The sequence below is a fragment of the Saimiri boliviensis genome, chromosome 2 (genome assembly GCF_048565385.1).
Source record: "Saimiri boliviensis isolate mSaiBol1 chromosome 2, mSaiBol1.pri, whole genome shotgun sequence".
NCBI lineage: Eukaryota > Metazoa > Chordata > Mammalia > Primates > Cebidae > Saimiri > Saimiri boliviensis.
In genome coordinates, this window is record NC_133450.1 from 217,504,626 (window position 1) to 218,081,341 (window position 576,716).

A 576,716-nucleotide genomic window follows, 5' to 3' on the forward strand; every position below is an offset into this window, starting at 1 on the left:
TGCTCCAGGGACTTTGAGGACTGACCCCCAGGAGCTGGGCCTGCCAGCTCCAGGCCCCAGTGACAGATACTGTCACACCCAGCACCCAGCGCAGCCTGAGTGGGGCACAGCCAGCTGGGCATTGCCTCAGGATGAGAAAATGGAAGGAAGTAAGGCCTAGTCAAGGGCAGGACCCAGAGAGAGGGCCAAGGGCACTGGTCTTCCAGGAAAACAGTCTGGTTACCAGGATTCAGCTCATCACCTTGCAGCTGGCTGGCCTGAAATCACAGTTTGCTTGAGCACACTGGGGTCATTTGGCTCCTTTTTCACTCCCAATGCCACCCTGCCCCGTTACCCGGGGATTTCATGTCTCCTCAGGGCACCCTGCTAAAGACTTCACATTTGGGCTTACAAAGGAGAAAATGTTTACCTCCACTTTACAGATAAGGTGAAGGTGAGGTTCAGAGAGGTGAAGTGACCTCTCTGAGGACACACAGCTCACCAGACAAGCCTGCCTTTCCCAGGCCTGAGTTCCTACCCACTCTGATAGCAGTCTTCATTCCAAGTATCCCTTTAAAGTGGACTTGGGTGACCCACATTTAAATTTAGCAGTAAGGTTTGGTTGGAAAGCATAGAGATTACATAAAGAGAGGTAATCTCTGCACATGAGGTTCTGAGTTTTATGGTAGAGACTTTTTTTTTTTTTTTTTTTGAGACGGAGTTTCGCTCTTGTTACCCAGGCTGGAGTGCAATGGCGCGATCACGGCTCACCGCAACCTCCGCCTCCTGGGGTCAGGCAATTCTCCTGCCTCAGCCTCCTGAGTAGCTGGGATTACAGGCACGTGCCACCATGCCCAGCTAATTTTTTGCACTTTTAGTAGAGACGGGGTTTCACCATGTTGACCAGGATGGTCTCGATCTCTCGACCTCGTGATCCACCCGCCTCGGCCTCCCAAAGTGCTGGGATTACAGGCTTGAGCCACCGCGCCCGGCGGTAGAGACTTTTTTAAAGGAGGTTGTAGACTTCATCTGCTAAAAATATTTATGTAAAAACTTGGAAGCTTGTGGAGGCAGGAAATGGTAATTACCACAAAGCAATTGGTTGCACAAACGCCTGCCGATCCCCAAGCTATGTGGGGAGCGCAGGCCCTGCCCCAGGGTGGCCCTTGGGGAGCTCCCCACCTCCTCAGGGGTCCTGGCCAAAGCCACTTCCTTGGACTCAGCCCGAGCTCTGAGCCGGTCGGGAAGCTGGCTGGCTTCCCAGCTGCGGTTTTTGCCCTGATGTGCTGAGAGCCATCCCACGGTCTGAGTTCTGGCCTTGGCTGGCTCCTTGCCTCCTGGAAGAAGGCTAGGGAAGAAACTGGGGGCTGGAGACATCAGGTTCCAGGTTCGAATCCCAACTCTACCTCCTAGAGATCCACCAGACTTGAGTGGAGGCTGTGGAGCCAGGCCCGGGGTTAGAACCTGGACTCAACCACTTTCCAGCTCTGTGGCCTTGGGCAAAGCTGCCCTGTGAGCTTTAGTTTCCTAACCTCTCAGGTAGGCATTAAAATGGTCTTGCCCTCACAGGCACGCAGGGAGCATTCAATGACCCACTTGGTTAATGTGCTTACAGGCAGAGTATGGTGGCTCATGCCTGTAATCCCAGCATTTTGGGAGGCTGAGGTGGGCAGATCACTTGAGGTCAGGAGTCTGGCCAACATGGTGAAACCCTGTCTCTACTAAAATATAAAAATTAGCCAGGTGTGGTGGTGGGCGCCTGTAACCCCAGCTACTCGGGAGGCTGAGGCAGGAGAATTGCTTGAACCGGGGAGGCGGAGGTTGCAGTAAACTGAGATATCGCCACTGCACTCCAGCCTGGATGACAGAGCAAAACTCTGTCTCAAAAAAAAAAAAAAAAAAAAAAAAAAAAAGGCCAGGTGTGGTGGCTCACATGTGTAATCCCAGCACTTTGGGAGGCTGAGGTGGGCAGATCATTTGAGATCAGGAGTTCGAGACCAGCCTGACCAACATGGTGAAACCCCGTCTCTACTAAAAGACAAAAATTAGCTGGACATGGTGGCAGGTGACTGTAACCCCAGCTACTCGGGAGGCTGAGGTAGGAGAATTGCTTGAACCCAGGAAGCAGAGGTTGCAGTGAGGTGAGATCATGCCACTGCATTCGAGCCTGGGCAACAGAGCAAGACTCCCTCTTAAAAAAATAAATAAATAAAAATAAATAAAGTGCTTTTAGCAGTCTGACGTAGACTAAGTGCCCAGTAAGTGTGGGGTGTTACTGCCACAGGTCTTTAAGCAAGGCCCCATCCCCCCTTGAGCCTCAGTTTCTCCATCTGTAGAATGGGAACGACACAGGACCCTACCTCAGAGCCCTGAGGATGTGAGATGGTGCATGGAAGGTACTTTGCACAGCGCCTGGCAGTTAGTGGATGGTTCACAAGTTACTAACAATTATTTTTACATCCTAAAGCCCTTCTGAGAGGCTCACACTCTGTGGGGGAAAAACAGCCTGAGAAGGTTAAAATATTAAATTGGCCAGGCACAGTGGCTAGTGCCTGTAATCCTAGCACTTTTGGAGGCCAAGGTGGAAGGCTGGCTTGAGCTCAGAAGTTCAAACCAGCCTGGGCAATGTGGTGAGACCCTGTCTCTACAAAAAATTTAAAAAATTACCCAGGCATGGTGATGTGCATCTGTGGTCCCAGCTACCCGGGAGGCTGAGGCTAGAGAATTGCTTGAGTCCGAGAGGTTGAGGCTGCAGTGAGCCATGATTGCGCCATGGACTCCAGCCTAGGCAACAGAGTGAGATGGTCTCAAAAACAAACAAAAGCCAGTTTCTTTTTTCTTTTTTTTTTTTTGAGACGGAGTTTCACTCTTGTTACCCAGGCTGGAGTGCAATGGCGCGATCTCGGCTCACCGCAACCTCCGCCTCCTGGGTTCAAGCGATTCTCCTGCCTCAGCCTCCCTAGTAGCTGAGACTACAGGCGTGCACCACCATGCCCAGCTAATTTTTGTATTTTTAGTAGAGACGGGGTTTCACCATGTTGACCAGGATGGTCTCGATCTCTTGACCTCGTGATCCACCCGCCTCGGCCTCCCAAGGTGCTGGGATTACAGACGTGAGCCACCGCGCCCGGCCTTCAAAAGCCAGTTTCTAAATGGAGGAGGACCAGTAGCTTTGAGGTGCTGTGAGAGCCTTTGTAAGTGGCATTGGATGGGCATGGTGACAGGGAACCAGGTAGGGGCTAGAAAGCAGCTTGTTCTGCTGCAGAGGCTGGAATCCAGCAGCAGGGAGTCATAGGAGAGGACACAGCTGGGAACGTGTCACTTGCGGGGCTGGGGCGCTGGGTTGGGACGGGGCAGACTGCTGAGGCTGAGGGTGGGGCAGGGTGTGACAGCCTGGAATCTGAGCTGGGTGGGACAGGGGCAGGGTTCCAATTCAGCCATGAGCTCAGGCCAGTCCCTGCCCCTCTGGGCCACACTCTCATCTGTCAAATGGGGCCAATGACACATCCGATGACTCAGAGAACACTGCGCTAATGAGGCTGTCAAGAGCCTCCAGAGGTCCAGCCAGGTGTAGGGGAGAAGCTGCTGCTGGACCCACCTGACTGCATCTGAGACAGAACCCCAGGCAGTGCCAGAGGGTGGGGGACCACCTGAGCCTGGCATTTATGGGATCTTGGCTCCCTCTGATGCAGAGCAGACCCGAGCGGGTTCTCTGGGGTCCTAAGCATGTTTCCCAGCCTAGGGATGGGCATGGCCCTGGTGCCAGTGACAGTGCAGAGGGGACCCCTGTAAGTGAGGCTGCCCTCCCAGGCCGCTTGTATATGCCACCCCAGTGTCCTGCTGACCACTCGCTGAGACACATCACAGACCCTCCTGTGTCGGAATCATCCCACATTCCTCACCAGGCCCTATCCAGACTCCAGATCTGCCAGTACAGGGAGTTTTCCCAGTGGCCTGGCTCCCCTCCAGCCACAGGAGCCTGCTGGGGGCTGACACACAGCCTGACATTGACCTCTGGGGAATTAGTTCTAGACTTTTATTAATAGCAACAATATTTTGCATATACTGTGTGCCAGGCACGGAACTACACTCTACTCACACCAAAAATGCACCAGGACCCTGTGAACTGGGGTCCGTGATCCCACTCCTAGGAGAAGAGACACCCAGCTCCCCACCCAGCCTCACACAATGGGAATCCAGCTTGGGCAGCCCAGCACCAGAGGCCCCTTTCTCAGGGACTGCACTGCCTTTGATTTTGTGGAAAGAGCACTGGTTTGAGAGTCTGTAGCCCTGGGCTCTGCCTCCTTGGGGTGACCTTGGACTGCCTTCCGACAGTGGAGATGAACCCTGCTCTGCCTCCCCTGGGTCCTAGATAGGGAATACAACTCAGCCTGGCATTTATGGGCATCTCAGCTCCATATATATATATATGGAGAGAAGGAGAGACAGAGAGAGAGAGAGAGAGAGAGAGAGAGAGAGAGAGAGAGACCTATTTTTAAGGACATGGCTCATGTGATTATGGGTGCTGACAAGTCCAAAATGTATAGGGTGAGCCAGCAGTTTGGAAACTCAGGCAGGATTTGATGTTGCAGTTTTGAGGCAGAATGTCTTCCCTGGAAAACATGGTTTTGCTCTTAAAGCCTTCAAATTATTGGATGAGGTCTGCCCACCCACACAGCAAGGTTAATCTTTTTTTGTTTTTGTTTTTGTTTTGTTTTGAGATAGAGTCTCACTCTGTCACTCAGGCCAGAGTGAAATGGAGTGATCTCGGCTCACTGCAACCTGCACCTCCTGGGTTCAAGTGATTCTCGTGCCTCAGCCTCCCAAGTAGCTGGGATTACAGGCATGCATCCCGATACCCTGCTAATTTTTTGTATTTTTAATAAAGACTGGTTCTTGCCATGTTGCCTAGACTGGTCTCAAACTCCTGAGCTCAGGTGATCCTCCTGTCTCGGCCTCCCAAAATGCTAGAATTACAGGTGTCAGCCTTTTTTTTTTTTTTTTTTTTTTGAGATGGAGTTTCACTCTTGTTACCCAGGCTGGAGTACAATGGCACGATCTCTGTTAGCCACAACCTCCGTCTCCTGGGCTGAGGCAATTCTCCTGCCTCAGCCTCCTGAGTAGCTGGGATTACAGGCACGCGCCACCATGCCCAGCTAATTTTTGGTATTTTTAGTAGAGACGGGGTTTCACTATGTTGACCAGGATGGTCTCGATCTCTTGACCTCGTGATCTACCCGCCTCGGCCTCCCAAAGTGCTGGGATTACAGGCTTGAGCCACTGCGCCTGGCAACAGTTTTAAAGTTATATGCATCTGATAAAGTAAGTTTAAAATATATTAATACTGGAATAAATACAGGGAGAAACAAACCTCACAATCACGAAGAGATTGTAACGTTTTCCTTAGTAATTGATAGAAAAGGCAGGGGGAAAAAATCAGTGAGAATCTAGAAGATTAAACAAAATTTAAAAACTGGGCCAGGCACAGTGGCTCGTGCCTATAATCCCAGCACTTTCAAAGGCCAAGGCAAGAGGATTGCCTGAGGTCCACAGTTCAAGACCAGCCCGATCAACATGGAGAAACCCCATCTCTACTAAAAATGCTGGGCGTGGTGGCACATGCCTATAGCTACACAGAGGCTGAGACAAGGGAATCGCTTGAACCTGGGAGGCAGAGGTTGCAGTGAGCCAAGTCCTCACCATTGCACTCCAGCCTGGGTAACAAGAGCAAAACTTCATCTCAAAAAACAAACAAACAAACAAACAGATTTGGGTCGGAGGAGGTGGCTCACACCCACGAGAGGCTGAGGCGGGTGGATCACTTGAGGTCAGGAGTTTCAGACCAGCCTGGCCAACATGGTGAAACCCCATCTTTAACAAAAATACAAAAAATTAGCCAGGTGTGGTGGTGGGCACCTGTAATCTCAGCTACTTGGGAGACTGAGACAGGAGATTCACTTGAACCTGGGAGGTGGAGGTTGCAGTGAGCCAAGATCATGCCACTGCACTCCAGCTTGGGCAACAGAGCGAGGCTCTGTCTCAAAAAAATCAGAAACAAAAAAAGAAACAGATCTGGCCAGGCACAGTGGCTTACACTTGTAATCCCAGCACTACTCAGGAAGACCAAGGCAGGTAGATCACTTGAGCCCAGGATCCTGTTCAAGACCAGCCTGGGCAACATGGCAAAACCCCATTCCTACAAAAAAAAAAAATAAATAAATAAATAAACCAAAAAATTAACCAGGCATGGTAATGCGTGCCTGTGGTCCCAGCTACTCAGGAGGCTGAGGTGGGAGGATCACTTGAACTCAGGAGGTGAAGGCTGCAGTGAGCTATGATCGTGCCACCACACTCCAGCCTGGGAGACAGAGCAAGACCCTGCGTCCCACATCTGCAGAAGACATAACCTTTGCAAGGACAATGCAATGTTTATGAAGAGTGACCACATCCTGAGTGATAAAGCAATAGACTGAAATCACTTTTTTTTTTTTTTTTTTTTTTGTAGACACAGCCTCGATCTTTCCCAGGCTAGAGTGCAGTGATGTAATTATTGTTCACTATAACCTCAAACTCCTGGGTTCAAGCAATCCTCCCACCTCAGCCTGCTGAGTATCTGGGACTTTAGGCACATACCAGCATGCCCTGCTAAATATATGTATATTCAATCTCCGCCTCCTGGCTTCAAGAAATTCTCCTGCCTCAGCCTCCCCAAAACTGGGATTACAGGTACCTGCCACCTTGCCTGGCTAATTTTTGTATTTTTAGTAGAGACAGGGTTTCACCATGTTGGCCAGGCTGGTCTTAAACTCCTGACCTCAAGTGATCCACCCACCTCAGCCTCCCAAAGTGCTGGGATTACAGGCTTTATGCCTGGCCTCCGCTAAATATTTATCTTTTATTTTTTGTAGAGATTCGTACTTGCTATGTTGCCCAGGCTGGTCTTGAACTCCTGGCTTCTAAGCGATCCTCCCACCTTGGCCTCCTAGAGTGCTGGGATTCCCAGCATGAGCCACTGTGCCCACCTGAAGTGGGGATTTGAACCCAGGTCTGGATGGGTGTTAAGCCTTGCAGAGTGGGCAATGCAGACTTGCATGGAAAGGCATGGCTGCCGGCAGTGGAAGGCTGAGACTTCGGCTTGAACTTCGGGAAAGGAGTGTGAGAGGACGTGACCCAATGTGCCTCCTACCTCTCCTGGTCAGGAAGCGGGAGACAATGCCCTAGACAGGCTGAGGAGGGCGTCCTACACACCCCTACCCCCAGACGCAGGGGCCCCGGGCTGGCAGGAGTCCATTATCATGAAATCTCAGGGGTGGGGGCAGCTGGGCAAACATCAGTCCCCTGGCCTGACACAAAATAGCCATTGAAACATTTCAGGGCCTGGGGGAGGGGTGGGGCCACTGAGACAAGCCTCTGAGTGGAGGCGGCAGGCTGCTGCAAGGCATGCCAGCTGCCAACCCTTCAACTTTGTGATAAGGAAGCTGAGGCCCAGACAAGCCGATATATTAACCTGGGCTTACACAGCCAGTCAGATCACATCGTTCTGGCCCACGGGGTCGGGGTCTGGGGGTGCCCAGTGGAGGCTGGTGCCAAGTTCCAGGTGTGAGCCCAGGAACCCACAAGTGGCCTGTACTTAGCCCCAGCTCCAGGTGGCTCAGAGCAGCCCTAGCCAGCCCAGAGAGGGCCAACAAGAAGCTCAAGGTCACACAGCAAGCAGAAGCTGCTGGTATCTCCCTGCCCAGCCAGGACAGCTCCCACTTTCTGGCCTGAGCTCTGTTTCCCACGTTACCCCCACTCTCCCAAGCCCCATCCGCCAGCTGTCTCCTTGGAGGGTGGTGGGAAGCCGGTCAGATTTCCACAGGGTACATGGGTGCCAGGTGTGACCGGGACAGCTGGGAGGACAGGTGGGCAGAGGGGGCTGCTGGCGGCATGAGGCCCCAGCCAGGGATCAGACCCCGGAGCAGCTGCTCCACACCTGCTCCGGGCTGCCTGAGGGGGGTCAGGTCCCCACGGGGGAGCAGACTCTGGGTCCGTATCCTGGTTGTGCTACTCAACTGGCCGGTGACACTCGTTTTGAGTCTCTTCCTCTCCTGGGCGCTCGAGTTCCCCAGCTGGTGGCGCTGTGACAGTCAGGTTATTATTATGATTATCATTTTTGAGACAGAGTTTCGCTTGTCACCCAGGCGGGAGTGCAGCGGCACGATCTCAGCTCACCGAAACCTCCACCTCCCAGGTTCAAGTGATTCTCCTGCCTCAGTCTCCCACGTAGCTGGGATTACAGGCATGTGTCACTATACCTGGCTAATTTTTTGTATTTTTAGTAGAGACAGGGTTTCTGCATGTTGGTCAGGCTGGTCTCATACTTCTGACCTCAAGTGATCCACCTGCCTCAGCCTCCCAAAGTGCTGGGATTACAGGCGTGATCCACCGCGCCGGCCTATTATTATTATTACCTTCTGGTGGGCTGGGAAGAAACAGGCCAGAGAACCTGAGCAGAGGTGGCTGACCCCTGAAGTTCCCCTGTCCCTAAAGCTCCACTGGGCCATCTCTGCTGCTGAAGGCCGCTGTGGTTCCCCACAGCTCCCCTAATGCTTGTGACAGCGCAGTCCGGAACTCTTGTGAGATGGGAGTCGTTCTGGCTGGAGCAGTGTCTGAGGCCCAGAATTCCAGCCCTGTCTCCTCTCTCCCCACATTTCACACACACACCCCTCCCTGCACCAGGTAGCTCTGAGGCTCCTCTTGGCACCCTCGGGGTTCCATAACACCTAATTTGAAAACCATGGCCTGGAATGGCATCTAAGCCCCTTAGCCAGGCATTCCGGGCCTCCGTTCCTACGCCTCCGCACAGCCTCTGATTCTTGTTTCCCACAGGTGTCCCCCAGGCAAGCCAGTGCCCACCACACCTGATTCCTGGCTGCTTCAGAAACAGGCTCTTCAGCTTTACCCTGGGGCCTTTATAGATGCCGTTTCTGCCTCAGAATCCTCTTTTCTGCTTTGCACCTGGCAAATATTTGCTTAACTCCAGAGGCCTGGAAGCCCATTGCCTCCTCCCAGAAGACTTCCCTGATTGCGGGAAGAGAGCCCATTCCTCCTCCCTGAGCGCTCAGGCCCTGCAGAGGTCACGATCCGGTAAGGACAGGAGGCAGGGAAGGGGGAGGGATGTAGATGGAAGGCAATGGGTGGAGGACAGAAGCCGGCGCAGGATGGGGAGGGGGTAAGGAGGTCTTGGGGTCTGGCAGGACCCCGTCTGCCCCTCCTTCACCCCTCACACCTATACCAGAGTCTCTCTCCTCTCCTCTATCCCGTCCTAGGGCTAAGCCCATCTTCTCCAGGCGTCCGGGGGCAGAGGAATTCCAGGAGCCCCATTTCAGGGCTCCAGGTGAGCCACCAGCCCGGAAGAGCAGGGGACGAGGGAGACATGAGCCACCACCCACCCCAGGTTTCACATCTCAAGGCTCTGCTCCCACCCCTTCAGGGTGGGGTCGGGTCCCCCTAGCGCCCCGGGAGGCAGGCGTAGGCCACCAGGAGGCAGGCCTTCTGCTACCGTCACAGACACCACAGGCCTGGCAACCACCCAGGACGGGTAGCCACTTTCTGAGAACCAGCTATATTCAAGGCTCCAGGCCAAGCACTCAATGTTTTGGCCTCATCTAACTGGGGAACACCTCCCTTCTCAGAGACCAAGCACCACCATTTCCACTTCACAGAGAAAAAAATGGGGTTCAGTGGAGAAGCTATTAGAAGGACACTCACCCCCCACACTCTGCACAGTCTCCTTTAAAGGAGCAAATTGGAGGAAGAAGACAGGGAGCAGACACATGCACCTTTCGTGTTTTATTCTTATTGATTACCAGTTTCTTTTGTTTCTTATCCTTCCTATGATGCTGAGTGTCCTTTGTTATTTATATTTATTTACTTATTGAGATGGAGTCTCACTCTGTCACCCAGGCTGGAGTGCAGTGGCGCAATCTCGGCTCACTGCAACCTCCACCTCCGGGTTCAAGTGATTCTCCTGCCTCAGCCTCCCGAGTAGCTGGGACTACAGGTGCGGGCCACCACACCCAGCTAATTTTTGTATTTTTAGTAGAGATGGGGTTTCACCATGTTGGCCAAGCTGACCTCAGGTGATCCAGCTGCCTCGGCCTCCCAAAGTGCTGGGATGACAGGTGTGAGTCACCGCACGCGGCCGGGAACCCAAGGGTGAGTTTTCTGTTTTTGTTTTGTTGTTTATTTGCTTCTTTGCAGCCACATAACTTGTCTTGCTACACCTGCACGGATCAGTCACTGAATTCAACTGCCCCCGGGAAGAGGTAAATTTGAGCGCAGCAGTTCCTGTTAGTTTAGGGCAATACCTGAGAAAGGCCTGGGCTGTGAACCATCTGCAGAAACACTTCTGGTTGCCAGAGAATGAAGGTCTTAATCCTTAAAGGGGCCATGTAGCCCCACAGCAGTCACTGCACCCCCCATCCCCTGTATCACTTCAGTCCTTCATTTCACATCATCAATATGCTCCATTTGGAATTAGCTCTTCCAGGATGGTGGTTAGTGATTTTTTCTTTCTTTTTTTTTTTTAGCTGGGGTCTCACTCTGTCGCCCAGGCTGGAGTGCAGTGGTGCGATCTCGGCTCACTGCAACGTCCGCCTCCTGGGTTCAAGTGATTCTCCTGCCTCAGCCTTCCGAGTAGCTGGGACACCACCATGCCCAGCTAATTTTTGTATCTTTAGTAGAGACGGTTTCAGCATGTTGGCCAGGATGGTCTCGATCTCTTGACCTCATGATCCACCCTCCTCGGCCTCCCAAAGGGCTGGGATTACAGGTGTGAGCCACCACGCCTAGCTGGTTGGTCATTTTTCATGCACCTTAGCGGCATGCTGTATTTTGTGTCAGGTTCCTTGTCTATGTCCTCCGGTTGCTCTTTGGATGACAGCGTATACATCAGTTGAATCAGGATCTAGAAGTCCTGCGTTTCAGATGCAGCTTCCACACTGATCAAATGGCTCCGTGATCCTCATTTCGTCACCGAAATGAGCTCCACATGGCTGGAGAGGCCTCTCAATCATGGCGGAGGGAGAAAGACATGTTTCACATGGCGGCAGACTAGAGAAGAGAAAGAGATGGTTATTTGACACATAATAGTTGTTCGTATTTATGAAATATATGTGATATTTTGAGACATATATACAATGAGTAAGGATCAGATCAGGGTAATTAGGAAATCCATCACCTGAAACATTGATCAGTTATTTGTGTTGGGAACGTGCCAAATCTTCTCTTCTAGCTATCTTGTAATATACAATCACTTGTTAACTAGAGTTGCCTTTGGCTAGGTGTTGTGGCTCATGCCTGTAATCTCAGCAATTTGGGAGGCTGAGATGGGAGGATTGCTTGAGCCAAAGAGTTTGAGACCAGCTTTGGCAACATCGTGAGATGCCTGCTCTACAACTTTAAGTTCTACAGCTCTGCAGCTAACTTTTTTTTTTTTTTTTTTTTTTGAGACAGAGTCTCAAAGTCACTCAGGTTGGAGGGCAGTGGCACAATCTCGGCTCACTGCAACCTCCGCCTCCTAGGTTCAAGTGATTCTCCTGCTTCAGCCTCTTGAGTAGCTGGGACTACAGGTGGATGCCACTTCACCTGGCTTTTTTTTTTTTTTTTTTTTTTTTGCATTTTTTAGTAGAAATGTTTACATTTTTAATAGAAATGGAGTTTTGTCATGTTGGCCAGGCTGGTCTTGAACTCCTGACCTCAAGTGATCTGCCCCCCTCAGCCTCCCAAAGTGCTGGGATTACAGGTGTGAGCCACTGCCTCTGGCCAGGGAGTCTTTCTTGATACTTTTGGGGCTATAGTAAAAAATGGTAGACTAATGAGATGATAATGCTTTCATGACAACCCAGCTAACCATGCACCAGGTGCAGTTCCAAGCACTTTACATTTATTAATCCTCAAAGCCAAACTCATGCGGCAGGTACTAATTATCATCTCATTTTAGAGATGAGGAAGGGGAGGCGTGGAACATTAGGTAACCGGGCCGAGATCACAGGTGGTAGGTGATGGAGCTAATCAGGGTGCAGCTGCCTGGCTCCCGAGCCCACACAGGTGACAGCTGGTTTTCAACTGACCCAGCGCGCTCCCCAATTGATTCACAGACCAGGGTGGAGGTGGGGGAAGAATCCCAGATCGTATTTGGACAGCTCTCCCCTCGCCAAGGAGTAGGTACCTGACCCCAGCCAGGTCAGTCACAAGCTCTCTGAGGGTCCTGGTGCACTGGGCTTCTCCCAGGATGGGTGAGTAACTCAGCTTCCTCTCCTTCCCTGGCTTCACAGTGTTGCTGTCCTTCCCATCTGCAATCCCCCAGCCTCTTAGTTGCTTTTGGCCATCTATGGTTTCTGTTGCTTGCAACCAGAGAGCCCTGCTTGAGGCAGAATGTACATTACCTTCCGCCCGACCCAGATCCCTCCTAAGGGACTGTGCCCTCCCCCACCTCCTGACTCTGATAGAGGCAAAAAAGAGAATCACCAGAGGTCTCTAATGAGAGACCACAGGGTTCTGTGTTTTGTTTGTTTTCAAGACAGAATTTCACTCTCATTGTCCAGTCTGGAGTGCAATGGCGCCGTTTCAGCTCACTGCAACCTCCTCCTCCCAGGTTCAAGCAATTCTCCTGCCTCAGCCTCCCAAGTAGCTGGGACTACAGGCGCCCTCTACCACGCCTGGCTAATTTTTGTATTTTTAGTAGAGACAGGGTTTCGAACTCCTGACCTCAGGTGATCCACCTACCTCAGCCTCCTAAAGTGCTGGGATTACAATTGTGAGCTACTGCGCTGGGCCATAGCTCCATTCTTACCCCTGTCACGTTGATCATCATTTCCCCAATTTGGACTAGAACACAGGCCTGCTTACATAATTCGCAGCTGCCACAGCGGCAGAATTAATGCTTTGTGCAAGAGAAACGGGACTTTTAAAATGCTTTCAAGACTAGACGGCTGGATGGGAGCCAAGAAGATGACCTTTAACCAGCATAATGTAAGGTCTTGCGTGTGTTTCCGAAGAACCCATTGTGTGAGTACCAGACAGGGAAGGGAGAGTTGGCCTGACCGCAGTTCGTGAGAAAAAGCTCTTCGGCATTTGCAGTGAGTAACACAGCTCTTGGAAACACAAGTGCCTCTAGTAATATAGACTGTATTACTAGAGATGGAGTGTCTAGAAACCTGGAGCAGTTAGTGCCTTTCAGCTTGGTGGTTGTCAGTCCAAATGGTGAGCATGCTTCTAGTTCTGGTCCCCATGCTTTTTTTTTTTTTTTTTTTTTTTTTTTGAGATGGAGTTTCGCTCTTGTTACCCAGGCTGGAGTGCAATGGCGCAATCTCGGCTCACCGCAACCTCCGCCTCCTGGGTTCAGGCAATTCTCCTGCCTCAGCCTCCTGAGTAGCTGGGATTACAGGCACGCACCACCATGCCCGGCTAATTTTTTTGTATTTTTAGTAGAGACGGGGTTTCACCATGTTGACCGGGATGGTCTCGATCTCTTGACTTCGTGATCCACCCGCCTCGGCCTCCCAAAGTGCTGGGATTACAGGCTTGAGCCACCGAGCCCGGCTTTTTTTTTGTTTTGTTTTTAAGACGGAGTCTGGCTCTGTCACCCAGGCTGGAGTGCAGTGGCGTGATCTCAGCTGACTGCAGGCTCCGCCTCTCAGGTTCATGCAATTCTCCTGTCTCAGCCTCCTGAGTAGCTGGGACTATAGGCGCGCACCACCATGCCCCGCTAATTTTTTGTATTTTTAGTAGAAATGGGGTTTCACCATGTTGACCAGGCTGGTCTCAAACTCTTGACTTCAGTTGATCCACCTGCCTTGGCCTCCCAAAGTGCTGGGATTACAGGTGTGAGCCATTGTGCCCAGCTGGTCCCCATACTTTAAGAGGGGCCTGGAGGGCAGGCCGGGCGCAGTGGCTCACGCCTCTAATCCCAGCACTTTGGGAAGTCAAGGCAGGTGGATCACCTAAAGTCAAGAGTTTGAGACCAGCCTGGTCAACAAGGTGAAACCCCTGTCTCTACTCAAAATACAAAAATTAGCTGGGAATGGTGGCAGGTGTCTCTAATCCCAGCTACTTGGGAGGCTGAGGCAGAAGAATTGCTTGCACCTGGGAGGCGGAGGTTGCAGTGGGCTGAGATCACACCACTGCACTCCAGCCCAAGCGACAGAGCGAGACACCATCTCAAAAACAAATAAAAAATAAACCTAGAGGACAGGAAGGGCAGCTCAGGTGCTGGAACTGGGAGCTGGAAGCTTGAAGAAAGCAGGTAATTAGGGTCTCCGGCGCGCTCTCCTCTCTACTTTCTCTCTTGCCACAAAACAACATTCTCTGCTTCTTGGGGCAGTGGTCAGTAAATGCAGGCCAGCCCTGGCATTACAGAAACCCCTGCTTGCATCCGCAGTGGCTCCCCACTAAACTGTTCAGGACTGGGGGTAGAGGATAAGAGATAGGGCAGGGCAAGGAAGCCAGGAAGAGTGAGAGGCAGGCAGGGGCCAGATAGGTGGGGCCGATTCTTCAAGAACAAAAACCAGCAGACACCTGCGACCCCAGCTTAGAGCTGGAATGTCGCTCCTCAAGGGTCCAAGTGTCCTGCCTTTTCTAGTCCCTTCCTCCCTCACCCAAGAGTTGACTGCTCTGGAGATTTGAGAGTTTTGCTTGCTTTTCTTATCCAAAGAAATAGAAGGTTCTTTTTTGCCTGCCTCGATTGTTGTTGATTTTTTTTTTTTTCTGAATAGATGTTTGTGAGGTTTTTTGTTTTTGTTTTTAGTAGAGATGGGGTTTCGCCATGTTGCCCAGGCTGAGGCTGGTCTTGAACTCCTGGCCTCAAATGATCTGCCTGCCCCGGTCTCCCAAAGTGCTGGGATTACTGGCATGAAGTACCATACCTGGCTCTGTGAGGTGTTTTTTGTTTGTTTGTTTTTCTAGAAAAAGTCTGCAGGGCGCGGTGGCTCAAGCCTGTAATCCCAGCACTTTGGGAGGCCGAGGTGGGTGGATCACGAGGTCGAGAGATCGAGCCCATCCCGGTCAACATGGTGAAACCCCGTCTCTACTAAAAATACAAAAAATTAGCTGGGCATGGTGGCTCGTGCCTGTAATCCCAGCTACTCAGGAGGCTGAGACAGGAGAATTGCCTGAACCCAGGAGGTGGAGGTTGCAGTGAGCCGAGATTGCGCCATTGCACTCCAGCCTGGGTAACAAGAGCGAAACTCCGTCTCAAAAAGAAAAGAAAAAAAAAAAGTCTTGTTCTGTGGCCCAGGCTGGAGTGCAAAGGTGTAGTCTTAGCTTACTGCAACCTCTGCCTCCCAGGTTCAAGCAATTCTCCTGCCTCAGCCTCCCAAGTAGCTGGGATTACAGGCACCTGGCACCACACCTGGATAATTTTTAGTATTTTTTTTTTTTTTGTAGATGGAGTTTTGCTCTTGTTACCCAGGCTGGAGTGCAATGGCGCGATCTCGGCTCACCGCAACCTCCGCCTCCTGGGTTCAGGCAATTCTCCTGCCTCAGCCTCCTGAGTAGCTGGGATTACAGGCACGAGCCACCATGCCCAGCTAATTTTTTGTATTTTTAGTAGAGACGGGGTTTCACCATGTTGACCGGGATGGTCTTGATCTCTCGACCTCGTGATCCACCCGCCTCGGCCTCCCAAAGTGCTGGGATTACAGGCTTGAGCCACCGCGCCCGGCCTAATTTTTAGTATTTTTAGTAGAGTCAGGGTTTCACTATGTTGGCCAGGCTGGTCTCAAACTCCTGACCTTGTGATCCACCTGCCTTGGCCTCCCAAAGTGTTGGCATTACAGGCGTGAGCCACGGCGCCCGGCCCTGTGGGGTGTTTTCATGTTGACATTCATGGCTGAGGAGAGGCCAGGCTGGTCCAGGACCTCCAGCCCCCTTCAGGGAATGGAGGGACAGTGAGGAAAGCCAGCGAGGCATCCATCCTGGACATCTTGGTAGAGCCCACTCCCTGGACAGCCTGGGCAGAAAGAGGAGAAGGCGGTAGGCTCTCCGAGGAGCAAGAAGAGACGGGCAGTGGTGGAAAATTGGCAGAAACTTCTCTACCGCCTCATCCACAGGGAGGATGCTGGGCACCCTGGAATTCACGGCAGGTGGTTCCACCTACAGACGCCTGAGCCACGCCCACGGGTTTCAACCCCAGCTCCGCCCCTCCCCTCCAGGCAAGCAGTCACCTGGCCTGGTGGACAAGGTCTACCCTGAGGTTTCTGGGAGTGAAGGGCTGGGCTGGGGAAGGTGGTTCTGGTCCCTCTGGATAGAGCAGGAGCAACCAGGTGTCTGGACAATGTGCCCAGGGCCGGGGCATGTGTTGGGGGTGCCTGAGCCGGAAAGCCGGAGGGCCAGGGGACAGCAGCTCTGGGAGCCGTGTCTGGAGCCATGTCTGGGTGTGGGCAGACAGGCTGGTAGGCCCGTCTCAGAAGAGTTCCACAGTGACCTGGGCCCTCTGGGATCTGGGATGGAGTGGGACTGCCTCAAAGCTGTCATTGTCACCCCTTTGCCCGCCTGACTATCTGGGGCTTAAAATAGTGCAGGAGCACAGCGGATCTCCTGAGAAGTTTCTGGCAAAGAGGCTTGGGGGGAGTGGTGTGAGTCACAGCTGGGAACCCTTGAGTTTGAAGCTCCCAGAGCCCAGCTGCTCCACCCCTGCCCCCAGGGAGCCTGGAATCCACGGGCGGGGCAGGTGGGGGTGTCCTCTTTCCCTCCCTGTCTTGCTGTGGGATCGGGGAGACTGCCCTAGCTATCCCACAGAGGCACTAGCTAAGTGGCTGGGCCAAGTTCTGCCCCTTTGGGACCTCAGTTTCCCAGACGTACCAGGAGTTGCGGACCTGGACATCTGCTGAGAGGCCCCTGGAGTTCATGGCAGGTGGTCCCACTACAGACCCCCCGAGTCAGCCATGGGTTGAAATCCCAGTTCCTCTCCTACTGGGTGTCTCTGGGCGAGTCCTCCCAGCTCTCCGGGTGAATTTCCTCACCTGTAAAATTCACAATGAAACCAAGTCCCGCTCGTTCCAAGCTTAAGATGAGCTATCCGGTAAGGATCCTGGCAGCTCCTGGGCACCCCCCATGGCCTCTACCCCATCCTCAGACGGCACATTTTGTGGTGCTGGGAATGTTAACAGTGACATGACCCCACATTTAATGCCATGTGCTTCACACAGGCTACCTCTGGCTCCCACGCTCTGGAGAACAGAGCTGGCTACTGTCCCCAACGCTCTCCTGGGACAAATTACAGTGTATTTAGCCTGAGTACTGGCCACTCCTGGACGGGAAGGGGTCTTAGTTCTGGAGCGGACCCTCTTCTTGGGCATCTGCCACGTGCCAGGCTCAATGCTTGGCTCGTCCCTGGAGTCCTGTGGGGCAGGGCTGATGACCCTGGTTGTGCAGATGGGGAGACAGGCTCGTTGCCCCCCTGTCTCTAAGGGGTGCAGGGACCCTTGGCAGTTGGCAGGCCCGGGGCCGGGCTCTGGGCTGCGCGGTTTGCGTGGCTGGCGCGCCCTCTAGCGGCCGCCCTGCGCGCTGCGCGGGGACTGGTGCAGGAAGTCCCTTCTCCCAGCCGGCCGCGGTCCCGCCTGCTGCGGCTCCACCTCCGCCAAGCTGCGAGCGGTCTGGCCCTGCCAGTCAGTCCTCACGGCTTCGCAGGGACGGCGCTGCACGCCCCGCCCCGATTACCATGGAGACCGCTTGTACACAGTTTCCCCTTTCTTCCGCCTGGTTCTGGGGTCCTGCGGCCGCCTAGGCGGGAGCCCGCCGGGGTGGGGCGGGGCCGGGCACCCATGAACAGCGGGGTCCCGGCCACCCTGGCCGTGCGGAGAGTGAAATTCTTTGGCCGGCACGGTGGGGAGGTGAGGCCCAGCGGGCGCTGCCCAGGCTCCTGGCTTTGGGTGCAGAGTGGTTCCTGGTTCTGTGTCGTGGGGGGTTCCAGAATGTTCTCTGGGCACTAGCTCAGGACATTGAGTCGAGTGGACTTTGATAACCTAAGAAGGCTCAGAGTAGGCCCTCGGCCTCCGTGCTGGGCCCCAGCTCCAAAGCAGCTTTAGGTTCTAAGCTCTGCCCCTAGAAAGGCTCTGGGCTTTGGGATCTGCCTGGAGATGGGGCTCAGGGCTCCCTGTTGACTCTGGAGTTTTCTGTGGCTCTGGCTCTAAAGTGAACTCAGGACTTAGAGTAGATTCTGGACTCTCAGTTGTCAGCTGCAACTCTGGAATTGGCTCTTGGCTCTCGGGTTCCAGGCTCTGGTTCCAAAGAAGGCTCCTGCCTCCAACTGCAGCTCAGGTTCTACGGGCTCCAGAGAGGGCCCAGAGGGGCCTGGGTTCTGGGCTCTGGTGGTGGAGTGAGGCTTGAAGTCAAGCTGCAATCCTGGGCTCTGGGGGCAGTGTTTAGGGGTCTGGGATGAGCCGACAGGGGTTTCTTCCTCAGAATGGGGCTGCTTTTGTGCTGTTTCCAGGTCAACTCCTCTACCTTCTCCCCCGATGGCCAGATGCTGCTCACAGCCTCAGAGGATGGCTGCGTGTATGGTTGGGAGACCCGGAGTGGGCAGCTGCTGTGGAGGCTGGGTGGCCACACAGGTGGGGCTCCCAAGCCTGGCTGGGAAGACCGAGGCACAAGGGTCTGGCATTCTGCAGAGTTGACCGCAGTGACCACTGATGAGCTGGGCACGGGTGCAAGGCAGGGCTGGGTAGGGCGGGACACGGGACGTGATACCTGGGCTCTGGGGCTCAGACTCTAACAGGCCTTGACCCAGATCCTTCTTTAAAAAACAAAACTGTGATGTAACATACTGTGGTATCCTTGTGCGTGTGTGTGACAGTCTTGCTCTGTTGCCCAGGCTGGAGTGCAGTGGCGCAATCTCTGCTCACTGTAACCTCCTCCTCCCGGGTTCCAATGATTCTCCTGTCTCTCAGCCTCCCAAGTAGTTGGGACTACAGGTGCACACCACCACATCCAGCATTTTTTTTTTTTTTGAGTTGGAGTCTGGCTCTTGTTGCCCAGGCTGGAGTGCAATGGTGTGATCTCAGCTGCAACCTCTGCCTCCTGGGTTCAAGCAATTCTCCTGCCTCAGCCTCCAGAGCAGCTGGGATTACAGGCATGAGCCACTATGCCCAGCTAATTTTGTATTTTTAGTAGAGATGGGTTTTTGCCATGTTGGTCAGGCGGGATCTGCCCGCCTTCGCCTCCCAAAGTGCTGAGATTACAGGCATGAGCCACCATGCCCCGCCCTTACTACTGTTTTGACTGTGATCTTGGTTAAGCCCTGTCACCTCCCTGAGCCATTTCCACTGGCATGATGCAAGCAAAGTCCCTAGCACCCAGTGAGGACCCAGTAGACCTAACTATTATAATTATTATTCAGGAGACAGAGAAAAAAAAATCAGGCAATTACAGTCTGGTGAATGCTGCAGAGAGGGAAAATTGGACTGGGAACTCAGACAAGGCAATGAACCTAGGCAGGGGTTGTTAGGGCAAGTTTCTGGGAGGTACCTACGTTTGACTTGGGTACTGATGATTTTTCAGATGAGCACGTTGAGGTTGGGTGTTCCAAGGTTGACAGCCCAGCCAAGGCATGGAAATCCAGGCATTTCTGGGAGGCTGGAGTTTGGGTGAGGGGAGGCTAGTGACGAGGCTGGAGAAATTAGCAAGGATTGGACTGAGTGGGCAGGAGTGGCGGGCAGTGCCCTGTCCCGTGTTCACCTGCCCAGGCCCTGTGAAGTTCTGCCGCTTCTCCCCCAATGGCCACCTCTTCGCCAGCGCCTCCTGTGACCACACTGTCCGTCTGTGGGATGTGGCAAGAGCCGAATGTCTGCAGGTCCTGAAGGGTGAGTGGGCTGGGAGCCAAGCAGCCGGGCCCGCGTTCCCTTTCAGACGGTGCTGTCTGTCCTGTGTCATGTCACCTTTCCTCCTTCCCCGACCCCGGGCTGGTGCCTACAGGTCACCAACGGAGCGTGGAGACGGTCAGCTTTAGCCCTGACTCGAAGCAGCTGGCATCAGGTGGCTGGGACAAGCGGGTGATGATCTGGGAAGTGCAGGTAAGTAGAGGGCTGGGGCCCCACCAGCCTGGGATCCCAGGACCAGTTCCAGAGAGGATGTCACCAGTCTTGTCCTCCCAGCTCAAACCCTCCACTGGTTCCCCATGCCACAGCAGGCAACCAAGTCTCTCCCCCAGGCGCCTCTCCAGGCCTGCCTGCACACAGCAGCCCTCGCACCTCAGGCTTTTTGCACGAGGTCCCCGTTGCCTGGACTCGTGTCAAGGCCCAGGTAGCCGCTGCCTCCGCTGCCTCCTGAAGCTCAGGGCTGTCTCTAGTCTGGCCAGGTGCTGCGCCTCTTAGTCGGGCACCGTGATTCCGTGCAGAGCAGTGACTTCTCACCCACGGTGAACTGCCTGGTGAGCCTCCCCTCTACCCTGGGCCCCACCACGGTGGCCCCATACCCACTTGGACCTGAGCGGTGGGGGGGGGATGGACTCCAGGTCCCGCCTAGATGCAGAGTGGGTTGGAGGCGCTGGCTGGGCCAGACTGACAGGAGCTGCCTGCAGGCCACTGGGTCCTGGGACTCCACCATACGCATCTGGGACCTGCGGGCAGGGACCCCAGCAGTCTCCCATCAGGCGCTAGAGGGACACAGTGGCAACATCAGCTGCCTGTGCTACTCAGCTTCTGGCCTCTTGGTAAGTGGGGTGTCCCGGGTTCCAGGCTGGTCCCTTGCTGGCAGCCAGGCCCTTAAGAAGGGCCCCAGGCCACTTACGGGCCCAGTGAGCTCACAGGCCCCCAACCCTGGGGATCAGAGCTATCTGCTCTCCAGGCCTCTGGCTCCTGGGACAAGACCATCCACATCTGGAAGCCCATGACCAGCAGCCTGCTTGTCCAGCTGAAGGGCCACGTCACCTGGGTGAAGAGTGTCGCCTTCTCTCCGGACGAGCTGAGGCTGGTCAGCGCCGGATACTCCCGCATGGTAACCACCCCTGGCCTGTCCGGATCCCACCCCCTCATCCTACCCGCGAGGAGCCCTCAGCACTGACTCCAGAAATGTCCACATCCCCACTTTCCCTAGCTAGGAGGAGGCAAAGGCAGGTCCCAGGTGCCAGCCTCTCCACCTAATAGCACCAAGGTCGGGCTGGCCCACTGGTAGCTGCATTGACATTTCTATGACCCAAATGGCATCAGGCAAAAGGGAACTCCCGCAATGAAATGACAAAGGCAGGCCGCAAACAAAACCTACACCAAGAGGTGGCTCACACCTGTAATCCCAGCACTTTGGGAGGTGGTGGTGGGTAGATCAAGCAAAGCCCCTATCGAAAAAATTTTGTCTGGGACTTTCCCAGAGATGGTTTCAGATGCCACACTGGCCTGCTGAGGCTTCCTCCCGCCCTCCTTTAACAGGTCAAAGTCTGGGACTGCAACACAGGCAAGTGCCTTGAGACCCTGAAGGTAAGGTGTGGGGCAGCGGATTGAGGGAGCAGGGACAGATTTTTCCCGAGGCAGGACATGCCCTGAGCCCCACCCTCTACTCTTGGCAGGGAGTCCTGGATGTGGCCCACACCTGTGCCTTCACCCCAGATGGGAAAATCTTGGTGTCTGGAGCTGCCGATCAGACTAGACGTCAAGCATCCCATACAACCACATCACCTAGGGCCCCCCAAACCTAACACCACCTCGGATGGCGCTGACCACTTCCTGCAGCAGCACACAGGCATGTTGCTTCTCACCACAGGCCCACAGTGACTGTGCCGGCATCCCAACAGATCCCCATGGCCAGGGGTATCCTGTTCCCCACCCACCACCAAGAGCGACCAACAGCTGTAGGATGCTGGTTGGAACCCATCAGACACCTGGTACCCAGAACCAGACCCGCCTCCACCCCCAACCCCATCAGTGGAAGTGCCAGGAAACAAAGCAGTCTCAAGCTAGCTGTGCTTTATTGACAGCGCACCACTCAGGCCTTGACCGCGTACTTCCGCAGCGGGTACAGCCGCTCCTTCCGCTGCTGCTTCTTGGTCTTTAGGTTCTCTTCGTGCTTGTTGAGCCGGCGGCGCATGGCACGCGTCTTCTTCGGCCGCAGATCCAGGGGTTTGTATTTCTTGCCCTGGAGACAGAAGGCAGGGTGAATCTGAGGACCCAGGGTGAGGAGCTACTGCAGCAGCTAAGGGGGCTTGGAAGGGCAGAACCAGGGTTCTGACGCTGAGGAAATGCCAAGGGAGACAGGAGGGCCATCCAGAGCCACTCGGGAGGAGGCTGCCTGCCCCCATGGGACTGCCAGCAGGCCACACATATCACTAGCTCAGTACCCAAAATCCAAGGCTAGTGGGAACATCCTCATTTCATGAAAGCCTGCTGACCTACTGGGCTGAGTGCCCAAGTCTTGGCAAAGCTGTGGAAGAGTAGAGACTTGCACCTCAGTCAGATGACTCCCAACTCAGTGTTCTCACTGCCTGATTCCCAGTCACAAGGACAAAGTCACATGACAACCCAGTAACAGATGCGTAGCACCCACCAAGCCCCACGGGTGGTCACTGCTACCTCGGCTCTGGTTAGCAAGACTGTGCCGGGGGCTGAGGCTGTGCTCTGTCCATTTGTCTGCGGGGCCTGCCAGGTGCTGCCTGTGAAGGCCCAGCCTCAGAGGCCTGGCTGCCCAAGGCCACTCACCACGAGGGGCAAAGCCCTGCCCCCTTCATGCTTTGGGGCCACTGCCCACAGCTGTCAGTGCCATCATCTGTCTTTCCATCTCTGGCTTCCACTCCCGCTCCACTTGCTCTCCATCGGGGGCTTCTAGACCACAGTGGCTCCCACTGGCATCTCCTGTGAGTTCTGTAAAGGTCCCCTGGGCCCCCTTTAGGACTGGGCCCTCTCCTGAGAGCTGACTTAGCAAAGAATCTGACCCAGTCCCTGCGCAGGGGGCCCAGCCCAGTGGGATAACAAATGGCCCATGCTGCAGATGAGAGATGAAGGAAGGAGGCTCTTAAAGATGGGCAAGGGCCGGGCGCGGTGGCTCAAGCCTGTAATCCCAGCACTTTGGGAGGCCGAGGCAGGTGGATCACGAGGTCGAGAGATCGAGACCATCCTGGTCAACATGGTGAAACTCCGTCTCTACTAAAAATACAAAAAATTAGCTGGGCATGGTGGCACGTGCCTGTAATCCCAGCTACTCAGGAGGCTGAGGCAGGAGAATTGCCTGAACCCAGGAGGCGGAGGTTGCGGTGAGCCGAGATCGCGCCATTGCACTCCAGCCTGGGTAACAAGAGCGAAACTCCGTCTCAAAAAAAAAAAAAAAAAAAAAAAAAAAGATGGGCAATACCCTCAAAGGCAAGAACCGTGGGTGCCAGGGTAAAGGGTATGTGAGGCATCCCTGCCCTGAGCTGGGATTCTGAGGTCAGAGGGCCCAGGCCCCTGCAGGCGGGCAGACAACTGCAAAAAAAATCCCTGGATGATGAGGGCCAGCCCTGGAGGGTACTTGGAGGCAGGAAGGTCTTTTTTAATATAATTAATTAATTTTTTGAGATGGAGTTTCACTCTTGTTACCCAGGCTGGAGTGCAATGGCGCAATCTTGGCTTACCGAAACCTCCCCCTCCTGGGTTCAAGCAATTCTCATGCCTCAGCCTCTGGAGTAGCTGGGACTACAGGTGTGTACCACTATGCCCGGCTAATTTTTGTATTTTTAGTAGAGACGGGGCATCACCATGCTGACCAGGATGGTCTCAATCTCTTGACCTCGTGATTCACCCGCCTCGGCCTCCCAAAGTGCTGGGATTATAGGCATAAGCTACCACGCCCGGCCACAGGAAGGTCTTTGTCCCTCCACATCCCTCATTCCTGCTGGCACTGGCTGGGCATTCGTCCTTTTCACATTCGCTAAGCCCCTAGAGCTCTGCTGTCCAACCAAGCAGCCACTAGACACACGTAACTGTCACATTAAAGATTTACTTTCGCCACACACATGCCAGTGTCTCCTGAACAGCAAACACAGCTACACTATGGCCCCCCCCCCCTTTTTTTTAGACGGAGTTTCCCTCTTGTTACCCAGGCTGGAGTGCAATGGCGCGATCTCGGCTCACCACAACCTCTGCCTCCTGGGCTCAGACAATTCTCCTGCCTCAGCCTCCTGAGTAGCTGGGATTACAGGCACGTGCCACCACGCCCAGCTAATTTTTTGTATTTTTAGTAGAGACGGGGTTTCACCATGTCGACCAGGATGGTCTCGATCTCTCGACCTTGTGATCCACCCACCTCGGCCTCCCAAAGTGCTGGGATTACAAGCTTGAGCCACCGCGCCCGGCCCCTTTTCATTTTTTTGAGATGAGGCCTCACTATGTTGCCCAGGCTGCACTTTAACTCCTCCTGCCTCGGCCTCCCAGTGCTGGGGTTACAGGCCTGCGGCACTGCATCAGCTATGGCTGCTTTTCCATGTGTCAGACCAAGTTATTCAAACACTAATTTGGGTAGTGATGCAGAACCATTTTGCAGATGAAATTAAAGGCCCTAATCAGCTAACTTTAAGGGAGATTATCCTGGGCAATCTGAGAGGCCTGATCCAATCAGCCAAAAGCCTTAAAAGCAGGGCTGAGGCCGGGCGCGGTGGCTCAAGCCTGTAATCCCAGCACTCTGGGAGGCCGAGGCGGGTGGATCACGAGGTCGAGAGTTCGAGACCATCCTGGTCGACATGGTGAAACCCCGTCTCTACTAAAAATACAAAAAATCAGCTGGGCATGGTGGCGTGTGCCTGTAATCCCAGCTACTCAGGAGGCTGAGGCAGGAGAATTGCCTGAACCCAGGAGGCGGAGGTTGCGGTGAGCCGAGATCGCGCCATTGCACTCCAGCCTGGGTAACAAGAGCAAAACTCTGTCTCAAAAAAAAAAAAAAAAAAAAAAAGCAGGGCTGAGGCTCCCTCCAAGTCCCCCCTGGGAAGCGCAGCTTCAACCTGGGCCCTGAGTTCAGCCAGCCCCCACAATCACCTAAACCAGTTCTTTAGAATACACTGGATATGTGCGTACACACTATCTCCCACTAGTTTAATTTCACTGCTTGAACCCTAATAAGGCAAATGTTAAGGACAAGACCAAATAAAGCTTATCAAAATTTGAGATTAAGGGGGCAGGGGCTAGACACCTGTGCACACATCTCAGGAACACTCAAGCCAGCCCTCCGCAAGGCAGTTTGGAACCGGGGCTCACCATGCCACTGACTGTGGGTGTCTAAGCCCCAGGGCCCTCATCTGAAAAATGAGCACGGCAGGTGCCTGGCAGGGACTGACACCCAGTGCTAGTAAGAGGCAGTGAAAACCTTCAACAGCCAGTGCCATCACTCCCAAGCCGCTCAACTGGGAAAGCTGGATTCAAAACCCCAGCCTCCAGTCAAGACACCCTAAGCCCAACGAATTCTTGACATCTGCAGCCCAAGGAAGCGCGGTCTGCAGAACTATGCGCCAGTGCAAGACGCTGGTCAAAGGGTGAACCCAAGGGGGTAGGGGAGGGATAGTGGGGGGTGGAAAGGTTGGGGAGACATTGGGAGAAATGCCTGATGTAGGTGAAGGGGGGATGGAGGCAGCAAACCACCATGGCATGTGTGTACCTATACAACAATCCTACGAGATCTGCACATGTACCCCAGAACTTAAAGTGCAATTAAAAAAAAAAAAGATGAACCCAGCAACAAACTGGGAAGTCCAACCACTCTCCACCCCAGGCACCAAGGAAAACCTCTTTACCATGCCCCGTGGCCAGGGACAGCTAACACTTGGCTTCCTGCAGCCAACCCTCCCTATGCCCCGGCAGACTCACCTTGTAGAATTTCCTGAGGTTTTCTTTCTGAGTCTGATTAATAACTGTGAGAACACGGGCAATAGATTTGCGGACGACTCGGCTACAAAACAGAGAGGTCAGTGAGGATGGGGAAGACGCACAGCACTTCCCAAGGCTCAGGATCCACACACACAGGGCAGGGACAGCTAGAGCCGACCCTATCAGCCTATCCATATTCACTCAGGAGGAAGGCATTCTGGAAGTGAGGTCTGAGGAGGGAAAGAGGGACGTGGGATGGGCACTCCAGGAATGCGGACAGGGAATCCAGCACTGTTGAGCTGTGAAGTGTCGGTTGAGACAGCGGAGAAGGCTTTATGAGGAAGTAAGTGCAGGCTCGAGAAATGGGGCAGATCAGGGAAAGACCTTCATTCCCAGAACACGGATTTATCCCGAGGGCTATGAAGACCCAACCAGTGCCAATCTCAGTGAGCTGATGGGAGGGAATCATGTCACAAACCAGGCAATCAGGCCAGCTTAAAGAATCGCAGGAAAAATTAGACCTTTGCAAAGTAGAATCAGTACAAGCTAGGAGACTGAAGCAAGCAACAGGCTGGGGAGAATCTGTAGTCAGGTCGGGATGAGGGCGGATGGCTGGTCAACATGGCTCCTGAGGATTCAGTGTGCAACTCTGCTCATTCAATCCTCTCACCTTGCCCCGCTAAGGTTGGGGGAAAGGAGGACAGCTGCCTTTTTTTGGAGACAGGATCTCATCTCTGTCAACCAGGCTGAAGAGCAGTGGCCCCATTATAGCCTCAAACTCTGGGCTCAAGTGATCCTCCTGCCTCAGCCACCACGGTAGCTGGGACTACAGGCCTGCACCGCACCCAGCTAATTATTTTGATGAAGTGGACTTTGGACGGGTTGATGAACCCCAAACCCATGTTCCTTTCAAAAGCCTCCTGGACTCTCAGTCATGTAAAACAACTGACACTGCCACTCACGGGTGCAAGCCACCCACCTACCAAGAGGGAAAAGGTGAATTAAAAAGTCAAGTGTAGTGGGAGGCGGAAGGAAAGGGTCCAGGTAGGCTTTGAAGGCAGCATTAAGATGGGTCTCCGAGAATGCACTCCAGGCACAAAGACCGCAAGGTCAGGGCGGGTAAGGGGCTACACACAGCGGGTCTCCCATGCTCCCCGGGATTCGCTGAGTGGGCACCTAAGCGGCCACCTCCTTGAGCCAACTTTGAAATCCTCCGATGATCCCGAGGCACACGTGCTCCCCACCCGCGAGGCCTGTGATCCGGCTCTCACTTACATCTTAGAGAGCTTGGAGGCCGCGCCGCCCGTCACTTTGGCGACTCGCAGCTGGGACAGCTCCACCTTCAGGTCGTCCAGCTGTTTCAGCAGCTCCTCCTTCTTCTTCCCGCGAAGGTCTCGAGCCTTTATCTTGGCCTGCGCGCAAGAGGACGTGGGGTTCACCCAGGCCGCGGGGCCATGTCCCCTCCACCTGTGCTGTGGCCAGCCCCAGAAGGCGTGCGACTCGCCCTCGACCACATGTGCGCTGGAGCCCCGGCCAGGGCTCAGGGCCGTTTCCCCCACCGGCCGTGCCTCGGGCAGAGTAACCGAGGACCCGGCCGCGCGCCTTTTCGGACGCCAAGCCTAGCAGAGAAGGGAAGAGGCGAACTGTGGCGACGCGAGACCATTCAGCAAGGCGCTCTACAAGCCCAGCTGGCAGACGGAAACCGGGGGCTCGGCCCGCACCACCTACTCCAACCCCCGCGCCTCACAGCACTCGGATGGCGCCCGATTCTGCCGCTCTCACCATCGCTGCACAGGCCGCCGCTACCGCCGCCGCCGCCGCCGCCGGTCGCTCCGAAAGAAAGAGGAAGTAGGCGGGGCTGACCTCGGCAACTACTGCCGGGTGGCGGCGGGCGCGGCCAATAGCGCCGCAGCGGGGGAGCCCCGTCTCCGCCCCGTCTCCCCCGCCTCGAAGGAGTGTCGTGGTACCGCCCGCCCGCCCGGGAGAAGCTGGAGCTCGCCCCTTGGTGCCTGCCTCTTTCACTGCACCCCCGGTAGCGGGGTCGGCGTCAGCTCTAGACGCGCAGTTGGGGAAACCGAGATACAACGTTGCCGGTAGCTTACCAGAGATGGCACACGGAGAACTCGAATTCGTCCATTCAGTCATTCGTTCATTCACTAGGGAAAACTTGCAGATCTCCCAATCCGGGCAGCTCTGAGCTAGGCGCCGGTAGTCTGGGGGTGCTGAGGGGAGGAGGGGATCAGGGTTTTCAAAGATGATGAACCGCGGCCCATGCCATGGAGGAATTTAAAGTGCGAGGTGGGCGGGAGGGTCGGGCTCAGGCAGTTATAATCCAACTCCATAAAGGTTCTGGAGGTTCTGGGGAGGCAGCAGGTGGCGGTGCAAAGAGCATTTACAGTCTTTTTTTTTTTTTTTTTTTGAGACAGAGTCTTGCTCTGTTGCCCAGGCTGCCAGCCAGGCTCGAGTCAGTGTCGCGATCTTGGCTCACTGCAACCTCTGCCTTCCGGGTTCAAGCGATTCTCCTGTCCTGGCCTCCCGAGTAGCTGAGTAGCTGGGATTACAAGCATGCACCACCACGCCTGGCTAGTTTTTTGCATTTTTAGTAGAAACGGGGTTTTGCCATGTTGCCCAGGCTGATCTTAAACTCCTGAGCTCAGGCGATCCGCCCACCTTGGCCTCCCAAAGTGCTGAGATTACAGGTGAGAGCCACCCCGCCCTGCCCCCAGCCTTTCTTTTAAAACAGGGTCTCACTCTGTCACCCTGGCTGGAGGACGTGATCTCCACTCACCGAAACATCCGCCTCCTGGGTTCAAGCAGTCCTCCCACCTCAGCCTCCTGAGTAGCTGAAATTACAGGCACATGCCACCAGGCCTGGCTAATTTGTGTATTTTTTGTAAAGATGTTGCCCAGGCTGGTCCTCTGGGTTCAAGCGATCTGCCTGCCCTGACTTGGCCTCCAAGAGTGCCTGGGATTACAGGCATGAGCCACCTCACCTGGCCATACAGCCTTTTTTATTTCTTGAAACTCTGGCTGTCGCCCAGGTTGGAGTGCAGTGGTACGATCTGGGCTAACTGCAACTTCCGCCTCCCCAGTTCAAGAGATTCTCCTGCCTGAGCCTCCTGAGTAGCTGGAGCTACAGGCGCCTGCCACTTCACCCGCCTGAATTTTTGTATTTTTAGTAGAGATGAGGTTTCACCATGTTAGCCACGCTGGTCTTGAACTCCTGACCTCAAGTGATCTGCCCGTCGCAGCCTCCCAAAGTGCTGGGATTACAGGTGTGCATGGCTTAGTTTTACGTTAAAGTCTCATGGTGCAGGGTGGCTTTGCTCTTATATTTTCCAAATGCTTATACTCGAGTTAAGGACTCTGCACATCTTTTTCGAACCTGAAGTCATTTGTGATTCTTTCTCTCACACATCACATATAGTCAACCAGCAAAGCCGGTGTACTCTAACTTCAAAATTTACCCAACTCGAGGTCAGGTGTGGTGGTTCACACCTGTAATCCTACCACTTTGGGAGGCCAAGGAGGGTGGATCATCTGAGGTCCGGAGTTCGAGACCAGCCTGGCCAACATGGCAAAACCTTGTCTCTACTAAAAATACAAAAAATAAAAATAAAAATAAAAAGTAGCTGGGCATGGTGGCATATGCCTGTAATCACAGCTACTCGGGAGGCTAAGCAGGAGAATCGCTTGAATCCTTGGGGCAGAGGTTGCAGTGCGCCAACACTGTGCCACTTCACTCCAGCCTGGGAGAAAGAGCAGAACTCCATCTCAAACCAAAATTTACCCAACTTGTTCCCACCATCCTCATTGGCCCCCCAACACCTGGCTTGGGCTACCACTGTCCATCCCCAGGACGGCTGGTGTCACCATCTAAATCACCTCTCTACTTTGGTTCTTGATCCTAGATGTGTTCTCAATACAGCTGCTTAGAAGACCCTTTTCAAACAATTCACATATCTGGTTATATCACTGCTCTGCTCAGAATTTCCGGAGCTGTGCCATTTGAATTAATACTGATTACAGGAGGAGACTTCTTCAGCACCAGTTTCCCACTATCAGAGTCTGTATCCTTACCACCCAAGATTAGGTCGCATCATAGTCTGGCAATATTTTTTTGATCTGTAGACACAGTTCAATGAAAAGTATTCAAAGCAGTAAAAATAAATCACATTCCAACTACTGACTTTTATTATAAAGAGTACTATTAGATAAAAATAGTTTTCCTACTATCATATAAAAAGACCTATTTTACCCTAAGGCTAAGATCAATTAACGGAACCCCTGGGGTAACAACCCAGGTACCAAATCTCGCACCTCAGAGTCATCCCTGACTTCCTTAACCCCCTTCCCCCAACTCAGAGTCTGAGAATTTGTAGTATATCAAGCTATCTCTCTCCAGCCAAGCTTCTCCTGCCAGGACGAAGGAGGTGGCCACAGGGCCATCTCCTCCTAGCCGCCCCCAACTGCCTGGCCAAGGTGACTGCTACACACATGGGGTGGCAAAAACGTCTTCAGCGTCTTGTCAGTCCCCTGGACACACTAAACGTCTTTATTAGTTTATTTTTGAGACGGAGTTTTGCTCTTGTCGCCCAGGCTGGAGTGCAAAAGCGCGATCTCGGCTTACTGCAACCTCCGCCTCCCGGGTTCAAGCGATTCTCCTGCCTCCGACTCCCGAGTAGCTGGGATTACAGGCATGTGCTACCACGCCCGACTAATTTTTTTATTTTTAGTAGAAGTGGGGTTTCTCCACGTTAGTCAGGCTGGTCTCGAATTCCCGACCTCAGGTGATCCACCCGCCTCGTCCTCCCAAAGTGTTGGGATTACAAGCGTGAGCTACCGCGCCCGGCCCTAAACGTCTTTAAAGTCTCCCACTCCTTTAATAGGGTCACTTCTGTGTACAGGCGGCCTCCTCGGGCTAAGCGTGGTGGCGTTCAAGGCTCCGAGACACAGACCCCTCCCGGTCACTCCCCGGGCCCAGGAACTCCTACTCATCCCTCAGACATCAGCTCGAAGGTTTCTTCTCCAAGAAGTTTGTCCAGGACTCGAGAAGTAGAGCCGCGAGCCTTCTCCCAGGAGCCCGGCGTTCCCCCATTGGGGCAGGGAATCAGCCCAGCAGCCAGCGCCGGGCCTTGTTGAGGCAGGGGCTCCTCGGAGGCGCGGGAAACCCGGAGAACGGGCGCAGTTACGGCGCACACGATGCGGGGCCTGCAAAGACACCGGGCGCCTGCTCCCCAGCGGGAAAACTGAGGCAAGGCAGAAGGCGCACTGCGGTTGGGGCGGCCGCGGAGACAGTCGCCGGGCTCCGCCCCGCCCCCGACAGCGCTTCCGGATCCGGCGTGGGCCGGAAGTGGGCGGGCGGCGGCGGCTGCGCGCGGAGGCGGTGGAGGAGGTGCTGGAGGAGCCGGGCGGCCACTTCCCGCCCCCGAGCCGGAGCCGGCGCGAGCGGAGCGGAGCCGAGATCGGGCCGCGAGGGGAGCCGGCTGAGCGGGCGCCGAGCTCCCGCCATGGCCCGGAACACGCTGTCCTCGCGCTTCCGCCGGGTGGACATCGACGAATTTGACGAGAACAAATTTGTGGACGAGCAGGAGGAGGCGGCGGCGGCGGCGGCAGAGCCAGGCCCGGACCCGAGCGAGGTGGACGGGCTTCTTCGGCAATATCCTTCCCTGGCGCGGCGGCCGGGCCTGCCCGCGGCCTTTCTCCCTGCCCACCTTCCTGATCCCTCTCGGGCCCTTCCGGACGGGCCTCCCCTATCCCCTACCCCCGGTCCCCTCAGGTCAGCCTCCTCGTCCCTGCCAACCCGGCTCCCCTAGGCCGTGCTTCCCCGAGTCCGGTCTCCCTGGGTCCCTCATCCCCGGCCCTGGCGCCTTCCTCGGCAGCGCAGCCCCGCAGGTCCCTGGACCCGGTGGACGGGCTCCCTCGCTGCCCCGCGCCCTCTTTCCCGCTTGCCTCCTCTTCCCCTCCTGCTGTCCCTTCCTGGGAGCCCCAGCACTCCGTCCCTCCCTTGCAGGAAATCGGGCCTGTGGCGGGGCTGGGTCCGCAGCAGGGCGGAGGTGAGCCGCATCTGAGTAACCGAGTGGTCAGGGAGGCTGGGGCGCGGTCCTCCGGGGCTTTCCGTGACGGGATTGCCGCACGGCCTGAAGATAGGTGGGTGGACGGCGGTGGGGAAGACGACCCGGGAGGAAGTGGAGGCGGCCGCCGTAGCTCAGCCCTGGGGTCTGAGGTTGTGCCTCTCTTCCCCCAAGTCAGTCTGACCCTCCCTCTTAATGCTGAGAAAGAGGGACCCTGTGGTTCCTCTGGACACCTTGGTGGTCTCGGCCACGCTCAACAAGTGAGTCTTAGCTCCCCTCGGTACCCTTCTGGTGCAGGAAGCAGTAGAAAAAACTAGTAGTTCAGAGCTAAGAAAACCAGACACCTTAAAGTGAAGTGTGAGAGTGGAGCCCCACGCCTGGAAATGACTGTTATTGTGGCCACAGAAAACAGCATTTAGAAAAGATTAAAAATAGAGGTGATTGTCACAGCCTTGCTTGGTCCCTTAGCCGCATGAGCGCAGGAAACTGACTTATTCTCACCGGAAGGATTTTGCTTTATTCAAACGCTGTTCCAGGAAGCGTGTCCCCTCCCCCTGCACTGGCCGGGGCAGGGTTGGAGGCCCCTGCTGTACATAAATCAGGTTCTCGGTGTTGAGCCAGTTGACTCAGCTTGGAAATTGGGGCCTGCTGCTTTGGGGGAGCCCAGCAGTGTTCCTCAGTGTGCCTTTAAAACGAAAACCTTCAGACTTGGTTTGAACCGGAATGTGTTTTCAGAAGTGGAGATTCCAGCTTGTAATTCCTGCCTCATCAGGATCTTCCAGTCTATCCTACTTATAAAATGGGGTCAAGGGAAGGGTCCGTGGAAGGGAAGGTTGGTTGTAGTCTGGTGCAGGTCCTGGTTCATGGACAGTCAGTGCTTCAAGGGCTCCAAGGTCAGGCCTTTGGCCCAGGACCCTGACTGAACAGATGAGGAGACCACGCCTGTCAGCTGCGGCTTTGCTCTGGGTGCAGAGGCTTGTTGAAGGTCGTGTCTTGGAACTCCCCTGCCTGGTGACAGGTTCCTTGAGGCTGCGTAGAGGCCTGGGCGCGGCACATCCCGAGATGGTCGTTTCTCCATTCATAGCAGCCTCAGAAACCTTGTTACCAAGGAGAGTGTTCCACTTGGGGCTGAGGAAAGGGAGGTTAGCTGATGAAGAGAACTGAAACCCTGGCAAATACGGGGCCCAGGTAGGGAGGAGAATGGAACTCATATTTGAGTCTCTATCATGTGCCAAGGATTGGGCTTACATTAGACCACTGAATTTAAAGTAGGAACTTCTGAATGTTTGAGGACAGGGGAGCAGAGAGACGGGTGGGTGGATTGGGGTGGGAAAGGGCAGAGAAGGGCCCTGTCCTGGGGCTGTAAAAGGAAGTGTGCGTGGCAGGAGACCACGAAGATGGAGTAGAAGGAACCCTGCTATGCATGGGCACACACCGCGCACTATCATGCTCTGGCTGTGTGACCTCGGATAGGTCACATGCCCTCTCACAACTCAGCATCCTCCTCTGTTATGTGGCAGACAGCCATGCTGGCTTCCTAGGTTCCGTAGGAGCCTCGTGGGCTAACATCAGCATCACTGGGCACACAGCAAGTGTCCCAGACATGCTCAGGTCTGCAGATAGAGTGGCGGCACGGGACTGTGGGAAGAGCTTGGGTGTGAGGGCCATGTAAATAGCTTAGTTTTGTGACCTTGGGCAGGCAGTTTCCGTTTTCTGAGCCTCAGTTCCATTGCCTTTAAAACGAGGTAACGATTATTGTCACAGGGGGTTTTGGAATGAGATGGCTTGTGAAAGCACCTGGCACAGGATCCGAGACATTGTGGCGATTTAAAAGTATTCGTTCCTCTCCTTCTCAGTGAAGCCGCTTCTGGACGTCTGGATCAGGGATCTGTCTAGAGCAGTGGTTTTGAGCGATTTTGTACCCTTCGCCTCCACCCCCAGGAAATTGGAGACATTTTGATGGTTTCAGCTTGGGGTTGCCACTGGAATCCAGTAGGCAGAGGCCTACGACACACAGCAAAGATCCCGCATCAGAGAATCCTGAGTCCACAGTGCCAGTTGTGCTGTGATTGAGGAAGATCTAGAGGAGACCAAGGGCTGGGCAGGGTTCTGCCAGCACCACAGCCTGTTCTCTGAAAGGGCCTAAAGCCAGCCAAGTATGAGCACTGGCCTCAGGAATGATAGGTGATTTCAGGGAGGCCCTCCCTGCACCCCAGATCTCCCAGCTGCTGAAGGTCCTCACCCATCAATGGGCCGAGTGATTGCTGGACACACGGTGCTGAGCGTTAATTCCACAGCAGGGGCTTTCTGCCCCCGTGGACTAGTTTTATCCCTGCCCTTCCCCATCCATCATCGGAATGATTTTCTTTGTCTGTTGTGCCAGGTTTACATGAAGAGCAAGTGAGCCTATGTTTCCTGTTCAGCCTCTGGGATCCTGCTTCTTGCTTTAGGGACACCACATTAGAAAAGAGTTGCAAGGTGGAGGTTATCTGTGGCTGATAGCAGACTGGCCTTGTTTGGATGGGGAAAAGGAACTCCAAAGCTGAAAGACAGAGGGGCTGGGCTGCCTCTCCAGTGTGGAAGGTGGATCAGAGCCAAGCAGGGAGCTGGGGAACCAGGGCTGGGAGTGGCTTGCCTGGTGGCGCCGACCCAGCTCACTCAAGATGGAGCTCACACTGGGGAAGCCAGGAGATTCAGCTCTGCTCCGAAGGCCCTTCCTGTCTGCACGTGGGTATCACTGCATGAAGAGGAGTAGAGACCCGATTGGGCAGAAGCCATTCCTTGTTCTATTTTTGAAGCTTTTTGGCTGAAGCCAGTGTTTCACATGAGGAAAGTTGGCTGATGTAATTTAGTTTAAAATAGGTGTCACCTTTGGGGACCTAACCCAGATTGTAATTTTCTTTTGCATGCTGGGTATTCAGAACTCAGCAAAGAATATATTGTCAGGACTGCAGCTGAGGTCGTGGGGAGGGGTGGAGATTGGCTCATTGTTGGCAGAAGCTTCTTTTAGATGATAAACTCTTTCCTGGAAACAGTTGGGACCTCACTGATATCGATGGCTCTTAGAAGTTTTAGTACATCTTAATTTCCTTTATAGTTTAATTGATAAAGAGCATTGATGAAAAGTTAGGAAGTCTCCTTTTCCCTTTTTTAGAATGGGAACAATCCCCGGTTCACATGTACTGTTTCTGTGAGGATCCAGGCAGGTGCAAGTGAGCACACAATGGTTTTACAGCAAGCTCCCCTTCCAGGGCAGTTGCTTTGAGGGGGAAGGTAGAGGGAGGAAGAAGGAGGGTTTGCACGGTTGGCAGAGGTGCCCTGCACCCTCTGCGGGCTGTAAACACCTGCCCTCCTGGAAGCCGTGGAAGGTGGGTGGTATGGATGAGATCCTGTCTGACTCTGTTCCCTGAGCTGTTTCTGAAGTGAGCTTGTTAATGAGAGTGTGGATGTGCTTGAGCCTAGCCATCCTTAACTGGTGGCGATCACAGGGGACATGCTTCGGGCATTCCACGCAGCCTTGCGGAACTCTCCTGTCAACACCAAGAATCAAGCTGTGAAGGTAAAGGGGTGGCATGCGGCTCTGCTGGGTGCTGTTGGGACCAGAGCTGTGGGTGTCTGCCCAGTGTGAGCTCCTGGGGGCTCTGGCCGGCATCTGTTTCATTCGCACCAGGGGAGTGAGTTGGCACTGGGCAGTGCCTCCACGGAAGCCTCCTGGCACTCCCTAGATGGCGAGGCTCCTCCAACATCAAAGCTGTCAGTGTTTATAAGAGAAACTCCCCACAGAAGCCTTCACTCCCGCTCAGGGCCTCGTAGGCTGAGAAGTCAGCCTGGCCCCGGCTGATGCAGAACACTGATGACTTCTGTAGCCTGTGGTGCCTGTGCTCTTACACGCTGTTGAATAGGCTTCACCCAAGGATTTTAAGTACCTGTATGATTTCCTACCTTCTAAAAACTTCCCACCTTCTAAATTGTGCTTCTGCATCACGAAGGCTAAAATTTGGTTCAGGGAAAGGGTCTCCCTGCAGCTGGGATTCTGGCAGCTGTGACAGCATCTTGATGTCACCCATGGCTGCACCTGCAGAGTTCCGGGGACTGGCCCCACCCTTCCTGGGTGTGAACATGAGGGACGCTGCAGCCAAGTCAGCCTGGTTTTACTTTTATTTTTTAATAGATCTTCACCATTGTGGAGTATAATAAGGCCTTATTGGTGTCATCTAAAACAGTGATAGGCTGGGTGCCGTGGCTAATGCCTGTAATCCCAGCACTTTGGGAGGTGGGAGGATCGCCTGAGCTCGGGAGTTTGAGACCAGCCTGGGCAACATAGTGAGACCTTGTCTGTACTAAAAATTTAAAAAAAAAAAAAAAGATGTTGTGGCGTGTGCCTGTAGCCATAACTGAGGTGGGAGGATGGCTTGAGCCTGGAACAGGCTGCAGTGAGCCAAGATTGCACCACTGCACTCCAGCCTAGGCAGCAGAGCGAGACCCTGCCCCTCCCTCCCTCTCTCCGTCTCTCCCTCTCTTTCTCCCTCTTTTTTCTTTTCTCTCTCACACAATAATTGTCCTAGTAAACAACTTATTCCCCCCAAAGTACGTAGAATAACTTGTTGGCATAAACAAAGGATACTTTGAAATTTAAATCCACAGAAGACCTTCTAGCCTGCTTATTTTAACCATCCTGGACTATTTCGAAACTGGGTAGTGTTTCTGGTGATCAGTGTCCTTGCTTTGGTGTGGGGCACAGCAGTGCCAGCACAGCTCTGGGTCTTACTTGCTCTTTTTCGTCTGCAGGAAAGAGCCCAGGGTGTGGTGCTCAAAGTGCTCACAAACTTCAAGAGCAGCGAGATTGAGCAGGCTGTGCAGTCACTGGACAGAAACGGCATTGACTTGTTAATGAAGTACATTTATAAAGGCTTTGAGAAGCCCACAGAAAATAGCAGCGCAGTGCTGCTCCAGTGGCATGAAAAGGTACGTGAATGCTGCCACACGCCAGGTGAGCCACCGGGCTTGCCCCGGGCTTCAATCAGCAGGCCAGATTTTCCAGAATAAACGTCGGATGGTCTGATAGGCATGTGGGGTCAGAGGGTGAGCCCTAACCTGGGACATCTGGTCACTTCCCTCTCTCAAGGAAGCTCCTGGTAGGGACCTGCTGTCTCTGGTCATTGCAGTTACTTTTTTCCTTTTTAGCTGCTGATTATGCCAGGTGAGACAGGGTGCTTTTGGTAGAGGACATGGGGGCAGATAGCCTGGCATGGTATGGTGGCTGGGGAGTCTAGGTAGGAAGGGGGCTTGCTGGTTGGTTGGGGCTTCATGATATTTGCAGTGGTGGAGGCAATCGTCGGGAGTTCTTAAGGGTCCTCTGGACAGCTCTAAGGGCTTCCTGCCCTGGCCTCAGTCTTACCAGGCCAGAGCACACAGTGGGCAGAAACCTCAACCTCACTTAATATGGCCTTCGTCCAGGTGAAGCAGAAAGAGCTGTCTGCCTTTCTCGTGGGTCCATGTGAGAGCAAGGCCTTTGGCAAGTCTGTGTCCTGCCTGTACCATTGCAGCTGCCTCCCACACCCTCCCCAGCACACCCCTAGTGCCACAGTAAGCACGCCCACCATTAAAGCAGACCAGGCAGTTACTAACACACCAGCCTTCCTGAGAGGCTCAGTGCTGAGTGGGAAGATAGGGGTTTTACTGCGGGCCATTCCTTAAGGTGGTGTGGGTGCTGGGTTGTGGCTGTGGCCTTAGGTCTGCCAGTGGGTGTGCTGTGCCTTCTTGGCCTCCCCTCTCCTGGGTGAGAAGGAAGTGAACAAGTCCCCTGTCTGATGGGGAGGCCAGGACCTTTCGTCCCTTTAAGGCAGCTTGGTGCCTGCCAGCCACCTTAACAGGCGGCACTCAGTGAGCTTGTGTGCATCTGTAATGTCAGCTCTTGGGGAGGCTGACACAGGAGGATCGCTGGAGCCCAGGAGTTGGGGACCAGCCCAGGCAATGTAGTGAGACTCCATCTCTACAAAAAATATTAAATTAGGCCAGGCACAGTGGCTTATGCCTGTAATCCCAGCACTTTGGAAGGCAGAGGCAGGTGGATGACCTGAGGTCAAGGAGTTCAAGACCAGCCTGGCCAATATGGTGAAACGCTGTCTTAACTAAAAATACGAAAATTAGCTGGGCATGGTGGTGGGCTCCTGTAATCCCAGCTACTTGGGAGGCTGAGGCAGGATAATTGCTTGAACTGGAGAGATGAAGGTTGCAGTGAACCGAGATGGTGCCATTGCACTCCAGCCTGGGTGACAAGTGAAACTGTCTCAAAAATAATAAAATACATTAGCAGGGCACGGTGCTGCACACCTGTGGTCCCAGCTACTCAGGAGGATGCTTGCGCTCAGGAGGTCAAGCCTGTGCAATGAGCTGCGATCTGGGCAGCAGAGCGAGACCCTGTCTCAAAAGGGAAACTCGAGGGGTTCTGCATTGTGTGCTTGGTGACAGTGTTCTCAAGCCAGTTCTCCCCGAGAGCTGGTAGCTCTCAGGAGCTGTGGCTCCAGCACAGGGAAGATTCCCTAGAATGTGCTGTGTCTCAGGAATCCTGGTTCAAGGGTCTGTCAGGATTTAGGTCAGAGGATGCCCCGCCTCCCCAGCAAGCCAGGCTCCCCTTTGGCCAGCCAGGTCTCATCTGATACATGTTCTTTTCCTGCCCCCACAGGCCTTAGCAGTAGGAGGACTAGGCTCCATTATAAGAGTTCTTACAGCAAGAAAGACTGTTTAAAAAATTAAAAGACTCACGTTACCTTGAGAAGAATTCTGGATGCCCAGGCTGGTGAAGAAGGGATTGACAATGGACCATGTTCCTAGGAACTCCCAACTAAACTATTTCAGGACATGTATCTGCTGAAATGTATTTTATTTTCAAGGTGGAGGGGAAGATCGTCTGTTTCCTAAATCCTGTGCAGGATCTGAGTCTATGCCTTTGTCTCCGAGTACTGCAGAACTGACATTTTGTCTATGAGTGGTGGCTGGCATTGGTCAGGCACACCTGTGTGCACTGGGGGAGGGATGGTTTGGGCAGGTGCAGATCCAAGGGCTGTGGTAAATGGGAGAGCTCGTGTTTTTGAAGTGGGAAAAACCAAGAGTTTGTACAGACATCCTGTCTTCCAGAGGAGGACGCTCTTGGGCTCATTGTAAAGTGCCTGCTGCATCAATAAAGCTCTTGGCTTATTAGTATATACATTGCGGTGTGTTTTCATGTATGCAAACAAATGGTAATGACAGGGAGGGTAATGAATGAGAGTTCAGTTGTTCCAGAAACTTGATGTGGGAGGAGTAGACCTGTGTCCGTTGAGCCGCACGCCCCTGAGAGCGAGTATGGCAATCCACAGGCCCTCCGCCATAGCAGGACGCCAGCCCTGGCCTCGGAGCTGCCAGCTGCGGCGGCGAGGTGTTTGCTGAGTAACTATTTATTGTTTCTTACTCCTTTGATTTGTATGTAATTTTGGAGCTTATTTAATTTAATAAAAAGTGCCAAACATTTAATGATTGCTCTAGGCTTTAAAAGTCTTCGGTTTGTGGGACTGTACTTGGAATCGTTTGAGGGCGGGCCTCAGATGTGCCTGGTCACGTCTCCTGATGCTGGGTGGGCTGTGCCGCAGAACTCTTACTGCCGCATGGACACGTTTTCTTTAAACAACTAAACGTCAGAAATGGAGAGCAATCAGCCAGTAGGTAGATAGAAAGCATACTTTTGTTCGCAATCACCACTAACAGAGCCTCTCTGAAGGACAAAAATGTGTTTCTCTCCTTTTTAGCACATGCAACTGCAGCTTGCATTCTGTTAAAGGTCAGGGCCCCATTCACACTCCTGAGGCTCCTCTGGGTCATACAGCCTTTGGATATAGACTTTGACCAAAGTGGCACATCCTGCCCTCCTCAGCCCCTCTGCAGAATCACTGCAATTTGTAGGGAGTAGGACGAGGATGTTGGCTTCATTAAATCACCTATATTTATTCACCCAAATCCAGTCTGGGGAGGTTCTTTCTGAAAGGCAAACATTCTCTAGCCCTTGAAGTTGGCCTTGTAGTGTTAAATATGAGACACAAAATACCACATTTAACGAGTCAAAGAAATACCAAATTACAGCAAGTAAAATCCATCGTAGTTGCATCTGGATTGAAGAGCTTTAATCAAAAAGTGTATTGCACCACAGATGAATTTTCTACAGCAGTTTTCAAGAATACAATTCCTATTTACAACATTGAAGGAGAGCTCAAGATCCAACGCTCATATAAAGGGCTATGTATCCCATCTATCACAGAACGTTTTATACAGGTCAAAGTGCATTAGATCACTTAGCGTATTTACTCCACTCTTCCTCTTAAAGCTGAAGGAAATTCAACATGCAGGAGGAAAGCCTACTCAGTGAATCCTCCCTACAGTGAGTACAGACAGGAACAGGCCCCACAGCTACACCTAAAACTGCCAAGGAGTGGGGCCTGGGATGTGTAGGGGCGTTAAAGGGCCGGAGAAGCCACGGAGGCAGCGGACGGCTTCCGTGGAAGTGTAGCTGCCTTTGGCAGGCTGTGAGCTACCCAGTCTTGGAGATTATTTCCTGAAACGGTTGAAAAAGGAAATCCTACTCTGAACAAAAGTTACCTCTTACCCATCAAAATTGCAGAACAGAAGAGATTCTGTTTTGTGTTCCCACCAGGTAAATGGAAATCCGCATTCTAAACAAGGGACAACTGTGTCTGCAAGGAGAAGCCAGATGAGGCAGGCAGTCACTGGAGAAGGGGGCCTTTGGTGGGCAGAGCCTGAGCTGGGACTAAGGAGATGCTGCCCTGGCTTGGTTCTTCATGGAAATTTCATTAGGTTAACGTTGCAGATTTGTGTTTTTCTGTAATATACATTTTACATAACTATTTTGGCCCTAAGAATGAATGAGAAATACAACTTTCCATTATACGTTGTATATACCTATTTTGGCCCTAAGAATGAATGAGAAATACAACTTTCCATCACTGGAGCGGGGATAATAAATTTAGGAGCTCCCGTTATTAATTCAGTTTATTTAGCCAGTGTAACTTTCATGAAACAATAAATGGTTTCCTTTTAAGAGTCAATATTGTGGCTTTTCCAGAACCAATATGTTCCCTTTCCTCAGTAAGGAGGAATCCATAAAACAAGTTTTTCTTGGTTACTACCAGAGTCATGTGCATGCTACAAGTGCTGCAGCCAGCTGGGGGCTGTCTGGGTGCCAGACATGGGTGTAGTGCCATTTTAAATATTTTGGGTGGGATGAGGGAGAAAGAGTGGCTCCACATGCAAGGCAGACTGCCCCAATGTCTCGACCAAGGCTAGGGCACAGCTGCTGCTTCACTGGATACGGCAGAGCACGTCTTCAGTGAAAGATGGGTCATCTGCATTGCCCAGCGGCAGCACAGCGCAGAATCAAGACAAAGCACATGAGACCCCCTGGTGCTTCAGAGGGAGCGGCGCCAGAGTGCAAGTGAGATGACAAAGGAACGGGAATCCTAGTTTTAGGAAGAATTTCCTCTGGACGCTCTGATTTTAAGAACATCAGTTAAATGGATTTTATAATACAGAAGACATGTTTATAATAATGAAGAACTTTAGCTATAAAAAATAGTTTAAAATGGTTTACCAGCAACCTATCCAAAACAAGTACATTCATTAAAAAGGCAATTGAGTGTATTTGGTACTATACTTAGGGTCTTTTCATGTATTTGCTAGTTTTCTTAAAGTGGAGATACCGTCAAAAAGGTGCATATCCCCCATTCATCCACACCGGCCCTTAAAGATGGGTCCTCTAAAGTTACAGGTGGTTTGAGAGACAAGGTGAAAGAATGTGTTCTTGAGAGGAAGGGATAAAAAGTTTCTAACTCATCTGAATTTTTAAAGACCACTCACGGAGTTGGCTGTTACTGGAGAAGCAGGTGGGTCTGGCCTGCCAGGCAGCATCTCAAAGGGCCGTCTCTACCTCCCGCATTGCTACATGACGACTCAGGTGTGCCTGCCAGATGCTGATGGCTTCAGCTGTAAGTGCTAACGTGAAGTTAGAGGATTCAGGTGCAGACGGGGTGCTGGCTGGAGCTGGGATATTAGCAGCACTGTGGAAATCTGGGTAGTGCCAGAACCCTCCTGTTTGGTGACCAGAATGACAGGATCAGCTACCCCCTGAGGTTCATGTCAGCCTGCAGGGAAGTGGGCCTTAGTCTTGTAAACAATGTTTAGACGCTTGTACAAAATACTGCAGTTACAGTGATTAAAAACCCACCCAGACTGGTGTGTCAGTGTTCTTTTCATAGAAAAAGTGTCAACTCCCGGAGCTCCATCCTTGGGTAGTCCCTCCTAGGACCATGGTATCCGAGGATTTGAGATAGATGGCCGGATGCTGCCCTTGGGAGCTGGTTTGGACCCAAACCATGACATCTGCATTTGAACAGAAAAGGCTTCTGAGATGCAAATCTGGACTTGGTGCCAGGGAAACTGAAGAACCCCTCCCCTCCCCTGAGCCTGTTACTCCTGCCCCCCCAGGCATCCTGCCTCTGGCTTGGAGCAGAGCAAGAAGATGGTGTCAGTAACCAGCCGGCAGGCCCATGCTCAGTACGGGAGGGAAATGAGAGGAAAACACTGAGTTGACAGGGCAAAGTAGTGGAATTGTAGGTAATTTTTCCTTTAGCGCATTTATGCAGACACTTTTGGAATTTTTTTGAGTGCTCAGCAAGACCTGGAGCTCTCGATAAAGTGCTATCAATGAAAATGCTTTGAAAAATATGTGGCCTGTTGGTCAAGTACGGCACAAACATTTGGGCACAAAGGGTGTCATCACTAAAAAGTGCCTGGATCAAGTTCATCCAAAAGCAGCCAAGCTGACCATGCAGCTGTGCTCGTTACCTACATTTGGGGGTAGGGCTAAGGGGGTCTTCAGCTGTTACTGCTGGGATGACTGACAATATATTTTGGAAGCTGGAACAGTAGACCAGAGAATCCTACCTTATATTCCAGGGTTTCTTTGAGCATGTTCTCTTCCTCTTGGGAAAAGTTCAGCAACACTGACACAGCTTTTATGAGATGAAAAGCCTGAAACAGTAAGTTTTGCTGCCATAGGCCTTGCTGGAGGTGGGGGTGGGGTGGGGGTGGGGGGGCTAAATGGCAGCACTTCCTGCTTTCTTTGGTTAGCAGGACCAGGTGGTGGTAATGTTCTGGCACTCTGAGGTTTGGCAGCAGTGATAGGTTCTTCCTCTCCCTGCATCCTCGGGCCTAGCAGGCTTAAGGGAACTTCCCCAGCAGCTACGCCCACTCTTTGGCGGGACCCAGGAGCAATGGACAGATTCCGTTCCGGGCCTCTGGCCTCGGCACCCAGGCCAGGATTTAGAAGTGGAGCCTGCATCTCCCACCAGGAGCCGACTCCTGCACGGCCTCTCCCGCCCGCTGCTCACTCTGCAGGCCAACGCCAGTGGGAGAAATGACTGAGCGCCCACGTGGAGTCAAGTCAGGATGTATGAGGGAATGGGGGAAATGGGCTGCCGAATAGACTGTAGGGTGAGGCCTCAATACCCAAAAGAAACCTGGAAAGCCCTTTACCTCAGATTCTCGACAGGACATGAATTTTAAAACCACATGCTTAAGGTACTCAAAGTTGATCTCGCGGGCATCCGTCAGGTCAGCGTTATTCGTGACAGAAGGTGCCATGTTTGCCATCTCAGGTCCAGGTTTCTCCCGGACTTCAAAGAGCTCATTATCGGGTCTGATTTTCTGAAAAACCAATGAGAAGATGCTAGACTGAACCCTCTGAGGCAGGTGGAAAAATCCCACAGGAGATTGACCTTGTCTGGGCTATGATCACCATCACAGGGCAAAAAGGGCCATCATTTGAGGAATTCAAGACATTCCCTTATCCATGGCAAGAACGCATGTACGTACACACACACACACACACACACACACACACTGGCAGGCCGTCCCACCAGCTAACATTGGACTGCCCAGCGACGCCTTGCAATCAATCAATCAGTTGGGTGGAGAAAGCATCGGCAGGCATCGAGGGACCCCTGGCTGGGCACAAGCAGCAGCGGGAGGAGGCTGGGAAGCAGGGCCAGCTCCCGTGCAGGCACTCACCAGCTCCTTCTGTAGAGTCTTCCGGAGCTCCAGCATCCGCTGCTGCATCTGCTTTATGGTCTGCGACAAGCCCCACCCCACAGAAAGCCAATCATTAGATGCATGTTTCACCAAAGGAAACAGACCCAAACATCCAGCAGGATCCCCTGTACACCTGTGAGGAGCCTCTGCCCTAATAAGTCCTCCTGAGGATGATCAGCTGTTGCACACAGGTGCGTATGACTGTGGGCTGTCATCCCTCCTGGGCCACTTCGTTCACACACTTGAGTCTCCAGGTCCCACGGGGGCCACCGAGTGGCCACAGAGCCTCTGTGCGGACATGAGTACCCCACTGCTGGCTACCCCTTCCCAGGGGCTTGGTCCTCCACACACAGTCCCTGGGAAGGGGTGGCCAGCACTGGGGTACTCATGTCTGCAAAGAGGGACTGTGGCCAGGACTGTGGCCAGAACAGGAAATGGCTCTGACTATAGATTTTGCCCTCCGAATTCAATTTTCTTTTCTTTCTTTCTTTCTTTTTTTTTTTTTGAGACAGAGTCTCTCTCTGTCATCCAGGATGGAGTGCAGTGGCACGATCTCGGCCCACTGCAACCTCTATCTCCCAGGTTCAAGCGATTCTCCTGCCTCAGCCTCCTGTGTAGCTGGGATTACAGGTATGTACCACCAAGCCTGGCTGATTTTTGTGTTTTTAGTAGAGACAGGGTTTCACCATGTTGGCCAGGCTGGTCTCAAATTCCTGCCCTTGTGATCTACCCACGTCGGCCTCCCAGAGTGCTGGGATTACAGGTGTGAGCCACTGAGCCGGGCCCAGAATTCGATTTTTATGCTGTGAACCCCAAGTAGGATACTTAGGCGAGGACTTACAATTCTCATCACCACTGCTCTCCTGAAATACATTAATAATCTGCAATGCTTATTTTGAATAGCCTAAATAGATCATAGTTTTTCTGCACAATTCATTTTTAGATAAATAATACAGAAAATAATTTATTTTCTTTTTTTTTTTTTTTGAGACAGAATCTTGCTCTTGCCCAGGCTGGAGTACAGTGATACAATCTTGGCTCACTGTAACCTCCACCTCCCAGGTTAAAGTGATTCTCCTGCCTCAGCCTCCCGAGTAGCTGAGATTACAGGCGTGTACCACCATGCCTGGCTAATTTTTTGTATTTTTAGTAGAGAGGGGGTTTCACCATGTTGGCAGGCTGGTCTCAAACTCCTGACCTCAGTGATCTACCTGCTTCAGCCTCCCACGGTGCTGGGATTACAGGTGTGAGCCACTTTTTTTTTTCTTTTTTTTTGAGACAGAGTCTCGCTCTGTAGAGACGGGGTTTCACCTTGTTGGTCAGGCTGGTCTTGAACTCTTGACCTCAGGTGATCCACCTGCCTCAGCCTCCCAAATTGCTGAGATTATAGGCGTGAGCCACCGTGCCTGGCCCTTTTTTCCCCCCCTTTAAGAGACAGCATCTCACTATGTTGCCCAGGCTGGATTCAATCTTTGAACTCCTGGGCTCAAGCAATTCTCCCACTGCAACCTCCCAAGGAGCTTGGACTACAGCTGTGCACCACCACACCTGGCTAATTCTTTTATATTTAATTAGCATTATGAGCCTTACATTTAATTTATTGCACATTCCATACATTCCATTATTCACTAGACATGCTATTTTCCCAACTAAAAACTTTATAATATAGGGAAAAAACTTTTTTTGAGATGGAGTCTCACTTCGTAGCCCAGGCTGGAGTGCAGTGGTACAATCTCAGCTCTCTGCAACCTCTGCCTCCCAGGTTCAAGTGATTCTCGTTCCTCAGCCTCCTGAGTAGCTGGGATTACAGGTGTGTGCCACCACACCCAGCTAACGTTTGGCATTTTTTTAGTAGAGATGGGATTTTACCATGTTGGCCAGGCTGGTCTAGAACTCCTGTCCTTAGGTGATCCACCCACCTTGGCCTCCCAAAGTGGTGAGATTATAGGCGTGAGCCACTGCGACTGGTTTTAAATAAAAATGTATTCAAAGTCTCACAATGGTAATATATCAAAATGCATTCTTCCATGTACCTCCAGTCCGTATCACCATTCTTGTGCTGCATGGCTGGAATTGTAAATACATTTTTCACGTATCAGAGTCATCACTGCCTCCTCCAGCTTTCCTAATTGTAACATCTAATGTGACAGGAACTCCCAGGGATGCCCCTGTCTATCTGTGTGGCTTCCACTTTAAAACAAAGTGGAATAAGATTTGTTTCCCCAAGCAAGGAATCCCCACTGTTGCTCTTAGGGATGAAATGACTGACTCAGAGGAGCACCAAAGTGCTCTAACTTCTCTCCTGTGAGGCATTTTAAGTGACCTCCCACACACCCAATGTTGTGAAATGGCACCTTGTGGCTTCAATTTCTATTCTCTTGACTGACCATGAGGCTGGACACTGCCCCAAAAGTACATTTGCTACTTTATGTTATTGGCTTCCTGGTTTTTTTTTTTTTCATTCAGTAATTCATCTAATAATTAGTGAGTCTCTACACTGTTCTAGGCGCTGGAAAACAGCAATAAAAAAAGACAAAAGTTCACACTCAGGAGGGAAAAGATTAATAAACAGGCCGGGTGCAGTGGCTCATGCCTGTAATCCCAGCACTTTGGGAGCCAAGGTGGGCAGATCATGAGGTCGGGAGTTTGAGACCAGCCTGGCTAACATGGCAAAACCCCGTCTTTACTACAAATACAAAAAAATTAGCCGGGTGTGGTGGCGGACACCCGTAATCCCAGCTACTTGGGATTGCACTCTAATCTGGGCAACAGAGCAGGACTCCATCTCAAAAAATAAATAAATAAACAAATCAAATCTGCAGTGTATCAGAGGGTACTAAGAGGCACAGAGAAAAGGCAGCACAGTGAGGGGTGGGGTGCTGGTGGTAAGGCTGGTCAGGGTGGCATAAAGGAAGTGAGGGGAACCAGGGGAAGGCACTTTCAGATGGAAGGCTCAGCAAGTGCCACAGCCCTGAGCTGGGCGGATGCTTGATGGGAGGCGAGGACCCTGGGGCTGAGGGGAATGGTGAGGACAGGAGGGCTCAGCTGGCAGGGGTGATCAGGGCCATACCACACAGGGCTCGGCAGGGCTCTGCAAGGACTCTGGCTTTCATCAAGAGATACAGAAGTCATGAGAAGTCTAAGACAGGAGTGACAGGGAAACCAGCTGGAAGTCTGATACATCTTCCAGAGAAGAGACAATGGTAACCTGAAGCAGGTGGCAGCAATGTGAAGTGGTGGATTCTGGGAAATGTGTGAAGGGGGTGCTGAAGGAACCTGCTAATGGCCTGGATACCAGCAGAGAAAGAACCAAGGTAGAGAGGACAACTCCAAGGCTTTTGCCACCTCTTGAGATGGGAAAGGTGGCCGTGGCAGCCAGGGAGCGCAGTGAAGCCTAAGTGTGTTTTCGGATGTTTTGAGTTGCAGACACCTTAGAGCTCACATGGAGACGGGTTCATGAGGCTATCGTCCAAGGAGCCGTCCGGGCTGGAGGCAGGCACGGGGAAGCTAGCTGCACAGAACACAGGTGAGATGGCAGAGTAGGGCAAGCAGTGCAGAGAAGAGGCACAAGGGCTGCCCTTGCACATGGTGGGTAGCAGTGGGAGGGAGACTAGCCTGTCAGAGGTGGCGGAGGAGGAGGAGGCCATGAATGGGAGCTTCAGGAGGAGGAAGAGACACCTGTCCAAAGCTGCAGACAGGCCAAGCAGAGGGAAAATTAGGAACTGCCTCCTGGATTTAGCAATGAGGATGTCACTGATGAACTTGACAAGAGGGTTTTTCTGTGGAGTGGTGGGGGAAAAGCTGAGAGAGGTGAGGAGTCGGAATGGAGATGGCAGATGTGAAACTTTCAACAAGTCAGATCGGGAGGAGAGCAGAGCCACAGTGGCAGGGCAAAGGGGTGTGAGCCGAGGACTTTCATCAGGCGCCTGTACAATGGCGCACTTCTCAGTGGATGGGACGACTCCAGGAAAAAATGATGATGACCTAGGCAAGAAACAGGAAGTGACTGGCATAGCACATGGGGAGGTGAGGGAACGGAATATGAGGAGAGGCTGTGGCGTGTCCCTTCTCAGAGAAGCAGGAGGTGGGAGTGCCAGGGCAGGCGAGGCAGGGTTGAGGTGAAGAGAGGAGAGAAGGTAGACATGAAACTGGGGTGAGGGGCAGAAGGGTGTGAAGGCCCCTGGGATGAGGCGGGGTGGTGGGGAACACTGGCCTGCCTGAAGGACCATGGTCCTGAGCTTCAAGGGGGCCTGAGTGCCCAGGTGTTGCCACTCTCTAGCGAGGTCTGGCTCTGTGGCTGCAGGGAAGAGTTGGGTTTAGCCCGAGTTTAACCAGAGCTTGGCTAGGACAGTCTGAGGAAAGGGAGAGAGGCCAGAGGACCGCAGGTGTCGGGAAGGCAGTGGTCCCATGACAGATACGGTGTCAAAGCTGAGCAAAGAGGCAGGAAGGCAGCACGGCTGGTAAGCCCAGAGGCTCAAGGGAGGGAGGTCCTAGGGGCACATGGGAAATTCACAAACAGGCAAAGTGAAACTGTGGGGTTGAGCAATGTGAGCTAAGGTGGTGACACTAGGGAAAAAAGCAAGGCAGTCATTGCCAGAAGGGCTGGGATTGAAGTGACTGACAGGGTTGTGAGGGGCCCAGGGGGCTGGGTTTCTGGGATGCTGGCAATGTCCTGATTTGCATAACCACCTGGGGTGGTTACATGGGTTTGCTTTCTGTTAATTCATTTAGGCCCACATTTGTTTTGTATACTTTTCTATGTGTATTTCACAGGAAAAGATTAAATGAAAGAGAGAGAGGAAAGAGAGATAATAAACACTTTTCCCCTTTGTAAAAGGAGAAACACACACACACACACACACACACACACACACACACACACACACACACATTTAGGGGCAGAATTTCAGGCCATATGAAGCTTCACAGGACACTTGAAGAACCAGGATTAAAGGAGAGCCTGAATTTATAGGTGGGAAGGCTGGAGGGTGAGGGGTGGGGACCATGACATTTATTAAGCCTCTACCAAATACCAGAAAGTTTATACAGTTTACAGGACAGTTAGCAAATACCCTCATTTTATACCCCCCTCTTCCCACCCAAACAAACCCTTAAAGGCAGATATCAGTGCTGTCCTGCCACAGATGTAGAAAGAAAGTACAGAGGAAAGGGGACTGTCACTATGGCCTGGCTGGGACAGCAGAGCTGGCAGGGAACACACAGGCTTGCAGCTGCCCAAGCCAGACACTCGGCCAGTTCTGCAGGGGGTGGGGAGAAGAGGACAGTGCATGACGGATGGAAGGGCAGGGGTTCATGGCTCTCAGGAGGTTCAGGGGGCACCACAAAACCCTCCGAGGATGGCCTGGGTCATTTTAGGCATGAGGGCAGGGACCTGGTGGAGACAGAAACAGACGTGCAAAGGGCATCCTCACCTTATTTTTCTCCAGAAGTTGCTGCTCCAAGTCCTGCTTTTCCTTCTGTAGCTGCGCAAGATCCATGGCCCCAACCTCACCATTTGGTGTTCTTCCTGCAGCAGGAAGCTGGAACACAGTGTCCTGCATGGCCCTCGAGGTGACCTACAAGGTAGTGGCAGCCAGTTGAGAGCCAGGACAGGTAAGGTCAAGCTGAGCCACAGGTGTACAGGGAAGGGGAGCCAGACTATCCCTCAGGTGTGGCCTGGTGTGCTCCAATAGGCAACTGGCCACGAAGCAAATTCCTGGAGAAGATCCAATGCCCAGTGCCCACAACTATCACACAACTAGTCTTTGCTGGGATGAAGGGGCTTGCTCTCCACCTGCCTACTGACAAGGGGGCCATCTGTGATGGCCTCTTCAGGCCCCACAGCCTCCTAGCCATATGAGTGCCTCCCTCAAAGAAAGGCCCCTACATGCAGGACAGCGTCCTGTCCACCGTGTCTCCCACTGCTGCCTCCTCAGGGGACGCTCTCAGCACCTGCCCTGCATCTGCTGTGGCACCCATGCAGGTGCAGCTGGCACTTACCTGCGGCTCGCTGACTGAGAGCACTTCTGCCGGCAATGGGCCCGGCAGCCTCCGCAGGTCCTCTGGCTCCGTGGTGGCTGCAGCCTCCTCCGCCCTCAGGGTCCTCAGAGCCTCCAGCTCGGCCTGCAGCTGGTGCATCTGCAGCAGGGCAGAGTTGTGACCTAGGTCGGAGAGGAGGTGGGGGGCGCATGTGAGCCCAGTGACTCCATGCTGCTTGGTGGCAAGGTCCTCACGGGGCAGGATGCCCGGCCTGAAAAGGAGAATAGGCTCGGCCAGGGACAGACTCCTCACCTCGTTCCAGCTGCAGAATCTCCTGCTCTTTCTGGAGAAGTGCTTCCGTTTTTTCCTTCAGATTCTGTTCCTTCTCCTCCAGTATGGCTGTCAGGTTAGCTGCCTTGGAGACAAAAATCAACGAGAGAAGGTTGCCAGCAGTGACCCTATCTCCTCACAGACAGAAATCTCTGCTTTCCTGCTATTCGGGCTCCACCATGAATCCCTCCCTGAAGTCCACAACCCAGAGCAAACCCGCAGCTAAGCTCTGTTCCTATGTATGTGCACAAATCCATTCTCCCTGGCAGGGGCCCTGCACAGGGATAGTCACCTCCCACTGCCCCCCTAGCCAACAGTGGATCAACCAGAGACATGGCCGTTCTGCCCAGCCCAACAAACTGGCATAACTTCCGCTTCCTCAGCACCTGCAGCATGCCCAGCACTAGGCCACATCAGATGTATGTTACCTCATTATATGATAGTTTCCCAGAGGTGTAAGCAGAAGGACTAGAATCCTCATCAGAGGAGGCTCAGCTTTGTTGAGGACCTACCAAAGGCCTCGAGCCACTTAACTGGAAGCTCTGGGGTCAGACTCAAAGTCTACCTTCAAGGGGGGCTTTCCCATACTTCCTGCAAAAACTCAACCCAACCTATGTAGCCTCTGGGGCAGGTGGGTAGTGATGGGCCACCTCACAGAATTAGAGCCCAGCAGATCACTGGGCATGGACCAATTTCCAGTTAACGTTTCTAACTAAAAACTCACCATGAAACATCGAAAAGGGCATCCTACGGGGTGAGGGTTTCTTTTTTTTTGAGACGGAGTTTCGCTCTTGTTACCCAGGCTGGAGTGCAATGGCACGATCTCAGCTCACCGCAACCTCCACCTCCTGGGTTCAGGCAACTCTCCTGCCTCAGCCTCCTGAGTAGCTGGGATTACAGGCACGTGCCACCATGCCCAGCTACTTTTTTGTATTTTTAGTAGAGACGGGGTTTCACCATGTTGACCAGGATGGTCTCGATCTCTTGACCTCGTGATCCACCCGCCTCAGCCTCCCAAAGTGCTGGGATTACAGGCTTGAGCCACCGCGCCCGGTAAGGGTTTCTTTATAACATTTGTCTTGCAGCTTCCAAGAGAGCACAGGGGCCCACGTGGCTGACTGCTTTCCCTGAGCCCTGTGTCTACAACCGCTACCCTGGAGAGACAGGGCCTCTCCGACAGTCCCACAGCAGGACGGGGCCTGCTGCTTGTGGGACGGCAGGGGGACATCCTCCTCAGCATTAAACAGGGCGCACCTGCTGTTGGAGCTCTTCCCTTTGCTTCCGCACCTCCTCCAGGGCTTGAGCCATCGCCACACTCACAATTTCTCTTTGGCTCCATTCTTCCTACAATGCAGAAAACCGCTGAGCCCCAAAACTTAGTTCACTGTTTTTTAGCTGTACACCATGCAAGAAGCCCAGCAGACAGGGCACAGCATTGCAGAGCCAGACCAACGTTCTTCCCACTTCCCCAGGCTCCCAGCTTGGCCGCTCCCTGCCATGCCTTCAGTGTCCCTTTCAGAGCTGTCCTGACAGGCAGGCAACCCACCGACTTCTCTGGAAATGGAAGACCACTGAGCATCAACTGTCCCACAAGCACCCCTGCCAGGACCCACACCGAGGCTAGGGGCCCATCCTTGAAGAGCTGGTCTAAGGCCATTAGCCAAGAACAAGAAGTCAGACTCACAGGCCACATGAGTAGAGTAGGGGACTGGAACAATTGGTTACGGAAAGAATAAGCAGCAACGACTGGGCACAGTGGCTCCCACCAATAGTCCCAGCACTTCAGGAGACTCAGGTGGGAGGATCGCTTGAACCCAGGAGTTTGAGACCATCCTGGGCAACAAAGTGAGGACCTGTCTCTATAAATAATAAGAAAAATTGGTCGAGCCTGGTGGCACATGCCTGTAGTCCAGCTACTCAGGAAACTGAGGTGACAGGATTGCTTGATTCCGGGAGGTCAAGGCTGCAGGAAAATGGATTCCTTCAAACGTCAGCTAGTGAGGGGCTAGGCTGGCAGACAGAACTGAGTCTGTGTGGCCCCAAAGCCTGTGCTAGTGCCTCAGAGCCACATAAGATCCAGCACTGTGGGAGGCAGGCTTGACAGTGCCTGTTCAGGTTCACTGTGGCACAAAGCAGGGCCTGCAGCTCGCAGGAACCCCAGGCCACCCATGCACGGCTGCCTCTGCCCCTGAGAATGCTTCTCCAGGATAGGCTTAGGAACGGCTGCTGTGAAGAACATGGATAAAAACAATTCTAAATATATGTCCACCTAATAGCAGCACATCAAAATACATGAAACAAAGACAAATAGAACTAAAGGAAGAGAGACAAATCCACCATCCTAGTGCAAGACTGACCACACCCTTCTCAGTAACTGAAGGAACAGGTAGACTGTTAAAGTAAACTAAATATGGCCTTGATCCATCTCACCTAGAGTTTAGCAATTTTATTTACCTTCAAATTAACCACCTCAGGCATCAGCAGTCCTTGCTATTATGAGAGGGTCCCATTCATTTTCTTTTTCCCTCTCCCTCTTTCTTTCTCTCTCTCTTTCTTTTTGAGACAGTTTCACTTTTGTTGCCCAGGCTGGAGTGCAACGGCGCGATCTTGGCTCAATGTAACCTCTGACTCCTGATTTCAAGTCATTTGCCTGCCTCAGCCTCTGAACTAGCTGGGATTACAGGCATGTGCCACTATGCCTGGCTAATTTTTATGTTTTTAGTAGAGACAGGGTTTCACCATGTTGGTGAGGCAGGTCCCGAACTCCTGACCTCAGGTGGTTCACCTGCCTTGGCCTCCCAAAGTGCTGGGATTACAGAGGTGAGTCACTGCGCCTGGCCCATTTTCTTTTTTTTCCCCTAGAAGGAGTCTCGCTCGGTCACCCAGACTGAAGTGCAGTGGCGTGATCTTGGCTCACTGCAACCTCCACCTCCCAGGTTCAAGCACTTCTCCTCCCTCAGCCTCCCCAGTAGCTGGGATTACAGGTGTCTGCCATTACACTCAGCTAATTTTTTGTATTTTTAGTAGAGATTGGGTTTTACCATATTGGCCAGGATGGTCTCAAACTCCTTGACCTTCTGATCCACCCACTTTGGCCTCCCAAAGTGCTGGGATTACAGGCATGAGCCATTGCGTCTGGCTCCCATTTTATTTTCTATTTCGTTAATTTGTATGCTTATATTTATAATTTCTTCCTTGAGTTTGATATGTGCGTTTTTCTGACTTTTTGAGGTGCATACGTGGCTGAATTTTCAGGCTTTCTTCTTAAGAGATGCCACTGAGGCTGAAATTTCCTTCTATGCACTGCTTTAGTAATACTCAACCAATTCTGATCAATAGTACTTATGAAATCATTTATTTCAAAATATATATATGTTTTTTGAGACAGAGTTTTTCTCTTGTCACCCAGGTTGGAGTGCCACAGCACAATCTTGGCTCACTGCAACCTCTGGCTGTCGGATTTAAGCAATTCTCCTGCCTCAGCCTCCCAAATAGCTGGGATTACACTTGCCTGCCACCATACCTAGCTAATTTTATATTTTTGGTAGAGATGGGTTTCACTATGTTGGCCAGGCTGGTCTCGAACTCCTGACCTCAGGTGATCTACCTGCCTCAGCCTCCCAAAGTGCTGAGATTACAGGGGTGAGCCACCATGCCCAGCATTATTTCAAAATATTTTATTTTAATTAATTTATTTATTTTTGGAGACGGAGTCTCACTCTGACACCAGGCTGGAGTGCAGTGACACAATCTCAGCTCACTGCAACCTCCACCTTCAGGCTCAAGTGATTCTTTGCTTCAGCCTCCCAAGCAGCTGGGACTACAAGCACACACCACCACGTCCAGCTAATCAAAAAAATTTTTTTAGTAGAGACGGGGTTTCACCATGTTGCTCAGGATGGTCTTGGATCTCTTGACCTCGTGATCCGCCCACCTCAGCCTCCCAAAGTGCTGGGATTACAGGCGTGAGCCACCACACCCGGCCTTATTTTATTTTTGAGACAGAGTTTTGCTCTTGTTGCCCAGGCTGGAGTGCAATGGCATGATATCAGCTCACCCGGGATCAAGTGACTCTCCTGCCTCAGCCTCCCGAGTAGCTGGGATTATAGGCATGCACCACCATGCCCAGCTAATTTTGTGTTTTTAGTAGAGATGGGGTTTCTCCACGTTGGTCAGGCTGGTTTCAAACTCCTGACCTCAAGTAATCCACCCGTCTCGGCCTCCACCGTGCTGGGATTACAGGTGTAAGCCATCTCGCCCAGCCTATTTAAAAATATTTTGCCGGGCGTGGTGGCTCAAGCCTGTAATCCCAGCACTTTGGGAGGCCAAGGTGGGTGGATCACGAGGTCGAGAGATCGAAACCATCCTGGTCAACGTGGTGAAACCCCGTCTCTACTAAACATACAAAAAATTAGCTGGGCATGGTGGCGCGTGCCTGTAGTCCCAGCTACTCAGGAGGCTGAGGCAGGAGAATTGCTTGAACCCAGGAGGCGGAGGTTGCGGTGAGCCGAGATCGCGCCATTGCACTCCAGCCTGGGTAACAAGAGCGAAACTCCGTCTCAAAAAAAAAAAAAAAAAAAAAAAATTTTAAAATTTCCATTGTGATTTTTAAATTTGACCTATTGGTTATTTGAAATTGTATTTCTTAATTGTAAACATATAGGAGTTTTCTATGTTTTTACATAGAAATTTTTATGTTTTTCGAGATGGCTTCTTGCTCTGTCACCCAGGATGGAGTCCAATGCTGTGAGGATAGCTCACTGCAGCCTTGACCTTCTGGGCTCAGGAGATCCTCCTGCCTCAGTCTCCTGAGTAGCTGGGACTACAGGTGTACGCCTTGATGAACTGTGATGAAACCATCACCGTAATAAAAATAGTAAAAATACCAATCCCCTAGAAAGCTTCCTCATGTCCTTTTGTAATTTATTGTACTAATTTCAGTTATTCTATTTTTCAGGTCTAAAATTCTATTTAATTCCTTTTTTAAAACTGCTAACTTTTATTGTAACTATAATGAAATAAAACTATTTCACATCTTGCTGAAATTTTTAATTTTTTTTTTTTTTTTTGAGACGGAGTTTCGCTCTTGTTACCCAGGCTGGAGTGCAATGGTGCAATCTCGGCTCACCGCAACCTCCACCTCCTGGGTTCAGGCAATTCTCCTGCCTCAGCCTCCTGAGTAGCTGGGATTACAGGCACGTGCCACCATGCCCAGCTAACTTTTTGTATTTTTAGTAGAGACGGGGTTTCACCATGTTGACCAGGATGGTCTTGATCTCTTGACCTTGTGATCCACCCGCCTTGGCCTCCCAAAGTGCTGGGATTACAGGCTTGAGCCACCGTGCCTGGCCTAATTTTGTCTTTTATCTCCTTAAACATAGCAAGCATATGATACCTGAGCTCGTGTGTTTCTTTTGTTCGTGTTGTTTTGTATTTTTGTTTACCTATCTTTGATTTTGTTTGCTTTTACTAGTCACCCTAGAGCACTAATAACCTGGGATCACTTTAATCCAAAATTAGCTAATGGGCTTTTTCTGGGCCACCCTGCCCTTCAGTTAGTGCAATCAAAGCTGGGGGCAGGGTGTGGATGGGGTGCTGGTTACTTCCTGGTCAACCTTACTTCTAGCGTGCAGTCCTGTGTTGTGCCTAACCAAAGCTTTCAGGATCTCCCAGGCTAGATCCAAGGTTTAATTAAAACTAAGTCCAATTTTTATTCCCCTAACTCTGAGAAACAATGAAAAATTTAGATAAACTTCCAGCCTCTTCACGATCAGCAGATATGACCAGGGCAAAAGCTGCTTTGTATGCTGAACTTCCATCCCTGAGCAGGGTAGGCCATTTACCTCACTGTCTCGTAGGCTCCTCCAAGCAGATGTTCTCTCATTTTGGCTAGTTTTTCTGGCAATCCTCAGCAGGTGAGCTGGTCTGAATTACCCAGTCTGCCTTTACTGCAAGTGGAAGCATCTCTCCAGTCTCATCTTAACCTGCTCTTGTCAACCATGTCCCCCCACGACCCTACAGTGACGATTCTTCCCAGCGCTGCTGACAAACTCAGTCTTGCCAAATAGAATGGTCAGCTCTTTGTCTTCTTTCTTGACCAGCTGGTAGCATATGACAGAGTTCACTCTCAGTCCTCCTTGTAACCCTTTCTGCCCTGAACTTCTAGAGCCCCCCATGCTCCTGCTTTTACCGCTCCTACCTGTGGCTCCTTTGGCATCTTCTCTGTTGGCCCCTCCTCTGAGCCTCTGCCTGCTGGTGTGGCCCTTGCCTTCGCTTTTGACCCTCTTCTCTATCTGCACTCACTGATAGGCATTTGGCTGTAATTGTGCCTATGAGCTATGCTGATTGATAGTTTCCTAATTTAAAGGTTGGTTGTTGTTGTTTTGTTTTGTTTTGTTTAAGATAGGTTTTTACTCTATCATCCAGGCTGGAGTGCAGTGGTGTGATCCTGGCTCACTGCAACCTCCGCCTCCTGGGCTCCCAAGCAGCTGGGATATAGGCACACAAGTTTCCTAATTTATAGATCTACTCAGAATCTGCTTTGATTTCCAGACTTGTAGCCTACAGACTACCAGATATGCCTGATGGGTGGGCCTCCAAAGCTCAACATGTCCAAAATGGAATCCACTCTTGACATACTTCCCTGGACCCCCGTCTCAGTGAATGGTACATACCCTATTCATTCAGTTACCCCAGTGGTTCTCTGCCAGTAGTGCTTCTGCCCCCGCGAGACATTTGGCAATGTCTGGAGACACTGTGGTTGTCCTAAGTGGGGCTGCTACTGACATCTAGTGGGTGGATGCTCCTAAGCAGCCTACCATGAACATTTGCAGCAAATACAACAGAGAACCTCCACAACAGAGGACCATCTACAACATAGAACCTCCACAACACAGAACCTCCACAACAGAGAACCATCCCCAACACAGAATCATCCACAACACAGAACCATCCCCAACACAGAACCATCCCCAACACAGAACCATCCCCAACACAGAACCATCCACAACACAGAACCATCCCCAACACAGAACCATCCCCAACACAGAACCATCCCCAACACAGAACCATCCACAACACAGAACCATCCGCAACACAGAACCATCCCCAACACAGAACCATCCACAACACAGAACCATCCCCAACACAGAACCATCCCCAACACAGAACCATCCCCAACACAGAACCATCCACAACACAGAACCATCCCCAACACAGAACCATCCCCAACACAGAACCATCCACAACACAGAACCATCCACAACACAGAACCATCCCCAACACAGAACCATCCACAACACAGAACCATCCCCAACACAGAACCATCCACAACACAGAACCATCCACAACACAGAACCATCCACAACAGAGAACCATCCCCAACACAGAACCATCCACAACACAGAACCATCCCCAACACAGAACCATCCACAACACAGAACCATCCACAACACAGAACCATCCACAACAGAGAACCATCCCCAACACAGAACCATCCCCAACAGAGAACCATCCACAACAGAGAACCATCCCCAACACAGAACCATCCACAACAGAGAACCATCCCCAACACAGAACCATCCACAACACAGAACCATCCACAACAGAGAACCATCCCCAACAGAGAACCATCCACAACAGAGAACCATCCCCAACACAGAACCATCCCCAACAGAGAACCATCCCCAACACAGAACCATCCCCAACACAGAACCATCCCCAACACAGAACCATCCCCAACACAGAACCATCCACAACACAGAACCATCCACAACAGAGAACCATCCCCAACACAGAACCATCCACAACAGAGAACCATCCCCAACACAGAACCATCCCCAACACAGAACCATCCCCAACACAGAACCTCCACAATAGAGAACCATCCCGAACACAGAACCATCCCCAACACAGAACCATCCACAACAGAGAACCATCCACAACACAGAATCTCCACAACACAGAACCATCCACAACAGAGAACCATCCACAACACAAACCATCCACAACACAGAACCTCCACAACAGAGAACCATCCCCAACACAGAACCATGCACAACACAGAACCATCGACAACACAGAACCATCCACAACACAGAACCTCCACAACACAGAACCATCCACAACAGAGAACCATCCCGAACACAGAACCATCCCCAACACAGAACCATCCACAACAGAGAACCATCCCCAACACAGAACCTCCACAACACAGAACCATCCACAACAGAGAGCCATCCGGCCTCAAATGTCAATAGCACTGAGGTGGAGAAACTCTTGAGTTATACAAATCAAACCTAGATGTCATCTACAATTCCTTTTTTTTCTCTCATTCCTAAGTTCTAAAAGCTCTAACTCAAGTAGGGCATGGTGGTTCACGCCTGTAATCCCAGCACTTTGGGAGGTTGAGGCAGGTGGATCACTTGAGGTCAGGAGTTTGAGACCAGCCTGGCCAATATGGTAAAATCCTGTCTCTACCAAAAATACAAAAATTAGCCAGGCAAGGTGGCACATGCCTATAGTCCCGGCTACTCGGGAGGTGAGGCAGGAGAATTGCTTGAACCCAGGAGGTCGAGGTTACAGTGAGCTGAGATCACTCCACTGCACTCCAGCTTGGCTGACAAAGCAAGACTCTGTCTCAAAAACAAAAAACAGACAAAAAAACTCCATCTCTAAAATAAATCCTGATCTGAATTCTTCTTCCCAAGTCCACCACTAACGTGCTAGTCACTCCTGGCTTAGATTCCTAAAACGTCTCCTAAACAGTCTTCCTGCTTCTGCTCATGCCTCCCTTACTAAACATTCTTCACAGGCAGCCAGAGAAATCCTTTCTTTTTATTGATTTATTATATTTTTCTTTTTTTAAAGACGGGTTTCACCACGTTGGTCAGGCTGGTCTTGAACTCCCGACCTCAGGTGATCTGCCCGACTTGGCCTCCAAAGTGCTTGGATTACAGTCATGGGCCACCACACCCAGCTGAGAAATCCTTTTAAAAGAAAACTTCTCATGTCACTTATCTGCTTAAGACCTGCCATGGCTGCCTAGGAGTGGTGGCTCACCCCTGTAATCCTAGCACTTTGGGAGGGCAAGGGAAGTGGATCTCTTGAGCCCAGGCGTTCAAAACCAGCCTGGTTAACATAGCAAGACCCTGTCTCTACAAAAGAAAAATTAATAAATTAGTAGGGTGTGGTGGTGCACACCTGTAGACCCAGCTATTCAGGAGGCTGAGGTAGGAGGGACTGCTTGAGCCTGAGAGGTTGAGGCTGCAGACAGCTGTGATCACACCACTGCATTCCAGCCTGGGCAACAGAGCAAGACCTTGTCTCAAAAAAACAAACCAAAAAAAGACCTGCCAGGGCTGGCTTCTCGTGATTCTTTCAAATGCCTATGTCCCTCCTCACCACCAGCCACGCTCTCCTCCTGATACTAGCTGTAGCCACACTGGCCTCTGTGCTATTTTTTGAAGAGACCAGACTTTTTCTTGCCTCAGAGCCTTTATATTTGCTATTTCTTCTGTCTGGAATATTCCTCCTCAAATATCCACATTGCGGGCCCTTCTGCCAGCATCAAAGCCTTCCCTAACTCCACATAGAAAAGAGCCCTCTCTTTGTTTCTGAGCCAATGTAGAAATTAAAAAAAAAAAAGAAAAGAGCCCTCTCCTCCCACACCTCCCAAGGGCTGTCCTTGTCCTGCTCTGTTTTCTTTTCTTTCTTTCGTTTTTTTTTTTCTTTTCTTTTTTTTTGAGACAAAGTGTTGCTCTGTCACCAGGCTGTAGTACAGTGGCACAATGTCAGCTCTCTGCAGCCTCCGCCTCCCGCGTTCAAGCAATTCTCCTGCCTTAGCCTCCCAGGTAGCTAGGATTACAGGAATGCATCACCGCACCCAGCTAACTGCTGTATTTTTAGTAGAGACCGGCTTTTACCATGTTGGCTAGGCTGGTCTCGAACTCCTGACCTCAGGTGATCCACCCACCTTGGCCTCTCAAAGTACTAGGATTACAGGTGTGGGCCACCGCACCTGGCTCATTGCTATTTAATACATCCCAGCACCTACAATGATGCCTGGCACTTACAGATACTTAAATGTTTGTTGAAGGAATGCATAAGAAAAATCTGACTCCAAAGTCTATGTTTCTCACAATGCAATGCTATTGCATTAGTATCTGCATCAGTCATCAGATCTGATTACTGGACGCTTACTAGGTGCAGGCATTCAGCTATGGATGCTCTCAGAGATTGCTGCCAAAGGATCCATAAAATCTTCAAGTCATGACCAAGCCGGGCAAGTACTACAATGTCCCAGGATCCAAGGTGCTTTGAAAGGGGCCGGGGGAGTCTGGGGGCATATAAGTAATTGACAGAATCTTTCCTCCTCTTTATCCAGTTATGGTTTTTTTTTTTTTTTTTTTTTTTGAGACGGAGTTTCGCTCTTGTTACCCAGGCTGGAGTGCAATGGCGCGATCTCGGCTCACCGCAACCTCCGCCTCCTGGGTTCAGGCAATTCTCCTGTCTCAGCTTCCTGAGTAGCTGGGATTACAGGCACGCGCCACCATGCCCAGCTAATTTTTTGTATTTTTAGTAGAGACGGGGTTTCACCATGTTGACCAGGTTGGTCTCGATCTCTCGACCTTGTGATCCACCCGCCTCGGCCTCCCAAAGTGCTGGGATTACAGGCTTGAGCCACCGCGCCCGGCATCCAGTTATGTTTATGGAATAAAACAGGCATCATCTGATTAAAGCTCCAAATTTGCAGAAGAGAAAGTATAACAATCTAGCAGATTGTTTCTTCATTTCTGTACATGGATCCTGACATAAATAAACAAAACAAAGGTCCTTATCATCATTTTTTTTTTTTTTTTTTGAGATGGAGTCTTACACTGTCGTCCAGACTGGAGTACAATGATGCAATCTCGGCTCACTGCAACTTCCAACTCCTGGGTTCACATGATTCTCCTGCCTCAGCCTCCTGAGTAGCTGGGCTTATAGGCACACACCACCACACCCGGCTAATTTTTCGTATTTTTATTATTATTTTTTCTTTTTGTTTTTTGTTTTGTTTGTTTGTTTCTTGTTTTTTGTATTTTTTGTATTTTTAATAGAGATGGGGTTTCACTATGTTGGCCAGAATGGTCTCGAACTCCTAACCTCGTGACCCACCTGCCACGGCCTCCCAAAGTGCTGGAATTACAGGTGTAAGCCACCGTGCCTTTTATCATCTTTTAAAGTCTTGCTTAACGGTCTCCCTGGCAGTATCAGCCAGAGCAGTGTTTTGATAGCATGACTTTCAAGCAGCTGTTGATGCCAGAGGAAGGGATGGCCTTTGTGTCAGGTGGAAAGGATCCACTGGTCGACCTCCTAGGTGGTAGGGTGAAGTCAGACTAGCACCACCTCTAACCAGCTATGCAACTTGTACAAATGGTTTACCCTTGGAACCTCAATAACATTGACTGCCAAATAAGCATAATTCTTCTTACCATCCTGGATCCCTGAAAGAACTTAATGAAGCAGCAATTTCTGGCAGATGCCTAACAGAACTATTGAACATATGCTAATTCTACTCCTCCCATACTGTAAGTATGAGAAGTGGGGCACTGTGAATACACATGTAAAAATTTGAACACTTTTGTGAAACACTGATTCAGTTAGATAAATACCTTTAGCTTCTTTAGTTCAAACTGGTGATGTTGTAAAGAACGTTCACATTCATTCTTGCTTTCTTTAAGGGCTGCATTTTCTTGCTCCAGTTGTCTCTGCCAATTTAGAAGAACATATATAAAAAGAAAAGCCTTCACTACCATATTTCCCTGGGGCATAGGGAGCATGGACCAGGAAGAAGAAGGTATAGAGAGGAACAACATACATTTTAAAATCTAATAGGAAGAAGGAGAGGGGACTGGTCAGAAAGCAGGAAGTCCCTGTGGGGCCAAAGGAAAAAGAAAACTGTTTTGAGTTTTGTAAAAAGCAGTAAAAATCTAGTCTCATGAGCAGGTTGTCTCTGGAAAGATAAGAACTGCTCTCAGTGCAGTGGCTCACGCCTGTAATCCCAGCACTTTGGGAGGCTGAGGTGGCAGATCCCTTGAGCCTAGGCATTTGAGACCAGCCTGGGCAACATAGTGAGACCTTGTCTTTCCAAAAAAAAAAAATTAGTGGGCTGTGGTGGTGCACGCCTGTACTCCCAGCTACTCTGGAGGCTGAGGAAGGAGGATTACTTGAGTCTGAGAGGTTGGAGTTGCAGTCAGCTGTGATCATGCCACTGTACTCCAGCCTAGGTGACAGAACGGGACACTGTCTCAAAGCAAAAAAAAAAAAAAGCACTGCCCTCTAAAGTGGTTCCCTCATGCAGAGAGAGTGCTGTGCTGTTGAGCACGCTGACTTTGCTGTGCGGGACCCTGGTGCTCCTGGGCCCACCCTCTCTCAGCTCTTCACTCACCATCCCTTGCTCTGCGGTGGTCTGGTCAGCTGCCCGTGCTCTCTCCAGGGCCACAATCTGGGCTTCTAGGGCCTGGGTGCGCTCTGCGAACTGCTGCTCCAGAGCAAGGGCCTGCTGCTGCACATGGCTGCTCTCCTGGCTAGCAGCAGCCTGTGGGGAGACCAGAGGACGGTCAGTCATGGTAACACTGGTTTCCAGTGGGGGACCTCAGTCTGGACCTTGGTGAAAAGATGGGTATCCAACAGAAACAACTCTCTCCTGACCCCCTCCTCCCTAGTGTTGCTGAACTCCCTGCTGCAGGCTCTGCTTGTTGCTCCTGGACCCTGGCCTGTTGCAGGAGATGAAGTCTTGATGTCTTCACTCCATCCTCAAGTTGTGTGGGGACAGCTCTGGGCACCAGCCAGCCCTTAGACACAGGCCTCCTTCACACTATTCGGTGTTGCCTGGGTGGCTACGGCTTTCCCTGGGGAGGCAGTATAATACAGTAATGAAGAACAGGGCTTTGACATAAGAAACATGTGGGTTTTGCCATCTACTGGCTGCAAGCCTGTGGGCTACTGAGCCAATCCTTCTAAGCTGGCCTCGTCTACAGGATGAGGATGACGGTGCATACTTTTCAGGTCTCCTGCAAGCACTAAACGAAAGCACGTGCACAGCACTGAGCCCAGTGCCTGGGACATGGCGAATATGAAATACACACTGACTGGTTTGATTCCCCCACCTTCCAACTCCACACCAAGCCCTGGCCATCCTCTCCCCAGAGTCTGGGCTTGTTCTCCCTGCCCCTGATTGCAAGTTGAAGTTTGACTTCTAGTGGAACTGTCACCTCTGACAACCCCAGGACCAGGCTGGACCTGAAGGTGGGATGTCAGGTGGAAAGGAGCAGCTGGTCTACCACCCAGGTTAACTCAGGCCCACCAATAGGTCCTGACTCCCTCCACCCCCTGCTGCCGGCCTGTTCACATGCAACACATGAACTATATCTATGGGCAGGCCCAGGTATCCTTGCCGAAGTTGAGAAGGAGTTTGGGGCATCTGCAAAGGCCTGGAGAGAGAGCATTAAGGGCCTGGAATACAGCAGCTCCAATAACCACTTACGAGTTCCTGTATCTGAGCTTCCTGGGCAGCCACAACGCCCCTGCTCTGCTGGAGCTGCTCCTCAGAGGCCTGCAAGGTCCGCTCCAGTTCTCTCACCTGAGAGGGAAGCAGAAGCATTCTTTCTGTTCACAAGAAGCTGAATAGTGGTAACAAATGGCTTTAAAATGCAAAGCAATTTAAATAATAAAACAGGTACATTATATAAAAATGTAACCTGAGAAACAAGATACCCCATAAGTCTACCATTATAAAACACTAGCATTCTAATGTATTTTCCTTTTTTTTTTTGAGACGGAGTTTTGCTCTTGTTACCCAGGCTGGAGTGCAATGGCGCAATCTCGGCTCACCGCAACCTCCGCCTCCTGGGTTCAGGCAATTCTCCTGCCTCAGCCTCCTGAGTAGCTCGGATTACAGGCATGTGCCACCATGCCCAGCTAATTTTTTGTATTTTTAGTAGAGACGGGGTTTCACCATGTTGACCAGGATGGTCTCAATCTCATGACCTCGTGATCTACCCACCTCGGCCTCCCAAAGTGCTGGGATTATAGGCTTGAGCCACTGCGCCCGGCCAACTTTATATAGTTTTAATAAGACAATGTAAAGCTTTATCTTTTCCCCACTCTTAAACATCCTTCTGTCTCCAGGTAATCTCTGGACTCAGATCATTATGTCCTTAATAGTATTTTGTAATTTACTGACCCATATGCCTACTGTGCTGGCTACTTAGGCTGTTTTCCATCTAAAATAATGCAGCAATTAACATCACAAGTATTTTTTTACATGGTTTGAATGACTTCCTTAGGACCGCGTCCCTCAAGTGGGATTACTGCTCACAATACAAATTCAGGACTTACTCATTATACGAATACTAAACAAGGCTGACTCCATACCACGAACTACACCAGGGCACAATGCCAGTGCAGTGAGTGGGACAGATGCAGACTTGCCCTGAGGGACTCACTCTCTACTACTGAGTTGCACTTGGCTCTCCAAGTTGACATTTTTGCCAGATTCGAGCTGTATCTGTGAATTTCTCTTATAAAGCCTTCTTATTGCTGAATAAGGTCTGGCCTTGGGGAGTTCTATTATCAAACATAAGCACAAGGAAGGCTGCATGCAGGTCGGTGAAGGAGAGGCAGACACACAAGGAGATAATTTTTTTTTTTTTTTTTTTTTTGAGACGGAGTTTCGCTCTTGTTACCCAGGCTGGAGTGCAATGGCGCGATCTCGGCTCACCGCAACCTCCGCCTCCTGGGTTCAGGCAATTCTCCTGCCTCAGCCTCCTGAGTAGCTGGAATTACAGGCACGTGCCACCATGCCCAGCTAATTTTTTGTATTTTTAGTAGAGACGGGGTTTCACCATGTTGACCAGGATGGTCTCGATCTCTTGACCTCGTGATCCACCCGCCTCGGCCTCCCAAAGTGCTGGGATTACAGGCTTGAGCCACTGCGCCCGGCCGAAGGAGAGAATGTTTTTAAGTCCCAGGCTCCTCACATACATTCACATGTTAGATTTAACTGAAATGATCCCATGACAAAGGGGCTACTAGTCCACAGGGAAGAACAGGGTCGTTACCAGCTCATGAATGCAAATTTTATTGGTGGTAGTCCTAAGAGCAAGACATAGTTTTATACTCCTAAGATCAGAAAATATCTGAGTCTTAATTTAGAAGCCAAGCTCAAGGCAGATTCAGATCCTCAAGAGATTAAACAAGAAGTTACCATATGAGCCTGCAATTTTATTTTATTCCTAGGTATATACTTAAGAGAAATGAAAACATTAAGTCCACACAAAAACCTTGTACAGGAATTTCATGGTAGCATTATTCACAACAGCCAAAAGACAGAAACAACTCAAATGTCCATCAAAAGCTGGGTGTGGGCTGAGTGCAGTGGCTCATGCCTGTAAACCTAGCACTCTGGAGGGCCAAGACAGGCAGATCACTTGAGGCCAGGAGTTCAAGATCAGCTGGGCCAACATGACAAAACCCTGCCTCTACTAAAAATACAAGGCATGGTGGTGCACATGTGTAGTCCCAGCTACTCGGGAGGGTTAAGTACAAAAATTGCTTGAACCTGCGGGGTGGGGGCTGCAGTGAGCCAAGATGGTACCACTGCACTCCAGCCTGGGTGATAGAGCGAGACTCTGTCTCAAAAAAAAAGAAAAGAAAGCTATGCCTTGCCTCCCTAAGTGCTGGGCTTACAGGAGTGGTAGCTCATGTCTGCAAGCCCAGCACTTAGAGAAACAAATGCATAGCTTGAGCCCAAGAATTGAAGACCTCAACATAGGGAGACCCAGTTCTCTACAAAAAGGGGGAAAAAAGACCAAATAATAATTTAAAAAAAGACAAGTGGAACCCAAATGTCCATCAATGAATGAATGGAGAAACAAAATGTGGTCTATACATATAATGGAATATTATTCAGCCTTAAAAAGGAATAAAATTCTGGCACATGCTTCAACATAGACGAACAGTGAAGACATTACACTAAGTCAAATAAGCCAGACATAAAAGGACAAACATTGGCGCGGTGGCTCACGCCTGTAATCCCAGCACTTTGGGAGGCCAAGGCAGGTGGATCACGAGGTCAAGAGATTGAGACCATCCTGGTCAACATAGTGAAACCCCATCTCTACTAAAAATACAAAAAATTAGCTGGGCATGGTGGCGTGTGCCTGTAATCCCAGCTACCCGGGAGGCTGAGGCAGGAGAATTGCCTGAACCCAGGAGGCGGAGGTTGCGGTGAGCCGAGATCGCGCCATTGCACTCCAGCCTGGGTAACAAGAGCGAAACTCCGTCTCCAAAAAAAAAAAAAAAAAAAAGGACAAACATTGTATGATTCCACTGATATGAGGTATCTAGAGTATTCAAACTCAAAGAGACAGAAAATAGAGTGGTGGTTCCCAGACTAGGGGTAGGAGGAACTGGGGAGTTACTGTTTAGTAAGTTTTTGTTTGGGAAGATGAAAAAGTTTTGGAGATGGATAGTGCTGATATTTGTACAACAATGTACACTGAATTGATCATAAAGGATATTCAGAAATAAAACTGAAATTACAGTAAAACAAAACAGTCTTTTTAGAAAAATATAGTTTAAAATGTATTTATCAGGAAATAAGAAAGATTTAAAAAATGAAATAAACATTCAATTCAAGAAATTTAAAAAACTGGCTGGCATGATGGCTCACACCTGTAATCCTAGCACTTTGGGAGGCTGAGGTGGGCAGATCACTTGAGGTCAGGAGTCTGAGAGCAGCCTGGTCAACAGGGTGAAACCCTGTCTCTACTAAAAATGCAATAGAATGAGCCGGGCGTGATGGGGCACACCTGTAATCCCAGCTCTTTGGGAGGCTGAGGCAGGAGAATCGCTTGAGCCCAGGAGGCCGAGGTTATAGTAAGCTGAGATTGGGACACTTCACTCCAGATTGGGCATCAGAGCAAGACTCTGTTCCCCCTCCACCCAAAATAAAGAAACTACAAAAATAATGGAGCGGCTAGGTGCAGTGGCTGACGCCTATAATCCCAACACTCTGGGAAGCCAGGCAGGTGAACCATGAAGTGAGGAGTTCAAGACCAGCCTGGTCAATATGGTGAAACCCCATCTCTACTTAAAAAAAAAAAAAAAAAATTATCCAGACATGCTGGCACGTGTCTGTAGTCCCAGCTCCTCAGGAGGCTGAGGCAGGAGAATCGCCTGAACCCAGGTTGCAGAGGTTGCAAAAAAAAAAAAAAAAAATTATCCACACATGCTGGCGTGTGTCTGTAGTCCCAGCTCCTCAGGAGACTGAGGCAGGAGAATCGCTTGAACCCAGGATGCAGAGGTTGCAATGAGCAGAGATTACGCCACTGCACTCCAGTCTGGGTGACAGAGTGAGACTGTCTCAAAGACAAAAAAAAAAAAAAAAAAAAAAAAAAAAAAAAAAAAAAAAAAGAAGAAGCAAACCTAAAGAAATAGGAAGAAAAATAATAATAAAAGATAGAAATTTAAAAAGAGAATAAAAATTTGAAAAGATGAAACCAAAGGCAGTTCTTTAAAACGATTAATAAAATAGTTCAGGTGTTGCCAAACTTTTTATGTAAAAAGCCAGTAAATACCATGGTTTTTTTCACTTGGCCATGGTAGCAAGAAAACAGTTATAAACAATATGTAAATGAGTAGGCATGTCTTCCAGCAACATTTAGTCCAAGGATTGGTTTCCACCATCCTGAAACAGCTCTGGCAAGACTGATCAGAAAAAAAGAATATGCAAATTAACAAAATACAGAAAAAGGGAACACAACAGAGATTAAAAAAGAAAACACTATTATATGTATATAGGCAAATATATTATTCTATGATAATACATCTTAAGAGTATTACATGATAATAAATTGGAAAATCAAGATGAAATGGTTAAGTCTAGAAAAAAGAAAAGATGTCAAATTGGTGCAAAAAGAAAAAGGTGGGCCGGGCGCGGTGGCTCAAGCCTGTAATCCCAGCACTTTGGGAGGCCGAGGTGGGTGGATCACGAGGTCGAGAGATCGAGACCAACCTGGTCAACATGGTGAAACCCCGTCTCTACTAAAAATACAAAAAATCAGCTGGGCATGGTGGCGCATGCCTGTAATCCCAGCTACTCAGGAGGCTGAGGCAGGAGAATTGCCTGAACCCAGGAGGCGGAGGTTGCGGTGAGCCGAGATCGCGCCATTGCACTCCAGCCTGGGTAACAAGAGCGAAACTCCATCTCAAAAAAAAAAAAAAAGAAAAAGGTTAGTCTAATAAGCAATGAAGATTGAAATTATAATCACAGTTGTCCCTCCCTTCAAAAACCCAGGTCCAAATGGTTTTATAGGTAAATGCTGCCAAGTTTATATATGTATTAATTTTAAATAAATTATATCTTAATATAAATTGTTTCAGAAAATACAAAAGCTACCCAGCTGTTTTAATAAGGCTGGTGTAGCATGATTCTACAACCGGATAATTTCAAGCCCCTTCAATTTTAAATATAGATGCAAAAACTCTAAATAAAATATTAGCTAACCAAATTCAAACATTTATTACAAAAATAATACATCAAGAGGTAGTTATCCCAGGAATGCAATGCAACAATGGTTCAACATCAGAAAATATATTAATGTAATTCACACTAATAGATGAATGGAAAAATAATTTATGTGTATGTATTTCTGAAACAAGGTCTCACTCTGTTGCCCAGGCTTGAGTACAGTGGCATGATCATGGCTCACCACAGCCTTGACTGCCTAGACTTAAGTGATCCTTCCACTTCCTCCTCCTTTGTAGTTGGGACCATAGGTACATGCCACCACGCCCAGTTAATTTTTCTATTTTTTTCTAGAGACAGGGTCTTATTGTATTGCCCAGACTGGTATGGAATGCCTGAGCTCAAGCAATCATCCCACCTTGACGTCCCAAAGTGCTGGAATTACAGATGTGAGCCACCATGCCTGGCCATGATTTTTTTCAATTAGTGCAAGTAGAGCACATGACAGACTTCTAAAATTTTCTGATTAAAAAACAAAACAAAACAAAACAAAAGAAAAAAGGCCAGGTGCAGTGGCTCACGCCTGTAATCCCAGCACTGTGAGAGGCCAAGGCAGGCAGATCATCTGAGGTCAGGAGTTCAAGACCAGCCTGGCCAACGTGTGGAAACCCCGTCTCTAGTAAAAGTACAATTAGCCAAACGTGGTGGCGTGCACCTGTAGTCCTAACTACTCGGGAGGCTGAGGCAGGAAAATCGCTTGAACCCGGGAGGCAAAGTTTGCAGTGAGCTAAGATCATGTCACTCCACTCCAGCCTGGGTGACAGAGTAAGACTCCATCTCAAAAAAGAAAAACAAAAGCAGTCTGAGTGTGGTGGCTCAAGACTATAATTCCAGCACTTTGGAAGGCCAAGATGGGCAGATATCTTGAGCTCAAGAGTTCAAGACTAGCCTGGGTAACATGGCCAAACCCCATCTCTACAAAAAAATACAAAAATTAACCAGGCATGGTGGCACATGCCTGTATTTCCAGCTACTTGGGAGGCTGAGGTGGGAGAATTGCTTGAGCACAGGAGGTCAAGGCTACAGTGAGCCTTGATAGTACCACTGCACTCTGGCCTGGGTGACAGAGTAAGACCCTATTAAAAAAAAAAAAAACACCAAAACCAAAACCAAACCAAAACAAAAAACAGTAAAGATTAAATGCTACAAACCTCTAAGATAATGAGGTGGGTGGGAAAATATATATTAAATAAATGGCACCGTGGCTCAAACCTCTAATCCCAGTACTTTGGACTGCTGAGGTGGGTGGATCACTTGAGGTCAGGAGTTCAAGACCCACCTGGCCAACATAGTAAAACTCCGTCTCTACTAAAAACTTAAAAATTAGGCAGGTGTGGAGGCAGGCACCTGTTAACCCACCTACTTCAGAGGGTGAGGTGGGAGAATCGCTTGAACTTGGGAGGCGGAGGTTGCAGTGAGCCAAGATCATGCCACTACACTCCAGCCTGGATGACAGAGTAACACTCTGTCTCAGATAAATACATACATACATACATACATATATACATACCAAAATCCTGCAAATTTTATACCAAGTAACAAAACTTCAGGCACATTTCCTTTAAGACTGGGAACAAAACAAAGATTCCCACTACACTATTATTGCTTCACTTAGTCTGGAGGCCCTTCAATGTTAAATGAACAGAAAATGGAGTAAGAGGTGGGAAAATTACAAGAAATAAGATAAGCTGGGCACGGTGGCTCAAGCCTGTAATCCCAGCACTTTGGGAGGCCGAGGCGGGTGGATCACGAGGTCAAGAGATCAAGACCATCCTGGTCAACATGGTGAAACCTTGTCTCTACTAAAAAAATACAAAAAATTAGCTGGGCATGGTGGCACGTGCCTGTAATCCCAGCTACTCAGGAGGCTGAGGCAGGAGAATTGCCTGAACCCAGGAGGCAGAGGTTGCGGTGAGCCGAGATTGCACCATTGCACTCCAGCCTGGGTAACAAAAGCGAAACTCCGTCTCAAAAAAAAAAAAAAAAAAAAAGAAATAAGATAATGTTGTCATTTTTCACGGACAATATGATTATCTACCTAGGGGAAAAAAAAATCATACAATAGTAGAGTAAAAAGTTCAGCAGGGGTGTGATATCCAAGATCAATTTAAAAAAGGGGGAGCATTTCTCTAGAATAACCAGAAATAAAAAATTTAAAATAGGATTAAAAATAAGAGTAGGGCATGGTGACTCACACCTGTAATCTGAGCACTTTGGGAGGCTGAGATGAGCAGATCATCTGAGGTCAGGAGTTTGAGACCAGCGTGGCCAACGTGGTGAAACCCCGTGTCTACTAAAATACAAAAATTAGCTGGGCGTGGTGGCATGTGCCTGTAATTCCAGCTACTCAGGAGGCTGAGACAGGAGAATTGCTTGAACCTGGGAGGCGGAGGTTGCAGTGAGCCAAGATTGGACCACCGCATTTCAGCCTGGGGGATAGAGGGAGACTATGTCTCCAAAAAATAAAAATTAAAATAAATAAGGGACAGGTGTGGTAACTCATACCTGTAATCCTAACACTTTGGGAGGCTGAGGCAGGTGGATCACCTGAGGTCAGGAGTTCCAGACTAGCCTCACAAACATGGTGAAATCCCATCTCTACTAAATATATAAAAATTAGCTGAGTGTGGTGGCATACGCCTGTAATCCCAGCTACTTGGGAGGCTGAGGCAGGAGAATCACAGGAACCCAGGAGGCAGAGGCTGTAATGAGCTGAGACAGAGCCACTGCACTCCAACCTGGGCAACAGAGCAGGAGTCCCTCTCAAAAAAAAAAAAAAAAAAAAAGATTAAAAATAAGATACCCCTTGCCATGTATGTACCTATGCAACAACCCTGCAAGATATGCACATGTACCCCAGAACCTAAAGTACAATTAAGAAAAAAAAAAAGATACCATCACAGTATCAACACAAACTCTAAAGTTTCTAGGAATTAACAACTTAGCCAAGAAAATAAGACATCTGTTGAGAAAAATGTAAAATTTTAATAAAACACACAGAAAATAATCTGAATATTTACATTCTTAGAAGGAATGATTAATATAATTAATTTTATAAAACGGACAATTCTTCCCAATTAGCCTGTACATTTAATGCAATCCCAATAAAAATTCAAGTTGAATTTTTTTAGAAACTCAAAAACTTAAAAACTTTAAAGGCCCACAAGTAGTTAAGGTCAATCTTCAAAAAAAAGAATTTTAGTATGGAAGCAGGTTGGTGTAAAAAGCAAAACAAAACAAAAAAATAAAATAAAGGAAAATAAATAAAGAGAATTTGTCTTATTGACAGTTGAGATATACTACAATAATAAAAACATTGTAGTATTTACACAAGAGCAGACAATCAGACCAATGGATAGAGAATGCAGAGAGAAACCCATGTGCAGAAGGAAACAATATGTGATAAAGTTAGCAAGAAAAATCAATTCAGAAAGGACAGATTGTTTAGTAAATGATTTTGAGAAATATGAGAATTTCTGCATATTTAGATCCCTAACTAAGACCATACAGAAAGATAGTTTTTACATGAATTAGAGATCTATTATGTGAAGGATAAAATTATAAACTTAATAGGCAAAAAACAGTAGATCTCTGTGACTTAGGAGCAGGAACAGATTTCTTAAATGGCACTTCAAACTCCACAGGAAAAAAGTGATGAATCTGATTACATCAAACTTACAAATTTCTATTCAACAAAGGATACACGGACAGTTAACAGACTGATTCAGGATTAAAACTGACAAAGCATTAGGAACAAGAATATACAATGAAATCTTACAAACCAAATAAGAAAGTACTGAAACCCCCAAAGAAAACAAGGAAAGGATATGAATTGGGCAATTCCACAAGGAGACCCCAAAGAATTAACAGGCACATGAAGATAAGGCCAAACTCGTTAATAACCATACCAATGCAAATTAAAGTAATGAAATACCACTCCACACTCACTAAACTGTCAAAAATTTTAAAGGCTTGGAAGTGTCAATGCTGGAAAAGAGAGGCATATACAGGAACCCTCATGCCTGCTGGAGAAGGAGAGCCAGATGCAGGCTTGCTGGAACAATCTTGTTCTATAATACTTAGTCGCTTTAGGTTTTATGCATGATCTGAGGTGGCAGGAAGAAGGAAGCAATCTGGAAGTCTACCATGTAGACAACTACAAGCAAAGAAGTGGGTACAGAGTTGAGGCAGCTGAAAGTAACAGATGAGACACATCCATAGCTGTATCATTTACAAAAATTAAAAGCACATGCACACAAAACAGTGCTACATATTTTAAGGTAACCCAACAATAAATGCATCTATATGACCATGCTGGAATGGTTTCCTATGAGAGGGAGGCCAACAAGAATAAAAGGTTAGAAATAAACATAGAACTCAATCATGGCAATGTGTCAAGAATGAAGAAAATGACTAACTCATCCCTGTATAGGTAAGATCCGAAAATAATCCCTTCTAATGAAAAAACTCTGACCAAGAAGATTCTCAGTCACACCATGTTGCCATTCAGCCAGGTTTCTGCCCAAATGTAAGAAATACCAGGAGTAAGATCAGTACCCGAGTTTCCAGGGCATTAATGGCCTTGGCCTGGCTGTTTCTGGCTGCCAAGAGCTGTTGTCTGGTATCCTCCAAATTCTGCTCAGCAAGTGTTTTCTGCAAGTTGAAAGAAGAGTAAATGAAGACTGTCATTCCTGAAATGAATAAATATTTACAGATTATCTACAACATACTATGATTTGTGCTAGGCACAAGAGACACTAATACATTTTTAAAAAAACAGCTAATGGAGATAAAATTCATATGTCATAAAGTACACACAGATAAATTTTAAAGAGTCTTTTGACTCTGAAGCTGGAACAAAGTACTAATAAAAAAATTACATAATAGATCACAGTTTAAGTGTCCACAAAGAGGAAGCACAGGGTAGGAGATACCCTCTGCCATGAGGCAGGTGGGTGGCTTCCAAACTCAAAAGGTGGCTAGGGCTGGGGAAGCCTCACAGGCACGGGGATGACCAACGGCGATGTGAACAACCTGCTACGTTGAGGGAACTACAACTCTTCAGAAGCTAAAATGATGATGGGTTTAGGTCAACAAACAAGAATAGAAAGACAGGCAAAAGGGCCAGATCATGAGAGTCTTTTGAAAGCTGCAAAAATGAGTTAGAACCTGATTCTATAGAAGTTCTAGCCCAGGTGCGGTGGCTCACACCTGTAATCCCAGCACTTTGGGAGGCCAAGGCAGGCAGATTACTTGAGGTCAGGAGTTTGAGACCACCCTGGCTAACATGGTGAAACCTCGTCTCTACTAAATATACAAAAAAAATTAGATTACAGGTACCTACCACCAAGTCTGGTCATGGTAATCTCAGCTACTCAGGGGGCTGAGGCAGAAGAATTGCTTGAACCCAGGAAGCAGAGGTTGCAGTGAGCCGAGATCGTACCACTGCACTCTAGCCTGGGTATCAGAGTGAGACTCTGTTTTTAAAAACAAAGAAAAAATGTAGAAGTTCTAAACCCTGGCATTAGACTTAGCTGAGACAGTTGTTACTGAGATATTTGCTAATCTCAGCTAGTTGTATAGATTTGAGGTCTTACTCCAAGCCTAAGGAAATCAGAATTTCTGAGGGTAGGGCCAGAGATACATACTTTATTTGTTTATTTATTATTTTTGAGACAGAATTTCACTCTTGTTGCCCAGGCTGGAATACAGTGGTCAAGAATGCAATCTCGGCTCAGTGCAAGCTCTGCCTCCTGGGTTCAAGCAATTCTCCTGCCTCAGCCTCCTGAGTAGCTGGAATTACTGCACCTGCCACCATGCCCAGCTAATTTTTGTATTTTTAATAGAGGCAGGGTTTTGCCATGTTGGCCAGGCTGGTCTCGATTTCCCGACCTCAAGTGATCTGCCCGCCTCAGCCTCCCAAAGTGCTGGGATTACAGGCATGAGCCACCACAACTGGCCTAGAGGTATATACTTTAAACAAACTTCCCAAGTAATTTCTATGAACATTAAATTTTTTTTTTTTTTTTTTTTTGAGACGGAGTTTCGCTCTTGTTACCCAGGCTGGAGTGCAATGGCGCGATCTCGGCTCACTGCAACCTCCGCCTCCTGGGCTCAGGCAATTCTCCTGCCTCAGCCTCCTGAGTAGCTGGGATTACAGGCACGCGCCACCATGCCCAGCTAATTTTTTGTATTTTTAGTAGAGACAGGGTTTCACCATGTTGACCAGGATGGTCTCGATCTCTCGACCTTGTGATCCACCCGCCTCGGCCTCCCAAAGTGCTGGGATTACAGGCTTGAGCCACCGCGCCCGGCCTGAACATTAAATTTTATAGTAATGGTGATGGCACAGTAAGAATTATGATCATGTTAATAGCTGACATATACTGAGACCCTACTATGTTCCAGTCATCATTCTAAGCACTTCGCATATGGTAACTTATTTAACCCTAACAATAATTCTGAGTTTAGTATTATAATAAAACCAATTTTACTGGGGCAGGGGTTCCTAACCCTCGGGCCACAGACAGGTACAGGTCTGTGGCCTGTTAGGAACCAGGCCGCAGAGCAGGAGGTGAGCGGTGAATAAGCATTACCGCCTGACTCCACCTGTCAGATCAGAGGTAGCGTTAGATTTTCATAGAAGCGTGAACCCTATTGTGCACTGCACGTGACGGAACCAGGTTGTGTGCTCCTTATGAGAATCTAAGGATGATGATGATCAGAGGAGGAACAGTTTCATTCTGAAACCACCTCCTCACCCGCCCCCACCCAACCCCATCTGTGGTAAAATTGTCTTCCACGAAACTGGTCCCTGGTGCCAAAAGGGTTGGGGACTACTGCTCTAAGTCACAGCTAGTAAGTAGAAGAGGCAAAATACAAGCATTTGCAGTCTGATTCTAGAAATCAATTTACTCCCTAGAACCCACATTACACTTACTGTAATCCATTGAAAGGAACTGTAGAAGATGTTTAAGACGGGGATACGGTCAGCAATGCTGATTAGGAGGATCAGTTTGGCAGTGAGTATGGAAGACTGTGTCAGAAGGTGAAGGAAGAGAGACTGATGCTGGGTAGGCCAGTCTGGAGACTTCTAACATAGACTAGGCTAGATTTGCTGGAAACCCTGAAGTCCAACCAGTGGCAGTGGAGATGGAGATATTTAGTTGAAACTGACTGAAGACAGAGAGGGAGGGTCTAATCTAGGAGGAGCCCTGGGGCCTTGGCTGTCACCTTTGTCACAGCGTGGCCAATCACTGGAACAGAAAGAGAAGGAAGAGCAGAATGTGTGCAGACAATTAGCTCTGCCTGATGAGAAAGTTGACTTGCGCCACTGGGCAAAAGGCCAGTCTGCACAACAGCTTCCCTCGAGAAGGAGAGAATTCTGCCCGAGGTAATTCTTGCTCATACCAAGAAGCAGATGTAGCTATTTTCCTTGGCCAGTGCAGAGTACAAAATGGTGGGAAGAGGGCAGTGCAGAAAGACATGGCAGCCCAAGTGATGGAAATCACTAGGTGTGGTGTACTGGTGATGAGATGCTATCTGCTTGTATGTATCTCTGAATACAGCTCTCTCTTTCCCTGAGAAAAGCATGCCATCCACAGGGGACATGAGGCTGTTTCTGATGTAAGCAGGACAAGCCAAAGTTGAAGACAGTTCTCTTGTTACCATGCTGTTTGCTGGCCCTACAGCTCTGAAACTCTAGGATTTATGAAATCACCAGAATCAACCCTGCCTTTCCAACAGCAGCCAGAACAAAGAGAACAGAAGTTACCTCTTTCAGGAGTTCTTGAATGTGCTCTTCTCCTGATAAGTTCTGTTCTAGTCTTTTCTCCAAGGATGCAACCTTCTCTTGCAAATGTGTAATAATGTCTTCTTTCTCTTGAGTTTCAGCAGTGACCTGCAGGTGAAAGAAAGCAGAGATCACTTTATACTATAAGCCCTCTCTTCCTTCTTTCCTGCTTTCTCTTGGGCCATCACATTTTCCTGCAATTCTGTCCTCAACCGTATCCTAGAAAAACATGCAGATAAGGGATCTTTCTTGAAAATGGGACACAGAAAATCCAAGATTAGAACCTAGCAAAACTCAGGCATCTAGCTCAGACCTAGTGCAGCAAGAAGCAAACACTCTTCCCAATTTAAACAACTCACAGTCTGGAACAAAGGCATTACCTACCTGGTAGAGGCAGAAGAACGAATGAAGCTCCTAGCCTGCCCTGCACTGACCTATGGAACAGTGCTCCTGAAAGTTGAGGGGCTGGATAAAGCAGTAACAGTGCTGATGCAGCTGCTTTAAGGCTGAAGAGAGAACTTCTGAAATAATGAGATTCACCTGGCTCATAGCACAGGTACCACAGCAGAGCTGATGTACCTCTGACACCTTGGCCCCAGACCAAGAGCTCCCCATTTTATTTCAGTCTATCTCTTTCACAATGATGGTAGTGGGAGTAGTGGCAGGTTGGGACTAACTTGGTTCCTTTTACTACTAATAATCTTCAACTGCTGCTTGTATTAGTCATTCTCACATTGCTATAAAGAATACTTGAGACTGGATAATTTATAAAGGAAAGAGGTTTATTGACTCAGTTCCACATGGCTGGGAGGCAACAGGAAACTTACAAGCATGGCAGAAGGAGAAGGGGAAGCAAGGCACTTCTTACACAGCGGCAAGACAGAGTGAGTGACGGGGGAAGTGCCATATGTAAAACCGTCAGCTCTCATGAGAACTCACTCACTATCACGAGAACAGCAAGGGAGAAATCTGCCTCTGTGATCTGATCACTCCCACCAGGTCCCTCCCTTGAATGTGAGGATTACAATTTGAGATGAGATTTGGGTGGGGACAGAGAGCTTAACCAAATCACTGCTCAATGTCAAAGCAGAGGATCCAGGAAGCTCTGAATATACGAGTTCTTACATCCCTATTGAGGATGCCCATTCTTCCCCAGAAAAGGTTGTATGACAACAAAATCTTATTGTGAAGACTTGTTACCTCTTCACATATACTCTGCCACCTCAAATTCCCTCATCTTACACTTCTGTTTCTTCATCTCAAGCCATAAACTTTCATGTTCAGTTGTAACTTGGCCAATCTCTCCTCAGAATAAGATGCAGCAATCAGGGAGTAGGGTTTGGGGAAGAAGCATCTGCCATTCTGAATTCTCACAGGTAGACAACAGAGATAGAGGAGGGGAAGTCTGAAGACTAGATTCCCCACAATTCCATAAACTTTTATCAAGCCTCAACTCTATCTGCTGTTTTCTGAGGATACAATCAGACATAATTCCAGCATGGAGGCTGGTGGTGGAGACAGACACAACTAATTACAAAACAATACAACTGTGCTTCAACAGAGGGACACACAAGGTGCTATGAGATATCAGAGGCAGGAGGGATTAACTGGGAGAATCAGATCAGGCCTCGTGAATGTGTAAGTCCAGCTGAAAGGGGGTGGAAGAGGAACAAGAATTCTGCATAAAGGGCAGCACATGAAAAGAGGTAACAGACAAGTCCTGCAAGGATAGAGGCTGGGTAAGGAGGAAAGAACGGCTGAACACAACTCCCAGGTCTGTGGCTCAGCCACCTGGGCAAATGGTAACTACGAAAGGCAGATAACACAGAAGAGAGAGTGAGTTTATAGGAAAACAAAACAAAACAGGTTTGGTCATGTTGATCCATCTTTATGGGTTCCTTATTAATAATGTTAATAATAGCAATAGTAATAACTGTAATAGCATGGTATAGCAAGAGCAGCAGCAGCAGCAACCTTGTAAAAGAATAACTGTTGATGTACGAGTTGGAGAACTAATACTACCTGATTTCAAGATTTACTCTAAAGTGACAATGATCAAAGCGGTGTGGTAACAGCATAAGGACAGACATAGGGAACGGTGCAGGCACTTCCTATTATGTCCAGTCCTTACAAACACTCTTTATCACATCCATTTACAAGGAAACTGAAGTTTAGGGACTAGCCCAAAGGCACATAGCTATTAGCAACAGATTAAGGATTTAAATCCAGGTCTTTTGGATTCAAAGCCCGCAGTTTTTCTTTTACACATCAATCTGAATTCAAGAGGTATACATGGCCCTTTCCAGTTAAAACAAAAACACCACATCTTACACAGGTCACTGTGATAGGCAAAGTTAGGGACGGAAAAAGAATCAGTGGCCAAGTTCCGTTTATGCCTCTTGTGCAATGTATCGATATGCAACCTCCATCTGCAGGCTGGCTGATTTACTTCAGGCCCTCTATACCTCATGTGGACTATTGGAACAGCTACCAAGCAACATTCCCTGACACCAAACCTGCTCCTTTCCTAATAACCACCCTTTTCACCTACTCCCTACCAAGTCTGGGCCTCACAGTTACAGTCCCAGAATCTGAACTGTGTCAATTCTGGGTGTGTGGTCACTTGATTCAGACAGACAGGAGTCTGAATCCTGCCTGTCATTTACTCCAGCTGTATGGTCTTAACAAATCATTTAGCCTTAGATCTCAGATGCTCATTACTATCGTCTGTAAAACAGGAAAACAATGTCTAATCAAAGAGTAGTTGTGAGGACTTGATGAGTCCCTATCTGTAAGGCACTTGAAAACTGAGCTCAGGGTAAATGCTCAGCTATTCTTGTTAAATATTTAGTAATGATTACTTATGGAATTTCATGCTCACTATATAGTCTATACAGCTGGCCCCTGCATACCTTCCCAGCCTCATCTATCAGTGTTTCCACTTCCTCTCTAAGCTCTAGCCACTTAGCTATCCTTTCAGTTCTCCCAATATGCCTTTTTTCCTTCATTATAAATGTTAATTATTGCGCTGAGACTGGTGGCTTATGCCTGTAATCCCAGCACTGTGAAAGGCCGAGGCAGGCGGCTTGTTTAAAGCCAGGAGGATCAAAACCAGCTCAGGTTAACAGAGGAAGAGCCTCTCTCTACAAAAGTAAAAAAATTAAAAGAAAATTGAAAAAAATTGAAAAAAAAAAAAAAAAAAAAAAAAAAAAAGAACAGCCAAGTGTGGTGGCTTACACCTGTAATCCCAGCATTTTGGGAGGCTGAGGCGGGCAGATCACTAGAGGTCAGCAGTTTGAGACCAGCCTGACCAACATGGAGAAACCCCGCCTCTACTAAAAATCAAAATTAGCTGGGCATGGTGACACATGCCTGTAATCCCAGCTACTCGGGAGGCTGAGGCAGGAGAATCACTTGATCTTAGGAGGCGGAGGTTATGGTGAGCCAAGATAGTGACACTGGACTCAGCCTGGGTAACAAAAGTGAAACTCTATATTTAAAAAAAAACAAAAAGGGCCTGGCGTGGTGGCTCATGCCTGTAATCCATGCACTTTAGCAGTCTGTGTTGGGTAGATCACAGATCAGCCTGACCAATATGGTGAAACCCCATCTCTACTAAAAATTAAAAAAAATTGGCCGGGCATGGTGGTTTACCTGAGGTCAGGAGTTCAAGACCAGCCTGGCCATCATGGTGAAACCCCATCTTAAAAGAAAAATTTTAAAAATTATGGAGGCATGGTGGTACAAGCCTACAGTCCCAGCTACTCAGGAGGCTGAGAAGACAATCGCTTGAACTAGGGAAGCGGAGGTTGTGGTGAGCCGAGATCATGCCACTGCATTCCAGACTAGGCAACAAGAACGAAACTCTGTCTCAAAAACAACAAAAAAAGGGCTGGGCATGGTGGCTCACACATGTAATCCCAGCACTTTGGGAGGCCAATGTGGGCTGATCATGAGGTTAGGAGTTCAAGACCAGCTTGACCAATATGGTGAAACCCTGTCTCTACTAAAAACACAAAAATTAGCTGGGCATGGTGGCACACGCCTGTAGTCCCAGCTACTTGGGAGGCTGAGGCAGGAGAATCGCTTCAACCTGGGAGGTGGAGGTTGCAGTGAACCGAGATCGTACCACTGCACTCCAGCCTGGGTGACAGAGCGAGACTGTCTCAAAACAAACAAACAACAACAACAAAAAACTTATTTAAGAAAAAAAAAAAGCAAGGTGAATTCCATGAAAATATTATGTTAAGTACAATACAGGTTAGGAAGAACATAAATTGGGAAGTGGAAAGATAATGGCTACAGTTGAGGAACTACTATCTAGCAGAGTAAAAAAATGTGTAATTGTGAATACTGTGGGTTAAATAAAAACAAAGTGAAAAGAATTAAAGTCAAATTTTGTTCCCAAACTGACACACATCTGGTAAGAATAAACTAGAAAAAAATAGAAAATGCATAAATACTACTAGGATTGAAGACAGGCCAGAAACTAAAAAAAAAAGAATATGAGAAATATAATGCCAAAACATTAAATTTATAGCAAATGAACAATTATGTAGAAAAATATAAACTAACAAAACTTAGGAAGAAATACATAAATTTAGAATTACCATCAAAGAAATCTATTTGATAATTAAAAATCTTCACACAGTCAGGCACAGTGGCTCATGCCTGTAATCCCAGCACTGAGGCAGGAGAATCGCTAGTGCCCTGGAATTCAAGACCAGCCTGGGCAACATAACAAGACCTTGTCTCTTAAAAAAATTTTTTTTTTAATTAGCTAGTTGTGGTGGTATGAGCCTATAGTCCCAGATATGTGGAAGGCTGAGGTGGGAGGATCGCATAAGCCCAGGAATTTGAGGCTGCAGTGAGCCATGATTGCACCACTGCACTCCAGCCTGGGTGACAGAGTGAGACTCTGTCTTAAAAAAAAAAAAAAAAATTAAATTTTTGATATGTCCTTACTATATTACTATATAATTGAGAAAAAATAAATTATAGCTCCAGGTATCATATGAATGTTTTTCAGGAACACAACGTTGAGCATAAAAAGCAAGTTTAGAAAAACACCTATAGAGGCAGGAAGCCGGAGTCCGGGGGTCATATACTACAAATTTAGTGACTTCATGCAGAAGTTGGTGGGAACATGGGCTTTGGAGGCCTACAGCCCACAGGGATTAAAGCCTGTGGTTCCCACAGAAGCACCTCCTATCATATTTGCCACACCAACTAAACTGACCTCCGATTCCACAGTGTATGATTATGCTGGAGAAAACAGAGTTCCAGAGCTGCAGAAGTTTTTCCAGAAAGTTGATGGTGTGCCCATCTACCTGAAACAAGGCCTGCCTGACCAAATGCTTTACTGGACCACCATGGCGCTGACTGTGGGAGGGACCATCTACTGCCTGATCGCCCTCTACATGGCTGCACAGCCCAAAAAATGAGTTAGGCTGCAGAGGATGGGTTTGTTTTTTTGGTATAAACCCTTTGAATTTCCTTTTTGATTGGTAACTTTTTTTTTTTTTTAACTTGGATGGCTTAACATTTTTAAAAATGCAAGAAAAATAGGAAGATACGAAGACGATATTTTGGTTTGTTTATGGAATGCATATGGCTTGTCAGAGCTCACTCCACAGTTAAAGCCATTGTTTAAAGAAACGGTGCTGTGCTCTGTGTTTGTGCTCCCGATTTCCCTGGAGGTTCTGGATGAAAGTTGCACACAGACTTATTAATGTCAGTCTGTGCCTCAGGGACTTGAGGTTGCGTTTTTTTTGAGCATGGGGTACAGAAGCCTTTCTGGATTTGGATGTGGGTGTGGAAAAAATACAGAAGCCAAGGCCATATGCATAAAATGAGGGGTTCGAGTTAGTAGTCACCTCAGGGATTTTTTCCATTTTGCAGGAAGATGTTAAAAGATGCCTCTGTTCATTGGGCAGTTCATTTCAAAGCGTTATTTGCCTCATCTATCTTCAGTGAAATCTTATGTGTAACTGTGTGTATTTATTCCACCATGGGAACAGAGAACACCTGCTTAGTGTTGCACTTTAGACTGGTGTCTGTTTTATTAATGCAGCTTTGACGAAAATTCTCCTTTATCTTTTAAAAATGTTATAGCTTTAAATTATGACTTATTTTAGGCCGGGCGCGGTGGCTCAAGCTTGTAATCCCAGCACTTTGGGAGGCCGAGGCGGGTGGATCACGAGGTCGAGAGATCGAGACCATCCTGGTCAACATGGTGAAACCCCGTCTCTACTAAAAATGCAAAAAATTAGCTGGGCATGGTGGCGTGTGCCTGTAATCCCAGCTACTCAGGAGGCTGAGGCAGGAGAATTGCCTGAACCCAGGAGGCGGAGGAGGTTGCGGTGAGCCGAGATCGTGCCATTGCACTCCAGCCTGGGTAACAAGAGCGAAACTCCATCTCAAAAAAAAAAAAAAAAAAAAAAAAAAAAAAAAAAAAAATTATGACTTATTTTGACTGTGGAATAAATACATGAATAAAAAAAAGAAAAATATCTACAGAATGACTTCATTTACATAACATTAACAAGCATGGGAAACTAAAGAAGATACTGTTTAGGGATAAAACTGGCAAAATTATAAAGCAAAGCAGACAATGCAGCATCTCTGGATAGTACTTACTTCCAAAGGAAAAAGGAATGGGATGGAATAGTGAAGGGCACAAAGGAAACCTCAAAGATAAACACATTGTTCTTTTTCTTAAACTGAGGGATGGCCCAGAGGGCTCATTGCCTTGTTATACTTTCTATCATACTTATATTTTATAAATATTATTTTATATTTACTCAATAAAGACAAGTAAAAAACAAATTCCAAATTCACAATGTTCATGCAATACCATCTCTTCTTTTGCTCAAGCCAGAAGCCCATAAATCACTCCTAATAACACAGACTTTTCTCTTGCTCTCCATCAATATCTATTACATTAGTAAGTCTGTCAATCTCTTCAATATTTCTTTTTTTTTTTTTTTTTTTGAGACGGAGTTTCGCTCTTGTTACCCAGGCTGGAGTGCAATGGCGCGATCTCGGCTCACCGCAACCTCTGCCTCCTGGGTTCAGGCAATTCTCCTGCCTCAGCCTCCTGAGTAGCTGGGATTACAGGCACGCGCCACCATGCCCAGCTAATTTTTTTGTATTTTTAGTAGAGACGGGGTTTCACCATGTTGACCAGGATGGTCTCGATCTCTAGACCTCGTGATCCACCCGCCTCGGCCTCCCAAAGTGCTGGGATTACAGGCTTGAGCCACCGCGCTCAGCCTCTTCAATATTTCTTAAACTTTTCTACTCACTATTATGTTCACCACCACTCTTGTCAAAGCCTCCATCATCTTATGGTTGAACAATTGCAAAAGCTTCCTAAGTGGAAGACCCTCTCAGTCTCCTAATCGTCAGAGTAATCTGTTATTCTCCCTTATTCTGTATGTCACTGGCTTTCTTCTAGTTCCTTGAATGTGCTAATTCTTTTATTTGCCTCAGAGTTTTTGTTCATGTTGTTCCCTGCTTGAAATCTCTCCCATCATCCCTTTCTCTTCAGCCTGAGCACTGCATCAAGTGTTACTTCCTTAAGTGTTCTACGACTCCAAGACTGGATCTGATTTGATATTTTTTAATAGGATCCCACAACATCTTACAGTTTTCTTTCAGAACATTCATCACACTTAGTAATTATATATGTCGTTACTGATTAACGTCTGAGTTCTCCTCTAGACTGTAAGTACCACAAAGGCAAGAACAGTATCCACTTTGCTCACCATAATATTTCAAACACCCATCACAGAGGTCAGCACATAGTAAGGCTCAACTAGCATTTTCAGAACAAATGAAGAAACTTACTGTGACAACAGTCTGGACTTCCCTGAGCCCCATTTTTCCAATTATAAAAACAACAGATGATTCTAATTGACATCAAAGGGTCCCTTGAATACCAAGGTTGTGGCCAGGCATGGTGGCTCATGCCTGTAATCCCAGCACTTTGGGGGGCGAGGCAGGCAGATCACTTGAGGCCAGGAGTTCAAGATCAGCCTGGCCAACATGGTGAAATCCTGTCTCTTGCCAGGCAAAAAGTTAGCCAGGCATGGTGACATGTGCCTGTAGTCCCTGCTACTCAGGAGGCTGAGGGAGGACTTCTTGAGCCCAGGAGATGGATATTGCAGTGAGCCAAGATCGCACCACTGCACTCCAGCCTGGGTGACAAAGTGAGACCCTGCAAAAAAAAAAAAGAAGACAAAAACCAAAGTTGTGTGTCTATTGTCCCCCTTCTTCCTTGACCCCAAATGTACTCTCTAACCTTCTGCCTTCTCTGCCTCCTGCTGTCCTCCTGATCCTTGACATTCCAATTCCTCCAGGAAGATTTCCTTAACTCCTGGGCTCAAATGTACTTCCCCTATGGCATATCTTTTTTATCTGAACATTCTAGGGCAAGGTGTGGTGGCTCACCCCTGTAATCCCAGCACTTTGGGAAGCTGAGGTGGGTGAATTGCTTGAGCCCAGGAGTTTCGGACCAGCCTGGGCAATATAGTGAAACCATATCTCTACAAATTTAAAAAAAAAAAAAAAAAAAAGGCTGTTGTAGTGGTATGTGTCTGTGGTCCCAGCTACTTGGGAGGCTCAGGTGGAAGGATTGCTTCAGCCTGGGAGATCAAGGCTTCAGTGAGCCATTCATGCCACTGCACTTCAGCCTGGGTGAAAGAGCAAGACCATGTCTCAAAAAAAAAAAAAAAAAAAAGAAAGAAAAATCTAGTTCATTTACTTGAGACCTCTTGTTTAAGCATTTTTCTTGTGATTACAGTAGGTTTGAGTTCTACAATTAAACTCAAATCATATATATATATGTATATTTAGCTTCTGAAGGAAAACAATGTCCATGTGGAGATTTTATGTTTGTTGAGGGCAGAGAGCTTGCATCACAGTCATTTATTCATGTAAGATATATTTACTGGGGGCTCCTTATTGTGAGGTAGCACAGTGCAGTAGAAAAAGCATGAGTTTTGGAGTAAGACTTGGATTAGAATCCAACTCTGTCACTTATTGTATAACTGTGAACAAGGTCAATAACCTCTTAGTCCACTTACGTATCTGTAAGTATGATAATACTTAGCTAGGAGGAGTATATAAACCTCTATTGACAAAATCTTTCTGTACTGTAATTATGCTATAAGGCCCTGTCTCATTTAAAATCAGTGTTTCTCAAAAGATGAGGGTAGGGTGGATGGCTGAAGGATGCTATTGGCATTCAGAACCCAGAGGCCAGGAATGCTAAACGTCCTGCAATGCAATGGACAATCATACAAGTTGTTCTGTTCAAAATGCCAATAAGAAATATGTCTTTATTTTTATTTATTTATTTGAAATAGAGTCTCTCTCTGTCGCCCAGGCAGGCTGCAGCACAGTGGCACAGTATTGACTCACTGCAACCACCACCTCCCAGGTTTAAGTGAGTCTCCTGCTTCAGCCTCCCAAGTAGCTGGAATTATAGGCACATGCCACCACACCCAGCTAATTTTTGTATTTTTAGTAGAAATGGGGTTTTATCATGTTGGCCAGGCTAGTCTCGAACTCCTGACCTCAGGTGATCTGCCCACCTCAGCTTCCCAAAGTGCTGGGATTATAGGCGTGAGCCACCGCATCCGGCCTTATTTTCATTTTTAGAGACAGTCTTGCTCTGTTGCCTTGGCTGGAGTGCTGTGATATGGTCATAGCCCACTGCAGCTTTGAATTCCTGGGCCTAAGTGATCCTCCCACCTCAGCCTCCCAAACTACAGGTGCATATCACCATGCCTGGCTAATTTTTGGTTTTTTTTTGGTAGAGATAGGGTCAAACTCTGGCACCCAGGCTGGTCTCAAACTCCTGGCCTCACATGATCCTCCTGCCTTGGCCTACCAAAGTGCTGGACTACAGGCTTGAGTCACTGTGCTGGGCCTCAGAAAAACCACTTTATATTCAATAATATTACTGTTCATCTTTATATTCTCAGAGTTTAGCATAGCCCTAGTATAGGAAGGAAATAAATGTACATCAATGAAATGAAAAAACAAATTGTAATGATATCATTTGATTATGTGCCATAGAACAAACTGCATTAGAGCCAAGTATGTCAAAGGTATAACCCTGGTCATGTCAGCCACTATTTTTTTTTTTTTTTTTTTTTTTGAGGCAGAGTCTTGCTCTGCTGCCCAGGCTGGAGTGCAGAAGGTCCATTACATGCTTAAAGACAGATTTGAGTGGACCAAATGATGTACTTTAAGAATTCCTGACAGGAAAATACTGACTATTTCTGTAAAGCAATCCTTATTCAGCTGTATGGTCATTTCCATCTGAGTGTAGCCTGGCTAGAACAGGAAATGGAGCAATGTGCACTGCATGAGAAACCTATGTTCAGTAGCCACTCTCAGGCAGAAATTTCTGAAAGAATTAGTTTTTTATGTATCCTAGAAATCCAGGTCTTTGGCCGGGTGCAGTGGCTCATGCCTGTAATCCCAGTACTTTGGGAGGCTGAAGTGGGCAGATTACCTGAGGTCGGGAGTTCGAGACCAGCCTGACCAACATGGAGAAACCCCGTTTCTACTAAAAATACAAAATATGTCAGGCCTGATGGTGCATGTCCGTAATCCTAGCTACTCAGTAGGCTGAAGCAGGAGAATTGCATGAACCCAGGAGGGAGAGGTTGTGCTGAGACAAGATCGTACCATTGGACTCTAGCTTGGGCAACAAGAGCAAAAAACTCCATCTCAAAAAAAAAAAAAAAAAACTAGGTCTTCTCCTCATATTCTACTTACCTTCTGCAAATCAGTGGAAAGCTGCCGAATGAGTGCTTGAAGCTCTAGTTCCTTTTGTTCCAGGGCTGTGATCTTACTTTCTGCACCTGTTTTTGAAGCTATCACATGATCTCTTCATCAAAAGAAAGCAGACAATGAACAAATTTGGATATTTCATCTAATACAGTCTTCTGCAGGAAAAATACAAATGGTTCCTTCTATGTTAGGCCTACAAGCATTATTAGCCACATGAAGGTTTTCAATGGAAAAAGCCTCGGCTCTCTCTGAAGCAGGATCCCAAAGAGAAAAAAATCCACTCTAGTTTAAGAAAGAAATCCTGCCGGGCGCAGTGGCTCAAGCCTGTAATCCCAGCACTTTGGGAGGCCAAGGTGGGTGGATCATGAGATCAAGAGATCGAGACCATCCTGGTCAACATGGTGAAACCCCATCTCTACTAAATATACAAAAAAATTAGCTGGGCATGGTGGCATGTGCCTGTAATCCCAGCTACTCAGGAGGCTGAGGCAGGAGAATTGCCTGAACCCAGGAGGCGGAAGTTGCAGTGAGCTGAGATTGCGCCATTGCACTCCAGCCTGGGTAACAAGAGCGAAACTCCATCTCAAAAAAAAAAAAAAGAAAAAGAAATTCTGACCTGCCTTTGCTTAGTCTATAATACCTTACAAACTAAAACCACATTGAATTGCTCAGCAGGGCTGGAACTGTCTTGAGCTTCAGCAGCTGAAGGGTAAAGTGGGTTGGAGGTAGGGTGGGGCCTGAGTCCTAAGCAGGTAAGGATGTGTCCAGAAGCCTTTGCCAGCACTGGAATCAGAAAGTGGTGTAATGAACAATGGGTAAAGGTGGGCAGGCTATAGCCAGAACTACACTAACACCTCTTCCCAAGGGCCCCACAGACCAAGCAAGAACCTCTGGTCTTCCAGCGTTGAGTAGTGTCTCTGCAATTCTTCTAGCTTCTGGCTTAAGTCTGATGACATCTGATTGGAGTTCATCAACTCCTCCTGGGTACGACTAAGTTCTTTGGTTCGTGCCTCCAACTCTTGCTCCATTTTCCCTAGACTTTCTTCTTTTTTTAAAAGCTGACACAAAAACACAAAGTTTCACTGGGCTATGCTAAGAAAAATACACTTAAGACCAAGTGTGGTGACTTGTGCCTGTAATCCCAGCACTTTGGGAGGCCGAGGCACATAGATCACTTGAGATCAGGATTTCAAGACCAGCCTGGCTAACATCAAAAAACCCTGTCTCTACTAAAAACACAAAAATTAGCCAGGCATGGTGGCGGGCGCCTGTAATCCCAGCTACTTGGGAGGCTGTGGTAGGAGAATTGCTTGAACCTGGGAGGTAGAGGTTGCAGAGAGCCAAGATTGTGCCACTGCACTCCAGCCTGGGTGAAAGAGCCAGACTCCATCTCAAGAAAAAAAAAAAAAAAACACCCAAGAACAAATCTGGGCTGGGTAGAGTGGCCCATGCCTGTAATCCCACCATTTTGGGAGGCTGAGGCAGGTATATCATTTGAGCCCAGGAGTTCGAGACCAGCCTGGGTAACATGGCGAAACATAATCTCTACAAAAAATACAAAAATTAGCCAGGCATGGTACTGTGCCTGTAATCCCAGCAACTCAGGAGGCATAGGTCGAAGAATCCCTTGAGCCCAGGAGGTCAAGGCTGCAGTGAGCCATGATCATGCCACTTTGCTCCAGCCTGGGCAACACAGCGAGACCTTATCTCAAAAAAAAAAAAAAAAGAAAGAAAGAAAAGAAAAGAAAAGAAAGAAAAGAAAAAAAATCTAAACTCCTCAGGCATGGTGGCACACGTCTGTAGTACATGCTTACAGTTCCAGTTACTCAGGCTAAAGTGGGAGGAGAGCTTGAGCCTATGAGTTTGAGGCTACAACGTGCTATGATGACAGCTGAGTAGCATTCTACTCCAGCCTGGGCAACACTGTGAGATTCCATCTATTAAAAAAAAAAATGTGGACCAATAGCCAAACTTTTATAACATTTTTATGGGCTTATAAGAGGATTTATATGCCCAGTTGTTTAAAAAAACAAACAAACAAACAAAAACAAAAACAGAAAAAGAACATTTCAAACACAACTTTTCCATTTTAATAAATTTAAAAACATACAAATATGATTAATGTCAAATATTATTGGTGTATGTTTATCAGCAATTAGAGAGTGATAACTGGTAAAAATCAGAGTGTATAATCATCTATTCAGTATTTAGCTACTGAAACAAAAATGCCTACCATGTGCTTTACTTTACTTAGTTCCTGCTGCTGGAACCCCTCTAATTCATCCATTTCATCTCTTCTTTGGAAAAGATTCATACTCTGGTTCTTCACTTCCTGTAACTGGGCTGTCAGAATACCTTTCTCCTGTTTGAAAGAAGAAGACATCAACTCAGGCAACTAAAGCATTAGTAATCTGTATTATAAAAGTGAAAATCTTTTTTTTTTTTTCTTTATCTTTAGAGACAGAGTCTTACTAGTTACCTGGGCTGGCCTCGAACTCCTGGGCTCAAGTGATCCTCCTGCCTTGGCCTCCCAAAGAGCTAAGATTACAGACATGAGCCACTACACCCAGTCTGAAAGTGGAATTCTTTTTTTATTACTGAGACGGAGTCTCGTTCTGTCACCAGGCACCAGGCTGAAGTGCAGTGGCACAATTTTGGCTCACTGAAACCTCTGTCTCTTGAGTTCAAGCAATTCTCCCGCCTCAGTCTCTTGAGTAGCTGGGACTACAGGTTTGCACCACCATGTCCAGCTAATTTTTGTATTTTTAGTAGAGACAGGGTTTCATCATGTTGGCCAGGATGGTCTCAATTTCTTGACCTTGTGATCCACCCGCCTGGGCCTCCCAAAGTGCTGGAATTACAGGCATGAGTCACCACGCCTGGCCAAAAGTGGAATTCTTTTTTTTTGAGTGGAGTTTCACTCTTGTTACCCAGGCTGGAGTGCAATGGCGCGATCTCGGCTCACCGCAACCTCTGCCTCCCGGGTTCAGGCAATTCTCCTGCCTTAGCCTCCCGTGTAGCTGGGACTACAGGCACGTGCCACCATGCCCAGCTAATTTTTTGTATTTTTAGTAGAGACGGAGTTTCACCATGTTGACCAGGATGGTCTCGATCTCTTGACTTCGTGATCCACCCGCCCCGATCTCCCAAAGTGCTGGGATTACAGGTGTGAGCCACCGTGCCCGGCCCAAAAGTGGAATTCTTTTTTTCTTTTTTTTTGAGACAGAGTGTCGCTCTTGTTACCCAGGCTGGAGTGCAATGGCGCGATCTCGGCTCACCGCAACCTCCGCCTCCTGGGTTCAAGCAATTCTCCTGCCTCAGCCTCCTGAGTAGCTGGGATTACAGGCACACGCCACCATGCCCAGCTAATTTTTTGTATTTTTAGTAGAGACGGGGTTTCACCACGTTGACCAGGATGGTCTCAATCTCTCGACCTCGTGATCCACCCGCCTCGGCCTCCCAAAGTGCTGGGATTACAGGCTTGAGCCACCGCGCCCGGCCAAAAGCAGAATTCTTAATAGGGAAAATCTTTAGGAAATCTCATGCCAATGGACAATAATGCATTGATAACAGGACACCTTACAGAAACATGGCATTATTTACAAATTCTTTAATTAAATTAATCCTTTAACTAGAAAATTTATTTATTTAAAAATAAATGTCTTTTAAATAATGGTGAAAAAAGAGAATAAGAGCAATCATTATGTAGAACTTTTTTTTTTTTTTTGATAGAGACAGGATCTTGCCCTCTTATCCAGGCAGGTCTTGAAGGCTCAGCCTCTCAAAGTACTGATAGATGTAAACCACTGTGTATGGCCTATGTAGAACTTTAAAGTTCTTACATCTGTTTAGCAAGTCCAGATATATTTTACGGGTCTATTCTTTTTTTGTTGTTGTTTTTTGACAGAGTCTCACTCTGTTACCCAGGTTGGACTGCAGTAGTGTGATCTCAGCTCACTGCAGCCTTCGTCTACCCGGTTGAAGTGATTCTCATATCTCAGCCTCCCGAGTAGCTGAAATTAGAGGCATGCACCACCATGCCTGGCTAATTTTTCTACTTTTTTTTTTTTGAGGCGGAGTTTCGCTCTTGTTACCCAGCTGGAGTGTAATGGTGCGATCTCGGCTCACCGCAACCTCCGCCTCCTGGGTTCGGGTAATTCTCCTGTCTCAGCCTCCTGAGTAGCTGGGATTACAGGCACATACCACCATGCCCAGCTAATTTTTTGTATTTTTAGTAGAAACGGGGTTTCACCATGTTGACCAGGATGGTCTCGATCTCTTGACCTCGTGATCCACCCGCCTCGGCCTCCCAAAGTGCTGGGATCACAGGCTTGAGCCACCGCGCCCAGCAATTTTTCTACTTTTAGTAGAGACAAGGTTTCGCCATGTTGGCCAGGCTGGTCTCAAACTCCTGACTTCAGGTGATCTGCCTGCCTTAGCCTCCCAAAATTCTGGAATTACAGGAGTGAGCCACTGTGCCTGGACTTATTTTACATGTCTATTCTTAGTGATACACTGAACTAGCTGAAAAATATGACTAATGAGTAAGATTAAATGCCTGAAAAAAACTAAATGCACACAGATTAAATGTAGAACTTATTTCAGTTAATGAGTAAAAAAAAAAAAAAAAAAATTAGACATGACTGGTATCGGCGGGTTACAGTTTATTAAATGATCATTTCTAGAAATGGACTCTTGCCTCTAATCCCAGCAGTTTGAGAGGTCGAGGTGGGCCTATCAGTTGAACCTAGGAGTTGGAAACCAACTCCAGCTCTATAAAAAAGTACAAAAAAAATTAGTGGGGCATGGGGGCATGTGCTTGTAATCCAGTTACTTGGGAGGCTGAGGTGGGAGAATTGCCTAAGCCTGAGAAGTCAAGGCTACAGTGAGCTGTGACTGTGCCCACTACACTGCACTCCAGCCTGGGCATCACAGTGAGATCCTATCTCAAAAAAAAAAATGACTTTTTTTTTTTTTGGAGACGGAGTTTCACTCTTGTTACCCAGGCTGGAGTGCAATGGCACGATCTTGGCTGACCGCAACCTCCGCCTCCTGGGTTCAAGCAATTCTCCTGCCTCAGCCTCCTGAGTAGCTGGGATTACAGGCACACGCCACCATGCCCAGCTAATTTTTTGTATTTTTAGTAGAGACGAGGTTTCACCATGTTGACCAGGATGGTCTCAATCTCTTGACCTCGTGATCCACCAGCCTCGGCTTCCCAAAGTGCTGGGATTACAGGCTTGAGCCACCGCACCCGGCCCAAAAAATGACTTTCTTAAGGACTAATCCTGCTTTGCAGTTTCTAAGTCTTGACTGAAAAACAATAACAAAAAGCAAAAAACACGTTTTTGTTTTTTTTTTAGATGGAGTTTTGCTCTTGTTGCCCAGGCTGGAGTGCAATGGTGCTCACTGCAACCTCCGCCTCCCAGGTTCAAGTGATTCTCCTGCCTCAGTTTCCTGAGTAGCTGGGATTACAGGCACGCACCACCATGCCCGGCTAATTTTGTATTTTTAGTAGAGACGGAGTTTCTCCATGTTTGTCAGGCCGGTCTCGAACTCCTGACCTCAGGTGATCCGCCTACCTCAGCCTCCCAAAGTGCTAGGATTACAGGTGTGAACCACTGCACCCGGCCAAAACAAATCTTTAACAATTAAAGTGGTTTCAAAGACCTATATAGATGTCTCATTACTATTTCCTACTTTAGAAAATTTCCCCAACCTCTCCTTAAAAAATAAAAACAAAATGAAGAGAAAATTGCCTTTGTAAACCTTGTGAACCTAAGTAGGTTTTTCAGTTGGTTCAGTCCAATTTGGATATTCTTTACCAAATTTTTTAAAAATAAAAAAACAGGGCCGGGTGTGGTGGCTCACGCCTGTAATCCCAGCACTTTGGGAGGCTGAGGCAGGTGGATCACGAGGTCAAGAGATCGAGACCATCCTGGTCAACATGGTGAAACCCTGTCTCTACTAAAAATAAAGAAAATTAGCTGGGCATGGTGGCACGCGCCTGTAATCCCAGCTACTCGGGAGTCTGAGGCAGGAGAATTGCCTGAACCCAGGAGGCGGAGGTTGCGGTGAGCCGAGATCGTGCCATTGCACTCCAGCCTGGGTTACAAGAGCGAAACTCCGTCTCAAAAGAAAAACAAAAAAACAGTTCAATGAGAATTTCAATTGCCATAATCTTACGAGTTTATTTTATGGTAAGAAAATCTTAACCTAACCCATACCTCTATATTTAAGAAGACTGTCATTAATAGCATATGTTTGAGGATTTTTTTCTTTTTCCCAAGCACAGGTTTCCTTGGGACTTTTCTATAATTCTTTCCTTACATAAAAATGTTGCCAGGCACAATGGCTCACATCTATAATCCCAGGACTTTGGGAGGCCAGGCAGGAGGATCACTATAGTCTAGGCGTTCAAGACCAGCCTGGGAAACACAGTGAGATTTCATCTCTACTAAACGTTTTGAAACAATTAGCAGGGCATTGTGGCTCATGTCTGTAGTCCCGGCTACTGAGGAAGCTGAGGTGGGAAAATCATTTGAGCACCCAGAAGGTTGCACTGAGCTGTGACTGTGATGCTTCCAGCATGGGCAACAGAACTAGACCTTGTCTCAAAAAAAAAAAAAAAAAAAAAAAAAAAAAAAAAAAAATTAATGTATTCCCTAGCTTGATAATCAGATTTCTATAGAACAGAAATTAAATAGTTAACTTGGTGTTATATAGAAAAGATAGTAGACTCTATTGATTATTTTAAAACTAAAATGTTTTTCCAATTATAGACTTGAAATTTCACCTTCTTGTTCATATCTGGGAGCCAGGAATATATTACTTAAGGTACCTGCACAGTGTTGTGTTATGCAAGCAATGGTACTAGAATAATCAATTTTCCTCATCTATATCTAGTCAGGAGGTTCTCATATATGTACAGTGCTGAGCCTTGAGAATTGTCTTCCTTCCCCGCTGCTTCATCTTGAAGTGTTCCTAATATTACCACAGTGTCAATCAGAACCACAGCAGGAAAGAAAAGGCCAAGTCAAATCAGGCATTTTGAAGATGGTTTAATAAAGAGACTTATCAAAGCTGTGGGATGGGTAAGATACCCCAAAAGATAATGTGTTACTAACAGTTGGGCATAAAGAGGCAAAAAGAAGCAGAGGTTACAGGAAACCCAGAGAGAGAAAAACAAAGAAGGAAAACCAAAGGTCCAACTGAAGCTGTGACTTTTGGCCATGGAATGCAACTAAACTGAAGAGACCCCACATGGAGAAAGGTGGGGGAAGAAACATCCTGACCACACCTTCTTCCACACATGGTTCTTTAAGGGTTCCCCACTGGCTGAACCCAAACAGATGCCAGAGGACATTTTGAGGCCTACTGATACAGTCTCTATCAGCAGTCTGGTATAGAGAGAAAGGGAAGAGAGGGGGTGTGCAGAGTGTATCAGGAGGGGCAAACAAAAGACATCCTGCACATTCACCAAAAAAGGGGAGGATCTGAACTTTTCAAGTCAGTACCTAATGGTAAATTGTCCTGGTTCCAAGAGGTCGTAGAGTGATCAGTATGTTGGCTATTGAATAAAATGTTTTCCAAACCCTGGAGACAAGACCAACGAAAATGAGACAAAAATAAAGATGAACTAACCTTTTCAAGCCGATCCATCTTTTCTGACCATTCCTAAAACAAAACAATAAAAAGGTATGGTTTCCAGGGAAGAGTATCTGTAATATCAGGATGTTCAGAAAACAAAACAACCCAACTCTCCCCAGAAAGCAACTAACCAAACAAAACAAAAAAAGCCAATTAAAAAAAATCCGTAAACTTGGCTTAATATTAAGAAAGGCAAGAGTCATAAAAGGAGAAGAAACTGAACTTTACATAAGATTCTAGAATATAATGAATTCATGAATATAAACCTGCATATTTTTACTAAGCAGGGCACCCAAGCAAAGCCATATCTGCCGTTTTTATGCAGCTTTTCAGCTTGTTCCTTGGAGTGTTGCCATGAGTACTATTATTCTTAGGAGTGGGTAGCTGGGACCAGCTGAGTTAAGTAATTCTGCAAATGACGTTTAGAAATTAATTCCTGAAATTGGGGGAGTAAGGGAAATCTTTTGCCATCCCTGATAATTATATTCCTTTTCATTTTAATTTTACCATTTGATTTTGATTTTATATAACATGCTTTATGCCATCTGTATAAGTCAAAAGAAAAGGAATTATGCCCCCTATTCACAAACCATAAAATAGTGGGGGGGGAAAAACCCATTTGCACAAAAGGCAATATCCTGATTGCCTATAATCAGAATCTATCCATTTTAGATTATTTCTTCATTTATATACATTCATACCATAGTTATCCACTAAATATTGGTAAATGGTATTTTTTTTCTGGCTACTAAATGTCCCAGATGATGAACAGACACTTTAAAACCAACCAACCAACCCACTCACCCACCCTCTCCAGATGAAAAAAATTATACAATTTCTTAAGTGAAACATAATAAACTGTCTTAATACATCAAAATTATCATTACAATATATTGTTGCTTATCTTAAATTTAAATGCCGTCGATTATTCTGAACAAAATACATTTAATAATTACTGTAATAACCAGTAACAGAATTATTTTTCTTCCTTGTGGTTATTCATTCAGCAACTTCCAGTGGATGGATCTGTTGAGATTATAGGAATTCCCCTCTGTCCAGCAGGTTTGGATTGAAGAAACGTGAGAACAGAGGTTGGAAGAACTCTGTATACTATGGATTATGACTGGATCAATAACATCTTCTCCAGGATAAAAGGCAAATGTTTGGGGGTTAGACTTTCAGAGAGGTTTACAGAGGGCAGAGACCTTTTCTCTTATTTTGGGGCCTGCTATCAGATTACAGATACACTATTTCCATTCTCAATTTTATGAAACTACACAGATGCAAGGAATGATACTCTCACATTCTGGACACATTTCATGATTAAAACTGTAAAGTTTTTCACTTTACAAGAAGAGGCCAAAGAAAACCTTAAAGAACTTGGAACATTCCTCTTCTCCTAGGCTGTAAATATTTTCCATAGGTTATGTCATGATTTTTGAAATCATGTCACTAAATGAAATCTTTCCACCAGTTTTGGGCAGTGCCACATATAAAATACCTGGTCCTTTCTGGCTAATGCCAAAGCCAGTCCTTCTGCCATTTTGGCTCTGTTGGCTTGGAATGTCTCATTCTGCTCTTGAAATTTCCGCATGGAAGCTGTTAACAAAGAGGCTCTATTTGAGATATGGAAATACTTCAGAAACAGCATGACAAATAGCCCATGTGATTACTCTACAACTGTCACCTAATGAAAAAGGCCAAAGTGACATAAGTGGATTATGATACTTGGAAAAGCTCGATCTACCTCAACTTTCCAGAAGAATCTTTTGGCCTTAGTAACAGACCACAGTTTTTATTTGTTTCCTTATTGTTTTTTGTTTGTTTGTTTGTTTGTTTTTGAGGCGGAGTTTCGCTCTTGTTACCCAGGCTGGAGTGCAATGGCGCGATCTCGGCTCACCGCAACCTCCGCCTCCTGGGTTCAGGCAATTCTCCTGCCTCAGCCTCCTGAGTAGCTGGGATTACAGGCACGCGCCACCATGCCCAGCTAATTTTTTGTATTTTTAGTAGAGACGGGTTTCACCATGTTGACCAGGATGGTCTCGATTTCTTGACCTCGTGATCCACCCGCCTCGGCCTCCCAAAGTGCTGGGATTACAGGCTTGAGCCACCGCACCCGGCTTTTTTTGTTTTTTATAATAGACAAGTATATATATTTAGAAAGATGCCAAAAAGTAACTCTTTAAATGGTACAATGATAGAATACTGAGTTAGGTAGGTTGCCAGAAAATATTAAAGCTCATGCTAAGTGATGGCTACTACCACTTTATCAGAATTAAAAACAAAAACAAAAATCAAAACAAAGCAAAACAAACAAAAAACCTTTCTTTTACTTTATTTTCCTTAACAGTTTTTTAGTACATATCAACAACAAAAAATAACTTTCTACTTCTATTAACATCTTTTTTGGGTGGTACCCAAAGAACACATGGTTTATGGTAGACTAAACAAAATGTATGCTTTATTGCTGAGGGAGTGATGACAGGGATTTCTCCCAGTTACTCAACACAGCAGTAATGAAGCTATGGCAAGAACCGATTTCCTAATCCAGACCTAAGGGATAGGTAATAGATTTCATTAAAATCTGAGGGTAGCCTAACTAAAGGGGCTGAACTGGATAGAGACAAGCTGATACACATAACGACCTGCTCCTAAGAATCACACCCATAAGGAAACATAAATACAAGTTGTATACTTATAAATATCAGACAAATGTTCTATCAACCTGATTAAAAGGTATACTAGTTATAAAATAAAGATCTGTGCTCTCATGAAAGACAAACTTAACCGTACACTATTGTTTCATTTCAAAAAACTAAACCCTGAAAATATTGAAAAAAGCAGGAAAAAAATACGTACAATCCTGGTGTTTTTCTAATGCAATTTCAAGCTTCTCTTTTATCTTCTGCAAGTTTCGGACCTGTTCAGCATAGCCTTGGGTGAGGAGGGTGACGCACATACCAGAAATGGACAAACATCAGGAAAGGAAGTTAATTAAACAAAAAAATGAGTGGAAATGATGATGATTTTCTTAACCTGAAAACCATTCCTGATAAGGAAAGCTAGGCAGACAGCCTCCCATTAACAATGAACAACACAGGCAAACAAGTATAGTACAAACTATCCATGGTGTATAAATGGTGAGTACAAAAAGGCAGGTTTGTTTAGCCTTGATAGAGAACAAGAATAAGGCTTAGCCTGTTGATCAGAAACGTCCTGCTATGAAATACACAGATTTATCTCTTAATTTCAAATCTCAGTTTTCACTTCCTCTTCCAGCCTCAGCAGTAGGACAGACCAAAGTGAACTCACTAAACAGCTGCTTGTAGTCCACACAACTCAGGAACAGTAGTCAGGGCTATAACAAACACCTTAGGTGCAGCATTGTCTTTACAGTGATAGCACTTAATTTTCTTTCTTTCTTTTTTTTTTTTTTTTGAGACGGAGTTTCACTCTTGTTACCCAGGCTGAAGTGCAATGGCACAAACTCGGCTCACCACAACCTCCGCCTCCTGGGTTCAGGCAATTCTCCTGCCTCAGCCTCCTGAGTAGCTGGGATTACAGACACGCGCCACCATGCCCAGCTAATGTTTTGTATTTTTAGTAGAGACAGGGTTTCACCATGTTGACCAGGATGGTCTCGATCTCTTGACCTTGTGATCCACCTGCCTCGGCCTCCCAAAGTGCTGGGATTACAGGCTTGAGCCACCGCGCCCGGCAGCACTTAATTTTCTAAAAAAAAAAAAAAAGTGAGCTCCCTTTCTACGCAGGAACTGGGTTACCTATGCCATATTAAATGTAAAGGCCATAATTAATTATCTAGGTGGCCAAACAAAATTGTTACAGTTTAGAAAAAACATAGACAGTAGCTCAAATCCCAACTCTGTCAGTCCTTAGCTAGGGACCTTAAGAAAATTATTGATCCTGTAGTATTAGTTTCTTCATATATTAAATGATGATATTAATTGTACCTACCACAAAAGATGCATTAGATAATAAAACATTTTACATCCCTTAAGTGCTTCGCACACAGTGCTCTATGAAATGTAACTGTTATTGTTGCTATTGTGACTGCTATTATTATTATTACTCATACTAATACTGTAGGACAATACACAGGACATAGTGGGCCCAATAAATGTCAGCTCTCTTCCTTGACCCTTCTCTAACATAAGTCAAGCCCAACTATTCTTGCTAGCTTATGGGGAAGGCACATACATTATTTTATAACTCTCTCTCTAACATTAAACAAATGTAAGATTGCTTTACCTCTGTTACTAATATTATTTATGAGTAGGAGTAGCAAGATTGCAACAATTAAATTTAAAGCAGATGTAATTAAGACTCTAGTATCAAACAAATCTGGGTTTGGATCCCAGCTCTACCATTTACTACTTGTGAGGCCTTAACCTTGCTAAGCCTAATAAGGCTCTAGTGAGGACAAAATAATTAACTGGTAGTTGTGAGCTATGCTATGAACCTTTGATAGCTACACAAATATAAATACTTCACATACAACTTGGTGAATCTGAGTCTGACAGCTATACAAATATAAATATTTCACATACTACAGGTACTTGGTGAATTTGGGTCTGCTGTTTTACCCCAATAAAATGGGAATTAAAAGGCCAACGGACAAAAAGAGACACAGAAGCCATGAACCACTTTACAGGATGAAGCTTTCCAAATGTATCCACTGGCAGAAACCAAAATAATAACTCACAATCCTATCACGAACATGCCCTCCTCAGGCAAAGGATATAATGGGAGCTGTGTAAATTGTAAACTGCACACAAAAGACAAAATGAGAGTTACACCTTCTATACAGGTGCTGAAGTCAGAAAATACCATTGAAAAGTGGTCCGAAGACCTACAACAACACTTACACAGGTGATGTGAGCTGCAGCAAGTGGCACCACAGCACCAATCTCTCTCCAGTGCTGATGAATCCAATATCTGTTAGACATTCCCTTTAAATACTAACCCTACCCCTTACCACCTGAAAGCAGGCTATGCTAAGGGTAGAAGATGGGCAAATCTATTGTACATATACTATTAGTATCTTTTATTTCCATGGCTAGAAACCTCAGGAGCAGAAAAATATTTTTTTAATAAACTTTCAAATTCAGTTTTGAATTTGCGTTATTTGATACACTAAAAAAAAGAAGAGGGTATATTTGCTCCTTCCTAAGAAGATCAAAATGGTATGTGAAAATAACTACAAAGTTATCCTATATGACTATTTCATAGGAAGAGAGTCAAGCAAGGCAAATTTCCTGTTGTTTGCTTTTTATGAGCTCTTAGACATACCAGAAAGTCTGGCCTCTAACCTCCGTATCTGTTCATTCCTTCTCAAAAGTTGGGATGAAAGATCTTCTCTGGAGCTGCTTCCATCAGAAGCCTGTTGAGGTAGACACAAGGAAGGTTATATTCATATACATGTGAGATCAAGTACTGAGCCAGAAAGTGACAAGTCTTATTTTAGATTTGGTTACACTTTAATTAACTGTCATCACTGAAAAGCTTCTTAATGTAACAGGGCCTAGTTTCTCTACCTGGAAAGTGGAAGCAACACTATCTTTTCCTTATAATGTGAAGGAGAGAGGAGATGTTTAACAGATGAACTGCATGTGCACATATGCTACTGAAATAAATATTTATATTACATAAACACTAAAATTATAAAATGTATTTAATTGGCCGGGCGCAGTGGCTCAAGCCTGTAATCCCAGCACTTTGGGAGGCCGAGGCGGGTGGATCACGAGGTCGAGAGATCGAGACCATCCTGGTCAACGTGGTGAAACCCCGTCTCTACTAAAAATACAAAAAACTAGCTGGGCGTGGTGGCGCGTGCCTGTAATCCCAGCTACTTAGGAGGCTGAGGCAGGAGAATTGCCTGAGCCCAGGAGGCGGAGGTTGCGGTGAGCCGAGATCACGCCATTGCACTCCAGCCTGGGTAACAAGAGCGAAACTCCGTCTCAAAAAAAAAAAATAAAATAAAATAAAATATATTTAATTACAAAAAATTGTATTTATTATATATAAATTATATTATAAATTACATATATCAATTATATAATTTATATTACAAGTACATAATACAAAAAAACATATCTGCAATGATTAAAAAATCACTTTATCTTTCCAAAAGTAAAGTCCTGGGATAAAGTAGGGAGGGTTCTTTTAACTAGGGATAAAACGCTGGTCTATGACTATGACTCTGACTCTTTCACTGATATCAATAAAGTTTCAGTATCTTCATCTATAAAACAAAGGGATAGGCCAGGCATGGTGGCTCACGCCTGTAATCCAAGCACTTTGGAGGCCAAGGCAGGCAGATCACCTGAGGTCAGGAGTTCAAGACCAACCTGACCAACATGGTGAAACCCCATCTTAAAAAAAATTAAAAAAGGGGTTATTAATCTAAAACTCTAACTTGCATCATAGACTTTAGAAGACAATATGCATTCAACAAACCAATACAGTAATAGAGCATACGTTTCCCTGAACAAACCAGATTATTTTAAAATAAATGAATATTACTATTACTATGGGCATTGCTTGCTATTGCTAATAATTCAAGTTTTTAAAATCTCTTTTACTTTTCATATAAAATTTCTCAAAATATAGAAAAAGAGAGAGATTGGTCTAATGAACGTTCTCCATTGACTCTCACAATTGCTGATGCTTTCCCTTATTTGCTTATCAATTTTTATTTTTCCAAAGTAATTTATTTATTTATTTATTTATTTTGAGACGGAGTTTCGCTCTTGTTACCCAGGCTGGAGTGCAATGGCGCGGTCTCGGCTCACCGCAACCTCCGCCTCCTGGGTTCAGGCAATTCTCCTGCCTCAGCCTCCTGAGTAGCTGGGATTACAGGCATGTGCCACCATGCCCAGCTCATTTTTTGGATTTTTAGTAGAAACGCGGTTTCACCATGTTGACCAGGATGGTCTTGATCTCTTGACCTCGTGATCCACCCGCCTCGGTCTCCCAAAGTGCTGGGATTACAGGCTTGAGCCACTGCGCCCGGCCTGAGCTGCTATAATTAAATATCATAAAGTGGGCGACTTATAAACAACAGAAATGTATTTCTTACAGCTCTGAAGTCTAGGAAGTCCAAAATCAAGGTGCCAGCAGATTTGGTGTCCAGTGAGGACCCACTTTCTGGTTCATACATGACACCTTCTAGCTGTGCCCTCACGTGGTAGAAAGGACAAGGCAGCTTTCTGGGCCTCTTTTGTAACAGCACTAATCCCACTCATGAGGATTCCTCCCTCATCGGCTAATCATTCTGAGAAGCTTCACCTCCTCATATCATCACTCTGGTGATTAGTTTTCGATATATGAACTTTCGGGGACACAAACATTCAGACCACTGCACTAGAAGCATAAGAAACTGTTATGAAGGCCGGGCACAGTGGCTCATGCTTGTAATCCAGCACCGTGGGAGGCACTGGCAGGCAGATCACAAGGTCAGGAGTTCAAGACCAGCCTGGCCAACACAGTGAAACCCCGACTCTACTAAAGATACAAATATTAGCTGGGTGTGGTGGCAAGCATTTGTAATCCCAGCTACTTGGGAGGCTGAGACAGGAGAATCACTTGAACCTGGGAGGCAGAGGTTGCAGTGAGCTGAGATCGCGCCACTGCACTCCAACCTGGGCGACAGAGCAAAACTCCGTCTCAAAAAAAAACAAAGCTGTTATGATTATTACTGTTAGTGAGACATCCTATGTCTCAGTACTGTGCTAAGCACTAGGAATAGTGGTGAAACAAAGAGCTGCTATCCAAAATAGCAGCAGCAGCAGAAGCTAATTATGAAATGCTTACAGCCAGACACCATGCTAAGTGCTTTACATCCTACGCAGAAGAACTGACATTACAGGCCTCAGACTGTTATCCTCAGAAAGGACTGCTTTTTTTGAATTCATTTTTTATTGAGACGGAGTCTAGCTCTGCCACCCATGCTGGAGTGCAGTGGCACAATCTTGGCTCACTGCAACCTCCGCCTTCCGGGTTCAAGTGATTCTCTTCCCTCAGCCTCCTGAGCAGTTGGGATTACAGGCGTATGCCACCATGCCCCGCTAATTTTTGTATTTTCTTTTAGTAGAGACAGGGTTTCACCATGTTGGCCAGGCTGGTCTCAAACTCCTGATCTTGTGATCTGCCCGCCTTGGCCTCCCATAAGTGCTAGTATTACAGGTGTGAGCCACCGCGCCTGGCCCAGAGTCTGGAATCTTGATACATAGTAGGCAGGGGGTGTTCACATGACCAGCCCCCAATAAAAACCCTGGGCACTGAGTCTCTAATGAGCTTCCCTGGTAGACATTTTACATGTGTTGTGACAACTCAGTGCTGGGAGAATGAAGCACATTCTATGTAACTCCACCAGGAGAAGAATTTTGGAAGCTTGTACCTGTTTTCTCCAAGCTTTGCCCCACACACCTTATCCCTTTGTGGATTCTGTTTTAGATCCTTTCACTGTAATAAATGGTAGCAGTGAGTAATACTATATGCTGAGTCTTGTGAGTCCTCCTAGTGAATAATCAAATATGGGGATGATCTTAGAGATCCCTGACACACATACTTTAATAAAGATAAACACAGTTCCTAACCCCATTTTACAGATGTGGAAAATGAGGCAAGGAAAAATGAAGTAATTTGCCCAAAGTCACATAATAATAATAGAGCAGATCTGACTCTACAACCTGACCTGAGTTCCTAAGGGCTACACTTTATTTATTGCCTTTCATGAAATTCCCAGTTCAGTGGAAGAGACAAACAAGCAATTCATCAATAATAATGCAATAAAGCAGCTGCTATTACAGAGGTCAGCAGAAGACAAGGCACCAAACAGCCAGGAGGGGTAAAGGGTAGAAAGCTGCCAGAGGAGAAGGTCAGGTCAAGGGAGTTTCCTGGAAGTAACATGTGAGCTGAGTCTTAAAAGACTTAACAGATGCACAACAGTTTGTCAGAGGAATTTAGGAGTGAAAGGGGGAGACGAGACATTCTAGAGAGAGGAAATAGCATGTGGAAAAACTGTAGGCATGAAAGAATGTGGTCCATTCTAGAAAGTGCAATAAATTCAAGCTGGCTGTAGTACAGGGTGAAGGAAAGTACAGTGAGATAATGCCGGCTAAGGAAGCTGCATGACAGTTTACTATTACACTATAATAATGGGTTTGTACTTCATCCTGAAAATGATGGGGAAGCCAATGAGTTTTAAGTACTGGAGAGACATTAACAGATCTGCTTTTAGAAAGATCACTTTGGGCTGTGCACAGTGGCTAGCACCTGTAGTCCCAGCACTTTAGGAGGCCAAGGTGGGTGGATCGTTTGAACCCAGGAGTTTGAGACCAGCCTGGGCAACATGGCAAAACCCTGTCTCTACAAAAAATTAACTGGGTAGAGTGGTGCGTGCCTATAGTCCCAAGTACTCAAGAGACTGAAATGGGAGAACTGCTTGAGCCCAGGAGGTTGAGGCTGCAGTGGGCTGTGATCGTGCTGTACTTCAGCCTGGGTGACAATGAGACCCTGTCTTAAAAAAAAAAAGTCACTTTGGGGACAGGGAACCCAGATAGGCAACTAAGTTTGTCTCAGAAAGAAAAGCAATCTGAAATCAAATGATAGTATAGGTTGAGCATCCCAAACAGCTTCGGATCAGAAGTGTTTTGGAGTTTGGATTTTTTCAGATTTTGGAATGTCTGCATATACATAATGTAATATTTTGGGGATGCGACCCAACTGTAAACACAAAATTATGTTTCATATACATTTTATACATATAGCCTAAATATAATTTGATACAATATTTTAAATAATACACATTAAAGTTAAGTATTTATGTGTAGAATTTTCCACTTGTGGCAATGTTGGCGCTCCAAAAGCTTCAGATTTCGGAGCATTTCAGATTTCAAATTTTCAGATTAGGAATGCTTAACCTGTGCTGGTAAACGTACTACTAGAAGATGGAGTAGAGAGGCACGTTTGAAAGACATTTAAGAAATGGAAGCCATAATGCATGCTGACTGACTGGACACCAAGAAGTAAAAGGAGGGAAGAGTCTAAAATACCTCCAACGTTTCTGGCTGGTGACTTGGGAAGATGAAGGTACACATTTGGAGATAGAATCAATTTTGATCATTTAGAATTTGAGATGCCATAGAGGAGACATCTGCTTGGATATATGCAGTTGGACATAAGGGTCTAGAGATAGGAACTGAGGATCAGGTTGTATTAAGTTCAAATGCATTTCTTGAGAAGCCCCCAAACAAAGTACTTCCTGAATCCAGGTCAATCTCTGTATCCAGAATACATTACTAAATAAACGGGTTGATTTAGCATGTCAGCATGAAGGCAATGCAGGTCCATCTGCCAAAGAACCCTGCCTTAAAACTACATCCTACAGCCCAATGCTCAAATGTGTGCTTACATTTCCTCTGAAATATAGGAACCAATGATAATGTAGATTTGGTAATCTTATTGCTCCATCCCAATAACCTAATAGTTTGTGCCATGTAATCTGACCTGGGATCAAGGCAGTATTAAGAAAGGAGGAGGAAGATTGACCTGACTATGGAAACAACTCAAATGTCTATCACCAGGAGAAGACAGAGATAAATTGTGGCCTTCTCAAATGCTGGGATCCTTTTTTTTAATCTTTAGAGACTTTAGGGTCTTGCTCTGTTGCCTAGGCTGGAGTACAGTGGCACAATCATAGCTCACTACAATCTGAAACTCCTAGGCTCAAGCTATCCTCTTGCCTCTGCCCCCCATGAAGCTAGGACTACAGGCATAGCACCACCAACCTGGCTAATTTAAAAAGAAACTTTTGTAGAGATGAGGTTTTGCTATGTTGCCCAGGCTGGTCTTAAACTTTTAGCCTTAAGCAATCTTTCTGCCTTAGCCTCCCAAAGCACTGGGATTATAGGCATGAGCTTCTGTACCTAGCCTGGAATCTTAGCACTAAAAATAAATGAACCACAGTTTCATGTAACATGGATGCATTTTATAGGCATGCTGAATTAAATTTTAAAAAAGGAAATCCAAGAAATCTACAGTGTGCAACTTTTATAACTTCAAAAACAAGCAGTATTAAATAATAAATCGTTTATGAATACATACATATCTGGTAGGATTTTTTTTTTTTTTTTTTTTTTTGAAACGGAGTTTCTCTCTTGTTACCCAGGCTGGAGTGCAATGGCGCGACCTCAGCTCACCACAACCTCCACCTCCTGGGTTCAGGTGATTCTCCTGCCTCAGCCTCCTAAGTAGCTGGGATTACAGGCACGCGCCACCATGCCCAGCTAATGTTTTGTATTTTTAGTAGAGATGGGGTTTCACCATGTTGACCAGGATGGTCTTGATCTCTTGACCTCGTGATCCACCCGCCTCGGCCTCCCAAAGTGCTGGGATTACAGGCTTGAGCCACTGCGCCCGGCACTCTGGTAGGATATTTTAAAAAGCAAGTGAATGAAAAACACAAAATTTCGGACAGTGGCTATGCTATCCTAAATTGGGTAGAGGGAATTGGAAGAAGCATATAAATGGCTTAACAGTATTGATAATGTTCTATTTCTTCAGATGAATGATAGATTTACTTTATGCTTTATACTTTACATATATATTATATACATTCTTTTATATATATTAAGCATTATAAATGAGTTTTTGGGGGTTTTGTTTTTCTGAGCTGGAGTTTCGCTCTTGCTGTGTAGCCTGGAATGCAATGGCACAATCTCTGCTCACTGCAACTTCCACCTCCTGGATTCAAGCAATTCTCCTGTCTCAGCCTCCCATGTAGCTGGGATTACAGGCATGCACCACCAAGCCCAGCCAATTTTGTATTTTTGGTAGAGTTTCTCCAGGTTGGTCAGGGTTTCTCCAGGTTGGTCAGGCAGGTCTTGAATTCCTGACCTCAGGTGATCTGCTTGCCTCGGCCTCCCAAAGTGCTGGGATTACAGACGTGAGCCACAGCACCAGCCTATAAATGAGTTTCATAGGTTCATTTGGTGGCTCACGCCTGTAATCCAATCACTTTGAGAGGTGGAGGCAGGTAGTTCACGAGGTACAGGAGTTCAAGACCAGCCTGGCCAACATAGTGAAACCCCATCTCTACTAAAAATACAAAAAAGTTAGCCCTGTGTGGTGGCGGGCATAGTCTCAGCTACTTGGGAGGCTAAGGTAGGAGAACTGCTTGAACCTGGGCAGCGGAGGCTGCAGTGAGCCAAGATTGCACCACTGCACTCCAGCCTGGGTGACAGAGTGCGACTCCATCTCAAGAAAAAAAGAAATTCACCTAACTTAAAAGGATCCTGTTGTATGCCAAAGACACACCTTATTTTTTAAGCATGACATTTCCTTAATATAGCAACATCTTCATGTTTTGAAATCTTACCAGTCATAAACATATTTTACTAATAAGAAACATATTATAGGCCGGGTATGGTGGCTCACATCTGTAATCCCAGCACTTTAGGAGGCCAATGTGGGCAGACTGCCCGAGCTCAAGAGTTCAAGACTACCCTGGCAACATGGTGAAACCCTGTCTCTACTAAAATACAAAAAAATTAGCCAGGCATGGTGGCACAAGCCTGTAGTCCCAGCTACTTGGGAGGCTGAGGCATGAGAATCACTTGAGCCCTGGAGGGAAGAGGTTGCAGTGAGCTGAGATTACGCCACTGCACTCCAGCTTTGGCTTCAGAGTAAAACTCCACCTCAAAAAAAAAAAAAAAAGAAAAGAAAAAGAAACATACTGTAATTTTTGGCATTACTGGTGCCATCTTTCCATCAACCTTCCCAATACAACAATGCACTCTGACAAACCACATAACACAACTCAGAGACCTTGTTAAGCCGTAATGACTTACTTGTTAAATAAGTATGTATGTGTGCAAAGACAACAGGCCCAGACATTTTAATGTTAAATAAGTATATATGTCTGCAAAGAAAGCCGGCCCAGAAATAAAATGCAAAAGAAGATGCACAAGGTATATAGATGGAAAAACAGTACAAGAGGACACTGGAGAGAATATGGAGAGGAACTCACAGAAAAATAAAGAAAAAAAAATAGAGTACCTAACATTTACAAACCAAACATTAACAAAAAGCTACCTCAGAGTAAGAAGAATCAGATGTGCAAGCTCTTATACAGCTATAAACCATGAAAGTATGAAATAATCATGCAATTTAAAATATTTATTGGAAGAATTCCCTGCAAAAGTATCTTTTATTTATTTATTTATTTATTTATATTTATTTTGAGACAGTCTCTCACTCTGCCACCAGGCTGGAGTGCAGTGGCACAATCTTGGCTCACTGCAACCTCTGCCTCCTGGGTTCAAGTGATTCTCTTGCCTCAGCCTCCCGAGTAGCTGGAACTACAGGTGTGCACCACCACGCCCAGCTAATTTTTGTATTTTTAGTAGAGACAGGTTTCATCATGTTGGCCAGGATGGTCTCGACCTCCTGACCTGGTGATCCGCCCGCCTTAGCTTCCCAAAGTGCTGGGATTATAGGTGTGAGCCACCACATCTGGCCATCTTTATTTCTTAAGTAAAGATACTTACAAAGTCATCTCCTGAGTCAGCTCCCATTGAGGCAACTGATTCCTTGCTCACAGACCGTGGGATCCTAGTAGCACCTCCTGGCCTCTGAGCAACAGCAGTCTCTTCTGCAATTTTCTTCTTCAGTTTTGCAAACATGTTTGCTGTGTGGTTATCCCGCACAGATAAAGAGCTCTAGGTAGTCCCGGTGTCTGTGATCAGGATTCAGACACAAGAGCCTACAAAGTTTCAGACATCCAAGCTAGCTGCATTCCCACTCAAATATGGGCCAAGGGCTTATGGCAACACAGGAACTATAAATCAAATGAAAGAGACAGTTCAAAGTTAAACACTGGAAAGACTTCACATCTGAGTTATGTTACGCTTTAGATTTCAAAATTAAGTTTCATAACTTACATGTATTTGTATAAACACAATTACCAAACATTTAAAAAGCACTCAGGTACTTCATATGCATATACAGATGAAGAAATTCAGTCTCAAGGAGATGAAGTAATCTGCCAAAGATTGTGTGGCTAAGTGGCAGGGCTGGTATTTGAACAGAGGACTCTGATTCACAAATCTCTACCAATTATTTTTTTAATTATACCATATTGGCTATGACATATGACATATTTGGTAAAATTTCTCAGAGCAGACATCAACATCACATATTCATGACTTAATGATTTCAAATCCTTCCTCCAATAAGCTTAACTACAGTTCAGTGTTCTTTTAAGTTGAAGACAAAACATATGTAATTTAATTCATATGTAATTTAACATTCAATACGTAATTCAATATGTAAAAGGTCTAATATTCTACTGTTTCAGGATGGTTTGCAGTCAACTGTCCAACAGAAAAAGCTGGTAACAGAAAAAAGAAGACAAGCTAGACAAGCATATGGTATAAGGTATCTGATATCCTTAAACACTTTCTGGAGATAATGTGTGGTTTTCAATTTGATAAAATTGCCTCCAATCACAGTTTCTTTTCTTCAGAATGTTTGACAGGATATTCAAAGTAAGATTCAAAAATCTTTTCCTCCCAATGTTGTATAAAACACTAATATTCTGGTTCAAACCTTAATTTGCCATGTTTTGCGGAGGATACCTAAGCTCTGCTCTGAGATACACAAATGGCATCTTACCACTTGAGATCATCCATTAAGTCTGTACAATTCTTCAGAAACTTTACTTTCAATGTCTGTAAACCACTTACTCACCTGACTTATCTACTAGATTTAAAACAGCTTGGAAGTCAAAGCATTCTGTCCTGCATGAAGACAAAGATAAAAAGCATTGGATATTTCAAGTGTATGGCCGAAATGTTAGGTGGGGATGAAGGGAAGAAGTGAAGGAAGAGGAGGGATGGAAAAAGGATTAAAGGGAGTAAGAAAACCTGTCACTATCACAACTCTCAATGGGTTACCCTCCCTAACCCTGATATCCTACGAATTTGTTATTTATCTAAGAGCTTCACTTACAAGCGCATAGAACAGAATTAATCACAGCAGTGGGTGGCTAAATTCACTTCTCTCTAGGAGCCCTGAGCAAAACAATTTGAATGAGGTTAAGTTTTCCTTGGGCCAGTATTTATTTCTCGGTTGATTCCTACACTTACACAGTTTATCTGGCCAGACCCTGGGCTGTCTGGTCACGGATGTGCACTGAGAAAAGGCAAGGCAAAGTTGGGTAAACACAGATGCCTAACGCCCAGGGAGGCAGGCAGGTGCTTCCAAGGCAGTTCGGATCTCAGTCCCTCAGGCTCCCTCCAGCCCCGCCCGTGCTTGGACTGTCAAAGAAAGGAAGGATCCAATATCTCTCCCATTTGACAGCAGGGAAACTGAGCCCCAAGGAGGAGAAGCGACTTGTCCAAGGTCGCGCAGGGAGGAATCCCGGAACCCTAGGCTCCAGACTCCCAGGCCGGGGCAGCCCGCCTCCGCCCCCACTCTCACCCTTTCAGCACCCCGGTGCCGCCCCCTCTCCTTGGGGCTTGGGCAACCCCGACCGGGCCGCTGTGAGGACAGACCGAGGCCACCGGGAGAATGAGGGGGGGGGCCTGTTCGCATTCCCGGAGTCCCGGCCCGCGCACCTGCCGCTCTGTGGGCAGCCGGCAAAGCCCCGCCTCCGGGGCCCCTCACGAGCCCCGGCCCGCGTCACCAGCCCCCACCGCCCGGCCGGCGAGTTGAGCAGTGACCCGGAACCGCACGTCTCCCAGCGCGCCGGAAATGACTGCACGCAGGGTTGGTTCGACGGGCGCATGCGCCCGGGAGAGGCCTCGGTGGCTACAGTTCCAGTCTCTGGGCGGCGGTTGGGCCGGAACGGATGGAGGGCGCGGATACCCAGCCGGACGCTCCCTCAGCCCGGTTCGCCACGTCAGCAAGCGGCCAGTGCCGCAGACGATGACTGGGTCTCCTAGGCCTCTCTTGGTCTTTTTCTTTTTTAACCGAGGCGTGTGAGGAGCGAGGTTAAGTGGGAGGGGTTTCATGTTAAAAGGTAAAAGAACCCAGTCCTTGCCGCAGGCCCGGCCGTGCTGTGCTGGCTACAAACCCGGCCCGGTCCCGCCGCACCCTAGGCAGCCAGCCGCCTTGCCACTGTGTCACCTGGGAAGTCTGCGTTTCCATCTTCACTCAGAAGCCGGTAGCTCCAGAAACAAGTTCTGGCACCTTAGACCTTGGGACCAGTTTTTACACTTTGGCACCTGTCGTCTACTGTAGATGATGCGTTTTATGTCGCATCCCAGTACATAACGTCCAACAGAACCACTTTCTTATTCTGTAATGCACTTAACGCTGGTGGCAGCTCACTGTATTAGATTAGCTTCACCATCCGCTGCTGGGCCGTCTCCTTTCTCCTTATAGGTTCAAAGCATCAAAAGTGCCCGGCGCGCGCCCCCGTGGTCCTAGCTACTTGGAAGATCGAGGTGAGAGGATGTCTTGAGCCCAGGGGTTCGAGACCAGCCTGGGTACCGTGGCGAGACTCCGTCTCTTTAAATAAATAGCAATCATGCACGCAGTAGGAAAAGAAAAAATACAGAAGAGGAAAAACTGCCATGTTCTAAGTCCAGGCGGGGGTGCGGTGGCTCGCGCCTGTAAGTAATCCCAGCACTTTGGGAGGCCGAGGCGGGTGAATCACCCGAGGTCAGTTCAGACCAGCCTTACCAACATGGTGAAACCCCGTCTCTACTAAAAATACAAAATTAGCCAGACGTGGTGGCGCATGCCTGTAATCCTAGCTACTTGGGAGTCTGAGGTAGGAGAGAATCGCTTGAACCCGGGAGGTGGACGTTGCAGTGAGTCAAGATCACGCCATTGCACTCCAGCGTGGGCAACAAGAGCGAAACTCTGTCTCAAAAAGTCACAGTCATATCAGTAGCCTAAGTCAGGTCCCTGAACTCAATGCCACCGCACCCATGCCACCTAAGGAACTCTGGTTCCATCCCCAGACTCAACACCAGCCCAAGAGTAAGTAGATTCCACTCAGTTCTTCAACAGCCCCTACCTTCGCTTGTTCCCGTTCTGACCAGGAGCAGGGCAAGGAAAAACCAAAACCAGGATTCAGACATTTACAAACTAACAAGCATCCAATCTACAACCCCAAGATAGTTCAAAGCCTCTGAGATAACTGAATGAAGCAAACCCTAAACTGTCAATACCAAAAAAAGTACCCAAAACCTTAAGCAAATAATGTTTATTTTTATATTGATGATACACTTAATATATATGTGGATTCAAGATACAAAATTCATGTACAAGAGTTCACACCTGATGAATGTAGTCACATTCCTAGAGAACATTTATCAGTCAAATAATCTCTAATCTCGTTACTCAATAAACATCAAAACAGCGTTTCAGTTTTCATCCTCTAGCATTAATGTGCCCTCAAGGTGGTAGGCACTGAGTAACAGGAGAAAACATTGGAAATCCTACGGAATCAGCTCTGCAGAATCACAGTGTTTACTCTGAAATTCATTTAGTGAAGTAGTGAAAGGCTATCTTTTATGACAAATCACATACAAGAGTCAAAAGTGATGAACTCAAGAAAATAAAATATTTCAAGAACTTCTCAATTTCTAAAATCTATGGAGTATTAACCATAACAGACAAAGAAGAAAAAGGCTGCTGGAAAGGAACAAAAAACATCCTGTTTTTGTATGGCTTAAGCAATTTAGAACACAACTGACAAGACTTTTACAATACCACAAATGTTCAAGTCAAATGATAGTAACAATATAATTTTTCCCCTTAGTCATTGGTAGTAAATAGCCCCTTCAAAATTTATCCTACTGTTAACACATATAAAAACTAATGAATCCAAACAGTTTTGCTAACAGGGCTGAGTTGATGGATTTTTTCCTAAAGTATTAACTCACAATATCCAAATATTAATACAAATAAACAACAAGATTGTTTCAAAGATTACAGTGATTTGTGAATAGCTAAATAGGCAACCAAATAGCTTCATTATTTGCACAACAGATTAGCAGCACTTGGATAAGAATTGTTACATGAAAAATATTGTGCTTCAGTCTCTTGAGGAGAGCTAATAAATATAACTCTATAATCCCTATAGTGTTACAACTCTATAACATTTCAGTTACAGACAAGCACAATTTTTTTAAAAGAGTATTTCACACCACTAGAAATTCGAGTAATTATATCCTCCAAATGTAATTACTGCTATGATTTAAACAAGTGCATTTCTGCCTAATAATCATAATGTAGACAATAAATTCACTATTATTTTCAAGGGAAAAAGATCAAACATAACTTATTTTAACTCCTATTTGATTATCTTAACCTTTAGTGATTATCTGAATTTAAAAAAGGGAAATTCAACCTTACAATGGAAACTGCTCAGAAAAAGTAAAGTGGCCTGAAATTACAATAATCCTTAGCACAAAGTAAAAAGTTATTTAAAACTGCTTCATCTGATTCAATGATTAATGAAACCACTATTTATACTGGTGCTACACAATGAAGATAACCTATGTGGATAAATTTTTCACTTGTAAACTCTACTATAAAAATGTTAGGACTTTGTATCTGCCTTTCCTATTGTCTAAGACATTTCTATCTCAGCTGGAAGAATCCTCCAAAATAAAGGTTTCTCTGATTGTTGAACAGCAAGGTTTATTAAAAACAAGCAAAAAAAAAACAGTTGGAGAACTAGCCATACGATCTATGTTGCAAAAGGAATGCACTGTACTGAACCATTAGAAGGTCTTTTTAATGATATAATAAACAAGAGTTTAAAAAAGAACATCTTCAGGAAACTAATAAAAGTTATTTTTTCTTTCTTTTTTTTTTTTTTGAGACAGTCTCACTCTGTCACCCAGGCTGGAATGCAATGGCACAATCTTGGCTCACTGCAACCTATGTCTTAAGGGTTCAAGTGATTCTCCTTCCTCAGCCTCCCAAATAGCTGGGATTACATGTGCCCGCCACCATGCCTGGCTGATTTTTTTTTTGTATTTTAGTAGAGACGGGGTTTTACCATGTTGCCCAGGTTGGTTTCGAACTCCTGAGTAATAAAAATTTTTATTGTGCTAAAACACTTTAAGCAAATTTTTTCTGCAGATTTTTAATATACCAGAATACATACTTTTAATTTAGGGGAAAAGTAATTAATAGCATGCAAAGAAGGGTGGGAACAATATTTTTAAAAATACAGTGTTTATCCCTCTATGGTTTGGAAGTATTTACTCTTGGAATTATCATATATGATCATTTCAAATTATGCTTACTCATACTGATTTCATGTTTGAGAAAATTTATGGGTCAAATTGTAATGTTTACAAATCTCAATTTTCAGTCATGGTGAAGCAGACATTTACAACAGCTTCAAAAGAGAAAATAAGTGATATAACAAACATTTAAGTATCATTTACTGCAAACCTTTAAGAAGGCTGGCCACAATTCCCTATTTCATTCTGAAAGTGATATACCTCAGCCTATTAGCTTTCATTCCATAAGCCTGTGAGAAAAGTGTAAAACCTGAAATTACCTATGTCTTAATAAACAATATTACACCTAAAAAGATGATTGTCTTAGTAGATAGACTGGAACTGTGCACCAAAATAGGAAATTGATTCCCAATTTACAGTCTGTTCTATGACAAAATTTAGGCTGGAATAAGTGAGTTTGTAGTTTTAATATAATGTACTTAAAACTATTAAAAAAAAAACAACTCTGAGTCTACCATCCAAGTATGTTTAAAAAATCACACTGCTTAGAGTAGTCTGGTAACTATTTTAAAAATAATTTTTTTAGGCCAGGCATAGTGGCTCACACCTGTAATCCCAGCACTCTGGGAAGCCGAGGCAGGTGGATGACTTGACATCAGGAGTTCGAAACCAGCCTGACCAACTTGGTGAAACCCCATCTCTACTAAAAATACAAAATTAGCTGGTCATGGTGGCAAATGCCTATAATCCCAGCTACTTGGGAGGCTGAGGCAGGAGAATCTCTTGAACCCAGGAGGTGGAGGTTGCAGTAAGCTGAGTTTGCACCATTGCACTCCAGCCTGGGCAACAAGAGCAAAGCTCCGTCTCAAAAAAATAAAAATATAAATAATTTTTAAAACTACAAAATAAATTAACAAAAATGTTTTAAAATGAAGAATGGTGCCTCCATAGGTGATTAAATAATGATGTTATGTAAAATTGGAATTATCCTCAAAAGTCAGTATTACACTAAACTAACAAGTGAAAAATACCAATTTTAGTTTAAAAAACATTTCATATTTTCATAATTCCAAAGGAAATATTTCTATGGCACCAACAAATTAATTATACTTAATACAGTTATTGTTACCCAATTAAAGGCATATCCCCCTACATCATCCTGACACCCTTCACATCAATAGGTGATTGATTCCATTCACACTTCAATTATTTTTCCTTAACCACAAGGCATGCTTAGGTCTTTTTGTTCAAAACTCAATGAAGCTGGAACACAGTGTAATACTGGGTTTGAGATTCTAGTTTGAGGAAAATGAATCACTTTTTTTTTTTTTTTTTTTTTTTTTGAGACGGAGTTTCGCTCTTGTTACCCAGGCTGGAGTGCAATGGCGCGATCTCGGCTCACCGCAACCTCCGCCTCCTGGGTTCAGGCAATTCTCCTACCTCAGCCTCCTGAGTAGCTGGGATTACAGGCACGCGCCACCATGCCCAGCTAATTTTTTTGTATTTTTAGTAGAGACGGGGTTTCACCATGTTGACCGGGATGGTCTCCATCTCTTGACCTCGTGATCCACCCGCCTCGGCCTCCCAAAGTGCTGGGATTACAAGCTTGAGCCACCGCGCCCGGCCGAATCACTTTTTTTTAAGTGGTCCCATTATCCAGGAACGACTGAGAGGTACAGCACAAATAGGTATAAAGTATCAATGTATAAGAGTGCAGGAGACTCGGGGAAAGGGCTGGGTTTTCTAAGCAAGTGTTACCTTATTCAATCACAAAGTGACTGGCTTTACAATGGTCAGGGCCAGAGGTTACATTCACAATGTCAGTCTTTTCTACTTTTGATTATTACTACTGTCCTCAATATCCACAAGGAGCCTGAGTCCGTTGCATGAATTTTAAATGGTATAATATCTATAATATCTGCTCTACTACTTTCCAGTGCAAAACAATGATTTGGTTATTCACACAACAGAGTACCAGATCCTATGGATGTTTTTACTGATTTTTCAGAAATAAATTACCAAATTTTAATAATTATTCAAGAAAAATGCTATTATAATTATTTCTAAATTTAATACTGTAATTGAAAAGTGTTATGAATAGTTGGCTGTTTTATAAAATACAATTAATCAGCAAATGTAACATTTTTGGGGTGGTAAAACTGACTCCTGAGATAATTTCTCTTAAGATAATTTAATATTGGATCAGATAGATTTAATCTTCCAAAGAATATTGGTATAAAAAATTGCTTTGCAGTTACATTTTATCATGCAAAAATAACCTCTACTTAATTTCTGCAGGGAATATATTTAAGTGTATATTAAACTTCTCCTACACTCTTTCATGCAGATAAATATGTCAACTGAAGACAGGTGTAACCAAACATTGATACTTGGCAACATTCTATAGGTTCACAAATTGGCACTGCACACATTTACTATACTCTTATCCTCCCCAACCTTATCATCCTTGGGAGAGGTTTGAAGGCCCAGATTTTTATAGCACACCATGCATCTAATATTAAAAACTCTGCTTCATGTGTGAATATATCATCAACTTGCAGAACACAAGTGGTCTCATAGAGACACAGCAATACAACGGGAGGCATTTTATTCACTGGAAGCATTTTCTCAGATGAGCCTACTCACCTTTGATATGCAAGTTCAATAAGAAAAAATCTGTAGCCGGAAATGCCAAGACAGGACTAAATTAATCATAGCTGCTGCAAATATACAAATTAACAACCTCCTGTTCCTCGTTAAATCCTATCCTACTTAGGTTAGGCCGTCCCTTAGCTAATGCCCCCTTTTCTGCCTCACAGAGACACATATAAAACGAGGCACACCAATGAAAAAAAATTGTTGCAAAATCAAAATTCAGTATGAGGCATAAAAATGAAAACTGGGAATATATTTCCTCTATTTAATGGACATTTTCCTATTTTTAAATGTGATCAAAGCAGTTTTTTTTCCCACAGCCTCTTGATTAAGTCCCAATGTAAATAATTTACTACTGAGTAATAATACTCAAATGTGGATCAAGAAAATAAAGGACTAATACAGCTTAAGAATCTGCTGGTGTCTCAGTTTCACATACTTAGGTTTTTCAGGTTTATATCACTAATTTATCATCAGCTTAAATAAAAATCTGCAAGTGATTTTAAAGCTAAGAATATCCAGCTTTCTGTTTCAATTCCAAATTAGCTCATTTTATCCAAACACAAGCCCCTCAAAATAGAGGCTCATGAATGAGATACAGCCACAACCTAATTACAGCAGCATGAACAATGCCACTAGGATGTCCTCACAGAACTTAAATAAATTCAGCCCACAATGGGTATGGGTACATAATATACACATACTGTATCACTGCATATCAATATATTTACAAATATGTACACATATATACAAAAAGTATACAGATTGCATGTAGCATCACAAAAATATACATATGCCATTACAAACAAAATAAGACTTTCAAATAAATAAGGTCAACAAAAAAGCCCTCAAGCTAAATACCTTCTATGCTTTCCAAACACACACAGGAACATATACACTCAAAATATCACCAGAAGACTCATAGCATTCAGATTCATATCAAATCTTATACTCACTCAGGGTGGGGAGGTGGTTTTGAATCAATGACAATGGCCAAGTTAGCAGACCTTGGTGCCTGACTATATTTCCAGTCCAGAATGTTCTCCGTATATCAGGCTGATTACAAGTCTCCATAAATAACTAAGATTTTTCAACTGGGTCCAAACTGCTTTTCAGAGACAGAAAGTTACTAAATCACACGTCAGAGATTAAACTTGGAGGAGAGTGCTAAAGAAAGCTCCGTAATATCTAATACATAAATGTAATTTGTCGCTTTTCCCATTATCCTGACTAAATTCAGTACAATTACCACCTAATCTGTTTCAGGGAATTCTATTGCACAAAGGAAATAAAGGGCAGTAGCCAGAAGTTGGAGGGAAGGGAACTAACCGAATCCTGTATCAGCAAAACTCCAGCCACAAGTGGATTGCACTTTGCTTCTGAAATCCTTAAACACTTCAATTTGGTAAAAATAAAGAGGGAACAATAAATTCTGTGCTTTGAGAGGTTTGAGAGCACCACTTTCTAGGAGACACACACATGCATACGAAGAATACATCTTGTTTAGAATAAAAGATAAAATGTCAGACTCACAGATTTTTATAATTAATAAAAATGTGATGCTGTCTTGTGCCAAAATACAAATCTCCAATTATTCTTTTTTGTTCATTATAGAAAGTAGTCTGAGCTACTGAAAAGACTGGGCTGAGATGAAGAGATCTGAGTTTTAGTTCTAGTTCCGTTACTATGAATAGCTTTTTGGGTCTCTGTTCTCTTCTGTAAAACAGAGAAGATAGTTGCTTTACTGACTTCAGAAATATAAAGAAAGAGAAAATTCCATTGTGCTTCATTTTGTTTTGTATATAACTGACGTCTTATAGTCTTAGGCTTTCTATGTTTTTTACAGTGAGACTTAATAGAGATGAGAGATTGTATCAGAATCTCCAGGGAGAATTTGTGCAATTTGAAAACAAAGTGTTTTTTCCCTTTGCTTTGCTCTGTTCCTAGTTCCAATATTTAAATTTTTATGAATTCTAATATAGGGCTTAAATTTTTTGCATTTATAAAGGGCAGGTGGTATGCTTTTTTTTGTTTTGTTTTGTTTTTTTGAGACCAAGTCTCACTCTGTTGCCCAGGCTGGGGTGCAGTGGTGTGATCTCAGCTCACTGCAACCTCTGCCTCCCAGGTTCAAGCAATTCTTCTGCTTCAGCCTCCTGAAGACTGGGACTACAGGTGCATGCCACCACACCTGGCTAATTTTTGTATTTCTAGTACAGACAGAGTTTCACCATATTGGCCAGGCTGGTCTCGAATTCCTGACCTCATGATCCGCCAGCCTTGGCCTTCCAAAGTGCTGGGATTATAGGCATGAGCCACTGTGCCCAGCCTGTATGCATTTTTAAAAAAATGAAATTCTTTGCCAGTATTAGCTCAAGCCCATTGGGCAATTTTCCTTTAACATAATTCTTCTTCCTTGATTAAAGTAATACCTTAAAATACAGAAGCTGGGTGAGGTACAAGGAGGGTTTTTAAAGGTGTAGGTTTAGGCCAGGTGCGGTGGCTCATGCCTGTAATCCCAGCACTTTGGGAGGCTAAGGCAGGTGGATCACCTGAGGTCAGGAGTTTGAGACCAACCTGACCAACATAGTGAGATCCCCATCTCTACCAAAAATACAAAATTAGCCGGGCTTAGTGGTGCATGCCTGTAATCCCAGATACTGGGGAGGCTGAGGCAGGAGAAGCACGGAAACCAGGAGGCAGAGGTCACAGTGAGCCGAGATCCCGCCACCGCACTCCAGCCTGAGTAACAAGAGCGAAACTCCATCTCAAAAAACAAACAAAAAAACCCAAAACCCTGTATGTTTAACACTTTCATGATAAAAAGTAAAGAAAGAAGGCCAGGCACAGTGGCTCATGCCTGTAATCCCAGCACTTTGGGAGGCTGAGACGGGTGGATCACCTGAGGTCAGGAGTTCAAGACCAGCCTGACCAACATGGAGAAATCCCATCTCTACTAAAAATACAAAATTAGCCAGGCGTGGTAGTACATGCCTGTAATCCTAGCTACTCAGGAGCCTGAGGTAGGAAAATTGCTTGAACTCTGGAGGTGGAGGTTGCAGTGAGCTGAGATCACACCATTGCACTCTAGCCTGGGCAGCGATAGCAAAACTCTGTCTCAAAAAAACAAAACAAAACAAAAGTAAAGACAGAAAAGACAAATAAGGTATCCATGCAAATGTGACCCTCCTAATGAAGCCTGTCCTGATCATCACTCTGTTTTTTTTCTTTTCTTTTTTTCCAGAGACGACGTCTTGCTTTGTCACCCAGGGGGGAGTGCAGTGTCACTATCACAGCTCATGGCAGCCTCAAACTCCTGGGCTTAAGTGATCCTCCCACCTCAGCCTGCCAGGTTATGGGACAAATAGGGGTACGCCACCATGCCCTGCTTGATCACTCTTTTAAACATTGTTCTTCTCTTAAGAAAACAAACAAAAGATTTATCTTACCATAATCTACACTTTTCCATCTTACTTAACATTTTCTAACATAAATTACTTTTGTTTATTGCCTTACTCTTCTTACTGGAATGTAAGCTTCATGAACACAAGGATTTTTAAGTCTATTTTGTTTGCTTCCCCAATGCCCAGAAGAAAATCTGAAGTATAATGGTTTAATATGCATTGTTTTTTTAAGGCATCAATTAAACAATAACATTTTCCAGCAGTTTTTCTCTCCTTGAAGATTCAAGATCACTTCAGTCCACTTTAGATTTTTAACCACCAGTAAGGAATTACACTCTTAGCTTGAGGGGCAAGATGATAAGGGTCAATGTTGTGAATTTTAAGACCCTTATTTTTAGACAAACATGTTTCTAATCATAAAAGCTCTAATTTCTTTAGGAGAGTTTCCCTCTGCACTAGTTTCTAAAACAGTTAAGTGGGACCCAGATCTTCTTGAACAAAATCTAGGTAAATATGACCTACAAAAGAAACTGTGTACACTACAAACAGGGTAAATAGTTCTTCTGGTGGTTGGAGTAGGGAAATCAATACTTTTGGAAACAAGAGTCCAAATTATGGAATCATAGAGTTGGAAAAGACCTGGGCCAACCTCTTCATTTTACAGATGAGAGTGCTAACAAGCAGAGACATGAAGACACTTGTCAAAGGGCGTAACACTAGTTACCAGAAAAGCCAGGACTAGAACTCAGGTCTCCTAGTTCTCAGACCAGTGTTCTTTATGCTTAACAGGGGAGGATAAAGCTCAGAACAGTAAACACTATTTTAAACATTAGGGACAGGAAACCCTGTGTTGGTAGGAACATAACTGGCATAGGACTTAAGGGGAATTGAAACAAGAGGTCAGAAAATGGAAGACAGTCTATTGCTGTAGTTCAATGAACACTGTTACTAAAGGAAAGCTATGAAGTTAAGACACTCAAGAAAAGGGAAAGCAGTCTTTACTTGAAAATGAAAACAACCCACTAGCAAAGGAATCTCTTTCCAGGGTAACTTTTCTCAAGCTTTCTGAAATACTGTTTGAAAGAACAAACAAAAATATTTTTAAAAAGTCGCCGGGCGCGGTGGCTCAAGCCTGTAATCCCAGCACTTTGGGAGGCCGAGGCGGGTGGATCACGAGGTCGAGAGATCGAGACCATCCTGGTCAACATGGTGAAACCCCGTCTCTACTAAAAATACAAAAAAATTAGCTGGGCATGGTGGCACGTGCCTGTAATCCCCGCTACTCAGGAGGCTGAGGCAGGAGAATTGCGTGAACCCGGGAGGCGGAGGTTGCGGTGAGCGGAGATCGCGCCATTGCACTCCAGCCTGGGTAACAAGAGCGAAACTCCGTCTCAAAAAAAAAAAAAAAAAAAAGTAAATAGGCCAGGTATAGTGGCTCACACCTGTAATCCTAGCACTTTGGGAGGTTGAGACAGGAGGATCACTTGAGCCCAGAAGTTTGAGACTGGCCTGCTCAACAAAGTGACACCACATCTCTACAAAAAGTTAAAAACTAAAGAAAATTAGCCAGGCACGGTGATGCATGACTGTAGTCCCAGCTACTGGGAGGAGGAGGTGGGAGGATTGCCTGAGTTCAGGAGTTTAAGGCTGCAGTAAGCCATAATCATACCACTGCACCCCAGCCGGGGCAACAGATCAAGACCCTATCTCTTAAAAAAAAAGTAAACAAAATACCCACCAAGTCCCCAAACCCCAAAACAGTAACTTTGGACTTCAGATTTAAAACATCAGCAAATCAGAGCAGGAATGGGAATAACTTAGACCTAAATTAGTCTCTATGCCAGAAATGAAAACCAAGTTAAAAATAATGGCCGGGCATGGTGGTTCATGCCTGTAATCCCAGCACTTTGGGAGGCCAAGGCAGGCAGATCACGAGGTCAGGAGTTTGAGACCAGCCTGACCAACATGGTGAAACCCCATCTCTACTAAAAATACAAAAATTAGCCAGGCGTGGTGGCGGGTGCCTGTAAACCAAACTACTAGGGAGGCTGAGGCAGAATTGCTTGAACCCAGGAGACAGAGGTTGCAGTGAGCCAAGATCGTGCCACTGCACTCCAGCCTGGGCAACAAGAACGAGACTCCGTCTCAAAACAAGCAAAAATTACAGTACAAAATTTACCTAGGATCATGAGAAAGATACCAAAAGCAATCACCTCACTTCCCCTGGGACTGCCAGATGTGATCCTGTACAGAAAATTAGGTATAATGCCTTTCATTCACAGATTTCTGAAATTGAATGCTGGGTAATCAAAAAGGAGGAGGGGATATCCTAGCTAGTGACTGTGAAATTATAAAGGGAATGACAGGGAAGGAAAACACAAAAAAGAAAAATTCTTATAATATACACTGAGTCTTATTTAAGATAATAAAAATTTTGTGCATTAATATAAATACTAAATACAGGGAATGTTAATAAATCTTATTTCCAAATTGTCAATACAAAATCAACTTACATTTTAGGTTTCATAACACCCGTTAATCCTTGCCAAAATTCAAAACATCTCTGACTTTGAAGTCTCATAAATTTGAACAAGGCAAAAAATTAAAACTTTATACTCTATGCCACAGATATCAATCCAGTCTTTAAATGTGATCTCATAAACCAAGAGTTTAAATAGAATTCCTATTGGAGACATTGCATTATGAAACCAATGACATGTTTTTTTGGCTGAAATATTTCAAAGTTGTTTCCTTTTTCATTTCCAGCATTCAAAGACTACAAAGAAAACAAAATATGCAAGTAAATTTCCTAACACAATACTCATACATTCCAAGTAATATTTACCATCTCAAGTCCTCAATTAAGATCTAGCTTTCAAATGCAAATCAATCCAATTTCTGAAATTATGACAGTATTGAAAGAAATTAAATGATTTTAAAAAAGCTGGCTTGATCATGTTTCAAAGAATGAAACATTATTCTACCAGCTAAGTTGGAAAGAGAAAAAATATATGATGGAGGGACTCTGTTCTTGATTTTCAGTAGTCCATCATGGCTAGCTTCATTATTATCAACCATTACATATTTTCAAATCCAGACATTTAACTTATCCAAGTATTAGAGTTGGATTTACCTCATTATACAAAAATAAATGGTTTACTCTTCTCAGGGTGAGAATAGTGACTATTTGAGTGTAGGATTAGATGTTGGAGGTAAATATCCATCCCTCAAAATCAAAAAATAAAAATTCCAAGACTGAGATTTTAAAAGACCTGAAAGGTTGCATTTTAAAACAGTTACGCTAAAAGTGTGAATGTTTTTTTCCTTAGTTTTTTTTTAAAATGGTGGCCCTAAATTAAAAAATAAAAAGTAAGTAACACCGCTATGTGTCTGTTATCACATTAGAAAACTGCACCATTTAAAATTTGTGGAAAATGAAAACTTGTTTTGACAAGAGGGTTTTTGTTTTAATAGTCATCAATGGTATTCTCAAAGAACACGTTTCGAACATCCAGAATGGATGCTAATTCCAAAATGTGCTTCTGGAGATGAGGATTCTCCACTGTTTCATCCCTTGGCAGTTGTGGATATGATTCTGGATAATTTCGTGTTTCCTGGTAGGCAAAGAAGAGAAAAGTCAAGTTTTGTAGTCCAATGAAAGAAAATTATACACATTGATACAGTGTCAAGGAGCAATATAATATGTATTTTCTCTTTTATATTGGAATTCTTTTTTTTTTTTTTTTTTTTTTGAGACGGAGTTTCACTCTTGTTACCCAGGCTGGAGTGCAATGGCGCGATCTCGGCTCACCGCAACCTCCACCTCCTGGGTTCAGGCAATTCTCCTGCCTCAGCCTCCTGAGTAGCTGGGATTACAGGCACGTGCCACCATGCCCAGCTAATTTTTTGTATTTTTAGTAGAGACGGGGTTTCACCGTGTTGACCAGGATGGTCTCGATCTCTTGACCTTGTGATCCACCCGCCTCGGCCTCCCAAAGTGCTGGGATTACAGGCGTGAGCCACCGCGCCCGGCGTTTTTTTTTTTTTTTTTATATTGGAATTCTTAACATATTTGTTGAATATTGAATTGCTGATATTTAACCATTTTGACTTCTAAAAATGACAGTTTCATATGGTTCAATGTAATACATTCACTTAATGAGTTATTCACAAATGTTTACTGAGGTCTGTTGTTGCTAGGCACCATGATCTGTATCATGTGGAAACCATATAATTCATGCTATTGGGGGGGGGGGGGAAATCCTAACACATACCGAATTTCAACAAGTATCTGTTAAACAAATATAAAGATATTGCTTTGGAAATTAAAATGAGGCTGAGGTGGCTGGCCATGGTGGCTCACGTCTGTAATCCCAGCACTTTGGGAGGCAGAGGCAGAAGGGTTGCTTGAATTTAGGAGTTTGAGACCAGCCTGGGTAACACAGTGGACTCCCATCTCTATAAAAAAGTAAAAAATAAGCCGGGTGCGGTGGCTCAAGCCTGTAATCCCAGCACTTTGGGAGGCTGAGGCGGGTGGATCACGAGGTCAAGAGATCGAGACCATCCTGGTCAACATGGTGAAACCCCGTCTCTACTAAAAATACAAAAAATTAGCTGGGCATTGTGGCGCATGCCTGTAATCCCAGCTACTCAGGAGGCTGAGGCAGGAGAATTGCCTGAACCCAGGAGGCAGAGGTTGCAGTGAGCCGAGATCATGCCATTGCACTCCAGCCTGGGTAACAAGAGCGAAACTCCGTCTCAAAAAAAAAAAAAAAAAAGTAAAAAATAAAAAAATAAGCTGGATGTAGCGGCACCATGCCTGTGTTCCTAGCTACTTGGGAGACTAAAGCAGGGGGACTGCTCGAGCCCAGGAGGTCAGGGCTGCAGTAAGCTGTGATCATGTCACTATACTCTAGCCTGTACCACACAGTGAGACCCTATCTTAAAAAAAGAAATAAGAGGGAAAAGACATGAGAAGCACTGACAAGGTCAAATTAATGGGCCTTGGCAATTAATTATAGGATAGGGAGGTATCAAAAAGATAAGATTATCTTTTCAGGATAATCTAAGATTCCAGGAATGCATGATGACTTGAGAGAAGACTGGGGAGCTTCTGAAAGAAAAGCCGAGGTAAAGGATGAGCTAATTTGGGGACAGTATAAGGCTTCAGGTTTTAGGTATACTTTATTTGAGGCAATATGATAATACCGACAGAACTGCCCCTCAACCAGGATTTGCAAATTCAGGGCAGTATCTCAGAAGACAAGTTTGAGTGTATGTAAATACTGATAGAATCTTCATGGAGATAAAAATTGAAGCTATGAAAATGAATCAGATTTCTAAGAATATTAGCAAAGACAGTGAAAAGAGTTAAGGAGGGATAAAAAGGTGGAGAAAAATCAGAAGAAAAAAGCAAGCATGGGAGGCTGAGGCAGGAGAATTACTTGAATCCTGGAGATGGAGGTAACAGTGAGCTGAGATCGCGCCACTGCACTCCAGCCTGGGCGACAGAGTGAGACTGTCTCCAAAAATTAAAAAGCAAACAGAAAAAATAATAAAAGAAAAAAAATTGACATGGAAAAGTTTGACATGGAAACAAAAGAAGACAATTTCAAGAATTGGGTAATTCTCATTTAGAAATGCTTTTTTTCTTTTTTTTTTTTTTAAGACAGAGTCTCACTCTGTCGCCCAGGCTGGACTGCAATAGCATGATTTTGGCTTACTGTAGCCTCCACCTCCCAGGTTCAAGCAGTTCTCCTGCCTTGGCCTCCTGAGGAGCTGGGATTACAGGCACCTGCCACCATGCCAGCTAATTTTTTGTATTTTTAGAAGAGACGGGGTTTTGCCATGTTGGTCAGGCTGGTCTTGAGGTCCTCACCTCAGGTGATCCGCCCACCTTGGCCTCCCAAAGTGCTGGGATTACAGGCGTAAACTACCAGGCCCCACCTAGAAATTATTCTTCATTTGGTCAGTTCTATAAACTATAATCCTGCCATACATTTAAAATTTCCTAAAGAAGTTGCTTCTTTTCTATATATCTCATGCAACAGTCCATACATGTGAACATTAACTTCTCTCTCTCTGCCTATAGGACTCACTTATCTCACATTACAAAAATAAAAATTTTTTGAGACAGAATCTCACTGTGTTGCCCAGGCTGGAGTGCACTGGCATGATCACAACTCAGTGCAGCCTCAACCTCCTGGGTTCAAGTGATCCTCCCATCTCAGGCTCCCAAGTAGCTGGCACTACAGGTATGCATAACCATGCCCAGCTAAATGTTGTATTTTTTGTAGAAATAGGGTATTGCCATGTTGGCCATACTGATCTTAAACTCCTAAGCTCAACCAATCTACTCGCATCAGCCTCCCAAATCACTGGGATTGTAGGCACGAGCCACTGTACCCAGCCATGATTAGAGGTTTAAATACTACTGTTTCAGAAGTTGAAAGAGCAGACAGGAAATCAACAAGAATGCAGAAGATATAGAGAACACGCTTCAAATTAGTTTAATATCAAATTGAACAAACTGACATTTTTATATAATTCCATCTAGTAATACCAGAATACACTGAATTCTTTTCAAGTGCAGATAAAACCACTGCCAAGATAATTCATATTCTGGGTCAAAAAAAATCTGAATAAATTTTAAAACTGAAATTATACAGTTAAAGCAATGCTTAAAATGTAAGTACTTCTATGCTCAGTTGTTACACAATCCTCCCATTGAAACATCATAGCAATCTCATGAGGTAGCTTTTGTTATCATTTTACAGATAAGTAAACTAAGGCTAGGAGAGGTGAGATCACTTTTCAATGTCACACAGCTAGTGAGAGGCAGACTGTATTTCTCTGTGACAGTTTTATTAATATACAACTAACATACCATACAATTCACCCATTTAATGTGTACAATTCAGTGGCATTTATTATATCCAGAAAGTTGTTTAACTATCACCACAACCAATTTTAGAGCACTTCACCCCCAAAAGAAGCCCTTCATTCTCTAGCAGATCCCTCCCCCATTTGCCCCAGTCCCCTCCCTCAGGCCTGGATAACCCCTCAACTGCTTCTGGTATCTACAAATTTGCTTATTCTGGACATTCCGCATAAATAAGCTATATACTATGTGGTCAAAAATAAAAGGTGGCTGGTGCAGTGGCTCACATCTGTAATCCCAGCACACTGGGAGGCCGAGGCAGAAGGATCACCTGAGGTCAGGAATTTAAAACCAGCCTGGCCAACATGGTGAAACCCTATCTCTACTAAAAATACGAAAATATTAGCCAGGCATGGTGGTGTACACCTGTAGTCCCAGCTACTCAGGAGGCTGAGGCAGGAGAATCACTTGAGTCCAAGAGCCAGAAGTTGCCATGAGCCAAAACTGCGCCAATGCACTCCAGCCTAGGCAAGAGAGTGAAACTCAGTCTCAATAAATAAATAAATAAATAAACAAACAAACATAAATGTATTAGAAGAGAAGAAAGGTTTGAGATCCAAGCTTAAAACACTAGAATTAATACAAATTAAAGTAAAAAGGAAATAATAATAAAGTATGAATGGAAATAAATGAAATAAAAGAGAAACAGCTACTCAGAAGATGGAGACGGGACATCTTTTGAGCTCAGGATTTCCAGGCCAGCCTGGACAACAGAGCAAGACCCTAGCTCAAAAATTTAAAATAAATAAGGCCGGGTGCAGTAGCCTGATTTATTTTTTAGTCTCTACTGAAAAATATAAAAATTAGCTGAGTGTGGTGGCACGTGTCTGTAATCTCAGCTACTCAGGAGGCTGAGGCAGGAGAATCGCTTGAACCCAAGAGGCAGAGGTTGCAGTGAGCTGAGACTGCGCCACTGGACTCCAGTCTGGGCGACAGAGCGAGACTCTGGTGATCATTAAAAAATCAGGAAACAACAGATGCTAAAGAGAGTATGGAGAAATAGGAACACTTTAAACTGTTGGTGGGAATATAAATTAGTTCAACCACTGTAGAAGACGGTTTGCAATTCCTCAAGGATCTAGAAATAGAAATACCATTTGATCCAGCAATCCCATTATTGAGTATATACCCAAAGGATTATAAATCATGCTATTATAGACACATGCACACGTATGTTTATTGCGGCACTGTTCACAATAGCAAAGACTTGGAACCAACCCAAATGCCCATCAATGAGAGACTGGATAAAGAAAATGTGGCACATATACACCATGGAATACTATACAGCCATAAAAAAGGTTGAGTTAATATTCTTTGCAGGGAAACAGATAAAGCTGGAAACCATCATTCTCAGCAAACTGACACAAGAACAGAAAACCAAACACTGCATGTTCTTATTCATAAGTAGGTGTTGAACAGTGAGAACACATGGACACAGGAAGGGGAACATCACATATTCAGAAAGCTGAAATTGGACCCCTTCCTTACACCTTATACAAAAAATAACTCCAGATGGATTAAATATTTAAACATAAGACCTAACACCATAAAAACCCTAGGAGAAAACCTAAGCAATACCATTCAGGACATAGGCATGGGCAAGGACTTCATGACTAAAACACCAAAAGCCATGGCAACAAAAGTCAAAATAGACATATGTATATAGAAAATCTTAAGGAACATATAAGAAAGCTAAAAGAACTAACAAGTACATTTAGCAAGACTGGAAAGATACAAGGTCAACTGTATTTACTTATTTTTTTTGAGATAGGGTCTCTCATTCTTTCACCCAGGTTGGAGAGCAATGGCACGATCATAGCTCACTGTAGCCTTGACCTCCCGGGCTCAAGTGATCCTATTATCTCAGCGTCCCAGGTGGCTGGGGCTCTGGGGACATGCCACCATACCCAGCTAATTTTTTGTACTTTTTGTAGACACGGGGTTTCACCATGTTGCCTGGCTGGTCTTGAACTCCTGGACTCAAGTGATCTGCCTGCCTCAGCTTCCAAAAATGCCCAGCCAAATAACTCAATTTTTAAAGCATAACAAAACATAAAATACTTCGGAATAAGTTATAAGACACATGCAAGACCTGTATGATAAAAACTACAAAATCCTGATGAAAGAAACTAAGTATTTAAGTAAATGAGGATATATACCATAATTATTGACTAAAAGATTCTATATTATTGGCCGGGCGTGGTGGCTCACGCCTATAATCCCAGCACTTTGGGAGGCCGAGGCAGGTGGATCATGAGGTCAAGAGATCGAGACCATCCTGGTCAACAAGGTGAAACCCCGTCTCTACTAAAAATACAAAAATTAGCTGGGCATGGTGGCACGTGCCTGTAATCCCAGCTACTCAGGAGGCTGAGGCAGGAGAATTGCTTGAACCCAGGAGGCGGAGGTTGCGGTGAGCCGAGATTGCGCCATTGCACTCCAGCCTGGGTAACAAAAGCGAAACTTCGTCTCGGGAAAAAAAAAAAAAGATTCTATATTATTAAAATAGTAATTCCCCACAGGTGAATTATACATAGATTTTTAATATAATTCCACGCAAAATGTGACAAGGATGTTAAAATTCATACAGAAGTACAAAGGAATTAAAACAACCAAAATACTTAAAATCTTTCGGGGAAGAGGACTCTCCCTATCAGATTTTAAGACTTTTTTTTGAGACAGAGTCTCGTTCCATTGCCCAGGCTGGGCAAACTGGGCTCACTGCAACCTCAGCCTCCTGGTTTCCAGTGATTCTCCTACTTCAGCCTCCTGAGTAGCTGGGAGTACAGGTGTACGCCATCACGCCTGGCTAATTTTTTTTTTTTTTTAATTTTTAGTAGAGACAGAGTTTTACCATGTTGGTCACGCTGGTCTTGAACCCCTGATCTCATGAACCATCTGCCTTGGCCTCCCAGTGGTGGGATTGCAAGCATGAGCCACTGCGCCTGGCCAGATTTTAAGACTTTTTTAAAGCTACAATAGTAAAGGCAGTAGTGTATTTGAAACAATTTCTGTAAATCAATGGAAGAGAATTTAGAGTTCAGAAATATCCTTATACATATATGCTTAATTGATTTTCAACAAAGTTACCAGAGTAACTCAATGGGAAAAGAAAAATATTTTCAACATATGGTACTAGAACAACTGTATATCCATATTAAAAAACTTTATCTCACACTGTAAACAAAAATTAACTCAAAATAAACCACAGACCTACATGTAAAAGCTAAAACTATAGGCTGGGCAAGGTGGCTCACACCTGTAATCCCATCACTTTGGGAGGCCAAGGCAGGTGGATCACAAGGTCAGGAGTTCAAGACCAGCCTGACCAACATGGTAAAACCCTATCTCTACTAAAAAAAAAAAAAAAAAAAAAAAAAATATATATATATATTAGCTGGGCATTAACCAGGCATGGTGACATGTGCCTGTAATCCCAGCTACTTGGGAGGCTGAGGCAAGAGAATTGCTTGAACCCAGGAGGTGGAGGTTGCAGTGAGCTGAGATTGTGCCACTACACTCCAGTCTGGGCAATAGAGCAAGACTCGGTCTCAAAAAAAAAAAAAAAAAAGCGAAAACTATAAAACTCCTAGAATAAAAAATGGAAACATGGGAGAAGGCTGGGTGCAGTGGCTCATGCCTGTAATCCCAGCACTTTGTGAGGCCAAGGCGGAGGGATCACTTGAGGTCAGGAATTCGAAATCAGCCTGTCCAACATGGTGAAAACCCATCTCTACTGAAAATACCAAAAAAATTAGCTGGGTGTGGTGGCAGGTGCCTATAATTCCAGCTACTCAGGAGGCTAAGGAAGGAGAATTGCTTGAATCTGGGAGGTAGAGGTTGCAATGAGCTGAGATCATGCCACTGAACTCCAGCCTGGGTGACAGAGACTGTGTTTCGAAAACAAAGAAACAAACAAACAACCTTTGTAAATTTAGGTAAAGATTTCTGGGAAAATACACAAAAACACAAACAAGAGAAGAAAAAATTTATTAAATTTTTCATTGTAGCTTCAATTTGCATTCAACTAAACCTAATTTGATGCAATTTTATGTTTTTAAATTTTGATGAAATTTAAAATGTAAATACCTCTACATATCCATCAGAATGGTCAAATTTAAAAGTCTGACGACAATGTTGGTAAGAATGAAAAGCAACTTTCAAAAGCTACTGATGAAAATGTAACTATGGTGCAATCACTTTGAGAAAAGGTCTAGCAATTTTTTTTTTTTCTTTTTCTCTTTTTTTTTTTTTTTTTTTGGAGGCAAAGTCTCGCACTGACGCCCAGGCTGTAATGCAGTGGAGTGATCTCAGTTCACTGCAACCTCTTCCGCCTCAGTTAAAGCAATTCTCCTGCCTCAGCCTCCCAAGTAGCTGGGACTACAGGGGTGAGCCACCACACCCAGCTAATTTTTTTGTATTTTTAATAGGGATGTGGTTTTACCATATTGGCCAGGACGGTCTCGATCTCCTGACGTTGTGATCCGCCTGCCTCGGCCTTGCAAAGTGCTGGGATTACAGGCATAAGCCACCACACCCAGCCGCAATTTCTTATAAAACTAAACACATAACCATACTATGACCAAAAAAATTCTAAAGAAATGTCTGTGCAAAGACTTGTACAAGCCTTTTTACTTATAATAAAAAGCAGTTTTATTTCTATTAGTCAACTATTTTATTTATTTATTTATTTATTTATTTATTTGAGATAGGGACTCCCTGTTGCCCAGGCTGGAATGCAATGCATGATCATAAGTCACTGTAACATCGAACTCCTGGGCTCAAGTGATCCTCCAGCCTTGGCCTCTTAAGTGTTCAGATTACAAGCATGAGCCACATGCCCTGGCCTGTAATACCCAACATTGTAAAACTGCAGGAGGAGAATGCCTAAACTGGTATATTCAGACAATGGAATACTACTCAGTAACAAAAAGAAATGATCTACTGATACCTGGAACAACAGGGATGAATCTCAAGAACAATGCATGTGCTTAGTCACAGAAGGTTTACACAAGAGTCCATACTGTGTGATTCAAGTTCATGAACATTTGCAGGTAATCTTGACGAAAACAATCAAGAGTGACAGCTTCTGGGGTAATGGGTAGAGGACTGACTAAAAAGTGGTACAAAAGAAACACTCTGGAATGATGCTATCTTGTATGAATTCAAAACGGTTTAGATTACACAGGTATGTTTATTTCCTCAAAACTCACTTAACGGTATACTCTAATTTTGTGCATTTCACTGTATATAAACTTTACATAAGAAAGAATTAGCACTTTGGGAGGCCGAGGCGGGTGGATCACGAGGTTGAGAGATCGAGACCATCCTGGTCAACAAGGTGAAACCCCGTCTCTACTAAAAATACAAAAAATTAGCTGGGCATGGTGGTGTGTGCCTGTAATCCCAGCTACTCAGGAGGCTGAGGCAGGAGAATTGCTTGAACCCAGGAGGTGGAGGTTGTGGTGAGCCGAGATCGCGCCATTGCACTCCAGCCTGGGTAACAAGAGCGAAACTCCGTTTCCAAAAAAAAAAAGAAAGAAAGAATTAGTAGGCAAGGTGTGGTGGCTCATGCCTGTAATCCCAGCACTTTGGGAGGCTGAGGCAGGCAGATCACAAGGTCAGGAGTTCAAGACCAGCCTGGCCAACATGGTGAAAACCCATCTCTACTAAAATATATAAAAACAAAAACAAAAAATAGCTGGGCACAGTGGCGCATGCCTTTAATCCCAGCTACTCTGGAGGCTGAGGCAGGAGAACTGCTTGAACCAGGGCCCGAGAGGTGGAGGCTGCAGTGAGCTGAGATCAAACCACTGCACTCCAGACTGGGCTACAGCACGTGACTCTGTCTCAAAGAAAGAAAAGAAAGGAAAGAAAGGAAAGAAAGGAAAGAAAGGAAAGAAAGGAAGAAAGGAAGAAAGGAAGAAAGAAAGAAAGAAAGAAAGAAAGAAAGAAAGAAAGAAAGAAAGAAAGAATTAGTAGGTGGGGTACAGTGGTTCATGCCTGTTACCCCACTTTGGGAGGCCAACATAGAAGAATTCCTTGAGGCCAGAAGTTTGAGTCCACCCTGGGCAAAGAAGCAAAACCCATCTCTACAAAAAAAATTTAAAAATTAGCCAGGTGTGGTAGTGCACAGCTATGGTCCCAGCTACTCAGGGGGCTAGAAGCCGGAGGATAGCTTGAGCTCAGGAGACTGAGGCTGCAGTGAGCTACAACTGCATCACTGTACTTCAACCTGCATGACAGAGACCCTGTCTCAAACTAAAAAGAAATCATTAGTAGTTGGGCACAGTGGCAATGCGCCTATAGTTCCAGCAATGTGGGATGCTGAGGTGAGAGGACAGCTTGAATCCAGAAGTGCCCATAGGAAGATCTATCTCATTAAAAAAAAAAAAGTAAACATTATATATATATATATATATATATATATATATATATATATATGCATGATATGCATGATAAAGTGTTTGTGGGTGACATCCACAATTTACTTCAAAATGCATTAAAAAATAAGACGGGGCTGGGTGCGGTGGTTCATGCCTGTAATCCCAACACTTTGGGAGGCCGAGGTGGGTCGATCACCTGAGGTCAGGAGTTTGAAGGGTCAGGAGTTTGAAAGCAGCCTGGCCAATATGGTGAAACCTTGTCTCTACTAAAAATACAAAAATTAGCTGGGTATGGTGGCGCGTGCCTGTAGTCCCAGCTACTCAGGAGGCTGAGGAAGGAGAATCCCTTGAACCAGGGAGTGGAGGTTGCAGTGAGCTGAGATGGCGCCACTGCACTCCAGCCTAGGTGACAGAGCAAGACTCTGTCTTAAACAAACAAACAAAAAATGAAAAAGAAAATCATAAGGAAGAGAAATTATATTTACTATTCATTAAATGGAAGTGGATTATCACAAAGGTCTTCATCCTCATTGCCTTCACATTGAGTAGGCTGTGGAGGAGGAGGAGGAGGGGTTGGTCCTGCTGTCTCAGGCGTGGCAGAGAGGAGAGGTGGCAGAGGTGGAAAGGGAGGCAGCAGAGACAGGCAACTGGGTGTAATTTTATGCAAATACATCATAATTTGTGTCTGACATTTTTGCTTTTTCATTTCTCTAAAATGTTTCTATATGGCACCAATCCTTCCACTACTTACTTTCATATCAGTGCTCATTATCATAGAAGCATCCATGTCATAGAAGTCAAAAGTCCAATCCTGAATAATCTAAGCCCTTCTGCTGGATTGTCTAATGTCTATTTGTTTTCTTCTACTGCTTTTTCTATGTCTTCTTCCTGGCACTGGTTCAGAAACATTCATATCCACCCCAAGTCATCTTCTGTTAATTCTTCTGGTGTGGTGTCTACTAGCTCTTGAACTTCTCCAAGATCTGTATCTTGAAACCCTTTCTTCACATCGACAATCTCTTTCATGATTTCCTTGACTGTCACAAATCCTGTGAAGTCATGCACAACATCTGGACACAGTTTTCTCCAGCAGGAATGTATTGTTTCAGGCTTGACGGCTTTCAAGGCTTTTTCTATAATAACGATGGCATGTCCAATGGTGGAATCCTTTCAAGCTTTCATGATTTCTCTCCATTGGGGGTTCTCTTCCACAGTTTTGGTAACACTTTCCATAGAGTACTCTGTGTAACGAACCATAAATGTCTTTATGACTCCCTGATCTAGAGGCTGACGTTGTGTTTGGGGCCACTTCGACACCTTCAGTATTGAATTAATGGGGTTCTGGATAGCCAGAGACATTGTCAAAAATGAAAACAACTTTAAAAGGTAGTCCCTTACTGGCAAGGTACTTCCTGATTTCAGGGACACAGCATCAACAAAACCAATCTGCAAAACTTCCTGTTGTCCAGACCTTTTTTTTTTTTTTTTTTTTGAGACAGAGTTTCACTCTGTTGCCAGGCCAGAGTGCAGTAGTACAATCTTGGCTCACTGCAACCTCCGCTTCCTGGGTTCAAGTAATTCTCCTGCCTCAGCCTCCCAAGTAGCTGGGACCACAGGTGCATGCCACCACGCCCAGCTAATTTTTGTATTTTTAGTAGAGACAGGATTTCACCATGTTGGCCAGGATGATCTCATCTCTTGACCTCATGATCTGTCCACCTTGGCCTCCCAAAGTGCTGGAATTAGAGGCTTGAGCCACCGCGCTCGACCATGTTGAGACCTTCTTGTTGTACTGGCAGCTGGTGTTTATCTTTTCTCTCAAGGTGCATTAGCAGCTTTATACATAAGGACTGTCTTGATCATAAACCCAAGTGCATCTGCACAAAATAACAGAGTTGTCCATCCCTTCCTGCTTTACATCCTGGTGTTCACTTCTCTGCCTTACTAATAAACCTCCTTTGTGGCAGTTTTTTCCAGAAAAGGGTACTATCTTCTGCACTAAAACCTATTCAGACAGGTATCCTTTCTCTTCAGTGGCACCTGGGAACATCTGCTGCCTCTTGGTTGGCAGAAGCTGCTTCTCATGTTACCTTAACATTTTTAAAGCCAAAGCGCTTCCGAAAATTATCAAACCACTTTTTGCCAGAATTTAATTCTCCAGCTTTGGATCCTTCACTTTCCTTTTGCTTCAAGTTATTATATAATGAGTTAGCTTTTTCTCAAATCATAATATATATCTTTTTTTTTTTTTTTTTTAAGATGGAGTCTTGCTCTGTCACCCAGACTGGAGTGCAGTGGCATGGTCTCAGCTCACTGCAACCTCCACCTCCTGAGTTCAAGAATTTCTCCTGTCTTAGCCTTCCAAGTATCTGGGACTACAAAGGCACACCACCACGCCCAACTATTTTTTGTAATTTTAGTAGAGACAAGGTTTCACCATATTGGTCAGGCTGGTCTTGAACTCCTGTCATCTCAGGTGACCTCAGGTGGTCCACCCACCTAAGCCTCCTGAAGTGCTGGGATTACAGGCATGACTCACCACGCCCGGCCTATAAGTACATCTTACAGTGCTGCACCCACAAAAACGCTACATTTTTATTATGAGATAAAAAGGTATTTCACAAAAAGTGCAAGGTTTTCATGCCTGCTGGGATGGTTTCACAAATTTCCGTTTCTCTTTTTTTACAATATTCCTTACTGGATGAATTTATCTTGAAATGGCAGGCAACCACAATGGCAAACTTTGATCTATGGTACATATCCAGCAATTCAACTTTTTCCAGTAATGTCATGACTTTTCTTTGCTTCTTGGGAGCACTTGATGCATCACTTCATACGGGTCTCATGGTATTATGCAGTATTTATAGTACTGCACTAAACACAATTAAAAATATGCAAGAACCGTGAGAGATCGCTTTTTATTGCAATACACAATTTACTCGAGAGACAAACTGCTCATGGAGATGATATGCATTTTAAGCAGTACTTGCAACACTTGAGCTCACTGCCAGAGCAACAGGATGTGGCTACAAAATTATTACAGTAGTACATTAGGCACTACAGTGATTTTATGTAGCTATGATTTAATATTGCATCATTACTTTTGTTTACATTTCTCTGGACTGTGAATGGTACCATATATGGTCTGTAAGTGTGTACATAAATTATAATCATTAATAATAGATTTGTATATATTTTATAGTAGTAAATAATAAAATAGATTACTGTCTCCATATATTTTATGTATTCATGACATACCTTTTTCTTAATTTTTTGAAATTTCCTTTTTTGGTAATATTTTGTTTATTTTCTCATGCACTGGCCTACTGCACTTAAACATTTCCATCAGACTCAAAAAATAATTTTACTTCAGAAGAAAGAAAATATTTTACTTATTTAGCTTTTGTTTATATATACTGTTTTATTATTAAGACGTGTGTGTGTGTTTTGGTTTGGTTTTTTTTTTTTGAGACAGACTCTTGCTCTGTTACCAGGTGCCAGGCTGGAATGCAGTGGCACAATCTCGGCTCACTGCAACCTCCACCTCCTTGGTTCAAGCAATTCTCCTGCCTCAGTCTCCCAAGTAGCTGGGACTACAGGCGTGAGCCACCATGCCCAGTTAATTTTTGTATTTTTTAGTAGAGATGGGGTTTTGCCATTCCGGCCAGGATGGTTTCGATCTCTTGACCTCATGATCCACTCGCCTCAGCCTCCCAACATGCTGGGATTACAGGCGTGAGCCACTGCACCCAGCCTTTTTTTTGGGTGTTTTTTTAAGAGCTAGGAACTTGCTATGTTTTCCAGCTGATCTCCAATTCCTGGCTTCAAGCAATCCTCTTGTCTCAGCCTCCTGAGTAGCTAGGACTGTAGATATATGCCACTGCTCCCAGCTTGAGTTTTTTTTTTTTTTTTAAACTATAATGGAATGTTTTCATTCACCCATTGGAAAAGCCTTTGCTACAAATTAATACAAGCTTGTCACTAATATTATTTTCTTTCTTTAAGTAAGAAAATAATATCACATGAGCATAACTTTGTATGAGTTTTCATGTCCTGGAGACTTGTTGCTTCATATAAAAAGTGTAGGTCAGTAAAAATTAAAATGCAGTAATACGGCCGGGCGCGGTGGCTCAAGCCTGTAATCCCAGCACTTTGGGAGGCCGAGGCAGGTGGATCACGAGGTCAAGAGATCGAGACCATCCTGGTCAACATGGTGAAACCCCCGTCTCTACTAAAAATACAAAAAATTAGCTGGGCATGGTGGTGCATGCCTGTAATCGCAGCTACTCAGGAGGCTGAGGCAGGAGAATTGCCTGAACCCAGGAGGCGGAGGTTGCGGTGAGCCGAGATCGCGCCATTGCACTCCAGCCTGGGTAACAAGAGCGAAACTCCGTCTCAAAAAAAAAAAATGCAGTAATATGGTATAATGGGCTTAACCCAATAAGGGTACAATAAAGGATGACTATTATTTTTACATGAATTCAACTGAAATCCGGATAGGGCAACACCAATAACAATGTTTCCCATGTAGCTTTAACACTGTTCTTTGTCATCCCCTCATCTACCCAGTGAGAATTAAAGGTAGCCTGTTAGGCTGCTTGACAGGACCACTGAATGCTATGAATCAACCATACTCTATCCTCTCAATTAACAGATGGGAAAGCGGAGGTCCAGGGAGTTTGGAAAACTTGTCCACAAAGGGACAACTACTTTGTGGCTGAACTATGTCTAGGACCAGGGCTCTTTTTATCAACATGAGCATGAGCATCTCTTTATAAGTGACTTCACATTTACAAAGTACCTCCTCGGCTCCATGATTTTATTATGCTACAGCACTCAGCTCACGAAAACGGCTTTTTTTCCTCCTTTCTTGTCTTTGGGAGATTTTTTGCATTCTTGTAGCAGCTGATTCCGTACTAACTCTTAAATTGAAAAAATATGTATACACACATGCGCGCGCACACACACAAGTGAATATGTGGAAGAAACAGCAATAGGTCTCCCTGGACGACCCAGTGCAAGCCACACCCTGGCAGTCACAAAGCACAAATAAGAAATGGTCTTCCCATGTGAGTTGCTTTCAACACTTCAATACTAAAGAGCTCAGAAGTGCTTACACTTTGAAGCCCAGAAACATTTGTAGGCTCCCCTTCAAGGTGTCTCATTTTGAGACAGAACAGTGAGTAGGTTGACCAGCTGCTCTTCATGTACTTCTTTTTTTTTTTTTTTTTTTGAGACTGAGTTTCGCCCTTTTTACCCAGGCTGGAGTGCAATGGCGCGATCTCGGCTCACCGCAACCTCCGCCTCCTGGGCTCAGGCAATTCTCCTGCCTCAGCCTCCTGAGTAGCTGGGATTACAGGCACGTGCCACCATGCCCAGCTAATTTTTTGCACTTTTAGTAGAGACGGGGTTTCATCATGTTGACCAGGATGGTCTCGATCTCTCGACCTCGTGATCCACCCGCCTCGGCCTCCCAAAGTGCTGGGATTACAGGCTTGAGCCACCGCGCCCGGCTCATGTACTTCTTGTAGTAAATCCGTCAAAGGATGAAGAGTGAAAACAATTCATTTCTCCTGGAATTTTTCCTTCTTATCATTTTGCTTTGTTAAAGGTTGTTATATTTAGGTATAGGCATAAGACATTATAAAATATAAGTGATATCATGTGAGGGAGGAAATCAGTGAATCCCAAAAAATCTTCCATAGAAATTAAAAATCAGAACCTGGGGGCAAGGTAGGAGGCAACACACTCTTTCCACAGAGCTGTTACACATAGCCCAACTGTCCTCAAAAGCAGGCATGAAAAACAAAACAAAACAAAAAAACACACAAAAAAAACAGACCTCAGCTGCATAATGAAGCTGGGGTCTTTGTCTGACAGCTTTTAATGTCCTTAAAACTGGGCTGGGCAACATGAGTCTTTCCTGGAATAGGCCAAGGAAGACAAGTCCAGTTTGATTTTTAAGGCTTTAGTGAGCTATGCAGCCAGCAGCTCATGGAGGGACATGCCATCACCATCGTGGGAGTACACCCAGTTTTTCCCAGTCCAGTCATAGCACTTGGGTCCACTGGATGGAGAAGATAACCAGATTTGCTTGTTTGGGGTCTGCTTATTGATCACGTAGGTTCCTAGAGCTCTAATCAGTTTGGCAGTTACGATGCCACTCCCAAAGAAAACATCATAGTCCTTAAAAAACAAGTATGGCTTGTCCGCAAGGTCTTCAGAAAACTCTACTAAGGAGTCTAGCATTTCCTCTGCTAGTCTTTCATGGGTGGTCTCATCTAGAGAGCCTGAGTGGCCCAAAGTTCCCGATTTTCTCAAATTCCTCAAATAGACACTCTGCTTTTGACATTCCAAATCTGGTTGAGGCCATGGAGGTTCAAACTGGTGAGGCGGGGTGCACAGGCCACGGCGATTCTGGTGCACAGGCTCTGGTGGCCACAGAGTGGGGCCAACTCTGCTGGCCGTGGGGCCCGGGTGAGCAATGTTTTCAACATTTCTAGGCTATGTAGTTCATTTGTTTTTCAAATTATTGCAAATCTCTAAAATGTTTCCAATATATTTATTTTTTAAAAATTGTGTCTAAGTGGACCTGCCCAGTTGGCCCATGCAATGGCACAATCAGAGCTCACTGCCGTCTCAAACTCCTGGGCTCAAGCAATTCTTCCACCTTAGCCTCCTGAAGGGAGACTACAGGCACATACCACTACACCTGGCTAATTTTTAAAATTTCTTTATAGAAACGAGTTCTCACTATGTTACCCACGGTGGTCTCAAATTCCTAGACTGAAGTGACCTTCCTGTCTTGGCTTCCCAAAGTGCTGAGATTACAGGTGTGAGCCACTGCTCCTGGTCCATTGCATAGTTCTTTTACATTTTAAAATTATCACAATAAAATGGAAAAAAAAAACTTTAAAATCAAAAGCTGTAAAATATTTTTTAAATGTTCAGTCATATTTGAAGAAAATGTTGCTTACAGAAGTGAAAAATATAATGGCTAAAATATTTAAAACCTCAAAGAAGTATTGTATAGGTACATGCATACACAAAAAAGCAACAGCTAGCAAAATGGATTATCAAGTCAAGCAAAAGACTTGAACACATTCTTTACAAAGAAAAAAACAGAAGAACACATGTGAGAAGTTGCTCAACCTCAACAGTAATCCTGGAAATAAAAACTAAAACTACAATGACCTACCACTTTACACTCACCAGAGTCACAAAAACTATAAAGTATGACTGCAAAGTGTGTTGGAAAGGAGGGATTACAGAAATAGCAACACTTACATCCTGCTAGGATGAATATATACTGATTCACCGCTTTGGAAAACAGTCTGGCATTATCTAGTAAAGTTAAATATGCTTATATCCTCTGATCTTGCCATTCTATTATTAGGAATATTATTCAGAGGAAATCTTACATATGTGTACCAGGAAACTTATACAAGAATTTCACAGTAGTATCATTTTTTTTTTTTTTTTTTTTTTTGAGTCAGGGTATTGCTCTTGTTGCCCAGGCTGGAATGCAATGCCACGATCTCGGCTTACCTCAACCTGTGCCTCCCAGGTTCAAGCAATTCTCCTGCCTCAGCCTCCCAAGTAGCTGGGACTACAGGCATGTGCCACCATGCCCAGCTAATTTTGTATTTTTAGTAGAGACAGGGTTTCACCATGTTGGTCAGGCTGGTCTCGAACTCCCAACCTCAGGTGATCTGTCCACTTTGGCCTGTCAAAGTGCTGGCATTACAGGCATAAGCCACCCTGCCTGGCCCCATTTCTTTTTTTCTGAGACTGAGTCTTACTCTGTCGTCCAGGCTGGAGTGCAGTGGCACAATCTCAGCTAACTGCAACCCCTGCCTCCTGGGCTCAAGCAATTCTCCTGCCTCAGCCTCCTGAGTAGCTGGGATTATAGGTGCGTGCCACCACTCCTGGTTAATTTTTGTATTTTTATTAGAGACCAGATTTCATCATGTTGGCCAGGCTGGTCTTGAACTCCTGTCCTTGTGATCTGCCTGCCTCAGCCTCGCAAAGTGCTGGGATTACAGGCATGAGCCACCACACCTGGCCAGCATCATTTATATAATAATAAAACCTTGGAAACAACCCAAATGTCCATTATCAGCATAATGAAGAAGTAATTTGCAATATATACTCAAATAATACTTAGTGTTGTATGGTCAAACAAAATGAATGAATGAAAGTTATAGACATCAACATGGCTCCATCTAAAAATAAACCAATCAATCAATCAATAAATAAAATTCAGTAAATGAGTTTCATTTGAGAGGAAGATAGGATCAGGGAGGTATCGAAAATGTTCTACTTTTTTTTTTTTTTTTTTTTTTTTTTGAGATGGAATTTTGCTCTGGTCACTCAGGCTGGAGTGCAATGGTGTGATCTTGGCTCACTCAACCTCTGCCTCCTGGGTTCAAACAATCCTCCTGCCTCAGCCTCTGGAATAGCTGGGATTACAGGCACATGCCACCATACTTGGCTGATTTTTTTATTTTTAGTATAGAAGGGGTTTTAGTATGTTGGGCAGGCTGGTCTTGAACTCATGACCTCAAGCCATCCACCAGCCTTGGCCTCCCAAAGTGCTGGGATTACAGGCAGAAGCCACCACACCCGGTCAGAAAAAGTTCTACTTTTAAACAAAGGATAGGTACTCAGATGTGGCTTAATATGGTCAATGGTTATACTTTACATCTTCATTTGTGAATACGTTTTTTTTTTTACTTAACAGACCAGTGTGACAGTACATTTGTAAATATTATTTTGAATTTATCCAAACCTTATTTTATACAGGCAAAATATAATACATGGTTCTTAATACTTAAAATGATAAAATTCATCTTTAATAATGTTCTTTGCCTACCCGAAAAATTTTATGCATCCTCATGGTGGCTGAACAAAAGATAAATCTTGTGAGGAGCAAGCGAAGAAATTCATCTCCAAAAAACTGGAGAAATGCCTGATCTGCAAAGAGGAGAAAAGTGACAGTAAAAAGATGCTTAAATGGAAATTACGTTTCAAAGAGTAAGGAAACTTCAGGAAAGCCTTCTCAACTTTCCTGCCTGGGACACATACCTTTAAAAATTCAAACAATTTAAAATAAGTAACCATTTTAAGCCATGATAGTACATTCTGTTAAGTGTGCAGTTAGATTAAAGGGTACCTATTGAACGTGAATGGGTCAGTAGCTGGGCAATATCACGGTTGATTTTTCGAAGATATTCTTGACACTTTTCCCATAGCCCTCTGCGCATGCTTGACAATCCAGAGACAAATAGGAAGGCCATTAGAGGATTGTTCAAAAAGAGAGTGAAGAGGCTACCTCGCTGAGATTGATCTGTAATAACAAACATGTTATTATATATATAGACAGTAGTTTTGCAAAAGATAAGAGATACACATGAGGAACATTCTAATATATTGATAATATATAAAATTAAAGCTATATCACTAAATCATAATTCAACAAAGCAGATTCTTCATGAAACTACAAAAACACACCGTTGGTATGTTGCTTTCTGCTGAACAAAATTAAGGAAGAGCCTAGCAAACTTAAGAGAAATGGAAAATGAACATATTTCTTACCATTTTCTACCCTCAATTAACAAATTTCATCCAAGTATGGCAAGTGTTGGATCATGGGTATCTGTGACAGAATTCTCTGATGAGCGCTAGAAATGCCAGTCTTTTTGATTCTCCTCTGAGTTGCCCTCTGTGAGTTGCTCTTTCCCTTCCTGTTCCTTAAATATGAGTAGTTTCTTTCTTTGGTCCCATACACTACTGACTGCTCTTATTCCCATGATTTTAGTTAACATTTATTTCCAATTCTCTATCAGCCTAAATTGAATTCCTTAGGTCTAGCACTGCTCTGTCCTGCAATAGATGCTGATCATTCAAAATCTGACTAGATAGGTAAAATACACACTGGATTTCAAAGCCTTAATACAAAATATCGCTGTTAACAGTAATTTCACTTGTTTCTTTTTACTGTTTTTGACATAGGTATTAGAAAATTTACTCACACTCCATTTCTTAGGTGACTCACACTCTAGTTATGTACTGCTGCTCTAGGCTACTATAATCAACCTGACTCTCAAAGGCACCTCAAACTCAACATGTCAACAACTCAAAGCAAATTCTTCCCCTTTTGTTCTCTACAAATATGTTTCTCATCAAGTATTATCATTTCTACCAGCATCTCAGCCAGAAACCTGGAAGTCTATTCCTGCCTTCCCTCCCGACACCTAGTCCATCACAAAGTCCTATTGGTTCCATGGGCTCCGTATCTTTTGCAGCCGGCTACATAGTCACTGTGCTACATCCAGCCATCTCCCTATTTTCATCCATGCCCCTCCCCAGTTTATTCTCTAACAGGTTAACTGAATGCTCTTTCATGCTACTCATCTGTTGAGTACCCTTTATCCAAAATGCTTGGGGCCAGAAATGTTTTGGATTTTGGATTTTTTGGGATTTTGAAATATTTGCATATACATAATGAGATATCCTGGGGACAGATCCCAAGTCTAAACACGAAGTTTATCTATGTTTCATAGGTACCTTATATACATAACCTAAAGGTAATTTTATATAATATTTTAAATAATTTTGTACATGAAACAAACCTTGTGCTAAGTACTGATATGTGGAATTTTTCACTTTCAGTGTCATGCTGCTACTCAAACTTCTGAATTTTGGAGCATTTCAGATTTTACGGTTAAGGATACTCAACCTGTATCCCATCGTCTTCCACTTAAATCACTTAACAAATCTTAAAAGTTCTTTCATAATTCAATCACACAATCTCAAACTCTACCCTTTAGCTAGGAGGAATGAGTTTAATTTCTCTATATGCTCAGCCAGGCACAGTCGCTCATACCTATAATCCCAGCATGTTGGGAGGCCAAGGTGAGCAGATCACTTGATGTCAGGTGTTCGAGGCCAGCCTGGCCAACATGGCGAAACCCTGTTTCTACTGAAAATACAAAATTAGGCCAGGTGCGGTGGCTCACATCTGTATTCCCAGCACTTTGGAAGGTCAAGGCAGGCAGATTACAAAGTCAGGAGTTCGAGACTAACCTAGCCAACATAGTGAAACCCCATATCCACTAAAAATACAAAAAAATTAGCCAGGCATGGTGGCATGCACCTGTAATCCCAGCTACTTGGGAGGTTGAGGCAGGAGAATCACCTGAACCTGAGAGGTGGAGGTTGCAGTAAGCCAAGATCGTGCCACTGCTCTCCAGACTGGGAGACAGAGCAAGACTTCATCTCAAAAAATAAAAAAATAAAATAAATTTCTCTACATGCTCCCTAAGCTGTCTTATTTCATGGCCACAGCACATGCTAGAACACTCTTGCTCGGTCATTTCTCAACCCTATCTAGGTCTCCATGTTCTTAATGTCCACGTTAGACATCATCTCATCCCCTTCCCTCGTCCTCAGTGTGTTGCTAGTCAGGAGTTCTTCATTCGTTTGCATGCATCCTCCTGTGAATAACTTTATATAACTGCCCAGCAGGTTGTCTCTACCTGCCACTAGACATTTGGCTCTGTGAAGAACATAACTGTGATTATCAGGTCACAGTGCTATCTCTAGTGCTAGCATAATACCTGATAATAAAAGTTGAATAGCACTTTGTGAGGCCAAGGCAGACAGATCTCTAGAGCCCAGGAGTTTGACAACAGCCTAGGCAACATGGTAAGACCTGGTCCCTACAAAAAAATACAAAAATTAGCTGGGTGTGGTGGTGTGTACCTTTAGTCCCAGCTACTTGGGAGGCTGAGGTAGGAGGATCACCTGAGTCCAGGAGGTAGAGCACTGCACTCCAGCCTGAGCGACAGAATGAGACCCCATCTCAAACAAACAAACAAAAAAAAGTTGAATAAATAAAGTAACTCTTGGCTAATGAGAGAACTACAGGCTTTAGATCTCAAAGTGCTTACAGATCAGCTAGTTTTGCACCTACATTGAGCGCCCACCCCTTTTGCAGAGGTGAGTAGCAATAATGCCTATGGATAAATCCAAAATATTTCTCACAAAAGAATTCTGAATCTGCTTTTGTAATTAACAATAATTTAAGGTGTTAGAGGTCTAAGCTTTATAGCACAAAGATAGGAGATTGGGTCAAAATGTGTTAAGGACATGTATTACAACTAAGCATTAATAATGAGAGCACAGACTGAGTAGTTACTACATACCCAGCATTATTCTATAAGGTAGATACTATTATTATTTCCATTTGATAGATTATTCAGGCAAAGAATGGCTGAATAACTTCCCAAGGTCACAAGGCAAATAAGTGGCTGACTCAGGATTCAAATTCAGTCAGTTTACCTCCAAAGTCTGTGTTTTTCTCTTCTATAAACTGAAGTCCTTCAGACCAAATAGTCTTAATATTAACCCATTTGACCATGCAAATTTAAATAAAACTACATAATGATAAGACAGATTGGTAGCAAAAATTACTGCTGAGTAACTGAAAGGGATCACATTCCTCCAGAAATGATAAGAAACAGGAGAACAAAATCTTCAAAGCAGGAGAATTTTACCGTTGTTTGAAGGTAAGTTCTATCCCTTAGTAATTTTACTTCTGGATACATGAAGTTAATATTTCTACATGTTTTCCCTGTTAAACAGCAAAACTTACCTTAAAACAACGGTGAAAGCCTCCAGCTTCTCTCAGGCATTCAAATGCTGACCATCACTTCCTGTGTCAAACTATGTCAGCAGACAGGACTTCTGGCTGGGAAGTAGCAGTAAAATGCCATCTCCCACAGAGAGACATCAGCACTATTCACAGTTAGGGAGATAGTGAAACAGTGACAAGTACTGCTAAAACAGTGTTAAGGTTGTTTAGTATTTTACCTATTAAATGACTGGGAGTTAGAATTAGATTTTATGTGTCACCAATTAAAGACAAATCATTAAGGACAAAAAGTCTTGATTCTCAGCCACTGAAGAAATGGCCAAAACACTAACCTGTCTCTCTGGCAGACTTAGAAGAGGTTCTTTTATTTTAAAATTAAGACAAGGTAAAAATGCGAATAAAAGAAACACTTTAAGTTGTGCCAGTTAGGTTATCCTAACTCTGAGGCATAGACTGAGAAGTTTCCTAGACCAGCAATCTTATAGTCTTAAAAGATGCCTTGGATCTTTTAAAAGATGCCTGCAAAGATATAGGAAAACCATGCTATATGGATATGATCAGCAAATCAAAACAAACACCTGTAAAACAAACTTTAAGATTTACAAATCATGAGTTCCCCGTCGGCAAGGAACAAAACTACTTCTTTCTCAGGGATGAATTATCTCAAGGCCTAATGATAGCACATTAAGGGACCTCGGTTGTTGGCAAGGCTTCTGGGTATATTTCAGAGCAACACCTGCCATATTAAAGAACATAAATCCACATGTGATCATTATGGGAGGAAAAAACAAGATCAGTATTATTCATAATGCACACAGTGTTTATTTGCAAACTATGACTGTAACAGGCAATGAGGGTACATACCTTGTAAAGCTTTTGGATATGCTGTAGGAGAAAGCAAGCAGACTAGTGGCTGTCCAAACAAATTTGTGAAATTCTGTAATATATAAGAATTTAAAACTTGCATTAAAGATTTGACCAAAGATAATTACTTAGTAATTTTCCAAGGCGTATCTTTAGTATATAAATTGGGCCCTCAAACTCATAGACAGATGCAGAAACATCAGCAACAGCTAAAGAGACTGCCATTCATACATAATTACCACACATCGTAGGCTTTCTTAAAGGCTCTCAATTGAAATGGTTAAAGAGTAAACTATTGATTTTTTAAACACAATGCATATACATGGTTGTAGTTTAGCAAGAAGAAATCATCTGGGTGTATACCAAGAGGCCACTCCATCAAGCAACATACACTGGTATATATAAGGGTGAACGTTCCAAGATCCAAGATCTGGCTTTCAGCTTCAAAACCTGATTCCTGAAGCCATCTCTTATTGTGGATCATAGTAACTGCTCTCATGGAATGGCGTAAAAGACCAGAATGTCAATGCGTGATTTACAGTAACAAATAAGCTGACACTCAAACTAAAGTACTCGTTGCATAATTAATCATATCATTTTTCTGAGGGTATATGTACAAGGGAAGTAAAATCATAAGCTCTGTGGTAAAGCAACAAGAAAAATAAAATTCCGCCAGGCGCAGTGGCTCACGCCTGTAATTTCAGCACTTTGGGACACCAAGACAGGCAGATCACGAGGTCAAGAGATTGAAAACATCCTGGCCAACATTGCAAAACCCTGTCTCTACTAAAAATACAAAAATTAGCTGGGCGTGGTGTTGTGTGCTTGTAATCCCAGCTACTCGGGAGGCTGAGGCAGAATAATTGCTGGAACCTGGGAGGCGGAGGTTGCAGTGAGCCAAGATCATGCCACTGTATCCTAGCCTGGGCAACAGAGCAAGACGATGTCTTTTTTTTTTTTTTTTTTTTTTTTGAGACGGAGCTTCACTCTTGTTACCCAGGCTGGAGCACAATGGCACAATCTCGGCTCACCGCAACCTCCGCCTCCTGGGTTCAGGCAATTCTCCTGCCTCGGCCTCCTGAGTAGCTGGGATTACAGGCACACGCCACCATGCCCAGCTAATTTTTTGTATTTTTAGTAGAGACGGGGTTTCACCATGTTGACCAGGATGGTCTTGATCTCTTGACCTCGTGATCTACCCGCCTCGGCCTCCCAAAGTGCTGGGATTACAGGCTTGAGCCACCGCGCCCGGCCAAGACTACGTCTTTAAAAAAAAAAATGACTTTTTGTTTTGGTTTGAATATCCATTTACAATTTTTTTCTAAAAGGATAAGAAACAGGTAACAATGATTACCTATAGGAAGAGATAGGAACTTAGTGCATTGGGACTAGGTGGGAGAAAGAGATTTCACAATATGCCTTCTTGAAATTTTTGATTCTGTGACTTTATGAATGTAATACCAGTACTAAAAGTATTAAGCACATAATTAAGATAAATTAGAAATATCTTATAATCCAAACAAAGGGAGAGATAACTGAATGATTCTTTTGATAAGGAAGATTGAGGCATTTTCTGCCATGCCAATTTTCATCTTGGATAGTGCTAAAATGGACACTGCTGTTATTTATTTCTCAAAGTCTCCATTATCTTTGTACTCCTTGCTAACCAACTTCTCTCCTTACTTTTTTTTTTTTTTTAAATAATACTCTGTAGGAAGAGTTGGCATAGCAAGCCAGATTGCCATCCTTTAAAAGTTCTGCTTATTGGTTGGTCCTTGGCTGACTTCTGGGAACTTAGTTTTTGTGAGAGTTCCTACCATTAGCAGAACTGATGAAGAGTGGCTCACTCTGCCTAGACTGTGCAAACAAGATGGTTTATACTCGACACCTGCTTTCCTTCTGAGAGTCTAGCATTTTGGTAAGAGCCAGGCCCACAAGATCGGTTCCCAATAAAAACCTTGGTTACTAAGTTCCTAATGAGCTCCCCCAGTAGATAATATTTAATCTGTGTTGTCACAACTCGTTGGTTGGGTAATTAAGTGTATCCTGTGTGACTCCGCTGGAAGAGGGCCCCTGGAAGTTTGCACCTGGTTTTCTCCAAACTCACCCCACATATTGTTTCCTTTTGTTGATTTTGCTCTGTATCCTTTTACTATACTAAATCTTAGCAGTGAGTATGACTATATACTGAGTCCTGTGAATCTTCCTAGGAAATCACTCAACGTGGGGATTACCTTGGAAATCTGTGACACAAATACATGAATATATTCTATCAAATTAAAATTAAATTCTATCAGATTAAATTTTAGGCCTGAGAAATAGTTTCTTTAAGGTGCTTTATATGCCTCTGTTCTGATCCATTCAGTAAGTAATTTTACAGTTTAACTCCCATAGGATAATCTTATTATCTTTATTTGCAAGTTTTTGCAGAAATCTCATAACTGCTCACAGATGAAGTATACAATTCAAAGCTAATAAGTTTAAGAAAAATTATAGCAAATATATACACATGGAACATATACTGAATAAATTTTAACTAGCTATAGCTCATATATAAGGTTGCTATTGAATTTTCTATGTTTGTCCTATATCTAACCAATTTGATACATTTATATTCGTATTAGTAGCTTTTCTGTAATTCCTCTTGACTTTTTTTTAGACAGAGTCTTGCACTGTTGCCTGGGCTGGAGTGCAATGGTGCGATCTCGGCTCACCATAACTTCTGCCTCCAGGGATCACACAATTCTCTTGCCTCAGCCTCCCAAGAAGCTGGGATTACAGGTGCACACCATAAAATCATACCCTCTGCAACTAACGATTTTCATCTCATTCTGTCCAATATGTACTGTTTTGTGTGCTCTTTTACTAATCCAAACCACTTTTGTTATTGTTTTATTTTGGGAATGTTATGAATTTCTAGTTGGGACAAAAGCAATATTGTATTACAATGATAATAACAGGCACTCTCTTTTTCTTATTTTAATTGAACATACTTTTTAGTGTTTCTCTAAGTACGTAGTTGGCTATTTAATACAGAAGCTCTTCATCATAAGTTCAGGTGCTTTAGTTAAGAATAGGCAATGAGTTTTACTAGGTTTTACTAAATGACTATTAAGATAAGCATGTGATTGCCTTATTCATTCTATTGACATAGTTTATGGTATTAATTTTTTTTTTTTTTTTTTGAGTCAGGGTCTTGCTCTGTCACCCAGGCAGGAGTACAGTGGTGTGATCATAGATCACTGTAGTCTTTATCTGAACTCAAGCAATCCTCCTGCCCCAACCTCCTAAGGAGCTAGGACTGCACAGGTGTGGCACCACACTCAGCTAGTTTTTTAATTTATAGATAGGGTCTTGCTATATTGCTCAAGCTGGTCTTGAACTCTTGGCCTCTAGCAATCCTCCTGCCTTATGCTCCCAAAGTGCTGGGATTATAGACACAAGGCACTGCACCTGGCCTGATTTTCATATATCTAACCTTCATGCATGATTGAGATAAACTCTTTTGATAGATTCTTCTATTAATAAGCCTATTTGCTTGTATTTTATTTAAATTCTTCTACTCTATATTGATCAACCAATTTGGGATAAAGTTTTCTTTACTGTGTACTAATTTTGTCTGGAAACAGTATCATTATCATAATAATTCATATCATTTACTGAGTGCTATTTTCCAGAAACTATGCTAGGTTTTATAGATCCTAATCTACAATCACAACACTCCTGTAAGATCAGTATTCACAATTTATTTTCTAGAGAAGGAAAAAGCAGCTCAGAAAAGATCAAAGACATGATCAAGGCCATACAAGTATTCTGTGGCCTAACTGCTACAGAATTAATTGGATAGTTCTGATCTTTTTCATTGCCCTAAATTGTATATCTGACTCTAAAAGTTTCCAAGTGCAGTGGTTCATGCCTGTAATCACAGCATTCTGGGAGGCCGAGATGGGTGGAATGAGATGGGTGGAGGTCAGGAGTTCGAGACCAGCCTGGCCAACATGGCAAAACCCCATCTCTACTAAAAATACAAAATAAATAAATAAATAAATTAGCTGGGCATGGTGGCAGGCGACTGTAATCCCAGCTACTTGGGAGGCCAAGGCAGGAGACGTCACTTGAACCTGGGAGGCAGAGGTTGCAGTGAGCTGAGATTGTATCACTACATTCCAGCCTGGGCAACAGAGCGAGACTCTGTCTTCAAAAATAAATAAATAAATAAATAAATAAATAAATAAATAATTTTGATAACTTTGCTCTATTTCTATCCAGTGAAGGGGCTTTTCAGATTTCTTTCATATAGCTATTCAATCTTTTGCCCAGTAAATTATCGCTTTAACTGAGGTTTAAAATGTATTCACTAGCTGGGCACAGTGGCTCACAATCCCAGCACTTTGGAAGACCAAGGTGGGAGAATAGCTTATAGCAAGGAGCTCAAAACCAGCCTGGACAACATAGCAAGACTCTATCTCTAAACAAAATGTAAAAATTAGCCAGGTGTGGTGGCACGTTTCTTTAGTCCTAGTACTCAGGAGGCTGAGGCAAGAGGCTCTCTTGAGCCCAGGAGTTTGAGGCTGCAGTGAGCTATGATTATACCACTGCATCCATGCACATTCACTTAAAACAGTATATAATGTTCTTTTTAAAGATGTCTTCTTCTCTTTTTCAACAAATACTCATAGACCTAAGGACTAGACACTGCTACGGGTGCTAGAGATAAAACAGTAAATAAATCAGGGCTGGGCGCAGTGGCTCACGCCTATAATCCCAGCACTTTGGGAGGCCAAGATGGGTGGATCACGAGGTCAAGAGATCGAGACCATCCTGGTCAACATGGTGAAACCCCGTCTCTACTAAAAATACCAAAATTAGCTGGGCATGGTGGCGTGTGCCTGTAATCCCAGCTACTCGGGAGGCTGAGGCAGGAGAATTGCTTGAACCTAGGAGACGGAGGTTGCGGTGAGCCAAGACCACGCCGTTGCATTCCAGCCTGGGTAACAAGAGCGAAACTCCATCTCAAAACAAACAAACAAACAAACAAAATCAGAAAAAACACTATCTTCTGGAGCTGACATTTATTTTATTTTATTTTATTTTATTTTCATTTTTATTTTGTGAGATGATGTCTTGCTCTGTCGCCCAGGCTGGAGTGCAGTGGCAATCTCAGCTCACTGCAACCTCCACCTCCTGGGTTCAAGCAACTCTCTCTGTCTCAGCCTCCTGACTAGCTGGGATTACAGGTGTGCGCCACCACAACTGGATAATTTCTTTATTTTTAATAGAGGTGGGATTTCACTATGTTAGCCAGGCTGGTCTCAAACTCCTAACCTCAGACGATCCACCCTCCTCAGCCTCCCAAAGTGCCAGGATTATAAACGTGAGCCACTGTGCCCGGCCTGGAACTTAACGTTGGATGTTGGATGGAGAAATGGTAGGCTGTGACTCATAGTAAACTAACCAACTAAATAAATAAGTTATATAATATCAAAGAAGGTGACAAGTGCTACATATGGGAGTACAGCATATAGTTAATAGCACAAGTTTACAGTGCACTGTGTTTATATTTCAACACGGCCACCCACTATCTGTGTGATCTTGGGCAAATTACTTAACCTTTATCTGTCCCTTTGTTTTCTTATCAGTAAAATGGGAACAATAAAAGCAATACACTGTGTTATGCAGGTAGTAAATGTATACATACAAAATGCTGAGAACAGTGCATTGCATATCACTAACAGTCATTATAGAAAAATTAACTGTTATGATTATTAAGATAAATAAAGTAAGAAAGGTAGATAAGGAGTACTAGGGAGGCATATAATTTTAAGTAGGACAATTAGGGAAGACCTTATAAAAGGCTTTATTTGCTCAAACACCTAAAGAACCATGTAGGTATCTTTGGAAGAGGATTCAAAGCAGAGGGAACAGAACACTGACGCCCCTAAAGATCTAGGGCAGATGACTGGCTGGTATGTTTCAGGAACAATAAGGGGGTCAGTGTGGCTGAAGAGACCTGAGCAATCAGGGGCCCAGGAAGAGAGAAGATCAGAGATGTTTTTGGAAGACTGGGGAGGGAGGGCTATGTGTGAACAGAAAAAATGAAGCCTTTCCTCTGAGTGAGATGACAGGCCACTGGTGATTTTGAGTAGAAAGGAGGCATATCTGTCTTACAGGCACATGTATAGGAGAGCAAGGAAGGAGGAAGACTAGCCAGAAGGCTATTGTAGGCCTGGCGCAGTGGCTCACGCCTGTAATCCCAGCACTTTGGGAGGCTGAGGCGGGTGGACCACGAGGTCAAGAGATCAAGACTATCCTGGCCAACATACTGAAACCCTGTCTCTACTAAAATACAAAAAAAAAAAAAAAAAATTAGCTGAGTGTGGTGGCTTGAGCCTGTAGTCCCAGTTACTGGGGAAGTTGAGGCAGGAGAATGCTTGAACCCAGGAAGCAGAGGTTGCAGTGTGGCAAGATCATGCCACTGCACTCCAGCCTGGTGCCTGACAACAGAGCAAGGCTCTGTCTCCATTTAAAAAAAAAAAAAAAAAAAAAAAAAAAAGCTACTGCAATAATTCAAGTGAATGATGATGGTGGTATGAACCAGGATGAGGCAGAAGAGGTAATGGGATCTTGGATATATATATTAGTTAGAGCCAACGGGATTTCCTGAAATGAATGAATGAATGTTGGATGTGAGGGGAGGCGGAATCAAGTATGAAACTAAGGATTCTGGCTGGGGCAACTACAATAGTATAGCAGTCATGAACTAAAAAGGGGAAACCTGTATGTGGAAGAGCCTGGGAATTCTGTCTTGGCCATGTTCAGTTTGCAAACTCTACCAACTAAATTACCAACTAAAGATGTGGAGTAGGTAGAAAATATTTGAGTTCAGTTTGAGAGAGAGGTCTGGCCTGGAAGCTGTCAACACAGAAATAGCAAAGCCATAAAATCAGCTAAGAACATCAAGAAGTCAGTTGTAGGTAGAAAAGAACAAGGACTGGACCCAAGGGCACTTCACTGATAAGAGGGCAGAGAGACACGGAAAACCCTGTAGAGGGCACTGAGAAGATACGCAGATTCCAGAACTCTTATCCTGAATCAGTGCAGCAATTTGAATTTGGGTTTTGAAGATCTCATCTGGAAAAGGGGACAAATGTCACAGCTCAGCATCTGTCCAAGATGGGAATCTAATAGATCTAAAACTTGTCCCACATTAAACTGAAATCCTAAGGGCTATACCCTTTAAATTGGAATCCTAAAAGGCTATACCCTTTAACCTGGAATCCTAAAGTATTATACTCTCAGTATAAGGATTAACCAAAACCAAACTTGACACCTCCTCCATGATCACTCCACATGGGACTGCAAAAAAAAAATTTTCCTTGATGCTGAGCAGAAAACAAAAGAAAAAAACTAAGTTCCTGAGGACTATCAGTCTAAGTCAGCCCTCCTATATATCTGCAGCCCAAATTTCTATTATCTAGGTGATTTCAAACTGGTAGTGCCTCCGGGTGTCTGGCATGAGCAAACGCAGACGCTCTCTGCTTAAAGACAACCTCATCTTAGGGCTATATGAACTTCATACAAGTAATTTTAAGGATAATGAGAAGAAACATAGTAAAAAATAATCAAGCATACAGGGGCACAAAACAGCAAAGGGTGTCTCAAACAGCCAAATCAGATTTCATATAAAAATCCGATTTCATGTATGATTACAGAAAATATCACATAGATAACAAATAATAACTATGTTTATTAAGTTTGAAGAAATAAAAAATAAGCTTGAAAATAAGAAATTAGAAAAAGGGCAATGGAGTGGCTGGGTAGGGTGGCTCACGCCTGTAATCCCAGCACTTCAGGAGGCCGAGATGGACAGATTACAAGGTCAGGAGATCAGGTCCTGGCTAACATGGTGAAACCCTGTCTCTACTAAAAATACAAAAAATTAGCCAGGTGTGGTGTCACACCTGTAGTCCCACCTACTCAGGAGGCTGAGGCAGGAGAACTGCTTAAACCTAGGAGGCGGAGGTTGCAGTGAGCTGAGAAAGTGCCACTGCACTCCAGCCTGGGGGACAGAGCGAGACTCTGTCTCAAAAAAAGGTGGGGCGGGCAATAGAATATTTTAAAAAGAATGACACAGAATTTCCAGATGTGAAAAATACCAGGCTGGGCTCAGTGGCTCACGACTATAATTCCAGCACTTTGGGAGGCCTAGGTGGGCAGATAACAAGGTCAGGAGTTCAAGACCAGCCTGGCCAAGATGGTAAAACCCTGTCTCTACTAAAAATACAAAAATTAGCCAGGCCTGGGATCCTATAATCCCCGCTACTTCGGAGGCTGAGGCAGAGAATTGCTTGAATCCGGGAGGCAGAGGTTGCAGTGAGCTGAGATTGCGTCACTGTACTCCAACCTGGGCAACAGAGCAAGACTCCGTTCCAAAAAAGAAAGAAAGAAAGAAAAATAACATAAACAACAAAAAACTCAATAGATGGGTTTTACAGCAAGTTACACACAGCTGAAAAGAGAATTTTTGAACTAAGAGCTGATCAGAAGAAACTATACAAGTCTCAACCAAAGAAACAAAATGATGGAAAATACAGACAGAAGAGAGGTTAAGAAATGTGGATGATATGGTGTGAATGTCTAACATTTAATATTTAATCGGAGCTCCAGAAGGTAAGGACAGAGAAGCTTAAATACTATCAATATGTGAAGAGAAAATGAGAATTTCCCAGCAGTAACAAAAATCTCCAATCTATTACCTCAAGAAGTCCATAGCAATTACATTCACTTTTAATGGGATCCAAAAAAAAAAAAACAAAAGAGGAAAATAAGTCCAACAAATTCCAATAGATTAACCCAAACTCAGACATAACTGCAGTACACCCAAAACAAAGAGAAGGTCTTTCAAAATCACAAGAGAGAAATGGAATGAGAGTGAGGCTGGCTGGCAGAAGAGCTCTTACATAACTGAATGCTGTTGTGAATGCCTTAACAGACTGATTGCTGTGGACATCAGTCAAATACTTTAGGATGAGGCTGTCTGGATAAATACGCCTATTTTGACAAATGTGTAAGTCATTTTCATGGATCCATCTAGCGCTGTCACAGATACTTAAAATGCTCAAAAGAATTTTCTTTTTCCAGGGGAAGAAGAAAAAAAAGTATTGCCCAAAATGACTGAGGACTTTTTTTTTTTTTTTTTTTTTTACTTCTACTAAATACTACCTTACCACACATAAGGCCAATCAACTTGCTTAGTTTACCCCTACTGGCAATCTAAGAGCCAAAATATAGGCCATACTTGTTACACAAATCTTAGTATTTCAATCACTCTATTCCTCTAACATGAGGCTCAGAGAAGCCTGAAAAGCTAACTACACTTTTCTGGCTTGGGAAAGAGCATGGGCATTGGAAAGAGAAAGACTGGTGCTGGAAATTTTGGACAAGATCCTCAACTTCATAGGCAAAGTTTCCTTAAATATAAAATAAGGACAATAGAGCCCTCATTTCATCATTTAACATGCACTGATTTAAGACTGTTTTGGCCAGGTGTGGTGGCTCATGCCTGTAATCCCAGCACTTTGGGAGGCCGAAGCAGGCGGATCACCTGAGGTCAGGAGTTTGAGACCAGCCTGACCAACATGGTGAAACCCCATCTTTACTAAAAATACAAAAATTAGCCAGGCATGGTGGTAGGCACCTGTAATTCCAGCTATCAGGAGGCTGAGCCAGGAGAATCACTTGAACCCAGGAGGTGGAGGTTGCAGTGAGCTGAGATCGTGCCATTGCACTCCAGCCTGGGCGACAGAAGGAGACTCCATCTCAAAACAAAACAAAACAAATACAAAAATTAGCTGGGCTTGGTGGCACACTCCTGTAGTCCCAGCTACTTGGGAGGCTTAGGCAGGCTGATAATCTGAGGTCTGGAGTTGGAGACCAGCCTGGCCAATGTGGTGAAACCCCATCTCTACTAAAAATACAAAAATTAGTGCTTGAGAATCACTTGAACCCGGGACGCAGAGGTTGCAGTGAGCCGAGTTTATGCCTCTGCACTCCAGCCTAGGTAACAGAGTGAGACTCCATTGCAAAAAAAAAGACTCTTTTAAGTGTGAGGCACTGGTACATAAAGACACATGTATCTATAAACACACAAACATATACACACACACATGCGCACATATACACACACACTTCAGGAAAAACAGGGCATCGTGCTGGTCACTAGACCTTCTATATTCCAGGCGGAACAGTTACATCTTCTCTCGTAAATGTGACCAGGCCATGAAGAAAGATCTAAAGATACTGACATTAGAGGTTACCCAACTATAAGGTCCAGCTCAGTTGGAATCAGCCCCACCTAGCTCTTCAGAGCTTCTATCAGTTTGCTAGGCTCCACTCTTAAATATGAGCAAACAAGTGAGGATTATGACACTTTAAAGTCTCTAAGGAGAAAGACACAGGCAAAAACAAACAGAAACAAATGAACAAAGAGAAAAAAGATACCAGGCAGGGAGAAATTTTAAATGATCACTGATATTCTCAAAGGAAAGAGAGGTATTTCAACCATGATTTTAAAAAAAGATAATTATATATGTATATGTATATGTATGGGTTACATAAACATACATGCATCTATTTCTATATATATGAAAGGATAATACAGAGAACAAGTGAAAAATCTCAATAAAATGTTTAGAAAATAAAGATGTGGGCCGGGCATGGTGGCTCACGCCTGTAATCCCAACACTTTGGGAGGCTGAGGAGGGCAGATCACGAGGTCAGGAGATTGAGACCATCCTGGCCAACATGGTGAAACCCAACTAAAAATACAAAATAATTAGCTGGGCATGGTGGCGCACGCCTGTAGTCCCAGTTACTCAGGAGGCTGAGGCAGAAGAATTGCTTGAATCCAGGAGGTGGAGACTGTAATGAGCTGAGATCGCACCACCGCACTACAGCCTGGGCAACAGTGCGAGAAGAAAGAAAGGAAGGAAGGAAGGAAAGAAAGAAAGGAAAGAAAGAGAGAGAGAGAGAAAGAAAAGAAAGAAAGAAAGAAAGAAAGAAAGAAAGAAAGAGAAAGAGAGAGAGACAGAGAAAGAGAGAGAGAGAGAAAGAAAGAGAAAGAAAGAAAGAAAGAAAGAAAATAAAGATGTGAGAATTTCCTAAAGAAAAAAGTTTATTAAAGACCAAAGGACAGACAATAATAAATAAGACAACTTGGCTGGGCACAGTGGCTCACACATATAATCCCAGCACTTTGGGAGGCCGAGGCAGCGAGGTCAGGAGATCAAGACCATCCCAGCCAACATGGTGAAATCCCGTCTCTACTAAAAATACAAAAATTAACTGGGGTATGATGGTGCGTGCCTGTAATCCCAGCTACTTGGTAGACTGAGGCAGAAGAATCACTGAATCAGGGAGTCGGAGGTTGCAGTGATTGAGATCACATCACTGCACACCAGCCTGGCGACAGCAAAACTCTGTCTCAAAAAACAAACAAACTAAAAAAACTTGCAAAGTGGTAGCTGAAGACTTTACAATGCTTAATTTCACCTAATTAATTAATTTATTAGAGATACACTCTTGCTCTCTCACTCAGGCTGAAGTGCAGTGGCACAATCACAGCTCACTACATCCTTAAACTCATGGGCTTAAGAGATCCTCCTACCTCAGCTTCCTGAAGTAACTGGGACTACAGGTTCATAAAAACAAGCCTGGCTAATTTAAAAAAATTTTTTTTGAGATAGGATCTTGCTCTGTCACCCAGGCTGGAGTGCAGTGGCGTGATCTCAGCTCACTGCAACCTAACCTCCAGCCTCCCAGGTTCAAGCGATTCTCCTGCCTTAGCCTCCCCAGTAGCTAGTATTACAGGCGCTTCCCACTACACCGGGCTAATTTTTGTATTTTTAGTAGAGACGGGATTTAACCATGTTAGTCTCAAACTCCTGACCTCAGGTCATCTGCCTACCTCAGCCTCCCAAAGTGCTGGGATTATAAGCGGGAGCCACCAAGTCTGGCAGATTTTTAAATTTTTTTTTAATAGATTTGGGATCCAGCTATCTTGCCCAACTTTGTCTCAAATTGCTGGCTCAAGTGATCCTCTTGCCTCAGCCTCCCAAAGTGCTGGGATTACAGGGGTAAGCCACCATGACCAAACTACAAATGCTTTTGTGGGAAAAGTAAATATGAAACACCTTCGTATGCTACCAAAAAGAACTACATGCTTGAATTAAATGTAGTAAGTAATATTAATTTCTAAAAAGATTAAAATTGGTCTGTCCCATGGTCTGATTTGCCTACTGCCTGTGGAGTTCAATTTTCATTTCTGTTTTTGTTTTGTTTTGTTTTAAACAGAATCTCACTCTGCCACCTGAGCTGGAGTACAATGGCCTGATCTTGGCTCACTGAAACCTCCAACTCCCAGGTTCAAGCGATTCTCCTACCTCAGCTTTCCAAGTAGCTGGGACTACCACCTTGCCCAGCTAATTTTTAAATTTCCAGTAGAGATGGATTTTGCCATGTTGGCCAGGCTGGTTTTGAACTCCTGACCCCAAATATCTGCCCACCTTAGCCTCCCAAAGTGCTGCGATTAAAGGTGTGAGCCTCTGCACACCCGGCCTCCCTTTTCATTTCTGAAGATTGGTATGTTCGGAACAATTTCTTTCTTTAGAGGAGTGAAAGTGCATGTGCCATCAAAAGCAAACAACAACAAAAAATCACTTGCTTTTATTCCACAGCTGTCCCGTGCATCACAATATTAAAATCTAAAATTAAGCCATGATGTAATAATTGACCAAATACATTTCCAATTATACACAATGGTGTCTTTAAAAACCGGCGTCTGTGGCCAGGCGCCATGGCTCACGCCTGTAATCTCAATACTTTGGGAGGCCGAGGCAGGGGGATCACAAAGTCAATAAATCAAGACCATCTTGGCCAACATGGTGAAACCCCGTCTCTACTAAAAATACAAAAAAATTAGCTGGGCGTGGTGGCACATGCCTGTAATCCCAGCTACTCACGAGGCTGAGGAGAAAGAATCACTTGAACCTGAGAGGCAAGGGTTGCGATGAGCCAACATTGTGCCATTGCACTCCAGCCTAGACAAGAGCAAAACTCCATCTCAAAATAAGTAAATAAATAAAAATCAGCATCCAATATTCATCCTAAATCTAAATAGTGCTCTGCAGGTGCATACAACAAACAGTACTCCTGAGAAGTGGTATCCAATAATGCCCAATTAAATTGGGAGAAATTAATGGATTGCTAAACTACTCTCAATGATGCTAGATCATGTTAAACAATACACTGGACCTGGTGCATCAATACATTCTGCCATATCACCGAACTGCTACAACAGATTCATTTTCATTAACAAAGAGAGAGTACTTCTTTTGAATTCTCTGAAGACACAAAACGCCTGGACCCTTCTGGTTTTATAAGTTTAATTGGGAGAGCCAATAAACCGTTTTGTTCAGCAGCCTCCCACATTCTTCCATTTCCCACCAAAAAAAAAAAAAAATCACATATACAACTTAAGAAAGTAAACTGATAACTTTCCTAAAAATCAAAAGTTGTAAAATACTAAACTTTGACAAAGTAAATAGGAGGAAACATGCTGAAAAATGTAGGGTGCATTGGAAACTCTTGGAATAAAGAGTTTAAGTAAAACTAAACATGAAAACTAAATGGAAAACTTGGCTACCAGACATTTTCATTGGTTTCCTGATAGAAACCTACCAATGTTTACTTCTCCAACTGACTGCAATATGAACACCCACAACAGATGCAGTTTAAGTGGCAGATCTATGCACCCAGAATATTTTTGAATATATTTTTCACTAACAAAACATTTTGATCAGATATAAAGGACCCTAAAGACTGTGTTTTCATTTTCCTGTAAATTACTATAGTTTGAATTATAATATCCAACTTAAAAGTGTTTCACCACTGGCATTCTTTATGGAACCACTGAAAATCATCACTTCAATAGCAAAATATAAAATGAAGGATATTCAAGTTAGATCCCTGTCACTTATTTCTGCATTCAGGGCCATCTTTTTTTTGTGATCATCACAAATTTTCAAAAAATTGAGTGCATGTAAAACAATATGTTAATATTCAAAGACTGTAAGTATGGGGTAGAGGTTTCACTTAAACTACAGCAGCTCAGCGTGACAAGGGGAAACGTTTGAACACTAGAAAATAAAATTCACCCTTATCCCTCTCCCTCTATAAAAGAAAATTATTCTGGGTTATATAACAAAAATAAACCTTCCACCAGAGATCTTGGAAATCTTGATTTTTTTTTTTCCTGCAGGAGGATTTATTATTTTCCACTGAGTGTCCATTCATGCGTTTTCTTCTTGTTTCTATTCATAGCACCCGATCCTGACTAGCATGCACAACCTCAAAAGAAAAGAAACACTAAATACAAACTGTGTAAAATTAAATAAAATAAAGCAAAATAAAAAGGCACACATTAAGAGTGGGTACCCTTGGGTTGGTGCCACAATGTCTAACTGTGTAATAGTTCTGATGGAACTTACCTTGTATGCAACACTATTAGATGAATCCACAATGATGAACAGGGGCTTCCTGGTGAAAGGATAGAGATCTCCGGGATGAAGGCTGGGAAAACAGCAACAATGAAGAAATGTTAAACTGTGTCAGCCACCTCTCAGAAATCTTATTCTTCAGTTTGGTCTGCTCATATCTCCTTTGCATGATAGCACTGAGAGAAAAACAAAGACTAGTTACGCAAAGGAAAAAAAAGTCTGTATTTACTGGGATAGCAAAAATAGCTTGATTTGAAAAAAAAAAGTTCAGAGACAATTGTTACTCAAGAATATCTAAGCTAAAGAGAAGCCTATGTATTTAAAGATGACTAAACACACAGCATGAAAACCTCGGAAGTTGGCACACAGGTACCTGTTTCATATTTAAAAGCTCTTTGTAAGAACATCTGGAAACAAGATGGAATACAAAACCAGATTTGTATTTCAATGAGTCTTCAACATCTCTATTTTAAAGATTTTTAATATTTCAAGATACATCTTAATATCGCAGGTAGTAAGTATGAAAACATTTTTGTTTTGGTTTTGTTTTGTTTGAGATGGAGTCTTGCTCTGTCACCAGGCTGGAGTGTGGCGGCATGATCTTGGCTCACTGCAACCTCCACCTCCTGAGTTCAAGCAATTCCCCTGCCTCAGCCTCCCAAGCAGCTGAGATTATAGGTGCACACCACCACACCTAGCAAATTTTTTGTATTTTAGTAGAGACAGGGTTTCCCCATGTTGGCCAGGATGGTCTTGATCTCCTGACCTTATGATTCACCCACCTCGGTCTCCCAAAGTGCTTGGATTACAGGCATGAGCCACCACGTCCAGCTGAAAACCTTTTTACTATCACTATTTTTTTTTTTTTTAACGACACCATCTTGCTTTGTGGCCCAGGCTAGAGTGGAGTGGCATGGTACAATCTCAGCTCGATGCAACCTCCATGTACCAGGCTCACATGATCCTCCCACCTCAGCCTCCTGAATAGTTGGGACTGCAGGTGTGTAGCAACACACTTGGCTAATTTTTCTATTTTTAGTAGAGATAGAGTTGTTCCATGTTGCCCAGGTTGGTCTCAAACTCCTGGGCTCAAGCAATCTGCCCACCTCAGCTTCCCAAAGTGCTAAGATTAAGAGCATGAGTCACTATGCCTGGCTACCTTTTACTACACTTTATGTTTCCTCTGAACATCTGCATCAAGGGCTTGTTAAAACATGGAGTTTAACCGGCCCACAGAGGAGTTACTGAACCCAAAGGCTGAAGTCCAGTAACATCCATGTGAGAGCCACCGTGTAAGGTCAGAATTTTGGTGTGCATGCCCTCTTTCCGATGGTTAAGTACACGACACCTGCATGTAGATAGATGCTAATGTAAATGTAAATATATAAATGTTTCAATGAGCTATATTAAACTTCATTATATTTCAAAAAGTTTTTCTTTTATTAATAAAAATTGTATATATTCAAGGTGTACAACATAACTTGTTAACGTATACATTGCGTTGTGATTGCCATGATCAAGTCTATCAACACCTCCATTCCCACACAGTTACCCTTTGTGTGTGTAAGCAGGGGTGGCGGTAGGCATAGAGGACACGTAAGCTTTACTCTTTTAGAAAATTTCAAGTAAACTACAATTTTTGTTGCTGCTGTTTTTTGAGATGAGGTCTCACTCTGTCACCAAGGCTGGAGTGCAGTGGCAGGATCATAGCTCACTGAAGCCCCAATCTCCCAGGCTCAAGTGATACTCCTGTCTCAGTCTCCTGAGTAGCTGGGATCATGGGCATGCACTACCATGCCTGGCTCATTTTGTTAATTAGTAGACACAAGATCCTGTTATGTTGTCAAGGCTGGTCATGAACTCCAGCAATCTTCCCATCTCAGCTTCCCAAAGGGCTGGGATTATGAACATGAGCCACCACACTCGTTCCAACAATACTGTATGTATGTATGTATGCATGTATGTATGTGAGATGGAGTCTTACTCTGTCTCCCAGACTGGAGTGCAGTGGCACAATCTCAGCTCACTGCAACCTCCACCTCCCCGGTTCAAGCAATTCTCCTGCCTCAGCCTCCCAAGTAGCTGGGATTACAGGCATGTGCCACCACGCCTGGACAAATTTTTGCATTTTTAATAGAGACAGGATTTCACCATGTTGCCAGGTTGGTCTCAAGCTCCAGACCTCAGGTGATTCACCCATCTTGGCCTCCCAAAGTGCTGGGATTACAGGCGTGAGCCACCTCGCCCAGCCAATATAGTATTTTTAATTATTATCACCATGCCGTACTTTAAATGTTATTTATCTTACAACTGAGAGGTTGCACCCTTTAACCAATATCTCCCTATTTTCCCCAATCCTTAGCTCCTCATAACTACAACTGCACTCTGCTTCTGAATGCAACTTTTTTAGATTCCACATGTAAATGATCATGCAGTATAGGTTCGGCATTCCTAATCTGAAAATTCGAAACTTAAAATGCTCCAAAATCCAAAAAGGTTTTGAGAGCCAACATGATGCCACACGTAGAAAATTCCAAACCTGACTTCACATGATAGATCATAGTCATACAGGTACACAACAAATAGTTTATTCGGGATGTCAAAGGGAAAAATAAAATTACTTTTAGGCAATGTGTATGAGGTGTACATGAGACATAAATAAATTTTATGAGTCCCATCCCCAAGGTATCTTACTATCTACATGTAAATACTCCAAAACATGGAAAAATCCAAACCCGAAACATTTCTGGTCCCACACATTTCAGATAAGGGACATTCAATCTGTATTAGAAATGAATTTTTAGACCAGTCCAGTTTTCTTTATAACCAGATTGCTCTCAGCTAGAGAAATTCTGAAGTCAATAGTGGCCCAAGCAATGAAGTTCTTAGGTTTAAAAAAAGAACGAACTCTGGGCATACTAGCTCATGCCTGTAATTCCAACACTTTGGGAGGCCGAGGCAGGCATATCACTTGAGGTCAGAAGTTCGAGACTAGCCTGGAACAACATGGTGAAACTCTGTCTCTACTAAAAATACAGAAATTAGTTGGGCATGGTGGTGCATGGCTGTAATCTCAGCTACTTGGAAGGCTGAGGCAGGAGAATCACTTGAACCTGGAAGGCAGAGGTTGCAGTGTGCCGAGATCATGCCATTGCACTCCAGCCTGAGCAGCAGAGTGAAACTCTGTCTCAAAAAAAAAAAAAAAAAAAAAAGAAAGAAGGAAAGAAATAAAGAAAGAGAGAAAGAGAAAGAAAGGAAGGAAGGAAGGAAGGAAAGAACGAATGAACGAACTTTCATAGATGAAACTCTATTTTTGTATTTTTTGCATTTTTTCAAAAAAATTTTTGTAGACATGGAATCTCACTGTACTACCCAGGCTGGTCTCAAACTCCTGGGTTCAAGTGATCCTCCTACCTCAGCCTCCTAAAACGCTGGGATCACAGGTGTGAGTCACTGCTCCTGGCCTGAAGGTCTATTTGAAATCACGTAATAATATTCATTTGTGCTATATTAAACAAACAAACAAAAAACCCTGTATTAAGAAATTACAGGCGCAGTGGCTCTTGCCTGTGATCCTAGCACTTTTGGAGGCCGAGGCAGGTGGTTCACCTGAGGTCAGGAGTCCGAGACCAGACTGGCCAACATGGCGAAACCCCGTCTCTATGAAAAATATAAAACTTAGCTGGGTGTGGTGGTGGCCACCTATAATCCCAGCTACTTCGGAGGCTGAGGCAGGAGAATCACTTCAACCTCAGAGATGGAGCTTGTAGTAAGCCAAGATCATGCCACTGCACTCCAGCCTGGGTGACAGAGCAAGACTCCACCTTTAAAAAAATATTTCAATACTAGAGGCTGGAAAGGACAGAGGAAGGGAGGGATAGGGAAGAGATTTGTTAAAGAATACAACATTATAGCTAGATTCTAGTGTTCTATACCACTGTAGGATGACTATAGTTAATAATATGTTATATAGTTTTTATTTTCTCTTCTTTTTTTTTTTTTTTTTTTTGACACGGAGTCTCACTCTGTCACCCAAGCCAGAGCACAATCTCGGCTTACTACGATCTCGACCTGATGAGTTCAAGTGATTCTTCCATCTCAGCCTCCTGAGAAGCTAGGACCACAGGTGTGAGCCACCATGCCTGGCTAATTCTGTATTTTTAGTAGAGACAGGGTTTCATGTTGGCCAGGCTGGTCTCCAACTCCTGATCTCAAATGATCCACCCATCTCGGCCTCCCAAAGTGTTGAGATTACAGGCACTGAGTCACCAGTACCAGCCTATATTATATAGTTTTAAATAGCTAGAAGAAAGACATTAAATGTTCCCAAGGCAAAGAATGGATGTTTGAGATAATGAATAGGCTAATTACTCAGAACTGATTACTATAAATTATAAGTATAGAAACATCATTATGTACCCCATGAACATGTACAATGATTATATTTCAATTTAAAAAAAAATTTTTTTTTTTTGAGATGGAGTTTTGCTCTTGTTGTCCAGGCTGGAGCGCAGGTGCAATCTCAGCTCACCAAAAACTCCGCCTCCTGGGTTCAAGCAATTATCCTACCTCAGCCTCCCGAATAGCTGGGCTTACAGCCATGAGCCACCACACCTGGATAATTTTTTGTATTTTTAGTAGAGACAGGGTTTCTCCATGTTCGTCAGGCTGATCTCAAAGTCTGACTTCAGGTGATCTGCCCACCTTGGCTTCCCAAAGTGCTGGGATTACAGGCATGAGCCACCATGTTTGTCCCCAAAAAATAACATTAAAAAAATATTTGGGCCGAATACAGTGGCTCATACCTGTAATCCTAGTACTTTGGATGCTAAGGTGGGAGGATCAATTAAGGCTAGGAAATCAAGACTAATCTGAGTGACAGAGCAAGACTCTCTCTCTAAAGAAAAAAAAATTTTTTTTTTTTTTTTTTTTTTTTTTTGAGACGGAGTTTCGCTCTTGTTGCCCAGGCTGGAGTGCAATGGCAGCGATCTCGGCTCACCGCAACCTCCGCCTCCTGGGTTCAGGCAATTCTCCTGCCTCAGCCTCCTGTGTAGCTGGGATTACAGGCACGCACCACCATGCCCAGCTACTTTTTTGTATTTTTAGTAGAGACGGAGTTTCACCGTGTTGACCAGGATGGTCTCGATCTCTTGACCTCGTGATCCACCCGCCTCGGCCTCCCAAAGTGCTGGGATTACAGGCTTGAGCCACCGCACCCGGCCAAGAAAAAAAAAAAAAATTTTTTTAAAGTTCATATTGATGTCACATGTATCACGTCCTGACATATTTATTTATGTATATATTTACTGTCTCCAACTAGAATGCCATTTTGTTCACTGACATATCCCTTGTGACTAAATAGTGTGTCATATAATACTCAATAAAATATTTGTCCAATGAATATCAACCAAAAATTCTAATTTCCTAGGATAGACAGAGCCTGAATTATTGCTGGAATTCAAATAAGTGTTTCCAGTCTGTCCCTAAATCTTAGTCTAAGGGAATCATTCTAGTACTGAAAAAAACTCCCCATTTTACTTAATGTGTTTTCTATATATAGACAGAGGTATAATTTTTAGAATAAGAGGAGACACCAGAATACATACCAGTGCATTTCCTTGTGGGACTGATTTCGTTTGTGGATGGCATCTCCATTAATAATATCCCGGTTACTATTAGTAAGTACACCTCCAAAATCATAAGGACCTATAAAAACAAAGGGAAGAATCCTAGACTTCAGTTGAAGACTAACACTGACCTGACGTTCAAATACGAAAGTACTGTGTGAATCCCTTATTGATACAAGGGAAGAGAATTAAACAACATTTAAATTATTTTAAAATTTAACATTTTAATTTAATGGAATATTTAAATTACTTCAATATGTTGTCAGTTTCAACATTTTAAAAAATCATTAATTATTCAGCAGTTCTTCAAAGAGAACATATTGAGAAACAAAACAAGAATCTATCGAATCATTTTTCTAAGTAATAAAAGAAATGGAGATCCGGGATGTTCAAAATGACCTTTATATTTCAAGCACACTTATAATCTCAGCTTTAACAATATTATTTTAAAAGGAATTTGGTCAGACTTGGTTGTTCATGGCTGTAATCCCAGCACTTTGGGAGGTTGAGGCAGGAGGATTACATGAGGCCAGGAGTTCCAGACCAGCCTGGGCAATATAGTGAGACCACGTCTCTACAAAAACATTTTTAAAATTAGCCAAGTTGCCGGGCGCGGTGGCTCAAGCCTGTAATCCCAGCACTTTGGGAGGCTGAGGCAGGTGGATCACGAGGTCAAGAGATCGAGACCATCCTGGTCAACACAGTGAAACCCCGTCTCTACTAAAAATACAAAACAAAAATTAGCTGGGCATGGTGGCACATGCCTGTAATCCCAGCTACTCAGGAGGCTGAGGCAGGAGAATTGCCTGAACCCAGGAGGCGGAGGTTGCGGTGAGCCGAGATCGCGCCATTGCACTCCAGCCTGGGTAACAAGAGCGAAACTCTGTCTCAAAAAAAAAAAAAATTAGCCAAGCATGGTGGCAGGTGCCTATATTCTCAGCTACTCAGGAGGCTGAGGTGGGAGGATCACTTTAACCAGGGAGTTTGAGGCTGCAGTGAGCTATGATCATACCACTCCACTCCAGCCTGAATGACAGAGTGAGACTCCGTCTCAGAAAAAAAAGAAGTTGCAGAATAAAGTAATTTTTTTTTAAGAATGAAATCTTAATCTCCTAATTTTTTTTTTTTTTTTTAAAGATGGAGTTTCCCCATGATGGCCAGGCTGGTCTTGAACTGCTGATCTCAGGTGATCCACCCACCTCAGCCTCCCAAAGTGCTAGGATTACAGGCGTGAGCCACTGCGCCTGGCATAAACATAATTTTAAATGAGCCACTAACTGTAAAATTTAGGAAAACATTTGAATAGAATTTGAAAATTGTCATTCACAAAAATTTCACTTTTAAGAATGTATTGCCAGATTTCAGCATGCAAAAACTCCATTATTATCACTATCATACGAAGTACTTTAGTTCTGGTTCTGAAGTTAGCCTTTTCCCACTAAATTTGTATGAATTAGCTAAACTCTTGTCTAACTGAAATAGCAACTGTGAGATGTTCAGATAATCTCTCTCAAAGGACCATTCAGTTATTACCTATCATACTTTGAAAAAAGTTAAAAAGTCATTATGTTAAGCAGAGACCTAGAAAACTTGATTTAACAGTATATTAGACATAAAGACAAATGTAAATAAAAGTATTAACTTTATTATTACAAAACTAAAGTAGTTTAAGATTTTACATTACTTTTAATGTTGTATTATATTTCATTTCTTAAAAAAATTCACTGCAATGAAAAGACTAAAGAGATTTGTTTTGTTTTCATTTTAACATTTTAAGAGAATCTATAGGTCATGCAAGGAAGATGGCAAGGACATGCATTTATAAAGGAATGCAAATTTCAACAAACAAATGAAGAGGAAAATGTTAAGAATGTTAAGAATTTTTTTTTTTTTTTTTTTTTTTTTGGTCCAGACAAAGATTTAAACATCTTATTTACATCCAAGTTACTTATCTATTCTGACCAATTTCTGGACTCATATGTTCTGGACAGTTTTTTAAGTTTTTATTCTGAAACAGCATCCCGATATTCTACAGATTAAATCCATAAAACAAAATAAAGGACAGAAAACAAAATCATGACAAGGGCTTGAACTTTCACAGTTACAAAAATACACTGATTTCTACAAAGACTTTCAGCCATCATGTAGCCATTGACCGGATTCCCCAGTGCACTGAAAGCTCAGAAAAATTCAAAGATGTTAAATAGATAATTAGGCTTGGTTATTCCATCATCCTTTTCAACTTCAAAACATCAAACTCCTTATGTATCTCTAAATGTATTTACATATTATGCTTTTGATAAATTTGATAGTGAAGCATGCATTTAATATATAAATTCTCTGATGATTTATGGGCTTTGACAAACAACATTTCAGAAAGTATGACAGACTCGGGTATCTACAAAATTGCCAATCAACAAGACCAGGTTTTAAATTTGGAAGTCTGTCTAGAAAGCTTGAGATGATCTGTGGGCTATGGGCCACCGTCTTGTAGAAAATAAAGAGAATTCAAGCCCTGCTCACAACAGGGAGCATTCCTTTATTGTACCTTCACTATCAGAACGACCTGTGGGGAAAACGCCAGTGGCCGACAGGTAAATCAGAAGCACACTATTGGCAGGCAGCTCCTGAAATTAAAGAAAATCACATACACAAAACAACAAACAGGGATAAACAACATGGTTTTATTTAAAGTTCATGACATTTTTAAGTTGTGGGATAAATTAGAAAACACTGCTGCCTTTTCCAAGGGAAGAGACACTCTTCTTGGTTCAGACTTTAAAACTATATACACAGCAGAGATTCATTATTAATCTATAACTATCATCAAAAGTTGTGAAGACATTCTCCGCTTCAAAAACCCCATCATTTAGAGAATATTCTCCGAAAAGTTGAATGGAGAAGTAAAGATCCTGACTATATGGCTAAAAGACAAAGTCCCTTCTATGGCTTTCTCTATATAGACTTTGGGTAGAATTTTTCTACTTCTCATACTTTTAAATAAAACATGGTTTCATTTAAAGTTCATAACATTTTAAAGTTGTAGAATAAATAAAAATGCACGAATGTCTTTTCCAAGAGAAGAAACGCTCTTCTTGGTTCTGACTTTAAAACTATATACACAGCAGAGATTCATTATTAATCTATAACTATCATCAAAAGTTGTAAAAGCATTCCCTGCTTCAAAAACCCCATCATTTAGAGAATATTCTCCTCTGAAAAGCTGAATGGAGAAGTAAAGATCCTGACTATATGGCTAAAAGACAAAGTCCCTTCTGTGGCTTTCTCTACATAGACTTTGGGAAGAATTCTATTTCTCATAGTTCTGTCAGATGATCTAAATATTTCAAGAGCTCCTTGAGTATTAAAGAGGCCTAGGCACTCTGCTTTCATTTTCCAGTTCTGCATTGTTATACCTGAAATCATTAAGTAATAAAAAACTGGAGGAAGGAAAACCACTATTCCCATTAATTAATGATGGGAACAATCACAACATCACAATAAATTTTCATTCCAAAAACAGCTATTTCACAGCTTACCAGGAGTAAAAAAAAAAGAAATGAAACAAAACAAAAATAGCTATTATCAGGATCGTTATTCTAAAGGCAATTTTTAATTTTTATATTTTATTTAAACTCTTAAACATTTTTTTAAAAGAGTGACTCTTAGATTCTACTTAGGGCACACTTTCACCTTATAGTAAAAAGTACCGGATCACACATACCTTAAAAGATGCTGCTAAGAAGGTATAGAGTTGGCTGAAGGTTGGTTTGTAGAGCAGATACTTGTGGGGGTTTTCTCGTCTAGTAGGCTTGTCAGCTGATTCCTATATTTACAAACAGAAAACATTATACATATATGCTGCATTTGACTAATGAATTATCAATGCCCTTATCAAGTATCAAGTAAGTCTTATTTTGACTCAGTCTTACTGTGATTATGCTTATCTATTTCTCCAAGTCTCATCAAAAGAATTATTTATTAAAGTTTGTAGTATTTATTGAATAATCAGCTGCATTCTGTGAGGAGAGAAGCAGCCAGAGGGTCACCAAACTTGCAAACGTAAAAAAGAAAATTACCTGCATTCCTGGTTTATTCATCTGGGAAGCTAAATTCATTGGCTCCCTTTCCAGAGCTTGTAACATACGGAACATATCAACAGTTAGTTCACTGAACTTAACCTGCAAAAAAAAAAAACCACAACCTAGCCTTAATGCAACACATAGATTTTGAAATCTTTTATCACATTACTAGTTTTGACTTTCACAAGTACTTCAGGGCTTTGGGTACCTTTTTCTCTAATATTTCATTATGAAAATTTTCAAGTGATGGAAAGATTAGAAGAATTCTATAGGGATAGCCACATGTTCATTATCTAGATCCTATAATAAGCATTTTTTATATTTGCTTTATCACATACCTCTCCAGCCATATACATGTCTACTGATCAATAAACTTTCTCAGGTTTTCTTTTTCAGTAGTTGTGAAAGCACAGTGGGGCTGAGCATGGTGGCTCACGCCTATAATCCCAGCACTTTGGGAAGCCAAGACAGGTGGATCACCTGAGGTCTCGAGACCAGCCTGGCCAACATGGTAAAACCCATCTCTACTAAAAATACAAAAATTAGCCGGGCCTAGTGGCAGAGCCTGTAATCCCAGCTAAGCAGGAGGCTAAGGCAGGATAATCGCTTAAACCTGGGAGGCAGAGGTTGCAGTAAACTGACATCACATCATTGCACTCCAGCCTGGATGACAGAGCGAGACTCCATCTCAAAAAATACAGAGGCACAGACAGTATATTAGGTTCTACAAACATGCTAACTTCCACAGACTGGTGGATGAATTTACGCATGTAGGTAGTATGCTATGTGAGGGGCAAGTTTTTCACTAATACCACAAGGATCTCCAGGCCAAATTCTTTTTTTTTTTTTTTTTTTCCTTTTGAGACAGAGTCTTACTCTGCTGCCCAGGCTGCAGTGCAGTAGTGTAATCTCGGCTCACTGCAACATTTGCCTCTTGTGTTCAAGCAATCCTCCTGCCTCAGCCTCTAGAGTAGCTGGGATCACAGGTGTGTGCCGCCACGCCTGGCTAATTTTTGTATTTTTAGTAGAGACAGGGTTTTGCCATGTTAGCCAGGCCGGTGTCAAACTCCTGACCTCAAGTCATCCACCCGCCTCAGCCTCCCAAAGTGCTGGGATTATAGGTGTAAGCCACCATGCCCGGCCTTCCAGCCCAAATTCTTCATAGAAGTTTGATAGTAATCCTTGCTACAAGAAGGGAAAAAGAGCTAACTTTTGGCAAATTAGCTATGCTGAAATACAACTGTGATCCATATTTTACAGTAATTTCTTCTGTATATTTTGGCCCTACACAATATTTAAGTCTGTATCTTTTTCCAATTTTAATAATACTTATATAGAGCTTCAGGAACGCAGATGATGAAACAGATGAGACTTTTTGAAAGTACATATTTCTATCATTTAGTTAAGATGAGAATAAGTTTATGAAGATTACTAACTATACTTTCAAACATTTAACTCATTTAATGTGTGTGTGTGTGTGTGTGTGTGTGTGTGTGTCCACTGGCTCCATAATCACCATCACCTCTTTAATTGAAGATATTATCATTGCTCACTTAGATTACTAAAACAATTTCCTAACTGATCTGCCTCTCCCATTCTGGCTCCAATCTGTTTTCCTAACTATAACCAAAATGATCACTCCAAAATTCTGGCCTCAGCATGTTCCTCCCCTTGCATCAAAACTTTTGCTGGTTGTCCAATACACATAGGATACAGACAAATTACTTGGCATTCAGTATCAAGCCCTGTTAATACAGCCCTACCTATCTCTCATCTACTTGTAGTTTCCTTTGTTCTCTGGGTTGCAGCCAGTTTAGCCTTCTATTAATGTCTCATACTCACCATGCGCCCCCTCGGATTCCAGGCCTTGCCATGTGCTTTTCCTGATGCCTGGTATACTCTGCTTTTTACATGGTTAACTTCTACTACCCTTAGTTCTTAGCTCAAACAGTTGTTCTCAGAAAAACTTTCAACAACTCCCCAAACTAGGTCAAATCCCTTGCTCGTAGACAGTTGAACCATATACTTCTTTTGCCACATCTGTTGATGTGGCTCCTTGATATTTATCAAAGCGATTACTTGATTAATGTTGTCTTCACAACTAGATTCTAAGCTTCTTTAGGGAAGCTTGTTGTTTGGGTTTCTTATTTTTTATATTTTTAGTTCTAATCATCCCTAGTGCCCTGTATATAACTGGCACTCAATGAATACTAGCTGCATGAATGAATAACTCTTCTGCTGAACTTTATCTCTCATTACAAGTCATTAATAGATTAGCATCACAAGACTACACTTCAGGGATCACCTCTATAGCTCATTACTAAATTAGCATGATGAAATTCACACTTTCATATAAGGAATCAAAAAGCCATCTCTGTAACAAAAAGTTAAAATATAGCTTCTGTTTCCAGTGATATAAAAGTATCCATCAACACTACCCAGTGAAATGCAGAGATAAGCCTGTAAGAGAGTAAGAGGTTTCACAAGAGGTGAAGATTAAAGAAGGGGAAGAGGTTTAAGGAGATAAGTGGGCACTAATGCCTTGCTTTCCTATAGTAAGGGTAGCATGGGGTTCTGGGCTAAGAACTGGTTGGCTGGTTGGAAGACTAGCCCTCCCACACATATACCCATGCCCAAATAAAACTGGAAGCACAAAAAGATACAGCCTCAGAGGAGTACACTAGAAACAAATCTGCTCCACAGACATAAACATGAAAGAACTCTACCTTAGCCTTTTTTTTTCTGAGAAAAGATAAAGAAATGTCTCCCCCAAGAATTCATGGCCATATGCTGATTCTCATGTGGTTGAGAACCTGAATTAACATTATTTGCATGGCTCAAAAATCTATAAGGTTTTTCACATAAACAGAACAAAAACTGATAGTGCCCCCAAGTTTTGCAGGGGAAAAAGCAAGGCAGATCCTCATTGGAAGAAGGCATCCTCAATTCAGGTCTTATAGAATTCTAGCTGATAGAATTACAACAAAGAAAACTCACAACCCAAAATCATAAAACACATGAAGAAAATAGGCACCTCTGATGCAGTTAACAGAAACAATAAGAAACTCAAACAGGATGATACAAACATCATATATAACATGCAAAAGCCTAGGTGTGGCAGGTCACGCCTGTAATTTCAGAACTTTGGAAGGCCAAGGTAAGAGGATCATTCAAGGCCAGAAGCTCGAGATCAGCCTGGCAACATAGTGAGAGTTAGGGATATGCAATATACTGTTGGTAAGGGTCTAAAAAAGGATTCACAAAAAATTTAAAAACACTTTCAACCGAAATAAAATATAAAATATTATAGAAGGAACAGGATTAAAAAATACAAAATATCAAAATCTGTAGAATGAAATTCAAGTAATGCTTAAAGAGAATTTTACAGTGTTGGATTTTTATTTTATTTATTTTATTATTTAGAGATAGAGTCTTGTTCTGTTGCCCAGGCTGGAGTGCAGTGGTGCGATCTCAGCTCACTGCAACCTCTGCCTCCTGGGTTCAAGCAATTCTCCTGCCTCTGCCTCCCAAGTAGGTAGGATTACAGGTGCATGCCATCATACTCGGCTATTTTTTGTATTTTTAGGAGAGACAATTTTGCCACGTTGGCCACGCTGGTCTAGAACTCCTGACCCTCAGGCAATCTGCCCTGCTCAGCCTCCCAAAATGCTGGGATTACAGCCGTGAGACACCATGCCAAGCCCAGGGATTTGTATATTAGATTAGAAGAGGAAGAAGTTCTAAAGTCAGTTATTTGGCTGGGTGCAGTGACTCACACCTATAATCCCAACACTCTAGGAGGTCGGGGGGCAGGGGAATCGGGGTCAGGAGTTCAAGACCAGGCTGGCCAACATTGGCAAAACCCTGTTTCTACTAAAAATACAAAAATTAGCTGAGTGTGGTAGCACATGCCTGTAATCCCAGTTACTTGGGAGGTTGAGGCAGGAGAATCACTTGAACCTGGGAGGCAGAAGTTGCAGTGGGCTGAGATCATGCCACTGTACTCCAGCCTGAGGGACAAAGTGAGACTCTGCCTCAAAAATAAAAACAGTCAGTTATCTAAGCAAATTCAAATTAGGAAGAAGGAAACAAAAACAAGTACGAATCAACAAAAGAGAAAAAATTAGAAAACAAAATCAATTTTTCATTTACTACAATGTATCGAGGCTTATTACAATGCCATAATAATGAAGTCAGAAGTATCAGCATAATAGACATACAGACCAAAGGAACAGAGTCAGACTCAAATATATTTGAACACCAGATTTATGATAAAAGTGACACTACACTGTGGTAGGAAAAAATGGTCTTTTTAGTAAATGGTTCTAGGTCTACTGGAAATCCAGAAAGAAAATTTGACCCATACTTCACACTAAAATAAATCCCAAAGAGATCATAGATCTAAATATGAAAGGTAAAGTAAGCAACAACTTCTCAAAATAGGGCACAAAAAAGCTCTTAGAAGAAAGGAAAAGAATTATAAATAGGATACATTAAAATTAAGGACTTCTGTTCACTGGAATCCCAGTACCTGGAACAGGATCTGGCATAGAGTAGGCACTAATATTTTAACAGATGTTTGGGAAAAAAGGAGAGAAAGAGAGAGGAGATGTCAGAAAAGAGTAAAAGGCAAGACAAGAGTAGGGAAAGATAGTTCAGTACGTAAATCTGACAAAGGACTTTCACGTAGAGTATATTAGAAACTCTTACAGATCAATAAAAAAATACTGGAACTGCTTAGTCATGGAGTGTGCATATATTTAGCTGTACTAGATAATGTCTGCCATTTTTCTAAAGTTAATCTATCAGTTTACATTTCTACAAAGTATGAAATATTCAGTTCTTGTACTACTTGCCAGGATATGCTATTATCAGTTTCTTGGTCTCTTTTGTTTTTAGTCAACTGGGTTAGTGATATCTCATTTGCTTTTAATTTATATTTTTCTGATTAGAAAAATTTTCTTTGAATTAAAAAAAAAAGTGAGAAAAATACCAAGCCTTCAGATAATATAACTATACAAAACATAAATATGTTTCAAAATTTTTCCATTTAGTATACTCATACACTAGTTTTTAAAATTGTAATGTAGACATTTGCAAAATAATGGTCATAAAAGCCAAAAATGGAGAAATACCAGAAAAATGTAACAATAACAAAAATGATTGACAGATGCTAGGATAGGATCCAAAATTAAACTTGTTAAAAAACATATAGAAAAATGTATTTACTGGTGACTTTTTCAACATCCCATAATTTTCAGTAAATTTCATTTCCAGTGTGTTAAATCGCAACATCATGGGGCTATTCTGCCATTCAAAAACATTTGAAATTTACTTTTAACAAATTTACACAAAAACAACCTGCGGCTGGGTGCAGTGGCTCACATTTGTAATCCCAACACTTTGAGAAGCTGAGACAGGAGGATCACTTGAGGTCAGAAGTTCAAGACCAACCTGGCCAATATGATGATACCCTGTCTGTACTAAAAATACAAAAATTAGCCAGATGTGGTGGTATGTGCCTGTAATCCCAGCTACTCGGGAGGCTGAGGTAGGAGAATTGCTTGAACCTGGGAGACAAAGGTTGCAGTGAGCCAAGACTGTGCCACTGTACTCCAACCTGGGTAACAGAGCAAGACTCTGTCTCAAAAAATCAAACAAACAAACAAAAAACACCAACTCCTCCTCATATCTTTTTGCTTGATTGGAAAGTAATATATAGACATTTGGAAACTTTTTTTTTTTTTTTTTTAAGTTTTCTTGGAGACAGAGTCTCATTCTGTTGCCCAGGCTGAAGTACAGTGGTATGATCTTGGCTCACTGCAACCTCCGCCTCCCAGGTTCAAGCGATTCTCCTGCCTCAGCTGCCCCAGTAGCTGGGATTACAGGTACCTGACATCATGCCCGGCTAATTTTTTGTGTGTTTTTGTAGAGACAGGGTTTCACCATGTTGGCCAGAATGGTCTTGAACTCCTGACCTCAGGTGATCTGCCCGCCTTGGCCTCCCAAAGCGCTGGGATTAAAGACATGAGCCACGGCGCCTGGCCAGAAATTTTTGAAACTTTAGAGTGTCGTAAAAAATAAAATAAAAATCACCTATAATTTGGCTACTCAGAGATAAAACTTACATATTTGTAAAATTTCTTCCTAGTCTTTATCCTATGTGTATACACATAGACATTTTAACATATATGAAATAATTCTGCTTACATGGCTCCATGGCAAGTTTATTTTCATTTATTGTATCAGGAGTATCTTCCTAGGTTATTAAAAATTCTTTCTATTTAAATATCTGTAATATATTCCAGATATGCACAGAGCATGATTTAATCAGCCATTTCCTCACACGTAGATGTTAGGATATTTATAAGAAAACAATTCTGTGATCATCAATTTTTTTCACAGTGAATTTTAAGCATATTCCCTTCACAATTCTTTACCTGATTATTACAATTACCAATAATGAGTGCATCAGCCAGAGATAATTGTCCCACAATCATGCCCTGTTCCAGCAATGGGGCTCCTGTTTCAGCAAGGCGATTTGATGTGATAACAATGGTATTATCATCATTTAATACCATTACAGGGTCCGCCTAAAGAAAAAAGCAATAAGAAGTTAACAGATGGCTAAGACTATCAATATAATAAGTTATTCCTTCTTCTTGACATATAGACACAACGAAAACATAAACTACATGGTCATTTATTTATCTATAATTATGATTTTTCTTTCTTTTTTTTGAGATGAGTTTCATTCTTGTTGCCCAGGCTGGAATCCAGTGGATCGATCTCGGCTCAACCTACGCCTCCCAGGTTCAAGCGATTCTCCTGCCTCAGCCTCCCAAGTAGCTGGGATTACAGGCACCATCACACCCAGCTAATTTTTTTGTATTTTCAGTTGAGACGGGGTTTCACCATATCGGCCAGACTTGTCTCAAACTCCTGACCTCAGGTGATCCACCCACCTGGGCCTCCCAAAGTGCTGGGATTACAGGGATGAGCCACCATACTTGGCCAATAATTATGATTTTTCTTACTAAAACTGACCTCAATGAAAGCTGCTACTTCTTGAAGCACCAAGTTCCATTCCACTTGATCTTCAGTATTAAATCGGTGAGTATAATCTTCAATTTCATCTGACAATTCCTGATTTAAAAAATATCACAAAAAAGGTTATTAAAAAACCCATAAAAATACACAGCCATATAGAACCATTCTGCTGATAAAACTAACATACTTACAAAATTTGATTATCAATACATAGTCCTGATTATAACCAAAAACAAAGATGAAAACTACATAAATTTTCTTCAAAAGTCACAAACTTCAGAATAATACCCACCAAATGAAGTCTTCACAGAGATCTATTTCCTCTCAGTACTACATCAGCAATACATTAATTAATGAAAAATCAGAAAAGACAAATTCAAAACTTTAGCATTAAAAAAAAAAAAATGAGGCTGGATGCAGTGTCTCACACCCATAATCCCAGCCTTTTGGGTAGTAGACATGGGAGGATCATTTGAGGCCAGGATTTCTAGGCCAGTCTAGGCAACGTAGTGAGACCCTATCACTACAGAAAATTATATATTTCTAGGCCGGGCGTGGTGGCTCACGCCTGTAATCCCAGCACTTTGGGAGGCCAAGGCAGGTGGATCACGAGGTCAAGAGATCGAGACCATCCTGGTCAACATGGTGAAACCCTGTCTCTACTGAAAACACACAAAAAAAATTAGCTGGGCATGGTGGCACGTGCCTGTAATCCCAGCTACTCAGGAGGCTGAGGCAGGAGAATTGCCTGAACTCAGGAGGCAGAGGTTGCGGTGAGCCGAGATTGTGCCATTGCACTCCAGCCAGGGTAACAAGAGCGAAATTCCATCTCAAAAAAAAAAAAAAAAAAAAAAATTATATATTTCTAAAAATACTTCCTGGCTCTATTTGGATTTATATTATACAGTTTTTTTGGAAATATTTTTAATGGCAACTGAGTATAAAGGAAAGTAGAAAAGGAGTACGGAGAGCTACTTCTGGTGGCCTTGTCAAAACTGGCATGTTGAGCTGGGTATGGTGGCTCATGTCTATAATCCCAGCACTTCGGGAGGCCAAGGCTGGTAGATTGCTTGAACTCGTGAGTACAAGACCAACCTGGGCAACAAGGTGAAACCCTGTCTCTACAAGAACACAAAAATTAGCTAGGAGTAGTGGCTTAAGCCTATGATCCCAGCTACTCAGGAAGCTAAGGTAAGAGGATGGCTTGAGCCCAGGAGGCAGAGGTTGCAGTGAGACAAGATTGTGCCACTGCACTCCAGCCTGGGTGACAGAGTAAGACCTTGTCTCAAAACAAACAAACAGCTTTTCGTTAGTCCTTCTTCCCAACATGGAGCAGGCGATTAACATCACAGAACTGAATCTGCCACATCTAGAAATGCTCAAGAACCAGCTGGACCAGGAAGTGGAGTTCCTGTCCACATCCACTACCCAGCCCAAAGTGGTACAGACCAAGTATGTGGAAGCCAAGGACTGTCTGAACGTGCTGAACAAGAGCAACAAGTGGAAAGAATTACTCATCCCACTGATGAGCTTCATATATGTCCCTGGGAAGCTACATGACGTGGAACACGTGCTCAGTGATGTGGGAACTCAGTACTATGTAGAGAAGACAGCTGAGGATGCCAAGGACTTCTTCAAGAGGAAGACAGGTGTTCTAACTAAGCAGATGGAGAAAATCCAACCAGCTCTCCAGGAGAAGCACGCCATGAAACAGGCTGTCATGGAAATGATGAGCCAGAATATTCAGCAACTCACAGCCCTGGGGACAGCTCAGGCTACTGCTAAGGCCTGAGACTTTTCGCAGAAATGGGGCAGAGGGACACACTTTGGGCATGGCTTCCTAGTGCTGGAAAGGGAACAGTCTTATGTTAATGCCAATAAATATGCCAGCTGGGCAAAACAAACAAACCCCAAAAAACCAATTGGTATGTTGTACTTGAAACAAAATTAAGTATGCCATTAAACCTATTGAGTACAGAGTGCAACCATAATTTAATATGCAATGGTTACAGGTATCCTGTGATCTGAAGACAGTTAACTCTTAATCACCTGCGTTAATGAAGGAGAGACTTGATACAGAAGCTTTAAAGTGGGGGGAAAACTAAAATCATTCCCAGTACCTTTGTAAAGTGTTATGTGCTTTTCCTTGACATAATATTTCAATTATTTTCTCTTAAACTAAGTATTTTTGTTTGTTTGCATTCCAGCTGTCCACTGATGAGCTTTGATGTAAAACACGTAGAAAGGACAAAAGCAAGGAATCAAGATAATTATCTCAGATTAGTGTATTTGTAATATGAAAAGAGTTGGAAAATTTTTTATCATTATCCTTGTCATAAGTTGGTACACTTTAAATGTTGTAATTATTTTGATATATCAAAATTATTTTAACCTAAAATCTAGTTTTAAAAAATAAGACTATCCATATACAATTAGAGATTAGAATTTTAACTATTTTAAAGTGCATTTACCTTTACCAGATCCTTTACAACATCCATTTTGTTGAGAAGAAGACAAACTACTATAAATCTTGCATAATATCGTAACTTCTTAACTACCAATTCAGGTCTATGGAAGATAAATGAAAAATTACTCATTAGATTAAAGAAAAGAATGCTTTTTGATTTTCCCAATTTTTTTTATGGCTTTTAAAACCTTTTCCATCCTTTTTTGCACAAATATAAACATTTCCACGCATAGCCATATAAACTTTTTGAACATATTTCTTACTAAGTTGTTTACTAATATATTCATTCATTCAACAAATATTTATTGAGAACTTATGTGCATCAGGTACTATGGTAAGCGCTAAAAGTACAATTGTAAAAAAACTAGATATTCCCTTCTTCACAGATCTTACAGACAGAAAAGTATTTAAAATATACAGGAGAGAGATAAATGCTTAAAACACAATGGAATAACATAATGATAGAAGAAATAAAGAATGCTATTTGAACCCACAGGTCTAGATCTTGAGTGAGAAAAGGTTTCCTAGAGAAAATAACAAATGTTTAAGAATACAAGGACCAGGTGAGGCGGCTCATGCCTGTAATCCCAACACTTTGGGAGGTCGAGGTGGGCAATCACAAGGTCAGGAGTTCAAGATCAGCCTAGCCAACATGGCAAAACCCTGTATATACTAAAAATAGAAAAATTAGCCAGGCATGCTGGCTGACGCCTGTGATCCCAGCTACTCGGGAGGCTGAGGCAGGAGAATCTGTTGAACCCGGGAGGCGGAGGTTGCAGTGAACCAAGATCAGACCACTGCACTACAGCCTGGGCTCCAGAAAGAGACTCCGTTTCAAAGAAAAAAAAAAAAAGAGAATATAAGAAAGAGTGGAAGACTACAGGCAGGAAAACATGAGGTGAGAGGCATTCCAAGAAGAACATTCATTTCTTAAAATCTTACTTTTCTGTTATTAATATAATCAAGCCAACTTTTTCATGTTTACTGTTTGTGTGTTGTATCTTTTTTCATCCTTCTTTCAATTATCTATGTCTTTTTATTTAAATTCACATCTTTTGTGGGCAGTATATACTTGGGTCCTGTTTTTCTGTCCACTTTGAATATCTCTGTGCCTTTTACTTGATATGTTTAGACCAATTATATTTAATGTCATTATTGCTTTGGCTAGATTTATATCTACCACCTCACTGCTCCTATTTGCTCCTTCTTTTGCTGTGTTGCTGTTTTGCTTTCTTTTTGGTTAATCAAGTATTTTCTAGTTTCTGTTTTCTATCACCTATTGGCTTCTTAGTTATACTACTTCTTTGTTACTGTTCTTTAAGTGGTTGCTAGGAGTAACAATAGGCATCCTTTAACTTATTAAGTGCCCCTTACAATGTATTTTATCTGTTCACACATAACACTTTATACTTACCAATTATCAATTCAAACCTGATTTCTCCTCCTGCTTTCCATATCCTACATCACAAATACAATAGCTTCACAACAGTATATTTTTTGTATATGTTCAATATTTTCCATAATAAAAGTTATTAAAAATTATTTTGATCCGTGAGTTAATTAGAAATGTGTCTACTGATTGACCAACTTAAGAGTCTTGCTATGTTGCCCAGGCTGGACTTGAACTCCTGGATTCAAGCAATCCTCTTAACTCACTGACCAACTTATTGATTTTTTTGTTTAAGTGATAGAGTCTTGCTATGTTACCCAGGCTGGACTTGAACTCCTGGGTTCAAGCAATCTTATGGCCTCAGCCTTGTGAGTAGATGGGCTGCACATGCAGCTACTGATTTTTTTAAATTATGTGTTATTTTTGTTTTTAATGAAATCGTACCATGGTTAGACATCATATACTTTATTGAACCTTGTATTAAACTTGTGTTGTGGCAAGTATCAGTTAATTTCACAAATTTTCATATATTGAAAATAACATATATTCTGTTATTGTTGTACACAATTTTAGGCACACGGGAAAAACTGTTACTCAAATCTTGTAATTTCTTGTCTTCTTGATATATAAATTACTAAATATCATATATCAAAAATTCCAATGTACATTCGATCACTTATTAATTTCTCCACTTTAAAAAATCATTTTGCTTTATTATAATGCTATGTTATTAGGTATACCTAAGTTTATGATTTTTATATTTTCCTGAATTGTTCCTTTTATTATTACAGAGTAAACCTCTATCCTCAATAATACTTTCTACCTTAAATACACACAGTATACATATTTCTTCCCCTTAGTAGCTGTCTCATTTATCTTTCTCTGTCCACCTTACATCTTTGAAGGATTTTTTTTTTTTTAAAGAGACTGAGTCTTGCCCTATTTCCCAGGCTGAAGTACAGTGGCATCATCATAAATCACTGCAGCCTCAAACTCCTGGGCTCAAGCAATCCTCTTACCTCAGCCTCAATTACTAGGATGGCAGGAGTGTGCCACCACACCTGGCTAATTTTTTTATTTTCATTTTTTGTAGAAACCACGTCTTGCTATGTTTCCCAGACTGGTCTCAAACTCCTAGTCTCAAGCGATCCTCCCATCTTAAGACACTCAAAGTGTTGGGATAACAGGTGTGAGCCACCACTCTTGGCCTTAAAGAGTCTCTTGAAAACAGTGTATTATGCCAGGCACAGTGGCTCATGCCTAATCCCAGCACTTTGGGAGGCCAAGGTGGGCAGACCATCTGAAGTCAGGAGTTCTAGACCAGCCTGACCAACATGAGAGGCCCTGTCTCTACTAAAAATACAAATAATTAGCCGGGCATGGTGGCACATGCCTGTAATCAGCTACTCAGGAGGCTGAGGCAGGAGAATGGCTTGAACCCAGGAGGCAGAGGTTGTGGTGAGCCGAAATTGCGCCACTGTACTCCAGCCTGGGCAACAAGAGTGAAACTGTCTCAAAAAAAAAAAAAAAAAAAGTGTATTATTGGGTTTTTCTAAGAGGCATACTGATAATCTCTGTCTTTTTTTTTTTTTTTTTTTTTTTTTTTGAGACGGAGTTTCGCTCTTGTTACCCAGGCTGGAGTGCAATGGCACGATCTCGGCTCACCGCAACCTCCGCCTCCTGGGTTCAAGCAATTCTCCTGCCTCAGCCTCCTGAGTAGCTGGGATTACAGGCACGTGCCACCATGCACAGCTAATTTTTTTGTATCTTTAGTAGAGACGGGGTTTCACCATGTTGACCAGGATGGTCTCGATCTCTTGACCTCGTGATCCACCCGCCTCAGCCTCCCAAAGTGCTGGGATTACAGGCTTGAGCCACCGCGCCCGGCTAATCTCTGTCTTTTAACTGGGAAGTTCAGATTACTTTTACTTACTATGACTTGGATATGTTTCTATATTATTATTTTGTGCTACTTAACACTATTTGGAGTTTATTTTCCTTTCCTGCCTTTCATAAGTAATGATCATAACTTTGTTACTCACTTTCCCCCTCCACCTCTTCTGAAGTTTTCTTTCCTGCCTTTCAAAGTAATGATCATAACTTTGTTACTCACTTTCCCCCTCCACCTCTTCTGAAGTTACACATTCTTCTTACAGTTTTCTTAAAATATTAATAAGTAAACTTTACTTACTGTATGTTTCTTCTGAACAATAAATGGATCTTATTAGATTGGTTTAATTCTTTATCCCCTTTCTTCTTTCATATTATTGCTATACAGATTTGGCTCCATTTTATTTTAATAATGTCAATCAGCCATTGTTAAGATGATAACTGTCCCATCAAGTTCATGTTTTAGGATACAAGAGGATAATTTTTTCTTATCAGTCCTTCTTATATATCATACCTTCCCCTTGTAGTTTCAATTTTCTTCTTCTTTGCTCTTTTATGTCACCCCAACCAATTGCCCCCAATCCAAGGTCACCGCAGCAATGGGAAAATGAATTAGGAACTTCTTACTTTCTTAACAACTAAGTTTTCCATTTAAAAGATGATTGTCTTATTTTATCCAGCATTTCTACATATTTAGTATTTTAGGTCATCTAGCCTAACACATGTTGAAAGCGGAATTCAAAACAAAAAAAATTAGTAGAAGAATGATGTCAATTCAAATCTGAAATATGAATGACTTAATTCTGTTACTTTTTTGATTAAGAATAGGTTTTATGAATCTATATTGTGGATTATACAATCAGCAAACTTTCTGTAAAGGGCCAGATGGTAAATATTTTAAGCATTGCAGGCCACATTTGGTGCCTGTAGCATTCATCTTTTCCCTTTTTACAACCCTTTGAAAATGTAAAAAAAAAAAAAAAATTCTAAACTGTCACACAGTATAAAAACAGGCCAAAGGCCCAATTTGGCATGCAAGCAGGCCATAGTTAGCTGATCCTTATATTCAATAAGCATACAGAAGTGGGTGGGTGCTTTCTATTTCAGAAGCCACTGTGATGAACTGCAGCAAAGCACAGATGAATGCGTCAGTGCTGCCCACTCATACACGAGAGGCCACCTCAATCAAGCCCGATAAACTGAACCACAACCCACAGCCCACCAACTGACTCCATACCAAGCTGCAGAAAAAAAAGTGTGACCCTCACTGGAAGGGTCCACATCAAGCCCTCTTTATCATCAGCACCATTACAAAGTGCTAAAGCCTTCAATTTACATTCATATTTCCCACTGAAAAAAATACTGTCACCACTTACGTTGACATCAACATAAACGGAGTTTATTTTCCTTTCCTGCCTTCCATTGTAATGATCATAATTTTATTACTCAGTTTCCCCCTCTACCTCTTCTGAAGTTACACATTCTCCTTATACTCTTTAAAATTATTTTTCTAAAAATAATAACAAGCAGACGACGTATTCTATGTTTCTTTTGAACAATAAATGACATGTTGACATGTCAACAACATCAACGTAAGTGGTGACAGAATTGTTTTTTCCAATACAAATGTAAAATTGAACTTTTTATTAAGTTTTTTTAAGCTCTTAACAAACTTCTAAACTCCAGAATTCCTTGTCCAACCTGCTAGGCTCGCTACTTTAAGATACAGACTCTTTAACTACACATTTGCTGAAGAAACTCTGTTCTTCAAGGTGGCTAACTGTAACATCTCCCCACAGCCTCCTGGGTATTGAGAATCTTCACCTTCTCCATATACAACCAGTTCAGCTTTGGCCATCTGCAAAAGAATTGAGGTGTGCAGCTCCTAGGAGGAGTGGCTGTATGGCAATATCTCCTCTCCTAAGTAGGATGGGCCCATGGAATGAAATGTTCTGAGAGTGGTCTATGCTTAGTGACAGACACTAACCTTGAGATTGCTGGAACAAACTACTTATTCCTTCTGGTCTCGACATAATCCTTAGCTGCCGAGACAGTGCAGAGAGAACTTGTTCCTTTTGAGGAGTGAAGACTTTTGCCTTTTAAATGAACTGTGAAATTGTGGAATACTTCCTTACTTGGTTTTCTCTCCTGGCTGTTGATTTTAGCAGCTGTTGCTGATTGCAATCTTGACTGGCACTCTTACCCTGTGTGAACTAAGAAACAACCTACCCACTGAACAAAGCCCCTCCTAAGCACATACAGCAAGGTCAAGGTTTTGTATCCCGGAATTGTCCTTTAATTCTAACATCCTGATTCCAAATAATGCTACTTCTAAATAATATGCCCTGCTCTAGGAGACTGCACAGGAAAACGATTCGAATTTGATGTTTGTTATTAAGGCATACATTTATGGCAATACATCAAACCGTTGGGTGGCAAGATTAAAGACAATTTCCCTTTGTCAAATTAGAAAATGGAGAAAAGTAAATTATACAAGGTGTTTTGCTATTGCTTAAAATAGTTCTCGGTTTATATGTATTCTTAATGCTGATAAAATGTTACATAGCTCTTTTGCATTTTTTTTTTTTTTTTTGAGACGGAGTTTCGCTCTTGTTACCCAGGCTGGAGTGCAATGGCGCAATCTTGGCTCACCGCAACCTCCGCCTCCTGGGTTCAGGCAATTCTCCTGCCTCAGCCTCCTGAGTAGCTGGGATTACAGGCATGTGCCACCATGCCCAGCTCATTTTTTTTTGTATTTTTACTAGAGACGGGGTTTCACCATGTTGACCAGGATGGTCTCGATCTCTTGACCTCGTGATCCACCCGCCTCGGCCTCTCAAAGTGCTGGGATTACAGGCTTGAGCCACCGCACCCGGCCTTGCATTTTTTAAGATATAATTTATCTCGCCAAGAATGAAGACAAATAGTATAGCATGAATTTCTTTTTCTTTTTTTTTTTTTTTTTTTTTACTTAGGGTTGGAGGAAATATATCTGTAGTGAAACTATGTGAAGCAAACTACAGAACAACCTAAGGGAAAAGTAACTGATGGAACTTCTGATGTAAGGGGATGAAAGAAAGATATGGCAAATGTACACTCCATCATCAACACCCCTACATATGCCATGCAAACGCCCCTAGACAAGTCTGACCAAGACATGCAAGGGAATTCAGGAGATTTACAAGAGTGGGGCTTTCCCCAAAATGTCACTGTTTAGCTGGAAAGCTTACAACAGTCAACCACAAAGTGTTCTCGAGAAAAACGTGTCAAAACTGTTTTCTTCCATTGCTAAGAGAATATAATCTTTTCACTATATAAAAACTGTGAGTTCTGTTGCTGGGAGTAGAGAGACTATTCAGACCTTCTGTGCCTGAACTTTCTCACCCAACAAATCCCAGAATGCTAGCAAGAAAGATTCTCCAGCAGACCTCTTATTTCTTCACAATTCCATACTCATCTGGAACTAATAAAATCACAATCCAGGCCAGGTGCGGTGGCTAATGCCTATAACCCAGCACTTTGGGAGGCTGAGGTGGGTGGATCACCTGAGGTCAAGAGCTGGAGATCAGCCCGGCCAACACGGTGAAACCGCATCTCTACTAAAAAATAAAAAAAACCTTAGGTAGGTATGGTGGCACACACCTGTAATCCCAGCTACTTGGGATGCTAAGACAGAAGAATTGCTTGAACCCAGGAGGCAGAAGTTGCAGTGAGCCGAGATTGCACCACTGCACTCCAGCCTGGGCAACAGAGCGACACTTTGTCTCCAAAAGAAAAAGAAAAAAGAAAAGAAAATTCAAATTGCATCAGCAGGCTATTCCCTGATCCTACGTGACAGCTGTCACCAGACTTATGAAGAGATATGAATTAAGATTACACAGGCTAAACAATAAATGTTAGTAACTAAGCTTCGCTTTGGAGTCATTTCTTTTCTATTAAATCTATCTGAAGCCAATCTCCTGTAAAACAATAACCCAACTCTCCTTAGGCATTATGACGTTTGTTACAACATCTTTGATATTTATCGCATAGGTAGTATACACTTCTCTATGCTTTCGAAGGGCTACTACACAGCAGGCACTCCATAAAGCCTGGTAAGTGATTACAAGTTATAAACAAATGTATGCTTTTCTGCACAATTTCCATGCAGAGTAATTAAAGTTCTATCCTCACCTTTCTAAAAGTGTAGCAGATACATACCTGTCCTCTTTATTGACTTGAGAATAATATGATCTCTGTCTGATTGCAGAATAGAAGGAAAAAGCCTCATTCAGATAGCTGGTTTCTGATGTGCGTAAGCTATGAGAAAAAAAATATTTTTAAATACGACAGTGTCAGAGACTCTTCACCATGATACATACTTCTTCTATACTACTGTATTCCTCTGTGTCTGGGGGCAGGTGGAAATGACTGTCCTAAATTTGAATCAGCAAGGCAATCATCATATCACCCTAAAATGTATAAAAAAAAAAATAATGAAAAATTTTGAAAAATGTCCTCCCTGAAGGCAAGCATTTTTTGATGCCAACCCATATTATACATTATCCTCATTCTTTGAAGGGACTCTCCAAACAGCATTCCATCAGTGAAATCCTTCTCTCCCAGGACCAGGCCAATTCACTTCCTCAAATCCATACAGTCCTTTGGCCCATTTCTTTATTTTTCATTTTTTTTTTCTCACAGAACTGAGGAATGCACTAATCCATATTCATCTTCAGGGGATGTTAATAAATTATGTTTTACAAGAGACTTTTTAAGAAAATATTTCTACCCAAGAAAACATTTCTACTTTTACAAGGGACTTTTTAAGAAAATATTCTACCCAAGAAAGTAATTTTAATGGTGGGAATTTGGGATGTTATGTCAAAATACAGGAAATGGAAGAAGTTTTATTGTTTTTTTTTCTTTTCTTTTCTTTTTTAATTTTTTATTTTTTGAGACAGAGTTTCACTCTTGTTACCCAGGCTGGAATGTCAATGGCATGATCTTGGCTCCCTGTAACCTCTGCCTCCCAGGTTCAAGCAATTCTCTGGCCTCAGCCTCCCAAGTAGCTGGGATTATAGGCACCCGCCACCACACCCAGCTAATTTTTTGTATTTTTAGTAGAGAAGGGGTTTCACCATGTTGCCCAGGTTTGTCTCAAACTCCTAATCTCAGATGATTCACCTGCCTCAGCCTCCCAAAGTGCTAGGATTACAGATGTGAGCCACCATGCCTGGTTGTTTTATTGCCTTTTAGATTAAAAATTGTCCAAGCCTTTTTCATTGTATACCTGCTATCACCTCAGGTTAATGAGTTTTAGATTCCTAAAAGGACCTCTCTTGCTTTCTGAGCTCAGGGGTAGGACTATGCAGATGTTATTGCTCTAAGGATATAATAAAAATACCTTTATTTATCTCATGTGACCTTTCAAACATATCCTGAAAGTATAAGTTTTTTAAAGTTTCCTTCTGAAAATTATTCATTCATACATACAAATTATAATATATGGTTTTTTTTTTTTGAGACAGAGTTTCGCTCTTGTTACCCAGGCTGGAGTGCAATGGCGTGATCTCGGCTCACTGCAACCTCCGTCTCCTGGGTTCAGGCAATTCTCCTGCCTCAGCCTCCTGAATAGCTGGGACTACAGGCATGCGCCACCATGCCCAGCTAATTTTTGTATTTTTAGTAGAGACGGGGTTTCACCATGTTGACCAGAATGGTCTCGATCTCTTGACCTCGTGATCCACCCACCTCGGCCTCCCAAAGTGCTGGGATTACAGGCGTGAGCTACCGCACCCAGCCCACAAATTATTATATAATGCTGCACAGTATTAAGACAAGTGAAGCTGTAAGAACAATAAATCCTTTAGTATTAATCATTTATCTAAGACCAAGATCAAATTTTTAAGTTATAAATGAGTCTGACCAAATGAAGTGTTTGGAAGGCATGCCTTTAAAACAAAGAGTACTTTAATTATGGAAGGTTATTGCACGACATTGTCTTGATCAATCTGGTCCAAACTACTAGGGTTTCATTTATAACTCACCATTTTCACACCCAGCAATGAATATACTATATATATTTCTGTATGCTGTGTTTTAATCAGACAACACTTTATTCTTTCCATGTGTAATTTACTTACTAATAATGGTAGTATAGCTGCCCAATCTTGGAAGCAATTTCTCCTATCTGCCAGCGCTTCAAGCCATACCGGTTATCCAAGACTTGTCTAGTTTATATAGGATACAAGAAAATAGAAATAAGGGTCTGTACATTCCAAAAATAATCAAATCTGTAAATTCAATAGGATAAAATAAGATTCAATTCAGCAAAGCTAATACATTTTTCATGAGATTTCAATGTAGTCATTCCATTAAATTCAAAAAGCATTTATTAAATGTCTATTTATAAGTTGAAATATAAAAAGAAACTACTTTGGCCAGTAAACAACATGTATTTTAGAATGAAATAATAAATCATCCTTCCTACACTCTAGATCATCTGAACCATTCCACATATAATATTGTTTTTAAAAAATCAAACAAGAACATTATTTTTTTTTGAGATGGAGTCTGGCTCTGTTGCCCAGGCAGGAGTGCAGTGGCATGATCTTGGCTCCCTGCAACCTCCACCTAGTGGTTCCAGCGATTTTCCTGCCTCAGCCTCCCAAGTAGCTGGGAGTATATGTGTGCACCACTATGCCCGACTAATTTTTGTATTTTTAGTAGGGATGGGGTTTGGTCATGTTAACCAGGGTGGGCTTGAACTCCTGACCTCAAGTGATCCACCCATCTCAGTCTCCTAAAGTGCTGGGATTACAATTGCGAGTCATGTACCCAGGCTTATTTTATTATTATTTTTTTATCTTTATTTATTTATTTTTTTTGAGACAGAGTCTCTCTCTGTTGCCCAGACTGGAGTGCAGTGGTGCAATCTCAGCTCACCGCACTGGCTAATTTTTTTGTATTTTGTAGAGATAAGATTCACCATGCTGCCAGGTTGGTCTCAAACTCCTGAGCTCAAGCAATCCCCCCATCTTGGCCTACCAAAGTAATGGGATTACAGGCATAAGCCACCATGCCTGGTCATACATTTTAAAATCTTAAATAATTAGGAAAGAAAGAAATTTGTTTTCATTTGGGTTATGAAGATGAAATATGTAATTTTAAAAGCACCAAGATTTATCTTTGCTTTGTTGGTGAAAAAAAAGAAAAAGCACCAAGATAAAAAGCACTGAAGTACTAAAGATAAGAACTGTGACTAGGGCTGGGCGCGGTGGCTCAAGCCTGTAATCCCAGCACTTTGGGAGTCCGAGGCGGGTGGATCACGAGGTCAAGAGATCGAGACCATCCTGGTTAACATGGTGAAACCCCAGCTCTACTAGAACTACAAAAAAATTAGCTGGGCATGGTGGCGTGTGCCTGTAATCCCAGCTACTCAGGAGGCTGAGGCAGGAGAACTGCCTGAACCCAGGAGGCGGAGGTTGCAGGGAGCCAAGATCGCGCCATTGCACGCCAGCCTGGGTAACGAGCGAAACTCTATCTCAAAAAGCAAAAACAAAAACAAAAACTGTGACTAGTAAAAAACAGGCCTTCACTCTTCTTTACTATAAAATTCATTTACCGATGCTGCTGCTGGAACTTCCAGAGTTTCGTGTAAACATCAAAAGTTCTTCCAAAATAGGACTGCCACTGCTTCTGTCCATATTGTGGCAAATCTCTGTAATAATAAATGAGTATGTATTAATTTTAAACTTCTTATGCTATTTGAAAATTAAGTCTTGTGATGGTACAACCCAGATAGATGTAAAATGCTTGCATTCAGGCTTTCTTTTAAAACCAAAGTTACACCGTGGAGCAGAAATAATTCTACAACTAGGGTCCAGGACATGTTCTTTTCCTGTTCTCCTCCCTACTTTTGACAGGCTGTTCTTAGTGTTCTTTGCAGATGCCTCCCCCATGAGGTTTCTAGCACTCTCTTCCCTCACCCTGGGTGATCTTATTCACACTCACTTATATACTGACAACTTTCAAATGTTTACCTTCAGCTAGGAACTTAGCTAAATGTTTGAAGAACACTGCTTTAGAAAATACACCTAGAAATGGATATGCGGATGGTATTACTGTTCTACACTATTCTATCCCCTCCCTATAAGGGAACTATATATCCGTCTTTGAACCTGGTGACTTACAGTACAATCTTTGAGAGACAAATACTCCCTACCATACAAACACTGGGCCTGGCCATATTAACTTACTTTGGCCAATGAAATATAATTGTTAAGTTTCTTATATCATATCTTAGGAGAAGATTAAGAGCACTGTGTGGTTCAGCATTTTCAGTTTTCCTTCTGACCTAAGACAAAGATAGCGCTGTTCTTCAGCCTGGAACACTGAGTAAGGCACATTTAACAGAGCTGCAAAACCTAGACAACTTGTAGCTAACATGGGAGCTAGAAATAAATCTCTACTGTAGGAAGGCACTATAATTTGAGGGTTGCTACAGCAGCCTTACTTAGGAAAAGCTAGTCCAGAAATTGGTAACAGGAGTCCATTATTGCCATAACAAACATGGAACATAGGTGACACTTGCAATTGCGACTGAGTAGCAAGTCTGGAAACAACGATCTATATAATGCAGTCCTAACACTGTATTTGCCTGAGAAAACCTAGAAAGGAGATAATATGATTAATCAACTGGTTGATTTACACAAAGAGGTTGGGAAACACTATGCCGCTAGCCCTGGATGCTATTAGCTACACTTAAAATACTACAAGAAAAAGATGAACTCAGAAAAGAATTAATTGCATTAAACGAATGCAAGTGGAGTTGAAAAGAAAGAAAATTCACAAATTCAAGAACTTATAAGATTGAAAGATACAATTACTAATATTTAACTGTAAAAGATATAATTGAGAAATGCTATCCATAACAGCCTCATCTTCCAGGGCAAAACTTCTTTTTATTTTTTTCGAGACGGAGTCTCACTCTGTCACCAGGCTGGAGTACAGTGGCGTGACCTTGGCTTACTTCAACCTCTGCCTCCGGTTTCAAGTGATTCTCCAACCTCAGCCTCCCGAGTAGCTGGGATTACAGGCATGCACCACCACACCCAGCTAATTTTTGTATTTGTAGTAGAGACAGCGTTTCACCATGTTGGCCAGGATGGTCTCAATCTCCTGACCTCGTGGTCTATCCACCTCAGCCTCCCAAAGTGCTGGGATTACAGGTTTAAGCCACCACATCTGGCCTCCAGGGCAAAACTACTTTATTAAAGTCTGTGAATAGATGAAGAGTACCTTTTTTCAGTGGGACAAAATAAATTCAGGAAAGGAATTTAAGAATCTGGCTGTCTTGTAGAAACCTAATAAACTCAAGTTATCTCTAATAAAGTCCAGAAGATAGACATGTCTCAAAGAATTAGGGGTATGGCTATTGGTACATAGAGCTAACTTGAATCAAATTATTATTATTTTTTAATTGCATTTTAGGTTTTGGGGTACATGTGAAGAACATGCAAGATTGTTGCATAGGTACACACATGGCAGTGTGATTTGCTGTCTTCCTCCCCATCACCTATATCTGGCATTTCGCCCCATGCTATCTCTCCCCAACGCCCCACCCCCCTCAAATTATAGAGTCAACTACATTTCACAAGATTTGTTCTATCGAAGTTACCATTTTAAAAAAATAAAAGAGGCCGGGCGTGGTGGCTCACACCTGTAATCCCAGCACTTTGGGAGGCCGAGGCAGGTGGATCACAAGGTCAAGAGATGGAGACCATCCTGGTCAACATGGTGAAACCCCGTCTCTACTAAAAATACAAAAAATTAGCTGGGCATGGTGGCGCGTGCCTGTAATCCCAGCTACTCAGGAGGCTGAGGCAGGAGAATTGCCTGAATCCAGGAGGCAGAGGTTGCAGTGAGCTGAGATTGTGCCATTGCACTCCAGCCTGGGTAACAAGAGCAAAACTCCATCTCAAAAAAAAAATAAAAATAAAAATAAAGGAGCAATAAATTCACAGACTATAGTGTGGTTAATTTCTTATCCTGGTTTATGACTTGCCATCTCATTTTTCTTCATTGTGTTTTTATTATGAGTAGTTTTCAAATGTATGGATCTTTATTTGTATGGTTAGTGCTTTTTCTGTATTCTTAAAGAAACTCACCACAAAATAGTATTACCTTTTGCAAGATTTAAAGTTTTGATCTTCAAATTTAACTCTTTAATGTACCCAAATTGAGTTTTGTCTGAACGATTTTTAAAAAATATATATCCTTTTTGATGATAGAACTGGAATGTCATAACTTTTCCGCTAAGCTCATTTTTCAGCTCTTTGCTCCATAATAAGGCTTTTCCGTTTTCTCATTAACATTCTGTTAATTATGATAGCCTTAATAAGTCTAGCGTATTTCCTCTTTATCGGGAGTGCCTTGGCTATTCTTGTTTCCTGTACTTACATATGAATATAAATTTTAAACTCAGCTGCAAACTTAAACACACATAAACACACACACACACACACACACACACACACACACACACACACACACACCCCTTAATGGGTTCTAGTGGTAACCGAATAAACCTAGAAATCAATTTGGAAAATTTGTATTTTTTCTAATTTTGTCAATAGCATTTCTTTCCCAAACACTGTCATTAAACACATTTATAACTTTTTCCATAAAAGTCTTATATTTCTTGGTTCATATTACCGTAAGGTCTCATATTTTCCTTATTTTTGTGAAAGATATCTCTACTTTTTAAGTTCTATCTTTTATTTTATTTATTTATTTTTTGAGGCAGAAGCTCATTCTGTCACCCAGGCTGGAGTGCAGTGGTGCGGTCTTGGCTCACTGAAACCTCTGCCTCCTGAGTTCAAGCGACTCTCCCACATCAGCCTTCTAAGTAGCTGGGATTACAGGTGCCTGCCACCACATCTGGCTAATTTTTGTATTTTTAGTAGAGATGGGGTTTCACTATGTTGGTCAGGCTGGTCTCAAACTCCTGACCTCATGATCTGCCCACCTCGGCCTCCCAAAGTGCTGAGATTACAAGCGTGAGCCACTGCTCCCGGCCTTATTTTTTTTATGACAGAAAATGTCAAACATATACAAAAGTAGAGCAAACAGTACAATGACACCTAGGTACTACCAGCAGATTTTAAGATTATCAATTGCCAAGTAAAATACACGTTTTTGTTTCTGGGCCCCCTACTCCTTTCCATAAGTTTATCTGTCTATCTTTGTGCTAATTCCACTCTGTCTAAATCACACTGCTATAACCACCACAAGCACTATTCTCAATTAAGAAAAGAAGTACAGGCTGTATTTATATTGTTCCCTATAACTAAAATGTCTACAAAAATATTTAAAACAGAGAAAACACTCAAATGTTTAGTAGGAAAATGAAACATGTTTTAAACATAAATTTCCTTACTTAAGCTTAACTTTCCTCAATTATACAAGGAAATCTATTATTTAGTTCACATAACTAAATAAGCTGAATGTTCTTGGTAAACTACACAACCTTATAGAAATTTGAGGTGAGGCAAGCCACAGTGGCTCACGTCTGTAATCCCAGCACTTTGGGAGGCTGAGGTGGGCAGATCACCTGAGGACAGGAGTTCAAGACCAGTCTAACAAACATGGTGAGACCCCACCTCTATAAAAATACAAAAATTAGCCAGGCATGGTGGTGCACGCTTGTAGTCTTGGGGGTTGAGGTAGGATGACTGCTTCAGCCAAAGAAGTCAAGGCTGCAATGAGTCATCATTGTACCACTGCACTCCAGCTTGGGCAACAAAGGGAGTATCTGTCTTAAAAATAAATAAATAAAATAAAATGAATAACGGGAAAACCGAGATTAGTGGTAATGTAAATTCAGAGGGTATGGTGGGGACTAGACAGTATATGTGAATTATCTGAAACAGGCCTGGCATATAGTAAGCACTCATAAATGTTAGTTGCTATTATTATTCTTATGAGGGCTACTATTTCTATGCAGCCGGGAAAAGAGTAGCTTTTAGGTAAATGAAATCTTCATTTATTATGGCAGGATATCAAAGGAGAATGTATAAATTGATAAACCAAGAAAGAGTGATAAAAATATATTAGCTTGAGAAATGGACGTAAACACCAGGAAAACTAAAATTAGAAATAGTCAAAAGTGATTGCAGGCCAAGCATGGTGACTCACACCTGTAATCCCAGAACTTCGGGAGGCCAAGGCGGGCAGATTACAAGGTCAGGAGATTAAAAACAACCTGGCAAACATGGTGAAATCCCATCTCTACTAAAAATACAAAAATTAGCTAGGTGTGGTGGCACATGCCTGTAATTCAAACTACTCGGGAGGCTGAGAAAGGAGAATCACTTGAACCAGGAAGTCAGAGGTTGCAGTGAGCCAAGATAGCGCCACTCAACTCCAGCCTGATGACAGAGCAAGACTCCATCTCCATGAAAAATGAGAACCCTCAGTGAGAGGGATGTTTTAGAGAATACTACTTCATAGTGTAAGCCATTTTATATTATTTCACCTTGTAAAACCCATGTTTTTTAAATTACGAGGTCATAGTTTCATTTATTTTTTGAATTGGTAATTGATACACATAGTATAAAATTGAAAGAACACAAAAGTAAGTCTTCTCTACTTCTATTCCAAGGGACCTAGACCTTCATTCTGACAAAGTCCTCATTTATCTACTTATAAGCATATGATTGTGCATGTATACACATGGATATGTTACTTTTAAAAGGAAGTTTTAAATAAATACATTAAGAAAAAAGTAGCTGGGCATGATGGCGCATGCCTGTTATCTCAACAGTTTGGGAAGCTAAGATGGGAGGATCACTTGAACCCGGAAGTTCAAGGCCAGCCTGGGCAACATGGAGAGACCTTGTCTCTTGAAAACATTTTTTTAAAAATTAGCCAGGCATGCTGTGCACATTAGCTTACACCTGTAACCCCAGCACTTTGGGAGGCTGAGGCGGGCAGATCACCTGAAGCCAGGAGTTTGAGATCAGCCTGGCCAACATGGGGAAACTCCATTTCTAATAAAAAATGTAAAAAATTAGCTGGGTGTGGTGGAAGGCTCCTGTAATCCCAGCTATTCGGGAGACTGAGGCAGGAGAATTGCTTGAACCTGGGAGGTGGAGGTTGCACTGAGCCAGGATCACGCTACTGCACTCCAGCCTGGGCAACAGAGTGAAAATCCATCTCAGATTTAAAAAAAAAAAAAAAAGAATTTCTTGTGCCCATTTTTGGGGCTATCAAAATAAGAAATAACAGGTCAGTGCAGTGGCTGATGCCTGTAATCCCAGCACTTTGAGAGGCCAAGGAGGGCAATCACTTGAGTCTAGGAGTCCAAGACCGCCTAGGCAACATGGCAAAACCCTGTCTCTACAAAAAATACACAAATTAGCCAGGCATGAGTGGCACAGGTCTGTAGTGCTAACTACTCGGGGGGCTGAGGTGGGAGGATCAACTGAGCCTAGGAGGTCAAGGCTGCAGTGAACCATGATTGTGCCACTGCAGTCCAACAAGACCCTACCTCAAAAAAGGTTTCAAAATGAAACTGTTTGCTTTAAAAGTATCACTGAGAAAGCCACAAAACAAGGCCTATCATTGTGGCTAAGTCAAACTGCTATGTTTTATTAAAATGTTTTTCTTGAGATAAACTCAGTACAGTGCACATTGGTAGTTCACCAAGCCTGTAATATTATGACATCTAATTTATGATTTCCTTTTTAGCTGCTATTTCTTGGCCAGCAGCTGTGTGTCTCCAAATAATTTTTCCCCAAAACCAGCATGTTTTCTGAGTATGTCCTCTTGATCTGCTTACCTAGATGTTTTCCAAATGCTATGTTTTTTTTATTTCATCTTTACTTTTCCTATTTCAACTTTCTGATTTCTCCAACAAAAAGATTGGTAATTCTTCACCTGTATCATCTTCATTCTCTTGACTTCATATTTATCATTTTTCTCAGGATACTGACAGATCATCTCCAGTTCTTCCTGAACATCAGTAACTCAATGTTTTGAGGTATTAACAGTATCAGTCTCCATTCCCATCACCCCATCTTGTCTAAGTAGTATCAGCTCCGTTTTCTTTGATGTGAATTTCAATCCTGATACTGCATTTTTGCTTTCCTGCACGTCTTCCTTGCTTTATTTATCCATAGCCTGTTCGCTCCTTATAGTTTTATGTTCTTTCACAGAAGCCATGATCTGTGGCATTTTACTGCAGAAGACAATATTCTGAAAGTTTCTTCTACTTTCTGCTATAGATAATTTTCTGAGCCTTGAGAAAACGTTTTCATTCCCTTGTAAGTGTGTGTGCATGTGTGTGTATGAAGGAGTAAGGACAGTGTTATTTTTGTTTCTTGAAGAAGCCCACTTGAGGATTTGACTCAACCTTTCTACAACAAGGTATAATCTACCCATGCTCTGTGCCTGTTAACTCCTCTTCCTGGAGTATGTCTCTTGGGGAAGGGAGAGGATAAATCAAATCTCTTAGATCTACACATGGACTGAAGCTCCTAGCACAATTAGTTGACCAGGTTTATATCTAGCGTCTGTTGAGCTGGATAAGGGTGGGACCTTCACATATCCTGCAATTTGGTTCTGACATTCTGAAACAATGGATATATAAAAACCTACTAAGCACCAGAAAATTCTTCATGTCTGTCATAATGAATTTTATTTATTTATTTTTTTTGAGACAGAGTCTTGCTCTGTCACAGGCTGGAATGCAGTGGTGCAATCTCAGCTCACTGCAACCTCTATCTCCCAGGTTGAAGCGATTCTCCTGCCTCAGTCTCCCTAGTAGCTGGGTCTACAAGCGTGTGCCACCATGCCCAGCTAATTTTTGTATTTTTCATAAAGACAGGACTTCACTATGTTGGCCAGGATGGTCTCGATCTCTTGACCTCATGATCAGCCTGCCTTGGCCTCCCAAAGTGCTGGGATTACAGATGTGAGCCACCACACCTGGCCAACTGTTCTTTACTCATGGGTTTCATAGCTCTTAGTACATGGACTGACATATTTTGACAGTCAGTATACGTATTGTGACAGTGAAAAATATTTCTTCCCCCCCCCCTTACATTCTCCTTACTTTTTATAAATAGCAATCTGGGTATCTCACTAAGCAGTAAAAATGCAGAAGGGCAGGTGCTGATTTTACCACTGGAGACTTTATCAATTAACTTTTACTGCATAACAGGCCACTTCAAAATTCAGAGCTTAAAACAAAACCCATTTATTAGCTAATCATTTTGTGAGTAGGCAATTAGAGCTGAGTTTAGCTGGACAGTTCTATCGGTCTCAGTCAGATCTCACTCATGCAACTCAGACAGCTAATGTTCTATGGCCTCTCTCATATGTCCAGGACTAGCTTGGGTTTGTTTACATGGGGGTTGGTTATAAGTTTATAAGAGTAGCAGGAGATGACAAGCTCTAATGTGAATTTTTCTTTTCTTTCTTTTTTAAAATTTTTCTTAGCAATTAATTCATGAGTTTTTCTTTTCAAGTATTTGGAACATGTTTGCTACTGTCTCTCTGGCCAAAGCAAATCTATTAGCCCAGCCCAGGGGCAGTGTGGGAAGGAACTAGTAACAAGCATGGATACAGGGAAGGGAATCGTTTTACAATCTATCATGGAGATCTTTTGTTTCTTTCCTTTTTAATTATGAAAATAATACAAGTCTCTTAGAAAACAAAAATACTGTATATAAAGAAAAGTAAACGAAAATGCTCTCTTGCTTCTCCTTTCAACTTTAGTCCCCACAAACAACCACCAAAAAGAATGATTTTGGCAGGGTGCTGTGGCTCACACCTATAATCCCAGCACTTTTGGAGGCTGAGGTGGAAGGATCACTTGAGTCCAGAAGTTCAAGACCAGCCTGGGCAACACAGGGGAGCCCGTCTCTGTAAAAAAAATACAGTAAATCCCCAACCACCACCCCCCACCCATACACACACCAATAAATTAGCTAAGTGTGGTGGCAGGCACCTGTATTCTCAGCTACTTGGGTGGCTGAGGTGGGAGGATCGCTTGAGCCCTGGAAGCTGAGGCTGCAGTGAGCCATAATCACACCACTGCACTCCAGACTGGGTGAATAAGAGTGAGACTTTGTCTCAAGAAACGAACAAAAAAGAATGATTTATTTCTCTGTTCACATTTAAGTATATATATGACTTTTTCCATTATATTACACCAAAGGGATCAAACTATACATAATATCCTGCAACATGTCTTTTCAATTTAAGAACACATCATATTTATTTAATATACAGAGAACTGTATCAATATTTACTGTGTACAAAGTAGTATATAATGAACCAACTTATTTAACTACTACCTTCCTGATGAACACTTATATTCTTTTTAGTTTTTCTCTGTATTATTATTATTATTATTATTATTATTATTATTATTGAGACAGAGTCTTGCTCTGTAGCCCAGGCTGGAGTGCAGTGGCACATTGCAACCTCTGCCTCCTGGGTTTGAGCAATTCTCCTGCCTCAGTAGTAGCTGAGAGTAGTAGCTACTCTCCCTCCTGAGTAGCTGGGATTACAGATGCGTACCACCATGTCCAGCTGATTTTTTTTTTTTTTTTTGTATTTTTAATAGAGATGGGGTTTCACCACATTGACCAGGCTGGTCTCGAACTACTGACCTCAAGTGATCCGCCCATCTTAGCCTCTCAAAGTGCTAGGATTACAGGCATGAGCCACTGTGCCTGGCCTCCCTTATTTAAAAAAAAAATGCTGTAGTAAATATCTTCATACTAATAAATTTGAATCGCTACATAATATGAATGAAAGGTAAATTGTAGGTGGAAGTGAGGGGTGAAAAAAGACCTGCATTTTTGAGCCAGATGTTAAGATAACAAATAAGAAAGCAAAAGGTTTCCCTACCCAAAATTTTCAGGCACAATAGTAAAAATTAGCAAGTTTAAAACTGCATATTAAAAATCCATTTCCATTTTCCTTAATTCATTTCAGATTACAGAAATAGGTTAACCATAGATATTAGATTCCCACATTTATTACAAGTTTTCATCTCTCTTTTTTTTTTTTGAGATGGAGTTTCAGTCTTGTTGCCCAGGATGTAGGGAATGCAATGGTGCCTCAGCTCACTGCAACCTCTGCCTCCCGGGTTCAAGCAATCCTCCTGCCTCAGCTTCCTGAGGAGCTGGGATTACAGGTGTGCGACACCACAACCAGCTAATTTTTGTATTTTCAGTAGAGATGGGGTTTCTCCATGTTGGTCAGGCTGGTCTTGAACTCCTGAACTCAGGTGATCAGCCCACCTCGGCCTCCCAAAGTGCTGGGATTACAGGTGTGAGCCACCTTGCCCAGTAGTTTTGAGAAGTTACATTAGGAAGACCTAATCAGATATTTTTAAATGTAAGTTGCTGCTAGAAACTAAATTTAAGACTCTTATGAAGCAGCTGGTGTTATGAAGAAAGTATTTTTATGTACAAGCATTTGTCGTCAACATCAACTTTGTGACAACTGACAATTATTGTGTTTCATTAAGGATACTATCTAAAGTCTTAGGCAATTTTTCAAGTAAGCATTTGCCTGCAAGTTTCTTTGAGTTTCCAAAACTGACAAAATTAATACATCTCAGTAATACATCTTGTTAAGGGAGAAAACAGTGTTTTATTGCAGGTGTCAAGTAGAAAGGGTTGTAAAGGAAGGGGTCTTTGTATGCAGGCCAAAAATACACAAAAAGTGATCTAAAATGCTATACTAGGGTTACTAAAAGTAAGTTGTAATATATAAATATTTTCCGATTTACAGCTATGAACAATGTTGGCTAACTTCTATACTATTTTCCTCAAAAAAGTTTAAAACATCTACTATTCCAGTCTAAATAAGTTATAAAGACACCAGTTTCTTTTTCAAAATAGTGTTTAAATTTTTTAAAAATTTCCCATAGGAAAACTCCTATGATTATCCTTTTTCTTTTTTTAGAGACGGGGTTTCACCATGTTGGGCAGGATGGTCTAGATCTCCTGACCTCATGATCTGCCCTCCTCAGCCACCCAAAGTGCTGGGATTACACGAGTGAGCCACCGCGCCCAGCCTATGATCATCCTTTCTCTAAAGAGAAATGTCGTAGAAGTTAACATACAAACCACTATAATATGATCAGCATCTAAAATTAACTAAGGTACTCTATAAAGAGTTTCAAAAAAAAACTCTATACTACTCAGAGCTTGACTCTGATTTTAAACTTTGAATATATCATTTGGTCATTATTACTGTCAGCAAAGATGGGAAATTAATGGTCCATAGAATTAAATTAAATTAAATGGGGCTCTGTGAATTACCCCATAATTTAAATGACCTTATATTTCACATTTTGCAAAGGCACCTATGTTATAAATTGGCTAATCATATTATTTTCTCCAAGATTTTAGAGGAAAGTAAAAGTATGATACTGATCTTTCTTTTTTTTAAATCCTCAGTTCTATCAATAGAACTCAGGAGACTACGGTAGGAAGAAATGCAGTGCAAATAATTAAACCTGATCAACAGGGATGTTTCAAAGGTAATGCTGAAATCTCAAAATCAGGAAATCTCTGTAAATTTTCTCTAAATCTCCCATCTTTACTAACCTAAATTAGCTAAGATCATTGATCCCTATGTATACCTACAATCCAAGTCCAAGGGCACCTTAATGGTGTGCCTTTTTTTTTTTTATTTATTTATTTATTTATTTATTTTTTCAATGCTCCTTTTATCAGTCCTCTCTATGGCATTACACTGGCCACCATTTTCTCACCATCTTATAACTCTTTTTCCTGTCCTTACAATCTCTTCTATTAACTTCTCTTTCCTTAGTCCAGTCCCTAAACGCTTGGCTTCCCCAGGGTACGTGTGTATATATATACACATACGTACATACACAAAAATAAACATACATACTGAAAGTTATTTAGGAATCATGGCCAGTAAGCTGTAGAGCTATGATTCAAATTCAAACCTTCTACCTCTTAATCCAATGCTCTCTCTTTTCTACCGTATGGAACCACCACCTAGATTTTGTACACAAAGTTCTTAGTTCTTTTCCGGGAGCACATTCTGCTCACTGGCTTTTTTTTTTTTTCCCCTTGGTCTTTTGAGACAGAGTCTCACTTCACCCAGGCTAGAGTATAGTGGCATGATCTTGGCTCACTGCAACCTCCGCCTCCCAGGTTCAAGCGATTCTCATGCCTCGGCTTCCCAAGTAGCTGGGATTACAGGCATGTGCCACCCCACACCTAGCAAACTGTTTTGTATTTTCAGTAGAGATGAGGTTTCGCCATGTTGGATAGGCTGGTCTCAAACTCCTGATGTCAAGTGATCCATCTGCTTTGGCTTCCCAAAGTGCTGGGATTACAGGTGTGAGCCACCATGCCGATTCCACTCCCTGGCTCTTAGGATGCTGCAGACCTCCAACAAAGCTGTGGTCAAAGGCAAAGGAATAAGCCAACTTCTCTGAAATTAGGTTTTCAGTCAAAGAACACACTGCCCCACTCGCACATTCTTGTTTAAACAGAGAGGACTGTATTACAGGGACATCTTTGTTCCAATCCATGTTTCTGTGTTCATGTGTATATGGGACCAAACTGCATTTGAGACTTGCAAAGCCCAATTGAGCATGTCCTCATTTAGCACCAGTATTGCTTTATCCCTTCGTAGACCCAGGGTTTTTGGGGGGGCTTTTTTGTTTTTAAAGACAGGGTCTTTCTCTATTCCCCCAGGCTGGTGTGCAATGACATGATCATAGCTCACTGCTGCCTCAAACTCCTGGGCTCAGGCAATTCTCCTGCCTCAGCCTCCTGAGTAGCTGGGACTACAGGTGCCTACCACCACACTCAACTAATACTTTAATTTTGAGACAGAGTCTCCCTCTGTTGTCCAGGCTGGAGTAAAGTAGTGTGATTTCCACTCATTGCAACCTCTCCCTCCCAGGTTCAAATGATTCTTACGCCTCAATCTCTCAAGTAGCTGGGATTATGATGGCAGTGGCAGCCCATCGGAGCAGATGCTACAGGGATGCCAACTGCAGTGGGGGAGTTGTGGCCAGGGCTGCATGCTCCGCAAAATGGATGGAGGCCAGGAACAGGTGGGAACCAGGCCACCTACTGAGTTGGAGGGGCAGAAACCCAGTACTCCTTGGCACAACTGCACCCACCCAGCTGCAGCTTTGGACCCAGGCTTCCCTGTGTTCTCAGGGTCTAAAGAGGCTCCCTGCACCCACAGGCTTGAAGTGGGGCAGGCATTTCCAGGCACCGGCATTATGCAAGGCTACAGCTGGATTACATGTACCGCCTTGGCCTCCCTAAGTGCTAGAATTACAGGTGTGACTCACTGTGTCTGGCCTGCCTCTATTCATAAAGTCAAACATTCATCTGTGTTTGGAATCCTTACTCCTAAATTAAGGAAAAACTTCTCGGAAGTAGCACTTTTCAAATTATAATCTATCACGTTAACATAGGCTATTACTTTATCTGGCAAAGCTTTGTTTTTCTCATCTGTAGAACCAAGATAATAGACACTAATGACACTGTTTTGAGGATTTAATGAATTCTTCGGGGTTCTTAACATATCTTTTTAATTGTCTCTCTATACTCCTGAAGGATCCTAAAAATTAACCACTATTGAGGTGGTTAAAAGGGAACACTTTCACACTAAACTAGTACAACCACTATGAAAAACAGTGTGGAGATTCCTAAAATAACTAAAAAAAGAACTACCATTTGATCCAGCAATCCCTCTGGGTAGATATCCAGAGGAAAAGAAGTCATTATACAAAAAGAATAACTTGCACACACGGTTGTAACAGCACAATTTGCAACTACAAAAATATGGAACCAACCCAAATGCCCATCAATCAACAAGCAAAGAAATTGTTTTATATATATATATATATATATATATATGATGGACTACTACTCAGCCATAAAAAGGAATGAAATAATGGCATCTGCAGCAACCTGGATGGAATCAGAGACCATCATTCTAAGTTAAGTAATTCGGGAATGGAAAACCAAACATCATATGTTCTCAGTCATGTGTGGAAGCTAAGTTATTTTATTGTTTAATATTTTAGTATAGCATTTAAATAGCTAATTTTCTAGATTCTGGGGAAACGGTGACAGCATAGTACTGAATCTATTCAGATAACTTCCCAAAACAGAACAAACAGATAATAATGCAAAAACCCACTGATAACATTTTCAATAAAACCAAGGGTTCTGGGCTGAATTGTTATCCCCAAAACTTGTATGTTGAAGCTGTAACTCCCGGTTTCTCAGAATTTCACTGTATCTGGAGATAGGGTTTTTTAAAAAGTGATTAAATTTTTTAAAAGCCTTTAGGAAAGGTTTTAATACAATATAAGTTGTGTTCTTAAAATAAGACATTAGCACATACAAAGAAATGCCAGGGCACAAATGCATGTAAAGATGACCATGTGAGGGCACAGGAAGAAGGCAGCCATCTGCAACCCAAGGAGAGAGGGCTCAGAAGAAACTGAACCTGCTAACACCTTGATCTTGGACTTCCAGCCTCCCAAACTGTGAGAAAATGCATTTCTGTTGTTTAAGCTACTCAATCTATCGCATCTTGTTATGGCAGCCATAGCAAACTAATACAGTAATATGGTAACCATCAAACCCCAAAATACAGGTGGTTGAAGAAAAATTACCAACAGCCAAAAGACCTGCATGCTACTAGCATCTACGTTGGAGGAGACAAAGGAAGCAAAACTGGGATATCTGATAGATCAGTGAAGAAGACAAGCCCAAAACAGCCAATGTACAGTCACTAGAAAGCACAGTGGGCCATTATGAGAACAGAAACTACAGCTGGGAGGAATTCTGCCTGAGCAAATAGCCACACATGGCTACCGAGCGCTTCAGTGTAGTTAATCTTAACTGAAATGTACATAAGCGTAAAAATACTCACTGTGTTTCAAAGACTTTATATAAAAAACAATGTAAAATATCTCATCACTAATTTTTCTGTATTGATTTATGACTAAGTAGAATATTTTTGATTTATTGATCAAATATTAAAATTAATTTCACTTATTTCTTTTTAGTTTTTAATGTGGCTAGAAAATTTAAAATAACATTTTTGGCTTATATTACATTTCTGTTAGTCAATGATTTTCTTTTTATTTATTTATTTATTTATTTTTGAGACAGAATTTTGCTCTTGTTGCCCAGACTGGAGTGCAATGGTGCAATCTGAGCTCACCACCACCTCTGCCACCCAGGTTCAAGCGATTCTCCTGCCTCAGCCTCCCAAGTAGCTGAGATTACAGGTGTGTGCCATGACACTCAACTAATTCTGTATTTTTAATAGAGACGGGGTTTCACCCTGTTGGTCAGGCTAATCTTGAACTCCTAACCTCAAGCGATCCACCCGCCTCAGCCTCCCAAAGTGCTGAGATTACAGGCATGAGCCACCACGCCCGGCCTAGTCAATGATTTTTGAGAGCATGCAATCAAGATACCTACTGCACTCTGGTGGCAGTCTACCTCAAATGCAAGTCCAATTCTTTTTGTGGTAAACCATATAAAACAACAGCTTATACTACAAACTTGTACAGTTTAGGGTATAATCTCTAAAATAACATAGTTATTTATTTCAATAACAATAACCTTAGCATTACCAGTTTGCAGAACTAGCCTCTAAGAGAATATTAATCTTCTGAAGAAGGAGAAGAGGGAAGAAAGAAGAAAAGGGCAGACGAGGGGAAGAAGTAGTCAATGGAACAAACTTAATTTCTGTTATCCTCTCCTCTTTAAGAAGAAGGGTATCCTAAAAACAGGCTTCTAAAGGAAGCTCTGAAGAAATTTCTTTCTTAATTTGAATCCTGGGAGCATACTTATTCATTTATTTATTTATTTATTTATTTATTTGCTTTACTTTTTTAAGGTGGAGTTTTGCTCTTGTTGCCCAGGCTGGAGTGCAATGGAGCAATCTTGGCTCACTGAAACCTCCGCCTCCTGGGTTCAAGTGATTCTCCTGCCTCCACCTCCCAAGTAGCTAGAATTACAGGCATCTGCCACCACGCCCAGCTATTTTGTATTTTTAGTAGAAACGGGGCTTCTCCATGTTGGTCAGGCTGGTCTTGAACACCTAACCTTAAGTGATCCACCCACCTCGGCTTCCCTGTGCTGAGATTACAGATGTGAGCCACTGTGTCTGGCTGGGAGCATATTTAATAAAAATAATTTGTAACTATTTTCATGTAAGACTTTTATACTTCACGTTAGTGCACCTCCCAATTAAAAAGATATGTTGCACATCCACTCACACTGTATGTACTATTATAATTACTATAATATGTAATATTATATATACTATTTGTGGCTTCTTTGGCTTTGTATATTTGCTCCTCTGGAGTCAAATAATTAGTGACTTAAAGAGCTCTGCTTTTGCAAAACACTGCAAGTTAGGGATATCACTGATAGACACAGCTGTGTTTCTCAAATACGTGTCTCGAGATGCTGCCTTATATAATCCCACTAAGTATTCCATTCTGCTTCGATAGTCTTAGTCACCATGGCAACCAGAACCCTGTAAGCACTTGGGCTTTTGATCATTTTCTGACAGTATTCAAAGCTTTTTCTAACATTATTCTCACTTCATTACTATTGTAACTACATGCAAGAGCCATTATATGTGAAACATCATTCATTTCATCCAATTCTTAATTTTTGGATTATGTTTTCTTACACAGTGAGCGGAAAGAAGAGATAAACTATTATGCACATATTATAAGAAAGTATTTTCAGTAAAGAAAAATATTCCATTAAGATACTCACAGCTGGGAAAACAAAAGGCTCTGACAACTTAGATGAACAGCTTAATATAATGTGGGAAGACACACCCCCAAAAGTAAAAAGAGAATTAATTATATCCCAAATGAGACATTAAACAAAAAATCTGAAACCTTTCATGCACTGACATACACTTTTTCACTCTGCTCATAAAGAGTTAAAAAGTTCAAGTAACAGGGAATACAGGGGGGAAGGTTTCTGAGGTGCTATATGTTCTATTTCTTCATCTGAATACAAGTCACATAGATGTGTTGTTCAGTTTCTTAAAAATATACTTACAGCATGTACACTTTTCTGCAAGTCTATTATATTTCAGTTGTAAGTTTAATACACAGTTCATGAATTGAAGAAAGAAAGCAAAAAGAAAAGCATGTTAGAAAATGTGGAAAAGGAGAAAAAAAGAAAAAAGACAAGCACTAACAGTGAAGGGAATGCCAGATGGAAAGAGCTTAATGTTAAAAATGGACACTATTTCAGCTGGATCCCACTTCATTCCATTTCCCCAAACTCCAAAGCTCATCCAGATTACTACCAATACATTTCTTGTTCTCTATAAGAACTATGGACCTACTGAGACCAACTCAAATAAGGGGGTGAAGGTGGGTGCAGGGGGATGGCAACCAAAAAAACTTCATAATTATTCTAAAATAAATCTTGTCCCTTTCTAAAGAAATGCTCATAAAGCAATATCAATGCTTGAAAGAAAAGAGGTGTTTGACTGACATAACTCAAAATCTTCTTTGGACAGGAAATAGAGAGTAGTGTAGACAAGAATGCCAACCACACCTCTACTCTAACCCACTACCACAGGGAACTTTAAGGAAGGCCTACATAACTGATAAAGAAAGCCCTTTCGATGGCTGATCACTAGCAGCTCGGGATTGTAGCTCCCACTGAAAGCGCAAAGAATGAGAGGACGCCACACCTTCACATGAATTCTTGTTGCTCGCGCACCAGGAGATTCCCAGCGGAGGAGCCCCACGGGTTGCCAGCGCGACTCTTGTGACCGGCGAGGCGGTTTTGCCGGCGCCTTGGAGCTACGGTTCTTGGTGCAGAGTCGGAAAGGCACCATTAATCTTAACGCCGCTGATTTGGTCGGTGCAGTGGGTTGCTCAGATTTCGGCGCTGAGAATCAGTAAGTTGGACGTCCACTCAGAAACCTAATTACAAAGACGGTGAATTCAAAGACCACAGATGGATAAATTTATAACGAAGGGAGGAAAACGGCCAAAAAAGGCTGAGAATGCCCAAGATCAGAACGCCTCTCCCTCAGCGGGGGATCACAGTTCCTCATCAGCAACGGAACAAGGCTTGATGGAGAACGAGTGTGTTCCAATTACAGAAGCAGGCTTCAAAATGTGGATAATGAGAAACTTCTGTGAATTAAAAGAACTTGTTTTAACCCAATCTAAAGCAACTAAGAACTTTGAAAAAAGATTTGACGAAATGTTAACAAGAATACACAATTTAGAGAGGAATATAAGTGAATTGATGGAGCTGAAAAACACAATAGAAGAACTTCGTGAAGTATGCACAAGTTTTAACAGCCGAATTGATCAAGCAGAAGAAAGGATATCAGAGGTCGAAGACCAACTCAATGAAATAAAACAAGAAGACAAGATTAGAGAAAAAAGGATACAAAGGAACGAGCAAAGTCTCCAAGAAATATGGGACTATGTGAAAAGACCTAATCTACGCTTGATAGGTGTACCTGAATGTGACGAAGAGAGTGAATCCAAGCTGGAAAATACGCTTCAGGACATTATTCAGGAAAATTTTCCCAGCCTAGTAAGGCAGGATAATATTCAACTCCAGGTAATACAGAGAACACCACAGAGATATTCCTCAAGAAGAGCAACTCCAAGGCACATAATCGTCAGATTCACCAGGGTTGAAATGAAGGAGAAAATACTAAGGGCAGCCAGAGAGAAAGGTCAGGTTACCCACAAAGGGAAGCCTATCAGACTGACAGCAGATCTCTCAGCAGAAACCCTACAAGCCAGAAGAGAGTGGGGGCCAATATTCAACATCCTTAAAGAAAAGAACTTTCAACCCAGAATTTCACATCCAGCCAAACTAAGCTTCACATGTGAAGGAAAAATAAAGTTTTTTGTGAATAAGCAAGCACTCAGAGATTTCACCACCACCAGGCCTGCTTTACAAGAGCTTCTGAAAGAACCACTACACATATGAAAGGAACAAACAGTATCAGCCTTTCTAAAAAAATTATCAAAAAGAGCATCAATATAATGAAGAATTTACATCAACTAATGGACAAAATAGCCAGCTAATGGCAGTATTAAACTCACATATATTATTATTAATTCTAAATTTAAATTGACTAAATCCCCCAATCCAAAGACAGGCAATTTGAATAAAAAACTAAAACCCATCAGTATGCTGCATCCAGATCCATCTCACATTCGAGGATACACAAAGACTCCAAACAAGGGATGGAGAAAGATTTACCAACCAAACAGAGAGCTAAAATAAATAAATAAAAAGCAGAAGTTACAATTAAGCAACAAAGATCAAAAGAAGCAAAGAAGGACATTATATAATGATAAAAGGATCAATGCAACAACAAGAAGAGCTAAAGATCCTAAATACATACGCACCCAATACAGGAATACGCAGACATACAAGACTTATAAAGAGACTTAGACTCCCACATAATAATAGTGGGAGACTTCAACATTAATATTAGACAGATCAATGAGACAGAAAATTAACAACGATATTCAGGACTTGAACTCAGATCTGGAACAAGTAAATGTAATTAACATTTATAGAACTCTGCACTTTAAATATACAAAATATACACTCTTATCAGTACCACATCATATCAACTTAGAAGTTTAAAAGAAATTTTGGTTGGCTCCTTGTTTGCTATTCTCTTCCCTCATTTTCTTTCATGTCTCCATTATTAAGGACAATTATAGGCATACCCATATTTGGACTGCATTCTAGCCCGGGCAATAAAGCAATACCCCCATCCTCTCTCCTTCTTCCTCTTTCTCTTTCTTCCTCTTCTTTATTCTTTTTAAAAAAAAAAAAAAAAAAAAAAAAAAAGAAAGCCCTTTCTAATCAAGTTCTAATACTGAACAAAGAACACTTTTTTCTTTTTTCTTTTTTTTTTTTATTCTTTTAAGACAGACTCTTGCTCAGTCACCCAGGCTGGAGTGTAGTGATGTAACCTCGGCTCACTGCAACCTCTGTCCCGCAGATCCAAGCAATTCTTCTGCCTCAGCCTTCTGAGTAGCTGGGACTACAGGCGCATGCCACCACATCTGGCTAATTTTTGTATTTTTAGTAGAGATGGGGTTTCACCATATTGGCCAGGCTGGTCTCGAACTTCTGACCTTGTGATCTGACCACCTTGGCCTTCCAAAGTACTGGGATTACAGGTGTGAGCCACCATGCCTGACCTTTCTCTTTTCTTTTAAAAAAGAAACAGGGTCTCACTACATTGCCCAGGCTGGAGTGCAGTGGCATGAACATAGCTCACTACAGCTTTAAATTCCTGTGCTCAAGTGATCCTCCCACCTCAGCCTCCCAAGTTGCTGGGACTAAAGACACACTACCATACCTAGCTAATTTTTAATTTTTGGTAGATGGGCTCTTGCTGTGTTGCCAGGCTGTTCTTTAGCTCTTGGCTTTGAGTGATCCTCCTGCCTTGGCCTCCCAAAGTGCTGGGATTACAGGTATCAGGCACTGCTCCTGGAGACACTTTCATTTATATAAACAAAAAAAGAAAACAATATGGCTGCTGTGTTGGACAGCCATTAGGCACATCTCTCTCAAACAAAAATCCAAAAGCATTCAGAGAAGATATATACTTTACTCACCATAAACCTATTTTTGTATAAATAATTATGGCTTATTCATTATTTATTTTTATTTTATTTTTTATTTTGAAAGAAAGTCTTGCTCTGTCACCCAAGCTAGAGTGCAGTGGCATGATCTCAACTAACTGAAACCTCTGCCTCTTGGGTTCAAGCGATTCTCCTGTCTCAGCCTCCCGAGTGGCTGAGATTACAGGTGTGCACCACCACATCTGGCTAATTTTTGTATTTTCAGTAGAGACAGGATTTTACCATGTTGGCCAGGCTGGTCTCAAACTCCTGACCTCAGGTGATCCATCCACCTTTGCCTCCCAAAGTGCTGGGATTACAGCGTGAGCCACTGCGCCCAGACAATTACGGCTTATTTAACTTGAAGAGGGTCATTCAATAAAACACTGAAAATATACCCCTGTTATATTTGCTTATCCACTCGTCCAGGTGACAGATCAAAATTTATCATTATTAGTATTGCCAAATTTTAAAACAGCACATTAGAAAGATACTACTCCACACCTGGGATATAAGATTTATATTTCAAAATAGCTCAAAGAGTAGATTTAAAAGGTTCCCAACACAAAGAAATGATAAATGTTTGAAGTGATGGATATCCCAAATCCATGATGTGATCATTACAATGGTATGTATGTATCAAAATATTACATGTACCCCATATATATGTAAAATTATTATGTATCAATGGTTAAAAAGAAAAAATGCAAAATATGCAATAATCAAAATAATTGGAAATCTTTCTCTGGTTTAAAAATAACATAAAACTAGGCCGGGCGCGGTGGCTCAAGCCTGTAATCCCAGCACTTTGGGAGGCCGAGGCGGGTGGATCACAAGGTCAAGAGATCGAGACCATCCTGGTCAACATGGTGAAACCCCGTCTCTACTAAAAATACAAAAAATTAGCTGGGCATGGTGGCAGGTGCCTGTAATCCCAGCTACTCGGGAGGCTGAGGCAGGAGAATTGCCTGAACCCAGGAGGCGGAGGTTGCGGTGAGCCGAGATCGCGCCATTGCACTCCAGCCTGGGTAACAAGAGCGAAACTCCGTCTCAAAACAAACAAACAAACAAAAAAAAACCATAAAACTAACATCCCATTCCATACACAAATACTAACTCAACATGGGCTGGGCATAGTGGCTCACGCCTGCAATCCCAGCACTTTGGGAGGCCGAGGCAGGTGGATCACTTGGGGTTACAAGTTCAAGACCAGCTTGGCCAACCTGGCAAAATCCCATTTCTACTAAAAAGAACATAAAAATTAGCCAGGTGTGCTGGCACATGCCTATAATCCCAACTACTAAGAAGGCTAAGGCAGGAAAATTGCTTGAACCTGGGAAGCAGAGACTGCAGTGAGCTGCGATTGTCCACTGCACTCCAGCCTGGGTCACAGAGCAAGAATCTATCTCAAAAAATTAAAAAACAAAATAACTCAAAATGGATCACAGACCTAAATGTAGGAGCTAAAATTATAAAACTCGTAGAAGAAAACACAAGTGTAAATTTTCGTGACCTTAGGTTAGGCAATGATTTCTTAGATACAACACCAAAAGTGCAAGCAATGAAAGAGAAGGATGACAAGTTTAACTTTATTAAAATTAAAAACATTTGTGCTTCAAAAGTCATACATCTTATAAGGGATAAGGGACTTGTATTGAAAATATATAAACAATTGTAACTTAATTTTTTTTTTGAGACAGAGTCTTGCTCTATCAACCAGACTGGAGTGCAGCAGCACCATCTTGGCTTACTGCAACCTCTGCCTCCCAGGTTCAAGCAATTCCCTGCCTCAGCCTCTGGAGTAGCTGGCATTACAGGCGCCTGCCACCATGCCTGGCTAATTTTTTTTTTTTTTAGTAGAGAAAGGGTTTTACCATGTTGGCCAGGCTGGTTTCAAACTCCTGACCTCGTGATCTGCACAACTCAGAAGTGCTGGGATTACAGGTGTGAGCCACTGCACCCAGCCAATAACTTAATAATTTTTTAAATAGCCCAATTTTTTAACTGGTCAAAGAATTGGAACAGACATTTTCCCAAAGAAGAAACAAAAATGGCTAATAAGCACATAAAAAGATGCCCAACATTAGGAAAATTCAAATCAAAACCACCACAAAGAGATACCATTTTACATGCACTAGGATGTCTATAATCAAAAAGACAGAAAACAGTAAGTGTTGGTGAGGATGAGGACAAACTGGAACACAATACTGGTGATGAAGTCACTCTGGAAAACAGTCTGGCAGGTCCTTAAAAGGTTAAACACAGAATTACCACACGAACCAGGAATTCTGCTCCTTGGTATATGCCAAAATAACTGTAATCCCAGCACTTAGGGAGGCCGGGGCGGGTGGATTACCTGAGGCTAGGAGTTCGAGACCAGCCTGGCCAACACAGTGAAACCCATCTCTACTAAAAAGACAAAAATTAGTTGGGTATGGTAGCACACACCTGTAATGCCAGTTACTCGAGAGGCTGAGGCAGGAGAATCGCTTGAACCCAGGAAGCAGAGGTTGCAGTGAGCCGAAATTGTATGATTGATTGCACTGCAGCCTGGGTGACAAGAGCTAAACTCTGTCTCAAAAAAAAGGAAAAAGGAAAAAAAAAAAAGAAAACCTATGCTCACACAAAAACTTGTACACAAATGTGCATAGCACTGTTATTCTTGAGAGCCAAAAAATTCAAATGTCTACCAACTGATGACTGGACAAATTGTAATAAATTCTTACAATGGAATATTACTCAGTAATAAAAGTAGTAACATATGCTACAACACAGATGAACCTCAAAAACATGCTAACGAAAGAAGTCCATGATGGAAGATCACATACTGTATGATTTCACTTATTTCATAAAATACCCAAAATAGGTAAATCCATAGAGACAAAAAGTAGATTAGTGGTTGTCAAGGGTCAGGGTTTGGAAGAATGTAGAATCACTGCTAAGAGGAACCTGATTTTTTGGGGGAATGATTAAAAAGATCCAAAATTAAATCGTAGTAATAGTTGCACAACTCTGCAAACATACTAAACTTTTCAATTGTAAGCTTTGAATGGGCAAATTTTATTGTATGCAAATATAGCTCAATAAAACTGTCTCAAAAAGAAGAAGGGGTCCAAGCTATTATTAACTATGTCAGTATTTTAAGTTTGAGAGCCGATGTGGCAGAAGATACACAAGGGATTTACATGCAAGCTTTAAATGCCTTCCTACTCTTTAAATCTATAATCCCTTTAATATTTTATTTTTATTTTTTGGGAAAGGGTCTTGCTCAGTCACCCAGGCTGGAGTGCAGTGGTGTGATCCCAGCTCACTGAAGCCTCAACCTCCTGGGCTCAAGCAATCCTCTTGCCTCAGTCTTAGCTGTGACTTTAGGCACTCACCAGCACATCCAGCTAATTTTTTCATGTTTTTGTAGAGGTTTCACCATGTTGCCCAGGCTGATCTCGAACTCCTGGGCTCAAGTGAACCTCCCACCTCAGCCTCCCAAAGTGCTGGTATTACGGGCATGAGCCACCACGCCTGATCTCTTTTAACTTTTTATTTACTTAATTTCAATAGGCACACAGATATGTGGGAAATAGGCTCACTGGATGTGCTGAAGCTGAGGCTAGCTGTGAGCAGAAGGTTGCCTTGGGTTTTGTTTTTTTTGTAATTTCCTCATAGAGTAACTGAGGGCAGAGACTGTTAGTTTTATCTCTGAATTTTCATATCCAACACAGAATGTGGTACATACTGGGTGCCAATTAAACGCTGAAGAAAAAAAATATACCTGGAAGGCAAGGAAAAAAAAGTCTAACTATATAAATTTAAGAGGTTTAAAATAATCTGTTACAGGAAAACAAAAGACTTAAACACCAGGCACAATGAAAACTTCTGAATTAAAACAGTGAAAGAAAATATTCTTTAAAAAGGCAAAATTAAATTAGCTGGGCATGGTGGCACGTGCCTGTAATCCCAGCTACTCAGGAGGCTGAGGCAGGAGAATTGCCTGAGCCCAGGAGGCGGAGGTTGCGGTGAGCCGAGATCGCGCCATTACACTCCAGCCTGGGTAATAAGGGCGAAACTCCGTCTCAAAAAAAAAACAAAAACAAAAACAAAAAGGCAAAATTAATTTATAAAGCCAAAGAAAAACATGATCTCAAACACCTCCTCTGCAGCACAAAAGAGGAAGCAGCAGAGGGCAGGAGTTAAGAACACTGTCTTTGGAATCCTCCATTTAACAAATATTTACGAAGTATTTACAATGTGCAAGACATGGGCTTAAATACTAGAGAAACAGTGACAAACAGGGCCCTGCTCTTAGGGACATTTCATTTTCATGAAGGAGAGACATAATAAACAAATAAATAATTTTAAGAAGTGGTAAGTGTCATGAAGCAAATCAAATGAATATAGAAAAAAAAGAATGATTAAAAGGGCAGCTTTAGACAGAATGGTATTTGAAAAATTCACATAGAAGTTTTTTAAAAATATAAATTAGCTGGTTTAAAAATAAACCCTGCCAGTGTATTTCCAAACCTGGGGATGCATAATACAATTATAAGGTGTAAGATAAAAAGGTTGCTTTTTTTTTTTTTTTTTTTTTTTTAGAGATGGGATCTCGCTATGTTGCCCAGGCTGGAGTTCAGTGGCTATTCACAGGCGCAATCCCACTACGGATCAGCACAGGAGTTTTGACCTGCTCCATTTCCGATCTGAACCGGTTCACCCCTCCTTAGGCAACCTGGTGGTCCCCCGCTCCTAGGAGGTCACCATATTGATGCTGAACTTACTGCGGACACCTCATCGGCATAGCACACTACAGCCCAGAACTCCTGGGCTCAAGCAATCCTCCCAACTTAGCCTCCCGAGTAGCTGGGACTACAGGCACGTGCCACCGCACCTGGTGGGGTTGCATTTTATTCATAAATAAACCATAAATTAAAATAACTCTTATCTTTACAATCACTCCTTCCTATATCAATTTTCAAAAATAAAACCTGTTTATCCCCAGTATTTTACCTATTGTATTAATTTGCTTCTAACTGGAACTAAGCTAATGAAGCTTTAGGTGTGAAGTCAGTGATCCTAAGACTCTCAAGAACTGAAATATAGGCTAAATCATAAATAGTATGGTTTAGAACACCCCATCATTACTTTTCCTACTCCCTGCCCCGCCACCACCCCGATGTGGTAGACAATGGCAACCATCATCACTTTAGGCACAGACATTTCATCCCAGAAAACTGGAAGCTCCACATCCAATCACATATGCATTTCTAGGCTCCTCAGACCTCAACACTCTAATGCGCAAAACCAAATGAAAATCAGATCTGGTATGAGTAACGCATACGAAACATCTCACAAAACAGTTCTTTTTAACTTGACTACAACAGTGTAAGTTATCCTTGTTTCCGGTTTTTTTAATCTAAGAATTTTTTAAAATGATGTCAAAGAAAAAAATCAAGATCACTCTAACACAGAAATTTATATGACATTCTACCCATAATTTTCAGACACTGACCACACATCAGCCAAGAAAAAAAAAAAATGCAGAACTAAAGAAAAGTTCAAAACACCAAGAGTCCACTAACCTTAACCCATTGAACAGCTGCTTAGATTTATCCAGAAGGTAACAAAAATCTGTAACTGTTTTCCTTTCACCCTGTGGGATATCATCTTCAGCACCTCCAGAGGACATGATTTCTTTAAGAGCAAATTCAGTCCTGTAAGAAAACATATGTTAATTCATCCAGAAGGTAAAAATAAAAATAGAAAAAAACCTTAGTTATACCATCTGATAGTATTTTTTATCCAAGACAGATACAGAATTCTTCTGATTACAATCAAATCATAAAAATAATTGAAGTGTAAGATGCTGTAAGAAAATAGATCATCTCCTATCGTTGGTATGGATAAAAATAGAAACCACATTGGAAAGCAATTTTTTAACATCCTTTCATCTAATAAATACTATTTGAATGCCTGTTATGTTCTAGGCATTCCTCTACATGGTTAACAATCTAAATATATTGATTCATGTATTTGTCCATTTGATCCATTCTATAAATCCATTCTGGAAAATGATCCCACAAATGGAAAATACCTTATCCATATATTTATTTCAGTACCATAACATTTAAAAATTGAAAACAACCTGAAGGCCCCAAAGATGAAAACAGGAATACTGACCACTGCACTCTACCCAATCATTAACTTACAACTCTGTTTAAGAACGTGAGGCAGTGGTATGAGTACATTTCAGTATAAAAGGGATATAAAATCACTCACTCATACACACACACGCACACACACACACACACACAGAGGTATATTAAAACTATATTCAATTCAAACTATCTCCATTTGTAATCAACTTCATAAACCTGCCACGTAAAAAAAACAAAACAAAACAGTAAGTTGTGAGGCAGTACGTACAATACAAACCTAAACTAAATTTTTAAAACTAATTTGTGTTTACATACAGACAAAAATCTCTGGAACAACACAGGAAAGTTTGGTACTGGTATAGAGCGTAAAAATAGGCAGATAAAATATAATCACTGAAATAATGTGATACGATTGGTGAAATAATAAACTTTAATAGATGGACTGAAGAACAGAAAGGACACAGCTGAACAAATTAACAATCTGAAATATCAGATTTGGGGTACTCTGCCAAAAGACAGCAGAAAGAGATAAAATACATAAAAGAAAAAGCAAGAGATAAAATAGAGAAATGAGGAAAGTCAATTACCACACAGTAGCTCACACAGGAGGGGAGACAAACACAAATGGGGGTGAAAAAACATTTGCAGAAATAATGACTAAATTTCCCAGAATTAGAGAAAATACAACACCTAAAACAGAAAGGACTTAAAGAACGTCAAAATAATTCCACAGCTAGAACCACTAAAGTAAAGCATAGAAAAAGTTATCTTCCATTCCTGAAAAACTCACTCTTATAGCCACAAGTCGGGTATCCACATCATAGAGTATCTGCATGGGTGTCGGAATATAAGCTATGTGAGGAGGCCATTTGCAGGCAGAGCCAGCTTGCACAGAACGTTGAAGGCCAAGTGTGGTGAGGAGGGCACCCATGAGGACAGAGGACTGGCAGGGAAAGTAGGAGCCTGAGCACAATGATGGCACCTCCATGTAGACGGGTTCAAAGCAGCAATGGGAGATTTGCTATATGTAGAGGATGGATCAAATAAGATCTATTAAGGGCCAGGTGCAGTGGCTCATGCTTATAAACCCAGCACTTTGGGAGGCAGAAGCAGAAGGATCACATGAGGCTGGGGGTTCAAGACCTGCCTGGGCAACACAGTGGGAGCCTGTCTCCACAAAAAAATTAAAAATTAGCCAGATGTAGCTGGGCATGGTGGCCCATGCCTGTAAGCTCAGGTCTTTGGGAGGCCGAGGCTGGTGGATGGCCTGAGGTCAGGAGTTCGAGACCAGCCTGATCAGCAAAGAGAAACCCCATCTCTAATAAAAATACAAAATTAGCTAGGCATGGTGGTGCAGCATGCCTGTAGTCCTGGCTACTCAGGAGGCTGAGGCAGGAGAATACCTTGAACCTGGGAGGCAGAGGTTGTGGTGAGCCGAGATCACGCCACTGCACTCCAGTCTGGGCAACAAGAGCCAAACTCGGTCTCAAAAAAAAAAAAAAAATTAGCCAGATGTGCTGGTGGGTGCCCATAGATCCAGCTACTCAGGAGGCTTAAGTAGGAGGATTGTCTGAGGCCAGGAGTTCAAGGATGCAGTAAGCTATGATCACTCCACTGCACTGAGTGGCACAGAGCGAGATCTCATCTCTTTAATAAAAGGAAAAAAAAATTTTTTTAAGATCTATTAAAGATCTATTAAAGACAATGGGACCCAGAGTTGGGAGATGCAAATATGGAAACGGAAAAAGTCAGAATGAACTCCGTGGATTGAAACTGGGCCAGGCACGGTGGCTCATGCCTGTATTCCCAGCACTCTGGGAGGCTGAGATGGGCACATCACTTGAGGTTAGGAGTTTGAGACCAGCCTGGCCAACATGGTGAAACCCCATCTCTACTAAAAATACAAAAAATTAGCTGGGCTCGGTAGTGGGCACCTGTAATCCCAGCTACTTGGGAGGCTGAGATAGGAGAATCACTTGAACCCAGGAGACAGAGGTAGCAGTGAGCCGAGATCATGCCACTATACTCCAGCCTGGGTGACAGAGAGAGACTCCATCCCAAAAAAAGAGAAACTGAAAATATCAGTGAACTAATGGATTTCAAAAGACATGGACATACATGCATGGTGTGTGTGTATACGTAAGCACACACAGATGCATACTCCCCCTAGATCTGTAATTCTATCTACTGGAGGGGGCTTAGAGCAGTGACCATCTTCCCTCCCCAGTGATATGAACGTTTCTAGCACGTAGCTCTTGGCCTCTAATACCATTCTCCAATAAAAGAACCAGACCTCTTTGGAGAATTGTAATTGGCTAATTATAAGATGAATCTAGAGGCCGGGCGCAGTGGCTCAAGCCTGTAATCCCAGCACTTTGGGAGGCCGAGGCGGGTGGATCACAAGGTCAAGAGATCGAGACCATCCTGGTCAACATGGTGAAACCCCGTCTCTACTAAAATTACAAAAAAATTAGCTGGGCGTGGTGGTGCATGCCTGTAATCCCAGCTACTCAGGAGGCTGAGGCAGGAGAATTGCCTGAACCCAGGAGGCGGAGGTTGCGGTGAGCCGAGATCGTGCCACTGCACTCCAGCCTGGGCAACAAGAGCGAAACTCCGTCTCAAAAAAAAAAAAAAAAAAAAAAAAAAGATGAATCTAGAATATCTAGTTCCAGAAAGCAAGAAAGTGCTAAAGGGATGCTAAAGACATATCAAAAGGACATAGGATCAAGGTTGAAGGAGATCCCACTGGCCAAATGGGGCGTAATTTCAGCGTTAATACCAATTAATGATAGCAATGGATTATAACCTATTGAACAAAATAAGAAATCATGAATGTGTGTGCATATATATATATATATATATGAATAAATGGAAAGTGTGGTAGTAAATGAGATAGTTTCAGAATATTTCCCCCATAAACTACACATTACTTCCAAGGGAAAAAATAACTTCACAGCAGTAAAACCTGGCAGACACTGCCTTGATCAAATGATCAAAGTGATCATTAGTAATCAGACAAATCAAAGTCCTATGCAATGAGAAGTGATGTTCCTGTCAAAATCTGTGGCCTGAGACTCACCATGAGGAAATAGACAAAACCGAGTTGGGAGACATTCTACAAAATAACCAACTTGTAATCTTCAAAAATGTCAAGGACTTTCCTTCAAAGAAAAGGGAAAGCTAAGGTATAATGTCTGATTCCCTACTGGATCCTTCTGCTTTAAAGGATGTTACTGGGACAACTGGTAAAGCCTGAATGGGGTCTAAGGACTAGACAGGAGTAAACTTTCAATGTTGATAAGAAAAATGTTCAACCACCAATAATAAATTGGTGAGCAACAAAATGCAAACATGGCAAAACACAGTAACAAAACACAAACCTAATGCAGCAAAATGAGCACATTAAAATTATACTAATTATAGCAGTTGAACAGGCACTGAAACCAGCACAGTTGCTGGAGGCAGTGTAAATTAGTTTAAACCCATGAGTTTACCTGAATGTATGAGGGTACACTAAATGGTCACTCAATTAGATCCATCAAATACACTTCTGAAAATTTATCCTGAAGTTAGCTGTCATTACTGGTAAATTACTCGTAATGCAAGAACTGGTGAAGAATCACTAGCATCTGACATTTTTCAAAATCTCTTTCCAGTCTCACCTTCCACTAGCACACACATACCTATTCTCTGACCACAAAGAAATACTTGAAAGCCTCTGAACAAATCCTACTCTTATACAACATCATGATTCATATGCTATTCCCCTAGCCTATTTTGTTCACCTACCAAATTTATATTCATAGTTGAAGACATCATTCGAATGACAATTTTTCAGCAAAACTTTCCTTGAAAATCTAAATCTCTCCCTGGCATCTACTTGTGACCAACTCAATAGGGGCTTCTTTAGTTACTTAACAAAAAGTTAAACAAATGCAACAATTATTTGTTTTTTGAAAAGTTTATCTCATTTGTTTTTTGAAAAGTTTATCTCACCATCTAGACACACATTGTCCAAAAGTGTAGTCATTAGCCATTTGTCATTATTTAGCACTTGAAACATGGCTACTCTGAATTGAGATGTGCTGTAAATGTGAGGTACGGGTGTAAAATATGCCAGGTTTAGAAGGCTTAGCAAGAAAAAAAAAAAAAAAAAAAAAAAAAAAAGTCATGCCAGATAGTGAAAGAAAACTGATAAACAAAGTAAAGACAGCATTAATATGTAACCCTAGCAACAGCATTGTTTGTTGAAATACTTCTCAGTAGACATCTTGAGAGTGCCATATTTCTTCAAAGTAGTTTCAACTGTCTTGCAAACAGCCAGGTATTCTGAATATATAACCAAAAAGATCATCATATATTTTTAAATCTTTCAGTATGCTAGTGATATGGTTTGGCCCACCCTAATCTCAACTAGAATTGTATCTCCCAGAATTCTCACATGTTGTGCGAGGGACCCAGGGGGTGGTAATTGAATCACGGGGCCATCTTTCCCATGCTATTCTCGTGATAGTAAATAAGTCTCTGACGGTTTTATCAGAGGTTTCCACTTTTGCCTCCTCCTCATGTTCTCTTACCACTGCCATGTAAGAAGTGCCTTTCGTCTCCTGTCATGATTCTGAGGCCTCCCCAGGCATGTGGAACTGTAAGTCCAATTAAACCTCTTTTTCTTCCCAGTCTCAGGTGTGTCTTTATGAGTAGTATAAAATGGACTAATATAGCTAGGTTGCAAAAGACAAATAGTTTGTGTATCATGACTTTCTCAGTGTCCCTATTCAAGTATTTTATAAATACACCATCCTTCCTTGTGGTTGCTACTTACCACATTCTACTCTAATATTACAGAAACCTGTGTCTGATGTCATACCAGATTATAAAGTTCTTAAGGGCTAAACCCATGTTACATTTATTCTTGCTCTTCAACTGAACCTCCAATAGAACTTCAAATACCTCAAGTACTTATTTCAGTCTTATGAATTAAAATGGATTATGGTAATAAGTTTTGGACAAAGTGATATAAAACCTAAACTTTAAAAATATTGTTCAAGGCTGGGCCTGGTGGCTCAAGCCTGTAATCCCAGAACTTTGGGAGGCTGAGGAGGGCAGATTGCTTGAGTCTAGAAGCTAGAGATCAGGCTGGGCGACATGGTAAAACCCTGACTCTACGAAAACAAAAATATAAAAACTAGCCAGGCATGGTGGCACACACCTGTGGTCCCAGCTACTCAGGAGGCTGAAGTGGAAGGACTGCTTGAGTACAGAGGTTTGAGGTAGCAGTGAGCTATAACAGTGCCACTGCATACAACTGAGGGCAACAGAGCAAGACCCAGCCCAAAAGTAAAAGAAAAGAGGTCTGGGTGGGGTGGTCCACCAGGGAGGCCGAGGTGGGCAGAACAACTGAGGTCGGGAGTTTGAGACCAGCCTGAACAACATGGCAAAACCCCATCTCTACTAAAAATAATTTGTCATGAGTGGTGGCACATCCCTGTAATCCCATCTACATGGCAGGCTGAGGCAGGAGAATAACTTGAATCCAGGAGACAGAGGTTACAGTGAGCCGAGTTCATGCCACTGCACTCTAGCCTGGGTAACTGAGTGGAACTCCATTTCAAAAAAAAAAAAAATTCTCATGTTTGGAAATTAAGAAATATCCATGTAAATAATTCACGAGTCAAAAAAATCACAATGAAAATTAGAAAATATTCTTAACTGATTCATAATAAATATTAAAGCTTATGAATACAGATAATTTTATGCTTAGAAATGGCTGGCCTTTAACATATATATTAGAAAGAGGTAAGGAAAAATACAACCAATAAGAGCAGCCAATTAAACCCAAAGAAAATAAAGGGAAAGAAATAGAAACAGATGAAATTAACTAAACAAAAAACACAACACAGTCAAAAAAATAAAGTTGCTTCTTTAAAAAGACTAATAAAACCCTGGCAAGAATGACATGAGTGGGGCTCTTCCCTTTTGCGGCCATCAACTAAGCGGGAGCTGCCAAAATGAAGTTCAGTCCCTTTGTGACTTCCGACCGAAGCAAGAATCGCAAAAGGCATTTCAATGCACCTTCCCACATTCGCAGGAAGATTGTGTCCTCCCCTCTTTCCAAAGAGCTGAGACAGAAGTACAACGTGCGATCCATGCCCATCCAAAAGGATGACGAAGTTCAGGTTGTATGAGGACACTATAAAGGTCAGCAGATAGGCAAAGTAGTCCAGGTTTACAGGAAGAAATATGTAATCTACAGTGAACGGCTGCAGCGGGAAAAGGCTAATGGCACACTGTCCATGTAGGCATTCACCCCAGCAAGGTGCTTATCACTAGGCTAAAACTGGACAAAGACCACAAAAAGATCCTTGAACGGAAAGCCAAATCTCACCAAGAGGAAAGGAAAAGCGCAAATACAAGGAAGAAACAATTGAAAAGATGCAGGAATAAAGTAATCTTGTATACAAGCTTTCATTAAAACTTGAAACGAGGAAAAAAAAAAAAAAGAATGACATGAGGGGGAAAAAGAGAGAATAACTAATATCAAAAATGAAAAAATGGAGTATCACTGCAGAAAACAGAATGTGAAAGGAATATTATAAATAACTTAATGCCATCATCATGAACATTTAAGTAAAACAGACAAACATTGAAAAAAACACTTTTTGCTAAACCCGATACAGAAAGAAATTTTGAAGAGTTCTAGATCTACTGAAAAATTGACAGCCTCATTGAAAGCCTACCCACAATGAAATCTCCAAACCCAGGTGGTTTCATTAGCAAATTTATAAAAAAAAAATCTAAAGAAGATAAAAAAAAAAAAAAAAAAAGGCAATCTTACACAAACTCTTACAGAATACAGATGAAGGAACATTCCTCAACTCATTTTATGAGGCCAACATAATTTTTATATCAAACCCTAACAGAGGTTATTATAAGAAAGAAAAATTACAGGCCATTCTCACTAATCAGTACTGATGCAAATATACTAAGCCAAATGTTAGCAAGCCCAATTCAGCAATATAAAAAAAGGACATGACAAAATTGGACTTATTTTAGAAATGTAAAGTTGGTTTGATATTTGAAAATCAATAACTGCAATTTACCACACAAGTAGAATGAAGGACAAAAATCATACTACAATTGCTCAACAGATGCACAGCTCACATTTGGTAAAATTTAACATTGGCTCACAATTAAGAAAAAAAACCCAACTCAGCAAACTAGAAACAGAAAGGGAGCTTCATTAATTTCATAAAGGATATGTATTTTAAAACTATAGCAAAAATCATACTTTTCAGTGAAATGTTGGTATCTTTCCCCTTGAGACTGTGAATGTCTGCTATCACCAGAACCTCTGATACTGTATTGAATAAAGAACAAAAGAAAACAAAAAAGATATAAGCTGTTATTATTTGTACATAACATGAACATTTCCATAGAAATTTCAAAAGAATCTACATGTATAATTATCAGAACTAACCAGTGAGTTTAGCAAAATTTCTGGATAAAAGGTCGACACATATAAAGGTTAAGTATACTTCTATATTCCCAAGAACAAAGAAAAAAGTTTTAAATAAATTTAGTGTAGCCTAAGTGTACAGTGATTATAAAATCTACAGAAGTGTATGTTTATGTCCTAGGCCTTCACATTCACTCACCACTTGCTCACTGACTTACCGAGAGCAACTTTCAGTCCCGCAGGTTCCATTCATGGTAAGTGCCCTAATAGGTATATCATTTTTATCTTTTTTTTGTTTTCTAAGTTGCAGCTGTGCTTGGAATCATTTTTTTAATCTCTTCTATTGTTATTTTTACTGTACCATTTCTATGTTTAGATATGTTTGGATATACAAGCACTTAACATTGTATAATTGCTAACAGCATTCAGTATAGTACCATGCTGTACAGGCTTGCAGCCCAGGAGAAACAGGCTATATCGTGAAGGTTAGGTATGTAGGAAGGCTATACCATCTAGTCTGTGTAAGTACACTCTATGATGTTTGCACAGCAAAATTGCCTCATGACACATTTCTCAGAACGTACCTCCGTTAAGCAACACGACTGTATATATAAATGATGTGGAGAAAAGATAGATATGGAAATCTATAAACAAAGCCAATTCAACAGACACTTGCAAGAAGCACATGGGTAAACATATCACAAGAACAGAGGTAGAGACAACGGAAAAAGAACATATATTGCTATGGGTTGAATTGCGTTCCCGCAAAAGATACGAAGTCCTAACATCTGGTACCTATGAACAGGACCTTATTTGGAAAGAGGGGTTTTGCAGATGCAATTAAGGCCTAAATTAAGATGAGGTCATGCTGGAGTAGAGTGAGCCCTGAATACAATGTGACTTTTGTCCTTAAAGAGCAGAGGAGACAGGCTGGGTGTGGTGGCTCATGCCTGTAATCCCAGTACTTTGGGAGGCAGAGGTAGGCCAATCACCTGAGGTCGGGAGTTCAAGACCAACCTGACCAACATGAAGAAACCCCGTCTCTACTAAAAATACAAAATAAGCCAGGCGTGTTGGTGGGCGCCTGTTAATTCCAGCTACTCAGGAGGCTGAGGCAGGAGGATCACTTTAACCTGGGAGACGGAGGTTATGGAGAGCCTAGGTCATGCCATTGCACTCCAGCCTGGGCAACAAGAGCCAAAAGTCTCAAAAAAAAAAAAAAAAGAGTAGAGGAGACACAGACACAGACATACATGGAAGGGAGAGTGCCATGTGAAGACAGACAAGAGGGAAGGCAGCCACATGAATATGGAAGCAGAGATCAAAATCACACAGCTGCAAGCCAAGGAATGCCGAGGATTGCTGGCAACCATCAGAAGCCAAGAGAGGCCTGGAACAGATTCCCCTTCTGAGTCGCTAAGAAGGAACCAATTCTGCAACCACTTAATTTTGGACTCTGGCCTCCTGAACGATGAAAGCATATATTTCTTTTGTTTTAAGCCACCCAGCTTGTCATTTCTCATTTTGGCCTTAATTTGCATTTCTCTGACAACTAATGAAGTTCAAACCCTTTCATTTGTTACAGCAGGCCTAGGAAACTAATACATAGATACATAATACATCGATAGAGTCCTTACACAGATTACAAAATGGGCAAACAAGAAAAAAAAAAGCAGTGACAACTGCTCAAAGATATGTCTTGCTGAGTAAAGAAAATTTGGCAAATTACTGACCTGCCTTGTTGACAATTTCTTTTTACAGAAAGTTTGTGACAAAGCAACAAGAAAAACTGCCTCTCTGGATTGAATTCTGAGTAAGCGGTTGGTAATATGAAAGTTTGAAAGAAATTTTGAGAGAAAATAATGTTAAGTCTGCATTTCATTATACCAGAATACATAGAATCATAACTGCAGTGGAAAGGGCCCCGGACTAGAGCAAAAGCCCAAGTATTCCTGTTGTTAAAACTTACTAGTTATATGATTTTAACCAAAAATACCTTTATTTAACACTTTGACTGCAAGTTTTAATCCAGCAAAAAAAATTTACAAGCCAGGCATGGTGGCTCACAACTGTAATCCCAACAGTTTGGGAGGCCAAGGCAGGAAGATTGCTTGAGGCCAGATGTTCAAGACCAATCTGGGCAACAAAACAAAATCCCATGTCAGTAAAAATTTAAAAATTAGCCAGGCATCATGACATGCACCTGTAGTCCCAGCTACTCAGAAAGCTGAGGCAGAAGAATCCCTTGAGCCCAGGAATTTGAGGTTACAGTGAGCTGACTGTGTCATCACACTCCAAATTGAGTGAGAGTAAGACCGTGTCTGGAAAGAAAAAAAAAAGCCTGGACACGGTAGCTTATGCCTCTAATCCTAGCACTTTGGGAGTCCAAGGCATATAGATTGCTTGAAGTCGGGGCCAGGTGCAGTGGCTCACACCTGTAATCCCAGCACTTTGGGAGGCTGAGGTGGGACTATCATCTGAGGTTGGAGGTTCGACAGCCTGACCAACCTGGAGAAATCCCGTCTCTACTAAAAATATAAAATTAGCTGGGTGTGGTGATGCATGCCTGTAATTCCAGCTACTCGAGAGGCTGAGGCAGGAGAATCACTAGAACCCAGGAAGCAGAGTTTTTGGTGAGCCGAGATGGTGACACTGTACTCCAGCCTGGGCAAGAGCCAAACTCTGCCTCAAAAAAAAAAAGATTGCTTGAAGCCAGGATTTCGAGACCAGCCTGAATAATATGGCAAAACCCCATCTCTATTATTTTTTAAGTTTTTTAATTAAAAGGTTGAAAATAAAAGAAATTTACATATGGCTTGCTTACCTCAGACACCTGTTGTGAAGATAAAAATAAGATTTCATCTGTGAAGGTTGAAAATACTACATAATATAAAATACCACCATCAATATTGTTCTGTAGTTAGTGATACTTCAAAAACATAAGGAACAACCCTATGATCAGACTGAAAAGGGAAACAAGCAGAGAAAAGAAAGGAAGTACATAGGAAAGAAAATAAAAATATAACAAAAAGTTTGTCCAGGTGCTGTTGACTCAAGCCTATAATCCCAGCACTTTGGGAGGCTGAGGCGGTTACAAAACTTGAGGTCAGGAGTTCAAGGCCAGTCTGGTCAACATGGTGAAATCTCATCTCTACTAAAAATACAAAAAATAATCCACACATGGTGGCACATACCTGTAATCTCAGCTACAGAGGAGGCTAAGGCAGGAGAATCACTTGAACCCAGGAAGTGGAGGTTGCAGTGAGCCAAGATTGACACTGCATTCCAGCCTAGGCAACAGAGCAAGACTCCGTCTCAGAAAAAATAAAATAAAATGACAAAAAATTTATTCTGACAAAGAAAGGAGAGCATTTAAGAAGATCACATGCTAAGAAAGGGATCATTTTGTTTTGCGCTCAGAATTTTAAAAAACATATAAATAGATGGAATGGCTGTATACTTAAGCATGAGCATAAAATACTATCACATGTTGTCTCAGCTGTAAAATGGAATATTAATAGTATCTACTGTTTAGGGTTGCTGGACAATAAAATGAGCTAATAGATATGAAACTGTGCTATAAATTATACTATACCATGAAAGTGTTAGTTGCAAAATTGTTACAAATGCACTCCAAAACAGCATAAATTGAAAAATATCAAGTACAAAAAGTGTTGAATATGTGTGTATATGTGAGGGGTGATGATGATGGTTTTGCCATATTCAGTATAAACAGAATAGCTACTACTTGGTACAGATGGCATTCCTATAATGGGAACAAATGACAGAGCTCTAAAAGCTGGTCCTTATCACAGTGTGAAGCATCATCATGTATCAAGGACAGCATAAAATTATCATGAATTATACACAAATTATTTTCTAAAACCTATATGTGTGTGCGTGTGTGTGTGTGTGTATTTTGTTGTTGTTGTTGTTGTTGTTGTTGTTGTTGTTGAGACCACCTCACTCTGTTGCCCAGGCTGGAGTGCGGTGGTGCGATCTCAGCTCAATATAACCTCTACCTCCCGGATTCTCCTGCCTCAGCCTCCTGAGTAGCTGGGATTAGAGATGCGTGCCACCATGCCCGGCTAATTTTTGTATTTTTAGTAGAGACAGGGTTTCACCATGTTGGTCAGGCTGGTCTCAAACTCCTGACCTCGTGATCCACCCACCTCAGCCTCCCAAAGTGCTGGGATTACAGGCATGAGCCACTGTACCTGGCCATGTATATATATATATTTAGACACAGTCTTGCTCTGTTGCCCAGGCTTGAGTGCAAGGGCACAATCTCAACTCACAGCAACCTCCACCTCCCAGATTCAAGCAATTCTCCTGCCTCAGCCTCCTGAGAAGCTTCTTGGATTACAGGCGCCGCCACCAAGCCCAAGTAATTTTTATATTTTTAGTAGAGTCAGGGTTTCATCATGTTGGCCAGGCTGGTCTAGAACTCCTAACCTCAAGTCATCTGCTTGCCTAGGCCTCCTGAAGTGCTCGGATTACAGGCATGAGCCACAACACCCATCCAAAACAATCTTTTTATCTTATTCCAACATGTTATTGAAGTTAATTATAAGGCCAGGCATGGTGGCTCCTGCCTGTAATCTCACACCTGTAATCCCAAGGTATGAGGCCAATAGTTTAAGACCTTCCTTGGTAATATCTGGTATGGTTTGGCTGTGTCCCCACCCAAATTGCATCTAGAATTATAGCTCCCATAATTCCCATGTGTTGTGGGAGGGACTCGGTGGGAGATAAATGAATTATGGGGGTGGTTTCCCCATACTGTTCTCATGGTAGTGAACAAGTCTCACAAAAAAAATCTGATGGTTTTATAAGGGGAAACCCCTTTCGCTTGGTTCTCGTTTTCTCTCTTGTCTGCCACCATGTAAGACGTGCCTTTTACCTTTCATCATGATTTCGAGGCCTCCTAGCTACACGGAAGTGTGAGTCCATTAAACCTCTTTTCCTTTATATCACCCAGTCTTGGGTATGTCTTATTAGCAGCATGAAAACAGACTAATATACTATCACAAGACTCTATCTCTATAAAAAAAATTGTTTTTAATTAGCCAGGCATGGTGTTGTGTGTCTATAGTCCTAGCTATTAGGATGGCTGAGGTGGAAGCATCGCTTAAGCTCGAGTTCTAGGCTGCAAGGAACTTAACTATACCACTGCACTACAGCCTGGGTGACAGAATGAGATTTTAACTCAAAGAAAAAAAGTTACATGCCATAATAATAATGAGAAGAGAAATGCATAGGTATCAAACTTCTTATTGATCAATGTATTAAGAAACTGAATAATACCATGAGGGCAGAGAGTTTAAGAAAAGGAAGCGAAAGGAATTTCAGCATGGAGCAACAGTGATGAACACCCAGAAAGCTATTTGTAAAATATTGTCCACGAGACTATAAAGACATATTTTGCCTATCAAATGTAGAAAAAGAGATGTGTTAGGCCAGGCACGGTGGCTCAAGCCTGTAATCCCAGCACTTTGGGAGGCCGAGGCGGGTGGATCACGAGGTCAAAAGATCGAGACCATCCTGGTCAACATGGTGAAAGCCTGTCTCTACTAAAAATACAAAAAACTAGCTGGGCATGGTGGCACGTGCCTGTAATCCCAGCTACTCAGGAGCAGGAGACTGAGGCAGGAGAATTGCCTGAACCCAGGAGGTGGAGGTTGCGGTGAGCCGAGATCGCGCCATTGCACTCCAGCCTGGGTAACAAGAGCGAAACTCCGTCTCAGAAAAAAAAAAAAAAAGAGAGATGTGCTTATCTAACACACACAACTATGCAAATCCCAGTACTAACTCAATTGAGACACAGCACAACCTAGCAGGAAGCACTACAGTGAATGGGGAAAAAAGCAGGAATAAGAGAGAACACACAATTGGTTAATACACAGGGCAAAAGGAGTGCTGGTTAATCAGAGTAAATGCAGGCGCCACTTGCTGTATTCTTCATTTTCTCTAGTGCACACTGGTATGACTAGTCCACGCTTACTGAGGAAACTGAGTTCTGATTAGCATGAGGTGTTCAGGGTAAAAGAACGAATTACTTTCACTGCTTAAGGCATACAGATCCTCATGCATTTCTTTCAATGCCAGTGCCAGAAGGGAAAACTAAAAAGGGCAAGAGAAAGGGGATAGCAGAGATTCTTACTACTGAGAAAAGATATAGTTACATTAAAAATTTCTTCTCTTATCTAAGTAACCATATAAGAATTACATTATTCCAGGCTGGGAGTGGTGGCTCACACCTGTAATCCCAGCTCTTTGGGAGGCTGAGGCGTGCAGATCATGAGGTCAAGAGATCAAGACCAGCCTGGCCAACATGATGAGCCCCCCATATCTATTAAACATACAAAAAAATTAGCTGGGCATGGTGGTGTGCACCTGTACTCCCAGCTGCTTGGGAGGCTGAGGCAGGAGAATGGCTTGAACCTAGGAAGCAAAGGTTGCAGTGAGCCGAGATCGCGCCACTGCACTCCAGCCTGGCAACAGAGCAAGACTCCATCTCCAAAAAAAGAATTCTACAATTCCAATGTACAAAAATAACAATGAAGCAAACAGTGTTTAATAACTGAGAGTATAAATGAAGAAATACAATTTTAAAATTGAAATATGCAGAAAATAGCTTTTAAAAATTTATTCTTATGACTTTTTTTCACTTTTTTATTGTGGTAAAATATACATATTTACCATCTTAACCATTTCTAAGTGTACAGTGCAGTGGTATTAAATGCATCCATAGTGTTGTGCAGCCATCATCATCACCACTATCCATCTCCATTTTCATCCTGTAAAACTGCAATTCTATACCTATTCCATAATAACTCCTCCATCTTCCCTGCTTCCTATCCCCTGGCAGCCACAACTCTACTTTCTGTCTCTACAGGTTTGACTACTCTAAGTATATCATATAAGTGGAATCACATAGTATTTGTCTTTTTGTGACTAGCTTATTTCTCTTAGCATTATTTCCTCATGATCCATCCATATAACTGGTAAAATATATCAGTATTTCCTTTCTAAGGTTGAATAATGCTCTTGTTTTTATATGCCATATTTTGCTTCTCCATTCATCCACTAATGGACACACGGGTTGCTTCCATGTTTTAACTACTGTGAATAATGCTGTTATGAACATGGGTATATAAATATCTCACCAAGAACCTGCTCTCAGTTCTTTTGGGTATAAACCTAGAAGGAGAATTGCTGGATGATATGAGGGTTCTATTTTTAATTTTTTGAGGAACTGTCATATTGTTTTCCACAGTGGCTGTATCATTTGATAGTCCCACCAACAATGCACAAGAGCTCCAACGTCTCCATGTTTGTCAACACTTGGTATTTTCTATTTACTGCTATTATTCCTTCTTGATAGCAGCCATCTGAATGAGTGTGAGCTGGCATCTCACTGTAGTTTTGATTTGCATTTCTCTAATGACAAGTGATACTGAGCATCTTTTCACCTGCTTCTCGGCCATCTGTATATCTTCTTTGGAGCAATGTCTATCCTATGACTGTTTATGCAGCAAAAAGACACTTATACAAAGGCACTTTTAAAATAAATGTAAAGACAAGAAAAAAACAACAACAAAAATAAAAAATGAAGATTACAGGATTTAATTACTCTGCAAGGTTGTTTTTCCCCCTGTATGGTTAGTCAAATACCCTTACATTTCACAGATTGTAAGCTTCCATTCTTCCAATTGCTTTCAATTTTCTTAAGCACTCTCGTTCTCTCTTTTTTTTCTTTTTTTAGACAGAGTCTCACTCTGTCACCCAGGTTGGACTGCAATAGCACAATCTTGGCTCACTACAACCTCCACCTCCCAGGTTCAAGCAATCCTCCTGCCTCACTCAGCCTCCTGAGTAGCTGGGATTACAGATGTGCGCCATCATGCTCAGCTAATTTTTCTATTTTTAGTAGAGACAGGCTTTTGCCATGTTGCCCAGGCTGGTCTCAAACTCCTGACCTCAAGTAATCTGCCCACCTCAGCCTCCCAAAGTGTTAGGATTACAAGCACGAGCCAATGTGCCTGGTGGCCTCATTCTCCCTTATTTTTGGGATAGTTATTACTTCTCTCAGTGACAAAGAACAGACAGAATGTCCTAAGGATTCCCAGGCTTGCAGTTATTCTGGTTCCCAAATCCAAACTTTTAATTTAAACATAAACCCAGTAAAATCTAAACTCTTATATTATTAAGATGAAAAACTGGCCAGGCACAATGGCTCATGCCTGTAATCCCAACATTTTCGTAGGCCAAGGCGGGCAGATCACCTGAAGTCAGGAGTTCCAGACCAGCCTGACCAACATGGTGAAACCCCATCTCTACTGAAAATACAAAATTAGCCAGGCATGGTGGTGCATGCGTCTAATCCCAGCTACTCAGGAGGCTGAGGCAGGAGAATCACTTGAACCCAGGAGGTAGAGGTTGCAGGATCACGCCACTGTACTCCAGTCTGGGCAACAAGACCAAAATTCCATCTCAAAAAAAGTAAGAGATTAAAAACTGAGGTCCAGTTAGTTGGTTATCTAAAAACATTACATACAAATAAGATATATGAAATGACTATTTATGAAGCTAATGGGACAGGAAACACAAAAATACACAAAATGAAAGAAAGCATCCAAAATATGAATCTGGAGACGGATGTAAGGAAGTATGACTCAAAGCCGCCTACTCCTAATAATTCATTCAAACTGTCTCCAGTAAAGAACTCACAGAGGCGGAAAATACAATGTAGTTTCATTTGAATAACCATTTATTTATTTGTGACACAAAAACTCAAGAGGGAACAAGATATGTAGGCAACAGCCTCAGTCACCAACCAACAAGTCATTACTTCCATAATTCTATTCAGTTTGTAAAGTGCAGCCACACAGTTCATTCTTTTTTTTTTTTTTTTGAGACAGCTTCTCACTCACTCTGTGGCCTAGGTTGGAGTGCAGCAGTGTGATCTCTCGACTCACTGCAACCTCTGTTCCCAGGTTCCAGCAATTCTCCTGCCTCAGCCTCAAGAGTACCTGGGATTACAGGTGTGTGCCACCACTCCCAGCTATTTATTTTTTTTGAGATGGAGTTTTGCTCTTGTTGCCCAAGCTGGAGTGCAATGGCACCATCTAAGCTCACTGCAATCTCTGCCTCCCGGGTTCAAGTGATTCTCCTGCCTCAGCCTTCTAAGTAGCTGGGATTACAGGCATGTGCCATCACACTCAGCTAATTTTGTACTGTTAGTAGAGACAGGGTCTCACCATGTTGACCAGTCCGGTCTTGAACTCCTGACCTCAAGTTTTCCAACTGCCTAGGCCTCCCAAAGTGCCGGGATTATAGGTGTGAGCCACTGTGCCTGGCCTTGTTGTATTTTTAGTAGAGATGAGGTTTCACCACATTGGCCAGGCTGGTTGTGAACTCCTGACCTCAAGCAATCTACCCTCATCAGCCTCCCAAAGTGCTGGGATTACAGGTGTGAGCCACCACACCAGGGCAACAGATGTTTCATTGTTGATCATACACAAGGATGAGAGCACCAGTGGCCAACAGTATGTGTATGTAGTATAAATACAAACAACATGAAAATCATTAGGGGATACTCAAGACCAACATCTCAGCATACTCTGACAGAGGCTGTTAGTCATCAAATGTTGGGTTACACTTAATCTGAACTAAGCAGAACAACAACAAAAATAACCCACCGAACTATACTTACGGGCCATGCGCACTGGCTCATACCTATAATCCCAGTACTTTGGGAGGCCAAGGCAGGCGGATCACTTGAGGTCAGGAGTTCTAGACCAGCTTGGCCAACATAGTGAAACCCCAGCTCTACTAAAAATACAAAAATTAGCCTGGCGTGGTGGCACACACCTGTAATCCCAGCTACTTGGGAGGCTGAGGCAGGAGAATTGCTTGAACCCAGGAGGCGGAGGTTGTGAGCCAAGATTGCATATATATATATATATATATATATATATATATATATATATATGGTCACATGATCTATACCATGACAATTTGCTTTCCTATATTTCATATTTTGTCTAGAATAAATTGGATGCATCATAGGTAAGAAAAGAATAAACATTTCCTCAAAAGAGAAAGAAAAGTTACTGTTTCTTTAGGCAGTAACTGATTGGTTATATTTGTTTTTCCTTATAATACTCTATTGTATGGATATGCAACATTTTGTTTCTCCTTTCATCAACTGATAAACAGTCAGACTTTGACTTTTTGGCTACTATGAATAATACTACTATAAATATTTGCCTACAAGTTTTTATATAGACATGTTTTCATTTCTTCTGGGTATATACCCGGTAGAAGAATTACTGGGTCATCTGACAACTCCATGTTAACCTTGTAAGGAGCTACCAGACTACTTTTGAAAGTGAATATACCATTTCACACATGCAGCAATGTATGAAGTATTGTATTTCTCCACACCTCAGTAACACTTGTTATCTTTCTAGAGAGATTTGTATTTCCCTGACGGCTTTTCATTGTGTTTATTGGAGCTTTGTATATTTCCTTTGAAGAAACATCTACTCAGATAGTTGGCCTTTATTTATTTATGAGATGGTATCTTGCTTGGTCACCCAGGATGGAGTCCAGTGGTGCAATCTTGCTCACTACAACCTTTGTCTCCCGAGTTCAAGCTATTCTCATGTCTTTGCCTCCCAAGTAGCTAGGACAATAGGCACCTGCCACCATGCCCAGTTAATTTTTGTATTTTCAGTAGAGACAGTGTTTCACCATGTTGGCCAGGCTGGACTTGAACTCCTGACCTCAAGTGATACACCCACCTCCGCCTCCCAAAGTGATGGGATTAAAGACCTAAGCCACCATGCCCAGCCTTTGGCCTATTTTTTAAATGGGTTGTCTTTTTATTATTTCATTTTAACAGTTTATTACACATTCTAGATAAAAGCACCTTGCCAGATAAATGATTTGAAAATATATTACTCCTTTTTGGGAGCTGTCTTCACTTTTTTGTATTACTTATATTTCTATTTTTCTTTTCTCATAGTTAACTTTTATTTTTGTCAAAATAATATATAAACAATAAAAAAGTCAACATTAGGCCAGGCACAGTGGCTCCACACCTGTAATCCTAGCACTTTGAAAGGCCAAGGGGGGGTGGATCACCTAAGGTCAAGAGTTCGAGACCAGCCTGGCCAATATGGTAAAATCCCATCTCTACTAAATATACAAAAAATTGCCAAGCATGGTGGCTCATGCCTGCAATCCCAGCACTTTGGGAGACTGAGGCAGGTGGATCAACTGAGGTCAGGAGTTCGAGACCAGCCTGGCCAACATGGTGAAACCCTTCCTCTACTAAAAATACAAAAATTAGCCAGGCATGGTGGCAGGTGCCTGTAATCCCAGATACTCAGGAGACTGAGGCAGGAGAATCGCTTGAAGCTGGGAGGCAGAGGTTGCAGTAAGCCGAGATCATGCCACTGCATGCCAGCCTGGGCAACAGAGCAAGACTCCATCTCAAAAACAAACAAACAATATATATATATATATATATATATATATATATATATATATACACATACATACATATATACATGCACACATGCACACAAAAATTAAAAGAGCATGGTGGCACATGCCTGTAATCCCAGCTACTCGGGAGGCTGAAGCAGGAGAATCACTTGAACCCGGGAGACGGAGGTTGCAGTGAGCCAAGATGGTGCCACTGCACTCCAGCTTGGGCGACAAGAATGAAACTTCACCTCAAAAAAAAAGTGAGCATTAACCAAAAACACTTAAAGTAGTCTGCTGGTTCACCCTTTTCCCATCAACCCTATATTGCCAGCGTCAACAGCTTCCCACTCTTAGGCTGGCCACAGTGACTCACACTTACAATCCCAGGGCTTTGAGAGACCAAGCAGGAGAGTCACTTCAGTCTGGAAGTTTGAGACCAGCCTGGGAAACACAGTGAGACTCCGTCTCTATAAAAAATCTAAAAATTAGGTGAGTGTGGTGGTGCACACCTGTAGTCCCAACTACTTGGGAATCTGAGGCAAGAGGATTGCTTGAGCCCAGGAGTTCAAGTGAGTCATAACTGCACCACTGTACTCCAGCCTGGGAGACAGAGCAAGACTCTGTCTCTAAAATGTAAGAAAAGCCAAAAATAAAAAAACTTTCAATGCTTCTGTTTTATCTGGTAGTTTCCCCTATTCTTGGGTTAAATCAATCATTAATGTTTAAATTGTGAGCCTTTTTATTGCTTCATTATATGGCACATAATAGAATATTAAAAGGGAGAGAAAATCAGCATATAATTGAGAAGGCTCTTCAGATATTTACAACTTGGAAGCTGGTGGTACTTCTTTTAAATCTTGTTCCTCATTTCTTAGTAAAGAATTTTTCACACTTACTAGTTAAATACTATACTGTTTAAACAAATTTCGTAGAGAAAGCATCTTCATATAAAAATGTCTAGGTTTTTTAACCTACCTTAGTTAATTACTCATTAGTTCAAGTAAGTGACACTACTATCCTGTTGACACAATGACAATTATAGAAATTACAAGATGGTGCTTAAAAAAATCCATTAGCATCCAAATCCATATGCACTGGCAAACATGTTGGTGACTTTTAAAAAAAAATTGGTTTTCGCCAGGCGCGGTGGCTCAAGCCTGTAATCCCAGCACTTTGGGAGGCCGAGGCGGGTGGATCACAAGGTCAAGAGATCGAGACCATCCTGGTCAACATGGTGAAACCCCGTCTCTACTAAAGGTGCAAAAAATTAGCTGGACATGGTGGCGCGTGCCTGTAATCCCAGCTACTTAGGAGGCTGAGGCAGGAGAATTGCCTGAACCCAGGAGGCGGAGGTTGCGGTGAGCCGAGATCGCGCCATTGCACTCCAGCCTGGGTAACAAGAGCGAAACTCTGTCTCAAAAAAAAAAAAAAAAAAAAAAAAATTGGTTTTCATGGAACATAAGAAGGATTTAAGAAATAAAGACAATTACTGACCCTCAGTTTCCATTCAACATCTGATTACAAAAGCAGGAATTAGATCCCAAGGTCTGTGAAGGTAATATGTGTATAACACTTGACAAAGCACATGAATTACTCCTTGAATTACAGCGATGAACAAGATGCCATGTGAATTCTAAAAGGTACGTTGATTGTCTACATACTACCAAAAACAGCTTAAAATCTGGGATTGCTTATCTAGAAGAAAATTATTTAAAAAAAAAAAAAAAAAAAAAAAAGATATCACCCCTCAGTTCCTTGGATCCTTAGTCACCTGCAGCTGGAAAGAGAAAGAAAACCGCAGGGGGCAGGATGCAGGAGAAATCAAGCTCCCACGCGCCAGAAACTATGCCAGGCATTTTATATACTTACCATCTGCACACTCCTATAAGGCAGGCACTGTCACCAGAATTTAGAGATGAATAAACAGGCTTAGATATTTCTCCAGAGTTACGCAGTTGGGAAAAAAAAAAAAACCCAAAGCCTTGCTTTTCTTCTCAAAGGACCCTCACAGTAAGCATCCTTAAATAAAAACACAAAGATTGTGAAATAGAGTTGTCTGATCCTAAGTTAACCCAGTATTTCAAATCCCATAGATCCTACCTCTCCTTTTCCCTAAAGCATAAGTAGAAGTATTCTCAGGTTTTTCCCCACCCAGTTATTGAAAATCACTCTTTGAAAAAAATATGGCCAGGCACCGTGGCTCACACCTATAAACCCAGCACTTTGGGAGGCCGAAGAAGGCAGATCATGAGGTCAGATGGAGACCATCCTCGCCAACATGGTGAAACCCTATCTCTAATAAAAATATAAAAATTAGCCAGGACTGGTGGGTGGTGGTGCATGCCTATAGTCCCAGCTGCTCAGGAGGCTGAGGCAGGAGAATCGCTTGAACCTGGGAGGTGGAGGTTGCAGTGAGCCGAGATCGCACCACTGCACTGGGCAACACCAAGTGAGACTCTATCTCAAAAAAAAAAATTATGAGACCCAAAAGTAAAACTAAAACAATTTTTAGAAATTCATTTTGGTTATCAGATCTACCTCTCAAGGAATGACTTGAATTACTAGATATTTTACTTTGGGCATGTTATTTAACTCTTCTCAGCTTTGGAATTTCTTCAACTCCAAAACAGAGATTTTATTAGTTATCCCTCATGAAGTTATTATAAAGATTCTGCTAGACAATATTTATAACATTATGCCAAAGAAAGTGCCCATAAACAGTCAACAAAAGGTAGTAAATATTTATTTATTTACTTATTTACTTTTAAGACGGAGTTTCGCTCATCGCCCAGACTGCAGTATAGAGGTGTGATCTCAGCTCACTGCAACCTCTGCCTCCCGGTTTCAAGTAATTCTCCTGTCTCAGCCTCCTAAGTAGCTGGGATTACAGGTGCCCACCACCATGTCCAGCTAATTTTCTGTATTTTTAGTAGAGACAAGGTTTTGTCATGTTGGCCAGGCTGGTCTCAAACTTCCGACCTCAGGTGATCTGCCTGCATCAGCCTCCCAAAGTGCCGGGATTACAGGCCACCAAGCCCAGCCAGCAGTAAATATTAAAGCCGATAATTTATACCATCAATCACAATCCACAATGATATGGTTTGGCTGTGTCCCCACCCAAATCTCATCTTGAATTTCTATGTGCTGTGAGAGGGACCCAGTGGGAGGTCACTGAATCATGGGGTAAGTCTTTCCCATGATGTTCTCCTGACAGTGAATAAGTCTCATGCGATCTGATGGTTTTAAACGAGGAGTTCCTCTGCATAAGTCCTCTCTTTGCCTGCTGCCATCCATGTAAGACATGACTTACTCCTCCTTGCCTTTCACCATGATTGTGAGGCCTCCCCAGCCATGTGGAACTATAAGTCCAATTAAACCTCTTTCTTTTGTAAATTGCCAACTCTCAGATATGTCTTTGTGAGCAGCATGAAAATGGACTAATCCAGTAAATGGATACCAGTAAAGTGGGGCTTGCTGAAAAGACACCTAAAAATGTGGAAGCGACTTTGGAACTGGATAAAAGGCAGAGGCTGGAAAAGTTTGGAGGGCTCAGAAGAAGATAGGAAAATGTAGGAAAGTTTGGAACTCCGTAGAGACTTCTTGAACGGCTTTGCCCAAAATGCTGACAGCAATATGGACAATAAAATCCAGGCTGAGGTGTCTCAGATGACGATAAGGAACTTGTTCAGAACTGGAGCAAAAGTGATTCTTGTTACTATGTTTTAGCAAACAGACTGGTGGCATTTTGCCCCTGCCCTAGGGATTTGTGGAACTTTGAACTTGGGAGGTGATTTAGAGTATCCGGTGGAAGAAATTTCTAAGCAGCAAAGCATTCAAGAGGTGACTTAGGTGCTATTAAAGGCACTCAGTTGTGTTTTTTTGTTTGTTTTTTGTAGATGGAGTCTCACTCTGTCACCCAAGCTGGAGTGCAATGGCACGATCTTGGCTCACTGCAACCTCCACCTCCCGAGTTCAAGCAATTCTCCTGCCTCAGCCTCCTGAGTAGCTAGGACCATAGGCGCATGCCAACACACCCAGCTAATTTTTTGTATTTTTTAGTAGAGATGGCGTTTCATCATGTTGCCCAGGCTGATCTCTAACTCCTGAGCTCAGGCAATCTGCCTGCCTCAGCCCCAAAGTGCTAGAATTACAGGCATGAGCCACTCAGTTTTATAAGGGAAAGAGAGCATAAAAGTTCGAAAAATTGGTGCCTGACAACATGACAGAAAGGAAAAACCCATTTTCTGAGGGGAAACTCAAGCTAGCAGCAGAAATTTCCTAAAAGAGAAGCACAAACTTCATCCCAAGACAGTGAAAATAATGTCTCCAGGGCATGTCAGAGATCTTCATGTCAGCCCCTCCCATCACAGGCCTGGAGGTCTAGGAGAATATGGTTCCATGGGCTGGGCCCAAGGTCCCCTTGCTGTGTACGGCCTAGAGACTTGGTGCCCTGCATCCCAGCCACTCCAGCCATTAAAAAAGCCAAGGTAGAGCTCAGGCTGTTGCTTCAGAGGGTGCAAGCCTCCAAGCCTTGGCAGCTTCCACGTGTTGTTAAACCTGCAGGTACACAGAAGTCAAGAACTAAAGTTTGGGAACCTCTGTCTAGATTTTAGAAGATGAATAGAAACGCCTGGATGCCCAGACAGAAATCTGCTGCAGGGGCAGGGCCCTCATGAGAACCTTTGCTAAGGCAGTTTGGAAAAGAAACGTCAGGTTGAAGCCACCGCACAGCATCCCTACTGGAGCACCACCTAGTGGAGCTGTGAGAAGAGGGCTACCATCTTTCAGAACCCAGAATGGTAGATGCACTGACAGCTTGCACCATGCAGCTGGAAACGCTGTAGACAATGCCACCCCATGAAAGCAGACAGGAGGGAGGCTGTACACTGCAAAGCCACAAGGGTGGAGCTGCCCAAGACCATGGGAACCTACCTCTTGCATCAGTGAGACATGTGAGTCATGGAGTCAAAGGAGTTCATTTTGGAGCTTTAAGATTTGATTGACCCATTGGATTTCGGACTTGCATGGGGCCTGCAGCCCCTTTGTTTTGGCCAATTTCTGCCATTTGGAATGGCTGTTTTTATCCAATGCCTGTACCCCCACTGTATCTAGGAAGTCACTAACTTACTTTTGATTTTACAGGCTCATAGGCAGAAGGGACTTGCCTTGTCCCAAATGAAACTTTGGACTTTTGAGTTAATGCTGAAATGAGTTAAGACTTTGTAGGACTGTTGGAAAGGACTCTTTTTTCAATGTGATGACATGACATTTGGGAGGGGCCAGGGGCAGAATGATAAGGTTTGGCTGTGTCCCCACCCAAATCTCATCTTGAATTTCCCTGTGTTGTGGGAGGGTCCAGGTGGGAGTTAACTGAATCATGGGGGCAAGTCTTTCCCATGCTGTTCTCACGATAGGGAATAAGTCTCATGAGATCCAATGATTTTTTTTTTTTTTTTCGAGATGGAGTTTCACTCTTGCTACCCAGGCTGTAGTGCAATGGCGCGATCTCGGCTCACCACAACCTCTGCCTCCCGGGTTCAGGCAATTCTCCTGCCTCAACCTCCTGAGTAGCTGGGATTACAGGCACACGCCACCATGCCCAGCTAATGTTTTGTATTTTCAGTAGAGACGGGGTTTCACCATGTTGACCAGGATGGTATCGATCTCTTGACCTTGTGATCCACCTGCCTCGGCCTCCCAAAGTGCTGGGATTACAGGCTCGAGCCACCGCGCCCGGCCAAGATCCAATGATTTTAAAAAGAGGAGTTCCCCTGCACAGGCTGTCTCTGCCTGCTGCCATCTGCGTAATACGTGACTTGCAGGCTGGGTGTGGTGGCTTATGCCTGTAATCCCAGCACTTCAGGAGGCTGAGGCGGGCAGATCACCTGAGGTCAGGACTTCATGACCAGCATGATCAACATGGTGAAACACCATCTCTACTAAAATTACAAAAATTAGCAGGGCGTGGTGGCGCACACCTGTAATCCCACCTTCTCGGGAAGTTGAGGCAAGAGAATTGCTTGAACCCACAAGGCAGAGGTTGCAGTGAGCTGACATCACACCACTGCACTCCAGCCTGCATGACAAAGTGAAACTCCATCTCAAAAAAAAAAAAAAAAACACAGATGAGACTTGCTCCTCCTTGCCTTATGCCATGGTTTTGAGGGTTCCTCAGCCACATGGAACTGTTAGGTCCAATTAAACCTCTTCCTTTTGTAAATTGCCAAGTCTTGGGTAGTCTTCATCAGCAGCGTGAAAACAAAGCAATCACACCGTTAGTTCAATCATTCAACAAATGTTGAGAGCCTTCTATGTGCCAGGTGTTTTCCCAGGTGCTGGAACATGGCAGTAAAAAAATCAGTAAAAAAAAAAAAAACAAACCCACTTTCACAGAGTGTACTTTCTAGTGGAGAGGCAAAAATAAAATGAGGATAAATATAATATTTCAAGTGGCAAGAAGTATTATGAAAAAAATACAGCAAGAAGGGAAAATGACGGAGGGTAATACTTTAGCTTGAGTAGGCGAGGTGATGCTTGCAGAGTTCCACTGAAGTGGAGACCTGGATGAAGTGAAGGCTGAGAGAGCCAGGTTCCAGGCAGAGGAACAAGTACAAAGATGCTGAGGCAGGTATGTACTTAGTGTACAGAGTAACAAGAAGGTCTGTCTATAAATACAACAGTAAAAAAAAATTTTTTAACCCAGCCCTTCATAAATTAGTTAATACAAACAGGACTCTTAGTTGCTGCTTTTTAAGCACTACATAAAAGAGGCCAAGCAGAGACAAGAATCCAGATGCCCATGCTCCAAGCCCATCATCCTGGTTGGGGCCAAAGCTGCTTCCTCTGACTGACTATGGAGAGGAAGCACTTCGGTCCCCTTTGAGGGACTGCCTTTTTCTAATCTGGACAAAGGTACCATATAGGCCACCTGAAACTCCTTAAGCATTTCCCTTTCCTTAGAATTAATTGTGTCTACGACCATCAAAGCAGTGCTAATAGGCCTGTCAACTGAGAAATGAAAACAGACTCATCATTTTAGATGCTATAAGACTTTTTTTTTTTTTTTTGAGACAGAGTCTTGCTCTGTCACCAGGTGCCTGGCTGGAGTGCAGTGACACGATCTTGGCTCACTGCAAACTCCGCCTCCCTCCGGATTCAAGCAATTCTCCTGCCTCAGCCTCCCAAGTAGCTGGGACTACAGGCGCACACCACCACGCCCAACTAATTTTTGTATTTTTAGTAGAGACGGGGTTTCACCATGTTGGCCAGGATGGTTTCAATCTCTTGACCTCATGATCTGCCCACCTTGGCCTCCCAAAGTGCTGGGATTACAGGCGTGAACCACCGCGCCAGGCCTATAATGACATTTATTTTATTTATTTATTTGTTTATTCATTTATTTATTTTCATAAAGATGGGGTTTCACCATGTTGGTCAGGCTGGTCTTGAACTCCCAACCTCAGGTGATTCATCTGCCTTGCCCTCCAAAGCGCTTGGATTATAGGCATGAGCCACCAGGCCCAGCCAATGACATTTATTAAAAGGGGATTGTAACATGAGATAACTACAACTTTAATTGTTCTTTATATTGATATTTTTTAATTTTTTTAAATCTAATAAGCTAAATAAGGCTATGTAATATACATACACTGGATCTGAATTCTGAAGACCCAAGTCCAGGCCCCAATTATACCATTTTCCCCAGAGTCATGTAGCTTACAGTTTTATCAAACTTCAGTTTCTTCATTTGTGCTGAGGATAATGAGCACTAACTACCCTATCTTACTAGACTACTGTGATAAATCCTTTTGAAAAGTAACCATTTTTTATTACTAACAATTAAAAAGGCAAATGTAATTATATTGTAATAAAAGTAGATTGTGTTTTTATTAAGAAAAAATATCTTGGGAACATCAATAGACTTTAAATGGTTTTTAGAAATTAATTAACAGACAGGTGCAGTGGCTCATGCCTGTAATCCCAGCACTTTGGGAGGCTAAGGTGGATGGATCACCTGAAGTCAGGAGATTCAAGACCAGCCTGGCCAACATGGTGAAACCCTGTCTCTACTAAAAATACAAAAGGCGCCTACAGTCCCAACTATTCAGGAACCTGAGGCAGAAGAATCACTTGAACCCAGGAAGTGAAGGCTCCAATGAGCTGAAATCGTACCACTGCACTCCAGCTGTGGGCGACATAGCGAGATTCTGTCTCAAAAATGAAAAAAATCAAATAACTGTATCAGGATTCCATATTGAAAAAATATTGGCTGGGGCCGGGCGTGGTGGCTTACACCTATAATCCCAGCACTTTCGGAGGCTGAGGCAGGTGGATAACGAGGTCAAGAGATCGAGACCATCCTGGCCAACATGATGAAATCCTGTCTCTACTTAAAAAAAAAATTAGCTGGGTATGGTGGCGTGCACTTGAGAGGCTGAGGCAGGAGAATCACTTGAACCCGGGAGGTGGAGGTTGCAGTGAGCCAAGATTACGCCACTGCACTCCAGCCTGGCGACAGGAGCAAGACTCTATCTCAAAAAAAAAAAAAAAAGAAAGAAAGAAAAGAAAAGAAAAAATATTGGCTGGGTGCAGTGGTTCAAGTCTGTAATCCCAATACTGTGGAAAGTCAAAGCAGGAGGATCAGTTAAGCCCAAGAGTCCCCATTAAAAACTTAGCCAGGTGTTGTGATGTACACCTGTAGTCTCAGTTACTCAGAAGGCTGAGGTAGGAGGATCACTTACGCTCAGAAGGTTGAGAATGCAGTGAGCCATGATTGCACCTGGGCAACAAAGCAAGACCCTGTCTCAAAATGTATATAATTTTTTGCTGCTGAGAAAAAGTTCCATCTGAGCCATCTAGAGGTTTAAAATGTGCGATAATGATAATGATGATACCATAAAACCAAGCACGACTGCTAACTGAGGATTCCTCCCGAGAGGACAAAGTGTCAAGCTACACATCCTCTTCTCCTGGAGGTTCATCAAGTCTTATTCTTCCGTCAAGCTTCTACCCTTAGCAAACATAAAACCTGTGTTTAGACAAGAAGACAGTGATTTTTTAGCCAATTTAGAAGTTATTAAACTGACTTAGTGTCACCATCTCCATCAAACTTTTCTGGATTACTCCTGTCAGAAACAATTTGTTTTTTTCTGACTCTTAAAATACTTTATTCATAAAGCTTAGTTGCCTTATATCATAGTTACTGGTGTACACTCATCATCCATTTCCTAAATTGTAAGCTACTTGAAAGCAGTAGCTGTGTGAAATAACCTCTTCCTTAAAGCACCTTATGTAAGTGCCTTGAACACTGTTTCCAGGCAGCTCCAAAATATGAACTAATCAAAGGCAGTGAAACAGTTTGTGTGTGCCTGCTCTATGGCCAGCACTGTTCTAGGTGCTGGAGAGGGAACTTCAGAAACCACAGGTGGTCATAGGTAAGGGAAGGTGACCGTGGCAGGGATTTGAGACTCCAAAAGCTGGGAAACCTCACCACTGGAAGGTCTCAGAGGGAATACTGAATAGCTGGCATTACAAAGATGAAAAAAGGTCACCATTCAATCTTCTGAGAAAGAAGGTTGTAATTGGATTGGTCTAGTGGTACATGTGGAACCTATAACAATTTTGTGGAAACAAAGGAAACCCTTCAAATTCCAAAGCCTTAGCCAGACTGCTGATCTGATAATATACAGATTAATTATCCGGAGATTTCTTATAGATCAAAATGTAGTCTACAAAGGCAGATATATTTGGGATCAGCATAGGGGCAACAGTGGAGTGGGTAAGAGCACCAGTGCCTAACAGCCTGCACCCAATCCTGGTGCTGCCCACTTATTATTCAAATACAGCTGCATGATTTTAGCCAAGTTATTTGACCTCTTTGTGCTTCAACTTCCCCATATGTAAAATAGGTAGAATAATAGAATCTGCTTCCTAGGGTTATCATGAAGATTAAGTGAGAATGTATGTCAAGTGTTTAGAAGCGAGTCTGGCATACATTAAACGTTATGTAAGTAAGATTGCCATTTAATTTACCACCTAGACTGGGACAATTTTTTGAATGAAAAGAATTGAGACACTATTAGTTGTGTAAAAACTAGACTGTGTCAGGCAAACTGGGACATATGGTTACCCTATAAATAAGTTTAAGAAGAAACAAAGGAATGTAACCAGAGAAAGCAGCATTCTCTGCTTCACCTCCTTATATGGAGGCCACCCATACATGCAGGTACCAAGTGTTAACATCTGACTTATCTCCTCTGCAATAGACATGTTATAGCTAAATAAGCACACTTAGTTGTTTTTTTCTTTTTCTGTAAATAACACATGCCAGTAACATTGATTGACATATCAATCAATATTGGCATGATGACGCCCTTAAGATTAGTAGCAGTCATCCAACAAATACTGAGGACATGCTACTGGTATCAGGCAGAAAGCTGGTAAGACTTGGTCCTTGCCTTCAAGAAGCTCACCACTACTTAAGTAAATGATTCCTGCAGGTACTGTTCCTTTAAATAGTCCCCAGAGGCCACTGCTATAGCAAATACACCAAAGCCTGAAGATACCTCAGAAAACAATGAAAAAGATGAGAAAGGTGATTTGCAAAACAGACACAGTAGAAAAGAGAAAGTATTGCATTACTTTACATGGCACTTCCAAATAAATAAGGACATAATAGAAAAAGAATTAGAAAAAAGTACTAGTTGCAGATAGCTTTTGTTTGGCCTATGTAGCATCAATTTCCATTGCTTTGTAAAATTAGCACTCTTTCATTATGTGAAATCTCATTAAAAACAAAAAATGTTTGGATAAAAACAAAGAGAGGAGAGATAACGAATCAGGGAAACTGGTAATTCTGTGTGTAATAATGGCTCAAAAAAAAAAAAGAGCCCTCATGTTTTAAATATACATACTGAAATATTTACAGATGAAATGATGTGATACCTATAATTTGCTTCAAAAACATAGGGTTAGGTGAGTGTGGATATACTCAAATACATCAAATTTATAGATATAATATACATAAAGTATATAATTGGCCATCAATTCATGATTGTTAAAATGAGGTGATCAGAACATAGGGATTATTCTATTCTATTTAATTTTCTGTAAATTTAATTTTTTTTCATTTAAAAAGTTTTTGTTGGTACATCAACAGAATGGTCTCAATTTTTTTTATTTTATTTTATTTTTTTAGACAAAACCTCACTGTCACCCAGGCTGGAGTGCAGTAACACAATCACAGCTCATGGCAGCCTCAAACTCCTGGGCTCAAGCAATCCTTCCACCCCACCACCCCATGTAGCTGGAACTACAGATGCACACCACTATGCTGATAGGATTTGGATTTGTACCACCACCCAAATCTCATGTCAAATTATAATCTCCAGTGTTGGAGGAGGGGCCTGATAGGAGGTGACATTTCCCCCTTGCTGTTCTCCTAATAGTAAGTTCTCAAAAGATTTGGTTGTTTACAAGTGTGTAGCACCTCCTTGCTGTGCTCGCTTCCTCATTCTCCAGGCAGGTAAGACATTTCTGCTTCCCCTCTGCCTGCCTCCATGATGGTTAGTTTCCTGAAGCCTACGCAGTCATGATTCCTGTACGGGCTATAGCATGTGAGTCAATTTAACCTCTTTGCTTTATAAATTACCCAGTCTCAGGTAGTTCTTTATAGCAATGTGAAAACAGACTAATGCACAAACCCACCTAATATATTAATTTTTTGTAGAGATGGGGTTTCACTATTTTGGCCACACTCGTCTTGAACTGCTGGGCTCAAGCAATCCTCATGCCTTGGCCTCCCAAAGTTCTGGGATTATAGGCATGAACCACAATGCCTGGCTGTATTATTTTTAATTTTAAAAATAAAGTGCTTTTGAAAATTTCCTAACATAGAGACATAGAGTTTCTTTTTTTTTTTTGAGATGGAGTTTCGCTGTTGTTACCCAGACTAGAGTGCAATGGCATGATCTCGGCTCACTGCAACCTCCGCCTCCTGGGTTCAAGCAATTCTCCTGCCTCAACCTCCCAAGTAGCTGGGACTACAGGCGTGTGTCACCATGCCCAGGTAATTTTTGTAGTTTTAGTAGAGATGGGGTTTCACCTTGTTGACCGGGATGGTCTCGATCTCTTGACCTCGTGACCCACCCACCTCGGCCTCCCAAAGTGCTGGGATTATAGGCGTGAGCCACCGAACATAGAGTTTCTTAACCTTCTCACTCCTGCCATTTTGGGCCAAGTAAGTCTTTGTTGTGGGAGTTGTCTGGTAGGTACACTGTAGAGTGTTTATCGGCATCCCTGGCCTCTACCCACTAGATGCCAGTAGCACCACCCCCCAACTTGTGACAGCTAAAAATGTCTCCAGATATCACCAAATGTGTCCTGGTAGGCAGATCACCCCCAGCTAAGAAGCCCAGTGCTGACATACCATATATCCTAGCCAAAGCAGTCCCAATCCTGCAAAACAGAAACTCCTCAATTCTTAACTGTATTCTACATATCTAATAATAAGTTTCAACATTGCATCTTTTCTCTTATTCTTAATTCAGTCACCAATAATCTACTTGCAGTTCAAACTACCTCAAGTAGATAAACCAATTGTGCTGTGGCAAATTTAATAATTCAATAAAAATTATACTGCTTCTGAGACTTCTCTTCATCTATTTCCAAAGCTGAAACTAAAAACCTTAAGCTATTTATAGTACTATAACCTTCAAGAATATGACCAAAAAAAAAAAAAAAGGCAGAAAAAGGTTATACAATTCAATCTTCTTAAAATATACTACTTAACCTTTGGTCAAATTAAATGGCTCCAAAACATGCCCCAAAGTAGAATAACTCATACAAACATGAAAGTGCAAAGGATAACATTATTATCTAGTTTCTTATTACTCAAAATGAGATCTATAGGCCAGCAGTATCAGCATCACCACAGAGCTTAACAGAAAGTCAGAATCCTAGGCCCCATTTCAGACCTACAAAATCAGAATTCGCATTTCAACAAGCTTTCCAGATGGTTTGTATGCACATTAAGTTTGAAGCAGTGATCTAGCTTCAAATTTTTGTTTGTTTTTTTTGGTTTGGGGTGTGTGTGTGTGTGTGTGTGTTGGGGGAGGGGTTGTTTGTTTTAAGAGAAAGACAGGGTCTCACTCTGTCACCCAGAGTGCAGTGGCACAATCACAGCTCACTGTAACCTTGAACTCCTGGGCTCAAGTGATCTTCCCATATCAGTCTCTGAGTAGCTGGCCTTCACTATTTTAGGAAGATAAAAAAATTTGTTTTCTTTCTCATTATTTTTAAATTAATGGATAAACATTTGGCCTATTTCTAATAACAGATATGTAAATATAATAAGGAACTAATGAGTGCTGGAAAATACAGTTGAGGTGAAACCTAGATCACGTATTCTCAATTACCCACACCTAGAAAAAAAGGTTAGCCTAGACAGCAAGCATGTAATGCCCTAGAAGACATAAACTATTTGTGTGTGTCTAGGCTTGAACTCAATTCTGAAATGACTACAACAACCCCCTTCGGTATATGAGTATACGTACTAGGAGTAGGAGTATTTTCTTAATTAAGAAATGATGAATACTACAGGATTTTATAAAATAACTGCTAGATAAGTTACTCTGCCTTGTGCAAGACAGGAGTGCACAAAAGACCTCTAAAAAGGTCTAGATTTCAAGAAGAAAGAGGCAGATAAGTAGAAGAGGAAGGAGAGGAAAAAGAGAGAAGATGTAGAGAGAGGAGGAGGAGGAGGAAAGAGTAAGGAATGATGGAGTGATGAGGAAGAGGAAGGAGGAGGAAGAGGAAGGGGGAGAAATGGGTGGAGGAAGGAAAAGAAATTGTTCCCTAAACAAGAATTTTAACAGTCTAATGGGCTAGTTCATGAATCTATCCACTTCTTTTCAACTCCAGTCATCATCCTAGTCCAAGTCATTATCATCTATTTTGGAGCCTCATACCTTATTCTCCCCACTTCTACTCTTACCCTCCTACACTCCATTCTTGACATAGTAGCAACCTCCTGTACTCAAGAGATCTTCCCACCTCAGCCTCCCAAAGAGCTGGGATTACAGGGGTATGCCGCCATGCCTGGCCTCAGAGTAATCTTTTTAGAGGTCTTTGATATGGAGCCAGTGGATTAAATACAAAAGGATAGGTTCAGAAATCACTCCAACAGACGCAATACCAGGGTTCAAAAATGGTCGCAAGGGCATCCGGAACCAGACTTCCCCAGGGGCGTGACTTCAGCCATGATTACACATCTTTGGATTCCCTTGGTTTCTGCCTATTTTCTGAGCCAGATTCTCCAGTCTTTCCATCCATGCTGTGAAGTACTTGACAACCTTCAAATAAATTCATTTTCTGCTTAAGTTGGCTAGAATTAAGGTTTGTAATTTTCAACCAAGAACCTTTCCTGGAACAATGCCATTTCTTTCTTTGTTTTTTTAATGACCTGTCACTCACTAAGTTCAGCCTTCCAAAATGGGTATAATTAAAAAGCTAAAATTCTAAATACCATTCACATCACCAACCTCCTAAAAATAGCTTTCAAAGTGAACACTTACTTTTTATTTATCACTCAATTAAATCCAACCTTCTACCTACTCCATGCCTGCACCTGGGCTGCTAAACAAGGCTGAAGAAATACACATAATCATGCTGACTGATCTCACTTTTAATGCATGACCACAGAATGGGCATTTCCACCACATTCCCTAGTCCACTCACTCTTCACTTTCCAGAGCTCACAAAGCTCACACTTTCTCTTCTCTCCTCAAATATCCAACATCTCAACCTCCATCCCCACTCTTCAGCTGATGGCAATTGTTCTATATTTCACTAAAAAACAGAGGCTTGACTGGCGTGGTGGCTTATGCCTGTAATCCCAGCACTTTGGGAAGCTGAGGCAGGTGGATCACTTGAGGTCAGGTGTTCAAGACTGCCTGGCCAACATGGTGAAACACTGTCTCTACTAAAAAAATAACAAAAAGTAATAATAATAATTAGCCAGGCATGGTGCCAGTAACTCAGAAGGGTGAGGCAGGAGAATGGCTTGAATCCAGGAAGCAGAGGCTGCAGTGAGCTGAGATAGCACCACTGCACTCCAGCCTGGGCAACAGAGCAAGGCTCTATCTCAAAAACAAAAACAAACAAACAAAAACAGCAGAGGCAATAGTAAAGATCCTCCATACATGCCCCCCAACAGTGTACTATCTACTTGCAACTGTAGCCATATATATAATTCTGTCTTCCTTTCTATTATCTTGATTAAACTTTGTTACTAAGGCCAAGCCCTTCGTTCATGCATTAACCTTCACATCTCTAACTGTTATTCAAGGACATCAGCCCATTAACTGTTCTCTTCCTGCAGCATCCCCAGTGGGCCCCTCTGTGCTAGATAACTATCATCAACATTCAAACAGGGTGCATTAGTTTCCAACTTAAAACTCTTTCCAGCTCCCAGCTCTCATGCCCCTCTAGCCTTCATGCTGTTTCTCTACTTTCCTTCACAGCATAACTCTTTAGAAGACTTGTCTATAGAGCTGTGCTGTTTTTGTCTCCCATTCATTCCCCATTCTCTCTAGAACACACACCAATTCACTTTGTTCCCAATCATTCCACTGAATCACTGCTTGTCACTACTAATGAGTTCCATACAGGTAAATCCAAAGGGTCATTATCAGTCTTCATCCTACTTTACTTATCAACAGCACTAGACACTGTTGATCATTTTCCTCTTCTTGAAACATTCCCATTTGCCTTCTAAAACATCATTTCTGGCCAGGTGTGGTGGCTCACACCTGTAATCCCAACACTTTGGGAGGCCAAGGCAGGCATATCACTTGGAGTCAGGGGTTTGAGACCAGCCTGGCTAACGTGGTGAAACACCATCTGTACTAAAAATAAAAAAATTAGCTGGGTGTGGTGGCGCATGCCTGTAATCCCAGCTATTCAGGAGGCTGAGGTAGGAGAATCACTTGAACCCAGGAGGTGGAGGTTGCAGTGAGACAAGAATGTGCAACTGCACTGCAGCCTGGGCAACAGAGCAAAACTCTGTCTCAAAAAAATAAATATATCACTTCCTCCTCTTACTTCACTGGCTGCTCCTTCTCAAAGTCTTCACTGATGTTTTACCTCATGATCCGATGTGGAAATGTTGGAGTGCTCCTAAGCTCAGATCCCGGAGATGTTCTCTTCTCTACTCATTCCATAGGTGACAGTGCATTTTCATGGCTTTACACACCAATCGTACACTGACAACACCTACATTTTTTAATCTGCACACTGGATCTCTCCCCTGAATTCCAGTCTCCATTTTCTAACTTTCTGTCATTTCTATCTGAATGTCTAATTGGTACTCCAAACTTAGCAGATCCAAAACTTAATTGCAACTATTCACCCCAAAAACCTACTCTATTTACAGTCAACTCCATTCTTCCAGTTGCTCAGGTACAGTTCATTCCAAACATAGCAGACAAGGTGATCTTTTAAAATATGTCAAATTCTATCACTTAGCTCAGAATCTTCACGTGATTACCCATCTCATTCTGAGAAGGTCCCCAAGTCTTTACAATGGTTTACTAGGTCTCATACGATCTGATCACCACTATTGTATCCAAGACTTTATCTCCTACTATTCTTCATTCTACTATTTCCATTCTACTATTTCCATTCATTCTAGCCATACTGGTCTCCTTGTTGTTTCATGTACACACCAACACTCTACATATTCCTGCCACAGGGCTGTCTTGGTATTTGCAGTAATCTCAGCTTGAACCGCTTCTCCTAAAATATCTGCATAGCTAATTCCATTATTTAACTCAAATCAGCTTATTGGAGAAGTTGTCCCTGACCACCCCCATATAAAACAGCAACACTCTTTCTTATATTTATTTATTTTTGAGACAGAATCTCATTCTGTCACCCAGGCTGACATGAGTGGCTCCAACAGGGCTCACTGCAGCATCGACCTCCTGGGCTCAAGCAATCCTTCCGTCTCAGCTCCCCAAGTAGCTAGGACTACAGGAACATGTCACCACGCCCAGTTAATTTTTGTGTTTTATACAGAGATGAGATCTTGCCATGTTGCCCAGGCTGGTCTCGAACTTCTGAGGTCAACTGATCCGGCTGTCTCAGCCTCCCAAAGTGCTAAGATTACAGGTGTAAGCTGCCATGCCCAGTCAAAATTTATGTATTATCTATCTCCAAATACAATACAAACCTCATGGTGGCAGGGATATTTCCCTGTCTCCAGTGTCTAGAATAAAGCCCAGTACTAATAGTTACACAAGAAAACTGTTGATAAAGGAATGAAAGAAACTTTAGCTTTTTTTTTTTTTTTTTGAGGCAGAGTTTTGCTCTTATTGCCCAGGCTGGAGTGCAATGTCACCATCTCAGCTCACTGCAACCTCCGCCTCCTGGGTTCAACAATTCTCCTACCTCAGCCTCCCAAGTAGCTGGAATTACAGGTATGTACCACTATGCCCAGCTAATTTTGTAATTTTAGTAGAGATAGGGTTTCTCCATGTTGGTCAGGTTGGTCTTGAACTCCCAACCTCAGGTGATCTGCCCACCTTGGCCTCCCAAAGTTCTGGTATTACAGGTGTGAGACACCATGCCCAGCCAACTTTAGTTTTTTAAATTATAAAATGGATACATAAAATGTATTAATTACTTCCACACACACACAAGTTGTGACGGACATACATATGTGTCAACCAGCTCTCCCCTCAAGAAAGAACTTGTTGGGAGAGCTGTCAGCCCCTGCAGGGATCACCTCTGCAGAGCTGCCTTGCCCAAGGTCATGTGCTTCCCAAGGCAGCCCTCATCCAGTAACCAACAAAGACAAAGGTATAAATGGTCCAGCCATTTTCGCTCAAGGCAGGGCAATTCTACAAGTCCACATTAGCTCCAGAGCTCCCTGTGGAGTCAGCATCTGTTGTTCAGACTGTACGACAGCTCAATTTCTCCTTGCCAGATCTTGCTTCTTCCCTTCCACTGGAGTTTAACAGAAGGGCCCTCCTTAACATTCTGCACATTAAATTGTGTCTCAAATTCTGCTTTCTGGAGTCCCTAACCAGTGATACAGTTAAAACGAAAAATACATGCTTATTAAAACTAAAAAACAAAGCATATCCCTATAAAATAGAAAATGAACATCCCTATAATAGGCAGTCCTACAATATGTGTTCTCTCCTTCTACGGAAATGGTTACATAACAACACTGTTTCCTATTTTTAACTGGGCATATAAGGCCAACCATAATAAACACTAGTCTTCCTTGCATCCAGGTGTGGTCATGGAACTAAATGATGGCCAATGGGATTTGAGATGAAGTGATGTAACTTTGAGAACTTGTCCTTAGAGAAATTAACGTGCTCTCTTCCTCCTGACTCTTCCTCTTTTTTCTAATGGGAATATGGACATAATATTGAGCATCTTGGACCACATGGATGTGGGCAATAACCTAGTGATGACAGAGCAACAAGATCCTGGAAAAACAAAACAAAAGAAAAGAACAGAAGGAGCCTGGATCTCTGTGGAGCCACCATACAAGCCTAGGAGGCTTAAACTGAGAAAGAATTAAGCCCCAATCTCTTTAAAATCTCTATAACTTGGGTGAGGGCTACAACTGCTGTCAGTACTCTGCCCACATTTCCTCCCAACCCTGTGCTCTCACAACATGATGAAACCCTGTCTCTACTAAAAAAATAAAAATAAAAAAAATACAAAAATTAGCCGGGCTTGGTGGCATGTGCCTGTAGTCCCAGCTACTCAGGAGGCTGAGGTGGAAGAATCGCTTGAACCCGGGAGGCGGAGGCTGCAGTGAGCCGAGAGTGCGCCACTCCATTCCAGCCTGGCGACACAGCAAGACTCCATCTCAAAAAAAAAACCAAAAAACAAAAAACAAAAATTAGCAGGGCATGGTGGTGCACGCCTGTAATCTCAGTTACTTGGGAGGCTAAGGCAGGAGAATCACTTGAATTCAGGAGGCAGAAGCAGCTCCGAGCCAAGATCATGCCACTTCATTCCAACCTGACAGACAGGGCAAGACTCCATCTCGGAAAACAAAATAATAACTTGGGAAAAAAAGTGAATAAATTAAATCATTCTTTCTTCTAGTTCTTTGAACATCCCAGAGTTTAAAGGTCTAAAATAGATATACACACAGATATATGTCATCTTCAACATATTAATAGTTTAAATATTTTATGGGCAAATGAAGTTTATTTCATATACCAGGATGGTCTTTCTTACAGTTTTAAAAAGGCAGGAAGAAGAGAAAGAAGTAGAAACACTTCCCTAACTCCCATTATGAGTCTGGTGTTTCCAAAGAATATCCTTTTGTTATTGGCAAAATACTGGCTGGGCGTGAGAGCTCGTGCCTGTAATCCCAGCACTTTGGGAGGCCAAGGCAAGTGGATCACCTGAGGTCAGGAGTTCGAGACAAGCCTGACCAACATGGCAAAACCTTGTCTCTACTAAAAATATATAAATTAGCTGGGCATAGTGGTGGGTGCCTATAAACCCAACTACTCAGGAGGCTGAGGCAGGAGAATCACTTGAACCTAGGAGGTAGAGGTAGAAGTGAGACAAGGTCGTACCATTGTACTCCAGCCTGGGCAACAAAGTCAGACTTGTCTCAAAAAAAAATTCTGGATATTTCAGAAGGATATGTTGCTTGAAATATACATTCCAAGAAAGAAGAGATTATAGGTATTTCATGATCCTCCAATAATTAAAATAATAGCAATAGAAATTTCAATATTTCAACATCAACATTTTTTAAGAATGTATATATATTCTTATATATATACATTCTTACATATATAAGAATATTTATAAGAGTATGAATATTCTAAGAATTTTTTTTTAAATGAAGTTTCACTCTTGTTGCCCAGGCTGGAGTGCAATGACGCGATCTCTGCTCACTGCAACCTGTCTTAACAGACCCTGTCTCACTCTCTTGCCCAGGCTATAGTACAGTGGCACAATCACAGCTCACTGCAACCTCAACCTCTTGGGTTCAAAAGATCCTCCCACCTTAGTCTCCTCAGTAGCTGGGACTACCAATGCATACCACAACACCTGGATAACCTTTTTTATTTTTTGTAGTGACAAGGTCTTGCTATGTTGTGCAGGCCAGTCTCAAACTCCTGGTCTCAAGCAATCCTCCTGCCTCAGCTTCCCAAAATGCTGGGATTACAGGCGTAAGCCACCATGCCCAGCACATATTTAGAATATAACTGAAAATATAACAACATTATCTCTTATTGAATGGTAAATCTGGATTACAATTGTAAAAGAGACTTAATAAAGCAGTGTAACCTTTATTTTCTACAAAATGACTATACTGGTGCATAAAATGAAACAGAAGCCTTGAAAAAACAAACTCTCATGAGTAACAAGATTGTTTCAATCTTATTTGGAACTGTTCAATGTTATATGTCAAACATTTTGGCAGGCCAATAACTGTAACATTATAATTTAAGAATACTAAGAAGAGGCATGGCTGTAAGACACAGTCACATTGTTGGTAAATCAAGAAACAAAGGGCGTCAGATGTGTGAGAGAACTTCTGTGGTGGTGTTTTTCCTATTTGTGAACTGCAAAGGGAAGTCTCCAATTTAGTTATCAAACTTTCAGTCTGTCTGAGGTAATAGCTACCATGCCAAAAGCAATTATCCATGCTAGTACTGGAGATGTTTTGTTAGTGTTTTAGCAGAAGTCAGATAATTCCTGGGTTTGTCTGTATGTGCCCTTATCCCTTAATCAACAAGAACATCTACAACATCAAAATTCTCCCTCCTGTTTCCAGGTCTTCTCAACTGGCAGAATCACAGATTAAAAAAAAAAAAAGAATTAGACAAATGTGTCCAAAATTGTCTTTACTGCAAATGTTTTGAGACAAACTTTAAAAACAGATTTACTTGTAAGGGATTTTGCTGAGATGCAGAGAAGCGCTTTTGTTGAGATGTAGAGAAGCAGCGCTTCCTTGAAGTTTATTTCTGATACTGTTAGCTACATTCTTGGCATCCTTTAGGAATTTTAAGAATACATATTCATATCCAGGAAAAAATAGAGAAAATGTATATGCAGATATTTCCCCAAATTAAACTAAGCATGATGTAATTCCTATAGAATTTTGTTATGAAAGAAATCACTTTTTATCTTTTTTTTTTTTTTTTTTTTTTTTGAGACAGTATCTCACTCTGTTGCCCAGGCTGGAACGCAGTGGTACGATCTCGGTTCACTGCAACCTTTGCCTCCAGCCAGGTTCAAGTGATTCTTGTGACCCAGCCTTCCCAGTAGCTGAGATTACGGGTGTGCACTACCATGCCTGGCTAAGTTTTTTGTATTTTTAATAGAGATGGGGTTTTGCCATGTTGGCCAGGCTGGTTTCGACCTCCTGGCCTCATGTGATGCACCAGCCTCGGTATCCCGAAGTGCTAGGATTACAGGCAACAACCATTGCACCCGGCCCAATTTTCATCCTTCAAAGAAAAACAAATATACACCTTATGTTTAGGCAAAATGTAGGAATTATCACTGGTACTTTGGCTTAGGCTCTGGCTGGCCTTGAACATTCCAGACTTTTAGAATGAATAATGAATATGGGGGAATCATGTGTATGTCAGTAACAGGTGTTAAATTCTATTGTCTCTATGAATTTGATTACTCTAAGTACCTTGTATAAGTGGAATCATATTTGTCATTTTGTGTCTGGCTTATTTCATTTAGCACAGTGTCTTCAATATTCATTCATGTTGTAGCATGTGTCAGAATTTCATTCCTTTTTACGGCTACATAATATCCCATTGTATGGATATATCACATTTTGTGTATCTGTTCATCTATATCAATGAACATCTGGGTTGTCTGTACCTTTTGGTATTGTGAATGCTGCTGCTATGAACCTTGGTGTACCAATCTGTTCAACTACCTGCTTTCAATATATTTGGGCATATGCCCAGAAGTTGAGTGGCTGGATCATAAAAAAATTCCATATTTAATTTTTTAAAGGAATTGCTATGCTTTAATGTAAGATTTTAAAGCACAAATATCAGCGTATTCTACAAATTCATAAGTAGCCCGTCTCTTGTGGTGACTGTTCACATTTAGCTTAGAATTGCAACCTGCAGCCGGGCGCGGTGGCTCAAGCCTGTAATCCCAGCACTTTGGGAGGCCGAGGCGGGTGGATCACGAGGTCGAGAGATCGAGACCATCCTGGTCAACGTGGTGAAACCCCGTCTCTATTAAAAATACAAAAAATTAGCTGGGCATGGTAGCGCGTGCCTGTAATCCCAGCTACTCAGGAGGCTGAGGCAGAAGAATTGCTTGAACCCAGGAGGCGGAGGTTGCGGTGAGCCGAGATCGCGCCATTGCACTCCAGCCTGGGTAACAAGAGCGACACTCTGTCTCAAAAAAAAAAAAAAAGAATTGCAACCTGCAACATATATGTCAGAAGTGGCCCAGGTTTTCACATTTAGAAGGGAAAAAAAAAGTAGTAATAAGAGCTATCACTTATTGACTGTTTATTATGCCCCAGATTCTGAGCTCAGAGCTTTTCAGATTCTTGCATTGAATCCTCAAGACAAACCTACTTGGTCCTACTAGCTCCATTTTAGAGATGAGTAAGTAGGTCAGATAAGTTAATGACATGCCTAAGATCACAAAGCAGAAAAGTGCCAGCACCAGGACTCAATTTCAGTCCTAAGTCAGGGTCTTTGCTTAATCACTATTCATTCTTTCAACAATCATTCATTAAAGGCCTATTATATGTCAGACAATATTCAAATTAAAGATGACACAGTGTGAGCAAAACACACCAAAAAAATATTCTTGGACTAATATAACTTACCTCTAGTTGGGGGAGACAGTACAAATTATATAAATTACATAGTATATTAGATGGTGACACGTGCTCTGGAGAAAAAGCAAGCAGACAAAGGAGACAAACAGCTGCGACTGGAAACAGGCTGATCACTACAGACCTCATTAAGATGACATCTGAGCAAAAAAACTTGAAAGAGGTGAAAGAATAAACCATGAGGGAAATCTGGTAGGAAATTATTCTAGGCAGAGAAAAGAGCAAGCGCACAGGCCCCAACTTAGCCTGCCTGATGTGTCTGAGCTACAGTAAAACGTTGAACTAAAAACTGTCACTAAGCTGGGCACAGTGGTGCACGCCTACAGTCCCAACTACTCAGGAGGCTAAAGAGTGGGGACTGCTTGAGTCCAGGAGTTTGAATCCAGCCAGGGCGACACAGTGAGACACCGTCTCTTAACAAAAGCAACAAACCCAACTGAGACTGAAGCAGAACCAGCCTTAGATTGATGAGGAGGGGATGAGGTCAGAGAGATAATGAAAAACCAGTTCACACACAGCCATGTAGGCCACCAAAGGGCCTTCAGCTTGTATGCTGAGGGAAACGAGGAGCCACTGGAGCGTTTTGAGCAAGGAGTGATATGATTTGATTGACATTTTAAAAGGATCACACTGGCTACTGTATTGGGAGACAAGAATGGAGGCAGGGAAGCCAGTTATAAGACTGCTCTAACAACTCAAGCCACAGCTTAAATCAGTGGAGAGAGTGGTAAATCATTAAATGCTGAATACTTCCTAGAGATAGAGCGGAGATTTAACTGGTGGACTAGATACAGAGGATAAAACAAGCTGAAGAATGACTCCAAGGTCTTTGGTCTGAGCAACTGGAAGGATGGAATAGCCACTGACTAAGAAGAGACTGCAGGTACCATAGGTCTGAGGGTCTACTGGGAGCTCCACTTTGGGCGTGTTAGGGTTAAGAAGCTATTGGACATCTGAGCAAAAATGCAGAACAGACAGCTGGAATTTTGAGTCTAGAGTTCAGGGGAATGGTGCAGGCTGGAGTCAATTTCATACCACAAAATGTGCCAGAAACTGTATCAGACACTAGAAATACAGGGATGAATACATAGTACTGATCAGCCAAGAGACTAAAGTATATCCTTTCCCTCTAAATATATTTTTCAGTGTGTTTGTTAACAGTTGCTATGAAAGAGCAGGGAAAATGTCAGTCAGCTAAACAGTTTAGATTTTCTTTTAAGGATTTTTCAGACTTTAAAAAACTAACATATACTGTGATTCCCACAAGGGGATAGATACATCAAGCTGTTACGTGAACTTCTTCGCTTTTGTTGAAGTGCATGTTGCAGGCACATACTGGTCTAGGCAAGGTTCTCAACTCCAACACTGTGGACACCTGAGAGCTTGATGTGGGCGCAATCCTGTGCACTGCGGGATGTTTTGCAGCATTCCTGGCCTCCACACACTAGATACCAGTAACACACCTCACATCGGTGACTAAAATAACTGTCTCCAAACATTACTAAATGTCCCCTGAGGGACAAAATCACCCCTAGTTGAGAACCATTGGTCTAATGTCATAATAATATATGCTACCATAGGAAAATGATGATATTCCTTTTTCCTAAGTCTGCTTTTATTTATTTAGCAGTAGAAAAGGATCTATTCATCTATCCTAATTATCCCAATAATGAGTTCATTACCATTTCCCTACTTAAACAGATAAGAGGCCATTCGACATAAATTTCCTCATTTTCCCCTCCAGCCTCAATCTAACTTACCCTCCCTCATTCCTCCTCTTTCATAAAGAACAGCTGCTCCTCCAGCCACCACTTGTGCACTGGATTCCAGTCCCACTTGCCTCCAACCACAACGTGACCATCAGCTACTCCCCGATCAGTAAGTTTCACTTCTCCCTCAGCCTTCGAACATGCCAATTTCTTCTCTTACCAAAATGAAACAAACAAATCTAAACACTGGTTGTTGTTGTTTTTTTTTTCTGAGACAGAGTCTCGCTCTGTCACCCAGACTGGAGTGCAATGGTGCGATCTTGGCTCACTGCAACCTCTGCCTCCCAGGCTCAAGCGATTCTCCTGCCTCAGCCTCCCTAGTAGCTGGAATCACAGGTGTGTGCCGCTACGCCCGGCTAATCTTTATATTTTTAGTAGAGATGGGGTTTCCCCATGTTGTCCTGACCTCAGGTGATCCACCCGCCTCAGACTCCCAAAGTGCTGGGATTACAGGCATAAGGCACCAGGCCCGGCCCTAACCAAACACTTTCTTCTGTCCCTTAAGTCATCTCTCTCTCCTTCTCTATACAACTAAATTTTCATGAGGTTCCATCTTACGCACCTGCCCTCTACTTTTCCTCACTGCACGCTTCCTTCTCTGCCTAATCAAGTCTAGGTCGGTCTACAGCCATTTTTCTACTCTCTCAAAGACGAGGACCTCTTATTTGCGCCATTCAATGGTTTCCTCAGAGGCTTTCCCTGCCTGATTATCACCTAATGCTAAAAAAAAAAAATTTATTTATGTATTTTTTTTTTTTGAGACAGAGTCTGGCTCTGCACTAGGCACCAGGCTAGAGTGCAGTGGTGTGATCTTGGCTCACTGCAACCTCCACCTCCCAGGTTCAAGCAATTCTCCTACCTCACCCTCCCAAGTAGCTGAGACTACAGGTGCTCACCACCATGCCCAGCTAATTTTTGTATTTTAGTAGAGACAGGGTTTCACCATGTTGGCCAGGATGGTCTTGATCTCTTGACCTTGTGATCCGCCCGCCTCGGCCTCCCAAAGTGCTGGGATTACAGGCGTGAGCCACCGCGCCTGGCCGAAAATATTTTTAAATGAACTTCCGAATAAACTTTTTGACCTAGTAAGCAATGTCTCTCTTGAATCTCATGACATCATTATCCTGGTTCTCCTTTCACCTCATTGATGGCTTTTTCGCAGTCTGTTTTCCTGTTTCTTCTGCATCCTTTAACACAGGTAGTCCTTTGGGGATGATTTTCAGTCCTCTTCTAAATGACTTCCAGGACTCCAAATACTCCCAGGAATTCCCTATTTAACTCTGACCTCATATTATATCCTGAGCTCTAAATTAAGATTTTTAACAGCAAGATGGCAGATTTTTAATAAAAAGAACCAGAAGTAATATTAACATCAACAATAATAACCACTTCTAGAAATGTCTTTTACATCCCAAGCACCGAAAAAAGTACTTTATAAATATTCACTCATTTAATTTGCTCCTCAACAAGCAGTCCTTACTATTCCAACTACATTAATGAAGTTACAATCTCAGAGAAGTTAAACAACTTTCTTACACAGCTAGTAAACTGTAAATCTGGGACCGGAAAAAGAGTTTACTTCAAAGCCAATTTCTTAAGTGATACTGTTTCACCTTATCTTTGTGATTTCTCCTCAAAATTCAATTTTCTTAGGTCTTTCAGAGTTTCACAAACTTATGGGATAATTTAAGGTTAACATTCAAACTATACACTCTTGGCCTCTGTATTAAAAGTGAAACATTATTTTTCTAAGAATCTTGGGGCTAAAAGGAAGTTAGTGTTATATAATTCATCTCTCAGCCTGTAGGCAGAAGTGTATCTAACCCATTCCAGACAGATGGGTATCTTCTATTTTTAATGACATCTAGGAAAGGAAACTGTCGCCTACTAAATTTAGACTATGAGCCAAAGGAAAGAAGCATATCTAATTTTATGCTCCATATAGCCAGGCCTTCACATATAGTTGGTAATATGCATCCTAACAGGATTATTACAAGTAGAAATGAACATTTAAACACTAAAAAAACAAAGGCAATCACCAGAAAGTGATTCAACTGGACTCTTCAAGTTGACAGAACAGAATCATTCCAGTTCAAACTACAATGGAGCTGACATCGTAACAATTCTTCCTATTATATTAAAACCCATCTGGCAGAAGTGGGAAAATGACAGAGGAGTGTCCAGTAAGATGCAAACATGTTTCATGGAGGTACCTAGTTTTCAAAAGTTAATTTGAAATCTTAATGGAGAAGAGTCATGAATGCATCTAAGTCATGGACACTGTGAAGTTTGTAGTTACATCTTTGCCATTACTTATTCTTAACTCTAGACTTTAAATCTAAATACTTCGCAATCTCCCTAAAATATTTCAATCTAATTCTGTGTTTCGAATTCTGTGTTTCAGATCATCTTTCCTGGCTCTCAAGACATTAAGGAAAAAACAAACAAAACTAATATTGCACAAATGATGCAAAATGAAGAGATTTCTGACAATGTGTTTTACTTTTCTTTTTTTTTTTAAAGATGGGGTTTCTCCATGATGGCCAGGCTAGTCTTGAACTCCTGACCTCAGGTGATCCACCCACCTCTGCCTCCCAAAGTGCTAGGATTACAGGCGTGAGCCAGTGCACCCGGCTGTATTTTACTTTAAAAAAAAAAAAAAAAAAAGGACTAGTGCAGTGGCTCACACCTGGAATCCTAAGGCTTCGGGAGGCCAAGGTGGGCAGCCTCTGGAAGCCTTGGGATTCCAGGTGCGTGGATCACTTCAGCCCAGGAGTTCAACACCAACTGAACAACACTGTGAAACCCAATCTCTACTAAAAATACAAAAATTAGCTAGACATGGTGGTGTGCACCTGTGGTCCCAGCTACTGGGGAGGCTGACACAGGAGGATTGCTTGAATCTGGGAGGTTGAAGCTGCAGTAAAATGTAATCATGCCACTGCATTCTAGCCTAGGTGACAGAACAAGACCCTGTCTCAAAAAAAAGAAAGAAAAGGAAAGAAGAAAAACTCTTTGCACTGTTACAACAGAAAGCTAAAATCACTTTAAGCTATTTTTCTTGAAGAAGCCACTGGATAGAGTTGACACAAACATTTATTTAATTGGCTCCAAGTAAAATAACTTCCCAAATTAACAACTTGAGAATGCATCTTTGCAAAGTTAAGAGGGCTTTAGCATTACTTCAAATGACATGAACTCCTGGATCAAATCATATAAAACTATGTTGATCACTTTCACTAGTGATTAAAGGAAACTGAAAAGTGCATAATTATGTAAGTACACCTTCTGACCTCCACTATCACACTAAATATGGTACGGACTAGCAATAAGTGCAAACTGACAAATGTGGGGACATATTTGTATAAAACTACACTGGTAATGTGTTGGTACAATTTCAAAAACTTGGGTTTGCTCAACCATTTTTAAAAAGAACTATTCACCAAAAATAGCAAATATCTACAGTAAGACAAAATATTGACCTCACCTAATCAGGCAAAACCATGAAATACTTTTTTTTAGAAGTAAATCATGTTTTTCCCAAAAGAGAGAATCTATTTCTAAGCATAATAATGAGGTAGGATATTTGTGACCAAAATAGTTCTTTCCCCAATCATTATTTAGTGAATGACTTGACAATGAATTTGTATTAAAGGGACAAAATTTTATTTTGCCACATTCTAATCTTATAATCATTGTTTTAAACTACCTAAGTGAAAAACTCTTATAAGCACTATATATATTTCAAACCAATAACCATCTTCAAACTTAAGTCAAAAAGTTAAGGCCAGGCATGGTGGTTCACACCTGTAATTCCAGCACTTTAGGAGGCTGAGGCGGGTGGGATCATCTGAGCTCGGGAGTTCAAGACCAGCCTGGGCAACATGGCAAAACCTCATCTCTACAAAAACACAAAAAATTAGCCAGACGTGCTGGCAGGTGCCTGTGGTCCCAGCTACTCGGGAGGCTGAGGTGGGAGAATAGCTTGAGACCAGAAGGCAGTAGCTGCAGTGAGCCAAGATTGTGCCACTGCTCTCCAACCTGGGTGAGTGAGACCCCGTGGCAAAAAAAGAAAAAAAGAAAGAAAGAAAAAAAAAGATGGACTCTCCCTCAAAAATCTAGCAGAGGCTGGGTGTGGTGGCTCACACCTGTAATCCCAGCACTTTGGGAGGCCAAGGCAGGCAGATCACTTGAGGTCAGGAGTTCAAGACCAGTGTGGCCAACATGGTGAAACCATGCCTCTACTAAAAATACAAAATTAGCCAGGCATGGCGGTAAGCATCTGCAATCCCAACTGTTCAGGAAGCTGAGGCAAGAGAATTGCTTAAACCTGTGAGGTAGAGGCTGCAGTGAGCCGAGATCACACCATTGCCCTTCAGCCTGAGTGACAGAGTAAGATCCTGTTTCAAAAAAAAAAATAATTGGTGTCAACACTGTTTTGTTTCCTGAATAGTAACAGTCTTCAAAGGGGCTTGTCAGTTTTTCACTTTTGCTGACAGCCAACTGATCCATCAACTTTCATAAATCATCTGGTGATAAAAAAATTAAAAACAAAAAACAAAAAAAAACAAAAAACAAAGCCAGCCGGGCGCAGTGGCTCACGCCTGTAATCACAGCACTTTGGGAGGCCGAGGTGGGTAGATCACCTGAGGTCAGGAGTTCAAGACCAGCCTGGCCATCATGGTGAAACCCCATCTTTATTTTTAAAATAAATAAATAATAAAAATTTAAAAACGACAACAACAAAACAAAGCCACTATATACCTCTAAAAATTCAACTCCAGCCTGGGCAACATAGTGAGCCCCCATCTTTACAAAAAACTTAAGAATTAGCTGGGCATGGCGACATGTCCCTGTAGTCCCAGCTACTCAGGAGACTAAGCCAGGAAGATTGCTACCACTGCATTCCAGCCTGGGTGACAGAGTGAGACAATGTCTCTAAAATAAATAAATAAAAATTCAAATAACTCACTACTACAACAGTAAATAAGGAAATTTTCTATTTCTCCAAGAGCTAAGTCTGCTCCTATTCCCTTCATGATACTGGGAAAACTATTTGTATTTTTATATTACCTATCACTTCTTGGCCTTTTGGCTAAGATCAAGTGTAATATTTGTTCTTATCAGTTTACTGTTAGATGTCTCATTTCCCTTCCCCACAAAATAAAGAAATCTGAATGTTCTTTAAAGTTCTTCAGGTTCAAAATCTCTGTAATTCTGTACAATGTATCTGAATGTGTATAGCAGAAACAGGCAATGTATTTTAAGAATAAAGAGAACCACAGATAAATACTTTGGCACAATTGCTTATACATATTTTCTACATTTCCACTTTTGGCATAGAGAAGGAAATTCCTTACATTACTATATTTTATCTCCAAGAACCTAAAGCCTCTCTCCTTATAAGTTTCCAAATCTTAATCTCCGAGGGTAAACACTTTTTAAGACAAAGATATAGTTAAGTCAATATTTAGCCAATATGATCTTACAAAGTTTCTTAAATTTCGGACTAAATACCTTAAACAGTTTAAATTTGTAAGTGTAAATAATTCTGATTGTCTTCAAATAAAAGCAAGATAAAAAACTCAAGCATTGGAAGATTCATTTCCAATGCCCTAGTCATCTAGTAAAATATTTTAGCATCATAAGCTTTATTTCCCATCTGACATCCTCAGGGATCTAGTTTGACAGCTCCTCTGTACAATTTCTACTGTAAGACTTCTCTGGCCTCTCTTGGCACATGTAACCTGCTGCTAGGTAATATTTTATTTGGCAACAAATTATATACTTTATAGAAAGAGACCTTCAACTGAACCCTCACCACTCAAACCCACGTTCTTCCCAAACATGGGAATCTTAAACTAAATCTTGTATAACAACATGGACACATTTTATTGCATTGAAATGTTAAATATTCATTAAATTCTCCCTGCTAAAATGATTCAAGTTACAATCTCTCTTAAAGTAAAATCAAAGTAGTTTTGCTAAATCATATGCTGAATTTGTGTTATTTTTCTTTTCCTTTTTTTTTTTTTTTTTTTTTCTTGAGACAGGGTCTTACTGTTTTGCCCAGGCTGGAGTGCAGAGGTACAATCATCCCTTACTGCAGCCTTGACCTCCTAAAGTGCTGGGATTACAGGTGTAAGCTACTATGCCTGGCCTTGAGTTATTTTTCTTTCTTTCAATTGCCCTTGAATTATAAGCAAATACATATTCTACTAGGTTTCAGGAAATAAAAACAAAATTAACTGTAATTGAGAAAAATAAGTACAACATAAATGGAACTCCCAAAGTTTAAGAATCAGAGCCAGGCAAGATAGCTCATGCTTATAATCCTAGCTATTCAGGAGGCTGAAGTGGGAAGATAACTTGAAGCCAGGAATTCAAGGGGAGCCTGGGCAACATAGTAAGACTCTGTCTCTAAGAAAAATTTAAATATCAGCTAGGTGTGGTGGCATGTGCCTGCAGTCCTAGCTACTCAGGAATCTGAGGCAGGAGGAAGGTCTGAGATGGGGAGTGAGCCTGGCTGCAGTGAGTTATGACTGTGCCACTGCACTCCAGCCTCAGCAACAGAGCAAGATCCCATCTCTAAAAATAAATTTTAAAATGAGTAAATAATTTAAAGAACTATACTTTCAATTCACTATTCCCACCTTTTTATTTAATACATACCCTAACATATTTTTCCCTCATTAATAACTTATTACTACAGAAGTAAAATGTATGCTATTGACTGACAAAGCCCAAATGAACTATTGAAGCAACTACTTAAATCAAGGTACTTATTTATTTATTTTGAGGCAGAGTCTCACTCTGTCACCCAGGCTAGCGTGCAGTTGTGTGATGTTGGCTTACTGCAACCTCCACCTCCCGGGTTCAAACAATTCTTGTGCCTCAGGCTCCCGAGTAGCTGGGATTATAGGCGCACACCACCACGCCCAGCTAATTTTTGTATTTTTAGTAGAGGTGGGGTTTTGCCAAGATGGCCTGGCTAGTCTCAAACTCCTGACCTCAAGTGATCCACCCATCTCGGCATCCCAAAGTGCTGGGTTACAGACATGAGCCACCATGCCTGGCTCCAAGCATGCTTTAATTTAATTCAAATATCTATAGCCCTTAAGACTCAAATGACAGAAAGTTTTAGTAAGGCCGGGCGCAGTGGCTCACGCCTGTAATCCCAGCACTTTGGAAGGCTGAGGCGGGTGGATCACGAGGTCAAGAGACCAAGAACATCCTGGTCAACATGGTGAAACCTCGTCTCTAATAAAAATACAAAAAATTAGCTGGGCATGGTGGCACGTGCCTGTAATCCAAGCTACTCAGGAGGCTGAGGCAGGAGAATTGCCTGAACCCAGGAGGCGGAGGTTGCAGTGAGCAGAGATCGCGCCATTGCACTCCAGCCTGGGTAACAAGAGCGAAACTCCGTTTCAAAAAACAAACAAACAAACAAACAAAAAATGTTTTAGTAAACATAGAATCTGCCCACTAATTGATATTCTAGTAGAGAAGATGAAAAAGTTTACAAATTTAAACGTACATATTATATTGATATGACATCATTTGAAAAAGCTAAAGATTGGAAAGTTTACTCATATTATAAGATGTATGATCTTGAACAGATCATTTGTCTTCCTTTTTTTTTTTTTTTTTTTTCTTTTGAGACGGAGTTTCGCTCTTGTTACCCAGGCTGGAGTGCAATGGCGCGATCTCGGCTCACCGCAGCCTCCACCTCCTGGGTTCAGGCAATTCTCCTGCCTCAGCCTCCTGAGTAGCTGGAATTACAGGCACGCACCACCATGCCCAGCTAATTTTTTGTATTTTTAGTAGAGACGGGGTTTCACCATGTTGACCACGTTGGTCTCGATCTCTTGACCTCGTGATCCACCCGCCTCGGCCTCCCAAAGTGCTGGGATTACAGGCTTGAGCCACCGCGCCCGGCCTCATTTGTCTTCCTAGAAAAACACAGCTGACCAAAACTGAAACAAGTGCAAATGGAAAACCTAAACAGTCCTATATCTGTTAAAGAAGTAGATCTGTAATTAAACAGCAGTTCAAATAAAATCATCATAGTGAGACTATGTCTCTAAAACAAAATTTTAAAAATTAGCTGGGGGTGGTGGCACACACTTATAGTCCCAGCTATTCAAGAGGCTGAGGTGGGAGAATCACTTGAGGCCAGGAGTTCAAGAGCAGTCTGGGTGACTGATATGGTTTGCATCTGCGTCCCTGGCCAAATCACATGACGAATGGTGATCTCCATTGTTGGAGGTGGGGTCTGGTGGGAGGTGATTGGATCATAGGGGCGGTATCTCATGATTTAACTTGGCGATAGTAAGTTCTCATGAGATCTGGTTGCCTCCCCACTCTCTTGCTCCTGCTCCAGCCATTAAGACCTGCCTGCTTCTCCTTCACCTTCCACCATGATTGTAAGTTTCCTGAGGCCTCCACAGAAGCAGAAGCTGTTGTACTTGTTCTGCCTGCAGAACCATGAGCCAATTAAAACTCTTTTCTTTATAAATTTACCCAGTCTCAGGTATTTCTTTTTTTTTTTTTAATTCAGGTATTTCTTCACAATCGTATGAGAATGGACTAATACAGTCCTGCTCCTGCCATGTAAGAGGCCTGCTCCCACTTTGCCCTCCACCATGAGTAAAAGCTCCCTGAGGCCTCCCCAGAAGTAGATGTTGCCATGCTTCCTGAACAGCCTGTGGAACTGTGAGCCAAGTAAACCTTTTCTCTTTAAAAAAACATCAATATTATGCAAACTTTTCTAGAGAAAATGAGGGAACATTTCCCAACCCACTTTATACTCTTGGATAACCATTTATAAGGAAAATCTTGATGTCGAAACCTGAAGAAAGGCAGTATTATATACAAAATAGAGATGTAAAAATCCTAAAACACATATGAGTAAATTGAATTTGGCAATATATTAAAAAAGGATCGTAACTAAGTTGGGTTTATTACAGAAATTTAAGGTTGGTCTAACATCCAAAAAAAAAAATCAATCAAACTAATTCAACACATTAGGAGGAAAAAAGAGAAAGAAAAAAAATCATATGATCGTCTCAATAGATACAGAAAAATCATTTGGTAAAATTAAACATCCATTCAACATTTTTTAAAAAAGACTTAAAAGACTTCTTTTTTTTTTTTTTTTTTTTTAATAAAGACAGGTTTTCACCATGTTTGTTAGGCTGCTCTTGAACTCCCAACCTCAGGTGATCCGCTTGCCTCAGCCTTCCAGAGTGCTGGGATTATAGGCGTGAGACACCACGCCCGGCCACTAAAAAGACTTCTACTTCTACCTAAGGTATAGTAATGGGGACTAGATTTACCCTCCTATTTGGAAAAGAAAAGAAAAAAGGGAAGAAAGCAGATGAAATATAGTAAATCAAGTTTGTCCAACCCATGGCTCATGAGCCACATGCAACTCAGGACAGCTTTAAATATGGCCCAACACAAATTCATAAACTTTCTTAAAACATTATAAGATCGGGGCCGGGCGCGGTGGCTCACGCCTATAATCCCAGCACTCTGGGAGGCAGAGGCGGGTGGATCACGAGGTCAAGAGATCAAGACCATCTTGGTCGGCAAGGTGAAACCCCGCCTCTACTAAAAATACAAAAATTAGCCGGGCATGAGTGGTGCACGCCTGTAGTCCCAGCTACTCGGGAGGCTGAGGCAGGAGAATTGCTTGAACCCAGGAGGCGGAGGTTGCGGTGAGCCGAGATTGTGCCATTGCACTCCAGCGTGGGTAACAACAGCAAAACACCGTCTCAAAAAAAAAAAAAAAAAAAAAAAAATTATAAGATCTTTTTTGTGATTTTTTTTTTTTTTTTTTTAGCTCATCAGCTATCATTAGTGTTAGTGTATTTTATATGTGGCCCAAGACAACTGTTCTTCCAGTGTAGCCCAGGGAAGCCAAAAGACTGGACATTCCTGGACTAAATAGTAGTTTTTCAAGACATTGGACAATAGGCAACAAGGACAGTGATCTCTGAGGACAAAAGAGAGGAGGCCCTGCAACTACCCTAGCTGACTGCCTTGAGAGCATTTCTAGGATGTAGCACAGGGAAGGGGAACTCAGGCAGAAGCCCTGAGTTGAAAAGATGGAGCTGAGTGTCTAGAGAGACTAAGGCATCTACAGTGCACAGGACAGAATGCTGTAGAGGAGAAAGCTTCACAGAGAGAAAATACTAGAGATCTGGGGAGCGTTTCTCTCAAGTATTCTGTCAAGTATTAATCAGCCCATGTGTAGAAGAAAACTATCCAAGACAGAGGAAAGAACCATCTGAGAGGATTAGAGGGAACAGTCCCTGGAACTCACACACAGGCAGTAACAGTGACTGTTCCCACCAACCAGACTTGAAAAACCTTATAATTCCCTGGTATGGTATTCAGAAGGGTCATGTCACCATAGTAGAGTTATATGCCCTAGGGATGACAGCCCTAAACGGTGCTCTGATCCACCTAACAAAGCTTAAAAGTATGACCATAAAGAACAGAAATATTTCCAAATAATTTAATTGCATACCAATAAAAGTCTCAAGAAATTTATTAAAAAGAAAAAAAAACTCAAGTATCTTTACAATGTCTACCATCTACTCAAAGATAACTAAACATGGAAAGAAGCAATAAAATATGAGAAAAATCAACCAATCAAAACCAACCCAGAACAGAACTGACATTAAAATAGTGATTATAACTATAGGGGTGAGGAAACTATTCTTCTAACAGGCCAGATAATAATTTTTTTTTTTTTTTTTTGAGACAGAGTTTCGCTCTTGTTACCCAGGCTGGAGTGCAATGGCGCAATCTCGGCTCACCGCAACCTCCGCCTCCTGGGTTCAGGCAATTCTCCTGTCTCAGCCTCCTGAGTAGCTGGGATTACAGGCACGCTCCACCATGCCCAGCTAATTTTTTGTATTTTTTTTTTTTTTTTTTTTTTTTTTGAGACGGAGTTTCGCTCTTGTTACCCAGGCTGGAGTGCAATGGCGCGATCTCGGCTCACCGCAACCTCCGCCTCCTGGGCTCAGGCAATTCTCCTGCCTCAGCCTCCTAAGTAGCTGGGATTACAGGCATGCACCACCACGCCCAGCTAGTTTTTTTTTTTTGTATTTTTAGTAGAGACAGGGTTTCACCATGTTGACCAGGATGGTCTCGATCTTTCGACCTCGTGATCCACCCGCCTCGGCCTCCCAAAGTGCTGGGATTACAGGCTTGAGCCACCGCGCCCGGCTGATAATAAATATTTTAAGTGCTGTGAGCCATACAGTCTCTGTAATACCTATGAAACACTGCTGATGGGAAAAAGTCTTAGGCTTTACACATGACAAACAGGATACATAAATAACCGATAAACATATACAATGATGTCTGGCGTCACCAATCATCACAGGAATGCAAATCAAAACCACAATGTGCACCAGTAGCAACAAACACACCTAACACCCACTTCTTGGCTTATAATGCTATTCTCCAATAAAAGGAATCAGGGATCCTTGGAGAAATATCTGATTCTATGACTGACAAAATACACAAGATGAACCTGGGGCATCCTATAGAGCCAGAAAGGGAAGGAAATGCTTAAAAAATAAAATAGCCTGCGCCGCCCGCGCCGCCCGCTCCACCTCGCTTCTCCTCTCCCGGCCGAGGCCCGGGGGTCAGAGCGAGAAGCGGGGACCATGTTCCGACGCAAGCTGACGGCTCTGGACTACCACAACCCCTCTGGCTTCAACTGCAAAGATGAAACAGAATTTAGAAACTTCATTGTTTGGCTTGAAGACCAGAAAATCAGACACTACAAGATTGAAGACAGAGGTAATTTAAGAAACATCCACAGCAGTGATTGGCCCAAGTTCTTTGAAAAGTATCTCAGAGATGTTAACTGTCCTTTCAAGATTCAAGAGCGACAAGAAGCCATTGACTGGCTTCTTGGTTTAGCTGTCAGACTTGAATACGGAGATAATGCTGAAAAATACAAGGACTTAGTACCTGATAATGCAAAAACTGCTGACAATGCAACTAAAAATGCAGAACCATTGATCAATTTGGATGTAAATAATCCTGATTTTAAGGCTGGTGTGATGGCTTTGGCTAACCTGCTTCAGATTCAACGTCATGATGATTACCTGGTAATGCTTAAGGCAATTCGAATTTTGGTTCAGGAGCGCCTGACACAGGATGCAGTTGCTAAGGCAAATCAAACAAAAGAGGGCTTGCCTGTTGCTTTAGACAAACATATTCTTGGTTTTGACACGGGGGATGCAGTTCTTAATGAAGCTGCTCAAATTCTGCGATTGCTGCATATAGAAGAGCTCAGAGAGCTACAGACAAAAATCAATGAAGCCATAGTAGCTGTTCAGGCAATTATTGCTGATCCAAAGACAGACCACAGACTGGGAAAAGTTGGAAGATGAACACTTCAGGACTTCTGCTTCTCACCTACTTCGTACAGTTGGGAACCATGTACACTTCTGGCATGTCTGGAAATCAAAACGTCACATTCTCGGGGGAGGAAGCCCAGAAAATTGGGTATGTTCTAGAGATTTACCACCATTGCTTTTTTCTTTAATAAAGTTGAGGAAAGTAGAAAAATAAAAAATAAAAAATAAAAAAAAATAAAATAAAATAAAATAAAACAAACCCGTAATGATAGTGGTATATACGTCAAAGGGACTTATCAGCCAACTGAAAGAGCTCCCAACGACCAACGCTGGAACAATTTGAGCAACAAAATAAAGTAGTACTAGATTATAACCCAAAGTATGAAACAAACATCCATGAGTCCAATTATACAAATATATGATTGAATATACAGATAAATCTTAAATGAAGAAAAACTTAATTTATGTAGGTATTTTATCTTCAAGGAAGTGGAACACAAGCTTCACTCTTCAAGTGTCGACTGTGCAGTGACTTCCTTCCAAACAGTAAAGTATGAAAAGGGTGAATAAAGTAGGAACTTAACAATGAAGAAATGTGACTAACCCTATCTTAGCCAGGTAATCAAGTTTACTGTCAACAGAAATAAGTCATGCAGAACCTAAAAATCCAATCTAATCATGAGAAAAATACCATACAAATCCCAGTTGAGAGACATTCTACAAAGTATTTGACCAATGCCCCTCAAAATTTTTCCCCCTCAAAATTTTCAAAGTCATCAAATATAAGAGAAGTCTGAGAAACTGTAACTGGCAAGAGGATCCCGAGGAAATGCGATGACTAACTGTAATGTGGTATCCTGGGTGCAACAGAAAAAGGATATGAAGTAAAGACTAGATAAAGTAGAAAAAAGTACGAATTTTAGTTAAAAATGTTGAAAGTAAAGTAATATGTATAATCATAATGTATAATATATATAATCATATCACCTCGTGTTATATGATCATTATAAAAGAAGTCGAAAATCCAGAAAGTATAAATTTGTTTAAGTTATCGAAAATTTCACTCTCTGGAGGTAACCATGATTAATATGCTAAGGCAATGGTTCCCAAACTGTGTGCTCAGGTGCCTTGGGGTACCACAGCAAATTCACAAGGATGCTGCAAAATACTTTAAATTTTCAAGGGAAATACAGTGACATCTGTCGGATACTATGCAAACTACAAGTTCTAGGTAGTTCAACTTTAACATAAGGTCACTCAACATTCCTTTCAATAGTGTCCTATCTTTGTGAAGCTGATTTTCAGTAGTTGCTGGCATAAAAAAACAAATGCTATGTAAAAATCCCCTGGTACACGGAATGAGTTGATGGTGTACAATGATTCTAAGGTTTGAGAAGTTGTACAATACCTAACATACACTCCACTAGTAATTACAGTTACTGAAGAATAAAATAAATTTTCCTTAAAAACAAAACATATTATACGCCTACTATAATAGCTAAATATTTAAAATACCAAGGGCTGGCAAGGAAGGAAACTGCAATTCTCACTGAAGTAGGTGACGGGGGTGTAAACTGGTACAACCATTTAAGAAAACAACTGTCCGCCGGGCGCGGTGGCTCAAGCCTGTAATCCCAGCACTTTGGGAGGCCGAGGCGGGTGGATCACGAGGTCGAGAGATCGAGACCATCCTGGTCAACATGGTGAAACCCCGTCTCTACTAAAAATACAAAAAGAAAACTAGCTGGGCATGGTGGCACATGCCTGTAATCCCAGCTACTTAGGAGGCTGAGGCAGGAGAATTGCCTGAGCCCAGGAGGCGGAGGTTACAGTGAGCCGAGATCGCGCCATTGCACTCCAGCCTGGGTAACAAGAGCGAAACTCCATCTCAAAAAAAAAAGAAAACAACTGTCCATATTTAGTTGACAAATGCCCATTTTATATGACTCAGAATTTCTTTAGATATATAACCTGAAGGATGTTCTTGCTTTTTTTCCCCAGAGACAGGGTCTTGCTCTGTTGCCCAGGCTGTAACACAATGGCATGATCACAGCTCAAAGCAGCCTTGAACTCCTTGGTTCAAACAGTCCTCTCACCTTGCCTCCTAAGTAGCTGGTACTACAGGTATGTGTCACCACACCCAGCTTTTTTTTTTTTTTGAGACGGAGTCTTGCTCTGTTGCCCAGGCTGGAGTGCAGTGGTGCGATCTCGGCTCACTGCAACCTCAACCTCTCAGGTTCAAGAGATTCTCCTGCCTGAGTCCCCCAAGTAGCTGGGATTACAGGCATGCGCCACCACACCCAGCTAATTTTTGTATGTTTAGTAGCGATGGGGTTTCGCCATGTTGGCCAGGCTGGTCTTGAACTCCTAATCTCAGGTGATCCACCCACCTCAGCATCCCAAAGTGCTGGGATTATAGGCCTGAGCTTCTGTGCCCAGCCTAAAGAAACTCTTGAAGCACATGTACACCAGAATATACTTTTTAAATGTTTGTAGTTACATTGTTTGTAATTTAGAAACAAACAACTGCCCACAGATAAAATAGTGACATACGGATGTAACTGAACACCATGTAACAGTGTAAATAAATGGATTATATCAATATGCATCAGTACAAATGAATCTCAAACTCCTAATGTTGAATGAATAAAGCAAACTGAATACATACAGTGTGATTTCATGTATATAAAATTTAACAAATCTAAAACTAAAAAATCGATTTACAGTTATAGTCACATCTAGTCATTTAAATACTATATTTAATTATATTCATGTTGTAAAATCCTGAAAAAATGCAAATGAATAAAAATAATTCATTCTTCCAATACTGGAGGGAAGGAGGCAAATGCCACAGAAAAGAGGAATGTGAGGAACTTTCAAAGAATTGATACCATACTATTTTTTTAAGCTCGCCAGTGGGAACAAAGACATTTACTTGTAATTCTTCTTTTTTTTTGAGATGGCGTTTCCCTCTTGTTGCCCAGGCTGGAGTGCAATGGCACTATCTCGACTCACTACAACCTCGACCTCACGGGTTCAAGCAATTCTCCTGCCTCAGCCTCCTGAGTAACCGGGATTACAAGCATGCACTACCATGCCTGGCTAATTTTGTATTTTTTCAGTAGAGATGGGGTTTCACCATGTTGGTCAGGCTGGTATCAAGCTCTTGAGCTCAGGTAATCTGCCTGCCTCAGCCTCCCAAAGTGCTGGGATTACAGGTGTGAGCCACCACGCCCAACCTGTAATTCTTCTTTAAAGTATACATATGTTGGCTGAGCGCAGTCTGGCCAACATGGTAAAATCCCATCTCTACTGAAAAAAAAAAAAATTAGCCAGGCGTGATGGCACATGCCTGCAATCCCAGCTACTAAGGAGACTGAGGCAGAAGAATCGCTTGAACTGAGGAGGCAGAGGTTGCAGTGAGCCAAGACCGTGCCAGCGCACTGCAGCCTGGGTGACAGTGAGACTTTGTCTCAAAAAAATAATTCAAAAAAATAATAATAGGCCGGGTGCGGTGGCTCAAGCCTGTAATCCCAGCACTTTGGGACGCTGAGGCGGGTGGATCACGAGGTCAAGAGATCGAGACCATCCTGGTCAACCCCGTTTCTACTAAAAATCCAAAAAATGAGCTGGGCATGGTGGCACATGCCTGTAATCCCAGCAACTCAGGAGGCTGAGGCAGGAGAATTGCCTGAACCCAGGAGGCGGAGGTTGCGGTAAGCCGAGATCGCACCATTGCACTCCAGCCTAGGTAACAAGAGCGAAACTCTGCCTCAAAAAAAAATAAAAATAAAAAAATAATAATAATAAAGTATACATATGTTATATATGCCTTTTGTATATGTATATATATTACAATAAACTTTTTTTTTCTTTTGAGATGGAGTCTCGCCTCGCACTATCGCCCAGGCTGTAGTGCAGTGGCGCAATCTTACCTCACTGCAATCTCTGCCTCCTGGGTTCAAGCAATTCTCCTGCCTCAGCCTCCCAAATAGCTGGGACTATAGGCATGCAACACCATGCCCAGCTAATTTTTTTGTATTTTTAGTAGAGACAGGGTTTCACCATCTTGGCCAGGATGGTCTTGATCCATCTGACTTAGCTTCCCAAAGTGCTGGGATTACAGGCATGAGTGACCGAGCCTGGCCTAGAATTAACTTTTTCCTTTTTTTTTTAAGATAGAGTCTTGCTTTGTTGCCAAGGCTGGAGTGCAATGGCACAATCTCAGCTCACTGCAACCTCCACCTCTCAGGTTCAAGAGATCCTCCTGCCTCAGTCTCATGAGTAGCCAGGATTACAGGCATGCACCACCACATATGGCTAATTTTTGTATTTTTAGTAGAGATGGGGTTTTGCCATGTTGGTCAGGCTGGTCTCAAACTCCTGACCTCAGGTGATCCGTCCGCCTTGGCCTCCCAAAGTGCTGGGATTACAGGCGTGAGCCACTGCACCTGGCCTAGAATTAACTTTAAAATACTAAAAGTATTATTTGTTCAACAAATTCTTTGTTGAACACCTACTAAGTTCCACATATTTTCTGTTCTTTATCAAAAAAAAACCTGTCCCCACACAGCTTATATTTTAGCAGAGGGAAAATGACACAAAGCAAAATCCAGAATGATTAAACATGGGGAAAATAATATATACACACACTTTTATTTATTTAAAAAAATAAGAAGTAGAGGCCGAGTGCAGTGGCTCATGCCTGTAATCCCAGCGCTTTGGGAGGCCAAGGCAGGTGGATCACCAGGTCAGAAGATCAAGACCATCTTGGCCAACATGGTGAAATCCCCTCTCTACTAAAAATACAAAAAAAAAAAAAAAAAAAAAAAAAAGTAGCCAGGCATGGTGGTGTACACCTGTAGTCCCAGCTACTTGGGAGGCTGAGGCAGGAGAATCACTTGAACCTGGGCGGTGGAGGATGCAGTGAGCCAACATCGCACCACTGCACTCCAGCTTAGTGACAAAGCAAGACTTCATCTCAGAAAGAAGTAGAACAGAGAAAGGGATACCAGGAGTACAGAACATACTGTAATATGAAATAGTCACTGTATTTTAAAACATTTAAAATTTTTATTACAAGTAAAATTTTATTACAAATAAAAACTCTAGATTTTTACCAGTTTATAAGAACTAGGGAAAAAATCAAAGAGACAAAAACCTCCAATAATGTATTCAGAGAGAACCATTTTCTGCTTTCAGTAACTTTAAGAGTGTCAGGCCAGGCGCGGTGGCTCACACCTGCAATCCCAGCACTTTGGGAGACTAAGGCAAGTGGATTACCTGAGGTCAAGAGATTGAGACCATGCTGGCCAACATGGTAAAATCCCATCTCTACTAAAAATACAAAAATTAGCTGGGCGTGGTGGCTCATGCCTGTAGTCCTAGCTACTCAGGAGGCTAAGGCAGCAGAACTGTTTGAACCCAGGAGTTGAAGGTTGCGGTGAGCTGAGATGTACCACTGCATTCTAGCCTGGCTACAGAGTGAGATTCCATCTCAAAAAAAAAAAAAAAAAAAAAAAGAATGTCAAGCAGACTCTCCATCAAAAGCCCTCAGAAGGTTAAAAAAAAAAAAAAAAAGTACCTGACCTATTAGATGCTTTAAAAATATCTGTTGAACAAATCACTGTTTTCTCTTGAAAATCTGTCCTAATTATCCCATTATCTCAGCTAGCATTTTCCATAAAATAAAAATTTTAAAAATAATTTATGCAAAATAAAGAATGTCTGACCAGGCATGGTGGCTCACACCTGTAATCCCAGCACTTTGGGAAGCTGTGGCAGGTGGATCACCTGAGGTCAGGAGTTTGAGACCAGCCTGGCCAACATAGCAAAACCCCATCTCTACTATAAATACAAAAATTAGCTGGGCATGGTGGCACTGCCTGTAATCCCAGCTACTCAGGAGGCTGAGGCAGGAGAATTGCTTGAACCCGGGAAGCAGAGGTTGCAGTGAGCCGAGATCACGCCACTGCATTCTAGCCTAGGCAACAGAGCAATACTCTGTCTCAACAAAAAAAATTTTTTTAATTAAAAATTAAAAAGGCGGCTGGGCACAGTGGCTCACACCTATAATCCCAGCACTTTGGGAGGCCGAGGTAGGTGGATCATGAAGTCAGGACATCGACATCATCCTGGCCATGGTGAAACCCCATCTCTATTAAAATGCAAAAAATTAGCCAGGTGTGGTGGTGCACAACTGTAGTCCCAAGCTTAGGAGGCTAAGACAGGGGAATCACTTGAATTCAGGAGACAGAGATTGCAGTGAGCTGAGATCATGCCACTGCACTCCAGCCTGGTGACAGAACAAGTCTCCGTCTCCAAAAAAAAAAAAAAAAAAGGCTGGGTACAGTGGCTCACACCTCTAATCCCAGCACTTTGGGAGGCCAAGGTGGGAGGATTACAAGGTCAGGGGTTTGACACCAGCCTGACCAACATGAAAAAACCTTGTCTCTACTAAAAACACAAAATTAGCTGGGCCTGGTGGTGCGTGGCTGTAATCCCAGCTATTCAAGAGGCTGAAGTAGGAGAATCACTTAAACCCCGGAGGCGGAGGTTGCGGTAAGCCAAGATCACACCATTGCACTCCAGCCTGGGCAACAAGAGCAAAACTCTATCACCAAAATAAAAAAAAAAAAAAAGAAAAGAAAAGAAAGAATGTCTGAACTCTCATTTACCCTTTCACTTATCATATTTATTCTTTACCTGGTGTCAATTTTCAAACACAACAATGTATCTGACATGCTGCAAAGGATAAAGGAATCTGAAAAATGAGTGAATAAAGAAAAATCTGAGGCTTGCAGGAATTCTATGCTGATTCCATCAAAGAATACATTCCTACACACCTGAAGAGGTTTTTTCACTCAGCAACACTTCAATAACTACTTATCCATCATTTCCTCTGAAGTATGTGGCTTGTCTATTATCCAATAAAATAATATCGCTTACATTTCAGCCTCTAATTCTTATATGTAAGAGACATGCAATAGCATGAACTGCCTAGAAACAAAATTATTTTCATTCTTACCAGTCTTTATATTCTTTTGTACTGAAAAGTAAAAATGTACCTAGGTTACCCAAAACAACTCCTTTTACCCAATTACCTGAATCATTATAGAGGAATGCCTGATAAAATTACACTATCTCAGTTTTAGAAACCTGAGGAACTTTGGCCAGTGTGGTGTCTCATGCCTGTAATCCTAGGACTCTGGCCGAAGTGGGTGAATCACCTGAGTTCAGGTATTTGAGACCAGCCTAGCCAACATGGTGAAATCCCGCCACTGCTAAAAATACAGAAATTAGTTGGGCATGATAGTGCACACCTATAGTCCCAGCTATTCGGGCAGCTGAAACAGAAGAATCACTTGAGCCCGGGAGATGAAGGCTGCAGTGAGCTGAGATCACACCACTGCACTCCAGCCTGGGTGACAGATCAAGACTCCATCTCAAAAAAAGGGGAAAAAAAAAAGCAGCAGCAGCAGCTTGAGGAACTTTGAAGCATTTGAAACCAGAAGACCTCCTTATCATGGGCTTTCATTTCTTTTATGAGACTTTAATAAACCCTCACAGGAAATTATCTCTACCAAGCTTTGTTTTTCTTAATAATGTCAATGTCACTAGTCAGTCACAGCAAAAATCACCATGGAACATGAAAACCTGTATAATAGACCTGCACATTCTGCACATGTGTTCCATTTTACAGAGCAAAACAAAATGGTGTTTTGTCTTGAGTGTGCCATTTCCTAGCTGTGTTACTTTCGGTAAATCACTTTAGTTTCCTAAGTCTCAGTTTGTCTTTCTAAATGTGAATAATTCCCCCCGTCTTCTAGTGAGGTAATAAATATAAACCTTATCTGCTAATAAGCACTAGCACTCTGGGAAAAAAGTTATCCTCTCTTGGGGCCCTCTTTTCATTTTGTTTAGCAGGTAGTGCCTGCTACCGGTAATCAACTAAATACTAAACAATTAAAAATTGATTTAAAAAACATATAGTGAACTTAACACTTAAAATCTATAGAGTATATGTAAAATATTAATCAATAGATTTAAAGGGCTTGTTAAAAAATAAACATAGTGGAGCCAAGCACAGTGGCTCACATCTGTAATTCCAACACTTTGGGAGGCCAACACAGGAGGATTATTTGAGGCCAAGAGTTTGAGACCAGCCTTAGAAACATAGCAAGTCCCCAATTCTAAAAAAATTAAAATATTAGCCAGGCATGGTCATGCACCTGTAGTTCCAGCTACTTGGAAGGCAGAGAGAAGAGATCTCTTGACCCCAAGAGTTCAGGAATATAGTAAGCTATGATCCTGCCACTGCATTCCAGCCTGGGAGACAGAGAGCCAGTCTTGAAAAATAAATAAATAAATAATAAAACAATAAATAAAACATAGTGACAACAGGTAATATACTTGAAATGACATTGCCTAATGTTTTTTTAATTTTACTTTCAGTAGTGGAACACATGTGCAGAATGTGCAGGTCTGTTATACAGGTTTACATGTTCCATGGTGATCTGCTACACCTATCAACCTGTCACCTAGGTTTTAAGCCCCATATGCATTAGTTATTTGTGTCCTAATGCTCTCCCTCCCCTCGCCACCCCCTACCCCAAATGGCCTCATGAGTGTTGCTCCTTCCTGTGTCCATGTGTTCTCATTGTTCAGCTCCCATTTATGAATGAGAACATGTGGTGTTTGGTTTTCTGTTCCTGTGTTAGTTTGCTAAGGATGATGGCTTGCTTCCAGCTTCATCCATGTCCCTGCAAAGGATGTATTCTCATTCCTTTTTATGAATGCATAGTATTCCATGGTGTATATGTACCACATTTTCTTTATCCAGTCTATCAATTATGGGCATTTAGGTTGGTTCCATGTCTTTGCTATTGTATCACTGCCTAATCTATCAGTATCACTTACTATCAAGAAGTCCAGGCTGGGCATGGTGGCACCCACCTGTAATCCCAGACTTTGAAAGGCCAAGGCAGGAGAATTGCATTAAGCCCACAAATTAAAGACTAGCCTGGGCAACATGACAACATCAAGACCTCATCTCTATTGGGGGGAAAAAAAGCGGTAATAATGAATAGCCAATATTTTGTGGCAGTATCATTGAAGTCTCAAAGCAAACCTATGAAGTAGATACCATTTTACAGATAAAGAAATTGATTTATAGCCAGGTAAGGTGGATCATGCCTATAATCCCAGCACTTTGGGAGGCCAAGGCAGGTGGATCACCTGAGGTCAAGGGTTCAAAACCATCCTGGTCAACATGGTGAAACCCTGTCTCTTCTAAAAGAGAAGAGTAACTGGGATTATAGGGATACACCTATAATCACAAGTAACTGGGATTATAGGTGTATTCCTATAATCCCAGTTACTTGTGAGGCTGAAGCAGGAGAATCACTTGCATCTGGGAGGCAGAGGCTGCAGTGAGCCGAAATTGCACCACTGTACTCTAGCCTGGGCAACAAGAGTGAAATTCCATCTCAAAAAAAAAAAAAAAAGAAAGTGATTTACAAAGAGGTTGCTGCCTCCCATGGACACACATGTGGTCTGAATCACCCAAAGTCACTGCTTATTAAAATGCACACAACCTTCTAAACTAGAAGTACATGAGAATGGAGTTATCTAGGCAGAAATATTATTGTCCAGTATTTGATTTCTTGTTTTGTAATGCTCTTTAGTAAAAAAAATAAAATAAATAAATATGTAAAATGAAAGTGAGATAACAATCTATAAAGGAAGAGAACCTATAATCCATTTTTCTTCTCTTATAAAACTAACAGGGCTCCTAAAGGTAAAAACATATCTTTTTCTTACAGTTGAAGCAGTTCAACATATGTATGATCTCTACTCTGGCAAAAATGGAATACCAATCCAGTTATCCACTTTTATATAACTTAGTGACTTAAAACAATCTTTCATTGTGCTCATGAATCTGCAATTTGAGTAGAGTTTGTTAAGAACAACTCATCTCTGCTCTACATATAAACGCTACGTGAGCACCCATTAGGGCACTGTGACGGGGATCTGAAGGATTAGGATCTCCTTTTAGGACAGCTCACTCACATGGCTAGGAAGCTGATCCTGGATGTCAGCCGGGAGCTCAGCTAGGGCTGAGAGTCAGGAGCTTCAGTTCCCCTCTTACACAGGCCACTCCTAGTTGCGTGGGCTCCTCACATAGTAACTAGTTCCAAAAGTGATTCTCAAGAGAGAAAGTTAGAAGCGCGTGGCATTTTTACAAACTAGCCCTAAACGTGACATGTTGTTCGAACCATGCTCTACTGGTAGAGGCATTTACAAAAGACGGCTCTGGTTAAGAGACTGAGACATAGACCTCATCACTAGATGGCAGGACTGTGAAGATGACGTTGTAGGTAGAACACGTGAAATGAAAGACATTATTGTAGACATATTTGGGATAAACAATCTGTCATACCAATAAAATGGTTGTATGTCAAAATATACCTAAGTTGACTTTCTGTTAATAGTGTTTATTGGTTTTCATTAAGTAGAGTTTTCCTGTAAAAAGCAAGGAATAAAGAGATTAAAGACAATAGCCTGGAGTTTCTCCTCCCCTGTGAAGAAATGAATTCAGTGGCCTACAAATAATTATCTTGAGTCAAACTATAAAAAAAAATAGGAGGAGCCGGGCGCAGTGGCTCAAGCCTGTAATCCCAGCACTTTGGGAGGCTGAGGCGGGTGGATCACGAGGTCAAGAGATCGAGACCATCCTGGTCAACACGGTGAAACCCCGTCTCTACTAAAAATACAAAAAATTAGCTGGGCATGGTGGCACGTGCCTGTAATCCCAGCTACTCAGGAGGCTGAGGCAGGAGAATTGCCTGAACCCAGGAGGCGGAGGTTGCAGTGAGCCGAGATCGTGCCATTGCACTCCAGCCTGGGTAACAAGAGCGAAACTCTGTCTCAAAAAAAAAAAAAAAAAAAAAATAAGAGGAACAGTTGAGCGCAGTGGCTCATGCTTGTAATCCCAACACTTTGGGAGGCCAAAGCTGGTGAATCACCTGAGGTCAGGAGGTCAAGACCAGCCAGGCCAACATGGAGAAACCCCACCTCTATTAAAAATACAAAAATTAGCCAGACCTGGTGGCAGGCACCTATAATCCCAGCTACTTGGGAGGCTGAGGCAGAAGAATCACTTGAACCCAGGAGGCAGGAGTTGCAGTAAACTGAGATTGTGCCACTGCACTCCAGCCTGGACAACAGAGTGAGACTCTGTCTCAAATAAATAAATAAATAAATAAAAATAAAAAATTAGCCCAGCATGGTGGCATACGCCTGTAGTTCCAGCTACTCAGGAGGCTAAGGCCGGAGGATTGCTTGAACCAGGAGGTGGAGGCTACAGTGAGCCAAGATCATGCTACTGCACTCCAGCCTGGGTGACAGAGTGAGACTTCATCTCAAAAAAAAAAAAGAAAAAGAAAAATAGGAGAAAGGACACTTAGGCACTTCCCAGAAAAAAAGTGATAAAATAATAAAAACTGAGTAATCCACCACTAAAAATTAAACACAGAGTTGGAAAAAACTCTGGACATCACTTAGTCTACTGCCATTATTCTAGCAACTACTAGAAAACTGAGCTTTTTCATTTACATTTCAATGAAGAATAAGAAATTCTCATTTTGAATAAAATTTTATATTGTGCAAATTTTTATTCATTAATTTCATTCTCTGTTGTTAATAGCAGTAAAAATCCTTAAAAGTGAAAGAGTGTCAAATACTTTCAGAGTTAACAAGGTAAAGAAAAAGCTAAGGTACCTGCATCCTGTTTCAATAGAGGGTTTTGGATGGAGAGAACAATAGATGACATGCAAGATTCCGGAAAAAAGATGAATCAAACCTCTGAGGCATGTAGGAATTTAAAAAAAAAAAAAAAAAAAAAAAAAAGATAAAGAAAAGGAATGAATAGAAACCTGCCAAAGCTCTGGGGGTGTCACCAGCATACTGTACTACGTTCTCTTTGAACACATCCTTATGCAAAAACTCCAACCTTAAGCCAAAGTCCTTTTCCACTTTGGAAATGGATAGAACTGGCTCCAGAGATTTTTTTTGAGCCGGAGTCTCACTCTGTTGCCAGGCTGGAGTGGAGTGGCACATAAGCATAAGAACCTCTTTTCAAGAATAAAAATCCAAACAGGATAATGGTGGCTCACGCCTGTAATCCCAACATTTGAGAGACCAAGGCAGGTAGATCACTTGAGGTCAGGAGTTTGAGACCAACCTGGCCACCATGGTGAAACCCCATCTCTACTAAAAGAATACAAAAATTAGCCGGGTGTGGTGGCACACCCCTGTAGTCCTAGCCACTTGGGAGGCTGAGGCATGAGAATTGCTCGAACCTAGGAGGCAGAGGTTGCAGTGAGCCAAGATCATGCCACCGCACTCCAGCCTGGGTAACAGAGCAAGACTCAGTCTCAAAAAAAAAAAACAGAAAAAATCCTATAAACATCCATACGACAATTGTTGTGATTTTATCATCTGGTTATTGAGAAAAATCAATGACAGAAGCATCACAAATTCACTAACACCTCTATTAAATGTTATTTGTATTTTGTCACAAGGCCATTTATATACAATAGTATGTATATGAGGTGTGCAATTGGGATACAATTCTTAGGAAACACTAAATACATGTAGGTCACTGGTAAATATGTGGGTGAACTACATTTGAAAAGAAATAAATGAGAAATGTTTAAGGACTTCATTTTCAGGAATGTGATTACACTAAAATTTCTCCTACTGTGCTTTCCAGTTAGACTGAGTAATCTCTCAACACAGATTCTATAATTATCTTGTAGATTATTTAAAACATTTTCCTCTTCTTTTTAACTTATATCTTAATGATTCAAAACTGGTTGTGCACTGTGCAGTGGCTCACACCTATAATCCCAGCACTTTGGGAGGCCAAGGCAGGTGGATTGCTTGAGCCCAGGAGTTCGAGACCAGCCTGGGCAACATGGTGAAACCCCGTCTCTACTAAAAATACAAAAAAGTATCTGGGCATGGTGGTACATGCCTGTGGTCCTGGATACTTGGGAGGCTAGGGTAGGAGGATCACTCCATCCCAGTAAGTCAAGGCTCCAGTGAGCCAAGATGGCACCACTGCACTGCAGCATGGACTACTGGAGTGAGACCCTGTCTCAAAAATAAATAAATAAATAAAAATTTTAAAACCGGTTTTGAACTCAAGAGGCAGAGGTTGCAGTGAGCCAAGATCGCGCCCCACTACACTCCTGGGCAACAGAGTGAGACTCTGTTTCAAAAAAGAAAAGAAAGGAAAAGCTTATGTCAACAATTCTAAATCTCAAATCTTTCTTTATGGCAATTCTCTGAAAATCTATACATGATAACTCCATAGTTTGGAAATTATCACAAAAGTTTAAAGGTCCTGACTGCCACTTTGCAGGATTTTAGGAAACCACATGTGAGCACCTTCAACATGCACTCCTCATTCAGAGAAGAATTTCCAGGACACTGTCAAACAGGCACACAAGCCTTCCAGGCCAAAAGAATATATGGAGAGAGAACTTCGGAGAAAAAAACACAACTGCAAAACAAGAATACAAACAGTGGTGCCTAGCCTCAGAGTAAAATGTTTCCAAAACAGCTGCCAAGTTTATAAAAACCTAAGCACCTCTCCTTTTGCTTGGTTTGTCATAAAGATAGCCATTTCATGACAGATTGCATCAATGAAGAGAACCAAGCCAGTAATGCAGAAGTTCTCAGAGGATTAAGAGCACTCTGGAAAATCTGAGATGAGACCAAAGTGAGGCAATAAAAGACTAGGTTTATACATTAGTCAGGGCTCCAAAAAAACAAAATCAACAGGAGAGAGACAGAGAGGTAGAGGTAGAGAAGTAGAGAGGTAGAGAGGGAGGGAGAAAAGTGAGAGAGGCCGGGCGCAGTGGCTAACACCTATAATCCCAGCACTTTGGGAGGCCGAGATGGGTGGATCACAAGGTCAAGAGATCGAGACCATCTGGTCAACATGGTGAAATCCCATCTCTACTAAAAATACAAAAGTTAGCTGGGCACAGTGGCGCATGCCTGTAGTCCCAGCTACTCAGGAGGCTGAGGCAGGAGAATTGCTTGAACCCAGGAGGCGGAAGTTGTGGTGAGCCAAGATTGCGCCATTGCACTCCAGCCTGGGTAACAAGAGCGAAACTCTATCTCAAAAAAAAAAAAAAAAAAAGAGAGAAAAAGAAAAAAGAGAGAGAGAGAGAAGTACATATATTTTAAAAGCTATTTATTATAAGGAATTGGCTCATGCAATTACGGAGGCTGTAAAGTCCCAAGAGTGGCAGTCAGCAAGCTGGAGACCCAGGAGAGCCTAAGGTCTAGTTCAGTGCAAGTCTGAAGGCCTGAGAACCAAGGGAATCAATGGTGCAAGTTCCTGTATAAGAGCTGGTAGGCTCAAGAGCCAAAGTTTTGGTTCAAGTCCAAAGTCAGTAAAACATTGATGTCCCAGCTCAAGGAGACAAGCAGGAGAAGCTCCCTCTTGCTCAGTCTTTTTGTTCAGGTCTTCAAAATATAAAGCTCACCTACATTCAGAAGGGTAATCTGTTTTAGTCAGTCAATCACTTCAAATATGAATTTCATCCAGAAACCTCCTCACAGACACACCTAAAGTAATGTTTGACCAAATGTCTGGGTACCAAGTGGCCCACAAGTTGACACGTAAAATGAACCATCATAACTGACTTGGCTCTCTTTTGCCCTCTCTTCTTAGACAGCCACAAAGGGGTTGACAAGAGAACAATCAGAAGAAAACTGACTCTTCGCTGGACAACTACCTTACAGCTCTTCCCTTAACAACACAAACATGAGCAGAGGACGACCTCCCAATCTGTGGGGCAAGAGACAAGGGACAGCAATGACACTGAAATGAAGATTAAATGGTTGGAGACTCAGCTATCAGGACAGGCACACGTCACTGCCTAAGAGTGACTGGGCCAGGCATGGGGGCACACACCAGTAATCTGAGCACTTTGGGAGGCTGAGGTGGGCCTCACCTGAGGTCAGGATTTCCAGACCAGCCTGGTCAACCTGATGAAACCCCATCTCTATAAAATAATACAAAAATTATCCAGGCATGGTGATACACACCTGTAGTCCCAGATACTCAGGAGGCTGAGGCAGGAGAATCACTTAAATCCGGAGGTAGAGGTTGCAGTGAGCCAAGATCACACCACTGTACTTCAGCCTGGGAGATAGAGTAAAACTCCGTCTCAAAAAATAAAATAAAAAATGAAAAATAAAACTAAACTGCCCTTTAATGCCTTTAATCAAAAGACAGCTGCTTCTTAAGGCCAAGGTGGGAGAATCACCTGAGGTCAGGAGTTCAAGACCAGCCTGGCCAACATGACAAAACCCCATCTCTACTAAAAATACAAAACAATTAGCCAGGTGTGGTGGTAGGCACCTGTAATCTGAGCTACTCAGGAGGTTGAGGCAGGAGAATCACTTGAACCCGGGAGGCGGAGGTTGCAGTGAGCTGGAGGTTGCAGTGAGCCAAGATCATGCCACTGCATTCTAGCCTGGGCAACAGAGTAAGACTCTGTCTCAAAAAAAAAAAAAAAAAAAAAGATAGCTGCTTCCAAAACACATACACATATTCTCACTCTCATGCATGTGCATGCACACACATACACACACAAACACACTCTTATTCTCTCTCTCTCTCTCTCTCTCACACACACACACATACACACACACACACACACTCGCGCGTTCTCTCTCTCTCTGTCCATTGGAAACCTATAGAGAGTAAGAGAAATCTTAGCTGGACATCGAGCCTCTTAGGTACAATGAAGCCAGGGCTGGAAGTAAAGAGACTCTCCAAGGAAAATCACAGATTCACCTAACTCAGCCCTTGTGAAGCCAGGACAATGAGTCAAGCTGTTGGCTTGGATTATAGTCATCCTCAAGGCTCAACTAGAGTAGGAGGATCCCTGTCCAAGCTCACTCTTCTGAGCCACTCATGTGGCTGCCAGCAGCCCTCAGAAGACCTACATCCAAGCTTGCTGTTGTGGTTGCTGGCAGGCCTCACTTCCTTACCACATGGCCCTCCCTGTAGGCTGCCTGGGTGTCTGTCTTCACAACATGGCAACTGCCTTCCCTCTGTGCAGGGCTGCCTCATACCATGGAGCCAGCCGCCCTCTCAGAGTGAGGTGTGTGTGTGTGTGTGTGTGTGTGTGTGTGTGTGTGTGTCTATGAGAGAGAGAGAGAGACAGAGAGAGAGAGAACACATGCAAAGCAGAAGCCAGTCTTTTTAAAACCCAATCTGGGAAGTGACATCTCATCACTTCTCCTGTGTTCTATTCACTGGAAGTACATCACTAAGTCCAGCCCACGCTCAAGGGTAGAGAATTCAGCTCCATCTTTTAAAGAAAGGAGAATCAAATCATTTGTGGATAGACCATTTAGTCCCACTACAGGGACTAGAATTACTGATGAAAACATAAGTAGCCAGATAAGTTATTAAGATATCAATGGATGTTTTATTATCATGGTACTTCCCAATCCCCAAGATGATAGTCCTATTTGTTGCTTTGCCTCAAGTGAGGTTTATGTGTGTTTTCTGAAAATACGAACTCCTTAAGGACATTATGCTAAGGGAAGGGTGGAACAATGAGTGTCTTTGGTGGGGGTTGGGAATTAGGTTAGAAACAAGAAGAAAAATGGGAGCAATTTATCTGAGAAGGGAAGGACTTCCTTCAGGACCCACAAAAAGAGGGAAGCTGCAACCCCACTTCCTAGCAGTGCCCAAATCCTAATGAGAAATAAGCATGTGTTGTACCAAGAAAAGCTGAAGCCTGGACATCAAAATCTTCAGGCTTCCAGGCCTCATATCCTCTCAGACAACGTGCTCGGTCACGTCCAGGACACCTCAAAACCCTTCTCCTGGTTCCTCAAAAGCCTATCAGAGTCTCACACGAACTTCCCAGAAGCTTCCAGGGCAGATTTTTTTTTTTTTTAATAAGATGGCTTCTTATTGCATTGCCCAGGCTAGTCTGGAACTCCTGAACTCAAACCATCCTCCCACCTCAGGCTCCCAAAGTGTTGAGGTTATAGGCTTGAGCCACCACACCTAGTCCCCAGGACAGAATTTCATTTCATTTAAAGGAATTAAAATACTTTTTGCTTACCTAATTTCCAGAAGTAAGATCCATACCTGCTACAGTCAATTAACGTACTAACCTATAGATATATTTTGCAAATAAGTAATCTTGGTGGTTTCAAAGAAAGTTCCAAACAAGCGGCTCCATTAAAGACTTTTCCAGCTGAAAGAGGTGGCTCATGCCTGTAATCCCAGCACTTTGGGAGGCTGAGGGGGGTGGATCACCTGAGATCAGGAGTCGAAGACCAGCCTGGACAACATGGCACAACCCTGTCTCTATTAAAAATACAAAAACTGGCCAGACGTAGTGGTGCACTCCTGTAATCTAGCTACTAGGGAGGCTGAGACAGGATAATCGCTTGAACCCAGGAGGTGGAGGTCTCCAGTGGGCTGAGATCATGTCACTGCACTCTGGCCTGGCCAACAGAGTGAGACTCCATCTCAAAAAAAAAAAGTTTCTAGGCCAGGTGCAGTGGCTCACATCTGTAATTCCAGAACTTTGGAAGCCTGGGGCAGGAGGATTGCTTGAGGCCAGAAATTTGTGACAAGCCTGGGTAACAAAGTGAGACCCCCATCTCTAAAAACAATTTTTAAAAATAAAACACCTGCCAGAGACAGTGGCACGTGGTACCAGCTACTTAGGAGGTTGAGGTGGGAAGATTGCTTGAGCCCAGGCATTCAAGGTGTTGTGAGCTATGATTGTGGCACTGCCCTCCAGCCTGGGCAACAGAGCAATACCCCATATCTAAAATATACACAAGGAATTTGGCTGGGCACCATGGCTCACACTTGTAATCCCAGGACTTTGGGAGGCTAAGGCGGGTGGATCACCTTAGATCAGGGGTTTGAGACCAGCCTGGCCAACATGGTAAACCTCATCTCTACTAAAAATAAAAAAATTTGCCAGGCATGGGGCAAGTGCCTATAATCCCAGCTACTCAGGAGGCTGAGACAGGAGAATCGCTTGAACCCAGGAGGCAGAGACTGCAGTGAGCCGAGATTGCACCACTGCACTCCAGCCTGGGAGAGAGAGCTAGACTCTGTTTCCAAAAAAATAAAAATTAAATTCAAAAAAATAAAATATACATGTATAATTTATACACATAAATTTTGGGAAATTTGTGATCATCCTGGGTCTATTTTCTCCAGGCATAGAATATTAAACAATTATAAATCCATGTCTATCCAACTGAGTTCTCATCTTTCTCCAGGAATTTCCTGGCCTTATGGTAAAGCCATTCATTTAGGTTAGGGATCTGCAATTTCTATAAAAGAAAAAATTCGGCCAGGCACAGTGGCTTATGCCTATAACAGGGGAGGCCGAGGCAGGTGGATCATGAGGTCAGGAGTTCTAGACCAGTCTGGCCAACGTAGTGAAATCCTGTCTCTACTAAAAATAAAAAAAAATAAAAATAAAAATTAGCCAGGTGTGGTGGTGTACACATGTAATCCCAGCTATTAGGGAGGCTGAGGCAGGAGAATCTGGTAAACCCGGGAGGCAGAGGTTGCAGTGAGCCAAAATCACACCACACTTCAGCCCAGGTGACAGTGCGAGTCTCTGTCTCAAAAAAAAAAAAAGAAAGAAAGAAAGAAAGAAAAGAAAAGAAAAAATTCATTTCTATCACCTGGTCACTTCATCTCTCAATAGACCCAGCCATAATTATAAGTTACCTTTATTTCAAGATATCATTTTAAAAAATATAACTCCCAGCTGTGTGCTACTCAAGTTTTATCAAAAACCTGAAGAGGTTTTTATGAAATACCCAAAGAGAATAAGATAAATTACATTTATGGAGAATTATTTAAGAAAACAGTATATAACCTATTCTTCTAGATCTGCTGCTTTCAAAACTACATCTAGGTTATATGATAATCTCTTTCAAACAAATCCTACACAACAAATCAAGTTATAAACCAGATAGAAGCAGAGTGATGTTAGAAACATTTCTTTCTCAGCTTAATGGACTTCTCAAAAAAAAAAGGAAGAAGGAAGAGGAAGGGAGGAAGAAGGAAGAAGGAAGGAAGGAGAAAAAGGAGGAGAAGAAGGAGAAGGAGGAGAAAAAGAAAGAAGACAGAAGAAGAACTTCAAGAAGAAATGGCCAATTCCAGGACTGAGCAGAAAACATAAAGCCAGGTCTGGAATATCTTACTGAACCAAGAAGCAAGGAAGCTATCACAGTCTACTGGAGTCTGTCAAAAAGACTCAGAAGCCAATTTAAGCTGGTCAAAGCTAGGTCAATATGAACAATAACAAGATAAATAATTATAGTGGAACCTCAGTGAATATGTTTAAATCCATGAGTTAATAGCATTTTCATAGACCAAACAGAAACAAAGAAACAAAAAAGCTAGTCACAGGCCAGAGTGGCTCACACCTATAATCCCAGCACTTTGGGAGGCTGAGGCGGGTGGATCACGAGGTCAGAGTTCAAGACCAGCCTGGCCAAGATGGTGAAACCCCATCTCTACTAAAAATACAAAAAAAATTAGCCAGGTATGGTGGCAGGCGCCTGTAATTCCAGCTAAGGGCTGAGGCAGGAGAATCGTTTGAACCCAGGCAGCAGAGGTTGCAGTGAGCTGAGATCACACCACTGCATTCCAGCCTGGGAAACAGAGCAGGACTCCGTCTCAAAGGAGAAAAAATCCAGTCCCCTTTGGAGCATGCTAGAAGAACTCACTCATTCTGAAAACTGGTGAAGGAGGAGAAAAAAACAAGCATTTGTCTGCTTTTCCTTTTACAAACTGTACCAAATAGTCGATGAAGGGAAGGAGAACAGATCAGCTGCCAGGAGGCTGGGGTGCAGAGAGAATATTATGACTGCAACAGGACTACACAGTGAGTTTTTTTGAGGAAATAGAAATGTCGAAACTCTCACTGTTCTAAAGCTGTAACACTGTTACAGCAGTGGTTATGTGAATCTACAGACGTGTTCAATTTCATGGAACTGTAGCCACAAACATCAATTTCACTGTGTGTTTATTTACTTATTTGTTTGAGAGTGAGCCTTGCTCTGTTGCCCAGGTTGAAGTACAGTGATGAGAGCTTTGCTCACTGCAACCTCCACTTCCCGAGTTCCAACGATTCCCTTCCTTCAGCCTCCCAAATAGGCGGAATTACAGGCAAGCACCACCACTCCTGGCTAATTTCTGTATTTTTAGTAGAGATGGGGTTTTACCATGTTAGCCAGGTGGGCCTCAAACTTCCAGCCTCAAGTGATCAATTTGCCTCAGCCTCTCAAAGTGCTGGGATTGCAGGCATGAGTCACCACACCCAGAATCACTGTGTACTCATTTTAAAAATAAAATTCAGGCCGGGCGCAGTGACTCACACCTGTAATCCCAGCACTTTGGGAGGCTGAGGCAGGTGGATCACCTGAGGTCAGGAGTTCAAGATCAGCCTGGCCAACATGACAAAACCCCATCTCTACTAAAAATACAAAAATTTGCTGAGCGTGGTGGTACATGCCTCTAATCCCAGATACTCCAGAGGCCGAGGTAGGAGAATTGCTTGAACCAGGAGGCGGAGGTTGCAGTGAACGGAGATCATGTCATTGCACTCCAGCCTGGGAAACAAGAGCAAAACTCCATCTCTAAATAAATAAATAAAGAGAGAAGTTTCAAAAAAATGTTTAAGTTAGTAAGGGAAACATCACTTTCTGGAAGTATTCCAGCTAATAATGAAGAAGCAATGAGCCACACACAGTGGCACTCATGCCTGTAATCCTAGCACTTTGAGAGGCTGAGCCTGGCAAATGGTTGAGGTCAGGAGTTCGAGACCAGCCTGGTTAACATGGTGAAACCCCATCTCTACTAAAAATACAAAGCCAGGAGTGGTGGTGCACGCCTGTAATCCCAATTACTCAGTTGGCTGAGGCAGGAGAACCACTTGAACCATGGAGGTGGAAGCTGCAGTGAGCCGAGTTCATACCACTGCACACTAGCCTGGGCAACAGAGCAAGGCTCTGTTTCAAACAAACAAATTAATTAATTAATTAATTAAATACCCTGTAGCTGGGATTACAGGTGCTTGCCACCACACCTGGCTAATTTTTGTATTTTTAGTAGAAACAGGGTTTTGCCATGCTGGCCAGGTTGGTCTTGAACTCCTGACTTCAGGTGATCTGCCCACCTCAGGCTCCCAAAGTGCTGAAATTACAGGTGTGAGCCACTGTGCCTGGCTGAAGCATTCTTTTTTCTTTTCTTTTCTTTTTTTTTCTGAGACAGACCCTTGCTCTGTCGCCAGGCGCCAGGCTGGGGTGCAGTGGCATGATCTCGGCTCACTGCAACCTCCGCCTCCCAGGTTCAAGCAATTCTCCTGCCTCAGCCTCCTGAGTAGCTGGGACTACAGGCACGCACCACCACAACCAGCTAATTTTTGTATTTTTTTTTTTAGTAGAGAAGGGCTTTCACCATGTTGACCAGGATGGTCTCGATCTCTTGACCTCGTAATCCAACTGCCTCAGCCTCCCAAAGTGCCGGGATTACAGGCGCGAGCCACCATGCCTGGCCTGAAGCATTCTTAAAACAAAAAAACAAATCAACTCTTTCAATTTACAAGACAAACGGAGTAGAGAAATATGCTAAATAATACCATGGGATCATAAAGTCAGCAAAATTCGGACTGTGGAAAAACTGTTCAGTGGTTGCCAATTGGTCAGGGGAGACAGAAGAAAATTTTAGGGAGTGGAGGAACTGTTCTATATCGTATCACTCAAAATTCAAAAAAAAAAATCAGACTGGAAAACTGTTGTTGTTTTTTTTTATTTTTGAGACGGAGTCTCACTGTGTCGCCAGGCTGGAGTGCAATAGCCCGATCTCAACTCACTACAACCTCCGCCTCCCAAGTTAGATCGATTCACCTGCCTCAGCCTCCCAAGTAGCTAGGACTAGGGGCAGGCACCACCAAGCCCAGCTAATTTTCTTTTTTTCTCTTTTTTTTTTTTTTTTTGAGACGGAGTTTCACTCTTGTTACCCAGGCTGGAGTGCAATGGCGCAATCTCGGCTCACCGCAACCTCCGTCTCCTGGGTTCAGGCAATTCTCCTGCCTCAGCCTCCTGAATAGCTGGGATTATAGGCACGCGCCACCATGCCCAGCTGATTTTTTTGTATTTTAGTAGAGATGGGGTTTCACCATGTTGACCAGGATGGTCTCGATCTATTGACCTTGTGATCCACCCGCCTCGGCCTCCCAAAGTGCTGGAATTACAGGCTTGAGCCACCGTGCCCGGTCTTTTTTTTTTTTTTTTTTTTTTATGTAGAAACAAGGTTTCACCATGTTTGCCAGGATGGTCTTGATCTCCTGACCTCATGATCTGCCCACCTCGGCCTCCCAAAGTGCTGGGATTACAGGTGTGAGCCATTACACCCAGCCAAGACTGCAAAACTCTTAATAATGAACATGCTTTCTTCAAAAAACAAATAGCACAGGAAAAATAAAAAGGAGTGGAAAAACTATAGATTAAGAGATTTAAGAGCTACTCAACTAATTACAAGTTATGAACGTTATCTGGATCCTGGTTTGAAAAGATTATTTTTTTTTTTTTTTAGGGAGGTCTCACTATATTGCGCATGAGCATTAACCCACTCCTGGGCTCAAGTGATCCTCCTAACTCAGCCTCCCAAGTACCTGGGACTATAGGTGCAAGCCACCACATCTAATTAACAAACACTTTTTAAAAAAAATTATTAGCGCTGGATGCAGTGGCTCACGCCTGTAATCCCAGCACATTGGGAGGTCAAGACAGGAGGATCACCTGAGGTTGGGAGGTCAAGACCAGCCTGACCAACATGGTAAAAGCCCATCCCTACTAAAAACACAAAAATTAGCCGGGCATGGTGGCATGTGCCTGTAATCCCAGCTACTCGGGAGGCTGAGGCAGGAGAATCACTTGAGCCAGGGAGGTAGAGGTTGTAGTAGGCTGAGATCGTGCCATTGCACTCCAGTCTAGGCAACAAGAGCGAGACTCCGTGTCAAAAAAACATATTTATATTATCCAATTGTGGAAATCTAAACACTGATATTAAGGGAATATTGATTTTTAAATTTTTTTCTTGAGGAGGGAGACAGAATCTTGCTCTGTCAGCCTGGCTGGAGTGCAATGGTACTATGATAGCTTACTGCAGCCTCAAACTCCTTGGCTCAAGCAATCCTCCCGACTCAGCCTCTTGAGTAGGCGAGACTACAGGCACACACCACCACACACAGCTAATTTTTTTAATTTTTAATAGAGATGAGGTCTGGCTATGTTGCCCAGGGTGGTTTAGAACTTCTGGTTCAAGTGATTCTCCCACCTTGACTTCCCAAAGTATTGGCATTACAGTGTGAACCCCCACACCCAGGCAGGAATACAGTTAATTTTCAAGTTACTGTTAGTGGTAGTAGGCTTATATATTCTAAAAGAAGGTTTATCTTTCAACAATACATACTGAAATAGTTACAGATGAATAATAAGATATATGGAACATGTTTTAGGTGAAGTTGGGGGTATAAAGATAAACATGATTGAGTTGAAAGTTGTTAAAACTGGTGATTAACAATTCAGGCTAAGGCCAGGCACGGTGGCTCAAGCCTGTAATCCCAACACTTTGGGAGACCGAGGCAGGTGGATCACAAGGTCAAGAGATCAAAACCATCCTGGTCAACATGGTGAAACCCCGTCTCTACTAAAAATACAAAAAAGTAGCTGGGCATGGTGGCACGTGCCTGTAATCCCAGCTACTCAGGAGGCTGAGGCAGGAGAATTGCCTGAACCCAGGAGGCAGAGGTTGTGGTGAGCCAAGATCACACCATTGCACTCAGCCTGGGTAACAAGAGCGAAACTCCGTCTCAAAAAAAAAAAAAAAAAAAAAAACAATTCAGGCTGACTGTAGTATTCTAAGCTGGTTTGTATTTGAAATTTTCCAAATTAAAAATAAACATACCACCTGGGCATGGTGGCTCATGCTTGTAATCCCAGCATTTTGGGAGGCTGAGGTGGGCAGACCATGAGGTCAGGAGTTCAAGACCAGCCTGGCTAACATGGTTAAACCCCATCTCTACAAAAATACACACAAAAAAATTAGCCGGGCATGATGCCGGGCACCTGTAATCCCAGCCACTCAGGAGGCTGAGGTGGGAGAATCACTTGAACCGGGGAAGCAGAGGTTGCAGTGAGCCGAGATCATACCATTGCACTTCAGCCTGGGCGACAGAGCAAGACTATCTCAAAAAAATAAAAATACACATACGTACATGAAACATAGGAGTAGAGCCTGAGGCTAGGCTTGTTAACCTCCCTCTGGCAACTCCTGATACTCCACCCTCCAGGAAGCCCTTGAATGAGTCCCTAGGGACCTGTGAGCTCTTTTTGAACGCCCTTGAAAATCACTGCTTGACTCTTCCAGGATTTATTCTTTTTTTTTTTTTTTTTTTTGGAGACGGAGTTTCGCTCTTGTTACCCAGGCTGGAGTGCAATGGCGCGATCTCGGCTCACCGCAACCTCCGCCTCCTGAGTTCAAGCAATTCTCCTGCCTCAGCCTCCTGAGTAGCTGGGATTACAGGCATGTGCCACCATGCCCAGCTAATTTTTTGTATTTTTAGTAGAGACGGGGTTTCACCATGTTGACCAGGATGGTCTCGATCTCTCGACCTCGTGATCCACCCGCCTCGGCCTCCCAAAGTGCTGGGATTACAGGCTTGAGCCACCGCGCCCGGCCCAGGATTTATTCTTGAAGAAAATATTACCATGAAAACACTGAATACATTGACCATGCTATCTTGGCCCTGCAGAGTCTGCTTTCACAGAACCAAAGTTTGGCATTATGCCCTAGGTTTTCACTGACACATGCTACAAGAAATGGCTTTACCAAAACCACTGCATTTGCTGTAGGGATGTTGCTGAGGGAAACCTGCCACGAGCTCTTAAGTCCTGTGTTTCAGTGTAGATTAGAAAAATGTTCCAGTTTTCCATGAAACTACCTTTGGAACCTGTTTCTCAGCAAAGAGTACAGAGATCTAAACTCCTAGAGATAAACACTACCTGTCTGACTGCTACCTGCAGAAATACCCTGCAGTGGACAGGTAACACTGCAGAGAAAGAGATAACACCCAAATAACAGAAAGTATTTTGGTCTACTTGTACACCGTGTTACTGTAACATTCTATTTCTTTGCATTTCACTCAACATGCTCTCCCTAGGTTATTTATTCGTTTTCTTTTCTTCTCTTCTTTTGAGACAAAAGTCTTGCTCTGTTGCCCAGGCTGGGGTGCAATGGCATGATCTCAGCTCACTGCAACCTCTGCCTCCTGAGTTCAAGCGATTCTCCTGCCTCACCCTTCTGGGTAGCTGTGATTACAGGTGCACATTACCACACCACATGGCTAATTTTTAGTAGAGACAGGGTTTCATCATGATAGCCAGGATGGGTCTTCTTAAACTCCTGACCTTGAGATCTGCCCACCTTGGCCTCCCAAAGTGCTGGGATTATAGGCTTGAGCCACCACACCCAGCCATTCCATTCATTTTCATAACTTGAAGCACCAAGTGTTTGCTGAGTGCTTTAAAATCTACACCTGAATCCCTAATCTTGCTTCTCCGCAAAATACCCATATTTTTAACTGCCTGGTTAGAGACAGTTCATTGAAGCACCTTATGCTCCCTATAGACAAAAGAAACTTATGCTCTTACCCTTCCAAATTTGCTCTTGCTTCTTGTCTGCTGTCTCAATTAAAAGCATTCCAATCCAACCTATTATTCAAGCTACAAGCATCTCAAAATACTGCGGAGAAAATTAAAAGGCAAGCCATATATGGGAGAAAATACCTGCAAAACAGACCTAACAAAGAATTTGTAGCCGGGCAAGATGGCTCAAGCCTGTAATCCCAGCACTTTGGGAGGCCGAGGTGGGTGGATCACTTGAGGTTAGCAGTTAGGCAACATGGTGAAACCCCAGTTCTACTAAAAATACAAAAATTCACCAGGCGTGGTGGCAGGCACCTGTAATCCCAGGTACTCCAGAGGCTGAGGCAGAAGAATCACTTGAACCTGGGAGGTGGAGGTTGTAGAGAGACAAGATCGCGCCACTGCACTCCAGCCTAGGTGATAGGGCAAGACTTCGACTCGAAAAAAAATTAAAAAAAAGAATTTGTTTTTTTAAATTTTGTCTTTAGAATACATAAAGAACTCTTATAAAACTATGTAAGAAGACAAACAACTGACAAAAAGTGAGCAAAAGATTTGGACTTGGACACTTCACTAAGTTATATGAACGGCAAATTAGCACATAAAAAGATACTCAACATCATTAGCCATCAGGGAAAGGCAAATGAAAACCACAATGACACGTACCACTATATACCCACAGAATAGCAAACTATGGTGGTGGTTTCAAGGGTACACATGTATTTCAAAACTTATCAAAGTGTACACTTCAAATATGTACAGCTCATTGTATGCCAATGTATACCTCTACAGACCTGTTTAAAAAAAAAGAGTGACAAGACCGAGTATTGGTGAGGACATTTAGAAGAGCTAGGATTCAAACTCGAATCCAGGATTTCTCAGCCTCAGCATGAATGACATTTTGAGCTGGGGGCCTCTTAGGTTAGGATGCTGTCCCATGCATCTTAGGATGTCCAGCAGCATGCCTGGCCTATACCCACTAGGTGCTCCAAGTTGTAACAACACAAAATGTCTCCAGACATTGTCAAATGTCCCCTAGGAGGCAAAATCCCCTTTAGTTGAGAACCACCCCTTAGTCTGACACCACAGCCCATGCTCTTAAAAACACCTTTCTTTCCACTCCTGACACTGTCTTGGTTCAGGTCCTGAATTTAGCTTACCTTAGACCTCATTACTAGTCAGTCTACATCTAGACTGTCATCTCTGTCATTTCAATTGCCACACTACCACCAAATTAACCTTCTAAACCTTTTGGGCTTAGATAAATGACTGCAGAAACTGCCCTCATGCCGGGCGCGGTGGCTCAAGCCTGTAATCCCAGCACTTTGGGAGGCCGAGGCGGGTGGATCACGAGGTCGAGAGATCGAGACCATCCTGGTCAACAAGGTGAAACCCCGTCTCTACTAAAAATACAAAAAATTAGCTGGGCATGGTGGTGTGTGCCTGTAATCCCAGCTACTCAGGAGGCTGAGACAGGAGAATTGCTTGAACCCAGGAGGCGGAGGTTGCGGTGAGCCGAGATCGCGCCATTGCACTCCAGCCTGGGTAACAAGAGCGAAACTCCGTCTCCAAAAAAAAAAAGAAAAAAGAAACTGCCCTCACTACTGGTATGCAGAATTTCTATAAACCCTTTGTATATACTGTGTAAACCTTTGTATATACATAGAAAGTCATTACGCGAACTCATATTTAGTGTCTGTCTTCCCATTAATACATGAGATTTTCCCCAGCAAGGGCCATCTCACTTATATCTATATTCCTAGAACCCAGAACCAGAAAGCATTCAGATGTTTCTTAAACAAATTACATACACCAACAAAATGCCCAAATCCCTTTGCTTTAAACACATAACAAAAAAACAAAACAAAAAAAAAACGAGCCCCCAAAACATACAGTAAAGCTTTTATCAATGTGAATCCTATCCAAACAAATGGGTCTTATTCCTAATAGGACCAGAAAGGATTCCCTAACTCAAAACCCAAACATTATTAGCACACATATTGGATTCTTCAGAATTTTCCAAAAGCACATAGAGACCAAGTTTTCTAATCTTAAAACTTCTTTCAATCCAGTCCAGTTTATCAGGGACATTAAATAGTATCACATTATTCTGGACCACCAACCTATCCCATACTAACTCCTCTTGCCACCAATTCATCTACTGGTTCACTAGTTTTACTGAGCTCCCTCTCATTACTAAGGGTACAAAGATGAACTATGATAAGGAAATAAGTTTTATTGAGGGAGAAAAAGACACAAAGTAATAATACTGCATGAGGTTCTTATCTCCAACAGTCTTCGTTTTTCTTCAACTGTCATACAGTCTGGTCTGCACTAGAAACGCTCTCAAAAGATAACTCAGCCACTAACATCTATCAAAAAGAATTATTTAACATCAATATCCTAAAATAAAAATCATAATTTTAGGCCAGGCATGGTGGCTCATGCTTATAATCCCAGCACTTTGGGAAGCCAAGGCAGGCAGAGAAGCCAGGAGTTTGAGACCAGCCTAGCCACCTTGGGGAAACTCTGTCTCTACAAAAAATTAGTTGGGCACAGTAGTGTGTGCCTATAATCCCAGCTATTCAGGAGGCTGAGGCACAAGAATCACTCGAACCCAGGAGGCAAAGGTTGCAGTGAGCCGAGATAGCACCATTGCACTCCAGTCTGGGCAACAGGGTGAGACTCCATCTCAAAAATAAATAAAAATTTTAAAAAATTGTAATTCTGGGCCAGGCGTGGTGGCTCACACCTGTAATCCCAGCACTTTGGGAGGCTGAGGTGGGCAGATCAAGAGAGGTAGGGAGTTCAAGACCAGCCTGACCAACATGGAGAAACCCCATCTCTACTAAAAATACAAAATGAGCTGGGTATGGTGGTGCATGTCTATAATCCCAGCTACTCGGGAGGCTGAGGCAGGAGAATTGCTTGAACCCAGGAGGCAGAGGTTGTGACAAGCCGAGATTGCACCATTGCACTCCAGCCTGGGCAACAAGCAAAACTCGGCCTCAAAAAAAATCATAATTCTGTCAATTGTTTTCTAAAATGTACTACATATGTAATACAATTGTCAACAACTCTACATAGCAGACCCCTTAATCAATTACTGAAAGCTACATGCAACAATTATTTTACCTTTTTTTTTTTTGAGACAGAGTTTCGCTCTTGTTACCCAAGCTGGAGTGCAATGACGCGATCCCGGCTCACCGCAACCTCCGCCACCTGGGTTCAGGCAATTCTCCTGCCTCAGCCTCCTGAGTAGCTGGGATTACAGGCACACGCCACCATGCCCAGCTAATTTTCTGTATTTTTAGTAGAGACGGGGTTTCACCACGTTGACCAGGATGATCTCGATCTCCTGACCTCGTGATCCACCCTTCTGGGCCTCCCAAAGTGCTGGGATTACGGGCGTGAGCCACCGCACCCGGCCTATTTTACCTTTTATTTTTGAACAAGGTCTCACTCTGTTGCCCAGGCTGGAGTGCACTGGCACGATCACAGCTCACTGCAGCCTCCACCTCCTAGACTCAGGTGATCCTCCCATCTCAGCCTCTCAAGTAGCTAGGACTACAGGTGTGTACCACTATACCTAACTAATTTTTATATTTTTTGTAGAGATAAGGTTTCACCATGTTGCCCAGGCTGGTCTCAAACTCTTGGGCTCAAGCAATTCATCTGCCTCAGTTAATTTATCCTGAAGTGTTTAATAGGAAGTAATATCATTTGATGTTCAGAATTTCTATGGCCACAGTATAAAACTGATACTGCCGGGCGCGGTGGCTCAAGCCTGTAATCCCAGCACTTTGGGAGGCCGAGGCGGGTGGATCACGAGGTCGAGAGATCAAGACCATCCTGGTCAACATGGTGAAACCCCGTCTCTACTAAAAATACAAAAAACTGGGCATGGTGGCGCGTGCCTTAATCCCAGCTACTTAGGAGGCTGAGGCAGGAGAATTGCCTGAGCCCAGGAGGCGGAGGTTGCAGTGAGCCGAGATCGCGCCATTGCACTCCAGCCTGGGTAACAAGAGTGAAACTCCGTCTCAAAAAAAAAAAAAAAAAAAACTGATACTATCTTTTTTTTTTTTTTTCAGATGGAGTCTTGCTCTGTTGCCCAGGCTGGAATGCAATGGCACAATCTCGGCTCACTGCAACCTCTGCCTCCCAGGTTGAAGCGATTCTCCTGCCCCAGCCTCCAGAGTAGCTGGGATATAGGTGCCTGCAAACACACCCAGGTAACTTTCGTACTTTTAGTAGAGCCGGGGTTTCACTATGTTGGCCAGGCCAATCTCCAACTCCTGACCTCATGATCTGCCAGCCTCAGCCTCCCAAAGTGCTGGGATTACAGGTGTGAGCCACCATGCCCAGCCACTAATACCTATTTTTTAAAATATCTGGCTAGAACCATTACATCCTTATTCTATAATTCATCTTTGGGGTCTTAACTGTACATTTTGTTTTCTAGTTTTAGAGCAATCCCAGCACTGTTTTCTGAGGAAAATCCTGGTCCTACCCATAGGACCTTTAAATATGTATGCTGGTTTTCCATTCGGGTCAAAATCCTGACTTGATCAGGATCTGACCTAAATCAGACATGCAGAATATGTGGCCTCATGATTCTGAACTGAGCAAATAAACTCATTGCAACCTGATGCTTACTCATATTCATGGAGAACTGCTTAAGGACTCAATAAACTATTCTCTACATGCCAGATGCTATTCTATCTGCTGGGAATAAACAGTGAACAAAATACGCATAGTCCCACAGTATAAGCATCATTCTTTACCTCTAAATCAAGCCAAACCATCAGAGAGCCATATACCAAAACCACATTGCTTTGACTTTGTCAAGACTGTTCACTGGCAATACTCAACTTGGATTGAGAAATATAAGAAGCAATCTGTATTTATTTATTTGAGACAAAATTTCGCTCTGTTGCCCAGTGCAGTGGCACAATCTCGGCTTACTGCAACCTCCAGCTCCCGGGTTCAAGCGATTCTCCAGCCTCAGTCCCCCAATTAGCTGGGATTACAAGCATGTGCCACCATGCCTGGCTAATTTTTGTATTTTTAGTAGAGATGAGGTTTTGTTATGTTAGCCAGGCTGGTCTCAAACTTCTGACCTCAGGTGATCCATCTGCCTCGGACTCCCAAATTGCTGGGATTACAGACATGAGCCACTGTGCCTAGACAAGAAGCAATCTTTGAAAACTCACAACACATGTTTGATTTGAGAGACACCATGAATCTGAAAATTGAATTTTATTTTCTTCTTCACTTTACTCTTGAAAACTTAAGAGCCAGACACCAAAGCAACCATTAGCAATAAGGCAGGACTTTCTGGTCTATGCACTAATTTTGCCACTGGCTTTATTCTGCTTCTTTCATTTCTTCTTGGCCTTTATTTTTAATCCATTCATTTTGAAAAGACGTGGGAAATAAAAGATATTTGATGTGTGCTTTTTAACCTAAAATGTATTGTGTACTTTTTATTGCCAGGCACTATTCTAGGCACTTTACAACTTTAAGGAGGTCACACTATTATTTTTATTTTATTTTTTTGAGATGGAGTTTTGTTCGTTGCCCAGGCTGGAGTGCAATGGCATGATCTCAGCTCACCGCAACCTCCACCTCCTGGGTTCAAGCAATTCTCTTGCCTCAGCCTCCCGAGTAGCTGGGATTATAGGCATGCACCACTACACCTGGCTAATTTTGTATTTTTAGTAGAGACAGGGTTTCTCCATGTTGGTCAGCCTGGTCTCAAACTCCCTACTTCAGGTGATCCACCCACCTAGGCCTCCCAAAGTGCTGAAATAATAGGCATGAGCCACCACATCCAGCCGAACTATTATTTCTACTATACAGATGAGGAAACTGTGGCAGAGACAGGTTTACTAACTTGCACATGATCTTACAAACTACATTTGACAGAGCTGAATTCAAATTCTGGCCACTTATTTTCATATAAGTGTACGTACAGGCCACCATGGGACCCAATAATGTGGCGCAGAGGGAGGGTGGAGGGAAGCCCTCACTGAGCACTCTTAAAGGAGGGGGCTTGTCAAGGAGCAAGGAGAAAATATTCCAGAGAGGAAAGGAAATCACATACAAAAACCTAGAGCAGGCCAGATACAATGGCTCACGCCTGTAATCCCAACACTTTGGGAGGCTAAAGCAGATGGACTGCTTGAGCCCAAGAGTTCAAGACCAGCCTGGCCAACATGGTAAAACCCCACCTCTACAAAAAATACAACAATTAGCTGGGCATAGTGATGCACGTCTGTAGTTCCAGCTACTTGTGAGGCTGAAGTGGGAAAATCACCTGAGCCTGAGAAGTCAAGGCTGCAGGGAGCTATGATCACATCACTGTACTCCAGCCTGGACTGGAGTGAAACCGTGTCTCAAAAAAAAAAAAAAAAAATCCAAAAACAAAAACAAAAGCCAAACAAAGATGGAACATAAGTTCTGGGAATGGCAAATGGAGCACAGAGTTACATTAGCAATTACTTCATCTTAAAGCTTCACCAGAAAGTTAAATCATTTGGGCCGGGCGCGGTGGCTCAAGCCTGTAATCCCAGCACTTTGGGAGGCCGAGGCGGGTGGATCACAAGGTCGAGAGATCGAGACCATCATGGTCAACATGGTGAAACCCCGTCTCTGGCCGGGCGCGGTGGCTCAAGCCTGTAATCCCAGCACTTGGGAAGGCCGAGGCGGGTGAATCACGAGGTCGAAAGATCGAGACCATCCTGGTCAACATGGTGAAACCCCGTCTCTACTTAAAAATACAAAAAATTAGCTGGGCATGGTGACGCGTGCCTGTAATCCCAGCTACTCAGGAGGCTGAGGCAGGAGAATTGCCTGAACCCAGGAGGCGGAGGTTGCGGTGAGCCGAGATCGCGCCATTGCACTCCAGCCTGGGTAACAAGAGTGAAAATTCCGTCTCAAAAAAAGAAAGAAAGAAAGAAAGAAAGTTAAATCATTTAAAAGTAGACATTTAATAGTTCCATCATTGAAAATTTATATGGCCAAAGTATTCACCGTGGCTGGGAAAGTATAAAGGAGTAAAATAAAGGCAACCTTTTTATATGATTAGGCTAAAAGTCTGAATGATGTTGAATAAGTAATAAGGAACCACAGAAGTATCCTAAACAAGAGAATTACAAGATCAACTTGTACAATACAGGGAGGGAATTACAGATTAAACTCAGGAGGCTACTGAAGAGCCTGGCAGTGAGGTAATGAGAGTTAGTGCTATCCAAAAGAAATACAATGCAAAGAAATACAATGCAAGTTAAATGTATATAACTTTTGATCTTCTAGTAGCCACATTAGAAAAAGTAAAAAGAAAGGCTGGGTACGGTGTCTCACGCCCATAATCCTACCACTTCGGGAGGCCAAAGGTGGCACATCACTTGAGCATAGGGGATTGAGACCAGCCTAAGCAACACAGTGAGACGTTGTCTCTTACAAAAAATAAAAAAATTAGCCTGACATGGTGGTGCACATCTGTAGGCCCAGATACTTGGGAGGCTGAAGTAGAAGGATTGCTTCAGCCAGCCAGGACAAGGCTGCAGTAAGCTGTGATTGCACCACTGCATTCCAGCCTGGACAACAGAGTCAGGCCTTGTCTCAGAAGAAAAAATAAACAGTGTAAAGAAATAAGTGAAGGCCAGGTCCGGTGGCTCACACCTGTAATCCCAGCACTTTGGGAGACCTAGCAGGCAGATCACTTGAAGCCAGGAGTTTGAGACCAGCCTGGCCAACATGATGAAACCCCGTCTCTACTAAAAACACAAAAATTAGCCAGGCATGGTAGCTGGCACCTATAATCCCAGCTACTTGGGAGGCTGAGACAAGAGAATTGCTTGAACCCAGGAGCCAGAGATTGCAGTGAGTCGAGATCATGCCACTCCACTCCAGCCTGGGCAACAAAGTAAGACTTTGTCTCAAAAAGAAAAGAAATAAATGAAAATAATTTTAATAATAATTTTATTTACCGCCAGGTTATGGCTGCTCACACCTGTAATTCTAGCACTTTGTGAGGCCAAGGTGACAGGCTCGTTTGAGCCCAGGAGTTTGAGACCAGCCTGGGCAACATGGCCAAACCCTGACTCTACAAAACAAAAAAAGAGCTGGGTGAAGTGTCAGGCGCCGGTAGTCAGAGGCTGAGTTGGCTGGGTGGCTTGAGCCCAGAAGGTGGAGGTTACAGTATGCTGAGGTGGCACCACTGCACTCCAGCCCGGGTGATAGAGCCAGACCCTGCCTCAAAAAAAAAAAAAAAAGAAAAAAATATTATTTAATCCAATATACCTGGGCCGGGCACGGTGGCTCAAGCCTGTAACCCCAGCACTTTGGGAGGCCGAGGCGGGTGGATCACAAGATCGAGAGATCAAGACTATCCTGGTCAACATGGTGAAACCCCGTCTCTACTAAAGATACAAAAAATTAGCTGGGCATGGTGGCACGTGCCTGTAATCCCAGCTACTCAGGAGGCTGAGGCAGGAGAATTGCTTGAACCCAGGAGGCGGAGGTTGCGGTGAGCCGAGATCGCGCCATTGCACTCCAGCCTGGGTAACAAGAGCGAAACTCTGTCTCAAAAAAAAAAAAAAAAAAAAAAAAAAAATCCAATATACCTAAAATATTATTTCACTGTCATCAATTTTATTCAATTTTTGTACTAACTTGAAATCTAGCGTGTATTTTATACTTATTTCAGACACCAAATTCTCATTGGAAACTTATATTTAGATTTCATAAAATGACAGATGAAAAAAACAGATTCACATACCCAAGTTGTTCAAAACATACTTGAACATTTTCCAATAGGTGATCAAGTAGCAGTTTGTCAAGTTAATTTAACTATAATTAAATAAAATTTAAAATGTAGCTCCTCAGTCATGCTAGATGCATTCTGAGTGCTCAACCTGCATATGGCTACTGGATTGGACAGTACAGGCCTAAAATGTGACAAAGGAACTCTGCTGGCACTTCCACCAACAGCACTTCGTATCTATTTCCTGTTGAGGTTTTCTGTGTATAAACATCAATAACTTGCCAGATATTAACTATGAAAGTAGTCCTACTGTCACAGAACTACAGTAGCTTACATTCTCTAGGCCAATGCCAACATCTGTGAAAAAGGAATCATCTAATGACTACACAGAATCGCTATGTAGTACCTCTCACAAGGAATGCAGTTAAAAATGTATGTGTGATAAATAAATATTCTTCTTCATTACTCAAAAGACTAATTCACTTGTTTGTGGACTACTTAAACTCTTTGTTTCTATTTTTCTAAGGTTCGACCATTTGAGTTAACTATACACTGTGTCCAACGAAAAAAGATAAAGCAGTAAGAAAACCTAGGTTCAACTGTCTATCAGCAGCATTATGGTAAAACAGTTAAGAGCTTAAGCTCTGCAGTCAGACTGTCTGGATTCAAACCTTGATTCTATCTTTTACTAGATGCATTATTTTGGGTAAATATTTGGCCTCTCTGTGCCACAGTTCCCTCTTCTGTAAAACAGTGATGACACTACATATTCTCTCAGGGTGCTTTGAGGATTACAGGAGAAAATACACACAGCATTTGCACACAGTACTTGACACATAGTAGATGCTCAATAAAATTAGTTTATTTTATTTTTGAGGCAGGGTCTTGGTGTGTTGCCCACAGTGGAGTGTAGTGGCATGATCACCGCTCACTATATCACTGCAGCCTTGACTTCCTGGGCTCAAGCGATCTTCCCATCTCAGCCTCCTGAGAAGCTGACTACAGGTCCACAACACCTGCTCAGCTAGTTGGTTTTGGGTTTTTTTTACATAATTTTTTGTTTTTGTGGGTACATAGTAGGTATATACATTTATGGGACTGGCTAGTTTTTAAATTTTTTGTAGAAACAGGGCCTTGCTCTGTTGTCCAGACTGGTCTTGAACTCTCAGGCTCAAATGATCCTCCTGCCTCAGCTTCCCAAAGTGCTGAGATTGAAGGCTGAGCTACCCCAGCCAGTGTTAGCTTTTTAAACAGAGATGCTGGAGAAACTGAAATTATGGGTAAGGTTAAAAAATTAAAAAAAAAAAAAAAAAAACACAAAAAAAACTACAAAGGTCCTGCTGAGGTCCTTACACAACATTATGAAGTAAAAAAGTAGGATTTCTCAGTTATCCATGTCTCCCACATTATCTTAGATACAAAAAAAAAAAAAAATCAACAGTAGAGGAGGTAATTTGAAGTCCTCAAAAGAAAAATCATGCATGTGGTTATAGTCATTTAAGAAGGGGATGAATAAGAAACTTCATCTACTGACAGGGTACAAGTATGCAGTACGGCACAGGTGCAGCCAAGCAAAAAGAAAAACGTAAGACAAAATAGGAAAGCACTGCCTTACCTGCTTCTCCGTTTTCGAGGCGGTTTCTCCACTGTGCCAGTCAGTCTACAGACCAAACAAATGAGACAGTAACTAAAAGTAACATACAAGAAAACATCTCCCGGCGCTACCATGCCAGTCAAGAACTACATGGACCACCCTCTAGGACCACAGGCTCGCCAAGCCCAGAACTGACCTTACAAATGCCTTATGCCCTGTTTCCCCTATTTACCAAGACCAAGCACTCCTGGGACTCACCGTTCCCCCAATTCCCCCTGAGCCCAAACCCTCTTGGTCCCTCACCCCATCCTCAGCCCCGCTATTCGTCACAGCCGAGCTCCCCAAAATCACCCACCTCCACCTACTCATTGTCTGCCTCGTCACCCCCGCAAGCCCCCCCCAGCCTCCCCTTTCCAGTGACCACCCGCTCCCGATTGTGCACGGCCCCTCCGCGCCCCGCCTCTCCGGGCCCGGCGACCCCCGCATTCCGTGGCCCCTCCGGGGGCACACGCGCCTTGCCCCTCCCAGCCCAGCGTCCCCAGCCTCACCCCTCGGCGCCCCTTCCCTCACACGCCCCTCTCACCTGGCCTCGAAGATGCAATCGCGCCCAGCCCGCGCTGCCGCCTCCAGGCGCCCCCCGGGTCCCCCCAGTCTGCACCCCCCGCCCCTCCGGTCTCTGCGCCCCGAATGCTCCGCGGCCCCGAGCCGCTGCCCCTGGGCCCGCTCCCTGGCCCCCGCCCCATCCCCAACCCCGGCCTCCACCCAGCCCCCGCCCCACCTGGGGGCCAGGCGACTCCGCGGCTGCTGGGGCTGCCGGGCTCCTCTGACCATCCGGCTCCTGCTCCGCCGCGGGAGCTGCTCCGGCGGCCGCAGGGCTCGCTCGGGAAGCTGAGGCGGCGGAGGCTGGAGTAGGCGGAGAGGCGGGAGGAGGGCCTCGCGCCTCTGCAAGGCTTGCCGCGGGACCCGCCTCCTCCGCGCCTCTCCTTGACTCCTATTGGCTAGAGCCGTAATGTGGACGGAAACCTGGTAGTTGATTGGACTCTCGGGCCGTCACATCCCGCGCTGCCCACCCAGAGGTTTGGTTGAGACTGCAGGTGGCGGCGGAGGTGCCTTAGAGATTGCTAGCAGGGCCGGAGGAGACCGGGGCGCCACCATCCGCCGGAAAGTAGGAACTGCACCCCCGGCGCCAGACACCTGCCCCAGGTTCTCCTGGCTGTAAGTCCTGCATCCCACACACCTGCTGGCGCCCCCATACCTCTGCACCGCTCCAGGACCGAAAGCAAGCCTGAAATATCCCAGTTTCCTCTAGCAAGTGCGACAGTGAGGCAACTCTCACAAACGTGCTTCCTTTAAGCCACCTCGAATGCGATCCCTGTCCCTACATCTTGCTGAAATTGTCTCACAGCTCACAGCTACTCCTCAAATAGGATCCAGCAAGAAACTGTAAGAATCCACAAAATAATGCATGGTTTGGCTGCTCAATCCTCTGCAGAAAAGATCACTAGCTTGAGTGCAGGCTTTTAAGAAAGAGATTTTTTTTTAATTACAATGAAAGAAAAATCAACACTGCAAACAGAACCGATGCCATACTAAAAGCAACGTGTTCCATTTTGAAAGGCCTGAACAAATTTGATCCCTGAGTGTGAGCTAGCCATCCTGATTCTATGACCAGTACAAATTCTACACCAATTAATCAATTTTAAAATAAGTTTTACTCTATTTTTGACAGACAAGCATGCAAAACTCCCTGTCATAAGCATAATTGGCCTTCGTCTTCTGCTTTAACAAAGCCATCCTTGAAAATAAGACTCAGCTCATTAACATATTATAAAATTCTTGAAGGTGGGAAGGCCTCTCTAAATCTCTACTCCCGTGTGCATTTGTTTGGTAAATTCTTAGCATCTGTTCAGAGTTGGGAGGAGGCATAAAACTTTCTGTTAAGCCACTTCCATTTTATTAGAACATCTTTTATGCCTCAATAATATGACAGCCTCGAGTAGTACATGTCAACATTGGTTTGGGGAGAATCTCTCATCGATTTCCATAAATGGCAAAAATTAGACTCGTTTTTCACAAAACCAAATGTATTTAGTGTAAAGATCTGTCTTTCCTTTGGAGATGGTCCTTCCTACATTTTTAAGGGTAAAATGACTTTCCATTTGTGAAGTAATACTGATGGTAAATTGTAGTGGGATTTGAAAAATTGCTTTGACAAGGAAAAAATTGTCAAATCTGTTGGTCCCCCAAATTAGTATTGTATGTAATCCTAAAGTCACAGAACCACAAATCACCTCAATCTCAACCAAGTTTCCACCCCTATTATCAAGCCAGAGAGAGGAAAGAACTCCAGAATAATTTGTGTCAGATGCAGGGGGATCATAAACTCACTAGGGAAGTAATCTTGAAATACATTTATTACATTCCTTATTAAAAATCCAGGCCAGGCCGGGCGCGGTGGCTCAAGCCTGTAATCCCAGCACTTTGGGAGGCCAAGGCGGGTGGATCACGAGGTCGAAAGATCGAGACCATCCTGGTCAACATGGTGAAACCCCGTCTCTACTAAAAATACAAAAAAACTAGCTGGGCGTGGTGGTGCATGCCTGTAATCCCAGCTACTTAGGAGGCTGAGGCAGGAGAATTGCCTGAGCCCAGGAGGCGGAGGTTGCGGTGAGCCGAGATCGCGCCATTGCACTCCAGCCTGGGTAACAAGAGCGAAACTCCGTTTCAAAAAAAAAGAAAAAAAAAGAAAAAAAATCCAGGCCGGACATGGTGGCTCACGCCTGTAAACCCAGCACTTTGGGAGGTCAAGGTGGAAGGATCACTTGAGGTAGGGAGTTTGAGACCAGCCTGACCAACATAGAGAAACCCCATCTCTACTAAGAATACAAAACTAGCTGAGCATCATGGCACATTCTCGTAATCCCAGCTACTAGGGAGGCTGAGGCGGAGGTTGCAATGAGCCAAGATTGCACCATTGCACTCCTGCCTGAGCAACAAGAGCAAAACTCCGTTTAAAAAAAAAAAAAATGCACTTCTTGCTTTTTAGCGTAATTGACCAATCCTCACTGCTATGTGGCAGATACTGTCAATAGAACAGAAGCTATTCATTTCTTATGCTTTCCCAAAAAGTATTGAGTCTTCACATTGCATCCAAATGATCTCTGCTTTTTACTCTGTAAGACATACAAATCCTATCATTCCAGTCCACATTTCACACTTCCTCTTTTATCTTCCCCAATTACTCAATCCTACATCAAACATTTCCTTCTCCAAATTTATTGTACGTAAAAAATCTACACTATGTTAACCATTAGACATTGCCTTGGGTTATTCTTCCCAACTACAATGAATCTGAACAAATGGTGTATGCGTATGAGCCCTTAAAAAAAGGCAGCTTTGGGCCAGATACTGGGTGCTTTGTGTGTGCTATTTTTGATACTGAGATTAACCTTGTCTGATAGTCTCTTATTTTAGACACAGAAATTTAAGATTCAGAAAATTCAGTTTATTCAGGGTCACACAGCTACAATAACCAATACTGCTTAAAATAGAGGGCTAAAGATACACTCTGATGTGCCCTCCAGGGATTCAAGTTCCAGCTTTCCTGTGCAACCTTAGACAAGTCACCTATCCTTTCTAAGCCTATTTCCTCATCTGGGGGAAAAAAGAAGAAAAATAGGTTCTACGGAAAGATGAACAAAATTTGTTTTTAAAGTTTGGGCTGGGCACAATGGCTTATGCTTGTAATCTCAGTGCTTTAAGAGACCGAGATGGGAGATTTCTTCAGCCCAGGGCTTCAAGACTAGTCTGGGCAACATAGGAAGACCCCATCTCTACTAAGAAAAAATAAAAGCTGGCCGGGCGCGGTGGCTCAAGCCTGTAATCCCAGCACTTTGGGAGGCCGAGGCGGGTGGATCACGAGGTCGAGAGATCGAGACCATCCTGGTCAACATGGTGAAACCCCGTCTCTACTAAAGGTGCAAAAAATTAGCTGGGCATGGTGGCGTGTGCCTGTAATCCCAGCTACTTAGGAGGCTGAGGCAGGAGAATTGCCTGAGCCCAGGAGGCGGAGGTTGCGGTGAGCCGAGATCGCGCCATTGCACTCCAGCCTGGGTAACAAGAGCGAAACTCCCTCTCAAAAAAAAAAAAAAAAAAGAAAAGAAGGCCGGGCGCGGTGGCTCAGGCCTGTAATCCCAGCACTTTGGGAGGCCGAGGCGGGTGGATCACGAGGTCGAAAGATCGAGACCATCCTGGTCAACATGGTGAAACCCCGTCTCTACTAAAAATACAATAAAACTAGCTGGGCATGGTGGCGCGTGCCTGTAATCCCAGCTACTCAGGAGGCTGAGGCAGGAGAATTGCCTGAACCCAGGAGGCGGAGGTTGCGGTGAGCCGAGATCGTGCCATTGCACTCCAGCCTGGGTAACAAGGGCGAAACTCCGTCTCAAAAAAAAAAAAAAAAAAAAAAAAGAAAAGAAAAAAGAAAAGCTAAAAATAATAAAGGTAATATAGTCATAGGCTCATAGCAAGGGCATCACAAAATAGAGAATGCAACAATTTAGCTACATATGCTGAATACAGGTTAGCTGCTATTACTGCATGGCAGAGCTGGATTTTCACCTAGATCTGATCCCAAAGCCTGTACTATTCCATAATGCCTCCATGAGGACTTTTTTTTTTTTTTGAGACGGAGTCTCTGTCACCAGGCTGGAGTACAGTGGCTCGATCTTGGCTCACTGCAACCTCCACCTCCCAGGTTCAAGTGATTCTCCTGCCTCAGCCTCCTGAGTAGCTGGAACTACAGGCACATGCCACCACAGCCAGCTAAATTTTGTATTTCTAGTAGAGATGGGGTTTCACCACGTTGGCCAGGAGACAGTCTTGATCTTTTGACCTTGTGATCTGCTGCCTTGGCCTCCCAGTGTTGGGATTACAGGTGTGAGCCACTGTGCCCGGCCCATGCAGTCTTTTATAACCCCCCATTTAAATACAAAAGCAAAGTGCTGCTGAGCATAGTGGGTGCCTAGGGATTGAGTGGAGTATGCTTATATAGTAAGTATTTTTGTTGACAACACAAAAGAAATCTATAAATGTCATACATTTTTGAATTAAGAAAACATTTGAATGATCTGAGCCAGCATAAGCCTACTCTCATGAGGGTAAGAAAGGCACAAATTCACCAATAGATTGACAGGGAAATAGAAAACTAACAGGAGGGGAATGCAGAACCAACCTTCCCCAAGCATCTAGTGTGTCTGGCATCATGCTAGGGGACTTTCCAAATGTTTCTTTTTGGTGGTTTACTACTGCCTATTTCATCAGCATTACTGCACACTGTAAATACACATTTGAAAGAGTTGTGATGATCTCATGAAGCATAGTTCTGGGCACTGGATCAAGGTTGTAACAGTAAACATTGCCTTTAAAGAATTGGAACAGTGGGGCCGGGCGCGGTGGCTCAAGCCTGTAATCCCAGCACTTTGGGAGGCCGAGGTGGGTGGATCACGAGGTCAAGAGATCGAGACCATCCTGGTCAACATGGTGAAACCCCGTCTCTACTAAAAACACAAAAAATTAGCTGAGCATGGTGGTGCACACCTGTAATCCCAGCTACTCAGGAGGCTGAGGAAGGAGACTTGCCTGAACCCAGGAGGCAGAGGTTGCAGTGAGCGGAGATCGCGCCATTGCACTCCAGCCTAGGTAACAAGAGCGAAACTCCGTCTCAAAAAAAAAGAATTGGAACACTTAGCAGAGTCAAAGTTTCACTGTTGTTTACCAGTCAAGCAACCACATGGAGGAATAAGCATTTTTTAATTTCTTATATAAAATGCTAACTTCTCATCAGGACATACTACAGACTATGCATTAAATTTTTTGAGAAACCTCCTAGAATCTTTTTATTAATTTACACTGAGGGAATAGAGCACCTTTCATCCAAAGAACTGAAGGTGCTTTACAAACGTTAGCATTTAAAAAACAATTACATTTAAAAAATCTGTATTCTTGCTGTTAAATCTCTTCGACTCCAGATACAGAATTTCCTGGAAGCTGATAGAAACCGATTCTATTTCTGACAATGAAAGAGGCTCAGAAAGAGTCCTGATTTGCTTTCACAATACAGGCATTTTCCAAAACCTGGTGCTGGGCTTACAAAGCAAACACACACAAATCTTAATGCAATGAACAATATTTCAAACCGTATTTCCAAAGCAAAACCTAGGGCTTAAGACGTCAAAATCTTCCAACAGTTCTAGACATCCAGACAGAACAGGAGCTGATGCAGGTTGCACATGAGATATACTGCTGATCCGGGCATTTTGGGATCACACCCAAATGAACATAAAGTAGTGAAACTTTCTGGGGTAACACATTAACTTATAAAAAACTGGCCAAAAGCATATCGGCCATATGAGGAAAGGGAGTAAATGGCAATTCAAAGTAGACAGTTCTCACTAGAGCCTAGGGCACTTTATTAGAAACCAAGTATATCATAGGCAAATAAAAATAGTTCTTACCCCCACTGATACAACATAAGGGATTTTACATTCAGCCTAGATACGGGGAGTAACAAATCCTCCTGCCCATAAATCTATGACTTGCAAGTATCTTCCACCACATGATTACTCTATATAGTACATAGCCCTTATTTATTAGAGGCATCCAAAATATTCCTTGCAGGCTCACAAAGTCCAATACATTTGCCCTCTCTTCCCTTTACAAGTCTAATAGTAAAAACTATTTTTTCCATGCAAAAAGCCATTATTCAGTTGAAGAGAAATCAGGCAAAACAGAGATGGCAGTTAAGGAACGGAGAGAATATTATTGGCACGTGCCCAACTAGTGACAAACAAATGCAGTACACAAGGACTTAAAAATAAAAGTCACATTACAGGGATAACAAAAACTACATCAATCCAAGCTAAGGAGTGTCCAACAGGAAGGGAGGGCTGGGAGTTACCAGTCCTATTGGTACAATTTAACTGGAAAGCAAGCACTTAAATACAATTTATGGTAACAGTAAAAAAAAATACTGCAGAGAGCTGTTCAAAGACTGCACCAAGTTGTCTGCATCATTAATTTCCAGTGTTTCACAATTAGTAAAATACATAGCTACATATCCCTGTAAGATAAAAATACCTTTCCACCTGAATTACACCGGGGTCAGGGCGGTAACACGAAGCTACTGACCCAACATTAGTTCAAGTGTGTGCAGTAAGTCTTAGCCACCTCTTTCATATATCTACATAATTAAAAACTATGTAAGGAGCTTGGTGGTTTGAAGGGAAAAAATAAAATCAAAACATTTTGTGCTCATTTAATAAAAGAAAACCCTGATGAAAAATTATATGCCAAGAAGCTTAGACTAAAAAGATTTTTATTGCATTTTTAGGTAACCTGGAAGTTCTTATCCTGAAGGGGAACAGTTGGTTTTCAAAACTACCTGAACAGATGCTAAAGTGCTTTATTAATTGGCTGGCTTCACGAGTATTTCCTGGAATGACAAAAATTAATTATAGTAAAGGGATACCAACTATTTCACAAAATGGTACATTCCAACATCATTTATGACTACAGTCATAAGAGATACTGGAATATTTGTCCTTATTAAGTGGACAGTTGCATATTAAGAACTGATCATCACAACCCTTTGGATATTCAAATTACTTTCACAAAGCTGAAATATGGTATCACAGACCTTTACAAAAAAGGACAACTTGTTTCTTTTTCCACACTTTAAATAAACTGCTTCAGATTACAGTTCACAAATACAAGAGTCCTGACTTTTCAACCTTTCCAGTTGCAGTTAAAAAAATCACTTTCTAAAAGTTAAGGTCAAGTGTTACATTACAGCAAGAGAATTATTCCTATTGAAAAGTACATAGATTTTACTTAATGATACTCATGATAGATTGTAAACTGGATTGATCACATTCTACTCAACTGGTATCAAATTAACACATCAGCATTACAAGTATTAAATGTTTTTCTATTACTATAGAGGATATAAACCAAAACATTAATATGGCAGTTATGTTCTTTAGGCACAGTTTAGTGATTTTTTTTTAAATAAAAACTATTGAATTTCAATTGAAGTTTTAAACTCAACAACCAAAGGGTCAAAAACTCTGATTAGGAAAAAAGAAATAACTTTACACTAACAATGTAAGCTGTTTAAAATTTCTAACACTTAACCTATCTGAGTTTTATTTAAGATTATTTTATTAAAAAATACAAGGAATCTGAAAAAAGATCAATACAATTATCTTAATGTACAAAGTCATAAGCTGTAGCAGTTTTTAACTAAAATTTAAAAACACAACAAGGAGGGCAGCCCTTTAGACCAATTTATTTTATATCCATTTAAAATATCATCCAACAAAGGACAATGAAGTTTACATCTGGGACAGGTATACATAACTTGAGGCATCTGGAGTCCATCGTGCCCACTGAATAACAACTTTGCTGCTGAAATTTCTTAAAATTTACCAAACTAAAACAAAAGGCTGAATGATACAAAAGGAGGAGTATTTAGGTATAATCTGTCAATTGGCTTTTTAAAAAAGGAAACACATCCTGTTTCCCAGATCAGTAAATAAGCAAGAGCTACATGCAGCACTGTGAGTATTAAGACATTTCTCAAGTCTTTTCAAATGAGTCCAGGGTGGGGATGGGATGGGGGAAAATTGATAGAAAAACTTTGCTATAGACACCACAACAAACAATAAATTTAGATAATTTAAAAAAAAAAAAGGCAAGAGGCAGCATTTCAGCAGCAAAGTGCTCAATAAAAAGTATATTGTAGAGGGTAATACAAGAAAATTGGGGTAAGAATAGGGCAGAAAAATGGGTCAGCAGGATGGGCGAAGGCCTCAAAGGAAATACGGCGTTGTCGTTCTGGGAGGAATAACACGTTCTGAATCTGGAACTGCCCGGAATAACTTTGGTTCTCTTGTATTTACATCTTTGAAGACCATGATCGAAGCAATATTTCCACAACGATAGCAGTAATTAGGAGCAGACCAGACTGTCACCAGCTTCTCATCAAACATAAATTTATAGCCTTCGTGCACTAGTTGATGTGCTCTGCAGATGAGTTTTAAGTTGTTGATATGAACAAACTGCAATTTAGAAAGGCACTGTAAGTATTTAGCACTTAAAAAACAATCAGCCTACATACATAGGAAAATAATCATTTAAATAAAGTACCAAATCCTATTACTACTAAAGGTACCATGATTATAGAACCCACTCTATAATTATCCCCAATAATTTAATAAGTTTAGGTAAACAGAGCAATTTTGGCTTGAGTCAATTGCACGGTTACTGTGTAACTCGTTAGAAATAACTGGTTAGAAATTTCTCAAAGAGAAAGCATTCAATAAGTACTATAAAACAAAATTCTGTGTTTTCTGATTTAATAAAGATATTGCTAAATATCATTTACTGAAAGTTTAGTATATGCAGATATTGCCATAATTCTCAAAGAGATTATTCTTTCGCAACTTAAGGAAACAAAAGCTCAGGCTAGATAAATAACTTATCTAAATTAAGACACACTGGTGGGATTAGAACCCAGTTTTCTGACTTCATTATGAGACTGCAGCGCTTCCCAATATAAGGTCATGTGTGTTTGTGTGTGTGTGTGTAACTGAAAATAGTTGAAGTTCAAAGTATTGCCTATCTTGAAGATGGCGGAGTAGCAGTGCACATCAGTTAGTATCGAGTCTCTGGGCTGACTTCGGGTGCAGTCTCTGCAGCAGCTGTCATCGCTTAGCGAAGAGTGCTTAGGGTAGTTGGCCAGGACGCCGAATATAAAAAATCTTCAGCGGCAGCTCCCACCAGGAACTTACCTCAGAAAATTGCTGACCACCTGGGCCTTGAGTTAGGCAAGGTAGTGACTAATAAATTCAGCAACCAGGAGACTTGTGTGGAAGCTGGCGAAAGTGTACCTGGAGAGGATGTCTACATCACTCAGAATGGTTGTGGCAAAATCAATGACAATTTAATGGAGCCTTTGATCATGATCAATGCCTGCAAGATTGCTTCAGCCAGCCAGGTTACTGCAGTCATCCCATGCTTCCCTTATGCCCAGAAGGATAAGAGAGATAAGAGTTGGGTGCCAATCTCAGCCAAGCTTGTTGCAAATTTGCTATCCGTAGCAGGAGCAGATCATATTATCACCATGGACCTACATGCTTCTCAAATTCAGGGCTTTTTTGATATCCCAGTGGACAATTTGTATGCAGAGCCAGGTATCCTGAAGTGGACAAGAGAATATCTCTGAGTGAAAGAATTGCACTATTGTCTCATCTGGTGCTGGTGGAGCTAAGAGAGTGACCTCCATTGCAGACAGCCTGAATGTGGGCTTTGCCTTGATTCACAAAGGCCAATAAAGTGGACCGCATGGTGCTGGTGGGAGATGTGGAGGATTAGGTGGCCACCCTTGTGGATGACATGGCTGACACTTATGGCACAATCTGCCATGCAGCTGACAAACTTCTCTCAGCTGGAGCCACCAGCGTTTATGCTATCTTGACTCATGGAATCTTCTCTGGTCCGGCTATTTCTCGCATCAACAACGCATGCTTTAAAGCAGTAGTAGTCACCAATACCATACCCCAGGAGGACAAGGTGAAGCACTGCTCCAAAAACACAGCTGATTGACATCTCTATGATCCTTGCAGAAGCCATCAAGAAAACTTGCAATGAAGAATCCGTTTCTTACCTATTCATTCATGTCCATTTATAACAGAGTAACTTCTGAGGCTTTTTAAGAATAAAATCCACCCCACCCCTTGTTTTCCCCTGGCACTGGATGACAAATACAGCAGAAGACCCAGCTTGCTCCAGTGTAGCTTTCTACATCCCATAGCAGGTATGAATAAGCTTATCCAGAATGGGAAAAGACAGATTGTGATTAACTGCTGGAACTTCCTACCTGCATTGTCTCATCCTGGCTTCCTTCATGATTTTGTGAGCCTTGCAGCTTTAACTACAGCTCAGCTGTTGCAAGATTTCAGACTTTTGAGGATGTTCTGTGGGTGTGTTTGACTGTGACTGGAGAAGCTCAGACCACTTTGCACGTGAATGCTTCACGGTTTTCTTTATCAGGAACAAGCAGCAACAAAGCCAACCCATATGTGACCAGGTCTCCCCAAGCTAAATTACAGCAAAAGGCCTGGACAACTCCAAACCTAGTCCCAGTGGCTGAGCACTCTGTAAGGCAGGAGCAGGCAGCTTGGCTTGAGCAGCCATGGGATAGGGGGTGAGTGAGGCGGGAGGTAGCGCAGTGCAGCAAATGTTTCTTGGGAGGAAGAAGCCTGATCCATCATCAGCTTGACTATGTGGCTTGGATTCTCTTTTGTACCTATTACTTTCAATTTGGCTTTACCTTTATCCCTCTTGATCCTTTCCTGGCCAAATATCCTCTTGGGCCTAAATGAACACTGTACCACAGTCTTCCGGAAAGCAAATGTGCTTCCTGATATGCAATTGCCAACATTCATATTAGATGATTTGCTGTAGCTTGATCTTCCTTAGCCTACTGCCACTGCAGCAGTAGGTTTTAGGTAATATGGTAGTACCTTTTGATCAATTTAAGTATTTAATTTTCATCTTCCTTCTTTGGATCTATTTGGCCTTTCAAATGAACTAAAATTTCCGTTGAAAAAAGACTGATGTAGGCCAGGCGCGGTGGCTCAAGCCTGTAATCCCAGCACTTTGGGAGGCCGAGGCGGGTGGATCACGAGGTCAAGAGATCGAGACCATCCTGGTCAACATGGTGAAACCCCGTCTCTACTAAAAATACAAAAAAAAAAAAAAAAAAAATAGCTGGGCATGGTGGCACATGCCTGTAATCCCAGCTACTCAGGAGGCTGAGGCAAGAGAATTGCCTGAACCCAGGAGGCGGAGGTTGTGGTGAGCCAAGATCGCGCCATTGCACTCCAGCCTGGGTAACAAGAGCAAAACTCCGTCTCAAAAAAAAAAAAAAAAAGACTGATGTAGGCCAGGCGCGGTGGCTCACGCCTGTAATCCCAACACTTTGGAAGACCAAGGCAGGCGGATAACCTGAAGTCAGGAGTTCAAGACCAGCCTGGCCAACAGAGTGAAACCCTATCTCTACTAAAAATACAAATCTTAGCTGGGCATGGTGGTGCATGCCTGGGGTCCCAGCTACTTGGGAGGCTGAGGCAGGAGAACTGCTTGAACCTGGGAGGCAGAGGTTTCAGTGAGCCAAGATCACACCATTGCACTCCAGCCTGGGTGACAGAGCAAGACTCCATCTCAAAAATAGAAAAGGAACATTTATTTTATACATTATTACCAAGTGAATGATGGAGTAGGTGTTTTCCCTGTGTGATCTTATTTAACCATTAAAGACAGACATACATTAATACTTAAACTAGAAATTTAATATCCATAGCCACCATATTTTGAGTAAAGCAGACTACAAGTTTGTTATCTAGGGCCACCATAGTTCTCTATGCATCCCATTAGCAATCCACAAATTACTTTTCCAAAAATGTTGGCTTTACCTCATTTGTGACCTTTGCTCCAAAAAGCCAACCCGCTCCTCGGGGACTGATAGCCCAAGTATCCACATCTTCAGGATCTGACCAAACCAGATCACAAAATGCTCCTTTATGAGGAATTTCCTGATTCCGTTCGATGGTTCGAATTTGATCCAGTGTTTTGATATCAGGAGATAAACCACCATGGACACACAAAATCTGCTCATCTATTAACTAGCAAAAAAGGATAACAAAGAGTTGAACATATAACCTAAGGCATATCTAAATGCGTCGATGAATACTAAAGATATCAATATAACTGAGATGATAACTAGATAAAAATATGCACTGTGTTATTGGCAGGAACATACATGAGGCTTTAAAAGTAAAAACTTACAGCTGCTACAGTGAGCATGTCGAAAACTTTGGTACAGTATCTCCAGGCATTAGCGTTTCCATATTTGGTTTGGCACTCATCTGTGAAAGAAACAGAAGAGTTTTAATTAATGAATCTGCCAATAAAAATAAACAGTATACCCAATACTACAGCAGCCTTCAGTACAACAGAAATTCAGCTTAAACTAGGATAGCAAGTTATGACACACATTTAGTCCTGGCAGGACCTCCACATAGAGCCGAAAGAACACTAATGACTAACTATATATAGTTATATGTCCCTTAACCATGGGGGTACATTGTGAAAAACGCATTGTTAGGTGACTGCATCGCCGTGTGAACATGTCCTTACATAAACCTAGATGGCTAGCCTACTACACACCTAGGAAATATCACATAGCCTATTGCTCCTACGCTACAAACTTGTGCAGCATATAACAATACTAAATAACACAAGGAAACAGTAACATATTAAGTATTTGTGCAATAGGAATTTTTTTTTTTTTTTTTTTTTTTTTTGAGACAGAGTTTCGCTCGTTACCCAGGCTGGAGTGCAACGGCGCAATCTCGGCTCACTGCAACCTCCGCCTCCTGGGTTCAAGCAATTCTCCTGCCTCAGCCTCCTGAGTAGCTGGGATTACAGGCATGCGCCACCATGCCCAGCTATTTTTAATTTTTTTTCTTGGATTTTTAGTAGAGACGGGGTTTCACCATGTTGACCAGGATGGTCTCGATCTCTTGACCTCGTGATCCACCAGCCTCGACCTCCCAAAGTGCTGGGATTACAGGCTTGAGCCACCGTGGCTGGCCTGTGCAATAGGAATTTTTCAGCTCTGTTATATCTTATAGGACCACTGACGTATGTGCAGCCCATCATCAACTGAAATGTCATTATGTGGCACATGACTGTATTTCCTAAGGTGGTAGTACTGCTCTTCATTCCTGGAATGGACTAAGACGCAGCTGAAATTATTAACCAAAATGCTATAATCAGAAGAGCTAAATACTAATTTCACACAACCTGAAGCAAATGTTTTGACAGTTATGTTAGTATTAGGAAATTCTGGTAAACAAATAAATTTATTAAAGGAGACTATTCTAGCAGGATGATCAAATCAAATGAATTAGAAGACTCTTAGTTATAGGAGCATGAGCAATTTCTAACTCAACCTTCCCAGGGGTAAGTTGTCTCTTCTGAGATTTTCTGCAAATTGTGCAACTAAACACTTGAGCTTCAGTGATCATAACTAAGGACAGATTGCCAATCAGGCTCTTACAAATTCTCAGTTAAACATCCTTCTGCTGCCTACATAGTTTTGTTTTTGTGTTTGAGACAAGGTCTCACTCTGTCACCCAAGTTGGAATACAGTAGCGCAATCAGCAGTGGTGTGATCACAGCTCACTGCAACCTCAACCACCTGGGCTCAAGCGATTCTACCACTTCAGCTTTCTGAACAGCTAGAACTACAAGCATGTGCCACCACATCTGGATAATTTTATTCCCGGTAGAGATAGGAGTCTCCTAAGTTGTCCAGGCTAGTCTTGAACTCCTGAGCTCAAGCGATCCTCCCACCTCAGCCTCCCAAAGTGCTGAGATTACAGATGTGAGCCACTGTATGCTAATTGTCTACATAGTTAATAGGATACACACTTCTGTTAACACCATGGAAGCTCTGCACTTTGGCTTTTTCCATAATTTTAGGAAAAAACAAAAACCAAAAAACTGACATACTACTATTGCCTTTAAACACAGATGAAAATGCTATTGGAAAGAAGTCTGCAGGTTATGGCCAATCTTCAAGATTTTCTCGATTATATCTCTATGTGAAGCAAGATTCTTATGTGAACTTGCCATAGGAGAGCCCTAACAATGAGCTCAGGTTGCAGGCAGGGATCTTGAACTTGGTTCAATAGTAACTGCCCAGTATGTGTTTATCAGTGTGAACTGAAGGCCCACTGTAAAGTCATATAGAGATATTTTATTCCTCAAAATCAATATAAGTCCTATGATAACTAAAATTATCTTCTTCCTGAGGAGCTGTGAAGTTTCATTTTATTAAACAAAACCATAAAAACTCACTACATGAACAGAACTTTGGGAAAAAGAAAGTTCAATACTAGATTTTGTGTTGTTGTCATTTTCCTCAGTGAAGGCACCTTGATTAAAACGTCCTCCTAAGCCGGGCGCGGTGGCTCAAGCCTGTAATCCCAGCACTTTGGGAGGCCGAGGCGGGTGGATCACGAGGTCGAGAGATCGAGACCATCCTGGTCAACATAGTGAAACCCCGTCTCTACTAAAAATACAAAAAACTAGCTGGGCGTGGTGGCGCGTGCCTGTAATCCCAGCTACTTAGGAGGCTGAGGCAGGAGAATTGCCTGAGCCCAGGAGGCGGAGGTTGCGGTGAGCCGAGATCGCGCCACTGCACTCCAGCCTGGGTAACAAGAGTGAAACTCCGTCTCAAAAAAAAAAAAAAAAAAAACGTCCTCCTTCCTCTCCCCATTTTTTCTCCTTTTGCCCTCCATTGACAAATGCTGGATGAATTCTGGGGTACAATTATATATATATAAAGTCATATATAAAAACATGTCATATATTAGTCATATATAACAATATGTATTTTATACATTATACATTATACATGTAGCATTAGTTATATGTATATGTGTGTGTGTTTAACATTAATTTTAGCATTGTTTTCACTGAGCTAACATCATAGTATGTCACCCAACATATTATTTTGCAAAATAATCCAAAAGTTTTATTTCAAATGGTGTTCATTTTGTGAATGAAAATAAAAAGGAGACAATTATCTAACTTTACAATTATTAAGTTATATAAAAACAGTAAAATATCAAAATTTATTTAATTGATAATGGCAGACAAACTGAAGAGTAGAGAGTTCAGCCTATCTTGTTTTGTTGTGTTGTGTTGTGTTTTGAGACGAAGTCTCACTCTGTAACCCAGGCTAGAGTGCAATAGCATGATCTCGGCAAACTGCAACCTCCACCTTCAGGTTCAAGCGATTCTCCTGCCTCAGCCTCCCAAGTAGCTGGGACTATAGGCAAGCGCTACCATGCCCAGCTAATTTCTGCATTTTTAGTAGAGACAGGGTTTTACCATGTTGGCCAGGATGGTCTCCATCTCCTGCCATCGTGATCCGCCTGCCTCAGCCTCCCAAAGTGCTAGGATTACAGGGGTGAGCCACTGAGCCCAGCCCAGCCTATCTTTATGACAGAAGATAATTCAAATTATAAAATTTAAAACTAAAGGGTTCTGAAATTAATGTTTCCAAATCTCTCAATATCTGCCTGAATTGTGCTCAAGGAAAATCCAAATTCATAATCTTAACAGTTATACTTCCTTCAAGGGGCTTCCTAATAAGCTCTCTCTTTTTAACTTTCAACCAAATAAAAGTTTTAGACAAGCAGTTATTTTGCTTTTTATGACTAAGTTCTGCTTCTGATACCCGAGGTCCTAGCATTCTCTGGAGTGAGCACACAGAGATATATGTAAAAGGATGCATAACAGCAGCTTAAAAACAACTCTAATGTCCCATGACAGAGGACAAACTGATACATCAATTATGGTACATCCATATGGTATATGATGCAGCCATAAAAATAACATTAATGAGGTGAAAAAAATCAGGTATGACCCCCCTTTTAGTGTGTGTTTGTATATATATAAACACAAATACATACACACACAAAAAAAATAGAAGAGAATGGACTCTCAAATTTGTGCAGAACATTCACCTTCAGCAGATTCTAGATTCCCACTCCAAAATATTTCAATTAGTAAATCTTTGGTTAGGCCCAGCAATCTACTTTTTTTTTTTGAGACAGAGTCTCGCTCTGTCACCAGGCTAGAGTTTGGCGGAACGATCCCAGCTCACTGCAATTTCTATCTCCTGGTTCAAGTGATTCTCCTGCTTCAGCCTCCCGAGCAGCTGGGATTACAGGCACGCACCACCACACCCAGCTAATTTTTGTATTTTTAGAAAAGATGGGGTTTCACCACGTTGGCCAGGATGGTCTCAATCTCCTGGTCTGATGATCCACCTGCCTCGGCCTCCCAAAGTGCTGGGATTACAGGTGTGGGCCACCACGCCCAGCCCACAATCTACATTTTTAATGAGAATCCAGGTGATTACAACAAGGTAAACTAAGTACTATACTTTGAGGCACAGATCTAGAAAGACGCACAACAAAAAGTTAACAGTGGTCTTCTCTCCAGCATAAGATTTTCAATTAGTTGGGAGGAGCAGAGGAGTAAAGGAGTGAGGACATATGGAAAATAATACACAAAAAGCGTGTATGACGTGTAGCTTTGTTTTCCAAAGAGGAAAGTAAGATAATATTCAGAATCAGAAAAATAGAAGGTCTTACCATAAAATCCATACACCTGTGTTATCTGTCTACTCTCATGATTTCCTCGCAAAAGTGTAATACGATCAGGCCATTTAGCCTTTAATGCAAGAAGGTAAGTGAAGGTCTCCAAACTATAGTAACCTCTGTCTACAAAATCACCCTGTAAAGTAAAAGTTTACAGTTACAAACAATATAAGAGCCACAATATTCTTTTCCAATTATATCAAATTGCACAAATTCATAGACTGAGCCCAGAATAACTACAATAGTTACATACTGAATCATTTGAAAATCTGGTTTTAACAAAAAATTTAAATAGAAGTAAACAAACTATTTCTACCAAATGTTCATAGAAAGAAGATTTTTTATTCTGGGAAAACCTACAATAATCTGCCGTGCCATTCTCTCAAGAATGTTACCTGATAAAAACACCGTTTTTTTCAATCCTCTATTACCTTGCATTTGTTGATCTGGTCATCTGTGAACCAGCATTTTTAAAGTAATTAAATTTTTTTAAATTCAATCTTTTTTTTTTCTTAAGAGACCGGGTCTCACTATGTGCCCAGGTTGGTCTAGAACTCCTGAACTTAAACAATCCTCCCACCTCAGCCTCCCAAGTAGCTGGGACTACAAGTGTGCACCATTGTGTCCAGCTAAAATCATTTTCTATTTTAAGGATCATTTTAACTGTATCAGAAGAGCTACCTACTTGAAGAAAAAAAAAATTGGGGGCCGGGTGTAGTGGCTCATGCCTGTAATCCAAGCACTTTGGAGGCCAAGGCGGGTGGATCACCTGAGGCCAGGAGTTCAAGACCAGCCTGACCAACATGGTGAAACCCCATCAATATTTAAAAAAAAAAAAAGTTTAAAAAAAAAATTTTTGTTTTGTAAAAGCAAATACCATAATTATGATAGCGTTCTAGGTTCACTTTTGCATTTAACAACCATATATGATAATATATTATTTACACTTCCCATTAATGTCTGACTTGGGCCAATATTACACTAATAAGAAAACACCTGGGCCGGGCGCGGTGGCTCAAGCCTGTAATCCCAGCACTTTGGGAGGCCGAGGCAGGTGGATCACAAGGTCGAGAGATCGAGACCATCCTGGTCAACATGGTGAAACCCCGTCTCTACTAAAAATACAAAAAATTAGCTGGGCATGGTGGTGTGTGCCTGTAATCCCAGCTACTCAGGAGGCTGCGGCAGGAGAATTGCTTGAACCCAGGAGGCGGAGGTTGTGGTGAGCCGAGATTGCGCCATTGCACTCCAGCCTGGGTAACAAGAGCGTAACTCCGTCTCAAAAAAAAAAAAAAAAAAAAAAAAAAACACCTGAAAGAATAGGAAAGTGGCTGGGCGCAGTGGCTCATGCCTGTAATCCCACCATTTTGGGAGGCCAAGGCAGGCAGATCATGAGGTCAAGAGATCAAGAGCATCTTGGCCAACATGGTAAAACCCTATCTCAAATAAAATACAAAAATTAGCTGGGTGGAGTGGTATCAGCTACTTGGGAGGCTGAGGCAGGAGAATCATTTGAACCTGTGAGGCAGAGGTTGCAGTGAGCTGAGATGCTGCCACTGCACTCCAGCCTGGCAACAGAGCAAGACTCTGTCTCAAAAAAAAAAAAGGAAAGTGACACAGAAACTTTCAGAAGGAAAGATAATGAGAGAAAGATCCAGAAAAAGTTCAACAGTAACATTACATTGCAAAAGAAAAGCAAACAAATACATTAATAGCAAATGTGTATGTGTGTATATTTATCCATCGATAGATTAGTAAGAGATAAAAATGAATGCCAGGATGGTCTCGATCTCTTGACCTCGTGATCCACCCGCCTCGGCCTCCCAAAGCGCTGGGATTACAGGCTTGAGCCACCGCGCCCGGGAAAAAGTTTCAATAAGTAACACTCAATTGAAGATTTATGCCTTAAACCAGGGGTTCTGAGTTATTTTTATGCCCAACCATTACTGACAGCTACAACCCAACTCTATCTGCAGTGGCTTACTAAAGCAATATTAGAGGACACAGTTAAATGTGGGAAAGTATACAATCACCTTGATAAGGTTTGGCTGTGTCCCCACCCAAATCTCATCTTGAATTCCCACACGTTTTGGGAGGGACTCAGTGGGAAGTAACTGAATCATGGGGGAAGTCTTTCCTGTGCTATTCTCCTAATAGTAAGTCTCACAAGATCTGATGGCCTCAAAAACAGGAGTTTCCCTGCAGTCTCTCTCTCTCTGCTTGCCACCATCCATGTAAGATGTGACTTGCTCCTCCTTGATTTATGCATGATTGTGAGGCCTCTCCAGCCATGTGAAAATTTAAGTCCATTAAACCCCTTTCTTTCATAAACCACCCAGTCTCTAGTATGTCTTTATCAGCAGCATGAAAACAGACTAAACACACCTTTTCATATACTGAAATAGCGACTGTCATATGGTATAAATTATTATGCAATTTACATTTCATAAGTCAGATCCTTTCCATTTAAAACAAGCACTTAAAAAAAAGAAAAAGCACTTGATATTACTGTTGTTTACATACCATAAATATGTAGTTTGTGTCAGGAACCTGACCTCCAGTTCTGAATAGTTCACAAAGGTCATAAAACTATAAAAGAAATGCAATATACGCTGATTACAAATTCCTGTTAAGGAGCAAAATAACAAAACTGAGAGTGAAATGTGTAAAGAAGCAGTTAATTAAAAGAACTCCAAATATTTACATTTTTAAGAAATAAAGTGTAAGCCAAACTGCCAAGTACACAGTCCTCAGGCCTAAAAAAAAAAAGCACTAAATAAAGCTCACAGTTACCATAAAGTCTCTTCATAGGCTTCCCTTTCTCATTTTTTCTTTCTTTTTTTTTTGAGATGGAGGTTCGCTCTTCTTACCCAGGCTGTAGCACAATGGCGCAATCTCGGCTCACCACAACCTCCACCTCCTGAGTTCAGGCAATTCTCCTGCCTCAGCCTCCTGAGTAGCTGGGATTACAGGCACACACCACCATACCCAGCTAATTTTTTTTTTTTTTTTTTGTATTTTTAGTAGAGACGGGGTTTCACCATGTTGACCAGGATGGTCTTGATCTCTTGACCTCATGATCCACCCGCCTCAGCCTCCCAAAGTGCTGGGATTACAGGAGTGAGCCATCACGCCTGACCTCATTTTCTCTCATATATCTTGCCATCTATCTCTTGAGAATTCTGACATCCTTTACTAGTTGTCTAATTTCTCAATAAGCTAATCTAACAGCCCACCCAAATTCTGTATTTTAATGAGACAAAAGATAAGGAAACCAGTGGATACCTCTTTTTCTTCAAAAATGAACTTACATAACACTTCACAGTGTCATACAGAGATCTTCCCACATTCTGCAGTTAGAGTTGCATACTCTCAGGCTCCACAGCCATGAAGTGTCTTCTCAACAATCGGTCTTTTTTTTTTAATTATATATTTAATCATATTCTGGGTTTTTTGTTTTGTTTTGTTGTTGTTGTTTAAGACAGGGTCTGGCTCTGTCACCCAGGTTGGAGTACAGTGGTGCAGTCATAACTCACTACAGTCTCAAATTCCTGTGTTCAAGCAATCCTCCTACCTTGGCCTCCTCAGTAGCTAGGACCACAGTTACACACCACCATGCCCAGCAAATTTTTATAGAGACAGGGTCTCACTATTTTGCCCAGGCTGGTCTCAAACTACTGGCTTGTCTCAAACTACTGGCTTCAGGCAATCCTCCCATCTCAGTCTCCCAAAGTGCTGGGATTACAAGTGTGTCAGCCATGACACCCAGTCATATTTCATATTTCTATTTGACTGAAATGCCATTAAATGGCAAATTGTGCATTTGGCAAATTTCAGTCAACTAGATTATCCTAGTCCTAATTTCCAAAGAAAGCATTACAGTTTTTCTGAGGGAAAAAAAATGATTTTGAATTAAGAGAATTGGCTACAATACATTGGACCAAGGCCGGGCGCGGTGGCTCAAGCCTGTAATCCCAGCACTTTGGGAGGCTGAGGCAGGTGGATCACGAGGTCAAGAGATCGAGACCATCCTGGTCAACATGGTGAAACCCCGTCTCTACTAAAAATACAAAAAATTAGCTGGGCATGGTGGCACGTGCCTGTAATCCCAGCTACTCAGGAGGCTGAGGCAGGAGAATTGCTTGAACCCAGGAGGCGGAGGTTGTGGTGAGCCGAGATCGCGCCATTGCACTCCAGCCTGGGTAACAAGAGTGAAACTCTGTCTCAAAAAAAAAAAAAAAAAAAAATACCTTGGACCAACTACAACTAACAACTTCTAACACATTCATCTTTTACACTTGAAACAAAATTATCCTTTAAACTTCGAACACTTAAATAATATAGGAATATTAGTCAAAGTAAAGAAAACTGAAAGTTAAATGTTAACTACCAAAAGAAAGAAAGTAACATTTATGGAACATTATGGAACATTTATAACAATGTTCCATATGTCTAAAAAGTCAGACAATTAAAAATAAAAAATTTTAGGAAGTTTAATATAAAATGTATCTATCTTTTTAAAAGTAACTAACAGGCCAGGCTGCTCACGCCTATAATCCCAGTACTTTGGGAGGCCGAGGTGAGTGGATCATTTGAGGTCAGGCGTTCAAGAACAGCTTAGTGAAAATGGTGAAACCCCATCTCTACTAAAAATACAAAAATTACCTGGGCATAGTGACCTGCACCTGTAGTCCCAGCCACTTGGGAGGCTGAGGCACAAGAACTGCCTGAGCCTGGGAGGCAGAGGTTGCAGTGAGCCAAGATTGTACCACAGCACTTCAGCCTGGGTAACACAGGGAGACCCCATCTCAAAAATATATATATAAATTAAAATTAACTAACAAATAAATGAAAAAAACAGTTTGATTTCAGTTGAGCAGTATATCATTACTTGTTCAAAGTATTTGCCGCCCTTTTCTATTATGCGGGGTCCCTCTCTCAAATGAGTATACTTCCCACTCCACAGAGGTATATATGGGTTTTGTGTAACTTTTATCATCTATATGTAAATAGTATGAGCAGTAGGAAAAAAAAAACACATATGTATACCTTTCCATAATATGTAGTTATAACCTTCTTAGAAAGTAATCTCTTAACACATTTCAAACTTAGTAAAATGTTTATAAACTCTGGCCTAGTCCACTTCTGTGACCGTATCCTAAAGGGAAAACAAAAATCAAATGCTATATAAACATTAAAAAAATGTGTTAGCCGGGCGCTGTGGCTCACGCCTGTAATCCCAGCTCTTAGAGAGGCAGAGGCAGGAAGATAGCTTGAGCCCAGGAGTTCGAGACCTGCCTGGGAAATATAGTGAGACCCCCCTACTCCACGAAAAGGAAAAAAAAAAGAGCAAAAAAAAAAAAAAGAATGTGTTAAGGCCAGGTGTGGTGGCTCTCGCCTGTAATCCTAGCACTTTGGGAGGCTGAGACAGGTGGATCACTTGAGATCAGGAGTTCGAAACCAGCCTGGCCAACATAGTGAAACCTCGTCTCTACTAAAAATATAAAAAATCAGTCGGACTTGGTGGCAGGCACCTATAATCCCAGCTACTCCAGAGGCTGAGACAAGAGAATTGCTTGAACCCAGGAGGCAGAGGTTGCAATAAGCCAAGATTATACCACTGCACTCCAGCCTGGGCAAGAGTAAGACTCCATCCATCCATCTATCCATCCATCCATCAGTCAGTCAATGTTATGGGCAGGGCACAGTGGCTCATGCTTGTAATCCCAGCATTTTGAGAGGCTGAGGCAGGTGAATCACCTGAAGTCAGGAGGTTGAGACCAGCCAGGTCCAACATGGCAAAACCCCATTTCTAGTAAAAATACAAAAATTAGCCGGGCATGGTGGTAGGCACCTGTAATCAATCTCTGCTACTCTGGAGGCTGAGGCAAGAGAATCACTTGAACCTGGGAGGCAGAGGTTGCAGTGAGCCAAGAATGTACCACTACACTCCAGCTTGGATCACAAAGCAAGACTCCATCTCAAAATAAATAAATAAATAAATAAACAAACAAACAAATAAATAAATAAATGTGAGCCAGGCCCAGTGGCTCACACCTACAATCCCAGCACTTTCAGAGGCCAAGGTAGGTGGATCACCTAAGGTCAGAAGTTCAAGACCAGCCTGGCCAACGTGGTGAAACCCCGTCTCTACTAAAAATATAAAAATCAGCCAGGCACGGTGGCAGATGCCTTGTAGTCCCAGCTACTCAGGAGGCTAAGGCAGGAGAGTCACTTGAACCTGGCAGGTGGAAGTTGCAGTGAGCTAGGATGGTGTCCTTGCACTCCGGCCTGAGTGACAGAGCAACACTCTGTCTCCAAAAAAAAAAAAAAAAAAGGAAGAAAGAAAAAAAGAGTGTTATAACAACATCTAAAATATCAAAAGAAACAGCCTTCATGACTAACATAAATGAATATCTTTTTTTGTTTGTTTGTGACATGGAGTCTCACTCTGTCACCCAGGCTGGAGTAAGTCTCGGGATCTCAGCTTACTGCAACCTCTGCCTCCCAGCTTCAAGCAATTCTCTTGTCTCAGCCTCCCAAGGGGCTGGGATTACAGGCCCGTGCCACCACACCCAGCTAATTTTTGTATTTTTAGTAGAGATGGGGTTTCATCATGGTGGTCAGGGTGATCTCGAACTCCTGACCTCGTGATCCGCCCACCTCAGCCTCCCAAAGTGCTAGGATTACAGGTGTGAGCCACAGTGCCCAGTCTAGTGAATATCATAAAATGTAGCAACTCAAGGACCTTACGAGGCCATGAATAATAATGATGATGAAAACCATGTAGCAAAATGCAAAAATCCTTAGGAAAAAGAATGGAACACAAAACTTTATATATAACATAACTATACAATTCTATTATGTAAAAAATTGAGTATGTATATACACAAAGTCAGGAAGTGAACATTAAAAAGTTAAGTCAGGCCAGGCGCGGTGGCTCAAGCCTGTAATCCCAGCACTTTGGGAGGCCGAGGTGGGTGGATCACGAGGTCAAGACATCGAGACCATCCTGGTCAACATGGTGAAACCCGGTCTCTACTAAAAATACAAAAAAATTAGCTGGGCATGGTGGCGCATGCCTGTAATCCCAGCTACTCAGGAGGCTGAGGCAGGAGAATTGCCTGAACCCAGGAGGCAGAGGTTGCGGTGAGCCGAGATCACGCCATTGCTGGGTAACAAGAGCGAAACTCTGTCTCAAAAAAAAAAAAAAAAAAAGTTTTATAAGTCAATTGTTTTATAAAAATATGGTAGAAGGCTGGGCACGATGGTTCATGCCTGTAATCCCAGCACTTTGAGAGGCCAAGGCAGGCGGATCACTTGAGGTCAGGAGTTTGAGACTAGCCTGACCAACATAGAGAAACCCCGTCTCTACTAAAAATACAAAAAATTTAGCCAGTGTAAAGGCGCATGCCTGTAATCCCAGCTACTCAGGAGACTGAGGCAGGAGAATTGCTTGAACCTGGGAGGTGGAGGTGGAGGTGAGCCGAGATCGTACCATTGCACTCCAGCCTGGGCAATAAGAGTGAAACTCTGTCTAAAAAAAAATATATGGTAGAAGAGTGAGTATCCTTAAACTTTTCTATTGACGTTTACAGATAACTGTTCTTAAACAAAAGCTTTTAAAGTTTCTATTTACCAAACATGTAGGTAGATGATTAGTCTACATCAGTGACTCATAGGTACCAATTCTGTAATAGAAATTTTTTCCAAAATTCATTAATATGTTAATAATAAACATTTCCTCAGAACTTGGGCAATCATTTTTTCTTTTTTTTTTTTTTTTTTGAGACGGAGCTTCGCTCTTGTTACCCAGGCTGGAGTGCAATGGCGCGATCTCGGCTCACCGCAACCTCCGCCTCCTGGGTTCAGGCAATTCTCCTGCCTCAGCCTCCTGAGTAGCTGGGATTACAGGCACGTGCCACCATGCCCAGCTAATTTTTTGTATTTTTAGTAGAGACGGGGTTTCACCGTGTTGACCAGGATGGTCTCGATCTCTTGACCTCGTGATCCACCCGCCTCAGCCTCCCAAAGTGCTGGGATTACAGGCTTGAGCCACCATGCCTGGCCATTTTTTCTTTTTTTTGAGATGGAGTTTCACTGTTGTCACCCAGGCTGGAGTGCAATGGCATGATCTTGGCTCACTGCTCTTTGCTCACTGCACCTCCGCCTCCCAGGTACAAGCAATTTTCCTGCTTCCAGCCTCCAGAGTAGCCAGAATGATAGGCACCTGCCACCACACCCCAGCTAATTATTGCATTTTTAGTATAAATGGGGTTTCACCATGTTGGCCAGGCAGGTCTCGAACTCCTGACCTCAGGTGACCCACCTGCCTTGGTCTCTCAAAGCGCTGGGATTACAGGTGTTAGTTACCGCACCAGGCCCTATTTTCATCCTTTATTACTAGACACCTACCTCATCATCAAATAATATCTTATCATCTACTCTGTTTCTCTTTCTCTTTCTTTTTTTTACTTCCTGTTGATTTGTATCACTCTTTTTTTTTTTTTTTGAGACAGAGTCTCACTCCATCACCAGGCGCCAGGCTGGAGTGCAGTGGCACAACCTCGGCTCACTGCAACCTCCACCTACCAGGTTCCAGCAACTCTCCTGCCTCAGCCTTCCGAGTAGCTGGGACTACAGGGCGCGTGCCACCATGTCCAGCTAATTTTTTTGTATTTTTAGTACAGAAGGGGTTTCACCATGTTGGCCAGGATGGTCTCGATCTCCTCACCTAGTGATCCACCTGCCTCGGCCTCCCAAAGTGCTGGGATTACAGGCGTGAGCCACCTGCCTGGCCCCCGTATCTCTCTCTTTTTTTTTTTTTTTTTTTTTTTTGAGATGGAGTCTTGCTCTGTCACCCTGGCTGGAGTCCAGGGGTTCAATCTCAGCTCACTGCTGCCTCCAGCTCCAGGGTTCAAGCAACCCTCCTACCTCAGTCTCCCACGTAGCTTGGACTGAAGGCACACACCACCACAACTGGCTAATTTTTCTATGTTTTGTAGAGAAAGGGTTTCACAATGTTGGCCAGACTGGTCTCAAACTCCTGACCTCACGTGATCTGCCCACCTTGGCCTCTCAAAGTGCTGGGATTACAGGTGTCATCCACTTCACCCAGCTACTCCATATGTTTTTTATGTTTCAGACACTCTGCTCTCATTTTAAACCAAAAACAACTCAGAGAAGTAGATTTTTTTTTAATTATTATTTTTGAGATGGAGTCTCACTATATCGCTCAGGCTGGTCTCAATCTTTGGGATCAAGCGATCCTCCCACCTTGGCCACCTGAGTATAAAATGAGCAGTGGCACAGGTATGTACCACTTTACCCAGCCTGGGAAATAGATTTTTTTCTCTTTTCTTTTTTTGAAACAGAGTCTCACTCTGTCACCCAGGCTGGAGCGCAGTGGCACGATCTTGGCTCACTGCAACCTCCGCCTCCCAGGTTCAAGCAATTCCCCTGCCTCGGCCTCCCAAGTAGCTGGGACTACAGGAACATGCCACCATGACCAGGTAATTTTTTGTATTTTAGTAGAAACAGGGTTTCACCATGTTGGCCAGGATGGTCTCAATCTCTTAACCTCAAGATCTGCCCGCCTCAGCCTCCCAAAATGCTGAGATTACAGTCAGGAGCCACTGCACCCAGCTGGGAAGTGGATTTTTTTCTATTAGAGGCAAGGAAACGTACAGTCTGCCCAGCAGTCATTTGTGATCTTAAAAACCACAAGTCCCCAAAATCTTTTATGTAAGTTTTACAAATCAGTATTTACCATATTAGAGATTAAAACTCAGACGTTTGGCCGGGCGCAGTGGCTCAAGCCTGTAATCCCAGCACTTTGGGAGGCCGAGGCGGGTGGATCACGAGGTCGAGAGATCGAGACCATCCTGGTCAACATGGTGAAACCCCGTCTCTACTAAAAATACAAAAAATTAGCTGGGCATGGTGGCACGTGCCTGTAATCCCAGCTACTCAGGAGGCTGAGGCAGGAGAATTGCCTGAACCCAGGAGGCGGAGGTTGCGGTGAGCCGAGATCGCGCCATTGCACTCCAGCCTGGGTAACAAGAGCGAAACTCCGTCTCAAAAAAAAAAAAAAAAAAAAAAAACTCAGAAGTTTTAAATATTTAAATTAATTTTTAAAAATTAACATAGGGTAGACATGGTGGCTCACACCTTTACTCCCAGCACTTTGGGAGGCTGAGGCAGGCAGATCACCTGAGGTCAAGGGTTCAAAACCAGCCTGACCAACATGGTGAAACCTCGTCTCTACTAAAAATACAAAAATTAGCCCAGCATGGTGGCAGGCACCTGTAATCCCAGCTACTTGGGATGCTGAGACAGAAGAATTACTTGAACCCAGGAGACACAGGTTGCAGTGAGCTGCGATCATACCATTGCACTCCAGCCTAGGTGACAAGAGTGAAAATCCATCTCAAAAAAAAAAAAAAAAAAAATCAGTAACATACCCATGAAAAAGTATCACAAACATATTTTAATAAAAAATTAACTTTTCCAAAATAAATAAAATAATTGTTTAGTGAGAAGAGAATTCACATTGCTTTACATTTTCACAAATCTCTTTAACGTCTGGCTAAATAAAACATGGCTAGTCTCATAACTTGCCTCTGCATTCACTCTGTTGGGATACACTGAGTAAAGTAGATGAAGAAAATCCAGCTTCACACAGGCAGTTACAAAAGGAAGGAGTATTTTAATAACCTTTTCAGATAACTGTATCCATTTTCTTTTAATACTGTACCAAAATTTGACAAGTGGCAGTTTATGAAACTTAAAAGTTAATTGCAGTATAAATCTGAAACCATAACAGTGATCTTTTTCTTTTTTTGTTTTTTGAGACAGGGTCTCTCTTGTTGCCCAGACTGGAGTGCAATGGCACAATCTCAGCTCAGTGCAACCTCAAACTGCCAGTTTCAAGCAATTCTCACGCCTCAGGCACCTGAGTAGCTGAGATTACAGGCACACACCTCCACCCCTGGCTAATTTTTGTATTTTTAGTACAGATAGAGTTTTGCCATGTTGCTTGGGCTGGCCTCAAACTCCCAGACGCAAGTGATCTGCCTGCCACAGCCTCTCGAAGGGCTGGGATTACAGGTGTGAGTCACCGCACTTGGCCCATAATAGTGATCTTTCATACTCTGTTATATTTGTTATCTTACACTTTAAGTGGATGGTAAATGAGTAATTTGAACAATGAAAATGACATGGCATTATATATCATAAAAAATATATATCTGTTAGTATCACTGCTCATTTCATCTCAGAAAAGTCTTTTAACTATTAGAAACTGTTAGCCTCAAGGTGGTGGACTCAGATTTTCCAAAATTCCAAGTTTTCATTAGTAAATTCAAATTTTGTCATGAGCAACAAACACCGCCAATTGTTGTCCTTGAAGTGACTGGCTCACTTCCTTCACTTTTGCAAATATAGTTGCCAAATACCCAAGGTCTAAATAATCACAGTTTGTCAGTCATTCTCAAGTTAAAATAGTGTTCCATATAAAAAGCAGTTATTTTAATTTATGACTCAAAGAATTTCACAAGTACTTTTTTTTCTTTTTTGAGACACCCAGTCTGGAGTGTAATGGCACAATCTCAGCTCACTGCAACCTCCACTTCCTGGGTTCAAGTAATTCTCCCTGCCTCAGCCTCCTGAGCAGCTGGGATTACAGGTGCCCGCCACCATACCTGGCTAATTTTTGTATTTTTTAGTAAGGATGGGGTTTCATCATGTTGAGCAGGCTGGTCTTGAACTTCCAACCTCAGGTGATCTGCCCGCCTTGGCCTTCCAAAGTGCTGGGATTACAGGTGTGAGCCACTGCACTCAGGCCACAAGTACTTTTCCTTGAGTAAACCATCTTTCTTCGGCATGCAGCAGATATGCTTTATGCATACTTCCCATTTCATCACACAGACTTTTTTTTCTTTTTAGATGGGGTCTCACTCTGTTGCCCAGGCTGGTGTGCAGTGGCATGATTAATAGCTCACTGCAGTCTCAAACTCCTGGGCTCAAGGAATGCTACCACCTTAGCCTCTTGAGTGGCTAGAATGTACACACTCACATCACCAAACCTGGCTAATTTTTTTTTTTTTTTAAGAGATGAGGGCCAGGCATGGTGGCTCACACCTGTAATCCCAGAACTTTGGGAGGTTGAGGCAGGTGGATCACCTGAGGTCAGGAGTTTGAGGCCACCCTGGCCACCCTGGTGAAATCCCATCTCTACTAAAAATATAAAATTTAGCCAGGTGTGGTGGTACATGCCTGTAGTCCCACCTACTCAGGAGGCTGAGGCACAAGACCCACTTGAATTCAGGAGGCAGAGGCTACCGTGAGGTGAGATGACACCATTGCACTCTAGCCTGGGTGACAGAGTGAGACCCTGTCTCAAACAAAAAAATTTTTTTTATTAGAGATGGGGGTCACAGGTCAGGTGTGGTGGCTCACACCTGTAATCCCAGCACTTTGGGAGGCCGAGGCAGGTGAATTATCTGAGGTCAGGAGTTGAGATGGGGGGAGGTCTCACCTGGTTGCCCAGGCTGGTCTTGAACCCATGGCCTCAAGTAATCCTTCCACATCAGCCTCCCAAAGTTCTGGGATTACAGGCATGAGCCACCATGCCCAGCCAACTTTTCAAATAATGTATATTCTCAAGGATTGAAGAGTTAAGTTTCACTGGCATTTTATTTTACTGTGCGTGCATGTTGGTGAATAATTCAATAATAATCAGCATATTCTAGTGTCATTCCTTTGAATCTTGCTAAGGCACTAGCAGTTTTACCCTCCATTGCTTCTGTACCACATTAGAAAACCCAAGGGTCCATAGGCCATACTTAACGAATTCGTGAGCTAGCTGAAATGGCTTCTTAAATAGCTAATATACAGCCAAGCCAGGGTTTAAACCAAGTTGTATCTGACACTGAAATCTGTAACTGCTGACTAGATTACACAGCTCAGAACCCAATCCTGCAATTCTAGAACAGGCCCCAGAGGAAGATAAGTCCCAAAGGATACATTTTACATTTTATTTAATCAGCCAATAGATGTTTAGAGGCTCAAATCCCATGTTCCTGATTAGCAATTGTTTTTAAGGAACATATACAAAAGAAACAATTGTTCACAGTTTGGTGGTGGCCTTAAAATAACATGTGCAACAGAAACCCAAATGAGTTTCAAATCTCAGGTCTGCCCTGTAGTGGCTGTGTTTGAGTTTGGGCTATTTCTTCAATCTTTCAGTCTCAGTAATTTTAACAGATCAAAGATGACATAATGGGGCCTCTATCTAGGAGCTGATGATATGCAGGTGTTAGGGTTTTTTTTCAAATAATTTCAACCATCCAGAAAACACCTTGGAAAAAACAAAAGAAAATCACCCTGTTAAGTAAGTAGCCAAAATAGGACTTTATTCATGGAGCAGCCCCTAACCAGAGCCAATTTACACACATTTCTGCTCATTTACACAGTCATATTTAAGGCAGGGAAGCTGCATAGTTGACAGTAGGTCCTGTTGGCATTCATAAAGACTACATTGTTTGCAATGTATTATTAAGTCTTATAGCCCCAACTACATTGTATGCATACATCAGTCTGTTCAGCTTTCATTTCCCTGTGAAAAAAATTCTACAAATATATATTAGGCTAAACACTGACAACAGAATCTAAATATGAGGTATGCCTTTCCTGTTACTGCTCTGAAATTCTTACACACACCTAGCAGATGAAAACGGCACTAAATCTTTTCTAGCTCATTTGTCAGTGATTTGCTGTGACATCATGGACCAACAATTTTATTCTTCTGAACCTTTGTTATTCTCATTTCCACTAAAGAAATGATAAATTTACAACAATATGCAACATGAGTAGAACAATGAACTCAAAGCGCCAAAACATCGCCTGTTAATCATAGTTCTTATGAACAGTATATGTTTCTATTTTATATCTTCCACCAACCCACAACCCCACCATTCCACAGAAAAATAATGCTGCATTATACACTGAACAAATGTAATATCAACAAACTCCATAACTAATTTGACCACTGCTTTTATTCACCAAAACAGTAAGCCAGGAATCATCAGTGCCACAGAGACTGAGGCAACCAACCAGTTGTGTTTATTGTTGCTGTCGTTTTAATTTTGAAGCACAAGTAGAAACACACATGGATCACAGGCAGTACAAAACTTAAAAATCTGCTCACGAAATTTTACCTGTCCATGTATATCTCCACACACTGTTACTGGTGTTGATACTGGCTGAACATTTGACTCTTCTAAGAGGAGGTCACAAACATAGTCACAAAGTCGCTGTAAAGAGAGAAAATAAAAGGCAAACATTTACTAAACATTAAAAACTAAAGATAAAATACCAAAATAAGACAAATACAAGGTCTAATACTTAGAAAGGCCAAGTACACTTTTTGATAGGAAAGGAAAGTACCCTGCAATAATTCGGGGGCTAGATTTCTGCCAGCTGTCACACAGAGTTCATAATGCAATGTAAACTATCTACAGAGACACTAGGTTTTTTTTTTGTTTTTTTTTTTTTTTTTGAGACAGAGTTTCGCTCTTGTTACCCAGGCTGGAGTGCAACGACGCGATCTTGGCTCACCGCAACCTCCGCCTCCTGGGTTCAGGCAATTCTCCTGCCTCAGCCTCCTGAGTAGCTGGGATTACAGGCATGTGCCACCATGCCCAGCTAATTTTTTGTATTTTCAGTAGAGACGGGGTTTCACCACGTTGACCGGGATGGTCTCGATCTCTTGACCTCGTGATCCACTCGCCTCGACCTCCCAAAGTGCTGGGATTACAGGCTTGAGCCACCACGCCCGGCCGACACTAGGTTTTAAGAGACAGACAGCTTTACAGGAACTGTAAAATGATGCTTTTCAAAAAAAGGAAGAAAGAAATATAAGAAGAAATAGTTTTACGGCGGGGCACAGTGGCTCACGCCTGTAATCCCAGCACTTTGGGAGGCCAAGGCGGGTGGATCACGAGGTCAGGAGATCGAGACCATCCCGGTCAACATGGTGAAACCCCATCTCTACTGAAAATACAAAATATTAGCTGGGCATGGTGGCACGTGCCTGTAATCCCAGCTACTCAGGAGGCTGAGGCAGGAGAATTGCCTGAACCCAGGAGGCAGAGGTTGTGGTGAGCTGAGATCGCGCCGTTGCATTCCAGCCTGGGTAACAAGAGTGAAACTCCGTCTCAAAAAAAAAAAAAAAAGAAATAGTTTTAACGGTAAAAGGCTTTTTTGTTTTGAGATGGAGTTTCGCTCTTCTTACCCAGGCTAGAGTGCAATGGCACAATCTCGGCTCACCGCAGCCTCTGCCTCCTGGGTTCAGGCAATTCTCCTGCCTCAGCCTCCTGAGTAGCTGGGATTACAGGCATGTGCCACCATGCCCAGCTAATTTCTTATATTTTTAGTAGAGACGGGGTTTCACCATGTTGACCGGGTTGGTCTCGATCTCTTGACCTCGTGATCCACCCGCCTCGGCCTCCCAAAGTGCTGGGATTACAGGCTTGAGCCACCGCACCCAGCCTGGCTTTTTTTTTTTTTTTTTAAACAATCTTGCTCTGTAGCTCAGGCTGAAGTACAGTGGGCATGATCTAGGATCACTGCAACCTTCACCTCCTCGGTTCAAGCAATTCTCCTGTCTCAGCCTCCCAAATAGCTGAGATTACAGGTGTGTGCCACCACACCTGGCTAATTTTGTTATTTTTAGTAGAGACGAGTTTTCACTATGTTGGCCAGGGTGATATCGAACTCCTGACCTCAGGTGACCCACCCACCTCGGCCTCCCAAAGTGCTAGGATCACAGATGTGAGCCACCATGCCTGGCCAGTAAAAGGTTTTTATCTGGTAATTTTTAAAGTAAATTGCAAATCACACACTTAACATTTGACCCAGCAATTGTATTCTTGGCAATAAAAACATGTCCAAAATCTGCATATAAATATTCATAACAGCGTAATTCATAATAGTCCCAAACTAGAAACAAATCAGATGTCCTTCAATGAGTGAATGGTTAAACAAATTTTGGTACATCCACACCATGTACTACTACTCAGCAATAAACAGAAAAGAATACCGCCACACAATTACCTGGATTTACCAGGTTGTTGAGTGAAAAAACAAAAAACAAACAAAAAACTATCCTAAAAGGTTATATACTCTATAATTCCATTTACATAACATTCTTTTATTCCTTTTTATGTTGTTGGGTTGTTTTTTTTTTGAGTCGGAGTCTCACTCTGTTGACCAGGCTGGAGTACAGTGGCGCCATCGCAGCTCACTGCAACCTCCACTTCCCAGGTTCAAGCAATTCTCCTGCCTCTGCTTCCCAAGTAGCTGGGATTACAGGTGCATGCCACCATGCCCAGCTAATTTTTGTATTTTTTAAAATTGAGACAGGGTTTCACCAGGCTGGTTGTGAACTCCTGACCTCAGGTGATCCGCCCCCCTCAGACTCCCAAAGCGCTGAGTCCATTTTTTTTTTTTTTTTTTTTTTGAGACAGATTCTTGCTCTGTTGTCCAGGCTGGACTTCAGTGACGCAATCTCAGTTTACTGCAAACTCTGCCTCCCAGTTCAAGTGAGTCTTGTGCCTCAGCCCTTCCAAGTACCTGGGATTACCGGCACATTCCATCACACCCAGCTGATTTTTTTATTCTTAGTAAAAATGAGGTTTCAGCATGTTGGCCAGGCTGGTCTCGAATTCCTGACCTCAGGTGATCCCCCTGCCTCGGCCTCCTGAAATGCTGGGATCACAGGCGTGAGCTTTCATGCCCAGTCTCATTTATATGACATTCTTGAAATGAGAAAATTATAGAAATGAAGAACAGATTAGTTGTTGCCAGGGGTCCAGGAGTTAGGAGATGCAGGAAGGAAGTGGGTATGGCTATAAAAGGATAACATGAAGAATCTGTGTGGTGATTAAACTGTTCTGTATCTTGACTGTAGTGTTGGATAAATAAGCTCTTACCAATAAAACTGCAATGAACTGAATACACACACACATAAAACTGAAGAAATCTGAACATCGTGAAGTGATGATCTTGGATTGTTTCCAAATAAAAAGGTTAGCTATAATTAACTATAAAATCCAAATCTAAAACTGAGGAGCCAGCTGAGCACAGTGGCCCTTGCCTGTAATCCCGGCACTTTGGGAGGCCAAAGCAGGAGGATCACTTGGGGTCAGGAGTTTGAGACCAGCCTGGCCAACATGGTAAATCCCCATCTCTACTAAAAATACAAAAATCAGCCAGGCATGGTGACACATGCCTATAATCCCAGCTACTTGGGAGGCTGAGACAGGATAATCAGATAATTGCTTGAACCCAGGAGGTAGCAGCTGCTGTAAGTCAACACTGCACCATTGCACACCAGCCATTCTTTTTTTTTTTTTTTTTTTTTGAATCTCACTCTGTTACCAGGCTGGAGTGCAGTGGCACAATCTCAGCTCACTGCAATCTCCACCTCCTGGGTTCAAGCCAACATGGTGAAACCACATCTCTACTAAAAATACAAAACTTAGATAGGTGTGGTGGCGCAGCCTGTAGTCCCAGCTACTCGGTAGGCTGAGGCAGACCAATCACTTGAACGCAGGAGGCGAAGGTGGCAGTGAGCCAAGATCGTGCCACTGCACTCCAGCCTGGTGACAGAGTAAGACTCCGTCTCAAAAAAAAAAACAAAGAAAAAGATACTGGTGAGTGGAACAATGTTTCTGAATTTTGAGACTTAAACTTTACACTTAAAGATGTTCTCGGCCCGGTGCGGTGGCTCAAGCTTGTAATCCCAGCACTTTGGGAGGCCGAGGCGGGTGGATCACGAGGTCAAAAGATCGAGACCAAAAAAAAATAAAAATAAAATAAAAAATAAAAAATAAAAAATAAAAAAAAAAAAAGGCCGGGCACGGTGGCTCAAGCCTGTAATCCCAGCACTTTGGGAGGCCGAGGCGGGTGGATCACGGTCAAGAGATCGAGACCATCCTGGTCAACATGGTGAAACCCCGTCTCTACTAAAAATACAAAAAATTAGCTGGGCATGGTGGCACGTGCCTGTAATCCCAGCTACTCAGGAGGCTGAGGCAGAAGAATTGCCTGAACCCAGGAGGCGGAGGTTGCGGTGAGCCGAGATCGCGCCATTGCACTCCAGACTGGGTAACAAGAGCGAAACTCCGTCTCAAAAAAAAAGATGTTCTCTAAGGTTCTTTCAGAATTACAAAATTCTGGTTTGTATTAGCAATCACCTATGCCAAATTTCTTGGTTGACTCAGATAATAAGACTGAGATGCTACTTAATCTTAGCAACAGATCTAGAATACAAGTTTCCTACCACTTTTCCACTATGCTATCTTGAATATTTAGTTGTTCAATGCAACATTTACAGAGTGCCTAGTATGTTATGACGTATTGTTCTAGATACAAAGTAAATAGTAATGACCAAAACAGACTAAACACTCTGCTCTTGAGGGGCTTACATTCTAATAGAATGAGACAGACAATAAATAAGTAAAATATATAATAGTAATTTGTTAGATAGTGATATCAAGGAGGTACAGAGAAAGCAGACACATTAGAAGAGGGATGCAGTGCTGGTGTGGGGAGTAGGTGCTGTTATTTTAAATAGGGAGAGTATGGAAGCCTTACTGATAAAGTGAATTTTGAGCAAAAATCAGAAAGAGGCAAGGCTATAAGGACACAGTATTGCAGGCAGAGAAATAAACATCAAAAGCCCTGATGTGAAGCATGCTTGCTAAGAAACATCATCAGGCCGGGCGCAGCGGCTCAAGCCTGTAATCCCAGCACTTTGGGAGGCCGAGATGGGTGGATCACGAGGTCAAGAGATCGAGACCATTCCGGTCAACATGGTGAAACCCCGTCTCTACTAAAAATACAAAAAATTAGGTGGGCATGGTGGCGCATGCCTATAATCCCAGCTACTCAGGAGGCTGAGGCAGGAGAATTGCCTGAACCCAGGAGGCGGAGGTTGCGGTGAGCCGAGATCGCGCCATTGCACTCCAGCCTGGGTAACAAGAGTGAAACTCCGTCTCAAAAAAAAAAAAAAAAAAGTAACATCATCAAGGCGGGTGTGTTTAGAGTAAACTAAATGATAAGAAAAACAGGAGAGCGTCACAGAATTATTTCGGTCGCTGGTGGTGAAAGTAAGGACCTGGGCTTCTACTGAGTTTAACGGGAAGCCATTACAAGTTCTTGAGCAGAAGACTGACATGATCCTAAGTCAGCTATGTTGAAAACAAACTGGCCAGGCACAGTGGCTCACGCCTGTAATCTTAGCACTTTGGGAGGCCGAGGTGGGCAGAGCACTTGAGCTTAGGAGTTCAAGGCCTGCCTGGGCAACATGGCAAAATCCATCTCTACAAAAATACAAAAACTAGCTAGGCGTGGTGGCATACGCCTGTAGTACCACACACTTGGAAGGCTGAGGTGCGAGGATCCCTTAAGACCGGGAGGTCAAGGCTGCAGTGAGCTTGTGCCACTGCACTCCAGCCTGGGTCACACAGTGAGACCCTTTCTCAAAAAACAAGAAAAAGGAAACTGGATTGATGGTGGTGGAGGGGAGGCTGGGCTGGGGTTGGAATGGGGACAAAGGAGTAAGTAGCAAGATCAGTTAAGTGTCTTCTATAATAACCTAGGTAAAAGTTAACTGGCTTGGACAGGGTAGTAAAAGTAGAAAATATGGAAAATAGATTCCAGATGTTATCTGAATGTAGCATCTGCTAGATTTATGACCAACTGGATACAGGGTGTTAAGAGAAAGTAAAGAATCAAAGATGACTTGGGAGTTTCTGGCTTAAACAATTAGAAGTCTGGAAATAATCTTTACTGAGATAGTTACAAGTTCAGGGAAAGTAGATTTTTTATTGTATTTTTTTACCCCTGGAAATAGACTTTATTTTTTAGAGCAGTGTTAGCTTCACAACAAAATTATGCATAAAGTACAGAGTTCTCTTGCTGGGCACAGTGGCTCATGCCTGTAATTCCAGCACTTAGGGAGGCAGAGGCAGGAGGATTGCTTGAACCCAAGGAGTTTAAGACCTGCTTGGGCAATAAAGAGGGACCTCATTCTCCATAAAGAGGAAAAAAAAAAAAAAAGAAAAATGTACAGACTTCCCATTTACCCCTACCCCTCCTCCTAAACAGCCTCCCCTCATCAACATTTCACACAGTGATAAATGTTACAAATGATGAGCATACCCTGACATCATTATCATCCAAAGGCCACAGTTTGTTTACGTTAGGGTCATTCCTATTGTATATTCTATGAGTTTTGAAAATTGTATAATGACATGTACCTACCATTATAGTATCATACAGAATAGTTTGACCTATTCAAACTCACCTCCCTCCAACCTCTGAAAACCAGTGATCTTTTCACTGTCTCTATAGTTTTGCCTTTCCCAAAATGTCATATAGTTGGAATCATATGTATATAGCCTTTTCCGGTTGTCTTCTTTCATTTAGTAATATGCATTTAAGGTTCTTCCATGTCTTTTTATGGCTTGATAGCTCATTTCTTCTCAGCACTGCATAATATTTCATTGTCTGGGTGTATTATAGTTTGTTCATCCACCTAGTGAAGAACATCTTGGTTCCTTCTAAGTTTTGGCAATTATGAATAAAGTGGCTATAAAAATCTATGTATAAGTTTTTGTATGGATTTAAGTTTACAACTCATTTGGGTAAATATCAAGAAGCAGGACTGCTGAATTATATGGTAACAGTATATTTAGTTTTGTAAGAAACTGCCAAACTGTCTTCCAAAGTGGCTGTACCATTTTGCATTCCGACCAGCAATGAATGAGAATTCTTGTTGCTCCACATCTTCATCAGCATTGGTACTGTCAGTGGGATTTTGGCTATTCTAATAGGTATACAGTGGTATTTCATGGTTGTTTCACTTTACATTTCTCCCATGACAGAGGAGGTAGAGCATCTTTTCATATGCTTATTTATCATTACTATATCTTCTTTGATGAGGTGTCTTTTGTCCATTCTTTTGGCATATATATATTTATTAAATCTTACTAATTTTTTTTTTTTTTGAGACACAGTCTCGTTCTGTCACCCAGGCTAAAGTGCAGTGGCACAATCTCAGCTCACTGCAACCTCTACCTCCCATGTTCCAGCAATTCTCCTGCCTCAGTATCCCGAGTAGCTAGGATTACAGGCATTCATCACCACGACTGTCTAATTTTTCTATTTTTAGTAGAAATGAAGTATCACCATATCAGCCAGGCTAATCTCGAACTCCTGACCTTGTGGTCCACCCGCCTTGGCCTCCCAAAGTGCTGGGATTACAGGCGTGAGCCACCATGCCCGACCAATCTTACTAACACTCTTTAAGACACAAACTAGGTGAGTAGACTACAGTGAAGAAATCTTACTTTAGAAAGCTAAGAAACCACTATGATACTTTCAGGAATTATCTTCAGGTTTCTTTTTTTTGAGACGGAGTTTCGCTCGTTACCCAGGCTGGAGTGCAATGGCGCTATCTCGGCTCACTGCAACCTCTGCCTCCCAGGTTCAAGCAATTATCCTGCCTCAGCCACCCAAGTAGCTGGGACTACAGGAGTGTGCCACCATGCCCAGCTAATTTTTGTATTTTTAGTAGAGATGGGGTTTCACCTTGTTGACCAGGATGGTCTCACCTTGTTGACCAGGATGGTCTCGATCTCTTGCCTTGTGATCCACCCGCCGCAGCCTCCCAAAGTGCTGGGATTATAGGCCTGAGCCACCGCGCCCGGCCATGCAGATTTCTTATCTTGATTCTGGGACTCCAGGTAATATTCAGCTCGTACAGCTACCACAAAGGCAGCAAATCCCCATTTGAATCTTTGTAATAATACATTGACAAAGAAAACATTCTTTGCAAAGCAACCCACGCATCTCCAAGCTTCATTGAGGACCCGTGGATCCCTTAGCCTTTCTGCAGCCAGCTTCTTCTGGACAGTTTGTAATGGTATCCCTTCTGTCTTCCATTGCTTATAATCTGGAAATTCCATTTTACTATGTTCATGTTCACGTCCATGCAAGATTATGAGAACTGAGGAAAACACATTGTGATGTGCCTTCCACTTTCACACCTAGGTGATAAGAATGTAATTGAGCACAATCATTCTAAAATACTGGCATGATCTGACAGCAATTTCCTTTTGTCCATTTTTTTTGTTTGTTTTTCTGTTTTTTGTTTTTGTTTTTTTTTTTTGAGACGGAGTTTTAGCTCTTGCTACCCAGGCTGGAATGCAATGGTGCGATCTCGGCTCACCACAACCTCCGCCTCCTGGGTTCAAGCAATTCTCCTGCCTCAGCCTCCTGAGTAGCTGGGACTACAGGCACGCGCCACCATGCCCAGCTAATTTTTTGTATTTTTAGTAGAGACGGGGTTTCACCATGTTGACCAGGATGGTCTCGATCTCTTGATCTCGTGATCCACCCGCCTCGGCCGCCCAAAATGCTGGGATTACAGGCTTGAGCCACCGCGCCCGGCCTCCTTTTGTCCATTTTTTAATTGGACTGTTCATCTTCTTACTGAGTTTTAAGAGTTCTCTGTAGGCTGGGCGCGGTGGCTCACGCCTGTAATCCCAACACTTTGGGAGGACGAGGCAGGCGGATCATCTGAGGTCGGGAGTTTGAGACCAGACTGACCCACATAGAAAAACCCCAACTCTACTAAAAATACAAAATTAGCTGTGCATGGTGGTGCATGCCTGTAACCCCAGCTACTTGGGAAGGTGAGACAGGAAAATTGCTTGAACCCAGAAGGCAGAGGTTGCGGTGAGCCAAGATTGCACCATTGCACTCCAGCCTGGGCAACAAGAGCGAAACTCCATCTCTTTTTTTTTTCTTTTTTTTTTTTTTTGGAGACAGAGTTTCACTGGAGTTTCACTCTTGTTACCCAGGCTGGAGTGCAATGGCACGATCTCGGCTCACTGCAACCTCCGCCTCCTGGGTTCAGGCAATTCTCCTGCCTCAGCCTCCTGAGTAGCTGGGATTACAGGCACGTGCCACCATGCCCGGCTAATTTTTTTTTGTATTTTCAGTAGAGACGGGGTTTCACCATGATGACCAGGATGGTCTCGATCTCTTGACCTTGTGATCCACCCACCTCGGCCTCCCAAAGTGCTGGGATTACAGGCGTGAGCCACCGCACCCGGCCCTGTGAAACTCCATCTCAAAAAAAAAAAAAAAAAAAAAAAAAATCTGTATATTTTGGATAACAATACTTTATCAGATATGTCTATTGCAAATATTTTCTCCCAGTACATGGATCATCTTTTCATTCTCTTGACAGGGTCTTTCACAAAGCAAAAGTTTTTAATTTTAATGAAATCTGGCTTATCAACTATTTCTTTGAAGAGCAGATGATTTTGATTTGTTTAGGTTTGGTTTGGAGGGTGGGGGACCACAAATATAATTTTTTAATTAGTTAATTAATTTATTTATTTATTTATTTATTTTTGAGACAGAGTTTTTCGCTCATTACCCAGGCTGGAGTGCAATGGCGTGATCTCGGCTCACCGCAACCTGGGTTCAGGCAATTCTCCTGTCTCAGCCTCCTGAGTAGCTGGGATTACAAGCACGCGCCACCATGCCCAGCTAATTTTTTGTATTTTTAGTAGAGACGGGGTTTCACCATGTTGATCAGGATGATCTCGATCTCTTGACCTTGTGATCCACCTACCTTGGCCTCCCAAAGTGCTGGGATTACAGGCGTGTAGAGCCACCGTGCCCGGCAATTAATGTATTTATTTAACGAAGTTTCATTCTTATTGTCTAGTGCAATGGCATGATCTTGGCTCACTGCAACCTCTGCCTCCCAGGTTCAAGAGATTCTCCTGCCTCAGCCTCCTGAGTAGCTGGGAGTACAGGCATCCACCACCACTTTCAGCTAATTTTTGTATTTTTAGTGGAGACAGGGTTTCACCACATTGGCCAGGCTGGTCGCAAACTCCTGAACTCAGGTAATCTACCCACCTTGGCCTCCTAAAGTGCTGGGATTACAGGCGTGAGTCACCATGCCTGGCCAAAGCGCTGCTATTTTTAGGTTATCCAAAAGCAATTAATACTTCAAAATTTTTTTTCTAATAGTATATAATTTTAAAATTAAAACAATATAATGATGCTTTTAAATACCTATCATAGGGCCTTACCTTCTCTCAATTAATATCTGCAATATTTTTTCATGTAACCTCATCAAACGTTCTCAAAGAATTCCACTACCATTAAGGTTCTTGTAGAAGTGCTTTCCTATAATCTGTGCAGGAGTGGGAAGCATTTTCTGTTTTGTTTCCAAGTCAGTTCCCTATAAGGCCTTCATGTTGTCAGTCACTAGGCCCATCTACGCTCCTCCCTTTCAGATTTCACATCTTTTAAGAAAAGGCCTGGCTGAGTGTGATGGCTCACACCAGTAATTCCAACACTTTGGGAGGCAGGCAGATTGCTTGAGTCCAGGAATTTGAGACCAGCCTGAGCAACATAGTGAAACCTCATCTCTACAAAAAAAAATTAAAAATTAGCAACCAGGCGCGGTGGCTCATGCCTGTAATCACAGCACTTTGGGAGGACGAGGTGGGTGGATCTCCTGAGGTAAGGAGTTGGAGACCCACCTGACCAACACAAAGAAACCCCATCTCAGCCGGGCACGGTGACTCAAGCCTGTAATCCCAGCACTTTGGGAGGCCAAGGTGGGTGGATCACAAGGTCAAGAGATCGAGACCATCCTGGTCAACATGGTGAAACACTGTCTCTATTAAAAATACAAAAAATTAGCTGGGCATGGTGGCACGTGCCTGTAATCCCAGCTACTCAGGAGGCTGAGGCAGGAGAATTGCCTGAACCCAGGAGGCGGAGTTTGTGGTGAGCCGAGATTGCGCCATTGCACTCCAGCCTGGGTAATAAGAGCGAAACTCCATCTCAAAAGAAAAAAAAAAAAAAGAAACCCCATCTCTACTAAAAATACAAAAATTGGGCAGGTGTGGTAGTGCATGCCTGTAATCCCAGCTACTCAGGAGGCTGAGGCAGGAGAATCGCTTGAACCTGAGAGGCAGAGGTTGTGGTGAGCCAAGATTGTGCCAGTTCATTCCAGCCTGGGCAAAAAGAGCAAGACTCCATCTTAAAAAAAAATTAGCTGGCCGGGCACGGTGGCTCAAGCCTGTAATCCCAGCACTTTGGGAGGCCGAGGCGGGTGGATCACGAGGTCGAGAGATAGAGACCATCCTGGTCAACATGGTGAAACCCCGTCTCTACTAAAAAAATACAAAAAATTAGCCGGGCATGGTGGCGCATGCCTGTAATCCCAGCTACTCAGGAGGCTGAGGCAGGAGAATTGCCTGAACCCAGGAGGCGGAGGTTGCGGTGAGCCGAGATCGCGCCAGTGCACTCCAGCCTGGGTAACAAGAGCAAAACTCCGTCTCAAAAAAAAAAAAAAAAATTAGCTGAGCACAGTGGTATGTACTCATAGACCCAGCTACTCAAGAGACTGAGGTGGGAGGATTGCCTGAGTCTAGGAGGTTGAAGCTACAGTGAGCTGTGATCACCCTGGGCGACAGAGAGCACACTCTATCTCAAAAAAAAAAGCTCATCAGGTGATCTCTTTTTTTTTTTTTGAGACAGGGTCTCACTGTTGCCCAGGCTGGAGTGCAGTGGCCCAATCATAGCTCACTGCAGCCTGGATCTCCTGGGGTCAAGTGATCTTCTGGCCTCAGCCACCCAAGTAGCTAGGACTACTGGTATGTACCATCACATCCAGCTATTTTTTTTTTTTTTTTTTTAGAAATGGGGTCTTGCTATGTTGCCCAGGCTGGTCTCAAACTCCTGGCCTCAAGTGATCCTCCCACCTTGGACTTCCAAAGCACTGGGATTAGGTCCAAGCCACTGCATCCAGCCAGAAGCTCATCTTTCATTCTTTCCATTACACACCTATTGGAGAGAAAAGTTCTCTATTTCCTACAATATTGACCTCTCAGCTTGCCCACCATTAGGAAATTGTTTGCTACCTGTAAACTTGGGGGCTTCACTAGGTAAACCCCTATAAAGATCAATTATTAAAATATTATGCAAACCATAAAGACTGTAAACTCCACCCTGAATTAAGCCAGACTATCCTCTAGAGAGCCTGTACTCACCCTACATTATACTGCCCTCCTTTTTCAATCGCTTTTTCCCAAATTACACTTTATGTCATGCCATCAATCTGTAGTGAGAGACATTATAGGAAACCATCCTCTACAGAGCTTGTCACTGTGCAGCCTGCAAATAAGGTATATAGCATACCATGATTAAACAATAGGCTTCAAGGAGGATCCAGGGGAGGAACGTTTTTCTCTGCTCCCTCTATCAGGAATAGATTTGATTTCCCTGAGAAACTTGTTTGTTTTTGTCATCTCAGACTCTGAGTATGTTCAGATGATCAGCTTCTGTCTTTCCATAGGCTGTTAGAATGCTTAGGGCCTAATTTCTAAGAAGTAACCTGGTCATCACAGTTTTTATTTTACATACTATTCTTTCTTACTTTTACTGCTGGCTCCATTTTGGTTTCCTATCTTTATCTTCTGTCTCCTTTTTCTTATTTGACTGTAATTTATCTTGCTATACCAAATGCATCTTTGTAAATCATGCTATATCCCTTTTGGAACAAAGTGAATTATTTAACATTTTGAAACTAATCACAGCTGGGCATAGTGGTTCATGCCTGTAATCCCAGCACTTTGGGAGGCAGAGGCGGATGGATCACGAGGTCAAGAGATCAAGACCATCCTGGCCAACATGGGGAAACCCCATCTCTACTAAACATACAAAAATTAGCTGAGAGCAGTGGCATGTGCCTGTAGTCACAGCTACTCGGGAGGCTGAGGCAGGAGAACTGCTTGAACCCAGGACACAGAGGTTGCAGTGAACCGATACAGCACCATTGCACTCCAGCCTGGGTGACAAACTAAGACTCTGTCTCGGAAAAAAAAAAAAAAAGAAACGAAACTAATCACAAAACAGATTCCTGAGGGGACTCCATGGTTCCCATATTTCAATATGCCAGAATTTTCACTGACATGCGACTGGTTCTCCTAGCTCCTAAGGCCTCCTAAACTTCAAGTCATCCCTGGTTGCTACCCCATACGCTATGTGCTAGCCTGAAAGTAACAGTGGACTATAAACTGAAGAACATCACTGTGAAACTCTGTCAATCTCAAAGGCTGAGTGTCTGGAGAACACATGCAAGCTACCTAGCAGCAACCTTCAACCAGGGCCCAGGCACGCTAACTAGAGTAAATTACAGCTGCTTCCTGTGACTGCCTGCCATGTCTGCTGATCCCAACTGAGAATTTAGAGAGCTATGTCTCTAAGCCAAAACTATTGCCTCTCATCTGTAGTTTGGCAGTAGCTTACCAACTGCTATCACACACACACAAAAATAAGAAGTCTATGAAACCTTGCTATAAACCCTATGTGAGTCAACCAATTACACACATACTGGCCTCAAAGAGCCCAGCCTTGGTCAGGCACAGCAGCTCATGCCTGTAATCCCAACACTTTGGGAGGCCAAGGCGGGTGAATCACGAGGTCAAGAGATGGAGACCATCGTGGCCAACATGGTGAAACCTCGTCTCTATGAAAAATACAAAAATTAGCCGGGCGCGGTGGCTCAAGCCTGTAATCCCAGCACTTTGGGAGGCCGAGGCGGGTGGATCACGAGGTCGAGAGATCGAGACCATCCTGGTCAACATGGTGAAACCCCGTCTCTACTAAAAGTGCAAAAAATTAGCTGGGCATGGTGGCACGTGCCTGTAATCCCAGCTACTCAAAAGGCTGAGGCAGGAGAACTGCCTGAACCCAGGAGGCGGAGGTTGCGGTGAGCCGAGATCGCGCCATTGCACTCCAGCCTGGGTAACAAGGGCGAAACTCCGTCCCCAAAAAAAAAAAAAAAAAAAAAATACAAAAATTAGCCGGCCGGGCGCGGTGGCTCAAGCCTGTAATCCCAGCACTTTGGGAGGCCGAGGCGGGTGGATCACGAGGTCAAGAGATCGAGACCATCCTGGTCAACATGGTGAAACCCCGTCTCTACTAAAAATACTAAAAAAATTAGCTGGGCATGGTGGCGTGTGCCTGTAATCCCAGCTACTCAGGAGGCTGAGGCAGGAGAATTGCCTGAACCCAGGAGGCGGAGGTTGCGGTGAGCCGAGATCGCGCCATTGCACTCCAGCCTGGGCAACAAGAGCGAAACTCCGTCTCAAAAAAAAAAAAAAAAAAATTAGCCAGGCATGGTAGTGCATGCCTGTAATCCCAGCTACTTGGGAGGCTGAGGCAGGAGAATCGCATGAACCTGGGAGGCGAAGGTTGCACTGAGCCGAGATCACACCATTGCACTCCAGCCTGGGCAACAAGAGCAAGACTGTATCTCTAAATAAATAAATAAATAACTGACAGCCAGGTGTGGTGTCTCACAGCCCGTTATGGTGTCTCACACCTGTAATATAAGCATTTTGGGAGGCCAAGTCAGGAAGATGGCTGGAGGCCCAGAGCTCAAGACTAGCTTGGGCAACATAGCAAAACCTCATCTCAACTAGCTAACTCAATAAATATCTAGCTAACATTATATTTCACATAGCCTTTACATAAAGTCTGTACTATCATACAGATCACTGGGAATAAGTTAGGAATTCGGAATGACAATAATATTCACACCCTTACAATCCAGAAGGTAGTATCTGTATCCTCAGGCTAGATCAGAGTTTCTCAACCATGGCACTAACTACTGAATCTTCATTGTAGGGCACTGTTTGCTGTCTTGTGGATGTTCAGCAACATTTCTGACATCTACACCTAATAGATACCCAATAGCAACTTCCTAGCCCTCCCTTGCCCCAGCTGTAATAACCAAAAATGTCTCTAGACACCGCCAAAAATCCCTTGGGGGGCAAAATTGTCCCCAGTTGAGAACAACTGGTCTACTAGATCTTTCTCCTGACTTTAATATTATGAGATCAGTGTTTAGAGAACCTTTGGCAATCAAGTAGTTGTTATTTAAGTGACCTAAGTATCCAAGAGTATTTTGGACACCTCTATTTAAATATCTTAGCTTGAAAGCATCTCAAACTTAACCTGGCCCAAACCAAACTTCCTTCATTCCTTAATCTAGTTACGGTACTAAGTAATCCGAGCCAGAAACTAAGAAATTATTCTAAACTCGTAGGCCGGGCGTGGTGGCTCAAGCCTGTAATCCCAGCACTTTGGGAGGCCGAGGTGGGTGGATCACGAGGTCGAGAGATCGAGACCATCCTGGTCAACAAGGTGAAACCCCGTCTCTACTAAAAATACAAAAAATTAGCTGGGCATGGTGGTGCATGCCTGTAATCCCAGCTGCTCAGGAGGCTGAGGCAGGAGAATTGCCTGAACCCAGGAGGCGGAGGTTGCGGTGAGCCGAGATCGCGCCATTGCACTCCAGCCTGGGTAACAAGAGTGAAACTCCGTCTCAAAAAAAAAAAAAAAAAAAAAAAAGAAAGAAATTATTCTAAACTCTCTTCCTCATAACCTAGACCTAATCTGTCAACAGGTGCCGCTATATACTTTCCTCGTTTCCTTCCAACACAACAATCACTTATTATTGCCTCATCTCAGACTCATATCACCTGGCCTACTGCTTCTTTAAGATTTTTGGCCCATTTCAATCCATGGTCCCCAGTGCTGCCAGAAAAACATTTCAAAAGCCTACCGTCATTGTCCTTCTTAAAAATTCCTCAAGAGTATTCCTCCGTCTATAGCAATGTTCCCCAAACACCAACTACCATTTTCATGATTTTGCCATACTCCTACCATATACAACAGTGTATCCCTGTAATTCTTTGAATCTACTTTTATTTTTAGTTAGCTACATTTTAACAGTATCACAAATCAAAGTATAATTTTTTCTCTAAAATATAAAAACATTTCAAAGTGTTCATGTACCACCTAAAAGATAATCATCTAAGTTTAACAGCCTCTTATATGATTTGGCATCTTTCTTTCCAATACCACCTCCAGCCACACTAAACCACTTCAAGTTCCCCGAACCAGCCACATTCTTGCTGATTACCCTATACTATTGCACATGGTATTTATTCTGCTTGCATGTTCTTTCCTTCTCATTTTCAGGAGGCTGAACTCTGCTCAGCCTAATTGCTCCTTTATGAAACCATCTCTGGCTCCAAAGTTACCTACTGCTTCTTCTATGTTTGCCAACACCCTGGGCAGCCTCTATTACTGTCTTTGTTTACCTCTTTATCTCCCTTACTACAGGTATTGATCGACTTACCACCTATGCAACTTACGACCATTCGACTTTACGACCACAATCACTAGCCACGACTGCTCTGTGTCTGGCAGTGCAAACGTTGCCCAGCTGGGTATACGACAGTGCGGACCAGCATCCGGCAGCACTACCATCTCCGCGTGTACCACTGCAACTGTACATATAGCCTACCCAACTTACGACCAAATCGTGTTACTACCGTGTCCCGACCGTGGTCGTACGTCGAGCACTAGCTGGTATATTGAAAGCCCCTCAAAGACTAAGTATCTGATTCTACCCCTGGCACCAACAGGGAACAGTACTTAACACAAGGAATCATTTAAAGAAATATTTGCTGGCTGGGCACAGTGGCTCACACCTGTAATCTCAGCATTTTCAGAAGCCGAGGCACAAGAATTACTTGAAGCATTTGGGATCAGCCTAGACAGCATAGCAAGATGCTATCCCTTAAAATTTCTTTTTTTTAATTAGCTGAGCTTCACTATTGCACAACTGTACTTCCAGCTACTTTGGAGGCTGAGGCAGAAGGATCAATTGAGCCTAGGAGTTTGAGGTTGCAGTGTGCTATGATTGTACCACTGCACTCCAGCCTGGGCAACAGACTGAGATCTTATCTCAAAAAAAAAAAAAGAAGAAGAAGAAGAGAAGAAACAAGTATAAACAAGTATTTGTCGTAAAACACTATATAGTTTGATTATCTTTTACTGATTATCACATACAGGTATTCATCGACTTACAACCTATGCAACTTACGACCATTCGACTTTACGACCACAATCGCTAGCCACGACTGCTCCGCGTCTGGCAGCACAAACGTTGCCCAGCTGGGCGTACGACAGTGCGGACCAGCATCCGGCAGCACTACCACATCCGCGTGCACCATTTCAACTGTTATCCCAGACTCGGTAAAGCAATTTGTGTTTTGTGTCTTGGATATTTTTCATCAAACCCCTCCCAAGATGTCTACCAAGAGGAAATTGTCTTTGTCTACGCCTCAGCCTGCCAAGAAGGAAAGAAAGGCCATCGATCTCCACACGAAAATGAAGGTAATTAAGCAGTACGAAGGAGGAAAGATAGTGAATGTGATCGCACGTGATACAAAGTTATCACACTCGACTGTGTCGACGATTTTGAAAGATAAAGAATTCATGAAGCTGTGAATGGTTCTGTACCCATGCGATCAACAGTTGTAACAACGCAACGAAGCGGGCCCATCCATGAAATGGAGAAATTGCTGCCTCAGATGACGACATCAACGATCCGCAGCCAAGCACCAGTGGCTAATAATGAATGTTTCGTACATGTTTATATATTTTGGTATGTTTTGCAATTGGGAAAATGTTTCCTATGGTATTTTTTACACCTGTATTTTGTATTTTTGTACGCACCTGTATTTTGTAATTTTGTATGTTTTGCAAATATTAAACCAGTTGTACTGGTAATGCAGTGTTTTACTTAAACCTGACGAATGTAAAAATAAGAAACAAAATGGTGTAATGCAGTGTTTTACTTAAACCTGACGAATGTAAAAATAAGAAACAAAATGGTGTAGAGATGATACAAATGGCATAAAATGAACAAAGAAAATTATCATATAACAATAATGAAAGAAAATTATGATAAAATATGACTTAAAGATTTTTATAGCATCATTTCACAGTACTGTACTGTACATATGGCGTACTCAACTTAACGACCAAATCGTGTTACGACCGGTCTGTTGGAACCAATCGTGATCGTAAGTCGAGCACTAGCTGTACAAGGCAGTGTTCTAAAATTGTAGAAAATACAAACAAGGAATGGCCAAGCACAGAGGCTCACCCCTATAATCCCAGCACTTTGGGAGGCCAAGGTGAGTGGATCTCTTGAGGCCAGAAGCTCGAGATGAGTCTGGCCAATATGGTGAAACCCCATCTCCACCAAATATATATAATATATATATGTTATATATATGTATACACACACACACACACACACACACACACACACACACACATTAGTGAGGCGTGGTGGTGTGCACCTGTAATCCCAGCTACTTGGGAGGCTGACGCGGGAGAATAGCTTGAACCTAGGGCAGGGTACAGGTTGCAGCAAGCTGAGATCACACCACCGCACTCCAGCCTGGACAGAGGCTCCATCTCAAAAACAAAAACAAACAAACAAAAACAAGGAATGAATCTGGCCTTCAAAAAGCTTCCAGTTTAATAATGGAGATAGACATATTTGCTATCATAAAAGACAGAACACTCCAAGTGATAAAATGGGGAAATAAAAGGCTACGGAGCAAAGCAATGTCAGTGTAGGAAGAGAAGTACAGGAATTTTATATACTTATTTTTTGAGATGAGGTTTCACAATGTTGGCCAGGCTAGTCTTGAACTCCTGACCTTAGGTGATCCGCCCGCCTCCGCCTCTGCCTCCCAAAGAGCTGGGATTACAGGCATGAGCCACCACGCCCGGCCTAGAACTGGAATTTTAAAACAGCAAATAAACTCAGATATGTATTCTGTTGAGGCACTATGGCAAAAATCATTTGAACCCCACCAAGTCCTGGCCCTGATATCTGTTCTGCCTATCACAAAGACTGTGTAAATGACAGAATGAACATGAAGGGGCTCTCAAAACTGTAAGTGGCTATGTAAATTCTAATCATTGTTAATAAATTCTGACTGTGGAACCTAGGAGCCGTGCATAGAGGAAGTGGCACCTGAGCTAGAGCTCAAAAGGGAGGTAATAGAGGGCATACCAGGTGTTCTATAAAAGAAGCTTAAATGATAGTTGTAAATGTGAACCCTGAAGCCAGACACCGTAGGTCTGAATCCCACCACGCTTCACTTACTTACTAGCTGTATGACTATGGAAAGTTACTAAATCTGTGTCAACTTCAGTTACCCATCTAAAAAATGGGGCAAATACTAGTACTCAATTCACGGTGTCAAGAGTATTAAATGATTTAGTATTTGTACTATATAAATTTTTCTTTTTTTTTTTTTGAGACAGAATCTCGCTCTGCCACCCAGGTTGTAGAGCAGTGGCACGATCTCAGCTCACTGCAACCTCCGCCACCCAGGGTTCAAGCGATTCTCCTGCCTCAGCCTCCAGAGTAGCTCAGATTACAGGCATGCACCCGGCTAATTTTTATATTTTTAGTAGAAATGGGGTTTTGCCATGTTGGCCAGGCTGGTCTCAAACTCCTGACCTCAGGTGATCCACCTGCCTGGCCTCCCAAAGTGCTGGGATTATAGGCGTCAGCCACCGTGCCTAGCCTGTTTTTATATTTTTTTTTAAATGTGAGCCAGTCACGGTACCTTACATCTGTAATCCCAGCACTTTGGGAGGACTAGGTGGTAGGACTACTTCAGGCTAGGAGTTAGAGACCAGCCTGGGTAACAAAGCAAGACTCCATCTCTACAAAAAAAAATGTAAAAAATTAGCCAAGTATGGTGGTACATGCCTAAAGTCCTAGCTACTCAGGGGGATGAGGCAGGAGGATCACCTGGGCCCAAGAGTTTGAGGCTGCAGTGAGCCATGTCTGCACTAGTGGACTCCATCCTGGGGCCACTAGAAAATTTGAAGCTTACATTTCTGAGCATGATATTTCTACTGGAGAACATTGTTATAACACTATTTTCTTTTTTTTTTTTTTCTTTGAGACAGAGTTTCACTCTTGTTACCCAGGCTGGAGTGCAATGGCGCGATCTCGGCTCACCGCTATCTCCGCCTCCTGGGTTCAGGCAATTCTCCTGCCTCAGCCTCCTGAGTAGCTGGGATTACAGGCACGCGCCACCATGCCCAGCTAAATTTTTTGTATTTTTAGTAGAGACGGGGTTTCACCATATTGATCAGGATGGTCTCGATCTCTTGACCTCGTGATCCACCCGCCTCAGCCTCCCAAAGTGCTGGGATTACAGGCTTGAGCCACCGCGCCCGGCCATAACACTATTTTCATAAGACAAAGGAGAATATAATTCTGTGGCCAAAAAGACAAATGAAATGTGGCCATGAGGACAGACAAGATGTAATAAAGGGTCTTACAAAGATAGAAAACACTCTTCTGCCGGGCGCGGTGGCTCAAGCCTGTAATCCCAGCACTTTGGGAGGCTGAGGCGGGTGGATCGCGAGGTCGAGAGATCGAGACCATCCTGGTCAACATGGTGAAACCCCGTCTCTACTAAAGATACAAAAAATTAGCTGGGCATGGTGGTACGTGCCTGTAATCCCAGCTACTCAGGAGGCTGAGGCAGGAGAATTGCCTGAGCCCAGGAGGCGGAGGTTGCGGTGAGCCGAGATCGCGCCATTGCACTCCAGCCTGGGTAACAAGAGCGAAACTCCGTCTCAAAAAAAAAAAAAAAAAAAAAAAGAAAACACTCTTCTAACCTCATACAAAGCCATGGTGTGTTCCTAACTGTTGTACTGTGTTCAGCTGTCCTCAGTGTACCTAAAGAAAAATTCAATGCAAAACCACCAAACAACTCGGCCAAGCATGGTAGCTCACGCCTGTAATCCCAGCACCTTGGGAGGCTGAGGCAAGCGGATCATTTGAGGTCAGGAGTTTGAGACCAGCCTAGCCAACATAGTAAAATTCCATCTATACTAAAAATACAAAAATTAGCCAGATGTGGTAGCAGGCACCTGTAATCCCAGCTACTTAAGAGGCTGAGGCAGGAGAATCACCTGAACCTGGGAGGCGGAGATTGTAGGGAGCCAAGATGGCGCTCCAGCCTGGGCAATAGGGTGAGACTCAGTCTCAAAAAAAAAAGCCTCAGGTAAACATGTCACCCTTAAGAACTGTACAAGAGATTAAACAATCTCCAAGTTACAGAACCCCTGCTCCCCAAAAATATTAATACTTAAGTGTAGGTATTCAGCAAACCTGCCTTATCATTCATTCTTCCTCTTGGCCAGGTATGGAATCTGTACCTTGTATTAATGTCTCTGAAATCTTTCTTGTGGATAAAATCACATAAGCTCTTTATAAGAAAGGTTATACTGTGGTCCATTCACTTTCACATATGCCATTCTTATTCCTTCAAAACAGTTATGTATGCCAGGCACAGTGGTTCACACCTGCAATCTCAGCACTTTGGGAGGCTGAGAATCACCGAGTTCAAGCCCAGCCTGGCAAACATGGTAAAATCTCGTCTCTACTAAAAATACAAAAATTAGTGGAGATGGTGGCAGGTGCTTGTAATCCCTGCTACTCAGGATGCTGAGGTAGGAGAATCGCTTGAATCCGGGAGGAGGAGGTTGCAATGAGCTGAGAACATGCACCTGCGCTCCAGCCTGGGCAACAGAGCAAGACTCCATCTCAAAAACACAAACAAACAGAGTTATGTAAATTTGATCCAGTAGTGATGTGACCATTTCCAAAGTAGCAAAACAAAAATTGTGACTAGTTCTAGAACATCCTATGCATTCATTATTTGATCTAGTATCTCCATCTTCTAATCAATTTAAAACACAGGTAAATTTCTGTCTTTTTTTTTTTTTTTTTTTTTTTTTTTTTTTTGAGGCGGAGTTTCACTCTTGTTACCCAGGCTGGAGTGCAATGGCGCGATCTCGGCTCACCGCAACCTCCGCCTCCTGGGTTCAGGCAATTCTCCTGCCTCAGCCTCCTGAGTGGCTGGGATTACAGGCACACGCCACCATGCCCAGCTAATTTTTTGTATCTTTGGTAGAGACGGGGTTTCACCATGTTGACCAGGATGGTCTCGATCTCTCGACCTCGTGATCCACCCGCCTCAGCCTCCCAAAGTGCTGGGATTACAGGCTTGAGCCACCGCGCCCGGCTAATTTCTGTCTTATTTTCTTTTTTTTTGAGACGGAGTTTCGCTCCTGTTACCCAGGCTGGAGTGCAATGGCGCGATCTCGGCTCACCGCAATCTCCGCCTCCTGGGTTCAGGCAATTCTCCTGGCTCAGCCTCCTGTGTAGCTGGGATTACAGGCACGTACCACCATGCCCAGCTAATTTTTTGTATTTTTAGTAGAGACGGGGTTTCACCATGTTGACCAGGATGGTCTCGATCTCTTGACCTTGTGATCCACCCGCCTCGGCCTCCCAAAGTGCTGGGATTACAGGCTTGAGCCACCGCGCCCAGCCATTTCTGTCTTATTTTCTACCAGAACAAATCTTTTCCAACATGTTCATCAAGTGGCCTCAATGATTTCTTTTCTTCTTAATAAAATCTTTTTTTTTTTTGCCTTTATAGCCTCAGAAAAAATTTTCCTGGCGTATTTCTTGGCCTGCCTAATTTTAGGTTGTGCTTCATGCCAAGAAACAGAAACAAAATTAAATTTCTTTAAATACACCAGAGATGAGCAACATAAGCAAATTAATCTGATAAAAACATTTCCAAGACAGAAGAAAAGTCTCTACTTATAAAGAAAAATTCAGAATTATTTTTTGTCTTGATTGCCCAAAATATACTTTTTTAAGTTTATGAAGAATAGATACAGACTGGGTACAGTGGCTCATGCCTGTTGTCTCAGCATTTTGGGAAGTGAGGTGGGAGGTTCACTTGAGCCCAGGAGTTCAAGACTCTCCTGGGTAACATAGCAAGACGCTGTCTCTACCAAAAAAAAAATAAATAAAAATTAGCTGGGCATGGTGGCACGTGTCTGTGGTCCCAGCTACTGAGGAAGCTAAGGTGGGAGGATTGCCTCAGCCCAGGAGGTCAAGGCTGCAGTGAGCCATGATTGTGCCACCACACTACAGCATGGATGACAGTGAGACCCTGTCTCCCAAAAAATAAAAACAAAAAATAAAATTTTTTAAGAAAAAAAGAAAAACAAATACAAGCAAAGTATAATGCAGTTGTGTTCAATAGGAAATAAAATGGTCTAAAAACTGTATTTCGTTAAGGTAAGAAGGAAATCTAATGTTTATCAAAGTAAGAGGTCCAAAGAAGTCCAACAGATTCTTTTTTTTTTTTTTTTTTCTGACATGAAGTCTCCCTCTGTCACACAGGCTGGAGCGCAGTGGCTTGATCTTGGGTCACCACAACTTACGCCTCCCCGGTTCAAGCGATTCTCCTGCCTCACCCTCCCAAGTAGCTGGGATTACAAGCACCCTCCACCACCCACAGCTTGTTTTTGTATTTTTAGTACAGACTGGGTTTCAATTCACTATGTTGACCAGACTGGTCTCAAGCTCCTGACCTCAAGTGATCACCTGCCTCAGCCACCCAAAGTGCCTAGATAAACGGCATGAGATATTGCACCTGGCCAGATTATCTTTCAAATGATTTCAGTGCCCAATTTCTTTCTTTCTTTCTTTTTTTTTTTTTTTTGAGACCGAGTCTCACTCTGTCACGCAGGCTAGAGTATAGTGGTGTAATCTCTGCTCACTGCAAACCTCCACCTCCTGAGTTCAAGAAATTCACCCTGCCTCAGCCTCCAACGTAGCTGGGATTACAGGCACCCACCACCATGCCCAGATAATTTTTGCTTTTTTTAGTAGAGATGGGGTTTCCCATGTCGGTCAGGTTGGTTTCGAACTCCTGACCTCAAATAATCCACCCACCTTGGCCTCCCAAAGTTCTGGATTATGCCATGCCTGAGACACGTTTTCATAAAAATAAAAAAATAAAAATAAATTAAAAAAACATTTTATGGGCCGGGCGCGGTGGCTCAAGCCTGTAATCCCAGCACTTTGGGAGGCCGAGGCGGGTGGATCACGAGGTCAAGAGATCGAGACCATCCTGGTCAACATGGTGAAACCCCGTCTCTACTAAAAAATACAAAAAATTAGCTGGGCATGGTGGCATGTGCCTGTAATCCCAGCTACTCAGGAGGCTGAGGCAGGAGAATTGGCTGAACCCAGGAGGCAGAGGTTGCGGTGAGCCGAGATCGCGCCATTGCACTCCAGCCTGGGTAACAAGAGCAAAACTCCATCTCAAAAAAAACAAAAACAAAAACAAAAACATTTTATTTATCATAAACACAAAGTTTTAAAAAGCTTTATACAAGATAAATAAAAAGAAAAAATTCCACAACAATTCATTGACATGCAATAGTCAACCTCCCCTACAGGATTAATAATGCTACTAAGAGGTCTGTTTAGTTTTCCATGAATTGGATCCCAAAGCTAGTAATATTCTTATTCCAAAAAAAAAAAAAAAGAAAGAAAGAAAGAAACACACATAGCAGAAAGAAGCCACAAAACAAATGTCTGAAGGACTGATGAGTATGTATGCTACATTGCTACCAAAGAAGGCTCTATCCGTATTTTAAATTATCCTATTAAAAACAGGAGAATGAGCCGGGCGCGGTGGCTCAAGCCTGTAATCCCAGCACTTTGGGAGGCTGAGGCGGGTGGATCACGAGGTCGAGAGATCGAGACCATCCTGGTCAACATGGTGAAACCCCGTCTCTACTAAAAGTGCAAAAAATTAGCTGGGCATGGTGGCACGTGCCTGTAATCCCAGCTACTCAGGAGGCTGAGGCAGGAGAATTGCCTGAACCCAGGAGGCGGAGGTTGTGGTGAGCCAAGATCGCGTCATTGCACTCCAGCCTGGGTAACAGGAGCGAAACTCCATCTCAAAAAAAAAAAAAAAAAAAAAAAAAACAGGAGAATGAGGCCGGGCCCAGTGGCTCACGCCTGTAATCCCAGCACTTTGGGAGGCCGAGACGGGTGGATCACGAGGTCAAGAGATCGAGACCATCCTGGTCAACATGCTGAAACCCTGTCTCTACTAAAAATACAAAAAATTAGCTGGGCATGGTGGCGCGTGCCTGTAATCCCAGCTACTCAGGAGGCTGAGGCAGGAGAATTGCCTGAACCCAGGAGGCGGAGGTTGCGGTGAGCCGAGATCACACCATTGCACTCCAGCCTGGGTAACAAGAGCAAAACTCCGTCTCAAAAAAAACAAAAACAAAAACAGGAGAATGCACAAGAATGACTCCCCTATAATATGCCTCATAAAATTAACATATAAGTACAATTCAGTTACATTCACAACAGCATGTGTAGTCTCAAACATTATGCATACTTGTTGACTGATGTTAAGTATCAACTTCCTATACCAAAGAAAAAACAAACAAAACAAAACCCAGAGTAATATATTTCTTTTTTTTTTTTTTTTTAGACGGAGTTTCACTCTTGTTACCCAGGCTGGAGTGCAATGGCGTGATCTCGGCTCACCGCAACCTCCGCCTCCTGGGTTCAGGCAATTCTCCTGCCTCAGCCTCCTGAGTAGCTGCGATTACAGGCATGCGCCACCATGCCCAGCTAATTTTTTTGTATTTTTAGTAGAGACGGGGTTTCACCATGTTGACCAGGATGGTCTCGATCTCTTGACCTCGTGATCCACCCGCCTCGGCCTCCCAAAGTGCTGGGACTACAGGTTTGAGCCACCGCGCCCAGCCTCACAGTAATACATTTCTTGAAGAATACACTGAGTAAGATAAATAACTAGAACGAGCTGATAAGCACTGCTAGAAACCTAAGCACTGGTTTCAGCAAATGCATAAACACTTTTCAAAAAAGCAGCGTACCTAGGATGGGTGCGGGGCTCACGTCTGTAATCCCAGCACTTTGGGAAGTCGAGGTGGGCGGACCAATTGAGCTCAGGAGTTCGAGACCAGCCTGGCCAACATGGCGAAAACCCGTCTCTACTAAAAATACAAAACAGCTGGGTGTCATGGCACGCGCCTGTAATTTCACCTACTCGGGAGGCTGAGGCAGGTGAATCACTCGAGCCCAGAAGGCAGAGGTGCAGTGAGCCAAGATCGCGCCACTGCGCTCCAGCGTGGATGACAGAGTGAGGCTGTTTCAATAAAAAATAATAATAATGGCCGGGTGCGGTGGCTCACATCTGCAATTCCGGCACTTTGGGAGGCCGAGGCCGGCAGATCACGAGGTCAGGAGTTCAAGACCAGCCTGGGCAACACGGTGAAACCCCACCTCTGCTAAAACAAAAATTAGCCAGCCGTGGCGGCATGTGCCTGTAATCCCAGCTGCTCAGGAGGCTGAGGCAGGAGAATCGCTTGAACCCGAGAGGCGGAGGCTACAGTGAGCTGAGATCACGCCACTGCACTTCAGCCTGGGCGGCAGAGACTCCGTCTCAAAGAAAAATAAAATAAATGAATAATAGTAAATTGAAAAGAAAAACAGTATATCAAACGCATTCTTTTACCCATACATACATTTACTTGGACTCAAGAGCAACAAGGAACTCATCTTTAAAAAACCGAGAAAACGAAATCTTGAGTTAAGAAGGGATTAAGGGGAAAGTATTTGTATTTATTAAGAACAAACTACTTTCTCCACTTCAGTAAGCTCAACAAAATACTCAGAAACGGGTTCACCTCTGAATTAGCAAAAGAAAACCCACGGTCCTAAAAGGCAATTTGGAGGAGTTGGAGGAGTTAGCAGAGAAGGGAGACGACCTGACATTCGCTCTCGTCAGTAGCAAACCACTCGGACCCACCGCCTTCTCCTTCCTCAGAGACCTAAACAAACACACTGGGGCCGCGTTGCAAGAGCCGGTGGCATCTCCTGTCAGACGCCGGCCACTCTGCGCTCCTGTCACCTCCAGCGGGGACGATCCCATCCGGAGGGCACTGCCGCCGGGGCTCGGCAGCGACTGCCGGAGATCCCGGGATGGGGTGGAAAGCTGAGTCTTGTAAGCAAAGCTGTTGCAGCTACGGGTCCCGGGGCAGCCCGAAGGCCAAAAGGGGCGACCCTGGGGTAGAGGCCGCGAAATCCCTTGGGATACCCACTGAGGCAACTGGGACAGCATTTGGGGGACTTGGTTCCCCCAACCCTTGGCGTCACGCCGGGTCGGACAGGGTCGCATGGCATCGGGGCGGGCCCTCCACCGCGGAGAGACGGGACACGGGATACCCGGCGGGGGTCCCAGGGAGAGAGGAAGGGCGGGCCGGCGGGCGCCCCACAGCCGGAAGGGGCGAGCCTGTAAGCAGCGCTCTGGCCCCGGCAGGGCTCACCTTCAGGTCGTTCTCTGGCAGGTACTTGCACAGCCGCGCTATCTCCACATACTTGTCCAGGTCTAGCGGCGCCATTTTAGGAATAACAAACCGCGGCGACAGCGGCGGGGGCGGCGGCGGCGGCGGCAGCGGCAGCGGCGGAGGCCGAAGCCGGAACTCTCCCTACGTCACGTCCGGACCGTGAGTGGCGTCTGCGCAGCGCCGTTAAAGCACGACCCGCTTCTCCCCGCTACCTCGGTACGCCCGGCGCCCCTTCTGGCTGAACCCCGGCTGCAGGCCCCGAGAGGCCCCGCTCGGTCCAGCCCGCGAAACCTGATGGGGCCCGTAGTCGTCTGCCGCGGGGGGTCCTGGGATTTGTAGTTTTCAGTTATGGACATACACCCCCCCTTTCTTTTCCTCCCATTCAGTTCCTCCAGACTTTGACCTCCCGGCAGCGGGCAAGGCTTTTCCGAGGCAAAACAGCGGAGTAGGTGGTCCTAGCCATTCACTGGTTTCTCCTTCCAACCCTTTTAAGCACTCTCTCACTTTCACTTAACAACTGGGTAAGCCTGGCTGTAGTAACCTGTTTGCACCTTTCCAAGTCCCTGTGAAAACCTCGCTTAAGCCTGTGGCAGAGATGTCACGCTCCAGCCTGAAAGGAAGGGAAAGAAATATTAAAGCATTTCTTTCCTTTTTTTTTTTTTTTTTTTTTTTGAGACGGAGTTTCGCTCTTGTTACCCAGGCTGGAGTGCAATGGCGCGATCTCGGCTCACCGCAACCTCCGCCTCCTGGGTTCAGGCAATTCTCCTGCCTCAGCCTCCTGAGTAGCTGGAATTACAGGCACGCGCCACCATGCCCAGCTAATTTTTTGTATTTTTAGTAGAGACGGGGTTTCACCATGTTGACCAGGATGGTCTCGATCTTTTGACCTCGTGATCCACCCGCCTCCCAAAGTGCTGGGATTACACGCTTGAGCCACGGCGCCCGGCCTAAAGCATTTCTTATGCTAAATGCGATACAAATTCTATTTTTCCGTTTAATCTTCTTAACGATTGATAGGAAAGTGAGACTTGGAGGCTTCAGGTAGTTTACCCCAAATCTCACAGAGAACAAAATGGTGGGGCCAAGTTTGGAAAATGGCTTAAGCTTAAGCATACTTCCAGTGAGAATCTCACGAAGGCAGGGAGTTTTCTGCTGTAACTCCAGCACCGAGAACAGTACCGCATACCTTCAGTAGTTTATTCAACCGCTCTTTATTGAGCAACAAAGATGTACCAGGTACAGCTGCAGGCGCTTGGAATACTTAGTGAACAAAATAGACAAAGATCTCTATCCTATCTGTAGCGACAAAAACTACCAAAATTAGCCGGGGGCGGTAGTGCGTGCTTGTGGTCCCAACTACTCTGGAGGCTGAGGCAGAAGAATCGCTGGAGCCCAGGAAGTAGAGGTTGCAGTGAGCTGAGATCGTGTCACTGCACTCCAGCTTGGGGGACAGAGCGAGATCCTCAAAAATAAATAAAATTAAATTAGTAAAAGGAAGCTGCTGTATAGGACTGGGGTGGGGTGCAATAGCTGTAGCTAAGAAATCAGTTAGGAGACTGTTATGTAATCCAATAGTAGCAGGTGCTCAATACATATTTGTTGCTCAAGTGACCCCGGAATGAATACGCTCACTCTCTACAGTGTATTTTGTGGACGTTTGGCTAACCCTTAATGACATATCTGGGTAAACTTCTTTGTATTATTATTCTAACTCTTCTGAAAGTATGAAATTGTTTCAAAGTAGAATTAATTTTTAAAAGTTTGTTTCAGAATGAATGATGCCCACAAGCATTCATTTCTTCATTTGTTTAACAAATAGTTATATAGTGCCTATTGGTTGGCTGCAGTGGCTCACACCTGTAATCTCAGCACTCTGGGAGACCAAGACAGGCAGACCTCCTGAGGTCAGGAGTTCAAGGCCAGCCTGGCCAACGTGGCAAAACTCCATCTCTACTAAAAATACAAAATACTCAGCCTTCTCTTCCTGGTTCTTCCCAGAGTTGGAAAAAGCTGGGTTGAGAGGGTGAAAAAAAAATAAAAATAATCAAAATTTAAAAATACAAAATACTTGTACAGGTGTGGTGGCTCACACCTGTAATCAAAGCACTTTGGGAAGCCAAGGCAGGCATATCACCTGATGTCGGGAGTTTGAGACCAGCCTGACCACCATGGAGAAACACTTTCTCTACTACAAGTACAAAAAATTCGCCAGGCGTGGTGGCCTGCACATGTAATCCCAGCTACTCGGGAGGCTGAGGCAGGAGAATCACTTGAACCCAGGAAGCAGAGGTTGCAGTGAGCCAAGATCGTGCCGTTGCACTCCAGCCTGGACAACAAGAGTGAAACTCTGCCTCAAAAAAAGAAAACTACGGGCCGGGCACGGTGGCTCATGCCTGTAATCCCAGCACTTTGGGAGGCCAAGGCGGGTGGATCACGAGGTCAAGAGATCGAGACCATCCTGGTCAACACGGTGAAACCCCATCTCTACTAAAAATACAAAAAATTAGCTGAGCATGGTGGCGCATGCCTGTAATCCCAGCTACTCAGGAGACTGAGGCAGGAGAATTGCCTGAACCCAGGAGGCGGAGGTTGCAGTGAGCCGAGATCGTGCCATCGAACTCCAGCCTGGGTAACAAGAGGGAAACTCCATCTTAAAAAAAAAAAAAAAGAAAAGAAAAATACTCTGAGGCTGAGGCAGGAGAATCGCTTGCGGCAGAGGTTGCAGTGAGCTGATATGGTGCCACTGCACTCCAGCCTGTGCTACAGAGTGAGACTCCATCTCAAAGAATGGAAAAAAAAAAGGTTACATAGTGCCTATGATGTGAATAAGACAAATATGATCCTTGCCCTAATTAGGTTTACAATCTGCTGGGAAGAGACAAACAATATTTATTTACATTTATTGGTTTATTGTTAATATAAATGATATTACGAAGGATACAAATGAAGAGATGCATAGGGTAAGGTAATTAAAATTTTTGTTGTTGTTGTTGAGGCTGGTGCAGTGGCTCAAACCTGTAATCCCACCAGTGAGGCCAAGGGAGGCAGATCGCTTGAGGCCAGGAATTCAAGACCAGCCTGGCCAACATGGTAAAACCTGATCTCTACTAAAAATACAAAAATTAGCTGAGCACGGTGGCGCATGCCTGTAATCCCAGCTATTCCAGAGGCTGAGATAGGAGAATCGCTTGAACCCAGGAGGTGGAGGTTGCCATGAGCCGAGATTGCGCCACTGCACTCCAGCCTGGCAAAAAAGCAAGACTCCATCTCAAAAAATAAAGAAAAGAAACTAATGTTTATTTCCCATTAACCTTTTTTCCATGTGCTTAAGAGCCCGTGCAAGAACAGTTTAAGACCATTCAGTGGTTGCTCCTACCCATTCAGTTTAAGACCATTTAGTGGTTGCTCCTACCCATTCAGTGGCCTGAGCAGTGGGAGCTGCAGACCAGCCTTCCGTGGCAGGCTGAGCGCGTCAGTCTTCAGTAGGAAACTGCTGAACAGGCGCAGAGGGCACCTGCATGCCTTCAGACCAGTCTGCAACCTCAGGCTGACTGGCAGTGAACTCAGGAGCTGGAGCAGTCCATTCGCCCTGAAATTCCTCCTTGGTCACAGCCTTTTCAGCAGCCTGCTCTTCTTTTTCAGTCTCTTCAGGATCTCTGTTGAAGTAGAGATCAGTCATGACCTCCCATCGGTGTTCATGGGAAATGGTGCCACGCATGCACAGAACTTCCCAAGCCAGCATCCACCACATCAAACCTACTGAGTGAGTGAACTTGTTGCATGGGATGGCAATGTCCACATAGCCCAGAGGAGAATCTGTGTTACACAGAGCAATGGTAGGTAGGGTAACATAAGATGCCTCCATGAGAGGCTGGTGATCAGCCCTAGGGTCAGTAACCACAAGAAGCCATGGCTCCTGGGAGGCTGCCTGGATCTGGTTAGTGAAGCTTCCGGGAGTGAAGCGGCCAGCAATTGGAGTAGCTCCAGTGGTAGCCACAAACTTCAGCACCACCCTCTGGCCAGTATTCCTGGAGAATATAATAACACTGACATCAGCAGAATTTTCAATGGCAACAATGACACAAGCTGCCAGCAGAAGCTTCTCCCAGGTCCTCTTTGGATTTATGATGTAGATGCCATCACTTTTCCTTTTATAGATGTACTGTTCCATCTGGAAATCAAAATGGGTGCCACCTAGTTGGGTTCCTGCTGCAAGGAACTTAAGGACATCCTCCTTCATTTGCAGGACATCAAGGGCTCCAGACATTGTGAAAGTTTCCCTTTAAATTGTGATGGGGGCTGGGCATGGTGGCTCACACCTGTAATCCCAGCACTTTGGGAAGCCGAGGCGAGTGGATCACCTGAGGTCAGGAGTATGCAACCAGCCTAACTAACATGATGAAACCCCATCTCTTCTAAACACACACACACACACACACAAAGTAGTCAGGCAGGGTGGTGCATACCTGTAATCCGAGCTACCTGGGAGGCTGAGACAGGAGAATCACTTGAACTCAGGGTAGGTTGCAGTGAGCTGAGATCACGCCATTCCCCTCCAGCCTGGGCAACAAGAGCAAAACTGTGTTAAAAAAAAAAAAAAAAGAGCCGGGCGCGGTGGCTCAAGCCTGTAATCCCAGCACTTTGGGAGGCCGAGGCGGGCGGATCACGAGGTCAAGAGATCGAGACCATCCTGGTCAACATGGTGAAACCCCGTCTCTACTAAAAATCCAAAAAAATTAGCTGGGCATGGTGGCACGTGCCTGTAATCGCAGCTACTCAGGAGGCTGAGGCAGGAGAATTGAACCCAGGAGGTGGAGGTTGTGGTGAGCCGAGATCGCGCCATTGCACTCCAGCCTGGGTAACAAGAGCGAAACTCTGTCTCAAAAAAAAAAAAAAAAAAAAAAACTTAGGACAGAGATCCAGAACAACCCTTCTGTAGGTAGTGCAGAAAACTGTTTGGCTGTTTTTCATTATAGTCCTCTTTGGATAGCTGGCAATTCACTTTTTGTTTTTTTTGGAGACAGGATCTCCATCTGTTGCCCAGGCTGGAGTACAGTGGCATGATCTCAGCTTACTGCACTCTCTGCCTTCTGGGCTCAAGCAATCCTCCTGCCTCAGCCTTCCAAGTAGCTGGTAGTATTACAGGTGTGCACCTCCACATCTGGATAATTTTTGTATTTTTTTTTTTTTTTTTTTTGAGACGGAGTTTCGCTCTTGTTACCCAGGCTGGAGTGCAATGGCACGATCTCGGCTCACCGCAACCTCCGCCTCCTGGGTTCAAGCAATTCTCCTGCCTCAGCCTCCTGAGTAGCTGGGATTACAGGCAAGCGCCACCATGCCCAGCTACTTTTTTGTGTTTTTAGTAGAGACGGGGTTTCACCATGTTGACCAGGATGGTCTTGATCTCTCGACCTCGTGATCCACCCGCCTCGGCCTCCCAAAGTGCTGGGATTACAGGCTTGAGCCACCGCACCCGGCCAATTTTTGTATTTTTAGTAGTGACAGGGTTTTACCATTTTGGCCAGGCTGGTCTCAAACTCCTGACATCAGGTGATTGGCCCCACCTTGGCCTCCCAAAGTGTTGGGATTACAGGAGTGAGCCACTGTGCCCAGCCACAATTCACTTTTTTTTTTTTTTTTTCTGAGACAGAGTTTCCCTCTTGTTACCCAGGCTGGAGCGCAATGGCGCGATCTCGGCTCACCGCAACCTCCGCCTCCTGGGTTCAGGCAATTCTCCTGCCTCAGCGTCCTGAGTAGCTGGGATTACAGGCACACGCCACCATGCCCAGCTAATTTTTTTAATTTTTTTTTTTTTTTTTTTTTTTTGAGACGGAGTTTCGCTCTTGTTACCCAGGCTGGAGTGCAATGGCGCGATCTTGGCTCACCGCAACCTCCGCCTCCTGGATTCAGGCAATTCTCCTGCCTCAGCCTCCTGAGTAGCTGGGATTACAGGCACACGCCACCATGCCCAGCTAATTTTTTGTATTTTTAGTAGAGACGGGGTTTCACCATGTTGACTGGGATGGTCTTGATCTCTCGACCTCGTGATCCACCCGCCTCGGCCTCCCAAAGTGCTGAGATTACAGGCTTGAGCCACCGCGCCCGGCCGATTTTTTTAATTTTTTAGTAGAGACGGGGTTTCACCAAGTTGACCAGGATGGTCTCGATCTCTTGACCTCGTGATCCACCCGCCTCGGCCTCCCAAAGTGCTGGGATTACAGGCTTGAGCCACTGCGCCCGGCACAATTCACTTTTAATCTCTGAACCTTAGTAATTGGCAATAAATCCTATTCAACATACCTTCTCAGAAGTGGGAAGGAAGAAAAATAGGGAGATGGATGTGCATGTTCTTGATCAACTGTAAAGTGCTTAACAGGAAGATCTCACCGGCATTCATCACTTCTGTTGCTGATGCATCAGTGAAGAGGTCAGTGGTGTGCTATTCCAGTGAAAATAGGTTGACAGTCCTCACATTACCACACTATCTGACATTAGGAAGCTCCCTCCTGCAGACCCACCTCATTGAGTGAACATCATTCTTCACAACCACAGCAGAGAGAAAGAAGAAAGCATGCATTGGAATGCTGGGCAAGCTTTTAGGAGAGGTGTTAGACACTTCCAGTGGTTTGGTATGGAGACAGTGTAATAGAGTTTGATGACTGGGATGCATTCTTAGTCTTCCTTGCAAGAAATGAGAGATTTGGATTCATGGTTCTGCCATTTGTGTGAGATAGTTATTTTAAATTCTCTAAGCCTCGATTTCCATTTTAAAAAATAGATCTCAGGCCGGGCGCGGTGGCTCAAGCCTGTAATCCCAGCACTTTGGGAGGCCGAGGTGGGTGGATCACAAGGTCAAGAGATCGAGACCATCCCGGTCAATATGGTGAAACCCCGTCTCTACTAAAAATACAAAAAATTAGCTGGGCATGGTGGCGCGTGCCTGTAATCCCAGCTACTCAGGAGGCTGAGGCAGGAGAATTGCCTGAACCCAGGAGGCGGAGGTTGCGGCGAGCCGAGATTGCGCCATTGCGCTCCAGCCTGGGTAACAAGAGCGAAACTCTGTCTAAAAAAAAAAAAAAAAATAGATCTCATGCCAGGCACAGTGGGTTACAGCTGTAATCCGAGCACTTTTGGAGGCAGAGGTGGGTGGATCACTTGAGATTCGGAGTTCAAGACCAGCCTGGCCAACATGGTGAAATCCTGTCTCTACCAAAGATACAAAAATTAGCTGGGCATGGTGGCATGCACCTGTAGTCCCAGCTACTTGGGAGGCTGAGGCCGGAGAATTACTTGAATGTGGGAGGTGGAGGTTGCAGTGACCCAAGATCATGACACTGCACCCAGCCTGGGTGATAGAGGAAGACTCCATCTCAAAATAAATAAATAAAATCAAAAATAGAAAATAGAAAAAAAAAATTATAGACAATGGTGAAAAAAAAAAAAAAAAGAAAACAGATCTCAGGCATTTCGCATTCTCAAATGTGGTTTCTAGTCTAAAAACATAGGTTCTTCAGCCATGGTGGCTCACACCTGTAATCCCAGCACTTTGCAAAGCCGATGCAGGCGGATCACCTGAGGCTAGGAGTTTGAGACCAGCCTGGCCAACATGGTGAAATGCCGTCTCTACTAAAAGTACAAAAATTAGCCATACGTGGTGGTCATGCCTGTAATCCCAGCTATTTGGAAGGCTGAGGCAGGAGAATTGCTTCAACCCAGGAGGCAGAGTTTGCAGTGAACTGAGATGGCACCACTGCACTTCAGCCTGTGTGACAGAGCAAGACTCCATCTATAAATAAATAATAAATAAATGCACAGGTCCCGCAATGAAAACTGGTTGCGATTTTACCTACAAACCTCTTCCAATTTTTCTTGTTGATGTGCCACTCCAACATGGCACCTTGAAACAGAGCTAGACAGAAAACACCGGGGACATCAGAGCATTCTGCAGCTATGAGCAGAAATGTACATGGAGATGCACATGGACATATGGCGGAGCCAACCTGGTTTTGTTTTTCTTTCCTGAAAGAGAGCAGAATGACTGAATATCCCTAAACTTCTCTTTGGCAGACAGTCAATGGGGATTTTTCCAATAATGTGGAAACTCACAAAGACTCCATATGTTTGAAATAAGACATTTGAGCACTGAGGAGAGCTGCAGACCTTAAATTCCATTTGTTGTCAATAAATTTTGGTTATGGTTTCAAGTAGCTAAAAGATTATTTTCACCGACTTGGCTTTTCACCTGTATTAGCATATCCTATCCTCTCAACAGCTCTGTCTGCGCAGTAGGTATTACTATCCTCATTCTGTAGATGAGGAACTAGGGTTCAGAGTGGGTAACTTGCCAACTGTCAGAGTTAGATGGTTAGTATTGGACTCTGGATTTTTTATTTTTGAGACGGTTCTTGCTGTGTTCCCCAGGCTGGAGTGCAGTGGCACGATCTTGGCTCACTGCAACCTCCACCTCCCAGATTCAAGTTAATTCTCCTGCCTCAGCCTCCCAAGTAGCTGGGATTACAGGTGCACACCACCATGTCCAGCTAATTTTTGTTTTAGTAGAGACAGGTTTTCCCTTTTTTTTTTTTTTTTGAGACAGAATCTCGCTCTGTTACCAGGTACCAGGCTGGAGTGCAGTGGCGATCTCGGTTCACTGCAACCTCCGCCTCCCGGGTTCAAGGACTACAGGTGCACGTCACCACGCCCAGCTAATTTTTTTTGTATTTTTAGTAGAGATGGGATTTCACTATGTTGGCCAGGATGGTCTTGATCTCTTGACCTCGTGATCCACCCGCCTTGGCCTCCCAAAGTGCTCAATTACAGACTTGAGCCACTGTGCCCGGCGGGAGACAGGTTTTCACTATGTTGTCCAGGCTGGTCTCAAACTCCTGACCTCAAGTGATCCACCTGCCTCAGCCTCCTAAAGTGCTGGTATTACAGGCATGAGCCACCGCACCTGGCGTGCAGCCTGCATTTTTAACCCAAGTTTGTTTGACCTCTTCCACTAAGCTACCATAGCTCTATACTCCAGGAGCTCCTGTTTCTAATTAGAGACTGGAGTTCTTTGAAACATAGACATAAGAGAGCCACCTCTCCATTTTCAGGAAAGACACAGAGAACCTATGGTTATGAACTAAATCAAAGATAATGTAGATGAATACGTCTAGAGACACAGTTCATTTATAGTCAGGAATAGCTTTACCCTTGACAGAGAACTCTGTGCCAGCTGCTGGGTGCTAGGCACTTTTATTATCTCGTGTATTCCCCACAACAACTATGATAGAAATCTTTGCGAGTCTGCTCTGTCACCCAGGCTGGAGTGCAGTGGCGCGACCTTGGCTCACTGCAACCTTCATTCCCGGGTTCAGGTGATTCTCCTGCCTCAGCCTCCCAAGTCGCTGGGATTATAGGCACCTGCCATAATTACAAATGGCAATTATGGAATGAATCAGCTGTTTAAACCACCAAATCTTGAGCAGGCCTGAAGACTGCGCAAGCAGATTGCAGGCTGAGCTCTCTCCCCTTCTGAAACCGTTAACAATCGTTGTAACTGAAAGCGTTAACTGTTATACCCCCGCCCCCTCCAGTGTTAACTGTTATACCTCCGCCCACTCCTCCCCTTCAGATGGCGTTTTGCTCTTAATGCTCTTATGAGCGAAAAGTGGCGGATTTCGGCTGACAGCAACCTCCACCCGCCAGAGTTCAAGCGATTCTACTGCTTCAGCCTCCGGAATAGCTGAGATTACAGGCACCCGCCATCAGGCCCAGCTCCTTTTTGTATTTTTAGTAGAGACGGGTTTCACCATGTTAGCAGGCTGGTCTCGAACTCCTGACCCCAGGCAATGCACCCGCCTTGGCCTCCCAAAGTGCTAGGATTACAGGCGTCAGCCACCATCCCCGGCCTACTTTTTTTTTTTTTTTTTTTTTTTGAGACGGAGTTTTTGCGCTGTTGCCCAGGCTGGAGTGTGGTGGCGCCCGGCCCGGTTAGTCCCTTATAGAGTAGATCAGCTACGGCAGGAATTTCGGTTCCCCAAACGGACGCCCGAACCAGGCATTGCACAAGTCGTTTCCAAGCAGCCCCGGCTTATTTATCCCGTCGGGGAGGGAGGGATCCAGGGAAGGCCCAGCCCGCGTGATTCCCGAGAAATGCACAGCCTGGCGGACACTCCGGGTCTTGTCGGGGGACCCTCCACCGCCAGCCTAGGAAGGCAGCACCAGGCCCTGGGGCGGAGCAGAGAGGGGGAGCGGTTGGCCCGCACGCTCTTCCGGGTCCTGGGAGTGGGGAGCCCGGACCTAAGCCCCGCCCCTCCGGGGCGGAGTCACGGCTCGCAACTGGCCTAAGTCGCCGCAGGTAATGCGGTCCGGGGCTGGCACGTGGGGGTCGGGGGTCCCCGGATCCAGGGTCTATCACAATCTCGGGCAGGGGTTCCGAATCCTCTAGAGGAGTAGGCCCAAGCCGGGTGGAAAGAATTAGGAAGGGCCTTCTCTGGCTCCGTCCCATCCACTTTGACCGAAAGAAAACCAGCCTGTTCTCTCCCGACCCCGTGTCCTATCCCCTAGAACTGCCACGTGGGGATGAGATTTGGGGGGCGGGTAGCGGCAGCGGCTGCGGGAGGTCCCGCCCGCATGAAGCCAACCTCACTGACCTCTGGATTTTGGGGACAGCGGTCAGTGGCCTAGGCCGCAGGTGGGATTTATCCATTCATCTCTCGATCTATTTTCTTTCTTCATTCACTCGTCACTCTCCGACTTCTACTCTATGCCAGGTCCATTGGTAGGTTCTCAGGATGAATCTGACAGGCCCAGCTCCCTAGGAACTTAGTCTAGAATCTAGTCTAGGGGCATTAAATAGTTAAACGCATTCCAAGTGATTCCTGCAGTGGCGGTGGCTTAATACCTTGAGAGCCCAGTGGGTGGGAGAAGGAAGTAACTTGGAAGAGGGTGGAAGAGAAAAGTGAAAAATCAGTTAAGGTTTCACTAAGGAAGGGACTTTTGAACTGGGCTTTCAAGGTTGACTACGAGTTTGCAAATTTCCCAGAAGGGAAGCGACACTCCAGATAGGGGAAGCAGCACAGACAGCAAGATTATGAAAAGGCCTGACATATTACACGAACAGCAAAAAGCCCAACAATGCAAGAGATTGTGGAGGTGAGTTCCCAGAAAAAAAGGTTGACACCATAAGGCTTTACTTTCTATGCTATGCTGAGGCCAAGATTTATCCTTAGAGTTCAGTATTTCTGTCTCTTTATTATTTATTTATTTATTATTTATTTTATTTTATTTTTTTGAGACAGTCTTGCTCTGTCGCTCAGGATGGAGTGCAGTGGCACAGTCACGGCTCACTGCAACCTCTCTCTCCCGGGTTCAAGCAATTCTGCCTCAGCCTCCCAAGTAGCTGGGATTACAGGCATATGCCACCACACCCAGCTAACTGGTACTTTTAGTAGGGATGGGGTTTCGCCATGTTGCCCAGGCTGGTCTCAAACTCCTGATCTCAGGTGATCCACCCACCTTGGCCTCCCAAACTTCTGGGATTACAGGCGCGAGCTACTGCGCCTGGACTTTTTTTTTTTTTTTTTTTTTTTTTTTTTTTTTTGAGACTAGTCTTGCTCTGTTGCTCAGGCTGGAGTTCGGTGGCAAGATCTCACTTCACTGCAGTCTCCGCCTCCCAGTTGAAGCGATTCTCCTGCCTTAGCCTCCTGAGTAGCTGGAATTACAGGTGCACAGCACCACGGTGGGCTAATTTTTGTGGGTTTTTTTTTTTTTTTGCGACGGAGTTTTGCTCTTGTTACCCAGGCTGGAGTGCAATGTCGCGATCTCGGCTCACCGCAATCTCCGCCTCCTGGGTTCAGGCAATTCTCCTGCCTCAGCCCCCTGAGTAGCTGGGATTACAGGCATGCGCCACCATGCCCAGCTAATTTTTTTTTTTTTTTTTTTTTGAGACGGAGTTTCGCTCTTGTTACCCAGGCTGGAGTGCAATGGCGCGATCTCGGCTCACCACAACCTCCACTTCCTGGATTCAAGCAATTCTCCTGCCTCAGCCTCCTGAGTAGCTGGGATTACAGGCACGTGCCACCATGCCCAGCTCAATTTTTTGTATCTTTAGTAGAAACGGGGTTTCACCATGTTGACCAGGATGGTCTCGATCTCTTGACCTCGTGATCCACCCGCCTCAGCCTCCCAAAGTGCTGGGATTACAGGCTTGAGACACCGCACCCGGCTAATGTTTTGTATTTTTAGTAGAGACGGGGTTTCACCATGTTGACCAGGATGGTCTCGATCTCTTGACCTCGTGATCCACCCGCTTCGGCCTCCCAAAGTGCTGGGATTACAGGCCTGAGCCTCGGCGCCTGGCCTAATTTTTGTATTTTTAGCAGAGGTGGGGTTTCACCATGTTGGTCAGGCTTGTCTCAAACTCCTGATCTCAGCTGATCCACCCGCCTCAGCCTCCCAAAGTGTTGGGATTGCAGGTGTGAGCCACTGTGCCTGGCCCCATTTCTATTTTTTTTTTTTTTTTTTTTTGAGATGGAGTTTCACTCTTGTTACCCAGGCTGGAGTGCAATGGCACGATCTCGGCTCACCGCAACCTCCGCCTCCTGGGTTCAAGCAATTCTCCTGCCTCAGCCTCCTGAGTAGCTGGGATTACAGGCACGCACCACCATGCCCAGCTAATTTTTTTGTATTTTTAGTAGAGACGGGGTTTCACCATGTTGACCAGGATGGTCTCGATCTCTTGACCTCGTGATCCACCCGCCTCGGCCTCCCAAAGTGCTGGGATTACAGGCTTGAGCCACCGCGCCCGGCCCCCATTTCTATTTTTAATTAAAAATAAATAAATAGGCTGGGACTGGTGGCTTGCACCTGTAATCCTAGCACTTTAGGAGGCTGAGGCAGGAGAATCTCTTGAACCTAGGAGGCAAAGACTACAGTGGTCCGAGATCATACTAGTACACTCCAGCCTGGGCGAGAGAGTAAGACTTCATCTCAGAAAAAATAAAATAAAAAATAAAGCCGGGCACAGTGGCTCATGCTTGTAATCCCAGCACTTTGAGAGGCTAAGGCAGGCAGATCACCTGAGGTCAGGAGTTCGAGATGACTGGCCTTACTAACATGGCGAAACCCCATCCCTACTAAAAATACAAAAAATAAGGCTGAGTGCAATGGCTTATGCCTGTAATCCCAGAACTTTGAGAGGCCCAGGCAGGCAGATCATGAAGTCAAGAGATCGAGACCATCCTGGCCAACATGGTGAAACCCCATCTCTACTAAAATCACAAAAATCAGCTGAGCGTGATGGTATGTGCCTGTAGTCTCAGCTACTTGGGAGGCTGAGGCAGGAGAATCACGTGAACCCAGGAGGTGGAGGTTGCAGTGAGCTGAGATTGCGCAACTGCACTGCAGCCTGGAGACAGAGCAAGATTCTGTCTCAAAAAAAAAAAAAAAAAAAAAAAAAATTAGCCAGGCATGGCAGCACATGCCTGTAATCCCAGCTACTCAGGAGGCTGAGGCAGGAGAATTGCTTGAACCCGGGAGGTGGAGGTTGCAGTAAGCTGAGATCATCCTATTGCACTCCAGCCTGGGCAGCAAGAGTGAAACTCCAACTCAAGTGAAACTCTGACTCAAATAAATACATACATACATAATAAATAAAAATGAAAGGTTGGTGGTGCTTATTTAAATTAATCAGGCCCTAGAAATTAGTACATTTAGTAGGAAAGGTTTCAAAGAGGAGGTTGAACTGATTTGTCCTGTGTTTTAGGAAGAAGATAACCATAAATGTCTAACAAGTACCTTTCTTTCTTATGCATAGGACACCATGAAGCAGCTGCCAATCTTGGAACCTGGAGACAAGCCCAGGAAAGCATCATGGTCTGTAAGGAAGGATCCAAACACAGAAAAGCATGAGTTTTTGTTTCATTTATGAGTAGTTTACTAACATATTTGATCATCAACAAAAAAGGGTAGAGATGAAACTGTCTGCAGTTTCTGGTAATTAGACTCCAACTGTCTGAGAAGGTCTTCAGAGGAAAGATAGGGGGGCAGTAATTATCACAGAGCAGATGTTGATTTTATTAAAATCCATTTACGAGAAAGAGTAAGGCACTGACCATCTGGCAGCCTCTGTGTCTTCCCCTGAGCTCTGACTCATTTTTAAGATTTTTAGGAAATTAGATTTGGATTAAACTGGCTTCGCTGTTTCTTGGCCATTTTGTTCAGCCAACCTTTTTTCAATGACCAACATTGGCCTGATGGGGGCAGCTGCTGTGTGGCTGCTAGAGGTAAAATTGTAATAGTCTCTGTGTACTGAGGACTACAGACTAAGCAGGTGATGGTGATGAAATGTGATCTGTTCCAAGGCTGGGTCCACAGAAGGCTGTAGAGAGGTTTCAGTTTTTCAACTGGACCTTGAAGGAGAGACTCCAATCTGGCTTCCCTGCATCTGTCTTGCTCTGTACCCAGAATACAGCCAATCATGACATTTCCTAGTTTAAAATCCTTTTGTGCCTCCCTATTGGTGTTGGGATAAAAATCAGACTCCTGAGCTGGGTGCAGTGGCTCATGCCTGTAATTCCAGCACTTTGGAAGGTCGAGGTGGGTGGATCTCCTGAGGTCAGGAGTTTGAAACCAGCCTGACCAATATGGTGAAACCCTATCTCTACTTAAAATACAAAAATTGGCCGGGCGCAGTGGCTCACTCCTGTAATCCCAGCACTTTGGAAGGCCGAGGCAGGTGGATCACGAGGTCAAGCGATCGAGACCATCCAGGTCAACATGGTGAAACCCTGTCTCTACTAAAAATACAAAAAAATTAGCTGGGCATGGTGGTGCGTGCCTGTAATCCCAGCTACTCAGGAGGCTGAGGCAGGAGAATTGCCTGAGCCCAGGAGGCGGAGGTTGCGGTGAGCCGAGATCGTGCCATTGCACTCCAGCCTGAGTAACGAGCGAAACTCCATCTCAAAAACAACAACAACAACAACAACAACAACAAAAATTAGCCGGTGTGGTGGCTTGCAACTGTAGTTCCAGTTATTAGGGAGGCTGAGACAGGAGAATTGCTTGAACCCGGGAGGCAGATTTTGCAGTGAGCCGAGATCATGCCTCTGCACTCCAGCATGAGTGACAGACAAGAATCCGTCTCAAAAAAAATCAGACTTCTGTCCAGGCGCAATGGCTCATGCCTATAATCCTAGCACTTTGGGAGGCTGAAGTTGGCAGATCACTTGAGGCCAGGGATTTGAGACTAGCCTGGTCAACATGGCGAAACCCCGTCTCTACCAAAAATACAAAAATTAGTGGGGTGTTGTAGTGCATGCCTCTAATCCTAGCCACTCGGGAGGCTGAGGCAGGAGAATCGCTTGAACCTGGGAGGCAGAGGTTGCAGTGAGCCAAGATGGCGCCACTGTACTCCAGCCTGGGCAACAGAGGTTAGAAGCACCATTGAGACTCCATCCTAAAAACAAAATTTAAAAAATCAAACTTCTTAAACTGGCCCAGTGTTTGCTGCTCAATGTTTCTGCTTGTATTTCCAACCTCAGCTCCCGTGACTTGTTCCTTTGTTACCTTTCCCTTCTTTACTGTGCCCTGCTGTTCTACCCAGGAGCTGCACATGCTGGTCTCTGCCTGGACTTCTTTCCCTCCACCTTTGTCCCTCTCTTTGCCCAGGTTATTTTTTTTTTCATAGAGACGGGGTTTCACCATGTTGACCAGGACGGTCTCAATCTCTTGACCTGGTGATCCACCCACCCGCCTTGGCCTCCCAAAGTGCTGGGATTATAGGCGTGAGCCACCGCGCCCAGCCTGCCCAGCTTATTTTGTTTTATTTTTGAGACAATATCTTCCTCTGTGGCTAGCCAGCCAGGCTGGAATGCAGTCGTACAATCACAGCTCATTATAGCCTGGACCTCCTGGGCTCAAGTAACCCTCCCCATCAGTCTCCCAAGTAACTGGGACTATGAGTGTGTTCTACCATGCCCAGCTAATTTTTTTTTTGTTTTTTGAGAGACAGGATCTCACCCATCCTGGCTAACATGATGAAACCCCATCTCTACTAAAAATATAAAAAATTAGCTGGGCATCGTAGCATACACCTGTAGTCCCAGCTACCCAGGAGGCTGAGGCAGGAGAATTGTGTGAACCCAAGAAGGGGAGGTTACACTGAGCCGATATTGCACCACTGCACTCCAGCCTGGGCAGAATGAGAATCTGTCTAAAAAAAAAGAGAGAGACAGGGTCTTGCCATGTTGCCCAGGCTGGTCTCAAACTCCTGGGCTTAAGCAATCCTCCTACTTCAGCCTCCCAAAGTGCTGGGATTACAGGTGTGAGCCACCATGCCTGGCCTGCCCAGCTAACTTCTACTCATACTTCAGATCTCTATCCAAATGATGCTTCTTCAGGAAGCCTCCTCTGATCACCCCATCTCCCTGGCTCCTTACAGGGTAAGCCCCTCCTAAGACATGCATGTCCTCATGCTATATATTCTGTACTCCTTTCTACCACAATTGAAGTGAAACAGATAGTCGTGAAATTGTTTAACTATCTCAAACAATAGGGCTATCAAGGCAAGGACTTTTTTTGTCATATCCACCATCTCTGGGTGGCTGTGTGCTTTTGGGTAAGTTACTTAACCTTTCTTTTTCTTTTTCTTTTTTTTTGAGTTTCGCTCTTGTTACCCAGGCTGGAGTGCAATGGCGCGATCTCGGCTCACCGCAACCTCCGCCTCCTGGGTTCAGGCAATTCTCCTGCCTCAGCCTCTTGAGTAGCTGGGATTACAGGCACGCGCCACCATGCCCAGCTAATGTTACTTAACCTTTCTACGCCTCAGTTCCTCAGTTGTAATACTCAGATGATGATAACAGCTGTTATCCTCAAAGGGTTTTTTGTCTGTTTGTTTGTTTGTTTGTTTGTTTGTTTGTTGAGATGGAGACTCATTCTGTTTCCAGGCTACAGTGCGGTGGTGTGATCTTGGCTCACATCCTCTGCCTGCCTGGTTCAAGCAATTCTCCTGATTCAGCCTCCAGAGTAGCTGGGACTAAAGGCCCAGGTAAGTTTTGTATTTTAGTAGAGATGGGGCTTCAGTTGAGTATGGTGGCTCACACCTGTAATCCCAGTACTTTGGGAGGCCGAGGCAGGTGGATCACTTGAGGTCAGGAGTTTGAAACCAGCCCATCCAACATGGCGAAACCCCGTCTTTTTTTTTTTTTTTTTTTTAAAAAAAAAAAAAAGAGAGAGAGAGACGGGCTTTCACCATGTTGGCCAGGATGGTCTCAATCTTTTGACCTCATGATCTGCCCACCTCAGCCTCCCAAAGTGCTGGGATTACAGGCATGAGCCACTGTGCCCAGCCTTCAAAGGGGATTTGTGTAGATTAAGTGACATCAGAATAGAGATCTGAATGGGAAACAGATTTGGCAACCACTGATGAATAAGTAGATGAGTGGTGGCCGGGTGTGGTGGCTCACACCTGTAATCCAAGCACTTTGGAGGCCAAAATGGGTGGATCACCTGAGGTCAGGAGTTCAAGACCAGCCTGACCAACATGGTAAAACCCTGTCTTTATTTTTTTAAAAAAGAAAAAAATTAAAAAAAAAAAAAGAGTAAGTAGATGAGTGGTAATTGAAGTTATCACTACAGACAACATTAATTAGGTAAGCAAATGTAAACTGAGGAAAAGAGAATCCCAAGGATGACTGAGCATCAGGAGGTGGCTGGCAGGAAAGGAGTTGGAGAAGGATGCAGAAAGGAGATCCAGAAAGGTGAGGGCAGAACCAGAGGGAGGGATGTGAGAAAGACAGGCTGGGAGAAAGGCACAAGAAGGAGGGAGAGGCCAGGAGTCCCAAACTCCTAAGAGGTCAAATAAGACAGGGCCTGAAAAATTTTATTTTCCAACAGAATTTTATTTTCCAACAATGAAACTTGAAGTCAGCATCCAGAATCACTGTGGAGAGTGGAATGGGCTGGGCACGGTGGGCACATCCCTGTAATCTTAGCACTTTGGGAGACTAGGGCAGAAGGATTACTTGAGGCCAGGCGTACAGGACCAACCTGGCCAACATAGCAAGACCCCCATCTCTACTTGGAAAAAGAGAGAGAGACTCTGGCTGGGTGCAGTGGCTCACGCCTGCAATCCCAGCACTTTGGGAGGCTGAAGCAGTTGGATCACGAGGTCAAGAGATCAAGACCATCCTGGCCAACATGGTAAAACCCCATCTGTACTAAAAATACAGAATTAGCTGGGTGTGGTGGTGCACACCTGTGGTCCCAGCTACTCGGGTGGCTGAGGCAGGAGAATCGCTTGAACCCAGAAAGTGGAGGTTGTTTTGAACCAAGATTGCACTGCACTCAGCCTGGGCAACTGAGCGAGTAGCTTTGGCTTCCATCAGATTGAGTTTTGTGAGTAATCTGGAAAAGCTCTTAAATCAGTAAATTCTGGAGAACTTTTTGATGGGGAGGAATCATTGGCTAGTGGCAAGAACCCTGAGGCTGTTGGTTCCCATGTGGTGGCACATAAAGCTCCAGTCACCATTTATTGAGTCCTTCCCTGCCCTGTTATGACTTCTTGTCTTCACAATTATCTTTTGCATTAAGAACTATTGCTATCCTCATTTCACAAATGAGTAAACTAAAGTTCAGAAAGGTTAAATGATTTCCCAAAGGTCACACATCTAGGAAGTACCTGAGCTGGAATTCAAACCAGATCTGTCTGAATTCACACACCGTGTTCACAGCCACCATTCTGTGCCAAGACACATCACTGAGCATTTCTGGAGGTCAGTTTCGCTGTCTACCAAATGGGGACAAATAAGCTCAGTGCATCCCTACCAGATCACTGTGAGATGAAGACAGTGACAACATTGAAAAGCCAAAGACTGTGTGCAAAGGGGAGGTACTATTATTTATTTTATTTTTTTTATGAGACAATCTCACTCTGTCGCCAGGCTGGAGTGCAGTGCTGTGATCTTGGCTCACTGCAACCTCCACCTCCCAGGTGCAAGCAATTCTCCTGCCTCAGCCTCTTGAGTAGTTGGGACTACAGGCACACACTACCATGCCCAGCTAATTTTTGTGTTTTTAGTAGAGACGGGTTTCACCATGTTGGCCAGGATGGTCTCGATCTCTTTGCCTCATGATCTGCCCACCTCAGCCTCCCAAAGTACTGGAATTATAGGTGTGAGCCACCACGCCCATCTCGGGAGGTACTGTTATTAATCAGAGAAGCACTGTTTTGGTGGGTACAGTTTAAAGTGTCTGCATAAGACCCTTCATTCGCTGAATATTTCATGAGTAATGGAAAGAATGCACTACTGCATTTATTCTCTGCTCAGGCCTCCTGAATACATCCTCCCTTTGGCAGGTACACCTTGACTCTCCCTGGAGACAGCCCCTGTGCTCGAGTTGGCCACAGCTGTTCATATTTACCCCCAGTTGGTAATGCCAAGAGAGGGAAGGTCTTCATTGTTGGGGGAGCAAATCCAAACAGAAGCTTTTCAGATGTGCACGCCATGGATCTCGGTAAGACCAGCAACTGCGGAGCACATGACCTGTTGCCAGAGAGCAGGGCCGTGTGCTGCCAGCTATGAGCAAAACATTGTAAGAATACCAGCAGGGTTTTCCTATAAGAAAAAAATGGCTGGGCATGGTGGCTCACGCCTGTAATCCCTGCACTTTGGGAGGCCGAGGCAGGTGGATCACCTGAGATCAAGAGTTTGAGACTAGCCTGGACAACATGGTGAAAACTCATGTCTACTAAAAATGCAAAAAAAGAGCCAGGTATGGTGGTTGGCACCTGTAATTTCAGCTACTGGGGAGGCTGAGGCAGGAGAATCGCTTGAACCCCGGGGGCAGAGGATGCAGTGAGCCAAGATCGTGCCACTGCACTCCAGCCTGGGCAACAGGAGCAAAATTCAATCTAATGTTTCTCAGCAGTCCCCTGGCATGCATTCATCTGACCAATACCTTTAGGAGGAAAGAACCCTCATGGAGCCCTGGTTGTCCAACCATTTATTCATCAAATATTTCTGTAGGATACATCAATGACTACCACTACTCATTCTGTATACATATCTCATAAATCACCAAGCACTAGATATCTCTTATCTTTATCCATATCTGTCTATTTCCACTACTGCTATTGTAGTCCAAGCCACTGTTTTCTCTCAACTAGACTTACAATAGCCTCCTCATCGGTCTCCCTGCTTCCAAGTTTACCTACTTATACAGTGCATTTATTATTTTTTTTTTTGAGACAGAGTCTCGCTCTGTCACCCAGGCTGGAGTGCAGTGGCATGATCTTGGCTCACTGCAACCTCTGCTTTCCAGATCTAGCGATTCTCCTGCCTCAGTCTCCCAAGTAGCCAGGACTACAAGCGTGTGCCACCATGCCCTGCTGAATTTTTTTTGTATTTTTAGTAGCGACAGGGTTTCACCATATTGGCCAGGCTGGTCTTAAACTTCTGACCTCATGATCTGCCCAGCTTGGCCTCCCTAAGTGCTGGGATTACAGGCATGAGTCACTGCACCCAGCCTATACTGTGCATGTTCTGTGTCTAGCCAGAGAATATCATCTAAAATACAAATCTGCCCATGTCACTCCCTACTTCAGGCCTTTCTTGACTTCATTTTTTTTTTTTTTTTTTTTTGAGACTGAGTCTCGCTGTGTCACCCACGCTGGAGTACAGTGGTGCGATCTCAGTTCACCACAACCTCTGCCTCCCAGGTTCAAGTGATTCTCCTGCCTCAGCCTCCCAAGTAGCTGGGATTACAGGCGTACGCCACCATGCCCAGCTAATTTTTGTATTTTTAGTAGAGATGGGGTTTAATCACGTTGGCCAGGCTGATCTCAAACTTCTGGCTTCAAGTGATTCGCCCACCTTGGCCTCCCGAAGTACTGAGACACAGGCGTGAGCCACTGCACCTGGCCCAAACCTCATTTCTTGGCTCTCCCCAACCCACATTTGCTGCACTGGATACGCCTCAGTTCTTGAACACAGCTTGAGCCCTCTGGCCTCCATGCCTTTGCACATACAGTTTCCTCTGCTTGGAGGGTTTTTCCCTTTCCTTATCATCTGGCTAGTCTTTATCTTTCAGATTTCAGATTAAATGTCACTTTTTTTTTTTTTTTGAGACGGAGTTTCGCTCTTGTTACCCAGGCTGGAGTGCAATGGCGCGATCTCGGCTCACCACAACCTCCGCCTCCTGGGTTCAGGCAATTCTCCTGCCTCAGCCTCCTGAGTAGCTGGGAATACAGGCATGTGCCACCATGCCCAGCTAATGTTTTGTATTTTTAGTAGAGGCGGGGTTTCACCGTGTTGACCAGGATGGTCTCGATCGCTTGACCTCGTGATCCACCCACCTCAGCCTCCCAAAGTGCTGGGATTACAGGCTTGAGCCACCGCGCCCGGCCTAAATGTCACTTCTGCCAGGAGCCTTTCCCATTACCTCTGGGCTCGTTCAGGCACTACATGACTCTGTATATTTATAGTCTCATGTGCTTGTCCATCCTGTCTGCCTTCACAGCCCTGCCACGTGTGATTGTTTCTTGTCTGTCTGCCCCACAAAAACATAAGCTCCTTAGAAACAGGTGGTGGGGCGTGGTGGCTCAGGCCTGTAATCCCAGCACTTTGGGAGGCTGAGGTGGGTGGATCACCTGAGGTCGGGAGTTGGAGACCAGCCTGACCAACATAACCCCATCTCTACTAAAAATACAAAGTTAGGCCAGGTGCTGTGGCTCACGCCTGTAATCCCAACTCTTAGGGAGGCAGAGGCGGGAGGATAGCTTGAGCCCAGGAGTTCAAGACCTGCCTGGGCAATATAGTGAGACCTCGTTCTTTAAAAAAAAAAAAAAAAATACAAAATTAGCCAGGATGGTGGCATATGTCTGTAATCCCAGCTGCTCAGGAGGCTGAGGCAGGAGAATCGCTTGAACCTGGGAGGCGGAGGTTGTGGTGAGCAGAGATCACACCATTGCACTCCATCTTGGCAAACAAGAGTGAAACTCCGTCTCAAAAAAAAAAACAAACAAAAAAAAACAGGTAGCATATTTTGCTCATCATTGTATCCCCGGCCACTACCACAGGGCTTAGTACAGAGTGGTTGCTCTATAAGTATTTAAAGTAATGAATGAATGAACCCACTAATAAGAAACAATTATTAGCCAGGCCTGGTGGCTCACACCTGCAATCCCAGCACTTTGGGAGGCCAAGGCAGGTGGATCATGAGGTCAGGAGATCAAGACCATCCTTGCCAATATGGTGAAACCCCCATCTCTACTAAAAATACGAAAAAAGTTAGCCGGGCGTGGTGGGGCATGCCTGTAGTCCCAGCTACTAGGGAGGCTGAGAAAGGAGAATTGCTTGATCCTAGGAGGCGCCACTGCACTCCAGTCTGGTGACAGCAAGACTCCATCTCAAAAAAAAAGGAGAAACGATTATTCTCTGCTATGCACAAGGGCAGAAGTTGAACACTGGTAGCCCACATACATATTTTGTTAGGTCCATGTAACATTTCCATATTGTTTTAATCTTAAGTTGTTGTTGTTGTTGTTGTTTTTGAAACAGAGGATCAAACTTTCACCCAGGCTGGAGTACAGTGGCACGATCTTGGCTTACTGCAACCTCTGCCTCCCAGGTTAAAGTGATTCTCCTGCCTCAGACTCCCAAATAGCTGGGACTATAGGTACATACCACCATGCTCGGATAATTCTTATATTTTTAGTAAAGATGGGTTTTCACCATGTTGGCCAGGCTGGTCTTAAATTCCTGACCTCAAGTGATCCACCCGCCTCAGCCTCCCAAAGTGCTGGGATTACATGCATGAGCCACCATGCCCAGCCTAAGCTTAAATTGTTTACCAACCAAATACGCAGAAGTCTACATATAACAATTTAAATGGTCTGGCTTCTCTTGTTAATTTTGGAAAATCTAATATCAGTAGGCATGCATGTCTATATGGCAACGATTATTTGGAACTGACCTGCCACCTATCAAGAGAGTGCTTATTCTTTAGTTTGCCACAGTTTGTGTTACTCCTGTCTAGGCATTTGAATTTCTATACCCTGCACTAAAAAAATGGAAGATAGACTGAACAAGATGTAATCCCAGTACCTTGGGAGTCTGAGGCAGGTAGATCACTTGAGTTCAGGAGTTCGAGGCCAGCCTGCCCAACATGGTGAAACCCCCATCTCTACTAAAAATACAAAAATTAGCTGGGCCTGGTAGCACACAACTGTAATCTCAGCTCTTTGGGAGGCTGAGGCAGGAGAATCACTTTAACCGGAGGTTGCAGGGAGCCAAGATGGCACCACTGCACTCCAGCCTGGGCAACTCCATCTCAAAAAAAGAAAAAAAAATCAAAGGTAAATTAAATCACTTTCAGCCCTCAATTACATGAAATTGTTCACTTACATCTTTATTGCAACCTATTAATAGCTTTGTGACCCTAGCTACACCATCTTAACCATCTGGACCTCAGTGTCCTATAAAGTAGGCGTAATAATTTGTTTCAGATCTGACAAGATAATGCCTACGAATGTCCTATGTCATTGGTTAACCAACTAAAATAAATACTAATAATGAAGGTTGAGTATATTCTGTGAACTAGTTTTAGCCAGCCATCATTTATTTGCAAGTAATAGAATTCCACTTAAACCAGAGGCAAAAGGAGGTATTTATTCAGATACAGATGTTTTTCAAATAATTCAAGGACAGGAAGTACAGCTCAGGATCATGAGAAAGTGGAAGCATTTGATCTGATTGGCCCATTCTGGTTTCAGTGGCTACCTTCAACCCAATCAGCTAAAGCTACAAAGTCAAAGTGTAGTACATACATGTGACCTAGGATTTATCCTTGTGGTTGAGAAAGTGGGGACAGTTTCCATAGAACAAGGTCTATGGACTAGGTAGAGAGTCCCCTAAGTATCTACGATAGAACTTTCTGGAGGTTGACAACATGCCCTTTAAGCAATTCAGTGGTTTTCATTTATGCTTATGGCCCTCTTCTCATGACCCTCCCCAAGTGTGCCAACCAATGTGATCATTGACAGCCCCAATCTAGGATCTGGGTGAAATGTTTTCCAGGAAAACACCAGTGGGACTTAGTTACCTGCAAGGGCCTCTTGCCCCGGTATGAACATGCTAGCTTCATTCCCTCCTGCACACCTGACAGTATCTGGGTATTTGGAGGTGCCAACCAATCAGGAAATCGAAATTGTCTACAAGTCCTGAATCCTGGTAAGTAGCCAAAAGTTATTTTATTTACATAAATACAAATAAACATTCATGCATATGTATATAAATCCAATTATAATTCCAGTACATTTGAATTATACTGATTACCATTTAACTTTGCTGACATTATAGAAAATAGGAATTTTAACTTGTAGTATAATCTGAAAACAACAGAATAAAATAATTTTTTGGTAACACAATTTTCAACTTGTTAAATGTCAAAGCTGGCAGGGACTTCAGAGAACAGCTATGCCAAGCAGGCAACTCAGGTTTATCAAGGGAAAGTGACTTTCATAAAGTCACAAGTGGCTGGGCGTGGTGGCTGATACCTGTAATCCCAGCATTTTGGGAGGCTGAGGCAGTGGGATCACTTGAGATCAGGAGTTCCAGATCTGCCTGGCCAATATGGTGAAACTCCACCGCTACTAAAAATACAAAAATTAGCTGGGTGTGGTGGCGGGTGCCTGTAATCCCAGCTACTCGGTAGGCTGAGGCAGGTGAATCACTTGAACCCAGGGGGCGGAGGTTGCAGTGAGCCAAGATCATGCCGCTGCACTCCAGCCTGGGTGACAAAGTGAGACTTAAAAAAAAAAGAAAAGGCCGGGCGCGGTGGCTCAAGCCTGTAATCCCAGCACTTTGGGAGGCCAAGGCAGGTGGATCACGAGGTCAAGAGATCAAGACCGTCCTGGTCAACATGGTGAAACCCCGTCTCTACTAAAAATACAAAAAATTAGCTGGGCATGGTGGTGCGTGCCTGTAATCCCAGCTACTCAGGAGGCTGAGGCAGGAGAATTGCCTGAACCCAGGGGGCGGAAGTTGCGGTGAGCCGAGGTCGCGCCATTGCACTCCAGCCTGGGTAACAAGAGTGAAACTCCATCTAAAAAAAATAAAGAAAAGAAAAGAAAGTCAGTCACAGGGGAGTCAGTGACTGAGCCAAGCTTAGAACCCAAGTCACCTAAATCAGTGGTTCTCCAATAAGGGCGATTGTGCCCCCTGGGGGACGTCCCATTTGGCCATATCTGGAAACATTTTGGGTGATCACAGCTGGGGGTAGTGTAGGCTACTGGCTTCTGGGAGTAGAGGCCAGATGTGCTGTATATCTATCCTGTCGTGCCCAGGACAGCCACTACAGGAAAGAACTACCTGGTCTAAAATGTCAGTAGTACCAAAGTTAAGAAACACTGACCTGGATCCTCCTAGTATGTTTCTTTGAGCCAAAAGTACAAAGTTCCTAACTTGTCTCACTGGCAAGATTTTTGTTTGTTAGTTTTCTTTGTTTTTGTTTTTCAAATCTTCATGTTTCCATCACTGGCAGTTTTATCATAGAGGAAGCAGTTTAGGAACATCACTACAGAGAAGAGGTTGCTAAACTGCCAGTGGGAGGTGGACTTGTCTTTTTGCCTTTTGTTTGTTTGTTTCTGTTTTTCTCTTTACAAATATCATTTATGTTCATTGTAAAATGAAAAGCACAAGTGAGTGGACAAAAGTCATCCACAGTCCTATTACATTAAGGCTATTGACAACTTTCTGTCTTCTTCCTTTCTGTCTTTTCTCTGTTTTTACAAGCCTAAAATCATAATATATTTACACATTAGTAACACTTTTTCCTTTTAAGTTCATAATCCCAGCAGAAATAGTGTTTTGGGGGGCTTTAGCAAAAATAATTAATTTGTTATTAATAACAATGCTTTGTTAATATCGTATCATTTGTTTTGTTTTGTTTTGTTTTGTTGTGGTTAACTTTTTTTTTTTTTTTTTTGAGGCAGGATCTCAGTCTGTTGCCCAGGCTGGAATGCGGTGGTGCCATCACAGCTCACTGCAGCCTCGACCACCCAGGCTCAGGTGATCCTCCTACCTCAGTCTCCCAAGAGCTGGGACTACAGGCGGTTGCCACCATGCCTAGCTAATTTCTTTCTTTCTTTCTTTTTTTTTTTGTAGAGACAGGGTTTTCCCATGTTGCCCAAGCTGATCTCAAACTCCTAGGCTCAAGCAATTTGCCCCCCTTGGCTTCCCAAAGTTTTGAGATGACAGACATGAGTTACTGCGCCTGGCTAACATTCTTTTTAATGGCCATATAATACTCGATTAAATATAATACTCCATAATACCATAATTCCTCCATTTATGAACATTTAGTTCTTTTCAGGTTTTTACCACTATAATTAACAAAGCAGTGAACATCTTCATTCAGAAATGATTGGCTGTATTTCTTTTTTTTTTTTTTTTTTTTTGAGACGGAGTTTCACTCTTGTTACCCAGGCTGGAGTGCAATGGCACGATCTAGGCTCACCACAACCTCCGCCTCCTGGGTTCAAGCAATTCGCCTGCCTCAGCCTCCTGAGTAGCTGGGATTACAGGCACACACCACCATGCCCAGCTAATTTTTTGTATTTTTAGTAGAGACGGGGTTTCACCATGTTGACCAGGATGGTCTCGATCTCGTGATCCACCCGCCTCGGCCTCCCAAAGTGCTGGGATTACAGGCTTGAGCCACCGCGCCCGGCCGATTGGCTGTATTTCAAATTATTTTCTTAGGGTTCCTGCCAAGAAATAAAAAGACTAGGTAAAATACTGTGAACCTTTTCAAGGTTTTGATACATACTACCAAATTGCTCTTCAGAAAGATTTTTCCAGTTTATTCTCTCTCCACCTGTGTTTAACAGTGCTCCTCTCACTGGAGCACTGAATTTATCAGTTTTAAATATTACTAATTTGATAGGCAAAAAAACTTGTACATAGTTATTTAAATATGCACTTTGGGCCAGCCTGGTGGCTCACACCTGTAATCGCAGCACTTTGGGAGGCTGAGACGGGTGGATCACCGGAGGTTGGGAGTTTGAGAGCAGCCTGGGCAACATGGTGAAACTCTGTCACTACTAAAAATACAAAAATTAGCCAGGCATGGTGGCACATGTCTGCAGTCCCAGCTACTGGGGAGGGCAAGGCAGGAAGATCGCTTCAACCCAGGAGGCAGAGGTTGCAGTGAGCTGAGATCGTACCACAGCCTGAGCAACCGGTGAGATTCCCTCTCAAAAAAAGTATTTTTTGATCTGTACATTTTTCATGTCAGCCAACTCCGGCTCAGTTCCCTCTATCAACAATATATTTGGGGTATTGCCCACCAAATACATTTGTTGAGTATTGCCCAATAAAAAATTAAAAATAATAAAAAGAAACCATATATTTGTACAATAGTTGGTCAGAGTTTAGGAGCTAGGACCAAGTTTTCTTATGTGTCAAGTAGTTAAATTCCTTCAGCACATTTAGACAGTATGTTACTTTTTTTTTTTTTTTTTTTTGAGATGTTGGAGTTTTGCTCTTGTTGCCCAGGCTGGAGTGCAATGGCACCGTCTTGGCTCACCGTAACCTCCACCTTCTGGGTTCAAGGGATTCTCTTGCCTTAGCCTCCCGAATAGCTGGGATTACAGGCATGTGCCACCACACCCAGTTTATTTTGTATTTTTAGCAGAGATGGGGTTTCTCCATGTTTGTCAAGCTGGTCAACTCCCATCCTCTGGTGATTCACCCGCCTCGGACTCCCAAAGTGCTGGGATTATAGGCATGAGCCACATTCCCCAGCTTCTTTTAATTTGATTTATTTGTTTGGGTATTTATTTCCTGTCTTCCCTTCTCCTCCCTCCCCTCCCTCTATGGAACATAAGTGCTTTGAAAGGAAGGGTTTGTTTATTGTTGAATACTCAGGGTACAGAACACTGTCAGAAATAGACACTTGGCAGACGGTTTGGCTAATTGTGAAGCCAATTTGCTTGAAGAGTAGAAGTATAATATGATGGTTAAGGGCACGGATGAGGGTGTGTGCTTTGCTATGCACTAACCATGACTTTGGGCAAGTGATTTAACCTCTCTCTGCCTCTGTTTTCTGTCACATTGGATAATAGTTTCTACCTTGTTAATTTGTAAAGGATTTAAATTAACTCAGTATCTGGCACATAATTCATGCTCAATCACTGTTGTGGTGGTTGATGTAGTTAAGGTTTGGCAAAGGGAAATCAATTCTGGAACCCTGGCCTTTTGATTTTCAACAACGATATCCATTGAAATGAAATACAGTGAGAATTTGGAAAGCTTCTGTCAAAGAGGGTGATTTTCTTTCTTTCTTTTTCTTTCTCTCTTTCTCTCTCCTCTCTCTCTCTCTCTCTCTCTTTCTTTCAGACAGAGTCTCTCTCTATTGCCCAGGCTGGAGTGCAGTGGCTCAATCTCAGCTCACTGCAACTTCCGCCTCCCAGGTTCAAGTGATTCTCCATCCTCAGCCTCCGGAGTAGCTGGGATTATAGGCGTGTGCCGCCATGCCCAGTTGATTTTTGTATTAAAGAGGGTGATTTTCTATCATATCCTTTTTCTCTCCTAGAAAATATAATTTGACATCATGCCAAAGAAATACAAAATACATACTTAGTTGCACTTGTTACCAAAGCAAGTCCCTCAAATGTTCAGGACTCCTTTGTGATTCTTTGTGCTGGTGTTTGACTTGGCAACAACACAGCCCCATAGTCTTCTGGCCCTGGAGGTCACATGTATGCCTTTCTAGCTCTGTCTAAGATCTAAAAGGTCTCAAGGTCTGTAGCTATAGAGACAGTTACATTTTGCTTTGGATATAGGCTGAGACTTACGCAGTCTCCAGGTCCACATTTGAGTCCCACACATGTTACAGATGCTTCCTGTGGCATTTTATATACTGGATGCAGATCTTTTACAAAAGACAGAATTTCTTGGTGTGTTATGGTAGAGCAAATAAGGAACTCTGATACAACTGTGTTTAAACTTCTGCTCTGCTACTCACACATGCTATAACCTGCAAGAAAGGATTTAAATGGGCTGGGCGCGGTGGCTCAAGCCTGTAATCCCAGCACTTTGGGAGGCCAAGGTGGGTGGATCACGAGGTCGAGAGATCGAGACCAACCTGGTCAACATGGTGAAACCCCGTCTCTACTAAAAATACAAAAAATTAGCTGGGCATGGTGGCACGTGCCTGTAATCCCAGCTACTTAGGAGGCTGAGGCAGGAGAATTGCTTGAACCCAGGAGGCGGAGGTTGTGGTGAGCCGAGATCGCGCCATTGCACTCCAGCCTGGGTAACAAGAGCGAAACTCCCTCTCATAAAAAAAAAAAAAAAAAAAAAAAAGGATTTAAATGTATGGAGCTTCAGTCCTCATCTGAAAGTAGATACCCAGGCTTGAGAAAAGACACCAGGGATGGTGGTGCCCAGGGCAATGGTGCTGTCCATTGAGGGTCCTCAATCAATGCACCTGCTTCTATAAAAATCCAGACTTTGTTCTTAAAAGAAATAAGCTTCTATGCATCTATCTAGGTGGGGAAATTTTATTCCAAGTCAGTGGAGTGGAAATTACATAGATCTTGGTGTTACTGAAGCAGTTTAAATTCCAACTCAGCCATTTCTTAGGCATGTCACTTTCTCTCTCTCTCTCTCTCTCTCTCTCTCTCTCTCTCTCTCTCTTTTTCTCTCTCTCTCTGCCCCTCTCCCTCTCTCTCTCTCTCTTTTGTCTTACTCTGTCATCCAGGCTGGAGTTGCAGTGGTGTGGTCATGGCTCACTGCAGCCTCAACCGCTGCAGGCTCAGGTGATCCTCCCACCTCAGCCTCTCAGGTAGCTGATAATTTAGGCATGTAATGCCATGCCTGGCTAATTTTTTTGTAGAGACAGGGTTTTTCCATGTTTCCCAGGCTGGTCTCAAACTCCTAGGCTCAAGCAGTCCACTCACTCCAGCCTCCAAAAGTGTTGGAATTATTGGCATGAGCCACCAAGCCTGGCTGGCTATGTCTCTTTAAAAAAGTGACTTAGCCGGGCGCGGTGGCTCAAGCCTGTAATCCCAGCACTTTGGGAGGCCGAAGCGGGTGGATCACAAGGTCAAGAGATCGAGACCATCTTGGTCAACATGGTGAAACCCCATCCCTACTAAAAATACAAAAAAAGAAAAAAAAATAGCTGGGCATGGTGGTGCGTGCCTGTAATCCCAGCTACTCAGGAGGCTGAGGCAGGAGAATTGCCTGAACCCAGGAGGCGGAGGTTGCGGTGAGCCGAGATCGCGCCATTGCACTCCAGCCTGGGTAACAAGAGCGAAACTCCGTCTCAAAAAAAAATAAATAAATAAAATAAAATAAAATAAAAAAGTGGCTTAATCCATCTCTGCTTCAGTTCTCTTATCTGTACAATGGGGAAAATAATATTTATTTAGCATTTATTGTTTATGAGGGACTATTATTACTGCTACTGAAATGTAATAGTATTGTCTACTTTTTTTTCATTTCTTTCTTTTTTGAGATATGTTCTTACTCTTTTACCCAGGTTAGAGTGCAATGGCACAATCGTAGCTCATTGCAGCCTCAAACTCTGGTACTCGAGCAGTCCTCCAGCCTAGGAGTACAGGCCTTACAGCCACTGTGCTCAGCCTAATTTTTAAAATGTATTTTATTATTATTTTGAGATGGAGTCTCTCTCTGTTGCTCAGACTGGAGTGCAGTAGTGTGATCTCAGCTCACTGCAACCTCCATCTTCCAGGTTCAAGTGATTCTCCTGCCTCAGCCTTCCAGGTAGCTGGGATTACAGACATGCACCACCACGCCCAGCTAATTATTGTATTTTTAGTAGAGATGGGGTTTCACCATGTTGGCCAAGATGGTCTCCATCTCTTGACCTCGTGGTCTGTCTGGCTTGGCCTCTCGAAGTGCTGGGATTACAAGCATGAACCACTATGCCTGGCCTAATTTTTTATATTTTTAGTAGAGATGGGGTTTCACCCCATGTTGGCCAGGCTGTTCTCAAACTCCTGACCTCAAGTGATCCGCCCACCTTGGCCTCCCAAAGTGCTGGGATTATAGGCATGAGCCACTACACCTAGCCTGACCTCATTCTTATGGCTCATACTTACAGCTTTTAGAGCTTGGGGATTTTAGACTGTCTTGGCAAATCCTAAGTATCATCTTTATTCTTCCTTGATGTTTGTGAGTATGAGATCTGGAAACTGACTCTGCTCAGCCCCAGAGTCAAGGTCAGAAGCCCCTCAGCCTGGGTGTTTAGGTACCTGCATTCTCTCTGGCCCAGAAACCAGGACATGGACCATGCCAGAAGTGACCAGCCCCCCACCGTCCCCAAGAACATTCCACACATCATCAGCAGCCATTGGAAACCAGCTGTATGTCTTTGGGGGCGGAGAGAGAGGTGCCCAGCCTGCGCAGGACGTGAAGCTGCATGTGTTTGACGCAAGTATGGACTGGTGGGCACCTCGGGACTGCCACTTACTGGTCAGGGCCATCCCAGCCTGCAAATTACCTAATGTAGAAAGCATAGGTTAGAAAAGGAAAGGCTGGCTGAGTGTCTCACTTCTACACTTCTTTGTTTTCTCTCTTAGCTGATATATTTTCCCACAGCAAAATCGGCATTTAAAAAAGTATAATGAGGCCTGGTGTGGTGGCTCACACCTGTAATCCCAGCACTTTGGGAGGCTGAGGCAGGTCAATCACTTGAGGTTAGGAGTTCGAGAACAGCCTGGCCAACATACTTTGTCTCTACTAAAACTACAAAAATTAGCCGGGAATGGTGGCACATGCCTGTAATCTTAGTTGCTCAGGAGGCTGAGGCAGGAGAATTGCTTAAACCTGGGAAGACAAGGTTTCAGTGAGCTCAGATCGGGCCACTGCACTCAGCCTGGGTGACAGAGTGAGACTCCCTCTCAATAAATTAAATAATTAATTAATTTTTTAAAAAGATAGGCCACGCCTATAATTCCAGCACTTTGGGAGGCCAAGGTGGGTGGATCACCTGAGGTCAGGAGTTCAAAACCAGACTGGCCAAAATGGCGAAACCACGTCTCTACCAAAAATACAAAAATTGGGCGGGTGCGGTGGTGGGTGCCTGTTATCCCAGCTACTCGGGAGGTTGAAGCAGGAGAATCGCTTGAACCCGGGAGGCAGAGGTTGCAGTGAACCGGATGGCACCATTGCACTCCAGCCTGGGCAACAGAGCAAGACTCTGTCTCAAAAATCAATCAATAAATAAAACAAAAAGGTATAATGATCAAATTAAAAAGTTTAAACCTTACAGTTTATAAAGTAAAAAAGTAAAAGAATGAACAAGAAAGATAAAAAACAAACAAAACTAAAAGATTCCCCTTTAGCCATTCTTTTCCATGCTTTAGATGCATGCTATCATGCCAGGCTGATTTTTTTTTTTTTTTTTCCAGACAGAGTCTCACTCTGTTGCCAAGGCTAGAGAGTGCAGTGTCATGATCTTGGCTCAGTGCAAGCTCCACCTCCCAGGTTCAAGTGATTCTCCTGCCTCAGCCTCCCAAGTAGCTGGAGTTACTATGCCACCATGCCCAGCTAATTTTTCTCTGTGTATTTTTAGTAGAGATGGAGTTTTGCCATGTTGGCCAGGCTGGTCTTGAACTCCTGACCTCAGTTAATCCACTTGCCTCTGCCTCCCAAAGTGCTGGGATTGCAAGTGTGAGCCACCACACCCAGACTATAGGATGTAAAAGGAAGGATGCCTGGATTGGGTTGGGGAGTTGGAGTAAATGACCCCAAGGTTGTTTCCTGCATGGGACATCTCTACTTGCTGGGAGGTGATACAGAGTCTATTTCTTGTGTTCTTGTTTAATAACTTTGCCTTTTGATGTTATTGAACATACTTTTCTAGGCACTCTGACCTGGTCACAGCCAGAGACACTTGGAAATCCTCCATCCCCCCGGCATGGTCATGTGATGGTGGCAGCAGGGACAAAGCTCTTTATCCATGGAGGCTTGGCAGGGGACAAATTCTATGATGATCTCCACTGCATTGATATAAGTAAGCAGGGCATGGGGGCTTGTCTTTTTAAATTGTTATTTTAATTTTTTTTAGACAGGATCTCTCTCTGTCACTCAGGCTGGAGTGCAGTGGCATGATCTCAGTAGCCTCGGCCTCCTGGGCTCAAGTGATCCTCCTACCTCATCCTCTCCCGTAGCTGGAGCTACAGGTTCATGCCACCATGATCGGCTAATAGAAAATTTTATTTTGGTAGAGATGAGGTCTCGCCATGTTGCCCAGGCTGGTCTCAAACTTCTGTGCTCAAGTGATTTTTAAAAATGTACTTCGAAATAATATAGCCTTGCTTGGTCAGGCACAGTGGCTCATGCCTGCACTTTGGGAGGCCAAGGCAGGTAGATCACCTGAGGTCAGGAGTTTGAGACCAGCCTGGCCAACATGGTAAAAACCCATGTCTACTAAAAATAAAAAAATTAGCCTGGTATCATAGCACAGGCACCTGTAATCCGAGCTACTCGGGCGCCTGAGGCAGGAGACTTACTTGAATCCAGGAGGTGGAGGTTGTGGTGAGCCAAGACCATGCCACTGCACTCCAGACTCCATCTCAAAAAAAAAAAAAAAACAAAAAAAACAACTGGGCATGGTGCCTCACACCTGTAATCCCAGAACTTCGGGAGGCCGAGGTAGGCAGATCATCTGAGGTCAGGAGTTTGAGACCAGCCTGCCCAACATGGTGAGATCCCATCTCTACTAAAAATATAAAAATTAGCCAGGCTTGGTGGGTACCTGTAGTCCTAGCTACTTGGGAGGCTGAGGCAGGAGAATCACTTGAACCCTGGAGGCAGAGGTTGCTATGAGTCGAGATCACACTCCTGCACTCCACTCCATCCTGGGGCGACAGAGTGAGACTCTGTCTCAAAAAAAAAAAAAAAAAAAAAAAAAAGCAAGAAAAGAAAAGAAAAAGAAAATATAGCCTTGTTCTTATAGGTAAGTAACTTGACCAGCTGGCAGAATCTTCATCAGATTCTGTCACCTCTGGACAGAATATTAATAATAAAAAACTATGGCCGGGCGCGGTGGCTCAAGCCTGTAATCCCAGCACTTTGGGAGGCCGAGGTGGGTGGATCACGAGGTCAAGAGATCGAGACCATCCTGGTCAACACGGTGAAACCCCGTCTCTACTAAAAATCCAAAAAAATTAGCTGGGCATGGTGGTGCATGCCTGTAATCCCAGCTACTCAGGAGGCTGAGGCAGGAGAATTGCCTGAACCCAGGAGGCGGAGGTTGTGGTGAGCCGAGATCGCGCCATTACACTCCAGCCTGGGTAACGAGAGTGAAACTCTGTCTCAAAAAATAATAATAATAATAATTATAATTATAATTATAAACCGTAGCACTAATCTCCTGAGTGCTTATTATGGACCCAGCCATTTACTGTCTCGCATCCTTCCAACAGCACTGTCCTTTCATTACAACCCACTATGCTTTGTGTTGGCCTATTGGATTTCTTTCACCTGTTAGCCATTAACCCATGAAGGGCCTGGATAACGTGGAGGTAAATGACCAGAATTTCATGCTTGTCATGCTAAATGGTTGAAAACAGTGGGAAGAGAAAGGTTAAAGAGAACACGAGAAATATCTTTAAGTATCTGAAGGGCTGTTACACCATGGAGACCCTAGACTCATTCTGGGCCATTTTGTCAAGCTGTGAGGTCCATTATGGCAGGGAACTTGTCTCTTTTTTTTTCTCCAGTACATTTCTAGCATTTAGCACAGTGTCTGGCAGATAGTGGGTGACAAGTACTTTTTTTTGAGATGGTGTCTCACTTGGTCGCCCAGGCTGGAATGCAGTGATGTGATCTTAGCTCACAGCAACCTCTTCCTCTCAGGTCAAGTGATTCTTCTGCCTCAGCCTCCTGAGTAGCTGGGACAACAGACATGTGCCACCATGCCCAGATAATTTTTATGTTTTCTGTAGAGACAGGATTTTACCATGTTGCCCAGGCTGGTCTCCCAACTCCTGGACTCAAGGGATCTGCCCACTTTGGCCTCCCAAAGTGCTGGGATTCCAGGCATGAGCCACCGTGCTCGGCCCGTATCTATTATTGAGTGGATGGATGAATGAACAAACATGTTTTGCATTGCTCCAGACTACAAGAACTGGAACAATGGGAAGAAGGGAACACGGGAAGTCCTGTGTAAGTGTATCTCGCTACCTTGCCAAGCTCCATGACATCTTAGGCCAGGGGACACTGGTTTTGTGATTCCTGCATTGGCTAGAATTTTGGCCATACCCCTTGATTCTCCCTTCCTACCCTGAGATGCAGGGCCTGTGCCTTGCATTGACAGATGGAAACTGGAAACTGTCTACACAAAACCATTCCTTGTAGGCAGTCAGATGGGGTTTTCATGCTTTTTTTTTTTTTGAAGCGGAGTTTCACTCTTGTTACCCAGGCTGGAGTGCAATGGCACAATCTCGGCTCACCGCAACCTCCACCTCCTGGATTCAGGCAATTCTCCTGCCTCAGCCTCCTGAGTAGCTGGGATTACAGACACGCACCGCCATGCCCAGCTAATTTTTTGTATTTTTGGTAGAGACGGGGTTTCACCATGTTGACCAGGATGGTCTCAATCTCTCGACCTTGTGATCCACCCGCCTCGGCCTCCCAAAGTGCTGGGATTACAGGCTTGAGCCACCGCGCCCGGCCTCATGCTTATTTTTATTTTATTTATGTATGTATTTATTTTATTTTTAAAAGATGGGGTTTCACCATGATGGCCAGGCTGGTCATGAACTCCTGACCGCAGGTGATCCACCCACCTCGACCTCCCAATGTGCTAGGATTACAGGTGTGAGCCACCGCACCCCGCCTTCATGCTTTTTTTTTTTTTTTTTTGAGATGGAGTTTCGCTCTTGTTACCCAGGCTGGAGTGCGATGGCACGATCTCGGCTCACCACAGCCTCCACCTCCTGGGTTCAGGTAATTCTCCTGCCTCAGCCTCCTGAGTAGCTGGGATTACAGGCACGTGCCACCGTGCCCAGCTAATTTTTTGTATTTTTAGTAGAGACGGGGTTTCACCGTGTTGACCAGGATGGTCTCGATCTCTTGACCTGGTGATCCACCCGCCTCAGCCTCCCAAAGTGCTGGGATTACAGGCTTGAGCCACCACGCCCGGCTTCATGCTTATTTTTAAAAAGAAAGTCTTTTTCTGTTGTTAGGAACTACTTGTTGACTATTATTCCTGCCTATGCAAGTAGTTCCCTAAATGTAAAATCCAGTGATAGCTTGCCTTGTTTAAATGCTTGTTTGGGCTGGGTGCAGTGGCTCATGCCTGTAAGCCTCTGTTCCCCGCCCCGAAAAAATTCAGCTGGGCACGGTGGCTCATGCCTGTAATCCCAGCACTTTGGGAGGCCGAGGCGGGTGGATCACCTGAGGTCAGGAGTTCAGCCTGGCCAACGTGGGGAAACCCCGTCTCTATTAAAAATACAAAAATTAGCCGGGCGTGGTGGCACACACCTGTAATCCAAGCTACTTGGGAAGCTGAGGCAGGAGAATCACTTGAATCCTGGAGGTGGAGGTTGCAGTGAACAGAGATCTCATCACTGCACTGCAGCCTGGGTAACAAAGTGAGACTCTTATCTCAAAAGAAAAAAACTGCTTGTTTGAAAAGATGGAAGTTTTCCTACAAAAATAGGTTGGAAGGAGGTTCTGAGGCAGCACGTGACAGTGTAGAAAATACAGGCTTTGGAGCCGGACCTGAGTGCAGCCTAGCTCTACCAATTACAAACAAATTCTTGTTTGCTCATTTGTAAGAAGCAAGGGGATAGGCAGAAGTAATAGCAATTTTGTAGGGCTCTTATGAGAATTAAGCGAGCAAAATTTGTTTAGCCTGCACTCACAAAACATACACACATACACACACACAGCGAGAGAGACGGGGAGAGGAGCGAGAGAGAGAGCGAGAGAGAGAAACTGACCTAATTCGAGGCATTCGAGTGAATGGTTGAAGGTGACTGTTATTATAAAGATTGTATCCAGAGAAGATTAGCATGGCCCCTGCGCAAGGATGACACGCAAATTCGTGAAGCGTTCCATTTTTTTTTTTTTTGGAAGAATAAAAATTGTCTTTCTCTTAAAAAAAAAAAAAAAAAAAAAAAAAAAAAAAAGATTGTATCACATTTCTGTGTGATCCAAAGACCGCCTACATCAGAATCGCCTGGGATTCTGGGAATCACTGAGCTCCTCCCTCCCTTCCTCCCTGGACTACCCAATCATGATGTCAGAATTCCCCAAATAATTCTTACGTGCACTAAATCTCTCAGTGCTCTTGGTAAATGACTTTCAGTGACTGGTTTGCAAACTGCAGTCGATAGGTAAGTTTGAAAGCACATCTTAGCCCATGTTGTGCCAAAGCCCTTTCTTTTTCTTGGCAGGTGACATGAAATGGCAGAAGCTAAGTCCCACTGGGGCTGCTCCAGCAGGCTGTGCTGCCCACTCAGCTGTGGCTGTGGGAAAACACTTGTACATCTTTGGTGGAATGACTCCTGCAGGAGCACTGGACACAATGTACCAGTATCACACAGGTGAGCAGGTGTCCCTGGGGATCTTTAAACAAACCTAAACATCCTTTGAAAAGTGATGCAGTGCTTTGGTTTTCCAATTTGGTTCCTCTGTGTCTAAACCCAAAAAATGAAAACTCTTGTCGGGATGAGGTCATTAAAGCAGCAATGCTGCCATGAGGTTTTTTTCCTTTTATTTTCTGTTAGGGCTCAGCTGATACAGTAAATCACTGAGCATTAGGCCGGGCACAGTGGCTCATGTCTGTAATACTAGCACTTTGGGAGGCCGAGGTGGGTGGATCATGAGATCAGGAGTTCAAGACCAGCCTGGCCAATATGGTGAAACCCCATCTCTACCAAAAAAAAAAAAAAAAAAAAAAATACAAAACTAGCTGAGCATGGTGGCGCATGCCTGTAATCCAGCTACTTGGGAGGCTGAGGCAGGAGAATCACTTGAACCCGGGAGGCGGAGGTGGCGGTGAGCCGAGACTCCAGCCTGGGCAACAAGAGCGAAACTTCTCTCAAAAAAAAAAAAAAAAAAAAATAGAAAAAAAAATCACTGAGCATTTCTGGAAATTTCTTTTTTTTTGAGACGGAGTTTCACTCTCGTTACCCAGGCTGGAGTGCAATGGCGCGATCTCGGCTCACCGGCTCACCGCAACCTCCGCCTCCTGGGTTCAGGCAATTCTCCTGCCTCAGCCTCCTGAGTAGCTCGGATTACAGGCACGTGCCACCATGCCCAGCTACTTTTTTGTATTTTTAGTAGAGACGGGGTTTCACCATGTTGACCAGGATGGTCTTGATCTCTTGACCTTGTGATCCACCCGCCTCGGCCTCCCAAAGTGCTGGGATTACAGGCTTGAGCCACTGCGCCCGGCTTTTTTTTTTTTTTTTTTTTTGAGACGGAGTTTCACTCTTGTTACCCAGGCTGGAGTGCAATGGCGCGATCTCGGCTCACCGCAACCTCCGCCTCCTGGGTTCAAGCAATTCTCCTGCCTCAGCCTCCCTAGTAGCTGGGACTACAGGCGTGCGCCACCATGCCCAGCTAATTTTTGTGTTTTCGTGTTTTTGTTGTTGTTGTTGTTGGTGGTTTTTTTTTTGAGATGGAGTTTTGCTCTTGTTACCCAGGCTGGAGTGCAATGGCGCGATCTCGGCTCACCGCAACCTCCACCTCCTCGGTTCAGGCAATTCTCCTGCCTCAGCCTCCTGAGTAGCTGGGATTATAGGCACGCGCCACCATGCCCAGCTAATGTTTTGTATTTTTAGTAGAGACGGGGTTTCACCATGTTGACCAGGATGGTCTCGATCTCTTGACCTCGTGATCCAACCACCTCAGCCTCCCAAAGTGCTGGGATTACAGGCTTGAGCCACCGCGCCCGGCTAATTTTTGTATTTTTTTAGTAGAGATGGGGTTTCACCATGTTGACCAGGATGGTCTCGATCTCTTGACCTCGTGATCCACCCGCCTCGGCCTCCCAAAGTGCTGGGATTATAGGCTTGAGCCACCGCGCCCGGCCTTCTGGAAATTTTTTTCTTTTTTTTGAGACGGAGTTACGCTCTTGTTACCCAGGCTGGAGTGCAATGGCGCGATCTTGGCTCACTGCAACCTCCGCCTCCTGGGTTCAGGCAATTCTCCTGCCTCAGCCTCCTGAGTAGCTCGGATTACAGGCAAGCGCCACCATGCCCAGCTACTTTTTTGTGTTTTTAGTAGAGACGGGGTTTCACCATGTTGACCAGGATGGTCTCGATCTCTCGACCTCGTGATCCACCCGCCTCGGCCTCCCAAAGTGCTGGGATTACAGGCTTGAGCCACCGCGCCCGGCCAAAATTTCTTTACTTTTAAAATTGTATTCAGATTTTGGCTTTCACTATCTGGAAATTTCTTAACACGAAGCCTTTTCCCTCCTCAACATAGAAAAGCAGCATTGGACCTTGCTTAAGTTTGATACTTTTCTACCCCCTGGACGATTGGACCACTCCATGTGTATCATTCCATGGCCAGTGACATGTGCGTCTGAAAAAGAAGATTCCAGTTCTCTCAGTCTGAACCATGAAGCTGAGAAAGGGGATTCAGCTGACACAGTAATGACCCACAGTGCTGACTCACATGAGGAAAGCCAGGCTGATACACTGCTCTGTTTTGTGTTTGGTGGGATGAATACAGAAGGGGAAATCTATGATGATTGTGTTGTGACTGCGATTGACTAATAAAACCCACGTTATTACCTATCAGTTACTTTCAGAATACTTACGTAAAACCTTAGCTGTTTCATGTCTCCAAAATATCTTCTGCACTATATGTTTTTCTCCTACTTTGGTAGGTGAAGAAATTAATACAAATAATTCATGTGCACTACACCTTGCTATATTGCCTCTCAGAGCTCTTGGGAATGACTTTCAGTGACTGGTTTGCAAATTGCAGTAGTTAAGTTTTGCTCAATGCAAAAACCTCCACTATATTAATATAAGAGTCTTTACCAGCAATACAAACCTGGGAGGTGGGATTAGTGTACTGAATGCTAATCACAAGAAGGTTGCAGTAGGGTTGCAATAGGTTGCAGAAAGTTAAACAAAAGTTGCAGAATTGGCTGGGCATGGTGGCTCACACCTGTAATCCCAGCACTTTAGGAGGCTGGGATCATGAGGTCAGGAGATTGAGACCATCCTGGATAACCCAGTGAAACCTGTCTCTACTAAAAATACAAAAAGTTAGCCAGGCATGGTGGCACACACCTGTAGTCCCAACTACTCAGGAGGATGAGGCAGGAGAGTTGCTTGAACCTGGGAGGTGGAGGTTGCAGTGAGCCAAGATTGCACCATTGCGCTGCTGGGATTACAGGTGTGAGCCACCAGACCTGGCCACAATGCTGGATTTCATGTTAGCACCAGCCTGCCCTTTACTGATCATACTATTTACCTGGACCATCCTTTTCTTCAAGAAGGCAATCTAAGTAATCCTAAACCAGTTTTGATACAAACCACTGCCTTTAATCCACCCATAGTGAGGGGATTTAGTGTAGTTTCAGTGTTACACTAAATCCCCAGATTCCAACCCAGTACCACTAATGAGAAATTTCAGGCATGGAGATTCTGACACAGCTAGGGTTCACAATATACTTTTACATCCTAAAGTTACAAATTAAATCCGAGTATGTAAAGTTAATACCAGTGGCTTGGCACAGTGGCTCACGCCTGTAATACCAGCACTTTGGGAGGCCAAGGAGGGCAGATCACGAAATCAGATCAAGACCATCCTGGACAACATTGTGAAACCCTGTCTCTACTAAAATACAAAAAATTAGCCAGGCATAGTGGCAGGCACCTGTAGTCCCACCTACTCAGGAGGCTGAGGCAGGGGAATCACTTGAACCCGGGAGGTGGAGGTTGCAGTGAGCCAAGATCATGTCATTGCACTCCAACCTGGTGTCAAAGCAAGACTCCGTCTCAAAAAAAAAAAAAAAGTTAATACCAGTGCTCACTCACCACCTGTCAATTCTCAGAGAATCCAAGCAGCTATGAAGCATAATTTAAAAACACCAGAACGGCCGGGCGCGGTGGCTCAAGCCTGTAATCCCAACACTTTGGGAGGCCGAGGCGGGTGGATCACAAGGTCGAGAGATCGAGACCAACCTGGTCAACATGGTGAAACCCCGTCTCTACTAAAAATATAAAAAATTAGCTGGGCATGGTGGCGCGTGCCTATAATCCCAGCTACTCAGGAGGCTGAGGCAGGAGAATTGCCTGAACCCAGGAGGCGGAGGTTGCGGTGAGCCGAGATCGCGCCATTGCACTCCAGCCTGGGTAACAAGAGCGAAACTCTGTCTAAAAAAAATAAAAAATAAAAAATAAAAACACCAGAACGGCAGTTCTAGATAAGATAAAGGGAAATAGGAAACCAAGTATGTTCAAGAAAACCCAAGTCTTGGGCACTGAAATGCCCCTCACCTAGGTAGAGGTATGGATTAACTTCTGTCCCCTTAGATAAAGGCAAAAGCTGAGCATGGTGGTGATTAACTGGGAGACTGAGATGGAAGGATCACTTGAGCCCAGGAGGTGGGGGGGAAAAAGCAAATTCCCCAGAAGCATTAAATAGAAGTGTTTCCGTATCCCAACATACCAAACACTCCCTCCCCTCACCCCACACACAAGAATCTGGGCTTATAGTTCCTAAATAATTGATCTACTTAGAAGCTTTTCACAAACATTAGACCAGCGTAAATAACAAACATTTATTGGTGTCACTTAACGGTAGAAAAAACTTCCTACACCAGATGAACATGACCCAATTGTTAAATAGAACATTTTGAAGGTGAACACACACCCTAACCCAGGTTTTTTTACCCACTTTTTAAGATGGCCAATTCTTTCCCCCCCGACCCAGACACGTGAGCAACTGCTAATGAAAAGCAGTAAACAGCCACTTGGGCTATAGCATTTTCAACTCCACTCTGAGGTGAAGATTCCAATTACATTCGAGACTTAAGTTCTCTCAATGTTTTCCTAGCGAAAGTTCCTGAGTCCAGTATTTACAATATTACAGCACTAGCAGATCAGTGTCTACAACTCATCCTTTTCTGCTGTATACTCTTCACCGGTTGGTGGAGGGCCTGCACTGCCATAGAGTTTGCTGATAATTGGCTGAACAATTTCTTCCAGTTCTTTCTTCTTAGCTTTGAAGTCTTCAATGTCAGCATCTTGGTGGCTTTCCAGCCATTCGATCTTTTCTTCTACAGCTTTTTCCATGGTCTCCTTATCTTCAGAGGAAAGTTTACCTCCCAGCTTTTCTTTATCTCCAATCTGATTCTTTAGAGAATAGGCATAACTTTCCAACTCATTTCGAGTATCGATGCGCTCCTTGAGCTTTTTATCTTCTTCAGCAAACTTCTCAGCATCATTAACCATCCTTTCGATTTCTTCAGGTGTCAGGCGATTCTGGTCATTGGTAATTGTGATCTTATTTTTGTTCCCTGTACCCTTGTCTTCAGCTGTCACTCGAAGAATACCATTCACATCTATCTCAAAGGTGACTTCAATCTGTGGGACCCCACGAGGAGCAGGAGGAATTCCAGTCAGATCAAATGTACCCAGCAGATGATTGTCTTTTGTCAGGGGTCTTTCACCTAGAAGTTACATATAGAAAAACTTGTTAGTTGTTACTGACAAGCATTAGCACATCTAGATCCCCACATTTCAGTCTGAAACGTAAAGTGAAAAGCCAAAAGTTACACTTTTGGTTTGAAAACAATTTCATATTGGTCTACAAGGAGCAGCAACAGATACTAACAATGAGTTAGGTTACTACCTACTAACTCAACTGAATTTTATCTATTTCAAAGTGCTGTAAACTTCTTTTTCTTGTACTCTAGGAGCAGCTCTGAAGTTGTTATTAATAAGAATGCTAAATACTGGCCGGGCACAGTGGCTCACACCTGTAATAAACCCAGCACTTTGGAAGGCTGAGGTGGGTGGGTCACCTGAGGTCAGGAATTCAAGACCAGCCTGGCCAACATGGCAAAATCCCACCTCTATTAAAAATACAAAAATTAGTGGTGGTGGGCACCTGTAATCCCAGTGACTTGGCCCAGGGGTTGGGGGGTGCTGAGGCAGGGGAACTACTTGGGAGGTGGAGATCACGCTACTGCACCCCAGCCTGGGTGACAGAGGAAGATTCCATCTCAAAAAAAAAAAAGAGCCAGGCGCGGTGGCTCAAGCCTGTAATCCCAGCACTTTGGGAGGCCGAGGCGGGTGGATCACAAGGTCGAGAGATCAAGACCAACCTGGTCAACATGGTGAAACCCTGTCTCTACTAAAAATACAAAAAATTAGCTGGGCATGGTGGCGTGTGCCTATAATCCCAGCTACTCAGGAGGCTGAGGCAGGAGAATTGCCTGAACCCAGGAGGCGGAGGTTGCGGTGAGCCAAGATCGCGCCATTGCACTCCAGCCTGGGTAACAAGAGTGAAACTCCTTCTCAAAAAAAAAAAAAAAAGATAAATATCTAGATATAAAACAACATTATTCAAATTAAGACCCCCATCTGAAAACAGCAGTTACTTAGGTTGCTAGCCACTTCAATAAAACATACTAAGTCATGTTCTTTCAAAATATGCCACAATAGGCCAGGCACGGTGGCTCACACCTGTAATGACACCACTTTGGGAAGCCAAGGCAGGTGGATCACGAGGTCAGGAGTTCAAGACCAAACTGGTCAACATGTCGAAACCCCGTCTCTACTAAAAAATAAAAAAATAAAAAAATTAGCTGGGCATGGTGGCTTGTGCCTGTAATCCCAGCTACTTGGGAAGCTGAGGTAGAATTGGGAAGCTGAGGCAGGAGAATCCTTTGAAACTGGGAGGTGGAGGTTGCAGCGAGCCAAAATCACACTGTTGCACTCAAGCCTGGGCTATAGAGCAAGATTCCATCTCAAAATATATATAAATAAGGCCGGGCGCGGTGGCTCAAGCCTGTAATCCCAGCACTTTGGGAGGCCGAGGCAGGTGGATCACAAGGTCGAGAGATCGAGACCATCCTGGTCAACAAGGTGAAACCCCGTCTCTACTAAAAATACAAAAAGTTAGCTGGGCATGGTGGTGCGTGCCTGTAATCCCAGCTACTTAGGAGGCTGAGGCAGGAGAATTGCCTGAGCCCAGGAGGCGGAGGTTGCGGTGAGCCGAGATCACGCCATTGCACTCCAGCCTGGGTAACGAGAGCGAAACTCCGTCTCAAAAAAAAAAAAAAAAAAAATATATATATATATATATATATATAAATAAATAAATAAGGAAGCCATGATAGACTGGGCATGGTGGCTCATGCCTGTAATCCCAGCACTTTGGGAGGCTGAGGCAGGCATTTCACCTGAGGTCAGGAGTTTGAGACCAGCCTGACCAACACAGTGAAACCCTATCTCTGTTAAAAATACAGAAATTAGGCCGGGCACGGTGGCTCAAGCTTGTAATCCCAACACTTTGGGAGGCCAAGGCGGGTGGATCACGAGGTCAAGAGATCGAGACCATCCTGGTCAACATGGTGAAACCCCGTCTCTACTAAAAGTGCAAAAAATTAGCTGGGCATGGTGGCACGTGCCTGTAATCCCAGCTACTCAGGAGGCTGAGGCAGGAGAATTGCCTGAACCCAGGAGGCGGAGGTTGTGGTGAGCTGAGATCGCACCATTGCACTCCAGCCTGGGTAACGAGCGAAACTCCGTCTCAAAAAAAAAAAAAAAGAAAAAAAAGAAAATACAGAAATTAGCCGGGCATGGTGGCACACGCATGTAATCCCAGCTACTCCGGAGGATGAGGCAGGAGAATCGCTTAAACCTGGGAGGCGGAGGTTGCAGTGAGCTAAGACTGCGCCATTGCACTCCAGCATGGGCAACAGCATGACTCTGTCTCAAAAAAGAAGAAAAAAGCCATGATATGAGTAAATTTAAGTAATTACCTTCATAGACCTTGATTGTAACAGTTGGTTGATTATCAGAAGCTGTAGAAAAGATCTGAGACTTCTTGGTGGGCACCACTGTGTTCCTTGGAATCAGTTTGGTCATGACACCTCCCACAGTTTCAATACCAAGTGTAAGCGGACATACATCAAGCAGTACCAGGTCACCTGTAAGAATAAATTATTTACTTCTAATTCAAGTTCTCCCCATGAGCTATATAAAGTTTGTCTCTCTGTCTTACCATTTGGTTAGGTTCTAACACACACATTTTAAAGGCAGCGAATTAAACAGTTGCTAATGATCTTGAGAGTGCCTCAGTCTTGTCTTCACTATACCCTTTACTAGCTGTGTGACCCTGTTGCTCATATTCTGGTATTTTCTAAAGCAATGGCTAACTAATCTTCGATCAGCTACTGAAATACCATGAAAGATGTTGCAATGATGACCTACCTGTATCTTGATCACCAGAGAGCACACCAGCCTGGACAGCAGCGCCATATGCTACAGCCTCATCTGGGTTTATGCCACGGGATGGTTCCTTGCCATTGAAGAACTCTTTAACCAGTTGCTGAATCTTTGGAATTCGAGTAGAGCCACCAACAAGAACAATTTCATCAATATCAGACTTTTTCAAATCAGAATCTTCCAACACTTTCTGGACAGGCTTCATAGTAGACCGGAACAGATCCTAGGGGAAAAAAAAAAAAGACACAATTTTTGTGATGTCTGTTACCTAAGTATCCAGATGCAATGTCCTAAATTCAAAGCCTAACAAGATCTCATGAGCAAAGCAGAAAACAAGGAACATACCATGTTTAGCTCTTCAAATTTGGCCCGAGTCAGGGTCTCGGAAAAGTCTTCTCCTTCGTAGAAGGACTCAATTTCAATTCTTGCTTGATGTTGAGAAGACAGGGCCCGTTTGGCCTTTTCTACCTCACGCCGGAGTTTCTGCACGGCTCTGTTGTCTTTCCTGACGTCTTTGCCAGTCTTCTTTTTGTACAGCTTGATGAAGTGTTCCATGACACGCTGGTCAAAGTCTTCTCCACCCAGATGAGTATCTCCATTAGTGGCCACAACTTCGAAGACGCCATTGTCAATGGTGAGAAGAGACACATCGAAGGTTCCACCACCCAGGTCAAACACCAGGATGTTCTTCTCCCCCTCCCTCTTATCCAGGCCATAAGCAATAGCAGCTGCCGTACTATTAGGAGAATGAAAAAGGGAAAAGTTTTGTCAGTAGTTCACATTTCTACTACTTGGAAAATATGCCGTATCCCTGAATTTCATACTTACGGCTCATTGATGATCCTCATAACATTTAGCCCAGCAATAGTTCCAGCATCTTTGGTTGCTTGGCGTTGGGCATCATTGAAATAGGCTGGTACGGTAACAACTGCATGGGTAACCTAAAAGGATAAAAGATAATTAAGTGTATTGTCACACAGTTTAACCCTTATTTAAATTATAGTCTGGCCAAGTGCAGTGGCTTGTGCCTATAATCCCAGCATCTTGGGAGGCTGAGGCAGAAGGATCACCTGAGGTCAGGATTTCAAGACCAGCCTGGGCAACATGGTAAAACCCTATCTCTTCTGAAAATACCAAAACATTTAAAAAATTAGCCAGTAGCCGAGCGCAGTGGCTCATGCCTGTAATCCCAGCACTTTGGGAGGCCAAGGTGGGTGGATCACAAGGTCAAGAGATTGAGACCATCCTGGTCAACATGGTGAAACCCCGTCTCTACTAAAAATACAAAAAATTAGCTGGGCATGGTGGCTCACACCTGTATTCCCAGCTACTCAGGAGGCTGAGGCAGGAGAATTGACTGAACCCAGGAGTCGGAGATTGCTGTGAGCCGAGACCACACCATTGCACTCCAGCCTGGGTAACAAGAGCAAAACTCTGCCTCAAAAAAAAAAAAAAAAAAAATTAGCCAGTAGTGGTGTGTGCCTATAATCCCAGTTATTTGGGAGGCTGAAGCAGGAGAACTGCTTGAACCCGGGAGGCAGAGGTTGCAGTGAGCTGAAATCATGCCACTGCAGTTCAGCCTGGGCAACAGAGCAAGACTCTGTCTCAAAAAAAAAAAATCACTTTAGTTTTTACATCAAACCATCACCTTATCACTTTAGTTTTTAAACCAGTTTATTGATGAGTTTGTAACATATAAAATTTTATGCCTCTGGAATTGTAAGCATTAAATTTTACATGAAAGGTCTATTATTTTGTTTGGCCTATAGTAAAGCACTCAATACATAATTAAAGCTGACAAACATGAATACCATTCAGATTAAAATTTCTGAAACCATGAAGGCCAACCAAGAATACTGATGGGCAAAAAATACTTAACATTGTTCTAGAAATATTTACCTTCTTTCCCAAATAAGCCTCAGCAGTTTCTTTCATTTTAGTGAGAACCATGGCAGAAATTTCTTCTGGAGCAAATGTCTTTGTTTGCCCACCTCCAATATCGACTTGAATGTATGGTTTAGTTTTCTTTTCAACCACCTATTTTAAAGAAGTATTATTTTCAAATACAGATGCAATGACATCTCAAAGAAGACCCACTACCCTCCCCACAATTTGGTTTATTTATTTTGGTCCCTTGGGTCTGCAAACTGACTAGATATACTTCAGGGAGTATAAATGTCTTACAAAGTTCAGTTTTCATCAGTCTTTTATTCCTAAACTATTGTGGACACAGTATGATAGCAAGTATACTATTAAGCTTATTAAAGTTATTACATACATCATGTCTATATCTTTCCACTGTTGCCTCAACACTTCTCCACAGACTTATAATTCTAAATACTCCCACCACCCACCCGTCCTCTAACCGGATGAGAAAAACCGGGTCAAACCTTGAACGGCAAGAATTTGATGTCCTGTTGCACAGACGGGTCGTTCCACATGCGGCCGATGAGCCGCTTGGCGTCAAAGACCGTGTTCTCGGGGTTGGAGGTGAGCTGGTTCTTGGCGGCATCGCCGATCAGACGTTCCCCTTCAGGAGTGAAGGCCACATAGGACGGCGTGATGCGGTTGCCCTGATCGTTAGCGATGATCTCCACGCGGCCGTTCTTGAACACGCCGACGCTGGCAAAAAACCCGACAGAAGGACATCAGCACGGCACTTCTGATACCAGGCCAGGCGGCCACGCCCCGTCCCCCGCATCCGAAAACCCCACTTACCAGGAGTAGGTGGTCCCGAGGTCGATGCCTACCACCGTGCCCACGTCCTCCTTCTTGTCCTCCTCCTCGGCCCGCGCCGCGCCGAGCAGCAGCAGCATCGTGGCCACCAGGAAGAGCTTCATCTTGCCAGCCAGTCGGGCAGCAGCAGGCAGGGCGTCGCAGGCAGTTCAGCCACAGGCCGCAGCACAGGAGCGCAGCGCGGTTACCGACCTGCAGGCGGCAGGGTCCCGGGGTCACAAGGCTCCACGACCCAAGAGAAGGGCAGGTCTGAAAACGCAGGCCGCGGCGCTTACCTCTCACACTCGCAAAACACCCCAATCAACCTGTCAGTCTGTGCTGTCTTGGCCGGCGTCGACCGTGCCGTCGCCTGCCCGGCTTATATACCCTCCCTCCAGCCCCGTCGTGGAGGCCGCTGATTGGTGAAGACACTGCTCGGTGGAGGCCGTTGATTGGCCCAGGCCACCAAGCTGGCTGCCGCCGATTCGAAGCGGCCTCCTCCGCAACAAACGTCACTGCTCCGCCCCCCCTCGCGGATTCATTGGCTGTTAGTCGTTTCCAACGTAAACCAATGGTAGATAACATCCGCCCGTCCGCCAGTTCCATTGGTTCAGCAGCTGTCTATCCCTCCTGCGACTTCTCACCCCGAGGCATTTCCGCTGTTAATCGCCCGGGTCCCGCCTCACGCTGGGCCCTAGAGGGTTCCGAGCAGATCCAGCACCACACATCCCCCAGGGCTGTGAGACCTGAATCTTTTTCTTCTCTACTGCTTGTTCTCCCCTCCTCCATTCCTCATCCCGAAGCGGGAAGCTGCTTTCTCTTCCCAGCTTCCATCCAGTCTCTGAGGAGACCTGTCGCAGCTTAGATGCTGGGATCGCCTCCGAACACATTTATTTGCCCTTCACGGCCACTACTCTTAGGGTATGCGAGTCTCACGGCCGTTTGTTGCTCACAGGTCGAGCTGGTCTGGACTCTGTTCGGCCACGAATCACGGCTCCTCCCTGCCAGTTATGTCCCCTCTGCACCCCAGCCTAGCCATTTTACCAGGCCTCTCCACATGGCCCTGCCCCACGGTAAGTCACAGGACAAGCCCAGCCAAAGGAATTCCCTCCAGCTCTGAGTCCCTCCTTAGTGTGGCAACGCTGTCCTAAAGAGTTTGCCAGTGCCAGCACTCCCACCCTGGATGGCTAATTTTTCTAGCTTGCCACCCTTTACTTTCCCCTCCGCTGTCCATCGTTTCCCTCTGGGGCTCAGGTTTTCATTTACAAGGCTTTCCTCATCCTTTATTGTTGATAGTTTTCTACCTTCATTCCAGGAAAAGGTCTGAGGTGCACACAGACAACACATTTGATAGGCGAAAGTCGTCTTGTTAATGCCTTACTCTTGTGTAACATCTTGCTGCAAAAAATGCTAGAGACCACTATTTGCTGAAAGCCTACGGTGGACGAAGCATTCTTCAGTGCGCTTTCATGTGTCATTCAGTCTTGACAGTTCAGTACTTGGTAGGCACTTCCCATTTTCCAGATGAGGACATTGAGACTGAAAAAGATGCAGTAAGTAAACAAGTCACCGGGCCGGGCTTGGTGGCGCACGCCTGTAATCCCAGAACTTTAGGAGAATGAGGCGGGTAGATCACGAGATCAATAAATCGAGACCAACCTGGCCAACATGGTGACACCCCGTTTCTACTAAATATACAAAAGTTAGCTGGGCGTGGTAGCACGCGCGTGTAATCCCAGCCACTCGGGAGGCTGAGGCAGGAGAATTGCTTGAACCCGATTGGTGGAGGTTGCTGTGAGCCGAGATTGCACCACTGCACTTCGGCCTGGAGACAGAGCGAGACTCTGTCTCAAAAAAAAAAAAAAAAAAAAAAAAAAGTGCCTGTAATCCCAGCACTTTGGGAGACTGAGGCGGGTGGATCATGAGGTCAAGAGATCGAGACCATCCTGGTCAACATGGTGAAACCCCGTCTCTACTAAAAAAAAATACAAGACCGGGCGCGGTGGCTCACGCCTGTAATCCCAGCACTTAGGGAGGCGGAGGCGGGTGGATCACGAGGCCAAGAGATCGAGACCATCCTGGTCAACATGGTGAAACCCCACCTCTACTAAAAACACAAAAAATTAGCTGGGCATGGTGGTGCGTGCCTGTAATCCCAGCTACTCAGGAGGCTGAGGCAAGAGAATTGCCTGAACCCAGGAGGCGGAGGTTGCGGTGAGCCGAGATTGCGCCATTGCACTCCAGCCTGGGTAACAAGAGCGAAACTCTGTCTCCAAAAAAAAAAATACAAAAAATTAGCTGGGCATGGTGGCGTGTGCCTGTAATCCCAGCTACTCAGGAGGCTGAGGCAGGAGAATTGCCTGAACCCGGGAGGCGGAGGTTGCGGTGAGCCAAGATTGCGCCATTGCACTCCAGCCTGGGTAACAAGAGGGAAATTCCGTCTCAAAAAAAAAAAAAAAAAAGTAACAGCTGGTGAGTGAGTTTGGATTAATAACCAGGTGGACTTCACTCTATTACCAATACTTTTTTTTTTTTTTCCAAGACAGTATGGCTCTGTTGCCCCCGAGGCTAGAGTGCAGTGATGCGATCTCAGCTCACTGCAACCTCCGCCTTAGGTTCAGGAGATTCTCTTGCCTCAGCCTCCTGAGTATCTAGGATTACAGGTGCGTGCCACAACGCCCGGCTAATTTTTGTATTTTTAGTGGAGATGGGGTTTCACCATATTAACCAGGCCGGTTTCAAACTCCCAACCTCAAGTGATCTCTCCCCCTTGACTTCCCAAAGTCCTGTGTGGGATTCCAGGAGTGAACTGCGCCTGGCCTCTTGAAAAAATTTTTTTTTCCATTAGTTTGACAAATGTTTTTGGAGGACCTACTATGGAAAGGGCAAAGCTCTGATATTAAATATTTGAGATTCATGGGTATATTGTGTCCAGATACCACTAAAACATCCTGAACACACTTTACTAAGATGTTGAGCCTATGAGTCAGTACTCAATAATTTTCTTCTTCCTTAGTGCTCCTTGAAGGTTAGACTGGTGACTCAGAGTTGACTCCATTCTTACTACAGAGGTTGCATCATGCATCTCTTTTAATAGGACTTGTAATCCTGCGGCAACATTGACCCTTCTTTGGGTTGCATCAGTCCAGCATTAAGATAGAAATCATCATTTGAGGCCGGGCGCGGTGGCTCAAACCTGTAATCCCAGCACTTTGGGAGGCCGAGGCGGGTGGATCACGAGGTCAAGAGATCGAGACCATCCCGGTCAACATGGTGAAACCCCGTTTCTACTGAAAATCCAAAAATTGAGCTGGGCATGGTGGCACATGCCTGTAATCCCAGCTACTCAGGAGGCTGAGGCAGGAGAATTGCCTGAACCCAGGAGGCGGAGGTTGCGGTGAGCCGAGATCGAGCCATTGCACTTCAGCCTGGGTAACAAGAGCGAAACTCCACCTCAAAAAAAAAAAAAAAAAAGAGAAAAAAAAGAAATCATCATTTGACCATATTACACCTTCTTTCATTTCAAGCAAACTTTTTTATATCACGGATCATTTCCATTAAAAAAAAAAAAAAGCTCAATTTCAGCCTCATCATTAATGGTAACCTAATGTAACTCTCCTTTTTGCAAGATTTAGAAGAGTGATACATGGCTAACTTTCAAAAGGAATTGAGTATATTGTGGTTTTATCTTTTTAAAACCAAGCATTTTACATATATTTTCTAGTATATTCCAAAGCACATTCACTCAGATACATGGCTTTCAAAAGGAATTGAGTATATTGTGGTTTTGTCTTTTTAAAACCAAGCATTTTACGTATATTTTCTAGTATATTCCAAAGCACAGTCACTTATGAATAGGAAAGTGCATGGTCAAAACTAGCTTGCTGAACATTAAATGCCAAAAAAAATAGTATCCATGTCAAGTTATCAATAATTAACTGTTAGACACTGTGTTAAAGACTTACATGCATTATCTCTTTTAATCTTTATGAAAGCATTTTTTTCTTACCCCTATTTTAGAGTGAAGGAATCTGAAGTCCCAGGAGGCAAAGAAACTTGCCCAGGAGATTGCACAGCCAGTTTGAGCCTTGGCAGTTTGATTTTTTTTTTTTTTTCTTTTTTGAGATGGAGTTTCACTCTTGTTGCCCAGGCTGGAATGCAATGGTGCAATCTTGGCTCACCATAACCTCTTACTCCCGGGTTCAAGTGATTCTCTTATCTCAGCCTCCTGAGTAGCTGGGATTACAGGCATGTGCTACCACGCCTGGCTAATTTTTTGTATTTTCAGTAGAGACAGCATTTCTCCATGTTGGTCAGGCTGGTCTCAAACTCCCAACCTCAAGTGATTTGTGTGCCTCAGCCTCCCAAAGTGCTGGGATTACAAACATGAGCCACTATGCCTGGCCAGCAGTTTGATTTTTAACTTCTATAGGTTGTCATCTTGAGCTTCAGATTTATAAGACTTAAGGTTAGGCATGGTGGCTCAGCACTTAATCTGATATATAAAATGCTACTTTTAGGGCCGGGTACAGTGGCTCATGCTTGTAATCCCAGCACTTTGGGAGGCTGAGGCAGGTGGACACCTGAGGTTGGGAGTTCGAGACCAGCTGACCAACATGGAGAAACCCCATTTCTACTAAAAATACAAAAACATTAGCTGGGCATGGTGGCATGTGCCTGTAATCCCAGTTTCTAGGGAGGCTGAAGCAGGAGAATTGCTTGACCTTGGGAGGCAGAGGTTGCAGTGAGCTGAGATCATGCCACTGCACTCCAGGGTGACAGAGCAAGACTCCATCTCAGGAAATAAAGGAAAAAGAAAAAAAAAGGAAAAGAAAAAGAAAACATCTATGTGACCAATAGAGGAATAATTAGATGTACCATTTATTTTTTATTTTTTGAGAGGTGTTTTCCTCTGTTGCCCAGGCTGGAGTGCAGTGGCACAATCATAGCTCATTGCAGCTTCAAACTCATGGACTCAAATGGTCCTCCCACCTTAGTCTTCTGAGTATCTGAAACTACAGGCATGCACCACAACAATGGCTAATTTTTTTTTTTTTTTAAAGATGAGGTTTCACCATGATGGCCAGGCTGGTTTTGAACTCCTGACCTCAGGTAATCCACTCACCTCGGCCTCCCAAAGTGCTAGGATTACAGGCATGAGCCACCACACCCGGCAACAATGGCTAATTTTTAAATATTTTCACAGAAGGAGGCAATCTCTCTGTTTTGCCCAGGCTGATCTCAAATACCTGGCCTCAAGCTTCCCCCACCTCACCCTCCCAAAGTGGTAGGACTATAGGCATGAGCTGCTGCCCTTGGCATTACTTGAAGGACTTCTAAAATTTCTTCTCATGTTATATTTCTATGATTAGTAATGGCATTACCACTGTTCTACAACCTTCACACTACTTTCAAATGTAGTATCTCATTTGATCTTTGAAGCAGTCCAGTAAGACAGGCAGGACAGAAATTCCTGACATAGATTAAGAATCTGAGGCTCTGAGAAGTTGGTTTATTCAAAGTTACTTGCCTTATCATCAAGTTGAATGTTTCCTCTAACAAACCATATGGAAAATTCTCAATTACCAGAATCTAAATATTAATATTAAACTTGTAAATTACATAGGTCTTTTCATTTTTCTTCTTACTATATACCTTTCATTTATTATTAGCCTCTTTCACAAAGGAAGATTTAAGAGCTAAATGATATCCAGTCCTAATAAGTCCTACCTCTGCTTAATTAGCTTTCTAAGATCAAGTGGGAAATGGAAAGCAATTTTTTTTTTAGACAAAATTTCACTCTCATTGCCCAGGCTGGAGTGCAATGGTATCATCTCGGCTCACTGCAACCTCCACCTCCTGGGTTCAACTGATTCTCCTGCCTCAGCCTCCTGAGTAGCTGGGATTACAGGCATGTGCCACCATGCCTAGCTAATTTTGTGGGGTTTTTTGTTTGTTTGTTTGTTTGAGACAGAGTGTCCTCTTGTTACCCAGGCTGGAGTGCAATGGCACAATCTCGGCTCACTACAACCTCTGCCTCCTGGGTTCAAGCAATTCTCCTGCCTCAGCCTCCCAAGTAGCTGGGACTACAGGCGTGCACCACCATGCCCAGCTAATTTTTGTATTTTTAGTAGAGACAGGATTTCATCATGTTGACCAGGATGGTCGCAATCTCTTGACCTCGTGAGCCACCTGCCTCGGACTCCAAAAGCACTGTGATTATAGGCGTGAGCCACCATGCCCAGTCCTAATTTTGTATTTTTAGTAGACAGGATTTCTCCATGTTGGCCAGGCTGGTCTCAAACTCCTGACTTCAGGTGATCCGCCTGCCTTGGCCTACCAAACTAATGGGATTACAGACATGAGCCACAGTGCCCAGCCTGGAGAGCAATTTTCTAACCCATAGGAGCACAAGTGAAGAGGGCTGGTTTAAAAAAAAATTTTCCTGGATAAAAATTTGTATTTGCCTATCACCCATTATCAAAATATTTACAGCATATGTAACTGGAGCTGGCTTCCTGTAATTCCCATACTTTGGAAGGCTGAAGTGGGAGGACTGCTTGATACCAGGAGTTTGAGACCAACCTGGTCAATGTAGCAAGACCATATATCTATGAAAACTATAAAAGTAAACTTTAAGGCCAGGCATGGTGGCTCAAGCCTATAATCCCAGCACTTTGGGAGGCCAAGGTGGGTGGATCACAAGGTCAAGAGATCGAGACCATCCTGGTCAACATGGTGAAACTCCGTCTCTACTGAAAATAAAAAACATTAGCTGGGCAATGTGGCACGTGCCTGTAATCCCAGCTACTCAGGAGGTTGAGGCAGGAGAATTGCCTGAACCCAGGAGGCGGAGGTTGCGGTGAGCTGAGAATGTGCCATTGCACTCCAGCCTGGGTAATATGAGTGAAACTCCATCACCAAAAAAAAAAAAAAAAAAAAGTAAACTTTAAAAAACAAAATATGTGACTACTTATATCCTAAAACAAAAATGTAAGTTGTTTTTTTTTTTTTCTTTTTAGACAGTCTCACCCTATTGCCCAGGCTTGAATGCAGTGGTGCAATCTGGGCTCACTGCAACCCCTGCTTCCTGAGACCAGCCTAGCCAATATGGTGAAATCCCATCTCTACTAAAAATACAATACAATACAAATTAGCCAGCGTGGTGGCACACACCTGTAGTCCCAGTTACTCAGGAGGCTGAGACAGAAGAATCACTTGAACCTGGGAGGCAGAAGTTGCAGTGAGCCAAGATCACACCACTGCACTCCAGCCTGGGTGACAGAGAGAGACTTGGTCTGAAAAAATAAACAAACAAGCCGGGCATGGTGGCTCATACCTGTAATTCCAGCACTTTGGGAGTCCGAGGCGGGTGGATCACGAGGGCAAGAGATCAAGACCATCCTGGTCAACATGGTGAAACCCCGTCTCTACTAAAAATACAAAAAAAAAAATTAGCTGGGTATGGTGGTGCATGCCTGTAATCCCAGCTGCTCAGGAGGCTGAGGCAGGAGAATTGCTTGAGCCCAGGAGGTGGAGGTTGTGGTGAACTGAGATCGGGTCATTGCACTCCAGCCTGGGTAACAAGAGTGAAACTCCGTCTCAAAAATAAATAAATAAATAAATAAAAATGAAAATAAATAAATAAATAAACAAAAGACACCCAGAAACAAGTGAAAGAGAGAGGAAGAATTGGGGCCGGGAAAGGGAAGGGGTAAGCCAGAGTAAGAGCTTTCTGACGGCCTCCCAGTCTACAATTTATTTTTATTATAAGCTTTACAAAGTCATGAATTTCCATCTGATTCATTTCTGTATTTCAGCATTTTTTAAAAATTTGCGGCCAGGTGTGGTGGCTCACGCCTGTAATCCAAGCACTTTGAAGGCCAAGGCGGGTGGATCACCTGAGGTTGGGAGTTCAAGACCAGCCTAACCAACATGGTGAAACCCTGTCTTTAAAAAAATAAATAAATAAAATAAATAAAAAGAAGAAAATATTTGCATGAGTTTTGTTATCAGAAATTTTAAAATGTCCATTTTGAAGTAAAAAATTAGGATGCATCAGTATGGCCAGGTGCAGTGGCTCATGCCTGTAATCCCAGCACTTTGGGAGGCCGAGGTTGGCAGATCACTTGAGGTCAGGAGTTCAGTATCAGCCTTTTCTTTCTTTTTTTTTTTTTTTTTTGAGATGGAGTTTCGCTCTTGTTACCCAGGCTAGAGTGCAATGGCGCTATCTCGGCTCACCGCAACCTCTGCCTCCTGGGTTCAGGCAATTCTCCTGTCTCAGCCTCCTGAGTAGCTGGGATTACAGGCACGCACCACCATGCCCAGCTAACTTTTTGTATTTTTAGTAGAGACGGGGTTTCACCTTGTTGACCAGGGTGGTCTCGATCTCTTGACCTCGTGATTCACCCGCCTCGGCCTCCCAAAGTGCTGGGATTACAGGCTTGAGCCACCGCGCCCGGCCAATACCAGCCTTTTCAATAGCAGTTCAATACCAGTTCAATATGGCAAAATCCTGTCTCTACTAAAACTACAAAAATTGGCTAGGCATGGTCGCACATGCCTGTAATCCCAGCTACTCAGGGGGCTGAGGCATGACAATCACTTGAACCTGGGTGGCAGAGGTTACAGTGAGACAAGGTCACATCACTGTACTCCAGCTTGGGCAACAGAGTGAGTCTCTGTCAAAAAAAAAAAAAAAAAAAAAAAAAGCAGCAGCAGCACCTGTCGAAGTGGCTCACTCCTGTAATCCCAACACTTTGGGAGGCTGAGGTGGGCGGATCACAAGGTCAGGAGTTCAAGAGCAGCCTGACCAACATGGTGAAACCCCATCTCTACTACAAATACAAAAATTAGCTGGGCATGGTGGCACAAGCCTGTAATCCCAACTACTCGAGAGGCTGAGGCAGGAGAATCGCTTGAACCCAGGAAGTGGAGGTTGCAGTGAGCCAAGATTGTGCCAGTGCACTCTAGCCTGGGCAACAGAACAAGACTCCATCTCAAAACAAAAACAAACAAAACCACATACACACACACACACACACACACACACACACACACGAAAAAGAAGGATACATTAATCTGTCGGTATGATAAAATATTATTCAGCAACCATTAAAGTGGCTGATTTTTGGATGGGAGGAGAGGGAGGAAAAAATTGCTTATTTTTATGCTTTTTTTTTTTTTTTTTTTGAGACGGAGTTTCACTCTTGTTACCCAGGCTGGAGTGCACTGGCGCGATCTCGGCTCACCGAACCTCCGCCTCCCGGTTTCAGGTAATTCTCCTGCCTCAACCTCCTGAGTAGCTGGGATTACAGGCACGCGCCACCATGCCCAGCTGATTTTTTTTTTTTTTTTTGTATTTTTAGTAGAGACGGGATTTCACCATGTTGACCAGGATGGTCTCGATCTTTTGACCTCATGATCCACCCGCCTCAGCCTCCCAAAGTGCTGGGATTACTTGAGTTTGCATGAGTTTTGTTATCAGAAATTTAGAGCCACCATGCCCGGCTATTTTTATGCTTTTTAAAAAATAAATCATGTCCACTCCCACTGCTTCACTCCACCCTCTGACCTCCTCCACCCTCTACCCCATCCCATGAAAAAACTGTCTTCAACAAAACCAGTGCCTGGTGCCAAAAAGATTGGGGACCACTGAAATACATAAAATCATGTCAGGCCAGGTGTGGTGGCTCATGGCTGTAATCCCAGCACTTTGGGAGGCTGAGACAGGCAGATCACCTGAGGTTGGGAGTTCAAGACCAGCCCGACCAACACTGAGAAACCCCGTCTCTACTAAAAATACAAAATTAGCTGGGTGTGGTGGCACATGCCTGTAATCCCAGCTACTTGGGAGGCTGAGGCAGGAAAATTGCATAAACCCAGGAGCTGGAGGCTTTGGTGAGCTAAGATTGTGCCATTGCACTCCAGCCTGGGCAACAAGAGCAAAAGTCTGTCTCAAAAAAAAAAAAAAAAAGTTAGCTGGACGTGGTGATGTGTGCCTGTAATCCCAGCTACTCGGGAAGTTTAGGCATGAGAATCTCTTGAATCAGGGAGATTATGACACTGCACCCCAGCCTGGGCGATGGAGCAAGACTCTGTTTCAAGAAAAAAACAAACAGGCCGGGCGCGGTGGCTCAAGCCTGTAATCCCAGCACTTTGGGAGGCTGAGGCGGGTGGATCACGAGGTCAAGAGATCGAGACCATCCTGGTCAACATGGTGAAACCTCGTCTCTACCAAAAACACAAAAAGTTAGCTGGGCATGGTGGCACGTGTCTGTAATCCCAGGTACTCAGGAGGCTGAGGCAGGAGAATTGCCTGAACCCAGGAGGCGGAGGTTGCGGTGAGCCCAGATCGCGCCATTGCACTCCAGCCTGGGTAACAAGAGCAAAAAACTCCGTCTCAAAAAAAAAAAAAAAAGAAAAAGAAAAAAACAAACAAACAAGTGAGCCCAGCGCAGCAGTGCAAGCTGGTGGGCCCAGCTACTCAGGAAGCTGAGGCAGGAGGATCCCTTGAGCCCTCATGATGACACCTGTGAATAGTTCCTGCCTTCTAGCCTGGGCAACATAGCAACACCTATTTCTAAAACAAAAAAAATTTTAAACAAATTATTACATTCTAGGCAGTATGCCCAGTGGTGAATAAGATGAGGTCTCTGCTCTCAGGGATTGTGTATTGGCTTAGAGTAAATTTTCACCTTTTTTTTTTTTTTTTTTTGAGATGGAGTTTTGCTTTTGTCACCCAGGCTGGAGTGCAATGGCACAATCTCGGCTCACCGCAACCTCCACCTCCTGGGTTCAAGCAATCCTCCTGCCTCAGCCTCCCGAGTAGCTGAGACTACAGGCATGTGCCACCATGCCCAGCTAATTTTTGTATTTTTAGTAGAGATGGGGTTTCACCATGTTGAAACCACCAGGATGGTCTCAATCTCTTGACCTCGTGATCCACCCGCCTCGGCCTCCCAAAGTGCTGGGATTATAGGCGTGAGCCAGTGCGCCCAGCCTAATTTTCACCTTGAGTTAACATGTGTGATTCAATATTACCTATAACTAATGATGAAGTTTTGGGGCCTTTGAGAGACCTGGGGATAAAGTGGGTTTTTTTGTTTTTTTTTTTTTTTGCCCAGAAATACTTTCCAGAGGCCCCTCAAATCAACTGGCCATAGCATCTGCTTTCTTGGCTTACTTCTAAGACTGGCTGTGCACACATAGAAGGAAAAAGAACATTAAAAAAAAAAATCTGAGGCGGGTGCAGTGGCTCACGCCTGTAATCCTAGCACTTTGGGAGGTACTAGGGGTCCGTAGTTCAAAACCACCTTGACCAACATGGAGAAACTGCATTTCTACTAAAAATACAAAATAAGCCGGGCATGGTGGCATATGCCTATAATTAATCCCAGTTGCTTGGGAGGCTGAGGCAGGAGAATCACTTAGAATTCGGGAGGCAGAGGTAGCAGTGAGCTGAGATAGCGCCACTATACTCCAGCCTGGGTGACAGAGTGAAACTCTTGGGTCAAAAAAAATAATTCTGAGTTCGTCACTGTTCTGTGATTCTGAGCAGAGTAGTTTAATAGAGACTATGGAGTTGGGAGTCTGAAGAACTAAACTCTAAACAAGGTCTAGTATGAATTTTGTGATTATGAACAAGTAACTTCATATCCTATGTTAGGGAAGTCTGAGTGGTGTAGAGGAAAGAAAGAGGCTTTGGGGGGCCAGGCACGTGGCTCATGCCTGTAATGCCAGCACTTTGGGAGGCCAGGGTAAGCAAATCACGAGGTCAGGAGTTCAAGACCAGCCTGGCCAACATGGTGAAATCCTGTCTCTACTAAACATACGAAAAATTAGCTGAGTTTAGTGGTAGGCACCTGGAATCCCAGCTACTTGGAAGGCTGAGGCAGGAGAATTGCTTGAACTCGGGTGGCAGAGGTTGCAGTGAGCCGAGATCACGCCACTGGACTCTAGCCCTGGTGACAGAGTGAGACTCTGTCTCAAAAAAACAAAAAAGAAAAAGAAAAAGAAAAGAAAGGGGTTTTGGACAGAGTTTACTGTTTATTCATCCATTCATTTAAAAAACAAAAACAAACATTTGTTACATTCTAGGCAGTATGCCAGGTTCCAGGGAGACAGTGATCTCCCCTCAGTGAGTATATTTATTCATTTTGAGCAAATTTTCACCTCTTTTTTTTTTTTTGAGACGGAGTTTCACTCTTGTTACCCAGGCTGGAGTGCAATGGTGCGATCTCGGCTCACTGCAACCTCCGCCTCCTGGGTTCAGGCAATTCTCCTGTCTCAGCCTCCTGAGTAGCTGCGATTACAGGCACGCGCAACCATGCCCAGCTAATTTTTTTTTTTTTTTGAGATGGAGTTTCGCTCTTGTTACCCAGGCTGGAGTGCAATGGCGCGATCTCGGCTCACCGCAACCTCCGCCTCCTGGGTTCAAGCAATTCTCCTGCCTCAGCCTCTTGAGTAGCTGGGATTACAGGCACGAGCCACCATGCCCAGCTAATTTTTTGTATTTTTAGTAGAGACGGGGTTTCACCTTGTTGACCAGGATGGTCTCGATCTCTTTTTTTTTTTTTTTTGAGACAGAGTTTCGCTCTTTCGCTCTTGTTACCCAGGCTGGAGTGCAATGGCGCAATCTCGGCTCACCGCAACCTCCGCCTCCTGGGTTCAGGCAATTCTCCTGCCTCAGCCTCCTGAGTAGGTGGGATTACGGGCACGTGCCACCATGCCCAGCTAATTTTTTGTATTTTTAGTAGAGACGGGGTTTCACTATGTTGACCAGGATGGTCTCGATCTCTCGACCTCGTGATCCACCCGCCTCGGCCTCCCAAAGTGCTGGGATTACCGGCGTGAGCCACCGCGCCCAGCCTGGTCTCGATCTCTTGACCTTGTGATCCACCCGCCTCAGCCTCCCAAAGTGCTGGGATTACAGGCTTGAGCCACCGTGCCCGGCAATTTTCACCTCTTGAGTTTACTTTCCCATGTGTAAAAGGGATAAAAATAATACCTATTCCATACTTTCCAATAATTACTGTTGTAGTGATCCATAGTTGTAGCAGGAGGGTTAAATTTTTTGGGTGTGGGGACTGGGAAAAAATGAAAACTGCTTATTAATTCAAGTTCTTCATTTGGAGGTGACAGAATAGGGCTGAGAAGGTTAACTGACCATTCTAGTTCCTTTTTTACTTCTCACATGCAATGCAGCTTCCTTGAAGAGAAGATCCCTTTGCAACTTTTGGGGCCCCTCCTTCCCCTCCTCCCTGGCCTGGGTGCTCCAGCTCACCCAGATGCAGCATTCCAGAGCTCAGTGTGAATGCATTCATGTTGCTAACGCTGAGTTCTTCCTCAGCAGTCTACGAATGCCATCTCTTGTCTTTAAATCCAGCCATCCAGGCCAGGTGCAGTGGCTCATGCCTGTAATCCCAGCACTTAGGGAGGCCAAGGCGGGTGGATCATAAAATCAGGAGTTCGAGACCAGCCTGGCCAATATGGTGACACCCTGTCTCTAATAAAAATACAAAAAATTAGCTGGGTGTGGTGGTAGGCTCCTGTAATCCCAGATACTTGGGAGGCTAAGGCAGAAGAATTCCTTGCACCCACGAGGCAGAGGTTGCAGTGAGCTGAAGATAGTACCACTGCACTCCAGCCTGGGTGACAGAGCGAGACTCCAACTCAAAAAAAAAATTAAAAAAAAAAAAAAAAATCCAGCCATCCTGTAACTCCCAAGTGTCACCTCTTTGATAAGGTCATGACTCCTCAACTTGAAGAGGCCATTCTCTCTAGGAATCTCAGAATACTTTGTACCTTGGCTTATTATGATGATCCTTAATCTGTGGAAGTTTTATCCCACCCTAGATTGTAAATTGTATCCCCTTGCTTCTTTCTTTTTTTTTTTTTTTTTTGAGATGGAGTCTTGCTCTGTGGCCCAGGCTGGAGTGCAATGGCATGGCCTTGGCTCACTACAAACTCCGCCTCCTGGGTTCAAGCAATTCTTCTGCCTTAGCCTGCCAAGTAGCTGGCATTACAGGCACCCACCACCATGCCTGGCTAATATTTGTGTATATATATATTTAAATTTATTTATTTATTTAATTTTATTTATTTTTTATTTTTTATTTATTTATTTTTTTGAGATGGAGTTTCGCTCTTGTTACCCAGGCTGGAGTGCAATGGCGCGATCTCGGCTCACCACAACCTCCGCCTCCTGGGCTCAGGCAATTCTCCTGCCTCAGCCTCCTAAGTAGCTGGGATTACAGGCACGCGCCACCACGCCCAGCTAGTTTTTTGTATTTTTAGTAGAGACGGGGTTTCACCATGTTGACCAGGATGGTCTTGATCTCTTGACCTCGTGATCCACCCGCCTCAGCCTCCCAAAGTGCTGGGATTACAGGCTTGAGCCACCGCGCCCGGCTATGTATTTTAAAGATGGGGTTTCACCATGATGGCCAGACTGGTGTCAGGTGATCCACCCACCTTGGCCTCCCAAAGTGCTAGGATTACAGGCGTGAGCCACCGCTCCCGGCCAATATTTGTGTTTTTAGTAAAGACAGAGTTTCATCATGTTGGCCAGGCTGGTCTCCAACTCCTGACCTCGTGATCCACCTGTCTTGGCCTCCCAAAGTGCTGAGATTACAGGCCTGAGCCACCGAACTCAGCCCTTCTTGCTTATTTCATGCCAGTGGTGCTTTGAGTAAAGTCTTCTAACAGAGCTGATTGAATTGAATTCCTAAATGAGCTGAATGGCAACATGATAGCACTAAAACCTGACCAGCCTACCATAGGTGGTTTTATTGCTACGTATATAGTCATAGTATATAGTCATAAAACAAGGCAGTAAGTATGAAGCAATTCTGTCAATTTTGTCAATTTTGTTGTTGTTAAAAAACAGGTCTCACTCTGTTGCCCAGTCTGGAGTTCAGTGGCATGATCACAGCTCACTGCAGCTTTGACCTCTTTGGTCTCAGTGATCCTCCCACATTAGCCTTTGGAGTAGCTAGGACTATAGGTGCACAGCACCATGCCTGGCTAATTTTTGTTTTTGATTTTTTTTGAGATGGAGTCTCACCCTGTCGCCCAGGCTGGAGTGCAGTTGTGCAATCTCGGCTCACTGCAATCTCCACCTCCTGGGTTCAGGTGATTATTCCGCCTCAGCCTCCCGAATAGCTGGGACTACAAGTGCACACCACCATGCCAGGTTAATTTTTTTGTATTTTTAGTAGAGACGGGGTTTCACCATCTTGATCAGGCTGGTCTCAAACTCCTGACCTCGTGATCTGCCCGCCTTGGCCTCCCAAAGTGCTGGGATTACAGGTGTGAGCCACTGTGCCCCGCCTAATTTTTGTATTTTTTGTAGAGATGGGGTTTCACTATGTTGCCCAGGCTGGTCTTGAACTCCTGGGCTCAAGCAACTCTCCTGTCCTGGCCTAGCAAAGTGCTGGGATTACAGGCATGCACCACTGCGCCCCTAAAGGGGACACATCAAAGGGTGAGTGGATGGAAAGCAGTTTGGGTGCTGATTGACATTTGAAATAGCTGGGAAAATGATTATTACTTTTTTCCTTTTTTTTTGCCTGGAGATTCCCAGTGTTGGAGTATATAATCATTGTTTTCAATTTTTTGAAGAGCTGTCAAATGGAAGACATTCTGTATTGCTCCAGGCAGCATGACTACTAGCAATGGAAGGAAATAAAGGGAAACAGATTTCAGCTCAGCAGGAGGCAGAACTTTCTAACATTTAGAGCTGTCCAACAGTGGAGCAGGCTGCATTACTTCAGGGAGTGAGCTCGCTGAAATTTGAACTGTTGAAGTAGAAGATGACCATCTGGTTGAATGTACAAGAGGGAATTCCTGCCTGGGTGGCCGCTGCACTAGTGACCTTTAACGAGGTATCTTCCAATTCTAAGGTTTCTAGACTGTTCGACTCACCTAACTTGACCTCTGAATATATGAGTTATTTTGTTTAAAAAATTATTAGACAGAGCCGGGCGCGGTGGCTCACACCTGTAATCCCAGCACTTTGGGAGGCTGAGGCGGGTGGATCACGAGGTCAGGAGATCGAGACCATCCTGGTCAACACGGTGAAACCCCGTCTCTACTTAAAATACAAAAAAGTAGCTGGGCATGGTGGCGCGTGCCTGTAATCTCAGCTACTCAGGAGGCTGAGGCAGGAGAATTGCCTGAACCCATAAGGTGGAGGTTGCGGTGAGCCGAGATCGCGCCATTGCATTCCAGCCTGGGTAACAAGAGAGAAACTCCGTCTCAAAAAAAAAAAAAAAAAAAAAAAAAAAAAAATTATTAGACAGTTTGTCGATTGACTTACCTAAAATAACTATATGGTCAAGTTTGTGATAAGTAAGATTTTAGAAAATGAGAAGTGGGAAAGCAGGTTTAATACTGAAAATCCAGATACCATCCAAACCAATTAATGGCATTTTCAACAAAAGTGAAGGCAGATTTGTGAGGGGTGTGCGCGTGTGTGTGAGAGAGAAAGAAGAGAGATAGAAAGTCATTCATTCGAATAATGCGTCCTGGGCAACTGAGCGTTGTCACAGAGAACATAAAACGCTCTACTTTTTTTTTTTTTTTTTTTTGCGACAGACTTTCGTTCTTGTTGCCCAGGCTGGAGTGTAGTAGCGCGATCTCGGCTCACCACAACCTCTGCTTCCCTCAATAGCTGGGATTACTTTACACATACTTGCTCAGGCGGATTCTTCAAGTCCAGCATTACTCTAGGAGGAAACCAGCGCCCAGGCCTGGTGAAAAACATTCCGGAAGGCGATTCCGGACCCAGACACCCACGACCCTCTTAGCGGGCAACTGACCTGGGTGGGGGCTGCCTAAGGCGGAAGTGGGAGCCGCCGGCTGCCAGGGCGGAACTACGACTCCCAGGAGCCCCTGCGGCGCCGCGCACGCGCGCTGGCGTGGCGGTGGCGCCGCTGCAGGACGCGAGGAAGCCAACAGGCAAGTGGCGAAGGTGGCGGCAGCAGCGGCGGTGGCAGTCCCCGGCGAAGGCGACGGCTCCGAGGCCGAGTGGCGGTCCGGCAGAGTCCTCCGTGTCCTCCTCCGCATGAGCTCTTTGGTGAGTGCGCGCCCCGGTTTAGCTCGCGCGCGGTGTGCGGTTCCCTGCTTCCCGGCCGGGTTGCTCCGGCCTAGGGCCTCAAGCCTGCGCCTGACGGCTGGGCCGTCGGGTCCAACTGACCCCGGGGTTCCGGGCCCTTCTAGTCGATGTCGGCCGATGTGGGGGTCGGGGGACACTGGGTTAGGCCCAGGGGAGAATGTGGCGACGCGCTGGGGCCAGGGCGGCCTGGGGCTGAGGAGAGGGAGACGCGTGGGGGATGGGATGGGAAGGGACAGGAGGACCGCTGGGCGGCCCCGGGTAGGGACCAGAGACGAGCTACCCGGCAGGTAGGAAACTGAGTACAGGAGGCGAGAACAAGATGGAATGACTTCTGAGTGTGGCTGATAAAGCTGTTCTGCGGGGAAGCGTGACAAACTGGACACACGGGTCTAGGTGCAGCCCACCTACCACAGACACTCACTATACTTGGCATCTTTCCACTTGCTGTCGGAGGTCTGGAAGTGAGGGACTGTTGGTTGTTTCCATCCCTTTTCTTTCAACTTCACCTTTTATTGACTGGCAAAATTGTAATGGGTGCTGGCTAGGCAAACCACAGAAGTACATACAGGGTTCTGTGTATAAATGTGCATAAAAGCAGGGAGACATAGTGATAGGTTCAGATGAGAACTAGGTCAAAGGAGGAATCAGTGTTTTTATTTTTAACTTTATGACGAAAATCAGTTCTGAGCAGGACTTTGAACTAGAGAGGGGTTTTAAACTGGAGTTCATTGATGGATAGAAGGGTCCTTTCACTAGGAGGAGGATAAAATGACATCATTTTTATTGACTGCTAACAAACTTATTATTTCCTTCAATTATGCATGCAGACTACAAGCCAGAGTAGAATTAGCAATGCCTATGACTTTGTCATCAATAAAAATTAGGGGTATTTTTGTATCCTGTTTACAGTTGCAGATAGCTCAGAATATCATTTATGCTTATCACTTCCTTGAATTTCTGGTGTTATTAGACCCACCGTTAGATCTTGTTATTTAATGTGATAATAAAGCTGCACATATATTATTACCGTATTAGTTTGTTAAGTTGTTTTGCTAATATTTCTGTATAACTGGTTTCCTTTGCAATCACATATATTTAATTATGCGTTTAAAAGAAATCTGAGAAAGGGACCATAGGCTTCACCAGGCTGCCACTGAGGTCCATGCACAAAAAGATTAAGAACTCCTGAAATAGAAGTAAGTTTTTTTGGACCTATAAGTACACTTAGAAGAACATTTGAATCATTACAGCAAACAGGATGACAGTGTAGATGAAAGAGAATTTCATAATAAAGGAGATAAAAGATTAGAATGAGATCAGAGTAGTCATTATTATTGTTTTTGAGACAGGGTCTCCCTCTGTTGCTCAGGCTAGAGTGCAGTGGCGTGATCTCAGCTCATTGCAACCTCGGCCTCCTGGGTTCAAGCAATTCTTGTGCTTCAGCCTCCTGAGTAGCTGGGAATACAGGTATCCGCCACCATGCCCAGCTAATTTTTGTTTTTTTAGTAGAGGTGAGGTTTCACCATGTTGGTCAGGCTGGTCTCAAAGTCCTGACCTCAGGTGATCTGCCCTCCTCAGACTCCCAAAGTGTTGGGATTACTGGCGTGAGCCACTGTGCCTGGCCCAGAGTAGTCATTTTGAAAAATAGAATAGACCAGGAGTCCCCAAACTACAGCCCGTGGGCTGCATGCGGCCCCCTGAGGCCGTTTATCTGGCCCCCCTGCCGCACTTCAGGAAGGGGCACCTCTTTAATTGGTGGTCAGTGAGAGGAGCACAGTATGTGGCGGCCCTCCAATGGTCTGAGGGACAATGAACTGGCCCCCTGTGTAAAAAGTTTGGGGACGCCTGGAATAGACCATAGATATTTCACTCAGGGTACTGGGGAATGAACAGAATAATCGGAAGAAGAAAGGGAAGTGAATATGTTGGCCTTTAAATTTTTGTTTTAAGGCACTTCCCTAGTTCCAAGTGATTGCAGCTCTCTAAGCTTTGATGTAGGCCCGTGAAAAGAAATTTTAGTGTTTACTGGTTTTCTTTAAATCATGAAGGTGGTTTGGTTTTAAAGGAGAGGGGGCTATTCTAATTTTTCTTTCTTTTTTTTTTTGAGATGGAGTCTTGCTCTGTCATCAGGCGTTGGAGTGCAGTGTGGCGCGATCTCTGCTTACTGCAACCTCTATATCCTGGGTTCAAGAGATTCTTCTGCCCAGCCTCCTGAGTAGCTGGGATTACAGGCAAGAGCCACCATGCCCAGTTAATTTTTGTATTTTTGGTAGAGACGGAGTTTCTCCGTGTTGGGCAGGATTGTCTCTATCTCCTGACCTCGTGATCCTCCTGCCTCAGCCTCCCAAAGTGCTGAGATTACAGTTGTGAGCTACCATGCCCGGCCCTCTAATTTTTCTTTTTCTCCTTTTTTTTTTTGGTCAAGTGCAGTAGTGAGAAGGGGAGAAAGAGTAGAACAAGGAATTCGATCTGTAACTGACTGTGAACAATCAATTGAGATAACTCACTACCTTCGGACCAGCCTAATTTTTCTATCTTTAAATGAAAAACAGTAGAATCTCTTTTGAAATATGTTTTTCGGGCCAAGCATTGTGGCTTATGCCTGTAATCCCAGCACTTTGGGAGGCCGAGGTGGGTGGATCACCTGAGGTCAGGAGATTGAGACCAGCCTGGCCAACATGGTGAAACCCCGTGTCTACTAAAAATACAAAAATTAGTTCTTGTTTTGCTGAGGTTCTTTTACCTTTTACTTTGTGATCCTAGGTTCTTTTATTTCTCCTTCTTGTTCTTCCTTCTTTCTTTTGTTCTTTATTTTTTTGAAACATGGTCTTGCTGCATTGCCCAGGCTGGAATTGAACTCCTGGGCTCAAATTATCCTCCTTCCTCAGCCTTACTAAGTAGCTAGGACTATAGGTGGGCACCCCATGCCTGGCATTATTTCTTTTCTGTTTTTTTTTTTTTTGAGACGGAGTTTTCCTCTCGTTACCCAGGCTGGAGTGCAATGGTGCGATCTCGGCTTACCGCAACCTCCTCCTCCTAGGTTCAAGCAATTCTCCTGCCTCAGCCTCCTGAGTAGCTGGGACTACAGGCGTGCGCCACCACACCCAGCTAATTTTTGCTTTTTTTTTTTGAGATGGAGTTTCGCTCTTGTTACCCAGGCTGGAGTGCAATGGCGCGATCTCGGCTCACCGCAACCTCCGCCTCGTGGGTTTAGGCAATTCTCCTGCCTCAGTCTGCTGAGTAGCTGGGATTACAGGCACGTGCCACCATGCCCAACTAATTTTTTATTTTTAGTAGAGACGGGGTTTCACCATGTTGACCAGGATGGGCTCGATCTCTTGACGTCGTGATCCGCCTGCCTTGGCCTCCCAAAGTGCTGGGATTATAGGCTTGAGCCACTGAGCCTGGCTGATTTTTGCATTTTTTAGTAGAAACAGGCTTTCACCATATTGGACAGGGTGGTCTCGATCTCCTAACCGTGTGATCTGCCTGCCTCGGCCTCCCAAAGTGCTGGGATTACAAGCATGAGTCACCATGCCTGGCCCCATAATTTTTAAATATTGTTAATACTGTTTTTTCAACTCTGAAAAGTTGTAAGCCTACAGTTGTTCAGTAAACATTCACCTAGATTTGCTCTCAACATTTTGTCATGTTTACTTTACCACGTAGAAGATGCACATTTTACTTTGGGAATCTGAGATGGGCAGATTACCTGAGCCCAGGAATTTGAATTTTGAGACTAGGTCTTGCTCTGTTATCTAGGCTGGAGTTCTGTTGTGCTATCAGGGATCATTGCAGCCTCAACCTCCTGAGCTCAAGCGATCCTCCCACTTTAGCCTCTTGAGTAGTTTGGGATGTGCCACCGTACCCTGTTAATTAATTTTTCTTTTTTTTGAGATGGATTTTTATTTTGTTGCCCAGGCTGGAGTACAATGGCACAATCTCAGCTCATTGCAACCTCTGCCTCTGGATTCAACCGATTCTCTTGCCTCAGCCTCCCAACTCGGTGGGATTACAGACATGCACTACCATGCCTGGCTAATTTTGTATTTTTAGTGGAGATGGGATTTCACCATGTTGGTCAGGCTTGTCTCAAACTCCTGACCTCAGGTGATCTGCCCGCCTTGGCCTCCCAAAGTGCTTAATTCCAGCACTGCACCCAGCAATTTTTTTTTTTTTTTGGTTGGAGGAAGATGGGATCTTCTTCCTTATGTTGCCCAGACTGGTTTCAAACTCCTGGGCTCAAGCAATCCTCCTACCTCGGCCTCTCAAAGCTTTGGGATTACCTACATGAGCCACTGTGCCTAGCTGTCAGACCTTAAAATAAGCTTTATTTGGTGGGGCACAGTGGCTCAAGCCTATAATCCCTGCACTTTGGGAGGCCCAGGAGAGTGAATCACCTGAGGTCAGGAGTTTGAGACCCGCCTGGCCAACATGATGAAACCCCGTCTCTACTAAAAATACAAAAAATTAGCTGGGCATGGTGGCGCGTGCCTGTAATCCCAGCTACTCAGGAGGCTGAGGCAGGAGAATTGCCTGAACCCAGGAGGCGGAGGTTGTGGTGAGCCGAGATTGCGCCATTGCACTCTAGCCTGGGTAACAAGGCTGGAGTGCAATGGTGCAGTCTTGGCTCACTGCAACCTTTACCTCCCAGGTTCAAGTGATTCTCCTGCTTCAGGCTTCCTGGTAGCTGTGATGACAGGCTCCCACCAGCACTTTGGGCGAATTTTTTGTATTTTTAGTAGAGACAGGGTATCATCATGTTGGTCAGGCTGATCTCAAACTCCTGACCTCAAAGGATCCACCCGCCTTGGCCTCGTGAAGTGCTGGGATTACAGGCATGAGCCACACCATGCCGGGCCAGGTGTTTTAATCTGTAAAGGAACTAGGACCAGTAATTTTTGTACCTTAGACACATTTTAGAAGAAGTTTTAGTCACTTAGCTGTTTGATTTCAGGTAGCTAAGATTATAGTCTATTAGACTTTACCTCTGGCTGGGCGCAGCGGCTCATGCCTGTAATCCTAGCACTTTGGGAGGCCAAGGCAGGTGAATTGCTTGAGGTCAGGAGTTTGATACCAGCCTGACCAACATGGAGAAACCCTGTCTCTACTAAAAATACAAAATTAGCCGGGTGTGGTGGTGCATGCCTGTAATCTTAGTTACTCAGGAGGCGGAGGCAGGAAAATCACTTGGAACTCAGGAGGCAGAGGTTTCGGTAAGATCGTGCCATTTGCCCTCCAGCCTGGGCAATGAGTGAAACGCCATCACAAAAAAAAAAAAAAAAAAAAAATGGTTGAGTGAATGTTTGAAAAAAAAAAAACAAAAAAACTTGGTTCGTTGCAGTGGTTCACTCCTGTAATCCCAGCTCTTTGGGAGGCCAAGGCGGGCAGATCACAAGATCAGGAGAGAGATCGAGACCATTCTGGCCAACCTGGTGAAATCTCCTCTTTACTAAAATACAAAAAATTAGCTGGGCGTGATGGCTCATGCCTGTAGTCCCAGCTATTTGGGAGGCTGAGGCAGGGGAATTCCTTTAACCCTGGGAGGTGGATGTTGCAGTGAGCCGAGATGGCGCCACTGCACTCTAGCCTGGCGACAGAGCCAGACTGTGTCTCAAAAAAAAAAAAAAAAAAAACCACTTAATAGACTTCATATGGGTTTCTATAATGTTTTGGCTTTTTTTTTTGAGTTTGAAGATGAACCAGATACCTGATGAGTGCTTGTATATGAAAAATAAGTATATAATTCTAATACTCTGTGTGTGTGTGTGTATGTGTGTGTAGCCAAAATTATTTTTTTTATATACTTTCTTTCTAGGCCACTTAAAAAATATAGGCTTTAAGCATACTCTTGTAAGTGTATAAACAGATACTGTGTCTGCTTGTTAATCTAAGATGTCTGTCCGAAAAGTTGCTTGCTTGGTCTTGCTCCCATATGATGCCAGTACACCCACGCTAGAGACTAGTAGAAAGCATGTTGTCAAACGTGTTTAGTTCTATTTTTTTGCCTTACGAATTTATTTTCTGTGAATCTTTGGAAGGATTAAACCCAGATGGTTCTTCTGTCGGAAAAAAGACAAAAACATTAGTCAAGGCATATTAGCCTTTTTCCTTTTTCTCAGGATCAGAGTATAATATTATCCCCCCAGACAATCTTAATTTTGACCAAATACTTATATTTTTAAGCATTTTGGACTGAGATTAACTCATCTATTATTATTATTGCTGTTGTTGAGACAGACTCTTGTTCTGCTGCATGGTCTGGAATTGAGTGACATGATCTTGGCTCACTGCAATCTCTGCCTCCCGGGTTCAAGTGATTTTCCTGCCTCAGCCTCCCGAGTAGCTGGCCCACCACCATGCCTCGCCAGTTGTTGTATTTTTAATAGAAATGGGGTTTCACCATGTTGGCCCCGCCAGTCTTGAACTCCTGACTGCAAGTGATCCACCTGCCTCAGCTTCCCAAAGTGCTAGGATCACAGGCGTGAGCCACTGAACCTGGCCCTCCTTTCACTTCCTAATGCGGAATTCTAATCTGTCCCTTTGTTTTACTTCTATTATTTATATTTACTTCCATTACCTTGACTACTTTACAAAAATGCATTCGGTTCAAATATAGCTCTTAAGGCTGAATTGCCAAATGTTTAAAAATAGGTATTTCTGGCCGGGCGCAGTGGCTCAAGCCTGTAATCCCAGCACTTTGGGAGGCCGAGGCGGGTGGATCACGAGGTCGAGAGATCGAGACCATCCTGGTCAACATGGTGAAACCCCGTCTCTACTAAAAATATAAAAAATTAGCTGGGCATGGTGGCATGTGCCTGTAATCTCAGCTACTCAGGAGGCTGAGGCAGGAGAATTGCCTGAACCCAGGAGGCGGAGGTTGCGGTGAGCCGAGATCGCGCCATTGCACTCCAGCCTGGGTAACAAGAGCGAAACTCCGTCTCAAAAAAAAAAAAGAAAAAAAAATAGGTATTTCTGTACCAAGAAAACTTAAGAAAAAATATATTAATTCTTTTTTTTTTTTTTTTGAGATGGAGTTTTGTTCTCGTTGCCCAGGCTGGAGTGCAATGGTGTGATCATGACTCATCACAACTTCCACTTCCCGGGTTCAAGCCATTCTCCTGCCTTAGCTTGCTGAGTAGCTGCGATTATAGGCATGCACCACTGCGGCCGGCTAATTTTGTATTTTTAGTAGAGATGGGGTTTCTCCAAGTTTGTCAGGCTTGTCTCGAACTCCTGACCTCAGGTGATCCAACTGCCTCAACCTCCCAAAGTTCTGGGATTACAGGTGTGAACCACTGCACCGGCCAATATATTAATTCTTTTTTTTTTTTTTTTGAGACGGAGTTTCGCTCTTGTTACCCAGGCTGGAGTGCAATGGTGCGATCTCGGCTCACAGCAACCTCCGCCTCCTGGGTTCAGGCAATTCTCCTGCCTCAGCCTCCTGAGTAGCTGAGATTACAGGCATGCGCCACCACGCCCAGCTAATTTTTTGTATTTTTAGTAGAGACGGGGTTTCACCATGTTGACCAGGATGGTCTCGATCTCTCGACCTCGTGATCCACCCGCCTCGGCCTCCCAAAGTGCTGGGATTACAGGCTTGAGCCACCGCGCCTGGCCATATTAATTCTTTATGCATAAATTATTTCATCTTTACTAACTCCTTTGGAACCTAAGGAATGTAACTTTGACTCCTCTAAAACAAAGTTATTTATTTATTTATTTAATTATTTTTGAGATGAGTTTCGCTCTTGTTGCCCAGGCTGGAGTGCAATGGCACGATCTCGGTTCACCGCAACCTCCGCCTCCTGGATTCAGGCAATTCTTCTGCCTCAGCCTCCTGAGTATCTTGAATTACAGGCATGTGCCACCATGCCCAGCTACTTTTTTGTATTTTTAGTAGAGACGGGGTTTCACCATGTTGACCAGCATGGTCTCGATCTCTTGACCTCGTGATCCACCCGCCTCGGCCTCCCAAAGTGCTGGGATTACAGGCTTGAGCCACTGCGCCCGGCCGTAAACAAAGTTATTTTACTATATAACTATTCAAGGTTGTGATAGGCCAACTTGGATTCTGACAAAGTGATTTATTAAGGCCTGTCTATGAATAAGTTTCTTATTACCATAATAATAGTAATGGTAATAGCTGACATTTATTGGATTCTTTCTCTTTTTCTTAGGCATTATGCACATTATTTGAAATTATGAATTTCATAATTCTATAGAGATACCTTAATGATTGATTTCTTTTTGAAAAGCCATTTTAACTAACTGGATTATGTTGTTGTCTAGGAAGTTTCTTTTGGGTAGAACCACATTAATGATAGTAATGCTGTTTGAAGTTGGATAATGAATATGTATAATTTTTAGGAAACACCATTCTGGTAGATGTGATGAAATGTACATGACAGACCTCTGTTTACATGCTTTCTTTAATTTTGAGGGTGGACTCTTGGTTCTTGAAACAGGCTTTACCAGTATTACAGCTCAGCAAAAATGCAGCTGAGGCTCAAAGTTCTCTTTCTGCCCCTTCATTCAGTTGTTTTATACACCCGACGTATTTAGGGAAGCAGCTAAGTTTATCCAGGGGACCAAAGCTTCCTCAAAGCATGGGGATGGTGAAAACTTCCTCTCATAAGTTTACAGAGTGTTCTAAGGATTTTAGATTCTTCTTAGTTACTTGGTTTATCTTGATCTCCAGATTTATATATATCTTATTGAGTTGTCATTAGCAATTGTTAAATTAGATTTGATGATATTTAATTTCACACTGATAAAATTAATGGTGGTGGGCCAGGTACAGTGGCTCACGCCTGTAATCCAGCACTTTGGGAGGCCACGGCAGGTGGATCATGAGGTAAGGAGTTTGAGATCAGCTTGGGCCAAGATGTTGAACACCGTCTCTACTAAAAATACAAAAATTAGCTGGGCGTGGTGGCGGGTGCTTGTAATCCCAGCTGCTTGGGAGGCTGAGGCAGAATTGCTTGAACCCAGGAGGCAGAGGTTGCAGTGAGCCAAGATCATACCATTGCACTCCAGCCTGGCCAATAAAGCAAAAACTCCGTCTCAAAAAAAAATTAATGGAGGTGTATCTACTTGTGAAAGTTCCAGACAGGCACCCATTTCTAGATTGGGTAGGTACTTCCATATTATTTATTTCCTCTGGGAGATAAAGGGATATAATTTTTTTTTTTTTTTTTTGAGACGGAGTTTCGCTCTTGTTACCCAGGCTGGAGTGCAATGGCACGATCTCGGCTCACCGCAACCTCCGCCTCCTGGGTTCAGGCAATTCTCCTGCCTCAGCCTCCTGAGTAGCTGGGATTATAGGCACGCACCACCATGCCCAGCTAATTTTTTGTATTTTTAGTAGAGACGGGGTTTCACCATGTTGACCAGGTTGGTCTCGATCTCTCGACCTCGTGATCCACCCGCCTCGGCCTCCCAAAGTGCTGGGATTACAGGCTTGAGCCACCGCGCCCGGCCAAAGGGATATAATTTTAATGCCGTTGCAGTTCTGCTTATTAGTGTGTAGCTTGTTATTGTTGGACTATGTCTTATTTTGAAAATAAGTACTATGCCCTTTTTGTGTTACTTAAAAATTTTCTCATATTTACAGAATTTGTCTTGAGTGTTTCAGTAAACTTGCTCTAGTAGACCTTCAGCAGGGAAGATCTTTGTGCCAAATTTTTATTGTTTTTCTTTTCTTTTTTTAAAAAAAAAATTATGGCTGGGCATGGTGGCTCATGCCTATAATCCCAGCACTTTGGGAGGCTAAAGTGGGTGGATCACAAGGTCAGGAATTTGAGACCAGCCTGGGCAAGAGGTGAAACCCCGTGTCTGTTAAAAACTACAAAAATTTGACTGGCGTGGTTGCAGGCACCTGTAATCCCAGCTCCTCAGGAGGCTGAGACAGGAGAATTGCTTGAACCTAAGTGGCCGAGGTTGCAGTAAGCAGAGATTGCACCACGGCACTCTAACCTTGGTGACAGAGCAAGACTCTGTCTCAAAAAAAAAAAAAAAATTACTAAAGTAATAAATGTTCTTTATTATTATTATTATTTTGAGATGGAGTGGCACTCCATCACTTGAGCTCAGGAGCCTGCACTTGCCCAGGCTGGAGTGCAGTGGTGGAATCGGCTCACTGCGACAACCTCCGCCTTCTCCTGCCTCAGCCTCCCAAGTAGCTGGGATTACAGGTGCCTACCACTACATCCAGGTAATTTTTGTATTTTTAGTAGAGATTGTGTTTCGCCATGTTGGCAAGTCCTGTCGTTTTTTTTTTTAGATGGAGTTTCGCTCTTGTTACCCAGGCTGGAGTGCAATGGCGCGATCTCGGCTCACCACAACCTCCGCCTCCTGGGTTCAGGCAGTTCTCTTGCCTCAGCCTCCCGAGTAGCTGGGATTACAGGCACGCCCCACCATGCCCAGCTAATGTTTTGTATTTTTAGTAGAGACGGGGTTTCACCGTGTTGACCAGGATGGTCTCAATCTCTTGACCTGGTGATCCGCCCTCCTCGGCCTCCCAAAGTGCTGGGATTACAGGCTTGAGCCACTACGTCCGGCCCAAAACCCTGTCTTTAAAAAAGAGCAAAAACAAAAGTTAGTTGGGTATGGTGGCACATGCTTGTAAGTCCCAGGTGCTCAGTGGGAGGCTGAGGAGGTTGGAGGATCACCTTAGCCCCAGGAGGTTGAGGCTGCAGCGAGCTGAGATTGAGCCACTGCACTGTAGCCTGGGTGACAGAGTGAGACCTTGTCTCAAAAAATAAAAATAAAAATAAATCGTGTTTAACATTGCCAATTTCATTAGTAATGATTTCAAGTAATATAAAAGTCAAGGTTTTTGAATTGGAATAGTGATGAAATGTTAGTATGTCCTAAATAATGCCTATTAGCTGTTCACATGTATTGATGTTGTCTCAATTGAGTTGTGTAATAAAATCCCACCAACCATTTATTATGAATGAGTTTAATTACTTTTGTATTTATTCTGTGTCTTTACCTCTGGAAAATTAGTGTATTGAGGGTAAAATCAATAATCTGTTTGGATTTCATTTGTTTACTTTTGACATCTTCCGGAATTCTGGTGTCATCACAAGAATTCTGTTGTAGTGTTAATTTGAACTGTGAGTACTGTCTGGCATCATATTACCTGTGTATTTCCAAAGTAATTTGCCTTTCAGTTCCTTGTACTTGCCCCAGGCAGGGATAGTTGGTAGTGAGTCCATTCTTTTTTCTACAATGTTTCACTCTTGCTTAAAATATACCAACTATTCTATAGGCCAGAGTTCAAAACAAACAAAAAACCATATATACCTACTAAAGATACTAAAGTATCACTTGTTTCAGATTTTTTCTCCTTAATATTCACTGCCCAGTTTTGAAGAAATATCTTTATCAGCCATTAATAAAAATGTCACACTGTAGTCCCAACACTTTGGGAGGCTGAGGCAGGTGGATCACTTGAGCTCTTGGGAATTTGAGACCAGCCTGAGCATCATGACGAAACCTTATCTCTACAAAAAATACAAAACTTAGCCAGGCGTATAGGTGTATGCCTGTAGTACTGGCTCAGTACAGGCTGAGGCGGGAGAATTGCTTGAGCCCAGGAGGTGGAGATTGCACCATTGCACTCCGGCCTAGGGGACAGAGTGAGACCTTGTCTCAAAACAAACAAATTTCAAATATGCTCACTGGAATGTGAGAAGATGTTTTCAACTAAATTTAGTTGCAGATTTTTTTGTTTTGTTTTGAGATAGGGCCTTGCTCTTGCCTGGGATGGAGAGCAGTGGGGCAATCACAGCTCTCAGCAGCCTCAAACTCCTGGGCTCAAGGAGTGTTCTCACGTCAGCCTCCTGTAATCACAGGCACATGCCACCACACCTAGCTAATTTTCTAAATTTTTTTTTTAATAAATATGGAGTCCTCCCTGTGTTGCCCAGGCTGGTCTTTTGAATTCTTGGCCTCAGGCGATCCTCAGTGTACTCCAGCCTTGGTGACGGAGTGAGACTCTGTCTCTAAAGTAAATAATAAATAAAACGCTCGCATTAGGCCAGGCAAGGTGGCTCACACCTGTAATCCCAGCACTTTGGGAGGCCGAGGCAGGAAGGTTGTTTGAGCTCAGGAGTTGAAGACCAGTCTGGGCAACATGGTGAAACCCCAGCTCTACAAAAAATACAAGAATTAGCTGGACATGGTGGTGCATGCTTGTAGTCCCAGCTGCTTGGGAGGCTGAAGTGGGAGAATTGCTTCAGCCTGGGATGTGAAGGCTGCAGTGAGCCATTATGCCACTGCAGCCTGGGTGACAGAGCAAGTTGCTGTCTCAAAAAAAAAAAAAAAGCTCACATTAAAGTTATTTGATTGATAAAATGCAAGAAATAACATTATAGCATGTCATTTTAAAAATAACAGTCATGGCCGCGCATGATGGCTCACGCCTGTAATCCTGATACTTTGGGAGGCCAAGGTGGGTGGATCACCTGAGGTCAAAAGTTCGAGACCAACCTGGCCAATGTGGTGAAACCCTGTCTCTACTCAAAATAGTATAGCATAGCCTATTTGCTTCTGGCCTCCAAACCCGTATAGCATGTTACTGTACTGAATACTCTAGGCAATTGTAACATAATGATAAATGTTTGTGTATCTAAATAGAAAAACAGTACAGTAAGAATATGGTATAAAAGCTCCATTATAATCTCATGGGCCCACTGGAGTTTCACCATGGTTGACTGAAATGTCATTATATGGCACATGACTGTATTTTGTAATTCATACATTTTACTTTATCAGGCTGTGCTTCCCTTCTGTGCTTTGCATTAGAGTAGGTATACTTGCTTATCAGGGGTTGGCAGACTTTTTCTGTAAAGGGCTAGATAGTAAATATTTTGGGCTGTGGGCCACATGGACTGTGGAGGACTCTGGCAACTGTTCAGCTCTGCCATTGTGGCATGAATGCAGCCATAGATAATATGTAAACAAATGAGTATGGCTGTGTTCCAATACAACTTTTATTTATACAAACAGGCTCACGCTTGAAATCCCAGCACTTTGAGAGGCCGAGGGGTGGAGAGGGGGCTGGATCACCTGAGGTCGGGAATTCGAGACCAGCCTGACCAACATGGAGAAACCCTGTCACTACTAAAAATACAAAAAAGTTAACTGGGTGCGGTGGCGCATGCCTATAATCCCAGCTGCTTGAGAAGCTGAGGCAGGAGAATCGCTTGAACCCGGGAGTCGAAGGTGGCAGTGAGCCAGGATCACGCCATTGCACTCCAGCCTGGGCAACAAGAGTGAAACTCCGTCTCAAAAAAAAAAAAAAAAAAGGAAAAGAAAATGTGGTAACCTGTTGAACTTATTTTATTTATTTATTTATTTAGAGACGGAGTTTCACTCTTGTTACCCAGGCTAGAGTGCAATGGCGCGATCTTGGCTCACCGCAACCTCCGCCTCCTGGGTTCAGGCAATTCTCCTGCCTCAGCCTCCTGAGTAGCTGGGATTACAGGCACGCGCCACCATGCCCAGCTAATTTTTTTGGATTTTAAGTAGAGACGGGGTTTCACCATGTTGACCAGGATGGTCTCGATCTCTTGACCTTGTGATCCACCCGCCTCGGCCTCCCAAAGTGCTAGGATTACAGGCTTGAGCCACCGCGCCCGGTCCTTATTTATTTATTTTTTAAGACAGGGTCTCATTCTTTTGGTTAGGCTGGAGTGCAATGGCGCAGTCTTGGCTTACTGCAGCCTTGACCTCCTGGGTCAAGTGATCCTTCTACCTCAGCCTCCTGAGGAGCTGGGGCTACCTACAGGCATGCGCAGTCACACTCAGATAATTTTTTTGTTCTTTGTAGAGACAGGGTTTTACCATGTTTCCCAGGCTGGTGTTGAAATCCTGGACTCAAGTGATCCACCTCCGTTGGCCTCCTAAAGTGCTGGGACCATAGATGTGAGCCACTTCATCTGGCCATATATATATATGAATATATATTTTTTGAGATAAGACCTTGCTCTGTCACCCAGGTTGGAGTGCAGTGGTGCGATTATAGCCCACTGCAACCTCCGCCTCCTGGGCTCAAGGAATCCTTCCACCTCAGCCTCCTGAGTAGCTGGGATTACAGGTGTGTGCCACCATGCCCAGCTAATTTTTGTTGTTGTTGTTTTCTTTGTGTTTTGTTTTTTGATAGTGATAGAGATTTGTCTTGTTGCCTAGGCTGATCTTGAACTCTTGGGCTTAAGCAATCTGCCTGCCTCAGCTTCCCATAGTGCTGGAATCGCATGCATGAGCCACCACTCCTGGCTAGCTCTTGAATTTATAGATTTTCAAAGTCTAGTTTTTTTTTTTTTTTTTTTTTTTTACTGCAAAAAGAAACTATCTAACTTAGAAACTACTCATGAATTTCAGGAAAAAATTATATTTGTTATTGTTAGGTATGCCTAATGTTAATTTAAATTATTTGATTTTACTTATGTTCTTATTCATAGAGGAGCTTGTGACAATGCAAATATTAGCAAAGATAAAATATTGAGAGCTGCTTATGTTTGGCCAGGGTTTGGGGGCTGGGGATACATAGGTCTAAGAGATGTCCTATGCCTTTGAGATCACAGAAAGACGGGATATAGACATTAAAGATGAAAGTACAAAAAAAGGTTTCAAATTAGAGGTATCAAAAGTTTTGCTGGGCGTGGTGGCTCATGAGTGTAATCCCAGCACTTTGGGAGGCTGAGTCTGATGGATCACCTGAAGTCAGGAGTTCGAGACCAGCCTGGCCAACATGGCAAAACCCCGTCTCTACTAAAAATTAGCCAGGCATGGTGATGGATACCTGTAAACCTGGTTAGTTGGGAGACTGAGGCAGGAGAATCGATTGAACCCAGGAGGTGGAGGTTGCAGTGAGTCAAGATCATGCCATTGCACTCCAGCCTGGGCAACAAGAGTGAAACTTCGTCTCAAAAAAAGTTTCAGATCAGTGCTTCAAGAGTTCAGAGTTGTAATTTATTACCAGGTGCATACTGTATGGTTGGAAAGGAAGGTTTTATTAAGCCAAGTCTTGGAAATTAGAACGTCTACATAAGAGGGGGCCAGATACAAATATAAACGTGACAATGAACTGAAAATAAAAATGGTCTGGGTGCAGTGGCTCATGCCTGTAATCCTAGCATTTTGGGAGGCCAAGGCAGGTAGATTACTTGAGCTCAGGAGTCTGAGACCAGTTTGGGCAACATGGCTAAACCCTATCTTTACCAAAAAATGCTAAAATTAGCTGGGCATGGTGATTCATGCATGTAGTGGGAGGATTGCTTGAGCTAGGGAGGCACAGAGCCATAATAGTGTCATTGCACTCCAGCCTGGTGACAGAGCAAGACCTTGTCTCAAATATAAAAAATAAAAATGGGCAGGCCAATTTGGAAGGAGTAGGAGAGTTTATTTAGGGAAATAGTATAAATTAGGATTGGAGGGGTGGATTGAAGCAAGATTGTGCTTTGTATATTAAGCTAAGGAGTTTGAAAATTATCTCTGAGGGGTAAAGAATAACTGAAAATTGTGAGCACCTTTGTACTTTTGTTTCTACTTTAAGTCTTTTACTTATTTATTTAATTTATTTTTTGAGATGGAGTCTTGCTTTGTTACCCAGGCTGGAGTGCAATGGTGTGATCACGGCTCACTGCAGCCTCAGCCTCCCAGGTTCAAACAATTCACCTGCCTCAACCTTCTCGGTAGCTGGGATTACAGGCACACGACACCACATCTGGCTAGTTTTTGTATTTTTAGTAGAGATGCGGTTTCACCATGTTGGCCAGGCTCATCTCGAACTCCTGACCTCAAGTGATCTTCTTGCCTTGGCCTTCCAAAATGCTTGGGATTACAGGTGTGAGCCACCATGTCCAGCCTACTTTTAAGTCTTAGATGAAACTTCCAGATGTTATTTTTAATGTTTTCAGTACAGTGTGTTTATTTTAGATAATTTTTTTTTTTTGAGATGGAGTCTCGCTCTGTTGCCCAGGCTGGAGTGCAGTGGTGCAATCTCAGCTCATTGCAACCTCTGTTTCCCGGGTTCAAGTGATTCTCCTGCCTCAGCCTCCCAAGTAGCTGGGATTACAGGCCTGCACCACCATGTCTGGCTAATTTTTATATTTTCAGTAGAGACCCGGTTTCACCATGTTGGTCAGGCTGGTCTTGAACTCCTTTACCTCAGGTGATCAATTTGTCTTGGTTTTCCAAAGTGCTGGGATTACAGATGTATGCCACCTGGCCTTAGTTAATATTTAATGACAATTTCATACTGTTCACGTCTTCTTTTCTCATCTAGCAAAGGACTACATTCTTGTTCTGTATTATTTCTAGCTTTTGGTTTGAAGTCTCTAATAAGAGACTTCAAGAAAGCAAGAAAGCAAGTAATATGCCGTTGAAATACCTCCTTTTCATTTTTTATTTATTTATATTTTAATTTATTTTTTTATAGACAGGGTTTCACCATGTTGGTCAGGCTGGTCTTGAACTCCGACCTCAGGTGATCTGCCTGCCTTGGCCTCCAAAGTGCTTGGATTACAAGTGTGAGCCACCACGCCCGGCCATTTTTTTTTTTTTTTTTTAAAGAGACAGAAGTCTCACTATGTTGCCCAGGCTGGTCTTGAATTCCTGGGGTCACATGATCCTCCTACCTCAGCTTCCCAAAGTGCTGAGATTACAAGCGTGAGCCACCAGACCTGGCCCATTTTTACATTCATTTAGGAAGTATATACTGAATTCTTGTGATGTGACAGGCTCTGTTTTGGTCAGTGCAGACGACTCCAGAGAACCAATTAAGCAAAACTCTGTCTTCTTACAGAGTTTACATTTTCTTACAGAGATGGTCAATACATGAGATAAATAAATAAAATATATAGTATGCTTAGTGCTAAGGAGAAAAAACAAAACAAGAGAAGTGTGTGGCATAGTAGAGGCTGAAATCTTACGTAGGGTGGCCAAGCTCACTGAAAAAGATGATACTTTAGTAAAGATCTAAAGGGCATAAGAGGTCTGGGGTGGTGTGCAAGTACAAAGGTACTGAAGGTAAAAGTATGTCTGGCATGTCTGACAAATAGAGATTGAGCAGAATGGATGAGGGAGAAAGTAATAGAGTGACTATATGTTCTTGTTTATGTTTGTTGTCTTGATGTCTTGAAATTATTGATAGTGCCTACTTTTTTTTTTTTTTTTTTTTTTGAGACAGAGTTTCGCTCTTGTTACCCAGGCTGGAGTGCAATGGCACGATCTCGGCTCACTGCAGCCTCCGCCTCCTGGGTTCAGGCAATTCTCCTGCCTCAGCCTCCTGCGTAGCTGGGATTACAGGCACGCCCCACCATGCCCAGCTAATTTTTTGTATTTTTGGTAGAGACGGGATTTCACCTTGTTGACCAGGATGGTCTCAATCTCCTGACCTCGTCATCCACCCGCCTCAGCCTCCCAAAGTGCTGGGATTACAGGCTTGAGCCACCGCGCCCGGCTGATAGTGCCTACTTTCACCCCAAGTAGAGTCCAGATCTGAGTGATGAATTATATGGTGACCTGTTAATAGGAGGTGTGAGGTAAGAGAGGTAAGGTGGCGAGGGGCAGATAATGGAGAACTGAGACGAACATTTGGAGGATTTTCAACATAGGATCCATATGATTTGACTCATGTTTGTTTCTTCTTTCTTTCTTTCTTTTTTTTTTTTTTGAGACGGAGTTTCACTCTTGTTACCCAGGCTGGAGTGCAATGGCGCGATCTCGGCTCACCGCAACCTCCGCCTCCTGGGTTCAGGCAGTTCTCCTGCCTTAGCCTCCTGAGTAGCTGGGATTACAGGCACACGCCACCATGCCCAGCTAATTTTTTATATTTTTAGTAGAGATGGGGTTTCACCATGTTGACCAGGATGGTCTCGATCTCTTGACCTCGTGATCCACCCACCTTGGCCTCCCAAAGTGCTGGGATTACAGGCTTGAGCCACCGCACCCGGCCCTGTTTCTTATTTCTTGAGACAGAGTGTTGCTCTGTCACCCAGGCTGGAGTGCAGTGGCACCGTCTTGGCTCACTGCAACCTCATCTTCTGGGTTCCAGTGATTCTCCTGCCTCAGCCGCCTGAGTAGCTGGGATTAAAGGTGTATGCCACCATACCCAGCTAATTTTTTTTAATTTTTTTATTTTTATTTAAAAATTTTTTTAAATTTTAAAAAATTTTTAAATTGTTTGAGACGGAGTTTCACTCTTGTTACCCAGGCTGGAGTGCAATGGCGCGATCTTGGCTCACCGCAACCTCCACCTCCTGGGTTCAGGCAATTCTCCTGCCTCAGCCTCCTGAGTAGCTGGGATTACAGGCACGCGCACCATGCCCAGCTAATTTTTTGTATTTTTAGTAGAGACGGGGTTTCACCATGTTGACCAGGTTGGTCTTGATCTCTTGACCTCGTGATCCACCCACTTCGGCCTCCCAAAGTGCTGGGATTACAGGCTTGAGCCACTGCGCCCGGCCATTTTAAAAATTTTTAATAGAGATGGGGTTTCACCATGTTGGCCAGGCTGGTCTTAAACTTCTGACTTTGTGATCTCCCTGCCTTGGCCTCCCAAAGTGCTGGGATTACAGGTGTGAGCCACTGTGCCCAGCTGACTCATGTTTTACAGGCTCTCTCCAGCCGCTGTGTTCATAGTGTACTAGGAGCAAAGACTGAAGCGAGGTTAGTTAGGAAACTATTGCAGTAATCCAGGTGAGATATATGAAGTGTTCAGAAGTAGATAAATTCTGAATGTGTTTTGAAGATACACATCAGGATTTGGTATGGATTGAGTATAGGATTTAAGAGAAAGAAGGGAGTCAAGAATGAGAGAGTTTTGGGGCTGAGCATTTGACAGGTTGGAATTGCCATTGATTGAGATGGGAAAGGATCTCTTTTTGTGGGCAGGGAAGGAGGTATTTTTGGGGGAAGGTGAGATCAGTATTGGACATGTTTTAATCTTGAGATGCTTGTTATACAACCCAAGGGAGATGTTGACTAGACAGTTGCATATTTGGATCTGGGTCCAGGGGAAAGGCACAGAATGGAGATACTAATTTGGGAACTGTTAGCACTTTCATGGTACTTAAAAAGCCATGAGACTTAATGAGATTGCCTAGGAAATAAGTTTTGATAGAAAAGAGAAAGGTCTGAAGATTGAGCCTTGGGGTAATTTATCCACAATTTCATCATTAAGGAAATAGGGCAACTAACAAAGGAGACGGACTGAGTAGAGAAGGACAGGAGCAAAACCATGAGAATGTGGTGTCCTAGAAGTCAAAGAAAGTTTCTTAAAGAGGAGAGATGTCAACCATCTCAGATGCTTCTGTTAGGTCAGGAAGAGGAGGAACGATGTTTGCCGTGGATTTAGTAATGTATTTACTGTTGAACACTAGTAGTTTTGAATAGTGGAGCAAAACTGATGAGAGTGAGTTCAGGAATTGATGAGAGGCAAGACACCTCTTTGAAGGAGTTTTGCTGTAAAGGGATGGAGAAAAAATGGGATGGAAGTTGAAAGGGGAAAGTGAAGTAAAGAGATTTCTTTTTGTCTAAGATGAAAGATGACAGTAAGTGTATATGTTGGTAAAAATGATCCAGTAGAGAGAAAAATATGAACGTGGGGATAGGGTGGTTGGGATTTCCTTCTTTTTTTTTTTTTTTTTTTTTTGTTTAGATGGAGTCTCGCTTTGTTGCCCAGGCTGAAGTGCAATGGCGCAATCTTGGCTCACTGAAACCTCCTCCTCCCGGGTTCAAGCAATTCTCTTACCTTTGCCTCCCTAGTAGCTGGGATTACAGGCATGCACCACCACACCTGGCTAATTTTTTTTGTGTTTTTAGTAGAGACAGGGTTTCATCATATTGTCCAGGCTGGTCTTCAACTCCAGACATTGTGGTGCACCTGCCTTGGCCTCCCAAAGTGCTGGGATTACAGGCGTGAGCCACCATGCCTGGCCGGGTGGTTGGGATTTATTTAGTAATGTTTTTAAGTAGATATGAAGGAAGGAAGCCATTGTTCAAGTGAGGGTTGGCACTGACCAGTAGGAAAGCAGTTCATTCAAAGTAAAAGAAAGCAAGTAGAAAGAGCACAAATACAGATAAGTCAATGTAAGTATGATACTGTGAGCTTGTGGAAAATCTCTCTTGCTTCGGTTTTCTCAGTGAAGACAAAAGCAAAGAGCTCAATAAGCATAAGGGAAGAGGTGTTGGAGGTTTGAGAAGAGGAAATTGTATGAATTAGTTGCCTTGGAGGGTGGGACAGTGGGGGATGGATTGGGAAAATACAGTGTGCATGTGCCACAGCAGTAAGCGTCCATCTTGTAATCCCAGCATTTTGGGAGGCAAAGGCAGGAGCGTCACTTGAACCCAGGAGTTTGATACCAGCCTAGGCAACATAATGAGACCCCATCCGTACAAAATAAAAATTAAAAAATCACCTGGGTGTAGTGGCATGTGCCTGTGGTCCCAGCTACTCTGAAGGCTGAGGTGGAAGGATTGCTTGAGTCTGGGAGGTCAAGGCTGCATTGAGCCATGATCACTTTACTTACTACACTTTATCCTGGGCAACAGCAAGACCCTGTCTCAGAGAAAAAAAAAAAAAGACTGGCACAATGGCTCATGCCTGTAAATCCCAGCACTTTGGGATGCCAAGGCAAGAGGTTCACTTAAGCCCAATAGTTTGGGACCAGCCTAGGCAACATAGGGAGACCCTGTCTCTCAAAAAAATAGAAGAAAAGCCTGGGAGGTTGTGGCTGCAGTGAGCTGTGATTATGCCACTGCACTTTAGCATAGATGACAGAGAAAGACACCGTTTCAGGAAAAAAGAAAGGATACTAATGTTGTCATGTGTGTTTGTTTTCCCATCTACATGTGTTGATGAAGGAGAACATTGAATTTAACTGGGATTGCAGTTTAGTCTAGTTAGGAGGGCAGATTGAGGGTGCATTCAAGTAAGTGTTTATAATCATTGACCATGGCGTTTATGCTAGCTAGGTAAGGAGAGAGGCAAAAACAGGAAGCAGGTGAAGATTAGTTAAAAAGGTGGTAAGATCAGTGGCTTGAAAATCTTGGTGTGGGGTCAAATCATTGTTGGAGTTGTGTGGTGTTGGGAAGACTACAGTATGTACCTGCAAGAGGGGGAGGGTGATAGTGTGGTTAAATGAAATGAGATTCAAAGCTGGGTTTTAAAATTTATTTTTATTTATTTCTTTTTTTAAATAATTATCTTTCTTTCTTACCAGAAATATCTAGTGTTGAAAAGCTGGGTCGGTTTTTTTTTTTTTTTTTTGAGACGGAATTTTGCTCTTGTTACCCAGGCTGGAGTGCAATGGCGTGATCTCAGCTCACCGCAACCTCTGCCTCCTGGGTTCAGGCCGTTCTCCTGCCTCAGCCTCCTGAGTAGCTGGGATTACAGGCACATGCCACCATGCCCAGCTAATTTTTTGTATTTTTAGTAGAGAAGGGGTTTCACCATGTTGACCAGGATGGTCTCGATCTCTTAACCTCGTGATCCACCCTCCTCGACCTCCCAAAGTGCTGGGATTACAGGCGTAAGCCACCACTCCCTGCCAATCAAGGGGAATCTTAATTGAGCACACAGGCGCTCCTGACTTCTGTAGATGTTTTAATATATTCTGGCACTATTGGGAAATCATTAATGGCTTTCAAAAGGAATTTTGGAGGGATTGGAAAGGATTATATTTAGTGTTGCTTTGGAAATACCAATCTGTTAGTGTAGGATAGGTTGGATAGAGAAGAAACTTTAAGTATAGGAACAACGTTAGAAAATTTTTCAACTCCTGGGCCGGGCACGGTGGCTCAAGCCTGTAATGCCAGCACTTTGGGAGGCCGAGGCGGGTGGATCACGAGGTCAAGAGATCGAGACCATCCTGGTCAACATGGTGAAACCCCGTCTCTACTAAAAATACAAAAAATTGGCTGGGCATGGTGGCGCGTGCCTGTAATCCCAGCTACTCAGGAGGCTGAAGCAGGAGAATTGCCTGAACCCAGGAGGCAGAGGTTGCGGTGAGCTGAGATCACGCCATTGCACTCCAGCCTGGGTAACGAGAGTAAAACTCCATCTCAAAAAAAAAAAAAAAAAAAAAAAAAAAAAAATAGAAAACTTTTCCACTCCTGTCATGAATTTATGGCATTGAAGTTGGTTATTTGCACAGCAATTCCAAAGGAAAGGACCAATGTGAGAGTAGAACTTGGTGGCAGACCTTGCTGAGGAAGAGGATGATTCCTGACTTTGCAGTCTAAGAGTCTGTTTGTGCAATGCAGAAATAGGTCTGAAACATGCTGGTTTTAAAAGGGAAATTGTAATTCTCCATTTGGAAGATATTGAATCTTGGGTGGTTGGACTCTTAGGTCTTCTTTCATCATACTTGAAGTGACTTGTAACTTACTTGTTCTTAGCTTCACAGTTGACTAAACTTTCTGAGGACAGAGGTTATGTCTGTTTTGTTCTGTATTGTCAGTGTAAATACAGTGCCTGTATTTCTGAATACATTTCAGAAATATTTGTCGAATTAAAGTAGATAAATTAGTTTTTTTTTTTTTTTTTTTTTTGAGACAGAGTTTTGCTCTTGTTGCCCAGGCTGGAGTGCAATGGCATGATCTCGGCTCACTGCAACCTCCGCCTCCCATGTTGAAGTGATTCTCCTGCCTCAGCCTCCTGAGTACCTGGGACTACAGGAGCACACTGCCTTGCCCAGCTAATTTTTGTATTTTTAGTAGAGACGGGGTTTCACCATGTTGTCCAGGATGGTCTCGATTTCTTGACCTTGTTATCTGCCTGCCTTGGCCTCCCAGAGTGCTGAGATTACAGGCCTGAGCCACTGTGCCCAGCCAATTTTTATGTTTTTAATAGAGACGGGGTTTCACAATGTTGGCCAGGCTGGTTTTGAACTCCTGACCTCAGGTGATCACCCTCTTTGGCCTCTCAAGGTGCTGGGATTACAGGCGTGAGCCACTGTGCCTGGCCAAATGGCTTTTTTTAAAAAAACCTTTCTATGGTGCTGAGAGAAATGGCTTTTAATAGACTTTTCAATTCTGAAATTCTGTCTTAATGTTCAGATGTTTTGCAGATAGAGGAAATAAAGAATTTAAGCTCAGTCAAGAGATAAGGGTTGGAAACAATACGCTTTGTGTTGTATTTGGGTGTAAACTCAAATGAAGTAGATGTCACCAGAAGCCAAATAAAAGTTCTGTAAAAACCAATAGGTAACAGGAACTTTAAGAAGTAAATTTTTTTTTTTTTGAGACCAAGTCGTACTCTGTCACCAGGCTGGAGTGCAGTGGCGCAATCTCGGCTCCCTGCAACCTCTGCCTTCTGGGTTCAAGTGATTCTTTTACCTCAGCTTCCTGAGTAGCTGGGACTACAGGCATGCGCCACTATGCCTAGCTAATTTTTATGTTTTTATTAGAGATGGTGTTTCGCCATGTTGGCCAGGATGGTCTCAATCTCTTGACATTGTGATCCGCTTGCCTTGGGCCTCCCAAAATGCTGGGATTACAGGTGTGAGTTACTGCACCTGGCCTAAGGAGTAAATTTTTAACAGAACTAAAAATTAAAGTAGGTGTTACTGACAAAATATTTAGATTAGTTGATTGAGAGCAAGTGCTTCTTTTGAGTCAGAACTGAGTTTGTTTAAATTTTGACTTAGCTACTTACTAGATACGTCAATTCTTTTCTTAACTGTCAAATGAGGATAATGAGAGTATACCTGTCACAGGGCTGTAAGAGTTCAATTAGGAAAAAAAATAGAGTAACTGGCATAAGTCCTAAATAAATTTTAGTTTGATATTAATACTATTATTGTTAGTTTGATGTTCATATTATTGTTACTTTTTAGGAAACAAACTGATTTATTTCCTAATATCTGTACTTTTCTGTTGTCTTTAGTATTGTAAAAATTTTCTGGCCAGGTGCAGTGGCTCATGCCTGTAATCCCAACACATTGGGAGGCTGAAGCAGGTGGATCACGTGACGTCAGGAGTTTGAGACCAGCCTGGCCAACAAGGTGAACTCTGTTTCAAAAAAAAAAATTTTTTTTTTCCTACTTTTAGTTAATTCATGTCTAAATTTTATTTAAGCTATTCCTGGTGACTCTTAACTTCTCTGATATTATAGCGGTATCTGAGAAAAGCAGACAAATTGGTATACTTTTAAAAGTATCAAACCCCCCCTTTTTTTTTTTTTTTAGACAGGGTCTGGCTCTGTCACCCACCCAAGCTGGAGAGCAGTGATATAATCTCAGCTAACTGCAGCCTCTGCCTCTTGGGTTCAAGTGATCCTCCCACCTCAGCCTTCCAAGTAGCTGGGTTCAGGTATGCGCTACCACACCCAGCTAATTTTTGTATTTTTAGTAGAGATGGGGTTTCTCCATGTTGGCCAAGCTGATCTTGAACTCCTGAGCTCATGTCATCTGCCTGCCTCAGCTGCCCAGATTGCTGGGGATTACAGGTGGGAGCCACCACACCTAGCCTCATGTTAATTTTTTAAAGTGAAGTTATATTTGAAAATTTTAATTTCTAAATTGCATGAATTGGCTCCTATTTTGCTGTGTCATTGAAAGCATTTTAGGTTCTTTTTTGAGATGGAGTTTTGCTCTTATTGCCCAAGCTGGAGTGCAATGGCACAACCTTAGCTCACTGCAACCTCCGCCTCCTGGGTTCAGGAGATTCTCCTGCCTCAACCTCCTGAGTAGCTTTGATGACAGGCATGCACCACCACACCTGGCTGTTTTTTTGTATTTTTAGTAGAAATCGTGTTAGCCAGGCTGGTCTCAAATTCCTGACCTTAGATGATCTGGCCTCCCAAAGTGCTTGGATTATAGGCCTGAGCCACTGTGCCCAGCCTTTTATTTTTTATTTTATTTTATTTTTTATTTTTTAAAGATGGGGTTTCACCATATTGGTCAGGCTGGTCTTGAACTCCTGACCTCAGGTGACCCACCCGCCTCAGCCTCCGAAAGTGCTGGGATTACAGGAGTGAGTCACCATGCCCAGCTGTGCCCAGCCTTTTATGTTCCCTTTCTTTCTTTCTTTTTTTTTTTTTTTGAGACGGAGTTTCGCTCTTGTTACCCAGGCTGGAGTGCTATGGCGCGATCTCGACTCACCGCAACCTCCGCCTCCTGGGTTCAAGCAATTCTCCTGCTTCCGCCTCCCTAGTAGCTGGGACTACAGGCGTGCGCCACCATGCCCAGCTAATTTTTGTATTCTTAGTAGAGACGGGGTTTCACCATGTTGACCAGGATGGTCTCGATATCTTGACCTCGTGATCCACCCGCCTCGGCCTCCCAAAGTGCTGGGATTACAGGTGTGAGCCACCGCGCCTGACCTTATGTTCCCTATCTTTAACAATATTTCAGTTGTAATTAGGTTGTGCAATTCTTGAGATTAGGGGATTTGGCTAGGCTCCAGCAAAACTCAGTCATATATTTGTTCAATTATATTGAATTAAGCAGCAAAAAAGGCACAATTAAGAATTTCTCAGCCAGGCGCAGTGGCTCACGCTTATAATCCCAGCATTTTGGGAGGCCGAGGCGGGTGGATCACGAAGTCAAGAGATCGAGACCATCCTGGTCAACATGGTGAAACCCCGTCTCTACTAAAAATACAAAAATTAGCTGGGCATGGTGGCGCACGCCTGTAGTCCCAGCTACTCAGGAGGCTGAGGCAGGAGAATTGCCTGAACCCAGGAGGCGGAGGTTGAGGTGAGCCGAGATCGCGCCATTGCACTCCAGCCTGAGTTAACAAGAGCAAAACTCCATCTAAAAAAACAAAAAAAATAAATAAATAAAAAAGAATTTCTGAAGTATTTTCCTCAATTTTTAAATTATGAATAATTTCTAATATACAAAACCATTGAGAGATAGCACAGTCATCACATATACCTACCATCTCAGTTCAACAGTTTATATTTTACTCTATTAAAAAAAATCTCTTTATGTTTTTGCTGAACCATGTACAAGTTTTAGACATCCTTTCTCCTTCCTTCCTTCCTTCCTTCCCCCCTCCCCTCCCCTCCCCTCCCCTCCCCTCCCCTCCCCTCCCTTCCCCTCCCCTCCCCTCCCCCATCCTTCCTTCTCTCTTTCGAGGATCTTGCTTTTTCACCCAGGTTAGAGTGTACTGGCACGATCTTGGCTCACAACAACCTCCGCCTCTCAGGTTCAAGTGATTTTCCTGCCTCACCCTCCCGAGTAGCTGAGATTATAGGTGCACATCACCATTACTGGCTCATTTTTGTATTTTTAGTAGAGATGGGGTCTCACCATGTTGGCCAGGCTGGTCTTGAATTCCTGACCTCAAATGATTCGCCCACCTCGGACTACCAAAGTGCTGGAGTTACAGGCCTGAGCCACTGTGCCCGGCCCTAACGCTTTATTTCTAAATATATACATGAGCATGCATCTCTTAAAAGCAATATGTTTTTCTGTGTAATCACAATACCAATATCACACCTAATAATAGTTAACAATACTTTTCTAATATCTTCTGATATCCAGTCCATGTTTAAATTTTTCCAATTGTCCCTACAGTGGCTTTTCTCTCTTTTTCTCCCTAAATAAGAGCCAGTCAAGACTCAATGCATTGCATTTCATTATGTTGTTTTTAATTTATAACAGTTTCTCTTGCCTTTTTCTCCCATTGTAGCAATACAACTACAAGACCAGGAAATCTTGTAGGCAAATACATATTAGAATTCATCTGAATATTTAAAAAAGTTCATCATTGATTTTGTCAAAGAATGTATAAATTTTAACAATTATTTGTTGATTTTCTACATTTCCTTTATCTTTGTAGCAGCGAGGGTTGTTATGAAAATATATACAAATATCTATGGAAAACTCTAAAGTAGGTACTCTCAATAACTTTTTTTTGTGTGTGTGTTTTTGAGGCAGGGTCTCACTCTATTGCCCAGGCTAGAGTTCAGTGGCATGATCTTGGCTCACTGCAAATTCCATCTCCCAGGTTCATGCGATCCTCTCACTTCAGCCTCCCAAGTAGCTGGGACTACAGGCGTGTGCCACCACGCCCAGCTAATTTTTGTGTTTTTAGTAGAGACAGGGTTTCACCATGTTGGCAAGGCTGGCCAAACTCCTGACCTCAGATAATCCATCCACCTCAGCCTCCCAAAGTGCTGAGATTATAGGTGTGAACCACAGCCCAACCTAACTTTTTTGAGATGCAACAGACTTCCTTAATGTGATATGGCAACACAAGTGAATTTAAATTTGTTGGAGTTAGAAAAAAATAAAAACAGTCTACCCAGGTGTGGTGTCTTAACACCTGTAGTCCCAGGCATGTGCTGCCACACCTGGCTCAGGAGACTGATGTTTGAGGGTCACTTGAGCCCAGGAGGTCAAGGCTGCAGTGAGCCATGATAGTGGCAGTGTAGTCCAGCCTGGGCAACAGAGTGAGACTCTTGTCTCAAAAAAAAAAAAAAAAAAGTCCCCAGAATCACTACAACAGTTACAGAGAAATTTATTTATTTATTTATTTATTTTCTTTTTTGAGACGGAGTTTCACTCTTGTTACCCAGGCTGGAGTGCAATGGCGCGATCTCGGCTCACTGCAACCTCTGCCTCCTGGGTTCAGGCAATTCTCCTGCCTCAGCCTCCTGAGTAGCTGGGATTATAGGCATGCGCCACCACGCCCAGCTAATTATTTGTATTTTTAGTAGAGATGGGGTTTCACCATGTTGACCAGGATGGTCTCGATCTCTTGACCTCGTGATTCACCCGCCTCAGCCTCCCAGAGAAATTTATTTGAAGATTAATACTGGTATGGTAAGCCTGCCCTTTTTTTTTTTGAGACAGAGTCTCACTCTGTCGCCCAGGCGGGAGTGCAATGGCACAATCTCAGCTCACTGCAATTTCTACCTCCCAGATTCAAATGATTCTTCTGCTTCAGCCCCCTGAGTAACTGGGATTACAGGTGCCTGCCACCATGCCAGCTATTTTTTTTTTTTTTAAGATGGGGTTTCACCATGATGGCCAGGCTGGTCTTGAACTTCTGACCTTAGGTGATCCACCCACCTCAGCCTCCTGAAGTGCTAGGATTACAGGTGTGAGCCACCGCAAGGCCTATTTTTTGTATTTTTAATAGAGATGGTGTTTTATCATGTTGACCAGGCTGGTCTCAAACTCCTGACCTCGTGATCCACCCGCCTTGGCCTCCAAAGTTCTGGAATGACAGGCATGAGCCACTGTTCCCGGCTAGTAAGCCTGCTTATATTTAAATTTAAATAGAAGAAATGGGTACTTGTTTTTTTTGAGATGGAGTCTCATTCTGTCACCCAGGCCTGGAGTGCACTGGCGCGATCTTGGCTCACTGCAGCTTCTGCCTCCTGGGTTCAAGCAGTCCTCCGCCTCAGCCTCTGGAGTAGCTGGAATTACAGGTACCCACCACCACGCCCGGCTAATTTTTTTGTATTTTTAGTACAGATAGGGTTTTACCAAAAAAGAAAAAAAAAAAAGATGGGGTTTTACCATGTTGGCCAGGCTGGTCTTAAATTCCTGACCTGAGTTGATTGCCTCGCCCTCCCGAAATGCTGGGATTACAGGTGTGAGCCACCATGCTGGGCTGCATAGAGGTTTTTAACAGCCCGTTTCAGTACTGCTTTCATTAACTACCATACTTCTCGTAATTAAAACCATTAGAGCACGATTCTGTTCTTAGCCTGTGGACTTAGAGCCCCCTAGCGGGTGTTTGAGTTCCCACATGAAAGTCTGCAAAGTCATACATGCATTTTCTGTAGACTAAATTAAGAAGAATAAATGTATTTATGCCACCATTTAAAAAAATGTACACACATGCTTTTGTGACTAATTCAATAGGAAATCATCTTGGCAAACTAGACATACTAATATCTTTTCAGAGGAAAGCAATATGGAAAGCACTCTCCAACAGTACAGGCGTCCCCAAACTTTACACAGGGGGCCAGTTCACTGTCCCTCAGACCGTTGGAGGGCCGCCACATACTGTGCTCCTCTCACTGACCACCAATGAAAGAGGTGCCCCTTCCTGAAATGCGGTGGGGGGCCGGATAAATGGCCTCAGGGGGCCGCAGTTTCGGGACGCCTGGGTAGGAGATTTAGGATAGCAGCTTTGCATATTTTGCTGGGGAATCAATAAGGTACAAGAAAGTGGTTTTTTTTAAAGCAATTAAATTCAGGATTTCACAGTCCTACCTGAAATTTTCCTAGACATTCGTTCATTCAAATAAGAAAAGAAAGTTTAAAATTGCAGAAATTAAAAAATTTTTTTTTTTTTTTTTTTTTGAGACAGAGTTTCACTCTTTTTACCCAGGCTGGAGTGCAATGGCGCGATCTTGGCTCACCGCAACCTCCGCCTCCTGGGTTCAGGCAATTCTCCTGCCTCAGCCTCCTGAGTAGCTGGGATTACAGGCACACGTCACCATGCCCAGCTAATTTTTTGTATTTTTAGTAGAGACGGGGTTTCACCATGTTGACCAGGATGGTCTCGATCTCTTGACCTCATGATCCACCTGCCTCGGCCTCCCAAAGTGCTGAGATTACAGGCTTGAGCCACCGCGCCCGGCCTTTTTTTTTTTTTTTTGAGACGGAGTTTCGCTCTTGTTACCCAGGCTGGAGTGCAATGGCGTGATCTCGGCTCACCGCAACCTCCGCCTCCTGGGTTCAGGCAATTCTCCTGCTTCAGCCTCCGGAGTAGCTGGGATTACAGGCACGCGCCACCATGCTCAGCTAATTTTTTGCACCATTAGTAGAGACGGGGTTTCACCATGTTGACCAGGATGGTCTCGATCTCTTGACCTCGTGATCCACCCACCTCGGCCTCCCAAAGCGCTGGGATTACAGGCTTGAGCCACCGCGCCCGGCCTTTTTTTTTTTTTTTTAAATAGATCTAGTCTTGCTCTATAGGCTAGGCTGGAGTCCAGTGGCACAATCTCGGCTCATTGCAACCTCCACCTCCCGGGTCCTGGTTCAAGCAATTCTCCTACCTCAGCCTCCTAAGTAGCTGGGATTACAGGCATGAGCTATCATGCCCAGCTAATTTTTGTATTTTTTAGTAGAGACAGGATTTCACCATGTTGGTCAGTCTGGTCTTGAACCCTGACCTCGTGATCCGCCTGCCTTGGCTTCCCAAAGTGCTAGGATTACAGGCGTGAGCCATCGTACCTAGCTGAATTTTTGTATTTTTAGTAGAAACAGGGTATCACCATGTTGGCCAGGCTGGTCTCGAACTCTTTACCTCAAATGAGCCACCTGCCTTGAACTCACAGAATGCTGGGATTACAGGCATGAGCCACCATACCTGACCAAGAAATTTTTTGCTAACTTGATGATTGTCTGCTTCCTGGACACACAGTATTATGTTCTGTTATCTGTGCTACAGGTATTTCTATTGTTGATTTCACATTTGTGATTTGGCACAAATTCTAGGTTCAAGGGCATAGCTTAAATAATAATGTTTTAAAATATGTGTGATATTTGTATCAGTTTGTTTAGCTACTAGATAAACAAGAGTAGTGAGATTTCATTTATCCCTTTGGCAAATATTTATTCAACTCTTCCTATGAACCAGGTCTTCTCTTAGTCCCTGAAATTACAGCTGTGAGTGAATAAAACAAAAAAGGCTTGACCCTGTTGGCATTTACTTTTTGGTGGGGAAGCCTCATAATAAGCATGATTAACATGCAGGTAGATATCTGTAATATAATGCTAGATAGGGGCATTGCTTTTTTAAAAGGCCAGAAGAGGCATTAGGAAGTTATATTTTCTATTTTAGAAGGAATTGTCTGAGAAGACCTTTCTTTTTTTTTTTGAGACAGATTTTCACTCTTGTTACCCAGGCTGGAGTGCAATGGCGTGATCTCGGCTCACTGCAACCTCTGCCTCCTGGGTTCAGGCAATTCTTCTGCCTCAGCCTCCTGAGTAGCTGGGATTACAGGCACACGCCACCATGCCCAGCTAATTTTTTGTATTTTTAGTAGAGACGGGGTTTCACCATGTTGACCAGGATGGTCTCGATCTCTTGACCTCGTGATCCACCCGCCTCAGCCTCCCAAAGCACTGGGATTACAGGCTTGAGCCACCGTGCCCAGCCTGAGAAGACCTTTCTAAATAGACATTTGCGTCGAGAAATCTGAATGGAATGAACGCACTAGCCTTGTAGCTATCTGGAAGAATAACCTTCTGGACAGAGAGGTCAGCAAATGTGTACACTTTGAGAGAGGGACATGCTTGGCCTGTTCAAGGGACAGCGGGAAGGCAGATGTGTCTGGAGCTGTGTGAACTAGGGTAGGATTGTAGGAGAGGAAATTGGAGAAGTAGCCAGGGGTAGATCATGTAGTACCTTCAGATTTCATTCTATCATGAAGTAAAGCCTTTGGATGGTTTCTAGTAGGGGAATAAAGTGATCTGACTTAAGTTTAATTCACTAGGCTATGTAGAGAACAGATTCTAGAAGTACCAGAAAGGAAGCAGGGAGATCACTTAGGATGTGGTGGTTATAGACCTAATGAGAATTGATGTGATTAGCAATGGAGGTGGGAATAAGTAGTCAGATTTTAGATATATTTTGAAGATAGAATCGGCAGGATATTTTGATTACGATTTGAAAGAGCACGGTGAAGGGTAACTCTGGGGTTAACAGGCATTTGATTTGAGGATATACACAGGATTTACAACAACTATCTCTGAGCAGTGGCCTTAGCAGTAAACTTTGTTTTCTTTTTGCTTACCTGTATTTGCCAATTTTTCTATACCAAACCTATAATACTTTTGTAATAAAAACATACAGATTATTTGAAAATTAGAGTTAAAGTGGTATCAAACATAACCTGATTATTGTTATTATTATTACCATTATTATTTTTGAGACAGAGTCTCCAGTTTTGTTTTCTTACGAGGCTGGAGTGCAGTGGTGCGATCTCGGCTCACTGCAACCTCTGCCTCCTAGGTTCAAGCGATTCTCATCTCAGCCTCCTGAGTAGCTGGAGCTGTAGGCTCGCGCCACCATGCCCCACTAATTTTTTAAATTTTAGTAGAGATGAAGTTTCCCCATGTTGGCCAGGATGGTCTTGATCTCTTGACCTTGTGATCTGCCCGCCTTGGGCCTCCCAAAGTGTTGGAATTACAGGCATGAGCCACCATGCCTGGCCAAATATAACCTAATTCTTAATCTGTTCTCCTATCCGTTTTGAGTTTAGAAAATAACTTAGGTGACATAAACTTTAAATATTTGTCTTTTTACTCTTAGTGATCAGCCTTTGAGCCTTTCCCACATTGAAGATGGTGAAGCTAGATATTCATACTCTGGCTCATCACCTCAAGCAGGAGCGCTTATATGTAAACTCAGAGAAACAGCTCATTCAGAGGCTCAATGCAGATGTACTTAAGACAGCTGAAAAGTTGTATCGTACGGCTTGGATTGCGAAGCAACAGAGAATCAATTTGGATCGGCTTATCATAACCAGGTAAATAAATGATTTTCAGGTTTTAAATTCTATGAACCACTATGATTCTGTAAATAAATTAACTGTAAACAAATGAATCTGTTTCCAACAAAGTACATGGTTTAAGATAATTTAAATCAATATTAAGGTGAGTTTTTGTATTATAAATACAGTTTGATTATTAACATAGGCATTGCTATAGAAAATTATAACTTAAGCCTTGACATTTTATATCACACCAGTTGGTTTTGTGTCTTTGTCTATATAAAATATTAATGTTGTAGAGAATAAATTATCTGTTCTGCTTTTCTCCTAATGTTATTTAATTTATAAGTTTTCTTGTTTTGATATTATATAGCTATTTTTCAGGTTTAGAAACCACATATTTTATTGTGCTAACACCTAAGAGGAACAATTTTTTTTTTTTGAGGCTGAGTCTCGCTCTGTTGCCCAGGCTGGAATGTGATGGTGTGATCTTGGCTCACCGCAACCTCCACCCCCTGGGTTCAGGCAATTCTCCTGTCTCAGCTTCCGGAGTAGCCAGGATTACAGGTGCATGCTGTCATGCCCAGCTAATTTTTTTTTTTTTTTTTTTTTGAGACGGAGTTTTGCTCTTGTTACCCAGGCTGGAGTGCAATGGCGCGATCTCGGCTCACTGCAACCTCCGCCTCCTGGGTTCAGGCAATTCTCCTGCCTCAGCCTCCCAAGTAGGTGGGATTATAGGCACACGCCACCATGCCCAGCTAATTTTTTGTATTTTTAGTAGAGACGGGGTTTCACCATGTTGACCAGGTTGGTCTCGATCTCTCGACCTTGTGATCCACCCGCCTCGGCCTCCCAAAGTGCTGGGATTACAGGCTTGAGCCACCGCGCCCGGCCAATTTTTTATATTTTTGGTAGAAACAGGGTTTCATCGTGCTCCCCAGGCTGGTTTCGAACTCCTGAGCTCAGGCAATCCACCCTCCTTGGCTTCCCAGAGTGCTAGCTTTATAGGCATGAGCCACTGTGCCTGGCCAGAAGAACAGTCAGAATAACTTTAAGAATATTAGTGCTGTTGAGAATATAAGCCAGACTCAAAAGAATACATTATGTATAATTTTATTTGTATGAAGTTCAAAATGAGGCAGGACTGATCTTTGATAACAGAAACCAGAGTAATGTTTCCTTGTTGGGCTTGAGAGGGTGGTATTGATTGGGAAAGGACATGTGGAAGCATTCTGGGGTATTTAAAATGTTCACTGTCTTAATCTGAGATTACTGGGTGCATGTATGCGTAAAAATTGTTTAAGGTGAATGCTTGATATTTGTGCACTTTACTGTATTTTACCTCAATAAAAATAAGTTTTTTTTTAAAAAAAAGAACAGTGCTGCTGTGGGCATTGTGTTTTTTCCCCCCCATCTTTTAGGCTTATTTCATTTGGATTTGTTTCTAGAAGCAAAAAGCCTGGTTAAAGGATGCGATTCTGCAGGTCGTTACGTACTGGCATGTTGCTTTTGAGAAAGGTTGAGCAATATGCCCATATGGACTTCATTTTTACTTTTATTATTATTTTAAATTTTTATTTATGAATGAATGAATGAATGAATGAATGAATGAATGATGGAGTTTTGCTCTGTTGCCCAGGGTGGAATGCAGTGGGACGACCTTGGCTCAGTGCAACCTCTGCCTCTTGGGTTCAAACAATTATCTTGCCTTATCCTCTTGCGTAGCTGGGACTGCAGGCACCTACCACCATACCTGGCTAATGTTTTTATTTTTAGTGGAGATTGGGGTTTCACCATATTGACCAGTCTGATCTCAAACTCCTGAGCTTGTGATCTGCTTGCCTCAGCCTCCCAAAGTGCTGGTATTACAGGCGTGAGTCACAGCGCCTGGCCATTTTTATTATTTTTTAGTACTTCAATATTTATAAACTTTCTTATGTCTGTGAATAAGCAGTTTAACTATAGCTGATTTTTTTTTCCCCAGACAGGATCTGGCTCTGTTGCCCAGGCTGGAATGCAGTGGTGCTTGGGTCACTGCTGTCTCAACCCCCTGACGTCAGGCAATTCTCCCACCTTAGGCTCCTGAGTGCTGGGACTACAGGCACACGCCACCACATCTAGCTACTTTTTTGTTTTTTTTTTTTTTTCAGTTAAATATAGTTGTATTTTACCAATTCTTTTTTTGTATTTTTTTTTTTTTGTAGAGGTGAGGTTTCATCATGTTTTCCAGGCTGGTCTCGAACTCCTGGGTTCAAGTGATCTTCCTACCTTGACCTCCCAGAGTGCTGGGATCACATGCGTGAGCCACTGTGGCCTGTAGCTAATTTTAATTTAGTCCATAAGAGTGCAACTCTTGACAGTAGTTGTTAGGATGTCCAAACTGATAATTTTCTTTCTTTCTTTTTTTTCTTCCGTCTTGCTCTATTGCCCAGGCTGGTGTGCAGTGGAATGGTCTCAGCTCACTGCAACCTCTGCCTTCTGGGTTCAAGCGATTCTCCTGCCTCAGCCTTCTAAGTAGCTGGGATTATAGGCGCCTGCCACCATGCATGGCTAATTTTTGTATTTTTAGAAGAGATGGGAGTTATGCCATGTGGTCCTGGCTGGTCTCAACCTCCTGGCCTCAAGTGGTCTGTCTGCCCGCATTGGCCTCCCAAAGTGCTGGGATTACAGGCTTGAGCCACAGTGCTCAGCCCTGATACTTTTCATTGATTCTGATTTGATATGAGGAAATTGTCCTTTGTACTTTAGTTTTGTCTTCCTTTACTCATTGAGATGCTGTTGATCTAAAAAATTTTAGCAGTTCAGAGTGACCTCGTTGGGACTATAATTAACTCACATATCCATGTTTGGATATAGCGTATGTGTTATTATTATTAATACTATTATTTTGCTTGTTTGCTCATTTTTTTAGTGCTGAAGCTTCCCCTGCTGAATGTTGCCAACATGCCAAGATTTTGGAAGATACACAATTTGTTGATGGGTATAAACAATTGGGATTTCAGGAGACTGCTTATGGAGAATTCTTGAGTCGATTGAGAGAAAATCCTCGTCTTATTGCCTCCTCTTTGGTTGCTGGAGAGAAACTTAATCAAGAGAATACACAAAGTGTTATTTACACAGTTTTTACCTCCCTGTATGGCAATTGCATCATGCAAGAAGATGAAAGCTACCTCCTTCAGGTTTTGCGATACTTGATTGAATTTGAACTTAAAGAAAGTGACAACCCTAGGCGACTTTTGAGGAGAGGAACTTGTGCCTTCAGCATCTTATTTAAACTTTTTTCTGAAGGACTGTTTTCTGCCAAACTTTTCCTCACAGCCACTTTACATGAGCCAATTATGCAACTGCTTGTTGAAGATGAAGATCACCTGGAAACAGATCCAAATAAGCTAATTGAAAGGTTCTCCCCATCTCAGCAGGAAAAACTCTTCGGAGAGAAGGGCTCAGATAGATTTAGGCAAAAAGTTCAAGAAATGGTGGAGTCCAATGAAGCCAAACTAGTGGCTTTGGTGAACAAATTTATTGGTTATCTCAAACAGAACACATACTGTTTTCCACATAGTTTAAGGTGGATCGTGTCTCAGATGTACAAAACCCTTTCCTGTGTAGATAGGCTGGAAGTTGGGGAGGTCAGGGCAATGTGTACTGATCTCCTGCTGGCCTGCTTCATTTGTCCTGCAGTTGTCAATCCAGAACAGTATGGAATAATTTCCGATGCTCCTATTAATGAGGTGGCACGATTTAATCTGATGCAGGTATGCTTTTGCTGTTTTCATGAATGTGGCATTTAAAATCAGTTGATTAGGCTGTGGGGGTGGGAACAAATAATACGGTGACAATTGATATATTCTTACTACTTTTTCTCAACCAGTCCTAAATATTTGCATCTTAGTAAATAAAAGCAATAATACTGGGATTTAGAATTATTGCAGTCACAAAACATTTTGTATTTGTTTTTAAATGGAATCCTCACACACTTGAATATAGAGTTGATTAAATTTTTCTAGAACAAGTCCACCATTCTTGTTCTATAATTTCAAAACTCAAAATGAATAAAAACTGAGTGTCTTCTATACTTCATTTGGTAGCAAACCTGTGCTGAACTAACATGAGGCTATTCACAATTTTTTTAATTTAAATTTTTATTTACTTTTTTGAGATGGAGTCTCTCTCTGTCACCAGGCTGGAGTGCAGTAGGTTCAAGCGATTCTCCTGCCTCAGCCTCCTGATTAGCTGGGACTATAGGTGTGTGCCACCACGCTCAGTTAATTTTTTGTATTTTTGGTAGAGATGGGGTTTTACCATGTTGGCCAGGATGGTCTCGATCTCCTGACCTTGTGATCTGCCCACCTCAGCCTTCCAGAGTGCTGGGATTACAGGCTTGAGCCACCATGCTGGGCCTATTTTTTTTTTTTTTTCTTTTTTGAGACAGAATTTCACTCTTGTTGCCTAGGCTGGAGTGCAATGGTGAAATCTTGCCTCACTGCAACCTCCGCCTCCTGGGTTCAAGTGATTCTCCTGCCTTAGCTTACCGAGTAGCTGACATTACAGTCGCCCACCACCAGGCCCAGCTATATTTATAATTGTTATTCCGTTTAGTGCTAGTGAATACTCATGTTTTGTTGCAGAAATGTTAATGCATTTAATTACAGAATGCCATCTATATATTGAATATGTTGTATATATGCACTATATTACCTTTCTAAAATCTCTAAATTCTGAAATCTGAAACTCTTCTAAGAGTTTCAGAAGGAGGATTTTTGGATCTATATTAGCACTTTTTTCCAATCATCTGAATGACTGAACTCAGGTTATTATTTCTTCATGAACTCTTTTAATCATATCCCTCAGATATACTGTGAAGATTTATTCACAATAGACTATTTTTGGGTGCTTTTTAAAAAATGATTAGCTCAGGCTGGGTATAGTGGCTGTCACCTGTAATCCCAGCCCTTTGGGAGTCCAAGGTGGGCAGATCGTTTGAGGCCAGGAGTTCCAAACCAGCTTCGGCAACATAGACCCCCCTGCCCTGTGTCTATTAAAAAAAAAAAAGAAAAAATTGGCTGAGTGTGGTGGCTCACACCTGTAATCCCAGCACTTTGGGAGGCTGAGGCGGGCAGATCTCCTGAGGTCAGGAGTTTGAGACCAGCTTGACTAACATGGAGAAACTCTGTCTCTACTAAAAATACAAAATTAGCTGGGCGTGGTGCTGCCTGCCTATAACCCCAGCTACTCGGGAGGCTGAGGCAGGTGAATTGCTTGAAACTGGGAGGAGGAGGTTGCAATGAGCTGAGATTGCACTATTGCACTCCAGCCTGGGCAATAAGAGCGAAACTCTGCCTCAAAAAAAATTTTTTTTTAATCCAAAAAAATGATTAACTCTTGTTTTTTATGATCAGTTATATCACCTTGGGATGTTTACCAATTTACTATATAGAAATGCCTGAAATAAAATTTTTAACTTTTAAAAACATTTTCTAAATTAAAAAATTTATAGTATGGAACTCTTCACAAATTTGTGTGTCATCCTTGCACAGGGGCCATGTTAATCTCTTGTAGAGTTCCAATTTTAGTATATGTGCTGCTGAAGCAAGCAGAAGATTTTCAACACCTTAACATCCATGAAACTAATTTTTTCTTTTTTTTGAGACAGAGTCTTACTCTCTTACCCGGGCTGTACTGTAGTAGTGCCATCTTAGCTCACTGTAACCTTTAACTCCTGGGCTCAAGTGACCCTCCTGCCTCACCCTCCTGAGTAGCTGGGACTGTAGGTGTATACCACACCTGGATCATTTAAAACATGTTTTTATAGAGACAGGGTCTTGGTGTGTTGCCCAGGCTGGTCTGGAACTCCTGGCCTCGTAATCCTCCTACCTTGACCTCTCAAAGTGTTGGGATTATGGGTGTGAGGCACTGTGCCTCACAGCCCGTGAAACATCAAATTTATTCTTATGGTAGGTAATATAATTGTAGTTTTATATTTTGTCATTCCAGTAGAGATTGAATTACATATTTTCAAAATAGTAAAAAGGGGGCTTGTCCCCGATATTAAGAAGAGGATGCTGTAATGACTTTCATCATCAGCCTTTAAAGAGAGTACAGTAACAACTTACTTTTGCCAGTAAGGTACTTTGTCTATGAATTAGTATTTACTTCACTAAACCAGCTTGTGTTCCATAGAAATTATTTGCTTTTAAATCTAGGAAAAAAATTCTACCTTGAGTGCATTGTGAACTCTCTAGGGTAATGTTGTTAATATTAACTTGAGGTAATTTATGAGTGAGTCAGGCTCTAAACACATGAAAAGTAAAATACCAGAAGCAAATGTATTGTACCTTTTTTTTTTGAGATGGAGTCTCGCTCTGTTACCCAGGCTGGAGTGCAGTGGCTCGATCTCGGCTCACTGCAACCCCTTCCTACCAGGTTCAAGTGATTCTCCTGCCTCAGCCTCCCGAGTAGCTAGGACCACAGGCCTGTTCCACCATGCCTGACTAATTATTGTATTTTTAGTAAAGATGGGATTTCGCTATGTTGGCCAGGCCGGTCTTGAACTCCTGACCTCAGGTGATCCACCCACCTCAGTTTCCCAAAGTGTTGGCATTACAGGTGTGAGCCACCACACCCAACCTGTACTTTTTTCCCCCCCATTGTTGATATCTTATGTGTTAAAGAGAAATTAAAGCAAAAATTTCTATATTCTCTCTATAACTCTCAATCTAAAAATAGTAAAAGCTGATATAAAGTATGCATTTTATTGGGGATACTATATCATATGCCTGGTCAGGTGGAATGGATAGTATTATGAAACAGATTTTTAGAAAAGAATAGACATGATTGCTTTCATTAAGAGGAATTTGTGAGTATCTATCTATAGCTTATGTGTCCCTACCACTGCTTTGGGTTGCAGGTGGGCCGCCTTTTGCAGCAGTTAGCAATGACTGGCTCTGAAGAGGGAGATCCCCGAACAAAGAGCAGCCTTGGAAAATTTGACAAAGTAAGAATAAATATGGTTTATAGAAAATTCTGCTGAAGTATTAGTGAGCCTAACTGCTCACTAACTCTATTAAATCTTGTCCTTAGGTGATGTCTGAATTAAATGTTCTTTTAATTAGTTACAGTATTGGATCAGCAGCATTGAAAAGATGTCATTGGCCAGGCGCGGTGGCTCATGCCTGTAATCCTAGCACTTTGGGAGGCCAAGGTGGGTGGATCACCTGAGGTCAGGAGTTGAAGACCAGCCTGGCCATCATGGTGAAACCCCATCTTTTTTTTTTTTTTTTTTTTTGAGACGGAGTTTCGCTCTTGTTACCCAGGCTGGAGTGCAATGGCGCGATCTCGGCTCACCGCAACCTCCGCCTCCTGGGCTCAGGCAATTCTCCTGCCTCAGCCTCCTGAGTAGCTGGGATTACAGGCACGTGCCACCATGCCCAGCTAATTTTTTTGTATTTTTAGTAGAGACGGGGTTTCACCATGTTGACCAGGATGGTCTCGATCTCTCGACCTTGTGATCCACCCGCCTCGGCCTCCCAAAGTGCTGGGATTACAGGCTTGAGCCACCGCGCCCGGTGAAACCCCATCTTAAAACAAAACAAAACAAAACAAAACAAAAAAAAAGATGTCATTAAAGATGATTAACTCCCACAGATGCCACATAAAGAGAATCAGAACTATTAAGATAATTTTATTTCGAAAAGTTTATTTTATTTATTTATTTATTTATTTATTTTTTTGAGACAGAGTTTCGCTCTTGTTACCCAGGCTGGAGTGCAATGGCGCGATGTCGGCTCACTGCAACCTCCGCCTCCTGGGTTCAGGCAATTCTCCTGCCTCAGCCTCCTGAGTAGCTGGGATTACAGGCACGTGCCACCATGCCCAGCTAATTTTTTGTATTTTTAGTAGAGACGGGGTTTCACCGTGTTGACCAGGATGGTCTCGATCTCTTGACCTCGTGATCCACCCGCCTCGGCCTCCCAAAGTGTTGGGATTACAGGCGTGAGCCACCGCGCCCGGCCAAAAAGTTTATTTTTAAAAAATTGTCACTAGATTAAATCCATAGAAACTGAATCAGCAGTAGTTGTATAACTTCTAATTTTTTTTTTTTTTTTTTTTTTTTTTTTTTTTTTGAGACGGAGTTTCACTCTTGTTACCGAGGCTGGAGTGTAATGGCGTGATCTTGGCTCACCGCAACCTCCGTCTCCTGGGTTCAGGCTATTCTCCTGCCTCTGAGTAGCTGGGATTACAGGCGTGCGCCACCATGCCCAGCTAATTTTTTGTATTTTTAGTAGAGACGGGGTTTCACCATGTTGACCAGGATGGTCTTGATCTCTTGACCTCGTGATCCACCCGCCTCGGCCTCCCAAAGTGCTGGGATTACAGGCTTGAGCGACCGCGCCCGGCCAACTTTTAAATTTTTAAAATAGTTGTATAACTTTGAAATCCATAGAAATATGAATCAGCAATAATTTTGTAAGTTTAAAATTTTTGAGTCAGTGTCTCACTGTGTTGCCCAGGCTGGAGTGCAGTGGTATGATTATGGCTCAAACTCCCGGGCTGAAGCAATCTTTCCACCTGAGCCTCCCAAGTAGCTGGGCTGCAGGGGCACACCGCCGTGCCCGGTTTTTATTGTTGTAGAGATGAGCTCTTGCTGTGTTGCCCAGACTGGTCTTGAACTCCTGGCCTCAAGCGATCCTACTGCCTCAGTGTTCCAGCATCCTAGGATTACAGATGTCAGCCACCATGCCTAGTCGATAATTGTTTAATTTTAAGTGTAGTTTATAAGTTAATATCTATGACATTGTTCAATTAATTTAGTTAAATAAAATTTTAATCAGTCTTACCTTGAGTAGGTATCCATTCAACCTAGGAAAATTCAAGGATATTTCTTTTTTTCTTTTCTTTTTTTTTTTGAGATGGAGTTTCCCTCTGTCACCCAGGCTGGAGTGCAGTGGCATGATTTTGGCTCACTGCAACCTCCTGAGTTCAAGCGATACTTTTGCCTCAGTCTCCCTAGTGGCTGGGATTATAGGTGTGTGCCACCATGCCTGGCTAATTTTTTATTTTTAGTGGAGACAGGGTTTTACCATGTTAGTCAGGCTGGTCTCCAACTCCTGACCAAGGCAGGTGATCCGCCTGGGATTACAGGCGTGAGGTACTGTGTCTGGCTTTTTTTTTTTTTTTTTTTAAGCTGGAGTCTTGCTGTGTCGCCCAGGCTGGAGTGCAGTGGCTCAGTCTCAGCTCACTGAAACCTCTGCCTCCTGGGTTCAAGTGATTTTCCTGCCTTAGCCTCCTGAGTAGCCAGGACTACAGGCGCCTGCCATCATGCCCAGCTCATTTTTGTATTTTTAGTAGAGATAGGGTTTCACCATGTTGGCCAGGATAGTCTTGATCTCCTGACCTTGTAATCCACTGCCTCAGCCTCCCAGGGTGCTAGGATTACAGGCGTGAGCCACTGCACCCGGCCCAATTCAAGGATATTTCAGTAAAATTCCTTTTCCACCTCTCATCTCTAATCTTCATTCCCTGCCCCCACAAAAGATTCATTGTTTTTTTTTTTGAGATGGAGTTTCGCTCGTTACCCAGGCTGGAGTGCAATGGCGCAATCTCTGCTCACTGCAACCTCCGCCTCCTGGGTTCAGGCAATTCTCCTGCCTCAGCCTCCTGGGTAGCTGGGATTACAGGTACGTGCCACCATGCCCAGCTAATTTTTTGTATTTTTAGTAGAGACGGGGTTTCACCATGTTGACCAGGATGGTCTCTTTCTCTTGACCTCGTGATCCATCTGCCTCAGCCTCCCAAAGTGCTGGGATTACAGGCATGAGCCACTGCGCCCGGCCGTTTTTGTTTTTTTGAGATGGAGTTTCGATTTTTTCATGGAAGTTCACTCTTGTCACCCAGACTGGAGTACAGTGATGCGACCTCGCTTACCATAACCTCCACCTCCCAGGTTCAAGCAATTCTCCTGCCTCAGCCTCCGAGTAGCTGAGATTAGAGGCGTGAGCCACCATGCCTGGCCCCCAAAAGATTCTTGATGTTACCAGGCTTTTGTGTATCCTACTAGAGGTCCATATGTGTACAAGCAAATTCCTACGTATACTGTGTAGTTCCATCCACCTCATCCTTCCCCTTTCAGAAATAGTAACACAGTGTTACTGTTATGTCTGTGTTGTGTTATGTTTGTCTCCAAGATCTTACTTTATTTCCTTTTTTTTTGAGACAGGGTCTTACTTTGTCACCCAGGCTGCAGTGCACTGATGCCATCTGAGCTCCTGCAGCCTTGACCTCCCTGGTGCAAGCAGTCCTCCCACCTCAGCTTCCCAAGTAGCTGGGGCTGTAGGTGCGCATGACCACACCTGGCTAATTTTTGTATTTTTTATAGAGACAAGGTTTTGCCGCGTCGCCCAAGTGGTTGCAAACTTCTGAGCTCAAGCAACCCACCCCCCTTTGCCCTCTCAAAGTGCTAGGTTTGCAGGCATGCACCACCACACCCAGCCCCAAGATCTTAGTCTAGTATCAGTACAAAAAAAGATTAATTTTTTTAGGTGGGGTGCAGTGGCTCATTCTGGTAATCCTAGTGCTGTACACACTTTGGAAAGCTGAGGTGGGTGGATCACTTGAGCTCAGAAGTTTGAGACCAGTCTGGGCAACTTGGTGAAACCCCATGTCTACAAAAAATACAACAATTAGGCTGGGCGAGGTGGCTTACACCTATAATTCTAGCACTTTGGGAGGCCAAGGCAGGTGGATCACCTGAGGTCAGGAGTTGGAGACCAGCCTGTCCAACATGGCGAAACCCCATCTCTACTAAAAATACACAAATTAGCCGGGCATGGTGGTGACACCTATAATCACAGCTACTTGGGAGGCTGAGGCAGGAGAATCGCTTTAATGGGTGGAAAGGGGGTGTTGGGGGATGGAGGTTGTAGTGAGCTGAGATGGCGCCGTTTTACTCCAACTTGGACCAAAGAACAAAACTTTGTCTCAAAAAAAGAAAAAAAAATTGATTTGTTTAACATCTTAGAAAAATAGGAATTTTTTTTTTTTTTTTTAAGATGGGATTTCACCATGATGGCCAGGCTGGTCTTGAACTCCTGACCTCAGGTGATCCACCCACCTTGGCCTCCCAAAGTGCTAGGATTACAGGTGTGAGCCACTGCGCCCGGCCAAAAAAATAGGATTTTTAAGATGTTAAAATTTTTTCATGCTTGTCCACCTTAATGAGAAATTTTGTTCCAGTATTTTAAAGGGGAGATGTTTCACTGTTGTTTTCCTGTTTTAACAGAGCTGTGTTGCTGCTTTCCTTGATGTTGTGATTGGGGGCCGTGCTGTGGAGACCCCTCCATTGTCTTCCGTTAATCTTCTGGAAGGATTGAGCAGAACTGTGGTTTATATAACCTACAGTCAGCTTATTACTCTGGTAATGGCTTCATTGTTTAATAGTTCTCTCAAAAGTCTTTTAGCTAAGTGTGAGCAGAAACATACATGAGTACATTGTGTGAGAAATACATACTGTATTTGAAAAAATGATTTCACTAGCTAATGCTCTTTGCTTTTGCCAGGTGAATTTTATGAAGAGTGTCATGTCTGGAGATCAACTAAGAGAAGATAGAATGGCTCTTGACAATTTATTGGCAAACCTACCCCCGGCCAAGCCAGGAAAAAGCAGCAGTTTAGAAATGACTCCATACAATACACCTCAGCTGTCTCCAGCAACCACTCCAGCAAATAAAAAGAATCGATTACCTATAGGTAAAGAGAGTTTATCATATCAGAGCTTTCCCTTAAATTTAATATTGCCTTAGCCTTTGTTATTGTTCAGTGTTTTGGAATATATGTTTAAATAGTTGAGAAAGTCTTTCTCTTCATGTTTACTGATGGTATTTCAATTTTTAGAAATCGTATCAGATTAGTTAATTTTTATCCAGTAGGCTTTAGCTTTGTCTACATACTTTTCATAATTAATTGAAGTCATACTATCCACAGTATAGTTTGTTTAAATTTTATTGTTTTTTCTTGAAAAAATTTTGGAAGTGTTGTAAGTAGTCATTTTTTTTTTCTTCTTTTTACCTTTTTTTTTTTTTTTTTTTTTTTTTAAAGATGGGGTTTCACCATGTTGGTCAGGCTGGTTTTGAACTCCTGACCTCAGGTGATCCACCCACTTTGGCCTCCAAAGTGATTGGATTACAGGCATGAGCCACCATGCCCAGCCCCATTTTTTTTTTTTTTTTTTTTTTCTTGAGACACAGTTTCACTCTTGTTGCTCAGGATGGAGTGCAGTGGCACCATCTCCGTTCACCGCAGCCTCTGCCTCCTGGGTTCAAGTGATTCTCCTGCCTCAGCCTCCTGAGTAGCTGAGATGATAGGTATGCCCCACCACACCTGGCTAATTTTGTATTTTTAGTAGAGACAGGGTTTCTCCATGTTGATCAGGTCTTGAACTCCCGACCTCAGGAGATTCACTTGCCTCAGCCTCCCAAAGTGCTGGAATTACAGCTGTGAGCCACTACACCTGGCCTATAAGTAGTCATTTTTAAAATTATGTAGCCCTCTCAGCTGGGTGTGGTGGCATATGCCTGTGGTCCCAGCTACTTGGAAGGCTGAGATAGAGAGATTGGTTGAGGCTGGAAGGTTGAGGCTGCAGTGAACCATGATCGTGCCACTGCACTTCAGCCTGGGTGACAGAATGAGACCCTGTTTCAAAAAAAAATTATATAGCCCCCTCCTTTCTACAAAGTTCTAAATAATATAACAAACAATATTATTTTATAAGTTTCTGTCGATAAAGTGGAAAATAATAGTTACTATTTTTCTATTATTATTTTCATAAATGTCTTTTTATCAGCTGAGCTAAGATACCTTAATGTTATAAAATAAAGCAAAAGTTTCATTTTATTTTTTTAAGTTTGTTTATTTAAGAATTCTATTTAATGTAGCTTTATTTGCTTGGTTAATATTTGTTATCTATCTATCTACAAAAAAATTAATTGAGCCTATACCGTGTCCCAGACACTGGGTAGGCACTTTATAAATGTTTCATTTAATCCACACAAAAGTCCCGTGAGAGTGGATGTGTCTTGCACATGAGCACTGTGATAGATACTGGATGCAAAGACCATTAGGACCTGCCCTTACTGTCAAGTTGGCTGTTGATAGCTTAGTTAGGGAGAATAAGAGGAGACTAGTATCTTTCAGCATACTAAGTGTTCTGAGGAGATAGGTACAGGGTTATGGGGACAGCTAACTTAGCCAAATGGTGGTGGTATTAGGAGAAGGTCTTGGAGCAGGTGAAGCCGACTTGCACTTGTGTTGAAGGGTAAGTGGGAGTTAGACAAAGTAAGACAGGGCCAAAGCATTTAGGGCGGGGAACAGGAGTATCTTAGTGCCTGCCTAATTGTAATGAGGAACTCGGCAACACTTAAGTGAACATAGTTCTTTTTAATTTATGCATTTTGAAGAGAGGGATTTTACTTTTAAACTTCTTGAGCTGATTTGTTAAGAACTGCCAGTTTCTTAAAATTAAGTCTACCTTATATTTGTGTGTTTTTTGAGATGAAGTCTTGCTCTGTTGCTCAGACTGGAGTGCAGTGGCATGGCCTTGACTGGCTGCAACGTCCGCCTCCCGAGTTCAAGTGATTCTCCTACCTCAGCCTCCCAAGTAGCTGGGAGTATAGGCAACTGCCACCACGCCGGGCTAATTTTTTATATATTTGGTAGAGATGGGGTTTCACCATGTTGGCCAGGATGGTCTCGAACTCCTGACCTCGTGATCTGCCCGCCTCGGCCTTCAGAGCACTGGGATTACAGGTGTGATCCGCTACACCCGGCCTCTACCTTATATTTAACATAATGTGAAATTGTATCATCAACAGGAGTGTGGCATTATACTCTTCAAGTCTGTCTTACTGCATCATTGCGTTATGTCAGTTTTCAAAATTAAAATAAAAAAGGAGTTTTGCACCTAATAGTTGTTTTTTTTTTGTTTGTTTGTTTGTTTTTTGAGATGGAGTCTCACTCTTGTTGCCCAGGCTGGAGTGCAGTGATGCAATCTCGGCTCACTGCAATCTCCGCCTCCCGAGTTCAAGCAATTCTCCTGCCTCAGCCTCCCCAGTAGTTGGGATTACAGGTACCTGCCACCACGCCTGGCTAATTTTTATATTTTTAGTAGAGATGGGGTTTCGCCATGTTGGCCACAATGGTCTTGAACTCCTGACCTCAGGTGATCCATCCACTTCGGCCTCCCAAAGTGCTGGGATTACAGGCGTGAGCCGCCACACTCGGCCACTTAATGGTTTTTAATATTAGGGGCTGTGTGCACTCTGTTCACATGATGAAGTAAATGATTTTTAGTAAATCAGAGATTTTTTCATTGTTCACTGCTATACATTACTTTTTAAAATTTCTCATTATCTGAAAGTGTCATTAAATATGAGTCTGATGGAAAGTGAATTTCAAATGTATGCCCAGTATTGTTTTGTATAGTCATGTTACCTGGCTATTGTATTTATTTTGTATTTTTAAAAGTGTGTCCATTGTTCAGAGGGTTGATTTTCTTTCTATTTAATGCTTTCGCAACCCAGCACAACAATTAGCAGCCATCACTGCTTGGGATTCCTCAGCTACCAATATTACTGCTCATATTACACTAGTAACCCCGTTTGGTGGGTAATAGGCTGTTCTTCCTTTTCTTTTATAATTTTACTTAAGAAATAGTTTATAAAAGTATGTTTCATGTGCATATTGCTTTACTTTATGTAAATTGCTACATTTAATGACTTGCATTTTTATAAATTTAAGAGTTTGTTGCTGGGCGCAGTGGCTCACGCCTGTAATCCTAGCACTTTGGGAGGCCAAGGTGGATGGATTGTCTGAGCTCAAGAGTTTGAGACCAGCCTGGGCAACACGGTGAAACCCTGTCTCTTAACAAAAAAAGTAAAATAAAATAAGAGTTTGTTACTTAAGATTCATAGATCTATTCATGAGCTTTAATTTAAATTTTCAACTCAGTAGAAGATAGGGTGAGCAAATAAAGATATGAGTAGGCCTATTTTAGACTTGGAAATTGATGTGTGCTCTGAATTTTCAGACTAAAAGTGATTAATGAACATTAATCAGTATTGTAAAGAAAGACGATTGTTTGTATTTCTGCCTCTTTCTGTCTTGAAGTAGGTCAGCTTTTATACAACATGAAGTTGACTTTTGCTGCTCCAAGTTGTTTTTGCTTTATGTCTATATTTTTTATTATTTTGCACCAAAAGATAATTTCTATTTAGTATTCTGGTTCTACTGAATTTTATTGCCCTCTGAAATAAAATGTAAACTTTTCTTTTTTTTTTTTGAGACGGAGTCTCACTCTGTAACCCCCCAGGCTGGAATGCAAGGGTGCAATTTTGGCTCACTGCAACCTCCACCTCCTGGATTAAGTGATTCTCCTGCCTCAGCCTCCCAGGTAGTTGGGATTACAGGTGTCTGCCACCACACCTGGCTAATTTTTTGTATTTTTAGTAGAGATGAGGTTTCACCGTGTTGGCCAGGCTGGTCTCAAACTCCTGAAAGAGGAAGTTCAGTTATCTGTAGCAGTTAAATCATTTTATAGGATAAATAGTTAAGGTATCTTAAAAAGATAACAAATATCACTCCAAATCTTAAATTGATTGGGACATGTTTGCTGTTTGCAGACGTGGTCATCTATGTGGCAGTTCCTGTCACATGGACTTGGATCACTGTTCTTGATCATCAGTTTTGAAGGAGAATCTTTATTAGTAGTGTAACTTGAAGGATCTTGTTTTTTGTTTTGTTTTTTCTTATTTGTATTTTCACCACTATTGTTTTGTGCATGTGCAAATGTTCTGCACTAATAGAAAATCTATTTTCGCCGGGCGCGGTGGCTCAAGCCTGTAGTCCCAGCACTTTGGGAGGCCGAGGCGGGTGGATCACGAGGTCAAGAGATCGAGACCATCCTGGTCAACATGGTGAAACCCCGTCTCTACTAAAGGTGCAAAAAATTAGCTGGGCATGGTGGCGCGTGCCTGTAATCCCAGCTACTCTGGAGGCTGAGGCAGGAGAATTGCCTGAACCCAGGAGGTGGAGGTTGCGGTGAGCCGAGATCGCGCCATTGCACTCCAGCCTGGGTAACAAGAGCGAAACTCCATCTCAAAAAAAAAAAAAAAAAAAAAAAAAGAAAATCTATTTTCATATTTAGCATACCATTTTCTTCATTTGTCTATTTCTCTAAATTATTTTATTTGAAATTTTTTATTAGCAACTCGAAGCAGAAGCCGCACCAATATGCTAATGGACCTACATGTGGACCATGAAGGATCATCTCAAGAAACCATCCAGGAGGTGCAACCAGAAGAGGTGTTGGTCATTTCCTTAGGGACAGGTCCTCAGCTTACTCCAGGGATGATGTCAGAAAACGAGGTATGAAGTTACTTGGTCAGTTGCTTCTATAAATCAGTATTCATTTCTTAGTCCATACAGGCTGCTATAACAAAATACCAGAGGCCAGGTGGCTTATAAACAGCAGAAATTTATTTCTCATATTTGTAGAGGCCAGGAAGTCTGTAGTCAAGGCAGATTCATTGTCTCATGAGGATCCTTTTACTGATTCATAGATGATATATTCTTGCTATGTCTTTGGGCCTGTTTTATAAGGGCACTTATCCCATTTGTGAGGGGCCTGCCTTCATGATCTAATCACCTCCCAAAAGGCTCCATCTCCAAATAGCATCACCTTGGGGGTTAGAATTTCGACATAACAGATTTTGGGGGAGCACAGACATTCAGATCATAGCAGTAATTTTTTTTCTTTTTTTTTTTTTTTTGAGGTGGAGTCTCACTCTCTTGCCCAGGCTGGAGTGCAATGGTGTGATCTTGGCTCAATGTACCCTCTCCGTCCTGGGTTCAAGCAATTCTTCTGCCTCAGCCTCCCGAGTAGCTAGGCTTACAGGCATGCACCACCACGCCTGGGTAATTTTGTATTTTTAGTGGAGACAGGGTTTTGCCATGTTGGCCAGACTGGTCTTGAACTCCTGACCTCAAGTAATCCACTCACCTCGGCCTCCCAGAGTGCTGGGATTACAGGTGTGAGTCACCATGCCTGGCCAATGAATTTAATGCTTAATTCTTTGTTATCTTCAGTGGTCCCACCATGACACATCATCACATGGTAAGCTCCCTGTGAACAGTTGTGAGGCCCTTCACATTAATACATCTGTGGCACTGAAGTTGGTGAATAGGTCCAAGCAAAAGGAATTTTTCTAGCAGAAGCAGAAGAGAGATGAAGCCAGGAGACTGTGGTATAGAAATTGAAGAGAGTTTTCCAGTGACTTGTAGCAAGTCACTTTTCCAGTTTGTGTTTGTTTTTTTTATAGTGGCATACGAGTAGTATTCCTTGATTAAAGAGCCAAAAATATGTTGAAATACATCTCAAGATACATGTTGTATTTTTTGGCTGGTCGGGAAAAAATGGAAGGATAATGGAAAACTAAGAAAATAAAATTTTTTTAAGAAATGGGTTTGAGGCCGGGTGTGGTGGCTCACGCCTGTAATCCAAGCACTTTGGAGGTCAAGGCGGGCAGATCACCTGAGGTCGGGAGTTCAAGACCAGCCTGACCAACACGGTGAAACTCCGTCTTTAAAAAAAAAAAAAAAGAAAGAAACTGGTTTCAAGGTGTGGGAATCATTTTTAAGATATTTGTAACAAAACCACTTGGCTTAAATGCACATGAAAAGAAGAAGGCCAGACATGGTGGCTCACACCTATAATCCCAGCACTTTGGGAGGCTGAGGTGGGTGAATCACTTGAGGTCAGGAGTTTGAGACCAGCCTGACCAACATAGTAAAACCCCGTCCTTACTAAAAATACAAAATTAGCCAGGCGTGGTGGTGCATGCATGTAATTTCAGCTGCTTGAGAGGCTGAGACAGGAGAATTGCTTGAACCCAGGAGGTGGAGGTTGCAGTGAGCTGAGATCGCCCCCTTGCCCCATTGCACTCCAGCCTGGGCAACAAGAGTGAAACTCTGTCTCAAAAAAAAAACCAAAACCAAAACAACCCCCCCCGCCAAAGACAACAACAAAAAACACAGAAAAAAGAAATAAAAAGAAAAGAAGAAATCTTGACTCCCTAAAGATAGGAGGAGTCTCTTCTCATAGAATTGTGACCTCCTTAAAAAGTAGCGACATCTTATATTCAACAGTGATTGCTTATTATTCAAGAAAATTTGTGAATGGTCTAGGAACAAGAGGCCAATTTTAGTGATTGATAAAGTGATGGTGGTTGGTAAAGCTGTGTTTGGGACTATGACATAATCCCCCGTAGGAAAGAGGACCAGCAAACTCCCAAACTCCATCCCTCTACACACACATACAAATAAGCTGCCAAAAACTGTCAGAATCAACTTATTCAGAACTCTGGAATCTAATAAAAAACTTTTAGCAAGGGAATGCTTAATGAAGAAAAAACTGCTGAATTTTGTTAAGAGAGCTCTGTGATCCTACCCTGTTACCATTCTCAACCCCTAGTCCAATACCTGCTTTGAAGACAACAGCTGGTGTTCCTGTGCAGTGTGCTTGAGGTACTTGAGGGAGGAATGTGGACTTTATTTTGAAAGCATCATGGTTGTGTATTTTGATCTGTTTGATAGATCCTCAAAGATTGTCTCAAGGGCTTGGCTTTGTTTTGCCTGCCTCTGATATTTCCCAGGGCTGAGGCAGCTACACAGGTGGCATTTGTCAAAAGTATTGAAAAGCAGATATATTCGTTGTTTCTGCCTGCATTAAGGGGTAACTGTTAGGGCAAGCAGCAGACAGATCCAAATGCTTATGAAGGAAGAGGCTGGGGAAGGAGATACTGGGGGCACAAAGGCTCTGAAAAGCTTCCACGTGTTCTGGGGAATCTAGAAGATTGTACACATGCCTGGGGCTGGTCATGTGCTCAGGAAAGACTTTAGAAGACCCAAGCTGTCACTGCTAACTAACCTTCAGGCTGAACCCAAGCAGGAAGTGAAGGGTAAAGTACAGCTGCTAACTGCCTGGCTAAGTGTTGAAGTGCCCCAACACAGAACCAATCTTCAAAGACTTGGAAATGTTTTTTTTTTTTGAGGCGGAGTTTCGCTCTCGTTACCCAGGCTGGAGTGCAATGGCATGATCTCGGCTCACCGCAACCTCTGCCTCCTGGATTCAGGCAATTCTCCTGCCTCAGCCTCCTGAGTAGCTGGGATTACATGCACGTGCCACCATGCCCAGCTAATTTTTTGTATTTTTAGTAGAGACGGGGTTTCACCATGTTGACCAGGATGGTCTCGATCTCTTGACCTCATGATCCACCCACCTCGGCCTCCCAAAGTGCTGGGATTACAGTCGTGAGCCACTGCGCCCGGCCGGAAATGTTTTGTTTTATTTTATTCCAGGTACTAAATCTGCCAAATCACTTGCTGACCACTAAGCTAACAGAACAGAAACTTAAGCGGCCACACATGACAGAAAATTTAGAGAGGTCATTAAATAAACAGTCACCACAACAACCAGCAACAATCAACTCTGGGGGTTAAGAGATAAAATCTGATTTCCAGAATTGCTACATTATAATATCTATTTATTTATTTTATTATTTTTTAAATTATACTTTAAGTTCTGGGTTGCATGTGCAAAACATGCAGGTTTGTTACATAGGTATACATGTGCCATGGTGGTTTGCTGCATCCATCAACCTGTCATTGACATCTACAACTTTTGACAAATGCTATCTGTGTAGCATTAGGTATTTTTCCTAATGCTATCTCTTGTTCCCCACCCACCAGCAGACCCTGGTGTGTGATGTTCCCCTCCCTGTGTCCATGTATTTTCATTATTCAGCACCCACTTATGAGTGAGAACATGTGGTGCTTGGTTTTCCATTTCTGTGTTAGTTTGCTGAGAATGATGGTTTCCAGCTTCATCCATGTACCTGCAAAGGACATGAATGCACCCTTTTTTGTGACTGCATAGTATTCCTTGGTGTATATGTGCCACATTTTCTTTATCCAGTCTATCATTGATGGACATTTGGGTTGGTTCCACATGTTTGCTATTGTGAATAGTGATGCAGTAAACATACGTGTGCATGTGTCTTTATAGAAGAATGATTTATAATCCTTTGGGTATATACCCAGTAATAGGATTGCTGAGTCAAATGGTATTTCTAGTTCTAGATCCTTGGGGAATTGCCACACTGTCCTCCACAATGGTTGAATTAATTTATACTCCTACCAACAGTTCCTGTTTCTTCACATCCTTTCTGGCATCTGTTTCCTCACTTTTTTTTTTTTTTTGAGACGGAGTTTCGCTCTTGTTACCCAGGCTGGAGTGCAATGGCACGATCTTGGCTCACCACAACCTCCGCCTCCTGGGTTCAGGCAATTCTCCTGCCTCAGCCTCCTGAATAGCTGGGATTATAGGCACGTGCCACCATGCCCAGCTAATTTTTTGTATTTTTAGTAGAGACGGGGTTTCACCTTGTTGACCAGGATGGTCTCGATCTCTCGACCTCGTGATCCACCCGCCTCGGCCTCCCAAAGTGCTGGGATTACAAGCTTGAGCCACCGCGCCCGGCCTGTTTCCTGACTTTTTAATGGTCACTTTATAATATTTAAAATGTCTGGCTTTCAGCAAAACTTATGAGGCATATAAACAAACAAAAAATATGGCCCATTCACAGGAAAAAAGTTTTTTTTGTTTGTTTGTTTTTGTTTTTTTTTGAGACGGAGTTTCACTCTTGTTACCCAGGCTGGAGTGCAATGGCGAGATCTCGGTTCACCACAACCTCCGCCTCCTGGGTTCAAGCAATTCTCCTGCCTCAACCTCCTGAGTAGCTGGGATTACAGGCACGTGCCACCATGCCCAGCTAATTTTTTGTATTTTTAGTAGAGACGGGGTTTCACCATGTTGACTAGGATGGTCTCGATCTCTCGACCTCGTGATCCACCCGCCTCAGCCTCCCAAAGTGCTGGGATTACAGGCTTGAGCCACCGTGCCCAGCCTAAATTTTTTTTTTAATAAATAAAACTTTTATGTCTATTTAATTTCAAGCAAATAGAAAAAAAAAAAAGTCTTTTTTTTTGCGGGTGGGGGATGAAGTCACTTTCCCCAGGCTAGAGTGTGGTGCTGCAATCTCAGCTCATTGCAACCTCCGCCTCTAGGGTTCAGGTGATTCTCCTGCCTCAGCTTCCCAAGTACCTGGGATTGTAGGCACACGCCACCATGCCTGGCTAATTTTTGTATTTTTAGTAGAGATGGGGTTCCTTGTTGGTCAGGCCCCATGTTGGTCACGTGACCACAGATGATCTGCCTGACTAGGCTTCCCAAAGTGCTGGGATTGCAGGTGTGCAGGTGTGTCCACCATGCCCAGCCAAAAAAATCTGTATTCAAAGGCATCATGTGTAAATGTATAAAACCATTTAAAAACCTTTAATTTACTCAGAGCCAAAACAACAACCAAGAGTGTGTATTTTTTCTTTTTAAAAATCATTTATGTTTTAGCTGACAAAAATTGTGTCTATTTATAGTATACGTTTTTTTTTTTTTTTTTTGAGACGGAGTTTTGCTCTTGTCACCCAGGCTGGAGTGCAATGGCACGATCTCGGCTCACCGCAACCTCCGCCTCCTGGGTTCAGGCAATTCTCCTGCCTCAGCCTCCTGAGTAGCTGGGATTACAGGCACGCACCACCATGCCCAGTTAATTTTTTGTATTTTTAGTAGAGACGGGGTTTCACCATGTTGACCAGGTTGGTCTCGATCTCTCGACCTTGTGATCCATCCGCCTCGGCCTCCCAAAGTGCTGGGATTACAGGCTTGAGCCACCGCGCCCGGCTAGTATACGTATTTTGATATACATTGTGGAAAAGCTAAATAACATGTATTACCTCACATATTTTTCATTTTATGTGGTGAGAACTTTTTTTTTTTTGGTAAGTGAGGGCGCTATTCTTCCTTCATATTTTAGCAACAGCCAAGGGAGCCACGGCCTCTGAGTTCCAGTCTCAGGTGTGCCTAAAACACGCTATGTGACTCTCAACAAAGTACTCGGTTCTTCATTAAGGTGGAGCTATACATACAGACCTGAGTTGTACTAGGCTTGTAGGGAGTAGTGAGAAGTAATTATGTTATTTGGAAATCATCTGGTAAATAGAAAAGCAGTATAAAAAGGCCGTGATATCTAAGCTGGAGAGGATTGTGAAGTCATACTTCAGTTTCCGGTATGGACTTTTGTGGCCCTGTATGTTGTGATTAAGTGGGCGTTCAAACTAGATAGATTAAATCTTCGGTGGCTACAAAATAACATGATTACATTTTTCCTTTTAGTTGAATTTATTTACTTTTGTTTATTTACTTTATTTAAATATCGCATGTTTATTTACTTTTATTTATTTTAATTTTGCAGATTTGTCACATGCCAACTGTTTTATGTACATCTTTTTACTTAATTTTCAGCAATTACATGGCATATATACTGTTACTATCACCGTTTTATAGATGAAGAAACTGAGGCTTAGAGAATTTAAATAACTTGTCTATCCAAGGTTACATAGTTGACACGTGACAGAATTAGAAGGACCGGCGCGCTAACACTAAAGACCTCTGATTTGTTTAATTCTCATCACTACTCATCTTGTTTGTGGTTGCCTGTTCAGTCTTGACACTAGTAGGGTAACGGAAAGGCATAGCTTCAGTTGCTTTAATTGATACACTTTTATTCCACAGATATATATATATATATTTTTTTGAGACGGAGTTTCGCTCTTGTTACCCAGGCTGGAGTGCAATGGCGCGATCTCGGCTCACCGCAACCTCCGCCTCCTGGGTTCAAGCAATTCTCCTGCCTAAGCCTCCTGAGTAACTGGGATTACAGGCATGTGCCACCATGCTCAGCTAATTTTTTTGTATCTTTAGTAGAGATGGGGTTTCACCATGTTGACCAGGATGGCCTTGATCTCTTGACCTCGTGATCCACCCGCCTCAGCCTCCCAAAGTGCTGGGATTACAGGCTTGAGCCACCGCGCCCGGCTTATTCCACAGATATTTAAAAGCTTGACAGACCTTCTAAATGGGTTTGTAGTTAAAAATTGGTAATTTAAGATTAAGGAGTTAAATATGCATTTGCTGTGGTTTGTTTCCTTATCAGTAGTCTTTCTGTTGGTAAACCAAAATTTACATTTTATTTTTTAGGTCCTAAACATGCAGCTTTCAGATGGAGGACAAGGAGATGTCCCTGTTGATGAAAACAAACTCCATGGTAAACCTGATAAAACCTTGCGCTTTTCCCTCTGCAGTGATAATCTGGAAGGAATATCTGAAGGTGAAGGGTTACTTCATTCAAGGAATTGTGTGATTCAAGTAATATTTTGTTTTGTGTTTTTTAAAGGAGCCTTATAAATTATAATTGTACCATCTGTGCCTCTCACGGAGGAGACTAATGAAGATTTCCTCTAATGAGCTTGAACAGTTGGCTGTAAAGATTGTTTCCTGAATAAAATTAAGATTGCAAGATGCCTTTGGTCATATAAAATGGAGAAGATATAAGTCTTTATTCAGACTTAAATGGAATAATAGCAAGTTTTGTTTCTCCAGTGTTAACATATACCAAAGCTTATAGAGCTCCTTTAGAAGGACATGATGCATGTCTAAACGGGAAAAAATTGACTTACTAGTAATTCATGATGTTTCATATAGTCTTAAATGTTCTGTATTCTGCTACTCACACTCACACACCTTTATGAAGCAGGATACAATGGAAATAGATATTAAAAAGAAAATTCAAAGCCAAGATTGTGAAGTGAGAATATGTCATTTGCTTACTAGGACCAATTTTTTTTGGTCAAGAAAATATAGTTCAAATTTACTGACATTTAAAAAGAAACATATAATAACTTCATGTTTTAATCTAACTTTTCAAAAATAACACATGTAATATATGTTCTAGAAAATAGAGAAGTAGAATCACCTACAATCTCAGTTTTTTTTAATAGCAGTTGACATTTTAGATTGTAGCAAAATCAGATTTCTATTTTGTAAACTTTTCAACTATTATTAAACTGACGTTAACATTTCCCTTTGTAATTTAATATTCTATTTTTTTTTTGAGACAGAGTCTTGCTCTGTCACCCAGGCTGGAGTGCAGTGGCATGATCTCCGCCCAATGCAACCTCTGCCTGCTGGGTTCAAGCGATTCTCCTGCTTCAGCTTCCCAAGTAGCTGTGATTACAGACCTCTGCCACCATGCTATTTATTTTTTATTTTTTATTTTTTATTTTTAGTAGAGGTGAGGTTTCACCATGTTGTTCAGGCTGGTCGTGAACCCCTGACCTCAGGTGCTCCACCCTTCTTGGCCTCCCAAAGTGCTGGGATTACAGGCGAGAGCCACGGCACCCAGCCTAACATTCTTAAATAACGTGGTTTTCATGGCTGTTTTCCTTAACTCACATAGGCATATCAGTTTTTTCAACTTTCTTCTATGATTAAATCTGTAGATTGCTTCCACTTTTCAGACATAGAAGCTTTGGGCTGGGCATGGTGGGTTGTGCCTGTAATCCCAGCACTTTGAGAGGCAGAGGCAAGCAGATTACCTGAGCTGAGGAGTTTGAGACCAGCCTGGGCAACACGGTGAAACCCTGTTCGTATTAAAATACAAAACGGCCGGGCGCAGTGGCTCAAGCCTGTAATCCCAGCACTTTGGGAGGCCGAGGCAGGTGGATCACGAGGTCGAGAGATCAAGACCATCCTGGTGAACATGGTGAAACTCCGTCTCTACTAAAAAAAATACAAAAAACTAGCTGGGCGTGGTGGTGCGTGCCTGTAATCCCAGCTACTCAGGAGGCTGAGGCAGGAGAATTGCCTGAACCCAGGAGGCAGAGGTTGCGGTGAGCTGAGATCGCGCCATTGCACTCCAGCCTGGGTAACAAGAGCGAAACTCCGTCTCAAAAAAAAAAAAAAAAAAATACAAAACATTAGCTGGGTGTGGCAGCGTGTATCTGTAGTCCCAGGTACTGGAGAGGCTGAAGCAGAACTGCTTGAATCCGGGAGGCGGAGGTTGCAGTGAGCCAAGATCGTGCCACTGCACTCCAACCTGGGTAACAGAGCAAGACTTTGTCTTAAAAAAAAAAAAAGAAAAAAAGTGGGCTCACACCTGTAATCCCAGCACTTTGGGAGTCCGAGGAAGGTGGATCATGAGGTCAGGAATTTGAGACCAGCCTGACCAACATGGTGAAACCTTGTCTGTACTGAAAATACAAAAGTTAGTTGGGCGTGGTCACGGTACACACCTATAATCCCAGCTACTCAGGAGGCTGAGGCAGGAGAATTGTTTGAACCTAGGAGGCGGAGGTTGCGGTGGGTTGGGATCGAGCCACTACACTCCAGCCTGGGTGACAGAGTGAGACTCTATCTCAAAAAAAAAAAAAAGAAGCTCTGCAACAAGCAACCTTAGATTAATTTGTTTTTTGAGACGGAATCTCACTTTTATTGCCCAAGCTGAGATCATGCCAGTGCAATGGTGCGATCTTGGCTCATTGCAACCTCGGCCTCCCCAGTTCATGTGATTCTCTTGCCTCAGTCTCCTGAGTAGATGAGATTACAGGCATGCACCACCAAGCCCGGCTAATTCTTGTATTTTTAGTAGAGATGAGGTTTCACCATGTTGGTCAGCTTGGTCTCCAACTCCTGTCCTCAGGTGATCAATGCACCTTGGCTTCCTAAAGTGCTGAGATTACAAGGTGTCAGCCACTGTGCCTAGCAGATTAATTTTTTATTAGCACCTTAGGATAAATTCCTAGAAGCAGAATTTCTGTCTCAAAGGGCATGTGTTTTTTTAAGGTATAAAGGCAGCATTAAAAACACTTTAGTCAGTTTTTAGTCTTTAAGGCATGAAAAATTGTATGGTGGCTCATGACTGTTTTATAAAGATTGCTCACAGTATAAACATTTCTCTAGGTCCTTCAAATCGCTCCAATTCAGTGTCCTCCCTAGACCTAGAAGGAGAGTCTGTGTCAGAACTTGGAGCAGGACCTTCCGGGAGTAATGGAGTTGAAGCTCTACAACTGTTAGAGCATGAGCAAGGTAAAGTGAAGTTGAACACAATTGCTTAAGTAGCAAAGAATTTATCTGATTGCAGGATGAGCAGTGTGTTTACATTGTTGACTTTGTTCAGTAAGAGATTATATAGTCACCATTAAACTTGCATTTATTCATCATTCTTTCAGTTTTTCAAAATGTATTTAGTTGGTAAGTAGATTGTTTAGGCCTAAGTTACATTGAATAATTAATATACATTACTTTAAATTCTGTAATATTTGATATTTTAATTCTGTAATCTTTTGGAGATACGAAGTAAATACTCAAGGCTCAAGGAACTTAGAATCGGGAAAGAATAATACACAATTGATTAAAGGTATCATAAATGTGTTTTGGCAGTTCTGAGTGAGAGATACATATGGTTGAAAGTATAGGGAAAGCTTACTGGAAGAGAATACTAGCCTTAATGGCTGGCTGGCATTGCCTGGGCAGAATTTGGAGATAGGTCATTCTAGGTGAATGACAAATATAAGCAAGTCAAAGAGGTGAGAAACCATAGTACTTATTCAGGTATCAGTTAGGGAAATAGGGTGAGGTAGAGATTAAAGAGTAGGTGAATTTCTGTTGTGGAAAGAAGGATGTCAGTATTTTAGTAGCAAGCTGGAAGTCACTGAAGGCTTTTGATTCAGTGAGGATGAGGAAGTAAGATGCCTTAGGAAGATTAAGTTGAAAAACTTTTTTGGATTTGTTTATTTAAGTTGATGCCCTCAGCCAGGTGTAATAGCTCATGCCTGTAATTCCAGTACTTTGGGAGGCAGAGGCAGGCAGGTGAGGTCAGGAATTCAAGAGCATACTGGCCAACATGGTGAAACCTGTCTCTACTAAAAATAAAAAAATTAGCCAAGCGAGGTGGCTGGTGCCTGTAATCCCAGCTACTCGGGAGGCCGAGGCATGAGAATTGCTTGAACCCAGGAGGCAGGGGGTTGCATTGAGCTGAGATTGAGTCACTCCATTCCAGCCTGGGTGACCGAGCAAGACTCTGTCTAAAAAAGAAAAGATGGACTGGGTGCGGTTGCTCAAGCCTGTAATCCCAGCACTTTGGGATTCGGAGGTCAGGAGCCCGAGACCAGTCTGGCCATGATAGTGAAAACCCTGTCTTTACTAAAAATACAAAAATTAGCTGGATGTGGTGGCGGGTGCCTGTAATCCCAGCTACTTGGGAGACTAAGGCAGGAGAATCACTTGAACCTGGGAGGCAGAGGTTATAGTGAGCCAGATGGTTCTACTGCACTCTAGCCTGGTTGACAGAGGAAGACTCCGTCTCAAAAAAAAAAAAAAAAAAAAAAGATTACGCCCTCAACTAGATTTGAGACAGTGATTTTTATGCTTTAGCATGCATAAGAATTACCTGGTTAGCTTTTTAAAAATTTTGTTTCCTAAGTCGTACTTCTAGAAATTCTGGTTCAGTCAAGTTTTAGAAAGAAAAAGAGTATTATCATTGGAATGTGTGTGGCTTGGAAAAAGTAATGCTGTATTTTACTGGATTGGTTTATCAGTGTATCAGTTAGGATTAAGTTTGTTGCAAATAACAGAGAAAACTCAAATAATAAAGTAGTACCTTCTTATCCATGGTTTCACCTTCTGTGGTTTCAGTTACCCACAGGCAACCTTGGTGCAAAAATATTAAATGGAAAATTCCAGAAATAATTCATAAATTTAAAATTGTGTGCCATTCTGAGTAATGTGATGAAATCTCGCACAATCTTACTCTATCTCATCCTTGACATTAATCATTTTTTAGTTCAGCATATCCATATATATACTACCTGCCTATTAGTCACTGCTTATCAAATCAAAAAAGCATGGAATATATAGGGTTTGGTACTATCCACAATTTCAGGCATCCACTGGAGGCCTTTGCATAAGTGGAGGAACTTTCATATGAGCTTATGAAAGAAGTTGAACAAATATCATCTCTTTAACATGCTTTCTGGGAGATTCTGAGGTAGGTGGTTGGCAGTCTATGTTTTGTGAAATGCTGGATTAAGAAGTGAATTGATAGTCCCAGCACTTTGGGAGACTGAGGATTGCCTGAGCCCAGTAGTTGAAGACCAGCTTGGGCAACATAGGGAGACCCAGTCTCTACAAAAACAAACAAACAAAAAACCCAGGGTGGTGGTGTGTGTCTATAGTTGCAGCTACTCAGGGAGGTTGAAGCTACAGTGATCCATGATCTTACCACTGCACTCCAGCCTGAGCTCCAGAGTTACACTGTCTCAAAAAAAAAAAGAACTCAATTGAGGGAAATTGGTCTAGGGAGGTGAACAGAACTCTTAAATGCAGAAGGGAGCTATCCAAGTCAAGTGAAAAAAACATATTTAGTGTGGTTTTATCAGTTAATTATTGCCACTACAATGCTATATAGCATACCACCCCAAAACATTTATTTTTGCCCTCAAGTCTATGGGTCAACTCGTTGGTCCTTCTGATTTGGACTGAGTTCACTCATGCGTGTACTTTCACCTGTGATTGGGTAGGGAGCTCTGCTTATCTTAGCTGGTAGTCAGTTATTTGGTAGCGAGCTGACTGGTCTAGTTAGGTCTAGGTCTAGTTAGGTCTAGTTAGGTCTAAGCATCACATGCTTAGTAATGATAGATTATGTGGGGGCCAGGTGTGGTGGCTCATGCATGTAATCCCAGCATTTTGGGAGACCAATGCTGGTGAATCAGTTGAGTCCAGGAGTTCAAGACCAGACTGGGCAACATGGCGAAACCCTTTCTCCATGAAAAAGACAAAAAATAATTAGCCAGGCATGGTGGCACGTGCCTATAGTTCCAGCTACTAGGGAGGTTGAGGTAGAAGAATCACTTGCGTCTGGGAGGTGGAGGCTGCAGTGAGCCGTGATTGCCACTGCATTCCAACCTGGATGACAGAACAAAAAAAATTAAAATAATTAAAAATATGTATATGTAACTTGAAGTTCAAAGATAAAATTCTTTAAAGTTGATTAAAAAGTCATTGCTGTGCTACTATTTTTAAAGTGCTTAATTTTGTTTTTGTTAGCTACAACACAAGATAACCTTGATGATAAACTAAGAAAGTTTGAAATTCGTGACATGATGGGATTAACAGATGATAGGGACATATCAGAAACAGTGAGTGAGACCTGGAGTACAGACGTCTTGGGAAGTGACTTTGACCCTAATATTGATGAAGATCGTTTGCAAGAAATTGCAGGTAACTGCCATTTAATGTCTCTGAAAGATCACAGTTTGGTTATTCAAATCCACTGACCTTTCATGAGAGGAAGTACCAGTGCCCTGGTTAACATAATGTGTGTATGTGTTAGCACCATCTGGGAAACTGTGATAACTGTATGGAACAAGACATTTGTGTACTTTTTTATTTGCTTAAATCTAAGTAGTGCTTTTTCTTTCTACATTTAATCCCATCCCTTGCCCATCCTCCTCCCCACTGCCAAAAAAAAAAAGAGAGAAAAACCAGTGTTGTGGATTAGATTCTGGTCAAGTGTTGTTTGCAGGGCATAGTATAAGTTCTTAGTCTGTCTCTGATTAGTATATTCTTCTTTTAAGACTAAACACCTTATCTTAAGATGGAAATTCTCACAGATTATACCCATAAAATCTTTCACAACAATATGATACTGATGTTCTCTTTAAAAATGAATTTGCTTCTGGAAGGTTAATTAAATTCCAAAGGGTAACCAGGGTTTTTTTTTTTTTTTTTCCTTCTTTTAAATTTTGATTAATTTTTTAAATAGAGACAGAATCTCTCTTTGTTGCCCAGGCTGGTCTCAAACTACTGAGCTCAAGCGATCCTCCTGCCTTCTTCTTTTTTTTTAAATGTGAAATTTATTGAGGTGTTATGTACATACACTAAAATTCAGTCTTTTGGATACTGTTTTATGAGTTCTGAAAGATATATAGTCTTGTAACCCTCATCTTCATTTTGTTTTTAAATCATGGAAAATTTAATTTATATATTTATTTTTCTTCAACTTTTATTTTAGGTTCAGCGGGTACATGTGCAGATTTGTTACATGGGAAATTGTTACAGCAACTTGTATGTTGCTGGGGTTTGGTACACAAATGATTTTTCTACCCAGGTAGTGAGCATAGTACCCAACAGGTTTTTTATTTTAATTTGAGACAGAGTCTTACTCTGTCACCCAGGCTGGAGTGCAGTGGTGTGATCTCGGCTCACTGCAACCTCTGCCTCCTGGGTTCAAGCAGTTCTCCTGCCTCAGCCTCCCAAGTAGCTGGGGCTACTGGTACCCACCACCACACCCAGCTAATTTTTGTATTTCTAGTAGAGATGGGGTTTCACCATATTGGCCAGGCTGGTCTCGAACTCCTGGCCTCAGGTGATCCACCCACCTCGGCCTCCTGAAGTTGTGGGATTACAGGCGTGAGCCATTGCGCCTGATCTAAATCATGGAACATTTTAAACAAATACAAAAGAGGAACCCAGTGTACCCATCACTTAGCTTCAGCAGTTAGACACACATGGCCCGCTTTGTTCTGTTCTCCTAACCACTACCCTATTCTCTCCCCTCCTTATGTTTAGGCAGGTTGCAGACATTATTTTATTTATAATTATTTTATGATATATCTTTAAAAGTTAATTTTTATTATTAACTTTTTTCCAATTTTTTTCATGTCCTGAAATAGAATTATTCTTTTATTAGGTTTAATCCAAAGTAGTGAAGCCTTTTGAACTTGAGTATTTTTAACACAGATGTGTAATAATGTTTAATACTTTCGATTTGTATTTCTAAGTAGTGTAAATAGATTTTTTAATTGGTTTTGCATTACTTTGTTCCAGATGCCATGGTAGTATTGTTCTTGGCAGTTAGCTGTATTTGTGCTATAAGCTGTATTTGCAGTTGAGAGGTTGCTATGTAGATGTGTATTTTCCTATGAATATATTTTATTGCCCTGAATAGTGACTAATGTGCTGGAAGAAAATATGTTTTGCCAGTATAGTATTCTGTGGTTAAATCTCTCTGAATGTTTTTAATCCCTGTAGGGCTCTAAATTTTAGAACAATATTAAGGACCCCTATAAAATTTGCTGAAAAATAAAAGCTAAAGCTAGTTGAAATTACTTCACTTAATGATGTGTTGTCTCTCTGGAGAGTCAGAGGTAAACTGCAGGAGACCGGTGAAAAGGTTCCAAACTGGGAACTTTATTTTTTTTATTATTTTTGAGATGGAGTTTTTCTCTTACTGCTTAGGCTGGAGTATAAATGGCACAATCTCGGCTCACTGCAACCTCCACCTCCTGGGTTCAAGTGATTCTCCTGCCTCATCCTTCGAGTGCTGGGACTACATGCTTGTGCCACCACTCCCAGCTAATTTTGTAGTTTTAGTAGAGACGGGGTTTTTGCTTGGTCAGTCTGGTCTTGAAATCCCGACCTCAGGTGATCTGCCTGCCTTAGCCTCCCAAAGTGTTGGGATTACAGGTGTGAACCAACATGCTTGGCGGAACTTTGTATTTTTACTGGTGGGTAGAGTGGAGTTTTGTTTTGTTTTGTTTTTGAGACAAAGTTCCAAAATGACATGGCCATTTTTATTTTTGAGGCAGGGTCTCACTACCATTGCCCAGACTGGAGGGCAATGGCATCATCTAGGCTCACTGCAGTCTCCACCTCCCTGCGGTCTCTGCCTCCTGGGTTCTTGTGCCTCAGCTTTTCAAGTAGCTGGGACTGCAGGCACCCGCCACCACACCTGGCTAATTCTTGTATTTTTAGCAGAATGGGGTTTTGCCCTATTGGCCAGGCTGGTCTTGAACTGTGATCTGCCTGCCTTAGCCTCTCAAAGTGCTGGAATTACAGGTGTGAGCCACTGCGCCTGGCCAGAGATTTTGTTAGCTTAGTTTAGCTTTTCTCCACTGTCACTGCACTTTCCACCAGGATCTTTGTTAACCCTTTGCTTCCCACCGTTTATACAGGTGCAGCAGCAGAGAACATGTTAGGCAGTTTGCTGTGCCTGCCAGGTTCAGGGTCAGTGCTTCTTGACCCTTGCACTGGTTCTACCATATCAGAGACAACAAGTGAAGCTTGGAGTGTGGAGGTATTGCCAAGTGACTCGGGTTAGTATGCTATCATTGTTTGCTTTTGCATTTACACAGTAGTTTTAATTAAATGCAAGGTATCCCAGCTTCTGTATTATGTATATTTTGTCAAATGTACATTTTGTTTGTTTGTTTTAATGAAGACAGAGTCTCCCTCTGTCACCCAGGCTGGAGTGTGCAGCAGCGTGATCTTGACTTACTGCAACCTCTGCCTCCTGAGTTCAGTGATCTTCTCGCATCAGCCTCCCAAGTAGCTAGGATTACAGATGTGTACCACCATGCTGGCTAAATTTTTGTATTTTTAGCAGAGACGGGTTTCACCATGTTGGCCAGGCTAGTCTCTAACTCCTGACTTCAGGTGATCCACCCACCTTGGCCTCCCAAAGTGCTAGAATTACAGGTGTGAGCCACCATGCCTGCCAAATACACATTTTACAAAGGTGAGGTAATCACATTGCTATGAATGTCAAACGGAAAATTAAGTTGAGGGTATTTTCTGTTAATTAAGGGAAAATGCTCTGTTAGATAGCGTAGACTATGATGGCAGGTGCTTTCAGTTATTTTGAAAGCAATTTTCTGTAACTTATCAGAGTTCCATGTGAGTCATTGAGTTCAGTATCTGCCACAAACTCGTGACAGGATAAGAGTAGCAACACAGTTCAAACCGAGTGCTTGCCTAGTAAACACATTTAGATTTATCATGGGGAGAACTTGACCCTCTAAAACATGTTTAATGTGTTTTTGAAATACATTGAAATTGAGAAGATATTATAAATGCATATAAAGTGTTTTGTGCTTTGTATATGCATGGTATTTTTTTACTGATTATGAAGACACATCTTTGCCTTCAACTAAATGTCAACTACCAGAATGCAAATATAAGGAATTATATGTATCTGCATTACATTCTGTTGATTTACTTGGTTCAAATTACTATTGTTATTATTTTGAGACGGAGTTTCGCTCTTGTTACCCAGGCTGGAGTGCAATGGCGCAATCTCAGCTCACGGCAACCTCCGCCTCCTGGGTTCAGGCAATTCTCCTGCCTCAGCCTCCTGAGTAGCTGGGACTACAGGCACCCGCCACCACACCTGGATAACTTTTATATTTTTAGTAGAGACAGAGTTTTACTGTGTTTGCCAGGATGGTCTCGATCTCTTGACCTCGTGATCCGCCTGTCTCAACCTCCCGAACTGCTGGGATTACAGGTGTGAACCACTGTGCCCGGCTGGTTAAAAAATTATTAAGTGATCCTAATAGGTGTTTTATAATTTTTTTTTTTAATTTTTTTTTTTAGATGGAGTCTCACTCTTGTCGCTCAGGCTGGAGTGCAGTAGTGTGATTTCGGCTCACTGCAGCCTTGCCTCCTGGGCTTAAGTGATTCTCTTGCCTCAGCCTCCCAAGTAGCTGAAATTATAGCAACTGCCGCCACGCCCAGCTAATTTTTGTATTTTTAGTAGCAATAGAGTTTCACCATGTTGGCCAGGCTGGTCTCGAACTCCTGACCTCAGGTGATCTGTCCGCCTTGGCTTCCCAAATTGCTGGGATTACAGGTGTGAGCTACTGAGGTTGGCCTGTTTTATAATGTTAAAGCATTCAGATATGCTAGCCTTGTTTGAAGACCAGTTGGGGACAATAGAATTAGCTCACCAGCTATTGAATATTCATAGGAGTTACTTTTTAGGAAGTGGTTGATTTAATACCAAGCTATTCCATACTCACTTGTCCAGTTCACATGTTAACCAGTAGCATACTCTGTGACATTTGTGATCTAGAAACCATGTTTTCATCTGTGCACAATGAACTGGCTTTGGGATGAAAATCACAACTTTGACTTCTTTAACACTTAATCTAACTAGCATTATTAACTAGCCCAGACTTAGAAAACCGTTTACACTGGTTTCATTCATGCCCTGGTTGCTTTGTTTATCTGGGTCACAAAAGCTGAAATTGTGGTGTGCCAACAGAATCACAGATGTAACACAGCTCTTTTTTTCTGTTTAGAGGCTCCAGACCTAAAGCAGGAGGAACGTCTACAAGAACTGGAGAGCTGTTCTGGACTGGGTAGCACATCTGATGATACGGATGTCAGGGAGGTCAGTTCCCGCCCCAGCACACCAGGCCTCAGTGTTGTGTCCGGTATGTCTGTCTTGTTTTAAGGAATAGGGATTTGAAGGTGTTCACCCCGTACCCCCTCCCATTTATAAAGTCATTACAAAGAGATATGTTGTATTTAAGAGCTGAGCAATTTCCAGGAAACAGAATTATTTCCATTTCACCTGAAATCTTAGAGAACTTAATATGTGGCTTTATGGAGCCTATTGAAGTAATTGGCAGTCTCTCTACAGCTGTTCTGTTCTTAGTAGCCTGTCGTACTTTGGAATCATATGATTCTGATTATGTTGTGTAAAGCAAGGTAAGTATATTTAAGTAATAGTACCATAAAGGATATAATACTAAACTCACATGTATAGAACTCGGACTCAAAATTCAAGAATGTTTAAATTTCTCCAAATTTCATATGCTTTCTGTGGTTATTTTGTTTTTCTTCCTGTTTATTTTTGACTATTTTTTTTTAAAGGCATAAGTGCAACCTCTGAGGATATTCCCAATAAGATTGAAGACCTGAGATCTGAGTGCAGCTCTGATTTTGGGGGTAAAGATTCTGTTACTAGTCCAGACATGGATGAAATAACTCACGGTAAGAGGGGGAAATGAGAATGACCTAAAAAATGACCACATCCATGGTTGAAACTGGCAGTATGACACGTTGCTGGTGATAGCATCTATTGATATAGCACTCTGGTATCTACTTTGTCAGTATGTATTTAAGGCCTTACATGTTCATGTTCTAAATTTAGTTAGGTTAGTTCCACTTTTAGGAATCAGTCATAATGAAAAATTCCATGTATAGAGAAAGTCTTTTGCACAAAGGTTTCTTTATAACGTTTTATATTGGCAGAAAATTAGAAATAACTTAAAAATTGAAAAATGGAGTGGCTAAATAATTTTGATGTAACTACTTATTAGAATGTATGTAGCTGTTTTAAAATGCTTTAAAGAATATGAAATGACTTAGAGAAAAACCTAGAACATACTACATAGAAAGTTTATTTTTGTAGAATTTTACACACAAGATGATAAAATGTTTTTAAAAACCTATGCATGAATTAAGTACTGGAAATACCAAACTGCTAGCAGTGGTTTTATATATTGAGTGGTAAGTTTTAAGGTACCTTTACTATTTTTACATTTTTATTTTATTTTTTTGTTCTAAACCAGGGTTTTTAAATCTTTACATTGTTGACATTTTAGGCTGGGAAATTCTTTGTTGTGGGGGCCGTCCTGGGCATTTTAGGATGTTTAAGTATCTCTGGCCCCTACCAGTAGCATATACCTTCTACCGCCTGGGGTTGTGACAACCAAAAATGTCTCTAGACATTGCAAAATGATCTCTTGGTGGGAGAAGATAGCCACCAATTGAGAACCTCTGTTCTAAACCAGTAGTCTCAAAGCATGGTCTCCATGGACTATGGAAGTCCTAAGACCCTTTAAGGGAAGAGTGCAGATGAAGTCACAACTGTCTTCATAAAAATCAAAGTTATTGTCCATTTTCATTATGTTGACATTTGTACTTATGGTGCATAGGCAAAAGTGGAAGTTTTACTTATGAATGTCTTTGATGAAAAAATAAAAATCACTTAATTACATCAACCCTTGAGGGTACACTGTTTTGTTTTTTTGAGATGGAGTTTTGCTCTTGTTGCCCAGGCTGGAGTGCAATGGCATGATCTCGACTCACTGCAACCTCCGCCTCCCAGGTTCAAGTGATTCTCTTGCCTCAGCCTCCCAAGTAGCTGGGATTACAGGCATGTGCCACCACAGCTGGCTAATTTACATTTTTAGTAGAGGTGGGGCTTATCCATGTTGCTCAGGCTGATCTTGAACTCCCAACCTCAGGTGATCTGCCTGCCTCAGCCTCCCAAAGTGCTGGGATTACAGGTGTGAGCCACCGCACTGGCCTGAGTATACACCTTTTTAATATTCTGTGTGAAGAAATAGGAAGCACCCCGATTGCATTTTCACTGCAACCTGAGATATAATGAGATGTCTTAAGAAGCAGTTATTTGATTATTTGAGTTGTTAGCTTAACTAGCAAGTGTTTTTTTCCCCTTGTTTATGTTTTTTTTTTTTTTTTTCATGAAATATCATTTTTACTTGAAAGAATGACAGATAAACTGTATTTCTTATGAACACATACTTGGGTATTTGACAGACATCTCAAAAATTAACAGTGTGGCCAGGCGTGGTGGCTCACGCCTGTAATCCCAACACTTTGAGTGGCTGAGGCTGGAGGACTCCTTGAGCCCAGGAGTTTGACACCAGCCTGGGCAACATAGGGAGACTTCATCTCTACAAAAATAAAAAAATTAGCCAGGTGTGGTGTGAGCCTGTGGTCCCATCTTTAAAAAAAAAAAAAAAAAATTAATAAAATGATCCTGTTACTTAAAGATAAGCAACTAATAGAGTGAGTTTGTTGCCAGTGATTAAATTCAAACTTTTGGATAAAAATTAGCATTTTGGAAATTTGTGTTTACCTGCATGAGTTTGACAGCTTTCTGTTGTTTAAAGTCTTTGCTAGTAAGATTAGCGGTGATATGAAGAATGTGAGTTTAAAAGAGGACAGAAAGTTCGATGATTTGGTTTCAAATTCTACCTTGTAGCTATCCTTTAAAAAGCTATTACTTCTCAAGATGTAGTAAAGTATCAAAGAATAATATCCACAATTTTCTGAAAAGGCTACTAACATATTGTTCCTTTTCCAACTACATGTCTATGTGAGGCCAGATTTTCTTTATATACTTCAGCCACAACAACATTTTCAACACATTGAAGCAGAAGCAGACATGAGAATCCAGCTGTGTTCTAGTAAGCTGTACATTCAAGATATTTGCAAAAAATGTTAAATAGTGTCATTCTTTTCATTTTTTATTTTGGAAAATAATATTTTTTATTTTTTTTTTAAAAAGGCTTTTTAATGTTACCATTAGAATTTTTTTTTTTTTTTTTTTTAAATGGACAGCTTCCCAAACCAGAGTAGGTTGAGAAAGAGTCCCTTGTATTACCTTCTAATGGGTATGTTTAAATGAATTAATAAATATTTAAACTTCAGTTTTAATTTCTAATATGGAATATCAATAGATATAATTACCATAAACAAAAGCTCTTAGGGTCAATAATTTTTTTAAGTTGTAAAGACGTCTTGGCCAGGCATGGTAGCTCATGCCTATAATCCCAGCACTTTGAGAGGCCGAGGTGGGAGGAGTGCCAGAGCCTAGGAGGAACAACCTGGACAACGTGGTGAGACCCTGTCTCTACAAAAAATAACATAAAAATTAACTGGGTGTGGTGGTGTGCACCTGTGCTCACAGCTGTTTGGGAGGCTAAGGCAGGAGGATCACTTAAGCTCAAGAGGTCGAGGCTGCAGTGAGCTATGTTTGCACCACTGCACTTAGCCAGGGTGACAGAGTGAGACCCTGTCTTAAAAAAAAAAAAGTCCTGAGACCAAAATTTGGGAACCGCTGTTTTAGGCTATCTTTTATAATGATTTAACTGTAGAACAAAAGGAAAAATCAAGAGGTGTAATAGTACTCTCATTCATTATCAAAAGATATAGCTTCAGCACCTCCCCCCTGCCAAAATAGCTTCAGACTAAAAACGTTTAGATTAATAGTTTTTTGTGTTTGAAGTTTCCGTCCTCTGCATACTTATCTGTTTTAAAATTATTTGCTGAGAGCAGTGTTAGAACTTCAAAATGTACAACCTTTTATTTATACCCTACCTGTACGTAGTATTGTCCCTGTATTTATATTTTATTTATTTATTTTTAAATTTTTAGTTCTTATAAATTTTTGTAGAGACAAGGTCTTACTATCTTGCCTAGACTGGTCTTGAACTCCTGGGCTCAAGTAGTCCTCCCTCCTTGGCCTCCCAAAGCACTGGGATCACAGGTGTGAGCCCCTGCACCTGACCTTGCCCCTATATTTTCAGATGAGGGGAAAGTGAGGCTCAGGGAAGTTGTGACATTCTGAAAAAGTTGATGGTTTAGGTCTTCTGGCTCTGTTCTCTTTGCATGAACCATGCTTGCATTAGATGCCAGACCACTTAAATGTAAAGAAAATCTATATATGAAGATACTAATGAAAACATAAAATGGGCCAGGTACAGTGGCTCACGCCTGTAATCCCAGCACTTTGGGAGGCCGAGGTGGGCAGATTACCTGAGGTAGGGAGTTCGAGACCAGCCTGACCAACATGTTGAAACCCCGTCTCTACTAAAAATACAAAAATTAGCCGGGCATAGTGGTGGGCGCCTGTAATCCCAGCTACTCCAGAGGCTGAGGCAGAGAATTACTTGAACCTGGGAGGCGGAGGTTGCAGTGAACTGATACTGCACCATTGCACTCTAGCCTGGGCGACAGAGTTAGACTCTGTCTCAAAAACAAACAAAAAAATATAGAATGAATTGGAAGTAATTATACTTTGATTTTTTTTCTTGTATGCCTCTCAAGTTCTAATTGATCAAAAAAGGAACCATCAGAGAATACCTAGAACCCTTTTAATTGAATACTTAGAACCTTTTTAGCTATGTTGAACTGTGTTGAGACCATCTGTCCTGAGTTCTAGCTTGGTCTCACAGTTTCCCTCCTGTTTTAGGTGCCCACCAGCTGACCTCTCCTCCTTCTCAGTCAGAGTCTCTGCTGGCCATGTTTGATCCACTGTCTTCGCATGAAGGTAAACCAGTGAAATGAACTTTTTCACTCATGTCATAGACAGGAGGAGGAAACCAAACGCCTTTGTCAATGCCTTTGTTAGGTAAGTTGTGTCTTAGTTACAAAACTGTTTTTTTTTTTTCCTGTATTATAGGGGCTTCCGCTGTGGTAAGGCCAAAGGTTCACTATGCTAGGCCTTCGCATCCACCACCAGATCCCCCAATCCTGGAAGGAGCTGTGGGAGGAAATGAGGCCAGGTTGCCCAACTTTGGTTCCCATGTTTTAACTCCAGCTGAAATGGAGGCATTCAAGCAAAGGCATTCTTACCCTGAGAGACTAGTTCGAAGCAGGAGCTCTGATATTGTGTCTTCGGTCCGGAGACCCATGAGTGACCCCAGCTGGAACCGGCGTCCAGGAAATGAAGAGCGGGAACTCCCTCCAGCTGCAGCCATTGGTGCTACTTCTTTGGTGGCTGCACCTCACTCATCATCTTCATCCCCGAGTAAAGACTCCTCAAGAGGAGAGGTATGGGACATAGGCCCTGAAGAAGAATTGTGTTCTGCCTGCCTGGTTCTCTTGATATCTGAAATTACATGGAATATATAAATCTAGGATTATAGATGGAGAGTAGTCATGATTAAAGATGATTCGTCAATCTGATGTGCTTGCAACCTATACAACTGTGGTTTTGTAGTAATACTGTCTTGCATTTTTATGACACCTTTAGCTTCTCTCCAAGCAATTTTTATTTATATTTAAACCTTAACAATATCCCTCTGAGATGTTAGATGAGTTTTTTCTTTCCTTTTTTTTTTTTTTTTTTTTTGAGACAGAGTTTCACTCTGTTGCCCAGGCTAGAGTGCACTGGCATGTTCTTGGCTCACTGCAACCTCTGCCTCCCAGGTTCAAGCAATTATCTTTCCTCAGTCTCCTGAATAGCTGAGACTACAGACACGTGCCACTGCACCCAGCTAATTTTTTATATTTTTAGTAGAGACAGGGTTTTATCATGTTGGTGGGGCTGGTCTCAGACTCCTGACCTTGTGATCTGCCCACCTCGGCTTCCAAAGTACTGGGATTACAGGCATGAGCCACCGTGCCCAGTCCAATGAGCATTTTTTATTTTTTTGTTTTAACAATCATAAAGTTATAAACAAGTTGGAAGTACAATAAAAGAACGCTTTCGCCCTATTTTAGAGCAAGTTGCCAACCTGATGCTCTGATACCCCTGAGCATTTTAGTGTAAGTTTTTACAAACAAGCAGATTCTCCTGCATCTCAAGGTAAAACCATCAGCTTCAGCAGATGAACATTGATACATGAATGGATATGTATCAACTGGCTAGTTCTCACACCCCATTCACATGTCCCCAGTTATCCCTATAACTTTTTTTTTAAGACAGTCTTGCTCTGTTGCCCAGACTGGAGTCAGTGGCATGATCTTGGCTCAGTGCAACCTCCACCTCCTGGGTTCAAGTGATTTTCCTGCCTTAGCCGCCCTAGTAGCTGGGACTAGAGGCGCCTGCCACCATGCCCAGCTAATTTTTGTATTTTTAGTAGAGTTGGGGGTTTCACCATATTGGCCAGGCTGGGCTCGAACTCCTGACTTTGTGATCCACCCACTGAGGACTCACGAAGTGCTGGGATTATAGGTGTGAGCCACTGTGCCCAGCCTCCTTTTTATAGTAAAAGGATTCTATTCAGAATCACAGGCTGCTTTTTAGTCTCTTCAGTCAAGAACAGCCCTCAGTTTTTTTTTTTTTAACTCGTATGACCTTGACACTCTTGAAATTTACAGGTTATTTGTTTTCTAGAATGTTCTTCAGTTTAGGTTTGATGTTTTCTTTTCTTTTTTTTTTTTTGAGACGGAATTTCGCTCTTGCTACCCAGGCTGGAGTGCGATGGCGTGATCTCAGCTCACCGCAACCTCCGCCTCCTAGGTCCAAGCAATTCTCCTGCCTCAGCCTCCTGAGTAGCTGGGATTGCAGGCATGTGCCACCATGCCCAGCTAATTTTTTGTATTTTTAGTAGAGATGGGGTTTCACCATGTTGACCAGGATGGTCTCGATCTCTCGACCTTGTGATCCACCCGCCTCGACCTCCCAAAGTGCTGGGATTACAGGCTTGAGCCACCGTGCCCGGCCTTTTTTTTTTTTTGAGACAGAGTTTCGCTCTTGTTACCCAGGCTGGAGTGCAATGGCGCGATCTCGGCTCACCACAACCTCCGCCTCCTGGGTTCAGGCAATTCTCCTGCCTCAGCCTCCTGAATAGCTGGATTACAGGCGTGTGCCACCATGCCCAGCTAATTTTTTGTATTTTTAGTAGAGACAGGGTTTCCCCATGTTGACCAGGATGGTCTCGATCTCTTGACTTCTTGATCCACCCGCCTCAGCCTCCCAAAGTGCTGGGATTACAGGCGTGAGCCACTGTGCCCAGCCCAGGTTTGATGTTTTCTTATGATTAGATTGAGGTTATCCATCTTTGGCAGGAACATCACTGAAATGACACTTTTTTTCATTGCACTTCGTTAGGTAGCACAGTTTTAATTTGTCCCATTTCTACGATGTTCATTTGGATAATTTGATGAAGTGTTGTCTTCCAGGCTTTGCCACTGTAAAGTTACTCTTTTTCCCTTTATAATTAATAAGTATTTTGGGGAGAGGGTACTTAAAAAATATGTAACTATACTGTTCTCCATCAAATTTTTAACTTTACCTATTAATTATGTCTATGGTTTCATGGTTTTCTGTCTTTTTAAAAGGTGTGTGTGTGTGTGTGTGTGTGTGTGTGTGTGTGTATTTTTTAGATAGGCTCTTGCTCTATCACCCATGCTGGAGTGCAGTGGTACCAACACTGCTCACTGCAACCTTAACCTCCGAGGCTCAGGCATTCCTCCCACTTTGGCCTCCCAGGTAGCTGGGAGTATAGGCGTGTACCACATGCTTGGCTAATTTTTTTTTTTTTTTTTTTAATTTTTTTGTGTGGAGATGGGGACTCACTTTGTTGCCCAGGTGCCCTGTCTTAAACTCTTGGGCTCAAGCAATCCTTCCACCCCAGCCTCCCAAGTATTGGGATTACAGGCGTGAGCCACCTACCATGCCTGGCCCAGTTTTCTGTCTTCATTAGGGTTTGTCACTCTTATTTATTTTGAAGCCCAATTGTCTCTGATTGGGCCAGTGGGAGCCCCTTCAGGCTGGCTTCTGAGTTCTTTTGATGCACTGCTGTTACTCTTTGAGCATAGTTTTACTTTCTGGCACAAGATGTTAGAAGCGGATACTGTACTTTGTCCTAGTCTGGTCTTTCTCCAAGTACCCTTGTTTCTTTTCATGAAAAATGCTGTTTTGGAAATTGAGCTCTAGATACAGTGTTCCTTTGCTGTGGACAGAGCTAGGGAGTATGTGTGTGTGTATACTCATGTTTACCTGTATATTTCCTTTATCTTTCTCCATAAGTAGGACCATGAACTTACACTGACACATTTAATTCTAGTCCTGACACAATAGTTTGTTTTATCTTTCTTCCTTTCCAGATTTGTAACTCCTTTCTCCAACAGTGAGAAGTCTATTTTCACTATTTTTCATGTGTGTATTTATTCGATCAGTTCCCCAGTATGTAATCAGTTTCTCCTCCCCACTGTTAAATTAACTCTTTCCTGGTACAGATGCCCTCATTTCTCTGCTAGGGTTCTGATAATTCTTTATCCCAGGCATGTAGATGAAAAATGGAAATTAAGTGATTTGTCCATGGTCACATGATAGGCTAGTAAAGGAATTAACAGTCCCTGTCCTTTGGCATGTTTTGTTTGTTTGTTTGTTTTTTGAGATGGAGTCTCACTCTGTCGCCCACGCTGGAGTACAATGGCATGATCTCAGCTCACCACAACCTCTCCCTCAAGCAATTCTCCTGCCTCAGCCTCCCAAGTAGCTGGGATTATAGGCACACACCACCACACTCAAATAATTTTTGTATTTTGTATTTTTAGAGACAAGGTTTCACCATGTTGTCCAGGCTGGTCTTGAACTTCTGACCTCAGGTGATCCACCCACCTTGGTCTCCCGTAGTGCTGGGATTACAGGCATGGGCCACCACACCCAGCCCCTTTTGCATGTTTCAATGATAACTTAGTATGCTCAGCTTCTGGCACATGGTACACACTTGGTTTCATTATTAGTGCTACTGCTACCATCTCTACTGCTCTTCTGGAGTTTATTTGCATTTACTTTTCTCATAAGTATTTATTGAGTGCCTCATTTACACCAGGCTCTGTATTAAGCCTTCGGTTTATTAACAGTAAGGAGATAGTGCCTACCCTCAAGCAAATGACAGTGTGCTTCAAAAGGCACCTATATGGCAATCAGAAGAGTTTTACCTTAAGGCAAAGACTGACTTTCTTATTTCACAGACCTACTTAAATCCTTTCAGCCTGAGCAACATAGTAAGACCTTATCTCTACAAAATAAAAATTAAAAATTAGCTGGGCGGCTGGGTGCCTTGGCTTGTGCCTGTAATCCCAGCACTTTGGGAGGCCGAGGCGGGTGGATCACGAGGTCAAGAGATCGAGACCATCCTGGCCAACGTGGTGAAACCCCATCTCTACTAAAAAAAAATAACAAAAATTAGCTGGGCATGGTGGCGCACACCTGTAGTCCCAGCTACGTGGGAGGCTGAGGCAGGATAATTGCTTGAACCTCGGAGGTGGAGGTTGCAGTGATCCGAGATCACACCACTGCACTCCAGCCTGGCGCTTAGCGCCAGAGTGAGACTCTGTCTCAAAAAAAAAAAAAAAAAAAAAAAATTAGCTGGGCATGATGTTGTGTACATCTGTCGTCCTAGCTGCTTGGGAGGCTGAGGGGAGGTTGGATTGCTTGAGCCAGAGAAGTTGAGGCTGTGGTGAGCTGTGACTGTGCTACTGCACTCCAGCCTGGGCAACAGAATGAGATCCTGTCTCAAAAAAAAAAAAATCCTTTTCTTAGTAATTTATCCTGCTATCAAACTCCAAATAAAGCCTCCAACTTTTTCTACAGACTGAAGAACGCAAAGATAGCGATGATGAGAAATCAGACAGGAACAGACCTTGGTGGAGAAAACGTTTTGTTTCAGCCATGCCTAAAGGTAATTTTATAAAATATTAGAATGCTGTATTAGCAATAAGAAGCGAAGCCCCAGAATCTCTTCAGAGAGCCAGTATCTCAGTTTCTCTGTGAGACTTGCTGGGCCTGTTTCTAGCTACTTTGAGGGTGTAGAAAATGGTTTCACTTAGATGAATGCTAAGGCAGAGCTTTAGAAATGTTCTTGTTCTTTGCAGGAAGTGGTAGTGGTTTCGTAAATGGAAGTCATGCCTGTCGCTATTGTTTAAATATCACATACCATTGTAGTTAAAATATCATAAGTACTTTTGACATATATATTGCTATTAATTATTGCAGGAAAATGGGACACTATTGATAATTAAACATTGAAAATTCATCCTTTATATTCCTGGAATAAATTTAAGCTTTTTATGTCTATGTTCATTGAGAATGTTTATATGGTAAATATCAGTGAGTGTTTATTTTGAAAGGTAGCTGTATAAAATTGTTTACTTTTTTGGAACAGCCTGGCATCATTTGAGTTGGCAAAACATCTCTTCCTGAAAGGAGAGATCATCCAGGAGTAAAGATAGAAACTTCTTCCAAAGGCCTCTTCTCAGCACGGTGGCGCTCAGGAACTCTGGGGAGAGCTGCTCTCATGCCATACTCAAGCCGCTCGATGAGGAGGAGGGAATGAACTAGGAGTTTTGAATGTGTTGATTTTGAGCAGAGGTTAAGAGTCAGTGGTTTTGATTTAGTCCCAATGGATTCCTGTTAAATCATTCTTCCTATGACAGATGACTCCGAAGCAGATTCTGAAAGCTCCTTTAAAAACCTTCAATACTATTTTAAGGACAGTTATCAGTCAACGCTTTTAATTTCTTAGCTTTTAAACTTTTCAGCCTCCTTTCGCTTAGAAATTTTGGCACACCAGTTAACTTCCAAGTAGTGCAGTATGTTATATGTCACACTACTGACTTTATTTAATTTCCAGCTCCTATACCATTTAGAAAGAAAGAAAAACAAGAAAAAGACAAAGATGATCTGGGGCCTGACAGATTCTCAACACTCACAGGTTTGTAGACCCATGGACTTCCTGGCTCCTTCATTCCCAGAGCACATATTTCATAACACTTTTTCTTGGGTACCATAAGCGTTGCCTTTTTAGAAGAGTGTGTCTGCGTGTGTACAGTGGGGAGTATGTTCTTCATACCTCTGTGGTTTCCAGTTAGCAGCCACAGTAAACCTCAGTGTGCTCTTCCTGCAGACTGCTACCACCATCATCATCCTCATTATCATTACTCTGTTTACGATGAGGCCCCTGATCCTGAGCCTCTAGGTGTACCCTACAACTCACCATCTAGTGGGATGATGACACACAATGCCTTTTAGGAAAGTGTGGTGACAGTTTTAGTGCTGTGCATGCTTTATCTTTGGATCATTGATTGAATAGTTTTCTCTAACAGTGATCATAGAATTCTACATTTATTTTCATCTGTAGTTTGTTTTTGATTATTCAAGATGACAGTGAAATTCTGTTTCACCTAATTGTTTCCTTTTTTTGTGATAAAGTGTGTGTTCAAACAATATCATAAATGCCAACCGTTATAATGAAAGTTTTAAAAACTTTACTAATTTTTTACAGCTTGACTAATTTTAACATTGCCATCTGACCCAAGGAAAATACAGCTGGGGGTTGGGTGTTTATCTTATTAAGCGTTTGTATTTCTGCAACTGCTTAATGAGCACCCTAAAAAGGAGAGTTCGAGAGTAGTGTGAATGACCCAGCCTTGGGTTTGTTAGCTGTGTATTGTCTCCGGTGTCTATAGAGCATCTAGAGGAAGTTTGTCCAACCTATGGACCTCAGGCCACATGCAGCCCAGGATGGCTTTGAATCTGGCCCAACACAAATTTGCAAACTTTCTTCAAATAGTATGAGATTTATACAGGAACCCTTTTTTTTTTTTAAAAGCTCATTAGCTACCATTAGGGTTAGTGTATTTCGTGTGTGGCCCAAGACAATTCTTCCTCCTTTTTGGCCCAAGAAAGCCAAAAGATTGAACACCCCTGGTCTAGAGGGAAGTCCATTTCTTCTTTTTTTTTTTTTTTTTTGAATTTTGAATTTGAATTGTTATCCTATTAAGTTAAAGTGAAGTTTTTGTTTCATTAAATAGTTTTATTTAAAAATGGGGTAGATAATAGGTTAAGAACATCCTCCTCAAATAGTTCAGCATTACAGGTGGAATCCCATTACAGGTGGAATCCCATTCTAATGTTTAGTTCCATATATTTAGATGTATTTCTGTATCCTAGCATGTAAGTCCTTGCTTATTTAAAATGGTAATTACTCCAGAATAAAGGGGTTTGAACAGCAGGAAATATGCTTACAGGCCAAAGTTCCCTGCTGAGAGTAGCCAAGCCTGTCCTGTTCAGTCAGTAAATACTTACTGACCATGTGACTCTTGCCAGGCACTGTGCTAAGTGTTGTGGGTATTAAGTCAAATCACGCATGACCTCTGTTCTTCAGGACCTTCCAGTCTGATTGGAAAGAGTTGGAAAGACATTGTCCTTTTGGCAAAATATTTATGTATTCTTATCACATGTTCCTAATGTTAGAACACCACCAGTGTTTACAGAGTGAATTACTATTAATGACATCTCATGTTTTAAAAACGTTGAATCACTAACTTTGAAGAAGTTATAAATTATTTTTATTTGTTTGTTTGAAGGAGTTATATTTTACTTACCCTCTTTGGGCAGTATATTTTTCTTGGTTTTTGATACTGGAACTAGAATCTAAGTAGAGTAGAATAACTCTTTTTCCTAAAGTAATTTGTTTTCTTTGGCTGTAATTCAAGTAGGTTAGCTTCCCTACTGATCCAGAAATTTCTACCCAGTCCTTATTAATGACTCATTGAAAGTTATTATTAAACCAATTTAAACATGTTATAGGAGGAAATTTTCTAGTAGTCTGTTCATAATTCTGTAACCCTAATTTTTATTTTGCTGTTACCTCCTAATCTTTTTCCACGTTTGTACATGGCTTTTTCTTGATTGAATTAGATTATGCATGTGACTTTGTATTCTTCTTTTACCAAGTTATTTTATAAACCCTCTCCCAATTTCTACTAAACATAGTTGGATTTTAGATTTTTTTTTTTTTTTGAGACGGAGTTTCGCTCTTGTTACCCAGGCTGGAGTGCAATGGCACGATCTCGGCTCACTGCAACCTCCGCCTCCTGGGTTCAAGCAATTCTCCTGCCTCAGCCTCCCGAGTAGCTGGGACTACAGGCCCAGCTAATTTTTCTATTTTTAGTAGAGATGGGGTTTAACCTTGTTGACCAGAATGGTCTCAATCTCTTGACCTCATGATCCACCCACCTCAGCCTCCCAAAGTGCTGGGATTATAGGCGTGAGCCATTGCACCCCATAGTTGGGTTTTAAATCATTTTTATTGGCTATAAAATAATTTATCATGATTTTACTGCAGTGTAAATGTTCTCTAATTATTGGCTATTTAAATTGTTCCCATTTTTTTTTTTTTTTTTTTTGAGGCGGAGTTTCGCTCTTGTTACCCAGGCTGGAGTGCAATGGCGTGATCTTGGCTCACCACAACCTCCGCCTCCTGGGTTCAGGCAATTCTCCCGCCTCAGCCTCCTGAGTAGCTGGGATTACAGGCACGCGCCACCATACCCAGCTAATGCTTTGTATTTTTAGTAGAGATGGGGTTTCACCACGTTGACCAGGATGGTCTCGATCTCTTGACCTCATGATCCACCTACCTCGGCCTCCCAAAGTGCTGGGATTACAGGCTTGAGCCACCGCGCCCGGCCTCCAATTTTTTATTATGAAAATAGTACTCACAGATTTATATATATTGTATTTTTTGTTCATTTTAATTATTGTCTGGGGGACAATTTTTAAGAACAGTGTTAATAGAAATAAAGATTATAAGCAACTTTGTGAGTCTCACTGTGTTTAGTCATAATGTATTATATGGTCCCTTTTTCAGAGCTCTCAACAGCACTCAAAAGTAATAACCAACTGGGTGAAGTGGGCCATGCCTATTATCCCAGTTATTTTTTGGGAGGTCAAATTGAGAGGACTGCTGGAGGCCAGGAGTTTGAGGTTACATTGAGCTATGTGCCACTGCACTCCAGCCTGGGTAACAGAGCAAGACCTTGTTTCAATTAAAAAAAACCAAAAACCAAAAAACAAAAACCCAATAGCTAAAAAATACTTCCCCTTCAAAACAAGATTCTGTAATGATAAATGTGTTATGAATTTACATTTGGAGAAAGATCAAATTTTATTAGGAATCTCTTATGAATTCAAATACTGTTATAGCAGAAATGCTAAATTACTTTGGAAATCCTCTCTATATACAGTTGTCTCTCTGCACACTCAGGGAATTGGTTCCAGGACCCTTGCTCCCCATCCCATACCGTAATCCCTGCATGCTTGAGTCCTGCAGTTGGCCATGTGGAACCTGTATGCGAAAGTTGACCTTCCTGGTATGCTTGTTTCACAGCTCTCTGTGAAATGTAGTATTTTCTTTTCTCTCTCTTTTTTTTTTGAGACAGAGTCTCGCTCTATTGCCCAGGCTGGAATGTAGTGACGTGATCTCGGCTCACTGCAATCTCTGCCTCCTGGGTTCAAGTGATCTCCTGCCTCAGCCTCCCAAGTAGCTGGGATTGTTGGCATGCACAACCATGCCCAGCTAATTTTTCTATTTTTAGTAGAGTTGGGGTTTCGCCATGTTAGCCAGGCTGGTCTTGAACTCCTGACCTCAGGTGATCCTCCTGCCTTGGCCTCCCAAAGTGCTAGGATTACAGGCATGAGCCACCGTGCCCAGCTTATATAGTATTTTTAATTTGTATTTGATTGCAAGAAACTGTGTGTAAATGGACCTGCGCAGTTCAAACTCATGTTGTTCAAGGGTTGTTCAGTTTACTACAATTTTACGGAGACATGAAAACCATATATTTATTTCATGGAAACAGAAGAAAAGCCTATGAGCATGCTACTTAACTTCTCTATGTCTTGATTTCATCTTCTGTAAAATGAGAATAACAACAATATTTCTCTGTAAGGTTGTTTGATCACTAATTGAGATAATCTCTATAACGTGCTTAGCACAGTTCCTGGCATGTGGTAAGTTCTCCATAAATGTTAGCTGCTAGTAGCTGCTGTGAACACACACACACACACACACACACACACACACACACACACACATATATATATATATACACATACATATTTGATATATGTGTGTTTTTATAATTTCCAGAAAATGGGATTCTACCAGAATATGACCATTTATGGTCACCTGCCTGGCCTAGGTCTATCCCAGGAGTTTGTGTTTCACTATGGAACTTTGTCCCGTAGATGTATAGCAATCTCTTGTTTTAATAACTAGTTAATTAATGACTACCATTTTAGACTCCAGGATAATATTTTTGATGTGCTGATTTTGACAGAGTAATGGTCCTGTCAGTAAACAGTGCTGCATTTGTGACTGTGATAAGCTTTTTCTCTATGCATCTCAGATACAATTTCCAGCACTCCCCAAGAATGTCTAGATTCTCTAGGAGTGCCTCTGATACCATTGCATGCACAAAAGTGCTCTATTCCAGCAGCTGCCCTGTCATGGTGAGATCTAGTGAGATAGAATATGAATATTATTAGTTTTCAAATGCTTAGAGAGAGAATCATAAAGGAAGAATGGAAAAGGACATTTGTTGTTATTTAAAGGGGTTTAAGTCTAAATTTGAATAGTTTTTTTTTTCCTCCTTCAGCATAGAGATGTCTGAATAAATGAAGTCTGCATATAAAATGCACTATTGGAAGTTCTGTTAGCATGAATTGCTGGTAACAGTCATTTGAGTGTAAACACTTTAGAAATCCGTCATCCATTCAGTCTGCGCTGAACTTTGACATTGTCATTTTGGTGGTGATCAGAAGGTGGAGCTACTCTTCCCAATTTCCTGCTTTGACAAGGCTCTCAGACCTAGAAATGGGATGAGTAGGCAGCTGCATGGTGCCTCTTAACATTGAGATATGTGCTCTTTTTAAGTCTTAACCTCCTAATCCGCCTTCGGGATTATGCTACTGGTGTCATACTAACATCAGAGTGGGTACAAACCAAAGGGGCTAATTCTCTCACTCTCCTTCCCTTTGCAGATGATCCTAGCCCTAGACTCAGTGCACAAGCTCAGGTCGCTGAGGATATTCTGGACAAATACAGGAATGCCATTAAACGGACCAGCCCCGGTGATGGAGCAATGGCCAACTATGAAAGTACAGGTGATAATCATGACAGAGATTTGAGTAGTAAACTTTTATATCATAGTGATAAAGGTAATCTGAATTTACGTGGCCTTTAAAAGAAAGAATAGCTAAGGGAATCAATCTACTACCTCAAAATTACAGACTATCTAAATGTTTAAATTGATGTCTTTCTCTGGACTCTCCTACTAGGCCTGGGTACCCCTGAATATTCAGATGCCTTAGAGTTGTCATCCTTTGCATCTGGGGTGACTGGCCCCCAGGGAGTTGGGGCATACTTTAATGGGAGGGGGTTCTTTTTCACTGTCTACAGCTTTCTAATTGTATCCAGTTATGTACACTCAGTATAGCTATGGGAGCAGACTATTGGGACAAGTTGTACGTTGTCACCTGCTACTTGTTTTAAAGGATTCTGTTCTTCTCATAATGGAATACTGAATAGCTTTCAGAAAAATGAGATACAGTCCCCAAGATAAATGAAGGGGAAAAGTGTATAAAAACATAAATATTAGGGGCTGAGCAAGGTGGTTCACACCTATAATCCCAGGCCCAGGTGGGCGGATGACTTGAGGCCAGTTCGAGACCAGCCTGGCCAACATGGCAAAATACTTTCTCTACCAAAAATACAAAAAGTTAGCTGCATGTGGTGGTGCATGCCTATAATCCCAGCTACTCAGATGACTGAGGTGTGAGAATCACTTGATCCCAGGAGGCAGAGGTTGCAGTGACCTGAGATGATACCATTGCACTCCAGCCTGGGCAACAGAGCAAGACCCTGTCTCAAAACAAAAACAAAAACAAAACAAAAAAAACGTAAATAGTATACTGCATAAATACGTATTTATGCTTATATGCACATAGAGTAGCTTCTGGAAGTATCTCCAACAAACTGGTAAGGAAGACTCTAGGAAGACTCCTAGGAAGCCTCAAAGGAAGAGTGGGTAGAAAGGAGAACTTCCTGTCTTTTTTTATTTTGAGTAGTTTCCAAATAACAGAAAAATTGAAAGAATAATACGATGAAAGTTCATATACTCTCTATCTAGACTTATCAATTGTTTTTTTTTTTTTTTTTTTTTTGCTCACCGCAACCTCCGCCTCCTGGGCTCAGGCAATTCGCCGGCCTCAGCCTCCTAAGTAGCTGGGATTACAGGCACGTGCCACCACGCCCAGCTAGTTTTTTGTATTTTTAGTAGAGACGGGGTTTCACTATGTTGACCAGGATGGTCTCGATCTCTCGACCTCGTGATCCACCCGCCTCGGCCTCCCAAAGTGCTGGGATTACAGGCTGAGCCACCGTGCCCGGCTGACTTATCAATTGTTAATGTTTTGCCACTTCCCCCCATGTTTATACACACACACACACACACACAGAGATAGAGGGGGAGAGGGAGAGTGTGTGTGTATACACACACATTTTTTTTTTTTTTATACGATCTGATCTTACTGTCACCTAGGCTGGAGTGCCATGGCACGATCTTGCATCCTCAACCTCCCCAGGCTAAGGCGATCCTCCCATCTCAGCTTCCTGAGTAGCTGGGACCACAGTCATGTTCCATTGTGTCCAGCTAACTTTTGTTTATTTTTGTAGAGACAGGGTTTATATTTCAGAAATATAAAAGCCACATAATTGTGGTCTCCCTGTATCTTTTCCTGAAGCATTTGAAATTATCTCCAAAGAATAAGGATATTTTCATATATAAACACAATACATTTATTATATTTTGGGACTTTTTATTCCTTTATCTTTTTATTTTTTTTGTAGAGGTGCAGTCTCGCTATGTTGCCCAGGCTAGTCTTGAATTCCTGAGCTCAAGCGATCTTCCTGTCCCATGCCTAGCCATACTTTTTATTTACATATTTTTTTGTTTTTGTTTTTCGAGATGTGTCTCACTTTGTTGCTCAGGCTGGAGTGCAGTGGTGCAATCTCAGCTCACTGCAACCTCCACCTCTCGTGTTCAAGCAATCTCCTGCCTCAGCCTCCTGAGTAGCTGGGACCACAGGTGTTCACTACCATACCTGGTTGATTTTTGTATTTTTCATAGAGACAGGGTTTCCCCATATTTGTCAGGCTGGTCTTGAACTCCTGACCTCAGGTCATCTGCCCACCTCGGCCTTCCAAAGTGCTGGAATTACAGGCTTGAGGCACTGTACCCAGCTATTCTTGATTAAGACATAAAACCAAACTTGGAAACCCCAGATCTTACCTTGCTGCATTTGTGAGTTGGTCCCCTGACTTGTTCTTGGGTGTAGCAGAAAGACCTCCAGTAGGGAGAATTAGGAGACCTGAACCCATAGTCAACCTCAGCCATTGGCCAACCAAGGAATTTAGAGCAAGCCATTTTCTGACTGGGCAGAAGCCCATGTCTATAAAAGGTGGGTATAAAATGTTTTTTGAAGCCTCTTTTTGTTCCCTGATTCATTGAGGCTGATTACAAGATATTAACTTTATTAAGTTAATGTGGACTTTCATTGTTTTGCATTAGAATTGGATAAGAAGTAAAACCACTCTCTTCTCAGCAACTAGTCTCTTGATACATAATTGTTGCTATTGGTAATTCAGTTAAGTATTTGTAGTTTGTTTTTTCTTTCTTTTTTTTTTTCCCCAGAGAACTCTTATTGTTAGTCAGTGCTAATTTATTCTTGAATTGCTCTGAATATTCCAAATGAACCTGGTTATCCTTTTCTTGGGGGTGGGTTTTGTTTAGAGGTTATGGGTGATGGTGAAAGTGCACATGATTCTCCCCGTGACGAAGCGCTGCAGAACATCTCAGCTGATGATCTTCCAGACTCTGCAAGCCAAGCAGCCCACCCGCAGGATTCAGCTTTCTCTTATAGGTATTTTTTTTATAGGATTTGGGGCTTTAGGGTTGGGACTTTTCAGCACCATTGCAGTCACGTCAAGACAAGTGATGTGTTGAATCAATAAATGTATAAAGCAGGGACAGAAAAATGAAATGCTGTTTGCTAAGAAGACTTTGTTTCAGTTGTAGATGTTATATATCCAAAGCTTTTTTTTTTTTTTGAGACGGAGTTTCGCTCTTGTTACCCAGGCTGGAGTGCAATGGCACGATCTCGGCTCACCGCAGCCTCTGCCTCCTAGGTTCAGGCAATTCTCCTGTCTCAGCCTCCTGAGTAGCTAGGATTACAGGCACACACCACCATGCCCAGCTAATTTTTTGTATTTTTAGTAGAGACGGGCTTTCACCTTGTTGACCAAGATGGTCTCGATCTCTTGACCTTGTGATCCACCCGCCTCGGCCTCCCAAAGTGCTGGGATTACAGGCTTGAGCCACCGTGCCCGGCTCAATCCAAAGCTTTAATAAAAGGATTTAAAAAAAAACTTGGCACGGTAGCTCACGTCTGTAATCCCAGCACTTTGGGAGGCTGAGGCAGGTGGATCACTAGAACCCAGGAGTTGGAGATGAGCTTGGGCAACATAGCAAAACTCTGACTTTATAAAAGAGAAAAAGGGAAAAAAGAGAAAAGAAAAAAAGAAGAAAGGGTTTCTTATCAGGTAGTGAGCTTATCTTGTGCCATCATCAGCGTTTCTCAAGAGATATGCCAGGAGGCATTCCAAATCTGGGTGCTGGGGGCTTCTGACTTCTGTGGTCCCTCCCACTCTGCCATAATATGCTTTTCTGATTCTTATAGCACCTATCATGGAACTCAGTGTATGAAAAAAGGTCAGAAAGGATTTGTTGTTTGATTCTGGTGCCCTTAAGAATGGTCCTTGCCCCACACACTTTTATTACCTGGCTCCTGGGATAATTAGAAAGCCTGTTTTTTGACAGGCGTAGTGGCCTATAATCCCAGCCCACTGAGAGGCTAAGGCAGGTGGATCAACTGATGTCAGGAGTTCGAGACCAGCCTGACCAACATGGAGAAATCCTGTCTCTACTAAAAATAAAAAATTAACTGGGCCTGAGCATGTTGGCACATGCCTGTAATTCCAGCTGCTTGAGAGGCTAAGGCAGGAGAATCATTCAATCCCAGGAGATGGAGGTTTCAGTGAGCCAAGATCGTACCATCGCACTCCAGCCTGGGCAATAAGAGTGAAACTCTGTCTCAAAAAAAAAAAAAAAGGAAAAAGCCTGTTTTTTTAAGTGGAGTGTCAGTTAAAAAAATAAGTTTTTAAAAATGTTTGAAACATTTGGGTCCTAAGGTAACATTAATTTATATAGTAAATATTTGTAAAATGTGACCATATCTGGATAAAGAAATTAATGTATTTTCTACTCATTCTTCAGAGATGTGAAAAAGAAACTGAGGCTTGCTCTTTGCTCTGCGGACTCTGTTGCCTTCCCAGTGCTGACCCATACAACAAGGAATGGTTTACCAGACCACACAGACCCAGAAGGTAAATTGCTACAGGATTGTTTATTTTTTCCTGTGTTTATGGGTTGCACCGTATGAAATTGCCAGTATTCAGCTATTTAAGCTGTACTGCAATTCCATATGGTTCAACTTAATATGTTTATATTAGTGTCACTTAGGAGCACTTTGGTTACTGGTTTATTAAAGTATTTTCTAATTGAGAGTGGCAGTACAGCTTAGTTCTAATGATACATGACAAAGCAGAATTAACATCTCAAATGCTGAGAGTTAGCTTAATTAAGCCCATGGAAATTCTCAATAATAACAGAATTCTTGTTTCTTTTATTTAGACAATGAAATTGTATGCTTTTTAAAAGTTCAAATAGCTGAAGCAATTAATTTACAAGATAAGAACTTAATGGCTCAACTTCAGGAAACAATGCGCTGTGTGTGCCGTTTTGATAATAGGACTTGTAGGAAACTGCTGGCTTCGATTGCTGAGGACTACAGGTAATATACCACACCTGTTCAGCTTTTAAACTTAGTTTTTAGCTGCAAGTGTTTTCTTTTTGATTCTTCTTTCTTTTTTTTTTTGGAGATGGAGTCTCGCTCTGTAGCCTAGGCTGGTGTGCAGTGGCATGATCTCGGCTCACTGCAACCTCTACCTCCCGGTTTCAAGCAGTTCTCCTGCTTCAGCCTCCTGGGTAGCTGAGATTACAGACACGTGCCACCAAGCTCAGCTAAGTTTTGTATTTTCAGTAGAGACGGGATTTCACCATGTTGGTCAGGCTGGTCTTAAACTCCTGACCTTATGATCCTCCTACCTCAGCTTCCGAAAGTACTGGGACCATACCCGGCCTAATCCTTATTTTAGAACTGAATGAAGGCTTCCTACAAAGTGCTTGGCCGTATTTTCCTGGATGTAGATTTCTGTGTTAGTCTATTCTCACGCTGCTGATAAAGACATACCTAAGATTGGACAATTTACAAAATAAAGAGGTTTATTGGACTTTGAATTCCATGTGGCTGGGGAGGCCTCACAATCATGGCAGAAGGTGAAAGGCATATCTCACATGGCAGCAGACAAAAGAGAGCTTGTGCAGGGAAACCCCCGCCTTTTTAAAAAACCATTAGATCATGTGAGACTTATTCAATATAGTAACAGCACAGGGAAGACCTGCCCCCATGATTCACTTAATTCCCACTGGTTCCCTCCCATAACACATGGGAATTCTAGATGAGATTTGGATGGGGACATAGCCAAACCATATTATTCTGCTCCTGGCTCCTCCTGAATCTCATGTCCTCACATTTGAAAACCAGTCATGCCTTTCCAGCAGTCTCCCAAAGTCTTAACTCATTCAGCATTAACTTAAAAGTCTACAGTCAGAAGTCTCATCTGAGACAAGGCAAGTCCCTTCTGCCTGTGAACCTGTAAAATCAAAATCAAGTTAGTTACTTCCTAGATACAATGGATGTACAGGCATAGGGTAAATATAGCCATTCCAAATGGAGAAATTGGCAGAAACAAAGGGGCTGCAGTCTGAAATCAAAGGGGCTATCTGAAACAAAGGGGCTGTAAGTCTGAAATCCAGCAGGGCAGTCAAATCTTTTTTTGTTTGTTTGTTTTTTGGCAGTCAAATCTTAAAGCTCTAAAATGATGAACTCCTTTGACTCCATGTCTCACATTCAGGTCACACAGATGCAAGAGGTGGTCCTTTTTTTTTTTTTTTTTTTTTTTTAAAAGTCGGGATTTTGCTCTTGTGCAATGGCGCAATCTCGGCTCATTGCAACCTCCACTTCGTAGGTTCAAACAATTCCCCTGCCTCAGCCTCCCAAGTAGCTGGGATTACAGGCATGCACTACCACGCCTGGCTAATTTTGTATTTTTTTTTTTTTTTTTTTTTTTTTTTTTTTTAGTAGAAATGGGTTTCACCATGTTAGCCAGGCTGGGTTTGAACTCCTGACCTCAAGTGATCCACCTGCCTCAGCCTCCCAAAGTGCTGGGATCGTAGGCATGAGCTACCGTGCCTGGCCAGGGTTCCTATGATTGTAGGCAGCTCTGCTCCTGTGGCTTTGCAGGGTACAGCCTCCCTCCCAGCTGCTTTCATGGCTGGTGTTGAGTCTCTGGCTTTTCTAGGTGCATGGTGCAAACTGTCAGTGGATCTACCATTCTGGGGTCTGGAGGATGGTGCCTCAGTACTCATTGTGGGGTCTCCGACCCCACATTTCCTTTTCATACTGCTCTCACAGAGGTTCTCCATGAACGCTGCCCTTGCAGCAAACTTCTGCCTGGGCATCCAGGTGTTTCCATACATCTTTTGAAATCAAGGCCAGGCACAGTGACTCACACCTGTAATCCCAGCATTTTGGGAGGCCGAGACAGGCAGATCATGAGGTCAAGAGTTCAAGACCAGCCTGACCAACATGGTGAAACCCTGCCTCTACTAAAAATACCAAAATTAGCTGGGCACAATGGCACATGCCTGTAGTCCCAGCTACTCAGGAGGCTGAGGCAGGAGAACTGCTTGAACCCAGGAGGCAGAGGATGGAGTGAGCCAGGGTCATGCCACTGCACTGTAGCCTGGGCAACGGAGTGAGACTCTTTGTCTCCAAAAAAAAAAGGAAAGAAAAGAAATTTAGGCAGAGGTTCTAAATCCCAGTTCTTGACTTATGTGCACCCACAGGCTCAAAACCACTTGAAACTGCCAAGGCTTGGGACTTGCACTCTGAAGCTACAGCCTGAGCTCTAGTTGGCCCCTTTTCAGCCATGGCTGAAGTAGCTAGGAGGCAGGACACCAAGTCCCTAGGCTGCATAGAGCATGGGATCCCTGGCCCAGCCCATGAAAGCATTTTTCCTCCTAGGCCTCTGGGCCTGTGATGGGAGGGGATACCATGAAGACCTCTGACATGCCCTGGAGACATTTTCTCCATTGTCTTGGGGATTAATATTCAGTTCTTCATTACTTATGCAGATTTCTACAGCCAACTTGAATTTCTTCTCAGGAAATGGTATTTTTTTTTTCTATTGCATTGTCAGGCTACAAAGTTTCCAAACTCTTACGCTCTGCTTCTCTTATAAAACTGAATGCTGGCCAGGCATGGTGGCTCACAACTGTAATCCCAACGCTTTGGGAGGCAAGGTCAGGAGTTCGAGACCAGCCTGGCCAACATAGTGAAACCCTATCTCTACTAAAAATAAAAAAATTAGCCAGGCATGGTGGCACACACTTGTAGTCCCTGCTCTTCAGGAAGCTGAGGCTGGAGAATCGCTTGAATCCTGGAGGCAGAGGTTGCGGTGAGCTGAGATCATGCCACTGCACTCCAGCCTGGGCGACAGAGTGAGACTCCATCTCAAAAAAAAAAAAAAAATTAGCTGGGCACAGTGGTAGTGGGCACCTGTAATCCCAGCAATTTGGGAGGCTGAGACAGGAGAATCGCTTGAACTTGGGAGGCAGAGGTTGCAGTGAGTTGAGATCATGCCACTGCACTCCAGCCTGGGCAAAAAGAGTGAAACTCCATCTCAAAATAAAAAAGAAAACTGAATGCCTTTAATAACACCCAAGTCACCTCTTGAATACTTTGCTGCTTAGAAATTTCTTCTGCTAGATACTCTAAATCACCTCTCTCAAGTTCAGAGTTCCACAAATCCTAGGGCATGGGCAAAATGCCACCAGTCTCTTTGCTAAAACATAACAAGAATCACCTTTTCTTCAGTTCCCAGTGAGTTCCTCATCTCTGTCTGAGACCATCTCAGCCTGGACCTTATTGTTCATATCACTGTCAACTTTTCATCAAAGCCATTCAGCAGATCTCTAGAAAGTTTCAAACTTTCCCACATTTTCCTGTTTTCCTTTGAGCCCTCCAGACTGTTTCAGCCTCTGCCTGTTACCCAGTTTTAAAGCCGCTTTCACATTTTCAGGTGTCTTTTTAGCAGTACCCCCCTCTTGGTATCAGTATACCTTATTTGTTCTCACGCTGCTGATAAAGACATACCCGAGACTGGGCATTTTGCAAAATAAAGAGATTTAATTGGGTTTACAGTTCCATGTCACTGGGGAGGCCTCACCATCATGGCAGAAGGTAAAAGGCACATCTCACGTGGTAGCAGACAAGAGAAGAGAGCTTTTGCAGCGAATTCTCCCTTTTAAAACAATCAGATCTCGTGAGACTTACTATCATGAGAACAGCACAGGAAAGACCTACCTCCATGATTCAGTTATCTCCCACCAGGCCCCACTCACAACATGCGAATTCAAGATGGAGACACAGCCAGGCCATATCAATTTCCAAGCAACATATTTGGATATTTAGTCTGGAAATGTAGTTACAAATGAGCAGTTCCAAATAGAAGAGAGCAGTTTACTTCAGCTTTGCACAAAAGCGGGTAAAGAGATATGCCTATATGTGAGGCCAGGACAACTAGAATATCATATTCCTTTTTTTAGAGGCGATAGGAAAGACTACTTTCCTCTACCAGAGAAGCAGAAGTAGCCTTAGGAATTGCTGTGCTTTTTCCACTGTCAGTCCCCTGCTAATGATTACGTAGAAAAATGTAACTGAGATGCTTAGGTAGTAAGGAAGCTTCAAGGCTTAGGGAATGGGCACTCAGGTGATTGTTATGCTTAGACTGTAAGCAAGTAATTGGTGAAGGATGTTTGTGACTTAGTGATGTGTAACCTGTATTTGTTATTTTAAGTCATCTGTAGCTGTCAGTTTCCTGTTAAGTATGAGGTCCTGTAGCTCCAATATAAAATACACCACGTATGCAAAGGGGCTTACTAACGTTTAGTGAATTAGGTAACCAAGTCTTAAGCCCCATAGATCCTTCCAAACATGCAAAATGGGTTTGTTCTTCAGCTGGCACCATGATCAGCCTCTACCATGTCTGCAGCCTGACATGCTACTTTGTGTATTTGCTACTGAAGAGAGCACAGACATGCTACTTTGTAAAACCAGTCTTTGCAGTTTTTTTTTTTTTTTTTTTTTTAGATGGAGTGTCGCTCTGTTGCCTAGGCTGGAATGCAGTGGCGAAATCTTGGTTCACTGCAATCTCCACCTTCCAGGTCAAGTGATTCTCCTGCCTCAGCCTCCCAAGTAATTGGGATTAAAGGTGCACACCACCATGCTTGGCTAATTTTTGTATTAGTAGAGACGGGGTTTCACCATGTTGGTCAGGCTGGTCTCGAACTCCTGACCTTGTGATCTGCCCACCTCAGCCTCCCAAAGTGCTGGGATTAGGCGTGAGCCACTGTGCTCAGCCACAGTAATTTTTTTATTAAAGAAAAGTTAGGACCCTTATTTTTCAAAGAAAATATGTACTGAATATATCTGACATCATGCAAAGTATTTTTCCTTTTAGGAAAAGAGCCCCATATATTGCTTATCTCACTCGTTGTCGGCAAGGACTACAGACCACACAGGCTCACCTGGAAAGGCTGTTGCAAAGGGTTCTGCGGGACAAAGAAGTGGCCAATCGATACTTTACCACTGTCTGTGTGAGATTACTGCTTGAGAGCAAAGAAAAGAAGATCAGGGAATTCATTCAAGGTAACTCAATATCTTTAAGCATCTCCTCAGCTGGGAAGATTTGGAAATACTACTTTGTTTTGCTAGTTCAAGTATCTGCATGCCTTAAATACCCATTTATTTTATGGAATCTTAAACTTTGATGTCAAACCAATAAATTGCATTTCTCTCTTGGATTAAATGTTTATAGTTTATTTTTTAAATTGGGGACATTTGGATTTATACAAATTGTCTCATTTTTTTTAAACCAAACATTTTTTTAGAAACATATTTTTATTATAAATTTCTTGTACTTAAACTTTCACATATTTCTTACTTTCTCCTGGTTTAATTATATGGATACATGTTGTCCTAAAATAAATCACACTGATTAAGATCATGGTGTCTGCATAGCTAGTGATTAAAATTATTTATATAATTTCCTGTTTTAAATTATTCAGATAGATTTTATTAAACTATTAAAAATTATTATTTTGCTTTGGAGACTTTCAGAAACTCACAGCAGCTGATGATAAAACTGCTCAGGTAGAAGATTTTTTGCAGTTTCTTTATGGTGCAATGGCCCAGGATGTCATATGGCAAAACGCGAGTGAAGAACAGCTTCAAGATGCACAGCTGGCCATTGAGCGAAGTGTGATGAACCGGATTTTCAAACTTGCTTTCTACCCTAATCAGGATGGGGACATACTCCGTGACCAGTGAGTACTTCTATGCTGAGTGCCTCTGTGGGACTACGTGGGGATCTACCAGGTAACCCATATTTTAGGCAAGCTATACGTGTAACTTAGTATCTGATTGTAAAAGGAAAGGCATCAGTTATCATTTTTCACCTGACAGTGTTACAGGATCAAAAAGAATGATAATTCCTACTTTTCAGGGATGTGGACAGTCAAGCTGGAAGGAGTAGAAATTGGTATGGCCTCTTTGGAAAGCACTGCTGTTTACTCTGCCTTAACTACTTTTCCCTTCCTTCCTGCGATTAAGTCTTACTCATCCCTCAGGTCTTGACTGAAGTGTTGTTTTCCTGATGAAGCCTCTCCTGACTAGGCTACATCCCGCTAGGGCTCTCTCAGGTCTGGGTGCCTTTCTTTAGCACTTGCCGGTTGCCATTTGACATCTGTTTAAGTTATGGTTTTTCAATCCAACACTACTGACATTTGGGGCCAGATTGTTGATGATGTGGGAGACTGTCCTACACGTTATAGAATCTTCAGCAGCATCACTGGCCTGTACACACTAGATGCCAGTAATACCCCACCAGTCGTGACAACCAAATGTCTCCAGACATTTCCAAATGGCCCTTGGTGGGGGAGGGTGGCAAAATTCTCCCCTATTCTTTTTTTTCTTCTTTTTTGTTTTTGAGACGGGGTCTCGTTTTGTCACCCAGGCTGGAGTGCAATGGCACAATCACAGCTCACTGAAGCCTCAACCTACTGGGCTTATGTGACTAAGTGATCCTCCTACCTTGGCCTCCCAGATCACCGGTACTATAGGTGCACATGTGACACTTGGCTGACTATGTATGTATGTATGTATGTATATGGAGTCTTGCTCTGTCACCCAGGCTGAGTGCAGTGGTATGATCTTGGCTCACTGCAACCTCCGCCTCCTGGGTTCAAGCAATTCTCCTGCCTCAGCTTCCCTAGTAGCTAGGACTACAGGCACGCACCACCATGCCTGGCTAATTTTTTTGTATTTTTAGTAGAGATGGGGTTTCACCATGTTGGCCAGGCTGGTCTCGAACTCCTGACTTCAGGTGATCCCCCATCTTGGCCACCCAAAGTGCTGAGATAACAGGTGTGAGCCACTGTGTCCAGCCTTGTTTATTTTTTGTGGAGACGAGGTCTCATTGTGTTGCTCAGGCTGGTCTCAAACTGCTGGACTTAAGCACTGTAAGTCCTCCTGGTTCAGCCTCCCAAAGTGCTGGGCTAAGAGCTGGGATTATAGGGCATGAGCCACTGCACCTGGCCTCTCCCCTTTTCTTAATCACTGGTTTGTGTGATGGTTTGATGAATGTTCTCTCCATACTGGCTTGTTCCCTCTGCAAGACCAGGAAATAATGCTTTTATTAACCACTCTAACAGCACCAGGCACAGTGCTTGGCTTCTAATGTATGTTCATTATATATTTATTAAGAATAAACAGTTGGCTGGGTGCAGTGGCTTATACTCGTAATCCCAGCGCTTTGGGAGGCCGAGGTGGGTGGATCACCTGATGTCAGTAGTTCGAGACCAGCCTGGCCAACATGGTGAAACCCCTTCTCTACTAAAAATACAAAAATTAGCTGGCTGTGGTGGCATGTGCCTGTAGTCCCAGCTGCTCAGGAGGCTGAGGCAGGAGGATCACTTGAACCTGGGAAGCAGAGGTTGCAGTGAGCCAAGATCACACCACTGCACTCCAGCCTGGGCAAGAGAGCGAGGCTCTGTCCTAAAAAAAGAAAAGAAAAGAAAAGAAAAAAGCAAAACTTGGAAAAAATTAACCTGGAATGGTAACATTGGTTATTTTGGGGTAGTGAGACTATGGAAGATTTTGCAGTTTTATTTCTACTCTTCTGTATTTTTTTCTTTTCTTTTTTTTTGGAGACAGAGTCTTGCTCTGTCACCCAGGCTAGAGTGCAATGGTGTGATGTTGACTCACTGCAACCTCCACCTCCTGGGTTCAAGCAGTTCTCCTTTCTCAGCTTCCTGAGTAGCTGGGATTACAGGCATGCACCACCACGCCCAGCTAATTTTTGTATTTTTAGCAGAGCTGGGGTTTCATCATGTTGGCCAGGCTGATCTTGAACTCCCAACCTCAAGTGATCTGCCCATCTTGGCCTCCCAAAGTGCTGGGATTACAGGCATGAGCCACTGCTCCCAGCCTTCTGTATTTTCTTGAGCACTGCTTCACAACCCTGCTTCTCACCTCAAGCATGTTAAAGTTGTTACTGTCATTCTTAGCAGTGACAGTGGCTTACTCTGCGTGACTCTCGGATCTGTGTAATAGGATCTCTGGGTGTGGGTTATGTTTGCGTTAAATATTTTTCATAGAAATTTTCAGATGTTGCATAGATATTTGAGAGAATTCACTTTCCCGCGAAGTGGGTTAGGATCCTTCCAATCTACCTTCCTCATTTGTTCATGGTTTCAGAGCATTTGACCCATTCCAGTCTTCTAAATATGCCAGATGGAGCCTGTTTTCTCTCCAGAGTACCAGTTTTTTTTGGCTTTAGGCATAGAATAAGGAGTGGGGACATTCAAACCATATTGACTACAAAGAGCAACTTTGAAGGAGATTATTTTTCCCCACCCTCCATGGCATTTCTGCAGGCTTTATAGGGTATAGAAAGCCAAGAGAGGAATTGCAAAGAACATTAGTAGCCAGGAAGCTGTGTTCAGCCCCTCTACTGACACTTGTGTAGCTTAGGCAAGTCTTTACTTTTTTAAGCCTATTTCTCTTCATCTACAAAATGAAAGGTTGGGTGAATGGTGGAGGCCCTTCTCCATGTAATTAATGTCTTTGATTTCTGGCTTTTGATCCTTCTACTTCCTCTCACTTTTTTTCCCCCCCTCACTATCTTTTCCTCTACTTTACAAAATAATGTGTCCAAGTACTCCTACTAAGGGCTCCCCTCCTCTCTCCCTTGCCTTGCTGCCTGGTCCAGAGAGGAAAGACTCCCTCTCCTCCCTGCATCCCCTTGGCTCACTCAGTGTTTCTGAGCAGATTAGAAAGAATACTTATCTGATAGGCTCAACTCTTAGCTGTAATCCGTATCTAGCAATAAGTCAACGTATTTCAAACGTTTTGTAAAAATCAATGATGACTATTTGTGTACCTTATTTTCTGAAATGTATATTTACATTTGTATTTTGGGGGGTTTTCAGGGTTCTTCATGAACATATCCAGAGATTGTCTAAAGTAGTGACTGCAAATCACAGAGCTCTTCAGATACCAGAGGTAATACAGGTTTATATAGCATGGGTAATGTTAACTAAATGCTGCATGGTATTAATCCACATAATGTTACCATGTTTTCAAGGAACTGAAGTATGGTAAAATATAAAAAACCTGATTTGCACCCAAAGTAATTCAGTCTAATTGCCAAGTTCCCAAAGATGCTTCCAGAGGTTAAAATTCCCTAATCCGAAATAGTAGAAAGCCAGCTGAGAGGATCCCTTCCTTGAAGCCACTCCGTGCCCAGGCAGGGCTTCTCAAGCCAGCCCTGCTCTCAGGGGCAGTACCTCTCCATCAGTGCTTTTATAGTCAGGTTTCTGCAGAAATGTTTTGAAGAAGCAGGAGGCTGGTAGCACTCCAAAAAGTGAGAGAGATATGCTGTCTCAGGAGAGGTCATTGCATCTGAATGTAATCTCAGATTACCTTTTAGTCATTGATATTAGCATTTCTGTCCCACAAAATAAGAAAACGGGAAAATTTCAAGTATATGAGCTTTCTGGTTGTTTTTGTTACAACCCCCACTAATGAGACATTAATTAGTATAAAATTTTAAATGTCTTTGGTTTTTTGAATCTGTTATTTCTAGAGGAATTACTACATCAATGGTACATATTTTTAAATTAACCTCCTTATCACACATGATAAGTCTGGTTCCTGTGTAGAGCCAGTTTAAACTAGTTTTAAGGAAAAGTCCTTCAGTAGTTTGTTTGTACTTCTGGAATCAGCTACTAAATGTAGAGAAGTTCCATTCTAGCTATTTAAGAAAGAGAATGGCTTAAAGTTTTGTGAGTTCTAGGTTCTGCGCTGTTCCCTTTTTCTATTAATGGATATCTGGGTTAACTATTTTTAAACGCAAAGCAACTTACTTAAAAGTTTTTGCCTGGTGCGGTGGCTCATGCCTTAATTAATTGCAGCACTTTGGGAGGCCGAGGAGGGCAGATCACCTGAGGTTGGGAGTTCGAGACCAGCCTGACCAATATGGAGAAACCCCATCTCTACTAAAAATACAAAATTAACCAGGCGTGGTGGCGCGTGCCTGTAATCCCAGCTACTCCAGAGGCTCATGCAGGAGAATTGCTTGAATGTGGGTGGCAGAGGTTGTGGTGAGCCAAGATTGCACCATTGCACTCCAGCCTGGGCAAAAAGAGCAAAACTCCATCTCAAAAAAGAAAAGTTTTCAGTCTTTGGTGGAGGGGAAAGGGGCTTGCAATGTGGTTTTACCAGAGAAAAAACAACCACATTATCCTCTGCCTCCTGTCATGGAGGTTGCGGTGGTCACTGCCCAGGATTGCCATTGGATTCAGAATCTGTGTATTGTCTGTGGTATCACCTAGGTTTATCTTCGAGAAGCACCGTGGCCGTCTGCACAATCAGAAATCAGGACAATAAGTGCTTACAAAACCCCCCGGGACAAAGTACAGTGCATCCTGAGAATGTGCTCTACAATTATGAACCTCCTGAGCCTGGCCAATGAGGACTCTGTCCCTGGAGCAGACGACTTTGTTCCTGTGTTGGTGTTTGTGTTGATAAAGGTGGGCCCCTTACTACTATTATTTAAGGAGTTACCTGGAATTCTGAGCAGGTGGCACAGGGCTTCACACAACGGTAGAGATCTTGGCTCTTTCCCAAGTCACAGGCTCTGGATTACGCAGAACGAAAGTGCCTAATGTCAAGATTTGTTTTTTTTGAGACAGGATCTCACTCTGTCACCCAGGCTGGAGTGCAGAAATGTGAACTCAGCTCACTGCAGCCTTCCCCTCCTGGGTTCAAGCAATTCTTGGCCTCAGCCACCCAAGTAGTTGGGATTACAGGCATGCATCACCACTCCCAGCTTTTTTTTTTTTTTTTTTTTTTTTTGAGACGGAGTTTCACTCTTGTTACCCAGGCTGGAGTGCCATGGCGCGATCTCGGCTCACCGCAACCTCCGCCTCCTGGGTTCAGGCAATTCTCCTGTCTCAGCCTCCTGAGTAGCTGGGATTACAGGCACATGCCACCATGCCCAGCTAATTTTTTGTATTTTTCGTAGAGACGGGGTTTCACAATGTTGACCAGGATGGTCTCGATCTCTTGACCTCGTGATCCACCCGCCTCGGCCTCCCAAAGTGCTGGGATTACAGGCTTGAGCCACAGCGCCCGGCTTTTTTTTGTATTTTTAGTAGAGACCGGGTTTCGCCATGTTGGCCAAGCTCGTCTTGTGGTCTCGAGCTGCTGGCCTCAAGTGATTCACCCACCTCAGCCTCCTGAAGTGTTGGGATTACAGACATGAGCCACCGTGCTTGCCAAGATTTGTTCTTACCTTAGCGTTTTCAAAAGAAAGGATGGGAGGAGTAGATTTCTAGATGAACATTTTCAGCTTTTAAAGCAATGCCTGGGCTGGGCGCAGTGGCTCATGTCTGTAATCCCAATACTTTGAGAGGCTGAGGCACGTGGATCATGAGTTCAGGAGTTTAAGACTAGCCTGGTGAAACCCCATCTCTACTAAAAATACAAAAATTAGCCAGGCTCAGTGGCAGGCACCTGTAATTCCAGCTACTCGGGAGGCTGAGGCAGGAAAATTGCTTGAACCTGGGAGGCAGAGGTTGTAGTGAGCTGAGATCACACTGCTGCACTCTAGCCTGGGCAAGACAGTGAGACTCCATCTCAAAAAAAGGAAAAAAAAAAAAAACAACAGTGCCTGAAGTTCTTGGTTGGGGCTTGGTCTGTAATTATTGAGTGAATGGGTGAGAGCAGGTTCTTCTTATTGTGCCTTTACTATCTTCTTTCATACGGAATTCTTTGCAGTGCTTGTCATATAGGCTACCAAACTTAGCAATCATCTCTTTCCTTTTTTAGCCTCTTATTTTGTAGTATAAAAGTACTGACATCTCTAGTTCTTACTGACTTTAAAATTAAAGTTTCATCATTTGAATGGTTTATTTTGAACATTTTGAGGGTAACCATGCAGTTTGCATGCACACAGCCACTAAGTGATTATATCACTTGTGTTTTCCAGTCAGCTCAGCTCAGCTGTTGCAGTCTAAAGTATGTGTGACATACGTCTTACTATTTCTTAGCGTTGTGACATTTCTACAACCTGAACTCTTGGAGGCAGAAACCCATGGGGTTGGCCATCACAGCTCCTCCTGTTGGCCATCGCTCTTCTGGCTTCTACAAGTGATGAATCTAGTTCCTGTGTAGAGCCAGTTTAAGCTAGTTTTAAGGAAAAGCCTTGGCTCTTCCTCTTAACCATTCAGTAGCCTGTACCCTTTCTCACCACATGCTGAAGGTTAAAAAAAACCAGGAGATGTTCTCTGTTACATCTGGCAACAGAGGGCGTATCATCTTTTTTAGCTTTTTCTTTGTCAGCTGATTCTCCCTGGACTTACCAGCTATAACTCAATTTACTTATAGCATTTATTTTGTTATCTAACATTCTGAAATCCTGGGATGCTGAGTAAAACCACAGCCTTCTTAGAAACCAGTGAGGCTAAGTGACTTGCAAGGATAGAAACCTCTAGATGGATTAGCTGAGAGTAGAACCTGGCTTGCCTTTCCAACATATTATTGCTACTCATGGAAACTAGAGTTTACAGATTACCTCCAAAAAATAACTTTGGGATTGTTTTCAAAAAGATTGTTACGTCTTTGATAGAAGAACATTCAAAGAACCCTTAAACGATTTTGGTAGAGCTATGACATCTGAGTAATTGACTCTTTTTTATTTTTCACTTCTCTAGGCAAATCCACCCTGTTTGCTGTCCACTGTGCAGTATATCAGTAGCTTTTATGCTAGCTGTCTGTCTGGAGAGGAGTCCTATTGGTGGATGCAGTTCACAGCAGCAGTAGAATTCATTAAAACCATCGATGACCGAAAGTGACCAAGACCAGAGTCCACCAAGGCAGCAGACTGTTAGTCAGACAAACAGATCTCTAAGAAAGCGCATCAGCTGCATTGAAGGGTGAAGATTGTTTTGTATAATATTGTACATCATCAGGCATTTTAAAGCAGATCTTTACTAAACAGGTTAATGAGCTAACAAGCAGGTTCTCTCGTCTTTGGGCTCCTTCCTTTCTGAGTTGCATATTCTATTTTCTTGTCCCCAAGTAGAGACTAGTACTACAAAAAGGGACCACGTTTTTCAGGTAATTTCTAAATATTAAAAAACAGAAAAAAAAAATCTCTTAGAAAATTTCTAGAACCCCATTCTAGACCCCCTTTTTTTCCCTTTTATTTTAAAAAAGAACAGTACTCCTCTTTTAAGATGCTATCTTATTAATATGCATCTAATGGAAAGAAGACATAAGTTGCACTGAGGATTATAATAGTGGTGCATTAGTGGCATTACCTATAAATACACTCACCTAAATTGAAAAGCTAAGAAGGAAATGTAAATATAATATATATTTATATTTGATGTAATATGGACATCTACAGATTCTAATAAACAAGGACTATTGCTGATAGTAGGCCGTGACATACTGTCTTGTGAAATGGTTTCCTTGACAAAATTTAAGCTGAGCTTAAAAGCAAAAAACAGGAAGTACACAGAAATATTTATTAAAGTGTAATACAGTTTATCGAACTTTCTAGGTATGGAATTTGACACACAGGGCTGCCTTTAATGAGTGTGAAAGTCACTAAGTCACGCAGACATCTCACCATGGGAGTTTGTGAGCCTGCATGTAGGGGATAGACTGATTACCATACACGGTAAAAAGGAACAGTGGATAGCTAATAATTATGGTGGTGGTTCTCCTCTGAAGTAATATACTGCAGAAATCCCAGACAGAGCTCCTTACAACCTTTAATTGTAATATATTTTTGATGATTATTCACATTGAATGCACAGACCAGGAATTCAGTGAATGTCATTTTTTTAAAAAACTAATTTGTATTGTCTGCTCTAGTGATACAAGTTTTACTAGTTATAAACTATTTTAATCAACCATTCTATTCTTATGGAAAAAAATCTATTTTGGCAGTTTTCTGTGCCTTTATTTCCCTCTTCTGAAAAAAAGTCTGTGTTTTCATAGTTTGATTTGCATTATATTCAATAATTAATCAGGAATGGGTTTTGGTGCCTAAAAAATTGGCCAAGGAGGCACACCAAAGGTTCAAGCACAAGTCTTGTTCGTGGACCATCACTGTCTGGTTTCGCTTTGTATGTTTCCTAAACACATTTAGCTGCTTTTATAACAAACTCAGCCCCATACTTGAGTCCCTTGTTGTTTGCAGCACTTCCAGGCATCTTTTAAGGAAACTGTGACAAACAGCCTCAGGCAGATGAATATGGAGGTTGTCTGCCTCTGAGATCTCCATGTCTGGGGATGCCTAAAGAAACTGATTTTCTTTTTTTTTTTTTTTTTTTTGAGACTGAGTCTCGCTCTGTCGCCTAGGCTAGAGTGCAGTGGTGCGATCTCAGTCCACTGTAACCTCCGCTTCCCGGATTCAAGCAATTCCCCTGTCTCAGTCTCCTGAGTAGCTGGGACTACAGGTGTGCACCACCATGCCCAGCTAATTTTTGTATTTTTAGTAGATACGGGGTTTCACCGTGTTGGCCAGGATGGTCTCAATCTTCTGACCTCGTGATCCACCCACCTGGGCCTCCCAAAGTGTGGGGATTATAGGTGTGAGCCACCGTGCCTGGCCAGAAACGAGATTTTCTTTATGCCTCCACCCCTTCTCATTAAGTACTTTACAATACCAAAATAACAAATTGTATAGGAGTGTAGGATGTGGTTTCCGCCTTCTAGGGAGAGATCAGAATTAAACTAGTACTATGAAATGTCCTTTTGAATGTTAGGTCAAGAAATCCTTGTAGTCATGCACTTCATGGGCTGTAACTGTCAAACTTGCCTAGTGTCACAGGTTAAATCTCATTATAAAAACATCATGAAGGCCAGCTGTGTGGTTTTTGAGACCTAGATGGCAGTCCATTTACTTTAGCATTTGATTCAGTAAATGTTAAGCAGCAGCAGACTTTGAATGGTTGAAGTTCATTGTTACAGGATTTAACTCATAAACCAACGAGAGATTTTTTTTTTTCTCCGCAATGGTTGCTAAGTCTATTCCATGTTAACACTGTGGAAATAAACATGAAGATGTGGACATTGCATCAGGGCTCTTTTCTGTGGAAGAGAAGGTGGTGGGATTTGGGTGAAGAGAAGGTGTTGGGATTGGAGGCAGGAGAAAGGGTGGGCTCTGCAGTGTTGGAGCTGGGGCTGAGGGTAGAGCCCCAGAGATTTGGCATCTGTGACACCTCTGAAACAGATGAGGTGCTCATGACTCCATAGCTGGCAGAGGAGCACAGCACAGCTGTTTTCAGGGGCAGCTAAGTTTCCCTCTGAAAATCCTGTCAGGAGCAAGGACTCCTTTGGCATTAACCATCACTGGTTTGATTTCTTGACAGGTACGTGAGATGGGGCATGATTTGATTTTTTTTTTTTTTTTTTTCAGGAAAGAGGAATAGTTGTTCCTTAAATGTTTCTTCCTTCTCTGCCCTCCAGTACTTGTTTTACATGAAGATTAGTGCAAAAGTGCAAAATCAGCCCGGGAAACATTCAGTGGCCACAAATTACTACATAGAATTTACAAAGTTAGTGGATGTTAAATGGAGAGAGAGTTGGCTCAGCTCCCCTGAAATCTTGTAGGATTAATTTATCTGAGGAAGGCCGGGCGTGGTGGCTCAATCCTGTAATCCAAGCACTTTGGAGGCCAAGGCGGGCGGATCACCTGAGGTCGGGAGTCCAAGACCAGCCTGACCAACATGGTGAAACCCCGTCTTTAAAAATAATAATAATTTTTTAAAAATTATCTGAGGAAAAGAAAAATCTGTTTGCATTTTGTATTAATATTATGCTTTTAGAAGTAATAGAAATACAAGTTGAAGATTATCTTTACTTACACAATTATATTTTAATTTTCCTTGAGACAGTTTTGCCCTGTCGCCCAATCTGGAGTGCAGTGGTGCGATCTCGGCCCACTGCAACCTCTGTCTCCCAGTCTCAAGTGATTCTCATGCCTCAGCCTCCCTAGTCACTCAGATTACGGGTATGCACCACCACACCCAGCAGCTAATTTTTGTATTTTTTGTAGAGACAGGGTTTTGCCATGTTGGTCAGGGTGGTCTCAAACTTCTGCCCTCAAGTGATCTGCCTGCCTTGGCCTCCCAAAGTGCTGAGCTTATAGGTGTGAGCCACTGTGTCCAGCCACGTTGTATATATATTATGTACAATATATATGCGTATATATATTATATACAATATTATATATACAATTTTGTGGCTGGACACAGTGGCTCACGCCTATAATCCTGTTTGACAGGTTTAAAATGTTTGACAGGTTTAAATATATATGTGTGTGTATATATATATATATATATATATATATGTGCATACACACACACACACACACACACACCCCATTATATTTAAACCTGTCAAACATTTTGCTTTCTCCATTTTAGGTGAAATCTCAGCCACAGTAATTGCTTTCTTCTGCATTTTCTTTATAAAAGCTTGCTTATGAAAGCTGCCTTTTTTTTTTTTTTTGAGACGGAGTTTCACCGTTGTTACCCAGGCTGGAGTGCAATGGCGCGATCTCGGCTCACCGCAACCTCCACCTCCTGGGTTCAGGCAATTCTCCTGTCTCAGCCTCCTGAGTAGCTGGGATTACAGGCATGCGCCACCATGCTCAGCTAATTTTTTGTATTTTTCGTAGAGACGGGGTTTCACCATGTTGACCAGGATGGTCTCGATCTCTTGACCTCGTGATCCACCCGCCTCGGCCTCCCAAAGTGCTGGGATTACAGGCTTGAGCCACCGCACCCGGCCTATGAAAGCCTTCTTAAACAGATAGTTAAAATCGCTGTTGTAGGAGAATCAGGTTTTCTGAGGGATTGCAAATAGATGTGCTGCATGGTTTTTCTTTTCCTGTGTCCTGGAAGCCTTTGTTTAAAGTAGGCTTTATAAATGTGTCCCTGAGGTGCATAAGCAAGAGAACAATCCCAGCCCTAGCACAGGGACTGTGTTCTTGCCATAAGAATCTGTAGCTGACTGATGTGCTGAACCTGGGCACTCTTTCCTATTGCTTGCCATGGGAATTTCAGTTTGGCCCAAGTAAGGTCAACTAGGTTTTGACCCAAGTATAAGGTCGTAGGTTTCCTGTGTGATTGGGTGTGAGGAGGGAAAGTCATACACTCAGAATTACTATTGGATTGCATAGAAGTGATAGAAGTGTAGTGGGGTTCATGTCCTCAATTGGTGCTTCCTAGATTTTTCTCTCCTGACTCTTCCTGCTTTGTTTCTTTAAAGAAAAATCTGTTCTTCCTCTTTTTAAATATTTAAGTCTTGCAAGTTTATTTTGTACGTAATTGCTTTAATTTTGAGGGAAGTAAATCTGAAACAGTCTTGAAGCCCAAAGGATTTTTAGTAAGTGGATTAACAGTAATGAGATGTTTGATATTTAAATGCCAAAAATGCTTGAGAACTTTGGCAGGTTAATAATTACTTAATATATTTTAGAATGTAGGTTACTCAAAGTAGTAGGACAAGGAATAGCTTTATTACTCTTGAGAACACTTGGAGAAATGAAAATATAGTTTGCTTCAGTGTTAAGTTGTATTTGAGCTATGGAGTGACCCTGGAGCTACTTTATCCCACAGGCCTAAGCTCAGCAAGGATTAAATTCAAGAGGGAGGAGGTCTCCACTTGGATAATGGCAGATAGTGTGGGTAGGAACCACATACAGGGGAATTCATCTCTGTCAAATTAATACTGTCCTGTCTACTGGATTCTTCTTGTGCTTCATCTGGATTAAAAAGCTGTACTGCCTCTTGAAACTGCTAAACCCTTTCCCTAAGTCTCAATGAGCTTGCACAATCTTGTATATGTACAGGAAACCCACCTGTCTCCTAATGTGATTAGTACTGTAAAACATTTTATAAAACTGATTAAAAGAGGGAGAGCAGTTTGATTCACTGGGTTTTATGTTTCTATCATCTATTTTATATTTTATATTCAGAAGCATTTCTGAAAACATTTGACTTCCTAATGTTCTGATGTTCTCAATGAATTCATACTCATCTTTTTCATCTGAACAATAAGGGTGTTTGCTACATGTGGCACAGGAAGGAACTAGAATGACCTAGCAGTAACTAACACGTGAAGATCTAGGGCTTTTTTTTTTTTTTTTTTTTTTTTGGGGACAAAGAGTCTGGACTAGGCTGGAGTGCAGTGGTGGGATCTTGGCTCACTGCAACCTCTGCCTCTGGGTTCAAGCAAGTATCTGGTCTCAGCCTCCCAAGTAGCTGGGACTACAGGCACACACCACCACACTTGGCTAATTTTTGTGTTTTTTGTAGACGGGGTTTTGCCATGTTGCCCAGGTTGGTCTCAAACTCCTGAGCTCAGGCGATCTGCTTGTCTCAACCTCTTCATCTATAGATTTAACAGTTTCTGCCTGGTGCCTATATTTGGTAGCTATTCTTTATTTTTCCTTCTGAAAGCAAAAGTGTTGTCATCTTATCACAATATTCACTTAGGCCTTTACTAATATTTTCAGCCAAGGGAAGTTACTTTTGACAAGGAGTACTAGCTCACTCTTCAGGCTTCCCTTGTTGGTGGGAAGGCACTTTTCTTATATTGATTGTACTTCATTTAGAAGAAAATAGTTAAAAACTTGCTTAGGGCCTCTTTTCATTCACTCTGTTCAGTTTTTTGTTTTTGTTTTTGTTTTTTGAGACAGAGTTTCACTCTTGTTACCCAGGCTGGAGTGCAGTGGCAGGATCTTGGCTCACTGCAACCTCCGCCTCCCAGGTTCAAGCGATTTTCCTGCCCCAGCCTCCTGAGTGGCTGAAATGCAGGGTAGTAAACATAGTGCCACCACGCCTGGCTAATTTTTTATTTTTAGTAGAGACAGGGTTTTACTATGTTGATCAGGCTGGTCTTGAATCCCTGACCTCAGATGATGTGCCTGTCTTGGCTTCCCAAAGTGCTGGGATTACAGGCGTAAGCCACTGCGCCTAGCCCCCTCTTCAATATTAAAACAAGTGCTATGATGCCTAGAACTGAAAATAACATTCAACTTTTCTTGCCAACTTGGAATTTACCTATGTCGCTTGGACTCCTGTTACTGTATCCACCCAACCCTTTCTGCAAGTACAGGGCTCCGTAGCTTTTCACCAGAGGTTGCTGAGCAACTGACAGTAGCTTCACTAGCCTGCCTGCCATCCTGCTGCAAATTGGGGCTGCGGCCCCCTGAGGCCATTTATCCGGTCCCCCGCCACACTTGAGGAAGGGGCACCTCTTTCATTGGTGGTCAGTGAAGAGGAGCACAGTATGTGGCGGCCCTCCAACGGTCTGAGGGACAGTGAACTGGCCCCCTGTGTAAAAAGTTTGGGGACGCCTGCTGTAGAGAAACCAGGGCTGAAGCTGCTCTTGGCCGTAAATGTGTCCTCCACCTAAAGATTGAAGTATTCAGTGAAGAGCTTTTGCTTCACTTATTTCATTACAGAAGAATCCTTTCCATCCACTCAGGGTAGTAGAATATAGCCCATGGATTTTTTTTAAAAAAGAAAGGGCCAGGTGTGGTGACTCACACCTGTAATCCCAGCTCTTTGAGAGGCCCAAGGCAGGCGGGTCACCTGAGGTTGGGAGTTCAAGACCAGCCTGACCAAGATGGAGAAGTCCCATCTCTATTAAAAATACAAAATTGGCTGGGCATGGTGGCATGTGCCTGTAATCCCAGCTACTCGGGAGGCTGAGACAAGAGAATTGCTTGAATCTAGGAGGCAGAGGTGGTGGTGAGCTGAGATTGCACGATTGCATTCCAGCTTGGGCAACAAGAGTGAAACAACATCTCAAAAAAAAGACCCATGGCCAGAGAGGGTGTTTTAGCTTATGCCTGTAATCCCAGCACTTTGGGAAACTGAGGTGGGAGGATCACTTGAGTTCTGGAGTTTGAGACCAGCCTGGGAAAAATGAGACCTGGTCTGTACAAAGAAAATTTTAAAAATAAGCCAGACGCTTCTTTCCAAAATGGCAGCCTCCAGCCGCGTACAAGTGTTAGATCTGTACCAGGCTATGCTGAGAGCAAACAAGCATTTCAGCGCCTACAATTACAGAACATACGCTGTCAGGAGGATAAGAGATGCCTTCAGAGAAAATAAAAATATAAAAGATCCTGTAGAAATTCAAACCCTGGTGAATAAAGCCAAGAGAGGCCTTGGAATAATTTGTCAACAGGTCCACATTGGCCAACTGTATTCAACTGACAAGCTGATTATTGAGAATTGAGACATGCCTAGGACCCAGCGAGCCAGGACCAGCCACCAGCAGCAGCCAGGGACCACCTTCAGCATCCAGTCTGTGTTTGAGATGGGGGCTCCCAAAGTCAGCTTACAACAGCCTCTTGCACTGCCTGCCCTGTGGGAGCTGATAAACTGAGTCACATTTGCATTCTGCTGTAGCCTTAGTGAAAAAGGACGGCTGTCTGTCCTTGGTTCAAGTGTTAGAATGAAGAGCTGGAGCTCCTTCCGAATACTTCTGTGTGTTACCGTGTCTCCCTTCCACCCCACTCCTATCTTGTAGCTCATGACCACTGTGTATGGTATTTCTACACTTTGTTTCTTGGTCCTTAACAATAAAAAGAATTGTCTCCCTGAACCTTTCACACCAGAAAAAAAAAAAAAAAAAAAAAAAAAAGCCAGGCATGGTGGTGTGTGCCTGTAGTCCCAGCTACTTGGGAGGCTGAGGTGGGAGGATGGCTTGAGCTCAGGAGTTCTAGGCTACAAATTGGGCCACTGCGTTCCAGCCTGAGCAACACAGCAAGACCTTGTCTCTAAAAAAAGAAAAAGGCCAGGCGCGGTGGCTCACGCCTGTAATCCCAGCACTTTGGGAGGCTGAGGCAGGCGGATCACAAGGTCAGGAGGTCAAGACCATCTGGTTAACACAGTGAAACCCCATCTTTACTAAAAATAAAAAAAATTAGTTGGGCATGGTGGTGCGCACCTGTAGTGTCAGTTACTCGGGAGGCTGAGACAGGAGGATTGCTTGAACCCAGGAGGAGAAGGTTGCAGTGAGCCAAGATTGTGCCACTGCACTCCAGCCTGGCGACAGATAAAGATTCTAAAAAAAAAAACAAAAACCATACAGGCTATTGTGGGGATCCAGAACACTTTCCACATTTTATGCTAAAGTGGAAACAGATCTCAGTTCCAAGTCCTTGGACCTGTTGTAAACAATGAATGTGAAAACCATGGTAATCTTACTTCTGTTGAGTGTTTAGGAATTCAGCATATTGCTGGCCCAAAAATATGCTGTGACCCACCCTGACCAACTAGATCACCTTTGGGGATGGGGCCCAGGAATTGGTGCTCTAGGGAGTTCTACTATAAACTGTGTCCGCCGGGTGTGGTGGCTCACGCCTGTAATCCTAGAAGTTTGGGAGGCTGAGGTGGGTGGATCACGAGGTCAGGAGTTTGAGAACAGCCTGGCCAACGTGGTGAAAACCTGTACTAAAAGTACAAAAATTAGCTGGTGTGAATGCAAGCTCCTGTAGTCCCAGCTACTTGGGAGGCTGAAGCAGGAGAATTGCTTGAACCCGGGAGGCAGAAGTTGCAGTGAGAGGAGATCGCACCACTGCACTCCAGCCAGGGTGACGAGAGTGATACTCCATCTCGAAAAACAGAAATAAAACTGTTTCTCAAACTTCCCTGTTAAGAATCACTTGTATTCTTGTTGGTGTATTAGAGTTCATAGGGGAGGGAACCAGGAATCTTTAAACAAGTCTTCCCGGTGACTTTTATTTTCCAGGGAGTTTTTGTTTTTGTTTTTGAGACAAGGTGTCACCCTGTTGCCCAGGCTGGAGTGCAGTGGCATGATCCTAGCTTACTGCATTCTCAAACTCCTGGGCTCAAGTGATCCTCCTGTCTCAGTCTCCAAAGTAGCTGAGACTACAGGTGCATGCCACAATACTTGGCTAATTTCAGAAATTTTTTTGTGGAAATGGGATCTTGCTATGTTGCCTGCTCTGGTCTTGAACTCCCGGCCTCAAGTGATTATCCTGCCTCAGCTTCCCAAAGTACTGGGATTACAGGCAGGAGCGACCATGCCCAGCCTCTCCAAGAGAGTTTGAGAGCTTGTACTTCATGAAGAATGAACCAGTGGCCTGTCTACCTGCACCACTCACCTGAGGAGGTTCATAAATTGAAGACTCATGATCCCACTCCCGACCCATTAAATTTCTGGGAAAGACGCCAGGAATCTGCATTTCCAGCAAGCTCCCCATCTGACTCAAGCTCATGAAAATGTGTGATCCACTGTGAAAGTGGTTAACTCTTAAGCACTTGGCTCCATAGCTCACAAGGGTAATAGGTATGGATGGGAGAAGGCCCTATTTTAAAGGGTGAGAACTTGGCCAGGTGAAGTGGCTCATGCCTGTAATCTCAGCACTTTGGGAGGCCACGGCAGGCAGATCACCTGAGGTCAGGAGTTTGAGACCAGTCTGGTGGTCAACGTGATGAAACCCTGTCTCTACTAAAACTACAAAAATCAGCCGGGCTCGGTGACACATGCCTGTAGTCCCAGCTACTTGGGAGGGAAACCCCGGGTACCCCCTCCTGCCTCCCTCCTCAGTGAGACCTTATCCCCACCCCTCTCCAGAGCAGTGCTCTCTCTGGGAATGGCATGCCCCCAAATGACAGGTGTCCTTAATGTTTGCAGATGGGGATGGATGAGAGGCAGAGAGCAGCCCTTCGGAGCAGGGATTCCACTATCTTTTCCTTCCAAATTCAGCCCCTGCTGGGACAGGGACTATCTCCGTTGTGGTCCAGGGACAGGTAGTGCTTCACATCCTCTGGGAAGACAGAGTGCCCCAAAGCCCTTGATCTCCACTGGGTAGAATTAGGGGTGCAGAGGCTGTGCCACACCAGGTTGCCTTTCCTTCTGTGTCTGCTCCCACCCCACCAAGCATAGGTTAGGATGAGGATACCAGTGGCCCAGCTCTGTGCCTGCCTGGGTTGCACCCCTGATAAGCCTCTTGTCTGTTTATGGCCCCTTATCTGGCTAGCAGGGTTTAATTTTACTCTGGGAAGGTGGGATTTTTGTCCCTATTTACTTATTATTTTTAATTCATTATCTTTAGGTGGCACCTATAAACCAGTGTCCTCTGGGGGCAACAGCTCCCCATTCTGCTAGAAATTCCAAGATTTGCAACCACCTCAGCACACCACCTCCACAGCTTCTCTGCCCCCAGTGCCCACCCCTCAGTCAGTTGTTCCCTGGGTTGGTCTCTGGGCTGGCCAGTTTCCTCCCAGGCCCCGGCTTTGCTGTTCCTTGGGTGACATCTTGTGGCCAAGGACAGGTACAAACCATTGACTGAAAAGGAGGAGCGAAGGCAGCCCTCAGCGCTCTCTGGAGGAGCCTTGGGGCGCCTGCAAGGATGCCCAGAAGGGAAGGGGGCTCCTGAACAGGGAATCCGGCTCTCAGATGCTGAATGGCCTTTCACCAAGCCCTTCACAAGACAGCTGTGGTTGGAGCCTAGATTCATCCAGGTCCCCAGAGGCAGACACAGCCGGTTCCTCTCTGCCCACTGCTCACTGGGGCAAATAATCATTATTCCTAATATAAAGCTTTTCTCCAGCAGCCCAGTGACAAGGTTATTATTCCAGTCTTACAGATGCAGCAACAGCGCTGAGTACAGTCAGTAACCTGGGTCCAGCACACAGGTGCCAACACTAAAAGACCCCACTGGACACTGTCTTGAGAACTGTGGGAGACGCCTGTCCGATTCCCTGGGAAGGTGCTCTGGGGCAGTGTCTGTGTTGTTAGTCATGGGCATACCTCGAGTTCTAAAACCTTCTTCATGGCCGGGCACGGTGACTCTCGCCCGTAATCCCAGCACTTCGGGAGGTCAAGGCAGATGGATCACCTGAGGTCAGGAGTTCAAGACCAGCCTGGCCAAACCCCATCTCTACTAAAAATACAAAATTAGCTGGGTGTGGTGGCATATGGCTGTAATCCCAGCTACTTGGGAGGCTGAGGCAGGAGAATTGCTTGATCCTGGGAGGTGGAGGTTGCAGTGAGCCGAGATCTTGCCATTGCACTCCAGCCTGGTCAACAAAAGTGAAACTCTGTCTCCAAAAAGAAAGCTAGCTGGGTGTGGTGGTGGGTGCCTATAATCTCAGCTACTTCAGGGTGCAGAGGCAGGAGAATCACTGGAACCTAATGGGTGGAGGTTGCAGTGAGTTGAGATCGTGCCACTGCACTCCAGCCTGGGCAACAGCGAGACTCCAGTGCAGACCCCGGGGCTGATGCTTCCCACATGACCTCACAGAGCCTTCACCTGGTAGTGGGCATTGTCAGGACTGCACTTTACAGATGAGGAAGCTGAGGCTCAGACATGTGAAGGGGTTTATTCAGAGCCACCCAGAAAATGCATGGCAGAGCCAGGATCCAAATCAGGTCCAGAGGATGCCCAAATCTGTACTTGTAGCTACTAAGGGATCCTGTCTGCCCTTTGCAAAACCAGCTCACAGGGTTGTGGGGCTTGTGTGAACTGGGGAGCAGAAGGAGTGCTGCAAACTGTAGAGGATGGTGCCCACAGCAGATCCTTATCATCCTGATCCTGGTGTGCCCCTCCCCATGCGCTCTAATCCCTCAAGGGCAGGGCCAGACACCCGGGCATCTGTAGTGCCAGCACGAAGCCTGGTGCCCAGCCGGCATCAGCAGATAAGATTGCATTTGAGTGCTGAAACAGGGAAGACCCACTTTCCCACACATGGCCCAGGAGTGTCAAGGTCATGGCAAGGACAGACGGATGGTCTCCACCTCCTCCTGATTCAGGAGAAGGGATGGGTGACTCATGCTTCCTCCTTGAAGAAGGCTGGCACCTGGGCTTGCAGGCAGGGCCCAGAGGGGAGAGGCCTGGTGCTGAGGATCCCCCACAGGCCTTGGAGGAAGCAGCAGGGCAGGCGGAATATAAATGTGGCCATGAAGGCAGAGGAACAGATGAGGGAAAGCCTCCAGGTGACTGGGTGGAGAGGCCCCGCCAGGGCGGATGCCTCCTCTCTGTGCACAGATTGAGCCCATGATGAAGATGAATGGAAACCCCTTTGCTGGAAAACATGCAGGTAATCAAGAAGGCTACCTGGGCCGAGGGGCCCTCCCACCTGCCCAGAGCAGGGGAATATTAGGATTTGGAATTTCAGCAGCAGCCACACAGTTAGCACGGAAACCAGACAAAAAGGATAAGCAGCCCCGATTAGGGGATAAATGGTACAGGGCGCTGGGTAGCTTGGCAGGAGTTAGTGGACTCCAACTGTAGCCGTGGGAATCAGGCAGCCGCTTGCACAAAAGAAAGGCAGCCCAGGTTGGTGAAGACTCAGGACCCAGCCTCCCACCCCTCCGTGAGGTGGCATTAACCACAGTAAGCCTTTCCTGCCAGTGGCTTCGGGATTCTCTTAAAGGCTGGTTCAGGGAAAGAATGGGAGGTGGTTCTGGGGGTTTCCTAGCGTTTGCCGACAAAAACAAACAACTTCCAGTGTTCAGCTCCCACACTGGGAGGCAGGACTGATGAGGACACTGTGTCTCCATCTTTCCAGACCAAAAACATCCCAATTTTTCTCAATATGTCCATGGCACAGCAATACAGGATCATTTGGTCACATGCACAGTGGACCAGGGAGAAAGGTTTGCTAAGTGAATGAATAGTGTCGACAAGATTGCAGGGGGCATGTTTAACTCACTTCAGGTGCTCTGGAAGCATTCGCGTGATGGCTAAGCTAATTACAAATCACGCCTATTTATTCATTAAACAAGGCCTGGGGGAAATTCAAAGAGGCAACACTGCCTTAACTTCATTCAATTTGCAGTCTGTGATTAAACGGAACACAGCTGCAAGACTCCAGAAATGTTGCCAATTTCTGCCTTTTCCCTGGTTCGGACTGACTGCTTCTCTAGGGGCCACACCTGTCCTTAAGTGGGGTCTTGTCGTCTTTCAGCGGCTAACTGGCTGCTTGTGACTCTGGGCAAGTTCCCTCACCAGCCTGGGTCTCGGTTTCCTCATCTGTAAAGTGGGCTCACCAGCTCCTGGCTGTCAGGATTCGTGAGAGGAATGTTCAGTGGTCCTTCTGGAGCCCTGGCAGTAGCTGCGTGCTAAAGCATCCTTCTGTGCCTTCCTCCTCGATCCTTGTACACACACGTTGGCTGTCACAAAGACGGAGGCCCCAGGGCTCCCCAGACAGCCCATGACAAGGAAAGGCTGAGGCTGCTGCTCTGTTAGGGGCCCAGCACAAAGCCTGGCTGTTAGGGGCCCAGCACAGGGGCTGCTTGCCCAGTGTCTCCATTCTAGGTTGGGTCTTGAATAATCCCACTATCAAGGTAACCCCTCAGTCTTGGGCAAACTGACATGGTTGGTCACCTTATCCAAGAAGGAAGACTAGACTCTCAGGGTCTCGGACAGTCCCAGGTAAACCAGGACCATTGGTCACCCTGCTCTTGGTGCCCTTGAAACTCCTCTTATCGGAGTTCCTAAAAATAGAGCTAACTTTACCTTCAATCCCTGGAAATTCAATCTGGGAGGACCCAGAGTTATTCATTATCGTCAATAAATTGTAAGAGCCAAACAGCCAACATTTACTTAGCATTTTCCGATTCATGAAGTGCTCTCAGGGTGTAGGATGTTTCAGGTCTTCCTTTCCACGTGCTCAGCGCCCGCTTGCTGGTGTGGGACATGGGAGTTCAGCAGCTGGGGGAGGAGCAGAGGGCTCTCTGTGAGGCCATGGAAGCTGGCAGCTCCTTGGATTCTTCGATCCTTAGCTCAGTACATAGTTTCTGTCTCTCGATTCTGTCTTGCTTGTTAGAGGCTCCCATGTCTAGAAAGGATCGCTAGCCAGGAAATAAAACATTAGCTTGAACCCTATGTCATGTCCCTTTTTATAGATCTCAGACAGACAAATACAGACATTTCACAAGGTTCCACCCAATAGAGTGTCGTGGTGATGCTCAGGCCAAGAGGCAACTTGAAGCACCTAATTTCTCTGAGCTTTGGTTTCTCATCTACAAGACAGGGATATTCATCGTTTCTGCTTCCCCATGTTGCTGATGGAATTGAGATGATCCTCGGTGGCATTTCAGCAGCAGCTGGCACGTAGTAGGCGCTCTCTCCATTGCAGCATCTGCGATGAGCTTTGCATCTATGTGAGTCCTTTGTGTTTCTGGGTTGACCAGTCAGTGGCTGACAAACATTTGTTGAATGAAGGAGTGGAAGTAGATGCATTGGTCTCCCTCCCGCTGGTGTATCCCAAATGACCTTGAACTCAGACGGGGCTCTTCCTCTGCCCCACTTCCTTTGGAAGCCCCCTGGTAAAACACCCGTTTCCCATGGCTCCCCATGGGGGGTCTGATGGGTTTGGAGACATGTTTCCATCCCCCCTATGGTTTCTAAAACATACAAATCATTCTGGCTGCACGTCTGTGTTTCATTACTAGGAATGCACATTTGAAAACAACAGAGGGTGAGGTTTAAAAGCAACATGCAATTTTTATTACATATATCTCCAAATCTGCCATTAGGCCCGTCCCCGCGGTGTTATTGACCTTGATTCTCTCTCATTTGCATCCTGCATTTTTCATCCTTTGGAATATGGTGTTTTGGGACTTCTCCATCATTAAGTGGATTTACAGCAATTTCCCTGTGTGTTTTCTCCAAGGGATTCTGTTATGAGATGCACATTAAATCTCCATTAATACCTCATTATCCGACTGATAAGATTACCATGATAATGAGGCAGAAATTCTAATTGTTTCACTTCTTATTGTGCCTTCCATTTAATCCTTTACTCTACCTGGAAGTTGGTCACAAGCTGGGGAGCACCAGGCAGAAAAAGACCTTCTGATGGGAGGACCAGAGGCTGGGACCACTGTGACCAATAGTGACTGGGGAAAGAAAGGAGGTGGAGGGTGTTTAAATCTATTTCCTGGAAAAAGTTTCAGGGTGGAAAGCCATCTAGAGTGGACCGTGTTGAATTCAAAGAGTGCCTATGCTTCAGTTCAGTACACATTCACACACGTGCACACAGACACACAACCACTCATAGTGCACACACACAACCACTCATACAGGTGCACACACACAACCACTCACCATGTGCACACAGACACACAACCACTCACACGTGCACGTAACACAACCACTCACACATGTGCACACAGACATGCAACCACTCACACACATGCACACAACACACAACCACTCACGCACATGCACGCAACACATACAACCACTCCACATGCACACAGACATGCAACCACTCACACACATGCACACAGACATGTAATCACTCACATAGGTGCACACAGACACACAACCACTCACGTGCATGCAACACATACAACCACTCACACAGGTGCACACAGACATGTAACCACTCAGACATGTGCATACAGACACGCAACCACTCACGTGCATGCAACACAATCACTCACACATGTACACACAGACACACAACCACTCACACATGTGCATACAACACATCCACTCACACACGTGCATGCAACACATACAACCACTCACACGTGCACACAGATATGCAACCACTCACACAGGTGCACACAGACACACAACCACTCACACATGTACACACAGACCACTCACACATGTGCCTGCAACACACACAACCACACACGTGCACATAACACACAACCACTCACACGTGTGCACACAAGACACACATGCATCCAGACTGCAAACTTCAAACTCAAGAGAGCCTGGATTCTTTTTTCTTTCTTTCTTGTTTTCTTTGTAGACAAGGTCTCGCTCTGTTGTCCAGGCTGGAGTACAGTGGCATGATCATGGCTCACTGCAGCCTTGACCTCCTGGACTCAAGCAATCCTTCCATCTCAGCCTCCCAAGTAGCTGGGACCAAAGGCACATGCCACCATATCTGGCTACATTTTTTGTTTTCTGTTTTTTTGTTTTATAAAGACCAGGTCTCACTATGTTGCACAGGCTGGCCTCAAACTCCTGGGCTCAAGCAATCTGCCTGCCTCAGCCTCTAAAAGTGCTGGGGTTACAGGCATGAGCCACTGTGCCCAGCCAAGAACCCAGACTCTTAATGTCATTCTTTATTTTCCTACTGACCTGGACCCCCTTCCAGAATGGTCCTAGCTCTGGAAGGCTGCATAAACCTCCCTTCTAGATGGAGAAACTCACTGGACGGTCAAGAAGGTGCTGAGCCAACAGACCTTGGGGGTCTACCCCCTCCCGTAGGGGCCAGAGGAATAAAGACAGTGAGGGAAGAGGCCTCTTCAAGGAGAGCCTTTGTCCAGCATGTGTGTGAGGGGTGGTTCTCACCAGGATGTCACTGGGTCCCCCAGGTGTGCTTGTTTGCTGTAGGTCAGGTCCTTTCATCTCTTGGGGAGTGGCATGGTCCACAGAGAACGGCCTGGGAATGACAGGACCCAGGCTGTCAGGGTCAGAGTTCATGAGCTTTGCATGTGTCATCAGGAAATTCCCCAGAGTGGGGCGGCTTGAAAGACCTGGGCTTGGTCAGGCGCGGTGGCTCACACCTGTAATCCCAGCACTTTGGGAGGCTGGGATGGGTGGATCACGAGGTCAGGAGTTCAAGACCAGCCTGACCAACATGGTGAAACCCCGTCTCTATCACAGGTATTGATCGACTTACAACCTATGCAACTTACGACCATTCGACTTTACGACCACAATCACTAGCCATGACTGCTCCGCGTCTGGCAGCGCAAACGTTGCCCAGCTGGGCGTACGACAGTGCGGACCAGCTTCCGGCAGCACTACCATCTCTGCGTGCACCATTTCAACTGTTATCCCAGACTCGGTACAGCAATTTGTGTTTTGTGTCTTGGATATTTTTCATCAAACCCCTCCCAAGATGTCTACCAAGAGGAATTGCCAATAAAATGTTTCGTACATGTTTATATATTTTGATATGTTTTGCAATTGGGAAAATGTTTCCTATGGTATTTTTTACACCTGTATTTTGTATTTTTGTATGTTTTGCAAATATTAAACCAGTTGTACTGGTAATGCAGTGTTTTACTTAAACCTGACGAATGTAAAAATAAGAAACAAAATGGTGTAGAGATGATACAAACGGCATAAAATGAATAAAGAAAATTATGATATGTAACAATAATGAAAGAAAATTATGATAAAATATGACTTAAAGATTTTTATAACATCATTTCACAGTACTGTACATACAGCCTATTCAACTTACGACCAAATCTTGTTACGACCAGCCTGTCGGTACCAATCGTGGTCGTGAGTCGAGCACTGGCTGTAAAAACACAAAAATTAACAAGGCGTGGTGGTGCACGCCTGTAATCCCAACTATTCAGGTGGCCGAGGCAGGAGAATCACTCGAACCTGGGAGGCGGAGGTTGCGGTGAGATTGCACCACTGCACTCCAGCCTGGATGGTGACGGAACGGGACTTCGTCTCAAAAAAAAAAAAAAAAGAAGGAAAGAAAGACCTGGGCTCCCCTCAGCCTTCATCCTGCCTCTTCCACCTGGAGAACAGCTCCCCAACTCCTGTGGGGTCCCTACCTTGAGGCAGAAGCAGTGGCTTGATCTCAGCTCACTGCAATCTGCCTCTCAGGTTCAGGCAATTCTCCTGCCTGAGCCTCCTAAGCAGCTGGAATTACCGGCATCTGCCACCACGTCTGGCTAATTTTTGTATTTTTTGTAGAGGTGGGGTTTCACCATGTTGGCCACACTGGTCTGGAACTCCTGACCTCATGTGATCCTCCTGCCTCAGCCTCCCAAAGTACTGGGATTACAGGTGTGAGCCACCATACCCGGCCATGAAGGAGCATTTTCAAAGCCTCTGCAGGGGTTTGGAAGTACCTAGAAGGATGGTGGCCATCACAGCAGAGGGTCTGTGGCTTGGAGAAACAGTGCATTCTGGGCCCACTTCCTCAGGCATCTGGAGACCAGACCAGCCCGGGAGGCAGGAAGCAGAGTCCACTTCCACAGACTGATGGCAGCACCCCTGCTGCCCGGGAGGAGCTCTGTGCTCCCTGGATGGCGAAAACGTCCTCATGCAAATGCAGTCTCTCCACAGTCATCTTAGGTTTATGGGCAGGGATGCTGGCTTTCCGGTCGCCAACAATGTGCCACAAACTGAGTGGCTTCAAACAACAGAAAATTACTCTTTCACTGGTCGGGCGCAGTGGCTCCGCCTGTAATCCCAGCACTTTGGGAGGCTGAGGCGGGCGGATCATTTGAGGTCAGTAGTTCAAGACCAACCTGGCCACCATGGCAAAACCCCGTCTCTACTAAAAACACAAAAATTAGCTGGGTGTGGTGGCAGGTGACTATAGTCCCAGCTACTCGAAAGGCTGAGCAGGAGAATTACTTGAACCCAGGGGGTGGAGGATACAGAGAGCCATCATGCCACAGTACTCCAGCCTGGGCAACACAGGGAGGCTCTGTCTCAAAAAAGAAAAAAGAAGGAAGGAAGGAAGGAAGGAAGGAACTTATTTTTTCATAGTTCTGGGGACTGGAGTCCTAAATCAGGGTGTCAACAGGGCGGTGCTCCCTCTGAGACACTGGGCGGGCCTTTCATGGCCGCTTAGCCTCTGGCGGTGGTCATCAGCCCTGCGTGTTCCTCGGCCTATGGCTGCCTCACTCCAGTCTCTGTCTCTCATCGCATGGCTGTCTTCTTCGTATGGGTCTCTCTTCTTCTTATAAAGACATCAATCAAACTGGATTATGGCGCACCCTAAAGACCTCATCTTAACTTGATTCCATCTGCAAAGATCCTACTTCCGACTGAAGCCACATTCCCAGGTAGTCACTGCATCATCATAACGGTATTTCTATTTTATTTATTTATTTGAGACAGTCTTGCTCTGTCGCCCAGGCTGGAGTGCAGTGGCATGATCTCTGCTCACTGCAACCTTGGCCTCCTGGGTTCAAGCGATTCTCCTGCCTCCCCCTCTGGAGTAGCTGGGACTACAAGCGCCCGACACCACACCCAGATATTTTTGTATTTTTAGTAGAGATGAGGTTTCACCATGTTGGCCAGGCTGACCTCCCACAGTGCTGGGATTACAGGTGTGAGCCACCGTGCCTGGCTATAACGTTTTTTGTTTGTTTCTTTGTTTTTAGAGGCTTGCTCTGTCGCCCAGGCTGGAGTGCAGTGGTGACTGCAACCACGTTCACTGCAACCTCTGCCTCCTATTTCAAGCCATTCTCCTGCCTCAGCCTCCCGAGTAGCTGGGATTATAGGTGTGCACCACCACGCCCAGCTAATTTTTGTATTTTTAGTAGAGACGAGGTTTCACCATGTTGGCCAGGCTGGTCTCAAACTCCTGACCTCAAGTGACTCACCCATCTCGGCCTCCCAAAGTGCTGGGATTATAGGCGTTAACCACTGTTCCCGGTCCTTACCTATTTTTAAATTGGGTTGCTTGGTTTTTTTGTTGTTGAGTTATAGGAGTTCTTTATATATTCTGGATAGTACCCCTTATCAGTTACATGATTTGCAAATGTCTTCACCATTCCGCAGGTTGTCTTTTTATTTATTTGTTTGAGATGGAGTCTTACTCTATTGCCCAAACTGGAGTGCAGTGGCATGATCTTGGCTCACTGCAACCTCCGCCTCCAGGGTTCAAGCAATTCTCCTGCCTCAGCCTTCCCAGTAGCTGGAACTACAGTGTGGGCCACCACGCCCGGCTAATTTTTGTATTTTTTGGTAGAAACGGGGTTTCACCACATTGGACAGGCTGGTCTTGAACTCCTGACCTCATGATCTGCCCACCTTGGCCTCCCAAAGTGCTGGGATTACAGGTGTGAGCCACCACACCCTAGCCTAAGTTGTTGTTGTTGTTGTTGTTGTTTTTTAAGTTTCTGGGTAATTTCCTTTTTTTTTTTTTTTCTTTTTGAGACAGAGTCTCACTCTGTTGTGCAGGCTGGAGTGCAGTGGTTTACCTTGGCTCATTGCAGCCTCTGACTTCTGGGTTCAAGTGACTCTCCTGCCTCAGCCACTGGAGTAGCTGGGATTACAGGCATGTGCCACCATGCCTGGCTAATTTTTATATTTTTCTTTCTTTTTTTCCTTTTTTTTTTTTTTTTTTTTTTTTTGTGAGGCAGAGTTTTGCTCTCGTTGCCCAGGCTGGAGTGCAATAGCACGATCTCAGCCTACCACAACCTTCGCCTCTTGGGTTTATGTGATTCTTCTGCCTCAGCCTTCTGAGTAGCTGGGATTACAGGCATGTGTCACCATGCCCAGCTAATTTTGTATTTTTAGTAGAGAAGGGGTTTCTCCATGTTGGTCAGGCTGGTCTCAAACTCCTGACCTCAAGTGATCTGCACACCTCGGCCTCCCAAAGTGCTGGGGTTACAGGCGGGAGCCACCGCACCTGTCCACCAATTCTTTTTCTTTGTCCTTTTGGTGGTGTTGCACCTAAGAAACCCAAGGTCACAAGGATTTTCTTCTGTGTTCTCTTCTGGAAGTTTTGTTGTTTCAGGTTTTATATTTAGGTCCATGAGCTCCTTGGATCTGTCGTTTGATGTCTTTCATTAATTTTGGAAAACTTATTGGGTATTATAATTTTTTACTTTTATTAAAATAATATAGAGATGGGGTCTTGCTATGTTGACCAGGCTGGTCTCAATGTCCTGGCCTCAAATGATCCTCCCATCTCTGCCTCCTACAGTGCTAGGATTACAGGCATGAGCCACTCTGCCTAGCCTGGCATTTTAAATTTCAAATACTTCTTCTATCCATCTGATTCTGTTCTTCTGGGATTCCAATTACATATATTTTTAAAGACTGTTTTATATTGTCTCCTAACTCTAGGATGCTTTGTTCTGTTTCTGTGTTTCTTTTTCCCTATTTTTTTTCCCTTAGAGACAGGGTCTTACTGTGTCACCTAAGCTGGAATGCAGAGGCACAATCATAGCTCACTGCAGCCTCAAACTCTTGGGCTCAAGAGATCCTATGGCCTCGGCCTCCCAAGTAGCTGGGACTACAGACATGCATCACCATGCCTGGCTAATTTTTAAAAATTGTTTTGTGTAGATACGTGGTCTCACTATGTTGCCCAGGCTGGTCTCAAACTCCTGGCCTGTAGCAACCCTCCTACCTCGGCCTCCTAAAGTGCTGGGATTACAGGCATAAGCCACTGCTCATGGCCCAGGCTCATTGATTATTTCCCCAGCTATGTTGTCCTCTGATGTGCCTGTCAAAGTCATTCTCTTTTACTGTGATGTTCATTTCTAGATTTTATTTATTATTTCTTATAGTTTCCATCTCTTTAATGAGATTCCCCAACTATTCATACATGCTGTTCACCTTTTCTCTCATTGCCTTTAACATATTAATCATAATTATTAAAATTCCATAATAGTTCCAACCTCTGGGTCATATCTCAGTCTGATTCTGTTGATTGTTTTGTCCCTTGACAGTGTGTTACTTTTCTTGCTTCTTTGTGTGTCTCATAATTTTTGGTTGAAAGCTGGGATCTTGTATAGGTTAGTAGTGCAATCATAGCTCACTGCAGCCTTGAACTCCTGAGCACAAGTAATCCTGCTGCTTTAGCCTCCTGAGTAGCTGGGACTACAGGCATATTCCACATGCCTGGCTAATTTATCTATATTTTGTAGAGACAGGGTCTTGCTATATTGCCTAGGTTGGTCTTGAACTCCTGGCCTCAAGTGATCCTCCTACCTCAGCCTCCCAAAACATTGTGATTACAGGTGTAATCACTGCCAGGCCCAGCGGCTCATGCCTATGATTCCAGCCCTTTGGGAGGCTGAGGTGGGCAGATCACCTGAAGTCAGGAGTTCCGGACTAGCCTGGCCAACATGGTGAAATCCGTCTGTACTAAAAGTACAAAAATTAGGCTGGGTGTGGTGGTTCACACCTGCTAGTACTTTGGGAGGCCGAGGTGGGCAGTTCACAAGGTCAAGAAATCAAGACCAAGGTGGCCAACATGGAAAAACCCTGTGTCTACTAAAAATACAAAAATTAGCTGGGCATGGTGGTGCATGCCTGTAGTCCCAGCTACTTGGGAGGCTGAGGCAGGAGAATGGCTTGAACCTGGGAGGTGGAGGTTGCAGTGAGCTGAGATTGTGCCACTGCACTCCAGCCTGGTGACAGAGTAAGACTCTTGTTTCAAAAAAACCCCAAATAACCAAAAACAAAAAAACAAAAACAACAACAACCACCAAAAAACAGATGTGAGCTCTGTGCCTGGCCAATGCTGCTGCTTTTGCTGGGTCTTTCATGTAAGGAGCTAGTCTGTCTAGCCAGGAGTTACGCTGGCTTTGGGGTTTGGTGTTGCTCTGTTGCCCTCAGTGCCCACAGTTCTCTAGCACCACCTTGCTTGAATAAAAACAACGAGCATCTTCTCATGTGCTTATTTGCCATACATGTATCTTCTTTGATGAAATGTATTATTCAAATCTTTTTTTTTTCTTTTTTGAGACAAGATCTTGAACTCTTGGTCTCAAGCAATCCTCCAGCTTCCCAAAGTGCTGGGATTGTAGGTGCGAGCCACCACACCCAGCCTAATTCAAATCTTTTGCCCATTTTTCTTTATCAGGTTGCTTGACATTCCTCTAACAAACAGTAAGTGTTTAGGATGGGGCCTGACTTGCTAGAAGGCTTTTCCCCAATGTCCAATCCGCTCTCAGTTGTTTTGAGATGGAGTTTCACTCTTGTTGCCCAGGCTGGAGTGCAATGGTGTGATATCGGCTCACTGCAACCTCTGCCTCCTGGGTTCAAGTGATTCTCTTGCCTCCCAAGTAGCTGGGATTACAGGCATGAGCTATCACACCTGGCTAATTTTTGTATTTTTAGTAGAAACAGGCTTTTGCCATGTTGGCCAGGCTTGTCTCAAACTCCTGACCTCAGGTGATCCACCCACCTAGGCCTCCCAAAGTGCTGGGATTACAGGCATGAGCCACCATGCCCAGCCTTTTTTTTTTTTTTTTTTTTTTGAAATGGAGTCTCACTCTGTTGTCCAGCCTGGAGTGCAGTGACACAATCTTGGCTCACTGCAACCTCTGCCTCCTGAGTTCAAGTTCAGTTTTTTGAACTTGAACTGAACAGTTTTTTCAACTGAGTTTTTTGCCTCAGACTCCCGAGTAGCTGGGATTACAGATGCCCACCACCACACCTGGCTAGCTTTTGCATTTTTCGTAGAAATGGGGCTTCACCATTTTGCCCCGACTGATCTCAAACTCCTGATGTCAAGTGATCCACTCGACTCAGCCCCTCAAAGTGCTGTGATTACAGGTGTGAGCCACTGCACCTGGCCTCCACTCAGCCCTAGGTCTTCCCTTTGCATTTGCTTCCCAGAGAGAGTCTCTTCCTGCATTCTTGCCCTTCCCCCAGCAGTAGACACACAACTGTAACTTGCTATTCAGTTTTTTGTTGTTGTTGTTGTTGTTTTTTGAGACGGAGTTTTCGCTCTTGTTACCCAGGCTGGAGTGCAATGGCGCGATCTCGGCTCACCGCAACCTCCGCCTCCTGGGTTCAGGCAATTCTCCTGCCTCAGCCTCCTGAGTAGCTGGGATTACAGGCACGCGCCACCATGCCCAGCTAATTTTTTGTATTTTTTAGTAGAGACGGGGTTTCACCATGTTGACCAGGATGGTCTCGATCTCTCGACCTCGTGATCCACCCGCCTCGGCCTCCCAAGCTATTCAGTTTTTTAAAGCCTGTTTTGTTTTGTTTTTTAGGCAGGGGTTTGGTGGGCTGGAATGGCATTCTCCATTGTTCTGGGTCAGCTCCAGTTTTAGGCAGGAGCTGGGTCTCAGAACTGCTCCTCCCCCAGGGGCAGGTGAGATCTAATGGTCTGAGCCCAGGATCTATTTCTGTCCTTCCCCTAAAATTAAGAGGGTATTTCTGTTTGATTCCCTCACCTGCAGTGAGTCTTCATCTGTGCCTTGAGGGCTTTCCCCACCCTGACTCCACTGCTTAGGGCTTTTGTCCCATAGAGGAGAGAATGGAAATTGAGTGAGTGGAGCTTCAAGCTCTCTTGCAGGGATTGCTGGAGGCTTTTTCAGGCTTCTTGCCCTGCACCAGCCTTTCTTATGAGCACCTGGTGATGTACCTAGAGAAGAGCCTGACAGTGGGTAGAAATTCTCCTTGTGTCTGTAGCTCGTAGAGATTCTATACTTCACAGTGGCTGGCACCCTACATTGAGCAAGTTGCTAAAATTTTTAGCTAATGTCTTAGTCATTTTCTGCTACTATAACAGAATGCCATAGACCGCACAATTTATAAAGAACAGAAATGGTTCTGGAGGCTGGGAAATCCAAGATCAAACGGTCAGCATCTGGTGAGGGCCTTCTTGCTATGTCATCCCACGGCAGAAGGGCAGTGAGGGTGAGAGGGAGCAAAAGGAGCCAGACTTGTCCTTTTATAAGAAACCCACTCCAGGCCAGGCACCGTGGCTCACACCTGTAATCCTAGTACTTTTGGAGGCCAAGTGGGGGTGGATCACCTGCGGTCAAAAGTTCAAGAACAGCCTGGCTAACATGGTGAAACTCCATCTCTACTAAAACTATACAAATTAGCTAGGCAGTGGTGGATGCCTGTAATCCCAGCTACTAAGGAGGCTGCCGCAGGAGAATTACTTGAACCTGGGAGGCAGAGGTTGCTGTGAGCTGAGATCGTGCCACTGCACTCCAGCCTGGGTGACAGAGCGAGATTCTGCTCTATCTCAAAAAAAAAAAAAAAAAAAGGAAACCACTCCAGCAATAACGAATGCACTCCCATGATAATAGCAATAATGAACCCACTCCCATGATAATAGCATTAATGCATCTATTCATGAGGGCAGAACCCTGTCATTAGACTCCATGTCCCAAAATTGTTGCATTGGGTATTAAGTGTCTGGGGACACATTCAAATCATAGCAGTTGAATTCTTCTTCTCAGCTTGTATGGTGTTTGGCATCTATGCTATCAGGTCCCTTCCGTCCTTAGAGATTGGTTGATTTCCCTATGACCTCAGCTCCAAAAAGTTGTGATTTTGCTAATTGTCCAGTTTTTTCGTTTGTTTGTTGAGGCAGGATTTCACTCTGTTGCCCAGGCTGGAGTGCATCGGCACCATCATGGTTCACTGTAGCCTCAGTCTCCTGGGCTCAAGCAATCCTCCTGCCTCAGTCCTAGTAGCTGGAACAATAGGTGTGCTGAACTATGCCTGGCTAATTATTATTTTTTTTTCTTTTTTGAGAATAAGTCTCACTGTGTTTCCCAGGCTGGAGTGCAGTGGCACAATCTCGGCTCACTGCAACCTCCGTCTCCCGGGTTCAAGCAGTTCTCCTACATCAGCCTCCCAAGTAGCTGGGATTACAGGCACACGCCACCATGCCTGGCTAATTTTTTTTTTTTTTTTTTTTGTATTTTTTTTAGTAGAGATGGGGTTTCACTGTGCTGGCCAGGCTGGTCTCAAACTCCTGACCTCGTGATCCGCCTGCCTCAGCCTCCCAAAGTGCTGGGATTTCAGGCATGAGCCACAGCTCCCTGCTACCTGGCTAATTCTTATATTTTCTATAAAGACAGAGTTTCACCCTGTTGGCTACTCTGGTCTCATACACCTGAGTTCAAGCAATCCTCCCACCTTGGCCTTCCAAAGTGTTGGGATTACAGAGGTGAGGCACTGCACCCAACCTAATGATTCCCTTTATGGTAGCTAGAAGTCCAGTGCTGTGCTTTTACTGAGTGCCCGAAGTGTGCCAGTCTCTGCGAGGCTCAGGCTCCCAGCAGGGGATAAGACAGGTGCAGGCCCTGCCCTCATGGGGCACACGGCCATCTTGGGTTTCTGCACGTGCACCTGGTGGGTCTCGTTGGCGCCTGCCAGCAGCCTAAACCAGTGGGAATTATTGCCCTCCTTGGTAGCAGATCTGAGGCTTGGAGGGGAGGAGCCAGCCAACTGGAGCTGGGGGCTGCTCCTGCCCTGGCCTGACTGCTTTCCCGGAGCAGCCGCATAGCCCTGCTGGGGCTGGTGTCTGGGGCTGCAGTCACGGGACCTGTGCCTCCTCTTCCCTTGCTGCCCACTCACCAATCAGGCCCAGCAGGCAGGATACTGGACCTCATATTACATTCCTTTTTTTTTTTTTTTTTGAGACGGAATTTCGCTCTTGTTACCCAGGCTGGAGTGCAATGGCGCGATCTCGGCTCACCGCAACCTCCACCTCTTGGGTTCAGGCAATTCTCCTGCCTCAGCCTCCTGAGTAGCTGGGATTACAGGCCTGTACCACCATGCCCAGCTAATTTTTTGTATTTTTAGTAGAGACGGGGTTTCACCATGTTGACCAGGATGGTCTTGATCTCTTGACCTTGTGATCCACCCGCCTCGGCCTCCCAAAGTGCTGGGATTACAGGCTTGAGCCACCGCGCCCGGCAATTTTTTGTATTTTTAGTAGAGACGAGGTTTCACCATGTTGACCAGGATGGTCTCGATATCTTGACCTTGTGATCCACCCGCCTCGGCCTCCCGAAGTGCTGGGATTACAGGCTTGAGCCACCGCGCCCGGCAATTTTTTGTATTTTTAGTAGAGACGAGGTTTCACCATGTTGACCAGGATGGTCTCGATATCTTGACCTCGTGATCCACCCGCCTCGGCCTCCCAAAGTGTTGGGATTACGGGCTTGAGCCACCGCGCCCGGCCTTTTTTTTTTTTTTTTTTTTTTTAAGACTGAGTCTTGCTCTGTCACCCAGGCCGGAGTGTAGTGGCGCGATTTCAGTTCACTGCAACCTCTGCCTCCCGGGTTCAAGCGATTCTCCTGCCTCAGCCTTCTGAGTATTTGGGATTACAGGCACGAGCCACCATGCCCAGCTAATTTTTGTATTTTTTTTTTAGACAAGTCTCGCTCTGTCATCCAGGCTGGAGTGCAGTGGCATGATCTCGGCTCACTTCAACCTCTGCCTCCCGAGTTCAAGCGATTCCCCTGCCTCAGCCTCCCAAGTATCTGACTACAGGCATGCATCACTATGCCCAGCTAGTTTTTTTTGTATTTTAGTAGAGATGGGGTTTCACCATGTTGACCAGGATGGTCTCAATCTCCTGACCTCATAATCCACCTGCCTCAGCCTCCCAAAGTGCTGGGATTACATGCATGAGCCACCGCGCCTGGCCCCCATATTACATTTCTTTCTTTTTTTTTTTTTTTTGAGACACAGTTTCACTCTTGTTACCCAGGCTGGAGTGCAATGGCGCGATCTCGGCTCACCGCAACCTCCGCCTCCTGGGTTCAGGCAATTCTCCTGTCTCAGCCTCCTGAGTAGCTGGGATTACAGGCACGCACCACCATGCCCAGCTAATTTTTTGTATTTTTTAGTAGAGACGGGGTTTCACCATGTTGACCAGGATGGTCTCGATCTCTCGACCTCGTGATCCACCCGCCTCGGCCTCCCAAGCTATTCAGTTTTTTAAAGCCTGTTTTGTTTTGTTTTTTAGGCAGGGGTTTGGTGGGCTGGAATGGCATTCTCCATTGTTCTGGGTCAGCTCCAGTTTTAGGCAGGAGCTGGGTCTCAGAACTGCTCCTCCCCCAGGGGCAGGTGAGATCTAATGGTCTGAGCCCAGGATCTATTTCTGTCCTTCCCCTAAAATTAAGAGGGTATTTCTGTTTGATTCCCTCACCTGCAGTGAGTCTTCATCTGTGCCTTGAGGGCTTTCCCCACCCTGACTCCACTGCTTAGGGCTTTTGTCCCATAGAGGAGAGAATGGAAATTGAGTGAGTGGAGCTTCAAGCTCTCTTGCAGGGATTGCTGGAGGCTTTTTCAGGCTTCTTGCCCTGCACCAGCCTTTCTTATGAGCACCTGGTGATGTACCTAGAGAAGAGCCTGACAGTGGGTAGAAATTCTCCTTGTGTCTGTAGCTCGTAGAGATTCTATACTTCACAGTGGCTGGCACCCTACATTGAGCAAGTTGCTAAAATTTTTAGCTAATGTCTTAGTCATTTTCTGCTACTATAACAGAATGCCATAGACCGCACAATTTATAAAGAACAGAAATGGTTCTGGAGGCTGGGAAATCCAAGATCAAACGGTCAGCATCTGGTGAGGGCCTTCTTGCTATGTCATCCCACGGCAGAAGGGCAGTGAGGGTGAGAGGGAGCAAAAGGAGCCAGACTTGTCCTTTTATAAGAAACCCACTCCAGGCCAGGCACCGTGGCTCACACCTGTAATCCTAGTACTTTTGGAGGCCAAGTGGGGGTGGATCACCTGCGGTCAAAAGTTCAAGAACAGCCTGGCTAACATGGTGAAACTCCATCTCTACTAAAACTATACAAATTAGCTAGGCAGTGGTGGATGCCTGTAATCCCAGCTACTAAGGAGGCTGCCGCAGGAGAATTACTTGAACCTGGGAGGCAGAGGTTGCTGTGAGCTGAGATCGTGCCACTGCACTCCAGCCTGGGTGACAGAGCGAGATTCTGCTCTATCTCAAAAAAAAAAAAAAAAAAAGGAAACCACTCCAGCAATAACGAATGCACTCCCATGATAATAGCAATAATGAACCCACTCCCATGATAATAGCATTAATGCATCTATTCATGAGGGCAGAACCCTGTCATTAGACTCCATGTCCCAAAATTGTTGCATTGGGTATTAAGTGTCTGGGGACACATTCAAATCATAGCAGTTGAATTCTTCTTCTCAGCTTGTATGGTGTTTGGCATCTATGCTATCAGGTCCCTTCCGTCCTTAGAGATTGGTTGATTTCCCTATGACCTCAGCTCCAAAAAGTTGTGATTTTGCTAATTGTCCAGTTTTTTCGTTTGTTTGTTGAGGCAGGATTTCACTCTGTTGCCCAGGCTGGAGTGCATCGGCACCATCATGGTTCACTGTAGCCTCAGTCTCCTGGGCTCAAGCAATCCTCCTGCCTCAGTCCTAGTAGCTGGAACAATAGGTGTGCTGAACTATGCCTGGCTAATTATTATTTTTTTTTCTTTTTTGAGAATAAGTCTCACTGTGTTTCCCAGGCTGGAGTGCAGTGGCACAATCTCGGCTCACTGCAACCTCCGTCTCCCGGGTTCAAGCAGTTCTCCTACATCAGCCTCCCAAGTAGCTGGGATTACAGGCACACGCCACCATGCCTGGCTAATTTTTTTTTTTTTTTTTTTTGTATTTTTTTTAGTAGAGATGGGGTTTCACTGTGCTGGCCAGGCTGGTCTCAAACTCCTGACCTCGTGATCCGCCTGCCTCAGCCTCCCAAAGTGCTGGGATTTCAGGCATGAGCCACAGCTCCCTGCTACCTGGCTAATTCTTATATTTTCTATAAAGACAGAGTTTCACCCTGTTGGCTACTCTGGTCTCATACACCTGAGTTCAAGCAATCCTCCCACCTTGGCCTTCCAAAGTGTTGGGATTACAGAGGTGAGGCACTGCACCCAACCTAATGATTCCCTTTATGGTAGCTAGAAGTCCAGTGCTGTGCTTTTACTGAGTGCCCGAAGTGTGCCAGTCTCTGCGAGGCTCAGGCTCCCAGCAGGGGATAAGACAGGTGCAGGCCCTGCCCTCATGGGGCACACGGCCATCTTGGGTTTCTGCACGTGCACCTGGTGGGTCTCGTTGGCGCCTGCCAGCAGCCTAAACCAGTGGGAATTATTGCCCTCCTTGGTAGCAGATCTGAGGCTTGGAGGGGAGGAGCCAGCCAACTGGAGCTGGGGGCTGCTCCTGCCCTGGCCTGACTGCTTTCCCGGAGCAGCCGCATAGCCCTGCTGGGGCTGGTGTCTGGGGCTGCAGTCACGGGACCTGTGCCTCCTCTTCCCTTGCTGCCCACTCACCAATCAGGCCCAGCAGGCAGGATACTGGACCTCATATTACATTCCTTTTTTTTTTTTTTTTTTGAGACGGAATTTCGCTCTTGTTACCCAGGCTGGAGTGCAATGGCGCGATCTCGGCTCACCGCAACCTCCACCTCTTGGGTTCAGGCAATTCTCCTGCCTCAGCCTCCTGAGTAGCTGGGATTACAGGCCTGTACCACCATGCCCAGCTAATTTTTTGTATTTTTAGTAGAGACGGGGTTTCACCATGTTGACCAGGATGGTCTTGATCTCTTGACCTTGTGATCCACCCGCCTCGGCCTCCCAAAGTGCTGGGATTACAGGCTTGAGCCACCGCGCCCGGCAATTTTTTGTATTTTTAGTAGAGACGAGGTTTCACCATGTTGACCAGGATGGTCTCGATATCTTGACCTTGTGATCCACCCGCCTCGGCCTCCCGAAGTGCTGGGATTACAGGCTTGAGCCACCGCGCCCGGCAATTTTTTGTATTTTTAGTAGAGACGAGGTTTCACCATGTTGACCAGGATGGTCTCGATATCTTGACCTCGTGATCCACCCGCCTCGGCCTCCCAAAGTGTTGGGATTATAGGCGTGAGCCACCGCGCCCGGCCTTTTTTTTTTTTTTTTTTTTTTAAGACTGAGTCTTGCTCTGTCACCCAGGCCGGAGTGTAGTGGCGCGATTTCAGTTCACTGCAACCTCTGCCTCCCGGGTTCAAGCGATTCTCCTGCCTCAGCCTTCTGAGTATTTGGGATTACAGGCATGAGCCACCATGCCCAGCTAATTTTTGTATTTTTTTTTTAGACAAGTCTCGCTCTGTCATCCAGGCTGGAGTGCAGTGGCATGATCTCGGCTCACTTCAACCTCTGCCTCCCGAGTTCAAGCGATTCCCCTGCCTCAGCCTCCCAAGTATCTGACTACAGGCATGCATCACTATGCCCAGCTAGTTTTTTTTGTATTTTAGTAGAGATGGGGTTTCACCATGTTGACCAGGATGGTCTCAATCTCCTGACCTCATAATCCACCTGCCTCAGCCTCCCAAAGTGCTGGGATTACATGCATGAGCCACCGCGCCTGGCCCCCATATTACATTTCTTTCTTTTTTTTTTTTTTTTGAGACACAGTTTCACTCTTGTTACCCAGGCTGGAGTGCAATGGCGCGATCTCGGCTCACCGCAACCTCCGCCTCCTGGGTTCAGGCAATTCTCCTGTCTCAGCCTCCTGAGTAGCTGGGATTACAGGCACGCACCACCATGCCCAGCTAATTTTTTTGTATTTTTAGTAGAGACGGGGTTTCACCATGTTGACCAGGATGGTCTCGATCTCTTGACCTCGCGATCCACCCGCCTCGGCCTCCCAAAGTGCTGGGATTACAGGCTTGAGCCACTGCGCCCGGCCCCATATTACATTTCTATGGCTCAGTGCGATGGTTGAGATCTCAGGCTTGGGGAGGGGGTGGCCAGGTTGCAGGGCTTTTAATTTTTTTTTTTTTTTTTTTTTTTTGAGATGGAATTTCGCTCTTGTCACCCAGGCTGGAGTGCAATGGTGCTATCTTGGCTCACTGCAACCTCTGCTTCCCAGGTTCAAGCAGTTCTCCTGCCTCAGCCTCCCAAGTAGCTGGGATTACAGGCATCCACCACATGCTCAGCTAATTTTTGTATTTTTTAGTAGGGATGGGGTTTCACCAAGTTGGCCAGGCTGGTCTCAAACTCATGACCTCAGGTGATCTGCCCACCTTTGCCTCCCAAAGTGCTGGGATTACAGGCGTGAGCCACCATGCCCAGCCAGGGCTTTGAATTCTGGCCCTGTCACTTATCAGCTGTGACACTACGGCCAGGTGAATTCCCTCCTCCGAGTCTCAGTTAACTCATCTGTAAGATGGGAATAGTTTATCCCTATCTTGCAGGTGGTTGTGAAATCAAATAAGAGAATGTATGTGGTATGAACAGTGCCAGGCCCCTGGCATGGGCAGAACTGGGTGTAGGAGGCCAACTTGCCCAGCAGCTGCCATGCTGGTGTACCAGGCCCTCAGGAAGGGACCCATGGCTGCCCGCCCACTCCACCCAGGCACATCTCCAGGAGGCAGCCTGGCCTCGTGACTTCAGAATCAGCTGTGACCAGCCCCCTGTGAATGAACAGTAGAACCATTCAGGAAAAGTCTGGGTTCAGAGCAGAGCTGGGTTAGCAAGTCCAGGCTCTCGGCCGCTGGTATGGCTGAATTGCATTCATGGCCCCTCCCTGCCCCCAATTTGTATATTTAAATCCTAATCCCCAGAGCCTCAGAATGTGACTTGACTTGGAGATAGTGTCTTAATTGTGGTAATTGCCTGTAAATGTCCTGCCTTCAAATAAGGGCTTATCAGAGTGAGCCCCATGCTAATACCACTGGTGACCGGTGTCAGTATACAAAGAGGAGATTTGTATACAGAGACCCGTCTACAGGGAGAACAGCATGTGACGATGAAGGTGGAGGTCGGGGTGATGCTTCTAGAAGCCCAGGGACACCAACCAGAGGCTGGGAGAAGCCTGGAACAGGTTCTGCTCCACAGGCTTCAGGGGCACCCAGCCCGGCTGACACCTCCATCTGACTTCTGGCCTCCAGGATGCCGACATAGTGAATTCCAATTACTGAAGCCACTCTGTTTGTGGCACTTTGTTATGGCAGCTCCAGAAAACTAAGCCGCTAAGCCAGGAAGGGCTGAGCAACCAGAAGGACCCTGGTCCCCCACCTCTTACTTCCTGTGGCAACTTGGAGAAGTCACTTACCCCTCGGAGCCTGGCTTTTTTCCGCTGTACAGACGGGATGATGGGATGATCTTCCTGATCCAGCTGCTCCTCTAGGGCTATTTGCAATGTCATTGATCACATGCTCTGAAGTTTGAAGGGGAGCTGTCCCCTACTGCGCTCGGCCCCGCAGCCCTTGCTCGGTTCACCAGCCAGGATCCTGAGGCCTTTGGCTCACTGGGCACCAGCGTCTACCGCTTCTAGGCCTCAGACCTGGCCCAGAGCCTGCTGCAGGGCTGGTAGAGGGCTGGGGCCATGTTCTCTAAGAGTATGAGTCGGTAATCGTGGGGCAGAAACGCCTGTTTTTCTTGTTTGCTTTTTTTTTTTTTTTTTTTTGAGGCAGAGTCTCTCTCTGTCACCCAGGCTAGGGTGCAGTGGCATGATCTTGGCCCCCTGCAACTTCCCCCTCCCGGGTTCAAGCGATTCTCATTCCTTAGCCTCCTAAGTAGCTGGGATTACAGGCATGCACCACCACACCTGGCTAATTTTTCTATTTTTAGTAGAGAGGAGTTTCACCACGTTGGCCAGGCTGGTCTCAAACTGATATCAGGTGATCCCCCAGCCTCGGCCTCCCAAAGTGCTGGGATTACAGGTGTGAGCCATAGTACCTGGCCTTGCTGTTTGTGTGTGTGTGTGTGTGTGTGTGTGTGTTTGTGTGCACACGCGCAGGGATTGTTTTTGGTAGAGGACGTGTTCTCTTACACTAGATATTTCCCATAAGACATTCAGCAAGTGCTCAGCATCACTGATCATCAGAGAAAGGAAAATCAAAATTCCAGTGGGGTGTCATCTCACCCCAGTTAAAATGGCTTTTTTTTTTTTTTTTGAGATGGAGTTTTGCTCTTGTTACCCAGGCTGGAGTGCAATGGCGCGATCTCGGCTCACCGCAACCTCCGCCTCCTGGGTTCAGGCAATTCTCCTGCCTCAGCCTCCTGAGTAGCTGGTATTACAGGCATGCGCCACCATGCCCAGCTGATTTTTTGTATTTTTAGTAGAGACAGGGTTTCACCATGTTGACCAGCATGGTCTCGATCTCTTGACCTCGTGATCCACCCGCCTCGGCCTCCCAAAGTGCTGGGATTACAGGCTTGAGCCACCGCGCCTGGCCTTTAAAATGGCTTTTATCCAAAAGTCAGGCAAGGAGCCGAGTGTGGTGGCTCACACCTGCAATCCCAGCACTTGCAGAGCCCGAGGCGGGCGGATCACCTGAGGTCAGGAGTTTGAGACCAGCCTGGCCAACATGGTGAAACCCCATCTCTACTAAAAATGCAAAAATTAGCTGGACATGGTGGCACACACCTATAGTCCCGGCTACTTGGGAGGCTGAGGCAGGAGAATCGCTCAAACCCCAGAGGCAGAGGTTGCACTGCACTCTAGCCTGGGCAATAGAGCAAGACTCCATCTCAAAAAGAAAAAAAAAGTCTGTCAAGGATATGCAGAAAAGGGAACCCTCCTACACTGTTGGTGGGAATATAAATTAGTATAACCACTATGGAGAACAGTTTGAGGTTCCTTAGAAAACTAAAAATAGAGCTACCATATGATCCCTAGCATGATTTGCTGCTGGGTATATACCCAAAAGAAAATCAAATCGGTATATTGAGATGATATCTGCTCTCCTACATTTATTGCAGCAATGTTTACAGTAGCCAAGACTTGGAAGCAACTGAAAAGTTCATCAACAGATGACTGGATATAGAACATGTGCATATACACAGTGGAGTACTATTCAGCCCTAAAAAAGAATGAGATCCTGTCATTTGCAACAACACGGATGGAACTGGAGGTCATCATGTTAAGTGAGATAAGCCAGACCCAGGAAGACAAACATCGCATGTTCTCACTTATTTGTGGCAGCTAAAAATTAAAATAATTGAACCTATGTCAATAGAGAATAAAATGATGGCTAGGTTGGGAGGGTAGTGGAAGGGTGAGGCAGGGGGAGGTGGGGATGGTTGCTGGGTACAAAAAATAGTTAGAATGAATGAAGAAGGCCTAGTATTTGATATTAGTATAGCCACTCTAGCACAACAGGGTGACTATAGTCAATTATAATTTAATTGTACATTAAAAACATAGCTATGTGACCATATTGGATTGTTTGTAACACAAAGTATAAATGCCTGAGGGGATGGATACCCCATTTACCCTGATGTAATTATTACATATCACATGACTGTATTAAATATCTCATGTACCCCATAAATATATACACCTACTATATACCTATAAGAATTAAAGATTAAAATTAAAAAAAGAGAGATTTTCCGGGCGCGGTGGCTCAAGCCTGTAATCCCAGCACTTTGGGAGGCCGAGGCGGGTGGATCACAAGGTCAAGAGATCGAGACCATCCTGGTCAACATGGTGAAACCCCGTCTCTACTAAAAACACAAAAAATTAGCTGGGCATGGTGGCGCGTGCCTGTAATCCCAGCTACTCGGGAGGCTGAGGCAGGAGAATTGCCTGAACCCAGGAGGCGGAGGTTGCGGTGAGCCGAGATCGCGCCATTGCACTCCAGCCTGCAGCCTGGGTAACAAGAGCAAAACTCCGTCTAAAAAAAAAAAAAAAAAAGAGAGATTCAGCAAGTTTGGAAGCCAGAAAAGCTTTTATTTTATTTATTTATTTATTTTTGAGACGGAGTTTCGCTCTTGTTACCCAGGCTGGAGTGCAATGGTGCGATCTCGGCTCACCGCAACTTTTGCCTCCGGGGTTCAGGCAATTCTCCTGCCTCAGCCTCCTGAGAAGCTGGGATTACAGGCACGTGCCAGCATGCCCAGCTAATTTTTTGTATTTTTAGTAGAGACGGGGTTTCACCATGTTGACCAGGATGGTCTCGATCTCTTGACCTTGTGATCCACCCACCTCGGCCTCCCAAAGTGCTGGTATTACAGGTGTGAGCCACTGCGCCCGGCCTGCTTTTATTTTTTATTTATTTCTTTTTTGAGATGAAGTCTTGCTCTTGTCCTCCAGGCTGCAGTACAATGGTGGGAATCTCAGCTCACTGCAACCTCCACCCCCTGGATTCAAGCGATTCTCCTGCCTCAGCCACCCAAGTAGCTGGGATTACAGGCATGCACCACCACACCCAGCTAATTTTTGTATTTTTAGTAGAGACGGGGTTTCACCATGTTGGCCAGGCTGGTCTTGAACTCCTGACCTCAGGTGATCTGCCCACACTGGTCTCACAAAGTGCTGAGATTACAGGCGTGAGCCACCATGTCCAGCCAGGGCTTTGAATTCTGGCCCTGTCACTTATCAGCTGTGACACCATGGCCAGGCGAATTCCCTCCTCTGAGTCTCGGTTTCCTCATCTGTAAGATGGGAATAGTTTATTCCTATATTGCAGGTGGTTGTGAAATCAAATAAGAGAATGCACATGGTGCCCACACATGCACGTGGTGAGCCACCCTGCCCTGCCTAGAAAAACTTTTCTAAAGACGTCTTCCCTCTTTGTGTGTGATTGGGAAACAGACAGACAGTGGCCCAAGGCCACACAGTGAGGCAGCTGCAGGGCAGGCTGGCAGGGTGCAGAGGGCTCTGTGCCCTCTATGGGCTCCAGGTGGAACCTGGTACTGTGGGTTGTGTCTCGCTGGTTTCCTTCTGCCACAGATGGCAAAGGCTTCCAGGCCACGGGGAAGCAGGACCCCCCTCTCACAGCCTCTCCTAGGCCGGCTCCTCTTCCCTCCTCCCCTGTGCACTTATTCACCTCCAAGCCCTTGCTGGAGGGTTCCCTTGGACCAGTCAGGTGTCATCCAGGGTCACCAAGAGTGCTTCAAGATCAGGGATTAAAAAAAAAAAAAAAGGAAAGAAAAGAAGAAGACTGGCTGTGCTGTGGCTCACACCTGTAATCCCAGAACTTTGGGAGGCCGAGGCAGGCAGATCTCGAGGGCAGGAGTTCGAGACCAACCTGACCAACTGGTGAAATCCTGTCTCCGCTAAAAATATGGTGAAATCCTGTCTCTGCTAAAAAATACAAAAATTAGCTGGGCATGGTGGCGCAGCCTGTGATCCCAGCTACTCAGGAGGCTGAGGCAGGAGACTCGCTCGGACCCAGGAGGCGGAGCAATTGCTCTTTGCAGTGAGCCCAGATCATGCCACTGCACTCCAGCCTGGGCGACAGACTGAGACTCCATCTAAAAAAAGAAAAAGATCAAAAAAGATCGGGGATTTATTACAGGGTGAGGTCTCGCACAATTGTGGGGGATCTGGAAAGTGACAACTGGAAGGAGAAATTGGAGCATCAGAGGAAGCTTCACCATCGGTGGATGAGGAGTGAGGCATACCTAGCCTTGACCGTGCAGGGTGCGTCTCAAAGTCCACAGGAAGCTGCTGGCAAAGGGGAGCCATAGTCTCCATGTGCCTGCACCTGCGTTCTAAACAGTGGCCCCTTCCTCTGGGCCATGGTTCCCCGTCTCCTAGCCATGTTGTACTGCCCTTGAGACCCTAAAACGTTGAGATACAACATTAACTGTCAGCGGCTGCTCTGGGCACACTCCCTACGAGTTAGCCCCACTTTGCAAGGAGCAGCACCATTAAGTTTAAAAATAAACAACAAAGGCTGGGTTAGGTGGCTCTCGCCTGTAATCCCAGCACTTTGGGAGGCCGAGGTGGGCGGATCACAAAGTCAGGAGATCAAGACCATCCTGGCTAACATGGTGAAACCCCATCGCTACTAAAAATACAAAAAATTAACTGGGCGTGGTGGCAAGTGCCTGTAGTCCCAGCTACTCAAGAGGCTGAGACCAGGAGAATTGCTTGAACCCTGGAGGTGGAGGTTGCCGTGAGCCAAGATTGTACCACTGCACTCCAGCCTGGGTGACAGAGCAAGACTGTCTCAAAACAACAATGACAAAAGGAAAGTAAGCAAACAAAAGAAGATGAACTGTTATAGATGCCTTTTACCTTATAAAATAAGGGAGTGGGAGGGAAAAAAACTGATTATACATGCAAATACAGTTGACCTGTGAACAATCTGAGTCTGATCCACTTATATGTGGATTTTCTTCCATCTCTGCCCGCTCTGAGACAGCCAGACCAGCCTCTCCTCCTCCTCCTCAGCCCACTCCACATGAAGATGAGGATGGACACTTTCATGATGATCCACTTCTGTCTAATGAATAGGAAATGTATTTCTTCTTCCTTCTGATTTTCTGAATAACATTTTCATTTCCCTAGATTACTGTTTTATTTTCTTTTGTTTTTTGAGACAGGGTCTTGCTCTGTCACCCAGATCCTAGTGCAGTGGCCTAATCACAGCTCACTGCAGCCTCGATCTCCCCGGCTCAGGTGATCCTCCCACCTTAGCCTCCCAAGTAGCTGAGACCACAGGCACATGCCACCATGCCTGGGTAATTTTTAAATGTTTTTGTAGAGACGAGGTCCCACTATGTTGCCCAGGCTGCTCTTGAACTCCTGGCCTCAAGCAATCCTCCTGCCTCACCTCCCAAAGTGCTGGGATTACAGACATGAGCCACTCTGCTCAGCCTCTAGCTTACTTTATTCTAAGAATACAGTTTAGAACACATATAACACACAGAATTTGTGTTCAAATAGTTCCTGTTATCGATAAGGCTTCCAATCAACAGTCAGCTATTAGGCCGGGCACTGTGGCTCATGCCTGTAATCCCAGCACTCTGGGAGACTGAGGTGGGTGGATCACCTGAGGCCAGGTGTTCGAGACCAGCCTAGCTAACATGGTGAAACCCTGTCTCTACTAAAAATGCAAAAATCAGCTGAGCATGGTGGTGGGTGCCTGTAGTCCCAGCTACTCAGGAGGCTGAGCCAAGAGAATGGCTCGAACCCAGGAGGCAGAGGTTGCAGTGAGCCAAGATCGTGTCACTGCACTCCAGCCTGGGTGACAGAGTGAGATTCCATCTCAAAAACAAACAAACCAAAAAAAGCAAGCAAGCAAACAAATAAACAAACAAAAAACAAAAACAAAATCAAAAAAATCCCAGTAAGCTATCAGTAGTTAAGTTCTGGGGGAGTCAGAAATTCTATGCAGATCTTTGACTGCAGGGGAAGCTGGTGCCCCAAACCCCCCGTGTTTTTATTTCAAGGGCCAACTGTACATTCGTATAGAAACAAGGAGGAAATACTATTAACCACTGCAGTTCTTGTTCCTGCAACAGGTCACGTGACCAGGACTCGTGTGAGTCCTTTTGGCACCACCCATCCATGTTGCCCCTGTCCTCATCAGGTGCTCAGTGGGTTGTGGCTTCTTGCCTGGAAGGGTGACCCAAACCTTCATCCTGAAGGGGCTCTGTCATTAATGTTCCGGCCTAAATTGGGTTGCTGTAATTTGTTTCTTCTTTCTTTTCTTTTTTTCTTGAGGTGAATCTCACTGTCACCCAGGCTGGAGTGCAGTGGCACGAGCCCAGCTCACTGCAACCTCAGCCTCCTGGGTTCAAGCGATTCTCTTGCCTTGGCCTCCCGAGGAGCTGGGACTACAGGTGCACACCACTACTCCAGAATAAGTTTTGTATTTTTAGTAAAGACGGGGTTTTGTCATGTTATCCAGGCTGGTCTGGAACTCCTGAGCTCAGGTGATCCACCTGCCTCAGTGTCCCAACGTGCTGGGTTTATAGGCGTGAGCCACCGCGACCGGCCAGTTGTTGTAGTTTTTATTCCAAATAAGCCCACCTACCTCCGCTTGATATTTAGCAACGCAATTTCCCCCAGCAGTCAGGACTAATCACCCCGTATTTTTGCCGTGGGTTCAGTGGCATAAAGGACCCACTGTGGCCAGATGGTAGCTTCAGCTCCTGGGTTAGAGGAGTGGGTCTCGGCCCCCGGGTTAGTGGAGTGAGTCTCAGTTCCCGGGTTGGTCGAGCTATTGTCGTGTCCCCTAGTGGGAACATCCCTCCTTGGGGAACTCATAATTGCAGAGATGGGAAACATTTTGTGAGCTGGTGGCTGGGGATAACAGTGAGAAGAGCTGCTTCCCTTTCTGTCCTTTGACACCTGGACCCGGAATCCTGGCTCTGGGAGAAGCCGCACCGCCTGCTGGATGCTGAATGAGACCATGTACCACATCTTGGAGGAGCCTGTTCCACTCTGCAAGGTGTGGCCCCTAGCTGGGGCTGAAACGGTGTCTTCAGAGGGCCATTGCCCCATTCTATGCAGTCAGCTGCTTCAGGGTGATGGGAGAATATGGTAAGATCGATGAGATCAGTGAATTTCATGGGCCCAGGGCCATGCTTAATTTGCTGCAAAATGAGTTCTCTGGTCAGAGGCAGAGCTGTGTGGAATACCGTGATGGTGGAGAAGCCGTTCTGTATGTCCACGGTGGTTTGGCGGAAAGGCAAATCCATATTCAGAATAAGGGTCTCTGGCAATGAGAAGAAAGTGCTGCTGCTTCTAGGATGGAAGTGGGCCACTGCCACTGACCGGCCATCAGGTGGCTGTCTGATCTCCACGGGGAATGGAGTCCTAGAGCTGGTGGCGGGGGCAGCAGCGCTCAGTGGACCAGTGTGATGTTCTGTGAAAGAGAGGCGTCATGGTTCCTGTGGTCTGGATTATGAAAGAGGACTGGAAGCAGTATGGTGAAGGTGTATTCCTGGCCCTGCCCACTGAAAATAAACAGCTTCTGATCAGCAAAAGGTACCAGATGTGCTGATTACTTCTAGCAAAGAAACCACATCTGGAATGGTAGCTGCAATTGCAATCGCCACCTGACTGACTGTGTGATAATCTCTACTGCCACTCTCCAAGATCCATCTGTCTTCCGTGCAGACCCAATAGGTGAGCAAATGAGGGTGTGGTAGCAATCGCCGCTGCTGCATCCTTCAAGCCCTTGATGATACCACCAGCTTCTGTGATCCCTCCAGGGAGGTGGGGAAATGTGCTTTGCTTCTGGTTTACTATCTTGGTAGGGGGCTTCCAGTTGGCTTTTCCTACCACGACAGAACTTACTCCACAGGTCAGGAAATTGCCAGTTGCTGATAGTTCCAACTGTGCATTCGAGAACTGGGGAAACAACCCTGTTCAGAGGCCCAGTGGGTTCACGTGAGCTGGACCTGAACAAAACTCTCTAATTTACTGGATCTTTGGCCATATTGTTAAAATACGGCCCTACGCTCTTTGACATTTCTCCCATCGAGAAGTGGGGTCTTGGCCAGGCACGGTGGCTCATGCCTGTAATCCCAGCACTTTGGGATGCTGACACGGGTGGATCACTTGAGGTCAGGAGTTTGAGGCCAGCCTAGCCAACATGGTGAAACGCTGTCTGTACTCAAAATACAAAAATTAGCTGGGTGTGATGGTGGATACCTGTAATCCCAGCTACTCGAGAGGCTGAGGCAGGAGAATCACTTGATCCCTGGAGGTGGAGTTTGCAGTGAGCCGAGATCATGCCACTGCACTCCAGCCTGGGGGACAGAGCAAGACTTTGTCTGAAAAAAAAAAAAAAAAAAAAAAGTGTGGTCTACGCCCCTTTCTCTTGAATCTGGGTTGGCTTGTGACTGCTTTGACCAACAGAATATAACAGAAGTGACACTACGTGGTTTCTGAGGCCAGGTCATGCAAGGTGACACATGGGGCCTTTGTGCATGGAACCCTGAGTCTCCGTGTAAGAAGTCTGCCTACTCTGACACCACCACACTAAGCTCCGGTCAACAACAGTCCCAGCTGAACCCACTCTTCTGGCCATCCCCGCAAAGGTGTCAGATAAATGAGGCATGCTGTCTTGGAGCTTCCAGAGCAGCCCATCCTCTCTCCCCCACCAGCTGAGTACCATTGAGTGATCTAGGTTGACACTACAAGGAACAGAAGAAGGTCCTGCTGAGCCCTTCCTGAGCTCCAGACCCCCAAGATAATGAAACATAAGAAAATGGCTAATATAGCTGGGATATCTGTCCCCACCCTAATCTCATGTTGAATTCTAATCCCCAGTGCTGAAGGTGGGACCTGTGGAAGGCGTTTTGGTAATGGGGGTGAATCTCTTGTGGCTAGGTTCTATCTTTGTGATAGTGAGTTCTCGTCAGATCTGGTCTTTTGTAAGTGTGTGGCACCATCCCCTGCCTCACTTCAGCTTTCATCGTGTGGCATGCAAGCTCCCACTTCACCCTCTGCTGTGAGTAAAAGCCTCCTGAGGCCCCATCAAAAGCCATGTGTCCTATATAACCTTCGGAACTGTAAGCCAGTTAAACCTCTTTTCTTTATAAATTACTAGCCTCAGGCATTTCTTCATAGCAATGCAAGAACAGCCTAACATAATGGCCATGGTTTGTTAAGCAGTAATAAATATCTAGAATACCTCCAGGAGCCCTCACTTTGACTGGAGCACTGTAGCATTTTGGGCCCCTGGAATTAGTGTTAGCTCAGAGCCATCATCTAATCATTCCTAAAATTTTTGGTTATTTTCCCTTCTCCAGTGGACAGCCACTCTGGTAAATGGCCTTAGGTCCCTTTGGGGGACAACTAAGATTTACAACATACACTCTTGGCTGTCCTTCCTCAAGGGGCTCTGGCCTTCCCTTTCATTCAAGGGGC

The 576,716-nt window shown here is 43.7% G+C and overlaps 11 protein-coding genes and 8 pseudogenes across 32 annotated transcripts; 11 read left to right on the forward strand and 8 right to left on the reverse strand.

The window, feature by feature from the left end:
- Positions 1-17,713: 17,713 nt before the first annotated feature.
- On the forward strand, positions 17,714-21,917 carry WDR38 (WD repeat domain 38). Its single transcript, XM_003940632.4, has 9 exons — positions 17,714-17,852; positions 18,452-18,572; positions 19,704-19,820; positions 19,933-20,030; positions 20,306-20,386; positions 20,537-20,668; positions 20,803-20,952; positions 21,381-21,428; positions 21,518-21,917. Exons 1-9 carry the CDS (start codon positions 17,784-17,786, stop codon positions 21,644-21,646), a joined length of 945 nt encoding a protein of 314 aa, XP_003940681.2. The 5' UTR covers positions 17,714-17,783; the 3' UTR covers positions 21,647-21,917.
- Positions 21,900-27,864, reverse strand: RPL35 (ribosomal protein L35). The gene is made up of 4 exons (XM_039475298.2): positions 27,555-27,864; positions 27,048-27,184; positions 25,773-25,854; positions 21,900-22,083 (listed from the first exon to the last, which is right to left on the reverse strand). The coding sequence occupies exons 1-4, from the start codon at positions 27,555-27,557 to the stop codon at positions 21,934-21,936; spliced, it is 372 nt and encodes a 123-aa protein (XP_039331232.1). The 5' UTR covers positions 27,558-27,864; the 3' UTR covers positions 21,900-21,933.
- A 3,259-nt stretch (positions 27,865-31,123) lies between these two features.
- ARPC5L (actin related protein 2/3 complex subunit 5 like) lies at positions 31,124-39,358 on the forward strand. The gene is made up of 4 exons (XM_010351373.3): positions 31,124-31,431; positions 35,333-35,405; positions 36,635-36,811; positions 38,532-39,358. Exons 1-4 carry the CDS (start codon positions 31,283-31,285, stop codon positions 38,592-38,594), a joined length of 462 nt encoding a protein of 153 aa, XP_010349675.2. The 5' UTR covers positions 31,124-31,282; the 3' UTR covers positions 38,595-39,358.
- A 607-nt stretch (positions 39,359-39,965) lies between these two features.
- GOLGA1 (golgin A1) lies at positions 39,966-110,867 on the reverse strand. Of its 5 annotated transcripts, none has more exons than XM_003940631.3 (23): positions 110,757-110,867; positions 109,888-109,937; positions 108,687-108,976; positions 100,426-100,516; positions 97,975-98,049; positions 96,617-96,714; positions 95,110-95,142; positions 89,699-89,827; positions 88,354-88,523; positions 87,451-87,562; positions 76,639-76,764; positions 73,422-73,517; positions 63,819-63,914; positions 62,721-62,870; positions 61,945-62,040; positions 51,545-51,634; positions 50,273-50,375; positions 49,982-50,142; positions 49,414-49,557; positions 43,961-44,020; positions 43,427-43,597; positions 42,836-42,922; positions 39,966-42,271 (listed from the first exon to the last, which is right to left on the reverse strand). In XM_003940631.3, the coding sequence occupies exons 3-23, from the start codon at positions 108,819-108,821 to the stop codon at positions 42,191-42,193; spliced, it is 2,304 nt and encodes a 767-aa protein (XP_003940680.1). In that variant the 5' UTR covers positions 108,822-108,976; positions 109,888-109,937; positions 110,757-110,867; the 3' UTR covers positions 39,966-42,190. The 5 variants fall into 5 exon arrangements, with proteins under 5 accessions (XP_003940680.1, XP_010349672.1, XP_074251432.1 ...); XM_010351370.3 differs by lacking the exon at positions 110,757-110,867 and adding an exon at positions 110,620-110,750; XM_074395331.1 differs by lacking the exons at positions 73,422-73,517; positions 110,757-110,867 and adding an exon at positions 110,620-110,750.
- On the forward strand, positions 81,675-82,218 carry LOC120366382 (cytochrome c oxidase subunit 7A2-like, mitochondrial pseudogene; annotated as a pseudogene).
- Positions 110,868-112,339: 1,472 nt separating the features above from the next.
- On the reverse strand, positions 112,340-311,251 carry SCAI (suppressor of cancer cell invasion). Of its 6 annotated transcripts, XM_074395332.1 has the most exons (19): positions 311,099-311,250; positions 310,342-310,386; positions 225,447-225,515; positions 217,583-217,714; positions 191,922-192,017; positions 190,441-190,527; positions 188,516-188,614; positions 181,040-181,136; positions 178,566-178,664; positions 177,959-178,111; positions 171,516-171,617; positions 171,161-171,262; positions 169,985-170,063; positions 167,416-167,515; positions 161,801-161,882; positions 147,255-147,327; positions 142,908-143,081; positions 142,608-142,708; positions 112,340-124,020 (listed from the first exon to the last, which is right to left on the reverse strand). In XM_074395332.1, exons 1-19 carry the CDS (start codon positions 311,149-311,151, stop codon positions 123,874-123,876), a joined length of 1,890 nt encoding a protein of 629 aa, XP_074251433.1. In that variant the 5' UTR covers positions 311,152-311,250; the 3' UTR covers positions 112,340-123,873. The 6 variants fall into 6 exon arrangements, 5 of the variants coding, with proteins under 5 accessions (XP_074251433.1, XP_074251434.1, XP_010349670.2 ...); XM_074395333.1 differs by lacking the exon at positions 225,447-225,515; XM_010351368.3 differs by lacking the exons at positions 310,342-310,386; positions 311,099-311,250 and adding an exon at positions 228,439-235,559.
- LOC141583785 (frataxin, mitochondrial pseudogene) lies at positions 138,136-142,600 on the reverse strand (annotated as a pseudogene).
- On the forward strand, positions 179,881-180,360 carry LOC101051569 (prefoldin subunit 5 pseudogene; annotated as a pseudogene).
- On the forward strand, positions 266,840-266,975 carry LOC120366517 (U2 spliceosomal RNA; annotated as a pseudogene).
- Positions 273,374-274,406, forward strand: LOC120366326 (RNA transcription, translation and transport factor protein). The gene has a single exon (XM_039474696.2). It carries the CDS (start codon positions 273,452-273,454, stop codon positions 274,184-274,186), a length of 735 nt encoding a protein of 244 aa, XP_039330630.1. The 5' UTR covers positions 273,374-273,451; the 3' UTR covers positions 274,187-274,406.
- Positions 311,252-316,766: 5,515 nt separating the features above from the next.
- PPP6C (protein phosphatase 6 catalytic subunit) lies at positions 316,767-369,170 on the reverse strand. The gene is made up of 7 exons (XM_039474695.2): positions 368,886-369,170; positions 341,843-341,938; positions 330,147-330,212; positions 327,618-327,759; positions 323,230-323,309; positions 322,857-323,066; positions 316,767-319,439 (listed from the first exon to the last, which is right to left on the reverse strand). Exons 1-7 carry the CDS (start codon positions 368,958-368,960, stop codon positions 319,191-319,193), a joined length of 918 nt encoding a protein of 305 aa, XP_039330629.1. The 5' UTR covers positions 368,961-369,170; the 3' UTR covers positions 316,767-319,190.
- Positions 320,312-321,120, forward strand: LOC104653315 (ribose-phosphate pyrophosphokinase 1 pseudogene; annotated as a pseudogene).
- Positions 369,171-372,175: 3,005 nt separating the features above from the next.
- LOC101051028 (small ribosomal subunit protein uS2-like) lies at positions 372,176-373,173 on the reverse strand. The gene has a single exon (XM_074392357.1). The coding sequence runs from the start codon at positions 373,171-373,173 to the stop codon at positions 372,379-372,381; it is 795 nt and encodes a 264-aa protein (XP_074248458.1). The 3' UTR covers positions 372,176-372,378.
- Positions 373,174-379,170: 5,997 nt separating this feature from the next.
- RABEPK (Rab9 effector protein with kelch motifs) lies at positions 379,171-408,696 on the forward strand. 4 transcript variants are annotated; one of them, XM_039474638.2, is made up of 9 exons: positions 379,188-379,254; positions 379,914-380,051; positions 382,714-382,772; positions 388,255-388,412; positions 392,975-393,127; positions 400,203-400,364; positions 401,796-401,945; positions 406,339-406,488; positions 408,380-408,696. In XM_039474638.2, exons 2-9 carry the CDS (start codon positions 380,034-380,036, stop codon positions 408,670-408,672), a joined length of 1,143 nt encoding a protein of 380 aa, XP_039330572.1. In that variant the 5' UTR covers positions 379,188-379,254; positions 379,914-380,033; the 3' UTR covers positions 408,673-408,696. The 4 variants fall into 4 exon arrangements, with proteins under 4 accessions (XP_010349666.1, XP_074251439.1, XP_039330572.1 ...); XM_039474637.2 differs by having other exon boundaries at positions 379,198-379,254; positions 379,942-380,051; XM_010351364.3 differs by lacking the exon at positions 379,914-380,051 and having other exon boundaries at positions 379,171-379,254.
- Positions 405,906-406,006, forward strand: LOC120366457 (U6 spliceosomal RNA; annotated as a pseudogene).
- A 1,983-nt stretch (positions 408,697-410,679) lies between the features above and the next one.
- HSPA5 (heat shock protein family A (Hsp70) member 5) lies at positions 410,680-417,462 on the reverse strand. The gene is made up of 9 exons (XM_010351362.2): positions 417,381-417,462; positions 417,088-417,297; positions 416,760-416,991; positions 416,269-416,406; positions 415,198-415,310; positions 414,715-415,105; positions 414,355-414,592; positions 413,904-414,071; positions 410,680-411,584 (listed from the first exon to the last, which is right to left on the reverse strand). The coding sequence occupies exons 2-9, from the start codon at positions 417,207-417,209 to the stop codon at positions 411,022-411,024; spliced, it is 1,965 nt and encodes a 654-aa protein (XP_010349664.1). The 5' UTR covers positions 417,210-417,297; positions 417,381-417,462; the 3' UTR covers positions 410,680-411,021.
- Positions 417,463-434,015: 16,553 nt separating this feature from the next.
- On the forward strand, positions 434,016-535,120 carry GAPVD1 (GTPase activating protein and VPS9 domains 1). Of its 10 annotated transcripts, none has more exons than XM_074395339.1 (27): positions 434,016-434,164; positions 466,454-466,670; positions 469,546-470,389; positions 473,542-473,628; positions 477,913-478,047; positions 478,190-478,379; positions 482,890-483,050; positions 489,835-489,964; positions 492,595-492,720; positions 495,739-495,912; positions 498,648-498,788; positions 500,775-500,909; positions 501,352-501,471; positions 503,619-503,699; positions 505,487-505,564; positions 505,697-506,067; positions 510,566-510,653; positions 511,605-511,685; positions 516,797-516,919; positions 519,607-519,736; positions 521,149-521,258; positions 521,566-521,725; positions 526,578-526,765; positions 527,229-527,442; positions 530,608-530,680; positions 532,012-532,209; positions 534,394-535,120. In XM_074395339.1, the coding sequence occupies exons 2-27, from the start codon at positions 466,486-466,488 to the stop codon at positions 534,532-534,534; spliced, it is 4,464 nt and encodes a 1,487-aa protein (XP_074251440.1). In that variant the 5' UTR covers positions 434,016-434,164; positions 466,454-466,485; the 3' UTR covers positions 534,535-535,120. The 10 variants fall into 10 exon arrangements, with proteins under 10 accessions (XP_074251440.1, XP_074251443.1, XP_074251444.1 ...); XM_074395342.1 differs by having other exon boundaries at positions 489,835-489,901; XM_074395341.1 differs by lacking the exon at positions 434,016-434,164 and adding an exon at positions 458,109-458,226.
- Positions 472,127-472,227, reverse strand: LOC120366460 (U6 spliceosomal RNA; annotated as a pseudogene).
- A 1,754-nt stretch (positions 535,121-536,874) lies between the features above and the next one.
- On the forward strand, positions 536,875-545,145 carry LOC101049551 (LYR motif-containing protein 4 pseudogene; annotated as a pseudogene).
- The last annotated feature ends 31,571 nt before the right edge of the window (positions 545,146-576,716 follow it).

Bases quoted from the DNA above. Each gene is read 5' to 3' on its own strand.
- HSPA5 (XM_010351362.2), bottom strand. From the start codon at position 417,209: ATGAAGCTCTTCCTGGTGGCCACGATGCTGCTGCTGCTCGGCGCGGCG. The intron at 416,407-416,759 runs GTTTGACCCGGT...TCTTTAAAATAG, and splicing joins TCAAATTCTTGCCGTTCAAG to GTGGTTGAAAAGAAAACTAA. The intron at 414,593-414,714 runs GTATGTTCCTTG...TTTTTCCCCTAG, and splicing joins AATTTGAAGAGCTAAACATG to GATCTGTTCCGGTCTACTAT.
- GAPVD1 (XM_074395339.1), top strand. From the start codon at position 466,486: ATGGTGAAGCTAGATATTCATACTCTGGCTCATCACCTCAAGCAGGAG. The intron at 511,686-516,796 runs GTTTGTAGACCC...TTCCCTTTGCAG, and splicing joins CAGATTCTCAACACTCACAG to ATGATCCTAGCCCTAGACTC. The intron at 516,920-519,606 runs GTGATAATCATG...GGTTTTGTTTAG, and splicing joins GGCCAACTATGAAAGTACAG to AGGTTATGGGTGATGGTGAA.
- GOLGA1 (XM_003940631.3), bottom strand. From the start codon at position 108,821: ATGTTTGCAAAACTGAAGAAGAAAATTGCAGAAGAGACTGCTGTTGCT. The intron at 87,563-88,353 runs GTTCTTGCTTGG...CTTTTGATGAAG, and splicing joins TCAACGCTGGAAGACCAGAG to AGATCATGTGATAGCTTCAA. The intron at 43,598-43,960 runs GTGAGTGCCTGC...TTGGTTTTTCAG, and splicing joins AGACTCTACAGAAGGAGCTG to AAAATCAGACCCGATAATGA.
- RPL35 (XM_039475298.2), bottom strand. The intron at 25,855-27,047 runs GTAAGTGAGAGC...TCTGTTTTGTAG, and splicing joins GCCTCCAAGCTCTCTAAGAT to CCGAGTCGTCCGCAAATCTA. The intron at 22,084-25,772 runs GTGAGTCTGCCG...TTCTGTCTCCAG, and splicing joins ACCTCAGGAAATTCTACAAG to GGCAAGAAATACAAACCCCT.
- RABEPK (XM_039474638.2), top strand. The intron at 382,773-388,254 runs GTCTGTAAGGAA...TCCCTTTGGCAG, and splicing joins AAGCCCAGGAAAGCATCATG to GTACACCTTGACTCTCCCTG. The intron at 401,946-406,338 runs GTAAGCAGGGCA...TTTTCTTGGCAG, and splicing joins TCTCCACTGCATTGATATAA to GTGACATGAAATGGCAGAAG.
- LOC120366326 (XM_039474696.2), top strand. From the start codon at position 273,452: ATGTTCCGACGCAAGCTGACGGCTCTGGACTACCACAACCCCTCTGGC.
- LOC101051028 (XM_074392357.1), bottom strand. From the start codon at position 373,173: ATGTCTGGAGCCCTTGATGTCCTGCAAATGAAGGAGGATGTCCTTAAG.
- SCAI (XM_074395332.1), bottom strand. From the start codon at position 311,151: ATGGTCAGAGGAGCCCGGCAGCCCCAGCAGCCGCGGAGTCGCCTGGCC. The intron at 190,528-191,921 runs GTAAATGAATTT...TATATAAACTAG, and splicing joins AAGTTCCAGCAGCAGCATCG to ACAAGTCTTGGATAACCGGT. The intron at 188,615-190,440 runs GTAAGTAAATTA...TTTTTCTCATAG, and splicing joins CAGCTATACTACCATTATTA to CTTACGCACATCAGAAACCA.
- PPP6C (XM_039474695.2), bottom strand. From the start codon at position 368,960: ATGGCGCCGCTAGACCTGGACAAGTATGTGGAGATAGCGCGGCTGTGC. The intron at 341,939-368,885 runs GTGAGCCCTGCC...CTCTCTTTACAG, and splicing joins TGCCAGAGAACGACCTGAAG to CGACTTTGTGACTATGTTTG. The intron at 327,760-330,146 runs GTATGTAAACAA...TTTACTTTACAG, and splicing joins ACACAAACTACATATTTATG to GGTGATTTTGTAGACAGAGG.
- ARPC5L (XM_010351373.3), top strand. From the start codon at position 31,283: ATGGCCCGGAACACGCTGTCCTCGCGCTTCCGCCGGGTGGACATCGAC. The intron at 35,406-36,634 runs GTAAAGGGGTGG...TTTCGTCTGCAG, and splicing joins CCAAGAATCAAGCTGTGAAG to GAAAGAGCCCAGGGTGTGGT. The intron at 36,812-38,531 runs GTACGTGAATGC...CTGCCCCCACAG, and splicing joins TGCTCCAGTGGCATGAAAAG to GCCTTAGCAGTAGGAGGACT.
- WDR38 (XM_003940632.4), top strand. From the start codon at position 17,784: ATGAACAGCGGGGTCCCGGCCACCCTGGCCGTGCGGAGAGTGAAATTC. The intron at 19,821-19,932 runs GTGAGTGGGCTG...TGGTGCCTACAG, and splicing joins ATGTCTGCAGGTCCTGAAGG to GTCACCAACGGAGCGTGGAG. The intron at 21,429-21,517 runs GTAAGGTGTGGG...TACTCTTGGCAG, and splicing joins AGTGCCTTGAGACCCTGAAG to GGAGTCCTGGATGTGGCCCA.